This window comes from Acanthaster planci, linkage group LG03 (genome assembly GCF_054643075.1).
Source record: "Acanthaster planci isolate LZ-2023a linkage group LG03, COTS_SCS, whole genome shotgun sequence".
In the NCBI taxonomy this organism is placed as follows: Eukaryota; Metazoa; Echinodermata; class Asteroidea; order Valvatida; family Acanthasteridae; genus Acanthaster; species Acanthaster planci.
In genome coordinates, this window is record NC_141779.1 from 17,182,873 (window position 1) to 17,759,588 (window position 576,716).

Genomic DNA, 576,716 nt, shown 5'->3' on the forward strand with positions numbered 1-576,716 from the left:
TTAGGTCTAATAAAATTGCAAAGGCCCGTGGTTATGTGCATAATGATATCTAGGAATGCATATGCCATAATTTGGACAAACACGCTGAAAGCTGTTTAAAATGTAAAGTTTGCTATTTGGCTGAAATATGTTTACAGTATCTTTGCAGGTTTGGGGTTTTCACGTTATACTTTTGAGTATTTACTTTCTGTAACTATACTCTAACAAGTGAACTGTAGGTGTAATTCTCTCTTTGACAATTAGTAGCAGCCAGTGCATTTCCGAAACAAAGTTGTAGGTACTTCCATCAAACCTGTAGCCACTATAGTCAAGGAAAATATTGATGGTGCCCGTTTCACTTTAAAACTCATGTTTTTACATATTCCTGTTAAGCCATGATGAAAACAAAACAATTTAAGAAAGAGTTTGCCGAAACCATATTAAGAAACTTTGAGGAGTGCAAGTCTGGGTTATGCTATAAATAGTTGCAGGTAACCTCCCCGCTATACAGATATCTTTCATGTTGTATCATCGTCGTTTTTTATTAACGGGTGAATACTGTTTCCTGGGTTTCCTCCGTAATTAAGTTGTAAGGACGATCCATTCATTCCCCTTACCTTTCGCCCTGGTGAAATGGGTTACAATTATCGCCTGGTTTACTGCAGCAGATCGATTTTATGTGAACTGGCGAGCCGTGTCCAATATATAATGGTTATGCTGTAGGGCTGGTTTGGAATGTACACCCGTCCTCACCATATAAACGGCTCTCGAGTAAAAACACATCCCCGACCCACCCTGTAACCATTTCAGAATCTAGACCAGCCGACAATTTTGCGCTTTACCCTGAGGTTTGAGAACCCGCTGTACCCAACTTGAGATCCTCTTTCATCAGCCTGTCACATTTCCTGCAGATACCCCTGGGATTAATTACTGCTCTCATGAATGCACGGTTGAGTGTTCAAATCTTGAAGTTCCCAGAGAGTGACCTTATAAGTGTTGTTTTAGTTGGCTGCCCTATAATATCAACAGTACATCAAAAGTGGGTGAGCGAAACCTGAGTCTGGATCTAGGGAATCCAAGAGTTGTACCACCTGAGTATCTCATTGCACTTTACAGGGATTTGTCTGAGCAAAGCTACACAATTTATAGGGCACAATACTTCCTACAATGTAATTCAAGTCGTGAAATAAGCATATACAGCACAATATGTGCAGATTTTGAGCGAATAAATCCCTCCCCCAGCTCTTCCTCTGACAACTGAAATGCTGCTTCAGCTCTTCTTTGCAATAAAATTAGTTCTGATGCATGCAGTTGCTATAGATCGATACTATTACCAACGTGTTTGTCATTGAATAACCACTTCATGTGTAACACCTACTGGTATACAAGGGCGTAAAGTTCAAATCTGAGGAGTTTCCATGTCAACTTTTTTTTAGTAAGCGAGTTCAGTATTTGAAGTAGGAAAGGTCATTCACGAACAAAGCGCGCATGCGAGTCGACTGACCCGATTGACCTCCAACGAGCTTCAGTTTGGGCATGCGCTGTTTGAATGCCGACTTTGCGCATTCTTTTGAAACTGTGTGATGAGGACTGAAATCGCCTTTTGGTTGACGTTGATGTTTAGCTCCGGGAAAAATCGGTTGCCACACATTGAAATCTTGACGGGTGCCTGCACTGAAATGGAATGATAATTGACCGAAGTTGTTTCAAAGAAGTAATGATCACCTATACACAAAATCTCATGCTGACAAATTCATTTTTCTTGAACCAAATCCCAGCGCAACAAATCGAAGGTAACGATTTACAAAGCAAGGCTTTTCCGCTCCGTTTGGTATGCGTCTGCACCCTAGTTGCAACCCACAAAATTACCGGATCGGCCGGATCGATAGGGTGTCGGCCACTCACGGAGTACACCTTGGCCCCACAAGGCCGTCTGCATCACTCTCTCCCTGATCGGATCGATGGTTACCGGAATTTCTCAGATTTCAGCGTAATGCAACCCTTTCCTTAAAAATGGTATCTTTATTATATGGCCACTCTGCATTGAGGGATCTGTTGATAATCAGGTCTTGTATAGTGTGACTACCTGGATACGGTCGAGATGGCAACAGAAATTATGATTTCCTTACTGTCAGTGAAGACCGGTTATAAAGTCTTAGACGGTGTGGTGAGTTGGTAAGAAAATATATTTATGGACTCATTTTTGGAAAGGGACTTAATTACATCAACCAGTGCCAAAGGTGCATGGCTCACATAACTTCCTTTTGTTTGTCTGAAACTGAAAAATAAATTAGCTCAGACTTCAAATATTCTGTCGCCTTCTTACTTACGCCGACTTTTGATTTTTTCCCCAGTTTGATCTTCGCCTCTTTCTAGATAAAAAGTTGTGCGCTGTGTTCCCATGCAATCAGTTGGAACCTTATTAGAGCCAAGCTGCACACTGGTCATGTAGTACGAGTTATTATGGTTAAAAGAAATCATTACTGAACCCAGACACGCATGTGGGTGTTAGACATTATGTGACATTCATCAACTGCTATCTGCAACCCTGAAAGGACAAAATTAAAGGGGTCGTACAGTGAATATCTCACTCAATTGTTTTGTGGTGAAATCTATGACCCCAGTTCTCTCTTTTTTCTACTGTACTTTCGTGATTTCAAATCAAACGCTCGTTCCCTGTGATGTCACTCCAGGAACAGGCAATTTAGGACTAAGGAAAAAGGTTAGAAACGCTTTGTAACTGTAGGGAAATTGTGATGCTAAATAAATAACACGCATTTTTGTTTATATCGATTTGGAGAAAGGAGAGACAGTAATAAGCCTTTTTAACAGCCTAAGCAGGAAATGACTATACGTGTTAGTATTATAAACCACTATAATTTAATCTGCTCAATGCAGGTTTTATAGAGACATAAATAAAGCGTGCATTTTAATCATTTTACTCACCAATGATCGCTCAGACAATCGTCCTCCTGCAACAGCCAATGAATAATTCAAAAACGGGGCACGGCTCACTTTGAAAGAACGGTATCGCGCGCAAGTAACCGTAAAAAGATAAGATTTAGTTCACCGTCTGGCGCCCGTCTACACCCGGTGCGTTAGTCTTACTGAACGGTGAAGCATGCCCTAAAACCTTGAGTGTTATAATTCAGTGTTTGGTTAGCTGAGTAATGTATCCCATGCCAGCTCCAGAAGGCAATCCTTTCTATGTTTCAGTCGGTCGATCCTCATGCATCATAATCGGCGGGAGTATGCACAAAGCAACGGCCGGTCGAACAGTGCTTCGGTCTGCATAGGTACTGCATGATTCGATTAACATCGAAGGGCGCGCCCATACAAATTAAGTCGTTTTTCGATATGAGACAGGACTTCGCAACTGTGGCTATAACGACGTGAAACTTCTTTTTTTGTTCATAACTTTACTTTAAAACAAGGGGATCCTTTCTCAGCAAGTAAACTTTTTTCAAAATATAGACTGCGCGTACTTTCATTTTCCCCCAAAGGTGATTAAATTCCACCAAAGGTAGCCAACAATGTAGGCCTGCTTTCATTACATTTCTGAAGAGTTAAAAAACTTCCCGATTGACGTTCGTTATTGACGGCTTCTATAAATTGCATTCCAACTTAAAGATTTAAAGAGAACTGGTTTCAAAGGAGAAGCGTGGCAGTTGTTGCTTTGTTCGGCCTAGACAGCATAAACGTTTCAATTGCATTAAATTTGTAATGGACGGGGTCAACAACACAAGTGCTATGTTCTTAATTATCAGTGTCAGTAAATCATGAACATGGTGGTGTCTGCTGGTTCATCTCCCGTGTACCATCTCTGTATAGCTTATCCCTCAGCGTATTGGCGTTTTCCTGCTTAAAGCTGAAGATAATACCGTGATAAATTGGTAGTGAACATCAGCATGAAAGTTGGTCGTTGTTGAAATGTTTACTGCAAACCGATCTGAGATCTTACAGCGTTAAGTCGCCTTGTTCATTAATCTGCCGAGACCACTCCAACCATTTCAACAGAGTGGAAAATATCTTCCGTATGACAAAAAACTTGCAGTTATAGGACTTAATACAATGTTGTCCCTTGAGGAGACAAGCTCTCGCACTGTAGCCATTCTGATGCCATTTGTAATAATAAAGATTTGTGCGAACAAAAGACTTGTTGCTGTAATTTAAGTCTTAGGGCTTTTTGCGACCGCTGGTAATTCTCGAGATTTAACCAAAACCATCTTCCGTAATAGAAGCTGGTTTATCTTAATACACACAAAGCCATTTTACTCTTTAGCAAGGCTTATTGATTTGTTCTCCATTCAAGGATTGCACCTGTTGGTGAGCGATTTTGTATCCCATTTTGGGAGTTTCATATCGAAGGATTCGCTTTCCCGGTAGATGGACTAGTGGCCTGAGGCTTTAATCCAGTCACTTTGATATTTTTGAAATTTGTGAGCTTTAAAGGCAGACCATCAAGTGTAGCGCTATTCCGACGTGAACAAATTATACAATGCATCTTTTTCTTCGTTATCATTTAGGTCGACTGAAGATGTTTGACTTGGGCCGATTCAGTCCTTTCACCAAACTCGCTAGGGAAAACGCAAGGGATTGCGAGGCAATCAACGGCTTATGTACCTAACTACACGGTACAGGGTGTTTAGACATTTTACGTTTGACGTATGCTGCGTAGTTCTTAGCTTTGGAATTTGATCAAGAAGATTAGATTCGTTGATTCAGTTTTGATATCCTGAAAAAGAAGCAATGATTCTTCATGGTTTTAACAAAATCTCGCATTTAGGTAAGACGGAATTTATGCTTTATATGTCGTTCTGAAATGTAATTTCTGAAAACACGGTTTTTCCTGTAGAGATATATCTATTTCTAATAGAGATATCTCTATCAATAACAGACATATTTATTAAGAACAGAGATATCTGTGTACGCGGATTAAATGTCAACTTTGCACGCCATATTTCAATAAGCTTATCTAAAACTATTCAACAATAGTGACGCACACATCACCATCATGATGATATCGAGCAAGTCGTCCGGTGTATAAATGATGTGTCCACTCTTATCATAAAGAACCTCCTTGTACTTACACAGATTCAGGTTATTGTAGGCCACTGGACATGCAGCAAACCAACGGTACTGATTTTTGCCAAACGAAGCAAAGGCAAAAATCCATCAACAGATCCACAGAATATTCCTGTTGACTGATTTAAACTAAACTTAAAGTGTTTGCGCATATCACTTACAGTGGACTTACTTCATTCACTAACTGTTCTATCCTAAGAACATTTAGTCAGGCTGAATATTCCTAATTTCATTCCAAAGAGAGAGTTTTAGCTGTTTGCGAACCACGTATGTCCCACAATGCCACTCACACTGTCAACAATAGTGCCGCATCGCAGTCGAAGCTATGTGAATCTTATCATAAAGAGAACTTCTCCACGCACCACTGTGAGAGCAGTTGTGGATATAGCATGTGAACTTGTGCGAGACGGAAGTAAGGCAAACACCAAGTGTTGGTGAATGAAGCCTTTTTTTCTGGATGAGTCATTCATTTCGCCGTGTTATTCTAGCCCTCGCTAGGTGCCCTACGAACACAGTCCTGCATCCGTTTATCGAAATCTGGCCCCGACTTTGAGTATTCTCCTCCTAGAAAGATAAATACATGCATCACTCCCCCAGAGTAAGTAAGGGAAGAAGGGAGCGATAGGCAGCGCTATGCTTGAAGAGGGAAAGACAATACTCGACTCTGCTCTCGTGGTGGGTACCAGCAGCTCCTCTTATGACTCGGTTTGCCTGTGTTTGTTTCCAAGCTGAATTGAAGGAAACGAAGTTGCCTTACAGGGTGACCTGTGTGAAGTCTGTCCCGTTAAAAAATGTTTCCCTTTCTTTATTGACCAGTTTGTTTGTTAATTGGCCCATTATTAACTCGTGGTGGCAGTATAGTGTTCCTTCCCCACCATTCATTCGCATATCTCCCCCAAACAAACAAACAAACAAACAAACACCCCAACACCCCAACAAACAAACAAACAAACACCCCAACACCCCAACACCCCCACAAACAAACAAACAAACAAACAAACAAACAAACAAACAAACAAACAAACAAACAAACAAACAAACAAACAAACAAACAAACACCCCAACACCCCCAACACCCCAACAAACAAACAAACAAACACCCCAACAAACAAACGATAATACTAGGCGCTTTGTCCAGCGGTAAGACTGAAGCCATGTGTGCAAACGCAATTCTAGAGCTATGGATACGTCTCCCGTCAGGATGTGCCCATGCATTTGCAATCGATGAAGACTATTATAATAGACATAGCTTTAGACACTAGATTAGCACGCAACCTGAAATGCTTGTGTAGCTATCTTCATATTTTCGGATGACAAAAACATCACATTTCATACCTCACCCTATAGGCACGTGCAATTTTCAATTTTACGCAATTTTCAACCAGTGATTACCAGTACCCACGTTGGATTTTCCTCTAATCGAAACAGTAATGCCATAATAGGCGTAACCAAAGCCATGACAACGTCCAACTAATGACAAACACTTTAACGAGTTTCTGGTTATGGTTGTGAAAAATGCGCCCCTGGAGAAGTGTCTTGAGAAGTTCGCGTGATAATTGAAAGGGCACGCGGCTGTTCCGTTATTCAGCAGGTACGACGTGCCCTGAGAAACTTTGCAACGGGTGAAAAACGCTTTCATTTTCTTGGTTCAGTGGAGGTGACTGCCGAAGATAATGTTTAGTTTATCTGTTGCCCTATAGCGCTTAACTAAAACCTTTGTTTCAAACGCGATTCCAATCTGAGTTGAACAAATTCAACGCACTATGTAGGTATTCAGATAGAAGCCTACAGCCGCGATCTACAACATAAAATATCCGTCGGATAAACACGCGGGACCTTCGCACACAGTGCAGTATATTGTTAGCAGTGTTCAGAAATGTAACACAAACACATTTTCTGTTGAATCAAATCATTTTTACTGAGCAGGCTTTCACAAGTCATATCAACGGTTAATGCATTAACACACGTCAACGTTCAATGCCTTGGTAGTCTACCATACCGGTATGTGCCCAGGGAGCTGTGATCAGTGAGGAAAATTTGATGGAAGTGCTTTTTTAGTCTCCGTCAGAGAAGGGAAATCAACGCTAATTTCTACCTGTTGAAGTAAGCTGCTTGTTTTATAAATATCTTTGAAAAGACTGTTTAGTATTTTGGTTCAGCATCCAATTAATAAAGTCATTGTGGGAGTGTTCTGACCTACATACACCTAGGGGACGCAAAAATAATCCAACATACTATTTTGGGCGCAACTCTGTCTATATATGGAACTAAATCCAGTGTTTTGAGCCAAGCAAGTCGCTCAGTGACGTCAATGGCGTATTGGATGTTGGCCCGGCTGCGCAGGTACCGCTGTGTGTATTGTCACAGGGCGTAGCAGTACGATTGATTGGTTTGCTGGCGGGACTCAGGACTTGCTTGCCTGCTTGCCCGCGCACGCGTCGACCTCAGCTTCTAATTACTTAGGATTGAAGCCCTCGAAAGATTCGAGATGGCTCAACAGGGAGAATGAAGGTGCAGGGAGAAGAAGGGACAGAACGTTCGGGGGGTGAGGGGGAAATCAACGTGAGGTTTGAGCAGGTTATGCCCGATGCAAGAACTGTTTCCTTGCCCTGATGTTGTCGCGTTAAAACTTAATCCTGAGGACATACGGATCCCGTTGTGGCACACGAATGGCCAAGTTTAGTCTCTCCGCAGAAAGGGGAAGAAATCAGCTCTGGCTTCCATCTTCGCAAAGCATTTCCCAATGAACAGTGCTCCTTATGGCCCTTATATATAAACCGGAGAACAGCTCATGTAAAATTGAATATTTATGCGTTTCCTCTGACATTTGCAGGTAGGCCTATACATCATTCGGTATATCAACAGTCATTTAGTTTTATGTCAAAACCTCTCACTGTGTACAAAACATGGCAGTATGCATTAATGAATGATAACAGTTATTTCAACGGGTTATGATGACGCCCGAACAATAGACTGATTGCGCCATCTCAGTCACGTGACCTTTAGTGGGTATTAGACATCAATAAGCATGGCATCCCTCGATGGCAAAGTGTGTCCCAAGTTTAGGTTACCAAAATTATGCCAATTTTTGGTATAAGTGCTCAGCACATCATTAGTCTGAGTAATTTACCAACCGTAGGTTTTATTTTTGGTAAGTGACACGACTCACTTTGCTCATGGAGGACGTTATACGTTTGCTGATGTTTGACACCCAATGTTGATCATATGACTAAAGAGGGCGCAATCGGTCTATTTATACTCATTTTCTGCATTTAGCGTTATGGCCTATTGCGGAGGGTTTAAGTACCCTTGTGCTGCCGCGTGAAGTGATATGAAAGATGTAAGGACTTAAAGACAAATCCCTATGTAGAGTTGAATACACTCAGCAAAATATTTGTGTCCGGAGCAGTACAGCATGACGAGTGCCTTGACGAATGCTATGGAGACGATTTTCCCATTCCCATTCCTACGCTTAAGAGTCCCGTCGTCGTTGTTGAAAAGGCATGAACACTGTAGCACAACTAACAGTCCCTGTGGGTCTAAGACAAACATAAATCCCTGGTTGCCACGGGCAACCCCAAAAGAGCTAAAGTCAAGGCCTCTCCACTGTCATTAAATCCCGCTTATTTTTTCCTTTGGCGGTGTTGCGCCAATTCAGGAGTAGTGTAGGAGGTGTCAGGTTTCAGGTCATGCGTCTCATAGAGGATCACGAGAATTACACAATGACAAAGGCACACTGTGGATGGACATCTGGGAAATAAGCACGAAAACACTGTCAGGATCCCGTTACACCAATAACAAAAGATAAGCAATGTGCCTTGCTTATCAGTTTGAGGGGGCTTTAATAAAGAAGACGTCACATGCTATTGTGGTGTTGAAATACTACATATCGCAGCAAGGGAAGACATTTACTGTTTACCACTGTTGTCAATTCTAAGAGGATTTAAAGCCCCGTTCATGTGGCTGGTCATTAGGTGCTCTGTTTTGCCAAACGTGAGTATGTGTTTTGGTAACCTTTTCTCTTCTTCTTTCTTTTTACTTTTCGCGTTTTGGAATTATGCTTAGATGTTGCAGTAAGACATTGCACCTTTAATGTTGCTTGAAGACTACAGAATTATGAGTCGCGTTTTAAGGTTTCGTCGTCACGATGTGCTATGATCGCTAGCTTCAAAAAAGTGAGGCATGTGAAGGAAATGCAGACAAAGTGAGATGGAGAAGCAAACGAATACATGACTTGAAAGCTGGACGAGTTGTCAAGACTCATGATGGGGAAATTAATTGGTTACAGAGAACAAACGAGACAAGGGCGGCGAACCAAAGGCCTTGTCTTCGCGGACGTTAATAAAGCTCGGGAAATTCCGTGAAAACGCCAATTGAGACTACCCAGAGTCCATAGGTATAGGTCGATGAATAAAGCGGAACGCCCGTGAACCAAAGTTAAGTGGAGCATCCATGCTCGGACTATACCAAATGAGTTGCCCCGGGACAACAATTCATGCATTTAGTCTACCTCCTGGCGTTATTACTATCGTATTATCGTACTCTGTTGCACCAAGCCCTCTTGAAAGATTCAGAGCGAGAGAAAATGCCAACATTGTGCTGGGGGCAATCCACATTATTTCTCCCGTCCGATCATATCACCGTTCGCGTTCTGTTAGCAGACGGGAGGGGACCACGGACGAGGCCCAGCCAATTTGTGCCACCGAGATGTGTATCTCGGTGATAAATAATATCCATCGGAGTGTACTTGTATATGGTGACTCATTGTTGAAAAGTTCCAGCGAGGAAAATACTGTCGATTCCTTGTGGCACATCGTCACTGTAGTCTCATTCTGGTATCATAAGGGTGAAACAGACCTATCGCGAATCTAGCATATTTATTTCAAATTGCAAAAGTAGTAAAATGGAAGTCAATTTCATTCTTTGAAACTGCTTCCACAACGAATGGTGCAAATGCAGGAAATAAATTCCCCGGATGATCTTACTTTCGCAGACAGCACAGCGACGAGGAAGCAATCATGGCATATTATAGTGAGCGGCAAGGCAGAGGACTTATTGGCGTTGATTTGAGAGTAGTCTGAAAGAAACCTGTTTTCCCCAATTACTTTGATGCACTGCTCAGCGTGTGATTGCATCAACCACTGTGGGTTTAACGAACCGATGATCTGAGCGGTCCGCGGCACTGCCCAATCGGCAGCGGCTCCGCTCGAAAGTGTTCGGCGGTGTTAAGTCGGCGGAGCCCTAAACTTTAAATGCACACAAATGAAGTTAGTTTAACAGGTTGCACCGCAGCTGCGAAGCACTGTGGGCTAGCCTAGCTTTTCTTTCTCTTTGGTAGAACAAAGTGCTTCAGCCTGCGAAAAGGCTTGTGCATGCATCTTACTTGAACTCCCTAGATTTGTGTAGGCAATTTGCATGGAACACCTGGCTGACTATGAATACACAAGTGGACTGAATGAAGTATTTACGGAGCCATTATTAAACTTGGGTAGACTGTGGCAATAGGCGGTGCAAAACAGATTGTGGGCTTGTCTACGAATTTGGCAAAGGGTTCTGTCTGTAGACAAGAGGAGCAACGACGCATGCATGTTCTTACGTGCTTGTTTGCGCGCATCGGGCCGGCAAAACATGAATTATGAAATAAAAAAAGACAGTGGCATCAGTTTCTCGCCCATTAAGGCCGGTTCATACTTCAGGTAAGCGAAGCGAATGTGACGTCACTAAACATTCACATCGAAATTCGCTCGAGTCAAAATGTGTTCACGTTTTGCAAATTTGGAGCACAAATATGTGATCTTAAGCCACAATTTCGCGTCAGTATTCACGAAATGTTTATTCAACCTCTGCAAGATGAACCCTGAACCACACTTCTGAAAAGGACTAGTATTTTTGTTGGGGTCAAAGAAATTCTTTAGGTAACCTCCTACGGCTTTCCATTCGCCATGTTCTTGCATCCCCAGATCCCCCACGAACCTCTGCACGTTTTACCAGTACTTACCGTTCCTCTGATCCCCAAGCTACATACATCTGGCTCGTTGCACAAATGACCCTTCACCAGTGGCGCACATGCGAGCCCTTCGGGTTGGCATATTCCCAGATGATACATGCAACCGGGTTTGTTCTTGTGTGACGTCGAGGAAGCGTGAACCACACCCATTTACAGGGTGTGGCAACGACACCACTGGAACTGAATAATGGCGTATCCGCCAATGGGTGCTCTTACCTACTCCTACGAAGAAAATATTTCTAAATAATATCTATGCTATTAACAGCAAAACAGTAGCATGAATCAATATCACTAATGTAATAGTCCCACGTCGAATGGACGGTTTGGATTGGTCTCTGGCTTCGCTCATCCGATTTTTCTGTATTTCGCACATTATTATTTCTGTACCTGTATATGCTACAAAACTGACCCATCTAACAACCCTCTCTCCATTAAGTGCTCGTTCGCATGCATTACATATTACTTACTGCCCGGCGAATGTGATCCTTCCAAAACAGTCATTTTTAAAATTGTACATTGTTTTAAGAATTACAAGACACGCATTTCTAATGTCAAACGAACCTGCTAGGCTTCATGTACATGTACACTATCCATATTACTAAGATCTGTGAGCGAGCTTGTCCACTTACTTTCTAGTTTTGAAACACGGCAGTACAATTCACTCGTTTAAAAAGTCATTAAAATGTCACCACTGCAGCAAGGTTGAGCAGCGAGCGCAAACCGAGTAATTCCAATCAATATTTCCGTGCAGCCTCAGTAAACAAACTGAAATTGCCGGGGCTTTTTTCGTGCAGATTGCTGGCCGAAAAACAGCCTGACAAGGTGAGACGATGCTCGTTGGGCGATGAAAACAAGAGTCTGAGAGGAGGGGAAAGAGAAAGGAGCTTGTCTCAGGAATGTGTTTTATCGATTCCGTCACTTCGTGGGGAACAGCAGGCATGAATTCGCTTAAGGCTTTGGTGTTGCCGACGTTTTACCCGAAGTTGAAAAGAAGCCACACGTGAAAATCTATCCACGCCGAGCAATCACAGAGCAATACCTGCTGAAAGGTGAAGAATGGTGCAGTGAAAATCTGATCTATATCTTCCTTGGGTGTATCGAACAGTTAAGTATTTGAAACGCACATCAGGAATAAAAAATTCCCAAAGATCATAACGTTTTTCTTACAGACATTCACGTCAAACAAAAAAATCATTGCACTGTTTATTAAGATACCAATTTCCAAGCTTATGCACAAAGATCCGCTAAAAAGTCCGACGGTCCGCAGTTTAACATTTTGTAGATTCTACAGTCCTTTCAGTAATGCACTTTGAAGCAGCAGTAAAATTCTCAGCCTTTCCGGTATGCTTATCTAGAGGGCGACACCACGGAAGTATTTTTAAAAAAAACCCGGACTTGCGACGCCTTCGTATGAAATGGAAGCCAACCAGCGGCCATTTTTACCAAGCCGAATACAAATGGCGGGTTGGCTCGCTTGCAATTGTACCTACTGACGCCAGGGAAAACAAAGACGGGCATTGCTGGGCAAGCTTTGTATACGGCTCGATAAAATACATATGGCCGCTAGTGAATTCAATGATAAGCAGATTGAGGGCATTGCGAGTCCAGATTTTTAAAAATACGTCCGTGGGCGACACACTTTACTCTAGCAATACTTGAATTCATTTCAACTCATGTTTATAAATTGAAACCCAACCATAACGAGAACCATGAGTAACTTCACTCTGTACACGCAGGTTAATCAAGGTTACAATTCTTTTATCTCCAATGAAAACGATTGAGTCAAAGTAACATCTCAGTCTATAAAGTACACAAATGAAAGTCTGATCAACGCTTCAGAAATTTAATATTTGCTGAACAAAGATGGATTAAAAGTACTTTCGACTGGAAATTAAAAAAACACTTCCATAACAAGTGTGTTTATTACGGTAAAACTGAATGTAAAGCAGTAAGAAACACAGAAAAAAGAACACAGTATCTTGACATCTTGCAGATTTTGGACGGTCTTCCAAGTGAAAGTAAACTTCTGTCTCAGTTCCCTCTTCTGACTAAAAAGTGACTTTCCATAACACATTTAAAAATATTCAAAAGCAGTCGACTTGCTTCTTTACCTCAACACACAGGTTAAAATCTGCAGGTCTGCACATTTATACATTTCTTCAGACCAAACTATTTAAATTTGATTTTTTTTCAACACAATTCATCTGAATCTTACACGAGGTATGTGCACCTGCATTGATGGGCTTTACACTCCCAGTAAATATTTTAATCCCCAGTTCTTCTACACCTGCAATTGTTATATTGATGAAACAAAGTATTATCAAGATGTATGTTTTGTATGAAAAAAATGTACTCGGGCTGGGTCTTTACCAAGTGTTTTTTTGGGCAGACAATGAAAATGGATTTACCCCCCAATTTGGAATGTATTCTGTCCGTCTAGACACAAATAGTATGTCAATTTGAGGTGAACACAGGAACGAGGACTTAAACAAATGTAAACATCATGTACATCTACACAAGTACATGAGTTGGAGATAGCACTGACACCAATCAGGTTTACCCCGAGTCCTCATTTGATGTGTACATTGACTGGTTCCTTCTCTTAAGCTTCTTACCTCCTGATGACCCCGATTCTGTGCTGCTTGATTCTCCTGCTGATGACAAGCAAGCAGTTCGTGTTTCATCCGTTGCCGAGTCCTCCTCTTGCGAGGAATAGATGTCCAGATTCCTTCGCTTCATCTTTCCTGTCGTTAATACCGGTGTCTCCGCAGTGGCATCTCTGATGATCGAATCTTTGAGGGGTGTGCTGCTCACATTGCTGACATCCAGGGAGATTTCATGGCTCATTTTTTCATCCAGGCTTGTTCCAAGACGTCCCAAAGGTGTAGGTAAGTCGATCAAGAGGGGGCGATCTACGGAGCGATCTCTTAAGCCTGTCCTGACAACCTCCTCCTCTTCATCTTCGTTATCGTCTAAACTGATCTCGGCAGGGTTACTGGAGGAGTTTGCAGCATCCTCTTCACTGCCTTCCTCGATGGAGGTATCGCAGGGAACAGTGAAGGAATCGTAGATGGCACTGTCTTCATCTGTGTTGACGGTTACGTCCCTCTGGCTGGTAGTCCTGAGTGGAGATGGAGTGGCCGGGATGCTCTGGCCAGTGCTCTCCATGATGGCTGCAAATGGGTCAGTGATGGACAGCTTAGAGCAAAAGAGCGCCGTCTGTGGATTCACGGCAGCCTTGGGTTGGGTCGGGTTCTTCACAGGGTTGGCTGGGTCGTGCACTCTCACAGTCTGGGTGAAGCTGAGTGGGACCTTCAAGTTGTCTTGGAATATTTCCCGGATGGCCGACAGTTGCTCAAGAGAAACAATGTAGTCCCACCTTGTACCAGGACAAAACCAGCCTTTAAAGTATTTCACCATTAGTGAAATGGGGGGGGGCACATATGCCCTTCAACACATCGCTGCTACCTCTTAATCTCATGTCCAGCGGGCAAGCTCAGTTACCAAAGACTGCACTTTAATGGTTTTAATTTACTTCTTTCACAGGAAGTTACAACTTTCATATTCTAGACTCATAGGCCGGAAAAAAATATGCAAAACGGACATGAAAACCGTTTTGATGTGGAATACTTTTTTCCTCCCTCAACAACACAAGGTGCCCTTGGCTCTGCGACAAAGTGCAAAAAGTCGCTGCTCAACGGTATGGCTGACAAAAATATGTACCTAACCAAGAAAATCAGACTTACTTGCTATTATACTGCTTAGACGGCATGTACACAACCCTGTCATTAGTTGTAAGGAGCAACTTGGTTGATTGCAATATGGCCAGCCATTCCGTGTCATAGGTCAACTCCCAAGGTGCATCAGTCTTGTGGGGTATGTCCAAAACCTAAATTTATGTATGGTTAGAAAAAGGAAATCCACTACTCAGAAAATGTTAAGGACCACTTTTTATTTCGTGTATACTTTTTCATATAGATATTTTACTGCTGAAAATGTGCATTTGATGTTTTAAAACGTTTTTTAATTTTTTTATTCCAATGAGAACACCATCTAGAGGAACAAAAAATGAAAGAACTAGACACCACTCATCGCTTGGAAAAAATTGCAAGTGAAGAAAAAGTGGTCCTTGCTTTTTTGAGTAGTATTGTTAATCAGTGCAAGGTGCAGATTTAGATATAAAACCATACTTAAACATGAACAAAGACACCTCCATTGAAACGGAGTTTAAACCTGTGACTTTGAAATGATGAACCACAAGTTCTGTCGACAGAGCTGTCAAGCCCAACGTTGGTGGTCCCCAAATGGTTCAGCACTCTGAAGGTCACAGCTTCGAAACCAACTCAAGGCAGTTTTATGTTCAAAGTTTTCTTTTCTTTTAGCTTTGATTTGAAAGTTTGAGCGTAACCCACCTGAAGGAAATTCCTTCTGGGCAGGCACTTGTCAAGTGCCAGAAACTTGGTTGTCTTGTCCTCTCCACTTGCAGACTAGAAAGGTGGAGAAAAATTGTACATGAAAATCAAATTACCAACTTACAAAGCAGGCTACTAGTGATTCTCTCACACACACAGAAGAATCATTAAGTGGATTCACGGGAAAAACGCCAGAGAAAGGACTGGTTGTGATGTAGATGTGAAATTTAGAGGGCTATAAAATTCTCATGCACAGGGTGAAAGATGCACAGTTTAAGCGAATTCTTGTATGAATTAGACAATTTCTTTTTCATTCTCTCTCTTATTTAGAAAGAGAAAGCCAAGACATGATCAAGACCAACTTCTTGTCAGCTAATGCTGCCTGGTCACTGGAGTTTACTGCTAGGATGCGCACTACAAGTAAGCTTTGCTTTAACAAATAAGGGGGATTCCATTTCCCCCTTTTTCTTTGAAACAGTGGAGGGGGGTATTGTGCTGCAGTCTGAAAAAAACCCTTGGCGCTGAGGAGAGCATCCTTAAACTTGGAAACAACCCTGATCCTTTCCTTACTGAAACCTGGCATGTTCCTGTGGGAACATTGTTCCTAACAAGTTGTTCCCAAATAGCTGTGTGCATGCACACTGTAGCAAACAGTCATATGTGGGACCATGTTAGCGGTGTTCTCGGGCTGTCTCATTGGTACAGAATGTACTCTGAAGTACCATGGGCTGTGCCCTGCATAGAATGTTGCACGTTTTGCGACAGTCCCTGACGCAGCAATCATTTCAATCATCAAGGAAATAATATCCCCAACAACACTGCTACCTACATCACTTCTGCACATTAAGGTTTCCTTATTCCCTTCGTACTTGTATGCTGACTTAGAATTATCCAGAACCTGAAATTTCTGGCACAATGCGGTATCAAAACAAATGGCACATTCTTTGAATAAATGCTCGGACAATAAGCCCAGTGCATTGGTTGCACATGGTACTCAGTATCTATCTGAATGCTACATAAACCTTGACTAGTGGCGTAACTGGGGTGCTACAGCTGCGGGGGCACCTGGGGGTGCACAATTTGTTTTCAGGGGGCACTGAAAATAATTGAACTAGGTGCCTGGCTGAACGCCTACCTACATAAATGGACGTAAATGTCCATCTCAAAATTTCAAATGGGAGGGGGGCACCAAGGGAGGGCACAGGCCTCTGTTGTGGGGCATGTGCCCCCCCCCCATAGTTACGCTACTGACCTTGAAGTGGATTCTGAGGATTTCCAGTTGGTCAAATCTCTAGCAAAAGTATGACAGCTCAAACTTCATTCCAGGGTTGGTCACAAAAATTAGTATAATGGTAAAAACACTTCTGGAAATGCTTCATCCAGAGGCCCAATGGTAGAATGAAAAACACTTGAATCCACCAACATCTTCAAGGATAATTATCTGTTAGGAGTCATCTCACATCTCCTCTGGGACAAGTTGCGGTAAAATTGTGGGGAGAGTGAGTACTTTCCCACAACATCCGGGCAAGTAGCAGTGCATTTATTGAGGGGAAGTTGTGGAGGAATTTTGCATCAGTAGGTCACTTACTCTGAAGGACTGTTTACATTACCAGTGGGCTTATTTTAAGTGGTTGGTGGTTTTCATAGACTGACCTTGGGTCACTCAACACACTGTGACTTTCTCTGGTCATGTGTTCAGTGTTGAAGACTGAATCAGATGGTTGTTTGGAAAAAAATTACAAACTTTGTCAGTCCCTGTGCTTATTTTGCTTCATTTGCTCGTAAATGTACAGGTTGTGTTACCTCTACCCCTTGTTATACATGCACCTCCATCTCCATTCACTTCTGAATTCAAAACTAAGTGAAATACAAGGCCTGTACATGATCTCTTCTTGTTTATGTCTTGTGCAGTAACATTGCCAAACTAAATACAAATAAAAGTTGTTTTAGCCTGAAGTAAGATCATATAGCTTTCCAGCAGGAGAGAAAAACCTGAAGAAGCTTTATATTTTATGAAAGGGCTGATGATATTTATTCTAAATGATACAGTTACAGAAGTTCAAAAAGCTCTGTGTAAGGAGTGCAGTCCTTTGCCTGTGGCTCTTCTGTCATCAAAACCACAAGTGTGCTTGAGTGGGCTGCCTGGCCAAAAACCTCTAGGGGGGCAGGAGAATGTGTATACAAATACTGATAGCTTTATTTCGGGGAGATTGTGGGGAAGTTTTCAGAAGCCTTCAACATTCCACCGCAACACTCTTCCGCAGTTTATCCTCAACTTTTCCCGGACGAGATTTGAGATGACTCCTTACGCAGTGGACACAGTGTTGGTGACATTACGGACTTGCCAGCGTTGTACTCGAGTACTTTCCAAGAACATGTACCAAGGTTCTCAGCAAAATATTGGACTAGGAAAAAGCTGTAGTATATAGGCATTTGAAGGCACAAGCCCAAAGGTAAGATGACAAACTAAATGTAAGACTGCAGACACTCCCAGTCTTGTAAAATTTAGGTTTTCAGGAGAAAAGTACTCGGAAAGTACTTGACCGAGTTCTTTTTTGAGTACTTTTGTCCTAAAAACTTAGTTTTTTATTAAACGATGATAGTCTTAACCCCTTGATGACGGGAATTTCTTTCCGAAAGCCGACTCCAAGAATCCCAGCCTCGCTTGGCCACGAAGGCCACCTGCGAAACTGCAAATTCTCGGTTTGTGGCCCTGCGTGCTCTGCACACTTTGAATTACACGGCGAACAGGCTGATTGTTCGGTGGCATGCGGCTCTACTCACCCTTCACATTCCTGTTGCATCTTTCAAAGTGGGGACTATTGTGAAGCTGGTGATTATGATGCAAATTCGGTCTTTTCATTTCTAGGCTACACACAAAGGCCAATTACCATATACACAAGAGCCAGGGTCTGCCTTCTTTCACAGTGTTCACTCGAGTGTGGGCCGAGAATAATAGCTGAAAAGCGGGCTGAGGATCTCAATTTTTACGGTGTGTCTTGCCACGTCCCGGCGCGAAGGGGTTAAGTCCTCATGTTACTTTGTAATCTTACCTTTGTGATGTACTATCAAATGCCTATGTCCTTCAGCTTTGTTCTCTCCTAACCAGTTAAATATTTGGCAGAAAACCTTGGTACTGGAAAAGTACTCCACTAAAATGCTGGGACTTGCCTTTTAGTCAAGTGCATAATCGCAACCCTTTGTGAAGTGTACACTCCATGTATCGTTGTCTCAAGAAAAAAGCCAAATGTATTGTACCCACCCCATGTGACACAACAGCAGCAAATTTGACGTGTAGATGGGCAGCGAACCAGTATGCAGGCTTCAGATGATGTAATAACTCCTCATGGCACGGGGAACCTGTTGATAGACAGAATACTCAAATTACCATCATAAAAACTTCCTGTGAGAATCGAGAATGTTTTTGTATACTCTCTGATTTAACAAAATTACTTTTTGTTAGACACCCGTTAATTTTTCCCCCACAAACATTATAAACAAGGAAACATTTCAGTCAAGAGTCCTGTTGGACAGAAGTATCACACTTCTAACCATTTTTAATTGTCAAAAGTTATAAATGCCCTGTACTTGTAGGCAAGATCAAACACGTTTAGGTAATGTGACTGTCATGCATATTATGGGGCTCTTCTTCTGTGAGAACATGAACACAACAGGTTCAAAAAAACAGGAACCCTGGGAAACGAAAGGAAATTGAGAGGTAAAATCTTCCTAGGGTTGCCCTAAGAAGGGCATCCAATGACCTCGGCCAATTCAACTTTAACATAAACCTGATAGGACTACAACTCGTAACAGATCAGTGGCTTCTCCTCACCCAGTGTGTTGCTATGCACTTCATCTCTAAAACGTGACTTTTTCTTGAGGAGCTGTTCTGTGTTACCGTGGTGATAAATTCCTCGTGGCCAATCATGTGACATCATGATGTCAATGGGTTGTGCGATCTTGGAATAAGAATGGTCGAGATGGAGGCATTGTGCATTAGGGAGTGACAAACAGGCAGTGCCAGACAGGGAAAGAGTTGTATCTAGACTATCCTATTTCTGCTGCCAATTGTACGTGCATTTGGGGTGACATTATTGCCAAAATATAAAAGCAATTAAATGCAATAGCAGGTGGACTGTCACGTCATATTGTCTGTGACAAAACAAGATTCAAATTGTTGGTTAATGATACTTTTTGGAAATAGACGCTGTTTTCAGATGATCTTTGCCAATGTGTAACTACATTCATGACTACTCTATATGTTCTTAAAGAATAATAACTTTTCCTGGAGGAATGTTTGCGATCTACATGTTTATGGATAATGTAACAAAAACAGAGAATGGTAATACAGACCTAACTCGATTGAAGCTAAATGCCAACATGCCTTAAAAAATTTCAAATACATTACTTTCAAGTAAGAAAATGTATAACTTTCATGTTGAAACAATCTTTTTTCAAATATTGCTGTTTTGCTCCCCTTTCCTGTTTTAAATTCAAGAAAAACTGCTGGTTGATGCCTACTGCATTCGCTGGATTGAGTTATTACTTATGTTGCCAGAATTTACTGGATGTACAAGTATCATGACGGCATGAGAGGGCTTAGATCCAATGGTCAGGTATGCTTTTTGATAAACAGGGGTCCACAAGTTGGGTGCATGTCCCGTTCACCCATACCCCACCTCCTGCCTCGGGCCTGACCGTTCTTTGCCCCTTTTATCACCTGCTTGAGTCGGAATACTTCCAATCCCCTGGTGTGGTAGGCACTCCGGACAGTGTCTTGTGAGTAGGGAGGGATCTCAAAGTGCCCTTTCCTGAAGTCACGCTGCTTGAAGATGCCGGAGATACCGCCTATCCTGATGCCGCCATAATTGACCACACTGGCATAACCTGTCAGGAGGAAGACACAGACAGCGGGACGAAAGGATTTCACAGTTACATATTTCACAATACTCTTGACCCTGGCCACCACATTGAGTTGAGGGATTCTGCTCAATCCAAGTTCTTTGTGTTGCATTCTGTCAGGATTAGAATTGCCTCCCACGACATGTTACCTTTTTTTTAAGCACCAAAATTTCAGAATGGTGTGACAGTTCCTGATCCGGGGAGGGGGGTGAGGGATTTTTTTTGCCCCCCCAACCAAGACCTTTCTTCACCACTGGTTAAGTTTGCTCCTGCAAGATTACCGGATTTAGAAGAAACAAAATCCTCAAAGAAGATTACCTTTAACAAAAGATTATCTTGTTGAAAATTCTTAGGGAAATGTATTTCACATGAACACTTCTGAATGGGTCCCTTTAGCTCCATACTACATGTAACTCCAAGCGATCCACTTACCCATGTAGTAGATATTAGGTGCCACCCATCCTCCATAGGCCAGCTCACCAAGGTAGTTGGATGCCTCATGGTTACCACCAATAAACAGTGTCAGAATGGGAGCTTTCTTCTCCCCGGAGTAATACCTTTACAGGAAAGCATTTCAATAATTTAGCTATCAGGTAGACACAGAACATGGACACAGGTGAGATACTAACCTTCTCACCTTTGGAAGACCAAATATCTTAGGGTATTTTACGTGGTCAACGGTTTAAATGCAGTTGCTTGGTTTCACCAGATCCCGTTCTTCTAAAGCATAACAATTCAAATGTAAGACGTTACAACTTTGGTGTAAAGAACCAGATCTGTGAAAACAGTTTCTTAAATGCCACACTTGATGAAATCATTCATCATTAGACGTCCTTCAAGGACGCATCTTTCAAGACAGTGCCTGTCATCACAGATTCAGCCGTGAATTTTTTGCAAACACATCCCTTCTTTTGGTCGCTCTTCTCAGTTCCTCAATTTTCAGCTGGTTCACCGATTTAAAATATTTTCCAGGAAAAAGGAGCATCAAAATTCAACACAAACAAATTGATGTGAACAGACTGCAAAATTCAAGTTAGGAGAACATTTTTAATAACTCTTCTTCTTATAAAGTCATGCATTCACAACGACACATCAGAACAAATACATTCAAATCTGTGCCTTTGCTGGCTGCTTGAACTGATTTCCCTTTCTCCTGGGTTTCAAAATCATATGGAAAACCTGATTTTCTGTTTGATGCCCCGGACCCTTGACTCCACACCCTTTTCTGCAGTACAGACTCACTTGTAAAATGAGTTCATGGTGCGGTATTTCTTGGGTACAGCCATGCATTCCATGTCACTTTCATTACGGACTGCCTGAAAGTCACCGCAGCAGAGCAAGAGGTCAACTTTAATACCTGGAATGAAAAACACAAGAAGTCTCAGCCATGCCACTTTCAGGGTACATATCTTTTTTAAACCGACCACAAAAGTGAGCATTGAAACATAAATACTACATGTACGTTTCCACTAGAAGTAACACCCAGACTTATCCAATAACCACAGCTTGATGCTACTGACCTAAGAGATACAATGAATGCAATCTGTGCTGAATGGAATTTTTTAAATTCCTTTTTCCAGCAGAGGTATTTCAGATACATGTAGAAATGTAGACACAAAAAAAACACAGAAATCGAAACACGGAAATGGCCAAACTGACGCAGGCCCACCTTTCATTTACTCGTTTATCAATTTATCAATCATTTACCTTCTTTTTCTTCAAGATGCTGAATTGTGGCATAAATTTTCTCCAGTTCCCCATGGCAACATCCCTCCACCGCTATCTTCATCTTGCAAAGATTTACAGAGCTGTCCTTGTTATAAAGCAGCCTTCAGGAATATCTGATACACATTCAGTATCAAAATAAGGCATATTTGAAGTACTGGTTGCAGCAGGGAGTCAATCGTTTTATCACAACCAACTATCACCCCAAACCTGATCACTTATTGTGTTATAAAAGTCCATGCTTTCAAATACCTGCAGTGAAACATGTACATGTAGTTTTGATTCTATTGGCAAGCACAAACTAACTTCTATGTTGCCGACCTCACCAAAAAAGCTGGTGTTACGTTACAGAACTAGTCCTGTCTGAATTTTGACAGTGAGATATAGATTTTATACTTACATTCTAGGGAAAAAAGGGTGGGGATCTGATATTTGACATAAAGTGTGGATCAAAGTGAAAAAGACATCAGAGGAAAGTTCCACATTAGGCTACCAACTTAGGTAGGCTTCATGCACAAAGTCTGTGGGCCATGGCAGACAAAGTACTTTCAAACACATTTTTCTTCACTCCTAACATGCCTAAGGTAGTGCTTCTCCAAGAGATTTACACTTTTTGGTTGTTTTTAAACCATATTATAGAAGATGAGTTGTGGTAAGATGTAGAACTCTTTCAAAGGAAGACAGCGATGACAACCACCGTATGGAATAAAGGCAGTGAAAAGGCTAAACTTGGCCGGTTAGCTCATGGTAATGGGAAGTCTCATTGATTCTCTATTCAGTGACATTTAACCCTAACCCTACATAATACTACAAATTACTACTTGTAGTAAAATATATTACTGAGCGCTGTCGCTTGTAACAGGATATGACTTTATTGTTCTGTGAAGCCATAAGATACAATAGATAAGATAATGTACCATACAGTGCTGTGGCACTATGAATGCATGGCTTTATTGTTCTCTGTACAAGTAACAATGGAAGTAACCTAGCCAGAAGTAATAATCTGTAGCGCTAGGTCCTTCAGGCTCAGACTACATGTATTACTTAGTATTTTGTAGTACTGTGTAGTGTAAGCCAAACAATATGCTTGGTAGTTAGGGTTAATATTTTACTTTGGTTAGTGTCAGCAAAAAGAAGCTGTTTATGTTAGTGTTATCTGGCAGAAAGTTATAACAATATGAGATTTTCTAGTACTAGGCCCTACTAGTACCTCAGATTCTCCTTGGTACTACTGTGGATAGCAGTGGGGTCTAAGAATAGCAAGGTCATGGTCTCAATTAGTTCCACTGAGTGGAGCGTTAGTATTCCTCTTTATGTTGGAATGGATCCAGTCAAAAAAGAAGAATACTAATATCCCACTCAGTAGAGCTAGATCTCAATCATATCGTAGCAATGAAGTATTTCCTTCATGTTTGAAAATGCTCTACACTAATGTTACACTTACAGCTGATTATGATTATCAAGGATTTGTGTCAACACCAAACCACAGTCAAGTACTTGAAGTAAGGCCTACAACTTTTTATATGTCGGGTCTATCAATGAATAAAATGAAGTTTCATTGGTCATTTTGTGCAATTCTAGCAGTGTCTAGCCTCACTAGGTTGGTCAATCATCCAAGAACCAGTTCCAACCTCCGACGCACACGATATGATTGTAACGGTTGTTGAAGGTTAATATCAGGGCTAAAGCATGACAATCAGACAAGTTGGGCAGAGGCCAATGCCAGGCATGACAGGTAGACATTACAGGTGGGCCTACATGCATTACAACCTGTACTAAAGAATCTAAACTGCTGCCAAAGTTTTGGAAGAGCCCATTGGCACATGTAGTATCTTGTCGCTCAGTCCAGTGTATTAGATATGTCTTGACATGGAACAGCTGTCGAGACAATGAGGGGTCAAGTAACGTAATGTTCAACGACCTTATTTTAAATATGGCGACTGTGAGCATGGTGAGATTGAATGGGTGACGTGAAGGCAAAAAAGACTGGAAAATACCAGAACGTGAGTGAAATCATTCAATAACTTGTTTTTATAATAGAAAGTGGAAAGGTCAACAATCATGTTCGTGTGCAAAAGAAATTGCGCCCACGATGATAAGTGGATGCGCTGAAATGTTCAATACGCCGACACGAAATTGCGTACACGGATGTGTGGCTAGGGATGGACCTGGAGTGAGAGTCCGTGCCAGTCTAGTGGGGCTAGGCCTAATATTACATTTTCTAAATCAGGTAGATCGCGATGTTCGGAACTGCACAGTCACCTTCAATAAAATCAAACTTACGTGCTATCGAAAAACAGGTTTTCAGTTAAAATTCAGCCCTTTAAAGTTTAAGTTGCCGAGGGAAAGGAGAACAAGATAAGTCCGACATGACGGCAATAACTGACCTCTATTGCAGTAACTAGCAGAGAAAGGCCTGTCACATACATGTACATATGTACGAGTACATGTACATTGTACATGTAGGCCTACATGTACACATACACAAATGAAGCGTCGATCACGAGCGCCAGTCTAATGGCGAATTTTTGGCGATTGAGGGCGGTATTTACTGATTTCTTCTATACATGCAATAGAGATAATGAATCTAGCACACACGAGGACGCGGTAGTGGCCGGCCCGGCGGGAGATTTAGTAAGTCCATTACTTTTACATACTTGATAAGCGTTTCAGGTCCCTTGCTTTGATGTCAGTGGTCCATCCTCCATGATTGCAGCAAGAGGAACATTATGTCCTCTGACAAAGTGGAACCACAATTCCTAACTTTTACTCTGGCTTTTAACCTGAAAGTAAGACACTGACTAATGGACCATGTACTATACACAAACTGCAGACATGCACAAACTTACGGCGACTGGTCACACGGGCCGTAGTGGACGGTAGTTGCTTTTTCCCCAAAAAGGTTAATTGCTGGAATTCCACTGTCGATTCCACGAAGCGTAAGTTTCCAAAGCTTGAAAATAAAATGATATGCCTGGCTGTTAATAATCAGGTTTTAAATTCAGTCAGTGGTTTTTTCCCAGCTATGATCAGTCCGAGAAATGTGCGAATTAGGAAACCTTTTCCAATTCGGAAACATGTTACTCTTCCAGTGTTTGCAGGTGAATGCACCTTTTCTAAAGAGAAACGGGAATTGCAACCCAGTGGCGCACCCAGTATTTGTTGTTTGGGAGGGCGACCAAACTCGGAGGAGTGGACTGGAATTTCAAATCCCTAATATTCCTCAGTCCTCCAACAAGTGAAGGATTGAGGACTGTTAGGGCAAAATTATCTGTAAGCAGACATTCAATTACCGAAACTGCAATTATGGCGTGAGTTGAAGTGTAACGGCGTGTGAAATAAATCTTTGACAAAATAGAGCATTTTATCAAAAAAACTTGTGTGAAATACAAATTTTAATGTCAATGTATGTATTATAGTGCTTTATTTCCAGTAATTTTTCTTGTATCAATTTTTACAAGGCAAGAATTACAACCTACCACTGTAAACTCATTCTTACTAGGCCTATTTGGAAAATAAAAATCACAGTTAAAAAAAATTATGTTAAATGTTTAGACATAGAAGAATAAGGGGCGTCCTTAATTGTACTTGTAATTTTCAATTTCGACAGTTATTAAAGCTATTTTTTTCCCAAAAAGATATTTAATAATGTGATTGCACTGTAATCTGCTCGGTCAAAACTTGCATGCCGTTGAAAAGTTTGATGCTGTCGTTGAATTAAAACAGGATTAATATACGAGATGATTTCTTACATTTAATGACACAATTCAAATCACTTTTGCTTTTTTCCCTCCATCTATTATGTAATTCAAGCAATTTTCTGAAGCTTTGTGTGATTTAAACAGTTATACAAAGTCCTTTAATCTTTTCTCCTACGAAGTGACTTCTCAAGCAATATAAACGTTGCCCCAAATCAAGTTTCCTCCGACTGTTCCTAAAATGTGATTTAAAAACACGTCTTTTTGATAAAATGATAATATGGTTGCACAGCAATGAACAACTCTGGTAAAGCGATCAGGTTCTTAACAAAATGAAATCGAAGAATTTATGAACAGGTGAAATGGAATACTGAACTTTGACGACAAATTTTTTGGGGGACATGGCCGATGGTGCTGCCTGCCACATGCTTCACAGTTTAAAGTCTTGGTGGACCGTGTATCGGGTGGTCCAGATTCGCTCGTATATTTCTTGGAGGGGAGGAGCCGTGACTAGACAACCCCATCATCAATCCGGCTGGACTTGTGGCTCTCATTTAATAGCAAACCTGTGGCCTTCGAGAGGAATGTTGCGGTATGACTGGTAGGCTGTTCTAAGTAAAGGGAAGAGAAATGGGGAGCGGGCAGCAACGGTTATGGTCAGTTTTATTTTGTTGAAGTGGTCAATATCTGGAAGTAAAACATCGCACATGCTGGATGGAGCGACAACTGCAAACTTCCTTGAAATAAATTCTCAGCAACTCTTCATCGGAACCGATTTTTTTTTCATCAGGAGACGTGGACGTGTTTATTGACTTCCTCCTGCAAAGGGCGGTTGCCGGGGCCCTCCCTTCCACGATGACGGTACCGGCACACCGAGCAATACCATGCAGTGTTTCGCGACTGAGTTCCGCGCCAACTGGGCAGAATAATTGATATAAGCTATTCAAAACAATAACGCAACAAAATGATTGTAACTTGTCTTAACCGTTTACATTTCATTTTATAATAGAGTATTTCTTGCTTCCATTGTAGCTATATTCAAGATTTATATTGTTGCTAAATTATTTTTTAAATAACGGCTTCGAACGAGGCTAATATCAAGCTTCAAAATGGAGTCGAACTTCAAAGTTGCCTTTTTCCAATACTCGACTTCTGATCCGTCTCAGGCTTCAACTGTTTTATACTACCCGATTTGAATTTGTAAGCGCTGTAGTAAGTCTGATAGTGCCACAAAACATCAAGTAAGATGCAAAAGAGCCAAACAGTACCGTACTTCCATTTTATTTAAATACTTCAGGCCCACAATCGGGCATTGGTTTCGGAGACGAAGCGGGAGACGGAGGCGAAGTTGAGTATTGGAAAACGGTCTAAATTTTCGTTTCCCAGCAAGGCTTACATAGTCAAAGTTAACCACTTTTTAAAGAAAATGCACAGATAACTTTTTTTTTGCAAAGACAGAAATTAGGCAAGTAAGTGAAAAAATCCCATTTCAGCAATTTCTTTTTTACGCTAAAGTGTGAAATATTGCGTCGGCGGGCAACTAATGAGCATTTTCAACAACCACTTACAGCTATTTATGTCAAACGACAGAAATTAGTGAGTACGAAATGGCTTTTCTTAATCTAGTGACTCCCCCACAAAGGAAGGGGTCAGGCCTTTCCTTTCGGCACATTCCCATAAGTGTCGTAAATAAGAATACAGTGCCCTAAAATCGAGGCCAATTTGCGGTCCCTGAATGAATTCACGCCAAACGGGCTTGTTGCAAAACGGACAGATTTTCTCTTTTTCAACCAAACGCCACGGCTGCTCAAGCAAAGGTGACCGGGAGGAACTCTCTCCAGAGCTACTAACGTTTTAAGGTCACGCCAGTAACTATTTCGAGGCATTAAATCACCGTGCCAGCAACCGCGAGTGAACACTACTGACCCAAATAGTGACAAGGGCCTCCAATGTCCCGTGGTGATAAATTATCTGAAGCTGCAATTTATTTTGCCTCAAATTGATTGTTCATACATATGTGAGTTGGTACGGATATAGGCCTACTGTTTACATTTGCGTTTACGTTTGTCAATATCAAAATGGGATTTGAGTTTCTTGTTTTGATCATAAGTGCACTTTGTTGGCTATTTTTTCCCATCTTTCAGGCTTATTGCTGTAGTTTTAGACATTGAGTCTTACACGCTCACACTTAAGGAGAATATAGCGTAGGCCTGTATTTCTATATTAACCGAATTAAGAGGCTATTGAAGAAGACCTCACCCGCCTAGAATCCTTGCCCTTCCCTGCTTAGAATTAAAACAGGGGTTTTATAGCCTGGTCAGATTTATGGAGTTCTAACCGAACCAAAGTAGGTCCTGAAATCTTCCTGATTCCTGGACCATACAGTTAGGCCACTTCCTATACATACTTCTGATGAAATGTATGCATTCAGTCTCCCTTTTAATGGCATATTAAGTACGATTATTTCCCCTTGTCATACTCAAACTCATCACCCTTTAAAGGAACCACATAATTACATAAAGCCCGCATGAATATGACATAAAATCTAGTATTTCAATACATAAAATATACTTTTCGTGCTGTATGATTTAAAATAATTGTGTGTTATATATCCATGTAGAGTTTTAAGACTTGTATATATATTCTAAAATATTTCAAAGTATATGATATACATTTATGCATCAAAAGGAATGTCAGGTATTACACAATTATTATTAAGATGAGTATTTTCTGCAAAAACCCTTGAAATGAAACAGGACTTAAAACTAAAGTACAACAAGAATGCTAAACCAGCATTATTACATAACGGTATTTGCGGTTGAGATGTTTAGGAGGAAAATCATGATAGAACATAACATTATTAACTTAACACGCAGTATAATACGGTACCATTTTTAGCGCAGAAAGCTAGTCTTTAAATTTAAGAAACTATTTCAATACTGAAACACAAATGTCATGGAGTTTTTAATTTCACGGCAGTCTATAACGACTTATTTGTACATTTTTTATCAGTCCCCGACCCGAAGTCCACTACCACCCCCAAAGAAAACCCCCATCGGAGTCTCTGTATATTAAATCAAGCAATGGCCCACCCAGCCCGTTATCATGATGTAGAAACCTGCAGCATGTGCGTCGTTAAGTCGATATGTCCATCAGATTGGCCGCTTAAGTTCGGCAGCTTTATTACCGTACATAATTTTTCAGTAAAAAGAAAAAAAAAGTTTTTCAGTAAAAAGTGTACTTTAAACAAATGCATAATTATGTAGTGCGAGACCGCAATAGATATAAAATAATGTTATGTGGAATAAAGTAACACTAATTCTTAAAGGAATGATTAATTATTTAACCAAGCTCATTTCCTCGGAATATATTTCGTAGCATTTCTAGTTGCAAGATTTCAACCTATTCTACCTTAGTTATAAACATATGATTGGCCAAAAGAGCTGGAAGTGAACTATGTCATTCATTCAAAGAAAGCATGTAAGAGAGACACCTCTCACTAAGATGACAGTCAACTGTTATGACATACTGTTGTATGTAATATGTGCCTTTCTATACATCATGTGCAGGTGTGGATGGACTTAAATAGCTTGTCCATAAGGACGCATCTCATGGGGAAAAATTCCAAACAGTGATGATTAATGCCAAGCGTCTCGTGTAGACACCGCTCTAGTCTAACTGGTAGCAGTGGACACCCGGAGTGGGTCGGCTTTTGTTGTTGTTGGTTTGCTTTCATATTCAAATCAAAAATATGAAACATCAAGAAGTGGAAAAAGACACAGTTTTGGAGTTCAACGCACATATACAACACATATCAAAATTGGATGAAAAGCTCGAAGCATCTAATCCGAGCTCATTTTGGAAAGTCCTTTGCTTCCACCAAAGCTTTTTTCTCTTCGTAATGGGACAGCAGCTTCTTCCACGTTGGATGAACACGCAGGAGGAACTTGTTGCCTTTGGGTCAAAGCACAAGAAAGTAACTCTAAGTAATTAGGGCACAACAAAACCAGGTTTTTGCAAAGATTTCTCGTCGAGCGTGATGAGCCTTATATGCAAAAAGTTTTGAGGAAATTGACATCCGATTGGCTGCCATTTATCATAAATAAAATAATGCAAAATAATAACTCAATGATAACTTGCCCCTGTCAGTGTAATGATATGCCCGCCTGGTGATAAAAAACCCAACGTACCCAGAATGATGAGCCCCAGTCTTGGTCGCGTGATAGCAACATTGATTTGATTTTCATCAGTGATGAAGCCCAGGTAGCGTTTCTTCCAAGCGGTAGATGGCTTCTCATCAATCTCCACCCTTGGCAGCGACCTCACGGTTGACAGAATGACATAGTCCCATTCTTTACCTAGAAATAAAAGTCAAGCCACGAATTTGTGGGAGTCACGTTAGTTTCTTTCATCGTCCTCCACCTCTGCCGTCCGGGTTCGGTCCACATTGGGATTGGTTTTCAGTCCCTACCTAGTTTCCTCCCACCTCGAAAGCTGCAACTGTTTCTCATTGTCTCCTCTCTGCAGGTTGCTTAAGGCTTGCGAGCTATAGTGCCTACGGCGCTTTTGAGGAATCCTTGTTGTCATTAACAGAAATGATTTATAACTGATAATAAGAGGCACCCAGTATGTTTTCCGACTAAAATTGCGAGTGAGTGCCAAGGTCGGAAAAGAGTGCAATTTACGTCGTTTTAACAGATGCCAAGAATGCTGACCCCGTCAAGTAGTCGAATGCATTTGTTTCTGAACACAGTGATGAATTACCTTGACTGGTAATGACAGTGCTGACTATGATATCTTCCAGGTGGACCGCCCTCAACCTGTCTTCAATCTTTGTCCTCTGGAGGCGATACTGGGTGAGAACGACGATCCTGTCTTGTTTCACGCCAAGACGCTTAACCATCGCTAATGCAATGCGGACCTAGTTATTGAGCCAAGGCGGGAGAAGTATCAACTTGACAAGGTGAGGTTGTTTTTCTCAAGAATTTTACTAAGAGGTCCAGATACCTTTTAAAAATAATTAATGCATCAAGAGTGCAAGAAGACCAACAGTGTATCAAATGAACCGAAGTACACGTAATCAAGAAATACAGATACAATTCCATCTCGCCATTCGCAGACAGACCTTTCGTGACTTCACTCGATATTTAAGCCCCGTAAAATATGGCTGCACGTAGATAAAACTCTCCATTAAAAACAGCAAGTATAGCTTTGGCGACTACTAGTGGACTCAGTGTGGTTGGACCATGTAAGATGTAGATACGAAAAGAAAGCAAACAAAGAAATGCTAATCGAGAAAACGACTCCCCAACTTCACGGCGTCCCTGTACGTACCACGTGATCAACTTCTTCAGGATTTGCCCTCGACTGTTCACCTCCTTCCTCAGTCCGTACGCTTTGCTTTTCCTCGATCCCAACGTGGTGGCAGAACACGAGTGGGTTGCCCTGTCCTCCTGGCCAGGTCCTGTTCAGCTGCTGTGGTCGTTTTTTCACACTGTCGGCTGTTACCAACTTCCCAGTGTAGAACATTTCGGAGGGAAAAGCACATATCGACTGGTGCTGGAAAGAAGACAGTAATCTGCCTTTATCGCGTTTGTTTCATCATAATCAAGGGTCCCGTTTTCAGGCCAAATGACGCCATGGCTCCAGTATTTACAACAAGACTTCCTGAACACAATAATGCATAGTCCAACTATACATATACTGTTCTATTTATCAACTCTTTTCTCAACCTCTGTCATGATACATCTACTGAATGTATCACTCTCTTTGCTAGGATTTACAATCCTTAAAATATCACACTTGCATCACAACGCAATCGTTTATCGGATCAAATCTAAAGGTCCGTCAAATCACTAGAAAAGGTCTCGTAACCTACCATGCGATACTGAATGGTCAGCATGATGGCTTCCTTTCCATACTTCTCTAGTAATGATGTCTCCATACCCAACTGGATGGCCGTTCTCTCCTGGATAATAGGTCTGATGAAAGGAGTCAGTAAGAATTCACAAGAGTTGCGCATTCTGATCTTCCTGAATTTCTGCTTGCCTTTCAGTTGATGAAAATCAGCGAGTGAACAAGCCCCTTTTCCCAGCCATAATCCCATTTCAACCACGTAGTTCTCCCTCAACCATGCTCCCATTCAGTCTCAAAGTCCCCATTTATGCACAGACATACGGGACACGGATATATCATGTTAAAATTAAGACCCGTGTACATCAGTGATACGGGAAGTGATTATTATGAGGGACATTTCGTTCAAGTTAATTGACAGTGACATTTAACTATGACTGGACGCCGAGCACGTTTACTCTGATCACTAATTTGTAGTCACCATGCAATCCAGTATTAATGCTGACAAATTTGATCGCTAATCTGTTAATAAGGACAAACTTGGATGTAGACAAATCAATGTTGCGCCAGACCTGGACAAATCAGTTGTGCCGGCAGTTTGTAGATAGCTTGCCATTATGCATAATTATAAAGTCATTGTCGTCTTTCCGTTCTCAACACAAACACCCATACACGCGTAAGACTTAATGATTGTGTTTATCTGGTATGCTTCCGAGACACTCTGTCTGCCTTTATTGTTTTGTAAAGTAATCAGTTTTACCTGAGTTGTTTGTGATCTCCAATCAAGACGACCTGGCGTGGTTCCCGTCTTACATCCTTCTTGCGTGCAACCTGTGGGTCTTCTGTTTCTTCGATGGTGCCCACCAGTGGTATGAGGGTTTCTGGCTCGTTACACATTCCAGCCTCATCCACTATGCACTGGATAGCATTTACATTCCTTTGGATGCGTATACTCCCCGCTTCATTGCAAGTGCACAAGACCACCCTGAATTTCTGAAGTTCTTCGGCCTGTCAGGAAAGAGGAATCTTCACGGCTGGAATATGACCCTTTATGGTTGATATTTTGTGTCAGCTACCCAAGCTAGTTCAGGGCTAGGAACTGCATGTAAAAACTGAGAATTACATCTAGGATTTTAACAACCGTTTGCCGAAAGACCCTTTCATTCTCATTCCTGACTGCTCGATTGGATAAACCCTACACTTTTTATCTCTCATCGCTCGATTGGATAAACCCTGCACTTTTTATCTCCCACTGCTCGATTGGATAAACCCTGCACTTTTTATCTCTGCTCGACTGGATAAACCCTGCACTTTTTATCTCTCTCTCTGCTCGATAGGATAAACCCTGCACTTTTCATCTCTCTCTCTGCTCGATTGGATAAACCCTGCACTTTCTATCTCTCACTGCTCGATTGGATAAACACTACACTTTTTATCTCTCTCTCTGCTCGATTGGATAAACCCTGCACTTTTTATTTCTCACTGCTCGATTGGATAAACCCTGCACTTTTTATCTCTCACTGCTCGATTGGATAAACCCTACACTTTTTATCTCTCTCTGCTCGATTGGATAAACCCTGCACTTTTTATCCCTCTATACTCGACTGGATAAACCCTGCACTTTTTATCTCTCACTGCTCGATTGGATAAACCCTACACTTTTTATCTCTCACTGCTCGATTGGATAAACCCTGCACTTTTTATCTCCTACTGCTCGATTGGATAAACCCTGCACTTTTTATCTCTGCTCGACTGGATAAACCCTGCACTTTTTATCTCTCTCTCTGCTCGATTGGATAAACCCTGCACTTTTTATCTCTCACTGCTCGATTGGATAAACCCTGCACTTTTTATCTCTGCTCGACTGGATAAACCCTGCACTTTTTATCTCTCTCTCTGCTCGATTGGATAAACCCTGCACTTTTTATCTCTCACTGCTCGATTGGATAAACCCTACACTTTTTATCTCTCTCTCTGCTCGATTGGATAAACCCTGCACTTTTTATTTCTCACTGCTCGATTGGATAAACCCTGCACTTTTTATCTCTCACTGCTCGATTGGATAAACCCTACACTTTTTATCTCTCTCTGCTCGATTGGATAAACCCTGCACTTTTTATCCCTCTATGCTCGATTGGATAAACCCTGCACTTTTTATCTCTCACTGCTCGATTGGATAAACCCTACACTTTTTATCTCTCACTGCTCGATTGGATAAACCCTGCACTTTTTATCTGTCTCTGCTCGATTGGATAAACCCTGCACTTTTTATCTCTAACTGCTCGATTGGATAAACCCTACACTTTTTATCTCTCACTGCTCGATTGGATAAACCCCGCACTTTTTATCTCTCTCTGCTCGATTGTATAAACCCTGCACTTTTTATCTCTCACTGCTCGATTGGATAAACCCTGCACTTTTTATCTCTCACTGCTCGATTGGATAAACCCTGCACTTTTTATCTCTCACTGCTCGATTTGATAAACCCTGCACTTTTTATCTGTCTCTTCTCGATTGGATAAACCCTGCACTTTTTATCTGTCTCTGCTCGATTGGATAAACCCTGCACTTTTTATCTCCCACTGCTCGATTGGATAAACCCTACACTTTTTATCTCTCACTGCTCGATTGGATAAACCCTGCACTTTTTATCTCTCACTGCTCGACTGGATAAACCCTGCACTTTTTATCTCTCACTGCTCGATTGGATAAACCCTGCACTTTTTATCTCTCACTGCTCGATTGGATAAACCCTGCACTTTTTATCTCTCACTGCTCAACTGGATAAACCCTGCACTTTTTATCTCTCATCGCTCGATTGGATAAACCCTGCACTTTTTATCTCCCACTGCTCGATTGGATAAACCCTGCACTTTTTATCTCTCACTGCTCGATTGGATAAACCCTGCACTTTTTATCTCTCACTGCTCGATTGGATAAACCCTGCACTTTTTATCTCTGCTCGACTGGATAAACCCTGCACTTTTTATCTCTCACTGCTCGATTGGATAAACCCTGCACTTTTTATCTCTCACTGCTCGATTGGATAAACCCTGCACTTTTTATCTCTCACTGCTCAACTGGATAAACCCTGCACTTTTATCTCTCACTGCTCGATTGGATAAACCCTGCACTTTTTATCTCCTACTGCTCGATTGGATAAACCCTGCACTTTTTATCTCTCATCGCTCGATTGGATAAACCCTGCACTTCTTATCTCTCACTGCTCGACTGGATAAACCCTGCACTTTTATCTCTAACTGCTCGATTGGATAAACCCTGCACTTTTATCTCTAACTGCTCGATTGGATAAACCCTGCACTTTTATCTCTCACTGCTCGATTGGATAAACCCTGCACTTCTTATCTCTCACTGCTCGATTGGATAAACCCTGCACTTTTTATCTCTCACTGCTCGATTGGATAAACCCTGCACTTTTTATCTCTCACTGCTCGATTGGATAAACCCTGCACTTTTTATCTCTCACTGCTCGATTGGATAAACCCTGCACTTCTTATCTCTCACTGCTCGACTGGATAAACCCTGCACTTTTATCTCTCTCTGCTCGATTGGATAAACCCTGCACTTTTATCTCTCACTGCTCGATTGGATAAACCCTACACTTTTTATCTCTAACTGCTCGACTGGATAAACCCTGCACTTTTTATCTCTAACTGCTCGATTGGATAAACCCTGCACTTTTATCTCTCTCTGCTCGATTGGATAAACCCTGCACTTTTATCTCTAACTGCTCGATTGGATAAACCCTGCACTTTTATCTCTCACTGCTCGATTGGATAAACCCTGCACTTCTTATCTCTCACTGCTCGACTGGATAAACCCTGCACTTTTATCTCTCTCTCTGCTCGATTGGATAAACCCTGCACTTTTTATCTCTGCTCGATTGGATAAACCCTGCACTTTTTATCTCTCACTGCTCGATTGGATAAACCCTGCACTTTTTATCTCTCTCTGCTCGATTGGATAAACCCTGCACTTTTTATCTCTCACTGCTCGATTGGATAAACCCTGCACTTCTTATCTCTCACTGCTCGACTGGATAAACCCTGCACTTTTTATCTCTCACTGCTCGATTGGATAAACCCTGCACTTTTTATCTCCCACTGCTCGATTGGATAAACCCTGCACTTCTTATCTCTCACTGCTCGACTGGATAAACCCTGCACTTTTTATCTCCCACTGCTCGATTGGATAAACCCTGCACTTTTTATCTCTCACTGCTCGACTGGATAAACCCTGCACTTTTTATCTCTCACTGCTCGATTGGATAAACCCTGCACTTCTTATCTCTCACTGCTCGATTGGATAAACCCTGCACTTTTATCTCTAACTGCTCGATTGGATAAACCCTGCACTTTTATCTCTCTCTCTGCTCGATTGGATAAACCCTGCACTTTTATCTCTCTCTCTGCTCGATTGGATAAACCCTGCACTTTTATCTCTCTCTCTGCTCGATTGGATAAACCCTACACTTTTTATCTCTCTCTCTGCTCGATTGGATAAACCCTGCACTTTTTATTTCTCACTGCTCGATTGGATAAACCCTGCACTTTTTATCTCTCATCGCTCGATTGGATAAACCCTGCACTTTTTATCTCTCATCGCTCGATTGGATAAACCCTGCACTTCTTATCTCTCACTGCTCGATTGGATAAACCCTGCACTTTTATCTCTAACTGCTCGATTGGATAAACCCTGCACTTCTTATCTCTCACTGCTCGATTGGATAAACCCTGCACTTTTTATCTCTAACTGCTCGATTGGATAAACCCTGCACTTTCTATCTCTAACTGCTCGATTGGATAAACCCTGCACTTCTTATCTCTCACTGCTCGATTGGATAAACCCTGCACTTTTTATCTCTCATCGCTCGATTGGATAAACCCTGCACTTTTTATCTCTCACTGCTCGATTGGATAAACCCTGCACTTTTATCTCTCACTGCTCGACTGGATAAACCCTGCACTTTTATCTCTAACTGCTCGATTGGATAAACCCTGCACTTCTTATCTCTCACTGCTCGATTGGATAAACCCTGCACTTTTTATCTCTAACTGCTCGATTGGATAAACCCTGCACTTTCTATCTCTCACTGCTCGATTGGATAAACACTACACTTTTTATCTCTCTCTCTGCTCGATTGGATAAACCCTGCACTTTTTATCTCCCACTGCTCGATTGGATAAACCCTGCACTTTTTATCTCTCACTGCTCGATTGGATAAACCCTGCACTTTTATCTCTCACTGCTCGACTGGATAAACCCTGCACTTTTTATCTCTCACTGCTCAACTGGATAAACCCTGCACTTCTTATCTCTCACTGCTCGATTGGATAAACCCTGCACTTTTTATCTCTCACTGCTCGATTGGATAAACCCTACACTTTTTATCTCTCACTGCTCGATTGGATAAACCCTGCACTTTTATCTCTCTCTGCTCGATTGGATAAACCCTGCACTTTTATCTCTCACTGCTCGATTGGATAAACCCTGCACTTTTTATCTCTCACTGCTCGATTTGATAAACCCTGCACTTTTTATCTCTCACTGCTCGATTGGATAAACCCCGCACTTTTATCTCTCACTGCTCGATTGGATAAACCCTGCACTTTTATCTCTCACTGCTCGATTGGATAAACCCTACACTTTTTATCTCTCTCTGCTCGATTGGATAAACCCTGCACTTTTTATCTCTCACTGCTCGATTGGATAAACCCTGCACTTTTATCTCTCTCTGCTCGATTGGATAAACCCTGCACTTTTTATCTCTCACTGCTCGATTGGATAAACCCTGCACTTTTATCTCTCTCTGCTCGATTGGATAAACCCTGCACTTTTATCTCTCACTGCTCGATTGGATAAACCCTACACTTTCTATCTCTCTCTGCTCGATTGGATAAACCCTGCACTTTTTATCTCTGCTCGATTGGATAAACCCTGCACTTTTATCTCTCACTGCTCGATTGGATAAACCCTGCACTTTTATCTCTCACTGCTCGATTGGATAAACCCTACACTTTTTATCTCTCTCTGCTCGATTGGATAAACCCTGCACTTTTTATCTCTCACTGCTCGATTGGATAAACCCTGCACTTTTATCTCTCTCTGCTCGATTGGATAAATCCTACACTTTTTATCTCTCTCTGCTCGACTGGATAAACCCTGCACTTTTTATCTCTGCTCGATTGGATAAACCCTGCACTTTTTATCTCTCACTGCTCGATTGGATAAACCCTGCACTTTTTATCTCCCACTGCTCGATTGGATAAACCCTGCACTTTTTATCTCTCACTGCTCGATTGGATAAACCCTGCACTTTTTATCTCTCACTGCTCGACTGGATAAACCCTGCACTTTTTATCTCTCACTGCTCGATTGGATAAACCCTGCACTTTTTATCTCTCACTGCTCGACTGGATAAACCCTGCACTTTTTATCTCTAACTGCTCGATTGGATAAACCCTGCACTTTCTATCTCTCACTGCTCGATTGGATAAACCCTGCACTTTTTATCTCTCACTGCTCGATTGGATAAACCCTGCACTTTTATCTCTCACTGCTCGACTGGATAAACCCTGCACTTTTAATCTCTCACTGCTCGATTGGATAAACCCTGCACTTTTAATCTCTCACTGCTCGATTGGATAAACCCTGCACTTCTTATCTCTCACTGCTCGATTGGATAAACCCTGCACTTTTTATCTCTCACTGCTCGATTGGATAAACCCTGCACTTTTATCTCTCTCTGCTCGATTGGATAAATCCTACACTTTTTATCTCTCTCTGCTCGACTGGATAAACCCTGCACTTTTTATCTCTGCTCGATTGGATAAACCCTGCACTTTTTATCTCTCACTGCTCGATTGGATAAACCCTACACTTCTTATCTCTCACTGCTCGACTGGATAAACCCTGCACTTTTTATCTCTCACTGCTCGATTGGATAAACCCTGCACTTTTTATCTCTCACTGCTCGATTGGATAAACCCTGCACTTTTTATCTGTCTCTGCTCGATTGGATAAACCCTGCACTTTTTATCTCTCACTGCTCGATTGTATAAACCCTGCACTTTTTATCTCTCACTGCTCGATTGGATAAACCCTACACTTCTTATCTCTCACTGCTCGACTGGATAAACCCTGCACTTTTTATGTTAAGTGCCAAGTAAACGACCAGTGTCCATCTGCAGACAGTCTCCTGTGACTGTGCACGTACAAAGAAATTTTTCATTGTACAGACATAAACTCATAAGATTGAATTTCGGAGAACGAACTTTTCCAATTTTATGACAACTGAAACATCGCGATAACAATACTTTGAAAAGGTATGTTTGTCTTTTCTGATTTATTTAAATTATTTTTTAAAACCTGTTTCAGCTTTGCAACCTACCTCAGCTTTGTGGATTGTTCTTCTGTACGTTTCCAGGTCATCGAAGGCGATTTTGTATCCTGGGTTATGGAATTCCCGCTCAAAGGCCAAGATATGCTCACTCTGGTTATTGGATGGCTGTCTTATCAGATGATGGAGTGAGATAAATCTCAGTTTAGGATCCATCTTGGTTTCTTTGGAGCTTCCTGCCTTCAGGATTCTCCCTGAGTGCCCAGGAATGGGGAAATCCTGCTGCTCTATCATGTTGTTATACACGCGTATGGCTGGTATGCTTAGACGAAGCATGTAATCTAAACAATGAAATGAACAAGAAGTTTCGTCACCCACATTAATTTATTAACACTTTTTAATATTAATACGAGCGATTCACAACAGTGCGCCTCTGAGATTCTGCAACGCTTTGACCAATCAGAGTGCGTGAAGCCTGTCGACCCTTTCCAAACGCGCATTAGCTTGGCAGATTTCAAGCACTGTGATTGGTCAAAGCGTTGCAAACTCTTGAAGGCGCACTATTGTGAATCGCCCGTATTCAAATAATATCAATATCAATTCAAAAAGGGGGATATCTCACCCGCAACAACATCGACGGCCTTGTTGGACGGTCCACAGTAGAGAACCTGGGGTGGTCCCCTGCCCAAATCGGGCAAGTGCTTGTTCACTTCCACAAAGAAGTAGGTGAGATGGGCACCAGTCACCGTCTTGCCCGTACCTACAAAGTCATTAAGTAGATACCACAACTGAACCTTATAGGCGCATTCTGAAGTTCGTACTAACCTTTGGAGATTCCATCTTAGATTGCAAACACTGAAACCAGTTACAAGAAACAATATTTAGGTTACCAATAACACTTATAAGAAGCTTGCACAGTCCTGTTCATCAGTTTGGGCTCTTAGCGATAATCATTGTTACCAGCGCTCGTTGGACCAGCAGACCATCTCAGACTCAAACTATCTCAGGTCGCAGGGGAACACTGTTTAGTGATGCAGAGTCAGCTGAAAATGGCCAATCTTGTCAGCTCAATAGGAGCAGGGAGCGTAGCGACCCGACGTGGGTGTGTGTGTGTGTTGGGGGGGGGTGCAGCACCCTCTCGTGATTAAATCAGTCGGTAGGTGAAGTTTTGGTATGATGAGCAAATTAATCCAAAAGTGGTACATAAACGATACCGGTAAACGTTGGCGGTCTACATTTTCCCTATAGCGTACCATTGATTTCCATTTTACACGACATTTTTTAACTAGTTACAAGTCGGCAAATTAACTCTGCACACCCCTCAAAGAAAATACCTTCGCTACGCTCCTGTCAATGGCCATTAATCAAAAGCAACGATCTCCTATCAGTCGGCCAGCGCAATGGGTGAGTGCCACGACATAGACACCACAACTATGTGAGTGAATCGATTTCCAAATAACCAACGGATTGTTGGATCCTTGGACAATGACGTCGTGAAGAGAGTCTCTACCTGGAGGTCCTTGAATGACTGTGAACTGTCGCTGCAGAGCTTTCCGCAAGGCGGCTTGTTGCGATTCATTAGGAAGGGGAAATGGTGACCCAGGTATAGAAAAGCTCTTGATTGCTTTTCCTGCCTCCAGAAGCCTTCGGATGACTGGATCTGTTTGTATGATTTTAAGCAAATGAAAATGTTGGTAGTTTGCTTTAAATTTGTATTTCGAGTAATCGCAGTGATTGAAAGTATTATTAAATCGATAGACTTGTAATGACAATCTGGTGATGCCACTGATCGTTTGAAAAATGCCTGGGTAGTGGAAACACTCACCGCCGTTGTTGACTGCCGGTATTTGACGAGTACATATTCCCTGGACTATCTCTTGTGCATTGTGCAGATGGGCAACAGCAGATTCCAGACGGCTATTAAAAAAAGAAAGCATAACCACACGGAATCAGGTGGAATGTCGTGTTACGATTATCAGGAAGGGAACACTTTTATTGTAAATGCTACCACCATTACTCACCCGTCTGAATTACTCTTGGGTATCAGCTCGATAGTGCATGTCCGTACCTTCTTATGCCTCTCAAACAACACATCTGGAAAAGGCGCTGAATGTTGATTAACCCCCACGTGAACCTCAACCGTCCAGTCTTCGGTATTCTTTTTCTTATCAGTCAAGGCCGTAATGAGTGCATGAGCAATAAATGTTGTCTGCCCTGATTCAGGCGTAGTTGGACTTGGCGTGTTGGTGCAATCAATCATTCGGAGGTTGCTCTTTGCCTTCGGAGTCAAAGGTAGGTCCCTGTAGCACAAACAGACGTAGTCGCCTTTATGTATTTTGAAACCCCGATCATTACAAAAATTTGTTTTGATCTTGAACATTCCGTTGTATTTTGGAGATTGATCATTTCCTTCAGTGCAGTGCCAGTCGATGTTTACGTCATGGATGACGCAGCTTTCATCACTCACAACAGCATTGTGGGCCGAAATCATTCTCAGAATTGGCAGCCATATAGCTTTATATCGTTCAGTACTGTCTATCTTGGCAGAAGGTCGATGCTCCGCGACTTTGGCAAAACTCTCGATGGAATTCCCTCGATGCTCTGCGCAAAGGCTTAGCTTTGGTGTTAGAAAGACGAGCTGCAAACAAGGTGAAAGGATACCCCTTTGAACGCTTGCATTCAGTTGGACTTTTACCACATCACCTCGCCTAAAACTCCGCTGGAAGTGTACGAAAGGGAAGGGTTTGTTTGCATCTAAACTTTCACAGGTTACTTCCTCGACCAGAAGGTTCTGATTTCCAACAAGCCCTCTCTGCCTTTGTCTTCTAGATTTTTCTCGTTCTTTCAATTCTTGTTCCTCGTCTGCATCTGTTACAGCCCTGTGAATGACGTGCGTGTTCTCTGTCTGAACCGCTCCTAGAATCTCCTTCCAGTGATCTGCAGAAATCTTTACTGTCATTTGATCTGTATCCAGTGTTAGAAGCGACACAAGCCGTGGTTGCGGTGTTGTTGTACGACGCAACTCGTAGATTCGTTCTTTCCACTGAAGCTCCATCTTGGTCTGTCCTTCCTCGATCTGTGGTTTACTGATAGGCTTGAGGATGTTCAGAGGACACGTCGATGGAAGAAAACGTCTGTACGGAAATATCAGTTTAAGACTTGAATCAGAAAAGCCACCGACAAATACCTTGAATGACTGAGGGGCTTCCTTGAGTCTTAGGGCACACTGAAGAGCGCGGGTTTTCCTTTCAAAAGTTTGTGAATTTATTTGCTGAATATTGCAATGATGAGAGATTGATGCGAGCTCGTCTGTGGTATACGGCCGCTCCGACTGATGCAAGGTATCTTGAGCTTTCTCGTCATTAATTGCAGAAATCAGCATGCGATGCACGACAAGGTCGAAGTACCGACGAATCGGAGATGTGAAATGAGTGTAGGCTGCCATATTCAGCGAAAAGTGATTTCTTTTTGAACTTTCTGTATGATCTCCAGAGCTAATGTAGTCAGCAGTCTCTAGCATAACAAATAAGTCTGCCCTGGCAACGGCAAGTTGTGGATGGTTTTCATCGCTGGTAATTAAGTCAGTAATTGTAGTTATCTTACGTTGATTACCAACTGCTTCAAGAAGATCGTTCCATTTTTCTTTAAGTATGTGCACGTCATTGGAGTTTTCACTTTGAAGCTCTTTGCTGAAACCTCTAGACTGAAGTTCCAAACTGTTCACAAGGTCTTGGGCATGGTTTTCAAACCACGTTTCTATGTTCTCCTCACTTGGAGCAAGTTGCCTTCTGAGCGGACTGCAGTCTGGATAAACCCTGACAAGGAAAGTGGCTACTGCTTGATTTGCAAGGAGCATCATTTCTTCTACCAAAGAATGTGCAAGGGGATGTTGCGCCACCTCTTCTTCGGCATCGTGCGAGAAAGCAAACCGACCCAGCCCAAGACGACTTCTCCTTCTCTCTTTCGCAAGTTTATTCAATGTTAAGATTTTTTCTGCGATGGTGATATTATTGTTATGCTCGTCGTTGCTCGACGTGATGATTTCCTCCACAGCACTGTATGTCAGCTTCTTGCGGGATCGAATTACCGAGCGCACAATCTCTACGTCCGCCATCATATGCCCGCTCTTATTGAGCGTGGCAAATACTGAAATAGTCAGCCTATCCTTTTGGGGTAGCAGACTACATAACCTGTTGCTGAGCTGAGAGGGGAGCATGTTGATGGGTTTGCTGACAGACGGATGTGGATAGAATGACGTAGATCTATTTCGTGCTTCTCTATCTAGTGTGCTGTCTTTAGAGACAAAGTAAGAAACATCTGCAATGTGTATTCCAATCTTGTAGTTTTCTCCGTCACGTTCTACACTCAAAGCATCATCGAGGTCCAGGCTTTCTGGAGGATCAATGGTGAAGACAAATTGATGTCGTGCGTCATACCGAGACTGAATTTCATCCTGAGGAATTTCCCACTCATCCGAGAATTGATTCTCAACTTCCTGCATGATTTCGGGCTTCCAATCGTCCTTCACCCCATGAATGAGCTTCAGGATTCGAAGGCCCTTCTCTTTGGTGTCGGCTTGTGGGAGTTCTTCTGTGACCAAACCCATTGGGTAAGGAGCCTTGGCAAACCACTGCACATATTCAACGACAAACAGCTTGTGTTCTCGATCTTTTCGTGACACTTCCACATTCTTCAAGAAGGGCGAGTCTTCTTGCAGTTCCTTACTGTAACGGTAGATGGACACGATGCATGAGTCAGGTGATCCACGATATGTATTTCCCTTCCCCCTTTTCCGTTCATCTCGTGCAAGTACAAAGAACTTAGGGAGTGTTCGGTCAATCGGAACCATTTGATTGTCTATATATTCGTCAAGTTTACACACTACTTTCGATGTAAGGGTGGATCCAGCTGCCCTCTTACAGATACATATGACCTGCCCATATTTCGTCTGGCTCTGAAGGGTTTCAGAGTCATCTGTGTTGTCAAATATTTCCACGATAACCTGATCAAGGTTCAAGGCTCTGCCCCTTCGTATCTTACTGGTGATTGTGATCTTCCCAGATAAACCCTCGTCAAGCGGGACTGCGTATGTGTATCCAGAATTCTCACAGTGGAAGACACATCTCTTGAATTTGTCTGGACGTTGCTCAACGTTTTTGTAAGCGATCTGACGTTCACTCTCGTCATGCTTGTCATTTCTCAAACCCTCCTCTGAGTCTGCTTCCTCTGCTTCCTCCGCTTGCTTCTGGTGTCTTTCAGAATAGCGAATATCTAATACTATGCGATCGCCCTGCTCTACCATCCGAAATTTGGGTGGCTTCCTTTTCCATTTTGTAGACACCTCCTTTTGGACTTCTGCATCATCAAGCTTTTCAGGATCAACGCCTGAGTCATCCTTTGACCTTTTAAGTCTACGTTCATCGTGGCTTATCTGCCTGTACAACTCTCGCATGATACCATCAGGGAGGGATGAGTCATTGCCAGGCAGCCAAGGATCGTTGTTGGGTGGCTTAGACACTGCTCCTGATGAGAGGGATATTTCGTTGGCTCTCGGTGCTTGAACCTTTGGAGGGGGTTGTCTTGTTTTTGCGACTGCGGGCTCGAAGGCCGCTGCAAAAGGATTCAAACGTTGCTTAGCTGATTCCATCTCTTGTTGGATTCCTTCGATGGTTGTACCCTGTTGATAAAAGCAAGGGTGTACTCAGTGGTAAGAAACATATAAGGTCAATTTGCACACTTCGGAGTAGCATTAGTGCTGTGTGTCATCAATTGGTGTAATTTTTCTTATTGATTTTTCCTTTAAAAAGTCTGGCGTCAATACAAAAATGTGGATGGTAAAAATGAAAATCAAATTTGCCCACCAGTGGCAGCAGAGTATTATTGCCATGGCACTCTTGCAGGAAACTTCGCCATATTTTGGAGCAATCACCAACAGAGCATAAGGTTGATGGGTCACCAACGACCACCAGAAGAGATTGTGCACGGGTACACGCTGTGTTGAGGAGCCGGGCATCAGACAGAAAGCCGTAGTCGAACGTGTCTTCTGGGCGATTCGCTGGGCGTAGTTGTGATACGAATGCCGTTGTGTCAACTTTGTTCAGCGTTCGTCGAGTTCTCACCGTACTAATGATAAGCACCTGATATTGTTTACCTGTGTGGCGTTAAGAAATAAAATATTAACTTACCGAATGTACTTTTTGCTGCAACAGGGCGGTATAGGACAAGTTCCAGCTAATCATTTTTCGACCACTGGTCAATTTTTAGGAACTCGTCCACAAACTAGAAAGTGGGTATCAGGCAAAATCGACCAGTTATTGACGTAGCCAGGAAAGGCAAGGGGGCACATGCCCCGTGGAACTCTTGCCCTCCCTTCCCTAGAAGAGCCTGTCTCCGTAGCCAAGGAGGCAGGGGGCAACTCCCCCAGTGGGAATTCTCCTTTCCTCCGAGAAAAGCCAGGTAAGCCGCTGCGACCGGTTAATTGACAAATCATTGTCTCTCGAACTTTCCATATTTGTAAAATATCAACACACAAAGCACTGAGAATCTCTCAGTCTGATAACTGCTAGTCATTACTTACCTTGGACATTCTGGACTGTCTCCACAGTAATGCTTCCCAGGGATTTCTTGCGAAGTTCGCTTCGGATCTTCGTTACCTATAGTGATTAAAATTAAATTTGGAATTTTATCGAAGTATTTCTGTGTTTTAGTGATTCAGCTTTCCTGGAAGCGGGTTGACGAAACGGAACCTACCTGCATTTTATATGAAGCCACGACAGAGATGCTGTTGGTCTCCAGTTTCCCCCACTTATTTTCAGGCCAATTATAACACAAGTCTTGCACAACTTGCACTATCTGTGTTACCTGTAGAAATCGCCAACAAATTAAAACAGATCAGTCTAATTTGGATAAATCAAATTCTGAAAAAAAGTCAATAAAGGTCCCGCTAGACTGTCAAACCTACCTCAAAATCGTTGCTGTATGACATCCCTATTTTCTCATCCTCTCCCTTAACTGCGTAGAAGACCAAGGGATGCATAAATTTCGGGTGCGGTTCTCTGTTGAAGGATGCTTCGAGCTTCTGCTTTGTTCGGTTTCCGTAGTAAAACGTCCTGGAAATAAAGTCCAGCATTTTCTGGCACGTCCGATAGTTTTTGGACAGCAGAACTCTGCCAACCTTCTGATAGAAGAGGCGCTCCAGGAGAGACACGTGGAACTTAGCATGACGGGCTACTCGGGAAAACACCTTTAGGACAAAATTTATGTTTTTTTTTAATTCAAACGGTCGAGATTGTGAACCACTGGTTCTCAGGTTAACAAGATACCATGCAATGCTTAACTTGCCTCAGGCGCTCAGAAATCGAAACAAATGGGATTGGTTTAAGCTTTCTAAATCCCCAGGCCCATATTTCATTAAAAAAATAAATAACAGTTACAGCTCGAGTAAATGGGGTGAAGAATTCGTCACCTTAAAATTAACAGTCAAACTGAATTAATCTGCGAAAATACAGGTTATTCGTAGGAAAACGAAAAAGTGCCTCCCATAGTTATGCTCTATGGTTCAAACTGTGTATACCTTTGGACAAATCTGTAAGTGATCTCCTGCAAGAACCACGCAAGTATTTGCTGTAGCCAAAGTCAGAGGCTGTAATACCTCTGTCTCCAATGCCTGCCCAGCTTCGTCTATCAATATATGGGTGAAGTGACCGTAGAGCTCTGTTGAATCGAGTGTGTGAGACGTGGTGAGTGTCGTGATAACAACACTGCTTGCCTTTATCTCTCTCAGTGTGGGGGTCTGAACTTTGTCGTCCGTAATTTTGGTGTATTTGCGCACATTTTCAGCAATGGTTTTGATGTCTCGTATCTTTGCGTAGACACGAATCATTTGCTTTATTTCTCCGGCTTCCACCAGCTTGTGTAGATGCTCAGTGATGTACAAATCTGCAGCACTGACACAACAAATCAACATAAGCCTTTTCGGTGATAATCTTTTTAAGGTTCTCACCTACTAAGTAAAATTATTCTGATATCCACTTCAAATTCACGGTTCATATTTCAACCAAGCATATTTGATCTAAATTTAGTTGTTGCCCTGTGATAAAGGATCTCACGACGCGAATGTACACAGTTACCTGTTTGAGTGCGTGCAAATGAGAATCTTGCTATCTGCGTGCGCCTCCAAGGTACGCTTTACTGCCGTCGCCAATGTGTGAGTTTTCCCTGTTCCAAACGGTCCACATACAAGCACCGGTCCAACTGCTGCTGTCGACTCTCCTTGTTTCCCTTTGTGCCGAGAAATGAACTTCACTGCTCTTTCTTGGTGAGGATCAATGTGCTTTTGTACTTGTTTGTCAACAGGAGGAATCCTAGTATAAGAAATTTTTATGCCGAGTGTAAGAGTTTAATACGTTAACCCAAGGAAAGGTTTGACAATATCCTCAGTTAGCCTATAGTTTGAGATTTTTTACCTTTGAAACAGAAAATAACAATGTGTGGAGGCAATGAATACAAAGGAGCCAGAGAGGGATCTACACTGAAAGCATAATCATTTTCATCAAAAGGCTAATTGGTTTGGAATTTGATGTAATTGAGGTGATGTTTCCCCAGACCAGTTTCAACTTTGCCAGGTTGTGTAGGCCTACTCAGGCTAGGTTACACATCGTCACCTCCAAAAAAGCATTTAGGAAATAGATCGTCTTTTGAAAAGCTTGTTTTATGCGATGTCGAATTCCGTTATCCTAAAATGCTACTCACTTGTGCGGGTTTCCTATTGGCGGGAACACCATGTCCATATTTTGTAGGCGGTCGACTGCCAAATGCATGTAACATAGAGGAAGCCGATTAAGATGCAATTGAATCTCTACGCGGTGTGTAGTGCCACCCTGTAGGTCCAATTCCTCCACACATAATGGACTGAGCTTGACGTATAATGTGTCTTGGTTCTGCTTCCCAAAGTAATCTTGTTCGGGCAGGATTATGGCTTCGTACACCTGAATGTATAAAAAGTCACCTGTCAAATCCACACTGTGGAATGCCGTTTGTTATCAATAGCATAGCGTAAGGGCTGTCTTGTTTATCTTCATCTCCTTCGAGACCTTTACCATTCCTGAAGGTTCTTATGAAAGAAAAAGTAGTAACAGAAGTATAATATTCAAATGTCGTTCTTTCTTTCTATGTATCACGAAGAAGAGGACGCTTTTAAGAAAACAATTGAGAAGTCTGCTTTTGAAATGGTGTAACGGCTGAAATGAGTGTGGCTTGGGTTTAGTATTATGATGCCGTTGTGATATACATACGCCTGAACATACATTCTTACAAAGTTCGTACCCAACTCCCTTGGAATTTTGGATCACCCTACCTTCTTCGAGTTACCAAATTTTAGCATCATCTTATGCACATTCCTCTCGATGATTTGACTCGTCTCCGAATCGTCCATCAAAGCCCTCTTCAAATCAACCTTGCCAAACTTGCTGCCACCAACGGCGTTCTTCATTACGGTGGCTGTTGGGGTTTCTAGTAGGATCCGGTCAAGACACTCAAACGTGCTCTCCGAGGCAAATCTTTGCACAAATATACGAGGTATATAAAAAAAATCACATAACATTAGCGCTGATATGTATTATGCGAACAAATTACTTTGATCTTTAATTATTTCATCTTTCTGCCTTGGGGTCCATTGGTCTTAGTTATAAAACCGCCCTTACTGACTCAAACAACGGACGGACACCCAGAAGAACCAGACAGCCATTTGCTTTTCTCCCTTGTTTAATATTCTTCAAAACTTTTTTCAAAACTGAGCGATAAGGGCATTCTCTTTCGGTTGGTTTGAAAATAAGTTAGCTTACTCACTTGGATATCTTGGTATTGCACTCCTTTTCCTCCAAGTACAGCATTGCGTGCATGTATTCTCTGTAGTTGTCCCGACTCAACTCCCCCAGATTGTCGATGTCAAAAGAAATTGGTAAAACGTAGTCTGCCAGGAGCTTCACTTCTGTAGATGAAAGTTGGTAGCTATCTTCGTAGAACCTGACAATCTCCGAGTTTCCGTCATCCCACACCTCACATGTATTCCTCTGTTTCCCGTTTATCTCGTCAAATGTCTCATTTGGCGCACCCAATCCAACAACAACCTGCAGGGACAGAGGTACAGAGAACATGTCATTGGAGAAAGGTTGCTACAATACATTGGAGTCAGGTAGTGGTTCTTTTCTCGCCTTCCACCTCTGCGCCGTGGGTTCGATTCCCGGATCGGTCCACGTGTGGATTGGGTTTTCAGTCCCTTCGTTGGTTCTGTGGGTTTTACCCAGAATATTCTCCTGGGGTTTCCCTCCCACAAACTGAAACTGCTTCTCACTGCTCCACTCTACAGATGTGGGCCGTTGGGCGGCTGCCTGCAGCGACTTGTAAGCCTTTGACCCACGTTGTAAATCTGAGGGCCTCCATTGAAAGCAGTGCTGTCACTAATCAGAGCTTACCCTCATTGAAAGATGACAAAAGGTGGCACTAAGTTTTTCCAAGTATGAAACTTCACATAGGTCCTTCTACACCGAAACGCAAAGGATGGACGCTTAACTGAGTGGGACTTTAATGCGGTAGATTATGGCATTTATGTGTACGTTTAACTGTAAGACATACCTGAAGCTTACGGACTAGATATGGCTCAGTCCCCAGGTCGAAAAGGACCCACTGAGAAAAGCTACCAAGGATCTGAGAGCGAAAGATGACGTCAATTCGGTATGTCCTCCCATCTTCCTCTGCGATGAGGTTACCGGGACAAACCTGGGCCTCACGTTCCTTAGGAGGCTTGGACAATCTGAAATAAGGTCTGTTGTCGTCGTAGAGTAAGCAGACACGCTTCAGGGATTTCTGCTTTGAAAGATTGAAGGTTGCATTATGTAAACTCTTTTTGGTAATAAGACTGAGGGAAACCTAAAGAAACCCTAATGAGTGGATACCATGAATAAGTGCTCAGATTTTAGGAAGGGAATGATACTCTAGGGAAAATCCACTCGTTATTATGCAAAGTTAGCGTGTAGGTTTTTGAGTATGTGAGTGACATCATGACAGTCTCTAATATATGAGTGAGTGACTCGCTTACAAAAGAGATTTACAAGATGCTACTGCAAAGATGTGTCGCATTATAACCCTTCTCATGTCTCCAGTCCAGAAAATGTAATAGAATTTCTAAATGCTCTGCTTACGTTTTCTGATGCCTTGAGGTCCAGGGTAAGCGACCAAGTGCACGTGTGTGGGGAATCATTGTCCCTCTTGTCTACATCCAGGTATTGATTGAAGTCCTCGGAGCAATCAACGCGGACTCCAAGCAACCTGTCTGTAATCTGTAAAGGAATCAAGAGAATGCATGCAAGTATTGTGGTTGACAGTTTTCCAACAAAGCTGAACTATGAATTCCGTTTTCATTCACAGGCTTCCCACATTACTGCTATTGAACACTGCAGACCATTGCTTGAACGAAACAGGGGAAGTGAGACCTTCTGCTACCAAGATAACACTGACATGCCATTCGCGTTTGAAAGAAAAAGATTCCATACATATAACACTTTACCACGTCCTCCCCTCGTGAGGGAGAGAAGTTATATCTGTCAAGGACATCATCCATGAACGCATACAGCTGTTTGTCCTTAGCTTTTCTCATTTTCATCATTCGATATTTATGTCTCTCCTTCCATTCCTGCAGCTCTTCATTGCTGTGAGCCTTGGTGCAGTTGTTCTCCAATGCACTGGTAAACATGCATCTTTCTGTTTTATTCCTGAAAAAATTGAGAGCAGGTGTTATGTTCCATGACAATGTCACACATTGAATGAAATAATGACGACTTCACTCGACTGTTGGCACCCTTTATTTTGAGGTGTTTGATTTACGTACTCTAAGCACTCTTGGTACTGGCCGTTGACGACATCCCATGGTGGGCTGCGATACTTCCACTGGCCCTTCCTGTCCTCATCCGAGTTGACCCTTGAACGGTGAGTTTCACTTGTGATATGTTGTTGGAGCTGTGACAGCTCTAAGTAATAGATGTCGCAGTAAGAGCAGTGATGCTTGGGCTGAGGGGATGGTTTGGCATGCTTTACCTTACATGTTGTGGGTGCTTTCGTGATTACATTGGACGGTGCACGCCCGGCCATTAAGACGTCTCCTAATTTTGTGACTAAGATTATTTAAAGGAGAAAAAGTAGAAATCGTGTCATGAATAAAACAAGGTGTGTATCTTAGAGTTTCTTCCGAGAAAACTGATTGTCAGGGAAAGTCTCATAATATGCAAATACAACATGCAGGATACAGCTGATGTTCAGAAGCCGGACCTGAACCTAGCGTTCAGCAGGTAGAATTATTTATCTGAAATGCATCCTTACGTTTATGTTTCCCCATGTACGCCCAGAGATCTGCTTCTTCTTGAAAGTGCGGAAACCAACAGTCGTCGCGCTTGCAAGCATCTCCGTAGATACAAAGATTTGGGATAGCATTGGGTGACAAGCTCTCGTGCCGTCGTCTGACCTTGCACCATCTCTTCCTTGACCTGGAGTACACCACTATCATCCTGCACTGTTGCCAGCTGTGTGAGCCCGATGAGCCGGCACACACTTGTGGTTGGCTTCCTTGTCGCTGTTCACATACTTTACCACGAGCATAACACACTCCACAGACGTACTTGATGTCACGGTGGAAGCTTGGCAGAGAGGCGAGATTCACTGATGCTGTACAAGGAGAGAGGACCTTGCCTTTCGTCTTTTCAGGGCCTTGAGTCTTTTGGTTGCTGAAATTTGAATGAATGTAGTTTGTGTAATGGTGGAATGTTTGCAAATTACCGATGTAGACTGCTGTTTGAGGGATTGATAATAATCCTTTAAAAGAACCCCCCCCTGCACCTCCGTCATCACCCCCCGACTTACTTCGAAATTTGTGCCGAGTGTTTGGTTCCTTTTCTTTCTGTGGCCCGACCGGTTTGTTTTTGCGTAGGCTTTGTCGACCCGCGTGAAGCAGGCTCTGGTGTTTTTCTGTCTCCAGCTGTCTTTGGCTTTGCGCCCTGTTTCAACCATTGAGATGATGAATATGATCCTGCGGCAGGAATTTAGATATCATGGAGCGTAAATGGCACTTTTCACTACTTGGTCTATGATGTATATTATTAATGAAATTCTCAGTGAAGTTACAAAACATTTCCCCCTGTTGCCTTTTTATACCTGTGATTGGAAAGACAGGCTCTGCACCGTCACTGATCTGTTTGATCTTCCTTCTTTTTCCAAAAGAATGGGAGGACTGGAAAATCAGACAAAGTAAAAGTGAAAACGAGTCAGGAAATATGAATTGGACATAAAATATGCCTCATAAGACAGACAGACCCTTAGCCTTACTGTTTTGGCTCATTTTATTCTTGTATGGAAGGGTACCTTGAATCTGAAATTTTGGGTGAGAGGCAGTGCTTTTGGTACTTCGATCTTTTCCAACTGAATCAAAACTTTGCAAGAATGCAAAGCAAAATCCATTTTCAGACAAGTTTTTATTACTGCGTCATGTAGTACCAATGTTCACTTGCTTTGTCTATCCCTGTCATTGTAGAATGATTGAATAATTGCGAATTCCGAATAATAGCACGCTTAGTATAAGACAGTCCGAACAAAGTGGTTGTCAGTAACTGAAGGATGTCATCAATAGCATTTATTCATTAAGAGTTAAATTTGTTCCGAATCTTGCACCAAAACTATGTACAACATCGCTACCAATTAGCTTTTGATTGGTCCAGTAATTATGCAGTCAGTTCTGGATGATAGTTTACATCATTACTAACCATCTTACTAGGGCTAGAAATCGGCCAATATGGCTCTGAATTAATTTGAACTGCTATAAAAGAATATTCTCAACAGCAAAAATCGGTGTGCAAGCATGCGACAAAATTCTGGGTTCATACCTTATTGCGCATGGCTATTTCTCTGTTATGACTGGGGATCCAGGCTGCATTGAAGGTCTGGGAATCTGACTTCTGCTTTGTTTCATTTTTGAGATTTTGTAGGCCGAGTTGTCTCAATATATCCTTCACCTCTGGATGTTCCCTCACCTAAATATAAAATTTCAATCCTGTAGTTGAAACCCTACTTTAATCAAACGACAGAGGGGTGTATGGGCAGGAAATCTGGGATTCATCCCACGTGCACCTCCTTTTTTCCTTACCAAAACTGGTCATTACCTTTGCAAGACATTTCCCTTGAAACTGCAAACTCGATCACTTGCAATTTTTTTCTTGAGACTGGGTATGCAGTATTTCTGTTTAGAAATTCTTTGCTCAGGAAGCAATAGTGCTTAGACCTTTTTGCACCATCTCACCATCTCTGGTAAACCCTTGAGAAGGTCCGCCTTAAGCAATCTTTCGAGGGGGATATCTTCCTTCATCGCGATGTTGTTCTTGACCTTCAGTAACTCAACCTTCGCTGGCACAGAATTTGGGTCCATTGCTAGAGCTAGAACAGGATCGTAACCAAAATTAGTTTGCTATTTGAACGAATGTGATATCTTTAATATGCTCATTCGGTACGAATCTAACGAATACAAATAAAAACAGAATTCTATTAATCTCAGTGTTACCTTTTTCAGCATCCGAAAGTGCCTCCTGAAAGTAACCCTAATTACAAAGTAGAAATTCAGTGATACAGGTATAAGAATTCTGACTTTGATTGGCTGCAGATAAGATATTTTTCATTCAAGACATGCAGCTTTGGTAAGGTTTTACATATTCTCGAATTAATTGATGTAAATTGAAAGATGCTACCCATCTTCCTTAATTTTTTTTTTTGGGGGGGGATTTCAGCCAAACTGAATGTTAGCTGTTGCCAGCAGACGGCCTGTCCATTTGCGCCGAGTTGGCTATTGCTACGTAATCTTTGGTTGAAGCAATTTTGAGACGATAACGAGCCTTGGAACATTTCCTCTTGATGACATCCCCACGTAGTATAAAGACAAGTGGCAAACTCACAACATCCCCTCCAAACACACGAGAACTTTGAAGTTGATCTTACCAAGTTATTGGCACATTGGGATCGCAATACAAGGAGCCTGATATCATTCTGTGTATCGAGGGAATAACCGTCGAGACAGAGGACGCTGTGTGGGGAAAGGGAAGAATAAGAAATTATGGAGAACGTAGAATGTGCGCAGTCGAACACCAATTCACGAAGGAATTAAAAGCCTACCGTAGAATTAGTGAACAAATTGTGCGTACACCCAGTTATGTGAATAGCCGAACTTTAAAAGCAGTAATTGCATAAATGACAGGGCAGCAAAATGCGAAAAGAAATTTCGAAAGAAATATCAGACGTATGGATTCTCCTCTGGCTTAGGTGTTTAATGGGACAGTCCGCAAAACGGATTTAGTTTACATGCGAATTTAGGCTGCAATTCGTCCAAGTTAAAGCTAATTTTGTTGCACATTTCTGGTCTGCCCAATAATTCAATATAATTTAATGCAATCGATCACATTGTAGTAGTTGTTTAAGAAAACATACATGTACTTCCCAATTCCTTCTTCTTCCAGAATTTCTTGACCCTTCCTACGATTATCTTTTATCTCTTTAGGCCTATTGTCTTACTTTCCAGTATATCAGATTTATTCACGTGGGAAGAAATATTTACCTGCTAGAATCGATTCCCAGAGTGAGAAGATTGAAGGCGTTTTCATAAGCTTCTTCTGCTATCAGATCCATGGCTTCTACTTTGACATTCTGCTGAAGCTTCCGAATGAAGGCTCTCAACTTTGCGATTAATATCATTGAATAGCTCATGTTAGATCTTCGTTAATGGACTCCTTGTGCGGACAAGAGATGATGCGTTTTTAAATGGCAGGGGCGTCCGGCTACCAAAGGCGCATCCAGAACCAAATTTTTAAAGGGTTTTTTTTGGGGGGGGTAGAAATTGTAGATATTTTTTATGTAACCTTTTCCGGTCTTTTTGAGGGTTGAATGTGCATTTCGGTGCTTCTTACACACTTTTGAAAGGAAAGAAATGGAGATAGGGCTTCAAAAATCACCATACTTTTTTTTCTCCCATTCCCTCTGACTGGAGCCGCCCTTGGTTTGCGATACACCGCATGCAAGATCTTTTTTGTACTGGAATATAATGTTTTGCGTGTGCTCTTAGCGGAAGTAATCAATAAGTCAAAAACCACAATTGATTTACAAAAAAATAAATAAATAAAACGAGTCAAGCACTCATGCCGTGTAGTGGAAGTCCTAGAACGGTTTGTGATAAATTGCCCAATTGATTGATTTTAAGTTGGGTCTACAGGTGTTCATGATGACCTTTATTAATAAGACCACTCACAGTGTGCGGAGGAGGTAGTGATTCCTCAGGAGTTTGCCTAAAAAGGGAAGAAAAATAAAGAACAATGCCCTTTCTGCTGACTGCTTTCATTCATCTTGTATGATTAAACAATTCCCTTGCTATACAAAGATATCATAATTCCTGAGGCCGAATCACTCAATATGCACCACACCCTCCTATTGTCTTGAAAATGAACTGTCAAAGCCCGGCTTACTGAAAGACCTGGGATTGGTGACGGTTACATCGGGTTGTGAACTGCTTACGGGAAATTTTTGGAGGACGGAGTAGTCACACTGAATTAAAGGTTCCCCAATGTAAGTTAAATTTTTGCGGGGGTGATCAAAGGACAAGGCTTTCATTTACTCAACCGGCAATGAAAGACATGCAGTGCCACTGGAGAATTTGTTTTCAAAGGGCAGGCGCTTTTTGAATCCTAAATAACCGAAGAAAAATCATCTAATCGAAAGAAATACTCTTTTGTTACTCATTCCTACAATTAAATCACTTCTCATTATTGTTTCAATTTGTTATTGAGAGTTTCTTCACTTTCTGTAAGTGAAACGTCCCTTGATTCAACTAGAAAACCTATTTTGACTTGATGCCCACTAATGGTTCACACGAAACTGTCCTTGGGAATTTTTAATTCATTTCAAAGCAAAAATAATTTTTACATGGCCAGAAATGAGCGTAACGACAACAATTCCTTGGAATTCCTCGTTTTTCTTTACCAAAGCAGGAAAAAGCTTCGACGCAGTCCGTTGATTCTTTCTTCTCGCTCTTCATCCATTCTTCACTCCGTGACCTGATTTGGTAAATTTAGACAATGATATAAAGACGTGCTGTAAGTTCACTTATCGTTTGCTGGATTTTTTCTCGAGGGTCATAACATTAAAACATTAAAGATACATTGACAAATTATCTCCTTCGTAGACACTTAGTAGTAAATAACAAACTTTCGGAATACATTTGAGTTAGGAAGACATTTCAAGGTTTCACTAGGAACGTTTCAATATTAAAAGAAGTGCAAAGTTAATGGTTTTGCGGGATAGTTTTGATAGCTCAGCCATGATTGGCCAATTTAGGTTTGGCCATTTTTTGTCTTGGTAGACTCCAAGGGCATCAGAGTTTGTACACGCGAGTGGAAGGGAATATCTTAATAAAATAAGAATAGAGCGTGGTTATAGACAGCGTTTGTAAAGTACGGCTCATATTGCTTTGCACGTCACAGAGCTGTATCCACATTTGTGACAAAAAGTAAATGAGAATAAAGGCTATTGTATTACAGGTCCCAGTTGGGAGTTTTGAGTACTACTCGACAAAAGAGAATGGTAGTATGTATAAATATATTTGTTCATTAGCAACAAGCAGTCTTGGTTCTTCAAGTTTATAGACCTTTCCTTCGCTACGTTACCAGCAAACTGTATGATTGACAAAAGTAGGGCTGGCTGTTGATACGAAAACCAAATAATAAACCACAAGGGTTTAAAAAGTTCATACAAATATTAAACACTAAATAATGGATATTTCTGCTAAATACTAACCAAAAATGTCTCTCACGTTTACACTGACGAGGAAATTGTGCATTTTGAGACAAACATTATTTCCAACCAGTGGTGAACCTTCTGCAATTTTTGGTAACTCGTACAAGATGGCAGTCAATATTTGCGAACAAAAAAGGTCAATGGATCTTTTTTTCTGCTTAACAAGCACATTTTTGCTAACCAGTAGTTCTGCATGCAGGCAGACAACCTAAAGGTTGCCGTTGCGCATGCGCGAAAACACAAAAAAGTCCAATAAACGCTGTCACGGGGCTGAAACCTGCTGAACATACTCTGATCCAATTGGCAATACACGTACTTCCCGGTGTCACAGTCTAATTTTTCTGGCGTGCTCAGATTTCCGGAAGAACGCACCGGATAAATGAGCACGTTGCTGCAACGTGGCCATTTATCCGGTGTGCTGATTTTTCCAGTCGCGCACGTACGTGCGCTCTGGGTCTGGTACCGCATTTTGCGCGGTTTAAGGCAATACGAGGAATGAAGAGATTGAAAGGGTTGTTTGATGCACATATTCTACGCATCAAAGCCGCCCCAGGGGGTGTATTTTTCAGTATTTTCCGTAAACGCAATGCGCATATGCTAAGTTGACAGACTAACCACATCGAGACTAGGAGTGGGCGACTTCACAATGCTCTACAAATGCCGCTGTCATTGAGCCAGATAGTCACAAGTCACTCCGCCCCTTACCCTACTTGGGTCCTTGCCTCAGACCTAATGCTCCTCTCAGCCGATTTTGTAATCCCAGAAGGATACAACCCACTTGGCAGATACCGTTTGTTCTGTGACATTTCGTCTTGTACACGTATCCTTCTAACCTGACCCTAGACACCACGACTAACGAAATTTCCGTTAAAACCACTTCGACGGAGGCGCACGGATGTCCGCAAGAAGTCCTGGCCGTGAAGCCGTAATCATGTGGTGTAAGAACTCAGCACACCAATGAAGTAAACCAATTCAAAACGGGATTTACTGGCCGTAAGTTTGGGTCTCAGGTCGAGTCGCTCGGCAGTGTTCGCTTCCTAAATCCTAGCATGCCAAGGAAATGAGATGGTGACACCGGTCCAAAGGTTCTCATGCCGCACTGGAATCGTCTTTCGGGGGGGAGGAATTTGAATGGATTTTACTTTGGATAAGCTAACATTAAAAGGATTGAGCACGAGGACGAACGTTGCAATATAAAGTCTTGTGATACATACATATATTTGATTTGATATGTAAAGATGTATAAAAATTAATAGTTATTCGTAGGTGATGAGAGAAGCTCGTTAATATCATTCAACAAAAACAAAGCAAAAACGTACCTCTTGTGCCCACATATGAATAATAAGTTGATGGTTCAAATAATCCAGAAGTAGAAGTGAACTACGTCTATCAAAAATAGGTATTCACCCATTCTTCATGATCACAATGGATCCAGACCTGAACACATATAAGAGCCAGATAGTGGCTCAATTTTTTAAACGACTCCACTCAGTTGCGGGTTTGTAATGCACAGTGCAGCTGTAGAAGCACAACTCGTCGGACAAACAGATAGCTGATGTGAGAAATATATGGATTGTCGCAGCATTTGTAAGCAGACTGTCATGAAATCTGCCCTTACACTGCTGTTTTGCAAGGACGGGGTTTCCCTGAATGAGAAACACCGACCTTATTCTTTTATCGCAGATGACGCAGCTCTAAATTCAAGGCGCAGTGATATGGAACCACCTTGCATATTTTATGTAAAACACACAACAATGGTTGAGTCAAAGCAGCGTAGGGATTGTTACACAGAACTTAAGCATAGTCACCATTCCCAGTCACCATTGCTTATTTGGGAACAACAGGTGGCTAGGCCTATTCTAGCGCAGGTAACTATTGGTGCGCATTCGCATCTTGCATGTAACTACAAAACGGCAGTCAAAGCATTTCAAGATATAGCATAATTTTCCAATTTTTCTCAAATGTGAAAATCCATCCTCAGACCTAACCCCAATGTAAACTTTTCTTTCTCAAACCACCTGGAGTCACGTTAAGTTAAATTTTATCAAGCATAAACCTTTTGTGCATTCATTGTAACGATATTAACAAAACAAAGAACAGCCTCTGAGACACTCGTAACGCATGCTCTGTTGGACAACGCTTCGAAAAGAGAATATCGGGATCATGTCCTTTGAGTTTGGTCGCCAGATTCTGATAGACCAACAGACAATTCGGTACTCAATGGGTAGCAGTTCCGTCAGTTTAGAGTGCAAGCCTGTAATGCCATGTGTTTCTCATTTCCCCAAATTCCCTTTATGAGAAATACCGGTTATAGGTATTGTGTAAGGGCATTGTTTGACAATGGCCTCCAGCTGACGGATTAAATTGAATGCGAAAGATTCAATGGCTAAACAAAAGCATGTTTACTTTTACATGTACTTGTAATCTCTCCTTTATGACGTTGCAGATGTAAATACCGATTGTAACCAGGAAATTATTGACAAAAAAATGCCCTTTTACATTAGAGTGTATTCAACTATTTTCAATACTCTGTTAAGTTATCGGGAGCTAGTCATCTTGGATATGTCTCCATCCCCTTTATTTAAATGCAGTACAAGTGGCGTAGCAGTAGGGAGCAGGACAGGGTGTCATGCACCCCGATGGATGTCCATGCCCTTGGGTGCCCCCTTAAAATGTTGAACAAGCCGTCGTCTTGGGAAAATGTGTCCATCCCAGGATGCCCCCAGGAATATCCTCCAAAAAGCCTCTTCGATAAATTTCTTCCCGAATGGTTGCACCTTTAATGTGGATTTTTTTTCAGTAAACGCCCGATATAGTTGACGGTTTCTCACCGACCAATTAGTGACTCATCTTGGAAAAAACGTGCCTTGTGCAACTGAAAGTTTCTGCTAAAGTTTGGTCATAGCGTTTACTATAAAGTGGCAGCTTGCCAAACATGACAACGTCAAAACAGGACATGTTTTTAAACACTGTCGTTTATTATTGTCAAACTATACTTCCATGGCAAACCGATAAGGACATGTTAAGGTTAAGAAGTTGGTAACTGGTCTGGATTTGTAGATAAAAAACTATTTTTTTGCCATCCCTTTTACTGTTAAATGGTCTGATAAAGATGGCCAAACGCAGATAATTGTCACTGTAAACAGAATATTACACAATGGAATGCGCACTCTCTCTTAAAAAGTGACATGCACAAATATTGTGATATCTTTAGAAAGAATTTAGGCATTCGATTTACAATTCTCCTCGGTAAATTGTTCCTGAAAAATTGTGGTCCTTTACAAGTGTTAAAAAAGTGGTCACGAACTGTTATACTTTTGACTTAATTAATATATTAATGGATTATATGTGCCAATTACCTGGTACAATGTGAATATGACATATTCCCATACTGTTACATAAACTATTTTCCATTACACTTGAAAAATATATCAAAGTTTGATAAAAATGTGATCTGGAGACGGAATGTTCCCTGTTAACATACAAAATTTCACCGACAGACAAGGCTTTAACTTCTTCATTCAAATTTCAAACATTCCTCAAACTCCTGTTTGCCCAAAAAATCATTAGGCCTAACCCCCCCAAAAAAATATGTAGGCTATATCCTGTAAGATCTGATTCTGGCGAGGAAAAACAAAATCAGGGTTTTATGTAGTGTACGTGTTACGTACACGGATTTCGTCCAAAATTCATTATTTAGAAACATTCATTGAATTCTTTCAGAAATATATTATACACTTTATCCATACACATATATTGCGTCATAACACTATTCTCTTTAAGAGCTTTATTTTGTGCTCCTAAGCAGGTTGGGGAAAAAAAGAGTTATACTTCTGAACGCTGAAACTTGTCAGGATTTGTCCTGATTTCAGAATTTTGATAAGGATATTCCTGATTTCAAGAGCTTTAAAACATTTTGTTTTAAACTCTGGAAAAACCCGAGTTTACCATTACAGTGTTTTTATGTACATGTACAGGTATAACAATTGACATAACACAAGAAGCGGGTATTGTAATAGGTGTCTACAGGCATTTGTATTTTTTCCATAGATCTCATGCCTCTGACGGACCCTCAAAACCTCTGATTAGTATATTTCGTAGATTTTTCAGTTTTATCTGATCTCCCCCCTGACGTCTAGATAAACATAATATAAGGATGTAACTACTACTAGCATACAGGATTCTATGTATACATGTGCTTACAGAGATGTTTTCATGCTATCAAAATTCCTACTTACTTGTCTGATCATGCTTGATGAATTTTCTAAAGCATTATTATTTGTCCCATATTACCATCATTTTAGTTAAACATTTCAACATAAAGAGTAGACGCTGTGCTTATCAACTTATGGACATAAGCAGTATCCGTTGAATCAAGGTTAGCTACATTATTACAGTAATTTGATTAATCCAGTTTAACGTGCTCTTAAGGCCCCTTCAACACCAGACATCAGTAACATTAAAATAGTTAGTAAAACAAAAAAGTACTTGGTAACTGTTATATTACTTTATACACAAATACAAGCGATTGGTATGTCAGCGAGATGCATGGAATATTTATTTCAATATGTGAAAATTATTTCAGCTCATTTGGACAAGGGTGGTTTCAGCTCCAGCCCCCATGTAGATGCAGATCTATTTTGCCACGTAGCCCTTGCTTTTTCACGATAAACAAGGAATCGTCTGCATGTCACTGATCTACGAAGACTTAGTCTTTACTGGTAACCTTTGAGGAAGTTCTCGGCGAAAACTACAGCTCCCTTCTCGTGGTAATGGTTGAGTAACTTTTCCCATGTTTTGTGAACACGCAAAAGAAATCTGTTTCCTGAAGGGCAGAACGAGGAGTAGCAAAACAGAGTGTTAACTGCAAAAAAAAGCTCTGCCACAAGGGGTGTCTGGTCATACGAATTTGGTAAGGCTTGATTAATTTCTGCTCACTGACAACTATGTGCAAATGAAAATACATGTATTTACAAGGGACGTAATGTCCATTTTGCTGTTGCTTAAATTTGTTACAAGTCTTTGGACGTGTACTTCATGTTCTTTTGACCATTTCAAATTCTTCCAATACTTCTTTATGCCTTTCCTAACACATCTGTTAGCCACTGCTTGACAGTGAACACACGAAAATGAGGCTAACATCCATACTTACCAAGGATAATTAAACCCATTCTGGGTCGCGTGATAGCGACATTCATTTGATTCTCATCGCAGATGAAGCCCAGGTTGCGTTTCATCCAAGACGGTGAGGGTTTGTCGTCAATCTCTACCCTTGGCAGTGACCTAACGGTGGACAGAATGACGAAGTCCCACTCTCTCCCTGTTATATTGAACACAAATTACGTATTTATTGAGTGAATGTCACCGTATTATGATTTCTGCCATCAAAACAAAATTTTGATATTGCGATCAATACACCTCCTCCTCCTGCCTTCCTTCCTTAAGTTAAGTCTCTTCCAACATGCACTTTCTATTAAAGCCCACATGATGGTGATTTACACTTAACCAATTATATCAAAGACAATTTATCCACAAAAAAACCTGTAAGTCGTTAAAGCGTTCGTTTCATGGTAACCTTAGTCATGGAGTGAGTCCTTCCTGTGGTTTTTGGTACCTTTCAAAAGATATTTTTTACCTGACTTTAGTAAGTCGTACCTTTGTTGTGGACTAGGCTCTTGTTTCAAAGACATTTCTGTAAATCAAATTGATTAGCTTTTACTTATACCTTGACTTGTAATAACTGTGCTAACTGTAACGTTTTCCAGGTTTGCTTCTTTCAGCTTCTCTTCGATCAGCGCTTTTTGGAGGCGGTACTGTGCAAGGACAACCAAGCTGTCTGGTTTCACGCCCAGACGGTTCACCATCACTGACACAATGCGGACCTACGGAAGCCACAGTAAGTATCATGCATTAGATGCATTCTTGTATAATTAGCTCTTTCGCGGTATTCTTCACAGATCTTATGACTTCTAATGATAGCAGAGTTATTACAAAGTTTCGTTATCTGAGTTCAGACTCGGAATATTCCGATTTTTGGGGGGGTGAGGTGGGGGTGGGGTTGAGGTTATTCATCGAGCGCTACAAGGGACAGAGAACATTTGGTAACGAATCCCGAATAGTCGACGCATCCAAAATTATGCTCTTGGCGCAGGACTGTGGCTGCAAGCTGGCATGTGGAATTGATGAAAGGACACTTCTGAAAAATATACACCCTTATAAGGATAATTCGGGTATTAAAATGGCATGATTAGCATTTAGAATTTACTTTGGTAAATAGCAAAAATGACGTTACGTAGTTTTGCTCCAAACAAAGTAATGTTTGTTTATGTACCACGTGCTTGACTTCATGGGAGTTTCCTTTCGACTGTTCATTGCCTTCCTCTGTCCGTACACTTTGGATTTCTTCAACTCCAACGTGATGGCAGAACACCAGCGGGTTCTCCCTGCCGCCAGGCCATATTGCCGCGAGACGCGGCTCCCGTCTCTTAACGCTGGCGTCCGTCACTAGCTTGCCCTTGTAAAAAGCCTCCGAGGGGAAGGCACAGATTGACTCGTGCTGTGGATAAAAGACAGTGTTCTTGCCGAATGCCTATCACACAAATACCATTTAGTTCCCAGGAAACAGCTCAAAATGGTAGCAAATGGTTTTTGATTTCATTCTCAACCTTACGGTAGAACAGAGAAGACTGAAGCCTTTTGAATCTGCCTTTTATCCCCATAGAGAGTTGCTCTGGATTGAGAACTACTGAAACTCACCATGCGATATTGAATAGTCAGCATTTTAACTTCCTCTCCGTACTTCTCGAGGAGAGATATCTCCATACCGAGTTCTACCGCTGTCCTTTCCTGGATAATGGGTCTGCAATGAAAATGAATTTCAGAGTCTTGGTGAATTCGTCTCTTTCGTTTCATCCACTTGAGTGTGCAAATAGTTTATTTCAACATCACTGTCCTTGGTCGGAATGGAATTTGCTGAGGAGATTTCCCTTCAACTGCGGTTTCTACATTGCTTTCCCAGAGCATTCAACATGAGCTTAAGCTAGTGCGTTCCCCCAATTACGTTCCCCCAAATGCAACAATTGCAATATTTTATGTACACTTCACATTGACCTCTAGGTCCATCCGATCTGACTACCCACCGCTACTTATAAGTGAGGCGTGTGCAGCAAAATAGCCTGCAAGAACTGTGATGCTAGTATATTTTCGTATGTCAATACAGTAGGCAAACTTGCAAGTGAGGCTAGTCTGGCAGCGTCATGAAAATTTGCAAGCAGAAAGCTCAAACAAGCCTTACTTATAAGTTTGCCTACTGTGTTGAATCATACGAAGATATATTAGCGTCATAGTTAGAGCATGGCTATTTTGCTGCACAGGTCTGACTTATACGTAGCGGTGGGTAGTTGAATCGCGTGCTAGGTTTTGGAAGTATCGCTAACACATTAATATTTGGAGATTTGATATTTCGCATTTGCAAGTCTTTCTGCTGACTCACCTGAGCTGTTTATGGTCCCCAATTAGAACAACCTGGCGTGGAGAATGTCTTAACTTCTTCAGGGTACTGTTAGGTTCCTCAACCTCTTTGGCGGTCCCCACCAGCGGTATCAGGGTTTCTGGTTCACTGCACATCCCAGCCTCATCCACTATGCACTGGATCACATTCAGGTAATTCTGAACGCGTCCACTACCTGCCTCATTACACGTACATAGGACTACCTTGTATTTTCGCAGTTCTTCTGCCTGTAAATGGTGCAACAGGAATATCCGTTGATACAGCTAGCTTCACTGGGGTTGTCATGGAGCTACCAACCCGCAGAAATTTGCCTCAAATTTCGTGCATAATGACATTGTGTGTGACTTACAGATAAATTTGCGGACAATATTTTCTGCATAGCACCTCCTCAAAGTTCAGCCATGAAATAAAATATTTGTCTAGCGTCTTCCGTAGGCACCAAAGCTGAAGTGTCTTGACGGTTTTTTTTCATAAAAAATACGTTTAATGTTTGCTGTACAAATTGGTGCCATTCATTCAACCAATCATTGAATATGCTGCAGATGTTTGGGACATTATTCAGAGGCAAGCTGATGTAGTTACGTCTCGAATGACGTTTAAAGAATTAAGTTCAGTGAGAAATGCTGTCGCTCTGTACGACTCGTTTAACCCCAAACCAACCTCAGCTCCGTGAATTAACTTCTTGTATTGGTGCAGTTCGTGGAAGCCGATCTTGTAGTGCGGTTGCTGGAATTTCCGGTCGTACTCTCGGATGAGCTCACTGCAACTGTTTGCCTTTTGCCGAATGAGGTAATGCAGTGAGATGTGGCGGAGGTCAGGGTCCATCTTGGCTTCTTGAGAATGGCCGATCTTACTCGATCCATAGCCATGGCCAGGCAGTGGGTAGTGTTGCTGTTCCACCAAGTGATTGTACACTCGGATGACCGATATCTCCAGTTTCAGCAGGTAGTCTGCATCATTGGGAAATTTAAAAGGTCAATAAATCTTCTTTGCAGTGGTACCGTATGACCTTCTAATAACTGATGTCTGCCATCACTGATAATCTGCACACTGGCAGAGAAAGAAGAAAACGAAAGGTATCAATCGTATTTTTTTAACAGGTCAGTGACTGCTTCCTCAAAAAGGTAGGCCTACCCACTATCAGATAACGTGTCTTACCAATTTATATTTACTTTACTTACGGGCAACAACGTCGACAGACTTATTGGATGGTCCACAGTAGAGAACCTGCGGCGGTCCCCGTCCAGAATTGGGCAGCTGCTTGTTCACCTCCGTGAAGAAATACGTGAGATGGGCACCAGTGATTGTCTTGCCTGTGCCTTCAAAAATTCAGTTGGATAACCATGTCAAAATACATCTTTAAGAACATGATTGAATAGAATATGATTTACTATACCTAATTAGATTTCACCACCGTTGGATAGTAATGGCGCTCTTAAAGATCCTACCAATCTGAAGAATTAAGTTGAGACAATTGAAGAATCCCAACACATGAAACTATATTTCTCCTTTGGAGAAAGAAATGGCATACTGCACACAGCTTTTAATAAGAAAACCTATTATTCTTGAACACTTCAATCGATAGTTAACGTGTATATAATGTTGCTCTTGAAAGCAAGCTATGAATGAAAAATCATTCCTTTTACCTGGCGGACCTTGGATTATGGTGAATTGCTGCTGCAGGGCGAGTTTCAGTGCATCTTGTTGCGGTTTGTTCGGCAGAGGGAAAGGCGAGTTTGGGATTTCAAAAGACGTCATATGTCTACCGAGATCAAGCATTCTCTTGAGCACGGTATCTGTAAAAGTTGGATAATTATATGGACTTTAAAATCCAGTCTAATGAATGCATCACTGAAATGTCGTGACGTTTTGCTCATGCCATAGTTCTGTTGATATTCTGTTTCGAACATAGCTTAGGTCAATTTAACTTTAATCTGGACATTGATTTGAATATTTATTTCAACGTCGTGCACTAAATCACCTCAATAGAAGATTAGGAATAAGGAAATTTATAGCATTAGCGAATACATTGACACCGATGAAAGTTTCTGTAATTAAGTTCATATGACATGTGAAGGTGATTAAGGAATCCTTGGTATTGATTGAAGCAGAATGCTTTTGTTCCCCAAACCTTCGACAAACTAACGACAACCTGTAAGAAGAGTGACCATATAATAGCTGGAATACTTACCACATTGGTCGACCTTCGGGTTTCGATGAAGACAGATATCCTTGGTCAGTTGCTCTGCCTTGTCCAAACGTATCACTGCTGACTCCAGACGTCTATTTCAAAAACATTGTGTGTTTAAAACTTGGGCTTCATTGTGACACACCCACATACTAATATGTACTTCTCTACTTCTATACAAACTTCGTAAAGCAAACGGTGGCTAACATGGAGGCACTTACCTATCTGAGCTGGACTTGGGTATTATCTCGATCGTGCCCGTGGATATTTTCTTAGACACTTTCTTAGACACGATCAAAGCGTCAGGAAATGGTGCTGAATGCTGATTCACCAGAACGTGGACAATCAACTTCCAACTGTCGGTCCAAATGTCAACGTCTTCAACCGAGGAAACAACAGCATGAGCGACAAATGTGTTTTTATCTCTGTCTACTGTGAACGATCCCCTGGAGGAGGATGTGTTGCCAAACTCAAGAAGACTGTGCTTCGTGTTGGGATCCAAGGGTAGGTCCTTGTAACGGATGCAGATAAAATCACCACTGCGTAATTTTATGTTGCGGTTGTGGCAGAACATTTTTTTGACCTCGAAAACCCCACAAAACTTGACTGGCTGATTGTCTGCGTCCTGAGAGCATTTCCACTTGATGTCTACGCCGTGGAGTCCACTTGTTTCATCGCTAAGAACAGCATCGTAGGCTGAGACCATTTTAAGGATTGGCAGCCACACAGCCTGATATTTTTGAATACTCTTAATCCTGGCGGGAGGACGGTGTGCCGCCACACTGGAGAAGCTCTCGATGGCATTGGCACGGTGTTCAGTGCACAAGTTCAACTTTGGAGTAAGACAGAACAGCTGATGGCTGGGCATCAAAACACCCTTTTGTATGGAGGCTTTAAGCTGCACCTGCACTACGTCACCCCGTTGAAAGTCCCGCTTGAAATTGACAAACGGTAGAGGCTTTTTTGCATCTGATGTCTCACAGGTTACTTCTTCAATGATGTTGCATTTTCGCCTCCGTCGTTTCTCGCGTTTCTTCTGGTCTCGTGTGAGCAATTGGTCATTTTCGGCGTCCATGATAGTTTGCCTAATCATAGTCAGGTTTTGTGCTTGGATCCCCTGCAGGAGTTCCTGCCAGATTTCGGTAGAAATTTGAACATTCGTTTCCGAGTCCAGGGTGCAGATCGTTCCTTGTGAGTGCGACGAAACGTGAATCTGTCTCGCCACTGCTTCCGAATGGTGCAGCTCGTAGACTCGTTCTTTCCATTGCAGCTGCATTCTGATGTCGTTCTCGCTGATTTCTGGCCTGCTGGTCGGTTTGAGGAGGTTGAGAGGGCATTTCATTGGAAGGAATGCTCTGTAGGGATAGAGCAAATCCAAACCAGCATCTGAAAATCCAGTCAGAAAAACCTTAAACAGCAGAGGGGCTTCCCTGAGCCTCAATGCATACTGCAGTGCAAAGGTCTTCTTTTCAAAAGCCCGGGAGTTGAAGTGTTGGTAGTTGCAATGATGAGCTAATTCTGCGATTTCGCTGTCAGAGTACGGTCGCTCAGATTGGTGTAACCTATCTCGAGCATTCTCGTCATTTATTGCAGCTACCAGCATGCGATGCACAACAAGGTCGAAGTACCGTCGTATCGGCGAGGTGAAGTGGGTGTAGAGGTCCATTTTCAGCGTGTGATGTCGAGATTTTCCCGGATAATCTCCACTGTTGATGTAGCCGCTGCGCTCTTGAATACGGAGGTAGTTCGCTTTTGCCGCACCGAGCTGTGGGTGATTCTCGTCACTGGTAATCAGGTCGGTGATACTTGCCATTTGGTCCTGGCCCGCATCCTGTGTGACTGCCGTTCGTATTTCATCCCACTTTTCCTTCAATACTTTCATCTGACGTGGAGCTTCGTTGCTATCTAATTCAGTCGTTGGTAGGGACTTCGATTGCAGCTCCAAACTATGAACCACGTGTTGACCGTGCTTAGCAACCCAATCGTTGACATTTTCGTCGCTTGGAGCGAGTTGCCTTCTGAGTGGACTGCAATCTGGATAGACCTTAACAAGGAAGATAGCCACTGCCTGATTAGCAAGCAACATCATTTCTTCAACCAAAGAATGTGCCAAGGGACATTGCGCCTCCTCTTTTTCAGTGTCGTGTGGAAACGCATAGTAGCCAACTCCCAAACGAATTCTTCGTCTGGCATTGGCTAGTTTGCTGAGAGTGCAGATTTTTTCCTCGAGAGTATCAAGGCCTTCTCTGTCACTGGAATTGGAACCGATAATTTTCTCAGCATCATAGTACGTCAGCCGTCTCCGAGAACGGATTACGGATCGGGTGAGCTTTGTCTCACCAACTATCGAACCATTCTTATCCATGACAGCCAAAACGGAAACAGTCAGTCTGTCTTGATCCGGAAGTAGACTGCACACCTCATTGCTGATCCTTTCAGGAAACATGTTGACAGGATTGTCAAAGGGGGGATAAAAGGACGTGGCCCTGTTTTTCGCTTCCTTGTCTACTGGCGAGTCTTTAGAGACGAAGAAAGATACGTCGGCGATGTGAATGCCGACTACGTAGTTGTCATCCTTTGATTCGATGCTGAGAGCGTCGTCAAGGTCCTGGCTTTCTGGGGGATCGATGGTGAAGACGATCTGATTTCTTGCATCATACCGTGTCTGGAGTTCCTCTTTAGGAATTTGCCAGTCATCTGGGAACTGTTCGACAACCTTCTCAATGACACCAGGTTTCCAATTATCTCTCACGCCGTGCATGAGCTTGAGGATACGAAGCCCATTCTCTCTGTTGTCTCCGAGTGGGAGTACCTCTGTCACTGCACCAATCGGGTAAGGGAGGGCAGCAAGCCACTTTTGGTAGCGCACGAGAAACAGCGTGTGCTGCCGATCCTTCCTGGAGATTTTCACATTTTCAAGAAATGGCATGGGACCGTTTGGATTATTTCCGTATTGGTAAACGGATACAGTACTAAAGTCCGGTGACACATATTTGTTGCCCTTCTTTCCACTCTTCTCTTGGTTGTGAGACCAAATATATAATTTCGGGAGAGTGCGGTCAAGCGGAACCATCAAATTGTTCATATGTTCATCAAGCTTACAAACAATATCCATCATCAGTGCAGATCTAGCCGCTCTTTTACATATGCAGATGACTTTTCCGTAACACTTTTTGTTTTCGCTCTCAGCGAGCCCCAATACATCACTGTCATCGATTATTTCTACGATAACCTCATCTTGGTTCAGAGCTCTACCTCTTCTTCTCTTACTTGTTATTAAAATCTTCCCAGAGGAGCCCTCGTCGAGAGGGACTGCATAGGTGTGTCCAGACTCCTCACAATGGAAGGAACAGATCTTGTATTTTTCTGGCTGTTCTTTAACTTGTTCATACGCCCTCTTCCGTTCCCTTTCATTGTGTTCGTCGTTCTTCAAGCCCTTTTCGAAGTCGGAGTCATCGTCTCTGTGCTCACCATGTCGTTTAGGCTTGTCTTCACAGTTAAATGCCAATATGATGCGATCGGATTTCTGTATCATTCTGTACTTGTGTCCTTTGCGTTTTGATTTAGCAGGGGCCTTTCTATCGCAGGAGCCTTCGTCATCCATATCAGGAGTCGCATCAGTTTCCTCCAGCATACACTGATCTTCAGTTATCTGCCTGTGGAGCTCATGAAGGATACCATCTGGGATGGTGCTGTCGTCCTCTTGCAGCCACGTATCGACCTCAGATAAAACTGGAGCCTCTGAAACTTGGGATAGCTTTTGGGTGGTATCATTCACGAGTGGAGTAGGCGTGCCGACCCACGAACCGCATGGATTGAACTCAGCTGCACAGGGATTCAAACGTTTCTTCGCTGCTTCTATTTCATGCTGAATTTCTGCAACAGAGGTTCCCTGTATTTGAAGTTATAAACGAAAGAGAAATATTTGAAAAGTCTCCTGATAAAATAAAATTATTTCAAACTCTCGTCGTTGAGGATATTTGCCAGTTTTGTGACTTTGAGTATGTCTAAAATAAATGTTTTTATCAGACAAATGGAATAAAAATCCTAGCAATAAGAGCAATATATGATCGAATTTCATATTTTAGAAGTTCGCAGACTCGTGTTATAAGATCTGAATGAGTAAAGTTATAAGTAACTCACCAATAGTGTGCCATTTTTTTCACATTCTTTCAGATACCTTCGCCATATCTGTGAGCAGTCTCCCACCGAGCATAATGTGGATGGGTCACCAACAACCATCAGTAGAGATTGTGCTCGTGTGCACGCTGCATTAAGGAGTCGGGGATCAGACAAAAATCCGTAGTCAAACGCATCATCTGGGTGATTTGCCGGACTAATTGTGGGCAAATATGACGTCATGTCGGCTTTGTTGATTGTACTGCGTGTTCTCACTGGGCTGATGATAAGCACACGATATTGCTGTCCTGAAGACGGAATCAAAAAAGAGACAAAGTAGTCGATTAGCTGGATACCAAAATAGGACGGAATAGATAGGCCTATGCTGTTTCATAAATGGAAGAGTTGTTTGGTTTTTCAGTCATGACTTTCTAGTGAAATAGACAAAACAAACATGCAGTTTTATGTGTCAAAATACATTTTCTTGTTGTGTATAGAGATGGTAACATCAACTGCCAAAGAGACATAACAAAACCAAAGAAACTCCTTTACTCTAAAGCTAAAGATGATTGGATGGGTTGACGAGTCTGATGTCATTCTAAAACTCAGTTCTCAATGAAAATGTTTACCTTGTACATTATGTATTCTGTCGACAGTGATGTTTCCGAGTCTGAGCTTGCGGAGCTCATTGCGAATTTGACGTACCTGATGGACATAAAGAAACAGGCAATGCTGCATTATTTACTAGGTGGCAGAACACTTACGGCTTTTTCAACTGTAAATTTATGGCACTATGGCATTTAGAGATATAGAAATACATTTACCTGCATCGTATACGGTGTTATAATACCAACGCTGTTCTTGTTCAGCTCTCCCCATTTATCCTTCGGCCAAGTGTCGTGTAAGTCCTTCACAATCAACCCAATTTGGGTCACCTATTGGGTGTAAACATACGCTGCAAATTATTTCTAATTGTTTCAAAATGGTATAATATGGCTTCTGAATTTTGTCAACCGATTTTTTTTTTACCTCGTAGTGGTTGATGTACGACATTCCTATCCTCTGGTCTACTCCTTTCACAGTGCAGAAAACTAAGGGATGCTTGGATCTGGGATGAGGCTCGTGACTGACCACCGCTTTCATCTGTTGGCTTACACGGGTACCGGAGTAAAACGCCCCAAACATGAAGTCCAGCATTTCTTGACATGTGCGATAGTTTTGAGACAGCATCACTCTGCCAACCTTCTGGTAGAACAGACGCTCCAGCAAGGATATGTGGAACTTAGCATGACGGGCTGTTCGGGAAAACACCTGACAATGGAGAGGGGAACGACAAAAAACGGTAACTGTGATTCCAAGCACCTTAAAACATAGAGCAAGGACACACACAGATGCTTGAAATGAGTCCTTAAAAGGGTACCCATATACGGGTAGGAAACACCATCAAGTCTTCCCATTCAGTCTATAATTAACAATTTTCAGTTTGAAACAAAAACTACCCCATTTTTACGTTGAACTGTTCACCTTTGGACTGATCTGAAGATGATCTCCAGCGAGAACTACGCAAGTCTTTTCTGTTGCTAAGGTCAGAGGCTGTAGAACTTCCGCTTCCAATGCCTGTCCTGCTTCGTCGATCAAGATGTGAGTGAAGTGCCCGTAAAGTTCCAAAGATTCCAGCAAGAACGATGTAATCAGTGTTGTGATGACAACGGTGCTCGCTTTGATATCATCGGCAGTCAGAGGCTGAATCTCGCCATTTTGGATAGGAACATAACGTTTCACCGTTGCAGGAATTGTTCTGATGTTGCGATACTTTGCACAGACACGAACCATCTTGTCGATGCTGCCCTTTTCAACGAGTGCGTCAAGGTGCTCAGTGATGTATAAATCCGCAGCACTTAAGAAGAGCACAGGAAGTGAAACCGTGATTATTATAAAGTAGGCGTATATGCAGTCGGGTGGACTGACCTAATCGTCATATGAAAGAAAACGCAAGTCTTTTTAAAAGAAAAATGTGAAAATTTTTAGAAAGAATACCTGTTTGTTTGAGTGCAGATCAGAATTTTGCTTTTCGGTCGAAGCTGCAAGGTACGCTGTATGGCCATAGCCAAGGTGTGCGTTTTTCCCGTACCGAACGGCCCCAAAACCAGCACCGGTCCCAGCCCGGTCATTTGGCAAGAACTGCGCCCACCATAGTCTGATACGAATCTCAATGCCTGATTCTGATGAGGATCACTCAGGTGTTTCATTTCGCTTGAAAGGGTGGGTAGTCTGGAATGGCGAAGCAAAGCAAATTTTCTAATCGTCAGATTTTCAGTCCAGGATCTCACATGCGATGAATGTACACAAGTATAAATCTTCCATTTTTATGCAATCAAAAAGTCATTTGAGTGTATGAAATGTTGTCAGTAGGCCTATTAACACGTTCACCTCTGTGATTTTACACTTATACGGAAGATTCTGTATGCTAAACTGAATGTTGGCTGGGTTTGTTTCTCACGGATCTGGACCACGATCAATGATCCGTCGTTGGTTTACGTACTCCCAAATCCTGCCTTATGGATTGTGCAAACCAGCATTAGGATCATTGATGGAGATCCAGTGACTAGTGAAACAAACAAACCTTTTGTGAAATTTGTACATGTATTTGCATATGCTCACTTGGAATACCGAGCAGGTTTTTTGGTCATTGTTTAAAATTGAAACTAGGCCAACCCACAGGCTAAATTTTAATACATTTCATGGCAGTGTCTTTTTAACCAGTTTCCTTCATGATGCAGGTACAAATTGAATTTGGGGGTAATTTTGAATGCTGTTTTGCTGTACACACACAGAAAAGTTCCTAGACATCCATCTCTATCTGAAGAGACTTACTGTTGTGGCTTATCTTTTGGCGGGAAAACCATGTCCATGTTTTTCAGACGATCAACAGCAGAATGCATGTAGCAGAACGGGAGTCTGTTCAACTGGAGTTGAACCTTGACCTGGTATGGGGTGCCGTTCTGGAGATTTTGGTCGCTGACACAAGTTGGACTGAGTTTGACGTGCAGAGTTTCTTGCTTGTGTCTTCCCAGCTCGTCTTGATCCAGGAGTATGGCTGCTTCGTAAATCTGATCGAGAAATTATAATCAAAATGCTATTTCTTCAACTGCCTTAGATCAAAGACCCTTTAATGTTCCCGTACTACCTTAAAATGCCTGTATCATATATTCTTTTGAAGGAAGACGTTGAAAGGCTTCCATCTTTATCCACCATCTGGCAATGTTTGCTAGTTTGCTACTATACCTGTCACTGGCCATAACAATTATGCCAGTGGCTGATTCCACTTCACATCAGATGCAATAAAACCCACAAGTTTTCCCTGTCAGTTCCAAAGTCACTTTGCAATTCATCTTCGTGATTAGTGTGTGAAATATTGACACCTGATCGCGGTTAATCACCCGTCGTTTACCTTTTCCGATGTACCGAACTGCAGCATTATCTTGCGGACACTTCTTTCGATGATTTGGCTTGTCTCTGAGTCATCCATCAAGACTGTCTTCAGATCCAATATTCCGTACTTGCTGCCGTCCACTGAAAACTTGGTAACTGTTCCAGTGGAGGTTTCCACATAGATTGTATCCAGACACTTAAGAGTGCTGTCTGTGCTGAACCTGTTGGATACGCATAAATGAGAGTAATAGATTTTTTTCAGTCAAGGCAACACGTGAATGGTAAAAGTGAAGAGGTAAAAGATTATTTCAGTTGTAAATATACTCTCCCACTATTTCGTTCTCACTTGGAAATCTTTCTGTTACATTCCAGCTCCTCCAAATACAGCATTCTATGCATGAACTCTCTGTAGTTCTCTCGACTCATCTCCTTGAGGTCGTCAATTCCGACCGTGGCTGGTACCCGATAGCTCGAGAGCAGTTTCTCTTCACTGAAGGAGAGTTGGTAGTCCTCTTCTACGATTCGCACAATCTCTGAGTTACTGCTGTTCCAGACAACTACCGGTTTTACTTCCTCCTGCGTCTCGTCAAATATCTCGTGCTGCACTGACAAACCAACTTGGACCTTGAAAAATAAAAGAGCGTCCACCATTTTTATGCAGCTTTGTTTTAAATAAGGGTCCCTCCTGTCGGGTATTAAAAAGGAATATTTGTATTAACATTGGTATTGATGCACTGGTTTGGGGTAATGGTTTTGTGATATTAGAGCCTGGTATTCAATTTTCTTGCGTGTACTTTTGAAGTGGCATTGAGCTTTGTATTAACAAATACCAATTTAGCCTCCTTACCTTAAGCTTACGGGCAAGATACGGTTCAGAACCCAGATCGAAAAGGACCCACTGAGAAAAGCTGCCTAGGATCTGGGAGCGAAAGATGACGTCAATTTGGTATGTCCTTCCATCTTGCTCCACGATGAGGTTGCCGGGGCACACTTGGGCCTCACTCTCATTTGCCGGGCGAGAAAGTCGGAAATAATGTCTGTTTTCGTCGTAGAACAAGCAGACACGCTTCAGAGATTTCTATGTGGGATGGATAAAGTATAGTGTATAAGTCTCCGAGTAGAATGCAGCAAGACAATTCTATTTTCCTTGTTCTTTTTCTCACACTAGCTATCCATGACAAATGAATTGAAGTCTTTAAACTTGATAAAATATGCTTTAATTACCGTATCAGAAACCTTTATGGTGAATGTCCAGGTGTAAGCCGAATCCTGATCCTTTCCTTTCCCAATAAGATATTGTGTTAGGTCCTCAGAACATTTCACATGGATTCCCGGTAATTCCTCTGCTATCTGCATAGGTAATGGATGAAAAAAGTGGCGTTATTTGTCATGTAGTATCGCACTGTGATCAGACATCAGAAAGCTTAAGAGTTAAGATTACTTGTTTCTTTTCACATGGTTGGAGCATTATTTGTAGTCGATAAACGAGTCTTTTTTTCACACTCACCACATCCCTGCCCTTGGTCGAGGAGTTGTACTTTTCAAGGACTTCGTCCATAAAGGCGTACAACTTCCGCTCTTTGGCTTTCCTCACTTTCATCATTCGATAGCGATGTCTCTCCATCCATTCTTCGAGCTCTTCTTTGCTGTGAGCTTTGGTGCAGTCAGTAAAGACGCAGCTATCTCTTTTATTCCTAAGCCAAAATTTGGAAAATAATATTTTGCAAATAAAATGTCGAGAGCCAATCCTAATCACCAAAAGTAATAACAATTATGGGGGGTTACTACTGTGATTTGTGGGACTAACGAATCGTGCCGCTTACTCTAAGCATTCTTGGTACTGGCCGTTGACAACATTCCAGGGCGGGTCACGCTGCTTCCATTGGTCCTTCTTGTCTTCGTCTGAGTTGACCTTTGACCAGTGCTCTTTGGTCTGGATGTGTTGCTCCAGCTGCCAAGATGCAGGGTAAGATTTGTTGCAGTAGGAGCAGGGATGACAGTGCTTTTCAGATGGAGCAGATGCGGCAGGATGAGATGCTTTGGAAACATCGGACTGCACTTTGGTATCCTCTGTTGATTCCTTCCCAGCTGAGATGACCTCAGCTAATGTTTTCACTAAAATAAAGTACATTGGAATAGTACTTAAATACGACTGGGTGTTTTGGGCTATATTGAATTAACTATAGGTATTTAATTAAATTGTCAGGAAAACCAAAAGAAATGAAAATAAAAACGCATTTCATTAAGCCAACAGTGTAGTTATTTGTTATGCATTAAGCTAAACCAGCTGGATGAGTTTTTTTTTTCATAAAGTAGGTCGGACATAGAGCTGAAAAATCATTTGTTTAGTAAGAAAGGTGCCCTGATTTCCCCCAAATACCACAGTTTTTAAAACAAAATAAAAAAACTAAGAGTGACAACATTCTTGAATAAGAGATGAGAATCAGATGCATTTTGCCAAATTTCTGTATCTTAAAACATACTCACTTTTGTGATCCGCCATGTAAACCCAGAGTTCTATTTCTTCCTTAATGTGAGGAAACATGCAATCGGACCTAGGACAGGCCTCGCCCCGGGTGCACAACTGAGGCTGGACCGTGGGTCGCAGTTTATGATGTCTTGGTCTGACCTTACACCATCTCTTTTTGGTATCAGAGAACATTGCCACGATCTTGAACTGCTTCCAGGCATGAGACGCTTGACTTGCACACACCTTCGATTTTACACCATTGCATGTCCGCTGCTCTACCACTCCAGATCTGCCGTGCCTTTCGAAGCATATTCCACAGACGTACTTGATGGGATGAAGGAAACTGGGAGTGGTTGGCACAGGAGTTTTCTTGGCATCAGGAGTTGAATCTTTACCATGGGGTGATTTGGATTCAGGAGAGGTGGCCGGCATGAGCGACGAGGAGGGAGCAGCTTCAGGGCTTCTCTCAGTACCCTCCATCGTGCCACCTGTCTCGGTCATTTTGCTTGCTGAGGCTCTACCTTTGGGTTGAGATTGCGGGCTTTGCTTAATTGTTGCAGTCTTTGAAACAGGAAGGAGAGTACCTGAGGACGCAGTCTTGGAGCCCTTCCCTGCACTGAGAGGCTTTGCGGTGATGTTAGGAGTGGAGGCCCTCCGTTGGAGTTGCAGAGGAGTTTCTGCCTTTGTCTGTGATTTAGCGACAGCAGAGCTGACAGAGGATTTTTTCCCATTGTCCGTTGATGACCTCTGATTTTGTTGTTCGTGTTGCTCATTGTTTGATGACGTTGAATGTTTTTTGTTTACACCTTGGGATGCCTGCCTTTGAGATATGACACCATCTATAGTTTTGACTGAATAAAAAAATCACAGAGATCAAACATTAAAATTTGCCGTTCTTTTGAGAAAGTATTTGTTAAGAAGCTGTGGTCATTTGATTCTAAACAAAATGGAAAGACAATTCATAGCAGATTCCTGAGTGATATGAAGAAATCATGACTGACGCTTGAAATGTTACTCTTCCCTCTTGTGTTGAGCACATCAAGATGTCTGTCATCAGGGAATCTCAAAGATGATTGACCCAAACCCTTTTGAATTTTATTTAATAACATTCTCCATGCTTTAGCATCTAAGTAATAAAATTCAAAACTAACTGTTATATTTGCCCATGTAGTGCCAGAGGTGAACTTCTTCCTCAATGTGAGGGAACATGCAGTCGGAACGCGGGCAAGCATCACCAAGCTTACACACTCTTGGATAGACTTCCCGTCGCAGTTTAGGATGTCTTGGTTTCACCTTGCGCCAACCCTCCTTTTTGGAAAACAAGACGGCTGCCCTCTCCTGAAGCCAGTCATGTGCACCAGAACTAGCGCAGACGGCTGGATCGCTCCCTCCTCGCTGCCCCACAACCTTGCTTGCGTTGCTTGCGAAACACATCCCGCACGTGTACCTCAGGGGAAGACTGAAACTGGGGATGGTATTGGCGGTTGCTCCAGCTAAAGATTTGTCACAAACATTTTCTGGCCTCTTTGAGGGCGAATTCTTTTTCCTAGAAAAGGCATGCATCAGAAAACACTGTACATCAATCCAGTGCACAATATGGTAAATAAAAATTCTTTCAATTTTGTTTACAGAATTTGTGAACATACTCTGAGTTTGAATGTCTGGGCAACAGTTTAACAAAAGGTTCGTAAATTGCACGTTTTTTGCTTTTTCAGTTGTTGAGGAATGCAGTCTTCAGCCTTTTATTGCCAGGCTGTGTATTTTATTGAGGATTCACTTAGATGATGCTTCGAGGGCATTTTGAGGAAGTAATTAGGAAAGTCGAATCTCAGCTTTGATGACTGACAGGGAACTCTTAGTCGAGTAGACGTCAGTCTTATCACGTAGGTCCCTTTTGAAAATATTTTCCTGAGAATTATGAATACTTAGTATTGACTTCCTTACTTTACGGGCTTTACTTGCGTGAAGTCATTGGCGTCTTCTGATGAGCTGGAGGGCTCTGCCGATCCAAGTGAAGCATATCCCGTCTCTGAGTCACTTTTGGACTGCTTAGCATCGATTTCTTGCGCGTTGGAGGAACTTGTGCTGGTTTGATTGGGTACCGGCTCAGGTGTGTGCAGCCTGGGGGACAGTGGAGATAAATGTGATAACGAGGATGGCGGCGACGTCGATGGATGTGATGCAAGCGCGTTGGAGGAACTTGCGCTGGTTTGAATGGGTACCGACTCAGGGGAGTGCAACCCGGGGGACAGTGGAGATAAATGTGACGAAGAGGATGGCGGCGACGTCGATGGATGTGATGCAAACGCGTTGGAGGAACTTGCGCTGGTTTGATTGGGTACCAGCTCAGGGGAGTGCAGCCTGGGGGACAGTGGAGATAAATGTGATGAAGAGGATGGCGGCGACGTCGATGGATGTAATGCAAACGCGTTGGAGGAACTTGCGCTGGTTTGAATGGGTACCGACTCAGGGGAGTGCAACCCGGGGGACAGTGGAGATAAATGTGATGACGAGGATGGCGGCGACGTCGATGGATGTGATGCAAACGCGTTGGAGGAACTTGCGCTGGTTTGATTGGGTACCGGCTCAGGGGAGTGCAGCCCGGGGGACAGTGGAGATAAATGTGACGAAGAGGATGGCGGCGACATCGATGGATGTGATGCAAACGCGTTGGAGGAACTTGCGCTGGTTTGATTGGGTACCAGCTCAGGGGAGTGCAGCCCGGGGGACAGTGGAGATAAATGTGATGACGAGGATGGCGGCGACATCGATGGATGTGATGCAGCTGGTAGCTGTTGTGATGATGTTGGTGGGGGCGATAGTGTTGATAAAGTTGGCTGTGGAGGTGATGATGAGGCCGGCGTTTCGGGCTGTGGTAGTGGCGATTGAGATAGTTTGGGCTGCTCTGTATGGAAACAATCCAAATGATGTCGTTGCTCATTAAAATGGGTTCTTCTATAATGGCACTTGGCAGTGTCCTATGTCGGGATATCACGCCAGTTAGGTAGCGAGTAAGACCGGTGAATAGCTAGGACAGACCAGGGGCAGTTTTGAATGGGGAATGTGGGGCTAGGGCAACAGATGCAGGAAACCAGCATTATACTTGGGGGAAAGGAATCTTGTAGACACTGGTACAAGTTTATATGCGACGATATTTTAACTTATGGGAACTGCGTTTTCCTGGAGCTACAGGGGTTGGAAAATAATCAAGTTAGCTTAGAAGTGGTCGTTGGCTTTTGAAGATCCGGTACATCACCTTTAAACCAGCAATCTTGCAACAGGACTCCAGTGATTGTCAATTCGATTCCTTTACCACAGAGTTGTAACAGACAATATATTTCAGCAAGGTTGGAGGATAATTTCAATGTGCACTTTCATTGTTGGTGAAAAGAGAATGGAAAAAGAAATCGAGAGACTTACCTTTCTGAGTGATAATTGGCTGTGACTCAACAGTTGCATTTTTCACATCCTCAGTTTCTTTAGCTGTGCACGAAGACTTGCTACTCTCCTAAAGAGATTTCAAAAGATGAGCATTATAAAAGTGACCTTGAAGACTCTGGTTGTTGGTTAAGTGGCTTCCCTATTACGATGTTGAGCGTGCCAATTTGTCTTTTAACATGTCTCGTCTTCTAAAGGCAACAGAGTAAAAACTCTCACTCTAAGAAAGAGTAAATCTCCCATAAATCCACTCGAAATGAGTGAAACCAACCTTAAAGAGTGAAAATCCACTCTAAACGAGTGAAAATTACTCTAAAATTGGAGCCATGGCAAAATAATATAACTTATATGGCCCTTTGACAGAGTGGGAATTTCACTCTTGTTGAGTAATTTTCACTCTTTTTAGAGTGGTTTTCAATCTTGTTGAGTGCTTTTATAAGTGACTCACTATTTTCGAGAGTGAGTTTTTCACTCTTGCATTTACATCTTTATAAAGGTTTAAAAAAGATCACGATATCTGTTTCGGGGGATCTCAAAAGTGGCCATAATTTGTTTTTATCAAGAAATTAGCAAAACGGCACTCCAAAATGGAGCCACGACCACTTTGGGCAGGGTTTTAAGCAGTTTAACATTACCTGGATTAATGAAAGGATTTTAAAATAATGGTTTTATGCAAAAGTGAAACACGTCGGCATATGGGCATTTTACGGCTGTCAGTTTTTCCTTCTCTATAAAAACAATTATAACGAATTGACACTTTATAGTTGCATTGCGGTGATTTTACCCATTCATTCCTGGTGGTAAGGTCTTTTTGAAAAGGAGTCAGATTCCGAGCAGGTGCTGCTAGAGAAGGTGCCGGCCCGTTGGCAGTCGCGCCTTTGGTCGGAGCCATAGATGCCAGCGGGTACAAGGAGGATTCAACCTGTCTAATGATTTCCCTCACCTCTGGATTTTCTTTCAACTGTAGACAACATGACATGTTCCTCAGTAAAGTAATTGTAGAAAGGGTCAAGGGTGTGCAGAGATACACACCTACTTCATCTTATTAAAAAATCTGTCAAATTCACTTCAAAGCATCAAATCTTCACAAGCTTAATTCAATCAGTTTGACCGTGTTCTGTATGGACGTATTCAGAGGTTGCTTTGTTGTACATGTAGTTGAGTCCATCAAGTCATTTTTGCAGAAAGGCCAGCCACAAGTAAACAGAATGCAGCTCACTTGAATAGTTTTTGAAGTGGGACTGAGAGACGTTTAATGACCTGGACTACATTACTGTGTTCAGGCAAAATTGGCATGTCATCGCCAGTTCAAATATAGGCCTACGTAGTGATTTGTTTAAAGTTCTCTCTTTCTCTCCAGAAATTTAAAGCTTGCATTTTGAAATTGTAGGAATAGTTTTTATCATCCTACCTTTTCAGGGATTTCGCTGAACAGGAATTGTTGAAATTCAGTCAGACTGTCACTTCCTTCAGCGCAGGCAAATGCGTACTTAGCTCTCACTAGCTCGATCTTCGCAGGAACGGAGTATCCGTTGATATACAAAGCTTCAATCAAATTCGCGCGTTTAAAAAGAGCATAATTTATTGTTAATTTTTCACTCACTCCGAATAGAGCCATCGTCATGTTACACAACTGCTACATAAAAAGTACCAAAAACTACACTAAATCAGAATAAATGTCTGGATGTACCTCTATTTGAAACCCTGAATAAAATCCACTTGTCTTGGCTTTCATATTTGAACTGCTGAACAATCTTTATCGCCTCTCAACAACAATACACAACACTTTGGACAGTTTTCCTGCATTGCCTGGGATAAAGACACTTTGAAAGAGAGATTACTAGAAATTGGCATGTGCAATTTTCACCTGTAGTAAATTAAGCTTACCACTTTCAGCATCTTGCATTGCTGCTTGGCAGTATCCCTACAGGGGAAAAAATGAAAATTACAATCTTTGAAAAATCGATTTCCAGGCGTTTGGATGAGTAAGTAATTGCTCTAACTTTTCGAATGGAAAATAAAAGTAACTATCTGGAGCTGTATGTGTAGTCGAAAATTGATGGAGACAAACGACTTGGAACACTTGAATATCCCGACATAAATGCAGTACATTAATAATAAGCAAATTTTAAGCTTTGGCCTAAAATCAGTTGCAGCCAAAAGCCCTCATAATGTGGCGTGCGTAACTCGGTCAACCTATTTCAAGTGTACAAGAGAGGCTCAAAAATAATCAAACGATTTATATACACGTACAATCATAAAGGTTTAATCAACTAAGTTAATATCCTCAAACGTTGTGATTTCTGCAATAGCTAGCTCTTGTTATTACTTATTTCTCTGTAACGCTTGTGAACGTCTGTTGCCCATGGAAATTGGTCTGTAGGCTTAGAGACACATGTAAAAACACAGTTGATTTTTCAATACCACCATCCTATAGTTGCGTTTAAGAGAGTGCTACTGATAAAAGACTTAAACCCTGACCAGTCTGTTGGAGCACTGTGACCGAAGAATCAGCAGATTGGCATCAGATGTGGTGTAGCAAGAGGAACCATCTCGACGGAGAAGCCTACAACAGATTATAGAACACCGCCATTAGGATAGAGCTGTGCGACCTAAGAACGCGAAACATACATGTACACTTTAACCTGTAAAGGTTGCCTCCCACAAACAAAGTAACTTATTTTGTCCCCCAAATTGTCCGATTTTTCAAAATCAAATTATAGCAAATAACGTGTTCTACCTGTACTGGAAATTTCATCTTGCTTTTCAAGGGTTATTTTCAACTGGGTAATACAACTCATTTTTGTCCTTCCCAAGGAAAGTTTTAACAGTTTATCTTGTCAGTGAATGCAGTCACTTAATTCATATCCTGAAATATCACACAACTGTTTTGTTTTGTTTTTTACCTCCGCAATTTCTTTCTAGTCCTAAACTTAATGAAACGCATGCTTATTTCAGAAAGCAGTGGTTTTTTGTACGTTATCGACATTATTTTCTCAACGCATCGTCGGATTCAAATGTACCTGTAGTATTCATTTTTGGAACCGATAACATAGTTTTTATAAATGTTACATTTGGCTTGCATTTTGGGAAGACACGCTTTATAGAGTAAAGAACAGTTGAATGAAACCTCCTTAACAATAACGAAAACGATTTTGCACCATCTACTTGACTTCACGGGGCATTACTTCAAGTAATTTTGTTACTGGCTTGACCTCTTTGCCAAATTATCGATATGCTGATGAGCTGTGGATGATGACAAAGAAGATGTCGAATGTCATCGAATAAGGTGTTGAAGACAATATTGAGAATGATAGCAAAGATGACATTGAAGGAGATGCCAAAGATGACATTAAAGAGAAGATGATAGTGAAGAAAATGAACGAGATCATATAAAATGGAGTTTTATAATCAAAGATAACAATGAAGATGATGCAAAAGATGATGCCGATGATGGGTTAGGTTGGATGGGGTTAGGTCGTGTCGGGGCGCTCAGGCTGGGTTAGTTTGAATGGAATAAGCTGGGTAAAGCAACCTTTTTCACCGAGTCAACCAAATGAAATGTCTCCCAATGAAATATAAACCACGTGGACCACCGCGTGGGCACAAGTTCAAGTGTGGAGAGCTTCTCCGTAACAGGCTGCCTTATTTTCAAGATTTACCCGCTGATGTTGATTCCATGACTTAGGTACATGATCGCGGTGTTGACGTTTCCTCGTGCCATGAGATCAAGAGCTTCATCCTGAATGTCTCGCTGTAGATCCAGTATGAAGTCTTTAAGCTGTGTCATTGGGAAGAGTCATTTTTATTCTACTGACAACTTACACCCCCGATTCGAAATGGTATAGGCCTACTACTACTCGTCCTGCTATCCCAAACTTTGGGTGAAGGTGTTAGGTTTTGAGAAAAAGCATTGTCGTCCACACTCGAAACAAAAATGCATCTCTGAATTGACAGTGCCTTCACTGAATCGCCGTATACCGAAATATAAATAAAAGTTATCCCTGATAAATGGTGTGTTCTTATAACATTTAACTTTTTGTACGGTATTTCACATTAGACTTTATTTCAAGCAGAGAGTAGTGAGTCTTTTACAGTTGACACTTATCACAACAATCTGTGTTGGTTCTTGTTCTTCTTAAACTAACACAATTATATGAACAAGACCACTTACGACTAAAACAGGAGGCAGAAGATCCAAGGGAGTTGAGCTACGAAATAAATAAATAAAAAGTTAATATTATTTGTAATTTCGCAACAATAACTTGTAATTGCCAAGAGTTATCTGTCGAGAGTTTGTGTATTTTTGTGCCCTTGAAAATGTGACGTGGGCGCTCGGTTGTTGGCTGTGTTTTTAATACACAATTAATGATGCATCAGGTGCGTCAGTCTGTACTTGTAGTTGCATTCTTAACTCTCGACATGGGCGGCTGTGGTGAAATTTGTTCGTGTTTATTTTGCATCAACTGGCTCTGCTTTGTTACGATAGAAGACACGGGTGTTTTAATTACTTTGTAAAATATTCGCCCTAAAGGGGTAGAATACGGGAAGTTTAGTCATGGTGGGAATCGTTGATTACAAGTACAAGCTTTTTTTACCTTAGTATTCCCAACCGCCATCCTATTCTTTGGAGTCGTTCGTCACTACACTGAGCCATGTTGTCAGCTCTTTCAAACTGCACCGATTTCTCGGGCTATAGAATAGTCAAAAGAACCCAACCATCAAGAGCACGTACAAACTTCTAGAAACCCAAATATTTTTTTTAATGTTTAGGAAGGTATTGGTAGCAAAGTTAGGGCCTACTGTAAAATCACGCCATCTTGGACCAATTACTCAGTATTGGTTTCCGTATAAGCGAAGAATCTCATAGCAACAGATTCTGCGATATCAGCATAAACTGTTGAAGATTATCGGCAGGAGATTTGCATACGCAAGTCATCTGTATTATTTGAGAAACTTAGGGTTAACGAAAAATAGTGTCAACAATCTTCTGTCTGTACAACAAAGCCTCCTGCAGATTACACTTTCAGTGGTTGTGAAACACGTTGACGATTTTCAAATGCCAATTAGAAATTAACTAAACGGCGAAAGAAAATCTCTGGACAATCCAATCTGGTCGTTTTGAAATAAATATTTCACAAACACTTTTGTTAACTGCCATCACAAGTCACATTTTTCAGTCAAGCACAAGCAAAAGTCAAGTCATACGCTCCAGGAAAGCTAATAAGTGTTACACAATAACTTTGACAAAAGGCATCGGTTTGTCATCTTTAACGTCCCTTCTCTTCAACGCCACTGATTTGAATTGCGGCTACGGATTGCAATACTGCATTTTTAACACACATGATGACGTCACGAAGCATGGTGACGTCACGAAGCAAGCCTGCACACCCAACCGAATGCCGCACGTGGGCCTATGAATATACAATATGTCTGCGACATACAATGACAAACCAAGTTCACTTGCTTTTTTTAAACAGTTGTCTCAATTTCGCTTTATGATTTGTGGTGAGTCAGAATTCCTTGCATGACGTCCACATAGACAAAAAGTAACAAACACATCCATCAAAAGCAAGACCGTAGCGAGGGTAGATAGCCTTTCCACGGAATGTGCCACACGAAGCTACAGATGGCGCTGTTGTGTGTCCGTGGACTCGATTAATTCCACGAGCCCAACATATACACCCATTTTTCAATTTTTCACACCAAACAACACTGAATGGTTGAGAACGCACAAAAAAAACCTCAATTCCAGAGAAAAAATGAAAAAAAATTGTCTACTGGCTGTATATGGAAAGAAAATGCTCAAGGTCAGCCTGTAGCAAAAGTGCACAAACTACTGCAGACTGCCTATATACACTAACTAGTGCAAATACAATGTGCAGTATGCAGCTGAAAATTACACTTTTCACATGAGCAGCTTCAACTACCTGTTCCTACTGATAATGGGGAAGGTTACCCAGGTTAGGCACTGCCAACTGGCAACGATTTACACAATCTCACCATTTTGGGGGCCAAACAATCTCCTTTTTCCAAAGATACCGTGGGGACACTTTTAATGCTAATGAGCTGGTCAAAAATTCTCACTTGAATTAGTGGTCTGCACCCTGCTAATACGACGGTCGCAATAGGCGGGCGCTAATTAGTTTATCCATAGAGTAGCTCTATGGTTTATCAGAGGCTGATCTAGGCTGACCTATCTTTCAACCCCTTTCTTGAGAGGGTTTGTAACCCTTGCATTCGTCAGTGGTGAAACTTAGGATTCCAGCTCCGAGCTTTATGTTGCAACGGTCATTTGCGCGTCGCCATTTTGGGATCAATCGTTCCCAAACTCATGACGACAGGCTTCAGGGATACTTTGAAGGATGATCATATTTTACAAAGCTATTTTACTCAAAAATCTTCATATAAGTGACCTGGCAGTACACCCATAAAGCAGTAATGTGATATATTTCTTGATTTGGGGGGGGAAGTTCCGCGTATTTTTCCCAGATAGTTTGGGAGGCGAGTATTTACCACTGTCGGTGACAGGATGAATATGGTTCCGAGTAGGCCTAAGCGTTTTGATAGTCCTCTAACTGTCGCATTTCTTAATTAGGAGTACTAAGTGTCAACAGAATTTGGTATGATGCAAATAACCGACTTTCTTCAAATTCACGGCAAAATGTTAGACAGGACTAAGTCCACTTTTTGACCGGTCCTCTCATGCAGTGAATCACAGTCACTCGTATAAAGGACAATTCCGAGCAACTGCAAATACTTACGATGAAAACTTTAAATTCCACAAAATCATCTGTAGTAAAAGAAGTTATAGGATTGGTTCAAATGGGCTCGAATGAGTCCACATTACGAACACCTGGAATATACAGGGGAAATCTCTTCTTTTTGTATTCGCTGGAGATGTGCCGGATCACAGGTTGTTGGGAAAGGCAGCTATTTCATGATGAATGACATAGTTTTGTCAAGCACTCATTGGATAGAGTTTATTTCAACAACGACTTGAGTCAACACTTGCGTTTGCTTGACTGTGTGCACCAAATTTACTTTCATGTACGATTTATTTTACCGGCGGAAGTATTAAATTCACAGTGCTTTGCAGGTCCATCGCTGTGACATACTACGGCGTACCCCCTTCCCAACATACTGTGGACATTTAAGTTTGCTCTTTCCACTCGGAGACTTGAAGACCTGACAGGTAGTCGGGACGTCCACAAGTCACGCGTACTACAAATGGTTATAAGAATTATATCCCTATTATCGCAAACAGTCTCGTTTCGGTACGACAAAACTGCCCAATGGTGTATTTTCATCATTATTTCACAGCATCTAGTAAAATAATAGATGGACATTCAAGCGCCTATCTCTGAACTCTCAAAATTATACACTGTTGCTGCAGTTGGAATGCGAAAAGTGCACGCTATGCAATTTGTATAATGGGGCTTTGGAGTTTATGCCCAAGATATTCCACTTTCGTTCTGTGTACTAGCTGTCGACATGAACGGTGTGAGAGAGGGCTCCTTGTTCCAGTTCTCATGACAGTGAACTATTCTCCGTAGAAGAGAAATAATTTAGATATGTTTTTAAATTTAAAATCAAGACCAGGTTTACGTTTGGGCCAAACCCCATGTTTATAAATACCCAAATCATACACATTTAATTAATGTCGAATTTGGAAAAATGAAGAATAAACACAAGAACAAAAGACAGGCGTGCTTACAATCAGTCTTGCGTGCAAAACCTCTCTCATGAATTGAACTGGCTAGATAATTTCATTTTTCGCTGAATTTTCGGAAATCATGCATTACTTGGTCAGTAGATTCATTGATAATGACGATCGATGCTCATGCAAGCTTGGACAGATTTGATCCATTGGGATTCGTGCTTGGAACTGCTGCCAAACGTAATGTTTCCCTTCTCTGTCCGCTTGAGTCCGAAACCCATGTTCCCCAATTTGTTTCCCTGATGATTTAAGCACTAAGTTTAAAGTTTCGAGCCTAAAATCTCCAATATTTATGCAAATTCTTATTGTCGTTACCCAAACCTTTTCAAGTGTCTAAGAATCAGTACTATTTATCACATAAAGATTTGGTCATCTCATTCTCAGGAAGAAAAAAATACACCGTGTGCCCGTCACAGGCTCCAGTGAACTGAACAGTGTTTCGATAACACGATTCATCTTCGTTCCTGTACCCTTATTTCTCTGATAAGGAATGAGATAGATTCAGAAAAATAGTTACAATTCAGTTTGACTGCATTACAAGTGTTCAAATTATAGGCCTACGTCACCTGCGTTTTTGGAGAATAACAATTTACAGTTATCCGCCGACAAAAAAATCCCTAACGTCGATATTTGAAATACTTACTCTGTGACGAAAGTTGTCCCTGGTTCACTGTGAAAACTGAGCAACGCCTAGCAATTTCAGCTTAGAAATGGCGAACACGGAAAGCATTCGAGGATGCAAGGATGCGCATCGCCCCTTTGGGACCCCTTCCAGGAATTCAGATAACAAAATTCCAGTCACTCCACATACAGGTTGTTGACGGACACACAATGGCTCTTGTTACTACCAGGAAAAGACATACAAAAATACCCCACTCTTCGGAAAACATAACTGCTTTGTAACATGCCGCAAGTCATTGTGTTTGTAGCGATGTGGATTTCCCCTGGTGAGAAATACCGTGCGCGCTCGGATTCGAACTCTGACCCCCGTGAGGGCGGTTCAAAGCTGTCGTGTGGATGTGCAAAAAATTAATAACTTTCCTGCGCCATTTTGTATAGACCTGCATTCATTATAATGTTCATATCGTTAGAGGCCAAAGGGGCGTTTACCCCACCCTGAAAAGAAATGGCTGAAAGGGGGAGGGAAGTGAAAGGAAAGGGGTGGAAATCGCCAGTTTCCGTGAAAGTGCCTTGAAAAAGAACCGACATGACATCATGTATCAATTTGAAAGATAGGTCTAGTGTTGATTAAAATCCTAGTACTGCCAAAGCAATAGCGAAAATGTATAGAATGTTACATTATTGAAGAAAAAAACAGGCCAGGAAAGGAGGCAATCTTTGACTCTATACTTACTGGATTCCTTCCTCTTTTCCCCCTTTTTCCCATTTTTGATGGATCGGTTGCATTCCGTCGCGCAGCATGCAGAGAAACACAGCCTACCACTTGCACGCAGAGATGGACGCGTCACTTAGGCCTACAATCTCCCCACATTACCACCTTACAGACTTCATGGCCGTAGTATGGCCTACGACATTAATGCTGGGATAGCACTAGTTTCAAACTCGAGACACACTTCTGTTGCAAACAAAGGCCTGATACTGGCAACCGCCAGTATTCACAGTGCACTGAGTCTTTGAAGAAAAAAAATTTTTTAACTGATCTGCCACTTCCTACCATTCTGTTGGCATGATTTATTTTTTAAAAATGTAAACAAATTTTACAAGGAAGTAACAAAGGCCTGAATGAGCCCTCACCAATCCCAGCCATACCCGAACAGGGCAAGCCAAACTGGGTTCATGTTTGTTTGTTTGTTTGTTTGTTTGTTTGTTTTGTTTTGATTTGTTTTTTATATTCAGTGAATATAGAATTTGGCTTCGTTGAACTACATTCAAAATGCTGCCAACCTCTGATGTGTGTCTGTGTGGTTTGTGGAGACGATGTATTTCTCATCCAAAAATTTCCAGAATAGAGAAATGCTGCTCCAGTACTCTGTGCGTGCATTGGCATGAATATTCAGAAAAATCGTTGACCTTTGCTCCAGGCACACATTACCTTTCGACTCGTACAAGTGTATTTGCGTTTTATTTTCCGTATCTTATAGTTAAGCGTATGTGTCAGATCAAACTCATCTCTTCGACTGTCTTTTCGACCAATAGTTAATTCCACTGAAAACCTCTGGACGTACTTGAAACTAATTAAGCCTTACTGTGTTGAAATGAAAGAGGTAATTGATACATCAATCATCAATGAAGTGAACATTGAATTGAATTGACATTGGTCCCGTCAGCCATTTTGATCTTGATCCTGGTATCTGTGCTCTAAATTGTTAACTCTTCAGTGGGTTGGCTTCTGATTGCCCCAGGATTTTGTGGGTTTCAAGCCTCCCCCCTTTTTAAAAATTTATTTCTAACTATGTACGTTTTATTGCAAATTTCATTTTTTTTACCGGAGTAGGTAGGTTAATTATTGAACAAATATCTGATTTATTCCTTCACTGATGCCCTCAAGTTCAAAAATGAAAATTCAACTTTGCTTTTAATTTGCGATTGAAGTAGCTTCATTCTTTTGAGACTCCACCGGGCCCCTCTCATTCCTCCTCTCAAGTGGAATGGCACCTCAATTTCCAATGACCATTTCATATACAAAATAATGGTCTGTATATATCAGTTCTAAAAAGATCTTTTAAATCCAGTCAGTGTTTCATTTCCGCAGCGATTGCAGTGAACTGTTATTTCCCAACGACGTCAATTTGAACGCGCACACTATACAACCTTGCGCAACACAATTACCGAACATACATCCTATAGCTTGGATGTCGCAATAGGAATAGTTCATTATTCATTACAGTGGCTCATGCTCGATCTTCTTTTTCATAATTTTAGGTCGTTTGTGATGTCTGATAACTGATTTGTCCCACTGTCTCTGGTTTGATTTCTGAGGAACAACTCTCTGTGGATATGTTGACGGGTATCTTACTGTTCGTCTCATTTAAAATTAAATACGCTAATACGAGGTAATATTTATTTGGTGCATGCAAATGAACCCGACCCTCAACGGCGAATGAGTTGCTAATTTTACACTGGTTCCTCTATCTTGAATACCTAACCAAACTACTTCAATATCATGAAATTGGAGCGTATTCAAAAAAGTGCCTAGACAATCTTCTATGGATTTGATTAGTTTAATTATGGACAGGTCCTGATAAATGTAATTAATCTTGTCTCTCTACGAAACCGTCGAAGGGACCTTTGACATTGCATTAAAATCGCACGCCTCTGGCGTGTACCGCGAGTGGTTACTACAGTTTTACAAATTCACGTGCAAAACGAACTCAGACATGCCAGCAACTTAACCACAATACCGTGCGAGACAAAGCATAAGGATCCCATTTTTTGTAAGTCTTTTAATAATTAATTCTTTCGCTTTTTAATCAGTGTACTGTAATTTCACATTTATGTTTATTTCGTTCTCTCAGTGGAATTTTGTCATGATGTTTTAATGCCTTTTTTGCCATTTATGTTTATGCATTTTGATGTATACAATGCGGTAATTTAGCCTTCGTGCTACAAACACAATGTTTTAATAAACCATAAGAATAATAATAACAGTAACTGAATGCAGGCACGAGTTTGTCTGCAATAATTAATTTTTGTCAATGATTAATGATAATGTTACATATGTTATGCATACTACGTGGAAGTGACTGCAGGTCAACGAAGGCTTGGGAAATCCCCATGATTGCTAACTGAACTTCACAAAACTCTCCGTATGCTTGGACTATTGTCACTGCGTAGAGCTTCACGGTCAATAACAGGTGTTATTTAAGGAACCTACGCCTACTGATTTGTTTCATTCTGTCCGGCGATAGTGTAGTAACATGAAGCAAAGAACTTGAAGGACCGTTTCAACCGCCGACCTTGACTCGACAGAATTGACCGTTTTGTGTTGCTACTGCATGCATTAAATTGCCGACTATAACGCTACAGCCACATGAATATGCTTAACGCAGTCGCAGTCGTCTGAATATGAGTAAGTTTCTCATAATCAACAATGAGCTTTGGACTGGAGGCCTACTAGTACATCTCACTCTTTGTACAGTTTGGATCGATTTCTTAAGCCCCACGAAATCAAGCCTTGGGCCTATTTTAGCTGTGTTTACATTAAGAGCAGTAAATTTGAAGGGAGGGGAGTTGGCCAGCAATGTTTTGAGTTTTTCAACAAGATGTCGTAATCAGTACTGTGCACTGAATCGCGGTAGGAATGTTGGTCTTGATTTTGAGGCATTGTTCAGGCAGGATAGATAGTTCTGTTGGTAACGTCGTCACTTTCAGTGAGCTGAGATAAGAAAGAAACTGGATCATTTTCTGAATTAACTTGGATTATATTTTCAAGTTTGCATGGTTAACGTACCCTCGCCCACGCGTTGATGACTGATCAATAGTGTATTCGCGGGTGTTTTACATGACCCAACCTGTTCAAAAGTGAGCTGCCAGTGCCACGTACAATCATGGCAGTGCGTGGGTGAGTTGCCGCATTCGGCAACCTGTTATGTGTCTCAATGTCTCCGTGAGGCGCGCACCGTTTGCATATCTGTCGTCAGCTGGTCCAGCCTCGGTCCGGACACACTGTGATGACGTGCAGCGCGCACAGTGCAGATATTTCTCATATCGTGCCACCGCCTTCCGGGAAATCCCCGAATTTTTTATTGTTTCCATCGTTGGCGGCGCTTTTTCCCCAACAGCTTTTGTGGAACACCTATCTAGAGTCCACGAGTCGAGTTCGGAAGTGTAAACAGCAGATGGACATCACCCGCTCCCTGTTTAACATCACCCGCTCCCAGTCGTTTAACTTGAGTCTAGGTAATTTTAGAAATAAACATACCGTCTCACGAAGAGGTTTCTTGGGGACTTTTACAATTTAATTTTCTACTGGGCAGCGGAATGGCCGCACTCTCAAGTTGACTTCGGGTTGCCATGGCCCATGGGTAGGAATTACATGTATGTTGATGACCGTCGACGGTCACTCGTTTTAAGAACTTCGGTGACTACGCGTGGCGGGAATTTCGCCTTTTCATTGAGTTTAATTTAGGCGACCGTACAGTCATGGAAACGAACTTGCACTGAGGCATATGTATGATTCATTATGAATGGAAAAAGGAGCATATGTTCTTGGTTTGTTGACTTTAAACAGACGAGTGCTCATGAAAACATGGGTGTGACATGGAGATTTTCGGAAAATCTGGTGTTGCCGGGTTTTTTGTGTGTGGGTAATTCAAAAATTTCCTCAAATAAAAGCAATTTTCATCAGGAGAACCCTTAAGTAAAGAATTTTGCATGGGACATAACAGTTTTTCAAATGTAAATATGCATGAAGACACAGTCAATCTTCTAATTTTATGGGGAATTTCAACAAAAAAATACCTTGAGGGAACAGGTTTAAAAAGTAACCTAATTTAATGACACTCGGAAATCGTGATGATGGTCCAGTGAGGAATTCTTTCCACCTTTGTGTGGGAAGGGGCATATGAGGAAAGGAGACAGAGATTAGTACCTTGGGCATTTTGGGGGAATGGGAGGAGTACAGTCTCAGGTTCCTCTGAGTGTCTTGGTGTTAAACCTGAAAATGGTGGAAGCTGCACATGGAATTCCTTCCTACAAACGTGGCTGATGACTTGATATGGAAGCCCTGGGTACTTTTGTGTTGATCTTTGCAGTGGTAAATAGAGAAACTTTTACCGTGCTGAGCACGAGGTGTGTGTACTTGACACTGACGAAAATGATGGTTGCCAACGAATATTTCTTAGCTTTATTACGCCATTATCGGCAAACCTGCAAAAGCTATTGAAATTCAAGGCTGGAAAATTCTTGTAGCACCTGCCCGTTATTTGTCACTGAACTTAAAATACATCACACTTGAAAATACCACCCACCCCAAGCATTAGGGTCTTCTCTACCTGAAGTCACTCATGACCCTCTCCCCCTTGGCATAAGGGTCCCCTTTACTGGAACCCAACGTTTCCCGCCAATTCCACATCCCCGTACCACCACAGGATCCAACACCTTCATGCCCCAGTACACTTGCAGCAGTGACACAACTCGCGAATCCCGTTCCACGCTCCACCACTTCCGGAAACCCAGCTGTCCACTCAAATCTGACACACCCCCTTGAGGACAGCCAGAGCATCCTGACCAAAACGTCAGGTTAACACTCACTGGTTCTTCTAAGAGCCACACCTCTCCCAAAAAGAGATTGATTTTATGGTGTACCCTCAAGCTTAAAATACCATACAAGTCGACCACAAAATAGGAAGAGATCTAAAATGCCACAAACTTCAGTATATCCATGGTTGGCTCGTAGGGGTAGAAAGAATGATAAGCTGTCTCCCATTTCTGTGGCTTATTTTGCAGAGTATTTCCAAGTTTTCTGTCACAGTTGATGAACATAACACTTTCTTCTTCCCAGGCACCTTGCCAGACAAAAAGTGATCTTTTGTTGCAGTACAACATACACAGAGAAATCAGCCAGCATCACGATGTCACGAGCAAGATTTGAACGTGAAGAGTACATTAATAATCGCCTTATGAAGTTGAAGTAAGACAACTTGAAATTTTTTATTTGCTGCAGACGAATATGTTTTCGTAGGTTGGTACAAAAGTTGCCCATTCCAACAGTACACCCTTATCAATCCAATTATCCAAGAACTCATTTACCTTGTTAGTGCGATTCTGTTTCTAAAGATTTGTGTGTCTACCCGTAGAGGAAGGACACAGAAGGAGTTTGAACTGCCAGGGCTGTAACATCTGGCAAATTACAGCTTTTTGGTATGCCCGGTATGTCCTTAGCCAGAGTGCAGTGAGCGCGTGCTACGCACCATCTGTTTCACAACCACAAAACCCCTTTGTACCCTATGATCGCCGCCACAATTTTTCGCTGGTAATCTGCATCCTTGAGACTTTGACCGCTTTCTTCTGGAGTTATTTTGGGAGTAAATAGCTTCGTTGTTTACAATACATTTGTATGTTGTGCTTTGAATAATTTGTATTATGGCGTTTGCACAAAAGTGTATTTTTACGAGATTTCATGATCACCTGTGATGAAATAACGCATTTTGTTCCTTATGAACTTAACTTTCCAGTATTAGTCAAAATTTGTCCGCCAGTCTTAGTCAAGTTTGTACCAAGTCTTTGAAAACTGATGTATTGGAGGGAGGAGAATAAAATTACAAACTTTCCATCGATAATGGAACAGTGTATCAACATTGAAAAAGCTTATTCATGATGGCAAAAGTAGATCTAATATCAGGGATTTTTCTCTCTGTATTTCCTGGTCAAAGAAACAATTTGTATTTAATTGCAAGCAAAACACTACAAGTATTGCTGGGAATACTGGCCCCGCTTGTCGGTCTAATCTGCAGGCAGTAATGGGGCATTTTTGGAATGTTTTCTATTATTCGTCTCACTCGGCGGTGACAGTCATTGAACACTTTGAAGTGTCAGAGTTGCAACTCCTTCTGTGTCCTTCCTCTATGGTCTACCCTTCATTTCTGGCCATCATGGTTTGGATGTGTGTGCCTGGAGACCACTTAAGGCCTTCACAAGACCAGCACAAGACCTCCAGTCTGACTTCAAGTCACAAGCTATTCCAATGAACTGCAACAAAAGCATTCCTTTGTCATTGTTCACACAGTTACCTGTAACTGGCCTTGTGCATGGTCTTGTGCATGGTCTTGTATCTGGTCTTGTGACTGGTCTTGTGTATGGTCTTGTATCTGGTCTTGTGATGGTCTTGACTGCAACAATGTGTGTGCGTCTTTAAGTACTTAGCACAGGAGAAGTTTCACGCCAAAATAGGGCCAATGATCATACATGTAACAGTCAAATACCCCTTTTATGAAGTGGGTCATGATCCTTGTAGAGGCTACGCATAAATACCATTCTCATTCATTGTCATTCTGATCTTGAATTTGTGGGCAGGTAAAGCAGTAATTACTTTGCAAGCATAATAGGACAATTCCAGCAAAGGCCAGGCTAGATGAACCAGTAGCAGAGTTAATAGATCACACAACCTGCCTTTGTAGTCACAGTATCATGTCCCCATTCCTGGCATAACTTCACCGTAAATGGTACCATCGACAATTAGTAATTGTTCATTGTTGTGCTAATTTCACTACAGGATGACTCCTCCTGAGCTTCTTCCTCATGGCACTTTGGTAAGATCCTTGTGTTGAGTAAAGCAAAGAGTTTACTGTGGTTTTCCTTTTTCATTTGTACAATGAGGAAATACATATAGTTGTCAGGTCAAACTGAGAAATTAACCAGTAAGATTTGAACCTGCGACCCCTGAGCAACTTGGTGCAAAGGCTGATCAATCCAGTGAGCGAACCGGGGCTTTCTGAATGGTGTCTCAAATTGTCAGTACGGCTGTTCTTGAGGATAGAGAGAGTGGCCCGCTGCTGAGGGCTCATTACTCATGATCTGAGGGTCACAGGTTCAAATCCAGAAGCCAGCCATATGTTGTTTCCTGGAACATACCACTTCACTCCCACGGACTTTTCTCAGGAGTATAACTAACCTATGATGGATTAGCAGGGCTTGAAAAAATACACTAAGTCCTCTTTACGCTACTAGCCACATGGCCCATGGCTTCAGCTTTTCTCACAAGGAAGGGGTTCACAAGATTAGCAGTTGACAGCAGTGACTTGCCTCAGAAGCGTTGTTTGATAATGAAAGTTGTTGACGTTTTTCATGAAATGTTATGCCTTGGTTTTTGTGGGGTTTTTGTGTCCATGTGTAAAGCTTTGCAAGTAGTGTTGCTTGAATTAGAGAGTCACCTTGAGAGTCTCTACCACGTGTGAATTGAATCCTTTTTCAACTTACAGTTGAAGCAATTCATCCGAGACATACAGAAAGACATCAAGGAAGAAGGGGATGAACTCATTGCTGATGGCGAGTATCAGGCAGCAGGCTCCATGCTAACTGAAGCTATCAATTGCAAAGAGTAAGATCAACCTTCCCACTGACTTGTCTCATTGGATTTGATCATGCGCGATCTAAAGCTGACAAAAATGATGGAGTTCTCCAGAAATACTTTGACTTCACAGACCTTTCAAAAAAAAGATTTTTTAAAATCCCATGGTTGTCACTACATACATCAGCCCCATGACCAGCTTCAGGGAATTTTTGGAGTGGTCAGAGTGCCTACTGGGGGGGATACAAATGTATCTGAAGAACAGTACATCTTTGTAATGCTTAATAGTTTTTACCGATTGAGATGGAGGTAGCCACTCACCGGGGGAAGAAGCCCAGCCCCTTCACAACCCTCTCCCCAACCCACGGCGACGTGCCTTCACTACATGCAAAACATGTACTGTATCTGTCAAAAATGAAGTGTTTAAGAGCTTCTTGAATATTTCTTTTTTCTCAATATTTTTGTAGATGCAGTTTCTTTGATTGGCTGAGAGCACAAAGGTGTGCATTTCACACTTGCACACACCCACGTTTTGCATTATATGAGCTGGAAATAGTTTCGTTCTCAGGAAGTTAAGAAATCTACTAAATGAGTTCCTGTAAATTTGAATCAAAAGCAGTTGCACTGATCACAATACTGACTGTGTTGAATTTTTACGAACTTAATACGAGTGGAAAAAAAGATGATGAATCACCGGCAAGTTAAAGATTACCCTCCTTGCTCGGGCACAAAAATTAATAGTTGTGGAGTTATAGCAGTGTAAAAAGAAGATTAAATGTCAAGATCTGGCCTACTTAAATTTCACACCCTCCCGTGTAAAGACCTCTATTTTCTTGCAATCAGATGTTCAAATGGAGTACACAATTCCACATTTCAGATACTTGATGCTTGCTGGATACTCATGTTCAACCACACTTGACAAGAATCTTCATTTACTGCGAGCAGATTGCGCTTACAAACTGGTAAGATTACTCTTTGACTCTCTGTAGTCGTCACTGTTAAGTTTTAGGCTCAGTGGAACATCCATTATGTGCTACTTTTACAATATTTACTTTAATTTTTTGCTAATGCCAGCTGAATTGTACTGTTGTTACAGAGTGCATCAATTAGCATAAATTAACGAAGAGGGTTTTCATTGCACTTGTTATTAGAGTCGAGTTTTAAAAACTGTTGCACCAAACATGCAATACCTTCAGTGTATTCTGGTATTGTGGGGTAGATGTTATGTATTTACCTAATCTTACCTGCGAAAAGAAGTTGATCTTTGTACATTCATGTACAATTGCCTTTTCCAGTTTTTAATAACATGCTGTCTATCATCGACTTCAGCTGGGGCTGGTTGCATCCACAGACCCCCCCAAGTATATGCAAGAAAAAGACAGTGGCCAATCGTTGTTGACCGTTTATGATAAACTCACACAGGTTAACCCTCCCCTCTCTAATGTACACTTTTATACGTGTGTGAAAATGACCCCCAAAAATGGGTGGTCCATAAAAGAACATTCTCCGAGCTGCCAGTATACGCGATGCATACAACCAAGCATTCTGGAATGAGGCAGAGAAATAAGGTACATCCCTACTGGAGGTTAATTGGCCGTCTACAAAATGGCCTTATTCATTACTCATGTGCTACCCATTTCACACTCTGTAACATTGTCATGTTGTTAATAGTTTTATGTACATGTAAGGAGACTACATGTACATGTCCATGTAACTCCTCCAAGTTGCATGTTTATTGGACCCGCATTCCAGTACAGCACATCAGTGCTGCACAGGGGTGGAACCAATAGGTTGTATATGTGTCTTTCTGGGTTGAATTGTCATGATCATAGTACAAATAGAACTTTAAAGTGTTTGTTCTGTTTACTTTGATAAATTGCTGTTAGCAGGTGTTTTTTATAATATTTTTATGCAGGGTAGGGGATATGTTGATTTGCATTCATGTAAATATTGATAAGGTCAGAGTATAACAATGTGGCTTAGTTAACATACTTGACTGACATTGTATACATAGGGTCCAATCAAATGGTTTCAAAGTACCATGTGATCATGTAGAGTTTCCCAGAGATTGGCTTCCAATACAGTTGGCAAGCATATGATTAGCTACAGTATGTCACATGTTTGCAACTAGACAGTGAGTGCTACGTGTATGCGTCCCCGAGGTTGTGAAAACATGATGTCCCACTTCACTGTAGTCAGTAACAGTTTTTTATAACTTTGCCTTGAATTCTTGCAACATTTTCCTCACCTGAAGTGTTTCCAATTTAATTGAAACGATGAGTGCCTCACTCAGTTGCTGCACAGAAAGTCATAAAATGAGTACATTGAAGTATTTGAATCATTGGTCATTTAAGAGCTTGACAAAATATGGTACGGGACTTATCTGGAAGCACAATGTGGCAGCAGGAAAAAAGAAATCTTGTTTGCATTGCATGATGACTTCATGGTATTCTGAGCATTTAGGAAGGAACCAATTCATTGTTCTCATGTGCTGCGAAGGCCCAACAGCAAATTTGATACAATAGTTAGCCCTTCTATTTTCTTACAAATCATTGCTTCAAACCTTAAGAGCATTGTTATACATGTAAGAGGTACATGTATATTTATTACCCAGTGTTATCATGCTACTCCTTTTCCCTTTTCTGAATCATTTTCAAGTCACTGACTTATTTATAAGGAAGACTGGAATGCCAGACAATGCCACAGTACTCCAATACTGAAAGAATGTAGCCCATACAGACTGCTTGAAGTTCATTGACATTAAAACTGCACCTTTTCAAGGTTGTCATCATGAACAGTTTCCTGTTAGCTTTGGCAAGCACATGTATGTTGTTCACATTGGTGTTCCATTCTAAAGCATTTTGAAACCAGACAACAAAAATTTTCGCAGTATTAACATAATGATAAAATGTAAATCAGAGCCAATTCTCAAAATAGTTTTTGGTGGTGAATTTGTGTCGGTAATATTTCCACACATGAAAAATAATGTTATGTTATTACTAAAGTGTTGTAGCGTTGATCCTAATTTGCATAAAGGAGGTTCACATAGCGGTACTTGTGCATGTAATGTGTCCTTAAAATCCCTCGTTCTAAATCAATGTGCAAACTAAATCCTGTTTTGAGAGAATAACTACTCATACCCCTCTGTGTATTTCTAACCCTAGACTTTTACAAAACGTAAAGCTTTGCATTGTGGCCTGCTTTGACGTGTGTGGGTAATTAGGCAGTCATACGTCTTTCAGATTTTCTCAGAGACTGAAAAATCGGACAAAAGCGTTGCATATCACTCGGCAGTGTTGCTTGGTCCCTGTGACTGTTGCATGACATCTGGTCATAATTATTTGATAAAAATATACCAGATATTAAGGCAATAGGCGACGTCGAGTACCATGGTGGTACTATCGAATATGGTGTTATTTGTCTGGCAGAACATCTCACATCATAAACCCAACCAACATTAGATCTTTTATCTTGCACCCTACAAGTTGGAATGGACATCCCCACAGTCGAACTGGAGACTGCAGTAAAAGTACCAACATTCGAATTTTGACCACAAACAGAAAAATTAAACTATTGCATGCATTTAGCAATTCTGAATATGAAGGTTTGAGAATGTGGCACACCATAGCATTGTAAGATTTGTGATGTGTTTTAATGCACCTTGGGTAAGACATTAAATGCATGTACAGTCTTGTACCTTGGGTTTAAATGAATACCTTTCTGCTATCGCAAAACACATGTACATCTTTGTTCATCTCTCTTCCCTTGAAGAGTACTCTTTGAATGCAGCACCAGTATATTCGTTTTTCAACAGTTTGTCCAACATGTTTTAAAACAAAGGTTTGGAATTCGAGCATTCAGTCCTGAAATTGTTCAAACGATAATCATTTTTTCACTGTGTTGTTTGTTGTTTCTGGGATTATTTTGATTAGGGCTGATTTAAAAGTACGGAGGGATGATTATGAGAGATCTGGTGGGTAACTAAATGGGTGATTTGGGCTCAGGTTAAACATGGGAGCAGGTACAGGTACATGAACACTGTAGTTTCAAAGCCTGTTTAACATGTTTTTCTATTCCTAACATTTCTGTATTTTTAACAGTAGTGCTTCCTGTTAAGACTCATCAAAGCGACAATAATGACTCTGCACATGTATGCTCATGCATGTACATGTACATGTACCTGGTGACATACTAGCACATGCATCCTTCTTTAGTGAAATGTGTGATTTACTGTTTCCAATGTACATATACCTTTGCAATATTTCTTTGATAATTGAAAGCCAAAATACAATTTCATGCTTCAGCTATAGTTCTTCAAAATTCTGTAACCAATTTTTCAATTGTATTTATTTTTTCATTTCTGTTGGGTACTGTGATACATGTACATAGTGTACAACCAAATATGTATGGGTTCCGTTTGTTTTGATCTCATGTTAACCACACCCACTGTACGTGTGTGCATGATCAGTCATACCTACATATATGCCAAATGTACATGTATGTGCTATGCGTACACATGTATGTGAAATGCATACATATTCATTGTCTGCTTCTCTCAGAACCATGTGGGCAAACCTGATTCGCTGCTTCCTGACCTGACTGGGCTGTCATGACTTACTGGGAATTCCCCCCATATTCATGAGAAATGAGGGCATGTGTAATGATTGCTGCCGGTTGATTACACTATGCACTGTCAAAAGGGAAATCTGAATGCCTTAAGACATTGCGCAAGTTCAGTGTGTTTTGTTGGCTCAAATCTGGGCTTTCAGTAGTTGAGCTTTGATTGTGGAGCTGAGTGGACCTGTTCTGTAGACATGGGTAGTAACTTGGCAAGATTCATTCAGGTTATTTCATGTGTTAAAAATTTTGCTGATTTGTTGATGTCTTAAATACTTGGGCTGAGTAACGTACATGAACCTGCCTATGTTGCATGTCAGTAGGATCAACATGTTTGTATGGCAGGCTCATGGGATGCACATTTTAAATGAATTTGTAAAAAGAAACATGTCATTTGGACTGAGTTTCTTAAATCTTGAGAAAGTGTGATGCATGAATAGTCTGACTTTTTTGACATTATCTGGTGTCCTGCTGTTCTGTACCAGATATGCCAGAATAAATGACAGAGTGGTAGACGTATGCACTATTACATTGACATCCTTCATGCACAAAAAGTGAAACTCTTGACGTGTTCTTGCCCTGAAATTGTTGGGTTTTTGTTTTTGATTTCTGTGTTACTTTACAGTTTCCTTTTTTATGAGGACAACATTTGTTGAGTCCACAAAGAGCGTTAAAATTCTCTCCACTGGTATCTTGGTGTGACACAGTTGTCATAATTTGTCACATGTTACCTGTACATGTTTCTGGTTTCCTTTGTGTGATTATTTTTGTTATGGTTGCAGGGCTACCCTGATGCTGCATTAGAAGATTGCCGCTCAGGTAAGTACCTGTGCCAGTATATTATTATTTTGCTGCAGGTACAGTAGTTCTTAGGGCTTTCATCCTAATTTATGTGTACTGTCAGTTACATCTACCCTTAACCACTTGCTGCCGGGTGGTTTGAAAAATGCAGTGCACACATACTGGTCATTTTCAAGATTCTCAGTTTTCAAAATTCTTCAAAAATTCATCATTTCAATTAATGGACGTTTACACCCCACGAATTACTGTCTGGTGGCCACTCTAGCCTGACAGACAAAATCTATTGATACCCGAGTATTTCAGCCATTTCTGCAGCCTTGTTGAAAGAGCCCAGATTGTGCGGTGTTATGCAACTTTCTTTTGTTCACGAACCAGGCACAGTGCGCTGCTGACCTCTTTTCAATAGGGGCCAGATTAGCGTGCAGCGGTGCTGTGTGGCTCATCGCTGCGGTGGTGGAGTGCTTTTGTCCCCAGTGGTATCCGCTTGCTCTAAATGCCCCAAACCGTGGTATACTGTTTCAAAACAAGGCTAGATTATCTCCACTATTGAGAGTGAAAAAATGTCGGTAATGCCCAGCAGCTCAGTCTTTTGTGCTGAGCATTGTCTATTGTTACAAGGCCCAGCTCTTTTGTCCCGGTTTTGGGCTCCCCGGTTTCGTGCTGGAAAACGGGTTCCCCCGGCAGCAAGTAGTGTAGTTGAAAGGTTTTGACTAAGCGAGACCAAAGGCGTGGGAAAACTTTGAGTCTTTTTTCCCTGTTCTTTCATATATGCAAACTTTCATTCAGTCGTTTGAATGTGTACACTCAAGTTTCCTTTAACCCTGGGGATTTGCTCTATGAACAGTTATATGTACATGTACACCTGTAGTAATTTGTAATATAACAATGTTTTGATATTTGATGACTAAATTGCCTCGGACACATTTAGACTTGACAATGTAAACTTCAAGATTCACTTTTTACATGCCATGCACAAGCACAGAGAATACCATTACCAGTGAAGTGCAATAACGTCTTGTTCTGAAGTAATACTGTGTTTCTACATGTATGTGGTTGTAATGATCATCTACAGCATGCAAGATTTCAAGATTTAGATACATGTACATGTAGTTGTGGAAGATACATGGAACGATGTGTGTTGTTATTCCATCATAACCTTGAAACAAAATGGCGTGCCAAATTCCAAACATTTTCATATGATGTATCATTTCTACTTGTACATTTTACGTGGCTGTACCATTTCTTAATGTTAAACTGGTGGTGGAAGTTTATGGTCGGCTATTTTGTTGACAATAGATCTTATTCATGGGAAGCCATTTTTTATTTTTATTCCCTGAATCAGCAATATCTGTTTAATGGTTGGAGCCAGACTATTTCGGGTCCTAAGCATCACTTTTCATTTTTATTCAAATGTTGATTGAAACATTTAAATTATTCATCAGTGTAAACTATCATTAATTTGGAAGGAATTTAATGTCATTGCATTCATTTCAAATTGAAAGTTCACAAAATGAAAAGTTTACCTTACCTTGGCCAACTCATGAATAAAGTCTTTTGGCACTTCATTTGTCAGTCATGAGCACGAGACAGGCAAAACGTGTAATAAACAAAAGATAGAGGCGTTGCATGCCGGTCATGACAGCATTTGCGACAAGCGTACTCTGGCAACTCAACACAGACAGTGGGCAAACTTACACTTGATCCAGTTTTGCTGTTTTCCCGGCATCTGCGTTTGAAACAGTTGTGATTATGCCTGTCCATTTGATTGCCTGCCAGCAAGGGCTGTTTGGTGATTCTGTCTGAACCTCTTTACATTGATACGGAAACCAGACTTTGGTAAAAATTTCCTAACTTTCAGACTCCTGCTGTCTTCCCATTATTAATGGTGTGAAAACTTAAATAGTCAGTCGCCATTGCCCAACCAAATAACGTACACTCATGTGTTTTATCCGTGGGAGAATTGTCAAATCATGAGGTTTACACGGGTAGTTGGAATATCAGATATGGAATGTCGATCAAGTTCAAAATATATAATATCAATATCAATCAAAAATCAGTATGGGATATTGCCTTGCATGTTTATTTTGCATTGACATTTTGAAATTTGGAGATGATGGTGGGTTTTTGTATAAAAAAAGACACACAGAGCGCAAGATTACACAAACATGTCAGTAGTGTCTTTTAATGCTAACTGATGAGCCAGTTCTGACACTGCTAGGGCCTGATATTCCATGTTGCTGTAAAGCTTGTCTGTTTTGGCCCACCAAATGGATTTTCATTTAACTGAGACCTGAAGAAATCAGAATAAGCCTGGCGACGAGTACAGAAATTTACCAATTGCCTATTTTTTTTCTTCATAAACTCTGAAGCACTACACAACACCCTACACATTGCTACCTAATGTGGTAATATTAACGTTTTTATCACAAATTATAAGTTTACGGTCACGGATGATTTTGATTAAAGACTAAAAGTGGGCATTCATTTGAAACATTTATCGGTCATTGGTGGTTGAGACGTCACTACCATAAAGCGAGGGCTATACCTTTGATTCACCCTTCGAGACCTGGCATTTAATCAAGGGCATGGATCGGTTAAGCCTGCCCAGCTACACTCGATTGTTTTATCACTGTCTTCTTGAAGCTTTGAAAGTGGACCCAAACAGTGAGCGTGCAAGTTGGCAGGAGGTACTGGCACGGTTTGACATAATCAAACAGGAATTCCACCGAAACAAGAACTTGGATATCATGATTGGCTTTGAGGTGCTACTGTCCGAGAAACCAGAAAAGGTAAGAAAGTAGTCCAAATTTAAGAGTACTACATGTACATGTAGACGAAACATTGATATTTGTTGATCAGAAAAAGTTACTTGTCTTTTCTTGGATTCTTGGAACAGAACTGAGACAGTGTTCCTAATAAGTTCCTATTTTCCAAGGAGGTCAATTGAACTTAACGTCAAAAATATTTTCGAAGAGTTTCCCAAATGTTCATGTTCTAAATACCTTAGCAGCCAGTTTATGATGAATCAACACAGTATGTAAATGTCATGTAATCGCTACATAAACTGACATGTGCATGACACCTCACCCAGAGATTCTGTATCTTGATTGGCCAAGAGCTGGTCACATGGCAATCACTATTTTTGCTATGTTGTGTCAAGCAACCGAAGTCATATACCCATAGCAAGGAAAGAATGACAAGCGTGACCATCGGTATTGCGTGCAAATGTATACTGGTGTGCGAATGCATACTGGTGTGCGCATTGCGCATCACGTACATTCCACAGCACTTTTGCCACAGCCCAAGCTTCAAACATGTTGTGAAGAGGGAGATTGGACAGTGCCAGTAAAATTCCTCAATCAACTGGATATATTTTACATGTAGTTACATCCAATTCATCAATTATCATTTAAATCAAGCAGAATCTGTGGGAAGGGTGTTATAAAACAAACATTGCTTTATCTCGTGGTACCTCGGTGAAATAGAATTCTCCATGGATCACCTCAGAGGGCTCCAAGCTGTCAATAATTGTATACTACATGTATACCAACCAGGAGACGGCATTGTTTTTTCTCTTGTTCGTACAATACCAAACTCTCAGAGAATCAAAATAGATTGAACACCGTGAACAGTGCAACATTTGTTTGTGTTCTGCCTTCACTGGTTAAGGAAAATATGCACAAGCATGAACTTTTGAGCTTTAGTAATACCGGTGTGTATGATGTACTGTTAGGTTCATTCAGGTGCTGCTTTGGACCTCGTCAACTTTGCACAAGCAGTGCTCTTTGGAAGTGTTGATATTGGCTGTTTTAGTTTCCACTGAGGGATATTTCAATGTTACCAAGTGGTTTTTGTGAAGAATTTCTTCATTCTGTGTTGTTGAACTATGAAAAGTTCAAGCACCCCCAAGACGTAACTGGTTCTGACATGAAGTGAAAATATACCAGCATGGCTGCAGCTGTGGTTGTGCTTTGTTGCTGATGTATTGTTGCTAACATCATCTTCTGCCCTTACTTTTGGCTGTTCTTTGATCTGTTTTTGTAGATTCTTGAGCACCCCAAAGTGAAAGAAGTTATTAAAGAGCTGAACTTGATATTGGACCCCCACAAAGAACTGAATCATGTGAGACGTCGGCCAAAAGTCAAAAGTTCTCAGAATGCCTCATCACGAGCCCAGAATGGTGTTGCTGCAGGAGGTGTAGCAATGGAGTGGGTGCCCGACCACGTCAAGGCGAACAAGAAGACAAACCAGGTGAGACTGCCAGTCCACATAAGGAACATTCCTAGGTTCATTCATTCCTAAGTCTACAGGTACATGTATGGTGAGACAGACAAGCTATTGCAAGCAATAATGCATGGCTGTGGAACCCAGGGGCACACACAGAGCAAGTTCAGGTGTGGACTATTGTTCGACTGGTAGTGAGTTGCTTTTTAACAATATGCATGCGCAATTCTGTTACGCTTGAATAATCGTAATCGGTCCGGTTTTGAAAATTCTCACTGTTACTTAAATTTCACCGCTGGCTGCGATTGTTTCAGCATACATGTCATTGAAATCTTGTACAGCTATTTCCATGGGAATGGTTCCCCCTGTAATGATAAGTGATTTCGGTTATTGATAACCATCAGTGCTACCATACCCTTGGACTTGGTCCCAATTGGTGGACTAGATAGTTCAAATCATCCATCGTTCGGGCGGTGTTAGTCTAACTGTGGTCAGCGCTCAAACTTGCCCATCGACGCTTGTATGACTACCAGTTGCACTGAAGATTTTGAGATGTAGCCATAGTCTTCAAATACACCTGCATGCATGTACAGTGTATGTGTCGTCAGCTCCATGCCTGCCTCGCGTTGTACAATTGTCTGCCCATGCTGCATGCCTCACCGAATGAAGTGATCATCCAAAGTGGAAGGTTTTTTAGGAAAGAAGTCCAAAGGGCCCTGTGCTCTCACATGCCCCCCCCCACTCTATATATTACATGCAGTTCACTTTTGGATTCTAATATCCTTTGAATACACTGACATTTACACACTGCTGAGGGTTATGTCATGTAATGTATTGGTTCATGCATGTCATGTGTGACTCAGACTTGAGTGTGAATACTTGTGCAGATAATTTTTGTGTGTCTGTGTACATGATCACATCAAACTTTTCTCAAGCACTCATCTGTGTATTCCTTCTCACATCACTCGGTCGTGATTACATAACTTCAGCTTGGTCCGTCTGTTGTCATGTCAATTGTTGCCAATCTCTTATGTCTTTTCATGTTAATTAGAAAGCGAAAGCCAGCACAAAGAACAAGAAGAAGAATAAGACCAAGCCGCTGGTTCGAGAATTGTCGTCAGAAGAGGAAGAATCCTGTGAGGAGTCTTCTTACGAGAGTGGTGAGTCTCAGCCCCTAATGCAGTCTAATTGGTGGAGCAACACGGAGGAGATGGTGGTATTTCACATTAATAAACCAGGCTTTTGTTTTTAATTCTTGGTACTATGTTGATTGAAAATAATCACCAGGCATTCATGGCCTCGGTGTTGTTTTACATTGTTACGTGGTCATGGGCAAGACTCACAATCACTGAAAGGTTGTGCAGTGAAGAAACAAAATTACGAAGCTGTGTACCAAAGCACACATGGCATGTGCTCGTTTCCATTTAGGTTTCTGAGAACTCATGAAAACTCATGAAAGTCGAAAATCTTTGTCCTGATCCACTTTTTTGCATTTTGTGTAAAGATATTGACAGATGGATGATAAAAAATTGATATTTTCTGAGCATATCGTTCATTACCAGAGTGTGGTAAATCATTTCAGTTTCATTATGTATTGTCTGATGATTTACTTCATATGTGTACATTGCCCTGTGTGTCACTTCATAGATGCATCAAGCATTTCAACCAGAGGAACCCGATCTGATAGTACCTGCAAGCAGGTTAGTCTGTCTCTCAAGCAGTCTCTGAACATTCTTGGACGAGTGTTCTTTACCCGTATGTTATGTAGTCACGAACAGGAACATGGTTAACTGTAGTGAATCAGCAAGTTGTTTTTTTTTCAGTTGTTTACCGTGCAATGCAAGTAAGCGTCCAATGAGATTAAGTTGATACTTTTCATGATAAGGAACTTTACAAGGGTTGATATGCAGCAGCTACAACTGAAATGTAAACGAGACGTGGCAAAGATTTGCTGTCTGAGATTTTTTTCCAGACGTACAAATTGAACAAAGAATAATCACTACTCATGCCCCTTCCTCTTTACCCCTAACTACCTCTAACAAACAAAAATCCAATGGGAGGCTGTTATACAACTGTGGGGAATTTAGTACAGGTAGACGAGGTTCTAGACATACAAATGGCACCAATTACTTTGCATGGAGCTCATACAGTGTTGCTCCACAAGGAGTATGCTAGTTTGCACTGGTTGATATGACTGAATCAGGAAGGTTCGTAAAATCCGTCTGCTGATTTCTGCAACACTAAGTTTCTGATCACATATTCAGTCATCTAAATTGTTGTTGTTTGAACAACTTGATGTTGTTGAATTGTATTTATACAGACCTGCTCTGCAGCCACGTCTTCAAATTCTAGATCATATGGCCTAGATGATTTTGGTCCTATACAGCTGCCAAGCAAAAGTCAGAGCAATGGTAAGCTTTGCCAGTAGTCTTTACAAATTCTTGTTAAGAATGCCCTCTTTTTCTACCACTGAAATAGGATTAAAGACATAATATCATGAAATGAAGTCTGCGAATTTGCAAAATTGGTCTGAATATAGTGGTTTTGACAAGGTTTCTATGTCAGTTTCCACTCAAATTCTGTTTCAAATTGCAAGTTTTCAAGTAATCTCATAGTATCACTTTGCTTACTGTGGCATTTAAGTTGAAGCTACCGGGGCTGAAGCAGAAATGAACGGAGATTGATTTCATGTTTTGCAGGGGCAACTCCCAAAGCCACATCCAGTGGACCACCACCTGAACCCCCTGGAAGGAGAGCTTCCAACGAATTGCTCCCCACCAGACTGCCACCGGCCATTGTGGATTATGCCAATCTCTACTGCAAGGTGTGCAACATGCAGTCCAATGCCCATAAGCAGCTGTTACAGCACTTGGCCGGTGCCAAGCACATGGCTAAGCAGGCAGAGTTTATGAGGACCCAGCAGGGGCATCAATCTGCTGGGGTTCAGCGTGCACCTTTTCAGCCTCCACCAGCCCAGCGCGTACCCGGTATGTTGTCTTGTTGAACGTGTTTCTTAGCCTGAATTGTTAAAAAAGTAAATTACCATTCAGACTCTGAAGCAAAGACACTTATTCTGCCAAAATGTGCTGCTTCAATGCTATAAATTTGACCTCATGGCCTTAAAAATGCCTTCATCATGATTTTTCTGTCAATATTTCTCCCAGTTAATATGCAAGCATTTATATGATTTCTATAGACTAATCCCATTAGATGCCATAACTGTGGCGGCACAGCACTCACACGCAAATTCTTCAGCTTGACGCACACATGCATTTGACAAATCATGACACCCTTGACACCTCTGTAATGTGCGCATACCAGCCGTTCATACCACTTGCCCATGTCACCTGTCCATGAGCATTTTCCAACCGCAGTAATGGCTTCTAATTCTGGTTTTCAAATCTACATTATAAAGAAATAAGTGAACAATGCTAACATTGCAGTGGTTTGTGTAACCTCCTTTTCCCAGTTACTAAGTGCACTGAAGAAATGCAACCCAACCTAAGACGTAGCCAGAACAACAGTTGACAGAAAATTATTCAGTTGACCAAAAAATATCCTGTCTAATTTTCAACCATCCATGGAAGGGCATGTTCATTGCACATACCAATTGATGTCATATTTCTTGTACAGCCCAACCACAGCACTTCACTCTGCCGACCAAGAACACATATGCCTCGCTGTCCTCTCCAGACATCCAGGGTCCAAGGCCTACGATGCTGAAGTCACCAATGGCCCCTGCAGCAAACCAGATACACCCAGGACTCCCTCGTCCTGCCACTGCTGCCAGTGTGTCAGCCAGGGCTGGCAACATCGTGCCACACCCAAAGATCTCCCCGCAAAGTATGGAGTGGCTGAAGAAATTTACGTTCAGGTATGCAGGTGATGATAGCCCAGTTTGGTATTCCAACTTTATGTGTGTGCATCAGGACTGGATAAATTTTAACCTTGGGGAGAAAACGAGTTAACTGTATGGTGCATCAGTTGTAGATTGTACAAAAAACGCCTATCATTTCTATGGAAAAATCTTCAAACATTGGTCTATTTTGCACAGTTGAAATACTAAGATGCTTGTTGGTTCAACCTGTGACATGGTTAATGTGAGAACTCAGTCTGTAAACAAACGTGGCAAATGTCTAGTATTCAAATCATCTATTTACAATTCCAAGGTTCACAGGTTTTCTCTGTGTTTTCTCTGGTTTTCTCTGCACTGCATGGAGCTCCAATATCACTATGACATGAAATTCAATTCATAATACTTTCAAACTTTCATCACAGTTGTCAATTAAGTAAACAAACCAAATCTTGTACACGTATAGAGACTGTCAATATAAATTACAAATTGTCACCAAATTACAAATTGGCGCAACATAAAAATGCGCCACCAAGGTCAACTGTGAATGCTACTAAGGCAAAATACACCCCTACTCAAAATTACTCAACAGCGAACATGCCAAAAAGGCAGAGTGAGCCACTCAGGTAAAATGAGCCACTCAGGCAAAATGAGCCACTAAGGCAAAACGAGCCACTCGGGCAAAATGAACCACTAAGGCAAAATGAGCCACTCAGGCAAAATGAGCCACTAAGGCAAAATGAGCCACTCAGGCAAAACGAGCCACTCAGGCAAAATGAGCCACTCAGGCAAAATGAGCCACTAAGGCAAAATGAACCACTCAGGCAAAACGAGCCACTCAGGCAAAATAAGCCACTAAGGCAAAACGAGCCACTCAGGCAAAATGAGCCACTCAGGCAAAACGAGCCACTCAGGCAAAATGAGCCACTCGGGCAAAATGAGCCACTAAGGCAAAACGAGCCGCTCAGGCAAAACGAGCCACTAAGGGACGGGATCAAAAATACAGAGACCGTTTGCACGCGTCCGCACGCGTTCCCTTCCGTTCTGCACACCTTCCCGTTCACCCCCGTTCCAAAGAGCACTTCGGAATGCGTTCCTGCCCGTTCACATGCTTGTGTGATTCAGAGAGTATTGTTATGTTAATTGGCCGTTCCTTTGCGTGCGAGAACAGCAGCGTCACAACAAAGATGCGAAGAACAGGCATACAAGCTGTTCTTGAGTCTTGGCTAAATAAGTGTCAACAGTGTTTGGTCCGATAAGATTTTTTTCCTTCCTCTTAGAAAACGCTCATGTTGTCCCTTTGATGTACCGACTTCCCACATTTTATACATTCTTAATAAAATACCACCCCGGTCAAAGTTTTGATTAAAAAAAAAGTCGAGGAGCAATGAAATATATTTTGATGGGTTGGGTGCTTGGAATAAGAAAAAATGTGAACAGGTACAGGAAAAAATAAAAACCACGCGTCGTCTTGGTTTGGACAGAAAAACGCCAAAGAGGAAAGAATTTATATATTTGATGGGTTGGGATAGATGCTCCGAAAAAAATGCAGCAGTGCCGGAAAAAAATAAAAAAGCTCAAGTGGTCAAGGTGTGGATAGAAAATAAATGCCGAAGAGGAAAAAAATGAACATATTTGATGGGTTAGGATGGATGATCCGAAAAAACATGCAGCGGTTCCGGGAAAAAATAAAAACCACAAGTGGTCAAGGTTTTGATAGAAAAGAAATGCTGTGGAGGGAAGAATTAATATTCTTGGCGGGTTGGTTGCTCCGAATAAAAAAAGCAGAGGTGCCGGGAAAAATTTTAAAACTAGACCTGGTCTAAGTTTGAATAAAAAAATAAATACCGGGGAGGGAAGAATTAATATTTTTGGCGGGTTTGGTCCTCGAAATAAAAAAGAGCCTTGGTACAGAAAAAAAAACCTTGGAGAAATGCCGAGAGTTGGGTGCTCCGAATAAAATAACTGGGCGGTTGAGCAAGTGAAAAATAAAAAAGTGTCTCGGCAAATCCGGAAGATAAAAAAAATCTAGAATAAATCCACCCCAGCTCTGCAGGAAAATAAGTCTTCTGAGGAGTGATTGACAGCTCTATTGTTCCATTAGACACAATGTATCTTTTTAAGTATTTGGGTCATGCAGGCTCTCTGTGAAGATGCCGTTCGGGGCAGATACAGCGATCGTACGTCCTCAGCCAATTACTAAGTTGATTCTTTCTAAGTAAAACAGCCATTGGTAGGATACACTTGCGCAGTCGCAGAGTTATTTGTGTGTGTTGACCAAAAGGTTAACGGCAGACTGAAAAGTTGCTATTAAACATAAATTCCGACCCTTGAAATCTGTGAAGCACAAGTATGCTTGGATTGTTTTTTAAATGTGCAAAGGCAGGAATATTCTTTTTGCTGGAGGTCCTTAAAATTAAAGATTAAACATCTCCAAAAAGAGCAGCCAGTGGGGGGCTGAAATGTTTTTGCCTAGATCTCAATGACAGAACTCTGCAATGGTAGAATAAATTTGTGAAGGCGATAATGCGCTCTGATAGGGAGGGATACAACCTGGAATGAAACATAATGCGATCGGCAGGGCTCAAAATTCTTCCCCTAATTCTAGTGCAAAGAGTGCTGACATTGCAAGCGCTTAATGTTTTTTCTTCAAGTTCAGTATTGGCAGGCTCCACATACCGAATATAAATAATGGCGCGATCGGCTAACCTCAAAGGCTGGAAAGATCTTTCTACTCCAGAACAAACACACCACCCCCCTCTCAAAACTTTATACAATGTATATCTTTTTGCTGATAAGAAGCAAAGTATTACTTTGTGGAATGCAGCGTTTAAGCACTCTACATCAGAGAATTAAAAAGAAATGTCTTAAGCAGAAGAGTGACACAACATTTAATTTTCCCCGCCGTTCACTGAGAATTTTATTTCCTATCCATGGACGGTTGTTAGAACACCATTCTTGTTTCGGGGACTTCACATTTTCTTCGCATAGGTTTTATGCCACCATGGGGGCCACAACATCTTGCTGTGTGCACAGACCGTGACAGGTCTTTTGTTGTAGAGGAACGCAAGGGAACGGGAAGGCCGTTCTCAGGCGTGCCAAGTGGAGAAGCTTGAACAAAAGAATGCGTTCCTGGCGTTCGTACGCGTGCGAACGGTCTCTGTATTTTTGATGCCGTCCCTAAGGCAAAATGCGCCGTGTTTAATTAGACACTAAGTAACTAACTAACCATCAAGGTGGTCTTCCAACATTTAGTGAGACCACAAACTCACAGCAAACAACAAATTCAATTAAGTAATCCTTAACCAAAATAATGTTCAGTCCATCCTTCCGCTATCATTCAATGGTTCTTGCGTCCCGGCTGGATGTGCTGAAAACACCATATCTGTTGACGCACACAGGTAGATGCAGCCGCACTCAGGAGCAAGGTCGCCACGTCCACAATAGTCATGACATCTCCCCTTTCAGGTACCATGCTGCGCAAGACGTTGGTAGTAAAACTTGGGTTGTCATTAAGTGCCACTTATCAAGGGCCCTCTGAAAAATTAAGATTTTTGTACAGGAAAATACAGGATTGGTTGTGTAATTCACACATAAATAAAGTGCACAATTCAACTGAGTTTTGTCAGTACCTATCAGATGACATGCTAACATTCAATTAAATCATTTAAATGCACTTCAAAGATAAAAGAAAGGAAAATCTTCTTACAGATATGTGGCCTCGGTTGTTGCTTGTAATTGGTCACCAGTCCAATAATCACACGGTTTATGGAGTCATGAACACTCAGCAAACAAGCTAGAAAAGCAAATATCAAACCCCAACAGCAAACTCTCTAGTAAATGTGTGGAGCTATCTGAGAACGGAGTTTGACCACTGGTGACTAAGACAGCAAAATTACTGACCCCTGGTGATTGGGTAAGGCACACTTTATATACACACACATCAACTCACACCACCGCCTCACACTCCAGTGCCCATAATAAAAGGGCGACACCCAATTGTTCACATTCCACTGGCATTGTATGCACTTACCCTCTGGAGTCTCTAATGCAGGATTCACATTGTAGAGTCCTAGACATCATTTCCAATGCAAATGAATGACATCAGGGCATAAAGTAGATATTCAGCACTTACAACTAAACAAGGGAGGAGTGCAACAAACTTCTATGACAGCAAACAAAATTGAGAAAGGAAAACACATTTTATTTTACAGAACACACAACCTGACTCAAATCCGATTTTTTCGTTGTACTTAATGCCAGTACAGTGATTCTTAGATGATCAGTAAGGGCCGGCGACCATTTAGACCCGGTTTGAAAAGGGCCCCCCCGGTAAGCTCGCCCGGTTGCAAAAACCCCTTTCATACCGGCCTGGCTACCGGCCTGGGATGCTGGACTGGTTGTTGATCTCGAACTTCTTATTGTTCGCAAGTACTGGTACATGTAATCTATCCCAGAAGGAACCTGCTTGTGGTTTTTAATCCTTCGGCTCTATACAATGTTTACACTAATCCGCTCAAACCCCTATTCATCTGTGCAAGCATGGTGGGGGAAGCCTTTCATCAGGGACTTTGAAATGCCAATATGCAGACAGGCCTTATACCGGCCTGGAGTAGGCTGAATACCGGGCAGGCATTATACCGGGTGGGCTACCGGGGGGGCCCTTTTCAAACCGGGTCTAAATGGTCGCCGTCCCTAACTCAAGCACTCACCGCGCTGTGAAACAAATCGGAAAGTAATTTTTAAGAAAAGGCCAAGTGAGAAATAGTTTGGAAGGTCTGAGACTTACTAATAAGCCACTTGCAAATTAAATTTTATTAAAATCAGGTACACTGTGTTATCTGATTGCTCAAAAACGAAACAATTTGAATTCCCTAGACTAAAGACACTGTTGCTATACCTTGTGATTCGGGGCAAGCTTTTGCATAGCTACCTCCATCTCTGGGATGGACCAGTTCCTTTGTGCCGTTCTTATCCATTGAGAACAATGTATTGTTGCAAGGCGTCTCGTATGTAACTAAGCAAAAGCTTGCCCTGAATCACAAGGTACAGCAACAGTGGTTTTAGTAGGGAGAATTCAAATTGTTATGTTCATGTGTGAATTTAGAGAACTAGATTTTATTCAAATTTAACTCGCAAATGGCTTATTTGAAGAGATTGTTGATTCTTGTCTCTTTCAGGCTTGCGTGTGAAAAGTGCTTCCCAACAATTGCCGGCAAGTTTGGCTACAAGGGGCACAGATACCAACCACGTGATAATCATCACTGCTATGGCGGATGGCTGATCTGCAGACTAGGCAGCTTGTCACACCCCTCAGAAGAGGTTTGTACCAAGATTGATTTGTTTGCAGTGTGATTGGTCAGAGGATTGGATGTGTTTGAATCAGGTTATGTGATTGTGTCAACGGGCAGTTTACTTGTTCATATCCATCTGTTTTTAAGTAGAGCCATTTCTAAACAGTACTTGCAGTTCTTTTCTCAGTATGTTATTAACCTTTTTTCCCCACAGATATGGGGAAAAATTCGTTGCAGAACCAAGCCAGATTTTATGGGGCCTTACAGCCTCTGTCAGCAGTTCGACTCTGGCAATCCGTGCAAGGTTGGTGAGGATAATTGCTGGTACTGCCACAGCCGGGAGGAGCTGATGATATGGGATGCGGACCGTGCCGGTAGCTTCAAAGGCAAGGAGATTGTGAATTTCCTACGTTATTCCCAGGGCATTGGTGTCAAGCAGCCCAAGGAGGAGCCCAAACAGGACCAGTCTGGCTTCACAGTGGTGTCGCACCAGGGCTCCAACCGAGCCAAACCGGTGCAGCCCTATCCGGGAACCGGCATGGGAGCCAGCAAGATGGCCCCCATCGCTGTCCCAAATGCTGCGAAGGCCGTCCTTCCTGAGCAGCCCAAGAAGAAGCCACCTGTCGACGAGAGCCTCCGCAAGTGGCACCTGATGCTGATGGCCAGAGTTGGGGGCCACTTCCTGTACCTGTGCGGGAGGTGTTTCGACGGTGCCCCGCCGGTCATGGCCCTGAGGAGCCCCACAACACCATTCTGCAGCAATGAGGAAGGGCCGCATCCCTGGGAGCAGAGTAAGGTCCTGGTCCACATCTTTAACGAGAAGGGCAAGGCCCGATACCAGAAGGTCCGGCCCAAGCCTAAGGGGATACCCGCCAGGGCCTACCTGTGCTACAACATCCAGAAGCGGTTTGGCTGTCGGTTTGGAGATTCCTGCAAGTTTGCTCACAACCTGGTAAGAAGAATATCCGTTTCCTCCTTGCTACCTCATTCCTCCCTCTCTTCAAGGGGGTCTTGTAGCCTTTAATTCCCCACTGGCCGTAGTGTATGCTGTAGTCTATTCAAAGGTTGATGAAAAAGCATTAATTGATGGTATGACACCCCTTACCTTGAGCATTCTAGACCTTACAATTTAGTAATGAGTCAGCTCAGTATTTCAAACAGGCAAATTCATTAGAGAACAAACTGACATGCTAGCTTTAACACATTCACCGATTTTGGAAATAATTGAGTGATTTACAGTATTTTTATGCATTTCGTCTAACTAAACCAGGGTTTCATCATTTATCAAAGAACTTTTTTCCCTGTGGCTCTTGGAGCACAGGTTTTAAAAGATTCAATTGTTTTCTGAATTCCTTTGAAACAGATTGAAATAGAGGTCTGGGAATTTGAGGTGTTGTACTCATTGATGCGAGACACCATAGTACAGCTGTGCTCAGAAGCAGCGTCTCGTCAGCCAGCCCAGGCTCCGCAGCCTCCTGCTTCCTCAGCTCCTGGCCCAACCCCCAAGGCAGCACCCCCTGCCAGTCAACCCTTGCCAACCCCATCTGTGTCCCAGGCCATTCCCAAGTTCAACAATAACATCCAGTACGTGTGCGGCCTGTGCTTCTCGCGGACCAACCAGTGCGTGGGCCAGAACCCCCGCAAGCGAGACAACTGCGCAGGGAGCAACCCCCATCCCTGGCAGCACAAGATAGTGGTGGTGTACTCGGTGGCCAGGAAGAGGTTCTTCCCTGTTAAGCCCCGACATCCCAACCTACGTCGTGAAATCCATCCCAAACTGTGTAAACACCTCGACAAGTGCCATCGAGCAGAGTGCATGTTTCCTCACTGCGAAGAGGAAAGTAGCCTCTGGAGATACATGGCACAATACAGTTGTGAGTATTTAGTGTCACTCATGAGGTGGTAATCAAGCCGAATGTTGCCAACCGATGGCTGCTTTCATTCAAATCGTGGAAATCATTCAAATCAGTTGGAATTTACACCTGGAAGGAATTTTTACAGTTAATCTTGAAAAAGTTTCTGTTGGAAATTTATCCCTTTGAAAATTCTCCCAAATTTGCAACACTCATCATACATATTCATGAACTAATGCTGTATAAACCTGACCGCGTACAACATACATCTCAACTATCCTAAAAACTTCATCTGTGTGTTATTATCGGACAAACGCCATCCAACTGGGAAATGTGATTCCTCGTTCTGGAAGCCCCAGTTCCCAGTTGAAGTACAGGTTAAACATTGAGGAGGCTATTTCTCATTCAACACTGATTCACTTTATTACACCTGTCCATTAAGTGATGTTATCTCCCTGACTGGCTGTTGTGATATTCTAACCTGACTAATGCTTATGACTGCACAGGTCAAATATATTGATAAATTGGAGTATTTTATGTACCCGGTGGTTGTAAGCCATTAGTAGTTGTGCGCTTTGTCAAACAAGGTTTATTTCTCATTGGGGAAATTCCAAATGCTAACTACCCACTCCGAGTCATAATTTGAGAAATTGTACAATAGATCCGATTGCTGTGTATTATTTGATGGTGTATTGTCAATCTAGGAACCAAACTTCGATTAGGACATTTCTCATCAGGAAAAGTTCCCATCCCAGTAATGGTGATGAAAAACCAAAACATTATACATGTAATCCAAATGCTGCTGGGTTTTCCAAGGCAGATTTCTCTGAACTGGGGTGTTTTTGTTGTTTTGGAATACAAAGCCATAGCCGATATTCAATAGAATTTGCAAAGCGATGTAACTTAAGAATGTCATTGGCCATTTGGATTACTTATTTAGTGAAATAATTCACCTACGGTCAGAATGCATTTAGACCTTTGAATGTCGGTGTACTGATCAGGCATGCAGCTTTCTCAGATCTGCTGATTTCCTCACTTTTCACTTCACACTCATGCCGCTGAAAATTAAAAAACACTTTACAAAGTCTTGTAAAGATTTAGAATTGCCTCTTTTTTTGGTTAAAGTTCAAGTTGCAAGCCTGACCGATAGCATGTAGATGTTGTATTTTCCAAAGGTTATGTACTAGTTTTCAGTGGCCAGTTGTGCCCTCCTGTACATTCCTCTTGTTGCTTTCCATTTTCCCTTCTTTGGCTTAAAGTTAAAACTCTTGACGAGGTGATGTCAATCGTTCAGAGGCCAGCACCAGCAAGTGCCAAGAGTCCTCCAGCATCTTCCAATGATTCATTGCCCCGCGACTCCACGGCTCCTCCTCAGGTGACCCCTGGGCCTTTCACTGTCCAGCGCTACTACTGCAGTTATTGCAACCGGGCCTTTGCCCAGGTCTGGGAACTGGAACAGCACACCCAGACCATTGACCATAGGTCAAAGGTCAACTCGGACAAGGAGAGGCAGTGGAAGTACCGCAGTCCACCGTGGGGCGTTGTCAACGGAGAGTACAAAGAATGCGAACAGTGAGTAAAGTTATGAAACATGTCACACAATGTTCCGTCTCATGGCAGTTAAAGAAGACATTCTTTTATCAAATAAAGTAATCTAGTTGAAATTCCAAACATTTTTGGAATGTGAGTTGCTTTGGTATTTATTATTATGTCAATAGAGTGGAGGCTGCTATAACAAACACCGTTATATAAAACATTTTGTGTGGACCCCCTTTTGCTCTTTATAGCAGCATTCCACCGTGGTACATTAACCGAGTTTAGTCCATATGACAACCCCTTTGCTTCTTGAGAATACGCTCTTTCTTCTGGATCTATCTTTTGGCAGATTTCAGCTGAGTTAATTCACATAGATAACCACTATTTGTCATCAAGGCCTCTAACTGTAAACATATGAGTATTGGGTGGTTGAAGAACTGTTAAGAATCTCCAGAGCAAAAAAAAAGGCCCATTTGCAGACTGCCTACATGGGTACGATAGCACGGATTACAACTACAGTCACAGGCTCGATGTCATCTTTTGTAAATTTTCTTTCTCTTTTCTTAAATCCACAGCCACAAGAGAAAGCAGTGTTACTTCACAAACTCCCCGCCAGATAAGAACACCTGCAACTTTGCACACAGCTCAGAGGAACTGGAGGAATGGCGAGAGCGCCACGAGTACCGCATAATGAAGATGAAGAAGGCCAAGGAGCAGAAGCTGTACGCCTTCATGGACGAAGTCCTGGAGAAGTACAATTTCTCCACCAATGAAATGAGTGTGGTGCGTCAGAATTTCAGGAGTTGGTTTCATCAGGGCCACTCCATGTTGGCACGATTGTAACTTTTCTGTTCAGCTTCCAGGCTCTCAGGGCAGATTTTTGTACTACTGGTGAACTTGTAGAAAAGTTACGAGGCCCTGAAGAAAACTCAGCTTAGCCCAAGTTTAACCACTTCGGACCGGGGCATTTTTCAACGTTGAGGATGCTGGGCCGGCATGACTATCATTTTTTCTGTTTTCAAAATCCTTCAACAATTCATCATTCCATTTAACAGTCGTTTATAGCCGAACGGAGTAATCTTCAGGCACTACTCTAAGTTGACAGGTGACCTTCATTGACGCCCGAATATTTCAGCCAGGCCTGCAGCCTTGTAAACAGAGCCCAGATTGTGCGGTGTCACACAGCTGTCTTTTGTTCACGAACCTGGCTCAGTGCACTGCTGACCTCTTTTCAATAGGGGCCAGATTAGCATGCAGCGGTGCTGTGTGGCTCATCGCTGCGGTGGTGGAGAGCTTTTGTCCCCGGTGGTAATCCGCTTGCTCTAAATACCCCAAACCCTGGTATACGGTTTCAAAATAATGCTGGATTATCACCACTTTTGAGAGTGAAAAATTCCGGTCATGCCCAGCAGCCTGGTCTTTTGTTCGGAGTACGGTCTTTTGTTACAGGGCCCTGTTTCCTTTGTCCGAGTTCGGAGACCCCGGCCACACATATAAACCATACGGCTCCGATCCCGGAGTCCCCGGCTGGTAGTGGTTAAGTTTCTGCTAGAATTGACTCGCAAACAAAAGGAAATCTCTTTGCTAAGGAATTCTGTTGGAGATGAGACAACTGACACAAAGTCATTTTATGCTTTCATGTAAATGAATTTGTTAAGCAAATTGCTGGATGTCTTTACTCACTGGTCATGTTACACTGCGCAGAAGAGTATTCATTTTGACAAGCTGAAATAATTTAATTTAATCCGAACACCTGCTAAGGGCAAAGATCAAAAGAATTTTTACCGTTCCTATGCGGACGCACGGGAGGAACAGGCCCATTGTTCTTAATTCCTGTGTACTTCTGCATTCGCACAGGCTCCGTTCAGTACGTTGGATTTACGCCTGACACTGCGCAACAATAGGTCAAAGAAACGGTCACGCTTGGTGCCCACCGGATGTCAATACAATAGATCTGTGTGGTGACGACGAATGACCCTGAAACCTCACATCTAGTATCCTATGAAGAAACACTGGCCCAAGGGAGTCTTGGAAAATGGTTACGATAGGGCTATATCTCTTGCAAATGACGTAAACATGTAGTTGCCATGACTTGGCTAAATTTGACTTTATGATAATTGTTTGATAAAAATAATAAACACACTTGTCGGCATCCGCATATAATCGGTTGGAAAGAACACAGAATTAACGCCTACCCTTTTACTAGGGGCTTGTGAACGTGAAAGCAGACTGCTTGGTTAACGTTCATGCGTTTGTGGGCGGGCCGGACCAGCACATGCAGGCTACACGATGCTATCTCGACGAGGCCTAGCTAGGCGTGCGCATTCTTAGACGTTGTATCAGTAGTCGTATCAAACGCAGTGATTGTTCTTTACACTGCACACATACAAATGATCTAAAAGAAGAAACTTCTTCAAACGGCTGGAAAAGAACTGCATGCACTACCCCACGCTTGTAACATGAGCATAGCAAGAATTCTTACTACTTGATAAAAAAATTGGCAATATTTGTGTACTATTCCTAAAGCATTCAACACAATGGAATAAAATTTGTATGTTTTTAATCGTTATACATTTTAGACTATGCAAACTGAAAACAAGGTGCCATGAGACATTATTTGCATGGCCAAACGCATGAGCAAGGAGCTGTGTGTGTCTCTCCGCAGTGTGCGCAGAAAGAAACAAACAACATGAAAGAATTGTTAAAAGTGCACAGTTTTTGTGGTACACAGACTTGGTTACAATGGTGCATGCGGGGGAAACGGGTAATTAACATCACAAAGGATACACACAATGGAATTTCTAATGAGCTCCAGTCCTTCCCTTGGCACTCACTTAAGCCAGGAGTTCTACCACGAGAGAACAGGCCTATTGTTGGATTTATTTAATCCCCGTGCAGAAAGGGAGGAACGCTGCCGAGCGCTTTTGAACGGGAAAAATACTCTTGATCTTTGCCCTAAGACGGCCTTTTTTGGGCATTTCTGGAAGTACAAATAGTGGATGCCTAGCATGGACTGTAGAGTTTGCTGTTGTGCCCTACTGACAAGAGCCATTTTCCAACTAATAATTTGTCGCTCAAACTTAAATCTATAATTGTTCCCACAAGAGCCATAGTGATGTTTTCAAAGTCTTGCTCTGTCTCTGTTTTGGACATCAGACTTCACTCGCACGAATTTAGTCACACAGGTTTTAAGACCTTGAGGTTCACCACAGGAATCTGTCTAAAGTGAGGCTGAAGGTTGGCATACGGGTATTCTATCATGTGATGCTACCAGTACGTATTTAAAACTGATTGGATGAAAACTGGATGAAGCAAACGGGAGATTTGGAGAATGGCCAAGGAAGGGCATGTGTGCAATCCAGGCAGAGTGCTTTTGACCAATTTCCAGTTCAATGGGCACAATGTTATATTATTTTTGTATCAATTGGCAAAATTCAAGTGAGCGTGTTTGTGGGACTGAAATGGCACTAAAACCTCTGTATTAGAATGACATTGACATCTGTGTTCTTGCTACTAGTGGCATAAGAATACACTGAGCTACGTACCGCACTGTTATTTCAAAGTTTTATTCAAATTTGGACCCACTTAATGCATCTTAATCCTCAAATATTTTCCAATGTGCTTGTTTGTTCTCACTTATGTCAGATTACTGAGGAGTTGCCAGGGATACACATCAAATGCCATGAGGAGCTTAACAAGTTTCTCCACATTGAACGGAAAGAGGACACCACCTTTACCTTCAGCTGGAAGTTCCTCATCAAATCCAAGAAGCAGGTAAGGCCAAGGCGTCATAAAACTATCCCCATGAATGCTTCAAATGCTGTATTTATTGTACTGTTCACCTTCAGAGACAAGGTAAGGTGCAGGGATGTGTCGTTTGAGAGTGAATAAGTCCCATATAAGGAAACAGTGGCTGGATTCTCCCTTAATTCTGCAAAATTCTCCAAAGCCTAGTAGATTTTGAAGGGTTTCGAGGAATTGTAGAAGGCTTCTTTGTCACAAGCCAAAGACTCTAGAGGCTGGTATGAAGTCACAGAAATGAATTTACAAATATGTAAGTTTACCTTAGGACAGGCAGTGTCACACAGTTTAGTGTGGGTGGATGCAGCAGCAAAGGCTTCCTCATGTCGAATCTCAGGTTCCACACAGCCTGTTAGTTCTGTAGTGAATCATTGTTCTTATGGCTGATTTTCCACCAGCAATCCCTGAAGCGGGTTGGCCTCCTGTACGACGAACACCGCCTCCACTTTTATTTGTCCAGCCCAAAGGGCGAGGACAAACCTCAGGTGTGCCCAGGCACCCGCATCAGTGAAGGAGATGGGGAGACCTACCACATTGATGTCCTCTTCCACTCCAGGATGCTGGGTAGTTTCAGCCAGTGGGTCCTCTTTGACTTCGGGAGTGAACCTGTTCTCGTCCGTAAGCTGGAGGTAAAGTAACATGATTCCATTCACTAGACTGCAAAGAGAGAATGTCCGCAAGCAAAGAATATTGTACGTACAGTACATTTAAATAGTATGTCCTTTTAGTTTGAGACTGAATATGTAATCAATTTGTGAGTGACTTGCGATGGCTTTATGCCATTCTTGCTTTAATTTACAGCTCTATAGATATGGTACTTAAATGAGGATGTATCTGAGAAGATTTAGCATTTCTATGCAGGTTCACAGAGAGTTGAGGTTAACAAGCAACAAAATTTGGTACAAGACAGCTGATACAATTGCTCTTTTTTGGTGAAACATGCTTATTTAGAAACACAGGGTATCCTTAACTTTAATTCATGAGGTACACTTAAAATGATGGAATTGTCTTGATCTTTTGTTACTGGCAGATCAAACGGGAAATTTGTCCAGCAAAAGGTCAAAAGAAAACACTTGTAAATTATATGAGAGGACAAATGTTTGACAATCAAAGTCAAGACTGTAGATTGACCATACAAGTGTCATCCCTGCTTATCATTCAGATACACGTAGGCTCACAGGAGCACTTCGAGACCTTCCAGAAGATCCAACGCAAGAAGCAGATCCAGACCTGGGACAGCATCAACAGCGAGATCGTCAAGTTCCCTGATGCGATGACCCAGGCGTTTGAGGAGAAACTCCTGGCCACTTACAAGCCTCCCGCGGCCTCCCTCAGCATCGATGACATCGAGCTGAAGAGAATTGACCGAGACACCTACAAACTCCACATGCACAAGATGCTACACTTGGAGGAGAGAGAGCAAACCAAGCGTATCGCCAGGTAATTGCAAACTCTTTCTGTCATCTACAGTCTGTACCCATCTTTCGTGTATACCTTTCCCACAGAATTGCGGTGCAGTCTAACAATTTTTTTAAAATTCAAGTCTAGTGTCACTAAAGATGCAGGAAGTGTTGGTTTTCATTGATATGAAACATTGAGGAACACAGCTCTACAACATGTTTTGAAAACAGATATCAGTATTTGAAGGTCTATGGAAAGGTCTTTAGCCATTTGCTGTTGGAGACTCTGGTTTCAGGCACCGTTTGTTTATATGCGTGGCCGGGGCCTCTGAAATCAGACAAAGGGGCCATGTAACAAAAGACCGTACTTGGAACAAAAGACCATTACCAACATTTTTCACTCTCAGTAGTGGAGATAATCTAGCCTCGTTTTGAAACGGTATACCATGGTTTGGGGCGTTTAGTGTGAGCGGATTAGCCCTGGGGACAAAAGTGCTCCACTACCGCAGCGATGAGCCACACTGCACGCTAATGTGGTCCATATTGAAAAGAGTTCAGCAGTGCACTGTGCTAGGTTTGTGAACAAAAGAAAGTTACATAACACCGCACGGTCTAGGCTCTTTTCACAAGGCTGCAGGCCTGGCTGAAATACTTGTGCGTCCATAGATTTTGTCTGTCAGACTAGAGTGGCCATCAGACAGTAATACGTGTGGGTGTAAATGTCCATTAATTGAAATGATGAATTTTTGAAGAATTTTGAAAACTGAAAATCTTGAAAAAGTTCCGATTATGTGTACTGCATTTTCCAAACCACCTGGCAGCAAGTGGTTAAAGAGACATAAAGATTAACTGTTGTAAATTCTCTATCATTTCCTGACAGATACAACATTAAAATTTCTCTGATATGTTGTATCTCGGTTATATAACTTGCAAATCTTACTCTTGAAGGTGCTCCCTCCCCCAAAACAGTAGAACAGCTGGCAACAGGTGGATGCTGTGGCTAATTTGCAGACATTTACAGGCTGAATTAAATTACTCTTCTACATCCATGAAATTATTTCAATCACACTTTATGCCACTCTCATGAAACATAGCTTTGGCCATGGCATAGAGGCTAAAACATTTCTGCTCAGCCAAACTGCTTCAGCTTTGAACAATGCCAGTCAAATAGTAGAGTCTCAAAACTGCTCTTTCATTTTGGAATCTTCTAAATTTTTTTGTGACTTTCCAGTGGACATTTCCAGTTTGGCATGATGCTCATTGCTCAAATTCACTCATCCAAATTAGAGACATTTTATGGTTGTCTGTCTCTCAGGTTTTCAATTGAGACAACCCTGAATGCAGCAGCAAGCATTGAAGTGGCTGGCCAGGGCCTCCTGAATGCATTGAATGGTGAGATGTACGCAAGTATCAGTCTGAAACAAGCCCTCATGGATGACTCTGAAGCCAGCCAGATCATCATGAGGAGCGTTCACAAAATGCTGCTTAAGTTTGATAAGACAAACAAGGTAAGCTGTCATAAGAAACCAGAGCAAACTCTAATCCAATGGATTGAACTTGTATGGTAGAACTTGTGCTCACTAGCACAAGAAAACCCTTCATTGGATTGAATTGGAACTTCACAGTTGTAGTCATGATTGATGCCTTTAAGTAGATTTCTCATTACAATGCGAGTGCATGGGAGGAATGGGCCCATTGTTCTGAATCCCCCCCATATTCTTGCATTCACACAGGCCCCATTCAGAACATGGGATCACGCCCGAAACTGCATAACAGCTCAAAGAAACGGTCATGCTTGATGCCTTCCAGACGTAGCGATAACAATGGGCTAAGAAACCTCACATTTAATATCCCAATAAAGAAACACTGGCCCAAGGGAATCTTGGAAAATGTTTACGATAGGCCTATATCTCTTGCAGATGACGTATACATGTAGTTGGCAAATGAGTTTAGATTTTTACCTTGTTAATGATCAACTTAATATCAAAAAGTCTCGGAGAGTAGAGTTCCATGTGCATTTATAATAAACCCTGTTCTCAAAATAGCCTTTATTTGGGTACCACCAAAAGTTGATGGAATTTTTCGGTGTTGACTCGACTGACTTGGACTTTAGTCTCTAATTCTTGTTTTTCAATTTTTACTTGAGACTTGACTCGGAAAAAATAACTTCAGACTTAACTTGAAGGAACATGATTTGTGACTCGCCATGACATGACTATTGACTGTACGATAATCGTTTGTTAAAATGAAAAACACACTTCTTGGTGTCTGCTCATAATCGGTTGAACAGAACGCATAATCAATTGTGACCCTTTTACTGTAGGCTTGTGAACATGATGTGCTGTGTGGCCGGGCCAGCACTTGCGGGCTACACACTGTGATTTCGACGAGGCCTAGCTAGGCGTGCATATTCTTAGACATTGTATCATTTGTTGTATCAAACGCAGTGATTATTCTTTACACTGCACACATACAAATGATCTAAAAGAAGAAACTTCTTCAAACAGCTGGAAAAGAACTGCATGCACTACCCCACGCTTGTAACATGAGCATAGCAAGAATTCTTACTACTTGATAAAAACTTGGCAATATTTGTGTACTACCATTGACATAGCTAGGATTTTACGATTGTTTTTTATAATTATTATTATTACTGGTTTATTTTTAATTGTACTCCTCGCCACCAGTGGCAGAATTGTGAATACAGTTTACATGTACATTAAAAACAGATTCATATAAATTTAAAAGGGAAAAATGCAAGTAAAAGGAGGTCTATTTTACTGTTAGCAAAGCAAGCTGGACTTGGAGCTGAACAGTTTAGTCACACTATTAAGCAACTTTATCAATCCTACTAGAGGGCTGTTCCAATACCTTCTTGTGCAAGAGAAAGGCACTGTTATAGTTGTAGAATTACTGGTGCACCAGTCAAGAATATTTCCCTTTCAAAACATTGGTAGTTGTTCCATAACCATCAGCAAATTTGGCCCTTGTTTTATTCAATACCTGCTCCCATTATAAACCCAGCCTTGTTAGTGGCCCTTTTATTTTTAACCTCTGTATACAAAATTTATAAACATGTGTTCCTTTCTTTCAAGGTGTATGAAGCCATCATTTTACGAGATCAGGACTACGGGAGTCAGAACAACGACAGCATCAACCTGCAACTCAGTCAGGCTTGTGCAAGTGAGCAAAATCTGGCCCACGGTACCACGCGGACTGTTCAGGTTCAGTTCCAGTTGAACAGGCTTCCGTTCTGCTACCAACACTTTGCTGTGGACTCCTTGCACAACATGGACATGGTGTTCCCATCACCAAAGAAACTTCAAAGGTAAGCTTCCAAGCCAAAGGTCAGGAGCTTTGGAAATATGCACTTGGTCATTACATATCAAACAAAATATGGAAAAATAGTGAAGTAATGATCTTTGATTCGGCTAGATTTGTGTTTCCAGACCATGGTTGTGAATTGCATAGCAAGATTTCATGCTTTTCATTCTTAGCATTGACTTGGAGCAAAGTTTGCCTGAAATAAGCCCTCCAGCTTTACCAATGTTTTCATGGGTGCCACAACACCAACGCAGCTGGGTTTTTCCAACAAAATCTTCAGAAGATCACACTTGAGAAAATGCATCAAGCTTTAAAAAAGGGTCATGCATAACGTGATGATAAGTGGTGCTGTCAATTGTCTTCTTTTCCTGAAAGGTATCCAGATTTGACCAATGTGGATGGAGCCGGAGGGAATTGCATTTTGAACATGACTTCTGACATACACTTGAACCTGTTCAGGATCATGGAAAATCAAAGTTGCTGTGTCTACTAGGTCTTCATTGATAAGATTAAATAGGGACCATCATACTTGTACATGTGTAATTTTTTGGTTTAATTTCCTTTTGGGGGATTTTAGGTTTCCCTATATTGATGCTGATAATCTTCAGGAGACAAACTTCCGTCAAGAGCGTGCTGCAAGTTTCATCTGCCAGCATGGTGGAAGCGACGCCCTGCCTATGCACGGAGTGGGACCACTCTTGGTGTTTGGACCCTTTGGAACTGGGAAAACCTACACCCTGGCAACAGCAGTCAAGCGTACTGTGACAAGGCGTCCCTTGTGCAGGATCCTGATATGCACCAGGTCCAACAGGTAACAGAACAGAAGATACCCATACCAAGCACTTCCAATTCACCTTATGCATTTATTTAATGAGTAGCTCCACCACTTACTAAATGGCTGTTCTTCCTAGGAGGCATGGAGAGAAGGCAAAGAAGAAATGTTCAGTTTTGGAAGTGGGAGGAAAACCCTGGATAGATATTCCGGGGTTACCCACAAAATCATAGAGATCTAAAACCTAATTAATGTGTCGGGCCTGAGCAGCATTCAAACCTGGGTCACCGAGTTGGAAGAGTAGGAGTGTACCACTGATTTCCTCTATCTCCATAGAAGACGGAGCTCTATAAGAGCTGCGTGAGGGCTAACAGACAACACTATCCAAACATGAGTATTTGCAGGTGTCCATATCCAATTAGACCAGCCAGTATGTCAAGTACTATAGCATCCAAGAGAGGCATGGGGCAAAAGGGGGAATTTACCCCTCTTCCCCCCCCCCCCTTGGGTTTTTCATGAGCAACATTATTTTAAAATTCCCTTCACCAACGTGAAAATCAGTTACTGTGTTTCCATGAAGAATGCTGCAAATTATCTAATACCGTTTTCTTCAAACTCCACCACTGTAGAAAGATGGTGTTGATGGTATCCCCTCCCCACTCCCCGGTGCCTTAACCAGATGTCACATGAACACTCCTTGCTTTGTCCAACAGTGCAGCAGACTGGTACATCACCGAGCATCTGCACAAATTTGTGGAGCAGACATGGAGCAAGTACCACATTCGAATGATCCGCATCTATACCAACTACCGCAAGTTAATGACCATTGACCCCATTGTGCGGCCCTATGTCCTGATGGATGAGAATGGCCAAGTGCAGCTCCCAGATGCCGCCATGATCCGCAAGTACCAGATTGTCATTACCACGGTAGCCATGTCAGGCTACCTGGGGCAGATTGACCTACAGGGCCACTTCACCCACATCTTGGTGGATGAAGCTGGGCAGACATTGGAGACTGAAGTGCTTCTGCCTTTGTCCTTGGCAACATCAAATACATGTGTTGTTCTGGCTGGAGATCACATACAGATGAGTCCCAAGGTAAACAGTAAACCTGGCATCATTTTAATACAAAAAACTAGTTTGTGAAAGAAGTCTCGATCTGCATTTTGAAGTTACGTCACTCTTATTTTCTGAATTATTTCCAAATGACTGAAGTAAATATTGGGAATTGAGAGGACCCCCAAATTTGATCATTGTAGAGTCCTAAGATTTACTAGGGAGATATTTGTCAGCATTTTTCTATTAAGTATTAACTGTCAATGTTCACAAATTTTATGCCTGGCCACCGTGAGGCCTTTTTAGTTGTCAAGTTGGACCTTGAAATAGATGTAGATTTAACTCAACTTGAAGGCTTAATAGGGTTAAAAAGAAGGCCACAGTGATCCAAAAAATTGAAAAGTTGACCAAACTGGAGTTCCAACATTGTGAGAATAACGATGATTGACACTGATACGTCTGTTCCCATATGTTGTCCCCCATTCAAGGTGTTCTCTGAGACAGCTCGTGCTACCAAGTTCAACCGGTCTCTACTAGAGCGGCTGTTCAGGCTGAACGTCACCAATGCTTTCCTCACCTACAACTACCGCACCTGTGAGGCAATCCTCAAGTTCATCGCTGAGACCTACTACCACGAGCAGTTCAAGGCCCTTGGCAACCACCCGCTTCATCCAGAGTTCTATCCACTGACGTTCTGCGCTGTGAAGGGAGAAGACCAGCATGTTGGAATGTCCTATGTTAACAATCACGAGGTTTGTTCCTGTCATGGATTTGATTGAATTTGATGTGTCGTGATTAATTTTACAAATTTACCTATGTGATTAAAAAGAAATTTTGAATGAATTAAACTCTGATATATATGTACACATGTCAAGATTCTTTGATTATGTAAGACCAGTCTTTGCCCAGTTAGTTTTTATATCATGACCCCACTGACCATAGATTTTTACACTTACTATCTCCCTTCTGTACTTACAGCTTTAGCACAAAAAGTCCGTGCAAAGCAAGTAAATATCGAACATGGAGTGATATACAATACTAGAGTGCTAACTCACTGTGCAAGGTGAAGATCTACTGAGTGCATCCATGCACACACCTATGGAAAACTCAAAAGTTTTGCAGCTGTTGTACCGCTATTTGCATATCTGCATCTGTGATTTTACAATTTTTAAAAAAATTAATTCTTCGTGGTTTGTGGAAAAGTTACACAACATTCGACTGTACACAGATATCAGAGTTTGCAGGCTATGTCCAACAATTGATGGTACTCAGGCCATTTCAGAGGTTGGGAATTACACTCTTTTTTACATTCTTTTGGCCTTGTAACTAGGTTCTTGAGATAGTTTTCCGAGCAGAGGAGCTTTGTCGCAAGTGGCCTGAGAAATGGGGAAAGTTTAACAAGAACAGCATCGGAATCATTTCGCCGTACTCCATGCAGGCAAGTGCTAACATTCACATTCACAACGACACTAGTTTCCAAAACCTCTAGGCCCACGTACTATGTGATAAAATCCATGATATTATTTTTTCACATTAAAGTTGGCAAGAGCTTAGAGATAAGGTGACATGTTCTTTATTTGTGCAGCCAAAATCTCATGCTGCAATGCAAACAGTGCTAATAATATTGTGCGCCAATCCAAGCATTTGTTTCTTTGGGTAATTGGTTTTAGGTGCGTCAGATACGTTTTGAAATGCGTCGCCGAGGTCTGGGAGACATTGATGTAGAAACGGTGGAGAATGTACAAGGTAAATTCTTCCTTTCAAAGTCTCATGAGTTATTGAAGCGTGATACAGCTTGATCAGTCACGTTAATAGAGTAGCTTTTTTTTGCTAGCATGTTATTTGGTAAAGATGCCATGTTCATTTTTCCTTCCAGGAAAGCAGTTCCGGGCTCTCCTGATCAGTACTGTCCGTACTCGCAGCACCTTGAAGCGAACTCACCTAACGGTTGCCTCACAAGCTGGTGCAGCCAACCAGCAAGATGAAGAGTTCTACTATGGATTCCTGTCTGACCACAAGCTTCTCAATACTGCCCTGACCCGGGCCCAGTCCCTTGTCCTTGTGGCTGGCGATCCAATAACTCTCTGCTCTGAAGGGCAGTGCTCCACAACCTGGAAGGCCTTCCTCAAAGAGTGCGAGAGAAACAACAGCCTGCAGGTAAGACCCTCTGAAAACCATTAGAAATTACACAATTGAAATATACCTGTAAACAAAAGTCCAAAATGTGTTCAGAGGCTACAGGATGACAGAATTACTGAGATTTCTGAAATAAGTTATTGTCACTTTGCTCTTATGCCATCTTCACAGGGCACGTCAATGGAGGAAATTCGTCAAGAAGTAGAAGCTGCCAAGCAGCGTCTGAATCCCTTTGCCAAGATCTTCCATCCAGCAGCATCCAAGAACCAAACATCTCAAGCAAGCCAGCAGAAGGTCTTAGGGAGTAGGCAAGAGGCAGGCCTCATCAAGATGCCAGTGGGACAAAATCCATGGAAGATTCTGCCCAAGGAGCCTAGTGCTGCTATTACACCTGGATGGAACACAGCAGTTCCAGGAGTAGCAAGGCAGACCAGTGAGGAGTTTCCAGCACTGAGATCATCCAGTGTAGGGAACGTGCCTGGTAGACAAGACGAACTAGCCGACCAAGCCAATGAAAGCTCTTCGTCAGCAGATGATGAGGAAGACGTTGATCTGGAAGATGCAATCCTCCGAGAGTTGCAGAGACAGGTGCGGGAAGATCGAGGAGAGTTGGAGACAGCTGATCAAGATGCAGGCTCAGATCACGAGGAGGCCATTTCATCTGAGAATGAAACTGACCTCCAGGAGGATCTGCAGATTTACACAGGACAGTTGACAGCACAAAGGCCACCGGAAGCCAGACCTCCCACGGATAAAGATGCCTTGATTGCCAGTCATTTGTCTGATGGCTCCATCAAACGCAAGAACCTCACCAGCAAAATAAATGCAGCGAGGAAACTGCGTAATGTCCGCATGGTTGAAAAGCAAGGGCACCTCCTCCTAATTGAAGATAAAGTGGACCGATCTCGTCTTGTGGGAGCCGACACTTTTGAAGAATACGATTCTGATGAAGATGTAGAAGAGGATGTCTTGGATGAGAATGTGCAGCAAGAGAGTCTAGAGCATGTGCACAAGGAGCCAGAGCGCTACAAAATCTGCTCTTTTCATTTTGATTTTAGTGGCCACACCTACGCCCTACCAAAGGACGAAGACTCCTCACTAAAGATCTTGATCACCAGCAAAAGGAAACGAGGAAAAGCTCTAAACCTGGATGAAGTTGTTGTTGAAATCCTTGAAGATGTAGATGAGCTGGAGATTGCTTCGGGATATGATGCTCAAGCTGATGCCACAGAAAAGAAGATCTATGGAAAGGTCCTGTGCATCCTAAAGCGTGCAGTCAACCCTTACCTTAAAAAAAATTGTGTGCACCATTGATAAGTTTACAGACAACTTGATGGTTCCAATTGACAGAACATTCCCCAAAATCTTTGCCTACTCTCGCAAAGATGATGGCCAGAAACAGAAGACGAAGTCCAAGAAAAGCCAAGCTTCAGATTTCTCCAAAGTGTCTATCTACAACATTTGCAGGGGAACTGACCAGGGCTTTCAGTTCCAGAGAAACGTTGAAGTATCTCGCAAAGACCGTCCAAACAAGCTGTTGTGGTTCAGTATCTGAAGTGGCATGCAAGGACTCCCCTATCCTGTGGGCATCATCACTGAAGAGCTACCCCACGGAGATACCAAGGAAAATGGCCTCCGCATCCTGAAGCTTGTTCATGGCATCCGTGATATGTGGAAACAAGCTATACTGGACGAGATGACAGATGCTTTTCCAGAGGACTGGAAGATTCCTAAGGAAGAGATCGAGTGTCGGTATGATGCCAGGAGCCGAGTTGTCTTCACCATTGATCCTCCAGAGTCACAAGACCTTGATGATGCCCTGAGTGTTGATGCAGTGGAAGAGAACTAATTTCATTGGCATTCACATTGCTGATGTCAGTTACTTTGTCAAGAAGGATTCAGATCTGGATAAAGAAAGCTCAAGAAAGAGCAACATCCTTCTATCCCAGCTTTGCCAAACCAATCAACATGCTGCCCTGCCTCAGTTGGAGCAACAGGTTGTGCAGTTTACTGCCTGAAGAAGACAGGTTGACCGTCTCAGTCTTTGTTACCTTAGATGAAAATGGACAAGTAGTTGGTGATGTCAGATCGTGCGGTCTGTGATTCGATCACGCAATCCAGCTCACATATGATGCTGCTGAGAAGATCATCAAGATGACCAATGATGGAACTGAACGTAACAGCAATGCCACCATCCAGGAGAAGATCATGACACTAAACAAGCTGGCCAAAGAACGCAGGAGAATCCGTCTAGGAGCTGGGCGTTTTGCCTTCTCTCATGATGCAGAAGAGGAGGAAGCACTGCATCCACTGGCACATTCTCTTGTTGAAGAAATGATGTGTCTTGCCAATGAAGCTGTAGCACGCTTCCTGATGATGAAATATCCAGATTGTGCTCCACTGAGAAGGCAGTTACCTCCCAGTAGAGATGAAGTAAGTAAATGGTGGGGCAAACATGGGAAAGATATCCTAAACAGTGTTGATTTGCAGTCACGACCTGACCTTAAGGAGTTTAAAGCAGGGAATGAGAATGATGTCCATGTTCTCAGAGAGACTTGGGACAAGATGAAAGTTGCTGTTGAAGATGAAGAGCAGAGTGACATGCTGAAGATCACAGACATCATCTGCAGCGATGAGAACCATCCTCAACTGGCTGTTGCTCGGTCCAGCTTCTTCCGTATCCAGGAGCGGTCAACTTACATCAGTTCTGGTGACCATTCAAACCAACTTGCAAAGAGGAATCACACACTGAAGAATGCCATCCTACACGCATTTCACATCTCCAATCCGTCGCCTTCTTTGACCTAGTCGTACACCGTAGGTTGACTGCTGCGTTGGAGCACATCCAGGCCCAAAATGGGGAAGGCCCATAGTAGCACCCTACACCACCAGCTGAGTTGGGTAAAATCTGCCATCACCCTGCACCAATCAAGCCATCAATTGCAAGAATTTTGAGACAAAGACACGCGCCTTCCTTCCTTGCCCTGAAACTCAAAGAGGCCCCGCAACCAAGTCTTGCATTTGTGGATAACACAATGAACACAGGCGTGGGGTTGCTCTTTCCTTACCGTCGCTTCATTCCCATCGAAGTCACACAAACATTCCCTCTGCGGCTCCTGAAACCCATTCAGAAGCCACTGATGGAAGAAGATGCCAGCTTGGAGTTGGTGTGGAAGCACCGCATCTATGACATCAGTGGATCCCCAAGCCCAGGTTCTTATTCCAGCCGCACTCTGTGTTCATGCTTGATACCAGGAAATTCATCGTTCAGATCTCTGCAAATCAGTGGCAGGAGGATCTTAACAGGCATCAAGACGGAGGACATCTATCAGATCAGGAATGCAGTCTTGGTTGCAACAGATGAACAACAGCGCAGGGAACAAGATGAGGAAGCAAGACGGAAACAAAAGCACGATCCAGTGTTCCGTACAGCTTGCCTATCCATGAGGTGACCTGTGAAGGGGTAGATGCCAGCAAGCCTTCTCTCTTCATCAACTTCAAGCGCACCTTTGATCGGGGTGATGTAATTAAAGTCCAGCTCCACGCCTGCAGCCAGATGGGTTTGCTGACACCAACAGTCCAGCTTTTTGGTCTCACACTCCAAAGTTTCATCTCTGCACAGAGCACCGTAACCAACCAATAACCAGCTTTGCTGAAGTCGCAAAGTACCGCCCCTGTGGGTATAAAGAATATCAGCACTTACAAGAAAGTGTGGCTGCTATCATTGAAATGCTGACGGCTTTACAATGCTGTCCAGAGCGATGAGACTGTCCTCATTCACAGTGTGAAGATCCGCTGGGATCGCCTATTTAACCAAGAGACCACAACAATTACAACTACACTGTTTCTTTTGCCATGCGTGAGGAGTTCTGCGATGACCGCCACTTCAGGTTCAATCACCCTCCCAAGATCAACAAGAATGAGAAGGCAGATGGTAGCGATGATCCCGAGGCACATCTTGATTATCTTTGCATCCGCTACAGTGGCCTTAAGGTTACCCAAGAGACCCAGCTTCGTCTCCGAGATATGGGTTGCAAACCGGGCACCGTGCGGCCTACAGCGAATGTCCATCCTGGCAAGATGACGTTTGTGGTGCATGCTGCTACCATTGATGTCACCAAAGACAAGGGGATGATACTTGTCCAAGTGGGTGTGACACAGTATTCCTCCCCATTTCCTGAGGTCCTGCTGTCATCGGATCCGCCGCCATGCACTGTGGAATTGGTGCCAAAAACACAACCAGACAGGTTGGTCATTTGTTTGAATTGATAGGAAAACCGCTTAAATTGCAGAACACTTTCTTTGCTGCGAAAAGTAAACTGCAGTTTCAAATCAATGGATAGAATCAGTGTATTCAGCAGTATCTGCAACTGCTCTGTGTATATTAACTTAAACAGTCAATAATGTATGTATTAATGAAATCTAAGTAGATATGTGAATTGAAGAAAAATTTAAGTGAAATGGCAAAGCCATGTAGAAGAGAAGAAGAGTCAATGTATCTGGCAGGTTCAAGTGATAATGCATGTATGTCTTTTTCCACATTGTAAAAGTTCCTCTGTGTGTTCGGTCCTTGACTGACGTGGATTTTTTTCTTTAATTTATGTCAGGCGGCTTGAGGATGCTGTGAGGAGGCTGGACAGTGACCGAGTGTCACCTCTCATCCGAGACATCTGTCTAGTGCAGAAGCCCAGAACCAACCAAGATGGTGTGTACTCAAACTGTCCACAGTTTAAAATCTGTGGTACCTCCCATTTGAGGCTTAAATTGAGTCTATATTGTGGTTATTAAAGTTGTTAATTAAGTAGCCTTATTAGTAGGTTTTGAAAGTGATTTCACAGAGAACAAAAGGCTTTAATAATAACAAAACTTTATTCATATATAAAGTGCAAATTTTATACAGATATGTTCAAATGTGCTGTACAATAAAGACATTAAATGTGATCGAGCCAAGGGCATACAAGGGCACCTCATGACCCACATCCACTAAATCTATAGGGAGGAGACAATAAGAAGCACTTACATCTACAGGGATTCCCTTCATTTGTCTGTTTCTTTTGTTTCATGTTTCGTTATTGCTCTTTATTTAAACTTCATCGTCCTCATCATTTTCCTAAAGCTAAAGGGTGGTGTTGGGCACACAGCATCTACCTCAACAATACCTCTTACTAAGTCCACTCTTAAGTATCACTCAACCACATCAGGTGACATCTCTTCCATATACCTTCCACGGCATCCCACAGAATTGTGTTAGCAAGCAAACACCTTTCGGAAATACTTTATAATGGAGTTATTGTATTAGGCAGACTGTTGGTAGTGTTCAGTTCCCAGCCCTGTCAGTCTCATAGTCTCTTCAATTTCCAATTCACACAGACACCTTCAGTAAGTTGTTGCCAGCCCTGTCGCAGAAGATCCGCTCATTTGAGATTGTAAACTCACCCTTTGACAAGCCCAATGCCTCTCAGAATACAGCACTGCGCCAGGCTGTGTCACAGCCGTTTACTGTCATCCAAGGACCACCAGGTAATGCCAGGTCCAATATATTATCTCTTCTCTTTTTTTCTTGCTCAGTATTTCTGTGATTAAGTTCGACTTCCAGAGTACATCATTGGGCAGAAATCCAATAATAGATTTTGTAAGCTTTGAAGAAATGTCTCAGTTTAAAACCCAAGCTGGTAACTGGGTTCTGTGTTCCTCACTTCTTCAGAATCTTCCAAAGTTCTGATGGATTTTTAGGATTGTTGGAAGTTTTTTATAAATAACTGCAGCAAACTCTCTTTAGCTCCAAAATGCATTAAGTGAAAACTCTGTTATCTGAAAGACATGTTTCATTCCCACCGAAAGAATGGACTTTTATGGACCAAAATACCTCCATAACCTGAAATGCCCACAGTGCTATATCCACTTCCTTCAACGTTTTTGTGAGGCCAATTAAAAAGAAACTGTTACCCAAACACTTTGGGAAAGTGTACGAAGAATGAGAGACATTCATAATGAGTCATTACTGGCAAGTACACTTTGTCTTTTCACACTATGCACACTGCCAACGTGATTGACTTGACTCGTCACATATGCAAACCACCTGTAACTGCAACAAATCCTGGCTTTCAGGCAAGCCTGATGATTACTGTGGGCCCAGATGTAGCCAGCACACTGGCAGTCCAGTCGTTGACATTTGCTGTAGTCATAGGACTGCAAAAGGAAAGGTCGTTCATGTGACCGAAACCTAGCAAAACCTGATTGAAAATGCCAAGCAGCATGCACATTGTGTTGTACTAAGGACAAGATAGACCAAACGGCACAAAAGATTTGCCACATGAAAGTACACAGTTTAAATAGTTTATTGCTCAAGAAGGACATAAAGTTTTAAGGAAAATGATGATTCATGAGCCAAAACATGCAGCATTAGAAGAAATAAAAAAGAAGGAAAATAACCACAATAAGATTTCCAACAGCCACTGCAGAGCAAGTTACCATGGTTATGGTGATGTATGCATTGTACGTGTATGTGTAGGAGTGGTCACAATTATGACTTGGCTCTAGAAAACGTAGGAACTTCTCTTAGCTTGAAATCCTGATACTTTCCTTCAGGTTTGAGTTATCAAGATCTTTTATAGTATTAACATTTTAGATACTATGGACTTGATCCAATTTGCTTAATTGCTGCTGGCTACACCAAATCAGTTAGATACAAAATTGATATTTGTTCGTCAACTGTTCTTGGTTTATTCAGGCACAGGAAAGACCATCACTGGTGCCCACCTTGCACACTTTTTCACTGTCATGAACAGGGGATTGCCACCATCAGGCAAGGGACCACCTCAGGTTCTCTACTGTGGCCCATCCAACAAGTCTGTTGATGTCATATCAAGTAAGTGCTGAATTCCCGGAGCTATTCCCTGAACTATTACCTTGACTATTATATTGTTTAGACTAATTATTCCAACCACTGGTGCTCACTTGTACCGAGAAATAGTTCCCTACAAGTCACCGAGAGTCACTCCTAAGCTAATTACAAGTTCTCCAATTTCAAGTTTAATCAGCAATCACTCAGATGTGATGTGTCACATGCCTTACCACACTGCTGATCTCAGCACTGGCTTAGGCTTTGGTGCAGAAGTGCCTAGGATTAATGGATGTGGGACGTGATATTGACAAAGGAATGAATGAAATTAATTTTTGGTGCTCAAAGTTTGAGAGTAGTTGCTGGTAGTTTGTCTCACTTGCTATCAATTTATCAGGTTGTCTTACACTGTGATAAAAATTGTCATTAAATCTGTGCACAGCTTACCTTCTGAAGCTGGGTGCCAAAGTGGTACGTGTCTATAGCGAGACAATAGAGAGGAATGACTTCCCCATCCCTGGGGAGCCAGGAACCACCCGCAAGATGGACAGCAACAGAGATGCCTCCATGGACCCCTGGCTCTCACAGATTTCCCTGCATCACCTCATCCGGCAGCCAGGCAACACTCGCCACCAGAATATCCTCAAATGGGAGAAAATGTTCCACACGCAAGGTTACGTACTCAAGGCCAGCCATACCAAGGCCTACAGGCATGACATCTCAAAAGCGGAGGTGGGTGTTGGTTCGGTGCGGTGTCCATTGAGAATGCTATTTTGGCTATTACTATTATCATTATTATTACTGTTATTTATTCGGCCAATGACAGGACCAGACAAATCACTGATAGAACAAAGGTAGACTTCCACTTAACAAAAGAGCAAAGACTACAGATTGGGGGGACAATAAATACAGCATGTATGTTCAGGACGGGAAGGGGTGCAAGGGGGATCCATTCTAAGACAGGCCAGGATGAGCAAAGCCTTGTGGATGCAGTGACACTTCAAGATTGATTTACATCCATCATAGACCAGTTTTCCCCAGAGCTATGCACTGAAATATGTCAAAAAATATAAGCTTTGCAGAAACAGGTTACCTGTGAACTGTCCATGCTTAATATATTACTTGAGACCGGTTCCCTACTCTTATAGTGTTATAGTCGTGTAGAATTTTGTTAAGCAGTGTGTTCTGCCAAGCAAGTGTTTGAAATTGTGTCTTGGTGTTACAATGGCTTTCTGTGAACCTTTGTTTTTCACCCTGAAATCCCGTCAAGCATGCTTAAAAGACACATTTGAATTTCCTGCAGGAGGAGGAACTGAAAAAGTACCAGATCATTCTCTGCACGTGCAACGCAGCGGGTAGTAAGCGTATCAAGCAGTTCACTAACGTTGTGCAGTGCATCATTGATGAGGCCGGCATGTGCAATGAACCGGAAACACTTATACCGCTAGTCAGCACTAACCCCTGCCAGGTGGTCCTGATCGGAGATCATAAACAGCTCAGGTGAGCAGGGAGGTTGATACAAAGGGAAGGGGAGATAGGAAGAAGGATGTCTGCGGAACAGCTGTTGGCCATACCTCTAGCTATGTATGGATGCACTGGCAAGAATGCATTGGGGTTTGGTAGAGCAAGCTAGATCAAGCAAGTTGGCCAATGATGGCGTGACTGCTGTGGAAGCCATTTGGAACCAGATTTGTTCAGATTGTGTGATGGTTCTCAGTAGCTTTGTTTCGTCCTTATGTATGGAGAAAACCAGTGATATACGAATGACTACAAAAAGGTGGCAGAGAGCAAAAAGTAAAAAAGATGCACTACCAGTAGAGAGAGTAATGATGCAACCCATTTCAAAATCAAGCTGTCTCATTTGTTTTCTTAGACTGTTTGAAACGTGGTTTTTAAAGTGTAAGTTTGACCAAACAAGTTTAGGCAAACTTTCAGTATTGCCTATAAAACTTGTTTGGTCTAACTTAAACTCAACCACGTGTACAGCTTATTAATTGATGGTCTTATGCCCCCCCCCCACAGGCCTATCATTCAAGAGAAGACAGCTCAGCTACTGGGTATGGAGATATCACTTCTAGAGAAGTATGAGAAGAAGGCCCAGATGTTGACCATGCAGTACAGAATGGTGAGTAGGGGATCTCTTGTCTTCCTCAGCATCCCCTCGAAATCCTCGTCTGCTCAGCCTGTCGTTCCACCCTTTTCATGAATCTTGCTGCATTTCCTCTCTTGCCAGCACGAGGCCATCTGCGAATTTCCCTCTCAGGCTTTCTACGAGGGCAAGTTGGAAACGGCAGACATCGTCAAGCAGAGGATACCTGACCAGCAGGTGCAGGACATCTGGCCCGGCAGTAGGGCCTACCCTGTGGTCTTCTGCCACCTGTATGGCAAGGAGGAAACGCTGACGGTCAAGACGGCCGAGGGCAACGAACAGTCTAAGTCCAACCCACAGGAGGTCAAGCAAGTGGTAAGGGGACTTCATTCTCACCACACCTCTTGCATATCCAAGAGCCAGTGAGGTAGAGAGCAAGGTAGCCAGTCAGCAAGCAAAGAACTTAAGATGAACTCTAGTCACATGATAACCATACACTGATGTGGGAAGGTACTAAGTGAATGGCATTACTAAGTTATCGCGCAAAGCATTGTACCAGCTTACTGTTCCTTGCAGGCCAGTTATTGTGAACAGTAAATGGTATGATTTGCCATTACAAGGGGCCTGTTGATGTGCAGTGATCATGTGCCTAAATTCATCTGATGAACAACTTTTAAGTTCATAATCCACTCTGACAAGTGAGGGCATGATTTTACACAGCAACCAGAGTTGTCTGGTGGGAAAACGTCTTGTATATGTACATCTTCAGGTGTATGGTATAGGATATTGTGAGCCTGCGTGACCAATGTTCTGTTCTGGTGCAAACATTTAGAAAAAAATTGACTCTTACATTTTTTGGATGAAAATTTCTATCTTTGCGTACCACCAAATCTCGCTGAAACGTTTGTGCGATTGCCTACTCTGCTTATGCCCCAAGTTAAACATTGTCACATTTTTGATGTGCAGTGGCATAGTTGGGATACTGCACTTGCAAATGCCCTGAGGTGTCAGGAAACATTAAACAAGGTTGAAAAATGTAAAAGTCAAAAAAATGCTACCGCTTATTTTCATACAGTCCAGATGCATTGATATTGCCATTTTTTCTTGTGAAAGTTACTTTGTCCCTTTGAGATTCATGTGCTTTCTTGTATTTTTCTTAACTTGCTCTTGATGAACTAAATACTTTTAATGATAAAATCTGGAACAAAAATAGTCAAGTTTACATCATGTAGTCCTTGCAGAGCCATCTCCTCTCCCCCCCCCCCAAAAAAAAAAACTCCTGGTAAGAATTTTGAGTTCTCTGTTGTCTGTACCCCCCCCAGGTGAGCATGGCCATTACTTTGGTGAAACGACTCCAAGTGATGCCTGAGAAGATTGTCATACTGTCACAGTACCGTCTCCAATGTGCAGAGATTGAAGATGCCTTGAAGAGGGAGAAGATAAAGGGTCTTGCAGTCAGGACGGTCATCACCAGTCAAGGTTTGTATAAAACAAAAAGTCCTCTCTCAAAGATGGCCTTTACCAGAATAACTCAGCTGTTGATTTGATAGTTGTTGGTATGTAACATTTGGATTGCTGTCTGCATTATGGGACAAACCCTTGAAACTATTGGAACACGTTAAAACTGAAACTTCATGTAGCACTGATTCAAATTGTATCACATCTTTTTGGAGCACATTTGAGAAATGCTCAGACTTTAGTCAGGCACTTTGCAGCTTTCTTTCTCCAACGATGTTGACAATGTAATTTTTGTTTTTTGGCAATCTGTCCTATTTCACATTTTTCTAACATTCATGATGTTAATGATTTGTCAACTTTCAATCATTACATCACAACTGAGAAGCACCAGAACAAGCCCAGCTGTCATTTTGGCTGAAACCATCAACTGGTGGGTTTTTTTGGTGAGAGAGTGGATCAAAGATACAAAGTTAGAGCCTTTCTGTTTCACACAAATCTGGATCAAGATCAATGATGCCAAAGCTAATTCATGCTATCTGTCAGGTTCTGGCGTCAGATTTAACGATCACGATCCAGATCTGCTTGAAACAGCCAGGCCCTCTCTGATTGTGTCTGAAATCCACAGGAATTTTAGAAGGACCCCTCCTTTCATTTTAAAATTGACTTATTCTGCACACAGGAAGCGAGTGGGACTATGTGATCATGTCCACAGTGCGCTCCTTGTCCAGGATTGAGATCGAGGAGAAGCCCAGCGTTGGCTGGAAACAGAAGAACTTAGGCTTCATCATTGATGAGAACCAGATGAATGTCGCCCTCACTCGGGCCAGACAGGGTCTCATCATTGTCGGTAAGGAGTTCACCTGCTGTGCTTGTACAAAACATTCATCCTAATGAAATGAGTCACAAGTTGCCAGTGCCAAGTGATGTGGGGCCAGAAGCCTTTGATAGATTACCTTGCACAGTATAGATCAAAAGACACCTTCAACATTTTATTTCCCATTTAATGTCCATTATCATGAGGATGACCGATTAAGTGATGCATCAAATCAAAGAGCTCTGTTTACTCGTTCTAATGCAAACACAAATAAAACTAACAGAAAGTATGGTCTGAAGCATGGGCATAAATTTGGGAGGGGGGATGGGGTATATATCCTGCCTACTTTTTGAGGTGGGAGGATGGGCTATTGAATTACCCCCCCCCACACACACACACACACACTTTTTTGTGGTGAGCCAAAAAGTAAGAGCCGATTGTGAAAAATCTTTTTAGACTAAAATGCATTCAATATCACTCAAAAAGGGAAAACAATGTTTAAAAGCTATTAATATGCCATTCTTAATGCATAATACATATGAACATCGACCATATAGAGTCATATAGTGTCACCCCCCGCTTCAAATGTTTATAGCCAGGCAAGTCATCCCTCCACCTTTCCCCAATCCCCCAATTCCAGCACAGATTTATGTCACTGGTCTTAAGATTCATTCTATTGGATTTGGTAACAAATACAGTCTTAGAGTAACTCTTTTTCCCTTCAATAGTCTTATAGTTCGACTACCTGTGGACAAAAATGCAAGGGAATTGCCTTGAAGACCTCTTTGCAATCCAATTGTTGAGCCAATTTAGCCACTTCGTAATTTTCACTGCCACCAAATCTACACTTAGAACAGGCCCACAGATTGTCATTCATTGACCTAGAGAATTAATTTGTAGTGAACCAACAAATATATGACAAGTTTAACAGAAAGAGAGTGTCAGCGCCATCACAAGACCAGTCACAAGACCAGACACAAGACCAGACACAAGACCAGTCACAAGACCAGTCACAAGACCAGACACAAGACCAGACACAAGACCAGTCACAATACCAGTCACAAGACCAGACACAAGACCAGACACAAGTAACAGGGTGAACAGTGACAGAAAATACTTTTGTTACAGTTTATTTTAATTTTTTTAATAGTGTGAGATTTGAATTTGGACTGGATATCTTGTACTGGTCTTATGATGATTTTCAAAGAGACCTTGATTACAACACTACAGAAATGAATTGTAACCAACTTCAAGAATAACCATCCCTGGGGGAAATTCACTATAGAAATGGAACACAAAGAGAGATTTTCAATTCAGTTTTTTAGTGAATAAAATATGTGCCTCCTAGGCAAACCATATTGTGGTTTTTGTCATTTTAGTAATTTGTGGTGAAAAATATATGTACACTGATGTAATTATGCGTATTTATGAGCTTATCTAATCATTTCATTGGTCAGTTTTGGTCTCTTTCTTTTCCTCTCTGTGCCACAGGCAACCAGTACCTTCTTCAGACTCATGAGAAGTGGAAAGAGTTGATCGACACTTGCCGCCAACATCAGGCAGTGGTGGATGCCCGTAGCTTCCTTGGTCCTCGCTAACTACTCAAAGTGGCCATTTTCAAGAACACGGAGCCAGAAGTCAGGATATTGTCTCTTGATTTTCTCCCCATAGCTTTGAGTAGTTTTTCATTTCATTCTATTTTATGTTCACTAATGATACATTTCACTGACTGTCAACTGTATGACTCAAGATGCAGCACTTGAACAGATATATTCTACTCAGTCTCATCAATTTTAAAGTTATTTAGTAGGGTAGGATTTTGTCAAAAAAACAAGAGATGATAATTTACTAGCAGAGGAAAGATTCTTGAAATGCAAATATAACTTAGTCTGTATTTATATCCGTACTTTGGAACTAACGTTCTAAAACCTGTTTGTGTGTTGTCTGAATGCAGTGCATTATTGGTGTTGGAGATAAGATTAAACATACTTGATCAAAATCAAGTAGAAGAAACAGACAACTTTAAGGAGAATGTATTTATGAAAGATAAATTAAACAGACTACCTAGGTTTAGGGATTGTTTTAATAATTGGCGAGTTTTATGATTACGATTACGATACACATTGGTTCCAAATTGTAGTAGTTTGTGCAAGATTTATGTTGCCTTATTCTTTGCTGAGAGTCTGTTTTGTCACTAGATAGAGGGAAATACTGCTGTTAATAGGTTGAGTTTGATCATACAACTAATTACCAAGAAAAAAACAACTCAAAACATTTACTCACATTCCAATAACTTTAAGTCAATTTCCTAAGCCGAGGGCTGTTTTTCTTTTTTAAAAAAAAACCATCATTATTTTTTAATCACAGTTCCCCGAGAATTGTTAGAACATGGTAGAATTTTTAGACTATGGTAGCCTTCACTGCATGCAGATATGACAACTGTTGACTGTTTGTATATATTCATTCCATGCAAAGGTGATCATTACATGCTGCATCAAAACATGGCCATGATGGTGTGCACTTTGCTTAATTTCAACAACTTATTCTACAATGTCAATTACAATCAATGTAGTCTTTTTAAATGGGATGTATGAAAGACCAAAGCCTTGCACTGATTGGTCAGTTCAGTGTTGTGTGAAATATAAAGGGATTGGGGGTACACCTTTTTTGCCTGAATAGTTTTGAAGGAAAACTTTAATTTGGCGCAGATGAAAATATCTTAAAATCGCGATTAGTTGCCGTAGACACAAGGTGGGTTATGAAATAGCTCATCTTGCATAATGTGATACTTTTGGTAAGGAATATATTTTTTTTGTAATGGTAATAAAGCATATTTTCTATTGTACACAGGTTATTCAGTGTAAATTAATAAATCATTGTCATGTAGTTAGCGCTAAAATTGAGCCAATATACAGTTGCATTGTAATTGGTGTCTCCTTCCACGTTAAGAGTGAACCTTGTTATTGTATCAGATTGGGGTCCGACCAGTGGCGACGCCAGGCCTCGGTTGCTGTGGGTGCAAGTGTGGGGCAAGGCAGAATCATGTTGGTGCAAATGATCCTTTGTTTTTCCTGGGTTATAATGCCGAGTGGTAAAACTAAAAAGTTGATCGCACTGTCGTAATATGTGACCAAATTTTTGTGAGTGCAAACGTGGGTACAAGTGGCTTTTCATTGGGTGCATTTTTACCCGCATGACATCGCATAGTGCCACCACTGGGCCAGACGTGGAGAGTTCAGCGTCATATTTTACCCTGATTAAAGCAAAGCTCACTCAGAATTACCAGGAAACACATCAGATTGTCCCAGAGTGCAACCTTTGCCCTGGAAGACTTTGATTCCAAGGCAATAATGGAACATCCATTGTGGAACACAGACCTGTCTTAATATGACTGTTTTAACATAAAAGGCAGGCTGTCCTTTTCATTTTGGAAAATTTACACAGAAAACCAATAAAAAGGTCAATGATATTTCCACTCATACATCTACTACCATATCAAAATTTTTGAATGAATAAACTAATAAAAACAGATAAAAAATAAAACAGATAAAACAAGATGTTTAAAAACTAGTTTTTACGTTAAACTGGGACGACAAATGGCAACCCTTTTGATGTGAGATACTGCTGACAAGGTTTTTCACCAGTACCTCACATCAAAAGAGTTGCCATTTATGCAAAATATCATAAAAATATGAGATATACAATTTTACCTCCAAATTTAAGTTTCAGCTCTCCTAGTGTTAAATTCATTTTGTGCACATTTTGGTATGATAAAGGACAGGAGGAGCTGCTATTTTCCCCTGATTTCCGACTGGCCTTAATTTTTTTTTCTATCAAAAAAGCTTGCTTAAAAACAACTGGGAACTTGGCCTTTCAGAGTGTAATTAGTCCTCCAGGGATTGCTTTGTTGTTGCTGCATACAGTGGTTCTGGCTCAACCTGAACCTCAATGTTACCATTGATCCCTTCCTTTTGGTCGTCCGCCCCAGTGACCTCTGTTTTGGGGTCACTGACCTCTTCCTTGAGGATGCCTTTATTGGAGCTGGCCCCCAATGAACCCAGGCCAACTTCTGTCTCGTGCGATGCTGCATTGGGGTTGACGTAATAGACATTGTCATTCACAGCACTTGGAATCCTGCAGAATTAACGTAATGTACAGAGAGCACAGACTTGATACCATATCGTTTCATGCTTGATACAGGTTTCTGGCAGAAAGTAACATGATGTGTAAGACTTACAATAGGCCTTACTCTCAAGGAAGTCACTTTTGATCATGTTCCCTGAATCTATCATATTCAATGTAATCTGTCAAATGGGTTGGTGCCAGAATACTTTGAATTCCATGCCTCATATAATTCTTGTTATTTACGTTGTCGTAATCATTCATTTGGCTAGTTGATACTGGCATTCATGCAATTGACAATGCCCCTTATATGAGGAAATTTCACATCGCATATGTAGACTATGGTAGAACAATTTTAAGTTGTGGTGGCATACCCAAGTGAAAAAAAAAATCTCCCAAAACCATCCACCAAGGAAATCAGCTAGTGCGAGGAGTCGCATCAGCTGGGAAGTGACCAGTGGCAATACAAAGCAGAAAATGCTGATCATTCTCTTGCTGGGCAGACACTGAGGAGCAATTGGCCTTGTTCAGCCATACTGAATTGAACATGAATTAATATTTTTCATCAATTACAATGATGAAAACTTAAAAATTTGTGATGTTTCATGTCTAAATGTTTTAACCAACATTGAAAAAAATACAGTGAAAGAAAAACAGTCATTCTGTTGCTTGGCGTACCTTCTCTGTTCAGACGACAGGGATACTTCATCAGCATTGGCAATCAGCTCAGCATCATCGGTGGTCATGAAATCTACAGTTCAAATAAGCAAAAACACTCAACATCTAGGCAAAACACAACCTCACAAAGCACGAGGCATCATTTTGTAAGTAAGAGCTTGGAAGCACAGCCCAGCATTGCAGAGGTAGCTCAGGGCCAGTGTACGCATGCCTGTTCAAGATTCACTTTGTGATATCGTTTTGCTTTCATTCCCTGAATCACAGATGTTTTTGGTCACCAGAATAGGTCTGTGTATTTTGTATACATCAGTGTTGTATCCGAGACCTTGATGTCCGAGACCAGGACCGAGACCAAGGCATACGAGACCAAGACCTACTCCTTCAAGACCAAGACCAGGACTTCGAGACCGAGACTTTTGCAGGTCCAGATCGAGACCAAGACCACGACATCCAAGACCAACCAAAAACCAATGTTTAGTTTTTACCCAAAGGTAAATAGGGACAAACATATGGCAGTACAATTAAGTACAAAAGAAATAAAATGAAAATATTAGCATAAACTCACACACACAAATAGGTCAAATATTTGTTAAAGAATGTCTCAGTTCTTTTATCAGCAATACTGCTCTACTTTTACCCTGGTCTGGTAATTTTCAACCTGAATGTCCCAAATGATATGATGTAAACATTGAAACAAATATCCTTGGACTTTTTTTTGTAAGCAAAATACTGAAAAACAAATATCCCAAAAAGATGTACCGTAACGAAACTACTAAAACAACACGTACCACATACAAGATGGAATGAAAGCACCAACCTTACATATGTATACTTGTGTGGTATTTCCTTTGTTCTTGTGTACAAAACTCCCACACAACATGGAAAAAATTTCAAATCACTGCCATTTCAACCAAATTCCTGGGTTGAAATTTCAACCGTATGTCCCTTATATAAAACACTTCAATTTGCGACCAATTAATGACACTTGAAAATTCCTCCTTTTTGAGTAAATTTGAAATTTGCATTTCATAAAATTCTTGAGGGGTACCACTTTAGTACCCCACAAAGGTAGGGTACCACTTTAGCACCCCACAAGGATCAAAACTGACTTTGTGGGATACCTTCCATTGTTCCGGTACCCCACACGGCACCATGTACAACAAGCGCACACATTCATAGTGTGTGCACAGACAGATTGGCACGTGTGAAAGTGTTCCCAGCCCTATATTCAGCAGGAGACTACGTAGGGAACGGGAACCAGTCTAGTGTGTGAATTCCGCTACTCACAACCTCATCTCCATGGTGTCAAGCAGCATGGCTACTCTGGATTGGAAATAAAGTAACAACTCGGGACAAGGCTGCATCATGCTGCATTGACTAGTCTTCATTCCAGCATCGATTTCATTGTTTATTGCAAAAAATCTGAGCATTACTGTGTTGTATTTATACCAGTGGTTGAAGATTTCTCTCGAGCAGAGGTAATTTTGCCTTTTGCAACCGCGTACATGTGCGCTAGCTAGATATGCAATTTTTATAGTCTCGACTGGTCTCAAGGGGGAGACCCGAGACTATGGCATCTGAGACTGAGACCGGCGCTTTCGAGACCGAGACCGGCCCTTCCAAGACCGAGACTTTGACAGGGTGAGACCCAGACTGCAAAAAAGGTCTCAAGACCGAAACCACTTTCTCATAGGAGCCAGGTTGGGACAGGGTAACTTAACCACTTGCGGCTGGGGGACCCATTTTGAGCACATAGGCTTTACACGCGAAGCCCGAAACAGGGACAAAAGAGCTGGGCCTTGTAACAATAGACAATGCTCAGCACAAAAGACTGAGCTGCTGGGCATTACCAACATTTTTTCACTCTCAATAGTGGAGATAATCTAGCCTTGTTTTGACACAGTATACCACGGGTTGGGGCTTTTAGTACAAGCGGATTACCACCGGGGACAAAAGCACTCCCCCAACGCAGCCATAAAGCGACACAGTACTGCTGCACGCTAATCTGGCCCCTATTGAAAAGAGGTCAGCAGCGAACTGTGCCAGGCTCGTGAACAAAAGAACGTTATATAAAACCGCACAATCTGGGCTCTTTTTACAAGGCTAAAGGCCTGGCTGATATACTCAGGCGTCAATAGATTTTGCCTGTCAGGCTACAGTGGCCACCAGACAGTAATTCATGTGGGTGTAAATGGCCATTAATTGAAATGATGAATTTTTGAAGATTTTTGAATACTGAAAATCTTGAAATTTGCCCGTATGTGTTCACTACATTTTTCAAACCACCCGGCAGCAAGTGGTTAAGCTCCATAGGAAAGCCTACACATATATAAACAAAGTGGGACATCATCAGTATATTGGCCTATTATTAGCTGTTGCTACGGTGATACTGCACTTTTGCGTAGTGACTCATGGATGTTCATTAATAACAATTATCATTAATAAAATTCCTGATTAACAACATGTAAAACTGCTACAAACCAATTTGTCCAAAAAATTTGTTTCTTTGCCAAAAAGATTTTTCTACCCTTCCCCTTAATGTGACAGTTTCTGTCCAAAACTCAGACATATGTCCTACCCTCACGAGACTTCATTTCAACATCACTGCTGGACAACGACCTTGGTTTTTTCTTTCTGTAAATGGCCAAAACAAAGAGGTCAATAAGTACCAAATTAAAGTTTACAATTAATTCCAAGTGAAACATCACTAGGACAAGTAAAACCTTTATCCACGATTCATCATATTTTTGTTTCATATTGTAATTACAACAATATCGTGCCTTAGGCCCTACAGTGCTGAAGAACCCGCCACTGAAGTTTTGCGTATTCCCTCCACTAGTTGGTTCTTATTAGTCTTATATTCTCCCTCTCTGATGCCACTCATGGCCCAACATTCACTCTCTGCCAGTCAGGTGTTGTACATGTGTGAGGTGATGTATTTTTCCTCAGTAAGGTGTTATTTCACCTCAGTTATTAGTTTAAATTCTCCCCTCTCAGAAATCAGGTGCATTCACCACAGCAGTCACCTCAGTTTAAGTTTAAATTCTCCCCTCTCAGAAATCATGTGCATTCACCACAGCACTCACCTCAGTTTAAGTTTAAATTCTCCCCTCTCAGAAACCATGTGCATTCACCACAGCAGTCACCTCATTTAAGTTTAAATTCTCCCCTCTCAGAAACCATGTGCATTCACCACAGCAGTCACCTCAGTTTAAGTTTAAATTCCCCCTTCTCAGAAACCATGTGCATTCACCACAGCAGTCACCTCAGTTTAAGTTTAAATTCTCCCCTCTCAGAAACCATGTGCATTCACCACAGCAGTCACCTCAGTTTAAGTTTGAATTCTCCCCTCTCAGAAACCATGTGCATTCACCACAGCACTAACCTCATTTAAGTTTGAATTCTCCCCTCTCAGAAACCATGTGCATTCACCACAGCAGTCACCTCAGTTTAAGTTTGAATTCTCCCCTCTCAGAAACCATGTGCATTCACCACAGCAGTCACCTCAGTTTAAGTTTGAATTCTCCCCTCTCAGAAACCATGTGCATTCACCACGGCAGTCACCTCAGTTTAAGTTTAAATTCCCCCCTCTCAGAAACCATGTGCGTTCACCACAGCAGTCACCTCATTTAAGTTTAAATTCTCCCCTCTCAGAAACCATGTGCGTTCACCACAGCAGTCACCTCAGTTTAAGTTTAAATTCTCCCCTCTCAGATCCCATGTGCGTTCACCACAGCAGTCACCTCAGTTTAAGTTTAAATTCTCCCCTCTCAGAAACCATGTGCATTCACCACAGCAGTCACCTCATTTAAGTTTAAATTCTCCCCTCTCAGAAACCATGTGCGTTCACCACAGCAGTCACCTCAGTTTAAGTTTGAATTCTCCCCTCTCAGAAACCATGTGCATTGACCACAGCAATCACGTTCTTCCAGTCAGGTCCTTCTTCAAGTCATTTTGCCCTAGGGAATCTTACATTCTCTCTCCCCTCCATGCTAACATCTCATCATTATCTGCCACACTCACCTCCGGCTAGTCAGGTCTCTAGCAATCACAACCAGCAGTAGCAACACCAGGAGACCCAGCACGCAGAGGAGTGCAATGACCCAGGGCTCGCTCAGCGGATTGGACTCAGTCCGCACCACAAACTGGAACTGTCCACCTGTGAGGATGACAGGCAGACCTGACTGTCAGCATTCCATCTACTGAGTTCAGATCAGGATCAGTTTAGGAAGGGATTGGGGACTTTTATGATACATGAACAAAATGTTTTGGTTCTGCTACCTACTGACACTGGTCTTGGGCAGGATTTCTGAGGGGTGAGGGGGCAAGCACTCATCAATAGCAAACTATCATTGGTGGAAGGGGGTCCATTCTGAGGTATTTTCAAGCAAATCAATGAGTTTCATTCCCTTTCATCTACACTAATGATAAGAATTGACACTACAGACTGATTATACATGTATATGACATACATACACAGAAATCAGTGCAATCCCTCACAAATCATCACAAGGTAATTATACAAGTCTAGTCATAAGCAACATGGGATGATCAATGACACATTAACGCATCTGTCATAGTTCTTCTGAATGGAATCTGTAATGTGATTTATCTGCAAGGATTTGTAACAGACATGTAGACTTTTGATAGATATCTGAGGACTTAATTGTAATTTATAATGGACGTTTGAGGAATTTACGAGGACTTAACCAGGACTTGAGGAAAAATTGTACTCGTATATACCATTCTCGACATTTGCCTTGTACTCATCCAGCACAACCTGAAGCTGGTAAGAGGTCAACCCAGCTTGCCGACGCATGGGGTCATTAGGGTCAGTGACCCAGAAGGTCACCTGTAGGCCCTCATCCACATCCTGCAAACTGGTGAAACGGATCTCTCTATACCTGCCAGACCAAAGCAGTTAAGAAAAACAACAAACATAATATTTAGAAAAGTTTAAAAACTTCACTTGTGGAAACACAAACTTCAGTAATTTTCTTCAAGTTTTTATTCTTCAATGGAATAATTTTTTATTTATCAAACTTTACAGTTTGCAAATACTCTAAACAGTCTAAAAATGAACATACAAATTGAAAAATTAATCTATTAAGCAAACTCAAATATGAGAAGAAAAATAGGCTGGAGTATGGATTCATATTCCTTGAGGCACAAAATGAAATTGTTTACAATGTTGAAAATTTAGAATCCTCCTATAAGTATTTGGATTCAGTGTATTCTCGTCAAAAATATAATCGTCATGAAGGACTGAATCTAGGAGATGATAAAAAATTATTATAAGAACACCAGACACTGGTCACAATCCCCTGCAAGCTCAACGGTCAAATGATTCAAGATGACTGCATCGGTACAAACTAAGCTCAAGGCGTTTACGAAGTCACTGTTTTAGCAGTCAAGGCTGCGACCTTTTTTCTGAAAAATACATAAAGCACAGCGCTAGTGGCAGACTAATTTCTATCAACCACTTGTAACCAGTATATCTTTTGTTTCAACTCTCAAAAGAGGTAAGATATAGCAACATACTACTATTAATTAGCCAAATGCCACAAATACACGAGTATAGTTCAACACACAATTGACCTCCACGGACCTCTTTAACTTTGTGTACATATACAAAACAAATAGGAGACTACTGTAAGTTCAGACATCAGCCAGAGGTGCGCTGAGGTGCACACTTTCATCGTTTTAACCTATTTGTCACGCCTATGTATGCAAATAGCCCAATTGCTTTTACGCACTCTTCTGTGTGAAGTGGTTTGGAATTATGGAACCTTACGTGAATTCAGCTGTTGAGTCTACCAAGCAGTTGGTTTCATCCAGTTTGCAGTAAATGTTCAGTTGATTGACAACAGCAGTGGCAAATTCAGTCTGGATGGCTTCATTGAACTGCAAAAGGTATTACACTCTTGAATTATACTAGTCCCCCTACAATGACATACCCCGCCCACCATTCTATGTAACTGACCAACCCAAATCTAAGACAGTCACAAATGTGTTTCCAAACAAACCTTCAGTCAATTTCTTAAAGGTTGAATTGGGGCAGATTATAAAACAGTCACCTATTTGCACTGCAGTTTTCGTTTTGAAAAATCTACAAAAGATCAAGCAATTCTGAAATGTTGGTGACCATAATACCACAGATACTGAAATAATTATCAGTAAATTGTGACAAAAATCCCATCTATCAAGACGATAAGATCAAAGTCTGGACTCACCGATTCAAATGACTGGCTGATAAGAACTAATGTAATGCTGCCTATATTCTCTCCACTTGAATCAGCTGTGAAACAACCAATCCAAAGATGGACAGCAATTAGCACATGACCATCTAAACACTGACAGTATTAAAGGAAATTCATCCCAATGAACATTTCAGGATTAAGCTGATGAGGGTGGATTCAGACCAAATTTCGGTGGAACCAACATTTGTTTTTTGGAGAGCCAAAAGTTTGGAAATATTTATGTAATTTTTATAGCCTTTCTGACTGTTGATATAAACAAGCAGTGTGCAGTCAAAAATACTAAAAAGGAATCAAAAAGAAGCTAGAGCTGAGATGACAAAATAAAAACAAAAGGATTGTGTGAAATGCACAAAATGTAAATTACAAATTACATGCAGCACAAGATATGCTCAATTATGAAAATCCAAATGCCACTGAAGGAATATTTAATACAAATATAAAAATTTGCAATCTGCAAGGCCACCGTAGGATAGTGGGTCAGGTAAAAGCACCTTTAATCAAGGTCATTTTGACAAGCCTTGCACCGCAAGTCCATGATGCATGTTTCTTTTTACAGCAACATTTAGTAGTGCTACAATCCAGGACAAATCTCGTTGGAACATGCCTCCCCCGCCCCTATCTATCTATCTATTTATGTATGATATGAATAATAATATTATACATATCAAAATGTTACACTTTTAAAACAGTTTTCACAACACTACTGCAAAACACAAACAGCAAACAAACATTTTTACAATGATTCCTGCACCAAGTGTTTCCTCAGAAAAATGTAGGTATAGAAATGAACAACTTTGTGACCACATCACCACTGCTGGGAATTTCCCACTTTTTCTCTACTAGTTACCACTTACAGTATTGTGTGAGTAGTTTGTATTAAATTATATACGTTTTCTGCATTTCACACAATCCATTTGTTTTCATTTTGTCGTCTTGGCTCGAGCTTCTTTTGGGTTCATTTTTAGTATTTTGGACTCCACACCGCTTGGTTACATTGACGCTACCTTTTTGTGCTGTAACACACTTTTGGAAGGAAGGGGAAGGAAATCCACTTTGAAACTCACGTTTCTCTTTCCATTTTTCAGAATATATTTTTGTTCTTTTTATGGGGGGGGTGGCCTCTATTGGCCCCCATCTCCCTTGGATGAGGATACACTGCAGCATTTCATGCAAGCAATTCCAATGCATGAACATGTCGGGATGCTACGCTTTCCAAAACATCAAAAATTACAACATCAAACTAACACAGAGCCATAGCTGATGACATGTCCAATGTGGGTTTTTTTTCTACAGTTTGCTTCAGAAAAGTAACGCATTTCCTACTGCCAATTAATAACATCTATCAAATTATGATTCAATAAATTTGCTTTCCCAAATGGAAACATCAACACTTCCTATAATATCAAAGAAATTGCCTCCTGGAAAAGCAAAATAACTGTCTCTGGTAATTTGAGCCTCTAGCTGTGGGTTTCAGGGTCCAAAACATGTGAAATGAAAACATGTGCAAAACTGTATGGACCACGGAACATTCAAAGCTGTTTTTACCTTTGGCAGTGGAGTACATGAGAGAGAATCCTAACCTCTGGTTGGATTCGTCTGAGAAAAATCGAATCCAGGCCCGACTGGATTCAATCATGGCCATTGGGGGCAATTCACTGCCCGTCAAGGAGTACTGCGTGTCCATGTCTGGAGAGAGGCCTGGGCCCATCATCAAAAAGTCATGGCTGCAAGACAATACAGGTAGTATCTCATTCGGTTTTGAACCACAATTGTGATAAAATGTTGACTAAATGATGGGGAGTTAGATCGACCTTTTGAAGTACGGTGGATTTATGTGCAGGGAGAAAAAGCCACACGTGCGTGGGCAGAATGAATCCAGTACTAAACCATACCCCTAATTCACCTTGCACAGTGGTGGAAAAAGGATGCAATACGGAGAGGAAAACCATTTACTCTTGGGACCACATCAACTGTTGTTGAGTTATTGCCACAGGTCTCACACCTATTCGCTTCAATTGCTTGAGAGCTGACAAACACTAGAATTTCTTACCCCTTTTCCAAGTCAAAGGCTGTGAACTCAATCAGAATAGACGCTCCACTGTCCGGCAGTGAGACAGTGAAAATGCAGTCCTGATTGGCTGGGTAAGCACTTGGATAGTTAGGGGATGCTATCGTGCCGCTTGAAGCTGTCAAGTCTCTCTTGCCACAAACACCACCTAGTTACAGGACGGGAGACAAGACCGAGACAAACAATCAGATTATTTGCCTTTAATTTCTAAAACTTTGAACTAACTAAAACTCCTATGCACCGAGTACGACTCTGAATTCCAAGTCATCGATGTCAGACCTAACTGAGAAACATTTTCCACAAATTTTTCTCCATAAAAACATCCTATTATATGTTACAGTTTTCTGAGGCTGCTCCTGTGCAATATCTACTCATTTCAGAATTTTGACGGTGTGAGATTGTTTCAGTTTGCTATAAAGTGACAGGAAGCAATGTCGCATGGTACAGCTTTCGCATTCTTTCGGGCTTTACGAAGTAAATACTACGTAAGCTTGTTGATGGTACAGCGCTAGGATGCTTCTAAACGGTGATGGTGGTGTACTGCACACAGTCATTCACGTATCAGTTAAGTGCATCGCTGGTATTCACAAAGGAAAGAATGAAGCTGAATGATGGGAGTGACTGCCTCTTCAAGACTCAGCTGTGACTCGCTGTCACATACCAGTACATGGGGAATGGATGCAGCCACGACCAAGGGGCTTCCATAATGGTAAGTGTCATTCTAAGCCATGGTTAAAAGACTTTTGCATGGAGGCAGGAATTACTAGGGGGAGGGCACTGCCTGTTGGAAATGCTAGATCTTCATGGATAGGTCTCGGTGTCTAACTTGATCAAAGCACCATAAGACAGAGATAATCAGCACAATAAAGGAAAATAATGTAAAAGAAAAATGTTGCTGTCGTACCTTGCGGCAGCTGTATCCGAACAGATCTGCCCTCTAGATCTAGTTCCTCATCTTTGGTGAATGCACCAATGAAGAAGACATACACAGCCCCCGGGCTGAGGCTCTTCAGCAAGACAGAGCTGGTGGCACCACCCTCTACTATCAACGTCTTGCCAACATTCTCCTCTTCGTACACAATGCGGTAACCCAGGACCTCGCAGTTGTACTGGGAGGGTCTCCAGGCCAGCTGGATGGTGGTGGGGTCAATGGCCACGCCCCTGAAGAGGGTGGGTCCCTGATCTTCAGATGAAAAGCCTGGAGAGCGGCAACCAGAAAAACCAGGAAAATGTAAGATTTTAGACTGTTCATGGGTGATTTAAAACCCAGTTTTGTTTTGCTGGACTTGTATAAATGTAGACTTGGATAAAATCTCAAAGAAACTGAGCTTAAGTTGACTTTGAAGGAATAAAGAACCTCATCAGAGTACAATAAACTCCACTGTCTCACTTAGTGTTTAGAGCAAATGAGCAGATACTCAATATTTTGCTGTCCTTCAAACCCACCTTTTGGGTTGATCTCACATATGTACTGCATTGGCCGTTCACAGTTCCAGTCATTCCACAGGCCTGTCTGCAGCATCTGTCCACAGTCTTGGCTTCCATCCAGGTCATTGGGCTGGTTGTTGCCCCAGTTGGTACTGGGCCAGGTCCCTTGCACCTGGCAGTCGACCCAGCGCCAATCACCTTCCGTGCCCTGGTCATAAAATCCTGGAAACCAACACATTACATACGTAAAAGAAATGTGAAGGGGCTTCCCAACACAACTGCCTTTCAAGTTGAATTTCAGATGCTCCTGGGTCTTTCAAAATCCATCAAGAGAATTTGGAGGATTTTTGAAGGATGGAGAAAGGTACGGCCCAGCAAGAATTAATTTTCATGGACTCAAATGGTTCTCAATGGTAAAAAAAAAAAAAATGAACCAATGATACTAACAATTCTATATCAACTGTCAAGTGCATGCAATCAACTGATTGACATCCACAGGTGAACTCACCAATCCACCAGTCACCACCTAACGTTCGGTTGACCAGATAGCTGTGTTCTTCCTGCGTTTCCACGATGACCAGGTCACCATCAGTGACCTTCTGACAGTCAGCTCTTGCTTCCTCCCATGTCTTCTGTAGGAGGCCAAACTTGTAGCATTTGTAGTCTAGTCCTGGCTCCCAACCATCTTCACAGAGGTCTGTAAATACACAAAGATTCGCATTGGTCACTAGAACTCATTTCCTCCTAACAGAGCCTAACTTCAGCTGTGCCACAGGATTTATGTAACAAACTGTTAATCCAAAATGCAACACCTCCCCCACAAACAATCCCTCAGATTTAAGTTCCCAGGAATTTAAAACCATTTGAAAACAAATTTAAGCCACACTTCTCTCTTGTACCAAAGATTCTGTCTTTGAACCGAGATCTAGATGTGATGTTTGTGCAGCTTTAAACTTGTTTATCAAAATAATGAGTCCTTGAGGAGTTTCAAGACAAAGATGAAACAAAACCAAATTGTCGGTGGAACTGGATTGAACAATTATAAGGCGAGTATATGTATGTTGTGTCGTGATGCCTGTGGATAACAGCAAAATTTATTTTAATAAACTCATTTCCCCAAAAACCAGAGAGACAAAGTTTCGCAAGGTTGTCTCTGAATGGAAAAACCCTTCAGCTTCAAACCTCGCATTTGCTGGAGGTTGTGAGTTAAAAATTGCCAGTGGCATTTCCCTTCCAAAAATACACTAATCCAATTTGTAGTCTTCTCCCAGTCACATCACAAAGAGCCAAATCCTTGTGACAGTTAGGGGAAAATTATACAATCATACCATCTAAAGGTGGTGTGACAATAGACACTCGATCGCTGTATGGCAGTAACTGCTCTTGGGTGAACCCAGCAATGGAAAAGAAGTAGGTAGAACCGTCTTGCAGTCCCGTGACAACCACACTGGAAATATTGCCTCCCTGAACCTCTTTGAAGTTGGTAACTATGGGATCATTGTAGGCAATGCGGTAGCCAATCACATCGCAGGACACCAAGGAGGGGCGCCACTGAACTAAGACGCTGTTGGGGGTATCCTCAAAAACTCGAAGGCGGGATGGGTTGCCGTCACTTGGATCAAAGGCTGCAGTTGACAGACCAAACAACTGAAACTATGCAAGTCGTTCTAGAGTGAATGATTTCGCCTTAGGAGTGTGTTGGACTCTGACTAAAATCAAGCTGTTTCACTGCTAATTAATGAACTAAATCTGCTGGTCTGTAAGCATTTTCAGTGATTTATGGAAGGAACTCTCTCACGTTTGGGGCTAATTTCACAAATGAACTGCATGGTGCGGTCACACTGCCAGTCATTGTATCTGCCGTCATTCAGAATCTGTCCACAGTGCTGGTTGCCGTTCAGGTTGTTGGGCTGGCCCTCGCCCCAGTTGGAAAGGGTCCAAGGTGAGGGGGTGGAGCAATCCACCCACCGCCAATCACCCTCCACCGAAACGTCATAGAATCCTGTCCAAAGAAATGAGAGGCAGAATTCGACAAGACATCACTCTACCACGGTTAGCACCCAGACAAGGAATTCCAGGCATACGACAAAAAGTCTGGAAGGCCAAACAGTCTTTGTCCTAAGGGTATGCACTGAGCAGACGCACAGGCTGAACTGACAGTTTGCTTATGGTGTATGTGTGTAGTAAGTGCACAGGATTTGGATCTCAATCCAGCAGCTCAGTTATACAGAATGTTTGTGTCTGAGACTCCACTGGATATAACTGGGGATAAATTGGGGGTTAAAAAAAACTGCCAGTAACATTGTTTCACACACACGGCTTCTTGGTTAATAATTCTAGCTGTTATTTGTGCAATTTTTTCTAAACATCGGGTGACTAATGAAACCTGGTAATGATCTTATGATACTCAAAATGTGGGTGGACGCGGCGTGACTCAGCAGTTAGGGCTTGCATTACAAAATGAGTGGGTTAGGAGTTCAAATCCAGCTGTTGTCCATGTTAGACCCTAACTGTAGCATCAATCCAAACTATGTGATGCCAACTGTAGCACTGTACTTAGGCTGGCCCAAGTCGATACTATACTATAGTGCTATAGTCGGCAAAGTTCATTCAAATTTCTGGACATTTGGTGACTCACCTATCCACTAATTACTGCCCTGTATTTTATTGTGGAATATTATTTTTTTAGATCAGACAAAAATCTACAAATAAAAGACACAAATCTCAACGTGGATAGTTGACAACTCACCTATCCACCAATCGCCATCCTGCACTCTATCCTGGATGTACAAGTTCTCCTCCTGCGTCTCAATGATAACGAGGTCCCCATCAGCATCTTGCTTGCAGACTGCGCGGGCATCATACCATGTCTCCAACTGCTGCACAAACTTGTAGCATTTGCCACCGTGCCCAACTTCCCAGCCATCCTCTGGACAGGCATCTTTAAATCACAAAAATCAGTCAGAGATTCCTTAGAATGAAGCTTAAAGTTCACTGGACTAAGCTTGGAATTTGGACCGGGACGGGCATTAATCCAATTTGTTGAATGGGAGGCTTGACCCAAACCTGCCCATGGATCACAGAAGGGAAAATCGAATTTAGCAAACTTCTCGAAATATGACAATCCAACAACCATTAGAGGTTTCAAAAGTTAGGGGAGGATGATGGATACCACCGAACACAAGGAAGCCATCAAATTAGGTGCTAGTGGTCAATAATCCATTAATCCAGCAAGGGGTCCAGGCATATGGATCGTGAGATGTACTTACTGGGATCCTCTTGTGTGGTAACATTAGTGATTCCAGCGACCCCACGGTCACCAAACTCAGTGTATGCCAGCAACTTGAAGGCATACTCAGTCGTGGCCATGAGTCCTGTTATATTCACATTGTTTGTGTTGGACCCAGGCACAATCTGTGCAGGAAGGAAAAAACGAATAATGCAAAATGAAATTGGGAATCTAATGCATCTCCCTGTTAAGAAACCAGATAAAGATTTTTCATCTCATTAAAATAAAATTGGTAAATTATGGTTGTTGAAAATGGTTGAGATACAAAACAAGAGAAAACAACCAGCAAATAAATCACAGGAAAAACACAAAGGGCAGAATCTGGATATTCAGAAATGGAAACTATGCAAGTTGATAAATGTGAGTGAAAAACATGACCCTCAACCCCCCCTCCCAATTTTGGGTAACATATTCTCTGAGAAAATAAGACCAACCTCTTGTTGTTCTGATCCCTGATTCATTCTGTACTGAATCTTGTACCCCTGAATGTCACAGTTGTAGTCTGATACAGTCCAGCGTAGCAGCACTGATTCTGAAGTCGTGGACACGCCAAGGAAGTTTGTTGGGTCGACCTCACTTGGGAAGAACTCTAAAATCAGAAGACAGAGTATATATGATGCATTAATGGCTCTGTTTGAGAATTACTATTGAAGAGACTGCCTAGCTTGGTCACAAATCAAAGGACAGCCATTTCTATAGGGCGCACCTGTAATAGCTTGTAAAAGCCAGGCCTTGCAACATGTGTAGTGCATATACTGACATATTGGCATATTTCTCTGACCTTTGCGAGTGATTTCACAGACGTACATCCGCTGGCTGGTGCAGGCCAGGTCATTGAACTTGCTGTCTTGCGTGAGCTCAGCACAGTTTTCCGTTCCCATGGTATCGCTGGGTTGGCCATCAGCCCAGTAGGTACCATTCAGGCCAGAGGGGGCAGAGCAATCTACCCATCGCCACTGCTCTTCCTCAGCACTGTCAGAGAAACCTGAACCATAGAATAAAAAGATATTTTCTCATTATTTTTTAGAACAGCTAACTTTTTGAATCATCGTATGTCAGGTTTCTAGGCATAAACCACTTGAAAGTGGCCTATGCCCTTTGTAAGTTACCTTCACCCTTCACATCTTTGGCAACTTCACAAGTCTGAACGATATCTATAGTACACTGATTTGTGCATACCGGTACATTCAATTAACAACTTGTTATTTCCGAATTCCCCACACAATTTAATGATTATTTTGTTTCTGCCGACACTCATTCAAACTTAAAATTGATTCAGAGGGCACCTCCAACTTGAAAATGGTAAAATACAACAGAACGGCAACATTCTCCCTGCAGTCTCCCCATTGTAGAATGGGTAAGACGATATCCAATAAGCAGGCTCTTTATTGGTAAGGTCACAGTGCCACCATTCAGCAGTGGGCAAATTCCACCTGACTTGGAGTGCTTGAAAAGTGGCTCCAATCCAATTTGATAATTTGGTCTGATCGTTAAGGCTAAACTTTACCAGCTCCCCCTTTCTCAAACTCTTTGCTTCTTAATGCCGGTTAATGCTTAATGCAATGGTTCTCCACAGAGGCACACGCAGAGGGTGGGGTTGCACACACTGGTCTCCTACAGGCAGCCATCTTGCATTTTGACCATACAAAGCGATGCAATCAAACTGAGGCTGGGAGGAAAATAGTCTGCTCTCTTTCATCAATATGTGGCATTGTATTACTAATGTCTTTAGGTCTATAGGGAACAAGACAAACATGGCAGCATCATGATAAAAGCCTACAAAGCCCCTTCTTCTTTTGGGTTGTGCCACCAGAAAACAATGAATCAGTGCAGTCTTTTATCTTCATGGACTTACCGATCCACCAAGTGCCAGAGATGTTCTCCTTCGCCTGGGTAATGAAATCAAGCTCGGCTTGACTATCAATGATCAATAAATCGCCGTCTTCGGTGGACTGGCAATCTCTCCTGGACTCATTCCAGGGTTTCACACTGGTGACAAACTTGTAGCATCCGTAGTCGTAGCCCTCCTGGTAGCCTTGGGGACAGAGATCTGAAAGGAAAACAAACAGGGATGTTACATGGAAAAGTTTAATTCATACCATAATTTGCCCATACTGGAGTAGCTCTCTCATTTGATCGATGTGAAACTAGTATTTTTTGGTGCAGTCCAGTTGAACTAAACCTACTTTCTATATTCCAGCTATGACTAAAAAATCGTGCTTATGAAGGAAAAAAATCAAGATGCTCTAACAAGGCAAATCCAGACAGAAAATAACTTAATAATAATAGTTAAATGGCAAATTAAATTTTAGTAGAGTTCTGTTCAGCTTGAGTGAGAATAATGGTAAGCTATAGTAATGGGTTACAAATAATTCAGAAAGTTCAATGACCTGTAAGTCTCTTTATCCCGGTATCCATAACCACATTATTTTATTTTTCCTCAATGAACTGGTGGAATCTTGGAAGCTATATTTCTAGCTTTTCATATTTTCCTCCTTTGACCTCCAAAGCAATCACAGTGATGATGAGATATGGAATTTACCTCCATCAGGAGTGACCACACTAACAGAGGCTGTTGGCGTTACGTCACCCAGCGATGAGTAAGCAGAGATCAAGAAGGTGTAATTCTTGTTGGGCACGAGACCCTCTACCACTGCACGGCCTGTGCTTGCTCCATCCACACGCTGGATCTACAGAGGAAGGAAAAAGGTAAATTTCAGTCTGCAGAAACTTGAGTGTGGGTTTAAAGTAAAGGCACTGACTATGAATGGAAAAGAACTCCAAGCAGGACATAAAATTGATGCAATGACGAATTGAATGTGAAAATAAAAATTCAACTCCGATTATCAGCAGTGCTGTAGTTGAGACCTGAGAGAAGAAAACTTGTAGAACAACACCAATCACAAGCAGTAGGGTGAGCATATGACAAGGAATGGCTTTGGTGCAGTTCATTTAAATAGCTTGGGACCAGAAATGTTGTATTAGAGTCCATCACAAGTTCCTGTAAGTCCATCACAAGACATTCACTCTTAGGTCAAGCCACAAGCTATTCAAGTGAGCCGTGACAAAAGCATTCTTTTGTCACTGTTCAACCTATTGCTTGTGACTGGAATTGTGAAAAGACTTGTGATGGGCTCAAGTACAACACTGCTTGGGACTTGCATCCAGACTAGAGTTCAGGTGTCAGTCTTGTGGGTTTTGTGATGGTCACCGCTTAAGAGGTCTCAACTAAAACACAGATGATCGGTGCATAGTTGTCTGTGCAATATACCTCAATTCACTCCAGACAAGATTATCCAGAACATATTACCACTGACCTTTGGCTCCTGATCATCGAATGAGTACTCAATTTTATAGCCTAGGACATCACATACAAAACGTATGCTGATGGTCCAGGTGAGGGAAACCCTCGTGGCCGTGAGAGCCTCGCCAGTGATCTCTGTGGGATTCTGGTCAGTATCATTGTAGCCTGGTGACAAATAATATGAAAAGACCATGCAGGTTCTTGATTTGCTCCTTTGCATCTTCCTCTGCTTCTTACTGAGGATGTCTTAATAGCAAACACTTAAGCTTGTTATATCTTCATTTAGTTTAATGAGGCCAAAATATTGAAGGTGGTTTGAACATTGAGCAGGCTTGCACAATGAACGCAGTGGTCTGCCGTGATAGACGGCAGCAGGTGTTGTTTCCCTTTGCCATTCGTATGAAGGAAACAAGAGGTAGTTACATGAAGAAATGAGGATTTGATTCATGCTCAGTGTGATCAATATTTTTCTGTGTATATGATAGAATATTACAGCATGGCGATGTAAAAGCAACAAAGTTCTACCTGTAAAAATACAGAGTGCTGTCCCTCTTGCATGTAAAATCTAATTGGGTCTGCTCTCAAGTTGTAAAGGATGATGTGCAGCTTTTGTTGTCCTATAGAGTGCCAAAGTGACTACGTCACATGCATAATTGTGTGACTAAAAGGCATTAGAGCGAGAATTGGCAAGCAAACCAACACACGCACGTACTCCATTTGTTTGCTCAACATTTTCTGGTTCGCAGTGACGTCACACTTCGGTACTCTACAGCCTCTCTATTCACATCTAAGCATACACAAAAGTAAATACAACCTTGAGTGCAACTCCTAATGCTCTGGTTTGTTTCCCAAACACTTTGACATTTGCATGTTGTTCTAACAGAATTTCTGCAGCTCGATGCTGAGATGCAAACTCCTACCTTTGGTGTAGATTTCACAGACGTATCCATTTCTGACATTGCCACTGCATGGCTGGTCATCCCAGAGGAGGTCAGGGGTCAGCTCAGCACAGTCCTGGTTGCCTAGAGGATCATTGGGTGCGTCTGGTGCCCAGTTGATTGCTTGCCAAGCATTGGGAAGTTCGCAGTCAGACCAGCGCCAGTCTCCCTCAATACCCTTGTCATAGTAACCTGGTAAGTCAATGCAAAAGTCATACTGAAGCAATCATTTAGGGAGGATTGTAAAATCAACCAGAAGATGTATTTTGAGAAAAACTGAACTATTTGAAAAAGCAAGGGTGTGTGTTTGTAGGAATTCTTGCCACCAACAATTTTTTCTAATGTGCTAAGCAAGCACAATTTTGGCACTGACCAACTGTGCAAACTTTGTGCATAAAAAGAATCACTAGCTGACTACACAAAGTCAATAACACTGAGCTTCTTCACGGAGTTCTCAGCAATAATACTGAGCTTCTTCACTGAGTACTCAGCAATAACACTGAGCTTCTTCACTGAGTATTCAGCAATAACACCGAGCTTCTTCACTGAGTACTCAGCAATAACACCGAGCTTCTTCACTGAGTACTCAGCAATAACACCGAGCTTCTTCACTGAGTACTCAGCAATAACACCGAGCTTCTTCACTGAGTACTCAGCAATAACACCGAGCTTCTTCACTGAGTATTCAGCAATAACACTGAGCTTCTTCAATGAGTTCTCAGCAATAACACTGAGCTTCTTCACTGAGTGCTCAGCAATAACACTGAGCTTCTTCACTGAGTGCTCAGCAATAACACTGAGCTTCTTCACTGAGTGCTCAACAATAACACTGAGCTTCTTCACTGAGTTCTCAGCAATAATACTGAGCTTCTTCACTGAGTACTCAGCAATTACACTGAGCTTCTTCACTGAGTGCTCAGCAATAATACTGAGCTTCTTCACTGAGTGCTCAGCAATAACACTGAGCTTCTTCACTGAGTGCTCAGCAATAACACTGAGCTTCTCCCCTGAGTGCTCAGCAATTACACTGAGCTTCTCTACTGAGTGCTCAGCAATTACACTGAGCTTCTTCACTGAGTGCTCAGCAATTACACTGAGCTTCTTCACTGAGTGCTCAGCAATAATACTGAGCTTCTTCACTGAGTGCTCAGCAATAACACTGAGCTTCTTCACTGAGTGCTCAGCAATAACACTGAGCTTCTTCACTGAGTTCTCAGCAATAATACTGAGCTTCTTCACTGAGTGCTCAGCAATAACACTGAGCTTCTTCACTGAGTGCTCAGCAATAACACTGAGCTTCTTCACTGAGTTCTCAGCAATAACACTGAGCTTCTTCACTGAGTGCTCAGCAATAACACTGAGCTTCTCCCCTGAGTGCTCAGCAATTACACTGAGCTTCTCTACTGAGTGCTCAGCAATTACACTGAGCTTCTTCACTGAGTGCTCAGCAATAATACTGAGCTTCTTCACTGAGTGCTCAGCAATTACACTGAGCTTCTTCACTGAGTGCTCAGCAATAATACTGAGCTTCTTCACTGAGTACTCAGCAATAACACTGAGCTTCTTCACTGAGTGCTCAGCAATAACACTGAGCTTCTTCACTGAGTATTCAGCAATAACACTGAGCTTCTTCACTGAGTGCTCAGCAATAATACTGAGCTTCTTCACTGAGTACTCAGCAATAACACTGAGCTTCTTCACTGAGTGCTCAGCAATAATACTGAGCTTCTTCACTGAGTGCTCAGCAATAACACTGAGCTTCTCCACTGAGTACTCAGCAATTACACTGAGCTTCTCTACTGAGTATTCAGCAATAACACTGAGCTTCTTCACTGAGTACTCAGCAATAACACTGAGCTTCTTCACTGAGTACTCAGCAATAACACTGAGCTTCTTCACTGAGTACTCAGCAACACAATGTAGTGCAACTCTATTTCATAAAACAATTTATGAAATTAACTATTTGAATAACCCTCTAAGACTGTGCTTGAATTCACATCGTGAAAGATAACTATATCCAAAACATCATCAGGAAAAACTGCACAAAACAAAGATAACAATCTTTTCCGCAAAAAGGCATAGAAAACTATTTCTATTAAAGAGCATCTCTAGGAAAACATTTTTTCTCTGATTTTATCTGTTCAAACAAATATGGAAGCATCCAAATCAAACGCAGTGTAATTTGTCTTCAGAGCTCAACAATAGTTAGCTAAAAAGAGCTTTTTTTCTGTTCAAGCCAATACAAGATACAAATTCTGAATGTAGATTGCATCATTCTTAGAAAACAGAAAAAACGAGGGGAACCCTCGCCCTGTGTTCGTAGTGGATAAACCCTTGTGCATGCTAAACAATGCATGTAGCCATTGTTTGTAGCCATTGTTTTGCATGCTTAGGGATTATCCACTACGAACACAGGGTGAGGGTTCCCCTTGTTTTCTCTGTTTTCTCCGAATAATGCAATCTACATTCAACATTCGCATCTTGACATGAACAGACAAAAAAAACCTTATAGTTGAGCTCTGGAGACAAACGACACTGCGTTCAATTTGGATGCTTCCATATTTATTTGAACAGGTGAAATCAGAGAAAACATATTTTCCTTGGAGGTGCTCTTTCACAGAAACATAATGGGAGCAAATCTAGTGAAAATGTACTTTGACCGATATTGACTACATTTCTGTTGGCTTAATCCCTCTGAAATCTAAATAATCTTTGGACTGATGAAAATCAACCTTTAATCCCAGCTCAACAATTCATCAAGTCTATACCTACTCAAAAATCACTGGCTCTCTATAAAAAATGCAAAATACTGTTAACTGAGTTTGTTCAACTGACCAATCCACAGTGTCTCTCCAGGTGCAGTTTCATTGATGTACAGTAATTCTGCATAGAAGTTGATATCTATTAAATCTCCATTTTCCACCGATCGGCAATCAGCCCGGGCCTCTTCCCAGGTGACGGGAGAAAGCACAAACTTGTAACACTGGTAATTCCAGCCTCCTTGGTAACCAGGAGGGCAAAATTCACCTGTGGAAAGAGGGGTCAGAATAAATGGGGGGGTCGATGTTAATTTAGCTAACCTTAAGGACCAATAACTCTGCAGCTTTTTGATTTTTTTTCACAAGTTTACAAAATGTAATTTTAGCACTACAACCCTCAAGAACGTCAATATACTACTCCTCGCTTTTGAAGACAGTTTTGAAATAGTTGGCCATGCATTTCACATACTGATAATTTCTAGTTCAACAGTGAGTACATGTACGGACATTGGCACAAATATGCACACAAGACACTACAAAAGAAAATAAAGGAGGCTGATATGTTCTGAACAAAGAGTGAACAATAACTGCATTGCTGAAAATGCTCAACTGAAGAAATTATTTAAGTGACTGGAGCGTTCAAGTTACAGAGTGAAAATTTGCAGATGGCAATAAAGGACAAAACTGCACGGGAACAAAGGAGAACTATAATTACTGTCAAACTGAAGAGTTTGAATTTCAACAGGATCAGTGTATGCAAGCTTTCCAGACGTGAACGTGACCGCAGCGATGGAAAAGAAATAGCTGGTACCCCGCACCAGGTCAAATACATCCAATTCATTGGTATTGGAACCGGTCACAATGGTTTCCACCTGTGGGGAAAAAATAGGAATTATAACAGAAGCTACAATGTAAAACTGGTTAGAACAGCACAATTGTTTGTACCTCAGAAGACAATATCTTGACTGTAATACATACATGAACATTTAATGCCGAGCACAGAAAACTGGCACAGCAAGTCTCATTTGATCAGCAACATGAAAAATCCTGCCTTGCTACTTTTAATTATTTTTGACTGCAAACCCACTAATACCTTTGTGTATATAGAAAACAGAGAACTTACAAATAAAACAACAACCGGTCAAAGCCCGAACCAAAAATAAAAGTGTCTCTATGGCCAATATAATGTTAAATTGCTACTTAAGGGAAAAGGAAGGCAGATTTGTTTCTCTCTTACCGGACTCCCTGACAGAGTGCTGTACTGGACAAAATAGCTCAGGACATCACATCGCTGAGGACTCAGTGTCCACTCCAGATGAATGCTGCTCGACGTAAAACTAAAACCAGACACACTAACGGGATTGCCATCAAAAATTTCTGAAAGAGGACGATGAAAAAACATCTTGTACATTCAGAAAATGCCAGTTCTGGGAAGCTGTTTTTTTACAATGGTATGAACAACTATGGAAAATGATACAACATATTTCTATTGTAAACAAAATCCTAAACTAATGTTCAGTTGATTGTTCCTAAAGCAATACTTCCCGTTTAGGAACTTTATGAAATTTCATCAGGGTGATGAACTCACTTCTATGATGCAGGTCTTTTCAAACCAAAGTTACAGAGCTCCGGACACGGAAAAACTGCTTAGCATACTCATGAGCCAAGCAGAAGTTAGGTAAGAACCATCCACATGAAAACTCACTGTACGTCAAGTTGGTTGGTGGTAACTTATTTTCACCCAGTAGAAAGCCAACCTGGGTAATTGGCACTTGACAGGTTTAAGGTGACGAGGGTTTCAAATGAAAAACAATGTACCTTTATGGAGTGCATGTATTCACCAATAGTGCCTGCTGGTACTCAAGGTGATGCACCATTGTTACCCCCCGCTCAGCAGGCCTATAACCATTTCTTAGACCATTCCAACTCCCTGGGGAGTATGCAGCCTGATGCAGCCATTTTTTAGACACAAACAACCAAATCAAATGTAATAGTCATCTCAGCCTTCACAGGTAAAACCCCGCTTACTTGGTTCCCCGATCTCACAGATGTAGCGTCTTGGTGTCTCGCAGGGAATGGCTTGGTAGCGGCCGGAGGAATCCAAGATGATGGCACAGTCCTCATCACCGTTGGTGGAGTCCGGTCCTGAAGGATCTTCCCAGTTCAGGTTGCCCCAAGAGGTGGGAGCCTGGCAGTCAACCCAACGCCAAACACCCTCATTGGCACGATCATAGAATCCTAGGTAAGAGAAAGGAAACAATGAAAAATACCCTTTTTCAAGGAAAAATTGTTACAAACCAATGTGGAAGACAGACAGACATGCAATATGTGATCACTAACCACACCATAAGAAAACCAAGCCTTATGCCCATTTATAAAGTAATTTTTTGTAGTTTGTACCAGACAGAGAAAGCTAAGCTCTCTGCTCTGATCTCTCATTCAGTTTGGCATCCTGTGGGTGAAAATGTGTGTTGAGAGTTCCAATTGATCTACACTGTGCAAGAGTACTTTAAATGCCTCAAAGTGGCTCAGTGACTTGCAGCCAATGGTTATTGGGTTGGACCAAGTATGTGTCCAAGTTTTTACCATAAACATGCCACCTATGCTGGAAATTTGTACCAAAGATATCCTGCCACTACTTTGAGAAGTTGCTGCCAATCTATTTTTTTAAGACTATAGTATGAGGGACACTCACCTAGCCACCAGTCCAGGCCCCCTGTTATCTCTGCGATGCCTCTGTTCTCCAGGGCATTCTCGATAATGATCAGGTCTCCATTATCGGTGGACTGGCAGTCCTTACGGGCCTCTATCCAGTTCTTCTCATCGGCAGAGAACTTGTAGCAGGTGTACCCCTCACCAACTTGGAATGCAACATACCCACCAGGGCAGTAATCTACGAGCACAAAGAAGAAAAGTACAAGGAAGATTTATCCAAACATTCTTGCTTTGAATCATGACAGTTTTGTTGCAGATAGCACTTTTATCTCTTTATTTAATATCGAGAAAACAAGACATCAACTCAAGGGAAGGGAAGGGAACGGAAGGGAATGGAAATAAATATGTGTTTTGGCAAAGGACATTATCAGCATCCATTCTCCTGGGCTGCACGGTCTAAAATGAATTGTCAAGCATACATTTATTCACTTATGAACGACTATGTAACTTTAAACAAACTATAATGTGGGAATAACACCACAAAATCTAGATTTATATCACTCAGCCAATGGATATTCAACTCACATATTTCTTCAAATGTCAGAGCAAATCCAGAAGCGCCACCATCAGAGTCAGTCTGGAACTGGATCGTGATCACATTGGTTGCACTTAAAACATCATCAGGGAGGTTGGAACCAGTCAAAGTCTGTTGATTGTAAAATACATTTCACAGTTTCGTTTTAACAAAAAAATTATCTCAATGAGGCAAACCTGCAATAACTTCATACGCACAGAATGAATGATTAAAATCTTTGTTCTTTTAAATTCAGTGAATCTTCTATGAGACCTTTTGATAACGTTCACAAGTACACAAAGTCTTGCTTTTAAGTAAGCCTGCAAGATGTTATGCATTTGGTAAAAACTGTTTCAAATAACTCTATTAATGTTTTGGTAATTTCAGAAATTAGGGGTCCATTTTTTTCGTGTCCCTGTTACATCTGATGTATGATTTTGTAAGTCCAGAACACATTTTCTTATTTCCAAGAGTGATGAATTAATGCCAATTACCTGCCAAACAAATGGTAATAGTTTGAAATCAATTCCAGTGATAATTCCATGTCAAATAACAAAGGTCAGATGTAACAGGGACACAAACATGTCACACTTTGGACCCCTAATTTCTGGAATTACCCATTTGACATTGTATAATTTATAAAGTTTCCAAAATCTCTTACCTAAAATTGCCTTAACAGTTTGTCATGTGTGAACTTCACACATTGCACACGACGAAAACATTTTTGAAATCTGAGTGCACTCAGTTATGGAGTTAGTTCAACAGAAGAGTTTGGATATACTGGATTCAAGAAACAAGATCCCAAAGAGCAAGGTTTTCAGAGAAAGACAGGTGTGAATAAAAGAAAAGGATGAAGGAGTAAGAGTCTTACCAATGAACCATCTCCGTCCACACCATCGATGATGAGCTTATCATAGCCAGACTCCACATTAAAAGCCTCAAACACAAGCTTGACTCGGAAGATCTCTCCAACACGGATGGTCCAGGTACAGTCCAGGTTGTTAGGGTAGGTATTAGGGAAGTTGAGAGACTCGATTCTGCCCGATGTGGTGTTTTCAATGATGCTGTCATCACAGCCATCTGAAAAGTGTAGAGAGAAAAACCAAACAAAGAACGTGAAAAGCTGGAAAGACAAATTCCTTTGGCAGAAATAATGGCATGGTGGGTTTGGGAGTGACAGTAGACTAGATGGACAACAATGCTGCCTCCAAAATTAATGGTTCATAATTGTTTGGCAAGCTTACGAGAGCCATCTAACTCAAAGGTACAGTTTGACAAAATACTTGAGAAAGATATTTCAGTGGAAAACTTGTAAAGAAAAAAATGTCCAAATTTATAGTCAATTCTTCTTATTGATACAGTATTTCTCTGAAAATTACAATTCTATGATTTAATTATCATTAAAAATGCTTCATATACAGATGGTAAACTTTATGGGTTTTTTTACAACATTTAGACTTCTGGAGATTCTAAAAGATTCCGGACGTAAGATCTCACCATCGAGGAAGACAACCTGGAATCCTTCAGCATTGTTGGTGCCATCACTGGTAAACGTCATCCACAGAGTGCTAGAGTTAGCACTAAACGGCTGGAGACCAGAGCCAGATGTGTGAATGAAGCGTGTGGAAAGGTCAGCTGGTTGATTACCCACACCAACATCCACAAAATCATAGCCATCCTCTGTGTAATCAACCAATCAATCAAGGAAGAAGTTGAGTATGAAAAAGACTTGGCCAAACCTTCAAACAACATTCAATCATCAGCAACAACTCAGTGCTAGATTGATCATTTTATGATTGACAAACAAGCAATTATTGCACACATTAATGCATGGTAACAACTATCACAAGAAAAAGAAGTTGAAGTTTTGCTAAACAACTATAACGTAAAGTGAAGCTAATGTAAAAAAGAAAAACAGTATAGACCATAATTCAGGGCATGGGTGAGTGAAAAGCTATTACTCGAATGAACCTACATGTCATTTAATATTTGATGAAGAGGGCACCTCAGTGAATTCAACTCAACACTTACCAGTGCTGAAACGGATGATATCACCTCTCAGGGGCCGGCCTGACTGACTGACAATGGTCCAGAAACAGTAGGAGTTATTTGGGTAAACATTGGGGTAGTTTGGTGACTCCACGGTCATGTTACCGCCAGAAGGGACAGTCAGAATCAATTCACAATCTAGAAACCAAGAACAAACAAAATAGTAGAACCTCAATACTGATCAAATAAGCCAGGAGAAAAATTACATTAAATAATGGCTTCAAAGAAAAAGTCACGCAAAAGGCCAGAATCCCATCCAAAATAATAACAAAAAAGCGTCAAGTTGTCGGAATGAAGTTACATGGGAAGATATGCTACAAAAACCGCTCTATTAGGAAATTATTTCCTGCCAAAAACAGTGATAATGAATGAGGGCCTCTCTCTCTACATTAACACGACAATTAATGCAGTGTGGAATGGAATTTTCCACAGATGTTAATTTATAATTCCCCTGCCACCAATAAACTCACATACATACACAAGCAAACTCAGTCAATTTTTACCGTTTCCATTTTGGAGAGAAATGGAGAATCCATTTCCAATGGTAGAACTGTCTGATGTAAACTCTACCCAAGCAGTGTCACTGGCCAAGACAATATTACTGGGCAGGCTGGAGCCAGACACCGCAGTACGAAGGGATGTTGGATCTAATGGATCCAGACCGGCGCCAACAGACAACAGATCATAGCTGTGTAAGAGGTGAACAGCAGCAGTAAAGGTGATGTCTTGACATAAAAGCCCATTTTTTTCTATCAGACTTACTTCTGCTGAGAGCTGCTCCAGATCGGCCACAATCTAACCAATAATTCAACCTTGCACTTTTCATTACAAACAACACACAGCAGCCCCCTGTAAAACATCAGCAACTGAATGTCCCAAATCCATTCATACACCTTGTAACAAGGCATTACATGTTACTTAAATCTAGGCAGTTAAGGGTAAAACAAAATGTTCCTAGAAGTAAGCCTTTTAGTTGACACTTGGTTTAGAAACCTTTCTTTCAAACTGAACCTAAATCACTGGCACATGAAAGCCTCTGAGGACGCTGTAAAAAAGCTGTCAAAAATGTGTCTCTTTTTCAGTTTTACATTGCAAGTTATCAGATAAACTATGATGGGAAACCAACTAGGCACTACACAACATTTTTATGACTACAAAGATGACCAAATAAATTGACTGGCATGGGATCTGAATCTGCAACCTCCAGACCACAGTGCCAGGACTTGGTTCCTACCATTTGTTGGAATCTTTGCTCAGGGGCACTAGTCAGAAGCCATCAAATTAAAGACCAAAAATATGGCCTACAACATTGTTTTTTTTGACTGGCAGAAAAATTAAACAAAATTAAACAAATACAAAGAAACTAAGTTGTAAGTAGATTTGAAATTACTGATGGTGTAGGAATACAAAAGTTGGAAACTCCCAAGAGTAATAAATCTAATTGAAATCTGTTTGAGAATGAAGTACTTTTTCTCGGTCTCGAAGAAATCAAAGATCATTTGGAATCGCCGTCCAGGGATGCCTGTAATCAGCCAGGTGCACGTGGTGTTGATGTCATATTCTCCAGGGTAATTGGGCGAGGTGATGATTGCTTTCCCATCAGTAGGCACCAAAACATCACCCCCACAGGTTGCCTGGATACCAAAGTCATGTGATCTCTGAGCTTTAGGTGGTGGCACTGGAACTTCACCTGAGAGCCAAAAAAAAACCCCAAATTTTATTTGTTAAGCATCTTATTTATCAGAAGTAAACTAATTTGAAAGCAATGATTTAAAATCTTTTGAAATCAATGATTTGAATCACTTAATTGAAATCAAAAGATTTCCTTAAATTTCACAGAGATTTGATTTCAATCTTGTCATTCCAATAATCTGGACATCCCAGTCATGCCTTATATCCTTAGATTCCATCCTGAGATATCCCAAAACCAATTTCACAGATTTCATAATGGACATGAGCTCAGACATGTTTGAAGCACAGGAAAAACAAATACAAATTACTTGTGACTGGCGCTCTGTCAATTTTGCTTAGCACAAAGCCAATGTAAAGATTTGGTACAGGAAAGAAATTTTGCATCTGCACACACACTGTATGAAAAATACAGAGCAAGTGCAAACAAATATCTCACAGGGGTAGATCCTCTCCACCAAAAATATCAATGAATAAATAAAGAGATGAAAAAGAAGGAGTGGGAAGAAAAAAAGAGGGAATGACTGAGCCTAATAAATGTGACAAAGGCATAAAAAGAGGTCATACTGCCTGAAATTGCACCACAGAGTGCCTAGAACCCCAAACTCCCAAGGGGCCTTAAGTGGGTCCTGGACCCCACGCAGTAAGGGCTTCATGCTACATGCTCCAGGTACTATAAACCATTACTGCTTAAGTTCACACCAACCCTTTTGGTAAATCCAGGAACAATCCCTCTCTTGGGTGCTTGTGTCATCTTGATCAAGATTAACCATTCTAACAGGATTCCACATTTCATTGCTGAAAATCAACTTTTGCACAAAGGATGACACATTTTTAAAAACAATATCTGCCTTCGATATCAACAACACCTCATCCTGTAATAAGATCCTGGCTGTTTATTTCCTCAGCAGCATTGGAAGGTAAGAAAAAACATTGTAACACAAAGATCTGCAAAGGGTCAACTGTAAAGTTTAGAGAGAGAAATTTCTTACTTGGATCAATTTCCTCCAGTAAGAAGCTGAACCCCATTCCAGAAATGGAATAGTCTGAGTACAGGGTTATCCACATCATGTTGTCCTCTGAGAACAAGATCAAGCCTGTGGCCTGGCCTGTGAACCGCTCCAGGAGTGCAGTCTCGTTAGTCGGATCATTGCCATTGCCAACTGCTACCCAATCATAGCCGTCTTCCAGGCCGGCCTGCAGCAAGTACGCAAACAGGACCTTGCCTGGTTGGCAGGTGAAGACCCAAGTGCAGGACTGGTAGTTGTCGTAGCGATTCGGGTAACCAACAGACTGGAAACTGAGAAGGGAGTTGGTCTTGACGGTGTAGGTCATTCCACAGTCCTTTTCAGCTGGTTGAGCTATGATCGGGGGAAAGAGCAGCATATCACAGATGAAACCAAATTCAGTTGTTCACATGTTATGGCCTATAAGGTTTCAAAAGTCCATCAAACTAAATTGTAGAGAAAAGTGTACATGCGATCACCAAAAACTTGTTATTAAGTCATTTTATCAAGATATAAACAGGACTATCAACCAGACTAGACAAGAGAGGGAGTGATTGAAGGAAATTCTGAGAAAAGAAAAAAAAAAAAAGAAAGAAAAAGAGACAAATTCAAATAATCATTCTCAACAAGTATTCTTCAAAATTTACCCATCTGTTCAATTCAATACACATCAGGTTTTTTTTTAACTCTGTACTTTGAAGCTCCATTGTATTAAGCGACACTTACAGCACCACCAGCAGAGCCCATTTTATTTGTCTTACCTGCTTCAGACTGGGAGTAGAGAATTCGGAAGCCGCGGGCTTCAGCAGATGCATCCGACACAAACTGAATGTCAAGCGAGCTGCCAGAACTGAAATAGTCCTTGATTGGGCCACGGCCTTTAATAACCTTGTATGCAGAAAATCGTTACCACAAAATTGGCGGAGGATATATAGTTCAGCTGATGGGATACCAGATACAAAAATCAATTTACTAATTCTAATCAAAACATTTTATGTGACTGAATAAAAAACTCCAAACTGTTCTATACCCTAAGTTACAGCTCTATAAACAAATGATTGTGTAATTGGGGATAACAACGCCGCTTCCTATTCATTGCAAATTAAATTAGTCTTGCGATATCAAACAAAGCTAACGACCATTTCTCAAATCTTGGTTTGCCATTGGCTCTAACTCTTAGAGTTTAGGATCCACAAAAATTTGGGCTCAATATATATCAACTTCGTGTCATGTGTACATGTGTGTGAGTACCAAACACCATAGCATGAAGCCACAGTTTGAAAAAATCCTATTTGGTTTGAGCAATGGCCTACAAAATAGTTTCTGGGTCTAAATAGCAAGAGCAAAGTTCAGATTTAAAAACAGCTCTAGACATAAACTGGTTGCATATTGGAGATACTTTTAATAAGAAGAAAATTAATACCAAAATTACTACTCCACTATCAGTGACTTCAATCATTTGCGAATTTTCTCATACTCAATTTGATTGTTAAATATGTGAGCACAAAACAGAGGTCACACTCACCACGGGAGTCCCATAATTCCTTGCAGATGAGTCAAGTTCTCGGATTTCAACATAATCGTCTGCCCCAAGGGAGAAGTATACAAACTGCAGTCGGATGCGAGAATTAGCTCCGACGGACGAGGATAGATCAACACGATAGAGACAGTTGACAAGGCGGGGATAGTCATCGGGGAAGAGGGGAGATGTTATGTTGCCAACAGCATCCGTGCTTGAAATGACATCCTGACAACCTATGTAAAGAGAGGAAAGAGATTCACACAAGTTGTTTGGACATTTAAGGCAGTTGGTAACATAAAGGATACTGTGATCACCTTCTCATCTATTACCCCTGAAGAAGTTTAGGCTGGTAATGGGAGGATTTAGTCACGGTATAAACATAAGGAAATTATGGCCACTATGACAGGGGGCAAATTGAAAGAGCTGCTGAAGACAGAGATTTAATAAGCACAAGGAATTTTATTTGGTTACTGGCGTCAAACACTTTACACTGCTTGTGACTGGTTCCAAGGTCAGCACATCAATTTTGAACTACGCAACATTTCGTACTTCCTAGCAGCTCGGTAAAATTGAACATGGACACTTTGCACCACGAAAATACAGCTATCGTGGGAATCATATACCTCCCCTCCCAGAAGTCTTCAAACAAGCCTTTAAGATTCTAGGTCTGATGCATACGTGCACGGGCATCACTTTCATAATGCAGAACTGGGCCAAGAATTGGTATTCATAAAATTCATTAAAAGTATGGAATTCAAGCATATTTGAACAGAAATATCCTACCAAGCTTGTATTTTACACTGAGATTATAACGGATCATACATAAACTTCCATCACAGTTTCAGTGTTTACAAGCAAAATGTTAACAAGACAGTTAACTTTATTTTATTGTTCAAGGTCTAGGATCTGACAGAGAACAATTCTGTAAGCCAAAAAATTGCATACTTAGAAATAAAGCGGCTGGGACTGTATGTCATATGGACTTCTTATAAGAATAAATTGCCAAGTAAATTCCAACTTAGGCAAAATTTGGTAGAGAACCGGTAAAAAAGCAATAAACAGTTAATGACATTTTGGCGGGTGCCTCCTCTTGGCTGTGCAATTATCTTTCATCTGTCCTCAGCAGCTTGAAAACTTTGCCCTTCTGAGGTTGTTTACAGCTGTATTCAATCTATTTCTCTCTGTCTCCTCTCTACAGGGTTTCTTCAGGCTTGCGAGCTGTAGTGTCTGGGGCAATTTCTGAAGAACCCTTGGTTTCATTGCCAGAAATAGTTATTAATAAAAGACTAGCTTGAACACCTCACCCTCATAGGCAGCAGTGTTGGTGGTGATGGGGTCACTGGGTTCCGAGCTGCCCATGGCCATCTTGGTCTGAATGCTGAAGGAGTAAAGACTCAAGGGACGCAGGCTGCCAACCACAACCTTGGACGTGTCGCCACCCTCCACATCCAGGGTGTAGATGCTCAGGGAGGTGGAGTAGGTGATGCGGTAGCCTAGGACATCGCAGGTGTAGGGGGGAGGCAGCCAGCCGAGGGTGACTGTCGTGGAAGTGAAATCCACCACGGTCAGGTTGGTGGCCACCTGTTCCTCTGGGTTAAATGCTGGAGAGATGGGAAAGAGCAAACAACTTCACTTTGGACTAAGCTGCAGTGCTTCAGACAAGTAATGCTATATTTGATTCTTCTTTGATATAATCCACAAAAATACCCATTTTACAAATTAAACACCAGTGTTCATTACACATTCCACTTCAGTGAAAGAAAATAACAGAGTGATATAACATGGTGTACTTTTGTTTCCACAGGGAATTTTATTTTACTGTGTCACTGGTGGTATATTGCCACTTGCACCCTTTAAACAATTGGGAATTGTAAGCAATTACTGAGGGTATGTAAATTGAACAGACACTAACAAACTTCAAGAATGACCAAAAAGCTAATACAAGACAAGAAGAGGATTTCAACACTCATTTAATAACGAACATCACCAGAAAGGAGCTGAAATTGCAGCAGTGTGCTGGGCAGTTCATGGGCCATCTACAAGGTGCAGTGGTGTACAGTGGCATAGCTAGGATTTTACTAGTGAGGGGGCACAAGGGGGCACCAGCATCTTATTGGGGGCATCAGATTTCAGAGGTGTGGTTTTTGGGGGCAAGTTTTGTCAGCCTTCTTCAACATCCATTCATCCATTTTTTTTTGTGGGGGGGGGACCTGGGGGACACCAGAAATTTGTGAGGGGGGCATGTGCCTCCCAAGTCTTCCAAACCTACGCTCCTCATGCTGTTGCCAAATCTTGTGTATATCTGTATGGTACTGCAGCAATGTTATAAAGGTTAGAATCTTCTGCCTAGTACATGGCCATGCCAGGTACTTGATCATAAGAAAGTACTGACTCAGGACTGAACTTCATAGTTCAATCTGCTCCTGCTCTGATTAATGCTCGACTGGAAATCCTATTCCTGATTCTCAAGATTCCACCCCCGTCATAATCCAATGTTCAGACTACCTTTGGGTGTGATCTCACAGATGTACTGCATAGGTCGGTCACACTGCCAGTCGTTCCACTGACCGGTCTCAAGCAACTGGCCACAGTCCTGGGTTCCAGACAGGTCATTGGGCTGGTCTGGGGCCCATTTGGAAGTTTGCCATGGAGATAGGTCAAGGCAGTTCACCGACTGCCATCGACCCTCCACTCCACGGTCACTGAAGCCTGAAAGTTGTGACACATTTGCAAAGAGAATATCAAAAATAAGAATAACAAAAATTTTCTTTTTTTAAGCAAATGCAACAAAAGACTTTGAGAAATTTGACAAACCATTCCTTCTTCACAGTTGCCCGCACACTCAGAACTACTATGCATGCCCAGAACTGTGTTCACATGCCCAGAACTGTGTTCACATGCCCAGAACTGTGTTCACATGCCCAGAGCTGGCAAAAAAGGACCAGTTTGTCTGCTGCCACCAAGCATCTCAAAGTCTCTCACTTTTGACAATCAACTAGGCAGGATAAATGTAACAAATTATACAAGAGAAACAACATGTAAAAGAGACGTGTGGGTTAAAGCTACAGAAATGTTATCAACTAGGAAGACCTTAGCTTCAACATTTAATTTGTAATTAAAGTCGCTGTTAAGACCATTAGGTTTGTGACTATCTCTAAGATTGTAAGCAGTCGGTTAAAAAATGTCTGTCATCAACATGTTGATGTCTCAGGGGCAGAGTGCAACATATTTTTCCTCATTTTATATCTTTTAGATGTTCAAATTTCTGGCATAAAGTCCATTCTTTATCAAATGGATAGCAACTCTGACACTAGCACTGCAAACTGGTGGATCCCCTTCCTTCTGTCAACTGAGTAAGCTTTTACATGGCAGAAGTTCATGGTCACCATATGTAGGGATGACTTATACTGAATATTCATCACGAAAGGCTCACCAATCCACCAATCACCATCCACAACTCTCTCCATGATGTAGTCATGCTCCATGACATCATCAATGATGACCAGGTCGCCATCACGAACAGACCCACAGTCCATCCTTGCTTCATCCCACGTCACCAGCTTCTTAACAAACTTGTAGCAGGTGTTGTTCATGGGGCCCACTTCGTAGCCGCCAGGACAATAGCCCGCTTAAGTGGAAAAGGAAATAAGCCTTTAACCTTAACCCTCCTCAATCCTTCACCTGTTGGAGGACTGAGGAGTGTTAGGGTTAAACAGTTTGTGGCAAAGGAGATCAATGGAACAGCAACTGGCATAGATCAAATGTAGATGAGTTCCCCAAATCACGGAAGCTGCAAAAGCTGTCTTTACCTCTTTGTTCTGAGCGTAAGGCCTACGGGAAAAGGGCTTTAAAAAAAGTTTGCCAAACATATTGTAGTGTAAACACCAACAAAAAATAACAACTGACTCACTGCTGTCCGACAACGTCACATTTTGTGGTGAGCTGAAGCGCAGAACCTGCCTGAAGGTCTCAGCAGCAATCTGGAAGGAATATGTCTCTTCCGGCAGCAGGTTTCCAACAAGGTATTCGGATGTCTCCACCCCCTCAATCTGGAGCATCATGAGTGGGTCACCAACCCGCCCCCACATGACAGCATAGCCCTTGATATCACAGTTGTAGAAGGGTGGGACCCATGACAATTGGATGGAGAAAGGGTCCACCTCTGTGGCAGAGAACTGCCCCGGACTGACATTCTCAGGATCAAAATCTGGCAAGGAAGAACCATTTTCTATGATTTGTTTGTATGTCTAAAAAGATCTAAGAAATTTCCACCATGTTGACCGGGACCAAAAGAAAACCACCTCTCCTCGAAAACTTTACATTCCATTTTCTTTTCAATTTGACACCAGCATTTAATAAAATTACATTCTGTAAGCCCTAACCACAACGTATAAATTGAGTTCCCAAATTTGGATTGACTGAAAACCACATAAGGGAATGTACGTAAGTCCATAGGCAAACTCTGCTTGGCAGAAACCTGCTGTCTTTTTAAAATTTCTTTTATCATGATGTTAAGTTTCAGAGGTGGGAGGAAACCCCAGAATGATACTCCAGGGAAAATCTCAGAATTAGGTGTGGACTGAAAATTTAATTCATATGCCGGCCTGGGTGAGATTCAAACCCAGGTCACAGAGCTGGAAGGTGAGGAAAGCACCAATATGCCAACCTGACTCCCCAGGGGCACACAAACTTTTCCATCATTCGCTCACTTTTGGTTATGATCTCGCAGATGTACTGCATGGGTCGGTCACACGGCCAGTCATTCCACTGGCCAGTCTCCAGAAACTGACCACAATCCTGGCTGTCTGTCAGATTGTTGGGTTGATCTGGGGCCCACTGCGTGGACTGCCAGATGGTGAGTGGGCTGCAGTCTGTCCAGCGGAAACGCCCCTCCACTGCTCGGTCATTCAACCCTGGTAGTAAACAATGCAGGTGGACATTAGAAGCCAGCATCAATCACATAAAGTTTGTCACTCACTCCACATACCATCATATCTTATTCATGACATGGTAAGTCAAAATAAGGCAACAAGGCAATTTTCAGAATAAATGCAATATTCGTAATATATACATTCAGCTTTATGAAACTGTGTTTTTTTTTAAACAGAATAATCAAAAGTGAAGCTCTTAAAATTATTTTGAAATCAGAATGTTCCAACTTCAAAAATGAACATACAAAAAATAATTTCAATAGACCAGTAACATAATGACATCACAATTTATTTATATGAACACTTTCCTATTACAATAAGGTATGATGTGACCAGTCGAGTCCCCAAAGAAAGTACACTTGTAAACAAAGCATGACGTCATTATAATTCAGGTCTATTTGAAACTTCACTGAACATTTTAAACACCAGTAGCATCACCATTTTTTTAAATCACTGCTATGTCATTTTCCAGTCTTTCTCATTTGTATCTGAGCCCAACTTGATTTTTAAATCAAATTGGCAGATAAATGAAACCATGCATCAGCAAATCAATATCAAAACTTACCAATCCACCAATCGCCATCTACACTCCTGTTCTGAATGTACTGTTGCTCGGTGGGGTTGTCAATGATGACAAGATCACCCCCTGGTGTCCGCTGACAGTCATCTCTTGCCTCCTCGTACGTCACCAACTTCTTGACAAACTTGTAACAGATGTCAGCAGGGCCAGGCTCAAACTCATTTGGGCATTTCGCTATAAAAGAAAAAATATAAGTTAGATACTTGTCAAAACTGAGAGTCCAGGATCAGAAGTTCTGCTTCTCAAATGCTTCTTGCACCCAACCCCCTTTTTCAAGAACAAGCTCCGTTCCGCATACATGTACACTCAAGAGACCTGGAGAGACATTTTACCTTTTTGTCTTTAAAACAATAAAATTAATAATAATGCATAAACACAAAGCACTTCACGTCTTTCTGCCCAAAATGCTTGAAACAAATAATACACACCTTGAATCCAACCCCACAGAGAGCAAATTGAAAGAGTTGCCATCAAGTCACAATAAGTAGTCATTGCCACAAATAAAAAAGGCATTCTTTTCAATACTTAGTCACTGTCCATTCCCTGTAACTTGAGAGCCAATTTAAATGAGGTTTATCATCATTTTCGATGGTGCCAAGTTTATTTAATCATATTTGAAACTTTGCAGGGTGGAGGTGTAAACTAGTAGCATTTCTGGGGACAAGTCAAAAAATATTTTTTCAAAAAGAAAATAGTTTCTGTCAAGAATCGGTGGTTTCGGTTTGATATTTCTCCCTAAAGGTCACCACAACATACTAGACAAAGTGTTTATCCAAAACGATTGGTATTTCTCACAACCTAGATTTTCTCCACATGATGACTCCTCAAACTCTACAAATATCTTCTTGACCTCTCCAGAATCTGTATGGGGGCACTATGGGGACACAGGTCTCATATCAAGCAAGGGTCCATGATGCCCCTGACTATGCCTCTGTACATACCTGTGGAGGCAAAGACTGACTTCGCAGTTCGGTAGGAAGACAACCCGTAGGAGAATGTGTCAATCACAAACTCAAAGAGATACTTGGTGTCCGACATCAGACCTGTCACCTCCACTGAGTTCGCCATCGGATCATCAACATCGATGTACGTGAACTGATCCATGGAAGCAGTGGTGTTGTAGCGTATCTGGTAGCCGCGGAGATCGCAGACTAAAGAGGATACACGCCAGGACAGGAGGATGCTGAATTCGGAGGTTGACTGTCCACGGATGAGGCTTGGGAATGCATCAGTGTACGCGTAGTCTGATAACAAACACATTTTTTCAATGTAATTTAAAACAAAAAGGTTTTATTCACGAATAAATTTTCAGCATAACTTTGAGTCGTATTTAATCAATATTTTGAGAATAATAAATTTCAGTCCAAGTCTGAATGCTGAGGCAAATATCTGTGTACTTCCTTTACAACTTTACCAGTCTGCTCGTCCAAATACATGTTACTTTTATCAAAATATTCAATTAAAATCTCTGTAATTACATTTAATACCTACTGTACAAAACCGTCAGTGTTTGTATACTTGGTGCAGAGGTGAGATTGGAGGGGAAAAATCAATGGAAATAATCACCAGAGGTTTTGAGGAGAACCACAGCAGGACCTTTTGTCCAATATCAACTTTCATGTAGGACCCATGATTTTCCAGGTTTAAAGAGATTGTTTGAAATCCTGAATTAGGAAAAACCTCACGATTATTACCCTGTTGGTGTGAAAAAAAGGAATTCAACAACAGTGCTAGGTAAAAGCAAGAAAAATTGCTCGTTACAAACATCATCATCACACCTTTTTTGGTTGTCTCACACACAAATTTCACAGGGAGGCTGCAGTTCTTATCGTCAAGGAGACCAGAGTCTCCCAGCAGCATCCCACAATCCTCCTCCATACCAGCATCTTCAAAGGAACGATTAGACCACTTGCTGTCGGCCCAGTCAGTGCTAGCCTGGCAGTCAACCCAACTCCACTGCCCTTCAATGGCACGATCATACCATCCTTTGAGTGGAATAAAAATGCAAGAAAAAAAATAGGTGAAAACAGTGCTAAATGTTGGCAATATCCCACTACTGGGACTGACAGCATGCCAAAGCTTCAGCAAATGTAAATGTTCACCATTTTTCCCAAAATTGTAGACTACAGCATAATGATTCAGTTGGGGCTGGAATTTACCCAGTATCCATCAACATTTCCCAGTCTATTTCGAAGATGAATTTGCGCCAGGAAGCTGAAATTAATTTTTTTGGGGGGGGGGGGAATTTTTTTGCCCCGCCCAGCGTGTATTTTAACTGAGCATAGAGTCTTAAAATACACGCCGGGCAGGGAAACAATCCAAAAATCAATTTCCCAGTCTGGCAGAAATTGATAAAGATCTGCACAATGGCACCTGGGGCAACAGGCACGGATATTTCATGTAAGTTAGTACATGTCCAGACACCTGGCTACATTTGGAATAAATTTGATTTAAGTGAACAAGTCCTGTTTAGGCGTACACACAACATAAAACAGGTTTTTCTGTTATGGGCTCCAAACATAATGTTCCTTCAGGGGTAACAAGTGTAAAAATCCTCCTAACTCTAGGGCACCTTGTGCCTATGCTGGTGGAGGTGTAACCTGAAAACACAACACAGATACAGTTTCACATTCTGTTGATTTGTTAGCCACGTTTCTTACATTCCATCAGTGTGCAAAATGTGTCTTTGATGGTGGGGTACCAGTGTGTGCAGGCGTGGCAAACATAGTGCAAACCTCTGCAAAAAAAATTCACATAATGTAGGGTAAACCTGGGCGACTATCAATTTTGCAAAGTCATGGAGACTATTACAAATTAGTCGCGACTATTTAACTAGTCGCGACTATTATGACCCCATGACGTCATATTATGTTAATGATATTCATAGTTAAACATTTTGAGGAGCACCTCTAATTTGAACTGCCAAATTTCCGGCGGACAATCTCTTGCAAAGCTCATGTGGCCTCTCTGGTTTTACTGAAAATCGGCGATTATATATAAATATTCTGAATGGATCAGCTTGACTTTCTCGTTTCAGTTCATTTGCGATGACTGGAGAAAATTGTCAGCTTACTGAACTGAAATAAAAATTTTAATGTTTGGTGCTTCAGATCCCTTAGTACGTACAGTAGGCACACGAATACAATGTACGAATGTACATTTCGCCAAAGATGGACTTGATTTTGGTGATTTTTACTGGGGGCTGGTCAGGCTCTCTGTCAGTATCCCTCTCCTCTCCGGTGTTCTCTTCCTCTGCCATCTGAGTGACTCGACAAGTTATCGTGTCGTGCACCCGACTGACTTCTTCCGCTTTCATCATGGGGAGTGCCTTGAAGCGTGGGTCAAGAAAACTGCACATCTGTAGGTTCTCCTCAACAAATCGGTGATGGTAGATATCGGCCAGTTTTTCAGCCATTGCCGGTTTTACGATTTCCACTGGTTTCGTGTCATCGGCCTCTGCCACCAGACTTGATTCAAGTCTGTACAAACAAGGCAGCAGTCCAGAAACGTTGACATATTCTCCGCTAAAGAATTCTGTCATCTCCTTCATGGGAGTCAGCAGGCCGACCAGTTGTTCGATGGTTTTGAATTCCTCAGCAGAGGGCATCAGTTCCTGCTTCTTCAGTTCCAGAAGCATACTTCATATTGCTTGCTGCTGTTGGATGATGCGTGCCAGCATGTCCAGCGTTGAATTCCACCATGTGTGCACATCTTGCACAAGCTTGCTCTTTGGCAAGTCTAACATCCCCTGTTTTTCTGCTAGCTTGTAGCTGGCCATTGCACTTTTATGTACATATTGTACAAGTTTGCCGCATCTTGCTAGAGTTGTGTGAACCAATCTTGTGTCCAGTCCCGCTCTAACTATCAGGTTCAGGCAATGCCCAAAGCAGGGAAGATGACCCCAGCCAATGTCACGAACTGCTTTCGTTATGTTCGATGCGTTGTCAGTAGTAATAGCTGTCAGTCGTTCCTCTGGCAAACTCAAGTCTTCCAGCATCTTCTGCAGGCTCGAAGAAATACTTTCAGCATCATGGGGTGGGGGACATTCGGTATTCTCAAACGTGAAAGTTTTTAGCTCCCACGATGAGTTTATCGCGTGAATGGTCACGCCAAGAAATTGTGCCATATTCCGGGCTGTCCTGAGGTCTGCTGTCAGGGCAAATGAAGTGGCCTCAGCAACAAGAGGGACCACTGTCGAGACACGGAGGTCTTCATACATCTTGGGAATGATGACGGTCGAGAACGTCTTCCTTGATGGCAGACAGCAAATGGCAGTACCTGCTGTCAAACCTTTCCCACATCCTATGCAGATTAAAAGTCGCCGCGACCGTGGCTCGGTCTCACCACATACTCGCAGTGCTGCCTGTAGTCGTGGCTGCGCACAGAGAATAGTTGCGGTGCAGATTAATAGTCGAGAGTCGTAGGATAATAGTCGCTGCATGCCGACTAGTCGACTACCTCAAAATTGATAGTCGTGACCGCGACTACTCTTTGGTATTGCCGACTTGGCGACTAGTCGTGCACGGGTCCCAGGCTTAATGTAGGGTGCGATGGCGTAGTGTGGACTCGCACATGTCTGCACAATGTTTCCCCTCTCTGAAAAACTGCTTCAGAAGCATTTTGGGGTCAAGGTTATTTGTGGTAAAATGAAGAGGAACAGTCCAGGAAATCATCACCAAAAATCCAGCTTGAAGGAGTTATCCTAGATGGGGAAAAAGGAGCATTTTCTTCAAGTTTCCTTAACCACCAAAGAGCAAAGGAATGTCCACACTTTGTATGTAAAACAGGTAAGTGTTTGCCTCTTGGCCAAGTTAGTGGGCTATATGATATAATAGGCGTGCATTTGAAAGTTTGTGAACAGAAGCCATTTTGCTCATGCCAAACAGTGCATGCTCAAAATGCAGCACATCGGAAGTCATTTGAGAACATCAATACATATGGGCGAGCTCAGCCGTATCAGAGCAGCCGCCTCAAATGTACTGAACATGTTCGCTCTGTCAGGTGATGTCAGGTACATGTACTTTATGCCACACTGACTCACTGTTTGGCACCAGGCACAGGATGAGAGTCGAAATCATGATACCCCCATCCCTGACAGGCATTCTTATTTCATCACCGACTTCATCTTTACTCCTTGGAGAACCAATCCAAAATTGGTCACATCACCTTAGACAGTCTAAACTGAAATCAACAGTGCCTCAAACATATGTCGTTTTAATGGAAACTTCAAAAACAGTTCACGAGTTTCCGCGATACTACTCAACTGGAACAGTTGGCAATCAGTAAACCATCGTCATACTCTAGTATTTCAGCTCCTCAACAAGCCATGTCTTTTACTCACCTACCCACCAGTCACCACTGATGTTAAAGCTCATCTCCTTGATGTATTCAAACTCTGCTTCATCATTGATAACGAGCAGGTCACCATCATCAACGCCAAGGCACTCATCCCTAGCTTCCTCCCAAGAGGCTGGGGCCAAGACAAACTTGTAGCAGGCGCTGCCATTGTTTCCTAGTTCATAGCCCTCTGGGCAAAAAACTGCAGACAGAGTCATTCCAAGAGCACTTAGCATCTCATGTGCACAGCACTTTAAACACACCAACAAAAAGGCTATATGTATCAGCACAGATTAGCAAGCAGCTCTAAACGTTTAGAAATGGAATTTAATTTCCAAACTTGTAGTTGTTTGCTGCTGGCCCCATTCACTTTACAAAATGTTGTTACCCCTGATCAACAGGCTAATGCATTTCTGAAATACTTTTGGGGATGGATACAAAGGTAGCCATTACTATGCACTTTCTTTTAACTACATACACAATTTCCCACAGTACATCCAACAATACAAGTATGGCAGGCATGCTAAATCTGATTACGTTGAAGTCTCGCTCAAACTTTTCACCACAGTAGTTGTGCAGGGATAATATGATTTTAAAAATGGAGGAAGTTTTTGAATGTAATATAAATTTGCGGGTCAATAAATGGGAGCGTGCAATGCAAATTCATTGCAGCAAGGGGTCCTGGTTCCACATGAAAATATAGATTTGTGATGCTCAGTGGAGCAATATAGAGATTCCAGGGACACAGATTTACACAAAACCAAAGTTGTTTTCATTCAGCAAAAAGCATTTGGACACTGGATTCAACCAACTTTACCATACATAAATAAATTTCCTTTTATTGTATAAATTGTTCGGTCTTCACATCTACAGCCCACCCCCTCTTGACCATATCTGCAGTAACTTACACGTTTCTTCATAGCTGACCGAGAATCCCATATCCTGCTTTGATCCATCACTAACAAATCGCAGTGACAAGCCATTGTAGTCACTCAGAACACTGACGCCTTTCATCATGTCCCCAGTCAGTTCCTACAGATGAAACAAAATTATTTAAGGCCTAGTTGATTTTGGAAGTAGTGCAATGCAAAGCGATAAAAAAAACTTGTGCAAATTTTCCTGACTGCCTCTATGTACACAAATACTTTGACTTAATGAGTTGTGAGGTTACATGCTTGAGTTATACAATAACTATGAGCCCCAAGCTTGACCAAGAGAGGGCGTAGCTTCCCTAGCAACTCGGGCCTCCTTGCTGGGAATTGCACTTTGCGGGTTCACAAACATCTATAAAATGCACGCGTTACAGTGGCATCGCTACCAACAAAATGAATACTCCACACCAATATGGCTCTCGTCAATCAATGAAGGGGTGCTTCTGATCAAGGCAGAAACCATCCCCCCCCAAAAAAAAGTGGGGACACTGTTGAAGAGTCCACAACTTGCAATTGGGGCAAATAAAAAATGAATAACAGAAATCTTTGCTGCAGTGCGGTCATGGCCAGGAAAGAAAAGTGTACAATCATGAAGACTCCGGATTTCTCTTAAGACATATTCAGGTTGTATTTCAAATTTATGACAAGAATCCTGATTTCATTTCAAAAGAATTTCCAAATGGGGACAGGTAGAACACCGAGGATCTACTGCTCTCATATTACTAACCTAACTAACACTGCCTTTAGTCTGTAACAAAAAAAGATATTTAATTAGTAATTCTGATACAGATTATTAATGCTTACATAATAAGGTGACCAGCCAGAGTCTTGGGGCTCTACACCACCAATCAGCAGTTTGTCAAAGCCGTACTCAGTCCTCAGATCGTTAACGGTCAAATTGATTCTGTAGCCTCCCCGAACTTGGATGATCCACTGGCAGTCTGCGTTGTTAGGGTAACCAAGTGGGTAACCAGGAGATTGAATGGTTCCCTGCCTGTCAAGCAGGGTTGAGATACCACAGGCATCTGCAATAATGATAGTGTAGAAGTGATTAAGAGGGAGTGACATAATTCAGATGTTTAACTTTGACATCCCTGATGTATACATGCCCAAGAACAAACATGGATTTTCTATCACATCAGTGCATTTTGTAATGGATTGCCACACCTCTCTGTCAGGTTAATTTCAGTGTTGTTAAATTTAAGGACATTCAAAAGGAACCAGAGATTTGTACAACAGTGTTGTATCCGAGACCTCGATGTCCGAGACCAAGACCGAGACCGAGACCAAGACCTACTCTTTCAAGACCAAGACCAGGACTTTGAGACCGAGACTTTTGCAGGTCGAGACTGAGACATCTGAGACCGAGACCAACCATAAACCAATGTTTAGGTTTTACCAAACGGTAAATAGGGACAAACACATGGCAGTACAAAAGAAAATAAAATGAAAACATTAGCATAAACTCACACACACAAATAGGTCAAATATTTATTAAAGAATGTCTCAGTTCTTTTATCAGTGATACTGCTCTACTTTTACCCTGGTCTGGTCATTTTCAACCCAAGTGTCCCAAATGATATGATGTGAACATCAAGACAAAAATCCTTGGACTGTTTTTTTGTAGGCAAAATACTGAAAAATAAATATCCAAAAAAGCAAAGGTAATTTTGCCTTTTGCAACCGCGTGCATGCGTGGTAGCTAGATGCGCATTTTGTTATGGTCTCGACTGGTCTCGAGGGGGAGACCCGAGACTATGGCATCTGAGACCAAGACCGAGACCAGCGCTTTTGAGACCAAGACCGGCCCTCCCAAGACCGAGACTTTGACAGGGCAAGACCGAGACCAAGACTGCAAAAAAGGTCTCGAGACTGTCTCTACATCACTGATACACAGCATAGATACAGATAATATAAAGATATATCTAGATAGAATAGATATTTAATTTTCAACTAGAACATGACAGAAAAAAATCACTGAAAACACTTGTGTGTCCAACAAACGCATGCAGTCCAACGGTGTCATGGGTCCAAGCTGTAGTTTTTCTCTGGTCATACCAGTCCCTCTATTGTCCTTACCATCAGCGAATGTAATGCTGAATCCTTCCCCAGCTTGGGTCCCGTTCAGGGTGAAAACAACCCACACAGTGTCCGCAATCGTGTAGAACTTTCCCCCATCCACATTTCCTGACATCACTTTGACCCTAGTCTTTGGATCAGCAGGATTGTCCCCCGTGCCAATCTCCACCATGTCGTAGATATCTTCTGCGATTTGATCATTCACAAGGACAGGCGCAGTTAAGTTTATTGAAAAGAGAGAAATCCATTGCGAAATACAGAGTCAGACCAAAAGTTTCCAACTTAAATATTTTGCACTTTGAAAAAATCACCAACGCCAGAGACTCGGTTCTACAAGGGGTGTAACCAGAGAGAAACTCAATTCTTGCCATTGCTTACAAAGAGCAAAACTCCCAAATTTTGCTATTTGTTCATTAGACATGTTCAAATTTGGGGTAGAAACCCTGTGGATCCAAGTTACTGATTCTTACATTCACAAAATTCTTTAAAACAATGAACTATGGAAAATCCATAGTTTTTACTGTGGGTTGCTTTACTTTTCCAGTTGCTGTTGAAAGTGACATCAATGTCAATTACAGATAAGCCAATTCCGCAAATTTTTTTCAAAATAATTCACTGAAATGTTTTGATGGTGAAAAGAAGGAAAAGAATATCATGGGCTAAGTATTATTCTAAATTCGAAACAGTTATAAAGAAATCCATTTTTTAGAAAATTGCTCAATGTTCTTTGCATTACAGGTAATTCTAATTTTTTTGACAAGCCACCAGTGTGATTTACCCATTTTGAATCTGGTCACATTTCCACTGATGAAATGGCCTGGCCTGCCACGAATGATCCACCTGCACTGCATCATGGGTAAGACCATTCCATCTACTGCCACAATGAAACTAGGGTGGGTTTCATTAATGTAGAATTCGCCTCCACATTCTACAAGACATAAAAAAAACAGTTTTGGTGCAGCTAGGTACATACGTGTGTTTTTTTACAAAAAGGGGCCAAGGTACAAAGAGATTTCTGGCTCCCAACCCTCTCAACACACACCGCTGAAGGACACAGTGGCTACTACATTCAACACGGAAGCTCAACCAGGAGCACTTTTTTATTCAGGACCTTGAGATGGAAACTAGGCAAGAATTCCTCTGCAGTATAACTAGCAAGACGATCAAAAATTCTCCAAGAAATTATCAGTTCAGTAAAAGAGAGGCTCATAAAAAACAACACCTACCAGTTGTAATGGGTTGATCAAAATTTATCTGAAATCCTTGATCAGAGACAGAGGCATCACTGCGGAATCGCAGCCAGACGGCATCAGACTCAAGCATGAAGGGGCCACTGGGACCGTTCCCAGTCAGACTGACGAAGCGGGAGGATTGGTCCATGGGGTCTAATCCATTACCAACTTCCAAAACATCAAAACTGTGAAAAAATTGTCGAAAAGTTAAGCAGAAAAGAAGCACTTGGAGGCCACTAAGTACCAATGGGCACCTTCTAATGAATGCATCCATGTCTTCTCAAAATAAACAAGGAAATGCACGACAACAGTATGGCAACTTGCATATTTACGTCTGTAACACAAAAACTAAATGGACGTATGAGGAAGCAACATTGTTTCTTATACTTCCCAGAATACTTCAGGTACCTCTAACATGGCGGCAAGATGCTGTTTTCAGAAATGTAAAATTCTCCAACATACCCATTTTCAAGACTGAAGAGATTTGGACTCATTCTAATTCTCAGGCCAGCAACTCCAGATACTCTCCAGGTGCACAGTGAGTTGTTGGCATAGTTGGTCAGTTGTACAGAAATGGATCCTGCCAATACAGGTAATGATGAACAGGTAAAAAGCTTCAATCCTCCAAAGTTCAATTTAAAATCACACCACAACCATATTAACCCTGCAATTCTGCTGTTAGGATTAACAACTGTTAGAATTAAAGAACAAATGCTCTAAGTCAAAATGTCAGCCATGTTGTAAAAATGGACTTTATTTCCGTTTTAGGAACAGGGTGCCAAAGGTATGGAACGCCACAAATTTAACTAACCTTCCTCTCCAAATGACTGAGCATCCACATGTATATTAGCTGTGAATGGGCACGCATCACCACTGTGTATTTTAAATGAATCCATGCTACAAAGTCAAAGAGATGGCATTGGTCACTGCAGTGTTGACAGGTACTCGTGAAATTCAACTCACCAGATTCAGGAATGTTAACACTATCCCCGCACGTGACGTTATCAGGCACTGCTGTCAAGTTTTTAACATCAGGGAAGTCTGTAAAAAAAGAAAAGCCTCAAAATTATTAGTCTCTTATCCATGAATTTGGTCATTTAACTATTTTTGAATGTTTTAAATTTCTCTGTATTTTCTACTTATCAATCAGAATTAAAACTTGACCAATAACACATTTAGAATTACATGTATAAGCTTTACAAATATTCTTGCAACTTCAAAACAAATGCTGCACAAGTAAATAATTTCTGCATATGAATTTTTAAAATTAAAATACAAAATTTCAGATGCAAATTGTGAGCTTCTGGCGTTAGAAAGCTGCTCTGTTGGATCCCAAAGCAAAATCCCATCATACAATCAAAACATTGCTAAACAGAGTCAATACAAAAATCCTAAGCAAATAATTTCACTTTCTTCCACGCTGATTCTCCTCTTAAAAGGCCAGTATGAAATTGTTGAAACTGTTTAATGCAAAATAGCGACATTTCTATGAATGTAAATATTACGTTTTGTTTCAAATTTTCTGTTCACTTGCAATAGCTTATACACTTTACTTTGTTTCATGAAAGAATTCAACTTGTAATGTATACCTATTAACCCACAAATAAATTAGTTCCAGATCTTGTTTAAGCATTCAGTTTTTAGCTGCCACCCTCATATTTATTTCCTTTACTTTGAATCCTCTGAATGATATGAAAATAAACAGTAAAACTATAGCAGTGCCCACTATGAGCTTACCAAGTGATGTCTCATACAGCATGACAGAGAACCCACGCCCGACAACAGAGTAGTCACTCTCAAATAACATCCACATCTCATTGTTCTCTGACAGCATGGATTGAAACCGGCTCCCTCTCCCGGAGACCCTTCTCATCCTGGTGGCAAACCGCTGCCCAGGATCCACCCCGTTGCCCATCTCCAGGAAGTCGAAACCTTCCTCCGTATCCAGATCCATAATTTCGGCCCAGATCCTGGTGTTGGGGGCTGAGGTGAAGGTGTAGAAGTAGAAGGCGAAGTCACCGTAGGATTGTGGGTAATCCAGAGAGCGAATCACAGTTGGTCTGCCAGGTGAGAGAGTGTAGGGCACCACACGTGTCTTTGGAGTCGGGAGAACTGGACCGAAAATAACACTGACAACTATTATTTCAAAGCATCTGCTTATGTGGAAGTTTAACACAGCAATGACAAAATATTATACGAGAGGCACTTGAGCAAAACTACTGCCATACCCAAGGCTCACCCATGACGACACACCTGTTAAGATTTCAAGGCTAGTATGCATGGGTGTTGTGAGGAGGCATGGGGGTCTGGCCTACTGACAAACATTTTAAAATAAAAAAACAGGGAATTAAAAAAAAACGAGAATCACCAATCTGCTCGAAAACACCCCAAAAGTGAACTTCCTTCCATCGCTAACAGTTTGTAGGTTTCCTATAAATAATGCCCCCCTCATAAAATGGAAAAGCCCATGCCAGAGGGGAAATGCCTTTGCTCTCATGTATTATAAAAAGTCAAATGAAATACCAAGTTTTCGTAAACTGTGAATACTGTTGATTTTTTGCATGTTGTTTTTAGACAGGTCCTCTTCCTTTGCAACAGGTAACCTTACTCCAACCGCAAAATGCTTCTACAGAGCTTCTACATTGTGCAGACCTGGGCATGTCCTTGGGATGCCTTCACCACCCGCATTGTGTGGCATGCTTGCCAATGTTCAGATGTTGTTGTGCATACTTATGATAGCTAGGCCCAATTCATGTGAACCAAAACCTGCATACATTGAGTCCCTTAACTGGAGCCCTAGTTAAAACCCAGCAGCCCTGCCTGGAGGTAATACGTTAACCATCGGCTTCCAACTGAAGATCACGGAGAATACAACTCTGGCTTACCTCTGTCTGATTCTGTGTAGTAAACAAGAAAGCCTGTCCTGTTGTCTACATTGTAGCTCTCCGATGTGAAATTGAGCTGCAGCGTGTTTTCATAGCTATAGTAGTTTTTGGGTAGCCTCCCTCCTCGTAAAATCTGAATGATGAAAGTTAATATTTGTTAATAACAAAACAAAACAGTTCTGTTTAGTTAATATTTGCTCTAGATGGCACTGGGCAGGGATTGGGTTGGATATGGTAAGTTAGATGGGGGCAGGCAAGTTGGTTGGGCCAGTTGGATTGGGAAAGGTTGGGTTGGGTTGTGGTGGGGTCAAGGTGGTTGGGGTCAGAGGTTCATGTCAGGTTGCCATAGGTAGGAGGGGGAAGTGTGATCAGCTAGGGTTCACTTGGGTTGAATTGGTTCGTATCAGCGATGCTGGGTCGAGTTGAATTCAGCCAGGTCGAGTTAGAATGGGCTGACTGCATTATATCAGATTGGGTTGGGCTGAGTATACAGGTGTAACATAAAAGAAATTGACTCAGGAAAACTCACCAAAGGATCAGGCTTGCTAGGCTCAGTGATCATAAGAACATCATCATCCCCGAGATCGAAGCCATCAAACTTCAGAGAGATGATCTGACCCTGGCTGACGGTGATGTTAATCAGTTGACAGTCATACTCTTGAGGGTAAGGATCTGGATAGTCTGGGGTGGACACATTGCCCAATGGACCAGACAGATCCAAAGGTGCAAAACATGCTGAAGAAAAGTACAAATGAAGACAGGAAAGGATAAGTGTATGCCAACACCACGTAGGGAGTACATTGTATCTGGGATTGCTCATAGTGAATACAGTACTGAACGGAACTATATATATTAAAAAAAAGTTGGACAAGCTGACTTGGTAAGTCAGACTAAAATTTGAAAGTAACTCATTGCACCTTTTTTAGAGTTTACTTTAAAACTTGCCTAATACCTCTTCTGAAACTAATACACTGTGAACACATATATTGCATAAATACACCTAATTTCAAATTAAATTCTAAATTTATAAGCGACTAAATGGTGTTCTTTTCTCATTTTTAATGTTTTTTTTTTCCAGCAAAGACTAAGCTCCTGATTTACCCTTTGCTACTCCAGTTGTGTGCAACACCAATTAAATATTGTACTATGAGAAAAACGCTTTAAAATTACAATACAAATATTTCCTGAAAGTGGAAAATTACTTTTGAAAGAACATGCATGCCTATGCCTAGTAAATGGAATTGGTGATTTGATTTCCATCCTTTAGAACGTTGGTAAAAATGCCACCAATTTTGTAAGGATTAAACGTTATCATAAATTAAATATCGATTAACAAATGCTGTCATGGATTAATTTGATTCAGTAACTATGACGAGTTGTGAAATAAACAACCAAAAATAACCAGATGATGTCGGGACATTATCAGAGATTGGGACCCCTTGAGGATTAAAGATAAGACCAGGTCAAAGATCAGAGAGTTGTGAAATTATTGCAATACAATAATCCAAGGAGACACCATATCTGCAGTGGCACACAGACACTCGTTCTTAAGTTTAACGCACACACACACATGGTCAGAGAGGCATGTAATGTATGGGTAACACCTTCCGGCAAGAGTCGTGCCACACAGTACTGGATTCTATATCTGGTTGTAAAAAAATTTCGGTCTATGTAATTTTCAGATGATTTCTCTTTGGATACAACTCGTTTCATTTAAAAGAATAGGTTTTCATGACCATTGCAAACCAAGGGCGAAATCCTTGAGATCATATGAAAATAAATTCTACTTGATCTCTTTCTCTTTTATGGGTTCTGGATAAATGTATTGTGTTTTCATTTGTTACATTTCTTGGACAGAGGGGGGTTTTCATTTGTTTTGAACAAACAGATAACTATACAAAGCTATTAAGGGTAACTGTCCATTGAAGAATGATGGTAAGGCAACTATTGAAAATACAAATTTGTCTAAAGATGCATTTTCAGCTGTAACGATGAAGGAAAACACCATTTTAATAATAAACAGATTCATGAACCACGCAATTGAAGAAACCATTACTGAATGAACACACCCATCTCTTAAGGTCTGTGTTCCCCTATCCAAAACTTAAAGAAACTGACCAGACTGATTGGAACTTTGACTCAACCCAATGAGAGCACGAGTGTCACCCAACCGATGTCAGTTTCACAGAGCAGTTAAGCACAGAAAATGTTTGCTTAGAGAAAAACAGGTTACCATCGGAAATATCAGGTAAATTATAATCATTAATACTTCAGACAATCTCCTATTCAACAACGTGCAACATGACCGTGTATTAACATTTGATAATGCCCCCTGAGAAGTGGTAGCATCCACTGCGTACATCACACGCTGGCTCCTGGATACGAGACAGTTCAATTGATTCTGATTGGTCAAGAGTCTGTGTGCACGTGGCTTTCCACGTGCATACCAAGTGCAGACAAGGAGATTCTTTTGGACAATTTGCACAAGGAATATAAAATAAAATGGACGGGGATGTTCGGGAAAATTCAGTAAATTCTAGAGCAAAATCGGTGGAAATTCATCATATATCAACTTCTTTTGACTCTTTGGGTATTTATGAATGGGAATAAATATGTGCTTAGCCGGTCTTAAACGTTAAGGCCGGCTGAGGAGACTGAAAGCTGATAATGCCCTGGCCTGCAGCTCAAGCATTATTCTCATGCTTTCTCCTGACCCAGTCTAAAGTGCACATTTAAGACCAGCCAAGCACATATTTATTCCATTGACACTTCTCGGTTTTTACCATAGGGTGAAAACTTAGCTTTTATTAAATCATCCTGAAATTATTGGCGTAGGTTTAAAAAGAATACCAGAACAATTTAAATGGAAGGCTACATGAAATAATTTAATATACTACAAGCATATCGTTAAAATTACTGTTACTGACAAAAGTGTCCAGCTTTCAAGACGGTTTCTTTTCCAGCTTCAATAGATATCAATTACAAATGTGTTGCAACACTGTTTAATCTTCAGACGTGTCAGAATTACTTTCTCCATCACTTTAAACCTGTGCCTTACAATACACTGACACTATACATTATATTCATGAGAAAACCATTTTCTAGTAATCTTTCATAATCACACAACTTGGAAAGTGCAACTTTGTAATGTTAGTTCCACTCTGCCACCGTCAAAGGTGCAACATTCGTGTAATAGCAAAAAAGTTTTAGAAGTGAAATTGGTTGATAGTTACCTGTGATAGATGGTGTTCCAATACAGAGTACAAGCAAAAAACAAAAGCAGGGAAGCAGCAGCTGTCCCATGACAACAGCTAACCTGATGGTACCAATCACTCCAACTCCACAAGTGCCGACAATCGCACACTACACCAGAATCACAAAGTCAAATCAAGACCCTTAAAAATAGAGCAGGTCCAAAACTTCAGCTTACATCACACAAAGCAAATAAAAAGAACGGGAGAATCAATCATGGTTTGTGTGTGAGCAAGCCAATGATTGGTGGACAGTAATCACATGTCATTTGAGAACTTCCTGGTTGTGGTATTTGCAGTTAATCACAAACTTAATCCCTGGAGACAAAAACTGTAACGCAAAACTTGTTATCTGATAGGAGTTTATGACACGATAACAGTGCTCAACATTTGGGGCAGCACAAACACGCAAGTACACGGACAGTAGTCTTCACCTAGCGGACTCAGCATGACCCAACAATAAAAGGAAATTGAATAGTTGTTTGAAAAATTGATACCTGAGTTGGTAATTCATTCTAAGGGAAAAAAAGTCAACATATTTGTTTTACTTGAGGAATAGGCTTTTTAAAAAAAATGATCAAGAAGTTTCTTAATCTGCAAGAGTTACACAGTTGAACCTCATTAATAAGAGGTCTTTCGGACTTGGCAAATTACCTTTTTATAATAGGAACCTTGCATTGCCAGGAATGAAAACAATGAAAACCAAAGATTGGGACCTGAAAATATCCTTGTTATAAGCAGAGTCTTGTATTAACAGTGCCCTTAGTAACAAGATTTGACTGTACATCAAACAAGGAAACACAACAGCTCCCCATTTACTTACAATAAGTGGCAGTGGTGTGCATTAACACAAAAACTGTGCTCATATCCCAAAAGCTCAAGTGAATGGGGGAAGGTTGCCCACTACTTTACTTTCCAGATGATTGCACGACAATATCTTGACGTGCAATGATTCTTTTATCACATCTCAGATAGCTCCACAAAAAAAAACAGAAATTGAAAATAACAACCTTAATTACTAGGCTACACAACCTGCATAATAATCTTAAATAACCTCCCACCTTTTGCAATTATGCCTCTTATTGGACCATAAAAATGAGGTACCTCTTAAATTTGGTTATTCTGACGAGCCGGAAAACAAAAATTAACTCTGTCTTACCTTTTCTGCTGCATCAGGGCAAGCCTGCAGTAAATGTTTCAAGCTTCCTAAGCATATGCGATTTTGGACAGAAAAAAACAATGCATTTACAACACCTCCTTAAGAATGGAAAGGGTTGAAATTCCACACTTGGCAAGGATTCAAGATTAGCTTAACATCTGACCAAGGCTGCCTAGCACCAGGTAATGCAGCAAGAGTATGCGTATGTTCAGATGGCATCCCTCTTTATTTGTGTACCTATCCCACGCCTTCTTAAATTTAAGGCCAACACATAGGACAATTTGTGAGAAATGCGTTCAAGAAATTACATAACCTGTACATAAGCTAAGGAAAAATCAGAGTCATTTTTCTAATTGTGATTGTCTGGTTAATCAATTAACTAAAAACTAAGAGAACAGCTTCTAAAATTATATAATATAATTCACTCCATCAAATTGGAAAATTGTTTAAACAATCAGACATATTACCAGAAAAACAATAACGTTACATAAAAAGTCCAGGCAGAAATTAATTCTGTCTCAGTTTTTATAGTTTCAAATTTCCAACAATGAGCCTTTTTTTTCTGGAACCATTCCAAAACTACTCCCTCATCAACCCAGCCCATCAAACACAAGGCTGACCAGCTTGTCTTACTGGGGCGTCAACTTTTGATACCAGTAATAACTATACAAACAGTTTGATAAGCAAAGTGTACAATCAACCATGTACTGATCTGTACCATCCTCTGGTTTGGAAGGGGGAAATCTGTGTAAGCTCCCCTGATGATAAGGGGATTGACTTCGGTTCAGGATCTTCTCGGTTTTAATTCCTAGTCAGGTAATGTTATAATAATTCTAACATCAAACAATGATGCATTGTCACTAGCCCTACCTCTCATGTAGGTATAGCCTAAACCATGTACATGTACAATCTTATTGGGTTAGGCGATGGAAAGGTACTATGAGGAATAAAAAAAAATACATGCAGCAGGAAAATTTAGTCTCAGATTTCTTCTAAAGCCTAACTTAAATCAAAAAGGTGATTTTTTTTTATTAGAAAAATCAAATTATGTGTTCTAAAAGTTCAAGTAAACCTCTAGCCTACACAGATACAACCGAGTAGAGATTTTCATTCAAACATCCCATTTTTATTCACTTCATACACATTTTTTTGATCACCATTTGTACAAAAGATGTAAACAAAAATATATCTATATGCATCATCAAAACTATGTACTGCTTATAAAAAATAAACATGTGTGAGCTTTTATCAACTTAAATGAAACACTTTATAAAATATTTAGTTCACTACAAAACTATACAGTCTCCTAAATTTAAAACCCAAAGTACATTTATAAAAGCTCTATAACTATGCATGTTTGAAAAAATGTGGGGAAGTCACATTTTCAGGGTTGCCTATGAAATGAAAATAAACTCTGAAAATGCACAGCTTCCATGTCACCTTTCTACTTAAAAAAATAATGTTTATGCTAGCAAGAATTTTCCAGTTTCACATTCAAGTTTCCAATCTAATCAAAAATCCAGTTCTTCCTCTGAAGAGAAAACATCAGTACCAAAGCCATGTTAGAAAATGTGGGTTTCACTACAATTAGTAGTTATGTTAGGGCTTCTTCCTTGAGGTCAACTGTGGCAGCCAGTTGATGAGCAGCTAATATCACAACTGGTACAGTGACCTGGATATGAGGCTCCTTACTTGTACGGAAAGTTCCCAATTGGTATAAAAGTTTGTGCCTGGAATTACACCACAGCAACAGTAGCTTCAGGTGTTAGAAATCAGCATGGGTGTGGTTCACCATGAACTGAAAAACTTTTAAAAGTTGTATCTGCAAAATTATTTAATCAAAAAAGAAGCGCTTCTCATACAACTCATGGGTAGAGCTATTTTCATGGTAAGTTTCTGAGTAAAAATTATTTCTCAAACTCTTTTAAATTGTTATGACCCACAAAAAAGTTACAGTAAACTCTGGCTCAGTCGGCACTCTCAGGACTCAAGAGATTATGACGACTTAAGCGAATGCCCACTTGTGCTGTAAGTCGTCATTGTGCCGACTTACACGTACACATGTATTGCCTGTGTACATTATGATTCCTTGCACTAATTCAATGGCTTTGATTTACCCTGCTTTATTTCTACCGCCAAGGTCGATCCCAGCAAATTCATTCTCGATTATTACCCTCGCGGGCTGCAAATTCGATAATTGATCAAGTGCCCCTAAGGACGAAGCAAGGACGGAAAGCTACTTGCATATAATTATCACATCACAACTTGACAGTGCAGTACGTATGTAAATGTGATACAGTTACAGTACAGAAAACATGCACTCATCCACACACACACATTGGTTAAGTTCGTTCAATATAGTCTGGATACCAGACCAGATGATTCTGACTACCCGACGAATCATAATCAAGGGTTGTCAGGGAATCTTTGAGCAGGGTAGTTCAATAAGGCGACCCCAAAAATGGACAGAACGCATGCGTGTAGCACTTGAGGGGGTTACTGGTACTGATGTACTCATGCTGGCTGATTATCAACCACGGCCTGTGCTGCTAAGAAACAGACATCAGTCAAGCAGTGTGGGACTTGTCACTGGACACTTCTTGGCAACCACGGCGAAGGAAACTGATACTGAAGCACAATTTTTTTTAATGCCGACTTACACAAAGGAATTTTTCGGTTTTGTGGAAAAGGGACCGAGAAAAACATGCCCACTTATACGAAATGATGACTTATAAATGCCAAATTAGAAATGACATTTTCAATGGAAATGCATTACAGATAATCAGGACTGTTGTCAAATGGCCAACTTACATGATATGACGAGTTACACGATGCCGACTTAGTCAGAGTTTACTGCACACTATGACTCCATCTAAAATGAACACCAAGCTATCAAACAGCAATGCATTTGTAGTCAAACCCTAACAGGTCCATCACAGGTCCGTCACAGGTTCATCAAAGGTCCATCACAGGTCCATCACAGGTCCATCACAGGTCCATCACAGGTCCATCACAGGTCCATCACAGGTCCATCAAAGGTCCATCACAGGTCCAACACAGGTCCATCACAGGTCCATCACAGGTCCAACACAGGTCCATCACAGGTCCATCACAGGTCCATCAAAGGTCCATCACAGGTCCATCACAGGTCCAACACAGGTCCATCACAGGTCATACAGCCTCACTTTGAGTCACAAGCTATGCAATTCATTGTGATGAAGGCATTCCTCTGATTTCTAATCATCCCATTTCATGGCACAAAACTCGAGAGTTGGCATAATGAACTTGTAATTGACTCATGAAAAAATTCAACTTCAATTCTGCCGTCAGTTGGTTTCACAAAGTGGATTACATCCACATAAATGTGAAGAAAATTAAAATGAAAAAAAAAATTGGCATGTCAACTACACTGCTAGATAGGTGGTCATATGGGGTACAAGCTGACACACCTACTAGGAAAGTCATGCTCAGACACAAATCTTCTTCACAGGAAACAACAATCATCTTTAAGCCCCACCCCTCCCTTGTTCTTTGGACAGGTGGATGGATGTATGGATGAGACAGGGTTTGGAAAGTTTAATTTGTAGGAATGTCTAACACAGTTCTCACTGGACACACTGTCATTAGGCCTTCTTCACAAACAGAGAACGTTGACTCACAGTTCGTCATGCACAACCTTGAATTTCTGGATGATGCCTTCCTTGACCAAGTGCTTGTACCACAGGTGTTCCAAAAATGGGTCGAATTCCGGGACCTCCTGAAATTGGGAGAGGGAGGCATCGGCCATTTTGTCCACCATTTCAGCAGTGATTGTGTCAGCATCTTTCCCAAAGTGATCTAAAATCTGAAATGCCAAAATGACGAGGATCACAGTTATTGCATACAATCATCAAAATCGTATCTATTTTCTCCACTTGTCAAATTAATCCATAACAGAACTGTGCTCAGTCTGGTAATGTGTAAATTTGTTAATTTCTTTAAAATATTGATATCAGTAAATGTCTGTATTATTGTCTGGATGTCTGGTTATTCTAGATCTCAATTAAACATGTTTTGGTTTACTGTGCAAGTCCCAAGGGCCTTGCTATGATGCGGATTCATCTTTAATCATAGTTTGTAATGTCTACTTGCTGCTATGGAATGAACGTGAAATATTCTACACCTCCCTGGCCCCCTCTTCTAAGTCATATTTGTTGGCAGTTGTGTGTTTTACCTTGACCACGTCCTCTAACCATCAAGAGAGAGATTGCGTCATCAAAAAGGCAGCAATTATTTTACTTTGCGCACAGACATTCTAATATTTAAACGGGGAATTCAACAAATGTTGACAAAGCAACAGAAAGAATGCTAAACTGGAATAATGAAAATGGTAGAGTAAAATAAAAACTACAATTTGTCTTGAAATGAAACTTTAAAGCGATGAAATTTGAATCTGTGAAGTAAAGCAGGTTATTTCTTTATAATGAATCTGTTGGAACAGCTTGCCTCATTTGCAACTACGCTGGTGCCTCCAAGATCTTCAACGTAGGCCTCAACAAACTCACTTCTTTTGAAGGTTTCATCTGGGCTCTCACTTAACAGGTCCTCGTACAAAATCCTGAAATTCAACCAACAGATGAAAAATGGGAAACAAGAAAGAAACTATTGAAAACAACTGCAACAAAAGTATTCCTTTTTTACTGTTCATCCTATTACTTGAGACTGGTCTTCTAAGTAGGCTTTTGACTGGTCTTGTGACGGTCTCAATAACACTAGAGCTGAGCCAGATAAAATAAATGATTATTCCAATAATATTCGGTCGTACAGCAAATTTTTGGTCAGCCAAGCATCTAGAAGCATTTTTTATAGATGCAGAAACTTAGAAATTTTAATCATTACGATAACTTAGGGTAAATGGATGCAGAGCTGTAAGTTTCTTTATCAGATTAGGCATAAAGGAGGCGATTTGATTAGAAAAAAACGAAGTACTTTTCTTCTTTTATCATTGTATCGACACTTGATAATCGATCAAATATTTACATATTTGGCAAAGGCCTATTACAAGACCAGCTCTAGGTCCCTCCATTGTCATTCAAGTTCTAAATAATAAAAGAGGTTTGAACCAGGCAGTTGGTCCAGCCTTTCTGTTGTCCCCTAACGAGGGAGTATTTGAGCATGCACCCCTTTGTTGCTCTTGTCACTTACCTGACGTCATAGGCCTGGATGTGAGCGTACTCAAACCGGTCCGTATCAGATGGGTCCAGAACTTTCAGTGACAACACCAGGTCCTTGAGCTGTGAGATGGAGAAGCTGTTCAGCTCCTCCACTGTGATGTAGCCCCTGTTGGAAGGATCTATTGCTGAACGGAACTGGAACCAATGAAAGAAGGATTCCTTGGAAAATAAAGTAGGATTCCTTGGGGCAAATGGTTTAAGAAATCTTGTAACCCTGCAAAGTTAACCACTTGACACCGGAGGACATATAAACGCACATAATTTTCCTTGTTTGTTCCACGGAGGGCTTGTGCACTCATTTAAGAGTTTTGTTTTCATTTCCACGGTTACCATATTAAAGCACCATGCTTGGTTGAATCAAAGCACAATTGTAAGGTTGAAGAATTTTCAAGTCAAAAACTCGCCCCAGCAGCTTTTTCGGCTTGGCTATGAATAGCAGACCTCTTTCGGTATTTCAAAAAAGAAATTGTCACTTGCGAACATGGCAAATGTGCTTGGACAATCCTCGCATGCACATGCATGCACTGTTGCTCCGTAACGACCTCAAGGACACACTTCATTTTGGGCATGTGTAGTTGGTATATCAAACTGATTCATTCCTTTGTAACATTATGCTCATTTTGTAACTTGTCATAGCTTACATTTACAGTGGAAGACCATGACCAAGTGGTCACCATGGTCCTGGGGAAATCATTCATTTGTTTGTTGTGCATAACTCAGTTCTATAATGAAAACACACTTTTCCGGAGCACACTGGATGAGAAAACTGGTCCTCATCAACCAATTTTTTTAATAGCTTATTAATTTGGCAAACAATGGTTTTTTTTCTGCTGAGGTGCCCTCAAATTGGGCCCACGACTCAACAGCATGGTTTTATTTGACAAAAATATTTCTTAACTTACTCTACGTACAAGTTAAATAGATATTAATGGGCCAGTTTGGTATATAAGCATGAAAAAGTCACCCTAGAACAAAGCACCTGATGTCACACCAGCTCAAACATGTTCAGTTTGTGGGAGTTGGTGTACAACTTTACCGACAGGGTCAACCTTAAGCACACACCTGACACTTTTCATTTTGAATACTTGTACACCCTGCTGGAATATTGACTTGGCTCACTGTGAGCACATCTCAACTGGTAAACTCCACTGGACCTTTTGGCTAGGTAGCCTGTTACTGGACCTTTTGGCTAGGTAGCCTGTTACTGGACCTTTTGGCTAGGTAGCCTGTTACTGGACCTTTTGGCTAGGTAGCCTGTTACTGGACCTTTTGGCTGAGTAGCCAGTTACTGGACCTTTTGGCTAAGTAGCCTGTTACTGGACCTTTTGGCTAGGTAGCCTGTTACTGGACCTTTTGGCTAGGTAGCCTGTTACTGGACCTTTTGGCTAGGTAGCCTGTTACTGGACCTTTTGTCTAGGTAGCCTGTTACTGGACCTTTTGGCTAGGTAGCCTGTTACTGGACCTTTTGGCTAGGTAGCCTGTTACTGGACCTTTTGGCTAGGTAGCCTGTTACTGGACCTTTTGGCTAGGTAGCCTGTTACTGGACCTTTTGGCTAGGTAGCCTGTTACTGGACCTTTTGGCTAGGTAGCCTGTTCTGCAGGCGGCAGTGTCCTGCAACCAACAAATCGATGTGCTCAAGTAGAACTTTAGGCATAAACACAGATACAATGATCTGTAGCTTTCTTTCTGTCCCTTACTTTCAATTTACATATACATCTCTTTTACGCATCTCCTGTTTGTAAAATTGATGACTGAATCAGAAGTCTCCAAAATCTTACCGAATCTTGTCTCATCTTGTAATACCCTGGGTCATTCTTTTCGCCCTGAAAACATGAAAAACCCAGTATTTTTAAAAGTAAATAAACTTTCTATACCAAAGACATTGAGCCCCACAAATAACTTCCAGAAGGACAAAGATTTTGAAATTCCATCCGTTCAGACACTGCAGGTCACGCTGATAGTTGTTTCAGCTCACTGTTACTGATAATCTCATCCCACTGAAACCATGAAAATCCATCGAAGTCTTTATCCATCTTAACTCCTTTGGCACTGGCACTATGAACTGTGCTAAATCCTAGAAATTCCACCTCAGTGTAGGAGTCCACATACATGTACATGTAGCCCATTCTTTCCATATCAAACTTTCTACTGGTGCACACAGTCCCATAAAATCTTTTAAAACTTGATAGGTTTTCAGGAACTGGGAGGGTATTGACTTATAATCACTTGGAAATGGAAACACTCCTTTTAAATTTGGACAAATATCAGTGACCAGCCAGTATGTATTCAAGCAAATTTTAACCTTTTAAACCTTATTAAAGTCAACAGGTTCTATTAAACCTAACTCCCCAGAGTGATTTACTAGGAACCATACCGATTCACACAAATTCCAACTCCATATGGTAAACTGTGCACAAAAACTGTTGGACTCTGTTTATTTTGGGTATGCCTGAACCCATGTTAAAGCACAAGCAGTTTAGGGGTACAGTACCCAGTGCCACAAATTCACACACTTTACTGGTGTTCAATTCTGTGTGGTTGGGGACGGTTAGGGTTAAGGAAATAATGCATGACTAGATTAGTGCAAACACGTATGCTCAGATAATCAGAATCCACATCAGCACATGGTCACTGAACAAGAAGACTGATGAAATCTTGAGACCTAATATAGTGTGGCCAGTTCCCATTGATTCTCTGAGTGAGGTCCAGTCTATAATCTGTGTAGTTTAACCCTAACCCCCTAGGGTTTATGTAAAATCGTATTGAAATTGGAGGATTTGGGACTGTTAGGGTTAATTTTACTGCCAATGTGCACAAACAATACATCACCCCACCCAGAAAAAAAACAGAAAACTCACATAAATGAAATTGGTCACAAAACTGTCAATCCATATTTTGCCATCTTTGTCTGCCACAGTCTGCAAGACAGTTCTAGAAAACGGACAAACACGCAGGGAAACTAAAAGACACTCTATCCACACAGATATGAAGTTGAAGACTAGTTTCTATGCCTGAATTCAATGAAAGATAACACTGCACATGTACTTACACCACAAGCATGCTGTCTTACTTTTGTACGTGGGGGCATTTTTCCCCAGACAAAATTCAAGTACAATATACACTGCAAACATCAGTCGCAACAAAAACTATTAATGTGCATGAAATTTGGCAGTTCAGCAATGTTGGGGTTACTGTACACATTGAACTGCATTTTCAATTACCTGCTCAAAACAGCAGGGCAGAAATCATGCTTTACGTCAAATGATCTACAACATTTTTTGGCTTGTCTTACATTCCTTACGACTCCATTGAAACAAAAATTTCCTGTGAAATAGAGAAAATACTTTTATTTCCAGTGAGATATGAATATATCATATATTAAAAGGATCTTTTTCTGATTTTTTAACCATACATAAAAAATCACTTGACATTTGGTCACTAACCAATTAATTCTTAAAGTAATGAAATTCTCCTCTCCATTACCCATAACTTGCGCTAACACCTGCTGCAATTTAAAAGACTCGTATTGGCTAAACTATTTTTTTTTTTAAATATCTGAACAACTGGGGAATTCTGAATTACCTCAGCACGTGAATGTCCATCATGCCCTGCGATAGGTTGCCATGACCACTGTACCTCCACAACACATCCACCTCATTCATTGGCCGGAAGTCGGCTGGGCCATGGTTGTCAAGGCAACCCTTATTGTCAAACTCATAGTAATGAGAGAACCATATGGAGACCGCTGCATTGAGGTAACCGTTGGAGCGCACCTGGTGCATGTAACCTGCCAAAGGAACACGGCAAATAGTGGAGGTTGTTTAACAGTGTGGTTTGCAGACATGTGATGGCCATCTTAGTGGAAAAAAGTGATGGCTACTCTCAGGGAACTGGTTTCTCTGAGGCCTATATATATATATAGATATATTTTTTCTAATTTCAAAATTAGATCATATTTTATGTAGATTAAACCTCATCCAATAAAATCCAAAATTGTGCTCCACTCGATTTTGATTAATTCAGGCTGTAAAAATAAAGTGCTATTACTCTATGTGGGGATTTATTTTCCAATTTGTACAAAGAATATTCCATTGGGTTACTACAAGATATCAATGATTGCGGATTTCAGCAAGATAGCTGGCAAAAATTTTAGCGGATGAAGCAAGACTTAATTTTATTTTAAAAAATCAACTGTAACATGGAATAGACTTTGAAAACATCATACATGGAAGCTCGTATCAAATTTGGCACTTTGCAGCAATCAAATCAAAATTTTACTCAATACAAAACTTTAATGTCATAAATTAAGTTTAAGAAATCCTAAAAAGGACTATGCGGCAAAATCTCACATTACAGCATTCAAAGTTCAACTTTGTATACAACGGGGGGTATTCACGTTACTGATTCAAGCAGCAATATGGTTTTTTTTAAATATTTAATGGATATTAGAGTCATCCTACCACTCGGCATATAGATGCAATCTCCTTTGTTCAGTATGACCCGAGCGTACTCCACATTTCTTAACTTGGGGTACCTGGTCAAGTCTGCGTTATCTACATCGATGGTTGAATATCCACCAAACTCATAGGTTGATTCTTCTGATATGTACAGAGAGGCTTTCTATATAAAAAGAACAGTGTGCAAACATATAAAGTTCAATCAGTTCAGACTTTTTTGTGCTCCTGTGCAAGAATTAATAAGTTGATGTGAAGCTTAATGAGTGGAGATAGACTGGTCCCTTGTCCTTTGGTTATATTCTGGAATTCCAAAAAAGGTGGGACTGTTGCTGGCTGGGTGATTGGCATTTTCTTAATGACGCTGAATGTATTTGCTCAAAAATTGTCATCTGAAGAGTTCCTCGTTCCAACATAGACAAAGTAATATGCTGAAAGTCCAGTAACCACTCCCTGCCGGGGATTCCGGATCCAGACACGTATGCTTTAAGTGCGTGGCCGGGGTCTCCGAACTCGGACAAAGGGAACAGGGCCTTGTAACAAAAGACCAGGCTGCTAGGAACTACCACTATTTTTTCACTCTCAGAAGTGGAGATAATCCACACTTGTTTTGAAACAGTATACTGCGGTTTGGGGCATTTAGAGCGAGCGGAGGACCACCGGGGACAAAAGCTCTCCACCACCGCAGCGATGAGCCACACAGCACCGCTGCATGCTAATCTGGCCCCTATTGAAAAGAGGTCAGCAGTGCACTGAGCCGGGTTTGTGAACAAACGAAAGTTATATAACACCGCACAATCTGGGCTGTTTTTACATTAATAGATTTTGTCTGTCAGGCTAGAGGGGCTACCAGACAGTCCTTCAAGTGTTTGTAAGTGTCCAGTAAATGAAGATAGGAATTGTTAAAGAATTTCGAAAACAGAAAAAACTGATAAATATCCCAGCCCAGCATCATTAACATTGATAACTGCCCAGGCAGGAAGTGGTTAAGTTATGGTTGAGCATAGAACCCAGAATTTCAACAGTAAACCACAAAGCCTCTGACAACATAGTCTGGAAGAAATTTCAAGGCAAGTTGTGAAACATGACATGCGCTATGTAAAGACGTCAGTAGCCAGGCACTGGTGAGAGAAAATGTCAGTGGGGTACAGTTTTACACTGACCTGCTTAGGATCAATGACAAGCCACTGCTTGGTTCCATTGAAGACACAGTGCACTGAGCTGTACGGGTCTCTGTGAAGAAGGGTCTTGCCACCTTTAGAGCTCAGAAACAAGTGGACTTCCTACAGGAAAAAGACTGGTGTTTAATGACCAAATTCTCCGCAGTTTTCCAACTCCTTCATGCTCACAATCCCTGCTTTTGACGGCAGTTGCCCCTGGTGCAACTCAACAAAATCTCCCCAGAAACAATCAATGGGTACTTTGTTCTTAGAGGAAAAAAATTGTTTCTTCTTGACGGACACTTCAATATTTACTGCTAGCCCAATGTCAGGCAGATTTCCTCTCACACAAAAGCCATGTCACATTGAATTATTTTGGGGAAAAACTTACCGTCACTGTTGCCAACGTGACAAAATTGAATCCAATGCACAGAACTGGTAAACAGCCATAATTTCCAAGTGTCAAATATTTGTAGTCAGTTTTACCTTCAGCAGTGGTAGGTTTGCAAAATTACATTGCAAGAGAAGTCAATGCAGATAGCCACTTAATGTAAAACTTACATTTTGATCACACACATGGGTCAGGGCATATTGTGTTTTGTGCATATAAGACAAGATGGGCAAAATCAATGACTTGATAACGTGCAAAAAATTACAATTTCAAAAACATTTCGCCCTTCCCGTAAGCCACATGATTTTAGTATCAGATTATAAGGTCAACCAGAGGGCGCCCTCATGAGTTTCTGAGAAAACATGCCACTGTAGGTTGTAAGTGACCAGGAACTCTCCACTGACCAAGGAACTAACCAACCTGAATGCTTCGTGAGAAAGAGCCACAGGTCAAGCAGGGAGGGATGGCAATGTCAGGCTCCATTGGGGAAGGGACCGTGGATATGATGTAGCCGTCCAATGACTGGTAGTGCTGCAGGAAATGAGCGATGGTGTCCCGCCCAAGGCCCCCAACACCAGCCGGTATTCGCGAGTTCTCTTCGTGTCTGAGACATATCATTAAATGGACAAATCTGTAAACTGCATGGGTATTTCTCAGACTGTTTGGCTAGCCTCAAGGAGCAGAAGGGTTGGAGCTAGAAAGGGATAATGAAAACATGCTTACATCTGGTCTCTTTCTGAAAAGAAAGACACATCCATTCTGACGATGAGGATTCAAGTAATTTTTATACCTGTGTATTTTTTTTTTCATTTCATTCCCTCAGCACCTGTCTCACACTTACTACACAAGTCTTTATTCACTGGCAAATGCACAAAGCCCACAGAGTGCTCAGGCAGTTTGGAAATGGCCAGGGAGTAAGAGGCCGGAGTAAGAGGCCACGTGGTTTGGGATGGTACAGAAAACTAATGGCTCATTGTTCCTGCTATTCTGTGATGTATGAAAGCACTGTTCTTGTTATCACTTAAGGCATACAATCTATACGGTTTAGGGCATTTCTTGACGAACAACCTCAAATGAGCTCCCTCACAATCTCTGCACAATGAACACTGTTCACTGACTTCAGGGATTTTTCACAGGTTCCATCCCCTCAAAAAATCAACTTCATGAGCTCAATAATCTATTTTTCAAACTTTACCTTGCCTCTAGTCTCACAGTCAAGTTACCATACTTCTGGGTGAGATACTCTTCAGTCCACAGATGGTACGCTTTGGACTGCCGCGCAGCTTGCCGAAAGACCACGGGGCGGTACTGGCTGACATAGCGCCGGTTGAACTCCTCGGGTCCAGGGACCTCATACAACTCATCAAGAAAGTCGGTGGGCTCGCGGTGGGAGCCCAGCGGGGCTTTAGCAGCGGGGTCGTAGAAAATGTCCAAATTGCTGGCATCGAGAGAGCTGTGCTGCCCAGTTCGCTCACACAGAACTGCCAAGGTGATGAGCAGGACATGACTGGTGGCGGGACCCCACATTGTTGGACTGTCTAGTTTACTCAGACTACAACATGTGGACAAGATTTACTGTCATTAAAAGAAATTGCTTGAAGATGTGGGCAAATGCTAAGGACCCTTCACAAGTCAAGCAGACAGAGATCCTGAGTGCAGTAAAGCATGCCAACAGGCCAATTTTGCTCAATGTTATTGAACATAATTCAATATTTCACAAAAGAAACCAAAGATGAGGGCCTGAATACTGTATCCCACCAGCCAGTTTATATTTTTCATGATACATTTTAAATTGAGAATGATTCCTACATCATTGTGCAGGGGGTCACACCTGTACCACTAGAACCATGGGACTTGTTGTTCCCCCTTCCAGATACAGGAGGCAACACAAACGAAACTGGGTCTGGGTGAAAATTGGATCTGACAGACGTAGTCAGACCTCGCCAAGTACCCCACCAAAAAATTGCCCTCTAATGACAAAACTAATTTAGGGCCTAACTGAATTCCGTGTATATAAAATAACTTAACAGAGGTAATGTCAATGCTAGAAATTTAAAGATTGGCTGTTAAAGACCGATGTGTTATAAGTTCCTTATTCAACATTCAACAAGTAACCGTTTGATATTCAATGTTAAAAAAGTAACCGTTTGATATTCAGGATGCACATCCCTAAAAATGATGGAGCGCAAAAGGCACAGAAAAAAAACCTGCGCCACCAAGCACATCCATTCACATTCAGCCTTATTTACATTGTACATGCCATTTCACAATGATGCATACATACATATACACAATTATTTGAGGGAATAATGGTCAGTTATAGGTATATGTACATCTGCTGTTTTCATTGAAATATTCTAGTCACTCAAAATAATAATTAATATACATCAAGCCCACGCCCCAGGTTTAAACTTATTTTCAAAGTGTTTCTATAGCACTTCAGCATCACACTTTAGCATCCCTACTGCTTCCATTTCAACCAGGGCAGCGAAGTTTTTCACGGTCAAAACAGCTTTGACTATAAACCAATTTGTCGGTGGAGGTTTTTGCTTGCAAACCAGAGTAGAAAAGTGAATGCATCACACCACACTTTTCTCCAATCGAAATAAAATACCCAAACCCCATGCCCCGCCCGGAGATTACATTGAATCTGATCTCATTGTTCTCCTCAATCTGCGATGACTCCTTGCAACCAAGGCATGGGTTTTTCGTGGTTTACTCAAACAAGTGCTCAAATGTAGGTGGTGCAGTTTGTTTTTTGTTCCTTTTGCACTCCATTGTTTCTAGGGATGCACATCCTGAGCAGTCCCCAAATGTCAAAAGGTTACTCATTCAACATTGAATATCAAACAATTACTTGTTCAACACTGACTGTCGAATGTCAAACGAGGAATAAGTAGGCCTAACTAACTTTTTGGACAAATACAGTGACCCCCATGATAGCCCCACTAGTGTGGCATGGATCACTCCCGATTTATCCTAAGGATGGATCGGGAGTGAGAGTCTGTGCCACACTAGTGGGGCTAACCCCATGATTGATTGTGCAAAGTTAAACTTGAAGTCTAACTTTTACCAAATGCAAACAATGTGAGGTGTGGAGAGCAAACTGGGTACTTGGGCAAGTTGAACACTTCTTGTTATTTGTGGAAACCAAATTTCACAGAGGGGGTAATTTTCAGTTTCCAGAAGTAGCCTAGGCCATAGCCTACCTTGCGCACATGCATGCTGGGCAGAGTGCAGAATACCCCACCACTCTTAAAAATGACCCCTGGAATGACTGGTTACATGGGTACAAGGTGAAAATCCCTTGAGAAGAGGGTGACACTTTGACCTGTACCTGGCTATGAGGTTGATCATGGCAATTGAGCTTGCTTATTATGCAGCAGGCAAGTAGTACCTTTGCATAATCTTTAATTGGCCGGCCTAGAACGCAGGCCTAGGCACAAGCACGTCTTTGCAGCAGTACTGCCAATAAGCAAAAGGCCTAGCACTAGTTTAGCAGTTAGTTTTTCCGGCCTATGTAATGTCACTGAGACCAAACAACCAATTCACAAAGAAACAATTGTTCATAATTTCCCAAGCAGTCAAGCACTTTCATTCAGTGTCACTCACTTGTCTTATGTCCTGCCGTCAACGAACCGAGTGGTCTTCGGATTTGCTTTATTTTGCTCAAGCATCTGCACGTCACATGCACAAGTAATACGCAACGTTTGCCATGGATAGCGCCCCCTACCGTCCCCAAGAGACTACTCTACGGGGAGCTGATTTCTGGCAAGCACACATTTGCCAGACCAAAGTTGCGCTTCAAAGACACTCTAAAGGCCTCTCTCAAAGCATGCATCATTTCCCAAGCCACCTGGGAAGTATCTGCAGAGGACCGTCCTGATTGGCGAACCCTTGTGAAAGCTGGTGTTGATGAGTTTGAGAAAAACCGCATCAGAGTATAGGAACACAGACGTCAGATGAGGAAGGAGCGCATCAGTTCCACCCTCCTTCAATTCCAAACATTCCCTGCCCCCACTGTCACGGTACTGAGGCAGTGTGCGAAGATCGACCTAACCCAGCCACCTCCGTACTCACCCAACTTCTAAGTGATGACATTGCTGAAGTCAATGGTCATCTTCGCCTCTAAAGGACGAACATAAAAATCTTACCCATGTGTTTACATCACCTCACAGTGGTTTATACGTCTGTGATCGTGTCGCGCCCCTCACAATTTTTTGTTGGTTCAGAGTTACCAGAAATCAATTTATTCTGATATGTTAGCAAGGCAATTTTTGCAAGTCCAAGTCAAGTCACAAACTGATAGTTACAAGTCAGGTTATGAGTCCGACTCGAGTCCAAGTCAAGTGATTTGAGTTTAAAATAATTGAAGTGCTAACACTTGTGAAATTGAAAAAAAAATCGAAGCGCGGGTTAAGATTTTTTTATTAGACTCTTATTCGGAATATTAATTTTTACGAGTCATTTTTCCCTGCTATAGAAAAAAGGTTTCGAAAAAAGGTCTAGTAGAAAATAGAAATATATATTTTTAAAACTTTTCAAAAATCAATGTAGTATGAACAAGCTTGAAAACCAATGATAGAACTATGAAAAATAATTCACTTAATTCACTTTTGACACGTATAATTTATGCTTCATGGAGGCCAGTGGGCTTTTGAGGGGGCTGCATTCCACTAACTCGCTATCATAGATTCCTACGCGAGAGCTCATTTATACTTTGTGATTCTTCGAGTAGTACCTACAACAAACTAGTGCCATATTCCGGACTGATTGTGGAACATTTTCCTCTAAATTTTGCCAACTTGTGGCTCCAAGGTCGAGGGATTTCAGAAAACCTCCAACTTGTGGGCGGGACTATTTTGCACATAGAGGTGGGCAACCTGAGCCCGAGTTTGAATACTAATTTAGGGGTATCTCGGGGCACAACATGATCAGAAAGACTGAGGTAACTAACACTTGTGAAATAGGAAAGAAATTGTCCTAGCGGTCGTAATCTGGAATTTTTAATATCTTTTGAAATACATGTGCGCTTTGCTAATAGTGCGCCCTCATTTGACGAAATAGAAAGAGCAGATTGAGAAAAATGTCTGACAAGAGGGCAGACGACAAAATTGATTCAGGGAATAATGAAAGTAAACGCGAATTCCTAGGTATGGTATGAGGAAATGTTATATCTGATTTTACTGGTCATGATCTAGATTATAATTGTACCAGTATAGTACTTCTGATAAGTAGCTCTTTAGCACGTGACTTTGTGATTTTGTGTGCTGCTGCATGCTGCAGTAGATGCCCATCATCATCATGCATGGGTGTCCATGCATGCCAGTCCGAGAGTAACGAGGACGCAAGTAATGTCCAAAATGTTTTAAAAGGTGATTCATGGTGTCCTCGAAATAGGTACGCGGTGCATGGTGGGTATTATGGAAAAGTTCCACATACGGACGCCACTTCACTTACCACCCCGTGCACAAACCCTTTGAGACTGGTCCGAAAAATTGTGTTTTCTCAATAATTGACTGTATTTTCCCTCCTAACTTGATCTTTTCTGGACATGTTTTTGCTTTCTGATGGCTATTGAGCCACCATAAGGAAGAATTACTGGTGTCTGTATATGGAACTCTTCCCGGCATACTAGCAGACTTGGGCCCAATCGTTTGATCTGCACCATGCGATCAACCAACATAACCATGATGACCGTAACCGAAAACCTGTGTGTACGCCAGGGCCTATTGCACAGGACTATCACCGGTTTTTTTCAGCAATCTCAGACTTTAGGCTTACTTCAACTTTTCATCTTTGTAACTGAAATGATAAGATTTGAAGACTGAAGGTGATAGGCTAAATGGTGGAAGGATTTACAGTCACACTTCGTGCCACAGGGCCACCCGAAATATAATAAAAACATTTCAATGGTTTTAGAGTTTGAGACTTGCAAAGTGTAAATTTGTATGCAGAGCGAAGTGGAGTTGGAAGCTGGATCCGAGATGCCCTCTCAAAGGTTCTTTCTAATCGACCTGAGGATGCCGTCGCCTTCCTTGCACAGTAGTGAGTAAAAACATTAGTGAAACCTCAGATTTTGACATCATGTTGCCTTGGTTTGAACCCATTCCTGGATATGATTTTAACCTTTTTGTCAGACTTACACTTTGCGCAAGAAAAGTAGCACTGGCACTGTCATTATGAGGCCAGTAGATTTTCCCCTTTATTCTCCCGGAATCTCTTAAGGGGGCAGCAGTGTAAATTGACCAGGAGAAAATATTGGACCTTTGCCAAGGGACTTGATAAAGGGGTAAAAATATGTTATACTTTCAGTTTGTTTCTATGTAGGAAATATTCTCTTGGATTGGGCCCGCACTTCCAAGCTGAATTCCAGCATAGACTTTCGTAGGATTGTGCTAAAAAGGGGATGAGACTTTACTTCTGACTTTCATATGGGCACCCCACTGAATGCAAAATCTTTCTCATAGACAAGAATCTATACTTACATGACATACCTATAGATTTTGTGGAGAATTCTTTAATTCGGTGATTTTTTGTTTATTTTTAGCTTCAGCAGTATCGGAGAGAAGTCAAATCGTCTGAATCGCGCTTATCAGTATCTCACACTTACAGACCACTATCAGCCAAGTTTTGCAAACAATGTGGCTACGGCTTATGAAATCCTGTGCTCATCATCAGGTAAGTTGACGTCATGAGCTTGTTGGCTTGAATATTTTGAGAGAAATATCCCATAAAAGGTGAGCCCAGAACTTTCCAGTATGTCACCATTACATATTTCAGGTCAAAGGTTAACCCCAAATTTGAAAAATGTCCTCAGAATTGCAGAGCTTTGAATTCATTTGCCACTGCCTTCTGAATGTTACAGTAAAAATGTCTTACACATTTGAACTGCTAATTTTGGCACAGTTCACTAAAAGAATGTGAATTTAATCCAACCTAAAACTCAAACTGACATCAGTTTTTGAAATGAATCACAGTTTTTGGTGATGTTTGTTTGCCTTACAGGATCTAGGACACTGGCTGGCTTAACAGGCAGCGCATACAGAGAAGTGCTCAGTCTGATATGCAGGTAACTACTTGCATTGTGATATCTTTTGCCTAGGCTTGCTAGGAGTAGGCATTTTTGCTTCAACCCAGGCAAAGTTGGTCACTTGATGACTGAGTGCGCCAGGATTCAGTTACACATTGTAATTGATCTGGCGTTGCTCCCCTGAATCAGTAACAAACCATCGAGGTAACCTTAGGTGGGCTTTCTGAGAGGTGTATTATGATCCTCTGTCCTGGTTTTCTATTCTCAGCATTGGGATGACTGTAAACTTGTTTATCAGTTTTGCAAAAAACTTTTTTAAGAATCAAAACTTTGAAACTTAGACATGTCAAAAGAGGATCTGTTACATCGTGAAGCACCCCTAATTAGTGTTTAAGCATGGATGAATTTTGGATCAGTATCTAAACCTAGATCCGAGTGCCTGCTTGTTTCACACGGGTCTAGATCTTTATCAGTGACCCCAAAGCTGGTTCACTCTATCCATCAGGCAGGTTCCAGTGTCCACAAACCAGCGTCCAATCACTAATCGCGATCCGGATCCACATGAAACAAACAGGCCCAATGGAACGACTGATATTCCAAGTGTTGGTGGTAATTTGAAAAACGTACATTTCAGCTGGACAAATTATTTCCTCCATAGTACATATATTTAACATGATTTTTTCCAGAGCTATTGAAAAACTCAGGATTTTGCTACTTCTCAAGCAACTGTCAGTCTCCCACACATCATGTGAAGAATTTATTTTATGTCACTGTTTGCAGTACTATTCCTGCTCCATTCTGTGAGCAACTACTTAAGAAGATTGGACCACGAGATGAGGAAGTCATTTACCCCAGCGTTTTCCACTCTGGAGTCATGGCTGCCTTTGTAATGATCGGTGAGTTTGTGCGATGGCCACTTCCTTCCCCTGAGTCACTAGGATGTTAGACAGAAGAGAAGTGTGCCATCCATACCTTACATCAAAAATTGGCATTCCTGTAAATTTCTATCCTGTGATTGGTCAGAATAACATGGAAACCAATTACAGCACACAGACAGTGGACGTTTTGCACTTGTGTGGGTTTTTATATTTAAGACAACAGGTCAGTGCATTCAAGAATGGATAAAGAATGTTAAATGTAATATGATTGTCATTTTGCAAATTGAATTCTTGCATTAAACCTTCAACCCTAAAAGATGGAGCTGGGTTATTTCAGACCATCTCACAGCCAAAGCCTAAGAACTCAAATGGCCTATGCCTGATTTTTTTCAAAACTTTGCATGCTTGTAGAGGCACTCTTTATCAGTTAAACTGTGAAGTTTCAATTTGACATATAGTTTTGTTGTTGAAGTTGAAGACCACATGCGTGCCAGCCTTCGTGCATTGAGAATGGAATGGACAAGCATACACTTTTGGCTAACCTGTCTCAGAAAAATGGGCACTGTGCGAGAACAGTATGTTCCATTTTCACAATAGTGTTGATTAAATGACTGCAAAGTGTTAATGAAAAACTTGTAATGGCTTAGCTCATGAAAACCAGTACTGCAACAATATTGGAAAAAAAGTTGTAATGGTTCCCCCCCCCAGCCCTGTTAGGGTAAAAAAAAAAGATATGTGGTGTGGAAAATATGCTAATGCAGACTGTCACAGTCATGCATAGCATTCGAAGAATTCAGCGTGCTTTTTATCCTCTCTCCACCTTTACAGAATATCTGAAACAAACGGAAGAATTGTTTCAGTTGTTAACAACCCACCAAGGCAGGGGTTTAGTTGATCATGAGCTGGCAACCGCCATGCTGCAGGAATTGCAGGATGCACTAGCAGTGAGGTCCACAGACCCAGTCTCGTAAGTCCAGGCCCCATTTTGTAGCTCGGCCGAGCGTGCATAAATACGAGATTGAAACTCCTTGCAGCTGGAATCTCTTGCTGTATCATCGGCTGATTTCAAGAGCTTCTGCAGCTTTGAGTGGGAGACACCTTAACCCTAACCGTCCTCAGTCCTCCAACAGGTGAAGGATTGAGGACTGTTAGGGTTAAACATAAAATGCATGCTTGCTTTACTGAGTCAGCTGAGAACAGGAACACTGAAAGCAGAGTTTTGCACATGCTACAGCGACATGAACATCAACCTATTTCCCTTCAATTTTGTGAAAACTGTCCAATAACAGAATACAGCATTGTAGAAATTGATATTATCAGACAGGGGAGGGCATTTCTTATGAATCTTGAAAGAAGGATGTCTAAAACTCGCATTTTTATTCCCCTTTTATTTCAAAACTATTGACAGAATTTTGACAGCAGGATCAAAGTTGACAAACGAAGTAATAACTGACTCCTTATTAGAGGTAAGAAAATTGGCAATCTATTTTTTGTGGCGAGATTTGTTTTTCACATTTAGAACAAAACAGAATCCTTTTGGCAATGCATTTCATTTGTACCGGTTTTACTTCTTGTAAGTTGTCGGTGCAAGCTCAGCTAGGCAGGTTGGCAACCACTTTTTCAATTTTTTTAGGAAGCAGATTTTAGTCCAAAACTATTTTGATTATTAAGACGAACAAAGAAATTGATTGGAGCCGGATTTGAACCTGCGACCTTTCAAATACTGTACCAGTGCTCTACCATCTGAGCTGTCCAGCCCTATGTTGGTGGCTCTTTCCATTTGTCAATATCTCTGTTTGAGGGGCGCTAGCCAGAAGCCATTAAACCTGAAACACCATGTAGCCATGTTGTTCAGAATTTAATGCCTAGTTATTATCCAGTTTGTGAGAAAAAGCCATTATTGCAGTCAAGTCCATCAGAAGTCCTAACAAGTGCATCTCAATGCATAATAAGACATCTAGAAACAGGTCCAGCTGCAGATAGTCGTGACAGAGTCATACTGTTATTTCCAGCTCATTCTTCAAAAGAGCAAATCCAGAACCAAATTTTGTTGGGAGGAATAAAATGTGAGGATCTGGTTATGTATTCCCTATGGCCTTTCCGAGGGTAAAATCTTAATATTGTGGCTTTTATAACAATGTACTTAAAAATGACTTGTCTTAAAAAGAGGCCTCCTTTGGGGGGGGCAGATTGAAAATTTCATGCCCCATTTACCTCCTGGATCCACCAAAGATCCTCAGTTACCTGTGACTACGCTGACTTGCCTCTGACTTGATTTACAGTGGACAATAGATGACGCAATTACAATGCTGCATGGACATAATTCAAAGATTTGCACTTCCCTCCTGGGGTAAATGTAGGAGATGAAGATGACCTAAAGAAACTGGTTGCATCTTGCCCATACAGTGAACACATGTAGAAATCTGTGGCATTTTTAAAGAGTGCCTCTTGCCAGTGCAAACACCAGTGTCGATATAATTCCTCATCAAATTCAGTGAGCTGAAAAGAGGCTCTGCATCCACTTTTAAGAGCGCCCTCTCTTGACCGGGAAAGAATCCTGCACTGACTTTAATAGGCTATGTCTGAAACAGGTTTCCAGAGCTGTGGCTACAATTTAGGTCTCTTGTCTGCATGTCTCCGTATATTTCCAGTGGAGTGATAACCTAGACCTAGCTCTAGACAACAGATTTGAAAGCAGCCTAAGCCTTGTCCCTACTGTATCAATCATCTCTTCATTACAGTGTCTAGGATGCTACTTGTATTATTAGATGCAGCGCAAGCACATCCGTCTGGTTTGAAACTGTTGGCATAATCAAAGTCATAGAAAAGTCGAGATCAATTAATACAAACAAGCAAACATATTTGGATTTTTTTAATTGCGATGCAAGGAGGAACATTGTATACAAGCCTGACATATTCGATATTTATACAGTACCTGAATATCAACAAAATAGATTTGGAAACTTTCAGCTATTTTTTGAAACTTTCGGAAAAAGGAGGAATTGGTCACATGACCATGGTGCTTGCCAGTCCGAAAAATGACTCGTGGTGAAAGGAATCTTTTGGTCTAAGAAATAGGAACCAGACTAGCTCATTTGCGTTGTATCTTAAGTCAAGAAAATAAAGAAAGATTTGGTTTTTTCCCCTCAATATCCCACCTTTTGTCAGCTACTGTTTGCCAGTCAGAGCGAGCACAGACAGATGATGACACGAGAGGAATTTGTGGTAACTGCCTTCAACATATACCTCAAGGAGGTAAGAATTGTAGTCGTTAGGGGTTTTTTAACAAAGTAAGGGAACAGGCAGACTTTCTTTGGTAAATGGAGTAGACACTTGAAATCCTTACAAGCGTCCATGACGTCTGAAAAAATCCAACACTTAATGATGCAAAAGGATCTCCTCTTTATCTCCTGACTTTGACCAATTGGCAGCCATGTATCATCGGCATCAGTATGGTATGTAACATAGCACGTCATACTGTGAAGTTCATGTCATCCCATACATATACATGCCATAGAATGTGTAGGCCTACATAATTATTATTAATAGTAGTTTTGGTTTATCTTGGAACAAAAAAACCAAGCCACTAAAAATGCACAGCATCCGGATGGCTGATTTACACTCATACATTCATACATGAATATAATAATCAAAAAGAGAGTTAAGCTAAAGCAGGTCCCATTTCCATTAAGTGAGCCACGCATTTACAAATAAGAAGTTATAGAAGAAAGACATCAGTACCAAAGTGCATCTGAATCAAGAGATAAAGAGAATCTAATTGCTATTACGTGACAAAACAAAAAGGGTTGCACATTAGACCCTCAGATTTAGCATTGGCTACATGATATCATTGCTATAAGTAACATTGCACTTGTGTATAATTTAGATTTAAATAGGAATCAGTTTAAGGTGACTAGGCAACATTTTGCACATTAGCCCCTCATGATCAGCTACAATTGCTTATTAGTTGTGGTTAGGCTGGAGTCGCTGTATATTTGTGTGTGTGTACCCAGTGTGGATATATTCATTTCTTTTTAGTGTGTTTTTAAGAAAACTTGATGAAAAAAGCAATTTTTCCCAAAGTGGCATTACAGTGTTCAGGAGAATTTTTTTATGGTTATCTTTTCTGTTCCACTTCCTTTGGCTGCAGATAGCCTTACCCCAAACCCCTCTAAACCTGTTTGGCAAAGAAGGGAAAACCTTTTGTGGACTTGGCGTTGTCCACAAAAAGTTATCACGGCCCCATGATTGCTTGGACCTGCCTTGTTCACAGGTCCACAAAACAATGACAAGGTTGGAACACCGTTTAAAACCTGGTGAATACACACACTTGGCATGAGAAGGGCCCACTTTGTCACTGAAGCACAAATTTGTACATTGCCAATCGCTCTTCATCAATACCATGATCAGCACTGACTCACTTTCCAAGGAAAGTCTTGTTTGGTTACAGTACCAATCAGAAAAATCACTGTAAGGAAATGCATCTCAGAATGCTTGAGGCAAGAGAGAGACTCACTGTCATGTATTATTAGAATTTCACTTGAGCAATCCAGGGTTATTCATATCAAAGTCTCGGACATTTCTTTTCCTGTGCGTGTCCTTCAGTTTGAAATGCAAGGAGGTTTATTTTCGGCGTGGTTAAGTACAGAGGGAAAATTGTGCATGTGCATTACTCACAAGCTTCAAACCTGAAGGATTTATCCAAATGAAGAATAAGGTTAATTTCATGGAATGTCATTGGGGACTCAAGTGAGTATAGGCATAAGGCTATGTACGGGCGAGGTGGGGTACTTCTAGCCTGTGTCTACCATGTTACAAGGTCTATCGATTTAAATGACGGCAATACATCATTAAGATGAATATAGTCCCTCGGATATAATTATTTCAATGGGAAAGCAATCTGAATTTCAAACCACAGCAACTGTAATTGCATGCGGGAGGTATCGATAGCAAGCTATGAAGAATTCAGTCAACATCAAAGAAAGACTATACTGAAACACATGTGTTGTTGCTCACAGGATGCAGCAATTACCACATTCAACTGAAATAGGTTTTGTTCTCTTCCAAACATGGAAAATTTTCAACATCATAAACCCGAAATTCAGAGCATTTGATACTTCCATCAAATTTCCATACAGAACTCAAAGTGCACCAGAAGGAATGTGTGCCTTCAATTTCTCCAGGGGTGATACATTACATGTATATCAACAGTTCATACAATTTTAGTTCCAGAGTGTTTATTTAAGCTTCTCCACCCGTTTTGTGGGTGATCAAATAAGAACAACCAACTTATGTTGATTCTTTTTCTTTTGATGACATGTACAAGCCAGTAAATACACTTTTTCTTGTGTGTTTGCGCAAGATTGTTTTCTGGGTTATTTTGAACAATGCAAGACATGAAAGTGCTTGTTCCACTTCTATGAAACCATTATCTGAAATCAACCGTGAGACCTGGGGAGTGTTGACCAAGAGTTACGATATGGGTGATTGGGCAGGGATTTCTTGGCAAGCACCACACAATCTCTAAATAGTTCTCCTGACAAAGAATGTGCTGCCGACACAGGGAAGTACACAGTGAGGGCAAAGTACAAGCTCCAATTGCCTCACAACCGGTAAAAGTAGGCAGATCACGAGACACAAGTTAGCCAGCAAAAGTCTACTGACCCTAATTCAAAGCTAGCTCTGGGAAGTCCTGAATACTTACCAAGGACAGAACAACACATTTGTGGACTATATGGTGCAATAGCAGTACAGTAGATGAAGGAGGTCGGTGCATACTGCAAACTACACATGTATTTTTAGAATGAGTGTGCCCAGTTGCAAGACAGTATATGCCCGTGCACACAGTTGTGATAAGGTGGGACTTTATTATGAAAAGAGGATTTTTCGGTTCAACAGTTTGCATGCTGACAGCAAAGAGTCTGAAAATTCATCAAATCGTGGCTAAAGATGGGAATTTTTATACCATTTAGCTCCTTTCTCTTTACTTCTTTGTTCGTGCCTTAGTCTGCCTTCAATTAGGGTTTTTTTTGGCTTTTCTAGATTTGAAAGATTTTGGTCACTCCAGTTGGTCAGTATGCATTTACTTATATTTCTTCAGCTTCATATTCTTTATCTTCTGGTGAATTCATGTGTGTTTCCAGAATGGAGTCACTTCCTCAAATACCAATAAATCAGGAGAGTGTGGCTGAAGGACTTTTAGGGGGAATGGAGGGAGGGCAGTAGTGTGACTTGGGGGAGGGGGGGATTTCTGAACTGGTACCTGGAGGAGGTGAGGGACATGCACTTTTCATGGAGGCACTAACAGCCAACAATAGGTTGTGCATATTTTCAAGGGGGGGGCACCTGAGAAGCACCAACTTCCATTAGGGGAGGGGAAATCTCCCTCCCCACAGGAACACAGTGAGACATTACTATCCCTTTCACTACGTGTATTCTCTTCACTTTTTTCCAAAACGCAGTTCCAAATCATGAATCACAAATTCCTCACAGTATTCATAACTAAAGAAAAGTGGATAATTCTCAAGTACACTGCACGTATTTCACCTTTCGATTTCATTTCCCAAACATCTGTTATGCCAAACACACCAAACATCAGGCTTATTTACCCCCAACGTTTTGAAGCACTGTGTCTGAACCTTCCTGGGAGGCTATAATTGTACAGGGGGCTTTATTTCGCGTGGATACTAACAACCCCGTGGCCTCACACATTGGCAAGTCTGCATCCATTTAGTTAGGCCCAGCAGAAACATAGTTTGTTTTCTATAACAAGTGCTACCATTTATAACAATTCAGAAAGTAACAATGTCAAATTTAATACTGTGCACGTTATACTTCATACCGGCTCTGTACAGTCACTGGTTGAGAGGTTACAGGGTGTCTGAATTGGAAAATTAGATGGTTGTGGGTACGAACATACAAGTCCCTTAGGCCTATAACCTGACCAGCTTGATAAGAGAAAAACTTAAAAGGATGATGCACAACAAGTAGAGTGTGGGGTCAGCACTATGAGCTATTTCTTGTGAATGTTTAGAGTAAAAAAAATACAGATTCTGCACTATTTTCTAAAGCAGGTTGAGTTACTGGGAAAGTAGACCATTATCATATGTACATGTAGCTATACCCAGAACATGTTGTGTGTGATGCCCGTATTGTTAGTTGTTGAAGTGTAACGTGGGCTGTTGTGTCATTTGGGGAGGGGATAGTGGAGAACTACTTTCTGTGAACTCTAAATACTTGAAAGCGGGCTTTGGTGGAAGGGAAGGGTGTCTGACTGGTAAAGAAAGATTATAGCCCTGTGAGACACACACAGGCCCCTGATGAGTGAGAGTCAGCACAGCACCTGGTGAGCTAAAGGTTCCCAACCACAGTTTTGGCACCAGTTCAAAGAAACTGGTTTATTGATTCAGGGTTTGGACTACAATCCTTATTGTATCTTACAATGACTTCAATGAAACCCATGGCTTCATTCAGGCAGCATGCCATAAATATTGAGTCGTAAAAACAGAGAGGTGTATTTTTAGAACTGGGTCTAATTTCACCTCCCTAGTTAGAAGCTGATTTTGTACAGAGCTCCCATTTTCTCTGGGAGGGAGGACTCATCAGCAGTCCCAGGTATTTCAAACTAACTGGTGATATTTTATCCCCTTTCTGGGGGAGGCAAGCACCCATTCTGTGGATCATGGCCCTTCCTTGGTGCCATTAAAATAAAGCGCTGAACATTCTGAGAAGTTTCAGACATTTTCTTAACTTGCTTATTTCCTAGATAACCTGATTCTTGATACATAGGCATTTATTCCATGTTTTTAGTCTCAAATCCTTTCTTTATTAACTGAATAATTAGTCAATGTCGTTGATGTGATAGTTTTGTTGTTCCTGTTAACTGTGAACTGTTTTTCTTATATTTTTGCTAGCTTTCTATTGTTTTGTTTACAGAAGCCATGGCCTCGATGTCGATTCTGTGAGTTTGGGTAAAAGATGGGTTCTGAAATGAAGTACATCAGACAGAGGAAATTCTCAGAGTATTATTCTCATTCCTCTGAGAACTTCCACACCAGTAACAGGTTTCCCTTTCCCCTGTTCATGTGGCTTACAGGTTAAACCGGTGAAATGATCATAATCAAATGGAAGTTGGACCAAATAACAGCATTTACACTGGACTGGTAGGCTTGGAGCCAGGATACAGCTTCTGCATGTTCTGCTTTCGTTTCAAAGATTTTTCTCTTTGCTATCAGTGACTGTATAGTCACCTGGTCCCTAATTTTTCCACTTGTAATGAAAACTAATTAGACTTCACAAAGGGAGTGAAATTAAGGACCTGGAAACTATACCAGTCCCAGACAATAATCCTTCTGTACAAGTTCATTGAAATTTCATCCTCGTTTTTCATTTAGCGTATACAAAATATTATCATTTTTCCGTTCACGGAAATTCTTTTGTTTAAATTGCATCTTCTTGAAAATGATCATGTTGGAAAGTTCTTAGTTGTTGAGAATGCTGAATCAAGAAGGATAAATTAAGTAAATACACAGGGCACAATTATCATGTGAATTTGAACTGATGTGCGTTGAATGAATTAAATCGTTTAGAAATAAGATATCCTGATCACCTCGCAACAAAACCTCGCATGACTCTAATTGTTGCCTTAAAATTCCCCCTCCCCCAAAAAAGAAAGGTGTGAAATTTGTTCAAAACAAAAACAATTTACAATTTTTTTTGTGTCATTGTGCAGATGTGTTTTTCCAGTATGAAAAATACACTTCAGGTTCAATCACACAGAATATTTTATTTACAAAAAAAGGAGGGCCTGACGTTTCAATCCTAGAAGAATCTTCTTAGAAGAATCCTAGACGGCAAAATAACAAGTAGACAGGGGCAAACAAGCAAGCAGGGAATCAACCAAGCATGGATGAATGCAGGAGGACGAAAGGAAGGGTCAAGAGAGCTGGTGGCTGGATAAAGGGCAAGTGGTAAGGGGGGGTGCATAACGGGCATGGTTGAACAACGAAGGGATGCGAGGTCAGAAGAGTTCCAAGAACAAATACAATGGAAGGTGGTGGACTCCAAGGGGGGGGATAATCTGCAGACAAAAGCAAGGGTGAGAAAGGAGTATCAATTAATCAACGAGTTAAGTTTGTGGTTACACCATGTATAAACTATCTCTTTAAGTGAGTGTTGGTTCTGAGTAGACCCTGTAACTCGATGTTTTGGGCAGTATGCTCTACCCATCCTGATGATGGGCAGAGCATAGGCCTACTACCTAAAACTGATGTTGAGTTCCCTGTTCCACTCAGAACAACACTCACTAAAAGAGATAGTTTATACATGGTGTAAACCTAACTTGTTGATTGACATGTCACCATGCAATCCTGTGTATCTGGGTATTAATTAGTAGAACTTTCCCTCTTGGGTGTTTAGGCCATTATATTGTATGGTGTGGAGGCGTTTGATCCTCAGCTGCTCCCTGGTGAAGTGAACAGCACCGTTATGGTGGCCATGTGATTCTAAATGCCCTAGGACCATGGCAGAAATGGAATGGTTAGGAAGGTTGGAGTGATGTCTTGTTGCTTGGTGTTGACTGTAGATCTGTGGTCGTAGAAATGCCTCTTAAGGGTGTTCTTAGTCTGTCCAACATACTGAATACTGCACACCCTGAAGATGTATGACATTAGAAGAGCTACAAGTGATGGTGCCTTTGGTTCTGTGGGTGGTACTGGTTGGTTCCCTTTCTGTGTACTTCTCATTTTTCCTTTGAGAAAGATTCCGCTTGAATTGAAACGTTAGGCCCTCCTTACTTTGTGATTTGTATTTTAGGTCATTATAGCCAGCATGCAGTTTGCAGCAGTTTTGTATTACACATATTCTAAGATATTTAATTGTGCAAGGCAGATATTCACTGTTTGTATTTTTAACAATGCACACTCTATTTCTGTACGTTTTCATTAGTATTTTTGTGTAGAGAAATCTAAATTAAATAAGTACCCTGTAAATAAGGACAATATGTGCAGCTTTTCCTTCAGACAAATACGTGTAAATCACGAGTGTTTAGTACATGTACTCCAAACCAAAGCCATCCCCGTCCCAGGCCTTGGGCGTCAAGGTCTCCTATATCCAAAACCCACCCCCAAGCAACAAGGTCCTCTATACCTGAGCCACCTCCTCAGGTGTTAGGGTCTCCTCTAGGTGAAACCTACCTTGCACCCGATACTACCCCATCCACAATCTACCACCAGTCAACACAGGCCTCTTTCTCATGCCTTAGTGCGTCAGTGCTCAGGCCAATCCTGCTCCAGCATCCTCCACCATGCATCACCGACCTCACAGTCAAGCATTCGTGTCACACCCGAGTGCTCCAGGGATCCAAGCCAATTGCCACACAGCCCTTATTTACCATCAGCGCTCCCCACACAGCCCTTAAATACCAGCGCTCAAACTAAGTCGAGCACTCCAGTCCCGAGGATGAACAGATAGAGCACACCGTTCCAAACGCGAGAACCATATCGGAACCTATCAGAACTATACCTTTTCCAAAAGAGATCAATCAACAAGGTGTTATGGCAAACCTACTCTTTTTTGTCTATCTGCACCATGCATAGCTTCAAGTTTTTATCTTCATGTACCCGGTTTCTTCAGTCCTGACCTATGAATTTTGGAAATTTGCCATTTTTAGAGAAACAGCCGAAAATAGTAATTTTGGGAGAACTAGCGTGGCAGCAGGGACGTCGATTAAAAACGTTATAAAATGTCCAAGGGGCTTTTTGTAGTGAAAGGCTTGCCTTACTTAGATGCCATACAGACGTGATTGAGATGGTTCTTATCATGCCATTTTACATACATGTATGTGCAGTAGTACAATTTTGCGTGTTCGGGAATAATTGTTTGCACAAGTGCAACATGCATCATTAGTATAACTAAATTGTAGACAGTATTCTTGCAGGTAGATGCAAGGTAGGAAGTTTGAGTAGCCATCGTATGCAGGTGACGGCTGCTGTCATGGATTCGTCAAAAATCTTAATATCGTATCCCACACCCTTCTGGCTTTCAATCAAGGCGAACATTCCGATCCACGCATGCTGCTTGAAAAGATGAGCGCGCGATTCGATTCACCATCATAGATATGAAACCATTTTTCATTTGCCGTGAGTTGGACCATGGAGAAATAAAACATGATTGGACATTGGTCTCCTCACGCTCTTGTATTTACGGAGAAGGGCAAGGACGTTTTGTCTTTCGTTAATTTCAAGGAACATCTATTCTGTGCTGCTCTTCAGTGTACATAAGTTCAATAACAATGCCAGTACAGTGCTCAGTGCTCATTATGCGGCATTTGAGGCAACACAAATACGTGATCTACAAAATTGGTTACAAAATAAATTGAAATTTGAAATTAGAATGTATGAAGTGCGTGCATTAGTAGAAGCCGTGCGCTCTACGTGTCAGCAACACGACTTATTAAACCTGCCTACCCAGTTACTAAGGCAAAAATAATAACTTTTGCCCTGTTTTGTTTTAATGTCACACAGCTATTTAAGCATCAAATAACAAATGACACCTTCTACTGTTTTGTCAGTTTGCTACTGATGAGTGTTTGTGCACCTTCCATCAACCACCCACCCACCCACGAGGTCATACGCCGCAATGGCGCACATCACAGGGTACATGTGTAATGCATTGCAAATACATGTAAATTGTACAGCCCAGACGACTCCAATCGAGTTGCACCCCCCCTACATGTGCTTTGAAAGCACTCAGCGAGTGGGTGTGTGAGCAATGAGCAAAATACTGGATAGTCTTGCTTCACGAAAAACAGGTGACATTGGGCATTCTGTTTGCAACGATATGTCTATTCTGCATGCTGAATTTTTTTTTTCGTTGTTGGCCGCTCATACAGTACTGATGCCCCACTTTTCTTGTAGCTTTTTATAGCTCAGCCTGCGGGACAATTATCGTTCGCGCCATTTTCAAACTGCCTCCTGTCACCAGCCTTCCGTCCTTGCCCTTTCTAAACCACGCGCATTGACAATCCGCATGTTGGTGAATTAGGTGCTCGGTTTGAAGGGCATCCCACGCACGCGAGTACAGTGCATGCCCGGGTGGAAAAAAGGTCGTTTATGTGCGTGAACATAGTAAATGGTAAATGGTACGCAATTTCGCCCACAGGAGACGCATGTTTGCATTATTGTAATTGTTACCATCGGGCTGTGAAGGTTCAGACGTCAAGTAGCTACGTGTCAGTTAACAATTGTTTAAAGCGACAATGACCTTAATATGATAATTTTTAATGCGATGATGGACGCCGACCGACACAGCGAGGGGTCGTTCTCGGATGACCTGCCACCTTCCAGCGGCAGTTCGCTTCTACCACTAGAGCATCCATTTATCTATCCGTGGACAATGATGGGGACGCAAGGCATCCTTTTAGCTGTGCTCATCAATGTCTGTCTCTTGCTGTGTATCTCGGTAGACTGTTACCATCGCCGTCTGCTCGGAGGTGCAACCATAGGTAGATTACCACCAGGGCCGGTGGGCTTACCTTTTCTCGGGTCGCTCCTGGAACTACGGGGTAACCCGATCCAGCGTCTGCGTGAACTTGCTGTTAGGTATGGACCTGTGCTTACGATAAAGGTATGATTGGAGAATCTTTATTACGCTTTCGTCGCTGGGGAGTCTTCTCCATTCCCAACAAAAGCAGACAGCTTGAAAGTTTTGTTCGTAAAGTCACTGCACATAGACACATTTCCAAAGCGGATTTTTTTTTTCTTTGAGCGTTCGGTAATCTGAGGTCTTCCCCGGTGTAATATGCCCATTGTAAACACCCTGCTTAAAAATGCGGTATTTCTGAGATTCGAGCATATTAAGAAAGAAGAACGGACCTGACTAAAATGCTTGATGCTGAACGTGCTGAATGTGTAAGAGCAGCTAAAATACCAGGTATATCTGGTCTGTGGAATTCTTTCATTGGCAAGTAAAATTCTGAAGTTTGGAATTGTTGGGAGAATTACAAGTGATGTACATGTATGTCACATCCAACGGTCCAAATATTAACTGATAACTCTATTAAGTGATACATCTCCAATTTTTCTATCTGTACGTGCACTCTAGTTGGGATTTGTTCGGATCTTCGTTCTGAGTGAAGTGGACGTCATTCATGAGGCACTAGTTACCCAGGGGGTCGTTTTCAACGATAGGCCCAGCTTTCTGGGGGTTTTGAGTGGATCTGGCAGTAAACGTGGTATGTTATCTATAAAAAGAAAAGGTTTCAATTATCATCTAGAGGGACAAACAAAACGCCTTGAAGGACAAGCTAAAAAGAACAGCACCCATTTTCTTTCTCCTAAATCTCTGATTCCCACGTTACTCAATAAGACTATACGCTTTGTTTTAGTTAGGCCTAACTAATCAGATTCACGAAGGCAACCACGTGATGATTCAAACTGACAGTCACCTAATGAACTGATGTTAATGACGAACTTCTTTAGAGAATTTAATTTGCGGCAAAGCTGTTGGTGTTTGTATATTATGACAAATTTTCTTGCCGTCGGGACTTGTGGACAAGGTCGGTCTATCATTGTAAAAAAAAAAATCAAGTAAAATAAAACCAGTCGTCGCAAATGAAGGCGACGACTACTGTCCATCAAACTCATCGCTTTACCAATCTTTAGAATGCCGTGGAATTTGGCTTGCGTGCGTGAGGATGTTCCGGTCCATCGCAACGGAGACTAACGTAGGCCCTATAGGTGATTGAGTGATGCACAGTAAATCGGTAATATCGGAACAGCGGGTTAATATCGCTCAGTTCGTTCGATCATGGAGGTACGTTTCATGAATCAACACGGCATATTCGAGCAGTTGATAATTGTATTTTGTCAATATAAAGTTAACAACCTTATCGACTTTGTTCATTTTGAACGCGACGGTGCATCTCATGCAAGCCTGGCGCATACAGGCGCTATCTGCTTCGCCAAAGTTCATTCGTGACCACCGTACGAGGGCGTAAGCAGATGACTCCTGTGTGCAGCCGATTTTACCGCAACGATTTTGGTTATTCGTGGCTCTGCGGTAAATAATAACTAACGTGTTCGAGCATTGTTGTCTTTCGCGGAAGAAGTCTTATGACGGTGTATGACGAACGAAAGCTTATGCTGCGCGGCTGGCGCGTATCCGTATGCTCGGCGGCACGTGTACACTATGCGGCTAAAGTGAGTTAGTCAGGCATGCATTTTTTCTGCAGGATGACAGTTGACAGCCACAGTATCCAGGCCTGTACAATATGATATCTCTGGAATAAAACCGTGATGGTAGTGGCGGCATTTTCTCGGGGTCCTCGGCAAATACTTCTTCCGTTAGGTTCGAATAGACTCCATGCCCCTGCCTCCCCTGACCCACAATAATTTTGTCCTGCAGGAATGACTACGCGCTCCTTTCAAACATTGCCCACATCGAAGCAGTAACAACATGAATACCAACAGCTCCTCTTCCCTTCCCCTCTTCCTGGTGCAGCCATTTTGTTTGTCACGTTATTATGTCAGCGCCGGAAGGTTAGATCCAGGGGGAGGGCCAACGGAAACCATGCCCCCTCCCCCAAATGAAAAGAAAGAGCGTTTTGTTTAAATAATGAGAGGAAGCTGGATTTGGGGTGTATTTCATTTTCCCCTAAAAAGTCTCGATGGACAACGATGGATACCATTGTTCATCCGCAGGCTCAACCCCACCGAAGGCACCAGAACGAATTAAATATCCTGCTGGTAAATCGCAATTCAGTCCCGAGTTGATACTGTTGAAGCTTTCTCAAATCGAATACTGAGACGCTAAAACTTGGTTTAAGCGTATAATGTTTGTAGGGGTGAGTTTGTTTCTGCATTCAATTGGGGACCCTGAACAATAGAGGACAATAAGGTCCCTGATTGACAGAGGGTCCCCGATTGATAACTGTGTACAAAACATATGGGTGGTCTTCTAAAAAAGTTAAAGTACAAACAAAAGAGGAACAATAGGGAGTCCACGATTGTAGGCTTTTACACACTTATCTGTGTGCGTCGTGTGTGGGTTATTATGACAGTTTCGTAGAGGCACTGAATTTTTGTAGACACCCCCCCCTTCATCGGTCCCTTACTGTGCGTATTACATAATAATGCCCTGATGGGCACAACAAATATTCAAGCGGTGAACTTTCAAAACAGGGTATCATACTCCGAAGAGCACTGTCGCAAATTCCGTAGTGAATTTAATTACAGCACAAAAATGGCGTCCATGATACATGTATTCGCAATTCGTACGAACTATTCTTACTAAACTTTATTGGACGAGTCGTTTGTAGGATTGCGGAAATCATTTGCCTATACGGGCCGGTTCATACTTCATAAATGCGAAAGCGAAGCAAATTTGACGTCCGCGAATATTTTGATCTGACGATGAGACCGAGTATTTTTGAAAAATCTGACATTTTTACTCACCAGTCTCTCGTTTCCACCCTACGACGATCTCTAAGTCACAGGGAATGACTTGAAGTTCTGAGAGTACTTTTCACTAACAACTTGATTGCAATCTATCGGTCATATAGGCCTAATTCAATTAATTAAGACTGGATTTTAAAACTGGCTGATTCGTCCGCCTTAAATTCCCTCTCCAGAAAAGGACAAAGTAGTCATCACGGTGCTATGCGCTACCGTACGAAAATTTATGGAAACAATAACACCTCAGCATTTAAAGCGCTGACCAATTCTTCCCTGTTAATAAAGCTCAAAACCCAGCGCATAAATCTGTGGTTCTTGATACCCTAAACTTGACATTTTTGTGTTATAACATAAAAGCCTTCTTTATTTCATGTGCCTCTAAAGGAATAGTAGCCCTGGAATACGGCCCTTTCCACCGGTATCAGCGACAATTCATCGTGGAGATCATGCGGACGCTGGGCATAGGACGCAAGAAGGGAGAGAAATACTTTAAGAGGAGCTTGACGGAGCTTTGCCAGTATCTAACGGAAAGTGATGGAAAACCTCTGAACGCCAGAACCACTGTATCTCACTATGTATTCTGTGGATTTTTCGTGTACGGATAAGCAACAGAAATTTTGTTTTTCATTTTTAGGGAGGAGTCAGTATCCTTTCCGTGTTTTGGGTGTGTCATACATTGAAATGAACAACCAACAAACATTAAAAACTATGTTGAAAGTTAATTTGATTGGGTTTTCTGTACTCAACAATCATCCGATTTTAGAGGATAATATTTCTCAAAACTGTGACGTAAAGTGCATTTGCCACTCGTTTTCCATTCAAGAGGCTTGGGTTTTGGGAATGTCAAAGTCAAAGGCGTAGCGAAGGCATTTTCTTGGGGGAGGGGTGTGCCAGAGTCAAGTTGCCGACTTGTAACTGGTTCGCCAACCTCGTGTCCTGTAAAATTCACATCCATGGTAAGCTACATTTCATGTTTGAGGGAAAATGCCCAAGACCAACGTATATCATTTATGTAACTGATTTTGGATTTATTTTTGGATCGAAATTCTATTTTCCGACTAGAATTAATTATTGGGTGGGGTTGCCGTACCCCCACACACCCCGGTCGCTCCGCCTCTGGTCGTAATTTGACTGCTCTACTCTCCAAATGGAGAAGAGCAAAAAGCTCTCCAGAAGAGCGAGTCCCTTACAAAACTATATTTCCACGTTTTCAAGAAGCATTGTAACAACTCAAAAAGAGATGCCCCTCATATGATTCCTTTTTTGGAGTGATTTCCAATAGTTGAGTGGACAACAGGTTTTTCAACCTTTTGCATTGAGAGGGTAAACGTTAGTCGTCTTTTTAATGTACAAATGGAGATAGCTTGTTTATTTTATTTTATTTATTTACCGGTACGCATTCATTTTATACCATGGCATACTCTCTTCCAAGATAATGGCTGGATTTTCTAGATCGTACGGCTGATAATACTGTGTACAAGTTAAAGCTGCTTTCACTCATTGAAACAGATACAAAACTTACCAAAAAGCTACATATATTGTTACACAAATAAAAAGTATAAAATATATTGGAATATTACAAAGAGAATGAGAAACCTAATTTCAAAAACGCGATTAGGTACAAACGAAGGGTCGAAGGTGGGAACTAGCATATATTTACACTCGGCATGACATCCAGTGTCACTGTCCTTTACAGCTTCTTGTTTGGCTTCAGCTGCGTTGACAATGAGTCCCTGATTGAACTCCGGGATTCTCTAGCCGAGTTTCTCCACCTGAACCCGGTCCTTATCCTGGCCTCAACGGTTCTTCCAAAGTTCCTTGTCCAAAAGTTCATGACTGGCAAGAAGAAACTTACAGATTGTTTCTTGGAGCTTCTCCAGAAACGTCGCCAACGATACCAAGACCAGGCCTGGCCAACCCAGGCCGACACCGTCTGGGAGTCTTACCTGGATGGTATTGTGGGCATTCAGCAGCGGTTCACAAAGCCCGTCAACACCTCCAGCAGTGACGACGGAAACCATGACAACCGGAAGCACAGCAGTTCAGGAGAAAAAGCTGCTGCCGCCTTAGCTCCCGATGAGCACTTCATCAACGTGCTCTTTGACTTCTTTGTAGTGGGGAGCGAGACAGCGCTACTTGGCCTTCTTTGGGCATTACAAATGGTGATGCTCCATCCACAGTGGCAAAGGAGAATCCAAGACGAACTAGACCAAGTTGTCGGGGCAGGTAAGATAAGAAAAACATCACGCTGCTCTGCACTGCCAGAGGAACGAATGAGCCCTGTCCACGGCTGGTTTGAAACAAAGGCTTCTGGTACTAAAGCTACTGGAGTGGATTAAAGTCGAGTTCTTATAGCAGAGTAACATGTACGTTGATCCAAAGTGTTCGGGCACTGTGTACATGCAAATTAAACCTCAAATGTCAGGTAAATTAGTATTTTGTGAGGTCAAGCGAAATGAAACTACATGTGCATTGTATTCCTCTCACTTGTGCTGGTATTTGACAAACCACCTGAAATATATCGTCCAAAACAGGCTGCAAGTGGTTTGTAGTTAGTATTCCTGTCTTGCACCAACAGCATACATCGCAATCTGGGAGCATACACATCTGAATTATTGTATTAAGTGTCCTGTTGCAAAATTCAATTTATTCCCCTCCTTTCTTGTGGAGAGACGTAAATTTAGCCTCTGATACCAAATTATGGGTGCCCTGCACTGCAAGCACTGTATTGCGTCGAAACCATCTCTTTGAGGCCCTGCACCCAAGATTAGGTTGTCCATACTCATTCTGTACTTGTCTAATTGACCCTTATTTTTGGCTTTGACCAAGAAAGAAAGAACTGTTTATGCTGCTGACCCTGTCTAGAATTTCTACCAAGAAAAAAATCTTACGAATTTCTGGGGGCAAACAAGTAATTTTATTAGCCCTTTTCTCCCAACCAAACGACCCTTCCTGAGGTAAAAAAGGGAGAACCACAGAATTAATTCTATATACAGACGCCTTAATTCAAATATAATCTCCCATGTCAAAGCAGAGTGGATACTTTCCCATTAGCTTTTATGCAAATTGTTCAATTCCACACAGAAAACATCCCCTCTCTGTCACATAAGAGCAGACTTCATGTTACCATGGCGACAATCACAGAGACGTATCGGTATCGCCCTGTCTCTGCTCTGGGAGCACCCCATCGTGTGATGCAAGACACAATTCTCAAGGGCCATCTCATCCCTGAGGGCAGCTATGTCTTGACAAACATCTATGCAGCTCACCATGACAGTAAGCTGTGGACAGAGCCAGATCGGTTCGACCCGGGTCGCTTTTTAGATGCAGACGGGAAATTTAAGTTATCAAATCGGCTGGTCACCTTTTCCTCAGGTCAGGCATCCCCTTGCAGTACCAGTTTTAAAATTTGTTCAATCAGTCCTATAAATTTGCCTGATGACGCATTAACAAAATGTATGCATGAAAAGGAAAATCATACCTTTGACAAAATCTTTATTCATTTTTAGATTAAAAAAAAAATTGTCTCGTACAAATAAAACTGCAACACCATGAGCATCACGAGGGGGGGGGGCAAGGGATAATAGTTGATCAGTTTATTACTGAAAGCTTTGCCCCTCCCTAGATAATTCCCCCTAAATAAAGTGGTTTATACCCCCACCCCCTACAAAAATCCTTGCCACATCCATACGCAAAACAAAGGTTGCCTTTGTATTAAATTTCCCAAAACTATGTGCCGTTTTCACCACATCTTAAACACAAACATTGGGAGATTATGACGTTTGAGTTTAATATTTATGCTAGAAATAAGGATCTCTCTAGAGGTTTAGAAACAGAGGTGCCAAGATGGAGACATCTCATTTACAAACACAAATGTCTCTACATAGTTATTTTGGCATGTCTAGAAATGAAGATCTCTCAAATTCATGGTTAAGTGTCAAGTTTGCACCTTGTGAGATGAAACCTTCCGGTGGACAATTCCAACACCTTAGTTGTGCATATTCCACCTCTCCCACTCCGAACTAGCATTTGACTTGGGTGATTTGCACAGGGAGAATAAATACATAACTTTTTTTATCCTGTCATACAGGTCAAAGGTCATGCCCTGGTGAGAATTGGACTCGCTCCTTAATGTTCCTGTTCACCACGACAATCTTGAAGAGTTTTACCTTGACATTTCCGGACAATGAAGAACTTCCAGACCCGATGGGGCAGCCTGGAATCAACTATTCACCATGTGACTTCAAAATATGTGCTACACCTCGCTAATTCAATTTCAATTAAAAACATTTTAATAAATTTAAATACGGTATATATTATTTATTGTCAATGACCTGTATCTTCTTGATCGGATGCTATCACGGTTTTGCTAACACATCATGAGAACAGAATCGAAGACACGCACGGTACATGTAAAGTCCTCTTCAATTACATACTCTTGTCAGAGTACATGTCTGTGATTGCAAACAGGTCACATTTTGGAATGATTTGGGGTGTTGAAGCTGCCATCTCAGTGGTACGGTTTTACTGCTTCATTGGATCCATGCCACAGACTTTTTGGAAGCACTCTCATTTGACTGGCTATATGACAAAAACAAATGAATGACGAGGTTGTAATCATCAAATACACCACACAAAAAATGACACAAAATATTTTGGGACAAAATTAAAGGATCCTTTCCTTGACTATTACGTAAATATTAATCTGACCTGGAAATAAAAATACATTTTGAAAAATTAAGGACGTATTTTGACAGTATTTAGATCTCGTACATTTTAAAGTTGTTTTTGCATGACAATAGCGCATTATCAAGAATAGAGCCTTGCAGTGAGTGATGTGTACTTTTCATGTTTTTCCTGACTGGCAACAATGTATATTAACACAGAGTATAAAGCTATCCATCTGTGTAAATGTAGGTCTTTTAAAGTCCAATTACTAGCATTGTTGTTAACATGAATTGCTGGCTCAGACAAGTCAGAATTGAGTTAGAAGTTTTTTTAATTGAGACTTGACCTGGAGAAAAAGAAAATGACATGTGACTTGACCCGGAAAAGCTGGAAAAAAATGGCTTGAACAAATTTGACTCGTTGGCACCCACCTTTGTCCGATATAAATACAAGGAAAAAATGTATCTGCGACTTTCACTAGCAAACCTGTCTGTTTTCATAACATTGCTGTTGATCACTAAAAAAATCAACATTATGATGGGGGAAAAACTGTGGCGGGTGGGTTAGGCCTGTTTTGAAGAATGACATAGGTAACTTTCTTAATGAAGGATATAAGAACAAGTGTTCAAGTACAATGTGAGTTAGGACATTACACAGACCCGGGGGAAAAAAAGACTTGGGACTTGACTTGTGGAAAAAAATAACTTTGTCACAGCACTGCCAATTACCAAGTAATTTTATACCTGCAACAATTATAACATGCAAAAAAAGATAACAGTCGTTGACAAAGCTATCTGAAAAATCACTTTTAAAAAAGGATAACTCATTGAATTTTCTTGAACATTACTGCAATTCTAAATCCAATAAGTCCTTTTTTGGGGTCAATCGCTTTCCTTGTTCCTAGATTGCATTCAATTTTATCAACCATTAGTTCCATTCATGTCTGCCTGAGAAAGATTTCTTTGATGTAAACTTGCAAAATACATTTCGTGAAAGAGGCCTAATGAAACGAATACAAACTTTTTTTCTTATCCACCATCTGTAAAGTGGGGCATAAGGAATGTGAAAATCCTCACTAACAAAGCAATGTCTCGAGATCGTCCTACAGACCCTAATTTAGTTGTGCTGGATAAAAGATGCCCCAAAATATGATTGGACAAGGTAAGAAAAAAAAGTATTTTCTCATTCCAGCCACTTCTTTTTCTCGCTACCTCCCCCATTTTGTTTTGTTTTTGGTTGTATCATTTCTCTTTCTTTTTTGGGGGGAGGGATTTCAATATATTTTGACTTTTGATTCCTAACAACACATGCACAGAAAAAAAATTAACCTGTAAGAAAATGCATAAGCACCTTCAGTTTTATAAACAAAGGCATCAACAAAAGAGATCTGTAAACCCAACTGCCATACTATTGTCATAAAAACTACCTTTGTTTATGGGGTAAATACATGCAGTAAGTATCCATCAGTGCTGTCAAAACGTTTCTCTAAATGTGTACACACAACTTTGCTTTGTACATATTCTGTTGAAAGTGTAATCATGCAGTAAATTTTTTTTAGTACTTGTAATCCCCCAAAACTATGTTTTCTTCCAAGTAGTGATGTTAATAAAAATCAAAATTGTTCACAACTGTCTTGTTTACATCCATCTTTCTCATTTTAACTTTCACATCTTTCACCATCCACACTTTCCAATTTCGTGTTCAATTAACCCTAACCCCCAAAGGGTGTATGTAAAATTGTATTGAAATTGGAGGATTTGGGACTGTTAGGGCTAAAAAAAAACTAACCCCATGCAACACGTCCTGCATTAAATTACTCGTTTGGGGTTTTGAGTATTATAGTTTCTGTTTTGGGCCTAGGGTTAGGGTTTGAGTTTGGGATATATCAGGTTTTGGGTTTTAGGCTTGGTGTGTCGAGTTTTGGTGGTGGTGCTACTGATTACAAGGTTTCCGCCAAGCGGCTCCATCTTAGCTGCAGTGGTCATTTAGATGGATGTAAGAAAGACAATCTTTGGACAGCAGCCGAGTAATGTATTGGGGGTACATCAAGGGAAATTTGTCTCCTGTATTTCCTATGCAAAGGTAACTGGTAAAGGGCATACATGTCGTTTGTTTTTTTTCAGCACACAATGGTGATCAAATTATTTACATTGCCACTGGTAAACTGTGCTACAAACGGAGCATTTGGCCCATAACTGACATGGTAGCACCAAATACTGGTGACCCTATATCTGATCAACCGAGTTAATGATACTCCCTGATAGCTTTTAATGGTTTACTGACAGTCTCCGTCCACAGGGATGGACAGAAAGACAGAAACTGTGAAAAATATGCATTAGTTTGAAAATTAACTTGATCAACAATTTAGTAGAATTCAATCCAGAAAAATGGCCACAAAGTTGGGGTTTCATCAGACAAAGAAAAGTATTTAGCTCACAGATAAAGTATCATGTTCACTTATTTATCAATGTATGCCACATCTGCATCTGAAAACAAAGCAAGACAAAACAAAAGCAACTTCTTAACGTCAAAATACAAAATAAACACAATATAAATTAATTGATTTTGGCCAGGTAGAAAATTTCTCTGCAAAGATAAATCCCTAAAGTAACGGAAGTTGACCATAACAATTTCCCTACAGCAAGCATATCTCTACTAAATTGACTGTACCCCTCAGTGATATGTAATTCTGTTGTTTACCAGCCTGCTGGTAAATGTAATCTGATCTGCTGTTTGCAATAATGATGCCTACAGCTGGTTGAAAATATTGTCTTAGTTTTGAGACTTTGGTCTCTTCTAGTGACTTTGCTCTCTCTTTTTAAGCCTTCAAAAGTGACTGCTCTTTATTCCAATTCTTTCCAATGACCATGTGCAATACAACCAGTGTGTAACCAATTCTGCAACAGTCGAGTGGCAGACAAAATCCCAAGAATTACCTGTACTTTGGCCATAGGAAAAACCTTTTGCATTTCACCATTGTTTTTTTTAATTTCTTTTTTTCTATGAATTTGCTCCACTACCACCTCACACCTTAAACAATATCCATAAATACCTAAAACAGTTTAGCCACCTCTACCTTCTGGTCAAGAGCCGTCACGTAGCCGGTCTTTAATAGCTGATAAAGCACCAGCTGGAGGTGCCACATCTAGCTTGGTGCATGCCATACGTATGCCTATCTACATATAAGGAGACTGTGTATGACTACTTGCGAGAGGAACATACCATAGCATGGCTAGAGGGGTGCTTGAAAAAATAGACAATAGACCCTGCATAGACAATAGACCTAGCCGTAGCTCTAGAAGCCCGTTTCGGACACGGCCTTACATTACTGCTGATACATTGTGTGAGTTGTTGCACAGCTGCTGATGGGTCATGTCAGAAAGCAGTTTATCAAAGTAAGAATCAGTGCTACTACTAGTAGATACTGACAAACTTGTCCAAAGCTGTCACTGTTGTTTTTTTCTTGCCATATTGGAGCGGCATGCAATTTTTTACGTGCAATTCCTATTGCTGCTGGCAAGCAGTGATCTCTGTTTAGGTAGGTATACTATCTGTATTGAAGTTATTACTGTAAGAATTAACAAATGCCACTGCACTGAGTTACTCTCCTTGCGGGATAATTTTCTTTCTACAATTTGGGTAGTTATCACCATTAGCTATGTTTTAGCCCGACAGGTGTCTGGGCATGTTTTGGACAGCCTGTAGGCCATTCTGGCTACCTTGTTTTGCTATGGAAATTCATGTACAAGCATAAGACCTTTGATAGCAACTTGGACGCCATGTATTTCACTTCCAGGCAAACATGGATGTCCCATTTTTAAAGGCTGGCTGAAATCCTGGTTATCAGGCAAGCAATCCGCATTGACAAACCAATTTGGATATAGTACTCTTTTTTCTCCATTAGCTGGGAGCAGGCAGCAATAGGCCAGTTCATAAATAATTGATTATGACTGAAAACAGCATATGCTTATGGAAAATGCATGAAGCCACTGGCTGCTGATTTCTATAGATTCCTTAGTACTGTACATTTCAAGCTTAGGTTGACTAAAGGGCCCTCCTAAAGTGGCATACGGGGGGGGCAGGGAGGACAGTAGCCTCTTCTCAAGACATCTTACGATTTTTTGGCACTTTTGAAATGGCACAACCACTTTTTTTGGGGGGTGGGTGGTGATTGATCTTCAACTGGCAAAAAATTTGAACAGTTCTTTTTGGACAAAAATTCCAATTTTTCTGTCCCCCTGGACCCAAGACCTGGATATCCCACTGCTCTCTTGCCTGTCGCCACTCGCCAACCAGTCTTTGGAGCACAGCTTTTGACAACATGACTGGCAAAAGGAATTTGGACATGTCGTGTGTAAAAGCCAACACATAAATGGCACAAGTGTGAACCGTAATGTCCATATCCATTCAGGACTAAGTTCGTCAGTTGAAATGTGCACATATTTGCCTTGACCAGATGATGGAATTTCACTGGGTATGAATAAGCTTAAGAATAATGTCTCCTCACGTTCATCTATCGATGCAACCCCCGTCACAAGTTACAACTGTTATTAATCTTCAAATTGAACTCCAACAAAAGGCACCCATAGCTGAGGTTGTAGATGAACAGAATCATGCTCAGATCAAAACTGATCAGGTACTATCAAATACCTACAAAATCCTTGATACCAAGTTTATATACCATAACAAGCCTCTCCCAATGTCTCCTTTTTGAAAGTTAAGTATTCCACCCACTGTGAAACAAACACAATGACTTAATGATTTCTTGCCATTCAAAACTTTCACTTGACTTGGCTCAAGGACCCTTTACATGTGTAACTCCACATTCTACACTAAACAGATGGAGCATCATTTACACCGATGGCAGGAAGTTCATTATGAAATACAACCCCTCAAACAGTCATACCTTTCAAGCAATTGGTTGATGGTTTAGATCAATTCTATAAATACAGAATTGTTCTTCTTAAATGGAGTAATTTGGTGGGACTTGTCATTCGGTTTTAAGCCAAGCCACAAGCTTTTCAAATGAACTGTGGCAAAAGCATTCCTCTGTCAATGTTGACCCTTTCACTTCACACTGATCTTGTGACTGGACTTGTGAAGGACCTTGTGAGAGGTCTTACTATGGACTCAACTACAACACTGTTGCTTAAGCACTTTGGAGTTTTATGGATTCACCACAAAAATAAATACATGTACAATGCAACTCAATGTACTACAGCAGCTGATGGAATAAACCAGAGGATTTCAACTCCGTGATCTTAATTCCCAAAAGGAGCTCAAAATGAAGAGACAAAGCCGATAATAACCTGTTATGCTCGCTCTCAAACATTGTCATGTTTGACCAGTCAAATAATGCACAGGTACTAGTGCACACGGGACAAAGCATGAGAAGGATCTGTCCTTGTTAAGCAAATGCCAGTCAGTAGGCAAATGGCAAATCCTTTTGCAATTTTAGAGCACAATGGGCTGTTCCTCCAATAATACAGAAATGGTAAGTATGCATCAATAAGAAAACATGAGTTCCTTATTGTTGTGACACTATATACACAAAATGCCTGCCTCTTGCAAACAAAGTCACAATAACTGAAATAATTAAATGCAAGAGTCATCGACTTTGATATAAAAGGTTTTGTCTATGTATAGTATACGACTTTAGCAAGTACTTTCCAAGGAACTGGAATGTATGTATACATTTTATACAAGTCATAAATTCAATTGAAATTCATTTTGCCCTGTGTGTGACAAACTATTTAAGACTCCAGCACTGTAATTATGATACTGCACATTGTGAAATGTCTATTTGTGACATTTCTAAATTTCATTTGACGCAAGAAAATAAAAAAAAAATCCCTGATATTTTAGCTGTAGATCAGCAGAATTAGGGAAAATAAAGAAACCTCCAACGCCTTTGCCTGGACCAATTTCACTGTACCTTTAACCACCTGCTGCTGGGGAACCCCGTTTCGAGCACCATGGGTTTAAACGCATAGCCAGGGTGCCCGAAATGGGACAAAAGAGCTGGTCTGTGTAACAAAAGACTGTACTCGGAACAAAAGCCCTGCTGCTAGGAATTGCCATCATTGTTTTTCCTTGCATTTTTCAAAGGTAATCCGTCACTGTTTATACCACTGTTTTTGGCATAGCGCACCTGCGGATTAGCACCACTGACAAAAGTGCTCTAGGGCCCAATTGATGAGTGACAAAGCACCGCTGCATGCTAAGCCAGCAACGTTTGAAAAGACGCCACTCACATTCACTGGGGACAAAGGAAATTACGCAACACCTCACAATTCTGGGCTCTATTTACAGGGCGGCAGGCCTGGCTGAAATATTCAGGAGTCAATGAAGGTTACCTGTCAGCTTAGAGTAGCCACCAAAGAGTCACTCATGTGGGTGTAAACGTCCATTAAATGAAATGATGAATTTTTGAAGAATTTTGAAAACTGAAAATCTTGAAAATTGCCCTTACGTGTGTAGTGCATTTTTAAAAGCACCCGGCAGTAAGTGGTTAAAATGTACAACTACACTGTACATGTACATGCAGAGTGATAGCATGCCAATAATCAAATGAACATATCTGTAAAGGCAAACTAAGATTAAAATGCTTTTCATTTTACAATTTGCACTCTGAGCAATAACAAATTGTGGCCAGGTTAGTGCAGCTTTTAAACAAACAAACAAACAAACAAACAAACGCCAACAAACAAACACCCCAACAAACAAACAAACAAAGAAACACCCCAACAACCCAACAAACAAACACACCAACAAACAGCTTTTGTTTTGAGAAAGAATAAATGATCTCAATGTCTATCCCCTTCATGCCCAAGATCCCTCTTTGACATTTTAGTGATTTTGTTCTAGCAGAATTGATTGAAGGCAGGATTGAAGTTGGTACAAATCCCAGCCAATGTTACTTTGTTCCTTTCACAGCTTGATTCCTTCTTCATTCCCTGAACATTGAATATTTCTTTCAAAAAATACATCTATGGGCCATCTCCCCCAACCACGGAAAACTCGAAAATTGACTCCTGACTTTGTAAACAATGTTTTGATGAAATTACACAGATAGATCAGTATTAATCTAAATAATTTAATCAGGAAATCTGACGATGAGCTACATTTAAATTGCCAATTATATCTCATTTTTTATTCAATAGCAAAAAACCTGTCATCCAACATTTAAGCAAAAATAAAATCATTTAAAATGTTCGACACAATTTATGTTGGATTTTCAAATGCATGTGGAACAATAGTCTACTTTCATGAGGATTTGTGACCTTTTTGTGCAAACAACAAAGTATCCATACAGGGGTATGTGAGTAATGTCAGTTATTCTGCATCATTAACTGGTTTCTAGAAATGGTGTTGTCTCACTGAATTATAAGGTAGACATTTTTCTCCAGTTTTGTTTTCTTCCATTTTTAAAATCACCGTTCAACCGTATACTGGCGAATCACCTCTGTACAAGAGCAAAGAAAGTATGTTCAAGTTTTGTCACTATTCTCAGACTTCTGCATAACAAAATATAATTCACATCAAATCACCAAGTACATGTACTGGATTAAAAAGTGACTTTGCGATGACCTTGACGTGACCCTTAGCCTGGGATGTCAATTCACATACAGAAGAGTGTGGACATAACACAAATGTGACCAACCCAGAGAACTGTCAACACTTTTTCTCATCCCTTTTGGTCAAGTTTAATACCCAAATTATGTCCCATACATAAGGCATGTGACCTGTTGACGACAGAAATCGATCCTTCCTGAGGTGGGGAGGATCCTATGAAGGGAAGCAAACCAGCTGAGTATCATCAAAATTGCAACAACAAAAGTAAAAATGACCTTATGATAGTTGATGTGGCATAATCACTGTCAGAACTGAAGGCGACTGACCTTTTTTTGTAGAGTTATGCGACACCGTTTCTTGTCCGATCTTATATCTGCACATGGCTTTCAAGATTCTCTGAGTGGTAGTAGTCCTGAAGTTCCTTCACCAGGGCACCCAAGGGTCGGATGCCTATGGCCATGTCTTCCAGGACAATAACCTCCCCGCCTCTTTCCATGTCCTCGGGATTCTGCAGCAGGCATTTCATGAAGTCTTCATAGTAGGGGGCAGCCCGGACCGCAAGCTGAAGAACACATGGATACTGGAGATTATGACTTATGACTCTACAGGCCTGCTGACACCTTGGCAGAGTGACACTTGTGACTGGATACAACAAAATGTGTCTCCAGGACTGTGTTACTTAAAATAGAGGGCACGGAGCTCTTTTAAGTCGATACATCACTCTGTTTGAAATCCATAATACATACTGACATAACAAGGTTGAAAAAGTTGGTAGCTTCCTTTTGCATAATTTTAATTTTGTACGATTTATTTTTGAATCCGGTGGCCCTGGTGACTTTTATCTCACTTGGTAGATACGTGTAACATGTTTAGTGAATGAATTCTCGTGCCCTGCAGTGAAAATATTGATATCTTTAATACTACAAGATGTTGTAAAACCCCTTGGGAGACAAAGCAATCTTCAGCCCAAAGGCACAACATCATATCCCACATCACAGAAGTCAGCAGCATGACAAGGACCTTGGTAGTAAACAATACAGAGGCTAGGGTAACTGACACATCAATGCCACTTGTGTTGTGGACCCAGTGTGCATTTAGCGAAGGGTCTAATCTGAATGCATGCAAACAAAATGCACGAGAGACGACACACAACCCGCTTCGTTAAAAAACACACAAGAAAAGCTCCCATTATTGTTCACACAGGGCGCTGGTCAGGCCAGGTAGTGTGACAGCAAGGTGGTAAATGACACTGCTAGAGAATGTGATAGTCTAATAGGGCATTTGCACATCAAAGTACATTAGAATTGTGAAATTGTAGTTGTAGAAAGTGAAGATTTGAATGACCTCAGCCAATGAGAGCTGCATCTCATAGATTCGGTCTGACCTTTCTTCCATTCCCAGCCACTGTTGATAAAGCAATGTTCTCAAGGGTCTCTTATCCAACCCTGAACTTTCGATGTGTGGAGCTGGTTGCTTCCTCAGTGATTTTTTTCACAAGGAACGTCAGGTTGGTGCAGTGGTACTTTCCACGTCTACCACTTCAGCAGCCCCAGGTTCAAATCCAACCCATTCCCAGCCACTGTTGATAAAGCAATGTTCTCAAGGGTCTCTTATCCAACCCTGAACTTTCGATGTGTGGAGCTGGTTGCTTCCTCAGTGATTTTTTTCACAAGGAACGTCAGGTTGGTGCAGTGGTACTTTCCACGTCTACCACTTCAGCAGCCCCAGGTTCAAATCCAACCCAGGCTGACGTGGACTGAGTTCTTATAGTCCCTACCTGATTCCTTGGGTTTTCTGGGAATCTCCAATTTCCTTTCACCTCTAAAACTGAACATTTCTTCATTATCTCCTTCCCCTGGGCCCCTAGTGAGATCAGTTTATACTTGGTAGGGCTTTTTCACCCTCGTTTAATAAAGAAATAAAGTTTAGAATGATGCTCCTTACTGAGAAAACTCCTTGAATGACCCATCCGTGGAATTTCTGTAGTGACCTTTTGTAAGCTGCCGTTGCGGCTGAGGGGAGGTCCTTCTCTCCTTTGATGATCTCCTCCAGGAATGCACAGACAAACTCAAGAGCTCTACGAGAAATGAAAGGGGGAGGACAACATCAACTCTTGGCAAATGGAATAGAATAAAGATTAATGATCGACATTCTGTAAGGATGGCTTTGAGACATGCAATATGTCAACAACACATCGCAGTGCAAAATGCAAATTTCCACAAAATGTTTAGATCTCCTACGCCCTGCGGTAATAATTCTGCAAAATCTGTGCATAAAAAAATCAAAGGCAAAACAGTAGCTGTGCTTGGTGCTCATACTGCATTGTGACAAATTGCAACGAATCAGGGTCTTTACAATGGTGGTGTTATAACAGAAGCAGCATTGCAGTGGAGACCTTCAGTATGAATTCAAGCCACAAGCTATTCAAATGAACCACAACAAAAGCATTCCTTTGTCAGTGTTCATACTATTGCTTGTGTCTGGTCTTGTGTCTGGTCTTGTGTCTGGTCTTGTGCCTGGTCTTGTGTCTGGTTTTGTGTCTGGTCTTGTGTCCAGTCTTGTATCTGGTCTTGTGTCTGGTCTTGTGTCTGGTCTTGTGCGTGGTCTTGTGTCTGGTCTTGTGTCTGGTCTTGTGACTGGTCTTGTGTCTGGTCTTGTGTCTGGTCTTGTGTCTGGTCTTGTGTCTAGTCTTGTACGTGGTCTTGTGTCTTGTCTTGTGATGGTCTTGACTACAACACTGAACAGAAGCCTATGAGTATTGAGTTCTGCACCTCCTGAGCCACATGAGTGCCTCTGTTGCTGAGTTTTTGAGTTGGTAAGTGCTGCTTCTTGTTTCCTGCTGGACGATGGCCTGGAGAGTGTTGAAAGCCGACGGATCAGTCGAATACTTCTGTCGTAATTTCTGAGAGGGGTGTATGAGAAAAGCAACTTTAAAAAATTACCCTTCTGGGAGACAGATTTTCCCTCACGTAAAATGTCACAGATTACTAAAACAATATTGAGGGATAGTGAAGTCATGTTACTATTTACCTTAATATTACCATTCATGTCCATCTTGACTGGCGTAAATGCTGATGAGCCCATTGCGTCTAAAAAAAAAGGAGTTCACGTTAAACTTCATGTGAATATAGCAGACCTCTGTACTGATGACACCACACTTTCTTTACGTGTGTGCTTTTCTATGGTGGTCAGTGGACCACGAGATCCCACTCACTCCATAGGAAAAAGCATATGTGCAAACAAAGCGCTGAAGTCATCAGTGCATAGGCCTATTCAACATACAAATGAAAATATCAAGCAATTTTGCTTCTTGTAGCAGTTGTCCTGTTGCATGAATCTGCACGGTAAAACATTTAAGACTGTGGCCAAATGTGTCCAAATTATTTTTAACCCCTTTGCGCCGGTAATTCTTTTGACCATATCTGCTGGGCTGTGGTCTGCCCTGAATGGAGGGCTTTGTCCATCAGCAGGCCCCATTGAACCAGCAGCTGCATGGTGAATAGTCTGTATGTGTGGTATGCACTAATCCTCATCCAAGAGCCGCGGCTCTTGCCGTCTCCCGTCGCGAAGGGGTTAAAAATGGCAATGGGAACAAAGACAACAAGCCACAGACAAAAGTGCAATCTAAGGAGCTCACCAAGTATTTCCACAATTTGGGAGCAGGCGTCTAGGAATAACCCTGTGTTGATGCCATCTTCTGATGCTTTTTGAACATCTTCAAAGCTGACGAGGGGGAAAGGAACATTCAAAAAAAGCTTTAGAGAAGACATAAAATGTCTTGGATTTGAGCTATGCACGAAGCTAGATTTCAGTGCATAGATGAATTCTGAACTCCACCAAAAGTAAATAATAATAAAAGCATTTGTAAAGCTCCAGTATCCGACACAAAGGCGCTTATGGCGCTTGTATTATCATTATCCCTGCACATTGGGCTCACACATCATCTGAACATTCCTGAAACCATCTCAGCTCCCTGGGGAATATACTAGCCCAGTGCTGCCATTTCAGCACAAACGGCTAAACATAACCGTGTCTGCCCTCACAGGTACCCATTTACTCCCGGGTGGAGAGAGGCACATTAGTGAAGTGACTTGCCCTTGTGACTTGCTACCACCAGCTGGATTCGAACCCCTGACCCTATGATCAGAAGCCACAAACCCTAACCACTAGGCCACAACCTCCCACATAATACAATGCAAGAAATCTGTACTTCAATCAGCTTGGTGTCAGTTCCAACACCTGAGACACGGTAAAACACTCGCTCTTTGTGCTTTTCATGCACTGAGACAGAAAAATGGTTTCATTTTAAACGAAACTGGGCATGCGAATATAGGACTAATAAGACAAATCTGGCCTATTTTTTTCACAAAAAGAGCTGCTTCTCCCCAAGTTACAGAACAGTCTTGTAAATAGTCATGTCAATGTCTGTGTTTTGGTCTATAGAACAAACATTCTGTGTATGCCCAAAGGTGGAAAATGGATTAAGTGTGACTGAAATATAAGTTAGAGAACTATTACAAATTATTCTCAGAACCTCTCGGGTAATTTGGAGCGTGGACACTTACTTGGGTTTCATTTTGGAGAAGAAGGTCGACATCCTGGGTTTCTCCTGCATGGAGGGGTGCTGCATGGCCACGTTATATAGGGTCTCCTTCTTATCCGTCTTTCTGATCGCGTCCATCTGTGACTGGACGCCATCCCCTGAGTCAGTCACTTGGGTGTCCTCGGATTCGCTCAGTGTTGTCGGCGTAGTGCTGGCTGTTGGCGTCGTTGGGGCTGACAGGGATTGGTTCTGTGGGGTGCGCGTCCTGTGAGGCTTGGGACGGGCAGCGATATCCTCCAAGTTTTTATACTTGGTTGTGATTCCCGATCTGCTCTGAGGCGGGTGGTACCTGGGATGGGCAAAGGAGGGTGGGAACAAGATGGCGAAAGTGTTTCATAAAACTTGTCCACGAAAATAAATGCAGCCCGCAACCAAAAAAGCAGAGTGGAATTTAACAGTTCAAAACACAGTATCCAGTCATTGAATTGAAGAAGTTTCTGGTGAAGTACATTTCTCAAAAAAATTGTTTCTAGGTGGGGAAGAGGCAAAATCCTGCAGTTCTTTTTCAGAGGAAAAAAATGCCTCCCAAAACAATATTCTGCAATGATAATTGAATGCAAACCAAAAATGCTCTGGTCAAGTCCACTGGGTCCATTATCAAAATTACATCTTTCACTGATCTTCCTTGCACCTGGGTAACAACAAGATTGAAGGTTTGGAGCAGGGCTTTCAAGTACTTATTCATATTATTACCTGAACACTCCCAAATCATTTTAAATTCACTAGGAGATTCAAGGAGGTTTTGAAGGCCTGCGAAAAGTACCATCCAATTAATATTCCTTTGTACAGAACATGAAGCATTGCAAAAGATTGATCACATTGATGAGATTAGATTCTTCAGATCAGACAAAAGAATGGCCTGATTACACCCTGAACAATGAAGGTGTTACTGAGTTCCTGCTCCCTGGAGGGTTTTGAGGGAATTCCGGAAGTTTCCTTAAATAAAGGCCAATTAAACACACTACCACTGTCGTATGCCCAAAGACAACATGCTTGTCCATCCATTGAGTTTAACATTCCTACCTGTCTTCAATAGAATGTGATCTTGATGCTGATTTCTTTGTCTGTCGAGAAATATATAAAATATAACACAGCTTAGTTTTTAAAGGTGCTTTAAACAACTGAAAATTGTTTACAATCGTTACACTTAGCCACAACAGTGATTCAAGATTTCAGGAGCTTTAGTTTGATGTGTTGATGAAAAAAGGAAACCTTTTGCAAATGCTCAGTTTGAAATGAAGTACACCCTGTGGGAACAAGCATGTTCCGTGCTATGACAAGGGCCAATTTTATGCAGTAACTAGAGACTGGATAAGCAAACAAATTGCCTTCTTAGCGAAACAGGCTATCCGGTAAAATGCCTTGGTCGTCTGCAAATACCTGCTTGACAAAATATACTACTTTTGCATGCCATGTATGAACATTCCAAACTATAAGTGTGACTGAATCAGAAAAAAATCTGTCTTCAGTGGATGGACAAAGTTGCAAGTCTGTCACAGGTATTTTCAATGTTAACCCTAACTCCCCAGAGTGATTTATTAGGAACCACAAACATTCACACAAATTCCAACTCCATATGGTAACCTGTGTACAAAAACTGTTGGACTCTGTTTATTTTGGGTATGCCTAAACCCATGTTAAAGCACAAGCAGTTTAGGGGTACAGTACCCAATGCCACAAATTCACACACTTTACTGGTGTTCAATTCTGTGTGGTTAGGGAAGGTTAGGGTTCATGATGATTAGTTATGAGAATGTAATATCTTTTGCCATATTTCCTTCTACTTTTTCATGGTTAAAATCATCAAATAAATCTAAAAACTCAAATAAAATTTAATAAATCAAGAAGACTCATCCTTCACGCTTGATATGGTAAATGCAACCTGCAGATGTTCATTTGAATAACGAGAACAAAAATGGGAAATTTCAAGCTAAACTAGAAGTTGTCCTGTGTTTTTAGGTTTTGTGGCACTAAAACAAACTTCAGAAAGAAAAAATAAGCTGACGCGGGAATAGCTGCAAGTATTCTGACAGTACACTAATGTCATGAACACGGGCGTTTCACAGTAAAGTGCCTCCAAGAATTTGCAACACATTGACCAATCACAGTGCATGAAATCTATTGACCCTTTCCAAACGCCCTTTGGGTTTACAGATTTCACGCATTGTGATTGAACAACGCATTGCAAACTCTGGGAGGTGCTTTATTGTGAATCGTCTGTATTAAACGACTATGGCTGAAAATAACATGTACACCTATGGCTGCTGCAGCTATTTCGCAAAGCCATGTTGTGTTCCTGTCAGCCACAGACAAATGAGTCCGACCAGGCCTACTGCTCACCTGCTGCTGCAGCGAAGGAGGAACTACCGTTTCATTGTATGTGCTGTTAGAGTAGGACATGCTGTATGCACTTTTGGCCAGACTCATGCAGTCTTGGAGTGTGGATATAAAGGTGTCACAGGTCTCTGAGAGAAGGGTTGTGGATGTATTCAGCTTCTATTTGGGATGAGACATTCAACGAAATGAGAAAAATAATTTGGCAATCTGCATAAAAAAGAGAGATTAATAAAAACCCACATTCTAGTTAGCAATTCAGTAAAGTTTGTTGCATCTATTTAACCCAACATCAGGTGAATTCAAAATCTCTTCACCCTGAATGCCAAGGCATTTGGCTAGGAACCTTCTTGAATCATCCAACATCCTACACTCATGGCAGGGTCCTTCAACATCTACCTTCCACTGAAATTTAGCCCTAAGTCAAGTAAAAGTTGCTGATGGATTCCAAATGGCCTCACTGATGGATTCTGAACAATTCGGAAGGAGTAGGATTATGTCAGTGTTTTTAGAGTGGCATACATACCTCAATGTCTGGAGCTTCTTCGGCGCTGGCCGACAACTTCACATTGGCAACACTCTGCATGAGTGTGTCACAGTACAGGCGCAGCTCAGACATTTTGGCCTTCAAGAGTTCCTCATTGCGATCTGCATTCAAGGAATCATTATAAATGTCCACCACATATCACCCACCAGTATGGAGCTATGTTAACCAAGGCATGCCCTCATAATGTCAGATTGCTTGTCATTCAACAGACTGATGATCAGTGAATGATGACAGGCGCTTACAACTTAGCTTGCGAGATGTCGTTAGTCGTTGTGTCATTTGGAGATGCTTCCTTTCGGTACTCTGATTAACTCAGTTTGTAAACACAGATGTGGCAAGCAGTGCCCACACACATGTATACACATATATCTAAATGTATGTTCAGTTGACTCAATGGGGGCCCCTCCTGCATCAGAATACTGCAGGGTTGCCCTGCCCAGTTTTTGGGCATGGACAGGTTTTCAATTTGTCCCATCGGTGTCAGAGTTAACATTTACAGTATTTAATTGTTTTCGGTCCAGTCAAAGTCTGAGAAGCTAAGTGGAAGTGGGAAAGGGAGATGGGAGTGGACAGGAAGTGGAGAAGGAAGCAGGGTGTCCTTGTGCCTAGATGAGTCTATATGGCTATGTACATCCTGGGTTTACGTACCTTTCTGTTGCTGTTTGGCATCTGTGAGACACGCTTTGGCAGAGCCCAAGGCCACAAGCCACTGTTGCCTTTCTGCAGGTGATGTCCCTCGGATGTATAAATGCTGCTCTCCGGGAATAATGAGATCCAGACGGCACATATCTGATGGATGGACTAGGAAAAAGAAACCAAGAAATAAACAAACAAATTTACAACGTTTGAAAAAACAATAGTTACTGCTCAACTCAGAATATGCAAAATCAAGAGATTGACTAACCGGAACAAGCACTCTAACTTCCAAAAATCTTACAGAACATGGCTAACACATGTATAACTTGATGGCTGTAATAAAAAATTCTGTCCATTTTTGAACGGTATATCTATCACCATGTGATGAAATCTTGAGGGAAAACTAGGCAGAAAGGTTTTCAAGTCAGCCTGACATTTGCTGCATAATATAGGAGGCCACTAACAGAATCTGGCAGGTGTGTTGGGAAAAACATATCATCCTACAGGCAAAAAAGCAGAGTTATGTAAGTTATGCATGGTTATAAATTCATATGCATGTACATTATTTACTTCTTTACTTCTAACAGAAAGAAGAGTTACCTAATATTTCACAGCAGGCAATTTTGATGGAGCCTTTACTTCCCAGATGAACCTCATCTTGGGACTTGTAATAGGCCAGGATGCCCTTGTCTAAGACAAACCATCTCAGCTGCCAACCTGGGAAAACAAGCAAAAATGAACCTCGGAAAATGAAATCTCACAGCAATTTCCCTCACATATGTAAAATTTAGATATTACATTGTACCTCTGATATCTGATATTAACTCTAATATCAATTTTGAATGAAATAGTTCAGGTCTAATGAGATGATTATAACTTTCAGGGAATTAGTACTCAGAAAGCAGATATTTTTAACAACTGTTTCAGACATCTATCAAGAATGAGTCCACCAAGAATATGAAATTTGTGACACCCACATATTTATCATTCTTTCCGCAGTCGCCAATTTTTAAAAGTAATAAGATGAAAGTCAAAGATGTTGCTGCATTTAAGATTGGGGTAAACAAGTTCTGGTGAAATGAAGTCATTCCTTGTGCAATTAATAAGTGTAAGGTGACACAATGCAATTAATCCCGTCTCATTTTCTCGGCATTTGGCATCTTTATGGAGGAGACTGGAAAAATGAAGTCAATTACAAGTAAAATGGAACGATATCACAAAATGAGGTTATTTTGTTTCCTCTGAAAACTAAATTATTCTGTTTATCTTCATTTATAAACAAAGTGCTTTAAAGGCCATCGTAGAAACCATTTCTCAATACCGCAATAATAGAGACTCCACCTCAGCTTGCATACGGTGCACACACTGATTTTCTGAGCTATCGTAGAGGAAAATAAATTGACCTACAAACAAATTTTTATGAATCGAATTAAAAAGTAAGAGTTAAACAACAAAAAGAACTGGCTAATTCAGGAAGGTGAGAGAGCAATCTTTATTTCAATCGGGAAAACTGATAACTACCACGATAACAGAGTAACCCATGATATGTTTTCATGTTTCATTAGGGCCTGAGGCTAGACTTACACCTGTTCATGACAGAAACAGCTTTTCACTGAACTGGTGAAGTTTTAATTCAGAACATTTCATGAGTTGTACATTTAGTTAAAATAAATCAGTGTATGCATGGCCCTACGCCCTTGCCCTACGTTCATCATTCTCATACTCGGTCACATCAAGCATGTCAACAGAATCACTAATCAGCATGCACAGACATCACGGATGTGATGATGCCATCCATAAGATAACGGTGCGGCGGTACCGCCACATGCTATGTTGCAATTGCCATGTTTGCATGCACTAGACTAGTCTGTAGTTACTGACCGGCCAGGTAGTTTGTCCACTTAAATAGCACTCCTTGCATTTCAACCATGGTACAAGTAGTAGCGAAGTCCTTCATCTGCTGGATATCGTGAGGACTGCAAGAATCGTTGTTTGCTTGAATGCAAAATTCACCCAATCCAGATGCTTGACCATGATCTATTTCCACCAAAAGTGCGATCGGCCATGTCAGCAAATAGTTTAAATTTTACATATACTTGGTGTTAAAGGCTCATTGATTTCTAACATGTAGTTCGTATGTTATTCCAGACTTAGACTGTCCCAAAAATGTGAGGGGTGGGAAGCCCGTTCTGCTCGTGGTCCGCGTGACACATAACTGATCCGTCAATTCCGAAGTATTTGTTGAATTTTACTTAAGTAAAAATAAGCTATATTTAAACTCTTTATTTTCTTATTTTGCCTTATATTTCCTTGTGCTGATTTTTCCTTACGTTGAAACCGAATTTGGTGATTAACATGTTCCCCTTCTATAATGAAACAGACACTTTTGATTGGAGTCCAGTCTTCATATTCACCATTTGTATTTCACACAATGCGTAACACAAACCACCAGTCTACTGTAAGTTTTGTTTTTGTGCGTATAGCTAGGTCAAAATCAATTGTGTATATTCTAGCACGTGATATATCACTAATTTTATTATGTATAGACTTGAATTATAAAATATGCTGGGGAAAACTTTTATTCAACAGACTGGTAGCCAAAAAATCCAAACTACTCATATCATCATATATATCAACTGCGCGTTTAAAAAAATTTCACATCTTTGTTATTGTTCATTCAGCTGTCACGTTGTTGAGGCACATGCACAATGAACAAAACTTAGGCACTTGAGTTAGGACACGTAGTGCACGATCTGTCCCTCTCATGCCCCATGACGTGAATCAGCTTGAAGTAGCTTGTGCTTGAAAACTTGAAGTAAAACAGATTTTTGTGGTATTTGTCTTTAAAAGTTTCCAGTCGAAGTGCAGAACAATCGCCAAAATCTGAAAATGATGAAGAAGAGCGTTTCACTCCTGCTTGATTTTGCGATCATACTTTTAATAGGCCTAACATCCTCAGCGGATGTGATGGATGAAGGAGAAGGTGCAGGAGGCGATGCCGTACCTCCAAAAAACTCATTTCCAGATTTGCCAGAGTTTAAAGAGGGTGTTACAGTCACTGTCTTGGATCGGGTGGGTGAATGCCCCCGAATGGCTTTCCCAGGTGACTGGTTAGAGCTGGAGTTTGTAGCCAAACAGATGAGTGATGATGGAGAAACTTACGAGGAATTTGATTCTAGGTAGGTAGTCCTTTAATCAAAGAGAGATTGCTGTGTAGGGGCTACCGAAAATAATGTGTCAGTTTGTGTTCATATGTAAAACTAAAATTTCTGGTTGTCACCTAAGCCGTATGCTTGTACCCACGTTCTGTCATGTCTAGTACTGGGAGATGAATGACTGGATGATATGCAAAGTCCAAAAAGCCCATTTTTTCTCCCTACTGTAAAAACATCAATTTTTCAGTCAATTTGTAGCAGCTGCTTTGTGTTGTTTGATTAACATTTGTTTCATTATTCAATATCCATTTCTTTTCAGCTATTCAAAAGAGAGACCATTATTCTTGGCAGTTAGCGACAATGAGAAGCTCCCAGGTCTAACTGAGGGCTTGAGAAATGTCTGTGTTGGTGAGAAACGACAGATCATAATTCAGGCCGAGTCACCACTGATGCAAGTAGATCCCAAATCTGGTACATATAAACGAACCAATCTCTTCATGAATTTTTGTGACTTTCACATAAATATGTTAAATCTGTGACAGCTTGAGCTAAATACATGCATATGTACATGTAGATCTAGATTCTAGTGGCCACAATGTCAGTTGTAATGACAAAAGTGTAAATGCATTAAATGACCATCGAAAAGTCTCATTAAAGACATTGTATTGTGAGTTCGATCAAGGTGCCTTTGAACATGTTTCAAAAAGCACCATCCCACGACCCCAGTAGATGTTGGAAACCCTGCTCCTTTTGAAGCCCCATGAAGTGCTAATGCCTTGTCTTTCCTCAATCGATAAACAGTGGTGGGACCTGTTGCATTGGCCTTGCAATGGGGTCACTGCTGTCAGTGCATTACAGAGCCTTTAACTGAGACAGAATTTAGTTCTTGAGACAGGATCCCTCAGCCAAAACGAAATTGTAAAGATAAAAGGAATTACAGATATCTCTATCAAAAACAATCACTTCTGCTAATGAATATTTTAAAGCAAAGTATTTGAATGCTTTTTTTCAACAAAGCAGGACTTAAACAGCCCAAGACGGATAGACCAGCAGTGTATGAAGTAAAGGTACGATCTATTCTGGATCAAGAACCAGTCAATCTTTTCACCAAGATGGATTTGGATAACAACAATCAGTTGTCCAGAGAGGAGGTACGTAGAAATAGTAAATTATGCAATTTCTTTATGTGTCTTCTGGCTGTGTCACCATGACAGTGAAAAACCAAATAATTTGAGTAATTGGGTTTTAGTTTTAGCAAACAAGCAGCTTTTAGGACCTGATACTTCACATGTTTAAGAATTGACAATTAAGATTTTATTTTAAAATTGTGGCAATGATGTCTCTGAACCTCTGCCTAAAAATAATTACAAAAACATCAAAATATGTACCAACCTGAAGACTATATTGCTGACAGACACTTGCCTTGCAATTAATCAAGGAGGATATTTTAAGGGAGATGAAATTGTAGATGTTAGTTTGATATTTTGATAATTGTAAATAAACTGTTTCACGAGGGAAAACACTTTTAACAAAATCTGCTGATTCATTTACTACACTGTAGACACATTCAATTCACATTCATGTAGAAAGAAACACTGCCTTTCATGTGTTGATGCCAGATCATGGCCTCAACAGGTTGCACAGCGAAGCTCAGTGTAAGTTGCACACTGCAGCTATTCAGATGCAGTCATCCATAACATTGACCTTCTGCAGGACTGTGTGTAATGATGATGTGCTCCTCTGTGATTGGCTAGTTATTGATGACTAGCGCTTTGTGACACTTAGCCACAATTTGCCCAAGGCCGTATTCTTAGTGAATGTGACGTGTTTTGCCTAAATAAAGAATTGGTTCCCTCGTTGGGCCTGGCTCAAACAAAATGCCCTTGTTAGAAATTGAACTGGAGATTGTACAAATGTGACCTTGGTACACTTTCAGGACTAACAGAATTTGTTAGGGGATTAATTCTTATTTCAAAATACCACTGACCCATTCTTAATTTTCATCCTTGTGATGTTTTTGTGCCAAGGTTCAACAATTCATTCAGACTTCCCCTTCATTCAAAAAAGGTTTTATATAGTGAGACATTTTAACAGTCCTTTATTAGTCCCCGTCTGAAATAATGATTTTGAGATTTCTAATCATTTTATGCACGTTCTGTTGACAAAATGCCAATTTCTTTTTCCTTTTTCCCCCCCTTCTCCATCATTGGCGTACCTGCTGATCTCACCTTTCTTCTTTTGACAACCTTTGTTATGCAACACTGACTTTGTTTTTTTACTTTTTTTTACTAATCTTACCACCTGTCTCTGCTTCCCTTCTATATCCAATTACTAATCCCATCCAATGGTTGCTGGTTTTCACTTTCAATGATTTGTATCGATTACAATCTCATGACATGTACATATATTGCAATTATCTTTGTTGTCATCTTACATGTTCTGTATCTCACTTCTCATCACTTGCCTGATGATGTGTCCAACTTAATGCCATAATCTTCACCATTATTGTTATCACTATTGTGTGCTTTTTTTTTTCTTTTAACCATGACGGTCCTAATAATCTTACTGTCATTACTTACCATTGCCGCCATTAACAACACCTTGACAACATCAACATCACCCACTGTTATCCTACCACACTTGATCCTTCCTAATAATCTCTCCGTATTGCATCCTTCATCATTCACAGATAGAGCAGTTTTTTGGGGAAGCCAATGATGATGTAGAAAAATTATTTGAATATCAGGACAAAGACAAAGACAATTTTATATCTTATAACGAATTTCAAGGGCCCAAGTTTAATCATGATGAATTTTGAATGTTTTTACATGTATGTGTTATTTCCTTTTCTTCGACATTATCGTGCTTCAACAATTAATCATTCCTTCCTTTTTCCTCACCCTTCACCATTCCAAATTCTCCCTCTTACTTGTTTTCACATGCCTGGATGCCATTTCTTTCATGTGTAACATTTGCCATCCGGTCCTTACCAATTATACATGTACCAAATCCATCGCTCATCCATCCATGTCCGTCCATCCATTCATGTAACCAACCATCCAACGCCCTATTCGCTCTACCCCTCTGCCTATCGGCCCATACCCCCATTCCCTCACCCTCTCTTTTTGGACCATCAACTCTTTCTGCCCCTCCACCCTGGCATCAGCTGAAGAGTTTCTTTGCCAAGCAAGCCCCAGAGGGAATGACAGAGGATGACATGCACCAAGTGATCGAGGGACTCATGCGGATGCATGACCTTGACACCAACGACCACCTCTCAGAGGCAGAATTTCCTACACCCCACCAGCACACTGAATTGTGAGACTGCCCTTAAATGGTTTTTTTTTTTACCCTTTGATGAAATTCCAGCCATACAATAAATCTTAGCTGGCAATCCTTTACAGCGACACAAATGCACATGAACCCTTCCCTCCTTTGTTGTGACATATTTGTGGTTTTCCTTCAGGCTGTAAAACAGTCACCAGAATAACCTTACCTCTCGACTAGCCAGACTAACAATTAAGTGTATGATAATGTTGCGTTCTAAAAAAGCTTAGAGCTCACAAAACGGCATGTTTCCTCTTGAAGAAGAGACTAATATGGACCTATCCTAAAGCTCACTTGATATTTGTTGGTCCATGTTCACTGCATATCTATATATATTTTTGCAACTGTCTTGTCTCTGCAAGAACAGGTCAAATTCTATCTACATGTATAGATTTGGGCTATTCTGCTTCCTTTTCACTCACTAACAGGGGTTCTGCCTAACAATGCTGAACAAGGGGCATTGTTAACTGCTAAAAGAGGAGTGGGGATGTGATGGGCATGACATCTCTCATTATGTTTTAAGTCGGCAAACTCATTCTGGAAAATTCAGTTAACTGTTGCCAAGTAATTCCACATTGTATCCTGGGTTCTGCCTGTTGTCCCAAGCTGTCAGCATTGAACACTGCCCCCTTGTGTCAAATGATGATATCCAGTATTTTTTGTGCCACCTATCTTTTTTGAAAGTCACTAGTGCTCAGAAAAGCAACAAACAGATGGAGAACAGTAGCAGGAGAAAAAAAAAACTGGATCCACAGGTAATTTAGTGGCAAATCTCCCTTTGAATTGGCCCAGCAATACTCCTGTTACCATGTCTCCAACTAACATTGTTCTGTGCTTGGCATTCTTGGATAGTTTTCTTCCTCTTGCTGTCCATCTATCGTTTCCATTCTGTCCTGTGTGTCCTTTCCTTCTTCCTGCTGTGCAACTGTCCAGGTCAAAGATGGAAATGTATTCAAGCCTACAGATGGACATTGAGAAACAAAGTCAGCTGTGGAGTACTTTTCTACTGTAAAACTTTGTAAAGTAAATATTCAGGGTCTAATTTCAGTACTTCTTCTAAAATAAATGGTGTAATCAGATTCATTGATTTTAGATGTACAGTTGATTCTCATTATTTAAGATAGTTAGAGGGACCATGTGAATTACTATTTTATTAAACCAGAACTTCGTCATTAGAGGAGATGAAAAAAAGAAAAACAAAAATTCAAGAAAGTGGAATTCTCAAAATCTGTTCATTTTGTTATAACCGTGTTCTTTATAAAGAGAGTCAACTGTTCATCATTAAATCATTCCAGTGTTACCAAAATTGATATCGTACAGTCAAGTTGTGTAAGTGCAGTATTTGCAATGTTATTACATTTTAAGGAGCCTTCCCAGGTGCACCATTTTCATGTGGCTGGATTTGTCTGTAAGAGTAGATTTGGTCATAAAAAGGGCTCTTACATTTTATTGTCCTAAGTTGGCCAACTTTACCCCATTGTATGGGTGACGAAGGATATTTTGTTTGGGGAAGAAAGACAAAAACTTACACTTTAGAAAAACTATCTTGGACAGACATTGAAGTTCATTGTTTATTTAATTTACTGTTATGCCTTTTTCAGTGATTCTAAATGAAGAACAATGAATTTTGTTTTAATTTGTGGAAATGTCTGAAACAAGTAGACAATATTACTCAATTGATGGGTTTTCTTTATCTGTTGTCAGATAATGGCTTATTTGATCTAAACTGCAATTGGAATTTTGTACATGTATTTCTGTAATTCCATTGCAAAATTTTTGTTTAAACGAATGAATTGGATTCAGGACATTCCAAAGCATTGTCATTCCTGATTTCCACCTGGAGCTATTAATTAAAGGTGAACTTTACGGTGGTGAACAAAATTTTTCCATATTTTTGTACCAAAGCCATTTTTCTATTAAAAAGTGCTATTTTAAAGAAATGTGAAATTAACTTGTTAAACATTGTGAAAATGCATGTGGTTATATTGGATTGTTATTCTTTGTACAATTTGAGGAGGGTATGGAATGGATCTCTAAAGGGTTTGTCTTACATTCCTTTCTTTTTTGTCTAAATTTCGAAGCAGTTCCATTCTTTTACATGTACTTAAACTGGAACTGCTGTATTCTGCTCGCTTTTCTGAAGAATTTATGAATTTGATGGTGCATCTGTATATTGGTGATGGTAAATATAGTTGAACTATGTCTTTCAGTAAATAAGTTTTGCTTAGCTAGTATTAGATGTGTATTTTTTTACCATTTTCTACAAAGACTGACAATGTCAAATGCATTCTTTAGAATTATTTTGTAAGGACCAAATAAAATGTTTCAGCTTGAAATGCATCCTTTAAATCATTTTTATCAACATCCTGGTCTAAAAATTGAATGTATTCCGTGTTTCTCCCAGTGGCAGGCCTTATGAAATACAAATCAACTCACTTCTTGTACCTTAGGTCCCTATTTGGCGGTAGGCCTATTGTGCAAGTTGTTCTTCGCAAAGTTGTCGGGTACTTTTGCCAGGAAAATGAACCCCACACGCGATCACCCCCTGTACCTTACATGTAGGCCCGTATGGGGGTTGTCGTTTGTCTTAAGCGCCCCTCATAAACGAACACTATAGATGTTGTGCGCATGTATTCCTGTACATTGATCTCCAAGTCGGCTTCCTGGATAATCTTACTCTTAGCCTTGGCCAAGGCGTTGGGGGGAATCTGGCCCACTACAGTGGGATGGGGAGCACCCATTCGCGATCGTATGTATGATTTTATGGTCCGAGTTTTATAACCGTACGTGGCTTGGAACATTGTGATAGTGCTCGTTTGCCGTTGGTCCCAATAATGCATTATTGTAGCCCATGCATGGTGCTTTTTGCCAAGGGGAGATTTGATTTAAAAAATGTGACGTAACAGAGGGCACTAGGCGCGGTGCGAAGTTATAGATGGCGCTCTGCCCAGTAACGTTTACAGGCTAGGCAGATGTTAAGCACACATATAGCTAGCTGAGTGTTAAGCGAGCGCGGCGCATAGGCTCCGCCTTGTGCGATAGGGCAGCGGAGGTCACTGCTTGGTCACGTGAGCGTGTGCACGGGCGTGGTCACAGCAACACGAAGGCTATACATTGTAAAGGCGCGCGCAGGCAAGGTTTAGTCGTCGTGCTGATACTTAAGCTTAGAGTCAAGAATCCTGTGCAAGGGTTAAAGTCTAGCCTAGTGTGTGACTGTGCCTAATTAAGGCCCAGTGGTGCGTGTGTCATTGAGGGGCTCGGTAGGTTGAGGGGCTAATTGGTGGTGCGGTATAGTTCCTGATAGGAGCTTGCGGTCGATGTAAGGGAGCAGACCACTAATTCAAGTGAGAATTTCTGACCAGCTCATTAGCATTAAAAGTGCCCCCACCCAAAGTATCTTTTGAAAAAGGAGATTGTTTGGCCCCCAAAATGGTGAGATTGTGTAAATCGTTGCCAGGATCAACTCCCTGGGTCTTTGAGCTTTCATATGAGAGCAGAAGGGCTAAAAACTACGGTTGAAAAATGGTCCTAAGTGCCCGAGAAAGTTGAGGGTTGCCACTTGGAAAATGGCTGCAATCGGACTTCGGAAAAATCACTTTTTGGGGGGTAATTTTGTTTTGTGGGAATAATTAAAAATGTAATTGGTTAACCCACACAAAATTGAAAAGAAATTGAAAGATAAGTGACCAGACAAGAATCTAATTTGTGTTTCAGAAATCTCAGGGATGTTGGTGTGCATGCTATTGGGCCCTGAACGGTGCTGATTTTACACTGTTTTCAATGGGGCTTGAATTAGTGGACTGGACCCGTAAGGGCGGATTGCTATCTCGTTACGTGAGTTGCGTGTATCGCAGCCCTGACAATAAGCCCCGTAGACTTGCTAAAGTCCCTGATTCGGCACTGGATGCCCACAATTAATTGTGGTGTCACGTATAATCACACAGTCTCTCCGTCAATACCGCCCTCTACTGGTATATTGGATGAGTGTGTTGATATGACGCATACATCAGCCGCTTATTAATTGTTGTATATAAGTCAGGTGTCCAGGCGAGGTTTATTTCAAGTCAGGTCTGTCCGGGTTACGTCATTAAGTTAGCCATCATTTCGACTAAGACCAACTTTCTTGGGGGACGGTATACTTCGGTCCCAACAGACTCGTCCCTAGCCGCTCAGGGACTCTCCAGCGTGCCGTCCGACGCGCGCCTCGAGGAGGACGACGCCCTCACCTTCGTCGGAGGGGCGCGGCGCCACAATAATTTGGAAGAAAGAGAGGAGTGAAGAAAATAATTCCAAGGGCAGATATTCCTTGATTTTAATGTATCGGTCCAGTCCTTCTGCAGTTGTCTGGAGGGTGGAGATCCGTCCGCCAATTAAGGAGGATAGGAGGTGCAAAACCAGGCAAAAAATGGACTCGAGGCGCCTGTGGCTTGATTCCCTTTGATTTATTCCCAGGTGTCAATCAGCAATGAAATTGTAACCAAAAAGAATCCAAGGAAAAAAAGACCCTAAAGAAAGACAGAGGACATACTATTATTGAGTGATGGCTTACATGTACATCGTAATAAACGTTACATTCGCTATGTCCATGATAAATCACACTACAAAATGTTTCTGTACGATCATAAACTCTCTTACCCTGACGTCTATAAGTTTGCCCAAATTGGTATGAACTCTAAAGCCAACGGAAATTTAGGGCTAAGGTTATCCCACAAGGAGCCATGTTGCTGTGACTGCCAGTCCACCAAGGTGCAGGTCTCAAGCGTGGGAACTGTCACTGAGAAAAGCCCAAAAACTTATCAGGTCCCGCCAAAATGTAATACAATGTAAGCAACTTCCGGTGGAAGGGCGTGGCTTAGAGATAATTTAGTCTGCGCACGGCAAGGGACGCTCATACTCAGGCGTTGATCTCGTTCATATTCGCATCAAAAGTAATTATCTCACCGGGGAAACCCCAGATCCCAACATTAATGCAGGGGCGAGGCACCTGCACATTTTATAGCTGGAGTTCTATGGTTCATCATGCTATATGAGGACATTCGCCGTATCTTGCCGAATTTTCCCCTGGATCTAGCCCTGATTCCACACTGCGCAAACATCTCCTCAGTGGTTATCACGCGCAGGTCGTAGTGAGGGACATAGTCATGATAGTGGCTATGTCCTAGCATAAAGTTGTATCATCAGTTATATATATTCTTAGTTTACTGCTCTTTCTGGCAAAGCCTTGAACATTCACGTCCAACGCGTCCCCAGGAAATGCCATGGAGATCATTACACGCAATGATTTTTTTGCTTTGAGCCGGCCGGAGCTCTGTGAATTTTTGCAATAGCGCCACCAAGGAACCTGCTTACGTTCGGAGTTAGACTTGAGTTAAGTCCCTGCAATGTACGCACATAGCATTGTACGGGGCCGAAGTGCACCCCCAATCGGGGAAAGAAAGACAGGTGGTTACAAGCGGGTTCTTCCTCTTAGTACAGCAAACAAATCCCTCAAACGGGTGTGTCGTGCCCAGTGTATACTAATCGTGGGCTCCCCGGATAAAAGTAGTTAGGTCCATGTTGATTAATTTTGTCTGCAGTAGTCAACTGTAGATACTTGTTTGTCTATTGGCAGTAGGTTTACTGTTTTATTCCTCCGTGGTTCCACTCAACTATTTGTTCTTGCACGCGTTCTGCGTGTACGTAAAGACCGTACAAGTCGGAATAAATTAACTGAAGCTCGGCAATCACACATTTCAGAGCACTGATTTGATATTATATTCTTGTCGATAAATTAGTTACGCGTACTCAGCGTCAAGGCCAGGGTGCGTTCCACCCAATGGTTGTATTTCTGCACGCGAGCTCATTAATATTGTGTGACCCCAAGGGATTTTTACAATAAGACAGGCCACAATCAGGAGGCATCATAGAAATATTTCTATAAATTCCGCGTTTAGGATTGATAGTTTCCAGTTTGGGGTATTTCTTTCACGAAAAGCCTCAAATTGCGGACTTATTTTGGATAGAGGCGGGCGGCTGTATTCAGAAATGAGCGCTTAGTTTTATTGCTATTTTGGGGGTATCTTCGTTCAAAGGAGAATTTTTAAAAAAATCGTGGCTAACCCCCATGAAACGAAAAGTGATCTTCTGGCCATAATCTTGAATTTCTAGTGAAAAAACGGAGGCCAACCTCTTCACGAGAGTCAACAGGCGGCGCTATTTCGGTACGATTTTGCACTGCTCAAACGCGCAGATACTTGCGCGCCTCATAACGCGCCAATGCATGTTATGTGGTGAGTACCATTGATCTCCATTATATATAATGCAGATCAATGGTGAGTGGTGAGTACCAAAAACACGCCCTCTTTTGCTCCCCTCGGAGCGGGTTGTACATGTTTGGCAAAGAGCACTCTTCTTTGTACTGGCAGACTGAACTCAAGTCTACTTCAGCGCGTGGAATTGTAAATTTAGTATGGGCGTAATGGCTAAATTTAGAGCCATCACGTGATAGCCACCGTTTATTCTTCCACCATTTGTTCGGTCTACAAAGAAGATGACACAAATAGTACTCTGATTAGGGAAAGCTGCAATGTGGTAAAATAATTGTTAAATTTGTGTACGTATATCTTTATAGGTTCAACTATACCCTTTTTTGAAGGTATGATCTTATTTTATGAAAATAAAGGAACATTCGGATAAGACCGGAATTACTTTCCAGAGGGAGGGTGGTCAAGTCAGTTGACAGCCAATCGTTGGTTAGGGATTTTTATCAAAATCAATGGTGAACTCTGCGGTCGAGCTCATTTGGCCCGTCGGAAAAACATGTCTCCCGTTCTTGTGCTTGGGATTTTTAATTTTGGCTTGGGAGGGTTACTCCCCCTCCAGATGTGATGCCAGTTGGTAAGTTAGACTTATTTTTTCCCTTTAAGTGACTTGTGGTTTCTGGATTTATTTTAGATGTTTGATTCGTGTTAAGTGAAACCTAGGCTTTAGAATGTTGGTCGGCAAGCTGTCAAAAATTGCTACACGTCACCGCTCTCCGTGTGCTGAACGGGTGCACCAAATGTACGAGATAAGGTGACGGTCAGTGGTGCTAATTAATATCCACAGTAGACATGGCCATGTTTCGATTGTAGATGTAGTGTTGTGTTTGTGCTGTACGTACATGAAGGCAATAATCTAGGCCTAGGCTATACTGCCATTTCTGGTACTGGTTGACCAACAGGCATGAGTGGCCAACTTTTCAGTTTTTATTAATTTTTTTTATATTGTGATTGAAAAATTATAAACCAGTAACCAATTCATTTAACCATGTCTCCCGTTCTTGTTGGGAAGAGTTCCACATACGGATGCTAGTAATTATTCCATACACTGACATACTAGCCATCAAAAAGCAAAAATATGGGTATCAAGTGGCGTCTGTATATGGAACTCATTCGTACCGTTTTGGTCTGTCATGTCAGTGTGTCAATTACTGGATTATTGTAATTGTCAAGCAGTATTTCATTTTAGGTTTGAACAATGCCTTGATTTAATCATGGTTCTCTATACTATGAGTACATGTACATGTATGTTTCATGTACCCTTTCTAATTATTTTTTAGGTGTGATTCATGTTGGTGGATCTCACCCTAAGAACTATGGGGTACAGTGTAGGTTGACTGGATTAAATCAATCTAAATTATTGTACCTCTTTATGTAAATTCTGCTTTTGCGACATGTCTATTCTGTGGTAAGCAAATCCGTACATATTCACCGTTTTCCTTCATTCTTCACCAACTTTGTTTGTCCACCTTCAGTTTTCATCCTCTCAGTGAAGAACTGTGAAACACTTTTACTCAGTGTTTAGTTTTTAAAACCAAACAACAAAAATGAATTTTTGAAGCGGAAAATCATCGGTTCCAAGCATGCACGTCTACGTGAGGGACCTTGTTTGCAGGCAGTGGTGACAGTATTTGAACATCAGATTAATTAAGTATGAAGTTAAATTGTTTCTTCCAATTGTTTTGTCTTCTTGGCTTGTGCATCACCTTTTGAAATTCCATTTCTGTGATCTTCTATTGATTTGATAACTATTCCTAGGAAAAAAAGTTTCAGGTGCTAATTGAAGGGAATGACAGTAGCTGGAATGCTGGGAGGATTAGGCCTGTATTGATTTTTATCATGATGGACCTGACCTCAGAGGCAGTGTTCTGAGACTCGATTAGCATCTTTAATGTCACCATTTCCTACAGTACCACAGATTACCCCCTCAGCCAACACTAGGTTGTCCATCTGATATGCAAATAAGAAGACGCAGGCTTTGTATTGGGTTGGTTTTCCTTGACGGTTATTAAATCCAGTGACTTTGGAGGACAAAGACTTTTTTGGCAGTGTCTCTACTGTAATCAGCGCATCAGTTGGTATTAACTACACATACAGTACATGCACATGTACCTCAGTCTTCTTCATTCCATGGGTAATTTATGCATACTATTCACAGATTCTTTGTACATACCTCCATGAGTAATTAAGTCCCTTCAAACCTCTGGCACTCAATTGATTACTGGTGGTTTCTGACTTCATGAATTTGTGATGTACATGTACATGTATCTAGTGTTCTGGTACATGTACATGTAACTCAACAGACCCTTTTGTGAATCCAAGTGTTGAGATAAAAAGGCAAAATAATTTGTTTGCCATTCGGGGCATTTTTGAAAAAATATCATATTTTATTAGGACATGCATTGGTTATAGTTGGTTTACAGTCTAGTGTACTGTTTCTTTTCCAGTTCGTTTTTCTACTTCATCAGTGATTTTCTTAATTCACAGGAACACAGTTTGTGTAGTGTATGTGCATTTAGGCCTATGTGTGTGTGTGTGGATGAACATGTAAGATATTTTAAATGTTTTCATTAATTGCTTTCAAAGATGTTTTGGATGCATTTTGCATCCGCCTTTCTCAGGAAGTCAATCCAAAAATAGAGCATAGGTTGACATTGAAGAGCAATTATCCATCATTCAGGGCACATCAGCTTTGCAGATTACGTACATGTACATGTACATGTATACATGTACATGTACAGTACATGTACCAGTACATGTAATGTTGTACATATTGACTTCCTTTAAATGATTCAAGATGCACGATCTACCCCTTACCGTCCACGCCATTATAAAAAATCCTGTCTGTTGAAACAGACAATTTATTATGTGTATTTACATAATTATTCGATATTGCCGAATAAAACATATCGGTATGTCTGTGAATAATAATTAATCTTTTGTTCTTATTTGCAGTGTATTTACCGTACATGTAATTTTTTGCTGTTTTGAAAAACCCTTAAAAAGTCCTTCAGAGATATCGAATCATGTTATACAATGTACGTGTACTGTCACCTTGTGTAAGGTACAAAAACGACAGCTGAATATTCAGTATTCTGTTGACAATGCAGAAACAAGTTTTTATTTTGCATTTTCCATCTCCGGCTATTGACGTCACCAATCTACTGGTACATTCACAGAATATAGTAATACTATGAATACAGCATTTTCAAATACCGTAACTTACATGTACATATATGTACCGTACATTATACACAGTAAAAGACTTGTTAGCATACTGTACATGTTGCAAATCAGGTCGAAACTATATTCACTAACAGTTTTGTGATTCATTGCATGTATACATGTACATGTACAGATGTACATATACATGTACATGTGTGTTGATTTTCTAATGCCTACAGTTCAACACTATACAAGCTTGTGGTAGCTCAGCACTCATACATTTTATACATACCGGTACATGTACTGGTACATGTACATGTAGGTAGGCATTCACGGCATTCAGGGGAAAAGTTCTTTTGTTTGGGAAATTTGAACCGAGTTGTGGGGACATTTCTGAGTCCCACAACGTTTTCGGTCCTCGCAGAGTGGGTAAAATATTGAGTGTATGTCCTCACAACTACCGTGTGGGAACCAGTACCCTGGTACATGCAGTGTCATTCTTACATACATGTACAGTACATGCTGTTTATGTTTTTTTTTGGTATATGATTGGAGGAGTAAAACACACGGCTCATAATTCAACTTCATGTACATGTACACTGAAGACGCTCATTTTAATCTACTTTCAAATTTTGTTTTATTCATATCATTACTAATTGAAATAATTTTATTAATGTTATGTATTTTTGTGTTATGTTACACGTACGTTAATATTGTTTTATTTCCTTAAATTTTTGCATTTATAATTTTTCAGATTTTAATTACATGTACATGAATTTCCTGTTGCCTACTTGACCAGTTAGAGAGAAACTACCGGTATGTTTCTTTTGAGCAATCCAGCGGGAGCTGATTAGATATTGTGTCCTTTATGTTTTATTTTTAATGTTTGCATTTACATGTATATGTATCTTCTGTGAATAGAATGTCTGTGTAAGTGTATCCCAAAATGAAACAATGAAAAATAAATACTGTACTCTGTACACACTGGTACTGTACCGGTACATATTTTACAAATCTACATGTACATGTGTACACTTCCAGTTCCACTTCTTACAAGCATACGTGTAGACTGAAGTAAATGTACATACATGTACATGTACTGGTATGCATCTAATTACTACAGTGTACTTACATACATTCATACATGTACATGTACCATTTATCAAGAATTTACGACTTGTCTGCACAGGTGACTTTTCCCCAACCTCATTGTGTGTGGCCATTTTAATTTAAATTTGTGGTAAATAATTACGATAATTTGTACATGTATTTATTTATTTTTTAAAATCCCTGTGGTTCAAGAATCAATTTGTGGTTTTGGCTGACGTGGGTGGTTGGTTGTGCAGTCACATTAATATGCAAACATGTACTGGTACATGTACATGTACGTTGCAACAAGGAGTGACTGGACATGCAGTGTTTGTAAATTGCAAATTGAGAGTGCATGATAGCCACTGTGAATGTGCTCTTCTGCATGTTAGTGGCTGTCTCTATTCAACAATCATGCAAAGATTTTTACTGTTTCAAGTTTCAAAGGCCTTACATGCATAAACGGTACATTTGCATAGATCTATGGGGGGGGAGGGAGTTGACTTAGTACATATACAAGTACATATACATGTTTGGCAGGTGTACGTGTAGAATGCCCTGTTTGCTTTAGTTTTAAAATCCAAAAATGAGATGAGCTACTGCAATTGTTGTTTACAGACCCTGGCAATAAAACATGCTCAAGAGACGAAGCCGTGCAATTTAAATTGAGCATGTGATAACATTCTCAATCAATGATTTAGTGTAACTGTTCAGGCTCACAATTATAAACATTTACGAGTATTCTATGTGGGTGTCTTGAATTGTGAGCCTTTGTTTATGAAGGTACCTCCTGTGAATACACGGTGCTAGTACGGTAGCTCAGTTTCATCCAAATTGATGCCAAAAGTTGTTTAATCCCTTTAAAATTTGGTGATTGAATAATTTACACTAGATTCACTCAGCACTTACACACATGTACCAATGTTCATTAACAGGAAAATTTTTTTTTTCTCTCTGACAGATTTCTTGACCCCAATGTGTCATTGCCCACAGTGTGTGATGTTAACACTAGAAATCATGCTGTGCTCGAAATTTCAGATTTAATTTCACCATCTTTACCATCATGCTCGGTCAAAATTACCCTGCTTCGGTCGGAATAACAGCTTTGCATGTTTGAGTACACCCTTGCAGAGCAATAATCTTGAACAACACAAGTACTACCTTTGCCGCTGGCAGGAGAAATGGAAGGGAGTGTACGCATGTATGTGCATGTGGAAAGGGGGGGGTGACGTGAGCTATTGCGAGTAAATAAATCAAGTGATCAGAGGAGCGTCATTCTTCCTGGGCTGGGTGTCTCTGTGGATGCAGTGTGAGTTCAGGTGGAGTCGGAGAGTCCACAGCTTGACCTCTCCAGTTTACAAAGCACACAATGGAAAATCTCTCTTCTAAATTTTAATTTCACAGCACTGTTTCTTAAATACTGTGAAACTTAAGATCACTTTAGATCAAACTTTTTCGTAGCAAGAGTACAGCACAGAAATGTATTTGTTACAAAAATGTACATGTACATCTACATTGTATTACATACATGTACATGTGCAGTGTTGAGGCCCCAATTAATTTAAATTTACTTGATTGATTTATTGATTTTTCTTTTATATTTCCTGTTTGATTTATAAGAAACTATTTTGTGAAAATAGAGGCTTCCTTTCAAAACCCACAAGAGAATGACTCCCAATAAACACGTTAAACCCCAAGTCTCACATTTTCAAGATTTATACATGTAAAAGTCTGGGAAGAGCAAAGGATAGGTTTTAAGTTTAAGGATACATGTACCAGTAGTATGGATGACATGACCTGAAAAAGCACTGTAGTGAAAAAAATCCTCAAGATGGACCACTGTGTTAGTGTTGATTAAACCTTATGGTAAACTACAAATTTAAACATGTACCGGTACCCGGTAGTGGCGGTACCCACACATACAGTACAGTATGGGCCATGACAGTGTTGAGAACTCAAAAACCAGAACATGGGTGTGAATGTGAAAGAAACTAGAAATGTATACATGTGTACAAAGTACATGTACATCGTATACATGTTGAATAAATGCGCAGTGGAGCAGAGCATCAAATAAATACTCCAAAATCTGCCAAATCTGTGTAGCTTACATTTACTTTGGGCGTGTACTACCTGTAACTACACATATTGATAAATTTATACAATGTGGCTGTGTGCAACTGCAAGGTCTTCTGATGAACCTTAAAAATGTTCATTTACTGGTGCGGTACATGTATTTTTTATAGTGATGTGATAATTCCACTAATGTGCACCCATGTACCAATACATGTACATATGTACGGAAAAACCGTACTTATGTATTGCACTAGTGCATGCACATTATACATTACAATTACTGTACATGTAGGTCAGGTGCCATTACTGACCCTCTCCTCAAACAGAAGCAATCACTTTGCCAGATGTTGGTGAACTCTACATGTATGTATGTTCTTGAAGTTAAAGCGGAACCAGTGAGATGAAGTCAGGGTTCAAATCAGTATATGTTCCTGCTGGCAGCCAAATACCGATTGAGTCTCTGTTCATGATATGCAATCCATTATAATGACGGTCAACGGCATCTGGACCTGGAATTATGATTGTAAACTTGATGCTCACTTGATTTCTTCATCAATCTTTAGCTACATGTAATGGACAGGTATATTTCAACTTTCAAAGTGGAGGACTAAACCTACCGGTACCAGGTACGTGTTGTTGTGTTGAAGTATTATACAAAAAAGGCAGGCTGGCCCATCAGGCTACATGTTCCGGTACTTCCGACTTGATCTTTAACTTGCTCAGGAAGGGTGCTGTGCCATTGAATAGTGACTTATTGTTGACATTTGAACCTGCAGCTTGTCACAACCTAGGGTAAGATGTTTTTTAAGAAGCATTAGGTTAAAGCGATAGCAAACCATGGTTATTGATGAAGATGAATCAGTCAGTACACTCGCATTTGCTTGAAGTGTAGTGTAAACACTGACATGTAACACCATACATGTAGCTGCTGGTTGATGAAATTCTTACTTAGCGAAGTTTTTCCAATCCAGGGGCCCTTAACAGTGAAGATGCAGATGGAAGGGAAGATGAAGAATTTGGGATACCGATAGTTACTAAAGAATGTTGACATATTGTCATGAAGTTTGTGAATAGAAATAACGACATTTATGCATCAGATTTCCTTTGTTCTTTGTCACAAATGCATACCGGTATTTACTTCATTTCTGCTATTCTTACATGTACATGTATTATGTGAAAAGAAACCCAGAAATAATGGTTGGTTCTTTGTAGATTTTTAAAAATGTTTGATTCTGTAGCCATCCACTTTGGAAGGTTTTAGAATTGGCAGCTATACTAACACATATGTTCAGTGTACAAGAACTGTTGTAACTGTAACTTTTTCTGTGGTGTTTTTGTTGCTCTAGGGTGTGTACATGTACATTTCAGGCCGAATCCCCATATCCCAACCTTCCCCTCCCCTGATTTCCTGGGCCCATTTATTCCACAAATACTTCTTGCCCTGAGGCAGCAGACTGCTGGCTCCAGTATGGTAATAAGGAGGGTAATGGGGAATATTGGATTGGTAGAATTAGAGTCAGGATATACATGTACATGTACTAGTACAATATTCATTTCTACACCAACATGCACTGTCAAGGAGGAAAAAAGAAAGACAGTTGTCCCTCCCCCCAGCCCACTGATGAGAACAGCTCCTATTGGCTGTAAACCTGAGAGACTACTGAATATATGCATCTTACATGTAGGGCAGCAGTCAAGGGCCTTGCTTTGAATGCAGTTTGCCCAGTTGGGTGAAGGCCAGTTGGGAAGTGTGATGCTAACTGAGCTCATCATGCATATTCATAAGCTTGACCCATTGTATGCACATGAAGGACCTATGTTTACTTTGCTACAAATATTTATCTCATGGCCTTAGCTACATGTACCTTACAGGGCACCTGACAGGTTAGTTGTGGTCAAGCAAAGGATAAATTTATATTTGTATCTCCATCTTAAATGTATGTACATGTAGGTATTTAATTATTCTACATTTATTCTGAATGTTTCTTTTGTAGTCATGGATTCAGTTATCGTTACGGTACAGAATTATATACGTGTACATGTACAAATTCTATGGAGTGGATGGTATCTGTTGTGTCACAGAGAATGGATGCGGAGTTGAATCGATTGATCGAGGGGCACAGTGTACATTTTGGGGAATGTGTTCGAGAATTTAAAAGAGTTAGTCTGAATTCAAATATTACCGATACTTTCATACCTCTTTTCAGATGAATAAAGGAATTTACTGGTACCTTGAAGCAGGATTTGAAATAAAGGCCATGTGTACATGAACATGCTTACCGGGCTGTTACTTCATTTTGCTGGAAATTTTCATTGCAACCAGTATCTTGACAAGCCATCTGTACAGGAGGAGTATTTAGTGAGTTTTGTGATAGAATTTTAACAATTTGTTGTCACTTGCATGCCAAACACACGTACATGTGTGTAATGCATAGCCATAAAACCTGCTGCATATGTACCGGTATCACACATTGCAATTTCATTGGTGGGGTGGAGGGGGAGAGTTATTGTTATTGTAAATCCTACCCCAGCACTTCCAAGTTCCGTCCATTATGCCAGAGCAAGATGGTGGGTGAAATGCACCAGTGCATTGTGCACTTGAACGCTTCAATTTAAGCTGCTGTGGCAATGTTGACACCTGCTCTCATTGATATGAAATAACTATTGATTTTGATCTGGGTGGAGTAGCACAAATTGTACGTGATGAGAATGGGTGCTGTTTTGTTTTTGCACTTAATACTGTACCAGCATTTTCTAGAATTGTGTACCAGTACATGTACATGCTTTTGTATTTAAATGTTCACCAGCCGGTTTGGCGGAGTACTGTACATGTTTAATAATTAATACACTTTTGCAGAAGTTGTAGTTTTGTACATGTACATGTATGTTTAGTGTTCATGATTGTTGGCCAATTTTTGTTCCTGGCTAAGGGTTGTTTTCTTCATTGGCTACTGTTTGTACCATTTTGGGGAGGTACACGTAATGTCTGGCATATCTGGATGTACGTGTACATGTACTAATAATGTACATGTACTGTACATGTACTACATGTAAGTATGCACACATGTACATGTTCTAAGTATGTACATGTATGTACAAAGTATGTACAGTACATGTACATGTACTAATACGGTACATGTACCGGTACATACTAGTACATGTACTTACAGCGTACATGTGTACATCTACGCGAAAATTTGTACTTTGAATATCCAAAGAACCTTCCGTAGAAGTGGTCTAAAAGGTGTACACCAAAAGTTTTAAAGTAATTTTCCTGAGAAGATATTGAAGACTAAATTACAACTTACCGGTACAAGTGTTAAGTAATTTGACAGATAACATAGCTTACTGGTATTACTATTAGGTAATTGGGAAGTGGGTCCTTTTTCAACAAAGGACAGATCACTAATAGATATTAATTGTAATGTTTTCAAATGTGGTGAAGTTGAGTGAGGTATTGCCTTACAAATGGTGCAAAGTTTGTCTGTATTAGTAATTCACTATTTCATGACCTTAAAAAACAAGTGTATGATCTCAGGTGTCCTAGGGACATCCTGTCAAAACTTTGCCACTTCCTTCAAAACATTGGTACAGGTACATGTATCCTGTTTGTTTTTAACTCTCTTAGCTTCCATTGTCCTGTCAATCATTCTTGTGGTGTTTTTCCCATCATCTGCTCTTCCTTGGTAACCTACATGTACCACTTTACTTAAGTTGTCAACACCTCAACAGACATTGGTCCATCAGTGTGCCACTCTGTGGTCTAATCGGTTTAATCATCCCCTCTTCTGTAAGATCACACCACTCCAGTCATTACCAAAATAGAAACCGGGCCAATAGTTGTTTGTGAAAGAAGAGCTGGTTTTGTGTAGAAAATGCTGTTCACAAAGAAGTGGGGAATAACCTACCGGTATTACCTCATTAGTATGATGTCATCATCTACATGTATTGTGCAGCTTTGTGTTGCATTGGGGGCCACCAAATTCAGGTTGCCAACCCTAAAGTTCCTATTTCATTGATTGATGGACCTTGTTTTTCTCCACCTTGCTGGGGCTTTTGTTGTCATAAGACCTTCCGGTGGGTTGGTAAGGTAGTAGAACAACAAAGAATGCCGATTTCTGTGGATGTTTATAAAAGGGATTTTTCCTGACGGACAATTTGTTAAATCCCGAGGAAGCAGGCCACACAATGGGAATTGAAAGAAGCCTCCTTCCGGAGATGGAAACTGAAGCTGTTTTTTGTGTGGAGGTCAAAAGAAAATGAAACTGGTAATAAGTCCTGAGCGCTGTTTTTTGTGAAAGTTTGCCTTTGAGAAGTCAAGAATTGCACTGGTACGGGAAACTGACAAAAGAGCACAGTCAAAGCCTGCCCAACTGTAAAACCAATTATATGATGTTGTCAGCACATCAGTTTATGTACTTAGTAATAAAATTACTTCCCCTGGAAAGGCATTGGCCAAGTGCCTCTGACTACATGCACATGTCAGTGGCTGGTACAAGTTCTTGGGCAACATTCAGTGATGATGTCATCATAGACAAACACTTTGTTAGTATGTAATATAAATCTGTAGCACATCTGGATGGGAACGACAATGTAAATTCAGGTGAAGAGTACGTGTAAAGCGGTGACCTAATTTGCATAATAGCAAAGAGTGTGCCGAGTGTACTACTTGATGAGAATTAAATAACATGTACCTGTCTGATTTTGACAGTTCGTCGTTCTACAGAACTGAGAGTACATGGGTACCAGAAAGTAGATTCATGTAAGTCAGTTCATGCTTTTTGCAGTATACATACCGGTACATGTATTGACGTACATGTACAACTGGTGGTAAGGTACAGGTTCTGTACATGTACAGCTGTACATTCGCCTAACGGATGACAGTGTATGGCACATCAGAATGACCAGTTTTTGTTTATAATTTAAGGTAACATTTTGCATACTTTATCCCAACTGTGTAACACGAATGATGCACCAACATGTACTTTAAGTACATAAAATTTGGCCTTATTTTGCATGATTACTACTGCGTGTATCATTATTTGCTGTTCATTTTCTATGTTTAACAAATTTCTTTCAGAAGTGGTTTTGTAATGTACGTGTACAGGTACTGTACATGTACTCTACATACATGTACATTGTTCCGGCAACCACAGTGACCGGTAGAAGTCATAATAACTGCAGTGACACAATATTTATGGACAGGTACCGGTAGTACATATGCACATTATTACATGCCTCGACCACTAGGATGTTGTGATTTGTGAAATGCAAGCACTCGTCAAGCTTAAAAATGAACTCGTGAGTGCAGTGCCACCATGGCCACTGCAGTTATACATGTACAGTATCATCTCTTCAGATTAGTCTACATGTTTTTACCAGGACATGTACATAAATAATTTGCATGCATACGTGTACATATACATGTACATGTACTAGTGTGTATTCTTATGGACATCAACTTTTTTCTCCGTTAAAGATGCAGTAATTTACATTTAGTTGCCTGTGATTTTTTTTTCACTTCACATGAATTCAGCCATTGAAACGGGTCACAGGTAACTGATGTCTCATTCATCCTTGTCAAAGCCATTCACTGATAATAGTCGTAACTTCTGGCATTATTCACCTCAGAGACAGGTCATCAGCATAATGGAAACCGCAGAATGTTGATCAGATCCCTCTGTGGCAAAGAATCAAGGCAAGCCACAGATCTCTTACTCTTAGCATTTAATGATCTGTAACAGTCATTAGGTTAATGAACAATGCCCAAAGTACCAGTATATAAAAACGGTCATTTCCTTTTGGCAGTGTCGTACAGTGTACATGTACATAAAGGAATAAGTACTGTGTGTTTTGATGTCATTCAAAATATAATCAGCACACAAAAACTTATTTTGATGGACCGAATTCCTTTTTTTTTCCTGTCAGCAACATGAACAGTTGGTGACCTTTTGTAATATTCAACATCTTTTCAGGGTACACGCTACATGTACAGTACATGTACATGTATGGTAGATCACCCCAAATTAATCCAGAAACTTTAGCTGAAGACACTGATTGATTTCAAGTCCAGACCAGAATTTGGATGATAATCCAGTTTCTGTACAGACATGTACATACCAGGACATGTGTGTGTACATGTATGCAAAATGTACATGTACTGTACACACAGGGAGGTACCACACTGTATCTGATGAAACAACAATGCTCCTCTTGATAATTTTGTGTTGTAATCTTCCATCGTCAGCAGTGCACAATGTACGCGGACTCTTGTACTTGGTGTCTGATGCATCAAATTAAAATTCAACAAAGTTGCCCTCTTAGAATTCTCCTTCCCTTTCTTCATTTTCGTAAGTGTTATTCCATGTGAAAATTAGCATAAGAACATGTAATGTACAAAACAGGTGCATTGTACCAGTACCGTTATGGTTGAAACCATTTTGACAGTACTTTGACATGTAATGTACAGCACCATATTCATGAATTTTTATGTACATGCATGTTGTGCGTATAAGAACATTAATGATTATGATTGAATTAATCACACTGAAGATTCAGCTTGAAATGGATGGTGGTACATTGTAATTAACAGTTTTCCAAAGTACAACATTGATGTTGAGCACTTTAGTCGCTGCACTTCAATCTGGCCTAATTCGTGGCTCACTCATTCTGATTCATACCATATTATGATGAGAGCCACTGATGGTGCGGCCACTGACAAGCATTCCAATAAACCGGCCACCTAGACTTGCGCAAATCTAGAGCCCTTTTTTTTTGTTTAATTCTTGACACCGTTCTTCATAAATTAATCATTGCCTGTTCAGAAATTCCATCCCACGTCCTCTGGGAGTTGAAGGTCCATTTTTGACAGGCAGGGATGATGATACCGTGTTTCTCACTGTTTGCCCTAGTGCTAGTCATGATGATATTCACCCAATTGCCGTCTGTTCTAAATATGCTACTAGCAAAGAACCTGTGAGATGGATCATGCTACAGTACATGTACCAATATGTTATGAAGATGGTTTTTAACTTTGTCTTTGCTGCACTCACATGAGGCTTCTTTACATTTTTTTCTCTGAATAAATGTCAGGGTCTGTCTCAGAAAGAGGAATTTATTCACAGTTTGTATCAGATCTCTGTTCTGCTCAAACATGTACATGTACACCTGCAGCAAAATCCAACAAAGTTGAAAAGAGAACCCATGCCTAAATAAAAGAAGATTTCCACCGTCCATTCTGTGGGATTGTGCATGGTGCGCCCGCCTAGTGCCTTGGCATGATCACAAATGCACATTAACCTTTAGCCACTGTTGGCATGGTCATTGGGAATTTGGGTCAGTATTGCAGGACTCTTAGTAGAACATTTACATGTACACCAGTGCACATTGTTTGAATTACTGGGTTCAAGTTTGAAAATTGCCTCCCTTCCGTCCATAGCGGTATGTAAATGTATGTACAGCTAGTTCTTCTCAGAACCACACATACTCAAGAAAGAGATTTATCCATGGTGTAACCAGAATCGTTTTACTCATATAGTTCTAGTTACTCATATACATGTAGTTCTTTCACCTTGAAAAACTTTCAAGTCTTATCAACTAGTTATTGCAAATTTAATTGAGAAAGTCAATATACCCGGTACCAGTACAGTATGCCGGTTTCTCACTCTTGATCTTCGTAATTTGCAGTTTCCATTGTGCGCACGTACTGGCCTTGCACAAGTCTAATAAGTCTTTACTCAGCATCCTCATAAATTAGTCAGTAACTGTTGAGATGCATGGCTCTGCATGGATGAGTTGGTACACTGCCGATAAAACCAAGAAGATGTCATCTGATATGTCAGCATCTCTGGTGTGGTTTACATTAGCCGGAAAGAGGATGCAGAGGGCAACAGGCCACAGTGTGTAGTGATATGTATCTTTGGCTTGTCTGTAATCTTCATCACTGGCCGGATCTGTTGAAATAACCTACATATTGATGTTGAGAAAATGATAATTCTTATGTACCTGTGGGATATTCATGCACTGTGTGTGTGCAGTAGTGTATTTATGGATGCCTTTTAGGAGTGTACATGTACAAGCCTGTTTGCAGTCATTCAAGCGCATCAGCTCAGTACTATTTTCTATTGTAAAAGTTGTATTCATAATTAACATTGTTTTTAACTAGTAATTGGCAAGGATAAGCAATTTATTTTTTTTCATTTAGTAATTAAATCTGAAGTCTTTCAGAACACAAAATACGCATTTCAGTTCTACGTACAGTACTTAGTGAACATGTACTGCAAAGAAGAAAATCTATTAGGATAGGGTTTAATACATAGTAAGCAGTACCAACACCCATACAATGATATGTGAATACAGTATATTGCTATTGGTACAGTGTGTACAGTACCATTATTATTTTTAATGCAGTGTGCCCACATGCATGTACGTGTACATGTACATTGTACCAGTACAAGGAAAGCAGATTTAAAACATGTACCAATATTTAAGCATGTGGGAGCACACAATGTACATCCGATTGTGTAGAGTTGGACTTGTCTTGATTATCTTTATGTTTTAGGGGGTTTAAATTTTAACTTGGGGTTTTGCCAGACATGTACATGTACTGTACTTGCACATGTTACCTGTACACGTACTGGTATTCAATAATCTATAAAACTGCTGTGAGATGTTTTTGAGATCTTACTAGTGCATGTACTGGTATTGGTAAGTGTAGAGGAGAGAGAATGAACATTTTTCTCCGGTGGGCTTTGAAGTCTGCTGATAATTAGTTTTAGGAAGTGTTTCGGCAGAAATCCGGAATAAAACAGCCTCTGCACACAATCAACTACTGCAGTAAATGCTCATGCAGAATGACTTCGAATGTACGAACTGTGAAACAGCATACCAGTTTTTAATCCTCCAAATTGTCCTTGCTGTACCAGAATCTTCCTGCCTTCAAGAAAAATTGGTTTGTACAGGTACATTTATATGTTTATATATTTATATGTAACTACATGTAACTACATGTACATGTACATGTATTTTCAGCTACCTTAAATAAAGAATGGGTAGTTACCAGTTGGAATTTTTGTTGGGGGAGGTGTAAGAATTACTGATGCATATTTAATGACCAAGCTACATTTACTTATTGCCAAACTACAGACATTCTGTACATTAGCAGTATGGTACTGTTTACCTCATAATTGTTCAGTCCCAAGCCTGAAATACATGTACACTCCCTTGTCCCCCCTCCCCGAGGGGAGTGGGAAGCATATTTAATCTTGAGCAAGAAAGCAGGCGCTGAAAGCATGCGTACAGCACAGGCACACAAGTTACTGGCAGGGGCAGAGCCCTGCGGTGCATTACTATTAGTATCGCTGGTGCCAGGCCGTCTCTAGTGTCGTTGTTAAGCCTTCCTTGAGGAGTCGCAGTAGCGGCCTGGCCAGCTTAGCACAAGAGTTCAGTCCTGCAAGCAGTTGGAACCTTCAGAGGACAGAGAAGGTTTAATTTACTTTCTTCACCTTAAAGGGTCAAGGAGATGATGTGGTTTTGATCAAAGTTGCAAGCTGCATTTATTCATTTGAATAGCATTTTGTTGCAAACTTTGCGCACAACGTGTACAGTGTACGTGTGTATTGCAATATGCTACAGATTTATGCTGTACATGTATGTAGTGTACGAGCACATTATACATGTACACATGTGGTGTATCAGGGCAGGGAAAAATTTTCCTGGTATCGCATCGCAATTCGTAATGCCTTTTCAGCCAAGTTGCTACGCACTTTTTTAAAAAATTAATCGCAGTTGCTGAGATGCAACCAGAAACACGAAAATAAAAGTATCTGTTTTTCGTGGCCAAGAAAAGCAGTCAGCAATTTGACCTTGGATTTGTTGTTTTCCTCTTCACAAAAGCTCATAAAAGTGGTAAGAAGTAAACAGCTATGCGGTGTACAATGATTTTTTTGGGGCACCATTACAAACATGTACAGTACACGTACATGTACAAACTCGCGTGCAGTAAGCACGCTGTACATTTAGTGGAGCACCTTTCCACACAAGGGAAAATGCGTACACAAATGAACTGTAAAATACCTTTGTGTCTGGGTACCAAGCCCATTTGTTATTGCACGCACAGCACAGCAGGAGCTTTGACGGCCAGAAAGCACAGCTTGAACATTGTTTCGTGACTTCAACATGAGTTAATTTTACCTGGTACGCGTGTGTGTACTTTTTGCATTATAAGACACTCGGCAAAATCGTCAAGACGTTAAGAAATAGCCATTGCCAGAACTTGTATGAATGATGCATCAGGGTTCTGTGCACGTTGGGGTGATGTACATGTACATGTATATTCATGTCATATTGTGGCATAGCAATTTCATCATGAAGGAAGGAACTTACTGTCCCCCCGATGTTTATGGGCGAGAGAGTGGCACTCTGCCGGGGTGCTTACTAAAACTCAGCTTATCCATTAATTGTGCCATTTTCCAATGGTATCAAACATTAAAAAACGAACTACCAGTACTAAATTCAAAGGAATATCATGTTTCTCCGTAGCACAGTTTGTGCAGGAAAGAACAGTTACATGAAAGGGTCTTCAGCTGCGAATCAGTCTCGACTTTCACATTGACCACTCAGATGCACCCTCCTTACACGTTCATGTTGTAATTGTGTGCTGTAATGTTCATTTGCAAAAGAGTCTTAAACACCTCCCTCTAAAGGAAGGTACCAGTACATGTAGTATCTGGAGGGGAGGGGGCTTAAAACCATTTCTCTAAATTGCGGGTGCTCTCAGTTATCCCCCAAAATAAAAGAAGGTAAACAAAAAGAGCTAACATGTTTGAGGGCATCCCACCCCCCCACCACTGGATGACGTACATGTACCTGTACATGCACATGTGTACGTGCTGAATTATTGTAATCAAAATTGAGTTTTTGAATTTCAGATGTTGGTTTACGTGTGTTTTTTTTTCTGGTTTTGCTCTTATTCTTGTTTTTTAAGATTTTTCTTGTGAGGGAGGAGTAATAACATTGAGAACATCAAGCCTTGATTACTTATTTTTAAACTTGTTTTAAGAGGAGATTGTACGTCCTGTGTGCAATCTGCCAGTCATCTGGAAATCAGTCCCCATTCCATGACAGCTGTTTGCGGTATCCCCATATCACTGATCGTCTCCAGCCTGCTTCACTGCATCTTCAATCCCATCTTCCGGTTCCTCACACTTAAACTACGGTACCATATGACGCTCACACGTAGAATTGATTATGGAAAATAAATTGTGTGCATCATCCTGTTTTTCCCACCTACATGTACACGTACATGTATGACTGCGCTGTCCACACTTAAGAATAAATTACATGTAATCCTCATATTTCACAAGCCATCAGCACGGCAATGAATTTGCGCTTGAGCAAACTGTTGCTTAGCTTGACTCAACACTGTTCAAAATGAAAGAATTATTGATGGCGTGATTTTGACAGTTAAATCCTATTGTAAATATAAACATAACAGGTTTTTAATTTGAGCAGTCGAGCCATGCATACCATTGGTGCATATTTGCTCTCGTACCGTTTCATGTTGGCTGCACATCCTGATACATGTACTTGATTGTTTATTCCCTATATGATGCCCTACGCCCACATAACGGTACCGGTACAGTTCACGATGCAGGCCCCTTTAATAGTGATTGGTGAGGCTATTCTCAAGCCTCTACCCGAGCTTTCATTGGTGCCGCCATGTCTGATGTTGTGTTGATTGGTATTCACGGAGAGTTTGCGCTGCCAGGTCCGAACGCCAGCCACACGCTTTTCCTGTTTTCTTGTTCTTCCCTCAACCGGAAGAGTGTCCAAATCTCCGAGGCACCCCCGTGACTGAATAACCTCGGTCGTAACACGGCCGAAGTCTTGTGGGGGTTTATATTTCTTTGGGAGCAGTGTTGATCTGGGCTGATGGGAGGGTTGTTCAGCATGTTTACCCGCCAAGATTTGACCAGGTTTTACATTTGAACAGGGTAATGCACATACGGTACAGTGCATCCACTTGTTACAAGTTCAGTTTTAAAAAAAGCCAAGAGGGGTTATGAACACACTATGTCCATACATTCTGGTCATTTCAGGCTTCATTTGCCTGGAAAAATTACTATTGTAACAGTCGTCTTTTCCAGTTTATTGCCTCTGACAACTTATATAACTTGCAGTGTGTGTGTACATACATGTACACCTTTGACATGCCAGGGAGGACTCTCACTAGTCTCAGGGATACATTCAAGGACCTGCCAGGGTCCTCCTCAGTTTGCAAGGAGTATTTCGGAAGATGGTGTCAAGATGTTCATCTGCTATGTGCGTATGGATAGCATTGTCTTACAAACATTTAGGGCTATGCTGTCTCAACTGCACACTGTGCAGAATTCACATGAGACTGGTTCAGTTACAAATTCTGCCCATGGCTAATACCCTGCAGCGCATCATTCATAATCATCATAGACACGGCACCGAGTGTGAAAGCAGGAACATGGCAAGATGAGGCATGGATGTGCTGTTGTGGACATAGTCGGAGCTAATTGACACTTGTCATAAAAACCCTTTTATGTTTGGGATTTTTAAGATATATACATGTATACATTGATGTACGGTATTTACTCTGCAGTAATAGTTTGCTCCCTAATTAGCATCACTCATCGTGCCTATTAATTGGACATCCAGGTAACACATGGACAACATGCCCTGCATTTATATTACATGTACCAGTACGAGTACATGTACATGTACATGTATGCACATTCTGCATGTTACACCTACATGTGTACATGTACATGTGTAGTATACTGGTACAGCACATACTGGTAGATGTACATGTACATGCCCATGTATACATGTACATACATGTATACATCTTATAAATTTTTACTCTGAAAAATCAATGGATTATAATTATACATGTATTTATACGTGTAGTGCTCATCTATTGATGAATCTGTGAAGTGCAGATGTACATTTCCAAAACAGGTTATGCGACTTAAAAAAAAAGGTGTACTTTTAAAATCTCATGCAGGTGTACATGTATGTACATGTTCTTGTACTGTAGATTTTGCAGTCAGGAACCACTTAAATTTTCGGCCTGCTAAAAATGTATAGCTTCTTGAACATGCACACTGTATTCATGGCTAGAAATTGTAAATTAGCAATTGCACATTGTACATGTACAGTACAATGCATACCCGGTATCTTATGAGCTCCTTTAATTTAAGAATAGTGTTGTGCATTTTTTCCTTGCAGGGCCCTGAGGCAAGCATGTGGTTGCAAGGGGCTTTGCTTGTTGTCTTCTTCAAATGCTAATTGTGAATAATTGCTGATAATAACCCAAGAGCTCCAAGGGAACATATGATAGCGTGGGGCCAGCAGATGGCAGTGCTGCATCGCTGGGGGTTATGGAATTATTGTCTGCAGTAATTTTGATGGTGCATGCCTGTTTGTGTACATGTACATTCATTGTCACACAGCGCTGGGTACAATGTACCGGTACATGTACATGTCTACCATACTTCGTACATGTTTTGCGTTTGTATAGTGTACACATGTCCATGTACATGTACTGATGTTCTGGGATTGTTCATTTTCATGTGATACCAGGTATATCACACACATGTACAAATATTCATGTACCGGTAACACAATGCATGTACATGTAGCCTGCCTGACATCATACTGTGAATTACACACACTTTTTTTATTTTCACATGATAGTACATGTACATGAACAGTGTATAGTGGGTACTGTATCTATTATACATGTATATATACATTCTCGTAAATGGACATGTACAGATATATTCATGACTTCAGCATGATTACTGTCAAACCTCATTAATAAGAGGTCCTTTGGACTTGGCTTATTACATGTACCTCTTATAACAGCAATCTTTTATTATTAGGAATGAAAAAAATGAAAAAGAAAGGATTGGGACCTGAAAGTTTCCTTGTTAGAAGCAGAATCTTGTATCAACAGTGCTCTTATTTATTAGCAAGGTTCAACTGTACTCATACCATTTTTAAAAATGGCTGAAAATCTTCTTGATGTTCAGTACATGTACATGTAATGCACCTGTTTTTTCCTTAAATTGTTCTAAGGTCACCTTTTGTTACACTAGTATTGGTACATGTACATAAGCTGGTATTTTATACTGGTACCTGTAAGTTGACATTGCATAGAGAAATTAAGATAAGTACTTCTTATCCACAAGGCCAGTGAGCACTTCACTGATTATTGCCAGTGTTCACTGCTTCCTGTAGAGCAAACAATGCATTTTTTCCTTTGAGCCTAACCCATTAAAAGTGTCATCCTATTATCTTACAAGAGTCCATTTCCTCACTCAAGGTCAGTATTTCTTAATCAGTAGTACAGTGTACTGATGTGTACATGTATGATACATGTACATGTATGTACACAAATTACAGTATCAGACACATCTACAGTTACATGTAAGAGCTGAGCAGTTTCATTAATTTCTTCATCCTATCTTTCTTTCACTACAGATCTACCCATTTTCTCCATCACCAGAAGTGTTCTTAGTTATACTCTTGTCGCAACCCCAATCCCAAAACACCCTCTATGCCTGACATCGCTGTCAGCATGGCCACCTTGTCTGTAACAGACTGCGGTGGTCTAATGGCCAAGGACCGACCCATGACCAGCCGCAATAGTCCGGCCAAAGTCAACGTCGTGAACAATATGGAGCGGAACCGGGAGTTTAGCAACTGGTAGGTTGGAGAATTCGGTGATTGGGTGTCTTGTAATTAAAATGTACAGTACTTCAGCGCTGAACAGAAATGCAGCCTTGATTTGTTTTTAAAACTGGCTCTCTTTGCCTTTTGGCTGTTGTTTAGTTTTGGTATTAGATTTAGTTTTGTTTGGTTTGTTTCTCTGACCGTGGTGAATTTGAGCAATTTGGCTGGTTACCTCTCAACAACTTAAGCCATCGAAATATGTCAATGAACAGTCGGCAAGAGCTTTATAAGGTACTTTATCATCAATAATAACAGTTCCTGGCACCTCGCTGAGTGTGTGAAGATATACACATACGTGTAGAGGTACATGAATATGAATGTTTTGTTCAAATATTACTGAAATCAAAATCACTCCCAACAGACAAAAATATGAATGAGTTGAATTTCATGTTAAATTTATTTTTTTGTCAAAGTAAATTGAAGAGTAGTCCCTTTTTTCTTCGGCCTTGTAAATTCTGGGTGAAGAGAGTGAAGGGTGTCAGTCGTGTCCACTACCACACTTGTACATGTACGTGTATATTTCAAGTTCAGAGATAAATGGCCAAATATACCTGGTAGCTTCATTGGCTTGCAGTGTTCCTTTAGGAATTTATCTGGAGTCAGAGCTTTTCAGAAAAATACTCCGTTCAGAAAAACTCGCTTAACCACATTTTCCACCCTCAGCGTATTACAACTGGAGGACTGTGAGGAGATTGACCTGACGTCGCCGCGCAATGGCCTCCCCGTCAAGAAACACGATGCTTCGAGCAACAACAACACCAACAACGCCACCACCACCACAGCAACGACAAATAACATCAACGCCAACCGGGACAATCAGGTGGCATTCAGCGGCGGCCAACGCCGCAGCTTGCTGGACGGGTTCCTGGGTTGCCTCCGCCCAGTCTGGACCATCATTGGCAAGGTCACAACAGCCGAAAAGCAAATGACAGGTTGGTACCGGTATCCATGGCAAGCAGTGGAAGACACTCCATCAACTCTCGACTGTTAACACCCCTACTGTTGATACGAGTAACAGAATTTAGGGCTATTAACATATCAGAATTGTAGGTACCGGTATTAACAAATTTTTATATTCACCATGTACATGAACCAGTAGGTGGCAACATCCCCTTTGAAATGGGTTTAAAGAACAAAGAGGACTTGTTGAAGCCTGCAGCCTGAATCGAGGACGACTCAGAAACCATTTACGTATTCATATTCAAGATGCTATTCTGCGTGTGTGGTCCCACCTCTAGATAACTGGGAGGTCCCATTTGAAGACATTCGCAATCTCCAGTGGCTCGGCAGCGGGGCCCAAGGGGCTGTCTTCCTGGGCACACTGCGAGGCGTCGACATTGCCGTCAAGAAGGTCCGAGACGAGAAGGACATCGATATCAAGCACTTGCGGAAACTCAACCACCCTCACATCGTCTCGGTCAAGTAAGATCTGCAATTGATTAACCGTCTTGCCCCCCAGTTCCATACACATGAGCTATATGTACCTAGGGTCATCCGCTGAAGAAACTATTGGGAAAAAAATCTGTTAAATGTCAAATGGCAATCATAAATGTCAGAATTGCCCTGATGACATTGGAATCCGCAAAAAGTACATTAGGTTGTCTAAAAGTAGAAAAATAAACCCAAATGCTTCGAAACTTATCGAATTTCCTTTACCTCAATAGAAGGTGAGACCAGTGATATATATTTGGCACATTTGTTTATCTGCTTATTTGTCTCAAAATTTAGTTTCTTATGTTTTTCTTCAAAGACTTTATTAGCTTCTTTTTACAGGCAGCCGTACTCACCAATATTTCAAAAAGATTGGATCATGAAAGGAGATCAATCATGATTCCTGAATCCAACATATTGTTTTACAGGGGTGTGTGCATGCAAGCACCATGCTATTGTATCCTGATGGAGTACTGTCCGTGCGGTCAGCTCTACGAGGTCTTACGGGAGGGTCGCGAGATACCACCAAAGCTGATGGTGGACTGGAGCAAGCAGATAGCACAAGGGATGAATTACCTTCACATGCACAAGATCATACACAGGGATCTCAAGTCACCAAAGTAAGTTTAGCCAGTGACACAATTTTATATCACAGATATTTCTTTTTTTTTCCTTTCAAGAATTTGTCCTTGGCAATTCCGCTTTGTCAGCACATTATTTCTTTTTACTTTAAAAAAGTGTCAGGCTTTGTCAAAAATTGGAATAAGTCCTTTTAACCCAGTTGAAGCAAGGTGATGCATGAAACCTTTGAGTAGTTTGTCTTGGGTGGGAGTCCCTCCTGGAATTGCCCGTGAAGATTTTTTTTCATAGCCATCAGTGCTTTAACTTACTCTCACCACTTTTTAATCAAAATAACATTTGTATTATTTTAAAAGCGCTCATTGTGTTCTATTGTTTCTCTTGTTCAGCATTCTCGTCTCATTCAATGACATACTGAAGATCTCGGACTTTGGCACCAGTCGCGAGTGGAACGAGAAGAGTACCAAGATGTCCTTTGCCGGCACGGTGGCGTGGATGGCTCCTGAGGTCATCCGGAACGAGCCATGCTCGGAGAAAGTTGATGTCTGGTCATTTGGGGTGGTGCTGTGGGAACTCTTAACTGGCGAAATGCCCTATAAGGTGAGGCCAGTGGATTGAAAGAAAGTAACGTTTATGGTGCTTTTTGCAAATTCATTTCAGAAGGGGATATGTTCTCACTGGACCAAAGGTTAAGTTTGAAAACCGATATCTAATGTGTAAGAATTGCTTTTCTTTTGTTTTATGACCATTGATTTCTTATCAGTTTTTCCTGTCTTTGGATGAATGTTTGATCGCAGGACGTGGATTCCTCAGCCATTATTTGGGGTGTTGGCAGCAACAGCTTACAGCTACCAATCCCATCCACTTGCCCAGAAGGTTTCAAGCTCCTTATGATGCAGTGCTGGTACGTGAGGTCACTACAAATGTGGCCCAACCTAACAGAAGGGTCGCAAGTTGCCAGAGCCAGTTTTGAGTCGTGGAGCCATTTAATACCAAAAGCCTTCAGAACATTGACCATTAGACTGTTGTAATATTCAATTTGCTCAGTATCATTTGTTATTTTGGTGGTCTTTCCAGGAGCGCCAAGCCCAAGAACAGGCCATCGTTCCGTCAGATTCTGATGCACATTGACATTGCTGCAGCCGACTTTCTCTCCACCCCTCAGGAGGCCTACTTTGACAAACAGGTAAGAAGCTCAATTAAATCCAGTGCTCTCTTTGTCTATGTGATTATTCATTTGTAACTCAAATAACTTGAAACATACAAGTTGGTCATTTTCCCTTGGCGAAGAGTAGAACCCGTGGACGTATTGCAACAGACAGTACATGTAGGTAACACAGTGGTTGAATTTTTGGAAGCATTTTATGGAGAAAATGCTAGTCTCAATGAAGTAAGTATCAGAATACCTACATACAGATAAGCATCCTGGGTAATGTTAATTTCATTTGTCATCACCCGGTGTCTTTTATTTCTAAAGTTCAGGCAGTTGACAAGCTTGTGTATTTGCATTACCACAGGCATAATCCAGGGTACACGACCCGCCATAAGCACTGATACTATTTTATTGAATTACATGTAGTTGGTAAGGAGACTAAGAATTCGGAATCCTCTAGGATGATTCAGACGATGGACAAGAAAGACATAAATGATGTACATGGACATTTGATTGTCTTGTTATTTATGAAATATAGCTCAACCAGTCAAATTCCACAATCTAATGCTTCAGTGTAGCAATAATGTTTGTGTTGTGAGGTGATTTTTTTTGGGGGGGGGCAGCCTTGGAAAGACTGTGGTCCTCTGACGGCAAAACCTCAGCGAATCGCTAGTTTCAGCCGATTCTGCACGAGTATCAAGAGTGCTGTTTACTGTGTGGTGGCAGAAGCCTCACAGAGACAATTATAAATTCAGGCTACATGTATAATCCAAGGAGATGTTATTACTGTGCCGTTCACCTGCACATTGCTGGCGTGAGCATGCTACCTGTACCATCACTCTATTCACTAACTCTTGTTGCCAGATCAATCCATATCCGGATTTTCCAAATAACATTACAGTTCATGTGGGGAAAAAGTATGTTTCATTGAGCTCGATTGAGTTTCTTGACATTTTCAGTAGTTTTGGGATGTGTTGCAGTTGCAACATTCCCAGTAGCTCGTGTGCAAAAAGCTTTTACCATTGCAGCCAGGAAATTGTACAAAAATGCAAACGTTGTTTGTCAGCGGCAGTGTTTTTATACCTTTTTTCTTTTGGTGCACATTCCTGATCTTGTTTTTATTTTACAAATAATCTAAAAGAAAAATATGTGCTCCTAAAAATCAGGTTGTTACAATAATTCACAAACATTCCTTTTGCGTTAGTGTTCCCTTGGTAATGGAGTTTTTCTGATCTCTGATTGGTTTGGTCTGTCGGCCATAAATGCGATCCCACCCTTTTTTACCTACACAGAGCATCTGTCTTTCCTAATCCACCTGGATATAATGCAGCTGTGTTTTGTTTACTCTGCATATGTCTGGCATTCCATACACCTGTGTCTGGTGGCAAAACTGCTTCCGACATTCCAATCATAGCACTGCCCTGTTACTGATAGTTGCCCACTCAAACAAAGGATGCTGTACCTCAAATTTTGAAAGCTGCCATCATGCACCGAAGACTTAATATTCCCAATCTCATTTGTAAATAAAAGTAGGCAAAGTGTCAAAGAAACAGTTTACTGAACCAGGTACCTGACAATAGGATACAAACCTTGTAAATGTGCATGTAATGGTAAGGTGTAATATTGGAACGTGTACTCACATGCATGTGTGTTATTTGTGCACGTGTCCAAGTACAGTCTTGCAATTAATGTAACTACACTTAAGATAGAATTATAGCCTTTTTTTTTCTTGAATTGAAAAATAATATTCTCTTTCCCACAGATTAACCCTAACCCCCTAGGGACCATTGAAATCCTGCATAACCTTGTTGGGTTCAGCGTGGTTAGGGTTAATGAAACCTTAACCTGTACATTCAAACTGTACATGTATACATGTACTTTGTTGGCAACTCATTAGTCCACATTTAATGTACATGGATGTACATGTAAGTTAAGTATCCTTCAAATGCAGGTACTGTACACTTGCCAGTTGTAATAGAAAACAGTATATAAGAATTTTGTAGTGAAAGTACCTGTACAATGTGCATGTAGTAAATTTTACTTCACCCCTGGTTAAGTACACTGCACCGGTATATGTACATGTATATATCAATGTGATACCCAAAAATTGATATACAATCAGTACACACTACAATGTGGATACAGTTTTTGTTTGTTTTGCTTTCTAATGATATACATGTGACTCAACTCATTTACATGTAGTTATGATTCAGCAGGCCAGATTTTTGGAGTGGGTTTGAAGATCTTGTCCCTTTGACCAAAATAAAAAAAGTGTCCCCAATTTCTGTCCTTCAGTCACATGTCTTATTTTGATATTTGAAAATAGGAGCAACAAATAAACATGTCAGGTTTAAAGTTTGGCTCGTAGGTTATTTAAAGATAACGTATCATATCAGGCAAAAGACAAATTCTTGTGTGGGTGTTGGATTATGTAGGGGTCTAAGTACAACGAGATATCATTGTGACACACTTTGTTCTCGCCCCCTTGCTGTTGGGAGATGTGTAATGCTAGCAGATTTTTATCTGGAGATAATACTTGCGGAGATGAGACCGGGCAAACATTCCTGACATGCATGTACCCCTCTCTGTTAATTATTAATCAGTGTTTGAAGGTTGGACAAATGCTAAAACAGTCCTGACGCTGAACTCGGTCCAGTTCATTGAAATAATGCCTCAAAATGATTAACTCACAGAATTACCATTTAAGATCACACAGATTTATAAAAGGTGGAGACAGATTTATAAAAGGTGGAGATAGCACATTACCCAACCGCTATTTCAACTTGGATCACGTCTGTTTTCAAGAAAACCGGAATATCGTGCATCAAATGTTGAGATTCAAAAGTACATGTATATGTATATCTCAGGTGCATTATACATTTGGAAGCTGTGCCGGAAATTATATGGAGTACATGAATGTTCAATTGGTACAGTGTGCATGAATGTCATTGATTATAGCCAGTAAAAACAGTACTGGTATGTACATGTACATGTATGTCGGTATGAGAAGAGGAAATGAAATTCCAACCACATTAAAAAACATAACACTGGTACATGTACGTGTAGCTTGCATCGCACCTTCAACTTGATACATGTATCTTGTGATGACCTGCTATGCTAATGGTAACATTTCATCATCTTCTATAGGTTACTCCCCTCTTTAAAATGTCATCTGCATTGAAAATGCCCAAAATTGTGAAACCCTTTTCAAGCCTTGATGTTTGGAGCCAGTTTATAACTCCCAGGGCTGACATTTCCATTGATTAGGGAAAGAAATGAACCTAAAACCGTATATTTTTGCACTTGTTTTGCTTCTTGTGTACTGTACCTGCAGCATAGCCTCAACTCTCGTGACCTTTGTGCAATTCATTGATCAGTTTTTCCGTGGATCTCGCGTGTCGTGCATTACCCTTTACACCGAGTCGGGGAAGGGAGAATTTCAAGTGGATTGAAACCCATCCCATTCGTGATAGTCAATAAACAACTAATTGTGTTGACTTAGTGCATTCCTCGCGTCCTTTCTCTATTAGTAAATGCGTATAAACCTTGCACCCACTGTTCTCAGAATTTTTTTTTTCGGATACTGGTACAGTTTCAGCTTGATAATAATTTGTCATGAATTCATGGAAGTACACGTACATGGACATTGTATGTGCTTGCTATTCATTTCCAACACTAGGTGATAGCGTTGTGTTGATTCAGATGCAGATTTCCTTTCACCGATGAAAATGCCGTGTGGGAACTCATGTTTTGTAATTTATGCTTAGACACCTAATTAGAAAAGGGTGCATCAGATGCACAGTCACGTTTTATGAAGAATTGAATCATTAATTTTTTTCCCAAAAATTATGGTAGCTCATAAGGGGCAAAACCCAATATTGTTTATCACTAATTTACATGTATAGTGTCTCTACATACATGTACATGTAAGTTCAAATTGAAAGTGAAATAGAATAAATGATGGAATTGAGTTATATTAATGTTCCACGGTTACTGATGCACCTGTAGTTCCAAAGTGTTTGGACATTTTTGTGAAGAACTGCTGTCAACATGCTGAAAATGAGTCTGAATTATGCCTGAATGCCTGGTTATTTGTTTACCTTGCCCGCTAACAAATCTCAAGTCGAGTGCTGTGAAAGCAGTCGCAAACGTACGGAATTGAATTTGGCTGAACTGTGCATGCATGAAGGTGAAGGTTAGCTAACATTAGGCCTACATGTGTGTGTTATAGCTATTGCTTGGTTGCACAGGGGTCAACAGTGTACCATGGCTGCTCATGTTGTAATCTCACTCTAATCTTAAATGGTTAGCCATCTGCTACACAACTGCCCCTTTGCAAAAGTCTATTTGCATATTAAGTATTACCAGGAAAAGACTGAGTAAATCAGTAGCATTTGTGAAGTAACAGAATACAAGCATTTAGATAGAATTGGTGAGTAATTTTGAGCATTAAAGTATTACATGTGTGTCTGTGAAGGGTTGTTCGATTGTCTCATGCATATAGATATTCACAACATGTATTGGTTTCCTTTTTATTGCATGGAAAATGAATTACATGTCATTAGAGAGTACTGTCAATGACACTTAATTTGTCATTTGTGAGAAAATTGTACTGTTTATGTTGCATCATGATTACGGTTCAGACAACAGTGCCAAAGACTAATAATATATGTACAAAAAGTCAAAACAAAGTGGATTTAATGATATCCACAGTTGTGGTTTCAATTCAAAGTCACCCATTACCTTTGCAAATTGCTTTCTGAAACAATCGTGATGCGTGCACTTGGCAAAGTATGGAATTTGTCAATATCCTTCTCTTTCTTAGAACGTCAACATAATCTGATCTGATGTTACTGTTGGCATTAGTTTGTACCTGACGTGAAAGCAAAAGCTGGAGCTAAGCCATTTTCTTGACTTCATGAATCATACCTTTCTAATTGTAATTTTTGCCGTATCCGTAATGCCGAAAACATTCATGTACAGTGTACTGATACAGTATGGGTCAGTGTTAAACTTGTGTATTTCTAAACAAGTTTTATTCTTGCCTCTTCAGTTTTGATAATGTTAATGCCTCATTAAAATGTAACAAAATGTTATTACAGTGTTTATTGATGCAAGTACTTTTGACGGTCGTTCGTCATGATTTATGTAGCCGTCCCGAGTTGAAGTCCAACGTCACAGCACTGAAGAGACAAGCTGGTTTGAAGTTTTCGGCAGGGCTTGTGTACACACCCTGCACATACGTAAAGACCGTATGTTTAAACAGAAACTGATTACGTGTGCTTAATGCATCTCGCGTCAGTTCCTAGCAGAGGACTATTATTGTTATTTAAAGACATGCCCTCTCTTGTTCCTGCTCGGAGTGGATTTGATGTTTGTGTTGTATCTCCATTCATGTAGCTAATAATTTTGATCTACCTGTGCGATTTGGATGATCCTATGGATTGTTGTTGGCGTCTTTCTTACCCAGGTGGACTGGAGGGAGGAAATCAAGCTCCAGTTTGAGAAAATGAAGAGCGAAGGATCCCAAATCCATCGCATGGATGAGGAGCTGATTAAACGACGCCAGGCAGAGCTCAGGTAGGCCTTAGGCCCAGTCATCCTTGGCGTCAAGTCACAAGAGCAAAACCTGAGTCTTCCTGGCCAGTTTGTGGAGAAGGTCATATAGACAAGTGACATGTACACAATTTAAGATGCGGAAGTGGAAAAGTCATATTTTTCCCCAACAGAGTATCAGATATTTGTTTTCATGGCTGCTTTTTATGTTTTGTTTAGATTCATTCTGTTTCTCTAGCAATTCATATTAATAAGCCCTTGTTTTACATGAAAAGTGTTTTAACAAACAAGCAGCTTAGCAAGGATTAGAAGGATTAAAAATTGCTTTACAAATCTGTGAAATGCCAAGTCAAATGTTCAACTAAAGCAACCCCCCATACCTGAAGAGACGTACCGGTAACACAACATATATTAAATTAGTATATACAAAAATAGAATTTTAGTTCACAGCATTTATTTTCTTTTTTCTTTGTAAGCATTTTATAAAGTGTAGTAATTGTAGCAGATTCCGACATAGCAAATTGTGAAAGAAATTAAATCAAGAAGAGACCGTACAGCTTAAAAAAAACAATAATATACACCACTCATTCTTTAAACATATCAAAAGAAAAAAATCCAAGAACATTGTGCAATAGGGGAAGATTTTGTGACTGATGCGCACAGTTTCCCCCAAGTCATTTTGGGATTCCACTAAAATCATCCTCGTTTTCCCCTTTCTCTCCCAGACATGCCCAAGACATCCGGGAGCACTACGAGAGGAAGCTGGAGCGAGCCAACAACCTGTACATGGAGCTGAGCAGCTGCCTGCTACAGCTTGAACAGAGGGAGAAAGAGCTCAACAGGTGCGCATTGCATTTTCCAGATTTCAGTGGCTCTGGATATTCCTTCCTGACCTTCCAAGTTTACAATACCACGGCTTGCTTGCTACAGAAAGAAGCCTTTACATGCACATGGATTCAGTGTTTTTTGGTCATCAAGAACAAGTCAAATATTGATGATTGTTATTTTTTGTTGAAAGTAAAGTAGATGATTCATTTATTGTAATGTTGCACATTTTTCAAGTCCCCAATTTTAGAGCTTACCCCAAATAATGCATCATAAGTTTAGTTTGTCAGGTTCAGTACGGGCGATTCACTATATTGCGCCTGCAAGAGTTTGCAACACATTGACCAATCACAGTGCACAAAATCTGTCAACCCTTTCCAAACACGTATTGGGTCGACAGATTTCACGCACTGTGATTGGTCAATGCATTACAAACTCTTGGAGGCACACTTTTGTGAAATGCACGTATTATAATAACATTTACAAGGCGCATTTATAAGGTGCATATTGTTTAACAATCTTTTATTCAAAGGTACAGATGTATTATCATTATCCCTGCTCATCGGAACATGTAAACAATGCTGAAACCATCCCAGCTCTCAGGGGAGCATACAGCTCTGCACTGCCGTGTGATCACGATAACCATCTTTTTACCCTTAGAAGTACATGTACCTATGCACTCCTTGGGAGCAGAGAGAGACACAAGGGTGAAATGACTTGCTGAAGACTGAAGTATTTAACCAGCTGCTGAATTCCAATCTCTGACCTGATGTTTAGGAGCCAGAAACTCTAACCAATTGGAAACTAAGCCTAACCACCAGGTCACAACCCTGACCACAGGGTCACATGCCCCAGAGACCATGTTACCAGCTTATATTTCACGAACCTCATACATTGAACCCGGTGTAACCTAGTCCAACCTGGCTCCGTTTTGATTCCTGGCTGTCTGTGTGTGTATTGTTCATGTAGCTTTTTGTGTTTCTCTCCTTGCATGGGCTTGGCAGGAAAGAGCAGCAGCTGGCCACCAGTCTGACCAAGAAGAAACAGCAGCGGACCATCAAGCCCATCCTGAAGGCCCAGACCCAGGCCATGGAGAAACTCATCAAGAAATCCTTAGCCAGTCACCAGAGCAACTCTACCTCCACCCTTAACAGGTAGCGCCATTTCAGATGCTCATTTCTGATCCAAATACACACAGAACATTATGTATATTTGGACTGTAAAATCAATGTGATTATAGACTGGATCAAGGAGGATGTGGGAATGAATAGTTAAGGTGTTGGCTTTGTGTATTACCACACCCTTTGCACAGGAAATAGTTTATATATTTCATGTTTTTTCAGACGTTTACTTAAAATGTGAACAGAAGGGTTTGGATGAGTTGAACTGTCGAGTGTTTGATTGTGTATTCCATGTCTGGTGAATGTGAAATATTAACTTGTGTATTGTTTGACTGACAGGACAATAAGCCCTCCCACTGATGCAACAACTACACCTGAGACAGATCCCTCCTCCCCCACGCTCTCACCTAGGACCCCACCCACATCTTCCAAGACCTCCCCCAGCAGAATCCGCGTTCAGCGCAAGACCAGGCACCGGCGCAATAACAGCCATGGGCGTGGAAGCTTTGGCAAAGGGGGGGTCAGCCCCAAGGGGAGCTTTGGTAAGGGCGGGGTCAGCCCGGGGAAGGAGGTTCCCCTGTCGGACTTACACGTGTCAGGGGCTGGCGCAGTGTCCCCGAGAGACATTGGACAGACGGAGAGTGACCATTTCAACCGCTCAGATGCGGAGAGGGCCTCGGACCTGGAAAGGACAAACTGCGAGAATTTCAAGTACTTTGGGCCCTATGCGGCAATCAGGCAACCAGAACTCAACTCCAACCCAAGGAGCAGGAACTCATGCCTGTGCTCAAGCAAAGGGAAGTGCTCATCGTGTGTGTGCAAAGGGAAGTGTCCCAACCGCTCCTCAAGGCACCGGCCGGGGAGGGCATGTCAGTACATCCCTGACCACGCTGTGACATCAACATCGCACGGCAGTGATAGCGATGAGGTAAACAGTAACACCTCCCCCACGACAAACTGTGACAAAGGCACCGGTGATGATGACAATGTTCTTCCAAACAGCTACGTCGGGGAGAGACTGGCAATTCAGAGGGCCAGCCCGTTGAGGAGGTCCCCGGGAGGTGCCGTCAGAGTGGGGAAGCGAGCGACATCTCCTCAGATGAGGAGTGGGGCCAAAACAAGAACCAATGGTGACGTCAACATTGATATAACAAAGGTGAGGGCTCAATTTTGGAAATGGCCAGGAGAAATTGTTAACAGGAATACTCAGTCTGATGATTTTCATCTACCTGAATTGCAGAGGATCTGTGACAACCAAAGTGTGTAACTAATTCTGACCACCTAGACATTGAGCAAAAGATCACTGGCTACTGAAGGATATGTGGGTGTTAATATTACCAAATAAGTGTCTGTCTGTTGTCTCAGCAATGTTGACTTATAGTTGAACCAGTTTGTTGCTTTTTGTTACCTTCTGGTTCTTTGTCTCTTTTTGATTGAAACATTTCACCTGTTTTGAATGTGCCACAAAAATCCATTTCAATCAGTTGCAGAAGGATAAAATGCATTCCTTACATTTGTGTTTGTAAGTTTTCCATTTAATTTTCTTCTGTGTTATTTTGTTTCAGGGTTCCCATGGTTACTCTAGTGATGAGCAAATCGTCGTCAGTCATTCCTCCGATGAGGAGCAGACAACCCAGTCAGACAGGTAATGAGAAGAAGTCAGCTTCCGAACCCAAAACTAGATTCCTGATCAGCATTTTGCCTGCCCAAATGCCCGTACATATGGCATGAATTCTCAAATATGAGATGCCAAAAATTTTTGTTTCATTTGTGCACTTAAACAACTTGAAAACTTTGGGTACAGTTGAAGTCTCTTCAGAGAATGGTAGAGCCTTAGACACTACTGTACTTGTGTTTATTCTGTGAATATTCAGTATCATTTCACCTGGGAAAAACTGTCAGGCATTCCAAAAATTCCCAAGATTACAGCTGTCCTCTGATGCTGTCATTGTTGTCTGATGCACCCTCGAGCCAACTCCATTTGGAGTCTTACTGATAAGCTTTTTGCTTAAGCCTGTCTTCCTGGCTGGCCCCAAAAAATGAAATTCAGAAAGCAACAGTTGGGGTGAGGATATACTCCCAGCTAGGTGTTCATTTGCAACTCCAAACAGAGTTCTAGTTCATTTCATTCTTTACATGATTTACATGAAGCTGTGCAACAGTTCTTCACTGAAAAATGGCATTTTGTATTACTTGATTGTAACTGCAGAGCCCAGGTGGGTTTGAGATCGCCAGACTCTCTCTTCTCATGGACCTAGTGATTCAACTGTGAAGTTGTGTTTTGACATTTTGTTTTTGCAGAAACCAAATGAGCAGCCGGCAGTCCTACCTGGCCTGCAGTTCAGACCCTAATTTCTCAGATGATGGCAATACCAGTGAGCTGTCCAGGCATCTGGACCTGCCGGAGGGCCGGCTGCGGACCAAGACCAGCGAGGTCCTGAGCATAGCCCCTGACGTGGCCGTGGTGTCGGACGGCTTGTCAGACAAGGAGCGAGAGGTCAAGAAGGTCATGAAGCAGATCTCCAGGGAGATGATGTTTGAGGTGAGTCCATCCTGACAGATATGACTCTTTTCAGAATTGTGGAATTTGCAGTATTTCCTGCAGGAATCTTGTTCGTGGAAGACCGCTTGTGAAATAGACGGCTTTAGAGTTGTGCATGTGGAAATGAAATGGTTCACCTTTGTTACGATATAAATTGAATAGATATTTACTTCATGTGCATTTGGCATGCTAATATGTTTTATACCACCTCAATTTGTAGCAAATAGCCCAATCATCATTATTTCATGCTCACGATTTCTTTCCATGTCTCCTTTCTCTATTGAATTAAGTCTGAGGACCATGGCTCGGACACTGATTCCTCCGATTGCAGTGATGGGGAGGACTTACCTCAAGGGGCCAAAGGTCACTCCAGGGCAACACTAGACGTTGAAGAAACCTGGTAACATAGGCCAACTGGTGGCTGTGCTTCAGCCCAGGTTATAAAGGCCGTCTGTGTAGAGGAGTTGACTCAAGAATGTGACCAAGCACCCTGCTGTGAGCCTCTGCTTATGAATGCACAAACTGAAACATTTAATGAGTAGGATGGAAGTGCCAACTTTCTTGGCCTGCATCTTGTGAAACTTTGTCAGATGCCCTCCGAAACTTGGCAGAAAAAGGACTTAATTGGCTAAATGTAGTCTTGGAGGGTGTCTTGACTACAGAACTTTAGGTCAACAGTGACATTGCCAGTCCTGTGTAGTGAAGTCTAGATGCAGAACTTGCACCGTAGAACGGAAAAGGTGTTTTACAAAATAAATACCAGAACTGGGGATTGTATTTTTGCGGAGGTTCGAAGTGAGATTTCCCTTCCGTTTTTTCAGGTATTCTTCGTAATATGGATGTAGCTTATGAGAAGTCGGAGTAATTAAAGAAATTCTGTCCAGTCGGCTCATTGGCCACTCCAGTTGAAAGTTGAGGCTTAGTATCCTTGGATCCATCAAGGGAAGGCTGCAGTGGCTCACAGTGAGTTTTAGCCTTGTCCACTGTCCACAGTAGATTTTCTGTAAGAATTTGTCAACAGAAGTCATTCCAGAAACTTTAACCTGGGGGAATCTTGACAGAAGAGAGAGCTCATTCCACATAGCCAGGGGGTTAGGATTTGTTTGATGTAACCCCAAGTTGAATGTGGGTAGATTAAAATGTACTTTTTGAGGTCTTGATTAGTGTGGGTTCAAATCTAGGAGTTGGACTTTTTAAAAAAATGTATTACCACTGCATGACTGACGATGATAACAATTCTTCCCCGTACTGTGACAGTATCCTGTATCACTGCCATTATTCTAAAACGGATGCCGTCACCATGAAAAGTAATGCCCCAACTTTGGTGTCATGGGGGAAATCTGCATTTTTCCAGTGTAGACTCTAGTGTGAACTTGTCTCACTCCATAATTGAAACATGTGAAGTCGTTTTTACCACCTCATTTCAATAGCATTGCTGCGGTGCTTGTTTCTGACTCGCTATATCCTCTCTGAAACATCGCACTCACTGTAAATACTATGTTCCCTTTTAAATGATATTTTGATAATTCGAGGTAAAATATCTGAAAACAATATCTCCCAATCAATTGAATAGCCACAGATATCAAGATTTTGTAATTTCGTTAATCATTTGAATATCTGCAGTGTATTTCCCTCCATTGGAACTCACATATGAGTACATGTCTATATTGTATAGTAGTATTTTAAGATGTATATACTGTCGCATACAGAGATGAACCTAGAATATATAGTAGTGTGTACTAGTAAACAAAATCTGTTATTTTTTAGAGTGGCACTTACAGAAACTCTCTTTGAGGATCACCGTTTTCTCACAAATTCTCTTGTATAAGATATCAGACATCTGCTAGGCCAGCGCTTAGACTTGAGTAACAGTCCTCATTTACTGTCAGGTGTTGATGAATTGTATGCCATGTTTATTTGGAACTTCTGTGATCAAGTCTTTGTTGCGATGGTTACTGCAGTCAACAGCATCATGTTGAAAAAAAAAATTATGCATGGGAAATTTTACCCAGGAGGCAGGCAATTCTTAAATCTCAGGTTTTATGCCTACGGTACTTGTAGCTTGTTAATATGTTTGTGTTGTTTGGCATAGCTGATATCTTGTAGAATAATTGACGACTCTCAGTTGGGTACTGATTGAACGTAGGTGTATTCTAAGTTTGGAAAGGAAAGAACACAGTTATTTGAAGCTTTTTGAGGGTAACTTTTCCTCTGTGATTTGACCAACATCATGAACCTTACCATCTTGATGGAGATAAGAAATAAGCGAGGCTTGAATTTAACCAAACTGGAGAGTGTGAGGTCTTATTTAAAAAGTTACTGTCTTAAGATTTTTCTGAAAGCCATGGCCAAAATTCTTTTACAAACTTCTATAACCATGTATTTTTTCAAAACTAAAATGTACTGTGACTTCAAGCAGTTCAGCCCCTGAGTCAAAATACGTAACTTTTAATCACTGAACTCAAAGTATCAAGTTATACAATATATAGTACTTGTACAAAGTTGTCTTTCAAATACATGAATTTCTATTCACTAATACTGCATATATATTTGAAAGGATTCATGAGTTAATCTGATTCTTCAACCTTCTCAGATTGTAAAGTCTTTCTTCAGATTTTTTTTTCTTGGAAAGGTACACATTGGTTTATTGGGTGCGTGAAAGGAGGAAATCGTAAGATTGTAGTAAAGTTTGAAGTATTCATGTCAATTTAATTGAGAGCAGGAGTTTTCAAGAAATTCAGATCCAGCACAGTTTTCGTCTTTAATCAGTAAGCTTTATTTTTAACAGACACAATCTTCAGGTCTTATATTCTTACAATAGTTTTTCTTTTAGAATTTTCCTTTGTGTGATTTTCTTTTTTACCTACAATGACTAAACCAAATTGTTTCAATGTAAGGACTATGTGTATATTTTTCGAAGCTGGTCTTTGATTCTTTGCCATTAGTTTATTTTCATTTTGGCTTATTTGTTTTTCCTTTATCATTTTTGATTTATGGACACCTCTCTCCTCAAGTCCTGGCTGTGCCATCTGCCCAGGTGTTTCAACCAGTGAGTTCTTGGCAGGGAAGAAAACATTTCAGGGATGGAAGTTCTGCCCTCAATGCAGAATTTTAATATCACATGCAGTGGGCAATGTGATCATATTTCTCTGTGCTCGCTTATAACCCTGCTAGTGCTGCATAACACTGTGACACACATGTGAGGTTGATACCCCTTTGTCTAGGATATACATGTAGTTTGCATCAAGAATACCAAGTGAACTTTGTTATCTCTCAGCAGTGCACTTGATGAGTTACTTATTACACTGTTTCATCAATTTAAGACTTGACAAATCAACACACTTGAAAGTACACTGGTTAGAATAACATAGTCCCAACTGTGAAACTTCATAAAATGTAAATAGACATCGATCTTAACACCACTGTGTGTTCATTTTCTTTACTGAAAAAATCAGCCCGAGTTTTAATTCTTTATTCCTTGATTTTTTTCAATGGCTTCTTTTCAAATTTCTGCTTTATCTCCATAGTTTGGCATCTGATTTTTGGCTCACTGATTACAGACATTCTGGCCTGGTAAAAATCTTGCTTTCACAAGATTATCAAAGTGGATACATGTACAACATAAAAGCCAAAAATAGTCTTTTCCTTTTGTTTTAGCATAAGAAAACCTTGATATGCTTCAGAGAAGCCACAGTATTGAAAAAGCAGAACTTTGAGAAGGTCGTATTGCTGACCAATTACGAAGCTACCATCCATCTTTGTTGTTCATGCTAACCTGACTTTCATTCCGCTAAGTTCTAATGCCAAGTGTCAGCTTGGCCAGTCTCTCTTGGACTGATACCTCTGACATATTTACATGTAATCAGATTGTGATTGGCAGTCACAGTACCCAACTAAGATGGCTGTGTAATTATTGCTATTATCCTGAAGACATATAAGGGAATTGTACAAAAAAAAGGTTGTATTTCCAAATCAGTATTTATGGAATAGTACCCAATTCCCTTAGCCTGGGGTAAAGTATATGTTGGACCATGGGCTAAGGGCATAGACCAGGCTTGCTTTAGGCATTTAACTCATACTGTGTTTAAAACTTGCCGCTTTTGTGTTCCAGCACTGAACATTTCACTTATGGGAAAAAGGAAAGATTTAATCCTTGTGTAGAGGACAGATTTTGATTTGAAAGATTTCTTTGGAATCATGCCCAATGTCAGTCTGGTTCATGCAGCCGGTAGGTATTGTTACGTATGTGTGCAATAGGTATGCCACTATTCCATTCCAAATTTGAGTTCATGATTTTTTTTTCTAAATTGTTGCTAATAATAACTTCTATAAATGTTCACTAATTTAAAAACAAAAACCACGTAAGTGCACGTGAGTACCTCGTCAGTTTGTAAATGTGTACAAAGCCCAACTGATTCTATTGGAGAAAAGTTCAAATAAAAGTATCTTGTTTGTGTGTTTGAAAATCACACTCATCCTCATTAATTTTGGTCATTTTGTTGGTCGTAACAGGCATGAGCATCGATTGGTGGGGAACTGGGGGCATGCCCCCCACACGCTTCTTAAAGTGTTGGAGATGTACTGCCCCCCCCGTTCTCTTCCAGATCCCAAATAAAAATGTAGGGGAATAGGCCTACATAATGGCAAACGTCAGCCAGTTGAATGGGCTCTTACGTAATAACTTAGATAGTCTTGTGTTGCCACCTGCGCAGCAAGTTTGGTCACATTTTTTACAGAAGAAATGAAAAACTGACTCTAAGCGGTTTCATAGCCAACTAGCACTCCCTAGCTCTATTCTCCCCGCTTGGGTATCCTGCCAAAATGACACCGTGAACTTACAAAAGCTGAAAGAGACACACTTTCACTGTTGCTTCCTCGTTTTGTTTTACACTACCTAAGGAAAGTAGACTGTTTGATCGGACCTACGTAAGTGCCTGCTTTCGAAAACGTCACTTCCTTTCATTGTTCTTTCATAATTACATTCAGTGCGGACGGTCACGCCACCAAATCCTTGAAACTGTGGGATGATTGACAGTTTTTCATTACCCTAACTCTACTGTCCAGTTCTGAGACTTGTTTTTTCATGGCCCTGGGTTTAAAGTGCGAAACACTACCTTGTTGTTTCTGGCGGGCTAGGGCCTGGGAAATGTTGCAAAATCTCGCTTTGTGGTAGCTTTGTTTTGTCGTTGCGGTCGCAGTGTCAGTTGGTGCTACGTGACATGCGATTAAGCCAGGCTAAGCAAACATTCTGTAACTTTGACATCAGTCCTTGCTCGTATCAGTTGTTGCCAGGCCCTCAGACAGAACCTGCCGCGCCAGCAAGACTGCAGTTTGGAGTTGCCCGGCCGCTGGTCAAGATCTGGCATCGACATTGCTCAACATGAAGGGGTCCTTGCTGTTAATTGTCCAGGTCTGTTTGTACCTGTGCTACTCGGCTAGTGCCGGGATTGTGCCGGTGCTACGAGCAAATGGTCTGATGAACGCCGCTATCGATCCTCCCACTCCCACCCCGTGCAAAACGCCCCTACTATGGGAAGGTCGTTACAGCGAGTGGAACCACAACGCAGGCACTAACAACCGCTACACCATCAGTTTTGACGGAGTTAAGAGGCGCAAGTGGATCGAAGAAGAGCTTAAATCAATGAGACCTGGAAGGAGGTAATTTGATACTTTTCTGCTTATTTATACGTTTTGAGAGTTTTCTTGAATTTCTATTCCCAAATTGTTGGGATTTGTCAACTGCCTGTTGAGCCTGTTTATAATTTAATTAGAGGTCGAGAGGTGCTTTCCAGGTGTTGAAGTCAATTGTACCATAGGAAGCCTTGCCCAACTTTCTTCTGAGCCGCGTTTTTTTATCTACCTAACTTTTCATTGAGCGTGCAAATGGTCAGGTGATGTAATGCCTAACTATCCACCGAGAAAGCTAAGTCGGGAAATGTGCCTATAGCTCTGTTTCCAGGAAAAATGAAGACCAATAAGACGTCGCTAATTTTCCGTTGTAGTCGTTTACCAGCCATCAGAAAATGATTACATCCTAAAAAGTCAAATTTAGCTGGGAAAATACTGAAGCATTCACTTTGAAGACCGGTCTTATAGGGCTTGTGCATTGGGTGTCAAGCGATGTCCGAGTATGGAACTCTTTCCAAGATGTGTTTTAATAGGTCAGTAAGATGATTATTGTACATTTTCAATAATTGTCCACATATGTGTGTTCAACATAATGTGTCATGAACTACATTTTGCCATGTCAAGTTCCTGGAATGCAAATTGGTTTATAAATTTTCAAGCAATTTGAATGAATAGTGGATTTCAGCTCAATAGCTTGACATAATTTCCCTTGGATTAGCATTTTATGACATAGATTTATAGAAAAAATTGCGGTAACACCATGTACTTATCTCTTCTTTGAGTATGTGTGGTTCTGAGAAGAACCGGGGAATAACTCGACATTTCGAACAGTGTACTCTGTCCGTCTTCAGGAGACATCATGTTATGGCATGGTTTAGACTGGTATATTGCATGATCTGTTACTGTGCTCTAATCAATCAGAATCAAGGACTGGGGTTTGTTTGTAGATAAATGTACATATCCACATCACCATATCCCTGTTGATCACATCCATTTGTCAGTTAAACCTATGATGCTGTCACATTCCAATTGCAAACTTTAGTATTACATTCCCAACTGTGTCCTTGACACAGTTGAAGTGCGCCCAACTTTGTTGACAATTGGAAATGCCTAGAGAATTAAATAAAAAGAATGTAGTGAACAAATTGCAAAAGTATTGTTAAATAAAATTGCAAGATCTGGGCTGTAACCATTTAAAAAGAAAGTTTCAAAGGTTTGCATGGTAGATATACTCAAGGAAAGTGGTTTGCAGTAACCCCATGTACAGCGGTGTGAGAATTCATCTTTTTAGCTGATTTCAGCTTTTTATGTTTAGATGTTGACCTGAATTTCAGCTATTTTGTACACCTGGTCTGTACAAAAGTATGGGTACTTTTTACATGTCAGCTGTTTGCTAGCTATTTTTGGCTTTAATGTAAATGGCCACTCCCACCCCTGCATGTAGCAAATCTGGCTCCAAAAGGTGCCAGGTTACTCTTTTTGGAGCCGCACATACTGATAAGAGAGAGACCTTTAAATATACAAGATGGTGGTGCTTCAAACCACTCAGTTCTTACCTAGTTTTTTGAAGGTTTGAAGGGTAAGGGTAACTCAATACAGGCGATTCACAACAGTGCACCTCCAAGAGTTTGCAACATGTTGGCCAATCACAATGCGCAAAATCTGTTGACCCTTTCCAAATGCACATTGGGTCAGCAAATTTCTCACGTGATGATTGGCCAGTGCATTGCATACTCTTGGAGGCGCATTTTTGTGAAATGCTCGTATTGCTGTTTTGTATATAACTGACATCACTGCATTCCACTGATATTGCCCCTCTTTGCTTATTTCTGCTTGGAAATGATCAGTTTCCAGATACCTATCGGTTACCCATGCCCCCTTTCTCTCAAACTTTTTCTTAAAAACCCAAATTTGGCACGCTAAACTGTGCCAATAAAGTCGGGCATGCCCAGTGATAGAGTTGGGGTGTAACGGTGTCACTATTCACTCATGGTGTGTGGGTGTTGAAAAACGTTTACAAAACACGGGGAAATATCAAATATTTAAAATTCCATCAAAAATCAGGTAATTTATACCAGCATTAGATCTCTTCTGTTGTACTACTGTCCCCCTTCTTCTGTCATCACACCAAGTTACTGCTGCAAACTTGAGCCGACTGGCTAGATCTTATTCGATTTTGCACAAATTTGAGCTGGCTCAGTGGAAAGTTAGGCAAATAATTCCTGCCCGCTCCTGCCCTGCTAGGTCCTGGAAAGTTAGGCAAATTTCTCCAGGACGACTAATTAATTAGGCAAATGTTTCATGACATCAGGTGGCACAGTTTATACTCACTGTTTGCTGGCTAAGTGAAAAGTATGGCAAAGTTTTTATGGCGGGTAAGTTGCTCAATGCAAAGCTAGGCTGATTATATTGTGACCTTTCGATGGTTTAGTGGAAAGGTTGGCAAACGTTTTTTGGACTGTAAGCCGGTTTAGTAGACATGGGGTAAACCTGTGCATGACCATTATTGGCACAACGGAATGTTCGGCTAATTTATTTACGTTTTTTTACTGGATCACTGGAAATTCAAGTTAGGTAAGCTTATTAATGACTGCAAGTGAAAACTGAACACGTAAGCTACCAGCGACGGCTTTCGGTCAGCCTCCACTGTTAATCACTTTATTGCATTGCAGTATCTGGATATATGCTATCTTAATTGAAATGAATGGAAATAAATCACGTCAAATCAATTTTTTTTTTAGCTGGCAACTGTTAGTATTATGTAGGCTCTTAATTAGTCAATTTTAATTTATAATGTAGTCCTTCCAAGGTAGCAAAGGCCATTCAAGCTCAGGGCTGCAGTTAAATGGAAAAATTATGGGCTCTTGGTCAGATGTGGAGCTAGCATTATCAAGCCCATATTGTACCTGCCTGTCTCTCCTCCAATACCCCACTCCCTTTCTCATTAATTAACAGGCTGTTCAAGTTCCTGATACTGTTTGATGAGCAGGTCACGTACAAAATCGACCCAACATATAATGTCTGCACCAAGATCCCAATGGAGCCTTGGCGTAACTTCAGCATCCCACCCTCGGCCTTATTCGAGGACAACTACCTGATTGGAGGACCAGAGGGCAACTTGAATGTAACCGAATGGTCTGACCGCCAGCCTGCAAGACACAGTAAGTTGCCATTAACTTTTTTAGTTAATTTATACTTGCTGAATGAATTTGTGCTTCTTATTGAAAGTTACTGCTTTGTGTGTGAGGGCGGGACATAAGTGAATTACAAGGACACAGTTACTGTTATGCGCATGAAATAGGGTCTTACTGTCAATCCTGGTTTGCAATTTTTGCCTGCTGGAACTTTCAACTATACAGGAGACAGAGTATCATTATGCTCAGAAATGCGCACTCTGCCCACAAAATGTTGAATTTGGTTTCTGTTCATTCAGAGCCATATTTCACGAGGGTAGCCTTCCAGCATTGGCAACCATCAGGGACATATCATTTCTGTTTGAACAATTACAGGGGCCTTCAACTCAGATGTGCACACATTCAATCTTAGGTCACAGAAAAGCTACAACTTTAAACCTTTAAGAAGTGATTAGAAATAAGTTTTAAGAGTTTGTAAATGTTGCCTTGTTGCAAGAGGCAATAATTATTTCATTTAACCACTGGTTTTAGATTCACTCTAGCTCTATTGCATCCTCCAAATCACTCAAGTGTTCACCTTTATGAATACCCCATGCTAGGCTATAGAAACACTAATACAGTGGAGGTCAGCAACACATCCCAAGAATGCAAAGCTTATCATATAATATGCAAATGGTACCCTCCATTTAACTCAGTTTGGCGTCTCAGCTGATACATCACCTAAACCATCTGGCTGGAGGGTATTGGCCTATCTGGCTGACTGGCCTAACATTTAACAAGAGAGCGAGGGTGTAATTATTGTCCATATTGCAGCTCTGATGACATACTTTTATTTTACAAAATATCTGCCTTCAGGAGAATCCTGGATTGGCGGTTTCACTGAAAAGGGCTGCTGGCCTGTGTTTGACATCTTCACTTTCACCAACGACACTGTTTCCATTGCCTACACTACCCGCTTCTTCGACCTGACGTCTGGCATCAAGAACATGTCCGTCTTTGACGTGCCGGCGATCTGCAAGGGCCTGGTCACCCCTACTACCAAGCCCCCAGGGACATGGCAGTGGACAAATTTGGTCGATTGGGTGAAGGAATTGCTGCTGGGCCCCCAGAAGGTCGACGATGGAGGCATTGAACTGACCTACGAGGTCGATGTTCCTGTTACCACGGAGGCCCCCTCGATGGTAGACAACCAGTACCCGACACAGACCTATTGGCGGCCCCGTATCCCATGGTAACGGTTTTGAAGAAGAACTGTCACATATCTTCTGTTTGCCAACAAATATGGCCTGAGATTAATAGCCTCAATATAGCACACACAAGCAATTTATTGTTTAATTAATTATACTTCCATATCCTTTGAAGCTGAAATTTTTTTTGAGGAACGCTGATTTCTTCTCAGGTGGGTGGAAGATTTGAACATAACATGGTTTAGATGGAGTAGTCCTAATCTATTAGAAAATGTGTACAAGTGAAATCAAGCTCGTGACGGACACCTCCGGTCACTGAATTATCAGCAGCATTGGGATACTAGCAAGGTTCTTTTTTTGATGAGGCAGTCAAGCCTGGTTAAGAAATAATAATACAAGGGTTACTGTCATAATTTAAGCCTGTTCAAGTTTCTGATAAAGCAACAGGTCATATATTTTTTTCACTTCAAATGAGAAATTATTGGTGGACCTGCACTTTCATTATTCAGATTTCATGATGTATTTGTTTTGTTTTGACTTGAACCACTAGGAGCTTAAAGCAAACTGGTGATTGTGAAAGACTGCTTTTAATATAGGTTAGCAGTGTCAAGTATACGCCATCTGAAGGAAATAAAATTTCAATATTGCAAAGTTTGCAGTCAAAGCAATGTATTTTTGTGTGAAGGGTGTCCCTGGTTTTATAGGTGCAAGAAGGGAATTTATGGGGGGTACAAGGTAGGGGGCAGGACCTGTCCTCTTCAAAGAAAGAACAGTGTTTAAAATTGGGTTGTTTAAAACAAGTCGCTCATAACAATATAACCCATGATGTTCAGACAGCTGCTGTTTAAATAAATGCATCATGACCAAATATATAAGTATCTCATCTCTAAGTGATTGTGATGACTTCCCTAAGCAAGAGTTTCATTCCAGCCTCCCATGGCATCTAAAGGCAAAATTGGCCCAAAACGTTTTAGAAAAATGGGGAGGAGGGTGGGACAAGGGGGGTAGGCACAGGCCTGCAGCTGTGGGTTCCACCATGCCCCTCCCCTGTCAATTACCCCATTTGGCCTCATGCAATAAATGTCCTCCCATCATCGGTGAGAATTCCACAGGTGTCGACGTAATCCAGTTTGGCCGTTTCCGTCTCTTTGAACAGTGCATCCTGTTCCACTTTGGGGACTGAGGACAGATCCTCCACTAGTCTCTGAAAGTATTCAGTGGGGGCGGGTGACTTGAGCAGAAAGCTGAAGCTGAGCGAGCAGTCCTCGATGACTTCGGTGTGATGACGCATCGCAACATACCAGAACATTGCTTCACCTTAAAGCATACAGGATAAACCACATTTAACACTTTTTGTCAGCCGCAATGGATATTTTTAACACCTGAGGGATGTATGGCGACCAGGCCTGACCCAACATGCCCAAGGGGTAAGGGTGCCGTGAGCACTCCAGAGAATCAATCCCAGAAAAAAAAATGAAAAAACAAATCTATTCATTTCATTTACAATAAAGTCTTTGCAAAGTTATCTTAGATTTCCAGCTGGTCACTACAGACTGTGAGGTGGTAGAAATGCTCTCTTGCTGTGCAACTATGCCCCACATATCTCCCACATCATGGCGCCTTTGTGAAACAATGCACAAGTTTTTACGTGAGACCATTTTAGCCCAGTAACACTGCAGGAGCCAAGACAGGAAAACACAACTAATCCCAGAAGATGTAACTACGTCAGCACTGCGCTAACAAATCAAGGCACCTCATTAGTCAAAGAGGAATGTAAGGTGCGCTTATCACCTGTGCATGAGCATGGTGCCACTATAGTAATGGCTTTTAATTCAAATGGACAGGTTAGTTGAAGCAAGAGCCATTGAGGCACACACTGCAGAGTAAAAACACTGTCTTCTTGACAGTCCACTGACACTTACCTGGATACAGGGTGAACACTATTGGTTTTCCCCATCGAATTCTCTCACCATCTTTTACCGGCCAGGAGACACTCCAGTTTTTTACTCCTGCAAGCTGGAAAACACAGGAAAAAAAACTGAAAATCTTGATAATTTATCCAAGGTTGAAATGGTTGGGCTTTGCTCTGATGTTTTAGAACTGATTTTTCTCAGTGAAATATATGTCATTGCCCACAACTGACCGTTAAGGGTTGCAGTCATGACCATCAGATACAAGACCATTTGCAAGACAATTTACAGGGTGAACAGTGACAAAGGGGTGATGTTTCGCAGTTCATTTGAATGACTTGTGACTTGAATTCAGCGTGGAGGTCTTGTGCTGGTCTGGTGATGGTCTTGTGATGGTCTTACCACTCAAGAGGTATCGGCTACAATAGTGTGGCTATTGGAAGTGTAAGCACATACAGGTCCCACATATCAACAGTTGGACACTAATGAGGCTATGCATGCAGCTTATCACAGGGTTTGATCTGATGGATACATATACTCCAAATGGGTAAAACCAAAGATGGCCAAGTGCCTAGCTCAGGAACACAAGTGCCCAAATAAGGCTGTGAATTACACGTAGGCAGATCTCCTGATCTGACAAGTATACTCCTAGCCTCCTAGTAACTGGTAAAAATGGAATCATGGCAAAGCCCCTTGCTCAGGGACGCATGCACCAAAGCTAGAGGCTGTGCCCAAATCAACTGGTTGTAACTGTGAGAAACCTGTGTTTATGGGATGATGTGAGCCACAGGCTTCCACAGGTGCACATTTTATTTCTGGTCACAACTGTCACTTTGTGACACAGCCTTATGAACCACGAGAATTACAAGTCTAGACCTGTTACTTATTGGTTGTCTACCGTCTGATTACCTGGGCTGTCATTATTGTGTCGCATGTCTCGTCAAGATGTGGAGCCACTCCAGTCCCTGGCACCCCAAGAAAACCAGTAATGGAGGGTTCCCTGTCTTCCGCAAAGGGATGGCGGACATAAGCATCTTCCCTCAAGAAATACGGTGGTGGCATTTTTCTCAACCACTCCTACGTAAATAAAGACAACAGATTTGAGATAGCATGCACATAGAGCCATCATTAAAAAACTAAAGAACTTGCTCAAGAGTGCCTCTACAAACTCCGAATACCTTGGCATATTTTCTGTTTGAATCCCAGCTGGTCTCCATGTAGCCACTAGCACACTGCAACCCCGAGAAGGCCGGTCTATTGGTGATATTACCGAGATTGATAGTTTCTTGACCCTGAAAAACAAAGAGGCCAATCTTGTTGGAGAAACGAAAACGTTCTCTGTCTCCAGTGTGCATTTGAAGGGGGAAAAAAATGCAGCATCTTTGCCTCTCATTTGACTCTACGTTTTTATTTCAAAAATCTGAACGAAATAATTGCCTCTGCAAAAAGTGCGCACATCGTAATCCAAATAGCCCCTCAAAATAACCTTCGCCCTTGCCTCCTACTTTTTTGGTTTAGCCTGCCCCTCCCATTCAACATTCCCTGGACTGAGCGTATATCAGTTCAGCCAATCATGCCATTGCACAAAAGCTTTTGTTAGGCCCATGGACTTTGAAATAACCATGTGTGCAAGAAAAGGCTGTCACTTAATGACATGTAAATCCCACCTTTGAGGACCATCACTGAGCCCCGCCCTTTGAAACTCCTCAACAATCAACTGCTTTTCATGATTCCTAGATTAATCAGTTTAATTAACTAAGTTTGATTATGACCTACGTTGCCCCTAAATTGAGAAGTGGAGTAAATGGATGGATGCCATTTTTTCTAAAAACTAAAACAATTTTCTTGGAACTATACAAAGCTTTTTCTCTCCTTGAGTCATGTTGATCTCATTGCGGTCACAGACCACAAAAACAATGTGCATGTTTCCCACCAACATGATGCTCATCAAGTCTTGTATCATTATTACCCCTGCTTGGCCAGCCAACAAAGTTTGGCTAAAACTCCAGTGAGGTATATGATTCAAATGTCCTGTTGACATTTGGTGTGAGTGGCTGCATGATTACAACAAAGCAACTAATTCTGGCATAAGAGGATGAAGTGCTCTGCCCAAGGACATCTGGACGGATGACATCCCACTGAATTGATTTGCTGACCTGCAAAACATTACTACATGACTAAGTTTATAGACTTAAATCAAGGCCACAAATTCAACACTAATCCTAGACAACTTAGAGCACAAGAAGCTTTGTTTCTTTTAATTATTCCTCATGGTAATGACTTGAATGTTTTTTGAAATACCTGCCAATCAAAGTACTCTGCTTCTGGAAATTTCCTCATGAAGTATCCGCAGTCGTACAATCCAAAAGATTCCCAATCTGTGACCAAGCAGGCAATTTATTTTTTTCTGTTAATTATCATATTGCATGGATTAGAACTAGGTCAACGTCTTCACCGAATTCAAACATAGTGGCACATGTACACTTGCACACTAAAAATGTACTGTATATTGTTAACAGTCATACCTACTTGTACATAAGCCTGTTTCAGATTTGATCTCATTTCAGCCAAGAGATCACCAGAAAGTCTGCACCAAGTGGTGATCCTATTTATATTGTAGTGTTAGCCATTTTATACAAAAGTATACGGATTGAAAAAATCCTTACTTCCACACTTCCAACACCCATTTGCTTTATTACGTGATATCATCATCATCGTAATGGCAGTGTATCTTCAGCATTGCCCACTAAAAGGCTAAGCTATATTTTAGATCCCTTGGTAGGGAAACAATGGTCCCTCAAAGGGTACTGACCTTTTGCATTCTAATAATGGTAGATATGAGGAGAAAAGATCCAATTATATCTCAAGGGCATACTTGGAAAAAAGCTAGTGAAGTAAGAAAAACCTTGAGCTTTGATTTGACCTTGAGAAATGGCTTGATCTCAGCCAGGCAGTTTTTGAATAGGGTACAATTGTTACCCCTCAAAGCATCCGTGACAATCACTGGTTCTCCCCGTCTGACGATGTCTTCAAACCCTTCCCTTGAGATGTCGCTTACTCTCAGAATGCCATCATTTGACCGGTCATCCAGAAATGCTCGCTCTTTGGCTGATAGCCAAACTGGACACTCTGAAGTCAATATGTGGATTACATCTTAAAAGTCAAAAATAAAAAGAGCCTTATTTAATGAGAGCATTACCTTTGCTAAGACAAATCTTTTAAGGCCAAATGATAAGTTCTCAATCTTTAAAGAGGGTCAAATTCTTTTTTTAAAGGTAGCGAATGTTCCAAAATAGCTGATGGATTATGTTGACTCCTTTTTGTGTCTTTGCCCATCTGACAGGTCTAACGTTATGGTCTAACGTTAATACGGCCTAGTTTCAACTTAAACTTTGTATTTGTCTATAATCCGCATTGTCACCCATGTCCTGTCAATACCATCCCCACCTGTTTGTAACGCATAAGCCTGTTACAAACTAAAGATGACTTATTCAATCCTCCAATCAGGAATTACTTACCTTGTTTAAAAAAACTCAACTTTTGAGCAAAATCTGATCCAACCATCACTGTTAAAATCCACCACATCACCGGCAAGGTGACCTTCCAGAAAATGAGGATGGAAATTGGCAGACAGATTGCCATGATAACGCCGACCCTCCAATCAGCTTGCTTATTTCCGGGTTGTTCTGGCACGGTAGAGTAGGTGCCCCCTTTTCTGAAATTTTGTCTTTCAAACTGGTCGTGTTTGTCATTTTTATCATTGCAGTACGTTCCTCTTCTTTCATCCGTACTTCCACGGGAGTTTGAAGGTAACTTGCTAGACTTGTTTGTCTTTTTCCTCGGCATTCTAGCACGATAGACTGCACCAACCAGTGAAGTCAAACCTACCTGTGCGTTTACACATGTACATGTACTTGAACACATGTACATGTACGTGCTGCATGCTTTGCATGAGTGTGCTGTTTTGTTTGTATACGTACACCAGATCACAAGAGGGCGCTTTAGTAGAACCACGCGAGGAGTCTCCACTTGGCAGAAAAAAAGGCAGAGCTGTATGGTTTGTAGTGTGCAAGGCATACAAACCGTATATAGTTTCGCTTTTGATGGCTTCAGCCATTTTCTACAGACAAATTTGCATGTATGTGGACAAGCAGAACAAGTGAAATACAGACGGATCACTTAATTAGTTTATAATCATGTTCACATATTATTCAATTTATTATTTTACAGAGAGCTAAAGACTTTCCAAGTGCTGCTGCCGTAGATCTCCAGAGCACGTGCAGTTATTATGCTTAATAAAAGGGTAGCAGCGTCAGGCCAATAAAACTGATCATCGTTATCTGCACCCAACCCAGTGTAAGATTATGAAGTGTTTGGGGTTGTATTAAAGAGTACCTCTAAGGAAAACATATTTTCCTTGGAGGTACTCTTTAAAAAACAACAACACCGTGACACACACACCGTGTATCGAAAAAGCATAATGTGGGAGAGACGTAGTGAGGGCGCTGTGTCATTTAAACGGTCAAACCTAGTACCTACCAACAAATCTGTTTTCCGAATGGAAGGTGCGACCTGTTCATTTCGCGTCGTGGTTGTGTTTTTTGTAAAGGTGTCTGCAGAACGTATGGTTTGCCGTCGATACAAGGCTAGAAGAATAATTTACGATAATAATTTCTTAACTGTTAATGCACTGGTACATCACGGGGGCTAAATCAACCTTAGCCAAGGGAGAGGTCAGGTTTAGGAATGACTATCCCGCGAAATGTACATGTATGTCAATATCTTTTTCTTGACTGGAGTGGGGGTGGGGAGGGGTTTGTGGGAAGAATTAACCGACTCTTAGATTTCGAAACATCCGGCCACTACTTTAAAAATCCAACTCTGAACGGGATTCATGGAAAAATACTTGTTAATACATTTTCTAAAATGTTCTATCTGTTCACCTGTGAGATATGAAATGCTTGGGTTGGATTTAAATGTACTTGGATCAGGGGGAGATAGAGCGGTTAGAAGTACTTTTTCTAGGTGCATATTTTTCAAGCTGAAAAAAATGTGACCTGTCGGTAAAAGTGGCCAACCGAAGGTAGATTTATAGCGCACAAGATTAACATAAACTCAGGTAACTTCAAGTTCAGTGGCTGTCGTGGCGTCCAATCGGCAGGCTCAACGTTGGACAGCGCTGAATGGTCGCTAGCGCTCGGCATGCGAGCATCATGAAAAAACCATATCCATGTACATGTAGATTCCTGTGTAGTATTTCGCTGCACACCGCAAAAGGTACTAATTATCAACCAATGTTCAACAAATTCCCTTCAATCACCGCAGGTCAGCACTAGGAACTTCTTTATTTCAAAATACCCCATGGTTGCCTTTGAAAGACACCTCTAATCATGTTACGATCAAGCGAACAACACTTAATGTTGGTCGCTGTTTCACTGGAATCTGAGGAATTCTTTTCAGACATCTAGGGGAATGTGTTAGGTAACAACAGTCTAGAGTGTGTATAGCGATTGGACATGTTGGGGGGGCGTTGGGTACCCCTCTGTCTCATCTCTTGCTGGATATACCCCGGAGTTCACCTCCGAAAAGGTCTGCGTAGGTTTGACCCGCGTGAGGCTGTGGTGTGACCGTTATTGTTGCACAGCGCCCTCACATAATCGTAGTTAACCTTCAACTCGCCAATGTGCAATGTGACCACGAGCTAGCTGAAACTACCAAAACATCTAGCACTCAGCAGTACAGTCACAGTATCCTAGACACGTGCATGCTGTCCTGTGAACACTTCGTAGTCTTAGGCCTACATTGTAACTTAAGTTCATTAACAGAAAATGGGCAAAATTAAAACCAAAAAACATACCGGTAAACTACACAACCCGGCACTGTCTAAAACGAAGAGAGAAGAAAATGACTCGCATCCTGATTTATCAGCCGTAAAGGTAAAGTGACATTTTACTGAAATATTTTGGGAACCTTAACCTTGTTACGCCCCAACTATGGCATAAGTCCCAACTACAGTTGGGACAGTCCCAACTGAAGTGCTGCAGTTGGGCTGGCCCAACTATTGTTGACCAATGTCTGTGGGAAATGTCTCAACATTATCCAAGTCAGACACAATTGACACAATTCATCAAAAATGTGGCACTTAGCCCTATGACCAATGACATGACATTTGTAAACAATATGACTTTGGCACATGCTGGGCACATCGCGCACACAGGACCTCTCTGCTGTAGTTGGGCTGGCCCAACTGTAGCACTCTAGTTGGGACGGGCCCAACTATAGTTGGGACGGGCCCAACTATAGTTGGGACGGGCCCAACTATAGTTGGGACGGGCCCAACTATAGTTGGGACTGATGCTATAGTTGGGGCGTAACAACTGTACGAAACTGTAGGGTACCGTATAAGTTCAACCATGGAGGTCTCTTCTTACCTCCACGGTTGAACCTTGCAGGGTTTGTATGCCATGCATTCACACATGCATGCAAGTGGTGAAGCTTCAACTTTAACTTTATTTCCCCATAAAAAATAGAATACACTCAGAAAGTAATGTAAACAAAAATATGTGATTAGGAATCACTAAAAAGCAAAGCTTGCTGGGTAGCGATCCCCATAGTTAATAGTGAACAAGTTATTTATACTAAGAAATTAACACCCAAGATGGCAAAGCAGCAGAAAAGTATAATTGATTTAGGCATACGTTAGTTCCAACAGTACAGGTAAGCACGGATACGACTAAACAGGCCCATTTAATTTTGAGACTTCTTTCTAGGTAGGTGATATTTACCCATCGCAGGCAAATTTACCATGTTTATAATGTCGGGTCTATACCAGGCTAAATGATACTTTATTGGGCAGATGCATAGTAACTGGCTACTTCAAGTCTTGTAGCTGGCTAAATACCATTTCGATAATTTTTGCCAGCGTAGGCTAAATATACATCTACACTGTTTTTGTTTTTACCAAATGTAATGGTCAGTCAACAGGACCCCACAGGCCAGGCAGACATAGGCCTACACTGACATGTTGTGTACATTGTATGTACTTCTAGTGACTTGTCACCATTTTCGCACTTTGATCCAAAATCATGATTATTTTCAAAATTCTGTTTTCCGGCAAAATCAACTAGGTTATGCAGTGCCTACAACTTGGTGTAATCATATTTTTTTACCCAAATCTACTGAAATCAGCCAAATCACAGTGATCTTACCCAGGGCAAATTTCAACTAGGTCCTATTCTGCATTTTGCATTTTCACAAAGAGGAGAGTTTGTCTTCCATGGATATGGTGTTGGCTATGGAGGACAAAACCATGGGCAAACTGGTTTTGCCTTTTTCACGAAGAGGCAAATTTGACGCCGAAAATGTATGCAAATGTAATAATTTTGCACCTGGCATGCGCCGTAGCAAAATAGCTCACATTTTCACCAGTAGACATAAGTCACATGAATTTTATCGTTTGCACAAAAAGGTGAATTTGTTTACAAGATGAACAATTTGAATTGACATCTGTGAATATCATTTGGTAGTTTTGTGTCATTGAATAAGATCCCCTCTTTCATGAAGTAGCATTGGTTACATCAAAGGCATGCTAAATACTGGGGAAATAAGCATTTGAAAAAGAGACCAACTTCAAATACGATTTTCTCGAAACCTACTTGTAGGTTTTACTCTCTGATGAGAAACTGTTGTCATGGGTGTGTCAAACTGCATGTTCCATGGGGTACGTACATGTAACTTCATGACGTGGGGAGATTTGCCCCATCATGCCCATGCCTTCTTATGAGCAAGACTACATCACATAACATGGTGGTTGATCAGAAGCCTCTTTCCCACAACAGGTGTACAGTTTTGGACCGCCTCATCTTTTTGGTCATGTTTCTTCTTTGCCCAAACTAACATGCAGTCCTTACTCTTGGGACACCATTTTTTTAAATATCTTTTGGCAGTGAAAGAATTCCATAGGTCCATCAAACCATCAGACTTTTTGAGTGTCATAAACACCTTCTATTGTACTCTGCTTGTTAATCTTGTTCAGTACTGAACCCCTTGTCCTTAGTATTTCATACATGTAATTCAGAATGGTCGGAACCTTCAATTTGGAAAGCAGCGTTTTCATTCCAAAACAGATGGCCGTTCCAGTGGGAACCCAGCCTTCCCACTGGAATGCTGCCACTGCATGGTCTGTGCACAAAGCGGACCGTGCCCACTGATGTGTAATTGTTCTAATGAAATCCAAATGTTCAAGTGGGAATGGTCCACTGGAATGCGAACATTCCTGACTTGAGATGCTCTCTCACTAAAATCCCCCCTGAAGTGAACAGGTCCCCCGCCCGTCTTTAACTTCTTGATGTTTATGACACTCGTAAATTGGGATATTTTGTGGAGGACAAATGATGAGAAAATGCAAAATGTTTATAATGTTTGCTATTGAAGAAGGTACATGCAGTGTATTTTTTGCGACCGCACCTACTGTATGAACCAGGCTTTTCCATTGTGGAATTTTTATATACATATAGCCATATTATCACAATAATAATAGTCATATTATCACAATGGACAAGTTGTCCAAACGGTCAACTCTTCAAACGTCAAATTGGCCGGTAGTAATGAACTCCATCTCATTTAACAATACAGGCAAGCCTGATACCTCCTGGTTCCGAGTTCCCCACCCAGGGGCTGTTCAGTCAGGCTGCGACATCGTCAGACACAAGTCAATCCCAGCATGCCCTGGCCAGCCCACGCGACGAGGACGACAGGAGGAGCTTCACCTCCAAGAAGAGCATCAGAGGGGGACAGGGACAAATCACCAAGAAGGAGAAGATGAAGCTGAGACACGACAAATGGCTAGAAAGTAATGATTGGGATCTACGGAGGAAAACCCAAAGCGGGTTTACGTGTATAAACTCAGTGCAAAGCTAACATGGATGCCAGTTTGGTGTCATGACACGTTTGTGGTGAAATTGTGCAGCCTAGCAGTGTGCTCAACTCTAGTGAAGTTTCAGCATGATTGTTTGCCTTGATATAAAAAATTGACGTCATCATGTACGTATGCTTTTGACACAGAGCACGAACCTGCCTTATTAATTTGTAATTTTTACCCTCTTGGACTCTTCAAAGCTATCAGGTGGTTTGTCGGACAATTTTGTCTTGTAGCTTTGGTGATAATGCCGGCCATAGCTACATAACATAGCGAATGAAGCCCATTGGAGATCAGGCATACAAAGAAAAAGACTGTTTGACAGCTGTTCATAGAGTTGTGATGTGATTGTCTCAATTGTTGTCGGTGGATTATGCATCAGAGCACATGGACAATCAGCACACAATAGCCGCATGCTGTACAGACACATACATGTAATGAACAGCCATTCTTAGTTCCAAAGTCTGAAGTTGGCGCTACAGTCTCTTTATACAGCTCTGGCCTGTTTCCTTGAACACTGCCCTCATTTGGCCCAAAAGAGAGAACAGCACCTGAAGCATGGTTATTTACAGTAGCACATGAACTGAGTGTAAAATTTATTTTGAAGACAATGTTTTGTTGCAAAGTAAAACTGTTTTGTCTCTTGAAGACCATGAACTTCGATATCTTCTCTTTCTTTTACTCCAAAGAAATCGACACGATCCAAATGGCCAAGAGGAATAAGAAAAATGCCAAGAAGCGATCAGAGAGGCCCATCATTGGTGACTTGAATCCCCTGAACCAAGCCCTGCCGGAGCTGTCTGAGATCATTGCGCTCAGTCATCGCAAGACTCAAGAAGCAAAGTAAGGGAGGGGCGGGGCAGGGGACAGAGTCTTGTCAACGAACATGACGTTCAAAATGTGTGCAGCAGCACACATGCTTGTTCAAACATAATCATGCAAGCTTTCCCAGCTATGATACAGAATCAAGGAATCATGACCAATCAGATTGCACTATTTTGAACCTTACATTTTTTGGCATGAGAGTGGGCTTAGCCACAAGACTCATATTTGGCTTTGCGGTTGTGCAGTTTTTCAATATCGACGTACATCTTTAAATATTGATTCTTTGCTCACTGTAGGTGACATGTCCGCAAATAAATCACCTCTGTTGCTGGAAATAATAGTTAAAAATCTGTGTGGCCATGCCAGTTTTGGTATCATGGTGCTACATACAATTATTGGTACATTTATTGAAAAACTTTCTGAAGACATGGTTCAATTTCAAGATGATTTTGTCAGTAAAGTTCCTCATGCATTGGCATGCAATTTTTTCACAGGGATTTTGTTTAGTGCTGTAAAGAAACTCCTATGAACTGGCTATTAAGGTATGCACGTTCTAGTAAATGCCACCGTTTTAATGGTGTACATGTAAGTTTTGAAGAAACATGTACATGTACTGGCTTATTTTTCAGCATCCTGTACTCAAAGAGTCATGATACATGCCAGTGAGCAAGAGAAAAGGGTCAATTAACCTTCAACTCGGATTCACACGGACTCATTTTACACCCTTGTTTTCTTTGCCAAAGGGAGCTATGAGCGTACAATACGTTTTATCAATTGTTACAGAAGATGACAATCTCAGCTTTTCCCTGTTCAAAGTACCCCTGTAACGTCTATTTTTCCTCCGCATTCCTTTTCCCTCCTCATTCCATTGCCAGAAAGAATTTTTTCCTCCCAAAGGAAATTGCAGCCGTAGCTAGGGGACCGATATTTGTCTAAGAGGTAAAAGGCTTTGTGAGATTTTGTATTGGTTGGAGGAAAAAAGCAGCCTGACCTGCGTTGTCACTAGCCTGTTTTGATAACGTCTTTCCTGCAGAATGGCTGAGGAGAGGAAACAACACAGAGGCACCATGAAAGCCAGAGACAGACAACAGCTTCTGTGAGTGCCCAGCACTGCTTTTATTTATTCACACTACTACACTGGTGTGTAAAAGTAAAGAGGAAACGCAGCCACACAGTGATGTGCCACATCTAGCAAAGAGAAACACACATATATGTCTACATTCACAGTTTTGGACGCCGCCAGCATGACCACCAGAACAGATTTCTAGTTCTTCACCTTTTAGTGTCCCAATCAGAATCTTCACTCCCATTAAACATTGCACATGACAGTGGAAATTGATTTGCGCATGACATCCTCGAGGTTTCCAACATGTAACTGGTTTGGCCTTCCTGCACTACTAGGAAAATTTCTTGTGTCGGGAAAGTCAGAACCTTGTAGGGACAACACTTCATCCCCAGAACTTGTTTGCCCCTGTAACATCAATATTTCGACATGCTCGGTCCCGGTTATCAGTAAAAAGTATACGTGTGCTGTATTTGGGTATTCAAATGACAGGCGGCAGTGTCTGTTACCTCTCTGGTGTTTAAATACCGGGTAGCATAGCAGAACATTCAGCCAATGAAAAGGATCCGCTAAGAGAAGAAGTGAACGAATGCACTAAAAATCAGTCCAAAGTCACTAGAAATGTTTTTGAATCAGCGTGTGACACAGTATGTTAATATCAGGCAGAATTGGGCACAGCTACCAATCGAGAAACAGCTGAAAATAACTTGGAGTTATTTTTATGTATTTTTAGATTTTCTTGGAAATTTGTGATGCAAATAATGCTTATTATAAGTAATGTTCTGGATAAGATTCAAACTGAAGATTCATCAATACAGTTTTTGTTTTTGCTAAAATTATAATTGGCATTTTGTTCTTTCTAGCAGTCTGACTTCAACCTTAACTAACTTCTCTTCAGACTATCCAATTTCAAAATACATAATGGCAGGTGAAATAACAAGGTCTGTGTATTTGACTTGCTTATAAACCATTCCACTTGCCACCCAATGCCACACTGCATTCTCTTCACACACTCCCTGAACATATCTTTGTGTGGCTCCATGTTACATGCCATCAAGGGGCCCCATGCTACCGTCTTCCCTCCTCATCTATTCAACTTTATTAAGCCAATGTCACCTGCGTGTACTAATACTAAATGTATGTGTACGTGCCTCAAATTGAATTCTGATAGTGAATGCACGAATAACATGTTTTCATCATTAAGATTTGAAACAGTTTACAAATATATCAAACTGTTTAGTCAGAAATTTATTAGATTAACATTTGACGGCAGTCAAGTTACAAAATGTTAATGTCTATTTGGCTGAGGGTGGTTGTCTTTCATCCTATACTTTATTGTGGCTATTATCCTATGTTAGCCTTGTAGGGTATCCGTCTTGAAATATACATGTAGGTTTTGAGTTTGCCCCTGTAACATCAATATTTCGACATGCTCGGTCCCGGTTATCAGTAAAAAGTATACGTGTGCTGTATTTGGGTATTCAAATGACAGGCGGCAGTGTCTGTTACCTCTCTGGTGTTTAAATACCGGGTAGCATAGCAGAACATTCAGCCAATGAAAAGGATCCGCTAAGAGAAGAAGTGAATGCATGCACTAAAAATCAGTCCAAAGTCACTAGAAATGTTTTTGAATCAGAAGGTGACACAGTATGTTAATATCAGGCAGAATCGGGCACAGCTACCAATCGAGAAACAGCTGAAAATAACTTGGAGTTATTTTTATGTATTTTTAGATTTTCTTGGAAATTTGTGATGCAAATAATGCTTATTACAAGTAATGTTCTGGATAAGATTCAAACTGAAGATTTGTCAATACAGTTTTTGTTTTTGCTAAAATTATAATTGGCATTTTGTTCTTTCTAACAGTCTGACTTCAACCTTAACTAACTTCTCTTCAGACTATCCAATTTCAAAATACATAATGGCAGGTGAAATAACAAGGTCTGTGTATTTGACTTGCTTATAAACCATTCCACTTGCCACCCAACGCCACACTGCATTCTCTTCATACACTCCCTGAACATATCTTTGTGTGGCTCCATGTTACATGCCATCAAGAGGCCCCATGCTACAGTCTTCCCTCCTCATCTATTCAACTTTATTAAGCCAATGTCACCTGCGTGTACTAATACTAAATGTATGTGCACGTGCCTCAAATTGAATTCTGATAGTGAATGCACGAATAACATGTTTTCATCATTAAGATTTGAAACAGTTTACAAATATATCAAACTGTTTAGTCAGAAATTTATTAGATTAACATTTGACGGCAGTCAAGTTACAAAATGTTAATGTCTATTTGGCTGAGGGTGGTTGTCTTTCATCCTATACTTTATTGTGGCTATTATCCTATGTTAGCCTTGTACGGTATCCGTCTTGAAATATACATGTAGGTTTTGAGTTCTGAACAGAGACACAGCAAAGCAGATTGCTTTGAAATTGAAACTCCTGCATTTTGTGGAGATTTTTAAAGCTTTCAAGTTTTTACTGGTTGTAACAACATCGTAGCAGTATTTTAGCATTGACATTTTGTTCTAAGTTGTGAATTGACTCCAAAAATCTTTCGTTGCTACCGTTGTAAGATGATTATTTATACATCTTCCTTCAGTGAGAAAAATAAGGTTTGGTGACTCTTCTGTGTTGATTCACAGCTTAGAGGAATCAACACGATTCAAGCAAGTCCTAAGACACTCTGCCTTCAAATCAAATCCCTTCTCTACCATTAACGAGCATCTCAAGAACAAGCTGCAGGAGGAGCAAGATGCCCAGAGATGACATGAACAAGTCAAAGGTATGTGAACATTGACAGCTTTTAACTTGAGTGCACGTCTCATTCAGATGAGTGAAATCCTTGCTGTTGCTCATAAGTTTTAGTTATAGTGGAGGGGAGAATAGATTTAGTTTCAGATCATTAATATGTAATAAGAAAAAACACTTTGAGGAAAAAATTGCTATATTCGACAAACAGGTTTACATGTTATAATAATAATGATAACACAGAAAATTGATAACGTGCTGATATCTGCCAAGTAGTGACACTCATGGTGCAGTACATAATTTAACCAGTTATGACATGTTGTCCTTCAGTCATTTTGATTACATTCACTAAAATATTTTAAGCCCTCTTACACTACTGAAGTTTAGATCTACATGTATATAGTTCACAGGTCAGTAAGTCTGGCATGACACTGGACCATAATTGTTCAATTAATCAGTGCTTGAATACCTTGTGATGTGAGCTTGGAAAAATGCAAAACCTACACGCTAGACGGTGTAAAGTGACAAAGTCATATCGTGGAAGACAGTTGGCTTTAGTTTTGAGTCAGCCATCTTGAATCCCAAGGAAGGCAGTACACATACGTGTATGAATTTTTCAGTATGGAAATGAAAATGATGAAGTATGGGCAAATTCTAGGGTACCATCCTAGTGCTCCGATGGATGATTCCAAACAATGGATCAAAAAAGTCATCTCGCCCTTCTTCAATAAAATACTTCAGTGAAGTATTTCATTGAATTTCATGAATTTATTCAAAGCAGTGCATGTTTTTCTATCGAGTGGCATACCCAAGTGACTATACTACAAAGTTCCAATTTCCCCCCCCCTATTAGTACTGCAACCATTTTGTCTAAGGCTGTGCTGAATAATTGAATATTTGATCGATCATCTAATATTCAAGTATTATTTTTCGGATTTGAATATTCCAATGCAAAAGTAATGAAAGGAAGGGGAATTTTCTTTTGTTTTAAATGAGAAAATTGCACTTTGGAGGCTTGTTCCAAGTAAATTTAAACGAAAAGTACATTATTCATTAAAGAATTTAAAGGAATGTACATTTTCAACAGGAAAAGAATTATTGTTCGTCTCTTAAATCTTGCTATATCGTGGCTGGAGATACTCTTAGACGTGAAAAAGTATTATAGTGATATGGTTTATTCTGCTGGTCAGTACCACCGAACATTCAGATATTTGACATAATTGAAGGTCGAATATTCAAATAGTGAATTATTCGAATTGACTCAGCCCTAATTTTGTCACATTTGCTGGATGTTCAGTGCTGATAAATATATACACAAGTAGTATTCAACATTTCAAGTCAAATTTTGCCCCATGCAGTGGGCAGCTAAATTGCATGTAAATTGTTCATATTGAAACGGGAACTGTCCCTGTTCCTGTAGACGTCTGTCCATGCTTGCTTCTCGTAATTGAAAAACTGGCTTGTTTTGACCCATTTGTCATGCTGGTAATGGATGATCTGCAGCATAAATGTCAAGGCCAGTTGTTTGTGTCCTGACAACGCTTGATTGCTGCAACACCAATAAATCATGGTCTGCTGTTAACACCAGGCTGTATTCACACAGTAACAGGGAGTCACGAGGGTAGATCCAAAATCGCAACTCTGTGTTAGGGGCAATTTAGTCAGGATGGCTGGTGCGTAACTAATTGGTTTATTTTTTTGTTTTTGGTTTTATTTTTTGGTTGGCCAGAGTGATGTTTCTTGGTATGGAGATCTTGGAAATTCCATCAGGGCCTGTTATGCACCAATTACGCGTGCAGATTTCCGTCCACAATGAAATTGGCAAGGTCAGAAACTGATTTGTTCAGATCGATGAATTTACACAACGTCGCTTCAACAACCCTCACACTAATGGAAAAGCTCTGGTAAATGTGATGCTGTCTGCATTATGCCATTACATGCTGATATGTCAGGGGTCGGATGTGTAAATCTGGTGTATTTTTGTCGTGTTTACCCAATCAGAGTAAAGAAAACCATGCATGACATAATTATGTATTGTGTTCTGTGGGAGGCAGTTGAAATTCATGAGAGCCAAGAAATTTTCAGAGCATTTTTAAAAAGAATGCTACATGTGAAGTTGTAGTCAACAAATTGTCTGTGGAAGTCCTTTGGACATCAGGTTTAATTGTTCCAATATTGGTGTCTGTCTTAGACTTTTGTATTTTGACAAGAAGGTCAGTGGAATACTTTTTAGAACATGCTTTGTCCACTTTGCATGGTGATCCCTGGTAATCGAAGGGGGCTGAAATGGTAATGAGGGGTTGTTATTTGTGGTGAAAAAGAGGATTCAAAGTTACTTCTAATCTTCAGACTTGATGCCATTTCTTAAATTTTCACAAAATATCCCATGTGGGTAAAAAAGGGATCATCAGTGAGTCTGAGTGGCAGTGATCTCTATCCAATGGAAAAAAAGTCTGATTTGTATGTAAAACTGCGCAAGGCCATCATCACAAGACTGAGCTTGTGATTTCATGAAAGACCAAAACAAGTGATGTGATTTACGGTACTAATGCAGAAGTTGCCCTCGAGTGAACCTGTGTGCTTCAGTGGATATTGCATTGAAGTGCACCAGAGAAGGACGAAATATGCATTACATGTGCATGTCTGTTAGTGTGCTTCCCTCTCTGTCTAAGTAGTGCATCTGCTAACGAACTTTATCTCTTTATGTACGGAGCCACATTCGTCTAAAATTAATCCGTGTTAACACTGGTTAAACTTCTCCCTGGATGGACCTTATGAGTCCATCAGGAAAGTTCGTCCTGTGGAGGTGGATTTATAAATAAAATACCAACTAACATACACTGTACACCCGCGAGACACCGTTCATTAAATAACTGCACACTGTGAATCTGTGATAACCATGCGTGTATGATACAAGTGCAGAAGTGTTATGAGTCTTCTCTATCAGTATAAGCACAATAAATTTTTCAAAAATAAGTGACACTTGCTTTGTTTTTTGTTTGTTTTTTATGCTACTTTTGTCACAACTCAAACTGTCCAATATATACTGCACAAACTATGCAGGTAAATAGTATTCTTCAGTACAAGCAAAGTGGACGGAAACAAGTGACAAGGGAGTTGATTTTCGAAGTGCGATCTTTGCTTTTACCACAGTGACAAATATTACTCCTAGAGTGTTAAAGAGATGCACACAGTTAACTCTCAAAACTGATGATACACTTTTTAAAACACCACAGAAATCAAAGCAAAGCAAACAAAGCCTTCTTTTGTAATATTGATACCCTGTCAAATAAAAGTCTAAAATAAGACAAAGCATGACTTTTTGTTACAACAAAATGATGCCTATGCATGTAGATATCATTCATGTTTGACTGCATTTAAAATTTAGCATACAAAATAGGTGAACTACAATAGTAACAGTAACACCGAATATAGATAAATGTAAATGTATGCACATGGAATCAAAGCTAACGCAGTCAACCAGTCCTGCCAGACAGTTATAGTGAAAAGTGTTTCCTTGGTAACCGACACTGGAGTACATGGTGTCAAATTATCGAGATTTTCTCAAAATGGATACTCTTCCGGGGCAGGACGAAATTTGAATTTTCAAAGTGGCAAGAATTATTGACTACACCCACAAGCATGACTATATCTACGGTTCACTTCAGCTGATATGAAAAAGTTTGACAAACTCTGATTAAGTGTGACGTCATGGGTAGTTTTCAAATGAAAAACAAAAATGCGCAAGAAAATCATGTTTGCCAGTGTTTTATTGGCAAAAGCACTAACTTTTTAAAATTTTTGCTCAAAACCCCACTAGATTGAGAGCATTACCAAACAAGCACACACATGTGGCAAGTAATGCGGTGGGTCTGTCCTCCCAAAAGCGACCACACCCCTCCGAAACTGAAAAGTTCGAAATATAGTGTAACACTGGCTAATACTGAAAGCGTGTGGTGCACATGTTTTAAACAAAGAATTTTGCTCGACTAAACCACACTGAATAAACCAATTAAATGTTTTATGAACTGTCTTGCCCTTTGCGAAATTACAGTAACTGTTCTCTCGGATCTTGAAAATGTACCGCAGGCAAGCAGTATGAGATTGAATCATAGAGGGTGGAAGTCACAAGGTAGCTGAAGCCATCAGTGATGCCCGTACATAGACATTCAAAATAAACCTCATAATTCCCTTCATACTTTCTTCACCTTTCCAGATGCCCTGATAGTACTGTATTGATTTCATTAAATTCCTCGATATCCTCGCACAACTTGCTTAGTTCCCGTTTGCGCAGCACCGACTGACACACGACCTTTCGCAGAATCCGACCCATCTGGTCGTCTGCGGTCTTCTCGTCGCGGTCCGTGAGTCTCGGGGTCGGAGGTCGGAGGTTGATGATTGGCAAGGTGTGCCTCCGCTGGAGGAGGCTATGTTGCTCAGATGACGGTAGCTCTAGGAGGCTCTGGTTGGAAACCTCTAGCAGAGATCTGACGTTCCCCCCACGAGATTGGGTGGAGACACGGTGCTCGTCTCTGTCGACGGTAGAAAGGGGCACACAGTTCAACATGTCATCTGGTATCATCGGCTCATCATTTGTTGCTGTCGCCACGCAGCCCCCGTCTGAGTACTCCATTGCGTCAGCTGCACCCCCGACTGCACCCTCCAAGACTTCCATCTTGTCCATCAGCTCGCTCAGTGAGCTTTGTTTGGTCAGCACGTAAGTGCTGCCCTTCCTAGCATAGTCACCAGTGTTGCTTCTGTGACGGCCTTGTTGGCATGACTGTGCTGATATGTCAGTGTCCATGTTAGCCGTTGGATGAACAGGAGCCAGCTCACACCGAAAGTCCAGAGATTGCGTTCTCCTCAATGGCCTATCTGAAGGCCGCGTCTTACAAAGTTTCCCAGGGGTCTTGTTAGCCCCTTTCATGTGGCTGAATGCCTTGGCCGACTTCTTCACAGGCATTTTTAAGTCAATCATCTTGTCCCTCTCCGGCTCCTCTCTGGTGACCTTGGATCCTGTACAGGTTGCCGAGTAACTCTTCAGCTTTTCGCAGTATCCGGACCGTCTGTCCACTGACGGTATGGTGGCCATTGGCGGCAGAATCTTGGGCATGTCCTTGGAGCTTCTTTTGATCAGGTGTCTCTCTTCGAGGCTTCCTGACCTCCACCACTTGTTTTGTTTGTCCCGCTGCAGTGGATTGCTCCCTTTATCGAACATTGCTTTTCCCTGGACAATGTCAATTGGGTACAAATCTGGAGGTGATCGCCCTTTCCCCATCTCGCGGAATTTTGTCTTGGCTCCTCTGTTTGGAAATCCTGGGTTAGTCGATGACACTTGGTTGTAACTAGTGGCCGTACCTGGGTCTGCCATCCCACTGCTGCCACTGTTCTTTAACCTGCTGACGAGCCCTCCCGCCTGCTGCTGCCGCTGCTGCTCCTCTCTAGCGAGCGATTCCTTCATGCTCAGAATTTTGCCAAGATACTTAGCTTGGTGCTTGTGTGTGTTTTTGGCGTCCTCGAACCACTTGGGCTTGCTGTCTGTTGGCGTTTTACTACCAGCTGGCTGCCGGCTCTTCATATGCATGCTGTGACACAGGCTAGCGTGGAAAGAGGAATTCCTCCCTGTGGCCCCCCTCTCTAGCGATGCCCTTCAGGAAGACTGAAAGGAGATCAAAGCAAATATTTGAAGATTGAAGCATGCACTGTCACTTAGCCGATGTCGCAGTCTGAAATGTTTTTCGCAACACAATGGAATAATGCAGTGGACTTAGTTGTTTTAAACCTACGCAGATTCGATTCAGTGAATTGGAAATGTGGAAAGACTCGACCGCCCAGTTAGGCTTTGGGTCTACCGTTAGGCTTTGGCGAAAACAGAAAGTCTTGCAGTTTTTCAGTTAGTACAGTATATCCGCTCAAGGTCCTTCTAGAGGAATAAAGTTAACCTTCGTCTGTTGTCTATTTTCGTTTTTATTGTAGTCGGTGTTTGTGTTCTGCATTCCGTTTGCCTTGTATGTAATATATGTACGTGTATTTCCAGCCGGAAACAGTCAATCTTGTGTTGGATGGTACAGTGTAATTTTGTGATATGAAACCCGGTTACTGCTTTCTCTGCACTTATTAGGACTGACTACGACGGCGGGGGCATGCCATATTTTTCACTGCAAAAGGTCGGATTTAAAATGAACGCCTGTAGTGGCTTAGCTGTTAAATAAACAACTCACCGTAACGTGCATACATATACATATAATGTCAATCGCATTGTAGAGGGGTTGAATCGTCGAATGTTGCCTGCGTCAGTTGTTATATTCGGCTTATTCAGTCCACTCTTTTTTATTTCGAATTACGAAATAGGGGGGCCTAACCCTTTGAGGTACCAAATTAGTGGCTTGAACGTACAGCGTTAACTGGCATATCCCCCGCCCCATACATCAACACACACCCACATTTTTACTGTGGATATTCCTTTGTTCTCCCGTGGTTAAGAAAACTCGGGGAAATGCTCCTTTCTATCAAACGACGATAGCCCCTTCAAAGTGGATTTTGGATGATGATTTCCTGGGCTGTTACTCTTTATTTTGCCACAATAACTTTGACCCAAACATGCCTCTGAAGATTTTTTTTTGTCTAGAGGGAAAACTATGCGCATACATGTTCGAGTCCGATGTCATCTAACCTTACATTGTGTGGACTCTTGTGCAGAGGTCCACACATTGTATGCTACCCTTACACACGGTTAAAAAAAAAAGAAAAAATTAACACGTACATTAAATAAAATTAAATTAAATAAACAGTGCAGTTAGAAATACAAAACAAATTCTGAAAACGTTTAAATAATTTCAGTAAATAAACATTAATTTGAAAAATCACACTCAACAATTACCGTAGCGACAAACAAAAGGGGACAGTGTTGTTTCAGACCGTGAAGTCGTGATTATAATCTCTGTATATTTAGCACTGTTGCGCAGGGTTTTACCATGGCTTGAGTCTTGAGCACGGAGGGTTCAGACGAGAGATTTATCGACATTGACACAATGATCCTTCCTCCTATGAGCCTCTCCGCATAGTTTAAGTGATTCATTGAAGAATGAATAGTCTCTAAATAACGTAATGATTTTAAAAGCCCGATTTCGTTTTTGTTACATGCCATGAGATCGTTTGAAAGTGATACCCGAGTGCAAGACTAACCCCGGCGCATAGCATACTCCAGCATAGATCTAACGTAGCCGCCGTTAATAGTACTTTAGAAATAACAAATATGTACATTTTTTTTGAGCTGCACAGTCGATTTCCTTTTTTGAGGAGGGTTGAGTGAATACTGCAACAATAACGACGGCTTTGATTTACAATGCAATGAGCATACGTCAAGGGTTGTTAACCCCCCCTCCCCGCCTTTCAATTCCTCTCATCAGTGCGCGAGTAGAACTACATGGGCAGAATAATAATGTCTTCTGCAATTTGTACGTCACCTTCAGCGGGCAGTCCACCAATTCGCCGACAAAGAGAAATGTCGGGCTCGTAAAAATCTAGCGTCAGCCTGTGTTGTTTTCCCCTTGCTGCAATATCGACGCACGAAGAAATAAAAAGCAGTTCACCTCTTTTAAAGTGAAAGTGAAGTACAAAGCTGTTGTATAATTTATGACCGCAGGCAATGTTGTGATATATTGTGATTCGGTTCGTACCAGTTGTTGTTATTGGCGCAGTTCGCATTGGCTTGGTTGTCTGCTTCAGGCACGTTCCTTGATTAGCAGAGCATATACAGAGATGGAGGGGTTCACCCACGTGGACCTTTTTTCACATGCACAACAATAACCCCCGCCGTAATTCGCTACACCCGACTTATGGACTCGTTATTTGGAAGTCGTTCCACAAATCATTATATACGGTTGTTGTCTAAAATTGCTAACCTAGAAGGGAACTCGTCATCGAGAGGGGTTCGAACTCCCCCTGAACCATTTAATTCCTTCTCAAAGGTTAATTTAACAGTGCTTGTACAATGTACATTTGTACGTATGGATCGAATGCAGAAAGCAAGAAAAAGAAGATTGTCAGTGGTAATAAGATGGTGAGGAAGGCAAATATCAAAATGTACAGCCTGGTCTCAGCAAAGACGTTTTCAATGTAATCCATTCCATTCGATTAACCGCCCGAGCGCTATTTCCGAGTTGCCCACCTCTGCATGCCATTAGTTTTGCATGATTGTGCAGGGCACTCAGTGTGCTGTCTCGCTCGGCACTCGGGCATATCCCTCGAACAAGAGACTGCGCTTTGGTCAAGGGCAAATGTACGGGACCCAGAGGTTGCCAAGAATGAGTTGAACTCATGCAGACAGTGTCATGTCCTTCGCCTTGACGCTTGTTCACGTTTTAGCGCCTGCTTTTGATCAGCTGCCGGCTCCCAAGGGGATGAATTGAATAATATCTGCTCGTAAATAGCAGATGAATTCGATTGTATAAAAGATTCCATAGTTCTCTAGCCTAGAGAAGGCTTTATGAACCGTTCTTTGGAGACTTTCTTCATATTGTCGTGGCGATGAGTACATCAGTCCCATGTCACCGAATTTGTATTTAACCAGATTACTTCACAGCTGTAGGCCTACTCATTAAATTTTGTTGGATTTCTTGACGCCATTTCTTTTACTTGATTAGTATTCAGACGTTTTCATAGCGTTAGTCGGTTACGTCATACAAATGCTTTAGTGCCGGGCATGCACTTCAGCATGCGAAACATTATGTAGCCTGTGGTATCACCATGTGCAATGTACAATTTGCTAATGTGGTAAAGTTCTGGAAGAAAAGACTTTCTTTCAGACTTTGGGCTTCAATGGTCATCCTGACTTCCAGAAATTCTGAAATTGAAGATGCTAATGATGAGATGCCGTGTATTCCTGTTTTTGATTTTAAATGGAGGATTCTAAGTGCCACATTATCACTCCCTCAGAGCGGAATCTCTTAGGATTTGTAGGCCAAGTTCTTCAAATTACATTTGGTGCCAGGTTAGACAATAATTAAGCATAGAGTCCCCACGCTGATTGGATAGCGCCCATCCCTTCAATTAAAACGATTATTTCGAGTCCATTAAGGGCAAGCATGCATCGTGCTCATTTTGTCCACATACATGTATTTCCCAAAAAGTGTACGGACGCGCTCAAACAGCATTTCAAATTGGAATTCAAATTCGGGATTTGGTAAATTTGTGCCAATCATCCAAGTAAAATGAAACGTTACTTTGCGCGATGTTTTGATTTACATGACAGCAAATTCTCCATTTGTCACTGAGTCCATATGCGTCAATGTTAAATGAAGTAAACACGACCTGAACGTCTTAAAACTAAAGAAAGAATACAAGCAATTCACAATAGTGCGCTTCCAAGAGTTTGCAACGCGTTGGCCAACCACAGTGCGCGAAATCTGTCGACCCTTTCCAAACGCGCATTGGGTCGACAGATTTCGCGCTCTGTGATTGGCCCAGGCCCACGTGTTGCAAACTCTTGGAGGTGCACTTTTGTGAATCGCCCGTAATATGGCTTGTAATCTCGCAGTGTCTGGTACTTGTTTGGATTTCAGTTGTTCAAAAGTTATTGCCCGCCATCCAAAATAGACAGAAAACGCGAGCATGATTTTCCCCTTCAGTTTTGTTTAAAAAAAAAATGACGGATGTACTTCTTGAATGTGCGGCGCAGATGATCTGTGTTTCAAAAAGGCGAGGTCTTTCAGGAACAAATCACGGGCGTGATTAGTCGGCATTTGACTCTGCTGATCAGACAGACTATGAGCCGCGAGCGGAACCAAGAGAGGGCGCAATTTTCCTTGTAACGGAGGCTTCTTTGGTGGGGACTGGACTTCGCTGGTTCACAAACGAGTATGAATGTGCTTCACCAGCAAAGTGAACACTCCCCACCAACACGGATCTTTCAATCAAAGAAGGGGTGCTACTGCTCGAGGCGGATCCCGTGCGCCTTCCGCTGTTCCCAAGAGCTTCGGACGCCCTTCAGTTTCGGCATGCGCTCTTTAAGTACCGAACATGGCTCGTTCTAAATTGCTTACCACCGCAAAATGTTACATGTCCAAACACTAAACTTGGCAACCGGAATTGTTCACATCACCGGAGTAACCGGAGAGCACATTCAGTCAAATACATATTCACTGAAATAAATTTGAATGCCAATGTGACAAATTTTGACCTCTACTTTCGTTATGTGTCCATGGGTTTTAAAGGGTAGGCCTAACCGCAATTAATTTTGTTTAAATGTAAATCTTCAAAATGCACCTTTGTGTCTTAATTGACCTTATTTTCAACTTTTGTTTCACTGTTTTAAAGGATATTTTACTGCCTTCTTGGTTTTTCTGCTAATGAGCATTTTAATATTTGTGAGCAAAACTGTTATATCATCCCAGGAAGAAAGCCTCAGTGTTACATTGATTTTGAAACAAAAAAGTCATGAATTTTTGTGGATGTTACTGAACCAAATATTCTCTTTTTTGCTGATTTATAGTTGGTCGTGTGCATAGTAATAAGCAAACATCAACCCCATTCTCACCAAAGTTTTCAATTAAGTATATTCTGGGTTCACAATTTGTCTTCCCTAGATGACATGATTGACGTCACATCAACGGCGCCCTCAGTTGTCTTGGAAAGCATGAATAACTGCGTCGTGGTGCCCGGCAAAAGGGCGTAAGCGCGCCTAAGTCCTTTACGTCCTTTTGGCGGGAAGCATGGTCACAGCAGAAAAAAAATGTTCCTGGCAAAAGGGCGTAAGAACCACACTCTTTTTATAAAAACGGATAAATTTACTACAAAATCAACACATGTTGTACAAAAAGTAACCTTTGAACAACTTGTTGAAGGACTTGGATTTTTTTTCCTTCCCCCCCCAAATTTTGATATTTCATTAAAATAAAACAGTTGCACACACATGTCCTTTTGCCGGGAAAAAAATTAATTATTTTTGCAATGATCATGCTTCCCAGCAAAGGGGCGTCAGCGCCTAAGCCTTTCCCCCAGGCACGCGAGTGCATTTTTCAATGCATTTATGCCAAATACGAATGTAAAAAGAGTTATCAACCATTGAAGAAGAGTGCATATTGCAGAAAATTGTGTCTACAGAAACATTCTATGCAGGTAAACTTTAAAGAAATTTTGCCCCTTTATTGACGCACTGATTTTGCCTTAAAAAGACATGTCTGATGGCAAACACTCAAGGAGGATCAAAACGCTTGAATTCGGACACCATTGCTATTAATTCATCTTTAACGATACATTTTAACATGAGCGAGATGACGAGACGGGAGTGAACTTGGCTTGATGGATAAAGTGCACTTGTCCATCTACAACAGATGTAGTCAAAGGCAAGTAATTGTGATTGAATGTTCGTGGAACTCAGTGAATTATGTACAGGACATGAGGAATTGTTTGCGTTCGGAGATTGATCACAACATTGCGATTATGGCATATCTTCCAGGAAAAGATGGAGAAGACTGTCAGGTTTGATCTTTGCCCCTCTTTATTTTCGTCTTCTTTTGAAGTCAACGTAATGGCCAATTTGATCCACATATTGGTTAGCTCTGTTACAACATAATTTGAAAACGTTGTATGAACACTTAGTCTCGGATTTTAGTTTTCTTCAGGATATTCTGAAGGATGGATCCGGAGGGAATTTTTGGCAGGCTAAACTTATAATTCATGTAACCTTTTATGGTCTCTCTGAAGGGTGTGGCTACATTTTGGAGGCTTTTCACGCGGTTTTTGAATGAAGGGAATTACTGTCATTACTGACCCCCCCATACTCGTACGTAATTCCGGTCTCAAAGAGATCGTCTTAGACCCGTATCCAATGTTGTACGATGTAACAAAATAACTCGCTTGGGAGAAGTTTCAGAATAACAGAGATCCAATGTCCTTTGCGCAATTCTGACGTCAAACCCTGAGCTGTTTTGTCAGTATCAGCGCATGGAGATATATTTTGCATGAACAGAAAGGGAAGGGTGCCAAGAAGCACCTGTTGTGTTTTAGATGTTTGCCAGAACAGTGTGACATTATAGCAGTTTCTTTCTATAACAACGGATTATATTCGAGCAATGCCATTCTGATCGCAGCGAAGCGCATTACTTGAACTAAATGCTCAGACAGAGTTGGGAAATTAACACTTTATACTCGGTCAGAGTGTAAAAGAAAGACGCACTTGGCATTTGGCGTCATGAGCACAATGACTAGTGTCAGCCAGCGACGTGAAGGTGCCTTCAAATATGCGCGTCAACACTTGCACCAAGCGTTGTGTATCCGTCCCTATCGCTCCCGCGGCGATTTTGATGGCCGAACGCAACGCCCACGTGTGTTATGTTAATGGAGTCGGTTTTTTTTCGGTCTGCGAAAGTGAAATCATGAATGCCTTGTGTACGCAACGCACCCCAAAATCGCACGTATGGAAAGGCACCTTAATTAACTCGTTTAGCGCGCGAAAAAGCACGCACCCAACGGATGACGCCTCACTTGCTATAGTAGTGTCGTATCTGACGCCTTCCGCCTCTAGTGAAGGCAGCGCCTGAAGCGTGTTTGCGGAGGTGACGCCCGTGTACCCTCGGACTGAGCGTCACCTGCAGTGTTTTCGGGGCATGCAGTGCACAGTGATTCAAAGTCCGTACAGTTTGATGGCAGTGGATACGTACCCCAAGACCAGATCGGTTAGATTGACAACACTGATTACTTTAGCTTGAATTAAAAACCGCCAATGCCTTCTACCATTTTTATGTACCTGCTCACCATAGTTTCCGCAAATGTGCTTCCTCCATTGGTTTTGAACAGATACCAAGCTCAAAGGGCCTCGAGACACGCGTGCCGAGCTGATCATTTTAATCATCTTCATTCTCGACACAAATGTCAATTTGGTTAGTCTATATATCAACAAGAAGAGACTGAGGCAGGAAATACGAATCGATTCCACTTGGTGCGAATTTTCAACGACCCACCTTTTACCTGCATGCCATTCATTTGGCATAACTTTCATGCCTGTCAAATTCATGGAAAAAAATAGTCATGTCCTAACCATTGAATTAAGGCAGTTACTTTTTGGTTATTCAAAAATCTGACCATGTGTTTATCCTCTGTTAAACTTCTGCGTATTCTCAACCAAACATCCCCTGCGTTGGACTGTATCAAGCGACCACACTGCAACGAATGTGTGCTCACAGGCAGCGAAAACGCCGCCACCACTCGTGTTTTTTTAAAGTCCGTCTACGCAGCAACGATACTGTCAGTAGGAATTCCAAAGCTTAAATTTTGATAACAATGATGTGATTTGGCTCTTCAGTTAAATCTCACCACTTCCTCACTTAAACGTTGTAATATACTCACCGACAGGACGACTGCTCACAATGCCTTGGAATCCGCAGAGCTACATACGATTGCCGTTAGTCGATACTTCGGTAAACTGCAAGCCCGACCGCGTGCGCTTTGATAACAGTGTGTGTGTCGTCTAATGTGACCGGTCCTATCGGTCGACGTGGCGTCAAGCGAGATTTTACCCGGATGAATTTTTCTCTTTGCCCCTAGTACTCAACCCCCGTCGTCTCAATGATTATCTTGGACCAATCCCCGTGCGGCCTAGCAACGTCTCCGACGCACGACAGAGTGATGTCATCACTGAGATGTTGTTTTTTGTATGGCTTTAATACCATCATTACTTTCAGTCTTAAGAGCGAAGATGAATACTGATGATGTTAGTGCATTCAAGATATAGATGTATTTTCCTTTGATTACGATTAAGTCCCTATGTTCAAACTGACCTGTTTGTTAATTACTGTTAGTGCAAGGCCTTTCTGCCAATTAGAAATATATATTGAACATCTGGATCTTACTTCATGTATGTGCCTCTAGCTGTCGTGTGTACAATAAGGCACATCTTAAATAACGTCCTGTATACCAGGCAAGAGTCTCGAGAAGCTGACACTTGTAGTTAAACAGTGACGAATTGAAGGAGATTACAAAATTTGTTTTGATAGTATTTGCTACTTTGCCGTGACAAAATGGATCATGAAACTTCATCAAAGCTTTATTTATCAAAATCATGACTAGTTTTGGAAAAAATACATTCTGACTGAGGTATAAAGTGCCCTTTAGAATTACCGGGAGAGTGGTCTTTGTGGGTGAAAATAATGACAGGGCCTTAGATTTTCACCTTCCCCGTCAGGCAAATAGCTCCTTTCTTTGGTGGTCGGACAGTCTCGATGGATGTTCTCTGTAGAATGCATGATGTTGCTGTGAATTTGGTCTGTGTATTTATTGCTAGATAAAGTGCAGCGATATCAGTGTCAGTTATTTTATTGGAACTTGGAGTGGTGCTGTGAGAGGGTGTGGCGGCAAGTCAAAGATGACCCCCCCCCATCTTGAGACCACAGATAAATGGACAGACAAACTGACCAGCGAATTCAAGCGAGAGTGAGGCTTACTGCGTGGCTGCACAATGAAAACTGCCAGAGTAAATGCGCGGTGTACTTTATTTGGTTACCGCGCACAGACATCACAGCGCAACTTGAGTTTCTCAAGACATGGAGAGCCAGTGGCTCTCCGTCGGTTGAGTATGTGACGTTGACATATTTTGGACGGAAAAAAAATGAAATCGAATTATCCCTGGATCGTCGTGCATGGAAGGAGTGGTGTTTGTCTCTCCTGTTCAGGTGCATGGACAAACCTTATTAGATATACGACAAATGGCTGTGCAAAGTTTATGAACCTGCCAGCCTCTCACAAACATACCATCTTAGGGAATTATTTTCCGGTCGGTTTAAAGATGTTTCTGCACACCTGTATGTGAACAGTAGTCTCTGACAGTCCCATCAGAGACAGGTGTATTTGTTGCCACTTGATAAAAATCTGCGGTTAACTGAGTCAAGTAGCTTTCTTGGACCACTGTATCTAAGGAGGAAACTATGTGATCAGAACGCGACCTAAGGCTGTACATGTATGTTGCCTTGTTGGTAACACTTTGGGAAGTGGAAATTTCGCAATGTTATTCCTGCGAACGATAACAAAAGAATCGAAAACGAAACCTTAGAAAAAGCAAAGGCATATGAAAAACAACAGAAAAATTAGGTTAAACTTCTCCAGTTTTGTAAGGTATTTGGCATTTGCGCAAGTTTACTTTGACCGTGTGGGAGTGAGTAAATCGACTCATGAACAAGAATGCAACTATAATACGCTAATGCTTCACTGTAATTTAATTTATTCTTTTCTGTATTATTTCTGTGTTTTGGTCTGGGGACGAGGATGTTGAACTGCTCATGAAGCCCTTTTCTCAAATTATTAATCATCGAAGACCAACGGCGGATCGGGAAGGGGGCACAAAGCGGACCAAGTTCCCCCCAAGAGGGTTTTGTTTTCAAGCAATCGGAGTGAAGATATTAAGCGCCTTAAATGGAGGTTGTTTTGTATGAACAAAGCCAGGAAAATTGTTTTTGAGCAGCTGCATGGTGCAATCAGTTAATGCAAAAGTGCACCGAGGGTGCTCCGTACCGGTACTTGTTTTGGCCCCCCCCCCAAAAAAATGGGTCTGGATCCTGCTTTGTCTAATGCATGTGCAAGGTGTCCCCCGAAAGGTAATCCACATAAAGCGGCATGTGACCAATCTGTGTACTTGACTACCATTTCTTGCGATTTTATCATACACTCGTGGTAATAAGATTTCTATTGATTCTTAAGCTGAATACATTGGTGACAAATTATTTACGCAAACCATATAACTTTTCGGGGTGGCCGCAACTAGAGGGTCGTTGGTTCCCACAACGGCACAAGAAACAGTCTGGGTGGAATGATTTGATAAGGGACAAACATTGATTGAAAAGGCCATAGCAGACTATCCAAGAATACCGATGAGCTATATCAAAGTGTATTTGGACATGACTAGGCTGTGATGACCGTGCTATGTCATTGTATGAACCCCGAACGGATTGATGGGGCCTGGAACGTGCTGAAGAGATGGCAACGATCAACCCAGAATGGCATTTGCTTGCAAACCGAGGCAACAATCGTGATCAGAGTACTTAAGATGGATCCTTTGTAACTAGCGATTGTGGTTCAGTAATCGGTTGAAGTACGCGCAGAACATAAGTTGGAGAGAGGGGGTATTGCACTTTAAATTACATTAAACACCATTCGAAAGGTTCAAATGCTAATTGATCAAATTGTCATGCATTTTAATTATGAGAAGTGAACCTCCTGTGCTCAACTTTCAGCGTTATCACTGAAGGTGATTTCGATTTAGTTTTCATGTAAGTTTATTCTGAAGTTAAAAATGGTCACTTCATAGACATGTTTTTTTTTTGTGGCAGCTAGATGGCAACATTTATCGGACCATATGGCAGAGGGATGGTTAAAAATCGACCTCTGCAACCAAACTTCCCAATTTTCTTAAGACAAACTACATGCCGACGGTTCACTTCAACGGGTCTTTTACCATGATGAACTTCATGGCGCTGTTGGTAGGCTCCATGTACTGTCAGGCTGTAGTTTATATGATCCCCTTGTGTGTGAGTTCACTCCAGTCGATACTCAAACTGCATCATGCTTGCTCGTGCTTTCGGGTAGGCGTAACTCAATTTGCTTGCTCGTCTATGCATCGGACCTGTTTGATGGCACAGGCTAACTCGCACGAGAGTGTGTTTACCTCTGTGAACAATAACCGAGAGCGCTCAACTTCACATTGAGTAAGTCTTTGACGTTACATCAGCGGCTCAGTACTAGGGTGTACATATTACGTTGGATCAATAGACACCGAGACAACCTGGCATTTGTAATATGAATTTTGTAGAGGGGAAGAGTGCAGTACAGGTATATAGGAAACTTCGCTAGACTGCCTCGAGTTGAAGTGCATCCCTAAGCGGCAAAAGAAAGACAGACAGTTGTAAGTCTTCCAAGCGGGTTCTTGCACGCGTTCTGCTTGTGTGCAAAGACAATACATTACGGAATAAATTTGCTCCGTCAAACGCGCCATTGGGTGCGTTCGATTAGCTTACACGTGTAAGTCAAACTTACACGAGAGCGTTCGTTTAGCCATCATGTGATCCTCGTGCCTGGCCTGGTGTCAGCCACTACCCCCGGCTGGCGGGTCTCTGGAGGCTGCCCGAGTGTAATGACGTCACGGATGGACTGTTCCTGCATGGACGTACATGATGGAACGTGGCGGGGACTTGACCTTTTTCCCAGAATGCCTTGGCGAGAACACTGCAGCGCTCGATTACCTCATTTCGAGGCTTCCCTTGGTGTAACACTGGTGTATTCAGGGAAGCTAATCGAACGCACCCATAGATTTCCATTACAAACGCGCGCATACGGGTGCATTCCACCAAATCGTTGTATTTCTGCGCGCTAGCTCATTAATATTTTGTGATCCCACGGGATATTTACAATAAGACAGACCATAATCAGGAGGGATCATAGAACTATTTCTATATATCCCGAATTTGGGACTGATAGTTTCCAGTTCGGGGTATTTCTTTCACAAAGAAGCCCCAAATTGCGGACCAATTTTGGATAGAGGCGGGCGGCTACATTCAGAAATGAGCGCTTAGTTTTACTGCTGTTTTGGGGGTATCTTCCTTGAAAGGCGAATAAAAAAGATTTTCGTGGCAAACGAAAAGTTTATATGTCTGTGAATGCAACCCTATGCCGTGAGTACCAAAAAGCACGCCCTCTTTTGTCCCGCTCGGAACGGATACCATTTGTTTTCGTTGCATACCAAGAAAAGTCAGCTTCACCATTTGAATTTTGTTACCTCAGATTTTCCTTCACTGTGAGTGTCCATTTGGGGTCCCCGGTAGACCTAACATCTCGAAGATTCTCTGTTACTGCACGACTTTTGCAAGCGAAAGACGGGTTAAACATTGTTGTTGAACTTAACAACGTTGTGGCCTCTTTAATAATACAAGCATGTAATTATTATAATTACTCTTAAACAGATTCAAGGGGACTCGAGTTCGTTTCTTAATCTTATCTCAAATATCATTAGTAAGGTTCAACATTACTATTCCCTTTCATTCCTGGCATGAAATGGAATAGATAAGGTTTTCTCAGCATGTAGCGTTGCCACCCGATTCGCCTACTCACTTCTACTGATAGGCCTGAGGCCTGTACAGCAAAATAGCCTGCAAGAACTGTGATGCTAATGTATGTCAATACAGTAGGCAAACTTACAAGTGAGGCTAGTCAGCGTCATGAAAATTTGCAAGCAGGTGGCTCGAACAAGCCTCACTTATAGGCCTAAGTTTGTCTACTGTACTGCATAAATATATTAGCATATAATAGTATAAAATATATTAGCATCACAGTTAAAGCATGGCTATTTTGCTGCACAGGCCTCACTTATAAGTAGCGTTGGGTAGTTGGATCGGGTGAGTGTTGACACCACACACTCAGGCAGAGATCGGAGGGAATCCACATTCTGGCCCCTGGTACAGATAATTGAACTCGCATGGGTCTTTATGTACCAGAAAACCAATCTGATCCACTCCAGAGAATCCATTAGGCCTATAATAAAACTAATAACACTTTATTCTCTTTGAGAGAAAAACACCTCAGCCACTACCAGAGAAACAACCTGATGCACTTTCAGAGAACCATTCTGATCCACTACCAGAGAACCTATCTTGTCCACTACCGTGGAACCAACATGATCACTACCAGAACCAATCTGATCCACTACCAGAGAACCATTCTGATCCACTACCACAGAACCTATCTTGTCCACTACCGTGGAACCAATATGATCACTACCAAAACCAATCCGATCCACTACCAGAGAACCAATTCGATCCACTATCAGAGAACCAATCTTGGCCACTACGCTAGAACCAATATGATTCACTTCCAGAACCAACCCGATCCACTACTAAAGAACCAATCCGATCCACTACTAAAGCATCAGACAATTACTTTGATCCGGAGGCATACCCAGTGGGGGCGGGGGATAGGCAAGTTACCTCTTGGGGACATAAAGATCTTGAACCCTCCAGTAACGGTATTGTCTACTTCCATTCTTTTTCGGACGAAGTAAATGGGCAGTCGTTTCGGGAAAAACATCCATACCCGTTCGATTCATAGGTACGCCATAACCCTGGTCGCCTAGGACTTTCTATGTTTTGAAATGAGAATAAGAGTGTCTGATTGCACATTTAGTTTGGTTTAATTTTAAACCTACATTGTAATTTCATGTTGTGGCTACGCCCTCTTCAGTTTTAAAGTAAGATCTACAGAACTCTGAGATCAAAGTTAGCCGGTCGCAGGGTACCTTTCAGAAGAGTGTGTGTTAGGCAGAGCGCGAAATTGGATTTCCTGTGAAAATAAATTACGCCATTTCTTAACAGGTCGACTGTTTACGTGCGGTTTGCTGTACAGAACTAATTACTGCTTTGGAGTGCGGAACGAGTAGCCGACCCAGAAATCTGGATTAATGGGGGAAATGTGTCAGCGCCTGACGTTACAGAATGGCTATGTTTTCTGACCTGACTTTCCATGCAGTGATAAAATAAATTGTCGACTTTTTTTTCGTGTTGTCATCATTTGAAAAAATGTATTGCCACCCGAATTTCAAATTAATCCACTGCGCTGTCCTTTGTTGATTAGGAAACATGTTTGTGGTTTATCATAATCAGCGACGAAGCCTCTATTATAAAAAGGATTTTATCAGCTCGAATTCTAAAACAAATTTTTTAGAATTAGAATTTTAAAATTTCATCGTTATTGTGAATATTGTCAACCACCATTTTATCTAGAGCATGTACCGACTTTAAAAGGTAAAGACAACAACGTCATTGTGGGGGTTGCAAGGGGAAGGCGATGCTTTCCCCCGCCCCCCTTCCGAAGTAATGTTTAAAAAAAGGAATCGGCCTATTAAAAAAAGAAAAACGAAAGAAATGAAAAGAAAATGAAAGGGAATAAAAAAAAATCACCAATTTGCTAAAATAAAACTTCAAAATTAGATGATCCCACTGTTAATGATTATTTTTTGCGTTACTGAAAAGCTGTTTGCCTCCCCCCTCCAAAAAAACCTCCTGGCAACGCCCATCTCTGAACCATTACAAGGCGAATTGGCATGCCCATATCCCAAGTGAATCCACGCCTACATGTATTTCCCTGAATATTAGACGATTTGGTACAAAACGAAGATCAAAATGGGCGCTTCCATGCAGCCTTTCTGCCCAATAATTTTTTATTTTTCCAAATGAATCAAGCTAGTACCTTAGGATTCACAAACAAAGGTTGCACCAACCCACTATAAAATGTTGTGCGTGCGCTGAATGAAAGCAGTCAATGTCAACCCAGTGCGGGTTTCATGACCCAAATGCACCGATCTTTCACAAGATCACGGGGCTTGTTAAAAACGCAGTTTTACGATGAAAACACCAACCATGGCTTCAACCACTTTACAGAATGGTCTATTGCAAGAGTGTGATAACACGGCAGGCTGTCTTTCATTTTTTCAACCTTGATATACTTTTAATTACACGTGGGGTAATATACAAAATAAAATAGCGAATGGCAATATAGATTAAATGCGTTTAGGATAATAGGGTCTTTCGTCGTCAATAAATTAGCCTTAAAACTACTACGTTTCTAGTGAGTGTTGGAACACAGGTTGTATGTTGCATAGGGACTATTTTTATCAGAATTTAACAATGTTTCAACCAGTCGGGGCCGCTTCATTTGGACCTCATCAACATTACAATGGACTATAATGCACCCATGATACAAGAGTAGGGCCTACAGGTGCCCTGTTTTATGGTACATGGGCTGATCTTTAGGGCTTGAATTCCTCGTCTGCACATTTTTATATCAAACTGACCCATAAGTAAAGTTGAGAAAATTCGCTGAATTGGACATTTGGCCACGATCCGTGGGTATGGATCGAGTGTAAACCAATTATCTACCCACACGCGCAATCCCGCTGCAGGGTAGTGAATCGCAGAAAAAAATTCAAACCAAGTTGAACCTCAAAATCTCGATCAAAATCTGAATGCACGTCACTGGCCTCCACTAACGTCAAACACTGCCCCGATGCACTTGCGCTATGATATGCTAACGACGGACATCTAACTAGGGCGCCCACATTCATTTTGTTTTACCACACTCAAAGGGGTTTCCCTTATTGGGATACTATCCGTGCTTTTGGATCAGACCAATATTGCTGTGGTTACGACCGATGTTCTCATATGAGAGCTGACCGTTCTGACAGCTCAAACGAACCCTCTCTCTCTTCAGCTCTGCGAACTAATTAATTCGTGTCCCAACAGTCAACCCCTTCTTGAAATGTAGAGCACCGTTGCCAGTTGCCTGTCGTTCACTTTTAACACAAATCCAAAGTCTTTTTGAAAATAATTAACGTTTGGCTTCAAGTTTCCCGCCCTTCGGTTCCAATCGCCGCTGGCGGAAACGCTGTAAGTTGCACTGCTGATGGGCTTTTCTGCGTGGTGTAGAGCAGCCGTGTCGGCCAAGTGGCCGAACGGCATAATTGAAGAAATCCCGCAGAAGGGGGAGATTTTTGTTGATGGGTAGACCTTGCAAACAAGAAATAATGATGTAAAGGCTTTGTGTAGCATGTCACAAGTGGAATCCTTCATACAATTTAGAAGTTGAACGAAACACCACTGTAAATTAAAAGTACATTCGAGAGTCGAGACATATAGCCTTAAGACTGCATTTGAATGAGCCTGAGGGTGTTATGTGGTTTTATATAAAAAAAAAAACCAGAAAAATTGATTCGATACAAATTTAAAAAACCACCGGTCTAGGGTCTTTTTAATTTTAGCCACATTCATGTAGTGGATAGAACCCCCAGCTGACTCCAACGCTTAACAGCACATTTAATGAGAAAACATCCAGATTAGTAACAGGCGTAGAGAATGTCACTTGACCTTGGAAAGGTTTTTATTGGTTTGGTTCAATTTGGCTGGGTTTGGCACGGTTCAGTTGGTATAATCATTGGTGAAAGGTACGCTGAGGGTAAGTCCATGACAATTTTTCTACAGATTAGGCCTATATTAACCATGTAGGCCTATCAGAGACACCAGATCCGACTTCAATCCTTGCTCAAGGAATTCAAGATGGCCGCCACGTGACAGCTCTGCAAAACGAGAATATAGAGCTATGCACACACGGTACGTACGGAAGGCTCTGGGATGAAATACAAAGCGTTGCAGTCACAAACAAAGTGTCATTCAGCGCAAGGATACCGACTGAGTATAGAATACATGGACAGAGAAAAGGGGCATTTATAATGAATGTCATCTGGAACAATGGATGCTGCGGTAAACTGATAAATTACAATGGAACATTCATCGCCTTTGCGGATGACCCTTTCATCTCCTCACTGCGAGTGCATCCGGCATTGTGTAGATGTCCTTCCGCAAAATTAATGTACGCTGCCACTTTACACGACGGAGTATATTCGTTTCAATTTGAATTGTTGCGAGTCACGGCCCTTTGCAGAGGGATCATTTTTAGTGAATAAAAAAGCCTGCACAAGTTCAATGTCTTCATGAAATGTTTTCGTCGAAAGTTGTGTTAAAGCCTATCCAGATTTACAGTCGTACCTCCTCAATTTCTTTGCTAAAATAAAGTATTAGTGAGCTAATAATAGTGTATTTATTTCTTTCCATTTGTTATTAAATTTTGTGAGGACTGTTGATAAACAACCTTGGTTATTTAATCCTGAAGTGGACAATGCGCATACTGTGTGCGAATATTGTCCGTTTATGCATGATAAGGTTTGGCGTGTTACCCCAGCAAATTCAACGGTGTATTCTGTACAGTCGCACCCGATTAGAATTCACATTCTCGGGGGACTTAACAGAGACCCTACTTGTGTTGGCGCATCCTCCATAACAGACAAACGCGTAATGAGTACGAGTAAGGGGAATTCGAAGCTAAAGAAAATGGGGCTTGTGTCGAGGGAAGGTTTGGTTACCATGCCAACGAGGGACGTAGTCTGCCAGGCCGCATGCACCTGGGACGACATGAGATTGTCTCATGCATAGCTTCCCTTCAACCAAACAGCGACAAAAACACTCACAGAATAGACGCAACAAAGACTCACAAATTAAGGGGTATCAGTGATGTATTTGTATAGATAATGTAATCCAAATTTAACGAGAGCAGTTTTAGTAATTTTTTGATGAGGATTCTGCAATAAGTAAATTCAATCGAAGCAAAACGTGTCACTCTCTTGTTAGAGAGAGAGGGGCGTCTCATTGCATGTTTGTAGTAAAATTACTTTCATTTATATTTGTTGGCACGAAATATCGGTGTTTGAAACTCAGCGTTTCGCAGAGCATGCCGTGACTGTCTTCAACCATAGGCAAAAACTGAACCAAACCGGGCAGGGAAAGCCGGCCGATATGCAGTGGCGTAAATTTGTGTCGGTAATTGGGGGGGGGGTTGACTTGCCTGGCCATGGAAATTGAAAAGCGGGGGGTGGACTCTATCCGGTTCGTAAGTGACTTCGTCGCAAAGGCGGACGCGCCACTGTTTGCAGACCCCATTGGACAATCGCTGAAGTTGCGCATTAACTTGCGGTTCCATGTAAAAGGCGATCAATGCATGGAACCCTGTGTGCAGTGCATGTGCAGTTGGCTTGGTTTAAACTGGTGACGTCACACTGTGAACCAGCGCGTGAACCAACACGCGCGTACTTATTCGTTTGCACTGAACTTCCTGGTTCTAAATGACGTCACACTTCAGTACATGTACTGTATGATGAAGTGGTCTTTGTTGAGAAGGTTGGGAGACAAACTGTCGAGCGACGTCACCACCCAGGCAAGAAAATAATAGGCTGGTCGTCAATAACACTGAGGGCAGGCAACCTTCAACGTACATAAAGAGTATTGGATGCCCCCATTTTTAGGTGCAGAGCGCACACGTCTGTTAGTTTTTAAACATTCAACATGATCAAAGTTGTCGAAAAGTGGAGATCAGTGTGCAAATTAAATCGGAATGCAGGGTGGAAAATCTGCAAAGAAAAGCTCATTCTATCGGTCATTTTTGCGCAGGGACGCCACTACTCGAAAATCAATGAAAGGGGTTCGGAACATTGATCTTGAGCGGATTTAAAAAAAAAAATGACGGAAACGCTCCCGTTTCAGTATCACGTGATCATGTCAGCTACCGGACCTAAGGACTTGTCTGAAGAACTTGGCTGCATATGACTTGATATCACACACAACTCCATGGAAATTGGCTTGGCTGCAGCCATAACCACAGGCGCGTGCCAAAACACTAGGACTTTATCAACAATGATCCTGTGTCGATTTTGTAAAAGCATAGACAGTGCGTTTGTGTGGTCTATCACGTAAGTTGAAGCATCTATGAATTATAAATTACACTGTGGTTGGTTGTACATCTGTACAGCTACAGCTCAAGGGCCGTGACATTTAAAACTACGCATATTGTGTACTTATAAAAGGAAACATTTATCATTAATATAAGATCTTACATTGCATTTTGCTTGATGGCCATGTCAGTGATTCAAAAAAGAGCACTGAGAAACGAGGCTTCCTAATTCAAAGTTTATAATTGAATTTGGTTGAGCGCTCACATTACGTTCGGCTGTAATATCCGGACACAGAATGGTTAGGCACTCGGCCGAATTGGATGCGGGAAAATTAGCTTCAGTCGATTTCAATAGCAGGCACAGAATCCATAACCTCAACCACCCATGAGCAATTCCCACGTTGTTTCCAGAGTACATGTACAGTGTTGTAGGAAGGGTCAATAATTCCGCACGTTCCCAAGGAGAAAATTCCTTTCTACCCAGAAATCTCCAAGGCCGGATTTTTATCTGCAAATTGGTGCTTCCTATGAAACTTATTTGAAAACAATGTTTGTTGAATTTTTGTTATTTCTTAATTTCGTAGAGGGATTTTTCATTACTGTAGGGCATATTCTTTGTGTGTTGTATAGGTTTACCATAAAACTTGCTCACAAAGAGAATATGTTTTCGGCTGTTTTCATCAAAATTATACCGTATAATGACGCTCATATCTATGCTACTTTTTTTCTCACACATCCCGAGGGGAGGGGAAGGTTAATGTAACGAGGTATTCTCTGGACCTTTTCACTTTTATACTTTAAACTCAAGAGGTCGCTCTTAGGGAAAGAAGAGTAATTAATTGGTCTTTCGCCCAAGTAGGCTCCTATGTCCAAATCCTCTCTATGGCGCCAGTGACCTTCAACCCGGTTTAAGTTTAAAATCATTGAAACTAAAGGATCGAGGACTATTAGGGTTAATTTCTGCTGCTCTCTTTGGGCAAATTTTGATCAAAGAGGAACACAAAAGGCTTAACACATTTTGACAGATAGAGTAGGCCTAAATGAGCTGGGTTCATTGGAATGTGAACCAACTGGTCCCAATCTGTACCGTTATCTGCAATCCTATATAGTTCCTTAACAGGTTTTCTGTCGGGGAAAACAAGCGATATACCATTGATGTTTGACAGGAAGCAGCCGTTGCTTTAAGGTAGGCCAGCAAAACCAGTGACGAAAATAATATCCTAAATATCCTGTAAAATCCTGCAACAAAACTTTTTACGGAAGAAGATTTTGTAGGCTGAAAGAGTTAGTCAATTCTCATTAATTCCACGCGTGTCAGCAAAAGAAACACGAAACTTCTCATCGACGTTAACGTCAAGTCAGCAATTATTGTCTGATTTCCCGGATAGTCCTGGCTAACTCGGCTTCTCCCTTTGCTCGCCATTCAGTGTATAATGGACGCCTGTTTATTAACACAAATAAAAACAGTAACAAAAACCTTAAATGTAGCTGATTTTAAAACAAAAATCCTGCAAACGAAAATAAATTCGCAAACGTTTTGGATTAGGAAAATTTGTTTTGTTTGTTTGTTGGGTTGTTGGGGTGTTTGTTTATTTGTTTTTATACAAGGGATTGGTGGTAGTAGCTATTTTTCAATGTACCCTTCTCCTACTTGAAGTACGGATGTGTCCGTGTAGTATCCAGCTAAAAAGGCCAACAAAAACCCCATGACTTGATGTTTCGTGAGCCATATGACTATACAACACGCGCCCTTACAAACAATAAACGAGTGGATTTCGAGCTATCTTCAGCGTAATTAACTTCACGCCAGCCTCGAGTTATTTTATATGACCAGTTGCCTCGAGCCCTTCTTGCAAAATGTAATCATTATACTGAGAGAGATGGCAGAGAAAAAGCAAAAAAAAAAATCAGGGGGAATTAGGTCTTATGTGATCTGGTTGCGCTAGAAGCCTTGACTTAAAACAAAACGGCGAATACCTTGTCGGGTCATTGGAGTTTTCAAACACTCAAGCATTCCAGCGTGTCTGCTGCGGTATATTTTATAGATTCAATTAAAATCTGTGGCATGTTTTGACATGCAGTAGGACAGTAAATTTTGCTGTTTTCATGTAAACGGCACAGCGACAGCGTGATGCACACTAACAGACGCAAATCTTGCAAAATGTAAGGATCTTTCTCCTTGTGTAATAGGTAATCACAGTGCCCGCTTCTCTGTCGCGCACTGGCAATCTGTGATTCCACCGCACATGCATTTTTCGTACCCTTGACGATGACATCACCACTCAGTGTGTCAACTTTCATTTCCCAGTTCGTACGTGAGCCTCTTAGCTTATTGACTGAAAACATTTCGTGGCAAAACATATACTTTCTTGTTCGCGTTTGAAGAGGGAACAAACCTATGCGGACAAATGAGACATTGTGTGTCTATTTTTATTTCCTAAAATGCAGTGCCAACAGGGCAGCGGTGTCGTGCCAGTTCCGGCGCTTGAATTGACAATGCATTCACCGCCAAATATTTAATATTATAACCGTGTAGACTCTACAGCATACAATTTCACGATTTTTTTTAAAACTACGGAACACTTTACAATACCCTGCGCTGCCGTCACCACACGAATCTGAAATTACCATGGTAACTTAAATTAAGACTCTTACCCGACTCCTTGTGTCTTCTCTGTCGCTATTGGATCTCGCACGTGATTCATATCATAATTACGAACAGAGTCTGTTTTCATGACCACATAAATTGAGGACATGTTTTAGATTGTTTGAGGGCCTTATTATTTTGTCGTTCTGCTAACATGTCTTGAGCATTCGTGAACATGATATACTGTATATGAACACTTTAGGTCATATAAATGGAAGACTTCATATATTTAGCCCTCAAATTTTAGGTACAGAACTGAGTCTATGACTCTGTATACACGTTCACTTTCTTTTTTCCTTTAAATGCTTAGTGATAAATCATAATAATTTTCTCGATTTGTTTTTACCGTTTCGTTACAGCCTGCGACAGGCCTCAGTTCATATTCGGTTCAAGCAAAATTGGAAAATAATTGAACAAAAAGGCTGCTGCTAATGACATTTGAGAGCTTTTGTCGCGTCTCCGAGCTAATCAAAAAGCTTGCGTCAGACTCACGTCGTGGCTAACAACATTAAAAATGGGCAGGGCCAAATCGAACTGGGGCAGAGATTATGCGAGTTGTTCAACCCAGCTGAGAAGTTCATGCACCGCGGTGTCCACCCAACATTGTATCTAAGGACACCAGAGGTAAACGGGAGTAGTGTTCTATCAGTGGCAGGGGTGTAACGGGAATTGGGGGATTGTAAGGGGATGACTTGCCCGCCCATGGAAATGGGGGGGGGTGTAGGGGGGTACTGACACCATACGACATGTTCATGATACAGATTTACATCGGTCATATGTATTACACTCCTACAGAACCTTACATCAAAACGGCGCATTTATAACTTAAAAAAGCCCCCTTCCTTCGTGCTATTGTATATTTTGGTTGTTGGCAATCCGAAAAATTCTTCACAATCCTTCAGGTTTCTCACCACAGAAAGTTGGGGAAAATTCAATAGCCCATACCTCCAGGTCAGAAAGTGGTGGGGGATACCTACCCCCCTCCCCCGGATTTACGCCCATGATCAGTGGGCTCAGTCACAAACGGGAAAATCTGGGGTTTAGCATTTCGCTTGAGTGCACTCGTAAAATGCGCGCGCGTCCTCAGCGCGGAGTAAGCAAAGTGTGAAAGGGCAAAAATGTAGACGCAAAATCGTAGGGCCAGTGTAGGGGCCCAGTGTGGGCCCTGCCTCTCTTCAGCCTCTCTGTTCTGCATGGAGCGTGTTCATTTCTAAGCTTTAGTTCCATGGGAGGGGAGATGGGAATAGCCATCGATCTTAACGTCCATCCGGCTAGAGTGGTGTACTCTCATCCCCCCTATCGCGGGGTTGGTCATGGTTGTAATTCTTTGGTCCGTCACTAAATTTGCTAAAAGCTTCCGAGAGATAGGCCCTATCTGAGAAAAAAGATTGTCTTTGCGTACCAGCTAATTATCGAAACGAGTCAGCAAATTGAATGGGACAGCTTGCATTTGGAGTTTAATGCCAAGCGTTCACTCACGGAAGCGTTGGGTTTTCATCTTATTATCGAAGATATCGTCCTCTGACATAAATTTTCAACAAAACCCATGGGCCTCTATTATTGAGACGGGTGATCAGTAGTGTAGGGAGAAAGTTAGGAATCGAACCAGTGTGTTCGTGGATCCAACAGACCACAAACACAAATTGCAAAGCTCCAAATTCTCTTTATCTTAAACATATTTTGGTTTTGTTTGTATTGCTTGCTTTCCAACCTATCGAATGGCCCTTGAGTCTTGAGTTGCATCTTGAGCAGGTGGAGGATACAAAGACAATACAGCCCCTGTTGTGTTCTAACAGGAAAGGGCAGTTTTGGCTTACTTGTGATCGTATTTTTTTCACGATACTTAAAAGGGGTACATTTTTCATTTTTAGCATTGGTCTATATATAAAATTAATTTTGTTTTGTATTTGTGTTTATTTTATTGATTTATTGCTTGCTTTATTTTGAAAATGCGATCTCGTTGACTTTTGTACTGGGCCCGACGAGGATAATGCATTTTTCTTCCTTCATGATATTCTTGAATTCCTTCCCTATCTCAATTATACACCTTTATTGTTCCAATACGGGATTTCTCAGTGTTCTTTGGTATCTGTCCGTATGTCTTCCTGCCAGGCTGTCTTTTTTGTCGTTTCTCTTATCTATACCATCTTGACTTCCGACAAAATCAACCAGCGACACGTGGAAAATGAGCTTGAACGTCAGTGTTCGAACAAATCCAAGCACTCATGCATACAGCGTTGAGAACACCCTGCAAAATATCACCATCTAAAGTCTACTTACCCTGCCTCTTGGCCGTAGGGCGGCGGTCAGTGGTTAGTCTGCGTTGAACAGACGAGCTGCACCATCTCGTGTGTGTTCAGTTTTGCTCCTTGAGGTTGGATTACTGCCCCACGCTGTCTACAGGATCATCAGCTGCCAACAGCTCGGCTGATGAGGAGCCTAAGTCACCGTCCTCCACTCACTCCTAATTCGCACTGCGGGTAATCAGTTGTGGCTCCGCTGCAACCCGATCGGGTTCTTATCCCTTCCAGTTTGTCGTGTTGGTCCGCAATATCAAACCAATAATGTTATATCTGTCATATATCGGGTCCTTCGCGCTGGAAATGACGTCTGTGTTATTCAATGCAAGGCTTGAGACAGTTTTGTTCACTATTATGCGCAGAAGTCACCAAAGGCCGCAGCGTGTTATGTTACTTGACCGGTAGGATCAATGGTGCCTTTCATGACATTTCATACTGATTCTCGATGACTTAAAAAGAAACGGGACCCCACTGTCTTTGTAGAAAATCCGAGTGCAGAAAGTTTACAGGATAGAGAAAGTAAAAGGAGCCTTTTCGACTTGGAGGGATAAATTACTTGATTGGTTTGGGTGGGTTTGTTGAGCGTGATTTGTGAAATATTCTGGTTGTTTACCTGTCTGTCTGAAGCCAACAGTCTCAATAATGAATTTGCACATGTACACGTAGCCATTGAGTAACAGCACAAGCCCGTTCTGGGTTGATATGAATCTCGCTCGAGATAGTGTTGGATTTGACCGAATAGAGATCAGAGTCCATGTGTAGATTGGTGAGCGGGTATAGGTCCAATTATTGTTTGGAGAATTCGAGGTGTAATTTATTTCGGAAGTCTCATCGATGCTTGACGTATCTGGGACTAGATATCGTGGCACGTCGAAAACTTGACTCAGGATGCCGTCTGTCAAATCATATATAGACTTGAGCGCAAGCTGTGATAGTGACTTTACTACGGACGGGCACCTACATCTGTGTACGAGCACGGAGTGTCACCCAGTGCGTCACGAAGCGAGTCTAGTTTTGCCCCCCCCCCAAAAAAAGGTGAGTGACACGAGCACAGAATGAATGATGAATATGGTTTCCAAAAGTACATACTCCTGTATACATGTACATGTTATTTCAACATAAATGTCATTATTAAGGAATCCTTCCGTCACCCGGAACCGGGCTATGCCATAAGATCTTCTGTAAAACTGCTGAAGCAAATCGGGCATTAATTCTCTGTACATCAGAAAAGTTTTCTAAACGGGGGTGCTTCTGTCTAACATTGTATTTCAAAATACAACATAATAAGCAACACAACTTCAGACAAGTTTTATCACAAGAATACCATCTACTTGTTTAATTGTCTCTGTAGAATAGCATGTATTAATTTATTAGGCTGTAATTTATCATCAGAAGAGTTCGACAAGGAGATATTATGTCGTACAAGTTCTCTGTGGTGCCCTTCAAGAAATTTTCAAGACGATGAACCGGGGATCGATGTCAGTGGAAAGTTGCACGCCAGCAAGAAATAAACAATGGAACCGAAATATTGGAATCGGTAGCCAAATACATACACCTGGGGCAAGAAATTTGGCCAGATGGTTACCAGACTCGAGATCGTATAAGGAGAACGCAGGAAGAACAACCTTCAGAATGCATTAAGATACCCTCACAGAAAGGACAATAACATGCCGTTTGGAAAGGAATGACGCCCATGCCATCCATGACGTATGGAAGCCAAACATGGTCTTTGAATAAAGTAAAAAAAAAATTCAAACAAGCCAAAAAAAAAAAAATGGAATGGGTAATGCTGGGGTACGTATGGAGAGACAAAGCACAATACATGCCTGGATCAGGGATCAAACAAAACCCAATGATACATCAGTCACAGCAAAAAAGGTTAAAATGGATATGGGCTAGACATCTCGGCAGAACAAAACCTAAAAATGGAGCAAAATCACAATCGAATGGCAACCTCTTCCCGGAAAAAGAAAATGTGGCAGACCTTGAGCAAAATGGAGAGACGAGATAGCCACGCGGGATATCAAAAGCCTGGCAAAGATATACACCAAACAAAAATACCTGGCACAGTCTGGATAAGGCCTTCACCCAACAGTGAGACGACATTTGCTGGGGATGATATTGACGATGATGATAATGATGATGATATTGACGATGATGATAATGATGATGATATTGACGATGATGATAATGATGATGATATTGACGATGATGATGATTCTGACGACGATAATAATGAATATCTGTACAAGTAGCCTACCCAAGGAATTTGGGCATAAAAAGCAAGAGGTCGTTCACTTTACAGGTGACGGTGTGCTAACCACAACACCAGTGGGAAGAGTATTGCCCAGCTCTGCTGCCAAGACTGTAAAAATATAATTTCAATTTGCATTTTTTCTCTAGAAAATAAATTTTCCCTCAAGAAATGACGCTAGTGAGCCACATAAAGACAATTTCAATAGCCTCAAAAGGAGAATATTAAGTATACCGAAGATAATTTTTGTACTTCTTTTCCTCTGTTTGGCGTTTGAAGATCTTTTCATACAAAAGTGAGCTGGTTTAACTTACACGTTTAAATGTCACTTGAAACAGTTGCAACAGCATGTATTTCGTCTGAATTCATTTGAATAATGTTAGTGCCCAGAACATGAAGGGGAAATATTTCAAACTGCAAACAAAGATATTTCAAAACTGTATTTCCAAGATTTCATTTCCAAAGCAGGGGTGTGAGAATTCCACTTTTCAACTTATTTCAGCTTGTTTTGGTTACATTTTTACTCTATATTTCAGATTTGTTACACATTTGTTATGTACAAACTTATGGGAACTTTAAATTGCAGCTTTTGGCTAGCTGTTCTCAGCTTTTCAGTACGTGGCCACTCACACCCCTGCCAAAACCAACACAACAACCTTTACTCTCTATCTAAAATTCTATGAAATTTAATATTTTCTACAAACTCTAGCATTTTAAGTGCCTTTAGAGCTTCCACCGATACCCACAGAGGGTGAAAAGTGTAAGTGTGAAAAAAAAAAAAACAAAGCAGATACAGGTACTTACACACCAAGTAAAAATTATGCAATATGAATTTTTTAATAGACGCCAAGATAACCATAGTATTAGTGTACTTCGTACAGTTCAACCCTGTTCTTTGAAAACAGAAGTTTTCAATGACTCTCTATGACACTATATCGATATCTTTAGGATCGCGACTTTTGACCTAATGGGTCATTTTGAACCCAGTTTTCAGTTATAAAATGGATCTCATCCACAAATGTATTTGGAAAAAATAAATAAAATAAATACAGACCTCACATTCGGTTGATATTTTGGAATACTTGTATCCGAGTTAACATGTAACCAGTAGTTGCTACACAAATGCATGTACATATTTCTGATCGCCTAAACTCTTTTCCCTGTAAACTAAAGTTGTGTTTTGACCTGCTCTCTGTTGACCAAAAAAAAAAAAAATTTGTTATGACTCTTCAACAGCAAAGTGCTTCAGACACCAGCACATGTACTTCAAAGTCACACAGTAACCAAAGTTATACGGTGCCTTCTATTGATGACTGAGGGGGCAGGGGTTGGACTTTGAGAGCCTAATAATTGATGATTGACTGATGTCCTGTCGCTTGAAACATCTCAATGCAGGGTCTTCATCACACTGTGACGGGGCTTCTTGAAATGGAAGAGGGTCGTGGCATCAAGCTTACCCACGTGGTCCAACGCTTGGGCAAAGAGCTTCACAACCTGAACAACAAACAAGTTCAACGAATCCGATAAATAAAAAAAATGGATCTTAACTCACAAAGTGAAGATTTTTTAAGTACTAAGCAGACTTTGAAGGTATTTTGATGGTTCGTGAGGACTACATGTACGGTGTATATCTAATGACTGACCCCTGAGCACAATGGTATCCCAAGGAAATGCTGGATTGGAAAGCCACAACAGCCAATCAAGAAAGGACAGCATGTGCAGCACAACGTCAGGACCACTGATCTCTATACAGTGACTGGATGCTGCGGTGCACAAACAAATGATGCCTCCCTGCCCCTGGTTAAATTTGACCTCTGAAGATGGCAGCCACAATATTCAGTGCCGTAGGAGCTCTGGGTATTTGTAATTCTCCACATTTTCGAGCAATATCAAGCGATAACTAAATCATTTGTGGATTAAAGGTAGAGAAAACCTTTATTTAAATATCGCTAGCATAAATAGAAATAAACTAATTGCTGATAAAATGACCCACAATAGTCCTGACATGAGAGTCCATTGTGATGAAGACTTTGAGTCTCACAGTCAGGCTTTGTTAAGCACATAAAGGCAATTGAGACTCCAAAGATGGTGCCTAAGGACGTCCAGCCCTCAGTCTTAATATGCTATCCAGTGGAGATCAGTGTTATGACACAGTCTCGGAATATTTGCACAATAAGCCGATGCCATCTCTGCAAAATGACAGTCCAACTGATATATTAGTTTGCCAGTTTGCTAACCTGGCCAACAGAAATATTGAAAGGAAACAAGGATCTTACAGAGATCCCATGAAAATAACAAAACAAATTGCCCAGTGATGGACATGCACCGACTGCTTGATACACCATGCACTGTTACCACATCATCAGTGCCACCTTTGGGAAATGTTCAGTCAACAGGTGAAATCAAACCTCCAGATTGACAAAGGAAACACTGATCCTTGAAAAATGTGGGCACCGTTCTTCTAGTAATTATATGAGTAATTTGGAATCTTTGCGGGTACCTAGAAAAGGTTTAAATCAGTACAGTAACAGCAAGGTTACCAAGGAAGCTTTTTGAAGGTTGCTGAAATAACAGATTTTTTTTTATATATTTCTGCAGAGAGAAAATCTTAAAATAAAGAAAAGTTGTAAATATTCATTAATATTTCTCCTGAAGTAGTCATTAGTGCAATGCAACATTTTACCGAGCTTAATGTGATGGATCAGTGCTTTCCATTTAGATGCAAGCTCCTAGGAGTACTAAATGGACTTATTTTATGGATGCACATATTTCTGGATTAAGGCTTGACAGTGAGCCAGGAACGAAACATGTTGCATTAGCGAATTGCCACTGGGGACAGAGTGCGAAATGACATTCCGTGGACTTAATTCAAGCGGAAAGCAACAGAAAGAGCTTTCCCATGAAAATTGGACGTTAAGTACCCATAAAGGCGAAGCAGGCAGAGCCCATAGCCACAAATCAGGATCCAAATGTCCACAAAATGTTGCCTGGCCGGAACTTAATATGACAACGTCATGCACAAAATGTCCTCATAGCGGCAATTTAACATGTCGCTAGGCTTCACAGGTGAAAAGCGAAATATTTTGAAAAGCACAAACTGGTAACTAGATCAAGCAGGCTTATGCAGAAAAAAATTCACAAAATTCATCTTGGTAACAGAAAACAAGAAAGAAACACCCTCAGTACACTCAAATTGACATAAAGAATGTACAGGTGTGTGCACGGACAGGTGGTCATGGACACAAATGTATGTGTATCCATGAAGGACACAGACTACGCCGCATGGTGGCTGTTGTTCCTTTGAAGGTACAATATTTTCGTAAGTCATTTCCCGTCATTGTCATCAGTCCTAAATTTGTTTCTTTTGTTTTAAGTAAAGTTTCAGTGTTCAGTAAAAGTGCATGGGAAATTTGGGAGCCAAGGGGTATGTTTGGTATACCAGCTTGTTCGGTATAGCATTGTTCGTTACAGCAGCGTTGCACTGTAGTCACAATAAGCCAACATTTCAGGAGCAAGCCATACTTCCCCAAATTAAACCTTGCCGTACTTGCTTTATTACATTCCAAACGCAGATTCTTCGTTTGAAAATGTCGGCACATACTGAGATTTCTGATGGGTCTGTCAACTGTAATCCTTCTGTAGGGAAGGTTTTAGTGTTGTGTTACCGATAGGCTGATTTGTGATTACTTAAGTAACATGGTTGGAAATCTGGGAACTGTTCTGGGGCTACTACAGCACTTAAGCTTTGGCTAAGTGGCTGGGGTTTTAATGGTAATGTGTACAACTAACTGTGTAGGAGTCAGTTTATGCTTCATGCATCCAAACATACAGGAATTGATTACTCTTGCATTACCGAATGAAAGGCATGCATTGGCACCACAAATTATGTACGATTGGCAATTCCTACGACCACAAGAGGCCAAGTTTGTTTTTGTTTTTAAGATAAATTTGTGCTTGGAAGTTGAAGTGGCTTACTTCAAAGTTTGTCATGAGTGGCACGCCAGCATCAATGGCACTTCGTCGGATCAAGTAGTTGTCCTGGATGTAGCGTGTGTTGTTATTGGGCAGGTTGATCACCAAGTCCATCTCTTTGCTCTGAATTAATCTGTGAGAGAATAGAAAAGCAGAGGAAAGAAATCCAAGCTCACTTTTGGGTGTAACATTTGTGGCATTTATAACAAATCTGACGCTTGAATTCTGCATTGCTTGTGTGCCACAATTTCATGGGGAAAAACGTTCATAGCGCAGGAGTCTTTTCCGGTGAGTCCAGTCTCGTTTTTCAGTTGCCACTCCGCAAGCACCTTCAGGCCAATTTTCAATCATTTTAAATTCAGTTCAAGGTTCAACAAGATACTTTCCAGGAAGAATGAGCAAATGACTCATAGAAGTTCCCCTCCTAAACACTGTCCTGAGGACATGAATACATAAAAATGTGAATACCTGATTGCAGATGGAGCATCTATCTTTTCATGCTGATCGGCCAGCGGCCAGGCCACTACTTTGGCCGGAATGTTGTGTTCAGTCAGATACTCGGCGGTCTTCTCAGTGGCAAAAAGCTGAAATCCAAACGTGTCAAAAAAAAAGAGAAAGAGAGAGAACAAATTATATGACATACAAAGAGAATAGCCACAAGGTGAGACGGTCTGGTCTATTTCAGGGGTCCTTATTCACATGGCGCCTCCATTTACGCGTTTCAAAAAATGCGGACAATGTGATGTTAAGATATGGGGATTACTGTGGCTAGTTTTATCTCTTGCCTAAACTTTTAAAGTCTGACACAGCCTACCAGGATTCAGTGGCCATGAAGCCTTAACTGAATCAGTTTGCAGACCTACATTTCCTTGCCTTGGGGTTAGATTTGTATATCTGTAAGTCCCTTGGATCTTTTGATCAATTATTTCTGTTGTCTTTATCCTTGCTGATAAAAGTTACAGACCTCGGCGACTTGATTAGATTTCCTTGAGGCGTGGATTCTACCTGGCCAATTTACCAGTCTGGCAAACTTGGTTAAGTGGCCTGAAGATAAAAAAAGCTTTAATGTGTCAGCCTGATGAGAGCCTGTGATTTCCAGGCTGGGCCTTTGGTGGCCTGGTGATCTACCTTATATCCCATCTGGTGAAGTTTGTGGGCTGTCGGCAGGAAGACCGGCTCAAACTTCTTCTGGATGCCAATCAGGATGTTCTGCTTGGGAATCTTGAAGCCTGTTGACAGCAGGGCCTTCAGGAAGGCTGCATTCACATTGGGCCCGAAGCAGGCAACCTGTCCATTTCAAAAAAATCCCATGTTCTAAAAATCTGCACATTCTAAGCACAACAGTTCCACTACGGCATGCTAACACAGTACACAACTTCTTCACTTGAATACTTACAACATGCAGTGTTGTAAAGTTTCCATTGTTTTCTTGCAATGACATCAAGGTAAAATTATAAGGCTTTTGCAGTTTTAACATGCTTTTAAATGCTGGGATTATCATAACTGTAACTTCATTACATGACAACTATTGAAAAATAAACAATGATTGCGTCCCACTTTCAACTGAATGTGTACAAAAGGTAAAGATTAAACACAATGCATGTTCTCTCAAAAGGAAACATAACAAGTGAGTAACCCACTGAAAATTGAAATGTTCTGATAAGGTCACTGATGATTAAAAGTTTGATAAGGCCTTGGCTGGTTGTCATTTTTTGTGTCAACCTCACATCTCTGAATTTTCATCTTGCATCTGACTTCTTACCTCCCCAGTGGATGCCATCTCGCATCTCAGCAGTGGGTCAGCATCCCGCAAGCGTGGCCATGAGAACATGGGGGCCTTAATACCCACGTAGCCCTCGGGGATGGAGGGGTTGTCCAAGGTGGGCAACATGGTACGGTCCAGGGGCTCCCGCAGCATGACCCGAGTGGCCACGTCGATGAAGTCACAGTTGATGGTCTTGGAGACGAAGGGGAAGGAACGCGAGGCCCTCAGATTGCACTCTATGACCTGGGAGGTCGAGATGGGGTTTAACAAATTAAAGATATTCTCAATTTACAGCTAGAGGCATTTGGATACAATTTGAATTTTTTATATTCTTGTATTGTTTTAACCTGTCATTAAATTGGAGGGTGAATGGTGTGGGGATCCTATTTTCAGTTTCCAACTTTGCAACAAGATTTAATTATCAAGAGTGATTGGCCAGTGTACAGTAGTTGATTTGAGCCATGCACAACGTGTGTATACCATCTTCTAACCTAACTACCTTTGGATTTTTAGCTATAAACCTTCACTAAAACTGCTGAAATCACTGAGCAGGAATCCAACAGCACATTCTTTGTGACTTTTAACAAGAAGCCAAATGTAAAGTAACCTGACTGGGCTGGCTCTACCTTTTTCAATCCCTTAAAATCCTCCTAACTTCCCTGGTGGATTTTGAAGGCTTTTGGAGGGTTACAGTTGAAGTGTGAATCAGTTTCATAATAAAATTTCACTATCCTGGCAGTTGATAACCAGTGGTTGAATTAAATGTATAGAGGAATCCTCAGTTAACAATATCATAAAAAGTAGGAAATAAATCTGTGACTTGTGGACAACATTAGGGCAAAGTATATGTTTACCATTATGTCGTTGTCTTTGGCCAGGAACTGAGTGTTGAATGGCCCGGATATTTCAAACCTTTTAGCTATCTTAGCTGTGGCTTCCTTGATCTGTGGATAAAGTTGAGTAAAAAAATGGGTGAACCTTGATTTCTGACTAAGAACATAACTCTTTGCATGAAAACAGTTGGTGGAAATATTTAGTTATTTTCCAAAACGACTAGAATCTGAGTCCACACATCCTGTACCAGAACGCGAGTCAAACTGCTCATACTCCTACTCATTCAAAATACTAAGTCAATGTAGACTAGGTAAACAAGATTGGATTGCTCCCAGAAAACTTGTTATCGACTATAACACTTGCTGGTAGTCGATGTACTATCGAATCAAATCATTTCCATACAAATTGTAATACAACTGTATGTCGACATAATGAAGCAAAGCTGGGGTAACAGCAGTGTGAACCTAACTTTGGATGCTTGTAGTTCAGTTCAAGGACACATCTTCATAATTCATCATGTTCCACTTTGAAGATTTAACGTTACATCCAGGCTTGTCGGTAGTGATGACTAAATCATTATTTTTAAAAAATGCAATTCCAGGGTACTGAATTTACAGAACTCATGCAAATCACACAAAAAGTGATGTGAATGTAATTGTGATTCAGGGCGATGCATGTAATCTTTGAAGACTGGAAAACTTACAGCAACATGCCCATAAATCCCTACTCATTTTCAATAAAAAAAAATTAAAACCAAGCATTTTTGCAGTAATGAAAGATGAATCGACTGTTTAAAGAGGTTTTGGGGGCAAACCTTGTTGATGACTTCGGCGCTGATCGTCTGTGGAGGCAGAATTAGAGTAGCATCGCCAGAATGGACTCCTGCATTCTCCACGTGCTCCGTGATGGCATGCGCAACAACCTAGTCAAGGAATAAAAAAATGGACAAGCCAAGAGGGCATACAAGGAGCCACGAACAGAGACATACAGGGCATGGCACTAGGTCTCAGAGAAGACAGTGTATTAACTTAATAGTTCACAATCTAACAAAAAACTTACTGGACAAATGAGGGCTTGAATCAATGCTGTTAAGTGTTTGTTTATTTTGGGGGGTTCACGGAAAGAAGATTTAGACTGTTTTACCAATTCAGCAGTGAAATCTCTCACAGGTCATTGGCTTGTAATAGCAACAGGCCTACAATTTTGTTAAGTTGCTTTCGTGATTTGTGGCCCAATGATGCACATCGGCGAGTATCAGAAAGTTGTCATTTTTATTCTGGTTTGGGGGCTTCAGGAAAGGACAGAAAACAGAAAAGCTATTTGAAGGTTCTCTGAACAAATAAAGTCCTTATAAACTTGTTTGTACAGATTCTGTAGGGTAAATCATGAATTGACAAACAAGCTCAACTACAAGGAAGAATGAGATGGGCCAAGTTTTCGAAAATATTAAAAAGTGGATGATGACTGCATGAATAGATAACAATAAACCATCTTGCATACGGCACAATACACGGCTGGTCATCCTTTCATCACAAGTCAAAAATACCACCGATTAGGCCAACTTGTAACAACAAGGAAAACATCCAGAAAACGACCAGAATTACAATATTTTTACCTTTCCACTCTGTGCTACCGCATCCATCTCGATCTCTCTGGCACCCTCGACAAACTTGGTGATTACCACCGGGTGTTGCTGGGATACCATGGTTGCCGCGGCGAGGAAATTCCTCAATTCATCAGGGCCATATGCCACGTTCATTGCTGAGCCACTAGGGTGGTGATAAGACATCAGATACTATTAGTAACTTACAGTCATGGTAAGTATGAAAGCAAGAAATGATGCATGTAATATTATATAGATCTTTGTGAATGACTTAATGATGAATGTGAGTTTCATAGGTCGACAGAATAACTGTAAGTTACATGTAAGAACATGTGAAAGAATGTTTGAGTATTTCACTGAATGGAAATTCTTACCTTAAAACAAATGATGGACGCAGTAAACATGGGTAGCCAACACTGGCCGCAAAGTCAAGAGCCTCGTCCTGGCATAAAAAGAAAAAGCATTGACATTAGTTCTAGTGTCTTAAAAGGTAAAAAGGTTCCCTCCAGTCTGGTACCTGGACTTGAGTCAGTGTTCTAAGTTACAGAACTCTACTTGTAACTTACCAATGATGAGAGTGCCCTCCAAGGTGCCTGATTCACATTGATATCATCCAAAATGGCTGAGAACAGGGACCTGTTAATAGAAAGGAGACATCATGGATACACATTAATTTCTTCTTTTTCAAGTACATGCAGACTTTCACCCCCCAAAAATTACTGTATTTTCAGGCTTTAGAGAGCGTACGTTTTGTGCACATCTCAAACTCTGGTGACTCAAGTTTGACGTCTACAACAGCTATGACGTAGATTGGGTATGTATCAGTCCTAAACTGCAAAGGAATGGTTCTGCATGGTCTAATCTAGCTGATGTGCTCCAAAAATGATGAACTGTGTACTTTTCCATAAATTGGCTCCTTATCCTGAAAATTGTTTTTGGACTTTTCGGTTCTGAAAAATGTCCCGCTTTAGGAAAGGTGGTCAAAATAGACCCATGGCATGTGATGCCCCTATTTTAAAATGGTGGCCACGCTGCCTAGAGGGTACATTTAGGATAGTTCCACATTTGTAAAAGTTTTTTTTCACATTAATACACTGCATTCCTGTCGGTGTCAAGTTTCATGCTTTTATGAAAGTGTGCAATGTTGTCCCATATCTACTGTACTGGTTTTCCTGTCATTTCTAAAACCCGCATTCCTTTCCTCGCCCTTTCTCAGGTTAACCTGCGCCCGACAGAGAATTGAACATAATAACCACCAAGCTTTTGCTCACTTCAAACCAACCAAACTGACAAAGTTACTTTACCTCTCCTCAGCTTTGTTGATCTGCACCGGGCTTGTCCCCAGTATGTTGACTCCGTCATTCCACAGAGGCAAAGCCAAGTTGTTAGGAATCTGGCCTCCGACAGACACAATCACCCCAGTGCTTTTCTGTAAAGCAAGATTGTACTGGAATAGTCAACTATGAACAGGACTCAACGAGTATATATCTGCAATATTTAACACACTGACTTCAATCAATTTAAAAACCTGTTTGTTTCTCTTCTTAAACTACTGCTGTAATCATCAGAAACATTTTTTTCTTACAGGCCATGCCCTTTTCATGCTTAGATGCAAACATATTACATATGGACACTCTCAGGTGATGATCCAAAGAATGGAATTATCATATTTTCCTTCTTTATGCCACCCTTTTTTCAAATTATCACAGAAAGGATGACAGTGACTTCACCCACCTCCTGACTGTAGATATCGAGAACTCTCTCCCTGGAAAGCTCCTCAAAGTACAGCCGGTCGCACTCGTCAAAGTCTGTGCTGACGGTCTCAGGGTTGTGATTGACCACCACCGTCTTCTGGCCCATCTCCCGCAGCGAGCGGATGCAGGACACCGCGCACCAGTCAAACTCCACGCTGCTGCCTACCGTGTGAACAAGAGAAACAATGACACACTCTCAATGTCCTGGAGTGGAGGTGGCCAGTGTGCAAATGGCTTGGGTTGGATGATTTGTTTGCTTGCATCCCACGGTGTCAATGCATAAAGATCACCGACACTTTGTTTGTGCTTTTGTTAGTTCAGATTGCCCATGTCCGTTTGCATTTCCAAAATTCTTTCCTTTGTCAGTCTGAGGACTCAGTGACAGTGATGAAGAGGCACTGTGACCTTGCAAGTGACACCCATGCTAAGACACTGCGTGTTTCAGCTCATTCTGATGAAAATTAGTCACATGAATCAGTGCCGTGTTCTGCACTCTTGGATCTTGTGTGGTCACACACTGCCATCCACTCTTCCAAAACAGAGTCCATACCAGCAGTCTCTCTCTAGGAGTTTGATGGGTGTGAACGACATGAAAAACCAATGGCTTATCTTGTGCATCAGCAAGTCATAGACTACCCAAGCACGAAAATGTGCTATGCACACAAACAGTTTAGTACTAGCTAAAATGTCATATATTGTGTATTCCTTGTGACTGGATACCAACCATTTTTTCTAAGCAATTAAATTTGCTGAGCATTAATTTTCATTTCAATATCTCTGTGAAGTTGGGACGAATTGGAGAACCCAGCTCCCTGCAAAGTACATGTAGTACTGTTTTGGTGAATAGCAACATACTTTATGAAAGAGGGTTCTTGTCAATATTACTACAGCAACATTATTTCAAATAGTATGATGGTAAAATAGAACATTATTTCACGTGCACTGTGGTAAAATCTCCCAACTCCCTTCATAAGGTATAGTCCAGCTATGGTTCCCCCTTTGTGAATGACATCGACTAGTCCAACCACCCACACACATTGAATTTCCGCATGTCCTTTTACTTGTGTTGAACACAGACTCTAGGTGCAGGGGAATTTTGAAACTTTCAAGTATTTTAATGACTGATTTACATGAACCATTTTATCAAGCTTTCAGGCCCGGGACCCACCTCGATTAGAACTGAGGGTATTCTGGAATTAGGGACTAAGACTGGGAGTTGAGCTCGCTCGGGGAGCGTACATTTATCTATGGAAAAGTATGCCTCTTGCAAACCTTTGGTTGAGAGAATTACACTGAATTTCATGCTTGCGCTCTGTGGCTGTCGTGAGCCCTGCTGGACTGGAGTAAGTCAATGCCGCCGTTTCTTCACTTGAATCAGTTATTTTAGTTAATATACCACACCCTGCATCTGTTACAATTTCAGAAATTCAGAAATTCTTGTGCCATGGTAGTCAAAAACCAGTTTACGTAGTTATTTCTTGTTCACTGTTCAATAAAATTGTATTCTTGGACCGTTTTGGACATGGAACTCTTGAGCCAGCATCCCTGACATTTTCATCATGTACAGCAGCCCTTCAACTTGACTGCAAGCCTACATCTAGCTATGGTGGCTTTATAGCGCTAGTTTGCTTTGGCTACATTGTTAAATACAAATAGCCGGCAGGGAAAGATATTACAGATTCTCTTGTCTTCAACAACTGAGAGGATTTCTTCAACCCTCCCCAACTGAATAGAATACCAGTCTATCACAGGTTACTTCCCAGATAAAGCCAATACACATTTCTAATCCATGGTGCAGGGATAGAAGTTGGTGTTGAGTTACAGGCCCAGTGACACAGTGCAAATAATGAATTGAACCCCAGACCATCTGACCTACCTATGTGGTAGGGACCACACCCCAGCACCATTGTACCGTGATCGTTGAAGGTGACGTCATGCTCCTGAGGAAAAACCAAAAGCAACGATAATGTGCTTTGTATCCAGACCAAAAAAACCCCGAGAATGAGACGCTACCATTCTGAAAGAAAGTTCACGGGTAGACTTATGTGGGATCAATCTCTTTTATAAGAGCGATGATTTTTGAGAACTGGCGAGTGTGAAGTCGATGTTTTGATCACCACTTTAGTACATTTATGGAATGAACTGCAGTATTACTCCAGACAGCCCAGTCACTCTCAGTTTTTAAAAGCTTACTTAAAGTATGTTTTTAAAGTGCCTTTTAAATATTCCTTTATGCATTTTTGTAATGAATTTTGAATGTTTGTTCCTTCACAGTGACAGTGCTGTGCATCTGCACATTTGTAGGATAAGTCCACAATAAATTAGTCCTTCTTATAGCTTCCTAAAAAGACCGAAAACAGCCAATGAATTCTGCAGTGAAAATCACATTTGTTAAACTTTAAGCTTAGGCTTAGGTCTGGTGCTCACCATGCCGTTGTAGGAGCAGTACAAATAGTTGGTCTTAGCTGGGTACTCTGCAGCCATGGTGTCAATCTATGATCAATGACAGTATGTCAAATAAAATGCAAAATTAGAGCTGAGACTGGTACCTGGACACCTGATATAAGATATACAACTGAAAATAGCAGGTACCTGGACCAGTTTTTTTTCCAATTTTTATACCTGAAAGCATTCAGTTTCTGACACAACCCTTCTGAAAGGGAAGTACCTTTTATTACAAACTAGATAGAAACTGCAAAAGATTTGTTTCCTTTCAACTAACTCTTTCTTTAGTTGCTAAGAATTTCCCAAAATATGATTGTGAGGAATAATGTCATAAGAAGGCTTTACTTTTGGTTATGCTAGCTTATACAAGGAAATAACGTTTCTGGGGGTAACCTATTAATGAAAAGTGGTGTCTGGTTCCAGTGAGACCTACATGGCATGTATAGCCAAAGATATCAAATGTGCAAATGAGCTTGTGGTTGTCATGACCTCCCCTACCTGTTTGACCCAAGGCTTGACTGCATGTTTCTCCCTCAGGTTACGGACTTCTTTCTCATCCACCTTCAGCCTGCTTCCGATCTGTAGATCAGAGAAGCCAGCTTTCTTGGCTTTCAAGAGCATGTCAGGCGAAACTGAATTCCTGAAATTGAAAAAAAAGGTGAGTACTGAATGACCGCAGAGAGATGAATCTAATCAACATTGAGTGATTTAGCTTCTTTTTTTTAATGCCCAACCAAAAATGAAAAAAGGACAAAACTGTCCAATTAAGTTAACATCTCTGCTCCTACTTGTGAGAAGTTGTTTTAACCACATTCGATGCAAACAGGTATTTGGCTTCAGGTTAGTGTAGGGAAATGTAAGTTTTATCAAATATCACATCCAAGAAAGCCCAAGTGAAACTACTGATGCATGGATTATTATGTCGAAGGTTCACATCCCAGTATATCCATTTCACTTTGTGAAGGGCAACTTCTGGAAAGCAGGATGTGATCTCTTTTCTACATCAAAAGACAACTTGAGCCACAGAGCCCTGTCCTGTGTTTCAATGGGAATTACTCTGGCATCTGTGTGTGGTTTGGCACAGCAAAATTTATTGATCTATAGTTGAACTTACTGGTCAAGCTTTGCTAAAGTATGGTCAATGTCAGTGACCCGCTTCAGTTTGTGCAGAAACCATTTATCAATGGCTGTTAGATCATGGATCTGGTCAACGGTGTAGCCATCATGAAGAGCCTGCAATTATGACAGTACATGGAGAAAATCGATACAAGGAGTTTGAACGGTCACACTGGCCTCACCCAACTGAACAATTCAGAAACATTTGTGGGTCACAATATTTAGACAGTCCATCAGCAGAGTTATGAGAATGGAGGAGTACAATTCCAGTATAGTGGAACATTTTGAATGGTCTCCGTGGAAATACTGTCAATCAGGGAGTGAATCCTGCTTTTCTTTCACTGCAGAATGAAAATTTCAACATCTGTTTACAGTCATTGCCAGTTGCTAATTCATTTCACGCCTAGTCACAAGCGCTGAACCATTTTACATTATTAATGTGGGCATGCCTGATTGAAACCGAAAGTTTCTGTGAATAACAGCCTTTCTACTTAAAAAGTTGTAAATGCATTTGTGTGTAGTGTCAAAAAGTACTGGGTGATTCATTGCAGAACAAGATATGCACCCGAGGAAACGAGCTGGTCAGTGGGGTGATTTCTCAGTATTTGTCCTGAAAGGATGGGTTCACTTGTTTGGTTACCTTGGCAATGACGTGTATCCGGTAGCTGGAGGGGACTATCATCTCTTCCTCCAGATTGGATGGGAAGGGTTTTCCCATGGGCATCTTTGGAGAGAACCCATCGATGGACGGATGGGTCATACGCAATGCCTTCTGGAAACTCTCCTCAAAGGTGCGACCAATGGCCATTACCTATGAAAGGCAAGATGTCTTTGTGAACAATTTCTCTTGAGTGCAGACAGCATTCACAGATGGTACAAGGCGTCAACAAGGCTTCTTTTTTTCACAAAAGGATTCATCAGTTTAGTTAGAGGTGCATGGGTTATTAGGGCTTCAACAAGACTCGACCAATATTTCAAACCAGAATTCTTTTGTTGTTTCGTTAACAAGGATTGTTGGGTGTTTTTGGCAATCAAGTCAGAGCTACCACTGAGTATGAGTCCCAGTCCTGAATGTTGAATTTCAGACTCATTCTGAGTCAGCCAGTCTTAGAACAAACCCCAGTTCTAGTGCAGTCACCATGATACAGTCAAACATCACAGAATTGGCATCAAAGGCCAAGTCGGACAAAGTCTGTATCAAGGCAAGATACCCATGACTCACGTCAGGGTCCCAATTGCAAAGTGAGTCACACTGAGATTGAGTCCTGAGTAACTGAGACTTTTTACCTCTCCGACACTCTTCATGCCACTTCCGATGACACTGGAGGTGTGGTGGAAGCGGTCCAGATCCCAGCGCGGTATTTTGGTCACAATGTAATCCAGGCTGGGCTCAAAGCATGCTGTGGTGGATTGGGTTGTGGCATTGCGGATTTGCGGCAGGGGAACACCTAGAGCTAACTTGGCAGCTATGAAAGCCAGTGGGTACCTACAAAGAGTAACACAGAATTAAGCAACACAAAGTTTGTACACCCAATAATTTTTCAGCAGATGCAACACTCATATTGACAGGTGCATTAGCAATACATTATTCCTTTTACTTTCAGACACCATATTTACATTTCATTTATCATTCAATCATTTCTTTTTTGTATGACTCTAACAGAGCCATTGTCTAAAACTGGTTTAAATTGTTGCTGATTTTTTCTAGTTATCTTCATCCTACAGGAAGTTTCCATCACATTTTCTCAACATTTCTTTCCAGTAACACGATGATTTAACTTCAACCTGCTACTCAGTACTTTTAAATTGAGTTGAACCAGACCAAGCTCCTATAGTTCTCGCCTCACAGGGACACAGGAAGGGTCTGAGTAAAAAAGAATTCTGATGGTCTCACATCATCAGGATGCAAGCCCTGGATTATCAAACTCGAATCAGGAGGCAAGCCCTTGATTATCAAACTCGAATTTCTGACAATTGTGATTGTTTTCATCCAAAAGACCCACCCTGTCGCCTTTGAGGCTAGCGCCGAGCTGCGAGATAGCCTTGCATTGACCTCGATGATGCAGTATTCCAGGGAGGTGGGATGGAGGGCATACTGGATGTTACACTCGCCGATGATGCCCAGGTGGCGAACCACCTTCAGAGCTGTCTCCCGTAGCATGTGGTACTCCTGATTGGACAGGGTCTGGCTAGGGGCCACTACGATGGAGTCACCTTTTTTTTGGTTGAAAAACACATCGTCAGAACATCGAAACTCCCAGCAAGTCTGACCTAAGCAACAGCACTGCTTAGTGGGACCAGTGCAAGAACTGATATGCGCACTGTGTTGCAACTCACAACAGTGTATTTGAGGAATAAACCCTGCTAGAGTGTTTTGTGCTTCAAGGAAGTGTTTCTGACCCACGAGTAAACTTTGACGTAGAAGTGCCCCTTTTATAGACTATGTACCACATGTTTAATCACTTGACACCGACTTTCAGTGTGCAAAAGCCAGCCAACTGTAAATTTATAACTGGAACAGAGACATACATTACAAAAATTATAATTAAAACATATATCGTAACCCAAAGTTACAATTTTCAGTGTGGTCACAGTGAAAATAAGTCAAGATCAGCTGTTTTGCCCCGTGACATGTGCAAAGCAATGCAAAATGCCACAGAACACATTGCCTACAACAGGGCAATGTCAAATCTGAAATTGACTCTGTCTATTATATACATTGCTTTAACCCCTTCGCGCCGGTAATTCTTTTGACCGTGACTGCTGGGCTGTGGTCTGCCCTGAATGGAGGGCTTTGTCCATCAGCAGGCCCCACTGAACCAGCCGCTGAAGGGTGAATAGACTGTATGTGTGGTATACACTAATCCTCACACACAGCCGCGGCTGTCAACGGTTCCCAGTGCGAAGGGGTTAATAGAATCGAAGCACTTTGTTCTGCAAATTATTTGAGTCGGGTAAGTTAAAATTTGTCAGTCCCTCCGTCCCTTTATGACATAAATTCCAAAACCTAAAACTCCAAACTTCAGTGCAGGTTTGATTCGCTGGAATTTGCACAGTGTGGGAGGAGTCATGATATTTTTTAAGAAGGGTACATACCTGTATGCACACCAAGTGGGTCAAAGTTTTCCATGTTGCAGACAGTGATGCAGTTATTGGCAGCATCCCTCACAACCTCGTACTCAACCTCCTTCCAACCTAGCAGCGACTTCTCAATGAGGAGTTGATTAGACAATGCCAGAGCCTTCGGATAAAAAAATACGCAGTTTAGTAATCCACAACTATAACAATACACAGTAAAGTGCTTCTATGCAGATAAACACTGTGCTGATACAAGGTTGAAATCTGATTGAGTAAAGCATTTTTCCTTTGTCAATTTTAAAACGTGGAATGCCAAAGCTTTTAACCCCTGACCCCCCCTGCCATGAATTTGCAAACGCGGCAACAGTCCAGATTGGCTCACCTGTGTAGCTATCTGTTGGAGTTTTTCTTTGTCCTTGGCGACCCCTGAACCCAGTCCACCCAATGCATATGCAGCTCTCACCATGACAGGGTAGCCAATCTTTTCCGCAGCCTGGAAAGCCTCTTCAACCTGGAAAAAAAAAGATGAGCAATTGACATAAGATTGCAACAGAACATACAAAATGGGCAGACAACATAGTGTAGCCCTTTTGTGCGCACGGCCCTTCAAGAGCAAATTCCAAGGAGTACAGGTGACCAACTTTTCAACTGAATGTGACAAATGCCATAGAAAGAAATTTGCCAGTGTTTGTCGAGTAGAAACAGTACTTGATAACCAAGCTTTGGGTTTTTCAAACTTAAAGCATATGTTTACCTGGAATTCATGACAAAGGACTGTAGTACAACCAAGTATTGTGCTTTATAGAACTACTTACTGTTTCAACAGCAAAGCTGGGGGCAATCTTTTCTCCGATTTCTTTCAACTTGTCATTGAAGGTCTGCCTGTCTTCAGTAGCCATGATGGATTCAATTGAAGTTCCAAGAACCTGCATGACGAAGGATATCAACTGAATGTCACATTCACATACAACAGTTTTTCAAACCTGTCAAAAAAGAAAAATTCAAAAACAGTGAAAGTCTATTTGCACTTCTAGAAATTTGTTTCTGTATGACACTGATTTTGTAGGTAAACTATAAATTATGTTCCCAATTCTAGAGAATCTGTTTTAAAAGGTTTTGATTTTAACAACATTTCACCCATTTGAGGGACAATTTGCCCAACCTTTGATCAATTTTAAGAAGAATGAAGTTCATTTAAAAAAGAAACCACATTTCGGTTTTTAATGAGGGGAAATAAATATCTGTACGTACCTCCACTCCATGCTCCTTGAATATACCCTGTTTGAATAACTCCACTCCACAGTTCAGCGCCGTCTGCCCTCCCATGGACAGCAGTATCCCGTCTGGCTTCTCACGCTTAATGACATCAATGACGTACTCAGGGGTAATGGGAACAAAGTAGACGTTGTCAGCTTGTTTCTCTCCGTATTCGTTGGTCTGGACGGACGCTATGTTCGGGTTCATTAATACTGTCTGGATATTCTCTTCCTGTTGTGGGAAACATATAAACCCATTAACTGCCAATAAAGGGTGCGTTAGAGTGATGACCATCTGTCGACTGCTGGTCCCTGGTAACCTGTGCACAAAATTGTCCATGGATACCAGGCACAATCGTCCAGTGAGTGATAATGGTCATTGCTTGAATTTTCAAGTGCATAACAAGTCTATAAGTCCAATAAAAGTCCATAAAAGTTATTGCTCCTTGAGTCAAGCCATGAGCTATTTGAACATTTGAAACTCTCACTCTGCTACTCAGGACTAGAGATGACAACTGCACTGCTATTGGACAAATATTAACAAGTTTTTTAATGAAAGGCTCTGAAGGGAACGACAGTTCAACCTACTTTTATCAAATGGATACCAGCTTACCAGACAAATCTAATCAACTCTTTGGATCCGGCCCACTAAAGCCTTTGAATCTTTGAAAATGTATTTTTTTCTGAAGTTTTCCAAATTCTGTTTGACCCAAAATAATTGGTCAAGGGGCGGAGCTCCTTTTTCTTTGACAACGAGACCCTGCTCATCTGTAGTATATTTCAACTTTTACCTTCAGCGCTTTGACGGCTTGGGATCCGGCATAGTCAAATTCACCAGCCTGGCCGATAGATAAACCACCGGATCCTAAAACAAGAACCTTGGAAACCTGGAGCAGGAGAACGATGGGAACTGTTACACCAACTCAGTTAAACTCAGACGCTGCTTTTCCCATTCCACATACCATGTACAAGAAGCAATCCATGTCTGTACTGTATGAATGCATTAATGTACAGAATTAACATCATGAGCTGCATGTATAGATCTTCTGTATCAGTTACAATGGAACCGAGGATTTGAAAAAGAAATTGAAATGGTGACTCGCTAACGGTGCATCTGATTTGATGATTTGACTATTTTTCTTAAGACACCGACTGTCCCAAGCAGCAGTACACAAACAAAATTATAAACAAAAATCATTTTGTAGGAAGGAAATGTGATCTATTTAAGAAGTCATTTGCTGTCGTTTGTTGGCTAATGTTGGTGGAGAACAGTCCGTCCCACTTGAACAAATGCTACCACAGTTGGCAGATATTTGGGATTGCGGAATACATCTTGGACGTACCACAGGTCGCTCCGGTAACGGCACCACAGGGCTGATGGCCGTTTTGATGTTACTGTGTCCTGTCCTCACAAGCTCCATGAACGTATCAAACATGAACTATAAGAAAAAGAACAAGATGAGGAGTCAACTGTCTTGAACTGAATAGAATAGAAATCACTCTCAAGTATGACCAAAAGACCTTAAATGAGGTTAAAGTTGGGATGATGATCTACATCTACATGCTCTTTATTGTACCAATATTCAAGTCAGTAATTTCATGTCTTCCCATACCTCTGTGTCTGTAGGACCTCCTTTGTGTTCGGGATGAAACTGTGCAGTGAAAATGGGCTTCGATTCATGCATAATACCCTGCAATCGGATCAAGAAGAGTACATGTACATACCTAGTAATGGTCTTAGCCAGTTTATAAAAACAACATGGGTGTGAATGGCCACCCACAAACGTGCTGAAAGCACACCTCACTGACTTTAGGAAGAAAGTTTCAAGATATACAATGTAGTTCTTGTGTCTAAGAGGATGCCTGGAGAAGAACATGAAAAAATCCTGAATTTAGGTGGACCTGAAGACTGAAAATTGCAACATTCACGGACAAGATGGATACATGTGAATGTCTGTTTCCAATAGAAACAATGTTTTTTATGGACCCTTTGAAGCTGTGACATGCCAACTTACCTCATTACTGTGGTCATTGGCATTGACAAAGATGGGTTTCCACTCTTTGGGTAAAGTGGCTTCGTCGATGGCATAGCCGTGATTCTGGGACGTGATGAATGCCTGGCCGTTAATCATGTTAAGCACTGGTTGATTGTGACCCCTGGATCACACCAAAACAAAGCGTTGATGCATAGAAATTCACATGTACTTCAACTTGAAATCCAATTCATTGATTACCAAAGAGGTTTTATTACCTGTTGCCCAAGGCCAGTTTGTAGGACTTTGCCCCTGCTGCTAATGCCGTCAGTTGATTGCCCATGCATATGCCAAATACTGGTTTGGGTTTGTCTTCTTCTATCACCTATTGGAGGGAAAAATGGCAAATTATTGTAATCTTTCTGCAAACACTATAGGAGGCATACTTACCGGTCAAGACCATGGCCATGTATCATGGAGCTGCTTAACAGTTAGCAGAGGAGTCGTGCTTAACTTAGCAGAAAAATTTGCTAACCTTTTTCATGGCAGCGCTTGGCTTGGTAGGGCTCATGGTTGCACAGGCATAGAGATTTCTATTGTTACATGTACGTCACTATGTTTAAGCAAATCTTTCCTTCGAGTTTAGCATACCTTTGGCTGTGCTGACTGCTTACGGTTTCCATGAAAGACATGGAGCCTCTGTAAGCATGAAATCGCGTGCTAAGAAGCACTGTGAAATTGGATCCATATCACCAAGGTCCAACATTTATACAATCCGTTCCGAGCGGAACAAAAGAGGGCGTGTTTTTAAATGAAACTGACAGTCCTTGTGGTACCAACTCACTGCGTAGGTGCCAAAGTTTATTTGCGTTTGACGCGGAGCACGCTGGGTATACGCAACAAATTTATTCCGGAACGTGTGGTCTTTGCATACACGCAGAACGCGTGCAAGAACTCGCTTGTAACCACCTGTCTTTCTTTCGCCGATTGGGGGTGCACTTCAGCTCGAGGCGGATTGAGTCAGGATTGGTCAAATATCAGCTGATGCACAAAGGGAAGCGTGTATAAGGTGTGTGTTCAAAGAGGAAAAACATGTCCTATCTGTCACAGTAATCAGTAACTTCTGGTAAGGCAAGAGACAGTCTTGAGAACCCCTGTTTGAAATATTGGTTTGACACTGGAGCATATTATGAGACGGTAATTTTAAAATTTGAACAAATGTGTGATTAGACACCCTTCTACCCTCCCCCCAAATTGGCATATTCTTGCTTTCTAGAAATCTGGTTGTTTCACAGTTCCTGACGCAGCTTTTATACCTTTCTCAGATTTTCAATGGCTGCATTTGCTAGGGCTGGATCACCTGGACCATTTGATAAGAAGAGGCCATCATAGGTGTCTTTAGTCACGTCGTAGTCCCATGGAACCAGGTGTACCTCTGCACCTCTCTGGGAAACAAAATAAAAATAACATTGCTAAGCAACTCAGGCTGTTTCAGCGATTTAACTTGTGTTATTTCTTATCACCAGAGTTAACAAATTTGTCTAACTGAACACCTTTTTACACTAACTGCTTAGGGATTTTATTTCCTTTCTATTGACCTGTCTCGTGGTTGCCTACTATCATTTAGCAGCCCTTTGTTGGTATTATTGCCCTATTTCAAGTCAGAACCACGCACAAGAAAGTACCCTCCCCCCAAAAATGGCACTCGTTGAGCCAAAATCACATGTGAACACTCTATCAACTACTTGAACATAACATTTTGGACCTTGGCCCAGAATATGAAGCATACCTTAACAAGGCTGCGAATGATGTTGTTCTTGATTCCATAGTCGATTGCAATGACCTTGTAGGGGTTACCCTTGCCAAAGATTTGAGTCTCGGTCGTGGACACCTCACTTATCAGATTCCTTGCATTGTGGTCCACAAAGTCAATGGGCTGATCGTCAAACTCAATCTTGCCAAGAATGGTACCCTGAGATAAACAAAAAGACTTCAAATCAATTATCAGGCCGCTGAAATGATCTTTACCCAGGATTTACTGGTGTCTGTTGAGCAACCACTTAAACCTGAGGTTAACACTAACAGTCTCAAATCCTCCAATTTCAATGTGATTTTACGTACGCCCTTGGGGGTTGGGGTTTTAATTCATTTTAAGTCTGAGGTTGAGTCATTATTAAGTTTGAGGTTAACTCGTTTTTCTGTCTGGATGATAACGTACAGACTTCACAAAGTGTCCTGTCTCACCGTGTCTCGGATCTTCTTGGTCAACATCCTGGTGTCAATGCCATAAAGTGCTGGCACACCCTCTTCCGTCAACCAATCAGACAAGGACTTGACAGAGGCCCAATGGCTGGGTCTCTTGGAGTAATCTTGTACCAGCAGACCAGTTATCTGTACACAATGAAAGAATAACACTTTCAAGTCACCTCAAACCCCTTAGCCAACTTGTACAGCCATCAACTCTGCCCTAAAGAAGACAGTTGTGCCCCTGCCAATTTGTTCCCTTGTCATGTCATACCTCCACAGATTCATAATCATGAATCTGCTCTTCTGCCATGTCCAATCACATCTGCCATATTTAAAATGTGAACAGTGCATTTCCAGTTGGTGCGAGTGGCCGAATTTGCAGTAAATGTCAGTAATTGCTTGGAAACTGGCAGATGGGGTAAACTTCATGCAGACAATGTATGTCTGCAGATTCAACCCTGATATTATCAGACCATAAGTTTGCATGGTACCCCAAATCTTTGCTTGTTTTTAAGCTTATGCAAAAGAGAACCCACTGATTTCAGTCGACCTTTTACACACACAAAGAAATTTTTGTAGTCTTTATTTCACACTCCAAAAAAAACTGAGACCAGAAAATCAAAGCTACAATTTTAGAGGGTTTTCCGAAAAAACAAAGTGCAAATATTTCAGAACCTTGGAGATTCTACATAGTTACAAATTTAATACAGACTGCCGCAGCTGGCATATCCGAATTTGCTTCCACTCCCAAAAAGTTGCAACATTCTTGTACTTTTTAAAATGGATTTCTATCATTCACTGCAGGATATTTCCTTTTCTTTCAGCAATTTTTGGTCTACGGGATAAACTGAATATAGCTGTGGTAAAGTTTTGTTTGAAAGCAGAATCATATGGAAACCGTAAAAATTAAATTTACCCTTTTATGTTTATTTTGCATTTCAAGCAGGAAAATTATTTAATTAAAATATGAAAATTAAACAAATATTGTATTAAATTGCCTTGATGAATTTGAAATATATTTGAGTCAAGATACAAACTGATTTATTTGTATTCAACTTTTTTGTTATAAAAATTCTATTAAATGCACCTTTTCAATGGATTTGTGAATCAAGCAGCTTTAAATTAATTCATATGAGAGACGGTGTAACTAAATACAAAATATTTATACACGTACATGTAGCTGATCTGTGATGGAAATCAAACAGGAAATCCATTCATCTTTGTCCTGTCTATTTTTCTCACGTTAAAACTTCCATTTACAGTGTTCTTTAGACACAACACAACGTTAATCTGGTAATTAATTTTACATTCAGCATATGCCTGTGAATGTTCATGTACGGTGATTGTTAACCAGACGTCGAATGAATGAATAAATGTCAAACTGCGTGTGACTGAACACTCACACTTTATGACTGCCCTTTCATGCAAAATGCTGAAAGCACCAGATGTTCAAGGAGCTTGCCATTTCAATTCAACAACCACAATCAGCTTTTTAGTCAAAATACAACAGTAGACGTACAAGAGAAATGCTATAAAACATGAACTAACAATTCTGTATGCTGCATGCAATTATTACACTGATTGAGAGGAAATTCTGCAGCAAGATTATTTAACACTTTTCACACTCAAGTTTCATATATTGCAGATATTTTCTGTGGACATCTCCATCAGACCCATGATGAAATTCAAGTTGGTGGGGGATTTCTTAGGATTTTCCAATAGAGAAAATGGCCTTCCATTTGACCCTCCCAAAACTGACTCTGTACATGGTGCTAGTGTTGTAATTGAGTCCATCACAAGTCCAGTCACATGTCCCCTCACAAAGCCAGTCATAAGTAACAGGGTGAACAATGACAAAGAAATGCTTTGGTCACAGTTCATTTGAATAGCTTGTGAATTGGCTTAAGACTGAATGACTTCAGATGGACTTGTGATGGACAGACCCGGACTTGTGATGGACTGACAGGGACTTGTGATGGGCTCGAATACAACACTGCATGGTGCCCCCCTCCCAAAGTAACCCAAGAGTAACTATTTATTTTGGGTATCAAATTGAAGCTTATGATTTTCATCTTTTCCAAACTGAAAAATTGATTGATGCGAATTCCCACCCCCTTTTTTTCTCACCTGTATTTTCTCAGATTCCGCATGAATCCTGAGCCCATTCTCATCCTCAATGTTTGTGTCAGGCACGCCATAGTTGCCCACAAGTGGGTAAGTCAAGGTCAAGATTTGACCTCGGTAGCTGGGGTCAGTCATGGACTCTGGATAGCTAATCAAAAAAATTTGGATATTTGCAAATTTGCTTCAACTGCTAAACCACAACTGCAAAAAAATTGACGACAAAAACTACGAGTGCAATACGAAACCCACCAAAGATAAATTTATAATTAAGTTTTTAAAACATTGATAGCACTCTATGAGAGAGAAACAACATGAATGTAGTCATGTTTTTCATGTCTGTCAACACCAACTGTCAAAGAAATGAGTATGAGGTATTCTTTTTCGTTCTCTGTACTGCACTATTTAGCTACATGTGTGATATCCAGATTTCTTTACAAAGAGCTGTCTCCCTACAGGCGCACTGCCAAGACAGGCCTATAAACAGAAACGGCTGGTGAAATAGTGAATGATGCAACGTGATCCTGGTTGCAGGTAAAGATCAAGAATCTAACACATTGCCCTTATCAGGTTACTTCTTGCCAAGCTGCTCGATTCCCATACTAAAAAAGGCCGAGCCACGGTGTGGGAGAGTTACACGTATGTCGGTGGTATGGCACGTGTGATATATAATATTTCTTACCCGACAAGTCCAGTGTTGAAGACCATCTCCCCAGTAACAGAGGTCTCATGACCAAAGGAATAACCCTTGAATTTACTGCCATCATCCAGCACCAAGTAGGCTTGCCTTGGCTGTGGAGAGAACAGTTTCAAAAGAAACTATTCCACTTTCAAAATGGAATTAATAGCATACATAACTCAAATTACGGTAGGAGTAACTAACTTCTCCATGTGCATACACTTACACAGTTTTCAATCATTTAATCATGGAAAAACGTACAGAGTATATTGTTCATTTTTGTAAAAGAGGCTGCGATTATGGTTAGGCTTGCAAAAGTAACTCTCCCATTTGAGTTACTTCTTATTTGTAATTATTGGAAATGCAACAGTGTCATTTAATACTAGTTGGCAACAAAGCAGCAGTATCACTGAACACCGTTCATGTACCTCGGCTAATATTTACAAATATATGTACAAAAATTAAGAACGTGACTGAAAATGTTTGACAACAATACCTATCGCTACAAGACATCTCCAAAACCATTTTAACTGTTTGCAAAAAATGTCTCATTTCATAAAATATTGAGATTTATTTCATTTATTCCTAATCAAATTTGTAAACTAGAAAGGTTTTGAAGATGGAAGAAAGCATCAGTCCACTAGAAAAGATTTATAATCTACAGGAAGGACTTCAACTGTGCTGGCTGGGGGGAGGGGACAAATTAAGTACTTAAGAAAACTTCTTTTCCTCCTTTTTCAATGAAATTCTGGAGATGACTGTTTTTCCCTCAGTCCATGACAAAAAAATCTCGAACTTCAGGAAACTGGACATGTACATTGAATAAAAGGGCAGTATCATTGCAACAAATATATGTAGAGTACATGACATTTTCCTTGCTACGTCATACATAGGAACGACCTTAAGTTTACTGATTTTAGAAAATTAAACATTTCAATAAAAATGAAAAGAGTTCATTCAAAAATCTTGTGAAATTACAACAAAAACTGTTGAACAGAATGCACAAAAACATGGAAAACCCAATTCAAGACAAGCAAACGTTGACAGTTGATCACAACAGTCACAATGTTTACATGTATTTATAGCCGTGCACTAAACCTAATTACAAATTATCAACTTGATTCAAGACCGCCCTCACCTTGTCCAGGTTAGCCCATGCTGAGGAACTTGTGGAGAGCAACCGAAGCCTCAGGCTTCCCAGCTGCGGACCCACTTGATGTTTCAATGCTGACGCAACCCGAGTCAGATGCGCCATTCTGGATGGTAAAACACAGCAACAGATGCACACCTACAAAATCATAGTCCTAGCCTCAATCAAATCTGAAATCTGAAAAAAAGAGTTTTTTTAATTATTCTTAGGTGTCATTTCAAAAAGAACATTTATTTTAACAACATTTGATAAGTTTCTTCTCTCATTTCTACTAAAAAATTGCAAAAATTATCGAACAATTTATTTGCAAGGGGGAAAAGAACATTTTCAAGGCCTTAATTTACCAGCAACCCAATACCTAAAGAACCAGTGCTGAATCAATTTCATGGTTCAGTGCCATATATCTTAGCAAGATAGTAAGCCTTCAGGTGTTAGTGTTTTTCCCCCCATTTAGTCTGTTGAATAACCAGGTGACCTGTCAGGAGACTGTGGCAAGCTGCCAGCATCAATCTCATATATCAAATACACAAAAAGGAAGGCTCGATGTGTGTGCGTCAGCAGTCGTGAACCAGGATACTTGACAAAACACTCAGCAAATCCTTCAGCCAGGTTTGTAAAACTTGGCTTTTAGAAACTCAGACATGGTTAGAATCTGCTTTACTGTAGACAGACACTTACAATATGGTTGAAGAGAAGTGTGTAGAACTAGAAGCATGCGTTCAGGAACACATGTACATGTACATACGTATGGTGCTGTATAATAATGCTAAATTTGGAAAAGAAAACCTACATGTTAAGTGCCATCTCTACACTGAAAAACACTCTTAACAACTCGAGTACATCCTTGCAGAATGTTTCTCAAAGGCAAAAGGGCAAGTAGCAGGGACCTTGTCTACTTGTCAGGTTTTTCCCAGTCTACTTGTCATTTTGCCTTTGAGAAAGATTCTGCTAGGATAGGAACATCAGGCCCTCCATATTTTGTGATTTGTATTTTAGGTCACTGAAGCCAGAAAGCAGTTTGCAGCACTTTTGTATAACATATGTTCTAGAACTTAAGTACATGTTAGTATTACCCCAAGAGGAAATCTTATTATAGATTCAACAGTTTGTTGGATCTTAAGAATGTGGAAATAAATCTTGGAGCTCACACTCTGACATTTACTGACTTTTCAGAGAATGAATAAACAAGTTTTATTTTGGCGATTTATTTTAAAGGGATACAATTGCTGATCTCGCAAAATTTGAAAACTGAACTTCATGCAGTTAGGCAGGATTTAAATGTGTCACTTATGGACTGCTAACGAATCAAGAATATTTGATTTCACGATAATTGTCACACTGAACACTGTTTTCCTGATGCACAGTGCATTTAGCACAGACACACAATCTGACATACATCATTACATGTACATGTATATCAATTCACCATGCCAACCTTCCACACAACTCAGGTGAGCATAACACAGCATGCAAAAAAGTTATCAGGGCACAATCTGTGCCCGATACGGACAGCATAAGGGCCCATTACAGACTACTAACTGAAAGCACAGGTGAAAAATGATATGCAATGAAACATTGAACATTTACATAGGTACACACAAGGTGGAAACCATTCCAGTCCCAAATCAATATTTTACCAACTTTCTACTATAATAGTGGCACCTAAAGGGAAGAATCAAAAGCAAAATGAGGAAGCACTCAACCATGCAAGTCACTTCATGACATCACAGTGATACCTACATGTTTGGAGACCATTAATTGGCCAGTGCATGCTGTCTCCACATGGTGTCATTGCAAAATTGCTCATCAGGTTTCTAAACACAGTGAGTAATCACCCTACACCATCACACAGTTTGCCTGCTCTCAGTGTACATGTAACTGACACATCTGTCACCACTTATCTGGGTTTAAGGAGCTCTAGAATGGTGAGCACTAATATAAGAGCATGAAAGAGGACACTTTAAAAGGTGATTGCTGTTTTAAAACCATGGAGGTAGATTCTACCTAGTATTGGAACAACAGGATGGCATGCATCTTTACGAAGGTTAAAAAGTACATTATCCTGCATCACTGCAGTCACCAACTGTTTTTAGTTTGAGTCAGAAAGAAAAAAAAAACAGAGACTTGCTTTGCAGGAAATAATTCAATTGGCATAGTGAAATCTTGAATAAAGCTGTCGGCTCGCTCTCCTGACGAACATGAGGTTGAGAAGCTTTACCACACTGTACCAAACACTTCTCCCCCCTTCCCCCTACACTAGTGGCTATGTCTTTGTGAGGTAAATGTAATTCTTATGCAAGACTGTCTTGCATAAAAATGCCCCCCCCTCCATTTGTTCCTTCACCTATCACCATCTTTCATAAACTGGGCGTGATTGTTCCTGACCAATAAGACTTCAGCATCCAAGACAAAATACCAGTAAAAGAAGTGGGGGGAAAAAAAAAAAAAGTGGGCATGCATTTATCACCCTACACGTTAATATGCCTCAGCCATCCTGATCGTAATATTCCAAAACTCCTGGGCATTCATAATGACAGTTGTGCTTACAGAAAGCAATCCTTTTCATCAATACACAGGTACTGGCTGGCCTCACCTTATTCCAGGCAAACACTTCAACAAATGGCAAGGGAGATGGCACTGAATGCAGGCTTTCACCTGCACATATGGTAATTATTCACAGGCAGGTACTGCCTATACAAGTACATTTTTTGCACAGGGACGGACTCACCAAATCAAAAATTCCAACCCTACAAATAAGCCAGCCTTTCTTTAACTAACTTACTAAGGCTCAATATACCACACACGAATTCTTGACGCAGGTACATGTATGAACATAAAACAGAAATTGATTGCTTACTAATGTCAAGATCAAACCTACTTCATAATTCACCTGTACTGAGCATATCAATATTGACCAAGGTTGGTTTTTTAGGAGTGCAGAATTTATGATTAAAGTACACACAATTTTTGATGAGGGACCTAAGCTCCAATTATTAGTACAGCAAGCATATTGTTACTGGTATTTGCTCCACTCAAACCTTCATCTAATAACTGAATAGACACACACACAAATGTAAATGCCTTCTGACTAGAACTCCTTATGCTAATTCTTTTTAATGGGGGTGGGGGGGACCTTTATGCAAACAAAAATGATGAGAGAATAGCTACATTTTATTAACCGGAAATCATAATGACCATGCACTATAGGCCTACATACATGTACATGTACATGCAAGAAAAAAACAAACAAGGCTGCTTTAGGTGAAACTCAGTCTCATGTCTCTTTGCACAACTTTTGATTTAAACCTGAACCACAATCTTGCCAGTCTATTTAGTACAGGGCATGGGGATGACCCCTATTAGGTTCCTTTGCTCACACATGCTATCAACGTTAGATCAGAGAAAGGCAAACTCCTCATTATCTGAACGTGAATGCCCATGAAGAGAAATATTTTCTGAGGTCACTCTAAAGATATGGGTTCCAATTTTTTGTGTCCCTGTCACATCTGGCGTATGATTTTGTACATTTAGAATGCATTTTGTTATTTACAAGAGATTAAATCAAGTATTAAAATATGCAAATCACTTGCCAAATAAATCAACATAATTTAATGTCGATTTCAATACTTTCCTGTCAAATTGCGCAGGAAAAACAAAACTTTGGACCCTGAATTTATAGTATCAACCCTGTCGAGTACATGTAGGTTTTTCTTTTATTTAGAGAACCATTTCAGGGTAATTATAATATCAATGCCTTTCAAGGTCTCTTTGCCTCTAGGAACTCAGGAAAAGAAACAATCTGTTTAGAGCACTAACCCAAAGCTCAAGGACCCCTGAAAAAAGTGCCCCATGCAGATTTAAACCTACACTTCACACAACTGACCATCCATCATAACCTGCTCAAGCATTACTGGAGACAAATCTGACCAGGCATGGGTATCCATTCTGTATCTATTGGCAGGTTGGCAGGTAATGAACACTGCACACAATGACTTAAAAGCTTTATGTCAGCAGGTGAAACTGGAGTGTACATGTAGTAAGCACACGGTTATCTCCAGTCATCTCTGGAATGCTCTGGAATGAATGGAGCTGGGCTGAGAAAGGACTCATGTAAATACTGGTGTGCCACAGGACAGGTGCATGTCTATCTATCTTCTTGATATAAAAACCAGACACATGAAATATATGTTCCTTCAAGTTTTCATGAATGAAGTGACAGTAAGATATCACACATGGATGAGATGTGAGAAAAGCAAAGTATCCACGAAATAATCACCTGTGGGTTTGAGGGTGACACAGCAGTGTAAGATTTTTACATTGTTTGCCTAAACGGACCTTCAAAATACTAACTTCTTGTAATCTAAATTAACTTTCATAAGTAAAAACACCTTTGAAGAAAGCTTAGGATTTTCCAGATTTTGAAACTTGAAAGAGATTGTTCGAAAAATCCTGCAATCAGGAAAATCTGTGTGAAAAAAATCCTGAAATCAGGAAGAATCCTGACATACCTCACACTTGATCACATGTAATCAATAAACAGATCTGTACAACTTACAAATATTTCGTAATATTTTGCACAGTGTACACGTGTTTTGTAGTACAGGCACATGCACGCAGATACAGTAGAGTGTGTACCCAAGAACATGTACATGCTGATAATAATTACATGTACATGTAGAATATCAAACAATATCAACATAAAGTGGACCAATCGAAAATGGATTCTCTGGTTAACTGCTGGCCTGCACTTTCTTTTTGGAGGGGATTTAATTTGTTAAGTTTTAAGCCTAGTGGTACATGTATATGTTATCTTAATTTTCAATTGTCACAAAAATTTAAATAAAATAAAGCAAACAACCGAATACATGTACATTCCAAAGTGAAAGTGCACACACATGTAAGGGTAAATATACACATCAAAGAGAAAGACACCACTAAACATAAATTGATATTTAAATTAGTCACGTGCAAAATGTGTCGCAGCCAAATTTTAAATGACTACAGCTTAAAACTGAGAATATTACAAAGTAAAAATCAATCATATAAGTATGCATAAAACTCACTTGAGAAATCAAGTTTTTGGTTTTCCCTTGGTTTAAAGTTAATCAAGTGGGCAATTCTTATACTCGTACACCTACCATGAAAAATTTAAAAAACACACAAAAAACTATTATTTGTCAGCAGTGGAGCCACATCGTTTTTTTTGTTTTCATAATTACTGTTCTGTTTGACTGTACTTGTGCTGATGAAAAGCTTTTTTTGGGGGAGGGGGGTTATTCACTTACCACTTTCACCAGCTTGAACCTATATGGCTCTACTCCATGTCAAATCTTCCAATGACCTGACTTGAAAGTGACCTCTAGAGTACATATTAATGTACTGTTCATGTGCAGTGAATGCTTGTGTGAAGTGCCACGTGGCTCAATGCTTGCCAAGTGTGCAATACGTGTGATTCCACCTGCACTCAAAGGTTCATGCAGTGTTGAGTGTGATTGCATCATCAAGTTGCTGCTGTTGGCACCATCCTACCGGTACACAAACAAGTACATGTACATGTGCATACATGTATTGCCTTGCAATCTGAAACCATAGATTTATTCTCATTTCAAAGAGATCTGCAAAAAGCTGAGGACTTAGTAGACTTTTTATTTCTTCTTTTCTGTTTAATTTTTTGCTGTCTGCATTCCATGTACATGTACTGTAAGTGCCCTCTGGAAAAAGAAAAATACCCATGTACCAAACTTTACTACATTTTCAGTTTAAACAGAAGTATTATGTAAAAGGGTTTAATTTAACCACAAAATAAAAGTGCAATTTACACCGGTTCAAATTTACAATATGAAATCTTATCAAAATTAATATTTCCGTGAAAAGTTGATATTTATATGCTAATATCTAGACATACAGTACATGTACTCTGCCTGTATATCCAGCCCACACAAAATTTACATTGGTTTGTACATGTACATGTATTTTGTGTCAATTAAACGATAAGCAATTCGGCCATTTGTGTCACCAGAGTTATGTGATCACCTTATCTGCATGCATGCTACGGGGGAAAGCTGTACTCATGTTGGCTCACAACCGGGTTAATTGCATGCCCGTTGGGGGCTGGCACCGAAAAAGTATAGCCACAAGGGTAACACGAGTTCGCATAAAATGGAAATCCATTGTGCAGAATTATTGACGAGCTGTGAGATTTCAAGCGCTCCATACACGGATCAATAAACTTGATGTCCCCGAAGGCGTTTGGCATTATTAAGCAAAATATGGAGTGTGCCTCTAGAGATCAGGGCAACGGATCTAGACGTGCTCGGTGATGCATTAAAGTTTGGTTTTGCAGACAAGATACACGTACAACTACTGTGAAATTCGTGAAATCTTTTCCTTTTAAATTTTCCAGTTTGGCACTTCTCAGTGAATCTGTTGTCCCATGTACACACACATGAACGTGCATACCTACACATGTACATGTATGTGCTCAGTCAGCATATTATAAGTACATGTACACGTACATGTACTAGAACATGTTAGTATTTACGGCTTGATACAAGCATGCTACCTCCACACTAGAAGTGGCTGTCATTATCAAGAAGGACTATTTTATGCAATACTGTAATTGCTTTCATGCAATGTTATACTCTATTGACCCCCCATCCTTCATTGGCCGTTGTCATACTGGTAACTGTATGATATTCTATTGAATTTGAAAATAGACGTAAATAATTGTATCTTATTGAGAGACATGTATGTAAATTGGGCTAACTCCATCCTTAAGTCAGTGACGGTTTGGGAAACTTCGTTTTTCATTCCTCCCAATTTCTTTTTTCCCTGCCTGCTTCCTTTTGTAGGCTTTTTTTTTAAACACAATTGATATTTTGACTTTTAACTTGTTCCTAAGAAAATATACATGTAGAGGAATGCACATTCAACACTTGTTGGACAGGGTCATATCCTTGAAACAAAAAGTACCAGCAAGACAGAGAAAATTTGGAAGAGACACCTCCTCTCTTTCTACAATGCAGTCCCGGACGAGAAACTATGTTTAATGTTAACATGGCCTAAACATGTTTTACAGCATAATTCAAGCTCTTGTAATTCTTCCCTGAAATTCTGCGAGCTAGGAACAGGTTATTTAATTGACTAGTTTATGTCTGTGACATAAACACATAGGGGGAGACAGAAGACACTCATAGCATGAGTGAAAAGCGGCAGCTGCACACAGGAAATTAAAAATGCCACTTTCATTTCAGACAAGTTCTCTGGGGGAGTTGGAGTGGGAAAATTTTTTCAATAACAAGTTTAGAAAGCTTACATCTGCCTGTACATGTAGGGCCTACATACGTGTATATACTAACTGTGTTCAATTTCAATAATGACTCTTTCAACACTAGGCTGTCCAGGATACAAGGAAACAAAGTGTTGTACATTCGGCGGATGAGGTGAACGCATGAGATTACATGTGTGTAGTATTATGCTGTGAATAAAAAGCGGTTTATGTAAACAGATCATATACAGTTTGGGTTAAAATTTGACATTTTCTTTTAGCGTCATGCATATTATGACAATACCGGGGCTGGAAATTAACCAATGTACCTTTTTGAAATTCTTCAGAAGCTCCAGGTAACTTACAGTTGTACATGTACATCTAAACGTAGGACTGGAAAACTGAAGAATCCCAACTGTCAGGCAATGTTGGAAGCATGGAGATGTAGAAATGAGGTCCGAGATGAAAGCGATTGCAATGGGAGAATACCGTAGCTCAAGGGCATTTTGGTTGGTTTACACCAGCAGTACAGGCATGAGGGAGAAACATTACCTCCACACCTTGACAGCTTACTATGAAGATCAAATCTTCAACCTTTACGCGGATGTGCATTCTTCAGATTTACCTAATGATGATGTAAGCCCCAGACTGGAGCCAGTCTAATGGAGTACAGCCACTTCTTTGGCCTACACCACTTGGCCAAAAAAAAAATGGAATGGCCCATTTCCCTAAAAATGGTCACAAGTGTCCATGTGTTCTTCATAAGTACTGTATAGCTTCACTTGTCCAACCTGACCAACCATTTTCTTGACACAACTGAACTGTTTCACTGCTTTTCCTCTTTTTTTTGGGGGGGGGAGTTTTGGTCTCCCAACTTTTATCTCAAGACTGTCACTCGTTATGACACAAACTCACTACTGACCACCTAATTCACAATAAACACGTTTGAGCCCAGTGCTTAGTGATCTCAAAGAACAGCAGCACTCCTAGGGATCTAGTGAAAAACCACTGTCCCACAGGCACACATTGACAAGTGACTTGACACAAACACAAAATGGCTGTTTCCTCACAGAATTCTAGTAAGAAAACCAACGCAAAATGATGCCCAAATTTACAGGTGTGAGCTGTTCATTGCAAGCCAACTATATTTGTGTCATAATGAATGCCAGCACTGAGATGACAATTTGGAGACGGGGTGGATCCCAGTGGGGGTGACAATGGGACCATGTGCCACCCTCCCCTTTAAATAATGAAAGGCGATTGTAAATCATTTGTTTGTCCATTTCATTTTCCTTCCTTCCAAAAGCATGACTAAACAACCCAAAATGTAGCTTCACCCCTCAGAAAGGCCATAAAAGGTTACATTAAAATACTTCCAAATTTTTTGGGCAGCCTCCTGTCCACAGACACTTGGGTTAATCAAGTGCAATTTGACAGCTGACGTTGACATTGGAGGATATAATCAATACAATTTTCGGTGCATGTGCATCATATCAGTGTGCAATGATATTAAACATAGGGCCCAGCTTGCTTCAACATAACAGTACATACAGTGTACATGTACACTACTGCTGTTCCCAAATGACCCCAAAAACTTTAATCCACATGTACATGTAAGCAGGCTGAAATATCAAACTGGCTCAGTTGATTTATGACTATGATGAATCACTAACGGGGAATTGGATCAACAGATGTTGTTTCCAATTCAGGATTGTCTTTTACCAATATATTACAATCAAGCTACCGGTATTCTTGCAGTCAGACCTGGGTACTGTGGGATAGTTGAACAAATTTGGCCCAAATTCTAGTGCCTAAAACAAAAGCAAATGTTTGCAAAAAGGCCTAAAATTAATTCTATGTAGTCTTATATTAGAGTACATTTACTTCAAATTTCCCCTCTAAAATAAATTGATCATGTGCTGTGTCCCTCTTTACCTTTCTGAACAATTTAAAACTGATCTAGGCCTCTTTCAAAACAGTTTGTTTGCTTATTTCCTTCCTTCTTTGTCTATTCTAAGAGTGACTAAAATCACTAAAATCAGTGAAATGGGCCTCCTCACACTTGGAAACCCTGAGTGGGACATTCTTGAGGTCAGAAGTCTGGGCAATGGGTCAACTGTCCATTCAATGGGTCAACTTTCTACGGGGATTAGTACATGTATGTTTTCCTAATTGCGACCATGATAAAAATAACCTAAACCTTTTCAGTACAGTGAGGGAGATGTTATAGCACATACACTGTGTAAATAGTGAAATTTCAGGCACATTTGATGTAAAGGTCAAGAGTTTAGTCAATAATTCAGATTTTTCCCTATAGACCGCAATACTATTTTTGCCCCTATGAGTTTTGAGTGTGAAATATGGAATAGCCATCAATTGACTAATCAGAGAGAAGAATCAAGAATCAGTGACATCATCCCAACCTCTAGAATCGATCCGGTACCTTCATTGTATTTCTACATGTACATGTAACGTACACGTTTTGCACAGCATGCATACAACAGCGGGGTGCACAAGGACATTTGCCATATGGTGGCATGCCACTCAGGTCAATGTGAGAAAATGCTGACAAAAATAATCGCAAAGATCCACTGATCACGCCCATTAATCATTAAACAATCAAAAATTAATAGGCCTAATAGTGATGTCAAATATTCATAACAACCGTTCTCCATGGTATTGAAAGTAACTGGTTTAAAACATGTGGGCCTACTGGTACTGTGGTAGACCGTCTGTTCCTTGCTAATCAATCATGACCATGGACATGATGGAGGTACATGTAGGAAAACATTAACGTTAGTCAGTACAGTATTCCTTCCTCCATCGATCACCCACCTTTTCCTCGCCCTGTACCGAGTCTGAGCAGCTGAGCCAGATGGCAAAATTCACGATGAACACAGTTTTCTTATTGGGGGCTTGTTTCTGGTTCACGAAGATACTACAAGTACAACTGACACATCAAGCAAATCAGAGCGAAAGTGACAGCTACGTGTACTGTAGATATATGATATATGCGTACGTACGTGTACATGTGAGCTGCAGTACAATCGAGACGATCAATTAGCGCGGGATAAGTCCCGCGTGGTGTACATGTACGCGCACCGCGGTGTCGTGGTGCCATGTGCATAAACGTACATGTGTTTCGCGAGTGGTATTGAGCGCCCTCACTCGAAATGTTTCAATAATTGTGAGGGCGCCAGATAGCCCCAAGAATGTATTGCAGAGCCATTATAATGAAGATCAATTTTTCAGATTCTCTCCAGAATAAAGAAAGCTCACTATTTTCAATTTTTAACAGCTCTTTGAGTTTCAGTTGATTATGTCGGATAATCTGATGGAATTTTGTGATGATGGTCAACCCTAAAAGAGGTCCATTGCTATTTTAATTGTAAAAATCCACTGCAAAATAGGCCCCAGTTTTATCTGAATCTCGGCGCAAAATCCTGTTCGCAACTTGCACGGACCATTCTCGAACTCTGGCTCGCTACGGCAAGCCCTCGTGTTTAAGGATTACGGAAGCGCATGATTGCTGCCAACGCGAAAAAATTATTTTATCTCGTTCAAACGACATAGTTATCTCGTTTAAACGACATAGTTATCTCGTTTAAACGAGATATCATATATGTATGTCGTTTAAACCAGATACTCAGTCATTTAAACGAGATAAAATAATTTTTTCGCGTTGGCAGCAATACGCTTCTGCAGATGATCACAAAACCCTTAGACAGCAAAGAAAACAGATCCAATGGGCATGCAAATCATGGGAATAACCCCTTTACAGCCTACAACATAGAGTTCAAGTTTGCCCCGAACAAATTCATCCGTCATTACGGTTCTTAAAAACATCTGTAACTTGCTCTCAAATAATCTCGTCAACACTCCATTTTGAGGGTTTGTCTAATTGTTGATTACGAAAATAAACGGAATTAAAAACTTCACCATGCTTTTTACCCGGCCAGCCAAAGGTCAGCAGAAGTTTTGTCTATCATAGCGCTCTTACTTGAGCCTGATTACGGTAAATGAAAAACAAAATTGCCTAATTTTTCTATTTTGAAGATTAGGGACCCTACAGTTTCATTCCGTGTTTCTCTTCTAACCACCCTCCCCCTTTTCCAACCGACGGAAACGTGGGAATTATATATGATGAGACCCTGTCTGAATTTTCCAATCAAGAACAAAATTAGACTCTTAAACATTTCTGACGACAAGCAATTTTTACCCCGTTTTTCACGACCTCCGTCCCTCCCTCCCAGTAAAAAAACCTATAAGAACTACAGAATTAACTATGGACTCGATCCCTATCACAGTAAACGTGAACATCAACTGTCTTGTGGGCTTGGGGAAAATTATTTATCTCCAAACACTGACAAAATGAACTCCCCTAAAAGTAAAAGCCGCACCGTTAATTTCAACACTGTTCTTACTTCAGCCTTATTACCTCTTATTGTAAATAACCCCTGGGATTCCCTAAATGTTGATAAACTAGAAGCCAGACCCTAAGATTTGCATTGCATTCACTACAGACGTTTCCAACGCACGTACAGTACGGACTGACACGGGACACACCACCGTTGAAGTTGGCAGGACGCCCTCACCTGAGCCCTCTTCAAGGTTCATGCACGGACACAATTAATAAATGCCCATGAAATCGCAAAAAAAGGAGAAATAAATGATAATCTTAAGAATGTACAAGAGCAAGTGAGAAATCCACCAGCAAGATTAAAAAAACAGTAGAATTGACCACGAACTTAAGGGCCGTCCATAAAGTATGTACTCAGGGGGGGGTGTCGTCGTGTAAACCATGCATACAGGGGAGGGGGTTTGAGCAACTATGTATGTCATGCGTATAGGGTAGGGGGGCTAAAAAGTCGGCATTTCGTGCGTATGTACTTTATGGACGGCCCCTAATGGTCAAGAAACAGTGTGCCGAACTTCCCTTTGTGGAGCTGATGGTCAGGAAAAATCTACTTGGAAGATTCCACCGAGCAAGTTCATAGTCTAGAACTGCTTGCCTAACTTTTCACCATAAGCCGGCTTAATGGTATAATTTATGAACACTTTCCCAAATCTCCACGGACATTTACCCGGGAAAAAGCCGGGCAGAGTTTTCCCTGACCGTGCCTCACGGTGTACGGTGGAAAGTCAGACACATATTTTCTACTGTTAGCTAGCAAGACCTAAGGAAAGTTAGAAAGTAACTCAAATTGTCTCCTATCGCTAAATTGCTGACTGATAAACTAGGTGAAAAACAAACTAACCATTTCAAACAGGCCACTACATAGACAATTGGTAAATGCTCCCTTCACTGTTAACAGTTCGTTGACTGCCGAGTCTGATTGAGCCAGAGCCGAGAGTCTGAGTTGTTGAGTTTGGGTCCAAATTTTCGCCTCCGAGCCGAGTGTGGTCATGAACATATGCCTAGTTTCTAACAGAGCAAGTAAAAGTAATGATAAATTTGCCTCAACTTCCTGAACTAGACTTTGGGCTCTCTGACATGTACACTTCTACTGACCCTGGCCAATCCCTGTCCCCAAGCGTTCCCTGCAAAGGTGGATCGCTGTAAATTTTGCGTTCGATTTCCCCCGTCTTGTATTTTATTGTTTCTCGTGCGTCTGACCATAGACCTGGAGGAGCTGCTCCCCCAGGTCTATGGTCTGACCGCTTTTGTTTATTTTGGTTGATTACTTTCAAAATAATTGTTTTCCTCGAGGCACTATAATTTTTTATAAGGGGGCGGGTCCTCAACAATGTTTTAGACGTTCTTCCAGGCACCTTATCTGTTAGTGAATAATGAAGCACTTACTAAAATATCGTTTTGGGAGAAATTGTGACCTTTTAATCCTTTAATCAATCAAAAATGATATAAATTTGTAGAGTGTTGCTAAAGAATAACAACTAAACGCCTGCTACTGTGGGTATAAATGAAATGTATTAGTCTCACAATCTTTTGTAGCGGCTGGAAAGGTAGCCCATTATGTGGCTAAAGGTTGCCGCACAGATGTGAGTTTGCGCACTTTGGGATTTCCCGTAGAGGACAAGATGGCGGCTGCCTTGTACGTTCGTTGACCGTGTGTAAAGATCACGAGACATTGACTTTTAGGAGCTGTCGGTCTAAGTTTTCACTGACAGGTTGGTCGTTTGATGAGATACACCCACAAGATACTGTTAACGATGTTTGCATTTACTGTTTATTTGTCAGACCTTCACAGAACATTGTTTTGTAAGTTGTCTATCCACTCTTTGCAAGGCCACAGCACTGACTGGCTAAGTTGCACTGTATTTCGTGCGGCTAACGTCAGGAACGTTATCTCTCGACCGCCCCTTGTGTAATTTATGTTTCCGCGTCGACGTTGCTGGGCCAGGAGGGTTTTTACTTGTTTATGTAATCCTGTTGAATGGTCGGTGTTCATTACCATTATTAGCACCCTGTTCCAGGCCTTAATGTTCAATACCTTTACTAAGCACCTACATGTATGTAGCCCAGGTGGACTCCCTGACCGTACTATGTTATGGAGGGAGTCCAGGATATAAAGGCTGCAAAATGGGGCGAAAAATTTTATACCTAAATTTCCAATACTTCTACCTTTTCCAAGGAGCCAATTTCACGCCTGTAACTTCCATGCATCCTTATCTCCACAGCTGGTGGGATAAGAAATTCGACACATCACCATCAAAGACAAAAACAGGAAAATAAAGTTGGACGTAACGTTAATTCTTTCCATTGTTGTGGACTGTTTTCAGCCATTCTCCAGTGCAGTTCGTACAGTGTGCGTGCAGAACTATTCGGTGTACGAGATTCCGAGCTGTGTACACGTACATTGAAACAACATGTTCTGACCAGAACCAGCAAAACTGCACTCGTTTTGAAAACGTTCACATAAAGCACATAATGCGCAACGTGGTTCTCAGCCATGAGTACCATTGATCTCCATGGCGAGTAAACACAACACGGGGCCTAGGGCATGGCGAGGCTGTGGCGCGTACGTTGGTGACAGTTGGCCTAGTTACCTGCACGCAAGCAGAGTCTACTACATGTACGGCCAATAAAAAATCACCTATTTTGAGATGGAGTATTTTGAAATTGCACATTGTTGGGATCCATCGCCCAATAACCAGACAGAGCTCCAGCATGACCATAAACGTCAACCTCCCAAGCCAATGAATTTTAAGCCCACTGACAAAACTGTTTGGCGACATTTCTTCACGGGTGAAAAACATTGACAAGAATATCGGAAGGCACTATAATTTTGATTACAGAAGAATCCAATCAACTGCATAGTACATATGAATTTGAGTTTCTAGCTGTTTGATGTAGGCCTACGTGAGGCTGAGGGGTTGAAGACAGCATTTCCCTGCCCCCACCCCCCAAAAACCGTATGATTATGGAGTAGGAGATTTTTTAAAACTTTGACACAGTCTAGCTATCTATCCATTGCTCTAAAATCCAACTCGTCACTTCCAATTACCAATTCAGTCTGCTTATTGTATGTTTAGTTTACAAATAAAAAAGGAAAGGCCAATCAACAGCTTGATATGTATGTAATCGCTACTTACTGCATGTGCGTGCGCCAGTACTGCCTCTGTATACTGTGTTCCCAATCAGTATAGCATCACTCTCGCCTGTTCATCACGATCATCATGCTCGCAATGTAATCCTCCTCTTTTTATTTCTCAATTATCAAGATAAGTTGCTGTTTCATTTTAATAAAAATCAGATCTCTACATTATTGTGTATTTATACATCTTTAACCAAAAAAAGCTCTATGAACAACATGTTAAACACTTCAAAGAGAGATCGTTTATAAACTTATTCCCGTACAAGAATGCTACATAGACAAAGCCTTCTATGCTAACTGAGGTTATTCTTAAAAATAGCAGGTTGAGTTGCAAATTTATGTTCATAACGCGAAATATATAGCAGAAAAATATGAACATTTTAGGGGTAACCAATATAGGGTTAATTGGTCAGTCTGAAGCCCCCAATCCGACAAAAATGGAACTGCATTTTTCTTATATCGGCAGGCGGGTTAAAGCCGGGTACCAGTCACGGCCTCCATGTAGCAGGCATGTAACAGACCTTCACTGGAAATCGCGCACAGGTAGTGCGTGCATACAGCTCGGATTCCTGTACGTGCGTGCAATTTACAACTTGAGAACGGATGAATTACGTCTACAAATGTAACGTTGTCTCTCACTTATTTTCCTCCATTTTGTAGTCCATGGTTCGTTCTGAAATTCCTAAACCCCCCCAGACAGAAAGATAAGGCCAGGAAGAACTTGTAAACCTGAAAAATTAGTTTCTTCAACAAGGTAAACCAAGAACAAATTAGAACCAAATTTGTGGTCGTTTTGTACACAGTTCTTAGACCCTGGACGTCAGTCGTAATGAAATGAAGTCAACGTCCAGCCTAGGCTACTTTAGCACCTAGCCCCACACGTAGGGCTATGGTGGCTCTCTTTTACAATCTGTCTCTTATTTGTCGCCACCACAGTCTTACTTCAAGGCATGTCTTAAAAGCCTGAAATCCAAACTGCAGGATTGTCACAAACTTTGAATCCTAATAGCTTCCGAAATGAGAATGACTCAACGATTTTACTTACATCGGCGTATTCCTCAGAATTTGGATTATTTTGATACCACATTTGCATATATTCAATAAATGAAATGAGAGGGTTGGGTTATTAAAGGGTGGATTATTAAAGTGAAAACTGTCCACTTTTGTTGATTTCTGCCCTGAGCACATGGAAGGGCGGATTCTGCTAACAATTAGCAAGTATCTATTATTCATTGATGTCTACAAGCACAGCAATTTTTATCCAAATTTGAATACCTTAGGTCAAAAAGTGTGCCGGTGTGACATGGAATGACCCTTCTCCATAGCACAATTAGTGAAGGAAAGAATACTTACATGAATGGGTCTTGTGCTACTAATCAGTCTCAACTTTCACACCAGCTGTATCCATCTAACGACTAATGTGAGAACACCCACCTAGTATAGGTTCATGTTGTAATTGTGTGCTGTAAATTTGTAGTGCAATTAAATGAAAAAAATTGCTTTTCTAGTTCATCCAAAATAATTTTGTATAGCAGATTTTTTGCTGAAAGTTATTCCCTGCTGGCACATTTGCAGAATACCCCGCCACTCACCCGTTCCATTTCGTTGCTGGCTACAAAGTCAAAGGTCATGCTTAATTGTTGCACGCGGAATTCTGACGTATCCGCATAGCCACCAACCCAAGACTTCAACCCTTGAACTTAGAATTTTTTGCCTCTTCGCAATTCCCATTGACTTTGGGCGCTTCCCAATTCCCATTGATTTTGTGCACTTGCCGGCCTTCTTCCCTTTCGTTTTGGATAGATTCGTACCCCTGGAGGATTTTTTTAAAAAGGGAAATAAAGTACGAGATTCATTCATTGCAGACTGGTCTCCTTGTTCATGTCAGTCAAGCCCACAGGTTCATGTACAAAAAAATACCTTTGTCTTGCTATCTTTCTCTCCTCAATTCTGACCTTGTGTCCGCGTGGCCGCCAACCCAAGACTTCCTTTGGACTTAGCCTTTTTTGCCCTTTAATATCCATTGACTTGTACTGGCTGCCCTCCTCCTCACTTCTCACATCTTGCCCATGTAGCCAGTGATTTCAGAGGTGTATTTTTGTGTGGCAGGGTATTTAATTGTTCTGTAATTGTTCCCTACAGTGACCTACATGTATTAGCCGTCAGAAAGCAAAAACATGTCAAGAAAAGTTCAATTTAGGAGGGAAAATACCAAGTCGTTTATAATGAAAACACTTAGGGTAGGGTATGTACACAGGGCGTCAAGTGGCGTCTGTATGAAACTCTTACCAAGTTCAGTATCCACCCTGAGCTGAAGCGCACCCTCACCGGTGAAAGAAAGACAGATGGTACTGAGTTCTCCAACCGGGTACTAGCATGCTTTTGGCATGCACGCGAAGACCACACATTCTAGACTAAAATTGTTGCGCGTACTCTGTGTGCTCCACATCAAACGCACATAAACTTGCGCAACTATGCAGAGCGCGAGTACCAAAGGACTGTCAATTTCATTTCAAAACACGCCCTCTTTTGTTCCTCCGCGGGGCAGATAGGAGGTAGGATATAAAGTTGTTGAAAGGAAATTTAAATAACCTGCAGTTTAAATTGAAATTTGATTTAAAACATTAAAAAGGAAGTTATTTGGCCTTTTTGTCAGGTTTTGTACTATTCTGCAAGTCACTTGTACACTACGGAGACCTCTCCATACCAAATGATTCAAACTTCAACTGTGTTGACCTGTTGGAGTTTAATAGACTCTGTCCAGTCACGTGTCAGAAATTACAGTGACCCTCTGGTACATGTAGATACAAGTTGTATCTGTTGATCTTTGTTTGGCTCAGCACTGTCAAAGTACAAAAGCCTAGAGGGATTAGGATTTCAAAGAACCTTGTAAAGTAAATCTCAGTGATTTTTAAGCTTTTACCAAAGTCATGCCTCCAGTAATGGCCCATCTTAAAAAAAGAGTGATATACCAGGCTAATTTTGCTTGTCAGACTCTGATTTCCTGTCTTTCATTGTTATATTTTAGCACTTTCAAAATGGCAGTGGTGATGAGAGAGAATAAAGACACAGCGAGCTACTACACAACAAAGCACTCATGGAGGGGAAAGTAAGTTGAGAATTATGGCTCTGTGGCTTAAAGGAAGTATTGCACACGTAAATTTACCAGTCTGTTCAATATGATAGACGTATTTTATGGGTGCCCAAAATCCAACTTCAGACAATTTACAGTGTGAAGATTTTTTACTTCAAGTCCTCTCTAGAGGTTTAACTTTTGTCTGTTGACTTAGGGATCAGAACAATCCCTACACTCCATCCCTGCCCCCGAGGTGTAGATTTTGCCTGCCATGTCTAACAGTTAAATTCATGACCTGCTCACTTGCAGTGGAGGGCATCCCATTAGCCTATTTAAGGTGTGGCGGACATAATAGGAGGGCGCTATTTGGTTGGGTAAAATATTTTGTGTTTATTCCAAATTTACCCACTTCAGAAGTGCTCTCCTATTCTATCCACCATGCTGCTAAAAGATGAATTTGCTGGATCGGACTGTGTTAATTTGTTAAATATTTATGTAACCATTGATATGTCCAGGTTATACAGGAATGAAAAAGTTGAAAACTTTAATTTCCATGTTCACAGTCCACACATGTTCTTACGAATTCATTGTCACCAGAACCACTAAAAACTATTGCATTGTGAGAATGCTGTACTTATGTTCCAAGCTGGCAATATTTGTGATTATACATCTTAGTACTGACAATTTTTCTTTCCCGTTCAAAAGGTACAAGCGGGTGTTTTCAGTTGGGGACAAAGGCGTTACTACCTACAATCCTAACACACTAGAAATCACCAACCAGGTAAGAGTCAGCATTGAGAAACTTCTTCTCAGACTATAATTAGTAGTAATGTGAAAGATTGACTTTACCCGATGCCGTTCTGGGGAGCATCTGATGGTCTCCATCCACCCTTACTAATCCATTATTGGCATCCTCATCTTCCTGTTGGGCTGCGTCCTTTACCATCGACATGGCAGATAAATAGCTTAATCAAAAATCAAATAGGATTGAAACGTGCAAGAGATACCAGCCCAAATCAGAGATAAAAATTCTAACAATTTAATGCCATTAGTTTTTTTGGGCACGAAGTACAGCTATTTCACATCTCTTCAGTAACTTTCTGAAAACCACACAGGTGGTGAACTTAATACAAGCAGTCATTTTAAACTTGTACATCCTGTCAGAACATGTGCATCCACACCTATAGGTACATGTCCTTACTGTAGTCCTTCCACAGCATATTTCTTAGGCAAAATCAAAACCAGTTTTCTAAACCTGCTTCATCCAACATTTACACAATGCAGCTTGAACTGTCTTCCCATTGGACCTTCCCTTAAATGCTGTCGTGGAAACTTACCAGGACTCTCTTTTAACGTTCCTTTAGATTGCCAAATTTTGCATAGTGCTGTTGTCCGAGGTGCAACCCTTGCGCACTGTAAGCTACTGTGCTGCGCAGAGTGGTTATGTTATATGACCTACACTGTCTCTGTTTCCTCCATGCCACTAAATCTGGTGTTAACTGGCACCAAACCTGGTCATTTTCTTCACCACCTCAGGTGAATTTTCTGTAATAATTTTGCAGCAGAAGACAAAACTGCCTTGATGCGTAATATTGATGTTATTGCACATATGTACATATGTACCGTATATGCACATGTACACACAAAGGGGTCAAGGGAATTGTTCTTCATGTGAGATACATGTGTGTGACAGTGCACTCAAGCAAGTTTTAAAGAGATTTACATGTAGCTGTCAATCGGGGCCTGTACCAGGGCTGCATGGAAAGTTTCTGCAACCGCTTATGGCCCTAAGTTGCCGACAGCAAGACTAACAGGAATGTCAGTTTCCTGTGCATTCCGAGTGGTCTTAATTTTGTAAGTTATTGCTTAGCTGCATTAGTTTTACCCAAAATAATTTGATAGGAACATGGCTGTATTGTTGCAAAATAGGGACATCCAATTCTGTGTAATAGTAGTCCTACATGTTGTCCCATCAAAACCAAGCAAACTCTTTCAAAGGATTTTGAGTTCTATCCACTTTGTGGAGAAGCACACCCTCACCGGTGACAAATTGATCCATTGCTTTACGATGTTTGTTTGAGCTTGTTTATTGAGTATTGCTGTGAACATTACTAGTTTTCACCTTGCATTGCTTCCATATTTGATAAGTTTAGTTTTTAACAAGTAATAGCTACGTTGAGAAATTTAAGTAGTTGAATTTGTCATTTTGTTGGCACACATTTTCAGGAAATCATTTGTTTTTTACCTGTCTCCTATTTAGATTACAAAATGACATAGTATCTACCTTTTTCCAGTTTCACTGTTCATTACATGTACACGAAAGTTTCATTTTGATATTTACATTGAACAAACTGTACAGTGTTTGTATTTCATTTGCTCACATCTTTTGTGAAACATAAATCTATAGCCACAGCAGTGAACTGCCAGTTGTGTTAAAATTGTTGGACCTATTGTCTTGCAAATTTGATGGCTTGGCTCACGTGCATGTTTGCTAGAAGTACAGGACAGCTGTTGGTCCCAGCAAAACCTTAATAGACAGAAAATTTGTCAGAACTCAGAGAGGCAAAACAGAGTTTATTCTGGGGCAGAAGAGTCAGTACAGTGAAAAAATTGGAATGGGGCTGTTTTTTCTTGTTTCAAGGAATAAATATTGCTGTTTTTCACAGATGTTTGTTGCACATACCTCGTACCAAAACTGTCCAAGAGCAAATTCATGCAGAACCAAGATACATCATGTATGTTCCAGGAAGAGTGAAGGAAGTGTTTTCTTTTTTACTGTATACGTGTACCTGTTACTTGCAGTGTTGAAGAAAAATTGTAGACTGAGTATTTACATGTATTTGACACCCAGAATTAAGCTTTCAATCAGTTTGGCTTTAAAGGTCTTACTTACCAACAAGTACGGTATTTAAATGTAATTTGTTCATGTGGATCTATAGACATAGTGCTTCAGTGGTTCTGTAGTGGCACGTTTTATGTGTGAATATAAAACTTTTGTCAGTTTAGTCATGGTCCCTAGGACTGCTGGGAATTGCCCAGACAATTATATGTCAAATTATCGAGGGAAAATATTGAGAGTATAGGATACATGAAATCTGATGAATTGTGTCCTGTGAAATCATGCAATCTGGATTGATGTTTTAAATTATTTGTTTGGCTCAATCTACCCCTGGATTCTGTCGGGAACAATTTAATACTTGTGTATGGAATGCGAAGCTGAAAGTAGACAATTGGATTTATTGTTGTTCTTTCTGCAGTGGGCATATGCAGATTTTTTTGGTATCGCCCCCAACACCAAATCTCAAACCATCAATGAGTTTGTCATCAACATCAGGAAAGGCAAGAAGACAGAATCCATGCGGTTTTCCACAGAGCACCGTCCTGATGTTCTCACAGAAGCTTTGGTTAGTTTCCAAATCAAGTTTTCTTCATGTTGGGGAACTTTCCTTTCAGCCAACCAATAAGCCAGTCGAAGCTTCTGTAAGTTTGTTTGAAGGAAACAGTGGTTTCCGATCACATTGCCTAGCAAGTACATTCACTTGGTGGTATTTTCTGCTCCTTCCTCTGTGAAATCGGACCCTTCACCTCGTTTGTCCAAGCAAAAGTGGGCACTTTTGAAGTGCAGGAGACATTAAATTGGGAGAGTTCTAGGCACCGACAGCCTTTCTTTCCAAAGACTAATATTGTGCAGTAGTGTTTTAAATAAGGGAAAGACTTTGACACCCTGCCTAAGCTCATATTGTCTTGATACATGTATATGGCGCAGTAAGTGCTGATGAGGTCAGAACACATGTGATTTTTCTTTGTTGTCTCAACGAAATTTTTCACATTAACTCAAATTCCCTTGTCACATTTCAAAATAAACAATATCCGACAAAAATGCATTGGACAGACAAGCAGTTGTGCAGGTTCGCCACTGATCTGCTGCTCTTGCTAATTGTTATGTTCCGATCCCCATTTGTGCCACTGAAAATTGGGTAAAAAAGGTAAAGAAGTCTTAAATGGCCTTAATTTTGATTTCCTCAACCCAGCCACAGAGGTGCCTTAACACACTAAGAACTAACTACATGTATAAATTGTGCTTGATAGGTTCATACTGACATCGCATATCATCTTCTTTTCCACTCTGCAGAAGTTCCGCCGGAGCTTTGCTGGTGGCAACAAGTATGACGAACCAGTAAGTATTCAGTTTTATACACTGAGAAGCATGTTCATGAGGCATTTGTCATCAAAGGGCTGAAGACAAAACTAACAACACTAAAGGTACTTTTTTCACTATAAAGTTCCCATTTAGAAAAATGAGGGTAGATTTGCCAGGTCTTGTAAATTGTCTTTTTTTCTTAGCTGGAGGCTATTTGAAATAATAAAATGATCAAGGATTGAATGGGAAGAAATCAAGTGATTCCTCATGTCTGTGCTGTAAGAAGAGGTCAACTGATACCAGGCACCTGTAAAAAACCAAGCTCTTACTTACATTTTAGCGTCACAGATTGCTTGAAAGTGTTCACGCTTGACCCTTGGAGTATTTTTCTAGCGTAAATGTTACTGAAAATTATTGGTACAAGTAAATGCAGCTGCCATGGTTAGGTTTTTCATGCACCCCTTTGGAACCATGACACCAACTGAACTCCTTCCATTGTTTCCCTGTAGCGATTCAATGCCTACAAGCACCACTGGTCAGATGCACGGAAGCATGTCACCCTAGAGATCAACGCCTGTGGAATTGACCAAATCAATCCTACCAACAACCAAGTCCTCTGCTCTTACTACTACAGGGACATTGAAGCATTCACAGAGGTAGGCAGATTGCTGCTGTCTGACCATTTACAGTGGCTGAGTAACTTATTTTTTTTTGCCTTTTTTAACCGTTATCTTCTGAGCAGGGAACACTTTCTCTTGATTTCTAACCTGTTCAAGTCTGCTGAATTCAGCCAACTTCACACATAGTTGGCAGGGAGTTTGTTGGTGTTAATAATTATACATTCATTTGCTTGTCTGCTTCAGAAATGAAGTCTAAGTTGGACTGCCAACAGTTCTCCCAACGTTTTCTTACATATGGATAATTGTTTTCCAAACCCACTGTTGCTGATTGGCACAACTTCATTTCTTCTTGCAGGTGACTGGCTACCCAGGAGGCTTTGCAGTGATTCATGGTGGCTTCGGCAGATTAGTAAGTCATTCTGACAAATCTTTAGAGAAAATGTTTTTACACTTTTCTGAGATAGATACCGAAAGATTTGTAGTGACACTTGTTCCGGAATTATTCTCTCTCTGAAATATTCTGCCCCCCCTGGTGCATTTCTTTGCAGCATATATTTGCTTGCGATCGGAGAGATGAGTTGATAAAGAAGGCCTCAGAGTACGCGAGTACCTACGTCGGTGTGACAATCAGAAAGAGGAAAGAAACCATCACCATCGATCAGAGCATCATCAATAAGATGGGAAAGTACAGGTGAGGAATGCCGATGTGTTTAAAGAAAGGTTAAACACAATGTGCAATGTTTTATAACTATGGCCGTGTCCGAAACAGGCTTCCAGAGCTACGGCTAGGTCTATTGTCTACGCGTCTCCACGCATTTCCAATGGAGGGAAGACCTAGACCTAGCTCTAGACGAGAGATTCGGATGCAGCCTATGAGTTGGCCAAAGTTGACAGTGCAATAAGCAGTGGACCAAATTATGCAAACGGTCACAGTTGAGACATTGTCACCAGTGGTGGTATCTTTGATGCGATAACTTTGTCTGAAAGGGATTTGGGTTTCTCTTCTGTTATTTGCGCTTTACAGCAATGACGAGAGCCTGACATCACTGGCCGAGTTCAACGTTCAGAAGTGGTCCAGCAGGCACGAGGAGCCCGCCAAGAGGGTCCTGTGCTTGACAGAGACATGCATCGTGGAGCGAGACCCTGCCAGCTACAGCGTGGTCACTGTCAAACCACTCTGCAATGTGAGTTGAGCGGCGAAACCTAACAATCAGGAAGAATCATTCTTATGCCAATTCCGAGCGAGGAGAAATCCCTCGGATGTTTGGGTTGCATTTCTCAGGCACAATTAAACATAATAATGTGCCAACTGTGACACTGCTGAAGTTTGCTCTTTCTTGATACGGAATAGCCTTATGACACTTCATGTTTTGCTGGGTTTTTTTTCACACAAGAAGTTCAATGCTGTCATAATGCAAGTTACTAGTCATGCATTGAATTAGGTCAATATTGAAATTGTTACAAGAGGACGTACATTGTTTTGGCAGATTTTTGCAATCGTGCGTAGCATGGAGAATCCTCAGGAGTTCCATCTAGAGTCGGTCAAAGGCATGGTGACCAAGTACACCTCCACCGATAGGTAGGTGACTCTCTTATCACTTTGCTTCAACTTTCCTAAAAACCTGCTTGTTGACCCTGTGTCCAGGAACAACTAAAATGCCAGTTGGCAGAGTGCCAGCACCAATTAAATCAATGCAGAGCAACCCTATTATGATAGGGCAAAGTTATTGTGCGACCTCATAGTGATTCTGGCAAAGAGTACTTTAGAACATAACTTATTGAATTGAAATCACTGGCACTAACATGCTGATCGTTTGGGGAATCTTTAAAAATTTGCCCAAATCCACCTCTGCGACAGTAACCCACAGGCCCATTACATTCTACTGCCAAACAAATTTTGAATATCATTGTCAATGTTGGCAACAGTAGCAGAGTTCTGTAGTCCAGCATGCATCTCCATTACCTTGATGCATCACCCACAAACTGTCCTTTTCATGTTGCTCAACAACACCGATATTGCATTTTGGTCAAACAAGTATTTTTTGTTTAATCATCAGGGATAATCTAATAGCCAGTGTGCTGGACGGCGTCCGTGCAAGCGGTAACCGAGACGTCTGCATCAAGCTCGTCATGACCAACCGAGGCCAGAGGCAGGACCCCTTGTTTGTCCCTGTTGAGGAGGAAGTGGAGGCCCATTGCTTGCGCTTCCTGGCTCAACCGCCCAGTAAGTAACAGACACTGTGTGTGTGAGTGTCCTCCTCAGCAATGACGCACCGAGAAATGTGACACGTTTGAACACACCAGCATCTCTAACAAATTTTCACAGAGGGTTTCCCCAAGACAGGGCTTCCGTGACCTGGAAAAATCATGGAATTTTGTAAAAATAATTAAAGTCATGGAAAAGTCTTGGAATTGAATTGTCCTTTAGGTGCAGGAACCCAGCAAGAGTTAAGTATAGTGTACCTTTGTACTGCTGGAGGACCCTGTCAGCTCAGGAATTTTTAAAGGCCTTTTGGAGACACTTAGTTTTGAGAACTTTATTACGTGACACGGCATCCAGGCTTTTGGGTTTTTTTATGGGGGGGTTTCTTTGTGCAGGGGAGAGTGTTTTTTGTAGCCCAATGTGGCTGCCTTCAACTCCTAAATCAGACGGTGCTTTAACATTATTTTGGGCCTGCCATCGGCCCCTCCCATGAAGGCACTATGAAATGTTGACGGTTCATTGACCTTGCCTTATTTGCATGGATGCACTAGCCCCACACAGTGGTTCAACTGAGTCAACCTCTCCATGCAATTTACTTTTTCTTTGTAGTGTTCGTAAATTTGCAATCCTTGTCCCTTTATGCAATCTTGTCGTTTGGTAATTTTTTCTGTGATAACTTCTGTCATTTTAGCTTCCAAGCCCGAAGAAATTTGACTCGACCAGAACTGAAATTTCGTCCAACAATGAGTGGTCAACAAGACCATTTTATCAAATCTGATTTACTCCTCATTTGTCAAATTCTGTCAATCACAAATGTTTAATGTTAACTCATAATTCCTCTTGGAATGGTGTATGCAGAATGTTTTTACCCTTTCAGATTTATTTATTAAAAGGCTTAACAGTTCATGTTAATGTCTGTTTCCGTAGACAATGACTTCAACCTTGCTGTAATGAGGTTCAACAACAACGTGTCATACAGTGGCTTACTCCATGCCGTTACACAGGACGTAAGTGTCAAACCTGAGAATAATCTTGCTCAGCCATTGTCTCTTTACAATACGGGCGTTTCAGAATAGAGCGCCTCCAAGGGTTTGCAACGCATTGATCAATGACCCGTCGACCCAGTACGTGTTTGGAAAGGGTTGACGGATTCCAAGCCTTGTGATAAGCTAACGAGTTTCAAACCCTTGGAGGTGCACAATTGTGAATCGCCCGTATTTACTAGTGTTGTACTTGCATTGGTCCTGTTCTGTTCGAAAGCTGACAGAGTAAAGTGAGGGTACCCCAGTGCCACAGTCATCATGCTCGGCTCACAAGGACGTGTTCTGCTCTCCAGGAACACTGACCGTTAGCACAGACTGCATGTTGAAGATTATGCAGTTATGTACATATTTCATTAGCAGTTGGTTACGACTGTGGATGAAAAATTGATTGAGGGTTCATATTGATTCACTCTGTGCAGAATTATTGTGGAGGCCTTTAACTCCAAAGTGGCCTTGGTGAGTAGTCACTCATTTTGTCACATGTACAACGTTCCTTTTGGAAAGGATAGCTATGACTTGCTTGTACTCCAGACTAAGATTTGACCTAAAATCATCAAGTGTAAACAAGGGTAGGCAACAACCTCCAAGCTCCATGGTTTCTCCCATCGTTGTTCAATTGGCCTTGCTGTGTGATTTGTAACTCGTGTTCTGTTCCTATTTGCAGAGTTTCTTTGCAGAAAACAAAGAGAAATTGATCAGGGGAGCCATCACAGCCATCCTGGCAAGGGAAGGTAGATAAGTGATGAGTTAGATTGAATTTGCATTAAACAGTCTTCAGCAGCAGTCAAGGAATTTGCTAAGAGGTCTCTGGGTACAGCTTAGATGCAGCGTGCAATTGGTTACGTTTGAATTCCGCTGCGATTAAATATTCTTTTTTTTCCAGTCTCTCCGTTGAAATACAAGTTTTAAACATTATAAAGCAAATTCTTCTGTTTTGGGGATTTTTTTCTGAAAACCCATTGTTTTTCATGTTGCAGACGACCCACTGACGATGCCAGCTGAGGAGTTGGAGGCTATTTTCCAAGCCTTGCGGAGATTAGTGGCCTCCAAGGCCGGCTTTATGGCCTTCACGTCATTGCCAAAGTAAGCATGGGTGTCATTATAATAAAACAAACTTGAGTGGATATAATACTTCTGAAAAAAAACAAACTTTCAGACTATTAATGGCGCACGCCTTCAGATCCCACTAGGATGGTGTAGACCATTTTCGGACAAGGAAATTTTATTCCGCATTTCATTTTATTAAGCCAGCATTATCAAAGTTTGAATCAATATTTCATGGTACTGTGCTCGTGTTACTTTGTGATCTTCAAGTATATAATAAAAAAAAAATTTTCTGTAGACCATGAAATTTAACTACCTTTTTTTTGGACAGTGTGGTGTTCTTGTGGCTTTTGTACATTCATGAATAGCACTGTTTGGTAATATTTATTTATTTTCAGGGCATTTTATGTGTGATTTGTGTGATGATTTGATTGATTGAGGATTTCACTCGTGTTTCCTCTTCTTGGTCCAAGGTTCCGTGAGCGAGTGGGGCTAAAGATCATCAAGGTTTTGAAGAGACAGGATGATTTTGTCATCCATGCAGCCATTGATATGTTGTGTGCCTTGATGCAGGTAGGGCATGCCTCCAGACGACTGCTCTCCCAGTAGTTATTGTTTGAATCAAGATTGCACCATACCCATCCTGCTCTAACCTTCGTAGGCCTTCTTTGGGGCATTCAGCTGGCATGTGCTTAAGGTCAGATGACAGAAACTAGTAAAGCTAATCTAACAGTAACATTTGTGTTGGCCAAATACACTACCTTGAGATGAAAGTTACTTTCCTTGCAAGGAAAGCACAATAAAAATCATGCTGAACTGCAGTCTTGTTACCGAGATGGCCAGAGGACTTTAGTATTCATTGTTTGATTTACTGTTCGCTTCAAAACAAATTTGAGTAGAAGCCTCACAAGAGCTTTGAGCATTAAATTAAGGTTTGCCGCAGGAATGCTCAACGTTGACAAAGGTGTTCATTCGCTGTGGTGCTTTTTGTTTTCTCCGAAGCCAATGCATGACGATTACGACCTTAGACAGGAACAACTCAACAAGTCCTCTCTTCTGTCCTCTAAAAAGTTCCTGAGCAGTCTGCTGGAACTCTTTAGCTTACATGTGGTAGGTGTTGAAAGGAAATTGCAGTGTCTTACATAGGCCCTCCATTTGGTGATTTATTCCAACACTTTAAGCATGGCACAATATTCATGGCACTCATGAATGTTCATCGTTTGGTAGTCAGAGCCTCATACGAACATTTTCAAATGGCTGCCAAGAATCAGTATAAGGGTGTTTGATGTGACTGAATTTGGCCGTTATGTCTCGTTTTTTTCAGAAATCTTTTTTTTTTTCCGAACAAAAGTAAAATCCTGTGCATGCGGACGCTTTGCGAAATACACCTGATGTCAAGTCATTGAAATCTGTAAATGCATTTTCTGGTAAAAATTTAAATGTTTGTAGACGATTTGCAGAATTGAACAAGGTGTCATCAGTGAATCAACATTATAAACAGGCAGGCAGCAGTGAACTATTCCTTTCAAAAAGGATGCCAAACTGTTCATCTTTTTTTCCTGTGTTGAATCAGGTTTAGCTTCGTCTCAGTGGTTTGTCTGGTTTTTCTCTTGCAGAATCGGGGGACCGGTGCCCTGGTCATCACCTCCCTCCTGGACTTTCTGACCTTTGCCCTGTGTGCCCCCTACAGCGAGACCACAGATGGTACCCTCTTTGACTCGTTGCTTGAGTTGGTAGCTGAGCAAGGAAGGGTGCTCTTCAGGTTATTCCAGGTACTGCTCACCAGTCGGATATGCCTTGCCCACTCCCCTGATACCTTTTTTATTTGCCAGCTGAGAATGATGTCCATTTTGTGTCATTCGCCTTCACCATCTTCCAGTGTTGTAACTGCGTTTGGACTTCAGCCTGAGTTTCTGCTAAATCAATTCTGTGGTGCACAAGATGTTCACAGGGTTTCCTCTCGAATGAAAATATCTGCCTGTCATTTCTCAGGCCATGTTAAAATTGTCTGTCCATTCACAGCAAAATTTGTGAAACTGTTACCCCTTTGGTGCTAATTGAGCCAGTGTTTCCATTGTAACCAATGAATGGAAATATAATGATTTATTCCACCCGTGTTAAAGATTTGGAAAGTGCATTGGGTGTGTTATGTTTTTACAAGCAAAACTTGCCTTCCCTGAATAATGTTTGCCGTCCTCAGTCATATTTGCCCTCCCTGAATAATTTTTGCCTGTCCTCGGTAATTTTTACCTGTCCTTGGTAGCTTCGTAATTTTTGCCTTTAGTCAGGATAGTTGGCTTGGTGGCCAGATGAAACACTGAATTTCAGCCACCAAAAGGCAAACTACCTCACATTTGAGGAGGCACGGGAGACTCTTGGCAATTCTTCCTGACTGGCCAAAAAACCCTGGTGCTCAAAATACATGGGTTAAAACATTTTTCACTTTTCTTTGGCAGCATCCATCCATGACTGTGGTGAAAGGAGCAGGACTGGTCATGAAAGCAATCATTGAGGTAGGATTTCTTTATCACTAAGAACACAACCACATTTTAATAATTTACAAAGCAAAGAATTGTGTGTTCCACTTTGACCTTCTTTATTATTCCCACCCCCCCATGTTAGGGTTGGCTTAAATTGTTTGAAGGATTTTTTTCCACCTGTTCGTTCCCGAGAAGTAGTTTTTTATATTGCGTTTTCACCGACTCAGCAATTTTCTTTCAATGTGTGTCTGTAGGAGGGAGATGCTGAGATTGCAGCTAAGATGCAGGAGCTTGCTCTGGCAGAGGGCGCCCTCCCAAGACACCTGCATGTCGCGATGTTTACATCCAGTTCAGACACGCGAATGCTGACAAACAGGTCTGCCTAAGAGAACTGCTCGTCAGAGGATGTTGTTGTACAAGCCACTGTACACTTTGCATTTTAATAAGCAGCGGCCAAAAAACCTCAGTCTAATATGCTTGTTGAACCTTACAAGAAGTCGCCTCAGTTTCCATTTTAGATGAAAACACAAACCCGGCTTTGATTATTCCAAAAATTAAGAACTGACGCGTCAACCCAGAGCACTACAAATTACACATTGTGCTTGCTGGAAAGTTGTTTTGACTTACAAAGACTGTTTGTCTTTAGAGTATCGCTTCCTCCTGAAGAGCTTTTGTGTGATCTGCAGCCAGCATGCTGTATCTCAGGCATTGCTGTATTCGCGTCCATCACAAATCCTTTCATAAAGTCCCTTCACAAGTCCCTTCACAAGTCCAGTCACAAGTCCCTTCACAAGGCCAGTCATAAGTAACAGGGTGAACAGTGACAAAAGAATGCTTATGTCACAGCTCATTTGAATAGCTTGTGAATTGGCTTAAGACTGACTGACTTGTGATGGAATGACAGGGACTTGTGATGTAATCAAATACGACACCGATCTCGGGGACATAACTGTACCAGTTGTATCTCTGAGACTTTCTCTATATTTTGAAAGCAGAGGGCTTCCCTTTGAGCCAGGTGTTCTTTATTGCTTACTTTTACAGGCAGTTAAGTCGCCATCTTGTTGCATTGTGGATTACCGGCAACCCAACGGCACTTGGACTGCTAAAACGCATCCTGGTAAGATTGTTCACTAATGACTTGGTTTACACACTGATGACAACGAGAATTGTCCAGTGGCAGTGAGATGTTGTAATGTGAAAAAGGATGATCGAAAATAGAACTTTTCTCGAAAGGTTGAGCCTGCACTCACATTGTAACTTATGTTATGGATAGTTTGTAACGATGTGTGTATTGCAGCAAAGTTGAACAGCTGTCATTTAATAGCCACTGTTTGGCCAAATCATGACCTATTCATAGTAATAGAATTACACGAGCCACAAAAAGTATGACAGTATTCAGTATACATAATTGTTTTCTTATCACCATATAAATTGAGGCAATAGACGCTAAGTTGTACATCCTTCATTGTCAAATGCAGGTTAATTACCAGTGTTCACTCTGAATCCATTAAGTAGACATATTGAACAAGATGTAGGTTCTCCATATCATGGTAGCCGACCTCAATTCTATATGGACCCACCCCTTGGTCACTTTTCATCAGACTCTGTTCTTATCGTATCTTTTCTGCTTGATGGCAGCCCGCCGGTCTCCTGGCTTTCCTTGACTCTGAGGATAAAGTGCCGGAGAAGGAAAGAGACCTGATCCACATGAGAGACAATGTCAAGATGGCTCAGGTGAGCACATGGCCGACACAGACATCCAGATTCTAGAGCTACAGTAACCTCTGTTGTCAACGTGTGTCCACACATATGCAACCCGTCAAAGACATAGACCGGGCTTGAGAAATAAGATTTGGGTGTGGTCAGACGTTTATTTGAAAAATGTTTTGCAAACCAAATATTGATGAAAAACTGAAATAAAAATCACACGCAACTTGCCATACCTGTTTTGTGGGATAGCGTCACAAAAAACCTTTGCAAAATATTTACCCGGTGACCTCTTGGGAGAGTTTCAAGGCAGAACTAATCCCGAAACCTGACTTGGCTAAAGATAAAACATGTTGCTTTGATTTTGTTGCAGGACCAATTCGGCAAGAGTAACCGCCATCTCCAGTGGCATCAGATCGAGGGCATGCTCCTTCACTGGAAGCAACGTATCACCAAGGAGAGGAAGAAACAAGATGTAGGTTACCATGACCATGCTGTGTCAGGGATGCTTGGGGCCAGTTTGTGGGTTACTGCAGTGGTGCACATGAAGAGCTTATTAAACTAGGACTTTTGGGGGTTTTTGGTAAAGGCTGGTTTGGACCAGTTGGCGCAATCAAGTGAAGTTCTATTTGTAGATGGCACTATGTAAGCGTGACCTGTTACAGACGGAATTTTTGAAGATGACCGTCTACTGAGAAAGGCCAAGGAAATTGCCTCCAAACTTAATCATTTATTTCTAGGAATCTGAAAAGAGTAATGACTTCAAATGATGTGTGATTTAAGGAGTTGGTTGAACTGAAGCCAGGGCTGTAGTCAAGCCATTCATTAGTCCTGTCTCGAGTCCAGCCACAAAACCAATGAGAAAGTAACAGAGTGAACAACGGCAAAGGAATACATCTGTGTCATGAGTCGTTTGAATAGTTTGTAACTTGACTAAAGACTGAATGACTTGCGATGGTCTTATGGTGGACTTGCAGGGACTTATGAGGACTTATGATGGGCTCAGCTACAGCTCAGCGGCACCTGAAGCCTGTTGAGCGTGTATCAGCTGGTTGGGAGGACTTGCGTGTCATCATGTGTCATTTTTATTTTGCCGTGTGCTGGCTCCCATCATAAAACCTTTTTTGCTTGCATGTTGCATAATTTGCAGTCACTGGGTCTCGTGCAGATTTGCTTTGGGCAAATGCGTGCAGTTATTGGGTTGAATATTAAAGTGCGTGTGTTTCCAGAATCCATTTCCTTGTAGTTTGTGTCGTTTTCGACCATGCCTCATGCATATTCATGCTCAAGAGCCAAATTGTCGCTGGTCCATGCATCACCGTGTGCTAGTGGCTATTTTTGCTGTTTATACCTGGTGCACATGAGGATACCGTGTACAAGTCAAATGTGCTAGTGTACTAAATTACTCCCGGAACAGTTCGCTGGAACTGTGGCCTGTTTGAACTGCGCGAGCTTTACACACACAAGTGCATGGTCGTGCCACCTTTCCCCTTGCCCCTGGATTAAGAATGGCAAACTGAATATGTGGGAGGTATGGTAAAACAAATATGGCATGGTTTATCTCAGGGTAATAGTCTTATATTAGCTCCCCTCGGTATTGGAAATTGCCAAACTAGTTCCCTCAACTTTGCCTTGGCAACTGGTTATGTCAGTTTCTGATACCTCAACAATTCACCCTCAAACCATGTTATATTTGCGTACGGCGGGCATTTGACAAACGCGTCAAATTCTTTTTTATACTAATACTCTGCTTCTCTTCCTTTCATGCTACCTCAACGACCCATAATCCCATGCTTAATGATCCATGGCATATCACACTAGGCGGAGTTGGTAAGTTACATTGCAGTTCCATAGTTCTAAAGCAGGTCATAAAAACTCCATACTGTCTCCAGTTGCTGTCACCTGGGGCCAATGTCATGGATTTCAGGGTTTCCAAGGTCATGGAAAATCCTCCAAACCCTAGGGGTAAAAGTTTCCTTGGAAAGTCATGGTGCATATGGGGAAAAACAGGTTGTCCTTGAGTCCTTTTGCCAGAGGAAATCAAGATCAGGCAAAGGTTACTTTTGTCGGGCTGTTTCTTAGGCTGTATTTTGTATTGCAAAATGGCGTTAAATGTCGTGGAAATTGTCACACTTTACTCCTGGAAAGTTGTGGGAAAGTAATTGAATTTGGCTTTCATTTTTTGGAGGTAACTCTGAGATTTGCTAAACACAGACTTCTGCTAAGCCCAGAAAACATTTGCTTAGCAGAGAGAGGTAATAGACCAAGATTCCATGTTGAGTATCTTACTTGAGACTCACTCTCTGCCGATTAGCACGAAACTGGCTGAGCAATTTTAAAACTAAATTGGTCCCAGCAATATTCAGAATATAAATCATGCGTAGAAACCTTACCCTTTCCATCTAAAAGCTGTTGACTATCACCTCATCTACTTTTGCAAACAGATTTTACATTAAAAACCCACTAGCCTGAAGTATTTTAGTCAAGTCTAGAAATGTAGTTCTAGTGATGCTTAGACTTGATGGACCACTATGTCATGCACTCCATTATGCTGAATAAACCTTTTGCGAATTAACTTTTGACCAAAATCTGGTACACTGAGTTCTTTATATTCACGTGAACATAACAACTTGAATTCTCCATACTAAAACCACTTTTGCCATACCTCTTGATTCAGGGCAAGCTTTTGCTTAGTTACATAAAAGACGCCTTGCAATAAAACACTGTTCTCAACGGATAAGAAGGGCACAGAGAAACCAGTCTATTCCAGAGATGGTGGTCACTATGCGAGAGCTTGCCCCGAATCACGAGGTATAGCAACAGTGTCTTTAGTCTGGGGAATTCAAATCGTTATGTTTATGTGCAATCAGATAACTCAGTGTACCAGATTTTATTCATATGTAACTCGCAAATGGCTTATTGTCTGCGATCCATTTCTTAATGACTTTTTGTTTCTTTATCCACAGAAACCCATAGTGTTGAGGAAACGGCGACAGAGGATAAAGAGCGAAGATAACTGGGATCTCTTCTACTACAAGTAAGCCCTCCTGACCCTTAGGAGCTAACAATGAACCGCCATATCAGACGGCCTGTCAGCAACCGTAATTCCGAGAACTAGCCAACAAATGGTGGAGAACGAGCAATCATGACGACTCTCTGATGATTTCTCAAAAGACTTAGAAATTTGTTGGTGGAATTGGTGAATGACGATTGCGATGAATGTACTCAGCCATGGAGGGGAAGTGCGACCAAAGTAGGACAAATAGGAGGGGGCTTTGAGGGAGGCAATGAGGAGGAATATTTTTGTGCAGAAAAAAAAAGATTGTTCTAAATATAAAGAGGAAATTAGATTCAGGTTCAGGATTGTTTTCATGCTACAAAGTAGCGGAATACATGCGAGGAAAACTTGAATGGAACTTGAATATTTATGATAGTATGGGGAGGTCAGGCAAGAAGTGACAGCTGGAACTGGGTTTGTCTCCGCAAGGAGAATACAACATAGGTCATACAATTTATGATTAAGAGAAATTAATATTTAGCGACTATTAGAAGGAAAAATTCACAAATCCGTCATCCTATGAAAGTAATAAATTACAATGTACTTTTCAAGTGTTGTTGACAGCTTTGTTTGGCAGTTACAGTAATGGCTTCTTGATTACCAGGAGCATTAACCGCATTGAGAAGTAGGTTTTTATTTTATCTTTTATGTAAAGACAATTAGGAAAAATTCTTAGCAATTTTGTTTTCTCCCTTACAGGTTCAACCAGGATCATGCACTACCAAATCTTATATGGAACTACAAGGTAACATCACCATTGATTATTGTCACTCCCTGTCCAAATCTGTTTAATATTTACGCAGATCTTGCATTGGTCATGTTAATTACATGACATGAAAGTTTCCATGGTTGAAACTCTCATTTGTAAAAATCCAGTTGTCAAGGCTAATCTGGACTTCTGTTCTCAGACCAGGGAAGAGCTGCGACAGGCCCTGGAGAATGAGATGCGCTCTTTCCGTACGGACTGCGAGCTGAGCAGCGGCCACACAATATCCTGGAACCATGTGGAGTTTGAGGTGCAGTACGAGTGCCTATCTGAAGAGATCAAGATCGGCGACTACTACCTGCGGTTGCTCCTGGAAGCGGATGAAAGCAATGAGGAGATTAGTGCCATCAAACGATCGTAAGACAACAGAGCTTGTCCTCAAATCCCACATTCCCTGTCACGTCATTCTGTGATTGAGGTTCATTTGGTGTCATGACAGACAACTTACGGGTTTTTCCCAGATGTTATCATTGGGTTGAATATTTGTGCATCAACAACAGGGCCCAATGTCAGAGAGCATCTGAGTAGAAAATGTTTCTCAACACATTTTTTTGCTGAGCCAAAATGAGCAGGGAACCTGTCTCAGGTAATATATATGTCGCATTGCTCTTGGGCTGGTAACTTGTTTTTCCTAAGCATATTTTTTTGTGCTGAGTAAAATCACTGATTGGTCTCTGGAGCCCACGACAAGTAAAGCACCAGAGAAAGTTGCATTTGAGTGTCAAATTCTAATGGAATTTATTTTGCTTTGTCAGTATGACCTTTAAAAACTTGTACAAGTCACACAAGGCAGCATGTTATTCATCATTGTGTAGAGGGTGCTGTTCCCAAATGTCCACTTTGTACAATTTTTTTTTTTAAATGTCCAGTTTTGCTAGTGTCAGACACACAAGTGAAGAAAAATTCAGTTTTGAATTAAGGAAGTAAAAATTACCTCCATGCAGAAAGCCACACCAATATTTCAAACTGCTCCTAAACTGTAAAAGGGATTTTGACTCGGGCTGAAGCTGTGTTGAAAAGGTTTGATATCTTACATCTAGTCTCTCCTCCAGCTGATCCGTCCTTTGTCCTGTTCCTCAATATAGGTATGAATTCTTCAACGACCTATACCACAGATTCCTTCTCACCAACAAGATGCACATGAAGTGCATGTGTCTCCACGCACTGGCCATTGTCTATGGCCGGTGTAACGACGAGATTGGCCACTTCAACGACACACGCTACATCGTGCAGATGCTCGAAAGGGTGAGTTCTTTCTTCAGAAGTACGTGAGCTGCTGGAGCGAGTTCTCGACTCTTTTCAAGAATCCCCAAGTAGCAGAAAGGTCACCAAAGACTGTCTGAGATGCATACAGTCATCAGCTGACCAAGTAATGCTCAGTGCAATTCCTCAGTGTGCCGCAGAGATTGTGAGAGAGGCATGTTTCTCTTTACCTCTCCGCACTGGCTAGTTTTACTCAAACTTGGGATTTTTGTATTACATTGTTCAGTGTACAGACAGGCAGGAGCGAGACAGGCTGGTGCTATTCCTTGATAAGCTTCTTTACAACAGGAGGAATGTCAAGGAACTCATCGACGCTAATGGAATCCGAGTCCTGGTGGACATCTTGACATTAGCCCACTTGCATACCACAAGGGCTACAGTTCCAACCCAGGTTGGTCGTTTTGAGTCTAAGATATTTGTGTGTTAGAGGAGCTGCTGCTGTCCTCTCGTGCAAAACCTTGGAATTTGGAGTAAAGCAGTTTGCGACTGCTTGTAGGACATCAGAGGTCCACTGTACTGTCTCACTTAGCAGTTTGTAGAAAGGGTTTGCTAACAACCTTTGTGTGTATTTTAAGTAGGGTTTCGGCCAGTGTTTGAAAATTGGGTGTTCAAATTTGCCTAAAATGGCCTGAAATTGAAACGGTTAAAGTTGCTGAAGTAGAGAGTCTAAAAGCCACTCAGACACCCATCTCACAAGGAAGAAAATAATTATTCCCCTGACTTGCAGGAATTTGCCCTCATCCACGCATTTCAAGTAACAAATGCAGAAACAGTGCACTCTCAAGAGAACAATGTTGGGAGACAATGAAGTAGCTAACAGTGCAAGGTGTGTAATGGTTTTTTATTTGCGGCAAATTCAGACCAACGTGATAGAGGCAGCCCCAGATTCCCAAGCTAGCACCGAGAAGGAATGGTACTATGGCAACGTTGAGAGGGAACGACTTGGTCCCTTCAGCTTTGCTCAGGTGAGAACTCACAGTCATGTAGCACTTCCTCCTTTTCTCATTTTTTTTTGTGTTCAAATGAAATATGAAACTGAAAATTGGCTGGATAGAATTTTAATATTTGTGCCTTCTTAAAAATCTGGTTTAAAATTCATAATACTGTGTAAAATGACACTGGGACTGTTTTTATACCAGACACCAAATGTAAAAGTAAATGTTTATTTTAACACATAGCCAAGTACCAGACTATTCCTAATTAACATTCATGTGATTAGTTTTTGAACATACTAACGACCCCACTATCAGGATGAGAGAGCAGGTTGCCATGGGGTGATGCTCTGCTCGACACCCTGGAAACGAAGTTGCTGCCCCGCAGTCACCGCGCATAGTAAAACAAATTTCCAGTCCCCTTTTTGCTGTCACAGATGAAGGACCTATGGGAGGAAAGTGCCATCTCAGCCAAGACCCGCTGCTGGGCCCAGGGCCTGGAGGGCTGGAAGCCCCTTCATCAGATCCCCCAGCTCAAGTGGGTACTGCTGGCCTCGGGCGCTGCTGTCTTGAACGAGAGCGATCTGGCCACCATGATCCTCAACATGCTCATCAGAATCTGTGGCTACTATCCCAGCAAGTAAGTTCTGGTTGTGGTATGAAACATTTTGTGAAAGCGTTGTTATTCTGTTATTTTTTTGAACAGGTCACAGAGCTTGGTAAATTAATCTGACAGTGGTCAACCCCCACCAGGTTCTGTGCGAGAAGGTTCCATTTACTTGTAGTTGCACCTTGGGTGACAAAGTTAAGAAGCACATTTCATGTTGGAATCATCATCATCGTTTCTCACGTTTATCTTCTTTTATGCTTTCTCTAAATATTTTAAACATTGTTTTGTTTGCTTGACAAGTCCAAAAAAGACAAATAATAAAAGATTACGAATTAATAAAATCACTCAAATTGCACTTCCATTAAATAGTTTCTTAATCCGGCATAAATTGCCAGTTTCGACTTTTTCAGCCTCTTGCATTGATAAAGAGCCTATCAAGTGCAGCCTTACCCCAGATCATAGCAGCAAAAGAACAAGAAATGCCACGTTTCCTTGCACTGAAAGGCTGCCAGATTCAATTCAGTAATTTTTTTGATACTTCAGAGATTCAGATGGAGCCATAATTCGCCCATTACCAAGACCAAAGAGACTCCTGTCAGATGCTACCTGCCTACCACACATAGTCCAGGTAATTATGGCATGCCATTTACTTCAAGATGCTGTTTCATGGCTCCAAGCACATAATATTACATTAACAGAGACTCTGCATATTTCATGGAGACCGTAAGCAGTAACTACAGCAGAAGGCATGCTTACCTTGAATAAAATTTGCTTAGGTCAAAGTTGCGGCAATGAAAATCTCCCATACTTGCACAATAGTTGGCACAACCAGGCCATGAAATAGTGCTAAAGATAAGCAAAACTTTTCTGCTATAGTTAACTTTTGTCGTAACTATCAGGTAGTGACATGAAATTGGGCCAACAATACCAGGCTTGTTGGAATAGTACAGTTTGTTCTGTTTTACATTTCTTAACCCTAACAGTCCTCAATCCTTCACCTGTTGGAGGACTGAGGACTGTTAGGGTTAAGTCACTGGTAGACTGTCCCCTGTAACAGTCGAATCAAGATTGATACAAGTCGTTAGAATGAACTTCATCTCTGAATGAAAAGAATGTGTAAAATGCTCACTAAACATTATAAGGTTATCCTGATTTGCAATTGGGTAATCCATACTCTGTCGGTGCCACAGCTCCTGTTGACCTTTGACCCCATCCTGGTGGAGAAAGTTTCGGTGCTGATCTTTGACATCATCCAGGACAATCCAGGCCTGGGCCGGCTGTACCTGACGGGGGTGTTCTTTTTCATCATGATGTACACAGGGTCCAATGTACTACCCCTGGCATGGTATGGAAAAGAACTGCCGAATCATCATGGCTTCTTCATGTCATGTTTTGATTTGCCTGTTTGGTATTGTTTTTGTACGTTAAGAGTTTATTTAAGACCTGCTAAAAAATGCTCACGGACGGGAGTGACCCGTGATCCCAAATCAACATCGGATGGCAGTGGAATTTATTCTGTTCACTTTCTGTGAAACTCTTGGCATAAACCTGCTGAAAAATTTTGCATTTGTTTCGTCACTCAGTACAAATTAGAGTAAACAGAGAATTGTTTATAGTTTGTGGTCGGTCCTTCTGCATCATCAGCATCACACACTGAAAAATTGTTATTTCATTTTTTTTGGGGGGGGATATAATCATCATTTCAAATTGACTTGTTATTTTTCACACAGGTTCTTGAAGTACACTCACATGAGGCAGGCCTTCAGGTCTGACGAGGTAGGTAGACTATCGGACAAGCTGGCAACCAGAATTAGAAGCCATTATCACAGTGGCTTCACACTCATGAACAGGAGGTACACACAATCAATGCCTCTTTGACTGGTATCCTGCTGCGAATTGCCAACTTACACACATACAGTGACAGGGTTAAGAGAAAGTGCATCAGTGTAGTACCTCAAAGGTGATGGAGTCCTTTTGAACCTGTTTCTTAGACCTGTTAGTCACATATTGTTTCTTAGAGCTGCACGTATGGGGACATCATGCAGGAGCAGTAGTTTGTGGCTCCTGCAGGGTGTTTGCACTGGTTTGCAGATTTGTGGTTTGAATTATGCACTAATTTTCATCGGAATGTGCACAGTCCTGTAGCATCTGATCGTGACCATGAATTTCATGCATTTTTCCCTTTTTGAAAAAGACTCACCCGTCAAAATTTTTCATTGAGTCTTTCTACGCCCATTTTGTGTGTATCCATTTAGCTAGTGGCCGTTAGTCATAAGTCATAGGTAGTAGGTCACACAGGCTGCATTTACAATTTTCTCATGTGACACAGGATAAGCAATCAGACACCATGCACCGCAGCATTCTGGGCCGCATTTTGCCCGAGGCCATGGTGCACTACCTGGAGAACCACAGCGCCGAGAAGTTTGCCGAGACATTCCTCGGGGAGTTTGACACCCCAGAAGCCATCTGGAGTGCTGAGATGAGGTGAGGCCACGGGTTGAGGATCATAGGTCATGGGTACTTGCTGTATTCGTGTGAAGTAACAATTATTTTTCATGCAAAGTCTGGGTCTTTGTGGAAAAGGAACGTATAGCATAGGTAATGGTGTCAATTGCTTTACAATGAGAAGAGTGGGTGGGAAGTCTAAGAGGACTTTGTAGGATTCAGGGATGTAGATCCAAGCCACTATCTTGTTATTTAGTGCTCAATCCTCTTGAAAGTAAGAACAAAGAATAACTAGTGATTTGGGGTTGGGGTGGACTTACCCTCTTTGTAAATATTTAAAAGGAAGAATTTTAAATTTTCATTTTGATATTTGTCTATCAACTGTTGGCTTCCTTCATTGTTTTTGCTGTGAAAACTAAAAAAATTTAGAGTTTCTTTCAATTTTTGAATTTTTTTCAAGACTGCAGATGTAACGATGCAAATGTACGTTTCTGATCAGTTATTAAAGCAGTTCATTTTATCTATTTTTTCCTAGGCGTATGATGATTGAGAAAATAGCTGCCCATATAGCGGACTTCACTCCACGTCTTCAGAGCAACACACGGGCCATTTACCAGTACTGTCCCATCCCTCTCATCAACTATCCTCAACTCGACGGCGAGCTGTTCGTCAACATCTACTACCTGCGGCACCTCTGCGACAAGGAACGCTTCCCTGATTGGCCCATCAGGGAACCTGTAAGTGAATGTGCCGTACACCTGCTGTTATTTCCTAAGCCCCTTTTACTCTGTGAATTGGAACACTGTCCTATCATGTCTCGGTCTAACCATCTGATTTGACTTCTTGCGCCCTCTGTAGGTCAAGCTCTTGAAGGATATCTTGGAGGAATGGAAGAAAGAAGTGGAGAAGAAGCCACCCTCCATGTCCATCGAGGAGGCCTATGAAGTCTTGAAACTCAAGACGGCTGTGGGCGGGTAAGCTAATAAGTCCATTGCACAAGGCTAACCACTGCAGGTTTGCCTTGACCGATTGGTTAAGTTACATGAAAAAACTTAATGCTTCAGTTGCAAAGCGTCTCATTTAGTAACAGTCTGGGCAAAATGGGCTGCTGTTTTCTTGATATTTCCAAGTAGAGTGTGACCATATGCATTCACACTGACAATTATGTTCGGCACTCCCTACATCAAATGGCCTTGCAGTTTTCCGTCATTAAACCGGTAATCCAGACACCGCAAAGTGTAATGTGAATAAAGCCTTAATGCTTTTGACATCAACCAAAACAGCAGAATTGTTGGATGATATCTGTTCATTCCTAATTTGATCTCAGCCATGAAGAATCAGTGATCCGTAAGGCCTACTTCCGTCTAGCACAGAAGTACCATCCTGACAAGAATCCTGAGGGCAGGGTAGGTATAAAACTCTCCTGCCAAACCTCAGTCGAGCTAGTAACTGGAACCCCAGGCATCAGATACTGACCAAATATGTCTGGTTCCAGGTTTTTTTACTGCCGAAAGCTGTACATCATCCCAGGCCACCTTTGTAAGGGGAAGCAAAACTTTTGGTTGACATTTTGTTTCTAATGTTTTCAATAACTGTGTTTTTCACAGCTAAGAGGGGAGCTAGAGTGCATTTTGTCAGTGTAGCACGTAGCACAGATATTGAAAAAAATAAACCATGGTTATGCAGCTATCATGTAATTGGGTACCTAGTTCCAATACAACCTGTAGAAGCTCACCTCGTTAAATGGTAGTCTTGAGTTGCTCTTTCACTAGTACAGCAAGTCGTGCATTTCAGCAAACCCCTGTGCCACCATCAGACCATTACACAACTAATCATCTAGAACCAAAGTTCCTTCTACACTGTCTCACAGTTTCATTCTGTTGAAAAGGGCAGTAAATCATGGAGTGCATAATTCAAATTAATCTCAATAAATTGTTTAGAAATTCCACACCACAACTGTTGTGTTTGATTTCAGTTTCTACAAGATATTGTAGGCTTTCAAGGCAAGGATACAACACCTGCATTTGTTTTCAACTCTCTTGTGGAATGTTTTTTGTTCCGGCTAGGATATGTTTGAGAAAGTCAGCAATGCTTATGAGTTCCTGTGCAGTAAATCCTCCAAGCACATGGATGGACCCAATCCTGACAACATAGTGCTCATCCTGAGATCTCAGAGTATCCTCTTTGAGAGATACAAAGACAGTAAGTCCAAATTGTCAGAAATTGGAAAAGACAACCATCTCACACTTTGCTTGCTCAAAAGTACCGAAGTGAATACGTCGCGCACAGGTATGTATGCAAAATTGTGAGAACGGCATGTGAACCAACATGTGTGTACTCCGTTCCTGTGCACACCACTTCCTGGTTCAAAAATCACTTCACACTTTGGTACTATGTGTGATTGCATGCTTTTAGTCTAATTTTAGTAGCATACTTTATTCCTGAAGAAAATATGCCATCAGCGTGTGCATATTGGTGTAAAAGAACCAGACGTAAGACTATTGGCCAATCATATCACCTGATACTAATGCAGATTTGCATAACATACTCAAAGTGTAGTGTCATTTCAGAAAGAAATTTGAATGTTAAAGCTGCATTCAATTTTTAGGATATTTTGCATTCTTAGATGGTCTATTCTTTGGTGATGTATCATTGTTTTAGTACATGATAGTAGGCTTGTGAGCGATGCTTTCTCATATGTATTTCTAGTATTGTCCAAATTTAAAGACAAACCGTATCCAAATATTAAAGAGGAGCAGAAAGTTTGCAGAGAACATATTCTTAAGTAACGTTGTTGTTAAGGGCCCTTCAAAAAGACGTGTAACCGGTATTCTGTTTTCACTGTGACCAGTCTTGGAACCATACAAGTATGCGGGCTATCCCATGCTTATCAAGACCATTCAGATGGAGACTCACGATGATGCGCTGTTCTCCAAGTCTGCCCCTCTGTTGATCGCTGCCAGCGAGTTGGCCTTCCACACTGTCAACTGCTCGGCGCTCAACGCCGAGGAACTCTGCCGAGAAAATGGCATCGAGGTAAGATCTTAACCACTTCACACTGGATAACGTGTAAAAGCGCAGGGATTGTCTGTGTAGTAACACGGACGGTGTTTAAACACGTTCCTGCCAATTCAGTGTGCAGTACTGAGGGATTCCCATTGTGTTACATACCTGTTTACATACAAAGTGAGGACTTTCCTTTGTTCTCCGGTGTTTAAGGAAACTTGAGGAAAATGCTCCTTTTTCTCTGACTAGGATAACTCCTTCGAGCTGGATTTTTTGATGATGATTTCCTGGACTGTTCCTCCTCATTTTGTCACAAATACCCTTGACCCCAAAATGCCTCTGAAACTGTTTTTCAGAGGGGGGAACATTGTGTGGACGTGTGCAAGTCCACACTACGCCATCGCACCCTACATTATGTGGACTTCGTTTGTGCTGAGGTCCACACTATGTTTGGCACGCCTGCACACACGTGTGTATTTGCCTACAACTGGGGACCCCCCATTGTTCCTCTTTTGTTTGTACTTTAACTTTTTTAGAAGACAACCCATATGTTTTGTACACAGTTGTCAATCGGGGACCCTCTGTCAATCGGGGACCTTATTGTCCTCTATTGTTCAGGGTCCCCCTTTGAATGCAGAAACAAACTCACACACACACAAAGAGACTCTAACTAGTCCTTGGAGGTTGACCTTATGAGTTGCCCTCAAGCAGCCGTAGGCCCCAGCTAGGCATTGTAGCAAATATGGCTGCAAGCATCGAGTTTCAAAAAAAGTGATGATACAGTAAGAAATGTTGCACAGATCTTGAACAAATGACCACCAAGGGTCAGCATTTGTGTTAACGTCCAAATTATTTAAGGACTGTGGTAGTATCTTGTCCGTTTATAAAGTTGGTATTTTCAGCTGAAAGTAATACAGTGCCCGGAACATGTGTGACTTGGAATATTGACATTTGGATGTGATCAGAAAGAAATGCGTGCTGCTGGTAAAAATGAAGTTGTTGAACACCAGTTTACAGATGCATGCTAACTTCATTGTATTAATTATATCAGTTAACCCCTTCTCGACGAGAATTTCTTTCCGAAAGCCGATTCCAAGAATTCCAACCTCGCTTGGCCACGAAGGACACCTGCCAAACCGCAAATTCTCGGTTTGTGGCCCACCGTGCTCTGCACGCTTTGAATTACACGGTGAAAAGGCTGATTGTTCGGTGGCATGCGGCTCTACTCAAGCTTCCACATTCCCGTTGCCTCTTTTCAAAGTGGGGACTATTGTGAAGCTGGTGATTATGATGCAAATTCGGTCTTTTCATTTCTGGGCTACACACAAAGACCAATTACCATATGTACAAGAGCCAGGGTCTGCCTTCTTTCACCATGTTCGCTCAAGCTTGGGTCAAGAATAATAGCTGAAAAGCGGGCTGAGGATCTCAATTTTTAAGGTGTTTCTTAACGCGTCCCGGCGTGAAGGGGTTAAGACATTTCTGTGAAAAAATACAGTCACCGGAGTAGAAACTGCTGGGAAGTAAAGTGATTCTCCTTTGATTTTCACTGAAGGTTCTACAAGAAGCCTTTGTGCGTTGCGTTGCAGTGCTCGCCAAATCCAGTAAACCTGATGACTTGGCCGTGCAGGTAAGATTTCGGATCAAGGTTCTCTCCCCGAATGCTTTGTTATCATGTCCTGTGCACTTCTCTTGGGACCATTACAGTCATTGCTTTATTCTTATTTCCCTTGAGATGTACACTTTGCAACCCAATTTGGAAAAGACTTTTCTCTCGGTGGGGTGTAGACAAAAGCCTGATTTCTTGTCCTCCCAAAAAAATGGGTGTGTCCACAATAATTCCTGGGCATATCTTGGAGAAGAAACTCGCCATCTGTTTCCATAGCCAGACATCAGGTTTCTTTGTGCGTTTATTTCTCAACAAACGGAGATACAAATAGATTTGAATTCTCAAAATTTGAGGTAACGAAATTAAATATTTCATTCTGATTCTTATTGGTGAATTTTTAAAATGTTTGTTCTGATCTTCATTCTTTTGACTTTTAAATGATATGCAAACTCGCCCTTAGTGCAGTGGTTCCGTCATAGGCATGGATAGTGTAACCAGGGTGTCTGTCTGTTTGTCACTCTGTCCACAGGTGTGCATCAATGTAATCAAGTGTTACGCCGTAGCAGCACAGTTTGAGATGTGTCGGGACCGAATCACTGAGATGCCAGCCATCATTAAGGATTTATGCAGGACTCTTTACTGCCAGGTAAAACCCCACAGACTTTGAGGTAGTTTGCAAACCCCAAATTCAGCCCGTGAGTTAACGGCCAAAGCAGCAGTTTGGAACTCGTCTTCTTTAATGTAAAGGTTTTTCTTTTTGGCCCCCTACCTGTTTCCTTAATGAGGAATGTTTACTTATCTTCTCAGAAATCAGAATGCTCCATTATCTTTTATCCCATCCACAATCCCCTGTTATGTTCCATCATTCCTTTTGCGGATTTCCGGTAGTCTTGATGCATTTTAAGTGTACAGCCGAAGTTCAGACATGTACGTGATACAATGTACATAAATATCCCACAATAGAAGGAATTTAATTTATTGTACCCTTCAGAAGATGGTAGGCCATGTGCAGCCCTACTAAAGCTATGTTTGTCACATTTGTCATTATCAGATATATCGGTGATGGTCTGGAAACCTTACAAAGCCCTTCAAGTTTGTGGTCTTTGTTGTTCTTGATTACAGCACCTAACTGCCTTGTGCATTGAATCCTGTAAGTGTGTGAGTGCCTTCGCTGTGGACAAATACCTCCAGGATCACCTGCAGCAGGCTGGCATCCTATGGCACCTGCTGCTGTTCCTCTTCAAGTATGACTTCACTCTGGATGAGTCTGGGGTAGAGGTGGATTCCAGCACCAACCAACAGGTGAGTGATCTGACTGTCCATCACTCTGTCTGTCTGTCTGTCTGTCTGTCCTATGGCACCTGCTGCTGTTCCTCTTCAAGTATGACTTCACTCTGGATGAGTCTGGGGTAGAGGTGGATTCCAGCACCAACCAACAGGTGAGTAGATCTGACTGTCCATCACTCTGTCTGTCTGTCTGTCTGTCTGTCCTATGGCACCTGCTGCTGTTCCTCTTCAAGTATGACTTCACTCTGGATGAGTCTGGGGTAGAGGTGGATTCCAGCACCAACCAACAGGTGAGTAGGTCTGACTGTCCATCACTCTGTCTGCCTGTCTGTCTGTCCTATGGCACCTGCTGCTGTTCCTCTTCAAGTATGACTTCACTCTGGATGAGTCTGGGGTAGAGGTGGATTCCAGCACCAACCAACAGGTGAGTAGGTCTGACTGTCCATCACTCTGTCTGCCTGTCTGTCTGTCCCATGGCACGTGCTGCTGTTCCTCTTCAACTATGACTTCACTCTGGATGAGTCTGGGGTAGAGGTGGATTCCAGCACCAACCAACAGGTGAGTAGATCTGACTGTCCATGTCTCTGTCTGTCTGTCTGTGTGTTCCATGGCACCTGCTGTTCTTCCTCTTCAAGTATGACTTCACTGTGGATGAGTCTGGGATTGAGATAAATTCCAGACTCATCTAGATTCATTGCTCTGTCAGGCTGTCTGTTTGTCTGTCAGTATAGGGGGGTGGCTGTCAAATCTTCAGGGCCCTCATGCAGGAGACATACTGTACTTAACAAAGATGGCAGAAATGTAGACTTTACAAAGTTTTCTAATTTCAGCATTTTGGAAGTTCCAATTGGATTAAAAAGTGTCCTCAATATGATAGCTTTAATTACAATAAGCAGTCATCTCCTCAGTTAACAATGAACCAGGTCAAGCATCTCTCAAAGAATCCGTGTCAGCCGTTCTGTGCCTGCCTGTTAGTATTACTGTTGATAAATGTTCCAGCAGTGTTACCTGAAATAATACTTGCATGTGCAATATTTTTATCCACTTAAGGGTACAGAGCTTTCTTCTGCCACATCACAAGTGGAACAGAAATGAGCAGTTTTTCCTAACCAATTTTTTGCAAAACTGTGTCGAAGGAATAATTGACAGTGTTAAAATAGTTACACAGCAATAAAAACACTTAATAGTACATATTTCTACTAAATGCCAAATGAATGTGTCTTCCATTTCAACACATAGGATGTTTAATTTGCTTTTTGAGGCAAAAGTTGCTGCCAACTAAGGATTAACTTTCTGCAAGCGTCAGTGGCTTAACAACATGTTGGTCAGTTTTTCAAAACCAGACAGAGGTCTACCGAGAGTGACTCGCTTGAATGTCTTCTAGTTGATTTTCACTCCCTGTGCTTTCCCATACGGTGTTTGCATTTCGTCCTTCTCCTTTCCTTCAGCAAATGGCCAACAACCTTGCCCGGCTGAGCCTGATTGCTCTGACCAGGCTGGGAGGTTACCGTCAAGACGAAGAGAAAACTCCGGAGAACCCCGCTATCCGCAAGTCCTTGTCGGCTCTCCTCACTCCCTTCCTAGCCAAACAGCTGTGCCTGCAAACGTCCAATCAGGTCAGTACAGTCTAACAGGTCCGATAGGATTCCATGCGTTATCCTTAGAGAGCCGTGTGAGGGAAAAAGATATGTTTGACATGTCTGACCCTTATAAAAGTAAGAGAATGAAGTCAGAAATGTTCCAAGTGGAACCAAACCTAAAGAAACGAGGTTCTTTAGAGAGTCTAACACACTGTGAATCAAAAAAAAAGAAAATACTTCTGCTTCCGGTTTACCAACTGACCCTAATTTTATGAAGCTTTCATCCCCATTCATTCTGTTACATCAGCAGAAAAAAATTGAAACCCGGCGGGGGGATACTTACCAACTTTACTGCTGCAGCAACCATGGCTACAGCAGGCTATGAATTGGTCTCTTGATTGAAATGTTGGCCATAAATGCAGCCTTATTAGCTGTGACTGTGTTTTTGCTTAGCATTGCCTCCTTGTTTCTTACAAAAAAGAACATGTTTAGTTGACCCCAGTGTTGGTCATTTATCACAGAATATGTTGCCGTCAGATTTTGCGCGTTTTGTTGGACGTCCTACTTTTTCACTTGTTACTCTTTCTATTGGTTTACCCATAATGCCTTGCTTCTTTCATTCCAATGCACACGCTGATTAGGTTGCTGTGCCTGTCAATGAGGTAAGATATGATGTCATCCATTGCCGTAACCACCACTCACTAAGTGTTAACCACTTCCTGCCGGGGACTCCGGAATCGGAGGCGTATGGTTTATATGCTGGCCGGGGTCTCCGAACTCGGACAAAGGAAACAGGGCCCTGTAACAAAAGACCGTACTCCGAACAAAAGACCAGGCTGCTGGGAATTACCGACATTTTTCACTCTCAAAAGTGGTGATAATCCAGCCTTGTTTTGAAACCGTATACCAGGGTTTGGGGCATTGAGAGCGAGCGGATTACCATCGGGGACAAAAGCGCTCTACCACCACAGCGATGAGCCACACAGCACCGCTGCACGCTAATCTGGCCCCTATTGAAAAGAGGTCAGCAGGGCACTAAGCCAGGTTCGTGAACAAAAGACAGTTATACAACACCGCACAATCTGGGCTCTTTTTAGAAGGCTGCAGGCCTGGCTGAAATACTCGGGTGTCAATGAAGGTCACCTGTCAACTTAGAGTAAAGCCTAAAGATTACTTCGTGCGGCTATAAATGACCGTTAAATGAAATGATGAATTTTTGAAGGATTTTGAGAACGGAAAAAATGATAGTCATGCCGGCCCAGCATCCTCAACCTTGAAAAATGGCCCGGCATGAAGTGGTTAATAACGTCACATCTCCATGTAGATGAATCGAATTGAGTTCAATGGAGATTCAGAGAACGTAGAAATCATTGTAGTGATATTTCTGCCTAGTTGCGGACCAAAAGTGCTTCACATTTGTAAGTTGCGTGACACTTGTTAGGGAATAGATAAAGACCACTTGCTTAACAAGTATTTAATTTTTCTGAGGGTATTAAGTGTTGTTTGAATCATCCATCCAACCAGACTAATACAAATACAGTGTTAATTGTCTTAAGGATATTTTTCATGTATGACTAGTGTTTCAAATCTATCTGAACTCAACCCTTTTGTTCTTGTTGTCATCCCTGTATATTGGGATTGGTTTCCAGATTTTGTTCCTGTCAGAAATGTGTGTGCCTGGATAGCTATACGATGGTTGGTTTGCTGGGGTCCCAATAAAATGGCTCTGATAGGGTCACTTTTTTTCAGAATTCCTCACTTAAACTTTTGATCTTAACACTCTGATATGGTTACTTTTTTTTTCAGAATTCCTCACTTAAACTTTTGATCTTAACACTCGTCATGTTTACTGTTGATGGTGTAGAAATGTAGCACTCCCTACCACAAAAATAGAATATTGTTCTCTAATAATCTGGACAGTGTTTCACTAACACAAAACAAATCAAAACTTAGGGATAGATAAAAACAAGAGAAAATGAGTTGTGAGTGTAATCTCTTCATCACAGTTTGAGTTTCTGTCGGACCTCATTAATTCCTAAGAATATTTTCATGGGTTTTGGGTACTGTCTTGTCTTCTGCCTCTTCATATTTTGCCTTGTTATATTTCCACCTTTCAAGAGCAAGTTAAGGATTATTTTCTTTGCTGTTGTTTCAGTGTGCCTCCGCGCTGCCATTTGTAGATAAAAATATATCAACATGTTAGTGAAATGGTACATTGTACGTGTCTTGCATGTCAGTTTTGTGTGACCCGAGTGTTCGCATGTCATGACCATTCTGAAATTTCTGAATACACTTCTCCGATGAGAGAGTTTTGTGACTCTGACAGTCTGCTGAATGTGCAGCTTTTTATTATGAAATCATTCCACCAACAGAGTAAGCCCTCATAGTTTTGAATTGTGTCATTGTTTTGTAGAGATCAATCGCAGCACGTGACCACTGCACGCTCAGGATCCCCCCTACCCTGATAATGGCAGAAGCCTTGCATCAGCCTCTTTCCAAAATAACTAGTTCCTACTATAACAGTGTGTGTGGGGGGGGGGTGCCCCCCTGAGTGCACAGTGACCTGATGCAGTGATTGCCCTGCAGGAGTACCTGTCATTGTAGTAAGATCCATGTTTATCCAGTTCCGTTCGCTGATCCCATGCCAGAGGAATCACCAGTGCCCCCCCCCCAGCTTACTGCTACACCTTCACATATTGTCCTTAAGCGAGCATTCTTTGACTCCATAGTACAAGTTGTCCAAAGTAAGCGAATGCCCTAATTTTTCATGTTGCAGGTTTTGAAGATCATGAACAGCAACACGGAGAATCCTTATCTGATATGGGACAACTCAACCCGGGCGGAGTTGACAGAATTTGCTTCCAAACAACAGCATAGCCACATAAGAACTGTGAGTAGTCTCTCTCGGATGCATCAATTTACAAAAAGAAAATGAATCGGTTTACTCTGCAACACAAATTCTGCATTTATTTCTGCTTTCAGCATGTCATTCAGCACAAACAATCCGTGTTCCATTTTAGTATTGTTGGGTTCGGATCAGAATGCTCTGAATTTGTCGGCGATATTTTTGCAATACAATCTCATTTGCCTTCTTTACTTCCAGGGAGAGAGTGACCCGGCATTCGGGGCCGATTTCATCTTCTCTGCTCATGCCAAAGAGCTGATCATTGGTGAGGTATTTGTGCGAGTGTACAATGACCAGCCAACCTTTCCCTTGGAGGTGAGGATTTTTATTTCCATGCTGATATTGTGTCTACTGATCATGTGCCTGAACAATTGAGGGCACTCTTCACCAAAATTTTGGGTCCTACTCAGAATTAAAATAGGGAATTTTGAATTGTTTATGTATTTCTTGATGTTTTCAGTTTTCTTTACACTTTGGAAAGTTGAAGTGGTTTAGAAGTGTTTCAGCACTTCTTAAATTTGTTAAATATCTATTTTCCAGGATGCTAAGGGGTTCACCGTCAGCTTACTAGATTATCTAGGCTCCCAGGCTCAGGTAAGATTCAGTGGCTTGTAGCATAATCTCTAGCCAACTTTCTTCCTTCTGCCATGCCATTTGTGTCTAGTACGTCCATTTTTTATAGTTTCAATAACAACAGAAGATAAGGCTGTAAACAGGCTTCAAGGGCTATGGCTTGGTCTGTTGTCCACTTATTCCAATGGACAAAGAGCAAGACCTAGCCCTAGGCAAGAGAATCTGATGCAGCCTCAAAGCCAGCTTTGTTCCTTCTGTCATCCTGTCTGTGTCTAGTACCTGCACTCCCTGATGGCCCTGACATCCCAAGCGGTAGACACCAGTAAAAACAGCACCCAGGCCAAACGGCTACGTGACTGTGAGATGGCCTTGGAATCACTGGGCAACGTCATCAAGAACAACCCTGGTAAGTCATACACAGAATCAGGCCACATTCCAATGACTTGGCTGCTGCTTGACACTGCACACAAGTCTGCAATAGTGGCTACAGCCACGACCACATTAGGACACGATCACATTAGATAAGCAAATGACTTTGTTTTTACTAAGTTTGCCATGGACTATCAGTTTGAGAAGTTTTTGGATTCTTAATTTATTTCGTAAGTTGTAGATGTCATTTGGATGGAAAGATTTGTGACAAATTTATACTACTGAACATTGGAGGATTTGAGGCAATTGTTAATCAGCTGTTTGGTTAATTAAGTGAAAAACTATTGCCCAGTTATGCCTCTGTAGATTTTACAAGAACTTTGAAAAGAGTAGGGAAAAAAATCAGTTTCGTTAAAAGTGATTTTTGCCTCACTCTGTCTGGTCAATTTCAAATCTAGTATAGTGCATCTCCATAATTGCCACAAATACTATATTTAATTGTAAATCAGACACTAGCGAAATGGAATTCTGGCGCTGTTATAGTCAAGAAAAAAACCAGTATTGGATGGAATCATAAGGGTTGGCCTAAGCTGCCTATTTAGCTTGACAGGTGGAAGGGATTTGATTGATTTTGCAGGTACCGAGATACAGTGCAATGGACATTACAAACTCCTCTTCTCCTTACTGAAGCTGACTGGTGCTACCAAGCTGCAAATGCTGGCACTAGAGGTAATACCTAAGGCATGTTGGCCTTCTGATTAGAGAGAAAATTTGTCTGTGGATATCTGAAATTGACGGAGGGTGGAATGCCCACCAGGTGTGAGAAGGTTTCATAAAATCTAGTTCTTTCCAACCCCGATATTTATGAGCTTGTTTAGTATGTAAGCAGTGCTTCCTCAGGGTGAAGCATGTTGCAAGTCAGTCAAGAACATTAAAGAGGTAGGGAAAAAGCTTCAAATAGTGCGACATCTAGGATGTTGGAGGTAGATTGGCCACTCAGAAACCAGTGTGCAATCAATTTATTTGCCGAAAATCAACATGAGAGAAATAAGAGGCAATTCCGGTCCGCAACCAACTGGGCCAATTTCAGAAACATGCGAGGTCAAATTTTGTGTTTGTGTTGGAACTGCACGAGACCAGGATACGTTTTATTTTATGACAAAAAGACAATAAATCATGCACTTAAACTTGATGTATGGAACAATCAATGTGGTGGACCAGAACTGTACAAGAACCTAGCATTTTGAGCATGCCTCTACTGCTAGACTTGTGTGTGAAGATGCACCCTGTTTACAGCCATATCTCCCTGTGACCTTTTAGGGTCAGAGGTATATCATTGATACATAATGAGTGTTTCTGAAATCGGTGAAAAGGGGTCTCGCGGAAGCCCACTTTTTTGACATTTCTTTTCGATTGTGAATGGGAAAACTGTTCCACTTTTTTCATGTTAATTTTGGAAGCTGGTCTTGTCACCTCGTGTTTAAAGCTTGTAATTGGGGAAAGAAGGTTTTCCTTACCCTACCCTCTTTAATATGCACACAAGATTTCAATCTTATCAGGGAGGCTGTATTCCATCGCACATACACTGAACATGAACAATGGCTTTGTTCTTAAATACCCTCACTTTGTTGAAATTCCAGACTGGTTCATTAACTGTTTGGATGGAAATCTCTTCTATATCAGGTGGTACGGAATGTCACAACCAACAAGGAATGTGTGGCCAACATTGCCGACTCAAATGTACTTCCATATCTGCTTCTTACTCTCCATTCTCTACCATCAGGTCAGTCAACCTACCTGTTTCTCTTTAAAAGGGGTTTTTCAATCTTTTTGGAAAACATTCTTTCCATACTACAAGAAATCTTCACAGATGTGGCCCAGGCTGAAAAAATGTGTCACAGATCTCCAGAGCCAGTGTGGTATCGTGTATGTGCGTGCACTGTTCTAGTGTGCCTGAAAATTCAAGGGAAAGTTTGGGAGCCTACTTTACATCTCTGATCCTTGAAAGTCCCAAGCAAATTCTTTGAGGGTGATTTTGATTTAAGAAGACAAGGAAATGAAAATGTTGTCAAATGGGAAATGTGTTCACCCACCGTTAATTGCTTGTCATGGATGAAGTCAGCTCATGAGAGTTTCTTTGTTTCTCTGCCTAGGCTGCTTGACAGTGATTGAGACCCTGAATGCTCTGTCTTCCAACACCAAGATCATCAAAGAGATAACTGCCAAAGGTCTGTAAATCTCTTCAGTGCTACCCTCACACGAGCCTCCATTGACAAGAATGACAAGTCATGAGAATTTTGGTTATTTTGTTCTTGAGAATTTAATCCAGAGTTGAATCTTTTTGAAATAATATTTTTAATTTCTGTTCTGTACCTTGGTTTACTAAGTTAAAATTTATGTTTTTACTAGTTGGAAGATTATTCTGTTTTTAGTCCTCTGTGTTCTTTCTAAAATTTATTTACTGGTCACCATTTGTGATGAAATTTGACAACGTAACAAGAGCCACTGTAGAGTTTTTGGAAGCACTCCTCAGCCCCCTGCCCCCCCCCAAAAAAAACCTACTGCAAAGATAGTACCTGTATTTAAAATGAAATGAACATTATGTTCCATCCAGGTGGCCTGGTGTATGTACTAGACCTCTTCTGCAATTCGCCCAACCCCAATGTCCGGGAGAAGTCGGCCGAGCTCTTTGCCAAGATGCAGTCAGACAAGTTGATGGGGCCTCGTATCCGCATCCTCCTCTGCAAGTTCCTGCCACCCATCTTCATGGACGCCATGCGGGACAGCCCGGAGGCCAGCATACACATGTTTGAAGGTGCTTGGTCAGACTGACGGACAAACAAGCAGCACAGTAGATGGACAGACAAACTTATTCCCGCTCTTTATCCATTTCCCTTTTTATTTTACAAATGATGTGAGTAGGGGCTGCTAGGCTAACAAACCTAGTTAACCCTCAAATAGGCAGCGAGAGGAGGGAAATCCACTTTCCTGTACATTCACGTACTATCTTTAGAACACACTTTATGGACGGGTCCTTCTAATTAATCAGCATTTTTAAGCAGTCGTGTAATGTCTGTTGACACCTGTTTTTCTCATTGAAGGCGTTCATGAAAATCCGGAGTTGATTTGGAATGAAGAGGCGAGGGAGAAAGTCTCCGCGACAGTTAAGAGGATGAAAGATGAGTGAGTATCGGAGATCTCTTGTGGCATCTTTGATGTTAGGGGTTGACTGCGTGGAAGAGCTTCCTGTATGGGACATTTTCCATAGACCTTTAATGTTCATCCAAACTACAAGGACTTGCTTGTCATACTGTGTGGAAAATATATTTGGGCATAAGAACAAGTAAGTCTACAGTCTAGCGGTGCAAATGAACAAAGAATGCCAATTCTCAAAGGGCAACAGGTCAAAGGAGCGTGAGGCATTGCTGGTGCAATGGAAGCCTGGTCTTTTTTTAGGTCTTGATCCTTGTTTCTGAAGGCTGTCTTTACCAGAGTTGTAGTTGAGTCCATCACAAGTCTGACTAGTTGCCTGATGATGAGTGCGGTCACAAGTAACAGAGTGATAGATAAGACAGGATGCAGTTTTCACCTTTTCGTGAACGAAAATCTTAAGCTTTCACGTATGTTTGATGATTTGTGATTAATTCGTGATGGCTTGTGATCATCATCTTGGCTACCACTCTGCTCTCTGCCTCAAACCTCAAACGTAAGCCAAGTCCTTGTTAGGCCCCCAACATGTGATTCAAAATGCTCACAACTGTTTTTGACCTTGTCCCTGCAGACACTATGTGAATCAGAACGCAGACATTGACACCACATGGAAGCTTCCCGAGACCTTCTCCGTGGCCTACGTGGACACGGAAGGTGAGGTGGTGGTAGGAGGTGTCTTCTTGCGGCTCTTCATCTCCCAGCCCACGTGGGTCCTGCGCAAACCCCGGGAGTTTATGGTGGCCTTGATGGAGAAATTCACCGACCTGCTACAGAAGAAGTCACCCAATGTAAGCAATGCAACAGTGTGAAACAGTATTTATGTTTTGTCAAACAGTAGTGCTTGGTTATGGTTAAGTCCATGATTCCTTCTTGCTTTGAGTGCATGGTTTAGTAAACATCCCGAAGCATAAACATGCAGACTGCTTTAAGACTGTTACTGTTGTCTGCTGGTTTGTTTTACCTGTTGGTGTACAAGACTTTTCACAGAGTTCAAAATGTCAGTTTTGGACCAGAGTCAAACCTCAAGATTGCAGAAAAGCTTTCACATTAGCAGGAATTCAACACTGTTCAGAAGAAGTCCAAGTTTCACAGTTAAAATGCAGCCCTGGTCAAGACCAGGACTGACAGGCTTTACCAGCAAAGAAAATCACAGCCGATCTAGGCACAAACTCTTATTTGGTGCCTTGCAGGCCTTGGTTTGATGTGACCTTGGCCCACTTCTGTTGAGCGCAGACAGCATGCATTGGCAAGATAATAATGTGAAATGGCCTTTAGAGTTCCGAAATGAAATGTCGACTGAGCGTCAGAGCATCTGCATGTCTTTGCCCTCCAGGGTGACGAGCTGGAGATGGTGACGTCTGCAGTGGTCAGTCTCTTCAAGGCCCAAGCCAACCTTGCGGCTCAGTTGCCCCAGCTGGGTCACATACCCACCATCTTCACCTCCATGAAGTCCAAGAATGACGCAATCCCGCGGGCTGCGATTATTGCCGTCAACAGCATTGTAGAGGACGATGTGAGCACTTGTGTCATTTGTTGTTCGTAGAACATTAACAGACCCAGAAGCTCAATTTTTTTGATAAGGCCTTTCAAAATGTCTGGAATTTGTATGAAAAAGAAGACTGAGACCGAACAAGCTAAAGAAACTGTCACTGAGCAAACACACGTTACCAGCCAACTTGACGTATGATGCAAATTGCCATGTCTGGTTCTCTATTGATTTTTATCCAAGCATAAATTTACTGTTAGGCAATGTTTTTGAAAGTGTGCTGTGTTGTGAGATTTCCATACTGCTTGTTGGTGCTAATACCTGCTTTTTTGGGGGGTGTAATTGGTGATTTAGATCTGCGTGCGCAGCATGGCCCAGAGTGATTGCATCGGGCCGATGATTGCAGGAATGAAGACGCGACCTGACATGACGGCTGTGGCCTGCGACAGCCTACACAAAATGTTCCAGAAAGATCAGTCCGACCTCGTCAAACAGGTGCGTGTTCAGAGCAGCAAAAAGAGAAGATGTTTATGCCTGGAAGCACTCGTGGAATAGAGGCTTTTCCAGAATTGAAGTCCCCAGGACGTTGTGTATATTTGCACTGCCAAGATGTTTGTTCTGTTTCCTCCCAAAGTTAGTTGATGGAGTTCAAAGTTCCACATCATTGTCTCTATTCAAATGTCTACTGACAGCAAGCACAGATTTGTAAATTTACAGCAATATTTTTGACAAGTTTGATCGGCAAAATGTTCAAAGCACTCTTTGCCTCATACTTTACAGGAGCTTTCTGGATAATTTTACCATTGCAAGATTTATTGGGACGGGACTCAATCTGTGCATCTGTGTTAATCTTACAGGCCTTAGACAGTGATCTGGTGACGTTTTTGCTGGGTCTGCTGACGGACAGCCTCACCTCGCTAGACAACCCAGCTGCCACCAAGGCACAGATTGTCAAGTCCCTCAAGGCCATGGCCAACTGCTTGGAGTATGGAGAGCAGGTTTGTAGCGGGCCGCGAAGCCACCGGTTACCGGTTCTGTAGTGTATGCCAAGGCATTCAGAAACATTTAGAAGCATTTCTTGTTGCTTAACCCCTTCGCTCCGGGAGACGTCGACAGCCGCCGCTTTGTGTGAGGATTAGTGCATAGCACACACACACACTCTATTGATAATGGACTTGCGGTTTCAATATGGGCCGGCTGCTGGACAGGGCTTTGCATACTGGGCATATCGCAGCCCAGCAGTCGTGGTCAAAAGAATACCGGCGTGAATGGGTTAACAGAGTGAAGCAAAATTTAAGTTCACCAAATGTCTAAAGGAGGGGGGGACAAAAAAATTGAGAATTTGTTTGTGACCTTTTGTGACCTTTCTTTCCAGGGGTGAAGCTAACTTCAGGCACCTCTTACACGCTTTGGGACAGAAAGGAAATGAAATAGTAAAAAAATTCAAAAACCTATAGGGCTGAGTCAATTCGAATTATCTACTATTCGAATATTCGACCTTCAGTTTGATTGAATATCCAAATATTCGGTTGCACCGACCGGCAGATTGTTGATGAACAAATCATATACAAAATCAGTTGCAACATACAATTGTTCATTATGATCAATATTATAGCTTCTCACGTCTAGGAGTATCTCCAGCCACGATTTAGCGAAATTTAAGAGATGAACAAGACTTCTTGCCCAGTTGACAATTTCTATTCCTTTTAAATTGTTTAATGAATAATTTACTTTTTAAATTGTTGTAAGATTTCTGATGCTTTTCATTTGAATCTGCTTGTGACAAGCCTCCATAGTGCAATTTTTCTCATTTAAAACAAAAGAAAATTTTCCCTTCCTTTTCATGAATTTTGCATTCGAATATTCAAATTCGAAAAATAATATTCGAATATTGGGTTATTCGGATATTTGGCACAGCCCTATAAACCTCCCCCCCAAAATTTGCCTGGATGAAGGGAAGTGGCTCCAGTATACTGCCACCCCCTCACATTTGCCATTGCATATCATCCCAGTATGTTCTTTGAATAACTCAATTCAGCAGTATCTAAAACCAAGGACAGATGCAGAACACATTTCTGGGTGGGGGATTAACTTGGTGGGGTGGGGGGCAGATTGTTGGAAATAGGCTCAAATACCACATGAAGGCAACCGTACTTGTGACATCTCTGAAACCCACCAGTTGTAGACTTAAAGTTCTCCTCATTTGTTTGGTGTGCAGGTGACAGCAATATTGGAGAAGTCGACGGTATGGTCCTCCTACAGAGACCAGAAGCATGACCTGTTCCTGTCCAACACAAACATCACAGGTTACCTCACAGGTGGGTTGATTGGTCAGTTTCTGGTTACCTCACAGGTGGGTTGATTGGTCAGTTACTGGTTACCTCACAGGTGGGTTGATTGGTCAGTTACTGGTTACCTCACAGATGGGTTGATTGGTCAGTTACTGGTTACTTCGCAGGTGGGTTGATTCGTCAGTTACTGGTTACCTCACAGATGGGTTGATTGGTCAGTTACTGGTTACCTCACAGGTGGGTTGATTGGTCAGTTACTGGTTACCTCACAGATGGGTTGATTGGTCAGTTACTGGTTACCTCACAGGTGGGTTGATTGGTCAGTTACTGGTTACCTCACAGATGGGTTGATTGGTCAGTTACTGGTTACCTCACAGGTGGGTTGATTGGTCAGTTATTGGTTACCTCACAGGTGGGTTGATTGGTCAGTCTCTGGTTACTACCTCACAGGTGGGTTGATTGGTCAGCCTGCAATCATTTCCTTTTCCTCGTCAATTCATTTGATGACAAGGTTAACTTGTGAATCACAAAATTTTAGGCTGTTTTCCTGTTCATATTTTGTGTTCTGAATAAGTTGTATTTCGGGGCAGACCTCTCATTACCTGCTTTTAGTTCTGTGACTGAGGAAAGAAAGTTTTCAGGAATTTAAAAGTGTTGCTCGGTTCTTGAAGTGTAAAGGTCCGTTTTTACAATCCAGCCCTCTTGACTCTGTATGACATCTCATTGTGTCAGATTTCTGAATTGTTTGTTTGTTTGTGCAATTTGTTTCAGGTCCTGGGGTGGCTGGTTATCTTACACAAGGCACATCCTCCTCTGTCCCTAGTGCTCCACCCCCCATAGACCCCAATCAGGAAACGGCAGAGGAGTCTTGATTCAAGCCAAACTGATTGGAAGTTTCTTGCAAGATTCATAATCACAAAACTACCATCAGAAGTGTGGAATTCCAGATTTCTGTTGTTAAACGTCTGCTTACATCCCACTTATATTTTCTTCAGCAAACTGCCTACCAGCCGATGTCATTTCCACATAGAATTTTATGGCAAAGTGTTATTGTAACATCACGAACAGTAGCTGAATGGCCTCATTCCTGTAAAATCTGTCCAAGTTTTGAACAAATTACTGATCTAAATTAATTCCTTTTTTCACTGTGTGCCATCTAGTGTCTAACAAAATGGATTGCACCCAGAACTAATACAACTATATAAATTAATACAGTATGTGATTATGTACATAAATGGAAGTTTACAAATGTTTGGAGGGTTAGATTTTAAAATGGGTAATGTCTCTTCAAAGTGGGTTTTCAGAAATATTAATTTGCATGTGTTACATATTCATATACCTTGTCTCCCATGTGGTCGGAGTGTGAAACCTGAAAGCGGTTTTGCATAAAGAGAAAAATCACAAGATACAACAGATGTCTGTGGTCGTAAAATATTTCAAGCAGATTTTGTACATAAAAAAATTATTTTGCTGAAACTGAATCATAGTAGATCTAAGTTAAAATATGCAGCTTTATACTAAAATCATTTTGTTGTCTTGGCCACTGCTTCAAGAGAGAAGAAATTTTGGTTTTCTATTCTTCTTATAATTACAGGGAAATCAACCTTGAGAGTTGTTTCCATTTTGTCATGAGGTAGATTTGATTAGAATCAGGAATAGGATGTTTACAAATGAGAAATAATCTTAACTTTTAAATTTTCAACGGCGCTGAGCTGAGGAGTTGCTATATTTCAAGAACGTACAGTCATAAGAAGGGAATAAAGATTACTTTTTTGTTGGTTTGTTCAATAGTGGGGGGGGACTAGCATACATAGATGAAGATGTTTCATATTTCTCTGTAAGGATTCCTATTTCTCTATAAGAATACATGTACACTGGTGGACTAGTCCCCCATGTTCTTGTAAAAGCCTTGGATAGCCTAAGACTTCATCTAAATGTTATGGCTGTGGCTGTCTGCAGCAGATGTGTTTGCGGGAAGTGGATGCAGCCATCAGCTGGCTTACCATAGTCACATTTTTTGGGGGGGGTCTCAATCTTGTAATGTGGAAGTGGTCTACTCTTAAACATTTATCCATTCTAATCGAATGGAGGCTGTAACCAAAATAATGTTCACATCTTGCAGAGTGGATCTTTGACAAACACTTTTACTGATTTATGAGGGGCCCTTTTAAACATGCCACGTGTGTACTTGAGGGAAACCACACTTTCTGTTTGGATCATGCTAATGATAGAAGCGGTTTCGTGTTGCTCTGTGTAGAATTTCACACTGACATTGGTAATCCAAGAGATCATAAAACATTAACTTTTGAAAAGAGATGCACGTTGAGGAATACTTCTCAGAACATCAAATTTGGATAAGTTTTTTGTACGGTCTTTTGTAATAACTCGTGATTAACGAGAAATTCCTTTGGGTAAAGGAACATTTCCAAGACTGACGAACAGCATTTTGGAGCTGATGCAAGCTGGTTATGATATTATTATAGGTATTTATATGGCACAATTTCAAACTACTGATCACTGTGCTGTACCAAGAAAAGCCTTCACAGGAAAATCCGTTGGGAACCTTTTACAGTTAATGCCATCTTCTTGTTTTTGCCTCAGTAGTTTTGTAATTGCTTTACCAGAGACGATGTCAGAGGGTTCTCATTAGTTTGCACAAAACTGTATTTCATTTTGAAAAAATGAAACAGCTATGAAGTTTATAGGGAAATCGTGTGTTGTGTGTATTACTACCAGCATGTATCAACAGTTCCTGAGGACTAGGAACGAGTCTACTAAAGTGTACATTTTCAGTGTACAATATACATGTACTTTTTTCTGAATACATGGTATTTCTTGTAACACATTTCAGTATGCTCTACCAAAATGTACGCTTCTGCATATTCAAAGCTGCCAAATTTATTAGGATGGATAGGGTTTTCAAAGATCTGGTTTTGAAATTTGTGAGAGTGTGCGGTTGATTTGATCATTTTGTTGTCGGCATTGATGTCGTCTTGCAGAAATGCTATTTGTTTCAGTCAACTTCGCATAGTGCATCTCAATAGTTTTTATAAATTAATGCACATGTGTGTACTCGGTGAACAAATCATGAAAATGAAAATGTTCACTAAACCAAGTGGGTAGTGTAAGTGGAGGCATAGTTACCAAAAAAAAAAGAAGCTGTCTTGTAAAAGGCCAGATTATGCTTGGCTCAAAAGCAAACAGAGACATGAAATTGTGACATATCAAATATTTGTGCTGCAAATTTGCAAAATTTGAATACATTTCAACTCAAGCAAAGTTTGCGGCAAATGTTTTGGGAAGTCAAAGTCAATTTGCTTTCATGTTCACGTCAAGTATAGCCTGGCCTTCAGTTTCTTAAGTTACAAAACCCCTCCATGTACCAAAACCAAGCAAATTTTACTCTGGCATCTCTATTTTTAAGCAATTTGATTGGCCAATTTTTGCCTCTCAAAAATAAACAATTTAATCATCTGTTTAAGGTGTCTTTATTTCCCTGAGAAAGTAGCATACTGTTTTGTGTGGAATGTGTTTTATGTGGCAACAAGAAAAATTCTGATGTGTGGAAAAAAAGAATGACAAACTTTCACATTCCACGGTTTTCACATTATAAGAAGTGTTGCCTTTATTCACAAGTCTGTGAACTGAAAGTATGAACTCACATGAAACTGATGTGTACATTGAAACTTATTGCAGAAGGATGTAACAAATTAATTTTATGCATCGTAAGCTCCTATAAAGAAACAGCAAATAAATGATTATATTGTACAATTCAAATGATAATGTGCCGTTACTTATTTTTTTCAATAGCTAATAATCTATACGGGAAAGTAACATCTTCCAAGAAAGCAATTATTTTACAAATTTATGATCTGAAGCAAGGTAAATTCAGAAGCAGTTTTTTTTTCTTTTTAACTAGTACTTCAGTTCGTCTTTTATGGACAAAATAGGCATTCTGTTTCATGGCAGATGGCAACATGTCACAGATTGATTTAAATCCTTTATTTCCTGCAAGGATTTAGCAAGTTTGTTCCTCCTGTAACCAATCCTATAACCTTATAACCCTTGGCCTGTAGAATTGCTAGGGTTGTAAAGTTCAATCACAGCACTCTTTGTGTTGTTTTAGTTTGTATTTTTGCTTATTCCAAATGTCTGCTGTGTAAATGGGGCATAGAACACATATTATGCAGCAGTATCAAGCCTGTGATGGTGACTTTAAGAGTGCCCATTTATTCTCATGCCAGTACATAATTCTTGTCTCGTCAACAAGTTAAGCACTTCACTGTACATAAGTGCATACAGCAATGTAAATGTGCCACTTTCCAGTATTGACCGATTTACACTACTTACCAAATGGCACTGTAACTAGAACAAAGCCTTAAGTCTCACACCGTTGGAAATTTTTCCTTTTCTTCAATGCGAAAAGCGGTATGCATTGTTGATAGGAGTCCAGAGCAACAAAGGTTTCCAAATGTTGCTATGCATGCTCCGTAGAGTGACAGTGACTCAAATATAACCTTGTTAATCCAGCTCGTAAAATTCCTCCTGGAAAGTGGTTTGTCAATGTAAAGTTTCTAATTATTTATCCACGTTTTTCCCAAATGTTTTTCCAAAGAGGTTGAGCCACTGGGACTGGCTCACTCTAGTTGGAATAAGTTCTGTGATTCCCCCTTCAGTATCGGCAGTTGTTGTGGTAGTCCCAGTGAGGCACATGGGGGGCCGGCAGAGCCAGTTCCCCCACAGGCACCTGCTTGACGGGCAGGTTGATGCCGGTGAACTGTGGCAGGTTGCGGTAGTTATGCACATCACGTAAACCTGGATGGACTGTGGGGGGGGGGAATGAAGTGAGGTGGAAAGTTACTCTCGCTGTCCACAAATGAGGAACACAGGAAAAGAAGGCATAATGTGTGGAGTCGTTTGTTACATATAAAAATATTTGCTGTAGGCATCATTGTTTCCTGATTGCTACAGAATACTCATTTTCTATACTGTGGCGTTGTTGATTTGGGATGCTATTTACATTCCTTCCAAACATTTTGGGTTAAGACAATGTGAATTTCTGTTTTGTGAATTTTCTTCTACTTTAAATCTTCTTTTTTCAACTTTAAACTTTCTAGAATATCTAAATTTTATCTTTGTAAAGTTTACGTAACATCAGCACAGTAATTACTTCTTGGCAAGGATGCTGTTTCTTGCTACAACATTTTGCTGTGTCTTGGATAAACTCACCAAGAGGGGGTCTTGTTCTATCCATGAGGCTGGGTGGCACCTTATCATCCTTGGGCCAGTTCTCAAGGTGAACGTCCTTCCGGGTCATGTCTCGGATGTGCTCAAATGCACCCGGGGTGCTGGGATCAGCCGTCTTGCCTACGCTCCCTGCCGTCCAGACTTGGACAGGCTGATCCAGCGAGGGGGAGGCCAGGCCTGTGCGGCCTGTGTATCTGTCCGATGAGGCCGCTGTTGAGGCGGCTGTGTTATTGGGTGTTTGTCCGGTTCCACTGCCAGGCTGCTGGTCAGCAAATGTGACTCTTGAATTGGCCGAGCGAGTTTGGCTGGGAGTCATCTTACGCGCGACTCGGTTGTCCACAAATTGCGTGTCTTGACGGAAGACTGTGTGCTTATAGAAATCATTCAGTTCCTGTGAAGCAAGGAAACAACTTGGATTACTAAATTACGGTAGTTTCAAGTGTTATGTACTGTTTGAACAACAGACGGAACAAACAATTCCATATAGTGATCACGAGCTAAGTCTTCAACTTGAAAAATATTTGGACTTGAACTGTAGAAAATATGAGAATTTTCAATTGGGAATTTTCATCTTGAAATGGAGTAATTCCAGAATACCCCATCACTTGAAAATACACCCCTGAAATCTCGAGTTAGGTGGGTGTGAGGCAAAAATGCCCATGGGAATAGCGTGACATTTTGACCTCATAGCTGGCTATGAGGTGGATCATGCTGGGTGGCTGGGTATTCTGCAATTGAGCTCTGTAGGCCTCCTCCCCGCTGAGTGTGGAGCAATTGGAGACCAGGGAGAAACAGCAGGCTCTTACATTTAACACTGCCAGGATTTCTTGAAGGTGCTGTGCACTATGATCCTTGCAGTACTCGACGCCATGGTAGTTGGCACTTCTCTCACTACAGGTGCGCTTGATTTCCTGAATCACAGCTTTAGCTTTAGAGATGTGTGCTGTCAAAACTGTAAAGAACAAAACAAAAGGTTGACATTCCTTTCTGAAATATCTGCAGTACAATGTTATGTTTCTAGAATTTTCTGAAACAGGGTTTCATTGCAGAAACAGGCCTAGTGTAAGGCCTACCAAAGGCCTGACGCTAGGGGCGTCAGGTTGGGGTAGTGTTTCTTTCCTCACCTTCCACCTCTGCGGTCCAGGTTCGAATCCTGGCTCAGTTCACATGTGGATTGGGTTTTCAGTCCCTACCTAATTCTGTTGGTTTTACCCATAATATTCCTCGTGGGTTTTCCTCCCACCTCTAAAACTGTAACTGTAACTTGTGAGCTATTTATTAATAAATAAAAAAACAATAAAAAATAATGTCCCAGTAAATACTTTTTGAAGTGAACTTCACTTTAAAAAGCTTACAAGGGCCGGCAGGGGGCTAGGGTAGGGACGTGCATTAGCTTCAGGTTTTTTTGCATGCTGTACAGTAGCTCCTCTATTTAATTTCCGATTTCAACATGTTTGAAATTTAAACTGAAGCCAGCATTTGATCCACTGAATTTGAAAGAAAACACAAAAAGGAACAATATTTTACAAAAATATGAATTCTGAGGTTTTCAGTTAAATCCACACTCATTTTTGTGTACAAAATAATCACAGTTTGCTCTGCATTACATTTGTACAAAACACATCTAAAAACATCCCCACTTCAAATAAATTTTTCTTTACTTTGCAGAGTCCGATTGAATCCAAGTTTAGCCCAGGCCTAAGCCTATATCAAAATATTCCTTATGACATCACTTCAAAAATAAAACAGCAACAAAAATTTGCAAAATTTATGAGCCTCCCTAGGTTAGGTATTTCCTTGCTCTATGGCTAAGGTAAGGTTGCAAAAAGTGAAATACACCAATCAGCCAATCGAATTAAACTTACATCTTACAAGAGGACCATCCACATAGTACTCCTTATTGTTGTCGATCTCAGGCTGCAGTGTGCTGACAACCCGACCAAGCTCCTGTAATCCCTCGGCCAGATTGTCATCTATCAAAGCCCGCTGTCTAGCCAAGCAATCGAGCCCCTGCAAAACGCTGGTGCAGGCGTTCTTGAACTCCGCTCTCGTCAGTGGGGTAGCCGGATTTGCTGAAGTCATTTTGCAGATTTCAGGAACTTGATTTTAGTTGTTTGGCTTCGTATCTGAACGTGTACCGTTTGAGGGCTATTTCTGCTCAAATTTAATGAAACACAATCTCACTCCAACCAAGCTTTGCCAAACCATGCGAACAAGAGGAACGGAAGCAGACGATTGATCTTGTTTACGTCTGCTGCTAGGCGTGATGCGCATGTTCAGAGACACCAACTTACGACCTTTTGTAAGTCTGGTTCTGAAAGTTTCATGTTGGAAGCATAGGTTTCAGGAGGCGGTGCATAGATATTGTATGCGGCGAGTTGAAAGGTTGTCGATATGGTAACGGCATACATTCAGTGTATGTAGCGCTTCCGCGCTTGCTGGTTCATGTTATCTGCACGCACTGCAGCAGAATCTGCAGATAAACCTGCGGTAATTGGTCATACTGCTTGTCTGCGTAGGACAGAAATTTTCTCGGGAAATTTCTTACAGTAATAGGCTAGTTTTGCGCGATGCAGACCGACACAGCTGCCCTGCCAGCGGTGCGAATCCCGGTGGACAAGCCCGTTCGCCTAGTCGGGATCAGTCACAGCAACAACAGCGGCAGCCTGATCGACCATGCGTCCGCTGCGGAGACGATACACGAAGCTATGGAGATCGTCAGCCAGAATGTCGCTGGGATACTGGCTGATTCACAGGTAAACTGATGTATCATTACCTGGGTTTGGCTTGAATCCCCTGTGATAAAGATATTTTGAAGAAAAAGATGTGTATAACGGTCGACTTATTAAACAAATAAAAATACGCAAACCCCCAGGCTGAAATTTTTAAGTGTTTTCTAAAGTGGGCCGAAATGCTTCAATATTTCTCAACTAAATCTGACAATTTATGACGGTATCACTTTCTGCTGGTTAATGAACCACTGCAGGGAAACTACTGAAGTCCGCATATGGAACTGTTCTCAATGTTTCATATATTTATTTTGTAATTAAAATTCAAACATCAGAATATACACAGGTTATACAGTATGTATCTGGTAAATTGTTTCATTGAGACTTAAAATTAAAGGGGTAAGTTTGTTTTATTATTTTTTTCTTGTTTAATAAAGTTGAAAGTTAACCTCAATTTGCTTCCACTTCATTTGACACTGTTTGATCTTGGTTAGCCAGTGTCAATGCAGAATTGGTTATTATTTAATAAACAGTTGCAAATAGAGTTATATTTACAAATAGGTCATTTGGGAGACATTTTGTAGTAAATTTTTCAGCATTAGGGAGATATTGGCTTTTAGGGAGACATTTCAGTGTCTCCCTATTTGCAAACTACCAGAAGGAGGCCGAATTTTGAGAGATGATAGATTAGGGTCTAAATTGAAAACATACAAAGTTTGGTTCAGATCAGACTTGGGAATATTGAATTATGGGACAGTAAAGTTGGAAAAAATTTGTGCACGTTCTTATTGGAATGTCTCCCTAATGACCCATTAGCGGTAATGATTAAAATTTAAGTTATCAAATTACAGTAGTAATTTCATCTTCAGAGAATGAATAACTATATTCTATGCCGCATTTATGTTGACACAAGCTGGAATATTGAAGAGTGTGAAATCACTTTAAATGCTAAAACTCTCTTCCAGTATTACAAGACCGGTGACTTACGGGAGGAACTGATTGCCCTGCGGCGAGATGTTCAAGAGTTGGGAAGAGACAGAGCCTATGAGGAAACAAGAGATAATTACCACCATCACTTCTGGAGAGCAGACCATGAGTCAGAAAATAAATGTGAGAATGCTCAAGGAGTTACAGTCATTAGTGATTTTTTAAGGGAAAGACGGGAGAATGGATTGGAGGGGAAGATACAATTATTTGGCAGAATCATACATAAACAGTTTTACGAAAGAAAAATAAAGCTTTGTACACCAGCTTGCTTATTTTCAAGTGTCCCGTGCAAGGAAAACTGTGCTTGGTTTCTAGAAAAGGATGCGATTCTCTGACACCACTCTTCTGCATCTATAGATGTATAACCAGTCTTGGTAACAAGAATTTAAAAAGCACAGAGCTAGGACTGAAAAAAAATTCAATATTTTGGTAAAACTTTTTCAATATTCACTTTCTGTTGAAGAAAAGCAATATTTTCCCAAATTAGATAATGTATCGCCATGCGGAGAGCTTTAAATTTTTGCAGATATCAGGAAGTAGGCTTTAAATAGCCAACAGTTCATACAGACATTTGTTTCTATTGTGCTTTTTATCATTTATTTTGGTTTTCACTTGGTAGATTTGATCACCAAACTCTCTGAAATCGCTTATGCCTTGGTTGACCTCAAAGGCGACTGCTGCAGTGCAAGTCGAGGTCGACAGGCTCTTGATGAAGCTTTTCTGGAAACAATGTGCACGAAACACCTGTACGAATTCCGGAATTTTAGAAGGGTAAGCGGCAAAATTTCCCTTCTTTCCACCTGAACTGTATGTCCAGACACCTCTGTAACAGATGGCTAAATCACCTCAAAGTTTGCATCATACTTATTTGCCTTCATGTCCCCACTCCCAACTCTGCCCATCACAAACCTGAACCGTCAGCTCCAAAAAGGGACAAAAAAATATAAATTGAAAGAGATTTGTCTATTAGCAACCTTCAAATGTGATCCCATTATTTTTCCACCAACAGGAAATTGCCCCGTACATTAACACAAGCATTGATCGCACCATGACGGTCCCTCGCCTGGCTGCTCCAATCACCACTGGTCTGGAGTGGCAGGAGTTCATGTCCCCCTTGGACAACCCAGACCGGCGTCGGCCACTGCCCAATGAGTGCACCGTGACCCGGCGAGAGACCATCCACCCACGCACTGAGCCCCCAAATGTCAGGGGCCACTTATCAGGTGTGTACATCATCCCCAGCCAGTATGATGTGCCGGACTATTCTGGGAAGCCCGGTGCTATGAATTCAGGTGAGTTTGAAAGATGGAATGTATGTCTAATGCAACCTGATCTCACAAATCTAATTTCCAGTTGACACAACATGCTGACATTGTGCATGTGATAATGTTCACAGTTTCTGTTGAGTTCCATCATGAAACACTTTTTTTATGTGTTATGCCTGAAAAGCAGCAGGTGTGACTTCAAAATCAATTTGTTGAGTTTGGTTGCACAATTGCAAGGTTTTCATTCTCACAATCAAGTTTTGAAACTGACCAGTATGTAATCTTGAATATAAACACTTTGGTGGAAATAATCCTTAAATACTTCTATAAAATATTTAAATCATGTTTTCCCAAAATGGCTAAAGCCTTCAGAAAACCACCTCTGTGAACACAGAAGAGCACTGACTACAAGCAGTATCGATGATCTCCACTTGGCTGTTGTGGTATTTTTCAGGCACTGATGCAACTCTCACTGTGATGGGCCGTTACGGAGGAAGACAGATGTATGAACAATCAATCAACAGCAGAACACGCCCCTTGCAAGTTGAGGTACAAGCCGTGTCCAGTAGATACAAACACAAAGATGGCTTTTGTGAATAGAGCAGAACCTAACTTAACTGGGGGTGGACCCAGGTTGGCCCTAACCCTGGCAGTCCCATTTGCAGGTTATTCAAGACAACATCTCATGCCTTCAGATCTTGGGTGATGTCTGGCTGCTTGGTTGTGTATGGAAAGTATGTGGAGATTCAAAGCCTTACTTACATGCACATGCAGATGGTGCTGAGAGGGTTATTAAGAATGTAGAATGGTACATCCTTGCACTTAAAATGTCGATAACATAAGACAAATTGATGATTCCACTTTAAGATTTCCATTTTAAGGGTAATTTTTTCAAACCTCCATTTGTGATGACAAAGAAAGTCCTTAGATTATCAAATATTCATGCAAATGTAAGACTAAAAATAAAACTTTAAACAATCTTTATTTGAAAGAATTGAAGAATAGACAGAAGGATACTTCATTTTTTATATGTAAGTTTATATTCACTTTTGAATAACTTTAAATATTTGTAAATAGTCCGTTCAATTTTGGCGGAGTTGAATGTAAATTTGTAGGAAAAAGAACGAGTCATTAAATGCAGTGATTTTTAATTGTCAATCTTGTCTTTACATACGCATTCATTGGTTTCATAGTTGGTTGTCCTAAAAATGTTCACTAGGCACAGATTTTTGGAATGAAATGATGTCCATGTTTCTACAATTAATTAAACTCAATTCAATAATTGGTTGGTTAGTTGGTTTAGAGTAGATCTTAACATTTCTTGTCAGTAGTCACAAGCCCTACCACAAAAAACGACTTTTCAGAAAATGACAGTGAAGAAGAAATAAACGCTGCTGCATGACTTATTTTTATCAAGAACGTGAAGTAACACAATTATGATCACAGACTTTCTAGGAAGCACGTGCGTTTGTTTACAACTAAAGCGCCCTCAACGTTAGGAATGTAAACATGGCGGCAGTGGCTTGCACTTGCTGTAGCTTTCCGCTTTCATTCGCCTCATAAATTGAGCCATAAATTTGACAAACTTCTCATGTTTTGTTGGTTAAGTGTCTCGATGTACTGGTGAGTTTTTGCAGAAAATGGTATGGTATGAGACATTTCAAATAACGGAACATACTCCGACAATCAAACTAACGTTTACGCCGTGGTTTACGTTACCGGCGTAAGGCTTCACCGACATGATCATCAACTTAGGGCCTAGGCGTACTAAATTCGGGGGCCTATGACAACGTTAATAATGCTTATGGAAAGAATGGGGCCGTACGGATGCCACTAAGTTCCCCTTGCAGTAACCCATATATATGTTAGCCATCTGAAAGAAATAAAATGTCCTAAAATGGGGGTTTGTAAACTGCGGAACCCGAGCCCTGTTTTTAGTTTTAGTGATTAAGCCTTAAACTTAGGTTGGCCCCTAAGACGGCAATATCTCTTGACTGTCATGACCCTGTAATTACGCCCCAACTATAGCATCTGTCCCAACTATAGCTGGGACAGCCCGAACTGTAGTGCTGCAGTTGGGCTGGCCCAACTATTGTTGACCAATTTCTATAGAAAATATCTCAACCTTATCCAAGTTTTTGCATCTCACACTTGACACAATTCAGTATTAGATGAAAAAATATGACTTTCTTTGGCACATGCTGGGCATGTGCACACTGGACCTCAGTGCTGTAGTTGGACCGGCCCAACTGTAGCACTGTAGTTGGGACAGTCCCAACTATAGTTGGAACGGTGTGACCTTTGGCAATGTGTGGCTGTTCTCTTCAATACTCTTACCCCTTAATCTGCCTTTTGCATGTTTCCAACCAATCAGAGATCCTACCAAGCAGGTTTTACTATATCACCATGTGCACACATGCGCATGTGGTCTGGCTGTTATTTTCAATACGCTTACTCCCCAATTGCCTCATCTCAACCAATCAGAGGAAGGCTTTTTAATGAAACTTTTCTGTTACCAATCAGAGAGAATCTACCAAGCACGTTTTAACAGTATCGCCATGTTTTTTTTAGCGGATGTGTGCATGCATGGTCTGTGTCGATGTTGTCATTTTCGCCCCATAGTTTCCCTCAAAAATCAAACCCTGCTCTCTTCCTGAGAATTAAGCCTGGAGTTTGACAAAAGAATGTCATTGTCATTTGGTTAGATGAGTCTGACAATAGAAAAGGGATCCTGAATTTTACAAACGCCCTAAAATGTCAAGTTTAGCAGCGAAAATATTGAGGTATTCACTTAGAAAACAGATTTTTTGAGAATAGTCTCTGGGTTGGTGCACTACCCCTACTTCCAGAACTACATGTGCGTCCTTACACAGCGGACGTCGAACCCCACAGTTCTGTGGGTAGTGGTGCACAGGGTATCAGGCGGCATGGATTTTTTTTAGAGAGAGACGTATAAGTCCAAGAACTTGAGAACCATCAGAACCATTCCATTGGACTTGTACGTTCAACTGAATCAAGTTTTGGTCTGTAGTGTGTGTGACGAGCAGATACGCCATAAAGACTTACTTCACCTGTGTACCACTTCATAAAATGAATGCACAAGTCATGCACAGCACAGATGACCTGTAGTGCATCGGGTACATGTAGTACACATATCAGCACTATCACCAGGATGATTTGGAGTAGGGCTGTGCCGAATATCTGAATAACCGAACATTTGATCGATTGTCGAATATTAGAATATTATTTTTCGAATTGATTATTTGAATGCAAAATTCTTGAAAAGGAAAGGAAAAATTCTGTTGTTTTCAATGAGAACAATTGCATTATGGAGGCTTGTTTTAAGCAGGTTCAAATGAAAAGTGTCAGAAATCTTACAACGATTTAAAAAGAAACTTATTCATGAAACAATTTAAAAGAAATAGAAATTTTGAACAAGGCAAGAAGTCTTGTTCATCTCTTAAATCTTGCTAAATTGTGGCTGGAGATACTTCTAGATATGAGAAGCTATTATATTGATCATAATGTACAAATGTGTGTGTTATTGCTACTGATTTTGTATATGGTTTGTTTATCAACAATCTGCCAGTAGGTATGGCCGAATATTCGGATATTCGATCAAATTGAAGGTTGAATATTTGAATAGTGAATTATTTGAATTGACTCAGCCCTAAATTGGGGGTTTCTTCAAATCCTTAGAACAATGGGTGGTCCTTTGGGTAGGTTTTTCACAGAATAACAGTTACTACAGAGAGACTGAAAGTTACATCCTTACTGTGGGATATTGGACACTAACCGTTTACCCTGTCTGTACCTGTACTATATTTCTGGCATTGAGCCAGTTTGGTCAAGCAGGTACATGCTCCTCAGAAACACAGTGTAGGCCAGTATGGACATCGGGGACTGGTTGCTAGTTCTCATGTACATGTAATACTTCCAAGTGAGCCTTCTCTGCATGTGTAGCAAACATGTTTCTATGATTTTTTAACCAGAGTGCCTTGTTGAATCACCAAATTGACTTCTTTTGCAAAACGAGCCAAGATATACTATATACGCAGTAATATTTCATATTTACGCAGAGACCAAAACAAGTGAACGCCAAAAGCTGCGAGGGCGCTTCATAAATCCTGGAGTATTTTCACATTACACAATGCGAATCATGTATCATTGTTTTTTAACCTCGACATTTTTTGCGCATACGTAGTGGGTTGTTAAGGTTTTAATTGTACACAAATTTGATTTCTTTATCTCCCGTAGTAAAGTGGCCTGGTATTCAACATGTAGCAACCAAACTACTGCTTCATCATGGTTCCCATGGTAACCTTCTCGAGGACGCTGCCCCCATTATTGCAGTTCTGCCGGTACCACAGCCGACATGGGCGTTGTAGTCTCGCCCTGAGACATCTGTCCAGTGATAGCTCCACCTCCGAAACCCATCCCATCTCCCCACCTGTTGCACCGGGAGGCAAACCAGCAGGGACTGTTCTATCCTCCAGTGAGATCAGACGGACCTTCATTGAGTATTTCAGAGACCAGCATGGACACACTTTCATACCTTCAGCCTCTGTGATACCCCAGCGAGATCCCACACTGCTCTTCACAAATGCAGGAATGAATCAGGTATGAAGCCCATTTGCAGAAAAGCTGTTATCTCTGAAACATCTTGGTTTGATAAAATCATCTTGGTTTGATTAATAAAAGCTCAAAGCTGAAAACAAAACTAAAGCATGGCCAGTGAATGACATTTTAAATCAACATGCTGGTATTTTTGTTAAATAATACATGCAACCCCAAACCAGTTACACCTGCTGAAAATTTTTTGTCTGAACTAATAAAGTGGCCTAAATGAAAGGGTTGCACATCCACCTTATCTCCACCAGGTAATAGTACAGCAAAAGGTTTGAACTGTTTTAGAAAAAGGAAAAATAGATGCTAGCTTCACCGGATGAAGGAAACATTTCTCAAAGCTCAAAATGATTGGACAGTTTGAACTTCAAGATGTCTTTTCCCTAACTTGATCTTCCCGAAGACATTTTGTGCTCTGTTGGTAAAAGTTTTTGCAGAAGAGATCTTATTAAATCATGTTGGGCTGCGTATACATTACCATTCTACTCATATCCAGCTACAATATTTTTTGCTTGAAACTTTCCCAAAACTAACAATATACAGTATTTATAAAATGAAAAGTCTGCACAGTACAATGAGACCTAACAGTTAAACTACCCATTGGGCCTGAGGGCCTAACTACCTCAGAGTGCCAACCTGCCAGCCATCGCAAACTCCAACACTGGCATTGCTATATGGGATTACACCTGTAAATAGCTTCCATTATCTTGACGGCTAATTGGTGCACCTGTTACAACCTGTTGCAGTATTAGCGTTAGGGTTAAACACTTACATGTATACCCCTTTTTTCCCTTTTCACTAGTTCAAGGACATTTTTCAAGGCACCATCAGTCCCCATGCAGAGGGTGCTAACTATCGCCGCGTCGTCAATTCTCAGAAGTGCATCCGGGCTGGAGGCAAGCACAATGACTTGGATGAGGTGGGAAAGGACGTACACCACCACACATTCTTTGAAATGCTTGGCAACTGGTCATTTGGAGACTACTTCAAGGTACAGACAAAAAGTTACTCAACATCTTTGAGCGGTGCAAACTGGTAGCACTCGTGTGTCCTTCAACTGTTTTCAACCATCTGTAGGTCTCCCCCACTGATAAATCACAAAACACTAGTTGAAGTATTGCAAACCAGTAGGTGAAATAAGTGAAATGTCATTGGCATTGTAATGTCCACGTGCTGTATACTTCTTCCTGAGATTGTCTGTACTTAGCCTGGGAAGCAGCTGCGTCAATTTTCAATCAAATTTTGATCAGCAAACATTGCTGGCTTGTTGTTTTAACTTCACCTTTCTCCGATATTTACCTCACAGAGAGAGGCTTGTTCGATGGCCTGGGACCTGTTGACCAGGGTGTATGGTATACCCGAGGACCAGCTCTATGTCACATACTTCAAGGGTGATGCTTCACTGAACCTTGAGGCTGACACAGAGTGCAGAGATATATGGCTTGAGCTTGGGTAACCCATTCAGACAGTAGCAATATTTCTTTGCTTTGTTCGGCACATTTTTATCTTTGCCACTTTGACATTTATTTTCAAATACGAATCATCGGAACCATTAATCCAAACCCTACTTTTAGCAAACGTGATTCGCACTTAGCCTGAGTAACTTGGACTCTATGAATTGCCTTTTGTAACATTTGGACATGGTGAGCGATAGGAGAGTCCAGGTACCTTCAATAGGCTTTCCTTTCCATTAATTTATTTCACTCAAAATAGCTAATTCCCTGAGTCAAAATCCTCAGAATTCATCCCTCAAGCAGTCCTAAAACTGTCTAATGCGACCACTTTGGGATTCAGTGGGAATCACAGATTACAATGAAGGGGATAAAGTTTACTCACATATTGGGAACAAATTTTCCGTTGAAATCAGAAATGCTTGTCGGCTGAGTTCAAAGTTGCCATCTTCTTCATCTTCTTCATTCAAAATGTATGTTGATATTCTAGGGACGACGTCACTACGCGCCTTCCCAGCAGACCATTCACAAAAAGCCTGCCGTGTCTGTACACAAATGCCAGTGACTGTTTCCTAACTGACATAACGGTGGGTAGCTTTGGGTAGCCACTCAGGAAATAGTCGACCATGTCCAAACATTTAAAAAGGCAATCGTGGAGTCCAAGTGACACGGACTAATGCCCGCTGCCGATGTTGGATTACCAGCAGTCAGTGCAAGTGGCAGGATAAACCATGTAACTACGTAGAGCCCAGGCTTGGGTTCATCCAATGCACTGTGCCTTAAATATGGTTCTTGTGTGAAGCCTAGTTTCCATTGTGGTTTTAATGATCGCCGATAGCACGCAGACAGTCATGACGGTGATTGTATATGATATCATTCAACAGAATGAAATATAAAAGCAAATTCACTCCTCTGTTAGGAGGAGTGCATTTTGGAAGATTTAATACAGATGAACTAGTCACTATTACTTGGTATGGAGTTTGGTTCATGTACAAAGAATGCTGTCTGCTAACTACAATGCACTGGATTTTAATCAGAATCTAGAAGGCTCCTAATGAAAATTACCCATGGAAGAACTTGCTTTTGATACAGTAATTTGAAGTTAGGTTTTATTGCTTTATGAATAACTCCCTGTTTGTGGTTCTCTCAACTCCACAGTGTGCCTCCAGAGCGAGTGCTTCCTTTTGGAATCGCCGACAACTTCTGGGAGATGGGGGGGAGTGGCCCCTGCGGACCCTGCAGTGAGATTCATTACGATCGGCATGGTAACCGAGATGCCTCTCATCTGGTCAATGATCTGCACTCGGATGTCCTGGAGGTGTGGAATCTGGTTTTCATGGAACACAACCGGTACGTCTCTGCTCGGATAGAGCATCACTGTTGTTTGGAAGTACGAATCGACACCTGGTGACAGTAGTGGGCACTTCTGCTGGTTAATGAAAATTCAGTCAAGCCATTATCAGAGTCCTTTACATGGGGCTTGATCCCCTTGGCAAACTATCAAGTTCATGAACAAAGATGTACTGAATCAGTGCTTTTGTTGCAGTGAGGATTCAGGAGGGTTCCAAGGAATAACGCCTAGGAAGTAAGGTGGGAATTGAACTTTAATTAAAAACATATGGTCCTGTTTTTCAGGCAAGCTGATGGCAGTCTGAAGCGGTTGTCACAGCAACACGTGGATGCTGGCATGGGACTGGAGAGATTGGTGGCGATACTTCAGGGAGTCAGCTCCAACTACGAGACAGACTTGTTCTTGCCACTAATCAAGGCGATTGAAAGTGTAAGTAGCCGTCCAAACTAAACATCAAAGAAGCGGCTAGTGCATCGTTGTGTGTAAGACTTTTGTACACTTGTACGTATACAGTTTGGTCACCCAGCATCAAGTAACTTGGAGCACATGATACCATGGTAGAACCTATGTATCTTCTTCAAAGTTTGGTGCCAGAAATGCACCTCCATGTGCTTCCACGTTCACACCCACTTACATCAATAGGACTCTTACAAATACATGTGTATCCCTTTGTTCCACATACAGTCCGTGAGTGGAACGTTCTTTCACACTCCACGCAAGAAGCTACTGGCGTTGGCACTTTGAAATCTGGCTTGTTAACCCTGGATATTAAGGACTTCTTAAGCTGTGTTCATCCTCAATAACTAATGTTTTTCTTGCAGTCAGCTCTACTCCTGCATGTCAATACCCCCCCCCCAGTTTTGAGAAGTGCAGTCTAAGCAGAAGTGAAAGAAAATATTGCTGCTCTTGTGCACAAGTTTCAGCCATAGCCATTTGTCAACTTGCGGAGTTTGCCCGATGCAAAGGATAAATTTTCTGCACAGGTTGACAGGGAAAATCAAGTTGTTGATAAACTTGCTCTGTGTTGAAGTTTCTGCGTTGTCATTACGAGAATGGGTAGTTGTGGACAGGTGTATGACTTTGCATGTGGTGGCTCTTTGAATTCAAATCACCGTATGGGTTATTGTCCTACTGCAGGGGTCTGGTTCACGGCCTTACAGTGGGTTAACTGGTGCTGCAGACCCGGACTACATCGACACAGCCTATCGAGCAGTGGCAGACCATGCTAGGATGCTGACAATAGCCATAGCTGATGGTGGGCAGCCCGACTATTTCAAGCGAGGGTAAGATTTTTGGTTCTAGTGAGAAAGATGACTTAGATGAGTTTTTGGACACCTGCGTAGAGGTGTCCAAAAAGTCACCTGTACGTTTTTCTTCCACTCATTTTTTGCCTTTTACAGCATGTATATCAATCCAAAATTACCTTGGCAGCATTGACAAGAATTTTTTTTACACTTATTTTTACATGGCCATTTATCATGAACAAAAAATCGGAAATTCCAAGTTTTGGCAATAACAGACATGTGAGTTCTCTAACGTTATGTAAGGAAAGAGGGTCCTAAAAGAAAGGATAGCCAAATTTCCAGGTATTTGCTGAAATATCCTCGGAAGTTCTAATTGTATGTTACATTATCTAAAGCTCACGTCATTTCAGTTAGCTCCATATCTTTACCCAGTACAGTTTGTCTGGAGCATTCCTCATCTGTGTCAACGAATTTGCCATTTATTAGTAAGGTGCAGGCCATTGGTTGTGTAAATCTGGAAGAAATGCAGTGGCTGTCCAACTGTAACAGGGGGTTTGATTTCCCTAGGTACGTGCTGAAGAGAGTCATCCGTAGAGCTGTCCGGTATGCAACCGAGAAACTGAAGGGTCCTCCAGGACTCCTGGCTAGTCTGGTTCCCACGGTCGTGGACTCTTTGGTAAGCCAGCATTAACAGAGTGAAGAAGGTAGAGCCCAGCCTGTGTGACTTTACAATAGGCTTGATGTATCTTGAATGTTGCAGTCATAGATCTATGTTAAATCTCTAGAGCGCTAACTTTCCATTCTCCGTGCAGAGAAATATTGAGGCAGTCCTGGGTGTAGATTCCATGTTCGTGCTTGTAGAACATTTGAAATTGGATTGAATAAATATCAAATTATGCACTCCGAATGCAACGGGCAGTGTCTGCTGATACAATCCGATTAAAATGCAGATATGCAAATAACCGTACAAAAGTCATACAATACTTGAGTTTTCCATAGGTTTGTGCCAAAAATGAATGCACCCAGCAGGCAGCGCTTTGTACATGAGTCAGCGCTCTAGTTTTTATATATAGCTCTATGGTTTAAGTACAAAGAATGCATCATGGGTTTCTTGAACAGCAGAGGGATGTTATTAGAAGATTGAGTTTGTACAGTGTATTCACCTGTTAAAGGCCCCATCCTTTTATCGTGATTAGTGTCATGTTTTCCACATTGAATTCTTACAGGGAACTATGTATCCAGAATTGAGGCAGGATCCGCAGCACATCGTGGACATCATCAACACCGAGGAGAGCCAGTTCCTGAAAACCCTGAGAAAGGGCCAGAAATTCCTGTCCAAAAAGATTTCCAAGTTGCCACAAGGATCAAAACTGACAGGTACAGTGACAGCAAGACTTGCTACCGTTGGACTGGGACCCACAACCTCTGGAAAAAATGTAAGCAGCCAAATTATTTGGCTCACTGAGCTATCGGGTCCCATGTGAGTCATTTTTGCTCTTGCAGTACACTGTGGCTGGATCCTATCGAGTCTCAGTGACATTTTGTTTACTCTCTCAATTTCACACGCATGTGAAAAAGAAGACGCTGCTTTTCTGTTTATATGTCAGTCAGTTTGACTTCATGACAAATCGGATGATATGTGGATAAAAAAGTGATGGTTTCTAATGATTTCATCTACAGAAAATTTAAACCTTGGGACGTCAAACTCACTTTGTCGGTTGGGTTGTTCATTTTTACATCAGTCCAAATAACAAATTATGAGCAAAGAGAATGGCATATGCTTGTCTTGTGCAGTTTACACAACTTGAAGTGCTGTTTCTTTCGTCATCAAGGATCCAATCACTAGTCAATCACTTCCCAGATCGCAAGTCATATTAAAAGTATTGAAGATACAGTATGAATGCTACCAAGGAGTTTCTTGCCCCAGTTTGTTAAGAATGAATGCCTTAAGATAGGCTTGCTGCTGTGTTTCAATGATTCGTCATAACTAGTGATGACGTGTAAGGACTTGTGATGACTATTGATGACATGCGGGGATTTATGATGATCTGTGGTGACTAAAGATGAATTGTAATGGCTAATGGTGACCAGTGAAGACTTCAGATGTTAATGGTGACGTGTGATGACTTGTGATGACTATTGATGACATGCGGGGATTTATGATGATCTGTGGTGACTAAAGATGAATTGTAATGGCTAATGGTGACCAGTGAAGACTTCAGATGTTAATGGTGACGTGTGATGACTTGTGATGACTAAGGGTGATTTATGATGAGTAAAGATGGCTTATTGTGACGTGTGATGACTAATGGTGACGTGTGATGACTTGTGGTGACGTGTGATGACTTGTAGTGACTAAGGATGATCTGTGATGACTAAAGATGGCTCATGGTGACGTGTGATGACTAATGGTGACGTGTGATGACTTGTAGTGACTTGTAATGACTAAGGATGATCTGTGATGACTAAAGATGGCTCATGGTGACGTGTGATGACTTGTAGTGACTTGTAATGACTAAGGATGATCTGTGATGACTAAAGATGGCTTATGGTGAATTGTGATGGCTAATGGTGACGTGTGACGACTTGTGTTGACTTACAATGACCTATGATGTCTGAGATGACATGTTATGACTAATAATGACTTGTGGTGGCTAATGGTGATTTGGTTACAACTGTGATTGCATGTTCATGTACATTGCTATGTATACAGGTGAGATTGCATGGAAGATGTACGATGGATATGGTTTCCCTCTCGATTTGACAACGATGGTGGCTGAGGAGCATGGGGTTAAGGTTGACATGGAGGGATACGAGGCAGCAAGGTTAAAAGCACTGGAGGTAAGATGCGATGATGGTGGCATCATGTGTATGATGTTTTTGTTGATGACTGATATTGATCTTTGGTATCAATTGCTACTAGTTGAATGACTGTTTATTGATTATTCATTTATGCCTGTTGTTTGATTTAAGTATTGGTTGTTCTAATGAGGTTCCTGATAGCAATACTTATTTCTTGACATTTTTAATCGCTTATTGATTCTAGTATTGATTATTCCTTTGACATTGGCATCGGTTATTTATTTGATAGGTTGTTGATCATTCCTTCAAGGAATGAGATGTTTTCATAATCATTCATCTCACAGATAACATCTCAAGGAGGAATCAAGAACCTTGGCCAACTTCCACGGATACGCTTGGATGCAACCGATCTGAGCATGTTGCAGAAGAAGAAAGTAAAGTTTACTGACGACTCTCCCAAGTACCACTTCACCTACACAGACTCTGGGAAATACGGTGAGACACCTTGACGATAGCTGGCAAAACCCAAGAGCGGACAGCATGTTAACCAAATAAAGGCTTGATTTGTCCTGATAAAACCTTCGTTCATTTCACATCGATCGTAATCAGAGAGCACGACAAGGAGCTCACTGGCTTTAATGGCTTTATTTGACAAGAAACTTGCAAGGTTTGACACAGTGTGTTGGATTACACGTACTTGCTTTGTAGTTGTGAGGACAGCACATGTATTGAAACATAAATGTCGCAGGGACCAAAAAATGTCATTTTTGGTCTTATAACTCGGTCCTGACTTTCCTTACAAAAGAAATTGTCCCCCGAGCGCAGTAACAGCCCGGGCACATGTGGGATGTGTCCTTACACAGCTTGTTTGTATTGTTTATACAGCATCGTCTAGTGTTGCTGCACAACTTCTTGAGAGACCTTTCGGAAACTCACCAGAGTTGGCCTGAGGTCACATTTAAACAATATGAACTTTTTTCTGTAGTTTTCCCACCAGTATCAGCACGGGTGTTAGCGCTAAAAACTGACAGGGGATTTGTCAGCATGGTGGGCAGTGGGGAAGACTGCGGCATCATCTTGGACTGTACCAATTTCTATGCAGAGCAGGGGGGACAAGAATGGGATGAGGGACATCTTAACTCTGTCAAAAATGAGGTAAAATAACCGTGTTTCTAGGTCCTTGTCCAACCTAGCTCTGAGTACTTGATTTTGTATACTGAGCTGATGCTTTCCAATTTCTAGTTTTCATGTCATTATTCTTCAGAATTGACCATAACATGTCGGAAGGAGTAGAATTAAGGACAGCAGTCCTGACACTAGCGCTTAAAAGTTGAGAGATTCTGGCTTTTGTTTCCTGTCACATGGTGGACTCTGCAGGGTGACATTTTATGCCCTTTCCTCCCCCCCAATCTTTTAAATCTTGCCATGGTAAATTTTCCAAAATTCATCAGAAAAAGAATTACTTACCATTCACTGTTCAGCTTCACTCCCCGTAGCCCATACTGTTGCACAGTGCCGTAAGTTGATAAGACTGTAATGTTTGGAATCCATTGAGTCCATGGGAGGGTGAAGTGGATGATTCAACTTGATTGCTGTGGGGAAGCAGCTGGAGAAGGCATGGGTACTGTGATACTACCAGTCCAGTCAAGTTCTTTATTCAAGAGAACGCTGCTGACGTTCTTGTTGTAGTTGACACAATCACAAAACCAGATACGAGACCAGCCACAAGTTGCAGGGCGGTCAGTGACAGGAATACTCTTGTTGAGGTTCATTTCAACGGCTTGTGACTTGAAAGTTGAAATCCGACAGGTGGTCTGGTGACGGTCTTGTGAGGTCTGGTGATGGTCTTGTGAGGTCTGGTGATGGTCTTGTGAGGTCTGGTGATGTTCTTGTGAGGTCTGGTGATGGTCTTGTGAGGTCTGGTGATGGTCTTGTGAGGTCTGGTGATGGTCTTGTGAGGTCTGGTGATGTTCTTGTGAGGTCTGGTGATGGTCTTGTGAGGTCCAGTGAATGTCTTGTGAGGTCTGGTGATGGTATCATGAGGTCTGGTGATGTTCTTGTGAGGTCTGGTGATGGTATCATGAGGTCTGGTGATGGTCTCGTGAGGTCTGGTGATGGTCTTGTGAGGTCTGGTGATGGTCTTGTGATGGTCTTGTGAGGCCTGGTGATGTTCTTGTGAGGTCTGGCGATGGTCTCGTGAAATCTGGTGATGGTCCTGAGCAGTTTCGACTTGGAACATGTCTCAACTAGCTAACACTGATCCCATGTATTACCACTTGTTTGTTTCTTTTGTATTTGTTGGTCAATATCTGTAGGAGGTAGTATTTCAAGTGGAGAATGTGCAATTGTACAGTGGCTATGTGCTACATGTAGGAACTGCAGTAGAAACCATTAAGCCTGGTGACAACCTCATGCTGTTTCTTAACAAGGTGAGTCAAGAAACCAGTCCAATGGCAAAACATTGATCACTTGTTGACTAGTGGTTGATTCCATGCCTTTGTGCTAATATTAAAGTGTGTGCAAAGTTGTTACAAAACCTCTTGTTCCTTGGTCATATTGGTGTTGTATATAGCAGCCTGTGCAACTTTTGACAGTTGACAAAACGGCAACCTTTGGGACCTTTTTTTAAAAAGCTGACCCAAGCCATCATCTTCAAGAGTGCACCCAACGCAGGGTAGCCCAGCACTGTTGCTTCATATTCCTCAAAGATAATACAGCTGATGGGATCATTAAATTAGGTTCCCTTTTGTTTGTTCCCAGGTTCGACGACAGAAGATAATGCGAAACCACACAGCGACCCACATACTCAATTTTGCCCTGCGGGAGGTTCTGGGTGAAACCGAGCAACGAGGATCACTTGTTGCACCAGATCGCCTACGCTTTGATTTCATAGCGATGGTAGGCCTGGTTTTTGTTGTCCCTTCTTGGTTTGTCATTTTACCTCAGCCGACCTTTGGCAGTGCCACAATAGTATTGCATTTGTCATAAGTGTTATATGTAGTATTCAAGTTTGCATCAATCATTTTATTAACCCTGCAAGCACTTTTAAAAACCTTCAAGGAAAGTTGGAGAATTTGGAAGGAATGTAGAGCCCAGTCTGTAATGTGTGATTCTGTTTGTCCCTTGCAAGTTAAAGTCCAAAAAAGTTTCAGTGGATTCCTTCTCAGTGAAGGATTATATGAAAGAGGTTAGAACGAAAATGTTGGGAAAGGCGTCAGAACGAAATCTACCAGAAATAATTGGTCTTGTTGGCCATACACCTTAACAGCTTCTTTGCAACAGTTCAGTCTGTTCAAGTGTCAGCCAAAAAGGACAGGTTCTACAGGGAGTCAGTGTCTGTCTAACGAAAAACAAGGCAATTATTTTTAAGTTCAGTAATTTGTAAAAAGCTTTTTTATTGAGACACTTACATGGACCTCTTTAAGGCTGAAACCCGCATGATGATCCATAGAGCTCATTATCAAAAGTGATTGACAGTGACAGATAGTAACCGCTGTAAAGGATGTGATCACATTGGTCAGTTCCTTAGATAGAGTGTACATGCAAGAACCTTCAATGTGTGGCGATACTTCACGTGAAATTCACGTGAAACAAAGATCTGCAGTGACATGATGTTGATTTTCATCGAGTCAGTTTGCCATGGCAACACTTGCTAAGTTTGGCCCACTTTCTGTAATAGGGTGCCCTGGATCCCACGCAACTGCAGCGAGTCACCCAGATTGCTAATGACATCGTTGCCCAGAAATATCCTGTCTACAGGGGGCAAGCTCCCCTGGCAACTGTGAAGGCCACAGAGGGAGTTAGGGCGATGTTTGAGGAAGCCTATGGGGACCATGTGACCGTGGTTTCTGTTGCTGTTCCTGTTCCAGAGGTGTTTGAAGGTTCTGGTGCCATGCAGTATCCTGTGGAGCTTTGTGGGGGAATGTAAGTCTTTCACAGCCACAGATTTACAATAAAAAATGTTCAATTTTGTTGAATTTCGCCACAAGTTTCTTTATCTTTTTTTTTTAAATTTTGAAATGATTGTTTACCTCTGCACTTTTATATTTTTGAAATGTATACAGACATTTGATCTCACTAGTTGCTAAAATTCACAAAATTTGTAAAGTATTCAAATTTGTATGTTCATATTTAAGAGGCTGCTGTGGAATTGAAGTATAATATGATTGAAAAAGATAAGTTTTCATAAACTATCAAGTTCTCCAAATCAGTGAGTTCAATAGTTTCTTTTTAAGGGAATAAGATACGAAAATAAACTTGGAAAGTTTAAAGTGATGAGCAGTTATCTGTCAAATTGGGTATGTTTACTTTTATCATTTCAAATATTACTTTATCTGTTTTTGCTTTGCAGTAATCTGAATCAATTGTTTTTTTAACTTGTGCAGTCATGTGTGCAATACTGGCCACATCAAGAGGCTTTTAATCACTGCTCAGCGGCAGGTTAGTGCCGGTGTCCGAAGACTCACTGCCATCACGGGCAACGATGCACAGTCGGCTGACTATGTTGCCAATACCTTACAACAACGGCTGGCAGAAGTGGATAACCAGGTGAATGACTTAAAGTGACTCAACTCAGTCAGGTCAACATGGTGGTGCTGACTTAGGTTGCAGTGCCCCCAGGAGCTGCTAGAAGGAAATACTGCTAAGCTTAAATTAACGGGAAACCAGTCACAGGCAGTACACGTTGTGTGTGGCATTTTGCTGGTAACCTGTTCTTGCTAAGCAGATAGTTTCCATACTTTGAAAGCAATAGCAGCTCCAAGAAATCGGTCTCTTTTCTCTCCTGCTATTTCTCATCTGAATCCAGCTCAAGCCAACATTAGGATATGTTTACTGTTTCTAAGGGTTTTTATCCAGCATGTTTTGCCTGGGGTTATGGTCCTTTTCTGTAATCTTTAACTCCTGAGACTTTCCAAAATCCTCTGAAATCGTCCTTTTGGTTTCATCCAGATCTAGTGGTACATTTTTTGTCGTCAACTTTCAAGGGGTTTTGAGCCTTATGTAAACTAACGGCACCTGGACTGTTCAGTATTATCTGCAGCACTGCAAATCTTTTAAAATCTCTTGGTGGCCGGGAGATTTTATAGTACTGGGGGGGGAGGGTCAACACGTCTTTGCTGTCTTCAGTTTAGTCTGCTTTTAAGGAGGTCTAGCTGCTTTGAAGGAGTCCTTGGCTTCATTAATGGAAAGTAAAGAAAGTAAGGATTGAAAAGTCACAAGCCATCTGTCCAACTATTTCTCTTAGGAAATCCTAAAGAGGGTGTAAACACAGGTTACATTTTCTGAGCCTTTCACCTCTGTGACTTAAGTTTATGACCCTCTTCATCTGAAGTGTGGGTCACTTTCTCTGTCCCTATCTGATGCTGTGGGCGTGCCAGGAGCATACTGTCAGATTGTGACATTTTTATTTTGTGAAAAGGTAATTTATCACCATTTCACATTTATGTGCTTGGTAAATGTACATGTAATTTGGAAATGAATTGAAATAACGTGCAATACGGTGCATGTGTTCAGCTCATTTTGGTCGCAGCGAATTTAACAAAACTCAATCATGTCTTTTACTCAAGCATGATTACATTCAAATGGCTATTAAGTTGTGTGTCTGTAATCATTTTAGTATTTCCCAAAAGTTGAATAGCTAACAACTTTAACAAGGTAATGTATGTGTTGTCTTTATGAAATGGAATTCCAACAACATAGGTAAATATAAATACAAATTTGACATGTGACATGTTTCGTGCTATGTCTGGAATTGGAATGAAATTGAAATTCAAATAACATAGGCAAATAAAAAGAGGAAAACAAGCAAATCCAAATTTCATCTGTGTATTAATCTTTCTTTTTCGCAGCTGACATTGAGTCTACGTAGCGACACACTAGCCAAAGTCTCAAACATTAAACAGTCCCTGGATTCACTTTCTGCAACGTTAGTCACATCCAGGCTGGAAATCTGGCGAAAGGAAACCATTAGCCAACAGATTCAAGCCATGAGGGAGAAGATTAAAACTGCTGAAAAGATGGCTGAGATGTCAAAGATCAAACAGGCAAGGAATTCGAAGTACTCTTTATGATGTGGTTAAATCCGATTTGTGTGGATATGGGCAGAAAAGGAACGTGGCCGTAAACTTTGATGGTTCACTTTGTAATACCTGACTTTGAAAACTGGAATGACAAAATTTAGCTGAAATATCAGTAACATTGAGGTATTTTAATGAAATTATACAACAGATTTGCACATGAATGTGAAAGAAACAAAACCCACAATGCCCCTAATATTACAAAATGAGAGATGGAAATAAGGGTTAGTTGGACATGTCACAAAGCCTGCATTAAAAAAGTACATTGTATGCCATGTGAGCCCCTTAAAACCAATCATTGTTGCATTGATGATACTTTTTCAAGGTTAATAATAAAATAATGAATATTTATACGGTGCCAGTATCCACCAAACAAGATTCTCTTGGTGCACATTACAAAATACAGTTTCATGTTACATGTAAATAGGAAATATTGTGATCCAGTACAGAGTTTTGATCTTGAAAATTGACTTTCTACATGAAGTGATGCATTGTAGCCATACTAGTGCCACAATATTCAACTGTTTTTATTTGTTTCTATATTTCTTTGTATTTTAGATTATTCAGAGTCTTTACATAGACTGTTTAGAATCAACCTCCGATGCCCTCGTGCCACCTTTTGTAGTCAGACATGTCTCAAGTGAAATCAACTCAAAGGTAATGATATGAACTCATTCTCAATGGGGAAAAAACTGTGTTCACATCTCAATTTGCTCATCCGTAGGAAGTGATTAATACCGGCGTTTCACAATAGTGCGCCTCCAAGAGTTTGCAACAAGCTGGCCAATCACAATGCGCGAAATCCGCCGACCCTTTCGGAATGCGCACTGGGTCAACAGATTTCGTGCATTGTGATTTGCCAGCGCGTTGCAAACTCTTGAAGGTGCACTATTGTGAAACGTCCATATTCAAGAAGTAATCAAATACAAACAAGTGTCCAAAACTGGTGGTGCTTTTTGGCAGGTGGTCTTCCACTGCAGTCCCGTTAACAGGCCGGTCTCCTAGTTAAATGTTTTTTTCTTTTACCTGTTTACCAAATGTAGAAACCATGTGTTAGGGTCAAGGTAGTATTAAATGGAAACTGATATCCCCTCTGGGGTTTTTCTACAGGATTGAGAACAAACTTCCACTCTTCTGTACTTTTCCATTTGCAGTTGTAAATTTAATCAGCGGCAGGTAGTAACAAACACTATTTGATGTTTTTAAATTACCGCCATGGGAACGAACTGTGGCATCTAGTCGCCTGAGAAAGCAAGATTTTGTCCAGGGAAAATTATTATTGAAGATTATTACATGTAATACTCATACCTGGTTGAAATTTGCTTGTGGCTGATTTGTGGAAGTGCTAAAACAACATTTCTAGGTTGAATTTAGTCACTATCAAGTAGAGCAGTCTGTAAGCTTAAATGGTGAACATTTTGCCAGAAGAGAACCTTTTAGATACTTAAAGAATTAGTTCCTGGTAAACTACCTACCCTGATTGGCCGATTGAACAGTACACACCAACTAAATGGAAATCTCCACGTGACTTGGGCTTTTTCCCTAGAAATTACCAAACTGTCTGCAAAAAATGAGTGGAAAATACATCATCAAATGTGAATCATTCCCAGTATGTTTTTATCCTCTTATAAAAGTTATAAATTAGACCCCTGAACCACACAGGGTCCATAAAACCAAAAAGTTTTTTTATTTTGTATTAAACTGGGGGACCTTCAGTAAATCCTCCTTTTCAAAGGAACCCAGTGAGGCTTTTATGTTTCCAGGTTGGCATCTGCAATGAATAGTCTTTGATTTCTACTTACGCCAAATGTTGGTGTAAGCATCTTGGAAAGATTGATAACTCAAGACATGGCCATGGGATTTTGGGGGATGGATTACAGAGCACCTCAAAGGAAAATGTGTTTTCTCTGATTTTATCCGTTCAAATAAATATGGAAGCATCCAAATCGAACGCAGTGTCATTCTTCAGAGCTCAACTATGAAAAACTATAATAAGCTAAAATGGGCTTTTTTTCTGTTCATGCCAAGATGCCAAGAGAAAATGACGGGAACCCTCGCCCTGTCTTCATAGTGGATGAACCCTTATGTATGCCAAATAACGCATGTAGCGATTGTTTGTAGCCATTGTTTGGCATGCACAAGGGTTTATCCACTACGAACACAGAAAACCTTGTTTTCTCTGTTCTCACTGAATGAGGCAATCTACATCCAGAATTTGCATCTTGGCATGAGCAAAAAAAGCCCCTTTAAGCTTTTTATAGTTGAGGTCTGAAGACAAATGACACTGCATTTGGTTTGGATGCTTCCATATCTATTTCAACAGATGAAATCAGAGAAAACATGTTTTCCTTAGAGGTGCTCTTTAAGCATAGTGTGGAATGGGGGAGTTCTTCAGGTCAAGATTGAATTTTAAAGTAACAGGTGTGGTGAAACTGGAAGTTATTTTGCAGGTGGTCATAAGTTCAAAGTCAAGGATACATATAAAGGCAACTTCTTATTGATAAAAAATGGAACTCTTGCAAATTAGATTTATCTTTTGACTTTACCTTGGGGTAGTGGCAGTAAGAATTTACAGGGCAAATTCCTACCAAAGAAATGACCAAAATGTTGTATTTTGAAACTGTGGCATAACTCTTTAGGTGCCCCCCCCCTGGAAATGGAGCCCCACCCCCGAGATTCCCCCTTTAATAGTCTTTTGATGTTTTTTCATCTTAGCTACTGTGTACCTTAACGCCGTGCTTTGTAATCTTAGATATTGCTGAAGATTGCCAAGGGACTAGCCAAGATGTTACCAGACACCCCACTCATGCTGATCAGCGGCTGCAAAGATGACGTGGCTGCCATCTGCATGATCCCGAGGGTAAGCATCTCACTGAGCATTCAATGTTACCAAGACCAAGACCTAGCTCTAGACAAGATTGGTTTAACATGTACAGTCTGTCTCTGTATAGAAATGTGCACAGTTGCACAGACGGTTTGCAGTGACATAACAGTTCTTTACATCATTCAGTCTGGCTTTTTATGAGGTTTACGTCTCTTGGTGACTAGTTCTCAGGAGTGATGTTTGCAGTGACCGCACAGAAGTCATGAATTTAGATCAATTTATGCACATAAAAATAACAGTTTCACTGCAGTTACATGCATCAGAAAAAATGTGTCAAATTCATTCATTAGAACCATGTACAATGATCTGCATCATATGCATATCATTCTCAATATGCATAAAGTATGTGCGGTACACTTCCAGAGCATAATATGCATATGATGCAAGTTGTTCCGTGTGGCGTCTTTTTCTTTCTACCGGAATGGTTTCAGGAATGTTTCTGGGCCCAGTTAGCAGAGATAATGATAATGTAATGCCATGAACGCAAGCTCCAATGGCAAATACACGTACATGTATGTGTGCTTGTAAGTACACATTAGTACTGTTGCATTGCTTTGTTACAGCCAGCGCTGTGTATATAGAGAGTAGTGCCAGCTTCAGATTTTGGAAACAAAATGGCTGTTTGTTACATGTTAGGTAGAGTGTGCGGCTATTGGAGCCATGTATGCAATCACACGTATGGAGCCAAACCACGGTTCACAACCATGCACAGTGCATGACATTTAGATGCTCAACCAACCATAAAAACTTCACGTGTTAAATTAGGTTCCTATAACATTCCGGCTTTATTTTCCTTTAAAAAAAAACCTCCAAGCCCACAATTTCAACCTGGGATTCGAACCCACACCCCATGCGTCACAAACCATTATGCTGTAACCGCTTGACTACCGCAATTCACACAAGTTGACAGTGTTTTTACTGTTGATATACCGATGAACGGCTGCAACGCGAGTCTTATACACATTGGACATGCGCAATACAAACACAACCACTGTGGTTTGGCTTCAAATGTCTAGTTGCGTATATATATATCGTTGTGTGCGTACGTGCACTGGTATGGTGCATATACCTGCCATTTTGTTTCCAACACTGGTGACACTTATGTCACAACTCTCTCTGTACCCGGCTCAGGCTATTACTTCCATACAGTGTGTGTCTGTGCAGGGTTCGACTGGTCACAGGTTGACAGCCAGTGCCTGGATGGATCCTGTGATGGAGCTGCTACAGGGCAAGGGCGGTGGCAGTGCTACCTTTGCCAGGTCACAGGGCAAAGGTCGCCACAAGGTCAGGGAGTGCCTCTCAGTTGCCGAGGAGTACGCAAGGTGTGCAACAAACAAGGCACAGGAATGAAAAAGTGTGTACCACCAGACTCCTTGCAGGTGCTATTCAGTATTAGCCCTCGTGCTGTAAAAAGTCATTAATTCTAATCTCCAGAGTTGTGGTGAAAGTTATTTAAAATGAGGGATGCACAACCTTTGCTTATTTTGGTGTACATAATTTTGTTACAAATTTATAACAGTAAAAAAGTCTGTGACAGCTGTTTATAATCATATATGCTCACTATTTCTACAATTGATTACTTTAGAAACCTGGTTTTAGTTCTCTTAAAGTAATGCAACGATATCATGGAACTTTCCTCTGATATGGGTGATATCAAAACACTGGATCCCCAACTCCCAAAATAATAGTATTACTTTGTATCATGTTTAGCATTCTGTGGCTTTTTGTTGGTCTGGCTGTTGTGTGTTTGAAAAGACTCGGCGGTTCTGCCACACTGATAAACTTTGTCCATCTTTGGTGCTCGGAGTCTAGTTTCCTTGTCCTTTCTCAGTTGTTTCATCCTTGCGCCCGACAGCACCAGGCTGCAGGTATCACGCCAGTGGAAGACGTGTGCATCGTTAAAGGATATTAAAAATTTACTATGGCTTGTCACTGAGATTGTGGTTCATGTGCTAGGAGCTATCGTGGTCTACAGTTCTGTTAAAAACAGATTTTCTTTCCTGTTGCGGAAGTACTTCCAGATCCCCAACCAGACTGACCACTTCCCCTGACTGTGTTCCTTTGTGAAACCACCATCTGTTGGAGAGCTGCTGCCAAAATCTGTCCACAAACTGCTTTCTTCTAAAATCTCGACAGAAATGCCCCAAGTATTCCGTCAGCTGGTGTTTAGATACGTGAGGTATGTGCCTGATGGGTGAATAATGCTCTCCTTGAACCGTGGTGAACTTTATCAATGAATTTAACATCAGGTTAGCATTGGGGGACTGCCGTGGGTGAATTTCAGGAGTTTTGTGCAGGAAGGCCAAGGACAGTTGAATGGAAAAATAATTTGCATTGATTGATTGATTTCCAAGAGCAGTTTTTCCAACGTCAGTGGAAAGATGTATTCTTCCGTTCAGCATCGCTCAGTTTTCTAGAAGTAAAAAACAGGGTGATAGCCAAGTTTTTTGGGGAAAGAAATCGGGTGATCTTTGGAAATCTTTCTATGGAATGATCTCTCTGTGTGGATTTCTCACCCAGGAAAGCAGAACAAAAGTGAAAGCAAAGTTGAAGAAATGGCGAATGTTTTTGAAGATGACTTTTTTCACTTAACTCATCACTGGATGTCACAGGGAATGTGATCGTGTTTTTTGGTGGAGATATTTTTTTAATTGTTTTGTTTTAGTATTTTAATTTATTTATTTAGGGGAGTTTTGTGATGGTTTACTTGTTTCTCAGACATGGGAATGCTGCTGTCTGACTTTGGAAATCAGTTCCCTTCAGAGGGAATCTTCGCCACTTAGGCATAGGAACTTTTATATTGTTGTAATTGAATTTTGGGTAGGGGTGTTGTGGGGATACTAAGTTAATAAAGTGAGAAATGCGTTAATAACCGGCCTCTTTCACTTCTCTGCAGAGGGTAATTTTTGTTAACATTTTTAAAAGCCATCACCCAGTCTCTGCGTATTGACATAAAACCTTTTTTGATTTGTGACCGGTGAAAGTGGAGAACAGTTTCCTTGGCTGAGATCATTACAAGAAAAAAGGGTTTTTACAAAAATTTGGTAAGAGGATGTGAAAGCACAGTACACACATTTTCAAATGTAAATATACCTCCAACTTTTATTAGGCAAGCTGCCATAAACCACTGACGCATATTTAGTGGGGTGTGCCCCCCCCAACATGTTGGCAGTTTTTAAGAAATTGTCGGTATCTTCGAAACGGCACTAACCACCTCTCTTTGGTCAGTGTGGATTTTTTCACAACTGAAGGGAGAATGGACAGTTGTTCTGGGAAAAAAAAATCCACCTCCGAACCCATGACCTCGGACCCTTTATAGTAATCAGAGCAGTATCATTGAAATGGCGAATTGTAGAGTAGTCGCTGTCATTATTACAACCCCTGTGTATATTTTAATAACTGAAAAACCATTAGTTACATCTGATTGAGTACCATCTCATTGGATTTCATCTAACACTTGCTGTGACGTGTAAACTCATCCAAACAAAATAATAATAATAAAGCATTGAAGGTGCATTTTAGATTGTTTAACTTGCAACAATAGCGGATAATTTTTCCACTTTGACAGATACGTTTATAATCTTGTTCACATTTCCCCCTTTTATTCAAAAGGGCCTCTCTGGATCATTGATGCCATCCTACTAGAAGAAAAAATTCACTTGTCATTTTTTAAGGGATGGAGGTTTATGGAAAAATGATCTTAGCAGGTGCACCGCGACCACTAAACGAAACCACAGCTGGGAAACGGGGATATCCGTCTCCAAAACGTCATCAGTGACACAGCTCTGAGGAAATGGTTTTCAAATTCGACACCTCGTTGATGTATGGGGACAGCTACTAGAACCGGCATTTGATTGCACTAGCTTGCTTTACGATCGATTCAGAATTTGTGTGATAACTTAGATTATTGTAAAGCCTGGATAATATTAAAGAATGCTGTGGCAATCCGGATGATCTCGTGATCTGAAAATTTTGCTTTTGTTTTTGTTCTAGACTGCTAGCCTAATGGCCACACAATATTCAGTACTAGAGAACTCTTCAATTTGACTGAAGGCTTCAGCGAATTACGGAGAAGTTATTGAAAACATGCATGTTGAATTCTGTCTATAAAGGGGCACTGCTTTTGTGTTTTTGTTTTGTGTGTTTGCGGTTTGTTGTTTCGTTTGTTTGTTTTTTAATGAAACTTTGGTGGCATTATTTTTTTCTATAAAGCTGCGTATCATAAACAAAGAGCGCTAAATTGTATAAAGGTAATCGTGTACTCGTAAACACTGTTACATTTCAAGTTCCAACTAAAATTCAAACATCACACTGGTACTTACGGAAGCGTACAAGGGCCACTTGCAAAAAAAAATGTTTTCGCTGCGGCGAAATACTATTTTGCCGCGGCGCCTTATTATCTCGCCGCGGCGAGTTATTATGTTGAATGTCTATTTCGCCGCGGCGAGTTACACGGTCTTGCCGTGGCGTGAAATTGATATCCCATGGCGGCAAATATTTCAGTGGTTTCATAAATCCTACTTATCGTGTCGTTCTCAGATGTATCACCAAGGTGGACTGCGGTGAGATTAGGTTTCAGATTGTTTTAATCCAAAGATTTTGTATTTCAACAAAGCTTGATTTCCGATAAAAAAAACCTCATTTGGGGTTGCGAATTTCCATATTCAGAGGCGGGGTAGACTACTTCGACCCCCCAGGTTGACTGCTTGTTGAAAGGATTACGGTGCCTTTTCATGTATACTTAAACAAAATCATTATTTGCATATTCGCCGCAAGGGAACCCTGAAGGAACAGGAAAAAGGAAAGAAGCCAAGGAAATGAAATAGTATGAAAATTATCAATTGGCTTGAACTTGAGAAAAAAAAGATGATCGACCCCCGCCTGCACTTAAATGTTATTGTTTTAGCTAGACGCCCCCCCCCCGCCGAAAAAAATCCCAGCGATGCCCATGCATATTTTCAGCCAATGTGTGTCGCCATTTCAGACCGAACATCGATGTTGGTATCATTTTAACATTAAAATTTGCCATGATTTTGGAGATTCTCGTAGGCAAAAAGAAAAGTGGAAAGAAAGTGTATAGGGACACCAAGACCCATTTTTTCATTAATTGAAATCCCCAGGCTCTTTGACCTCACATCCATGCATTAAGTCAGCACAAACCGCCCATACAGCGTAGGGCGCTGAGAAGGGCAAAACAACGTGTTTGTGGAATTCTTAGTTGATGAAGTTCTTTTTAATATTTTGAACACGGGTCAACCTTCCCGATGCGCATGATGTGAGCAATCTACGTACATGCGGAATTAGGGTACTAAGTAACCTTAAAACACTTTGAGCGTCCAAACCTGTGAGGTACTTCATGTGTTGCATTTGTAAACTTTTTTTTTTCCATTTTCAACTATTCAAAGTTCAAATGTAACTTTGAAGTCCGCTTGCTTCTATTTGGCGCTTAAAAAACAAATCCCAGGTGCCCCCCCGAAAAAAACCCGGATTAATTGAATGGATATTGAACAATGCTTACAAAAACTTGTCCTCCAAAAAACACCACTGAAAACTGGTGTCCCTCTCCCATTAGATGCTGGTGCCCCCTTTGTGCCCCCAAGTAAAATCCTAGCTAGGCCACTGTTTGCTACAGCAGGATTTCAATATTACGCCGCGGCAAGATCTTATAACTCGCTACAGCGAAATAGACATTCAAAGATTTAACTCGCCGCGACGAGATACTAAGTCACTTCGGCAATATGGCGAGTCACCGCGGCGAGATAGTATTGCGCCACGGCGAGATAGGAACTCAACAAAAATTGCAAGTGGCCTTTATACGTTTCCATAGGTATACTCGCTCAATAATAAGAGAATATTTTAACAAAAGAAAACCCGAAATGCAAACTTGCTGTAAACGGTTACGAAGTACAAGTGATGTCTTGAAAGGTAGGCCTAATTGTTGATTCCGCAAGCCAAATCGTAGCCAACATTTTATTTAAGGATCAGGAAACGTGTGAGAAATCACGAGACAACCTTTAGACGTCTCAGAAAAGGTCACTGACCCCCAGCTACATCAATTCAAGACTGTGACGCAGATCAACTTCAGGATGTTGGGATTCAATTAATTACAGCTATCGATTGGGGTTTGCCGGCGTTGATCTGACTGGCACGCCCTCTATTGTCGAGTACGCAATACGCATTAGGAGGAGTTAATGCGCATCAAAGGCCTCAAAGTGCCGTACTTCGAACTGACTACGAACCTACCGACAGTGGCGTAACTCTGCCCCCCCCCATTAGCGGAAGTCCGTGCTCACGGGTGCCCCGTTTGAAATCTAGAACTTTGTGATGCTATCGGGACCCCTTGAAAAAATGTGGGCAACTCCATGTGCCCCCTTGAGTTTTACTAATACCCGTTTGAGATGCTCAGTTCCTACTTTGGGTCGCCTCACTTAGGATTTTGGAAATGTTCAGAAGGCAGATGCCTGTTGACCCTTTGAACCAAATCTAAATCTGTCCCTGTATGACGAATTATTCCCCCATGCCCCCCATATAGAGACCACGAAGGAGGGAAAGACCAGACCATAGGGCTACGGACCAGACTGACCCCACCCCCAAAATTGAAGTACATGTATTCTTTCAGTTTGCCATATAATCTGTTTGCACTTCTGCGAAGGATATGTTGCAAAATCCTGAAGTTTTCTGGCTAAATTGTTAATATTCGACCACGGAGCTATCCTTTGTTATAGCTCCATGCATGATTCTGCCGTGCATGTTTATACAGGATACACTTCCCCTTCCCGGCTTTTGTGGTCTGACCGCTGAAGCATGATCAAAGCAGACCGTTCTTGTGGATGGTTCAACCATGGAGGAATAATTCCTCCATGGTTCAACCCGGTCCTTGCTCTATGGTTCAACAACCCCGGTAAACAATAATCACGGCAATTGTGAAGGGAATGCCAGCATTTTTAGGAGTTCCTTAATTATTGATGGGGTTGAGATGGGGGCTCACGGCTCCCCTCCCGTCCATACCTCCTCCTGGGTAGCGCCATCGGCGAGGACAGCGAAGGGAGAGCGACGCCGATTACTGGGAGTCCAGTCAGTCACGGTGGTCACACAGCCCCCGGTGGTCATTCTCATGCCCTGCACGGTGTATACACGCCACCAGTCCCCTTAATCCCGAGTATTATTCCATTTGTAGCAGTTTGCACAATAATGCGAAATGCTACACCGCGGATGTGTGTTCTGTATACATGCCATTATTCATACTCTTGTTCACCTCTAAAGCCGAAGACAGAGGCGAGAGGCCGTATTTATACCACAGTGGGTCGCATTAGGTGCCACTTGAGCGCTCGCTTTCTCCTGCCAACTCCCCCCCCCCATTACAGCTGTACTCCTTGTTACAGAGTGTAAGAAAAGATTTCCGAAGAGACGGGATAAAATGCAGGGTTCTGACTTCTTCTATCTGTGCCAAGGCCGAGAACATACACCCGGGCTGTAGACGGAGGCCGCGGGCGGTGGTCGGCATCGGGAGAGGCAAAGGAGGAGCCGCGCCGGTCTTTCAACCCCGTGTTGACATTCGTGATCACCTGGTGGCCATGGGCCCATGAGCAGATAAACCCAACGAACTTCCAGTAGCTTAGGTGGTGTCGCATCACTGGTGAGTCCTTTCCGTGTTAGATCACCGAGCAAGGGACTGAAACACGTACATGTACAACCTACACCCCAGCATTATGCACTATAGTTGCCCCTCCAGGCAATCGAGGGAAAGTTTACGTGTCGGAAGTTTCAATTAAGAACCCGGTTATTATGCGGGAACCTCTTTTTTTCACTTTCTCGGCTCGCCTGAATACCAGTGGTGGTCACGGCTGATTACGGCATTAGTTGGTTGTTAGGCCGTCATCATCATCATCATCGTCATCTCCAGCATATCGGCATCTGCTTCGGGCGACGAGCGGGACACGCCGATATTGCCCCCTTCAGGTTGGAAGACTGACCGCGGAGAGTGTTGGGTCCAGGTGGGCCGCGTCAGCCCCTTGAGGATATCAGACCGGTGGAATCTCAAGGGGAGCCACTGAGTTTACTTACTTAACTCGCCGTTGACAACATTGGGGATGGTGTTTCATGAAAACACCGGAGATCACCTTGTGATTACACCCGTGGAGCTCGAGGGTCGTTTATGAAAAATCACACCGCGCGCGTATGGTGGGATAGTTACTGAACTCGCATTATATTTATTATAAAAGAAAGGACAAGCTACGGGTTGGTAGCTTGACTGTTCACGAGCTTTCTTTCTTTGGCTTTGCACATTTTTGTTGGCACCTGGGAGGTTTATTCATCTCTGTGTGAGGTGTGTTTCAGTCATCGTTCAGTTTCTCAGTGACTGGCTCTTTGTCATCATAATAACCCCGTTAAACTGCCACACAAGATCTCTTTCCGCGTGCATTTAGGAAGTAGGTCATCGACACACAGGCCCGCAAACGTTACTACACGCGACCGCGCCGCTTTAAGTCGTCTTCAAATGTTGCCAGCACTGGCAGTGCAGCGAGTGAAGGAGCAAGAGTTAGTTGGCGGGGATTTTCTTCAAGGCAAGTCGGCTGCCAACCTGAGCCGGAGTTTATGTTGCTGCATCTGCTTGATAGCCGCGTAACAAGGACACCGGGTGACCTCCCCTGTCTACCAGTTGACTACTATCGCATTTCTGGACATCTGCTTCAGTGAGACTTCACCCGAATTCACATTAATCTGAGCGAGACCTGTCTCCGCTAACGTATGTCTATTAACCGGAGAGTGTATTTAAAATTGTAGCGAGTAGGCGTGTGTTTAACCTTCCAGTCCCCTATGTAAGGCTTCGCCAAGCTAGAACCCCACACAACAAATACCGTGGAATTATAAAGCCAGCGGACTGAACATTGCACATGTATTGTAGACTGTGCACTGTACATGTAAGCACTCATTGCATCCATGTGCCGTCGTTGCTTCTTCCATCAAAAGTTTCTTAAACTCGTCGAGTGTGTCTACTTGTCTTGAAGGCGTGTGAACTACCGGCATGTTTTATCATTGACGGGTTCTGTAGTAGGGTTCACCCAACACGCCTCGCGTGATCTTGCATACGGTACAACTGCAGTGGGCCTACTCTAGCATGAGAATCTGTCCGGAGTTTCACCCGTCAAGCGCAGGTCTTCCGATCGCAGAAACAAACCGCAATATTTACGCTGTGCCCGGTGTACCCTGTTGTAATTTCTAGGCCAGGACTTGATGAAGTGGAACCAGCCGTCTGAATTCGCCGAAACACATCAGCACCGAAGGAGACCTTTTTTTTCAACCTTACAACTGACGGAGCTAGCTTGAGAGGCAATACTACCTTTATTGATTTGTGACGTAAGAAAAAAAATCGCTGCAGCCTTGGAAACCAGCCAAAAGAGAGGGGGAAAGTTTGGTAGTTCAGAGTGTTGGAGGATCAAGTGTAATAAAAAGAGGAAATTGGAGAAGAGTTCCTCACTTACGTAAAAGGCGGACCGTGAACTATTTACTTCTTCATCGCACAACGTTCGCCGTCGGAAAGACTGTGAAGGGTTATATAAGTGGGAGGTACAGTCGTCTCCTCAACTTGTTCTCCTCTCTCCTCCCATTTATTACCCGACCCGGTCTTCGTTGTCGGTAGGGGGCCTTGCTGATTGGCAGAGGACGACTCAATCTTGACGAGAGGGACTCGCTGAAGCTGTAACTATGGCGAGCGATGGGGGTACATTGCTCATACTTGTATCACTCCTTGGGTGTCTGGATGTCTCCGTTGGGGAGCTGCTGACAGAACTACCGTACCGTGAGTTAACTTTTCAATTTTTCTGGTCCTTACTTGCCTTGCTTTTACTTCGATATCCCTTGCTACATGTTATCCTTTGAACCTTTGGCACCTTCTGTAACCGTTCATAGTGTATAATCTCGTAGTACATCACCATTAATTGTTGGAAGTAATCAGTCACGTTTTTTGTTGTCCGAGAAACCGATCGTCACAGTATGGGTCGAAGTTAGGTAACTGTGTGGTAATCGGAAGGAAAATGTAATGACGTCTGTCCTGAAATCGAAGTCATCAAATGGAATTTTAGGAGCTCTGCAAATTTAAACATTTTCAAGCGTGTCGTTGGATGGAGAACGTTGTCACTTTGTGGAATTTTATGTAGAGGTGATGCGCTTTTTGATAAGTTGATCAAACTTTCAAAATTCAAAACTTCGTGGTATTTCGAAACCTTGCCATCGCAGGTTCCATTGAAGCTGTATATATCTTAAAACAATTATATTTTTAACATGTACCTAATTATATTAAAAGGGTATCAATGATGAAATCATGTCTAAAACTGGACTAAAACAGAATGAATCCAAGTTTATTCTGATAATTCACACGATCGCAGTCGTAAATTTCATTCGCCCAACCCGATTACTGACAGGGTCAGACGGGACCTTGCGTCAGGCATGGATGTCGAGTAAGGAAGGATTCAGGCTTGTACGCGCATGAACTTTGGATGATGTGTTTGCGTCTGCAAGTGAATGTTCGAAACAGATGTTGACATGCCCAGCACAGGCGGACATGATGGTTGTTTCCGAATTCCAGACCCGATATCTTAATTGAATTTGTGTCAGTTTGGAGGACACTTAATACAGATCTCATCAACCGGGCAGCTGCGTTTCATTGACAAAATTGTTTGCGCCTGTGGGAAGAAATTGTACCAGTTGGGGTTGTGGCTAATCCGTGCGTAGCTGTCAGTAAAAAATTGACTTTTTAATTTTTAAAACCCGACGGATAGAAGGATAGAAATATGATGATATAAAGTCAGAAAAAGTGATTAAAAATCACATACCGTACAATTATCATCTGATTACACTGTAGTGGGTTGATTATAAGGGGTTGGGCTCAACTGGCATTTTCTGAAAAATGTTTACTGTGTGGAGTTTTGTTTTTAAAATGTAGCGCACTATTTCATGAAACTGTTGAGACGAACGAAAAGTCTTTGAAATTGTATTCACTAATACTTTGGAGTGTTGAAACTTTACACTAATTGATTTTGTTGTGTACGGGGCTAAGTAAGGGAACTTAAATGTGTCGAAACATGTTTGGATTGTACAGAACCTTTGGATTTGGTGTGGGCCTACATTACGTGGAAATCTTCGTTAGCCGAGAATTTGGTCCCCTAATCGTTACATATCATAGACGTTGTAATAATGGAGAGATGTTACTGCTTTATAAGCCATTCAAGACTTGCACACATAAGAAGGCTTACTTCGGGCAGTAATTACCCGATCGCTCGTTTCGTAATCCTGCATCAATTCGATGGAGTCTCCTTTTGTTACTCCTCAAGGGAAAGAGTGGTGGTAGGATTGTCTGATGGGGTTTGAATGGGCCGTCTTGTAAAGTGCAATTCAGTTAGGAGAATTTTACAGGGGACTTGAAAATTTCAATGCCATTCTGTCTTATTCTTTATGTAGACCATAGAGATAGGCAAAGACTAGGCAGGGAGAAGTTGCCCTTGCTCTCTCTCGATTCACCTTTGCCAGGAAGGGAAAAAAAACGGTTCTCAAGTTACGATGTCAACATCATGGAACAGAGTATAGTGTCGTCTGGAGCTGTATCTCGTACTGTCCATCGCAATGTTGCATTGAAGCTTGGCAGGTCACTTGAGGTCAACACAGTTTCCTCTGAACATGAATGTACATGTATGATAGAGTGACTGACGTACACGTTTCACCGTGCAAATAAAACTACGTCACGCAGCCGGCTACACTGCATTCTCAGGGGTGTGATGTTCTTACCAGCATGCACGTGGATCTTTTCTCTATGTCATCAGTGAGAAGTATTCAAACATTAATGACGATGAAGTTGTTTCTTCTTTCCTGACAAGACTTTACATAGGCCTGTTGTCGTTGTCAACCTTTCCCCATCTGAATTTACTTGCCCTGGGATTAAATGCGCACTTGGGCAGAACTACTGTATATAGACCTACATAACCTCAGATGTACGCGTCATATTGGTGCATGCAGATCTGTGTCGTTTGCAATGACGTCATTATTCTAACCTGTCTTTGGCCATACATCTTATTCACCTGGCGTGGTGCGCTGATCAAAAAGAGACTGTACAGCAACAGAATACCGATAACACGACCGTCACATTAATAATAATGGCCTTCAAAGGATAGAAGACATGGCGTAAAATGCAAATGATGTACAAATACTTGTTTCGGTCATTGTATTGCATGTATCGATTCAAACTTGTGCATTTGACCTTTCGTAGACTTTAGCTATACACTCAAAAACATAAGCATGGCATAAATCCTAACACCTCTGGACTTCTGATGGCCTCCTAGCGTAGTCAGTCACACGGGGAAATCCTGGCGATTAACTACTCACCGTCATTTTTACGGGGTCCTGCTCAGGTTTATTGTCGCACTGTACAACGCGAAAAGTCAGTAATTGAAAGAGGAAACAACAGCTGGTTCATGAACGGCCAAACGAGACATCAGTACGGGTACTATCGCTTGCGACTCGGGAGTGATGTGTGTGTGTGGGGGGGGGCACAGGTTGTTGCGGTAACAGCGAAGGTCAGCTACTAGGTCATGACCTGACTAGGGGAAAGGGAGCAATTTCAGGTCAAGGGTAGGGTCAGCGGGCTGCAGACAGAGCAGGAAAGGACAGCGCCAACCTTAACCCCGGACAGGCTCGATCGAGGTTATGATGCTCCGTCCGCAGCGTTTGTCTGGGGCTCGCTCTATTATGCTCCGAGCTCGCAGCGTGTCCAGACAGAATCCTCTCACCCTTGAAAGGATGAGATGTGTTTGACAAACTGCCCTTTTCACTTTCTGTCTCTTGGTGTCAACAACCAATAGGCCTGATGTTTTGATAGGTGAAATTCAGGATAGTCTGTAGATTTGGCCTTGAAATTACACATATACCCATATGTCTATGACGGGGGAAGTTGCGTTCCGACGTTCCCTATCATGCGTCTGCCTGAAGTGTAAGGCGTATCCCGATGTCTTCATAGGCTCTGTGCTCATAACCTTGAATTTCCTATGAACTCTTTTTTATTGAATGTGTTTTGAGCCCGCGAATCTTCGTCGTGAATTCCCCAGGGTCTTGCATGCGTAACTCACTGGACAAGAGACCTTGAACATGCGTGAATAGCAACAGAAGTGATAACATTCTGTGACTTCGTTTTCAATGCGAATGGACACTGATTTGGTTTTTAGCCATCACACGAGGCCTATTTACGTTTTGTCCCAAATCTGTAAGGTGTTGTGGGGATTACTGTGTTTACCGTCGTCTTTCGTTAGATTCCCAGAAGATGAAACGAAAATCATCTGGATACGTAACTGTCATTTCCTAACCGTTTGTTGGAATTGTTTGCTTAATGTGAAAATTTAAACGTGACATGCCGATTTATTTTGCAAATGACTGCTTTTCATGTCTCTTTGGGCGAATTTTTGCACGTGGCGTGGAGAGATGTGATCCGAAGTTCAAGCATGTAGCACCTATCATGGGACGACCTGTACCAAAGGTGGAACCTTTATTGCCGAAATAGGCACCTGGAGCGACCCCCGACTACACCCCTTGAGACCCACTAAAACGTCACGCTGAACACGACGGACTTCATACGTGCCCGATCTTCCCCCGTACCGCGCCGCGATTAACTCCCCTCGGCCTTGTAGAAATTCCGAGTAAAAGTACTTTTGTTGGAGTGGCTGCAGACATTACGGGAAGAATGTGCACGTCATTAGCGTTGCGAAAACATGTTGCAACAGTAAAAGAGCATGGCCATGTACCCCAGAAACGTGCTTGCGCTCCCAAAATAAAGGGGAGTTGAAAGGAATTTCTGGACACGTCAAAGTCGCTCGAACGCCGACTTCCTATGGTATATGGACAAATGTAGTGACCATGGAAACTCTCCCACTGCTCACTGCTGTGCCCCCCCTCCGCCAATGGTGGTGAACATTCTGGTAACTATTGTGCGAAGCATGGTTTGTGTCATTCTTCCATGTTTGGAGCCAATTGCTCTCCGCCATTAAAGTGGTGGGGGATCAGGAATGTCGAGTGAAATGTTACTTGATTCGACTATACCGAGTTTTATAATTTTCATCTTAGTGGTTGCCATGCCGTGAAGTGGATAGTTCAAGGGCCGGGAGGGCACTCTGGTCATTTAGGTTGGTGCTGAATTTAAGAAGTCTGAACTTACAGTGGGGGAAGGGAGGTGTCCCACTTCCCCCGGAGCTTGATTTGTTGGATACGATTTAACTTATAAGAGGTAAAATGGGCCGTCATTTTTATTGATGGTTTGCAAATATCATCGTTCTGATCCGGAGCGCTGATCATTCATCGAATCTCTTCAGTTATGGCGATTTGGCACCTGATGTTTATCGCGTGAACAGCACACAAAACAGAAACAACCTTAGATGGCAAGGTTAGGACCGGTATAGTGCCAGTGGAAGAAAGCATAAACTTTCACCTTCATAAATCCGAGTTAACTGCCCGTGAAGTGACAGGTTAAAATTCATGTGCCTCCATACAGGGTGTCCATTTACGACGGCATCAAATTTGTCATGGTGGTACCGTTGAGTACCTCGTTACCAGCCATAAATCGAAAGCAGATATGGAGTGATTGTTTGGTTCAAGCTGAGCCCCCGTCAAGCTACCGTGCTGACAGTTTTGTAAACAGGTTGTGTGTCAGGATCAGCATATGTTAAAATACGGAGATTAACGATCGCAGTTGGTGGGATTCTCGTGTTAACAAACATCGCTCATTCCTATAGACAAGCATCGCCCCTCGTATGAACTGCAGGTAGACTTCTCGCACCAAAGTGATGTTAGCAAATGTTTTGCACAAACAGGTTGCGAAATAAGTGTTTTTGCGATATCACAATTATGTAGTATACTTGTGTGTTGTTTATTCCAACTCAACAGGACGTGCAATCCAGGGCGATTATGCCTTTCTAAACAACTCATTACAGAGCAAATATTTTCCTTGATATAATTTGAAATAACAATAATACATCAGGTTTGTTCTCCGTGATACCTTCAACCCTACCTATGTAGAGCTGTTATTGATCGACATAATCAATTTGGCAGCTAGGGATGAGATATCATTTTAACACCGCAAATATTTATTCCAGATGAAGGTATTTACCAGCCCTACAGAGAAGAAAAAGAAAAGAACGCTCTTCAAGAGAGTGTCGAATCCTTAAGTCGTTGAATTTAGTGGGAATTCTCATAGGCGGGATCCATTGCCAGACTACACGGGAACCAGCCTTAAGGTGGCCTTGGCACGCAGCCGGTGTCCGGTCCATCGCGACGTTCCCTCCCTCTGTGCCCGTGCAGTGGCTTCGCTCCCGTCCAAGAGTGAAACAAATTATCTATTTACTTATGCCGCTGTGTCTGTTGGTTTGGCGCTAATCCTACAGCCGTTCAAACACTCTAGAGCACAAAACAGCAGCTCTCTCAAGAAAATAAGGCCACAACGGCTGCATGTCTCCAAACGTGGTGCTTTGGGGCTGGCTGCTTAAAACGACGGTTCTTTCATGTTCATGTTTGGCCTTAAAAAGTTCAAAACAGTTACTTGGCTATATTTAGACTCACTTCCCTTTAGGCCTATTCACATTAATCATCTGATGTGATGTAGTTTTCAAGTTCGCCTGTTTATCACTTATATCAGAAAGATATTTATATCCCTGTGTGAAAGTTTCCGAAATGATCGTCGGTTTTGATTAGGAATAACGGGGAAGCCTGGCATTCTTTGGGAAGTAATAAATATACAGACAAATCAAGAATCGTAAATTTCAGTAAATGGACTCGGGATGTATGTATGTAGTTGAAATGTGGAAAGATTTTCATTGCTTTGTCGAAAAAGAAGCCAGAAATGTGTTACGATTGAGGTACATGTTTGTTTCGGGTTTCTGGGACGACGAGACTTTGGTATCTCTAGGTTCCTTACTAGTTCTCCGTGAATCTGTCTAAAAACCATCTTTTGAAAACCTTTTTTAAAGAATAATTTTGTCCGTCGTTATGAAGGTGCCCTTTCCAAACAGTACGCTAGGCCCCCGATGAAGAAACAGCTTCCCCATCGAGCCTGTAGTTATATAGCTACTCATCCCATTGTCTGTTTGGTTTGGTCAAACATAACCGGCTGACCCATTGTGTGAGAGTTTCTCTTGTGGTCCAAATTTGTCACTTTCAATCAATCGGATACAAGCGCCGTTAATGATGGAAAATGGTCGAGATGGAAGGACCAATGTAAGTTAATGTTCCCTTCTTCTTAAAGGAATCATTTCAAAGGGGACTCAGCGAGTGCTATCAACGCGTAAGCCTTTGCGTATTGTGACTACATAATTGTCCATTGTCTGCTGCGCAAAGACCCAGAGCAGCGGCAAGTTAACTCACAAGTACATTGTCGGAGCTTGCAAAGTTAGTTTGGTATCTTCCTCTAATTTGTGGGGATTTTTGGTTGAAGACTTAGGCTCTTGCGTTGTTTGTGTTGTGTTGATGTAAGCCTAAATCTATATTCCATTGGAGTCCAGTGGCACAAACGTGCGGTCTGATTGATAATAACTTTGAGCAATAGGCCTATGAGGATCTACGTTTGTGTGGGTGGACATGGTGGAGTCGTATGCTTTTAGTTGCTTTTCTGTAGGTAAATCGATACATGTACATGTACATACATTTATTACCTTGGAGTAGAAATTATGGCTGTTGAAAGAGCCTGTAAGATTGGCTTCATACGCCTCTCACACGCATGCGTCTGCCGTTCTCTGCTTTTTGTTCAGAATGAAGACATAGCCACGCAATCAGGTTACTCAACGTATGAGCGTAATCCTTCACTTCTGTTCAGAAATTAGCCCCGTTCATTTCATAAAGTAAGGGCTAGTTATTTTAATCAGCTTCAATGGGCCGCTTGCATTTACACTGTATATAGCTTGGATGCCTGTGACAAATGCCTATGAAGAATTTCATATGAAGTTACTTCTAGAGGTGTGTACTCTATGGAACAGCTTACATGTATACCACTTAAGTATATAGGACGATAGTTATGGGTTGTGTGACAAGTTTCGCGTATGCTTGCCACTTTTACGATATTTGACATAGGCGCGTGTTAAATACAATTATCAGTGACTATGCTTTCTATGTTTTTTTTATGGTTGCTGGATTTTTGAAGTCAGGACCTGTCACTAGGCAGCTGAAGCTATAAACTGTGAAGTCTGATTTCCCCCCCCCCAGTCTTTTATTTTGTTGAGAGGTCGGGCGTCCGCTCGATTTGCTTTTTTTTTTTTTATAACTCAGCTGCGGTGTCCAGGCCCAGTCGTCAACATGGCGGCATCGGTAGCACCGACAAACATTCCAAGCAGCTCATGTATTCTTGTCCGTAGTCTGGTTGGAACCTCTCGTTTACTAACGGCAAACCTACAAGGTGTCCAATGGTAAACAATGGAGTGTCACGACAGGCGGCTTGTCTGGTTTTGTAACTCGCTGTCCAGGGGCGATGTTGTTGGAAGATCACCGGCACAGGGAGAGACAAAAGAGATGTTCAACACTGGTGGGTGCTCTCTTCCATCGGACTCACATAGAAGACGAGCAATCCCCTCGGGGTTCAGTCCTGTGTCTTCCCATTGTTGTCGCGGATTCAAAGACGCAGAAAAAGAACGGTTTGTCTCGTAACAGTTACCGCCAAAGTGGCAAGATAAACACGCTTGCAATCAGGAGATTAAGGTGGCATCGCAAAGTTTCGTTTTGCGCGCCTTTTTCCCCTTCGTTGGCAAAACCTCACCGGAAATGAACTGTTCTCAATCAGTCGAGCGAAATGACGAACAACAATACAATAAAAGGTGACCAAAAAGGGAGGTCAGCGACATGGTAGTAAAGCCCTGCGGTTAAACGTCATGTAATACGTCAGGGGAAAAAACAGTTGACCAACTTTGGGGATGTTTGGCTTGTCCAAATGGCAGAGGATGTCTTTGTGTGACATGAAATCCTTTTGATGCAATTTGACGGCGTGATTTAGCGTACAAATGACACCTTTGAATGGTGAACAGAGTAGGTGGTCACCAAATGAACCAAACCACTCAGGTCTGGTGTAGTTCCATTGTGATAGTCTGTTACCGTATTGGGTCCTTCCCGTTCCCTTCCCGTTCCAGTTTTGTAACTCAAATCAAACATGTAATTTTTGGACGCACAGCAAGCAAGCCATCCCATAGTCTTACACTTTACACTGTGGGTTCTTCGTTAAATTTGCTCCTTCGTTATGTATGCCTTCCTATAACAAAGGAAACCTTTGTACATAATGTACCCCTTTTCTGATTTAGTGTTCTTTGATTACTACCATTAGGCCTAGGTCGTTCACGGAAACCACAATTGAAAGTTGTGTGTGAAGCTACTCCCGTTTTGAATATTGCAAGAAGCCTGTTTGTTTCAGTTTGAAACGCAGTAAAATTCGAAGAGGGTTTTTATCACAGTCGACATCCACGCTATCCTCTGAAAGTTTTCTTTTTCTTCATCGAAGCAAGTCACTCACGCCATTTACACCTTACGTGTCTTACCGCGATAATTTGTGGCACCGTTAATCACTAAGAAATATTGTACTTCAGTCAGCGAGCGAACCCTTCCACGTGAAGTGCAATAAACTTGTCTTCAAAGGCCTTTCATTCAAACCGCCATCCATTCCGGGTACTCGTTTCCTGTAGAAATCTACCAGCTTTTCGATGGTTGTTTGATTATATCTTCATAAATATGTTATGGTGCTCTTTTCGGCAGTATGGACTTGCTGCACTTAGGTGAATTGTACAACTTCGTCGTGTCAGGTAGTTCACCTTCAAAGAGTTTTACATACCCGCGGTTTGGGAGGACGTGAAATTGAGAGATCACTCCAAAATCGTTGATAGCTGCAGTGTTTTACGTGTATAAGACTCAAAATCGTACAGCAGAAGTGGAAATCCACAAACACAGATGAGAAATTCTTAATCTGATGCATGTACCTACGTTACAGCGTTTTTGTTGAGCTCCAAGTAATGAGTATAATCTTACATAGACATGCACGCCACGACAGTTGAAGAAACTAAGGATTATTCAAACTGTAAATCGGCCAGTGACTGTATGAAAAGCGTCCTGTGTCTATCCTTTGGATGGTGGGGAGATGGCTATTTCCACCTCCAGGTACTAGAACATTTAGGGAATAGTGGTGATGCAGGACTGTATCTATAGTAACATGATCACAGATGTCCGAAGGACAAACGAGAAGGGAATTGACAGGTCACCTCTGTCTCCAAACACTATTCCGTGATATGCAGTATGCGGATAGCATTCTCACGCTCTGAAACTTTTTTTTATTGAAAAGAAGTCGTTGGGCTTATATCTTGCACAGAATAGAGAAAAGTATGATACTTAAGGGGTGCACTCCAGAGCATTAAGAGTCTTTGCCAGTAAACTTACGTGGATGCCCTATTTTGGGGCTGGACTTCAAAGTATTAAACTGAAGAACTTGACTGAGTTAATCTTGCTGAAGAGGGATGATATTAGAGGTTTCGCCTTGGTATACCTGGGTACTGCCGGGGGATAGGGGAGTTTTCTTGGGCTGAATTTGTCCTTTGGTTTTGAATGAGGCTGTCCATTCGACCGTCTTTTCCAGTGATAAACCATTATGGATAAACTGGGGACGTATTTACTATTACACACCGCGTTGGATAAACCGCCACGACTGGCTAAAGGCTGTGTCCAAAGAGGGTGGCTTTAAGTCGAAAGAAAGCTCCAAGTTGCTTCAATGTGATCTTTCTTGTGTTTTGTTGATTGTTGGGACTCATCTGTTCTCTGTCGACAGAACAGGGAGGTATTGTTTCGTAAAAAGAGAGGGTCCAGTTGTATTTGCCGCGGGTATTTGGCCGTTTGTCCCCGGCATTGAATGGATCCAACCTTGTTTTTTCGATGTATAGACTATATACACTGGGTGATTATTGCTCGAGCTGGCTTACTCTTAATCTTCCCCTTCAACCTTTCACCATGGTTCTTTAATTATGTATCCAAGTGGATGCCTTTTTAAAATCTTGGACTGTGTCGTCTCGAGATGAGATTCAGAGTTAATTAGCTTGGTAAGCCACATTTGAAGTGGGTGATTCTCTGCTCGACTCGGGGTTGACGAAGTAGACGAAGAATCCACTTAAGGCGCGATTCAGAGAGCAAAATGCTCCCAGTCAAAAGTGTTCTTTTATTGCCGTACAAAACTGGAACCCTTTTCAGAATGTGAAAGCGGTATAAAATCCACTGACCAGTCGGTTTCCAAAACAGAAAGGTGAACAACCTCCGTGCTGCTATTTTACTTTATTTGTTCGTTCGGCCATTTGCTTACACGCCCTCTTGGGCTGGGTCGGAGTTTGCCCAAGAAGGAATCCTAATTCCTCTCGAGTGCTTTGCAAACAAGATACACCTCTAGGACCAGCATTGTAGCTGCAGCACTTGGAATTATCGAAGACCCGGCTGCATTCTTGTCCTTTTGTTGCCTGCCCTGTTTGAGACTGGTGGTGTTTGCTCGCTCACTCAAGGCGGTTTTGGTCAAACATTTAGGGGACAATGGTTAACGGTGACCAGTTCGTTCTCAGGCCTCGATAAATAAAATCCAGCATCAGTTGTTTTTTGGTTTTTTTTGGTCCATTTTTTTTACCCGAGGGGTATCTCTTTGATAATCGTGTTAGAACGTTGTGTTCAACATATGTCTACATGTTTGGGCTTTGTTTCTGGTTGTATTTGAACATTTGGAATTCTCTAATTTCATGTGGCTTGAATGACTCCCTCTCAATAGTTGTGTTCGTGCAACCGTGATAAAAAAGGTTGGAAATGCTCACATACTGGAGGGAGTTAAGTGAACAAAATGTTAGTAAAAGCAATGGGGGGGGGGAACGGGAAAGGTAGCCTACCTGCAGTTATTTCTGGTTAGGACTTTGTGGTTCATTCCCTGATTTACCGAGGACTCTGAAAAAATGATAAGGGACACAAAGAAGCAGAAGAACCAGATCAATAATCCCCCCCCAAAAAAAATCATGTGCGCTTGTGTAGAAGGCCTTGTTTCCTGCTGTGTTAGGTTCACCAACATTGAAATCCAGTAGGCCATTCCAAACTGGAAGCATCTCTGGCATTAAGGAACAGTCATATTTGCGTTTATCTCTACATTTATTGTACATTTGTAGTTCAGAAGGAGCAGAATATAGTGAAATAGAAAAAGAACCAATTTAATGAGAAGTAAATGGAAATTGAAAGAAAATGAATATACCAGAATAAGACTTGAGTAAGAAAAGAAAACCTGTGCACTACCCACGCACTCAAGTTTTAGTCTGCCAGCATCCAAAGTTTGACCCGCGCAATCGATCCTGATAAGTAATATCCCGAATGACTCATGCATCAGTTAGGGCTTACCAACAGACCAAAAATTCCACTCTAAAAGCAGGCCTTTTGATAATCCTCAAATTGACAGACTTGTTTACGGCGACTCCGTGGGCTTTTACCGGAAAGTGATTCAGCTATAGCGTCCAGAAACGAGGGACCTCGCGGGGCGTAACGCCAGAACGACTGCGGATCTTTCATGATTTGAGACGAGGGGGTTTCTTCAAATACGTTGCCTATATAGCGTACTCAAAATAGCAAGAAACTCTTTCCTTTCACACACCCGACAATGTCGCTGCCAGCTTGGATAATATGGATGGAAGTGAGGCAGGATGTTCCCCCGAAATGTTACACAGAAAACACAGATAACTGACAGAACTCAACTCCAGGTAAATGTGCTCAAAATGGGAGAAGACTGTATTATTTGAACGATGTTCAGACCCATTCATTGTTCCAAAAGTCCACTCTATGGTGACTTTGGGGAAAACTTGCCGTCGAAAGCAAAACGAAATCAATCAAACTACATGTACATACCCATACACTAACAAAAAAACGCTAAAAACTGATCAGCTCTGGACAGCTCAATTTTGTTCCCAGCTTAGTGCAAAGAATAAGACTTATAAGGTAATTTTCATTCTTATTTTTGGAAATAATTTTTTTTATGAAGACGATTTGCAGCCAGACTTTTCTAACCTGTGTTATGAGGGGAGTTCGAAAAATCAGTGAAACCATCCCGGGGCGGTGTTTTTCTGGTATATACGCTGCAGTACATGTTTCGGTTGCCACGAACAAATTGTCCTGGAGTTGTTGACGTTTTACCAGGGATGTTGTTTGCTCTGAAACTTAGGAGCCATCCGCCAGAATAATTTTTCGGGAAGTTTGATACCATCGCCTCCTTCAGGTCAAGAGGTGACATTGGTTTTTCTTAATACTGCCAACTTGCAGCGTAGGGGGTTTGGATAAAAGAGGAAGTAGTTGCAGGAGGAATTGCATGAGCCGCTTTAGAATGAATCACATTATAGTGTTTATCGAAATTATCGGGAGTTGTCCTTTATTGATCTTATTCGTAAAAGCCAACGCTATCAGAATACATTGTCAAGGCTCGGATGCCATGGGCTGCAGGGATTGCGCGTGGTTGAAGATGTCGATGATTTCCAGAAGTTCCGAAATCAATTTGAGTCGGAAGCCAAACGGAACTGTTGTCCCATGGGTTCTAGGGTCAGCGTGAGAAAATACTTCTCTGATTCAGCTGGTAACTTCCACATTGAAGGAGCTTTACAATCAGGATTGTTCAAAATCATGTTTTTTTAATTGGATTATAAAATTTTTCGATTTGTTTTTATTCAAATGAACTTTTTAACCTTGTATCTTTGTATGCAGTTTAATGCCCTGAACTTCCGTTAATTTCTATCCCACAAGTCTCGCATATTTTCTGACGTCCATTTTTCCCAGAATCTATTTTCCCTGGCATGTCTGTGTTTCTCTCGAAAATGCCACATCTTGTTTTCGGCCACACGCCTTTCACTAATTTGATGCAAAGCTTCGTAGATTTGTACATTCTTGTCTTATGCATGGCTTTTTCAGCAGCCGTTTTTTCAACGCTGAACAGCATATAAATCTTTAAAGCTCTTGGACACTATGTCCACACCACTTTTCATCAAAATATATGCTATGTCATGCATGTACGTGCGTAGTGATTGATTCTCGGATCAGCCACCTTGAGCAAAGCAAATCAAAGCGAGGTTATACCTATTGTAGCAAAATAGTCAGGCTCCATCCTTTTTCTGAGTGTTCAATAAATGAAGTGGATTAAGGGAGCACGATCAACATCGGCCATTTTGTGAATAAATCCTATCAAACATACATGTACACGACTAGGCCTACAATAGAGAATAATGGGATAGGCCTAATTGTGGTTGTGTTAAGATGTTTTAGACAGCAGAACCATTATATTAAATTCAGCCAATTGTTCCTTTCAAATATCCAACAGAAAAGGTTCTTAGTGTTTATTCAACGCGTAATTTTAAAAATAATTTTGACAAGTTATTTAAATCAATTAATTTAAATAAAACACCCTACCATTATCTCAAGTAATTCCGATTCTAGCCCAGGTTAGACGTTGCCTTCATTTACACTACGACTGACGTCCAGTATAAAAGTTCTCCTACAATGCGATTTTTTCAACTTTTTTCTCACATTTTTACCAGGCGAAAACAGCTCAAATATCGTTCACAAGTGCCTTGTGTCCCGAATTCCATAAATGCTGTGTTGAAATTACTAAGTACGGCGGCGGTTAACGTATTGTGCAGGAAACTTTGCGAAACTCCACGCTTTCCGTCGCGATCTACGTTCGTCTCCTACGCTTACTTGCACACGCGCGAAATGCGTGGTAACCGACCGCCCCTTACGCATGCGCGGCAGAGCTGTGGGTGTGAAGAAGTCGCAGATAAGGCCGTGTCCGAAACGGGATCCAAAGCTACGGCTAGGTCTGATGTCTGCTCGTCTCCACGCATTTTCAATGAAGCGAAGACCGAGACCTAGCTCTAGACAATGTAACTGATAGAATGTGGGCCGAGAGCGTGGAGGCCATTTAGCGCATGCACAAATATACGTACCACTTGAAGAACGTAGGTCGTTCACGAATTGCGACGGAAAGCGTCGAGTTTCACAAAATTTCCTGCAAATACGTCGTCTTCGGGCGTATTTAGTAATTTCAACACGGCACGTATCATTTGAACTGTGACAAAAATAAATTTCCATTGTAGGAGGATTTTTATTCCAACTTTTTAATTCTGACATTCTTTGAGAAAATGTTGCATGCGCAGATTTTCAAGTTCGTATAAAAATGCAGTTTGCTGGGTTTGAAAACTATCCACACATCTGTACTTTTTGTCTGATCCACAAGTATCAATCTTGGTATATGCATTAACTTGACGTACAATAGGCATTTTTCCATCATAATAAAAAACATTACAAGAGTGAGCCATAAAGGCATTGTAGGTTTATTGAATGTGTCTGGAGTAGGCGTGCGAATATACATATAACTACGGTAAAGGCGCCAGTGCAAATGCTAGAAAAAGCAGAGGTACCATTTTTTTAGTAAGTAAAACATGTTACCAACCCCTACCCTTTCCTCCATGGTGGAACGCTATTTACAACACAGACCAGTCCCACAATGCAAACGCTTTTTTGTGCATGTTTATTTTCCACACCATCTCGTCTAAACCTAGTTGCAAGACCCTTGATTCGATGGACAAAACAAATCTGGACGAGCCATGGCTCCGACGGCTATTGCAGCTTGACAAATAACCGGCGGGACAAAAATAAACGAATGCTCGCCCGAACTTTTCGTTGTGTAGCAGGTGTTGTTTGGGTGGCTGCAGTTGTGTTGCAGATATATAGGTATACCTTGGTTCTCGCAGGAAGAAGGAATTTGCTAGGGAATATTGGGAGGGGCAGGACCTAGATTAGTGAGGGACACATCAAAACACTTGGCCACCAGGTACCGCATAATTATTATCAAAACCAGGGGCGTGCATTATTTTGTACATCCGTGCAATCTTTTTAAATGTGGCTATTCTGAAATCAGTCACAGTATCTTGGGACAGTAGAATGTATGGTGTCCTGTCCAGCCAAAAGGGCGACAGATAGATTTAAAATCGCAGACATTTCAGTTCACATTCGTTCGTTTTGCAAGAGGTTGTCTTCTGTGGCATAAATTGGTATTAACTAAACATATTTTAATCCTGAAATATGGAAAGAATGTTCATGTATAAGGACTGTTACTTTTAGTAAACCTTCATTTTAATACGTAGTATGAATTTGAAAATGCTTTATCACTTCGTGTTTGAAAATGTTTTGAAAATGTCGATAGATACAAATGTAACTGCAATATGTATGTTTTAAACCAATAACTACAACAGGCGGTGAAATTAATTTTGAAAAAAAAATACATTTCATGTTGGTACTTTGCAGGGGTTAATGGACGCACGTTTTTGTGTGTTTGTTTGCCTCTGTAAATTTGTGGAAAACAGGGGATAAACAACGAGATACAAACCTCAAAAACTAGCAAACCACCAACAATGAATTCCATCTTAATCTGGCAACATTTTGGATAGGATACCAGGGGCGGATTTTCCGGGGGGGCCGTAAAATAAAACTTTGATGGTTGTAACCGTAAAATTAGGGAGGGTGGGTACCGGTTACCGGAAGCAGAACTGTTTCTTTTTATATACATGCATCTGTGTCACATTTATGGGGCTGGGCCCCACCCTCTTTTTTCTTCCCCCTCGCTTTTTTCTACTCTTTTTATTTATTTATTTTTGGTGGGGGGGGTGCGCACCCCACGACCCCATGGATCCGCCCCTGGGTAACATTTCGAGAACTGTCAGCGTGATATACATGTCTGCATTAGTTTCACTGCGTAAGACATCAGGGACACGTTTCGAAACTTTTAGCCAGTGCAGGACTTCCCCTTGCTTAAGTTACAACTTTTCAAGTTGCTTCAGTCAAAACTCTTCTTTTTATCGTTTTGCATCAGTTAAATTGACCCCTCCCAAAGTTAGTCATAAATTTGCACGAATGTTACATTTGGAAGCAAGGGGAAATCGATTTGTAAAGTTACAGAACTGTTGATCACGCAAGTCATTTAGGGCTAATATTTGTTTCACTGGGATTTGTTCCTAAACTTTCCAGTAAAGGCAAAAAGTGTTGATATTTATTAGATCATTATAAGGCCCAATTGCCATGTTGAATTTCACGATTTCAGTAGATTTTATTGAAATATTGTATTTGTGCACATTCAAACATTATGAGCTTAGCTTTGCAAGGTTAAATCGAAGACCCGGCACAAAATCAATGTGCGTGAAATTGTAAACAGAGTTTTACCTTGAACCTCCGAAGTTCTCGCAGAATAAGCATGCGCAGAGTGTGTCTCGCCGCGCACCTGGAAAACTAAATTAAATTCGCATCGAATTCGTGAATGAGCAAACGAAACGCACGGCTACACGCCACTTCTCCTTCGGTTTGATTGGATGAATTCCACCATTCCTCTAATTTGATTTGGATTTATGAATGGATAGGAGGAAGTGCGACAGCAATACGCTAACGTGCGATTGGCTGATTGCGCCGCGCCATAAATTCAATTATTAACCAATTTGTGAATGAAGGCGAAACGGGCGGAATCGCGCCATCCCAGGCGGACTTTTGATTGGCTAGCGGCGCGCCGTTCCATCCATACGTCACACTTCGTTCATTGACGGCCCTGGCGTGCTAGTGCTCCGGTAATTTTCGGACACATTAAAGTCACGTTTTCTGGCCTTCAGCGTGTCAGGCCATGTTAGCAAACGATGTGTTAACATCTACTCCTCGTGTATATTAAATGGGAGGTAATTCATCTGTGTAGCAATCTGTCCTTGTCTGCAGTTTTACGGAACAGCAAAGCGTCAAATTCAAAGGAAGATATCACGAAGCCGGAGGCATTCGAGCAGGAAGTATACCGAGGGGAAATGTTTGCTAGTTTCAGGCCCACGCAAATTAACAACGTCAACATCAAGATTCTGGCTTCTTTACAATTCATTTGTTGCTGGCAGCAAGCCAAAAGCGCTTGGCGGCCAACTTCATGAAGTTCTGGATAGTGGACTAAGGGACCTGCAGCATTCATCTCCTCTCCAACAGACCCGTCTTATTCCTCACTTCATCGGCCCACATGACGTCTGGGATCCATTCAGGGCACTTGCCCACTTTTTAGTCATGCAAAGCTACTGCTCTTCAATTCAGGATACACCATTGCCTTGCAGGCAAACTTTATGTGTCTATTACAGCATATACTACAGAAGTTGAATAGGTAGATGCAGTTACTTTGCATTTATACTGAATGCGAGTGTGTTGTAGCAAAGTACCCCCAGGAATCGAGTGCCGCATATCTTTGAATTTTTCCACACTGTGAACACATTTCAAAAAAGTCAAATGGCCTTGCCAAAACTACTCTGACACTAAGCACTGTGTTGATGAATCGCTTATGTTGCCTTGGGTAACGTGACCCATGCTTGTATCAAACTACTTATAAATCTTATGTGTAATTGTATGACGTGCGCCTTCCGAATTGGGACCCAAAATCCAATTTTCCCAACGAGGTCAACCCGAAATCACGAGGGCAGCCCCCTTGGTCGTGTTTTGCATCCGATCCTTACTTCCTGCTTCCCCTTCACAGTTTTCTTCCTTCCGTCAGCCACACTGTGAACACATTTCCCAATAAACATGCCCTGATATGTTTAGAAATCTCCAGATGCACACTGCCCACTCCATCATGACGGATGACAGATGCTGGTGAGGTTTTTTTCCCCAAAGGTCTTGTACTCGAAAGTCGCGACAAATTTTAAGTATTTTCTTGGTCGCGCGACGCATCCGCCGTGGTCCAACTTGATTCTTTCTCCAGCTCAATTTATCATCATGACAACGGGGTTTCCAGCGAGCCAAGCCAGGATCAAGACCTAGGTCATTCTGGATGGCTAGCGTATTATTAATCAGGGATGAAACCAGGTCCCCTGCGAATGGCCTACATAGTTTGATGTATTGCAAGGGCAGGACGTACCATTTTGGAAGGCGTCCAACCATCACGGCCTCTCGGTGAGCATGCCATACTTCATCAGACGTTGTCCGTGCAATCTTAACTCACATGTTCAACAAGTCGAATCATCTTTATCTTTCACACCTCGCCCGACTTTTTTTTTATCTTTGAGGTGTTTTCGCTGTTTCATCATCTTTACGATCGCTGGGCGAGGAAATAGAGTTCCTGCTCTTCGTCTCGTCCAGTTCCTACAACCTACAGAAGGCCGTGAACTGTATCATTCCTCCCATATACAGTGATTTAGGGGTAGCGGTACCCTTTAGAATGCACGGCTTGTACTCCAAGCAGCAAACTTGTTTGATTTTTCTAGGATACATTTTCTTTGCAGGTTGAAGTAGAAACAATAACTCGTATTATTGCTCAGACCTAATTATGTGTAGGCCTATATGTATAATCGATGCCACTCGCCGAGAACCATTTTCAGGAACCTGTGTTATCTTTATACTGTACATGCAAGTGGGGGACAAGGGGGCTGGGTTCCATTTTCTCGACTCCCAGAAGGCTACACGATGTGAATCATAACCTGAACAGTTTGTTGCCCCTGAGCCCCCTACAGGATTACGCTGATATCCAGGTACCGTGGTCCCACAAGCGGGGGGTACTTGTCCCGAAGATTGTGGGCGTGGACCCCGGGACAACCATCATCCATCACCGATTAAGATCCCATCATCTTCCTTCCATATGGACGTCACTGCCTCTGGCACTAATCAGTCCCGAGTGCAGTGCTTCCTCCTGGGGATGGTGCAGATCCATCATTGTCAGTTTCACCTCTTAGAGAATGTAATTTTTATTCAAAAATGAATTGCATAACGTTGAAAGTGATCGTGTTGTGTCCGTACATTTCTGTATTAAAACACGGGCCTCCATTAATAAAAGCGACGAAAATTCCAAACAGACTGAGACGACGAAGAAGGTATCAACAATATCAGCATGCATGGCGAGAATCCGATTTGAATATATTGAAGCCTGTCAAGTATAGAGAAAGAAAACCTTCAGACTCTAGATGCTGTGGGTTTGGAGGTCGGCCATGGTAATGCCTGGCAACATAAAACTCAGTCATATCCGATGATGATCTCCGAAAGGAGTGACTTGTTCTTTTTTCTGCACGCCAGCTTGGGGAAACATCTTGCTACGTGCACAGTTGTTTACTCTGCACCGTTCTCTAAACATTAAATTTTAAATCGCCATTTTATCTTTCTAGGCCTATATGATTTGTATTCTCCAACATTCAAGTCTCTAAGATGGTTTGACGCGACAATGAAAGTTTTGTGGGATGGTCTGAACAAAAGTTTGGCAAGCATATTCGTCGCAACATCTGACCAGCACATTTTTCCCCTGCCGAAGGAATTCGGGGTGTTCAACAAGGCTGGAGTAAAACCTTCCTCGCGCAGAACGCAGACAAAATAAACAAACCTCTACACCTGATGCAAGTTCTAAGGTTTGAATGTGTTGCGGTAATCACAACAGCTCGGGGTGGGATGTGCACTTAGGTTGCCAGACTTGCCTCTGGTGGCGTCTCGTGCTGGGAAAAAGGGGGTCTCCCTATCCAGAAGGGCAATGAATCCAGATGGAGATATGCGCTTACAGAAACTGTCTCGGGAATTTGAAGCTTCGTGACATCGCTTTATCGCCCTCTCTTCCATCTCATTTTGTACATTATTAATGTTAGATTGCCTGACGACCCGATGAGAAGAGATTGAAATAGGTTTTTCGCAGTCACATTTACGTGGTTTCAGCACATGTAACAACTTTAAAGTGATCTTTTTGAAGTGGAAGGATGGCGTGAGCTGAAGGTGATATTGGAATCTATCCCCACATCTTTACACACTTGCTTGAACAGACGAAGCGCCCAAAACACCAGAAAAACCATGGCTAGTAAGTGGTGAGCAGATCTTTGAAGACTTACTCGCCACAACGTCTACTGCGTTTTTGGGCCCTCCGAGTTAAGTGTTCACGCCCAACCCAGATATGACTCAAACTCCGGACCCATGTGCTTGCTACGGCTGTCGGCTCTTCTTTGTGTTATAGTTGTGAGGATGAAAAAGCGGTCTGGAATCGGCGAGTTTTTGATTACATAGGGTCGTTGTGACAATGGCAAGATCGAATCAGAGTGTTTCACCGTCTGTGTGCTTTCCATTTACCTTCCCAAACGATCATATCTTGGTTTTGTTATACTAACGACTGCAATTTCTTTTTTGATTATGCCAGGTAACGGGGTGCTAATATGTGGGCAAAGCTTTCTAAATGAATAAGGCCTATATAGTCTTGGACTTGAGGCGACTTGGTCATTGCTGAAAAGCCTCTTTTCCTGTTAAAAGAATGCGAGCGAAAGTGGTCCGGCTGGAATACCGGTGCCTTTCTTGTGAACTTTTAACCCACAAGCTCAAATTTGTTGCTCTCTAACCATTCGAAATAGTTAGAATGTGCGATAGGTTCACAACGACGTACTTTCGCCCGCTGTGTTTACAAACATTACCGTTTCTGCGAAAGCGCCGTCCGTTCATTCAAGCGCGTTTGTCATTGACCGGCGGACGACTATTGACACTGTAGTATTCCCACGTGGGTGCCAGCACTACAGTGTAAATAGCATGCGTCGCGCTGTGTTGTCTTAAGGAGCACTATAGTTTGTCATCTCATCAAGGCATCTTGCAACCCCACCGGCTGTCTTGATATGAACACCGCCGTGAATGCGAAGGAGGTAAGCGCCAAGGCTGGTGAGATGGATGCAAGTGACTGGCTGAAGGATCCGTGCGTCGGATGTGGTTTGTATACAAACACGCGCATCTCAGCCCACGCTGTTTGATACTTCGGGTCGGGTGTCGGCTGTAATTGTGTGAATGTCGTGGTGCGTTAATAATGTGTAGGAAATAACAGAGTGTGACTATCATGCGTACCTATGGTGGTTTCGACTCGTTAATAGTTGGACCTTGGACGCGCTCATATACAAATTAACAAGTTAATGCTGTTAAGACATAGGCACGAGACTGTCGACTAATGTCGTAGGCGTTACGATCATTACTGTGACTATCTCGACTTGTCAAAGGGAGGGTCAAGTTTTTGCATCTTGAGGTCTTCCTTCGCATCCCAATTATTTTTCCAATTAAACAGATAACTGTACAGAGGCAAAGCTGTCTGATTTGGATTTGATACAGTGTTAGTGATGTGCCCTTCAAATTCCTTGAGACGATACAGGTCACACTGCATGCCTAGTCCGCTAGGCTCCCACACCGATTCAGCCTTTCATGTCGAAGTCAAACTAAACGTGTCAGTTCCTACAGGAGACTGACCCATCCCCATAGACCCACAACACCCTCATCGGAACCCACAACACCCAGGTAGGCAATCTCCGAGGTCTTGCGAGAGGGAATGCTGTAAGCAATATATAAGCATTCCCGTGGTTACCCACGACTGAAGATTCTTTATAGTCCTGCAATCTCGTGGTGTCCTGGAAAAGGGAACAGAACCAGGTCGGGTCACTTCAAATCTTCTTGGTCCAATAAAGAAAATCGGTAATCTGTGTTCTCTACCGACACTGTAATGAATACTGTACTTCCCGTTACATTTAATGCTTGTTCAAGGCCACTGTATGCCTTTTCTCGAGCCAAATTAGTCAGCCGACTTGCTGCCCAGATGTCGGCACACACAGACTAAATTCCAATCGGTTCAGGCGACGAGGAGGAAACTTACCAGTGAATTTAATAAATCATAATGCCGCTCCGGGTAGATGGAGCGTGAATTTTGAGACGCTGTTTCACTGAAACTCTGATCGACTGCAGTCAGCCGTGGGCGTGGTTAGGGAACTGTAGGGGTGAAGCCAACAAAACGTCTTTACCCTGTCCCGTTCCGACATATATTTTCCCTCTTTCAGTATCTCCAGAAATGTGTAACACCTCCCTTTCACCTGGCAATCTTGTTCACGTGATGTATACACTTGCGCATTCAATTCAATTGACAATTTTGTACGCGTATAGTAAACAAAGTCTGAATATAAAGGTAGACGAACTCCGATGAATGTGAACAAAATGTGGATAAGCATAGCATCGAGACTGGCGGAAAAGAAATCCCAATGGTACATTCTGTCATTGGAGGTTATCATTGCCTCATCAGTCGCAGAGCACTCCACCGAAATTCTCCGCACTTCTAAATGTATACATTCAGTGTGTTGTGTGTTGCTTTTTATTGAGTGTTGGGTAGAACCACTGGCATTTCGGTTGGACGTGTTGGTAGCGGGTCATCGACAAAGGGCTATGGGGGACGTGATAGGGGACTAAGGGTATATTATAGAGTTGGACTATAGTTACATAGATCGCTTCCCGCTCAGAGTTTGGGCATTCATAAATCGTAGTGATTGCCAGGTTGCCACATTCAAAGAAGTGTGGATTTGGATGGGTTTTTTGGGGGGGTATGTTTGTTCGTTTTCATACAAACGCAAGTTGCCCCATTGAATCTTGAATTATTGTGTGAGGATGTTTGGTTCAGTTATGAATGGAAATACTTATTTTTCGCACTTGAAAACACTTGTTTTGTCGGTATTTCCACTCGGAACATGTCCATTCGATCACATGCAGCTTATTGATACCACTATCCATGGTTTCTGTAAAAAAAACGCTCAGTGTTGCTATCAACAAAATAGATTTTGTATACATGCACAGTGTTTTAGGCCAAGCCTTTTTTCGTTGGTTAGTTATTTTACAAAGAGTAATTTTTAAGAGGTGTTAAGTTGCACATGACTGAGAAGACTTTCTGATGTCATTCAGCCGTTTGGCCAAATTCCGAACTAACGTGGTCTCTTACTAGCACACTCTTTCAAAATATACACCTAGCTAAGACGTGAGACACTGAGTTGATTCTCACTTGAAAGGCCAATTGCTCCAGAGCCATGGGACATGACCCATCGCTCCTGAATAGCATCCAGCGTCCCGCGGTTAATCCCCAATTACTTATTGTTCCTGTTTCGGTAAAACCCGATTAGCGCCCCCATCCACGCTGTGTATAGTCAGTAACATGATATAGGCCTATTACGGCCCGAAGATCAAGAACATGTATTCATGGGGGCAGCAATTTTTGACTGTACCCAGGCCTTCGTCGACGAGTCTGTAGTGGAGAGCGGATCATATGCAGGGCAGCCTAATAGATTGATGTATCATGGAGTTACGTTTGGAGACTGGCTGGTTGTTTCCTCCTTGACTTTCTTATCTTTGATGAGTGGTCGGCCATGCGGCCGGGGTGCCAGGTGAGGACTCACAAGCCTCCCAACTTCCTCCAATGTCGCCTCTCATCTCTTATCTCGAGCTCAGATCGATGATGGCACTCCATGGTACATGTGCTTGAGAGAGGCCTGTCCTATCCAACTGTTGAATGCTACTTCTCTCAATACATGTACTTGGATGCTCGCTCCAAGCAAACTTGGAACATGCATGATTTGAACTTTACGGGAATTCACGCGTGTATCACTGTGCTGGCTGGCCAACGCACTTTCCGTATCCATGGGCTGAGAACCTAGACAGCTAAATTTAAGTTAAATGCTGGAAGTAAAATGCACGTGTCGTAATTGCACCATACACGCTCTATACCCCATGGCTCGGTCAATGGGAAACTGGTACAGCTGAACTTGAACTTTACCGGGTTATAAGAGAGGAACTCTCAAATGAAAGGCTCCCCTTGACGTGCCACAGTTGAGTCATTTCGGTATTAAAATGTTAGCATGTGCTCATGGATGTTAACGGCTCAAGTCCTGTATTGGCCAAACTGGCTGTACATTTTGGCTTAGTGGTGAGTTATGGGAAGGTATGGGTGTCAATACCTGTCATGAAGTGCTTGATAGCAGTGTTGACTGGGCTTGTTTCCTGCGAACGGGACCTTTGGCTCCCAAGATGATCAATTTAAGGTAACATGATCAGAAGGTATAGACCCAACGTTTTCCAAATCAGTACACCAATCTGATCATAATCATGCAAGATGTTTTGTGCTGTTTTTAGAAGAGCAAAAAAAAAAAAAAAGAATGATCAATGTTGTGAGAGCTTCCCTTTGAAGGGCCGAAATTGGTTCGGCGATTTGCCACACTCAGACATAAAGTCGATGGATGGGTCTTCAAACTAAAGTGACATCCGTCACGTACATTGCATGTAGGTCACCTGTGATCCACTTTCCCATAAGATACCCCAACAAATGTGCACATTAATTGTGTTTTCAGAATTTCTTCTCTTTGATTTATTTGCAGGATTTTGGTTTTGTCATGTATTACCCATTTTTGTAAAAAATTGTTCTGCATCCTGCAGCTGCAATGCTTCAAACTCAATGATGAGGCTTTAAAAGGGAGGAAATAGTTTCGGGAATGTGGAGGGTGGTTGGACGGGATGGGGTAGTTTCGCAGTATTGCGCCCCCCCCCCGACACACAGCGATACTGTGACAGACAAAAACGATTGGGATATGGCATGTATAATAAGAGTCCATGGCCAGACCAAAATAAATTTACGGATAACCGGATCGACAACCTTGAACCCACGTGTCCCAGTGTGTAAACCATTTGATGTCATGTAAATCTTGTTTAATGTTCCCCAGTCTCAGTAGGGCCTACTGTGTGTGTGGACTGTCCCGTCAAGTACCTGTACCAGCGGGTGTTGACATGATGTTGCGTCCCGAACCAAGGTTGCTGTGCGTTTATTTTAGATGTTCGCGGCCTACTGACCCTGTCAACAATTTAAGGCTCTTTCAAATCAATTTTTAAACCAGTTACGGACGGGACCACCCAGATTTCTCTGCCCCACTGTAATAAAAATGAGACTTCATTCTCTTTCTGTCCAAAGGTTTGATAAGGATAATGACTTACAATAAGTGAGGCTTACAATGTCAGAATTCCTTGCCTAGGCCTGTGGATGAAAATTACACGTGCACCTGATGCAAGCCGTACCACTGGCTGTCGCTCTTTCCCGTAGTCTTGCAGGCTACACTGCCGTACTGAGACGAGATTCGTACGTGGCTCTATCAGCTTGCAGCAGACCTGTTGTGTAGAAGCACGTGGTTGTATTACTTCTCACTTCTAAGGACTGATATTAAAAGAATGGATGACAATGATGGGCTTATAATGTTCACCCTTTCAATTCCATTCTTAGTGGTCCATAAGGTACCGTACAGGAGTTTTTTCCCGGTAGCACAAAATATTGGTTTTGGTGGATTAACTTCTGAGGGCTTTCCGCATTCTTGGTACAATGGGAGCAAAGCTCTTGCATTTTTTTGTTAGAGTTCGAACATGTGAACAATTTGGCACTAAGAATAATTGTAAACATAGTGTAAACCCCATTGGATACAGACAATTGATAAAAACCTGTCCAGGTTGACGAAAATAATAATAATAATGAAAAACTGAAGCATTTTGTGTCCGCTAAACGTTGATTATTTGCTTCTTTTCCCATAGAATGCTCCCCTAGCGGGCACCGGGTTTTGGGCAACCCGTTTCGCAGCGTCTCCTACTCGGCCACGGCGATGTCTGGCAAACTCTGCGACAAGACGCTGGACCGCGGATGGTACCGCTTTCAGATTTTCGGCAAGTACGCCGAGATGCCCACGGAATGTGTCCAGGTGAGTGTCGGCATGACTTCCTGTATAGATCAAGAAAAAGCCGATCTAATCAATAATTGTCCTGAGCGATACGTATCTGAATGCTTCCCCAAGAAGGCATAGGCTATTGAGGATTGCATGGACTGTAGTGACACATACACGCGTCTATAGGAATGTTGCAGCTAGTAGGACGACAGTTTGTCTGGCGGCAATCACGACATTCGGAGGAACCTCGCCTGTCGCTGTTGAATCATAGAGATCATAGCATAGAAATCACAGCAACTTATACAGATCAAGGTTTCAATTTCGCGCGCGTCTTATGGGTGATGCCGATTGTTTACAAGATTCTGTAATAATTATAATTTGGGTTATTTGTTTGTATGCTAACAAAACCGGGTTTACTCTTGTGCAAATCGTGCTAAATTGAAATAAAGCTTGAACTGAATTGATGCTTTGTCATGAGAATATGGTTTCTCCTCCAGAACTGGAAACACCTCAGTAACAAAATGAGTCGTACCCTTCAAGCCAACAGAGTAATGAATATGGGGGGGGGGCGCCATTTTCTTAGCAACAGCGGCTCCTGTGATCGGAACTGAACTGCGCTGGTTCACGAACGACTATGAGAAATGCGAGCGCCACGGTCTTTTCAACCAATCAGAGGGTGCTTCCGCTCGAGGAGGTCTTGAAATATTTTGGTCTCATTTTGCAACCTGTTTGTCTATTGAAAAAGATTACAGGAAACTACACAGGATTACGAGAAAATGTGGAAAAGGAGAATATGAAAAGCGCAATGAAAGGAAACAGTACAGTAATGAAATGCCCAGGGATCGAATATTCGCGGGTCGTGTTTCATGGATCGTTATAGGTGTGATAAAACAAAATGAATCAGTTCCGTCTGTGGACTGTTTATCCCACGGCCCTGCGCAGCTCATCTTGCTCATGTCGAAGTGTAAATAATTCCTTTCTCGCTGACAGAAATATGACTGGATTTTCATTAGCAGCATGCCGTCTGGTATTGATCACATTTATCACGCCGGAAAGACCCCTTGATGTAGTTTCACGGCTGCTGTCTCTCTCGCCGTTGACGAGAAATCACGTGCCTGTTGAAACTTGCACTTTACTTTGCAGTGGCGCTATTGTAATTGGTTTGGAAATGCAAAAAAAACCTCACATTTCAGAATAAGTCTGTCATCACTGTCGTGCGTGAACTCATTTCCAGTCGGAACTTGGTGTAGCATCGTCTTGGCCGGTAGGTCGATGAAAGGAATGATATTAAAAAAGCTTGGATCTTTTCAAAAAAGTCACACAATTATCGTGAGTACTGATACACTGTTCGTGTATTTGATGTACGGTAAACATTAACGTTCCTAACGTCCAGCCAGAAAGTGTACAACTCGATATTCGATCGCTAGAAAAATGGTCAGTGTTGCCATGTCAGTATCTTGGAATGTCTGCTTGTGCTCAACTAATGCGGACAGATTTCAATAGTGTTGCACTTTACATTCGGTGATAGGGTTGACTCTTTTGTCGGAGAAATCAAAGAGAAAATAGGAAAATCGCTGAAACGAGTAGCCGCAAACCAGACTAGTGCCTCTATCAGAGACACTTTCAAAGTTGTCATTGACTGTGAGGCCCGTGAAAATGAATGGAATATTAAAATTTGGTTTTGGCTTCGTAACACGAGCCAGCCTTTTTTGCCAAATCATAGCCCCCCGTGCAATGGAAGTTGCATGCAGTGGATGCGCGTGTCAACGGCCAAATCGCCCGTGGGCGGTGCTGTAACTTAGCAGCCATAATGCGATCCTCGGAGTGTTGTCCCATGCACCTTTCGCTAGATCACGTACGTGACCGGCTTATGGTGAGGCACTTGCCGGGCCTTTTGACGGTGTCAAAAGTTGACGTTTCTTGTCGCCAAGCAAAACAAACTGAGACCGAAATATTTGACATATTATCCGTCGCCGGTTATTACTCCATGCAAGGTGCACTTCACCGAGACGCCGTTGTCAGGGGAATTATTGTTTTGTAACAAACCACTTGATACGCCTTGGTCCCGAAAGCTGGTTTGTTAACTTCCGGCTGGTTTAGGCGGTTTCCACTAATAGGGAACAAGAGAAAAGAACAAATCCCCTTATCCAACTGATTCTTGCAACATAGATCAGTGAACTTCTAGGAAATGTTACCCGCACTTACCACCCACTAAAACATGGTGCGGTGACACGCCCCCCTGTAGTTTGTCTCGTTAATCTGTACAGTTCCACTCCTCTCCTGTCGGACATTTTTGCGGCACTGCTCCGCAAAGTCCTTATCCCAAGCATGATGAATCTGTATCAAGCACCGATGATTCAGCGCTGACAGATCCAGTATCTCGCCATCGGGCTAATAGGAAACGTGCGAGTAAATTAAACCCAGTTTATTGTTGTATGTCGACTAGCCAATTTAATACACAAATCGTTTTCTTGTGCTTTATCCGAGTGAATGCGATACCTAGGGGATGTTTACGTCCTCTGTCACTGCCAAATCCAAAGCATTTTGACATAGGCCGATAAACAGAGGGTTCTACAGATGTGTAAAAACTTTCGAACGTAAAATACATGTACAAAACTTCACTTTTGACCATAAAGCCAAATTTCCCACTATCAAGAATTTGAAGAAACGGCACCGTGGCTGGGCCAGGTTGACCATTCTTACTGTTCTAAGCAACAAATTGTTCCCCGTCACAGAATTTATTGAGTTCATTTAGTCTTACTTCATGGCGTCGATTTGCAACTTTGCTGATTTTCGTGGATTTTTACCCAAAACCTTGCGAGCAGAGGAAAAAGAGGGCGTGGCAGCTGTTAAAATGAAGAAGGTTCTAGCATTAGATATCGAATAAGGGGTCAACACTGTGACTAGCATGTTAGAATTGTTTATGATGAGGAAAACAAAATTCAAAGAAAGGAGCAAATCTAAAATGTGTACAGACGAGAGAGGGCGCTCTTAACCCATGCAAAGTGGCATTCTTAAAGAGTTTCTCTTGTTTAATTTTTAATAACCAGGTGAGCCAGTGTGGTACGGATGCGCCCATGTGGTTAGACATGGGAGGCAGGAACCATCCACCACCAGGAGAAAGCGCCAGGCACGTAGCGTGCGCCGCATGGGGTCTGGGTACCCAACGCTCCCAACAGGACTGCTGTCTGTATTCGTTCCCCATCACCGTCACCAACTGTGTGGACTTCTTTGTTTATAACCTACTGCCGGCACGAGGTTGCAATATGGCCTATTGTGCAATGGGTATGGGATTTTTGTTTTTAATAACAGACATTTTCTGTTTGACATGCTCCTCGTGGATCATTTCATACCGATTGTGTAGGCCTTGAACCAGTTATTGATTGTCAAAGCTGCATTGAGAGGATGTACGTCGTTTCTCTCATGCCATTAGACAGAAGTCAAGATTGACAATGTCGGTAAAATCACCACCTGAGGGACCCTTGGCGGGTGGTAGGCTGCATTTTCACATAAAGAACACCAAACTGTATAGACGGTTTATCAGCAAATAATTGTGAGGGAGTCATTTACACCTCCACCATTGTAAAACCGTGCGCCTTGAAATCCCAAAGAAAGGGAGAAAAACTTGGCTATCAGACCTCTCACGCTTACATTTCTGAGGCTCCCAACCCACTAGATATAGCATTCCGCCTATCCCATGTCCTGTTTTTGGCAACAGATATGACAGATTTTTACGTTCCTCCGGGGAGTGGTCCATGGATCAGTTTCAAGGACCGTGACCACGTTAAATGTGTCATTGGCCTATACAATTTCAGGACGTTGGCAATACTGGAAACAGAGTTCCTATCATCGTGTAGAGGTATACACAGAGAAAATGAGTACATGTACTATGCTTTTCTTCGAGTGAGTTAGATATCAAAGGTTCAAACGAGCATATAAACTGGACAGCAAAGGAAGCTTGCCACTTCTGTCAAAGGCCACACATAAAAATTCACTCCATAGAAATAAACATTTTTTGTACACAGGTATGCTGCAATACCCCTTACTAATCACATGCCCAAAAGCAAGTGATTATCTTTATAACAAAGAAGAAATTGACATGCACAGCAACTTGGTTACTGAATCAAAAGTCACAAAATGTAACAGAATGAGCTGTAAGTTTTACGCAGAAATCAATGCCACAGGACGAAATAAAGAAGTCACAATCATTACTTTTCAATTATGTGTATGCATAGTCAGTAAGGATGGCATCTCTATACAGAAACCACTCATGCACATCATTTTGACAAAACAGGTGTTCACTTTGTCATTGGTTGTTTAAAATGTTGTCCATTCATGGGTCATTTTTGCTTGGTGGAGAGTGCTTTTGTGTGTGACTTTTGATTCACTAACCAAGTTGCTGTGCATGTCAATTTCTTCTTTGTTATATAGATAATCTCTTGCTTTTGGGCATGTGATTAGTAAGGGGTATTGTAGCATATCTGTGTACAAAAATTGTTTATTTCTATGGGGTGAATTTTTATGTTTGACCTTTGACAGAAGTGGCAAGTTTCTTTTGCTGTCCGGTGTATTTGAAAAGGTTTGAATAAACTCTGTCAAATGGAACCTTGATATAAAAAAGGCAAAAACACCATTGTAACCTTTGAAGTTGCTTATAATCACAACTGAAGTGAGCCAAATTTTTTGGCTTTCGCAAACAAACGAATATCGGTTAACCGAACTTTCGCAGTAAAGTTTGCAAGTCTATAAGCGTGAATGAAACACGACCGTGATGGATTGAAGACTGCTACTTGAAGGAATCTGTTAGACCTCCCAGATACTGCTGGGTCTTTATTATGCCAACTTACCACACCCAGCAACCAATTGCCTTGTGAGGAGACAGACTGGACCTCATCCCTTTGAACCTTTGGAATTCTAAATGGTCCGGAATCGAGGCCAACAGAGAGCACATTAATCTTTGGGAGATTGATACCCGTGACAAGTTTAAAACCCCGACTGCGCCATCTGTGGCTACCGTGTCAAGCCCCTATTCTGCCGCATGGACCGGACGACATTCGTGGCATAGTGATCGTTCCGCGATGTTGACCAATTGGGTTAAGCGAAGCCATGATCACTCCTACATCTGTGTCTGTATCTGAAGTCCTGGACCGTTTAGTTTTGAAGAGATCTGATGTTTCAATAGATGACAGTTTCAGCTAAGTGTATTTTTCAAACACAGTGACTGTCCGTTTTCTGTTTCCGCTGGGCGCCGCTCCTGCGATAGGTTTCCAAATAATTTTGAGTTTCAAAGTAAACGGAGTTATGTTGGATTCCTCAGTGGGTACTAGTATGGTCTGCGAGACTAACGTGTGAATTCAAGGGCCATGGAGTGCCTTAATTATAGTAGGCTCAGGATCTGAATGGCATTTTGTCTTTTGCCGAATGGAGAACTCACGCTGAACTCCCGCACACATTGCCCCCTTATGTTACAGCTCTGCGCAACGGGCCACGGACTTCATCACTTAGTAAAAGGACGACTCGATGGTCCCGATAATTTTTGTCTAGACGGAATTCTCAAAAATGATTTCATGCAAAGTGATTGAAAGAATGCCTTGATGCAGACCAGATAGAATGGCCTTACCTCAAAGAGTACAGCCAAATCCCAAAATGGCGGTCTGCATAACATTTGCGGTAACATTTGCCACCAGCTTTTCATTAAGATACTGGGAAGTTTGGGAAATCAAATCATTCGCAGACCGCATATGCCCCCCCCCCAGCTGGTTAGGGACTGTCCGCTATAGGGGGCTGTTAGATTGTATTCCCACTATTTAGTCACAGGATACCTAAGTGTTTCTTTCTGTGGATAGAATCCTGAAGATTGATAGTTCTTTCTTGGTTAGTGAACCTCGATGGACTTTCGGTGGCATAGGGACGTGCTTTTAAAAGTTTGTTTCAAATAAAAAGACATACGCCTTTTGGCGACAGTTCATTTTTAAAGTTTTATACTCTCCTGGGCAGCCCGCTGTGTCTTGTGATTGTCTTGTAAATATTATTATTATTATTGTTATTAAAAAGTCACTCAAGATTACAGAAGGGCCTGTAAATTCTTTTTAAGATTTGGACAAAAAAATGGCTTCAGCAGGCACCAATTCGTGCAATAAGAACACCAGGGATCAGTAAAAAAAATCCAAATTGCAAGGTTGCCGTCAATAGCTCTGCTTCTTATAAAAAAATGATTGCGACCGTTTACCTCAGAAAGAAGTCCCCTCCTTTTTATTTTGCAAACTTTTGACCTACAAACCGGTAATTCTGGTACATTCGTTTCTGTGATCCCAGTGTAATCTATACGCAATGGTAAGTCCTTTGTACGGAACAAAATACATGTATGTAACCAAACTGTTGTCCTCAGTCGAAAAGATTGCTTAAAAGTTAAAACTCGATTATTTAATATTTACACGTACCGCACTCTTTTTCATTGACAGAGGGAAGAGAGAAATGTGTGCCAGGGCAGATTTCCCCTGACGGGTTCGCCCCGTGTAGAGGTAAGAAAGCGGTCCACAGTGGTTTAGCAAAGTTTTTTATTTCTGTCAGGTCATGTGGAAGTAGACTGGCTGTCATAATTGCTTCGCGCTTCTATGATGTTTAAATTTTCTACCTTTCCCGAGGTTCACCTTTCTGATACAAGCAAATCCAACATGGCCTCTTAGGGAAACAAGAGACTGACTTTTTAAACATAATGTTGATAGCGAAAGTGATCCAAAAGAGGTAACAGATCACATAACCTCCCACAATTTTTTTTGGCGTCTAGAGATCTTAAACTATACTCAAGTGTTAAAGATTTCAGAATTTTTAATGTCACATATGATTGTCACCTCTAAAGGACAAACCGCAAAACCCCTTAAATGCAATTTTCTGTTCAAATTACCTGATTACGGATAAACAACTCCCAACGAGACGTCAAGTCGTTCAAGGTTTTCGCCTAGTTGGCGTTTTCGTCAAGTAGAGGGTTTACGTTTAACTTACGTTTAACTCCCTGTTATTCATCATCACTATGGCAAGGCTATTGGGTGTTGAGCGCGTTTAATATCACTTAGGCCTATATCCGCGAATTGGCTGCTGGCTTTGGTAATTGTGTCAACATTAACCTAGCACCATTTTCAGTGCGCTGTTTTAATGCACATAATAGTGCTAAGATCACCATTATGCCAAACTCAGGATTTTACCACACCATTTTGACTGGAGAGTTTTTTGACCTTGAAGGAGAGGCCCGTTTGTAAGAAAGCCTGTAGTTTTGTAAGATGAGAACCCAAAGAAGACAACTTCAAGAAGATAGCTTGACAAGTGACACTTACGCAGTGACAGGCATCTGAAGATAGTGAAATAATCCTAACGACACGGGATTAAACCGATAAGATGGCTTGATGTCCAAAAGGACACTGATATCACGAACCCACGTGCCCAAAGGATTCTTATCTCCCTTGGAATTCGATGGTATTTCATAAACGATTAATCTCTTTGCCGGCGATGCAAGGGTGTCATATCCTGCCGTGCCAAGCAAAAAGCCCAACAATTTTCACTTGCGGACCTAGTTAAGCGTGCCAGGGAACCGTAATTGGTTATTAAAGGGGATCAATCGACGTCATCTGTCCCACGGGACCCCCCCGAAATCTGGATCACATTTGGAACTGCTGTCAAGGAATAAAAGCTTACGCTCAGTGTAGTTTTGCAACATTTACTAATTCAAAATATTCTAAGGGCTGATGGCACGGCTACCAGTTTTAGAGGGGTGAGGCGTATACGGAATGACTAGATAACCGACATTGTTTATTTTACTGATCCTTTTCACTTTTGTACTTTTGTTTCTGTATGCATTCTGATTTGTAATTAGTTTGATATTTTTAAATGGGATAAAGAATATTATTGTTCAAATTCCCACACACAAATAAATCAGATTTCCGAATGAGGTAGGCCTACCTATAGAAGCCACTTGACATAACCGTTTCACGTGGCTATGACGCTTATAATTTAGACCACACAAAGCAAATTCAAACTGTGTGGTTGTTGATATACGCGTGTGTAATATACGTTTACTGTGTGTAATTCGTACAAACGTACTGGAAATTTGTTAGAGAAACTATACCCTGCTGTACGCAGCGAAAAATTAAGTGTGCTAGGGGTGCGAGAGACAATAGATTTCTGCATTCCTTAGGTGCGATTTTTCATCAGGATTTTCATGATTTCATGATTTTTCAAGCAATCTCTTCCAGAATATGGAATATCCTGATTTTATACCATTGTGGTATTTTGACATATAAAATTTGATGTAGACCACAAGGTGATAGGTATTTTAAGGAAAGCCTTCAGGCAAACACAACTGTGTGCCGTAGTCCTATGCTGCTGTGGGCTCTTCAAAACCTCTAGTGATTATTTCGAGGATTTTCCATATTCTTCCAATCTCACCCTTGGGTAATCAGAAAGGTTCCACTTATCCCGGCCGAGTACAGTGTCCATCGCGGGTCGCTCACGTCAACAAATGGCATGGTGCCGTCGTATGAAAGGGTGGAGTGTCGGGCGGAATCCAGTGGCTCCACGACTGGGATGACACTGACAGTGACCTTGAACTTACTGAAGACTTTCGTGTTGGCCAGGCTTGTACGAAGTGTGAAAATGAAAATGTCACGCAGCGGGTCTGGTCTGAGTCACGTCACGCCATGGACCCAACCGTGGCGCCTCACCCCTGTTTTAGTCATTTCCAACAACAGGAAAGAAATTTCAGTTATACACTACTTGGAAAAAAAGGTGCATTTGTCTCGGCGCACTTTCGACATCGTACATCTTTTGAAAGCCACGGCCCTGTAGTAAACATTCCCTGTGCAGTACTGTTCCCCCTGTACCTTTGCCCCTACCCCAATTCTGGCTTTCGGCACTAGCTTTCTGATTTGGATCTTGCTAGCACGTTACGTCAACGGCAGTCATTAATACAAGTGGTGTGAAAATTCCTTTGCTCGTGTCGCGCTTGATTTACTTCATACTGACGAATCGTTATGAAGTAGCAGTAATTGAGCGGGTGTCAACGGGCACTTCCGGGCTGTTTCATCGCGTTTACCCATGGACTAGATGTAATCTCAAAAGTGACGGTAATCCGTAATGAAGTGTTTTCCCATACTTATACCTGTTGCACTTAATCACCCCACAATCTCTGGCTACCGGTAGCTTTTAAAGCGAGCAGACCCATGCGTACTTGAAACACAATTTAAGCAAAAATCTGGATAACTGAAAAACGCTGACCCTAATACCATAGTGTGTGGTGTTGATATCCAGGGAAAACTGCATAGGAAATCGTTTAATGTTGAAAATATCGTTTTCGTAAAGAAACACAACAAACATTTATGAAAATGCGCTCTAAAACTCAGTCCTAAAAAAATACCGCGAATTTACGTCATTACTTAGTGCTGCAATGTCACTTTGATCTACAGTAGATTAATGCCGCGTCATTGGCAAGCTCCGTTTTATATGAAAAAAAAATTTCCACGTGAATTTTTGGGCAGCGTGCAAGTTAATGACACCATCTGTCTCATTTTTATATTTTTTTTATCGGGTATCTACAGCGGTACAACTCTTCTGGGTTGACCGTATTCGAGACTACTGTGTCTTGCGCACGAGTCAGCTTGGTGTCGAACCTTCAAGCCATCAATTAAGTTTTATTTATTTATTTAAAAGTTTTTGCTCTTGTCGGCCGTGTGATTTGGGTTAGTTGTGAGAATGAGTGGCCCACCCAAATAAAATGATTCCAAAGCCCCGCCTTAATGATGTTTTAGCTATTACACATATCCATAATTTATATCCAACATGTGTTAAAAAAGTTCAACACAAGTGCATTGTACGGGTGTGTGACGTACGCAGATCCGACATGCATTGTGGCATGCGGTTCATTATTGTGGAGACGCGTAGTTGCAACTGAAGTCACGCCATTTACATTACATTACATTTATGCGGAAATGGAACGTTGAACCGGAAGTAGTGCGAAGTTGCTTATTCAATTATGTATGACGCTTTCACTTTTGACTCGGACGCGTTAAGTTTCCTTGTGTGTAGTAGGTGCGGTTTGATGAATCGGTTTATTACTAGTCCATCTTGGTTATTGAAAACTGTATCAGGATTTTTGTTTGTCCCTGTACTCTCACACTGCCCTTAAATTGTTACTCTGATATTAGAGAGTTTCCCGGCTATTTTGGGCCTACCGATCGTCACCCCGGTGCTCTTTGAGGACGTGCTGCTCAAGTGTACCTTTCAAGGCCTGGACTCGGGCCAGACCTCACTCAAGGGCTACACTGTGTCATGGTACAAGGTAAAATTGCCAAATTGATGTTACGTAATGACAGGTGTTGGGATTCAACAGAGGGCGCTCTCAGCCCCGTTGTGGATTTGTGTTCCTTCAATCCCGGCTCCATCGCTGTCGGTGGCTTCTTTTGATTATCATCCCTCTGACTCGGGTTTCGTCGCTCAACGACATAAAAACAAACATTGAACTTGAGTAGCATCGAACTGTATGCTGTCATTTAGTCCAAGCACATACAAGCGGTGTCATGTCAGAGACTAAGCCTAAGACGAAACAAAACCGTGACGAAGAAGTTGAGATTTGGGGGAACCCACCGAAGCTAGCTGCTTCCACATTTTCATGTTTTGAGCTAGTTTTGGCCTGGACCAGTTGCAGCAAGTGGGCACACTCTTATCAGTCAGCGTAAGAAATGCTTCAGTTGTTCACCTTTCAAAATGTTCAGCCGAAGTTTGGCCCCCCAAATCACGTGTAAATCAGTTACGGTGTAACGCTAGCCCCACTAGTGTGGCACAGTAGCGAGAGTCCGTGCCACACTATTAGGGCTAGGTGTACCGTTAGTCTTTCTACCATGGGATCATGGTAATTCCGGCTTATACTTATAGCCCCACGGCATCTGATGGAACCTCATCTTGTTCGTCTGCAGACATACACAGATACAGAAGAGATTTAGGCCAAGGGGGAAAAGCATGTTTAGCGACCCTTCCAGCTTCCTTGGGAATTTTGTTTATTTTAAATCTTTGAAAACGTTGGTTAACAACGGCCAAACTGTCAACTGATTGATCAGAAAAGGAAAAATTTGCGAGCCGGAACTTCTACTTTCTGGCGTTAGACACTGTTGGTGACTGCGATCTCCAGTTAAAACATGCCTCTTAATGTCCGCATATGACTATGGCTCCAAATTGCATATGCCCATGGAAGTGGGAGCCATCTTGAAAATAATAAATGAAAGGCGCACTTTTTTCCCCATTTTCTCAAACCTTGAATGCTGAACATGTTTTTTTCCTTTTCTTTGACCAACAGCAGACGCTGTAAACATAGTCAGGCTAATTGATTAATTCATACGTGTATGTATCTGTGATATGGCACACAGAAATTCCTGATATCCTGAAAATTCCATCTTAGCCCTTCATTATTTAGTAGACCTATCCACAAAAGTGTATTTCCCTTTCATTTTGAGCACTGGACTCTTGGTGTTCTTCCTCATATGAGGCCTACTGATAGTGATATTGACTTGGTTACCAAGACCACCAATGTAGTTCCTTATCTTTTATGACTTCTGAAATAGTCATTCTTGTAATCAGTTTGAAATTCAATAAACCACTATCTGTCTCAGAGTTTTTTTTATTTAAGTCATCTTGTGTGGTCTGTTCACAGTATTGATGGCCAGATGCCCTTAATAGGAAAAAAATCTGCTGTGCTTGTTAAAATTGGTTGAGGCTGTCTCGTGGCAGGTGCGATGATGTGTTTTCCCCTTTTTCCCCCTGTAATTTTTCAGGCAGATAGCATCAATTCTTTTCAGAAAGTCTGGTCAGAAGATACCTTTGACAACTTTGTGTTCATCAACCCAAGGGATCATTTCCATATGGGAGACGAGGTATGCCGTAGATCTTCTCAATGGGCATTTCCAAGGCACTGAAATTCAGTTTGTTGCAGAGCGCTGTTCACAAACTGATTTTTGGTTTTTTTTTTAAGTCGTACAGTCTGTCTGAAGTGCTTGGAAGAACATTTCTTCAACGTTATCCAAGAAGCATAGCAAAGAGTACTTTAGATGTGGGAAATTAAGGAAGTTGTTTTTTTTAGTTGGAGGAAAACATAGCTCTGATAATGACAGGTGTTACGGTAATTAACAGAGGGAAATATCGTAATATTTAAGTCACGTTTGACATCAGGGCATACAGCTGTACAAGTCTGATCAGTTTTCTCAGCCATATATCCGTCAACCTCTCCTTTCAAAGAGTTTCCATCCCCCTTCCTGCTCTGCTTTGCAGAGCCTCATGGCCATGAATCACTGCAAGATGTCAAGTCACAGTTAACTCTTGGATTGAAAGGAAGGGGATATTGTGTGTGTTTGAACTTGGGAAGTGCCGGGAGCACCTTTGCAATTTCTGGAAAGTAAGAAATGAAATAGTTGAGTACTACTCCTGGGCTCAGCCTTTATTAGTCTTTCAAATCTTCCATAGTGTTTATTTCCATCTGAAGAGCTTTATGTTTTTTACAACCTGGGAGGTGATTACTTTATTCATTATGGCTACCTCCCTCAAACTTGTGACAGGTATCAGGCACCTGCCAGGGATCCACTTTGAAAATGGAGACGAATTCTGACCGTTCCTTATTGTTGTTAAAGGATTAAAATTCATAAAAATAATTCTACCAAACTAGATTCCTGAACCATTTTCAGTGAATGGAGACAGTGCTGTTATTATTTGAATTGTGTCCACTGGCAAAACTATAGGGATTTCTCCAAAATGCACTGTACATGTAGCTTATTCAATGCAAGCTTGCCTGATTGATGAGCGTGTACATGGAAGTAGACAACGACAAGTTACTCACTGGTTCTGGTGGAAGGAAATTTTAATGCTGCGAATGTAAGCATTTTGGGAAAAATCGTATCGGCATATTTCGCCTTGGGTGGGAAATGAAACCCGGGGCATAAAATTTGAATGGCCGAGAAATTACCGAAATGTCAACCTTGCAACCGTAAACCACAAAAGGTTTGCAATAGCACAGTGAAATGATACATGCTTCAAACGGAGAGACATCTTTGCATGGTTTCACCATCACAAACGGTGAACATTTCAACCCCTGCAACACACCAAGCTTTAAATCATTCAACATTCCATCTTGCCTGGTAACATTCTGTGAAGATTGGCATTTAATCTCCCAAACTTTCTGAAGGGATGGTGACGTGTATGGCTCTTCCTTCTTGGTCTGCCGGTGGTGTCAATGACTACCAGAAAAAACTGGCCCTTGCGACTCAGTACCACATGTTTTTATTCCTCTGTGGTATCTGGCTGATGAAAACAGTCAGTCCAGATATGGTTGGTCACCAATACCCTTTCAGGTCATTGGAGGGTCGTTCCGTTGCTGGAGCCAAAATACAACTCACAGTTTACTCGAAGTCATTCACTGGGATGTGTGTAGCAGTGTGTCACACTGTCTGTCTGCCCCTTTGTCTGCACTCCCCTCTCCCATTTCATGTTGACAGCACATGATCTACATTATATCAGAAACCTGAGTCCACTGCTCTGTAAACAACCATGTGCATCCCATTATCCCCAAGACCAGTTCGGGGCCTTTCAGTGAAGCTTGGTTGCACCCACTGATCATGATTTCTTCCTTGCTGAAGTTTCAACAAGGTCCAGACATTGACTTGACATCCTTTCGGCAAAGTTTAGTGGAGATTGAGTGAAGCAATTAGTTAGACAATCAGTCAATGAAAGTTCCGTGCAGCTGCCTTCCCGAGTGAGGAAATCCCTACTTCTTGGAAACACGCAAATTTGTAGTCCGCTGCTCAGTGTAACAGCTGCCCTCTAGAAATAAGTTAAACTTTGTATCAGAAGGAATCATTGGGGTCTGTAGTGAAATCCCTCAGAGGTCTGAAGTATTTGTTTCCTTTTCAACAGATATTTTGTTCTGTTCAAGCTTTCTTTAATGAGACAAGAGAACTCAAAAGCCCAGCAGTAGACAGTGATCCATTTGAAGCTACAATTAAGGTGAGCGAGGGGATATGTTTAATACCGTTTCATTCAAGTGATAGAAAAGAGTTGTTGACAGTGTGGACATCTCATATATAAGTTCCGTACTATTCCCTCTGGCCCTAGGATTCTCAGTGAAGCCTGACAAATGCAACAGACGTGTGCTAGAAGATGGGGCTTTAAAAGATCTTATTTCCTTCTACTCACTGACAATTAGTCAACCTTGGTAGCAAGTGTCAAGGCGATGTACTTGTGCATCTGGGGAACCAGTTTTCGCATGGGAATAGAGGTCAACTCTAAATAAGACATTAAGGTCTCTTTATAATTTGGCCAGTTGTTCCTCCGATCCACACTTCCTGTCGTGCCAACTTTGTTGCTTATTTTTCAGCTTGTTGACACCAGTTTTTTTTTCCTCCCTGGCTCTCTGCCACGAAGGTTTCCCCAATGAGCATGGAGATCATGGAGAATGGCCAACCACACTTCTTGATGTTTGAGAGCACCATGCCCATAATGTGTGCAGACAAGGTTGCACCCTGCTCCATCAGGGTAGCACTAACCACCATCAACAATGGTACGTAGCTTTCCTTGCTGACACTGATTAGCGGGCTCATCACGGCTGCAGGAACACATTTTGCAATCAAATTGATTATCTAAAATTTCATTTCAACATTATTTTTACTTCTTATTCTGAGCTTTTTTTAAGTGGAATAAACACAACATAAATGAATCCATTCTGGCATTCCAAAATATCAATTAAAATTGGACATTTATCGACCCTCACACCCCACCAGCCTATTTAGAGACCAAAGCATCTTTAGATATGGCTTGTAATGTTATGTCTCAATTAGAGACCTGTGCTTCCCCATAGGAAAATTATAAACTTAGTAAAACATAAAAAACTATTTTTTACATTTCAGAATTTCCAAAGGAAAATGTTTCTCACTTAGCAACCCCCGATATTGTATACTGAGATTGTGTTTTGAAACTGTTTAAGACTGATTTAAAAATCATTCTTTTCCAGATTGAAATGACATACATTAGTGCTCTTGTGCCCCTCTCCTATCCCTCCTCAGAATTTCACCTTGGACCTGATGTTGTCCTGTCAGAATGTTTCATTGACTTTCGGTCGCGGGTCTGCCTGGAACCGCGATGCCGACGGGCTTCTGTGCTCGTCACTGCAGTAACAGACTTCACACGCGACGGGAGGCGGACCAGCACCATCGTGACTGGAGCAATCACCAGCACTGACCCTTTCTGGGATGGATTTGACCCAGCAGATGTAGAGGTTGGCTGTGCCCGTTTTTGATTAGAATCAAAAGCTGTTGCCTAGGAACAAAATTTTCCAATTCATTGGAATGATTTTACTGGAAAAAACATAGTCCAACTCACCTTTCATAATAATTTTAGATATTGCTCAAACAGTGAGTGAAAACTTTTCCTTGAGAAACTGAAAGTTAAATTACTGTAAATATTTTCCCAATCATAGGTTACAGTGCAGGACGTCCAAACTGCACAGTGCTATGCCTTCACCGAACCACATTTCATCACGTTTGACAGAAAGTAAGTTGGAGTTCAGTTTACTTCATCTTAAAGTGTGGCACTTGATTATCACAGAGTGACTGATAGTAAGGAAGCAAGTTTAGTGTGATGTAGGTCACAGATATTTCATGTTTTGCTCCCTACATGAGTGGATGTTTATTATGACCGTTCTGTGTCCATGCGACAAGCTGTCTCTTCAACAGATTTATTTGATAACATAATGAGAATAACCTCTTCGACCAAGACCGAGAAAACCCCAAAGCAATTCCTGTGTTTGTTTGAAGTCTGTGATGTGTCTATTTCGAAAGAGGTTTGAATAGGTTATCCTGTGTCAACTTTGTTGATTTTCTCACAGGAAATATGACTTCTACAAGACTGGGACGTATGTTCTGGTCAAGAGTCGGGTCAGAGAATTTGAGGTATGTACCCACTTTTGGAAATTCTGGCATTTTAGAGATAGTTTTTGTTGAGTAATTATTACTTTCTTACAATTCAAAAGGTCAGGAAACAAAATATAGAATTTGCCATGGAATTTACTTTCACATAGCCTACTTTAATGCCAAATAGATTGTTGAATTTTAGACTGGGAATTTCAAAAGTTATGTATTGTATGGTGGTGGTGGAATGAATAGGTTCATAACAGAATCTGGAACTGCGGAGGCTCATCAGACCAGGTGTCTTGTAACTGCGGCTTTGTCGCCAGGGAAGACAACGATGTCATCTCTGTCGACATGTGTGATGGCAGCGTCTTTGAGACGATAGCAGAGGTCAAGATCAGGAGTCCCTTACCCTTGTCGGACGGGGTCAAGGTGAAGGAGGCAAGGAATGGAAGCAAAATAACGGTAAGGCCAAGTGAAAACATCGACTATTTTCTACTCCCCTCTGGCTCCCTCTTCTTCACTTTATTATTATTTTTTTAAAAGTTTTTCTATTCCCAAGAAGTTTTAAAAGTATTTTTTTACTTCTTGTTTCTGACAATTTTCTAGCAGGTTTAAGACCTATCCTGCCCGTTAGTGCATTGGCGAGCTGCTTTAGATGCAAAAGTATCAGCAAAATGCAGTCTGCATTTTGGAAAAATTAGGTTTGGAAAAAAACACACAAAATCCCCCAGCTGGCTTCTCCATTAAAAATAACTGGATTAGAATCATTTTTTCATTTTATTTGATTAAGAGCAGAATATTTGGCTGCCGGTACAGATCTTCCATTTCTTGAAAACATCTATGAGAAAACACTTGACCACCTCACTTGCAGACCAGGATTGACGATTTTGGAACCATAGAGGAAAGACCAAAAATGTTGAGAAAAATTGTCCCGGGTGATATTTTGAAAAGTGGGGGAAAGATAGAGGACTAAACCACGAAGCACTTGACCTTGAAGTGGGGCTGCTCTCGAAACAAATTGATTTTAAAAAAATCTTGACAGTTCTGTGTAACAGTGCCACTTCTGTACATTTCCACATGCATGTATTTGGCATCTGGCAAAGGAAACAAATGGAACAAGTGGAGTTGAGCCAAGGGATAGCTTGATGTTGTGTGTGTGATAGCATTCAGGCAAGCTGAAAAGTTCTCTTCCAAAAATCAATGTCTAGAGGAACAGATCTAGAAGTGGTGTATTTCCCTCATTTGTACCCACCGTGTGCTGAGTTCTGGACCCTGGTGAAATCATGTATGTCTATCATTCCTAGATTGAATTCCCGTCTGGTGGCTTTGTCCGTGCCGACATCGCTGACTGGGGGATGAGCATCACTGTGCAGGCGCCCTCTGTTGACTTCAACCAAACGCTTGGCTTGTGTGGAACGTTTGACGGCAATCCTGACAACGACTTCCACGACACCCGCGGAGAAACGATGAACATGGTCATGAAGCACAGGCAGGCTAATGAATTTGTGGAACAGTGGAGGTGAGTTTCTCAGGATGGTGGTGTGTGTTTACTGAAAACAGTGGCATAACTGAGGTGAAACGTCTGTCTAGGGTGCACAGATATTTGTAAGGACGCACTGAAAGCTAATGCAGTAAACTCTTGATAGCTCAAAGTTGGTTAACTCAAAACTCCGCTTATCTTGAAGACATTTTTCATTCTCTCCAAACAAATAGGCATTTATGTACAAAAATACCCCTGTAACTTGAAATGTCAACACCACTTCATCCGCTTAACTCGTGCTGCTACCTTACTGATAATGAGTGGAAAAGAACATGGAGACATGAATTATGAGTCATTTCTGCAAACTGCACTTCATCTTTTTGTGTGAGGACACGAGCGTGCTTACTGCCAGTGCCATCGTAAGCGACTCATCAAGACCACCACCTCAACAAATCCCGGCTTTCAAACAAGCCTGATTGCCATCGTAGCCCAAATGTAGAGTCCGCATGCAGGCAAACCTCCTGAATGTAATAACTCTATCCAGTTGTGCTACATTATCCCACCTGACCCCACCTTGGTGTCTGGCCAAACCCTGCCTGTGTTAAGTGCACAAAAAGAGACCCACTTGAGAATTTATAAACAGAAACTAATTTCCATAGTATGCAGGTGGCCTACAAAAAAGTCAACTTTCACTAGGTAAGCTAAACTGGCAGCGTAGCTTATATGCTGGAAGTGGCAAGAAAAAAAAGAGAGCAAGTATGAATTATTATTTGGTTGTAATTTCCTTTTTTTCAAGACTACCTTTGCTTTCTTTGGCCAGGTTACGTGATGGAGGGATGTTCAATTCGGTTCCTACCACCGTTCCATTCCCTCTCCAGCTTCCGTCTTGTTCCTGCTCCCTGTCGATGCTCGCTGGCGCCAACAGCCTCTTTCCCTCAGAGGATCTGGAATGCATTGACAGCATCAACTGCGTGAGACTGTGCACGGGGAATGAGGGTGTGTCCAGGACAGACATTGTTCAGTCGCTGGACATGACCTCCATGTACAACAACGTTGTCACGTTTCCTTGGGAACCGCGAGTCAAGCGGGCAGACACTGAAATCGAAAGACTCCCCAAAACCGTTGCCACTGATGCTCATCAGGACTCTACTCAGGAGCACAAGATTACAAAACGGTTCACTGATTTCCTGGACCTTGGTGGTGATCCCAACTTTGGTGACTTCGGACCAGAATCCCCCCTCTTTATTCCTGACGATGGTAACTTCGGCTCACCCCTGATTGATACTTACTTCTTCTACCCAGACCACGTCCCCACTGACCTCGAAGCGGTCGTTACCAAGTGGCCCACTACCACTGGCATCACAGAACAACAAGCGCTTGAGATTTGCGAGAGAACTATACGCAACTCCTCACTAGGACTAGCTTGTGGCATGGACACGCTGAGGACCGACATGTTCATCCAAGATGCAATCGAAGTGTGCCTTGGTGACATACAAATGACGGACAATATATTCTGGAGCGACCATGCCATCCCGCTGCTGGAAAACCAGTGCGAGGCGGCCGTGGTCAGCGACAGGACGCTGTGGAAGTTGAATGTTCTAGAACTTCAAATGGATATGGTTCCACCAGAGAATATCGTCAGGGCCCTGAACTGCCCCAAGAATTGCAGCGGGAACGGAGTCTGCTCTAAGCTGGGCTGTGTGTGTGAAGCTGGGTACTCCTCCCATGACTGTAGCCAGTCTAATGGTGAGTGTAATTGCTGAAGTTATGTCCAAGCTGAAAACTTTCCCTTACTTCAAGTTATGTTTACAGAGAAAAAAATCAGCAAAATTTACTGAATCATATTACAAACCGAAAACCTGTAGATGTTTTCGAAGATGTTTATAGCATTCTCAACCAGTTAGTCAAACTTTAAGAGTAGACTGTTGTTAACTAAGTAAGTTAATATTCAGGGTTACCATTCACAGATTCAGAAAACCCAACATCCTGTCTTATAAATAAAAGAACTGAGATAAACCATAGACATTGAAAGGTTCATGCTTGATTGGCCAACGAGATTAATTTCGTGGATTTGATGCTCTATGTTCCTCTCTTACAAAAGTTGATATTCCGGAGATACTCCGACTGGAGAACAATGGCCTGTGTGACTGGCGTTCACGGAGCTGTCGCCGTGTCAGGGTCACTGCCAGAGAGTTCCAGGAAGGACGAGCGATGGAATGCCACTTGACCAGACTAGAAGTGAGTATGACAACCATTTGATTGCAATGAACTCCGGTTGGGGACCATTGATAGTATTTCTCAAAAGAGCTTAATCTGAAGGACACATCAGTTTGTGAGGGTGTGACAAGTGCCAATTTTCAGCAGAATGTGCACATCTTTGTAGGATCTTTACATAACATGAGTGCACACCTGGGTATACATAATTTATCAAAGCGTCCAAGCACAGAAAATATCTGCTCAGCAGGAGGAGGTTATATACCAGGCAGAATCCTTGTGTTGCAGTTTGCTCTGTACTGGTTCCTTGCTGATGCTTGCTTAATGCATTATTTTGCTGAGCGAAAAATTAGGTAATGTCCAAAGTACTTAGCTGTAATTTGAAATTACAAATGATTCCATGGACCGGGCCAAGCCAAGTAATTCATAAATGGTCTCAGACCTTGACCATAAGTTCAAAATTTATGTTCCTTTTAACCTATATTTTTTAATGCTTTACCAATGTTTAATTTCTGAAATATGAAATAGTGTTTGTACTATCCAATAATAATATAAAAATATTTCTGTGGATTCTTGCAGAATTCAACAAAGATTTTCTCATGTTTCTGGAAATCAGGTCCTGTGAAGAATGTTCTCCAAAATAGCTTCATGTTGACTCTCGAGCTGATTTCTTTTAGAACCGTGCGTTTTTCTGTTAGCAGAATTGTGCAAAATTGTATTAAAGGATTAACAGGATTTGAGCTTAACCAGTTGTTGTTTGTTCTTGGTTCAGAGGATGACCCTCCTAATTATGAAATATCCTGAAGTCCAAATATTGACTACATGTAGTTATTTTGGCTTAGAATTCTCAAAAAGCAAGCATGAGAAGACAAAACCCCAACACTTAAACGGAAACAAAGCCACGCATTTTAAGTAATAAACCCAACGACTGCTAAAAAGAAAACTGAAATTGATTCATTTTGATATTTAACGATACGTGTACTTGATGTAACAATCTTGAGTGATGCCTCCATTTTGTTTCAATCTGATACAGAGCTCTGGTGTTGAAAGGGCTGTCTTTCAGAGCTCAGCAACTTATATAAACAGGCGGTCTGCACTATGCCATCTGCCGTCAGTCTCAGGTGGTGGAACGGTGGATAAGTCCGTGACACGGTGGGAAATAAAGGTAAGTATACCTTAAGTACAATCAAGAAAGACTCTGTGAAAAAGACCAAGTTGTCAGATATTAAAATTAGTCAAATTGTGGCACTGGAGTAGTTTCAGACCTCAAAAATACCTTGTTTGTGAATGTATGGCGCAGAGTACTCACAAGAATCTTACAAATCTTTCTTTGACTGGTGTGTGGGCAACCCACATATCTTACAGTGTTAAATGTGACCCGCTCTGCGAAACGGATAGTAAGGGACACCGTGCTGTTTCCCACTGAGGGCTTTTGTATGTGGACAGGGTGATTTTTTACTTCTTGGTTTTTTGGCTTCTATTATATCAGTGCTTTCACAAATCATACAAGAAACCTTCTGTTGCTAAGGGTATCAAGAGACTTTCTTCTTGGCTGATTTCTTTTTCCTCTTCCTGTGTTTAAAGGGCTTTATCTCTGAAAGTAGTTCTGTTAATGTGTATATGATTATGCAAAAATCAATATATCTCCAGATTGCAAAATGCCACAGGGATCAAACCTACACCAGATTAAAGCTTATGATGTAACCAATTCAAATGTGTATGTAACTCATTTTGAAAATAAGTCCCATAATACCCATTTTTGTGGAGCTGGTCACAAATGGTAGAATCTTGCCCGCCTTGGCCTTATTTCTGTTTCAAGACATATTGTAATTTTCGGAATATAAGCCGCGGCTTATATGTTGATTCTCACACTGAAGAATGTCTCTGCGGCTTATACGGCAAACTTTGCAGGATAAAATTAGTCATAAAAGCCACACCCCGGCCACGCGTACCACATGCAGGTGGCACAGTCATGTTTTCATCGGTTGTTGTTTACATCTGAAAACTCAAACCTTGGAGAATAAATAAAAATTTGAGTTATTAATGGAGTTTTCCAAGTCATAGAGTCACGAAACACATACATGAAATCTAAAACTTTACTTGCTCTGCTGTGACAACATTTTTTAGTAATTATTTTCCCGCTTTTTATTCAATCTCATGCAGTATTTATTGCTGACAAATAATCATTTTACTAAGATTTTTTCTATTGTTGTAACCTAAAGATTTCTTTCTACCGTTAAATAAAAATCAACCGCTTCAGTGGTATACCTTCATGTGGCAGATCTTTTGTCTTTTCGCCGACCATGCTCAGCTTGACATGCCACAGAATTACTTAGGTTTTCTAATGACAACACTTTCTGTGGTCACATGGTTATTGGAAAGAGTCCATGAAACGATTTGTGGTAGCTGCCAGGCTGGCCTGAAAACTGGGTTTGTGTGATCGCGGTGGTGCGCGCAGTGTGTGTGTGCCATGCTGCATGCAGAATGCACGCTACACAAGCGGTTCTAGTGTGATGACTTGAACCAAGGTCTTGTGGCTGATTTTTCATTTTTGAAGCAGTTTGACGGTCTGTTTTGGTCGGTGTCACAAAAACCTTGAGATAACTGGATGTATTGTTGGGGACAGTTATATAGGTATTTTCTTTATTTAAAAGCTTTTTTTTTGGTAAAAAATTCAGTTGGCCTACGAGATAAAACAGTCTTTCAACTTAACTGACTTCCAGCTACCAAGATTTGTATGTCCCGGATCCAACCGCATAACTTTTGCTGGTCGCTGGAAAACAGGCAAAAGCTGATGCACGGCCCACATAGGGCCATCGACCACCATCGAGCCGGCAAAAAGTATTGAATTTGAGGATTCAAAATTCACTTTTACGGTGACTTTTGTTCACAGTTTGCTTACTTTTATTAGGATTGCACATGTAGTGGAACCATTGACGTACTGAACATGCTGTGTTGGCGCTTCAACATGACCTTCATGGTTGGATCGTCAGTGCTGCAGTGCGGCTTTTACACCAGTGCAGCTTATACACCGACTTTAAATCTTAATTTGCCGAGTTTTGCGTACTGCGGCTTATACACCGGGCAGCTTATATTCCGAAAATTATTGTGATCAGAATTTCATCATGTAGCATTTCTTTGCTATTCTCAAATCCCCATTGCTTTGAACCTTGTAGATCTAAAGTAGTTCCTCTTATGCTTATAGACCCAGGCTTTTTGTTTGCTTTCTAAATTTATATCTGGGCATTTTAGATGTCTTACAGAGACTCACAGATGAGCTCCGAGTTGCTGTTCACTGTCTACGATTCGCACTGCCAACAATGCGACTGGACAGGATCATGTGAATTGAAGGTAGAGAGGATATGTTTTCATTAATCTTAGTCCTTAAGAATCAGTCAGTTTCAGGAACGAGCCTACCATTCGTCCCCGTGCTGTCTTTACAAAACCACACCTGCGTGTGGACGGCTATAAACTATACCTGATTGTCTGGACACTGTTTTAATTGCAATAAATGCTTAGAAATGAGAGTGTTGTCTCTCCACTTTTGAATGAAAAGCTAGCAAATATGGTTTGAAAATTTGACGATGCCATGCGGTATTGCACACATCTGGTTCATTGCATGTCAAAGGGCATTGGTTTCTGCATGTGTCAACATCAACAACCATCTCCCCCTTTGAATTCTGGTTCCATCATGGGCATGTATTAATTGCATTTACTCGATGATCTTACTACTTTAACCTCTCTGTGGTATTGTGAATTCTAAATAGGCCAGTTGTGAGAAAGTTGATTTGACAATGCTACCGGTATAAAAGATTTAACTGATTAGGAGAGTCCCCAAAGATGCATCTAAAACTGAAAGTTACAATGATAGTGAAATTGGTAATGTCACAAGCCGATAACGGATATCTTGTTTAATTTAAAGTGTTACAATAAGTAGTCAGTATTAGGATTTGGTCTCAAGATAGAGAAGTTGTTTTACCCTGCCAACTCTCTTGCCGTAACAGGAAGGTGCATGCTTGATAGACTCCTTGTGCTACCAGCGAGGTCAAGTCAAGCCAGAGGATCAGTGTATGCAATGCATCCCGGATCAAAGCGTGGATGAGTGGTCTCCTAACACTGGTAACTGTTCCAAAGCTATGGTGCTTTTATTTATCAACCTGCCTTTCAGTTAAAAAACTATATCATTTACAGAATCACATCCTTTCAGTAACACGGCATTCTCACTAGATCCACAATGCTTCAAACAGTATTGTGCAGAACAAGTGATTTGCTTAACCTAGTGTTCAAATACTCCAATCAGAGTACTAACAAATTTTAATTGAAATTCTCGCTTCTTGCAAATGGGCCTCACGAAGGGGAAATGGGGGGTGGTTGCTGGCCCCTTCTCCCTTCAAAAATGGACTGAATTAGGGAGAAAGGGATGAAAGTCATCGAGTTACTGGGCGATCAAGCTGCCTGCAACATTGAACAGGTTATCCCAGCGACAGAACTGGACAGGTTTAATTTTTCTCTGCCTTTAGAAAACCAACCACCAGTTCCTGAAGACGCCCCTCCGTTGACGTTCTTTGTGGGCGACACCATCAAATACCAGATCTTGGCCACAGACCCTGAAGGAGGGGAAGTCTTGTATGCCGTTGAAGCCCAGGATAATACCAGCGATGCTGTTGTGTCACCCGATGGAACATTCACATGGCAAGCGACAAGTCAAGGGGATTATTCCTTTGCTGTCGTGATAACCGATGACTGTGGTGCTTCGGCATTGTCCATTTTACAGGTAGATTGACTTTTGGGTTCCGTATGTATAGGTAGTTTTTATTCGGTAATTTTGGTTAAACTCTTGGAATGGTGGATTAGTGCTGTAACTTCTGAGCATAAACTACAAGAAGACATATGCTTGTTAACTTTGGGCCAGAAATATAATTCACTGTTAAGAGGGGTTTTAAAAGAATAACTCAAACATTGAATGTGTTCCTTGAGAAGGATATGCTGTTTTGATTTGGTTTTCTCAATTACCTTGGTGTGTCAGATATTCACTAATTCTCAGATGAATGTAATAAATGTGTTGGATCAGTTTGGGGCAGTACCGGTTTGTTGTATTTTTTGGTTTCGTTTTATTTATGGATAAAGTATGGTACTGACTGATTAATATAGTGATTACACAAAAGACTTGACCATTTTGCCAGGTGCGAGTGGTGCTGTGCGGTTGTCTAAATGGCGGTCAGTGTGTGATACCGACATCCAGTGACTCGGACAGTGATACGACCAATGAGGCTGACCTGCCCCGTTATATCTGCGACTGCCCACCGCAGTACTCCGGCACTCTGTGCGAGGTTTCCACTGAGGGTTGTGTATCCAATCCATGTGTTCATGGTCGGTGTGTGGAGGAAAATGCCGTCTACTCCTGTCAGTGTGATGAGGGATATACTGGTGAGCAGAGCATTGTCTCAAAGACACTAGATAGATTGCTTTGTGTTCTAAAATTCATTCTTGAATTTCCAACTCGTTCCATTTTACAAGGTGATTTTGTTGCTCATAGTATACAGCTGAGCCGAGCCCCATGCATTTGCAGTAAACTTTGGCAAATGCAACAGTTCTAGAATTGATTTTTGATTCCATGAGGGAATCCCAGGAGCACAAAACTTCACAAGCTCTGTCAAGTCCTTTTGCAAGTCCAACCACAAGTTCTGTTATGATTCCTATCCCAAAGTCTGGCCTTAAGAGACAGGATGAATTGTGACAAGGGAATGATTTTATCTAGGGGCATTTGCATAGCGTAAGATTGATTTAATTGTAATGGAAGTAAATGTGATTGACTGAGTCAGAAAACTGCTATGATGTTGACATCGTTAGAAAGAGAGTATTTTTTAATAGTCTTCTTGTGTTCTCTTCTTGCCAATCTGAAGATTCAATATGCTCGACTCCTGCTGACCCCTGCGACTCCCAGCCTTGCTACCCAGGGGTAGCCTGTCTGACAGAAGACAGCCCCTCAGGCCCAGTCTTCACCTGTGGGGAGTGCCCCGGTGGATACACTGGCAATGGCATCCACTGTGAAGGTAACGATTACCATTCAATATCTGAGATGTTTTTATTTGAAATAATTTCAAATTTTAGTAGTGCTCCTCTGTAAATTAACTCCTATTTTCCGATTCTGACATAAGGGTAGAGGAGGTAAGCATCATACACTAAAACAGCCTTTTTAAAACTTTCTCACAGCGATAGGGAGGAAGGTTTTTCATGAAACAGAATTGCGCACACTTTGATAAAGACATGTTTTCTGCATTCTCAGAGTTTTAGCTGCAATAAGTCCAATCCTTTTGCTATCATGGTTTGATGGACATTTCGTGTTATTATCTGTGACTGTTACTAAAAATTTGGCATTGGCATAAGATTGCCAAAATTTGAGAAACTAATACCAAGATGTGAACTAGGTTTCGCTCTACATGGTCATAAAGACCGGGCATGGAAAAATACTTGCATGTATCAGATCACTGGAGCCAAACACTTTGTCACAGCCCTCTGGGATTGTTTACAAATGTTTAATAAAAGTGCCTGATTTTTTTTCCACTGATGATGGGGCTAGACAAATACCTATGCTGTAACTTATTTCCCCTCTTATTCTTCTGCAGAAATAGCTCCCTCTCGTTGTCGTTGGGGCTGCCCAAGGCGCATGACCTGTGACCCCTCCAGGGGTTGTGTCTGCCGAGAGGGCTATGCAGGATACCGCTGTCACCAGGGTGGGTACTTCTTATCTACAAATGGCCCCATAATACTTTCCCTAAAATGAGCCATTTTGGATGAAATTGATGTCATTGCTCATATATGCGTTATCTAAACTGTTAGCTAAAGACATTTTGGGGTTTATCTAGTTTACTTGAGCATTGTTTCCTTATGTGGTTAAAAATGAACATGATTGGAACTGAGCAAAGTTTTTTAAAACTTTTAAACATTCTTCATGCTCAATACATTTGAAAGTTAAATAGAAGTCAAATATCATTTCTTTCATATTATCATTTTGTCGAAGTCTTGACTTTCCCCCTCTAAACTCCAATATAAATATGTCTTGGAATTTAACGAATCACTGACACACTTTCCTGATAGGGTATCAAAACAGGAAACAGCCATCAAAATTGAATGAGAAATCATCAATAAGGATTAACGTTGCATTCTAATAGCTCCTGAGCTACATCTTAAATCAAATCTAAGATGTCGTTGCTCAAATTAGTGGTTGAGAGCTCTGTTTCTCTGATTGTAAACAGGTGTAGGTTTTTTTGACATGATAGCAGTTAGAATACTTCATTTCTTGAAATGCTGTTTAATTTTCAAAAGGTCCTACAAAGTTCTTTAAGTATTGAACGACAGCCTATCACAATCTTTGCCCCTTGTTACCTCTATTAGAGCAACTTTCCTTCTCATTCAAGTACCGTAGATGTTGTAATTATGTAGATGGTTCAAAACACAGCAAATGGGGCAAGTAAGTTAAATCTAATCATGTAAGCAGTGTTTCCTTGACGTTTTTTACATTGTTGCCATACCTTGAGCCTTCACAACCTGTTCTTAGTTTGTATCGGTGTAGAGGCTATGACTCAATGGCAGTGGAACAATTTTCAATGAGGTGGGGGGAGGCATTTGTTAATAGACAGTCATGCAACAGCCATTAAAACCCTCCTATGGTTTTACAGCACAAATGTGCACAAATGCCCACAGTCACTGGTGAGCATGTAGTTTCTATATGGAGCTCAAACATGCACAGGTTCAGTGTGTACACAGTAGGTTGTCAGCACAAAATGACCCAGGGTCTTTTGTGCAGTCCTCTTCACTGCATTTGGTTTACTGCATAATTATGCACATGAAACAGTGAAGCACAGTTCTTGGGCAGCACAAAAGTGCAATCTGATATTCCTTTGAAGGACAGTTAGTGCAGTGCACAACACAACACAGCTGTGCTTCTTTGAGGTGTTTACCAAATGACCCAAAGAGTGACTTCAGCATAGGAGGGTTTTAAAGGACTTGCCAAAAGTGGGAAGTGGGTATTACCCCCAAGTCGAAAAAGTAGGGGAAGGAGGCCAGTAGCCCCCTTGGCCTCCCTGCTTGTTCTGCCAGTGCTTTCACTGGATTGATACCAAGGAAGAATTTCTGTTTTGAAATAAAATCAACATCTTTTCAAAACTGATGGGTAAATTTTTTTTCGTCCAAAATGGACTAACATCTTTGTGCAAGCATAACAGTAGTCTGCTGTTTCATTCACTCAACTGCCGTCTGTTACAGGCACATGTGTAAAATATATTTGGGGTGTTGAAACACTTGCAGAAATCTGTAACGGTTGGGGGAACACTGGTAACCACTTCTGCCAGGCGACCGTTTTCGAGTACATAGGCATAATATGCAGAGCCGGAGAGCTTGGAACTGGGACAACAAAGTTGGGCTTTATAACAAAAGACCATGCTCAGCACAAAAGACTGAGCAGTCTTTGACTTTTCATTTGACTCGGACCGGCCAGCCGATCCCGGCAAGCTCGGTGGTCGAGTGGTTAAGACATCTGCACTAGTAAGCAGGAGGTCGTGGGTTCGAGTCCCACCCGAGTAAGCTTGTGAGGTTTTTTTCGCAAGCTCTCGGACAAGCACTGAGCATACAGTGCTTATTAATATACGTTGGGTAAGGGCAAACCTGTTATATATAATTAACATCTCCCCAATGCAAAAAAAAAAAAAAAAAAATACATCAATGAATTTACCTGTCAGCTTTAAAGTAGTGCCCAAAGAGTCCTTCATGTGGGTATAAACGGCCATTAAATGAAATGATGACTTTTTGAAGAATTTTGAAAACGGAAAATCTTGAAAATGACCCGGCATCTTGTCTCGCTCAAAAAAAATCCACCTGGCAGCAAGTCGTTAACGTGACTGACCCCCTCTCCTTTACCGTGCTTTGTGACATATCCCTTGTTCTGGGCTTACATTTGCTGTTGTCCTTCACAGCTGTGTGCAATCCGTCTTGTCGCAACAATGGCTACTGTGTTCGTCCCAATGAGTGTGTGTGCCCAATGGGTTACTCAGGACCCACTTGCGAAACGGGTAAGGTCTTTGACAGACTATATTTTTATCACAACCATTCAATTACTGACTTTCACAGAGCTGCAGAAATGGCAATGAGAATCTTCTTTTTTTCTAAGGTACCTTCTAATCAGTGAGATTTAATTAACTCATGTTCCCTGATTCAGATATTTAGGGTGAGTTTTTAGGAACGTATTATATTGCCCAGATTGTTTATTACTTTTTTCTAAAACTAGATGCCAGATAAATTCATTGTATCAGTTTCAATTTAAGCAAGAAGCAGTGAGCATTCTTGAGCTCAGAGCTGTTTTTAGCATCCTGATGGCAAATGCAGTGGGAAGTAAAATACGGATAGCATCAATTGAAGTGACTTTGTGAAAACCATGGCTCGTTGCATTCTTGTCCTCACACTTGCTGTCATTTGCATGAGCATGAAATCACCCATTGTTGTTGACAGAAACACTGTACGTAGTTCATCCTGCTATGAGATGCATCACTTTGTTCAATGTTCCTAAACTGTGGACATTTTTGAAGGAAGGACACCTGGAATGATAAAGAACCATCTTTTAACATTTTTCTTGAGACATACCGAAACAAGTTAGCATGATTACTTACTGTTCAGGTATCATCTCAGCATGTCACCAAGGTCACACAGATTTGGAGCAGATCCCTAGGCCAGAAGACTTCATTTCCATAACATTTCGCAAAACAGCTTGTTTTTTTCTCCAAATTGACCTTTAAAAAGACTAGTCGGTTTAATGCGTGAGGATGATGCTATTACCTTAGGGAATATGTCTTACACTCTGAAATCTGCCCTCAATCTAGATCTGGGTTAATTTCACTTTCAAGTAAAGTTTACCTGCTGCCGTTGTATGTGTTCTGCTTAATTCTGGTACATGTAGCTCAGTATAACTTTAGTTTGATGGTCATTCTTGCTGATTTTCATTCTTTGCTGTAAACAAATTTGCTGGTGCTGTGGCCGTGGCATAGCAGCACTTTGTATTCGTGCCGCTCTAACTCAATGCTAAACGCTACAGCTTCATTCATAATACCAGGCTGTTTTTAAAATGGTGGATGGCAAGCATTAACCCGGTTGCCATGGTAACACTGGCTTGGTCTAATTTACCACTGTTGGGGTCAATTCTCTAGTTATTAATGATTTGTCTTATACAACAACTGTGCTTGCTTTGACCAAAGTGTGCACTGTGATAAAGAGTAATATCCCATGTTGGATGCAACAGTTTGCAGGGTTCCTGTGGCCTGGAAAAACCTGAAAATATCCCAGGACATCTATGTCTAATTTCTAGGTCTGGAAAAGTTACCCCCAAAATACAAAGACTGAGAAGACCATAAATTTTTCTTCTTTTGTTTAATTTATAGTGGAGCATTTCTGTTCAGGGGTCCAACTGTCCATTCTTACCCCCACTGAATTTTGATGCCACCCTCCCCTTGTCATTGCTGACAACACATGAACCTGATAAAATCTGGCACATTTGGCCTGTACTGACATGTTTAATCGTCTTGCTCGTTTCTGTGTTTCTGTTCAGCACCCTTTGCAGAACAAGTTTGAAATTCTTTTTATCTGCATTTTTATGAACTTTGTCAAAGAGAACCATGATTTGGGTGTGGAAGAGTCACAGATATTGATTTTACTTTAGTACATGTAGTGTTATAAAGACCACCCCAAGACCTACCATAGCTACTGGTACCAAGCATAAGTACCGGTTGAACAGTGACAAAGGAATGGTTTCAAGTTTTTTTTTTTGGTACAGTTCACTTGAAGTCATACTTGAGGTATTGAGTTGGTCTTGCAATGTCATAATGGGGTCTCAACTACAGTACTGTCCTCTAGGTTCAGCAAATCTGGTATTAATCATTGCAGTGGTGCTTTGTGGGTTTTTGGGGAGAGGAGAAGGGCAACTGTCCACCCACTCACTCTCCCCCCAAATTTTGACCCCCCCGTCATTGTTGACCTAATCAACACGTGAACCTGATAATTACGATCCCCTGTCTTGCAGCACAGTGCGAACCCGAGTGCCAAAATGGAGGCCGTTGCGTCCTGCCCAATGTGTGCACATGCAAGTATGGCTACTTTGGGCCACGCTGCCAGATTTGTAAGTTTGGTCGGACAGGCTTTTGTTTTTTTCTGGCGAATGATTATTCAGCGCTCGAGCTCAGTTCCATGCTGCCTAACCCATTGTAGTTCAACTGATCCATGCATGGTCAAGTGTAACATATATGTAAACATTTAATAAGCAGATTACTAATCTCACTTTCTGAGCCTTTTTTTCTCTTGTTATCAGCTGCGATCTTTCAGCCAGCTTCATCCTCCAACTTCGACTAACCACATATATGCTTCCCTCAGTTTCATAAGTTTCAGTAGCCATCTCTCATCAGCATGCCTCCATCATGCTTTACACTAACACTGGATGCAAAGCGTACCTTAAGAACCCTTTATACCAAAAGGATTGAATCAGTGGCGAGGATGACAAGAGAATGCTTCCAGATGTTATAATTGGTTATATAAATGGGAAACGCACCCATCATTGTTAATCAATTTTATTTCAGAATGTAGTGCATTTTGAAAACTATCTTTTCTAACCAATTCCATTTGATTTATAGTGCAGGCTTGTCATGGTGGCGGTTACTTATAAAAGAGAGTTGAAATACTGTGTGCCAAGAGTTGGCCTAAAGTGACCACCATCTTTCAATTTCACAGTCGACATTTTGCACATACCATCCTTCAGTTATATTAACTATCCATTTCTCTCTGTGTACGTGTAACATCACTCACAAAATTGAGTGTGTTTTTGTAGCCTTGTGAAAATGTACTCATCGCCCATATTCACATTAGATTGCTACAGCTTAAATCAGTGCACATCCAAAAAAGTGCAAAACCCCTAAGTCCATGTACAAGCAAAATCCTGTGTAATATAAAGATGTCAACTGTCTTCCCGTAACATGCTTCAAATTGGCCCCTCCAAGAAAACCTCTTGATGACACTTTGTACTAAGGCTGCATCCGAATCTCTTGTCTAGAGCTAGGTCTAGGTCTTCGCTCCAATGGAAATGTGTGGAGACGCGCAGACAATAGACCTAGCCGTAGCTCTGGAAGCCCGTTTCGGACAAAGCCTAAGACTCACTCCTATTAAGGAGACTCATTGCACCCTCCAGCAAAATGTACAGAACAAGTTACTGCAGTGCCACTTTCTCTGGATACCCTCACTCTAATGTTTCTTTTTAGCAGAGCATTACAGGAGTGTGAGAATTCAGCGCTTCAGCTGATTTCAGCTTTTCTGTTCAGATTTTTGGTCTTAATTTTTTTATGCAAATTTTGGAAACTTTTCAATGTTGGCTTTTTGCTAGCTGTTTCAAGCTTGTTCCGTATGCATCCACTCACCCCCCTGGCATTGGCAGAATGTTGCCTGCCGTTGATGCTGCAAAATTGAGAATGCATCGCTTCAGCCATTTTCAGAACCATGCAGAACCGCTGCACAGTTTGACGCGAACTCACCTTGAGACCATGTTCAGTTTGCACCACTTCCACTTTGCCCAGCACCACTCTTTGTGTTTATTTGCCACAGCACATTAGAGATTGACACAGTATCAACCGTATACTACCTCGACTGTGAGGTAGCCCAAGAAACAAAGACTTTAGATCTTCCACTCACCACCCCTCACAAAGGAATTGTTGGCCAAAAATGTTATAATTTTTCCTCACTCCATTCATTCTCTTGTAACAAAAAGACGAATAGTTCTTGAGCAAGTTTCATGTATCAATTTTCAGTGACATGCACCGTGAACTGTGCCAACGGGGGATATTGCATCACGCCAAATACCTGTAAATGTCCACTAGGATACTCAGGACCAACGTGTAAACTTGGTATGACATGCTTTATTATAGTGGCAGAAATATACAGGGTTCAAAGATATCATGATATTTCATTTGACATTTCATGTCATGTTTCAAGTTAATATGATGTATCTTGTGAGAAGATCGTGGAACAAATGTTTTAAACCATGTAGCTTGAAAGTTAAAACTGATAGATTAAAAAAATTTTGCCCGTGTAATTTTTATTTTACATGGTGAAATTGGAGAGTGACTCAATTTAGCTATATTTATCTTACTGTTCATCATTTTATTTTTGCAATCATGTCCCTCAAGTCAAATCAAGCATGAAGAATATGGAGTTAAAAATTAAGAATGTTATTGTAACATGTAATCGAAATCATAGAAAACAAGCAGAAAGCAAGCATCTAGTGACTGTTTGATGTTTCTTCCTGATAATGATAATAACACTTTATGTGGGCTGATGGTCTCTGTACAGCTGTGTGTAAGCCTTCCTGTAGGAATGGAGGAAGATGTGCTCGTCCAGACAACTGTGTATGTCTACGAGGGTTCCAAGGTGCACAGTGCCAAACAGGTGAGGTGGAGGGAACAAAAATACCTGGATGCTCAAATTCCAACAAGTTGATCAGGCAACTTCTCATGTTTTCTATTAGGTATTGAGAAGCATTCTACACAGTCTGGAGAAGTTCTTTATTTCCTTAAATTTCCCAGTTGCATAGCTGCAACTGTCATAACTCTTGACCTGATATTGAGCAACGGGCTTAGGTTGAATTTCAGAAACAATTTTGCAAGGTTTAGGAAATACTTGTCAAAAAAGGTACTTATTAAATCTTCAACCAGGTTACTCACTTTGTTCTTGTTGCTTTGCTAGCTATTGCATTTTGATTTCATTCCTATTGTCACTTTGAGAGTTAGGTAGTTTGTGAGGAAAACAATTCAATCCATTTAGCTGTCGTTTTGTCAAATGTGACGAGTCTAGCATTTGAAATTTTCCTGTAAAGTTCCACAACTTCACCCATAACTCTTAACTGGCAGCTGAAGGTTTTGAGATCAAGACTTTCATTTCCTAGCTGAAACGCAAATATTTTGGCAGAATTATCAAGGTCAGGTGTTGAAGATGTTTGGGATATGACTTAAAAATGTCAGGGGTAGCTTTGCAAAAAGCCAGCACAGGAATTTTGCTTCTGTATTTTTGGTAATTGACTTTATCTGGCTTGTGATATGTAACTTTACAAATTTTGTTTCCAAAGCTATCTGCAATCCCTCTTGCCGAAACGGGGGCACTTGTGTACGGCCCAACATGTGTGCGTGTCCTGTAGGCTACACAGGAACCAACTGTGCTATTGGTAAGCCTTGAGATAGGAGAAACAGGGAAAGTATTATGCTGGAAATTGGAACCAAATGAGTGCAAAGTCTGCCCCCAAAATCTTTCCATAGGCACGTCCGGGCTTTTAGGCTGGGGGAGCCTGTGACAAAAGCCAGGCCCCTGGTGCACCAGAAGACGTGCCCAGGAGAGGGATATAATCAGTCCTGGCTTACATGCACAGACCTGGATGAAATCGAACTTGGCAGGCTAGATAAGGGGGTTATGCTCACAGCACAGGGGAATGGTGTGAGTGAGATAAAGAAGTGGGAAATTCCTCCAATTAAAAGCGACAGATTTATATCTTAGAAATCAGATTTATTGCTTGGAGGAAAACTTAAACTTGGATGAATAACACCTTTTTTGCAACTTCATCTTCTTATAAATAGAGTTTTGTGAAATGAAAGTAAAAACCATAAAAATGCTTGGCACGTATCTCACATCCAGGAGATTTTCTAAGGAAAGCATTGCTTCTTTTTATGTTTTGTTTTCAAAACAGACGAGTGCATTATGTTGACTTCAACATTCCCCAACTCAGCACTAGCAGTTTTCTTTTTCCTTCCTCTTCCAGCGACCTGTGAACCCCGATGTCTAAATGGTGGACGCTGCGTCAAGCCAAATAAATGTTCCTGTCCCTCAGGTTACAGAGGGAGAAAGTGCCATAAAGGTGACAGCCCATGTTTCATTTGCAACCGTTGGCCTAAGCTTTCAAAGTGTGCCTTTACCTGCATTTTTAACCTAGCATTGCTTAATAAACATGACAACTTTGACCTAAGTACATTGTGTAACATGTTGGCACGACTTCAGTTTGCCTGTAAATGTTGTCTCAACTTTGGACAATTTTCTTTGAAAATTTCAAATGCCATTGAAACCAACTTCCCATGAGCAGCAAATTCTGCTGTTATTTGAGCAACTTTAATCATTTGCATATTTTTTTGGAAAAACCTAACATTCCTCTCCCGATAAAACACAGTGCAATGTTGCAGACCTCAATTCACTGCTTAATGGCCTTCATCTCTGTATGTGTTGGTTTCAAGCTCTTAGCTGCTTGTCTTTGACATTTCTGAATCTCCTACTGACCGGGGGGGGGGGGTTTGCCGGGGTAACTATGAGGCAGATTTTCCTGAACACTATTTATGTGTTTTGTTTCAGCTATCTGCGTGTCAGGTTGCCGCAACGGTGGTGAATGCGTCAAGCCCAATGTCTGCATGTGCAAGACGGGCTATACAGGGTCCAACTGCCAAACACGTGAGTAGACGGACGCTGGACCCATACAGCAGTGAGCGCCAGACATTTCAAACTTCAATCAAAGCATACCGAGTGCTGATTGTTTGTGATTTTTGTTTCTTTGACTATCCAGCTGTCTGCAGAAGCCAATGCATGTATGGTGGCCGATGTATAGCACCAGATTTGTGTCAGTGTAGGCCAGGTCATACGGGAACCTACTGCCAAGAAAAAACAACCCATTCAAGGTAACTGCTCAAACTAATCCTTCCTAAGCTTACTCAACAAGTTCAGAAAATCTTTCCCCTGTGTGCTTTTTGCCTTGCTCTTCTCAGTGTAGAGTTCTGTTTGCTAAAAGCGTTTTTCTTTAAGGCAAATTCTACAACTCAGTTTGTACAGAGATATCACACGTGCACTTAAAACTGTGCATTATTTTGCATGTTTTGTGCCTAAACGCAAGGCTTGAGAACCCTGAATTAGCCTGACAGTGTCGGCAATTTATAAGTGCATGTACAAACATTTGTCATTCAAATCTGGCTGGTTTTAGCCATTGCATTCACTTTTCTGTGTAACAAATTATTTTACTTGTTACACAGAAAAAACAAACCTTCCAAATGTACTTTTTGTGAGAGCCAATCTGATTCATATGTAAGCAGAGAACATTGTCAGTTTCAGCCACTTTTATGGGAAAACTATTTACAAGCTGCACTGTTAAGTGAACTCATGAACTTGATGGAGAGTACTAACATATAACATCTAATGCAAAATGGTTCCTGCTCCAGCCATACAGAAAAATGGAGTTTTAACTAAGCAACTGTCCTATGATGGGACGAATGTAATTTGCATCAACTTGCATTTGGTCAGCTGGGATAATTGTTCATAAATAATTTCAGAATGAATTCATTTTATTTTCCTTCTTCAAGATACAAACGAGAGACTGATGATGTGTGAGCCTCTTGAGCTGCATGCCGTTCTGCCTCTAGCAATCGTTACCCAGCCAAAGTGTAATAAGAAAATATAAAAAAGCCCGCAAAATTGAGTGTGAAACCAGAAAGAATGTACGTGTACATATTCCAAATCACTGTATAGTGCAAGGTTATGCGTGCTATGTGTGTATATCTGATCTGTGAGGTACACTAATCTCTAGAAATAACACATGTAAATTGAATAAGTATATGCTCCACAAACATTGCACATGGTAGTGACAACGTATTGTAAGAAATCAATGTGTATCCACATGCCCGAGCAGCCATCTGAATAGGTCAGATGTGATCACTTGCAAATTTGTCTATTCATGTAGCGTAGGTTAGAGCAGTTCCGTTCGGTTTTGCATAACAGATCCACGAAACCAGTGTAATGAAAAGTGAATGTCAGATACAGCATTATCTGAATCAAGTAATTTCTAACATTTGATTGACACTAACAAAGTGTGAAATAAAAACTGTTTATTTTGAGGATTGTATTCCAGATGGGAATGTGCAAAGCTGAGCCAGCAAAGTTAATGTTCTTCGACAATCTAACAAAGTAACTTCCAAGAGGGAACTGAACTAGCAATAGAGTCTGCAAGGGCTTCAGCACAGATGTTATTTATTAAGAACAATTCTCCCTGTCTGTGAAATGTAGTGACTGTATTCTTATCATAGCTTTTCTTGAATAACCAAACGACAGTTGGAGCTGTATGTTAAATCTCACAAACATTGGACCACTCTTCTCTCGTGGTTGATAGTGTGTTATCTAGTGTTTATATTCTCTCTTATTCCTTGTACATATTGTGTAATGTGAACATTGAAATACTTGGGTTGTATTATCAAGCAAATATATTTTAACGCTAACTATTTTTTATTATTATGTTACTAATGATACAACTGCGTGTGTTACTGCGAGCTGTTAAGATATTTCCGTGATAATCAAATGTCGAAAGGCAATCGTGTAAATTCGAAGTTTTCTGTTGTATGTGTACTATGAAAGGAAATGACAAGGTTTGGTTTACATTGATGGAACAGAGGAATCCAATTTTGCCTTATTTTGGAATTCTAAAGAATTTGAATTCTAAAGAGATGAGGTACTTTTCTGGTAAGCCATTCGAAATTTCTGTCATGTGACGGCTTGGGGAAATGCTGACATAAGTATTTTTATTTGGTCAAAACAGTGTGTGTGATGGACATGACACTTGCACTGCATTTCTACAGCCAATGTGGCTGAGATTTTGCTAAAGAGTGACTCCCAAAATTGGGCAGGATGGGTCTACAAGTCACTACAAGTGACAGCAGTGCATCTTACCATGCAGGCAGAAATGAAACATATCCACCAGATGCCTCTGGACTATTTTCACCCTCAAATCAGCAAGTACCAGGAGGGTATGCAGTGATAACAATTGAGTATCCTGCTGAACAGCGAGGCAATAGCACTGTCAACTTGTGTACAGCTTATTACACTTTTAGATGCATTGAATTTTGAAATGATAGATTTTAAGTATGTGTAATTAAATTACAATTAGTATATACATCACAACAGTAGTTCCTTTGGTCCGTCTATATATTTAGTCATTTAATATTTTAAATTAAATAATTGCTCTTTCTGGAGGTGCTAACACATTAATATTTATTATTTTTTATACTTCTATGTTACCTATGTGTTTGTGCTGTTATTTTTAACCAAAATAAGTGTCTTTCAGTATGTGAAATTTCACATTTGTTGCACCAATGAAAATAAACTTCATTGATATCTGTTCAATACTGTGGTACCGAGTCTGAACTTTGTATTTATGCCAGTGGATTCTTGAAAATTATATTTGTTGAAATCTGTTTTTAAGACGCTGTTAACCTATTTGGGGAAAATGTATTTAGTAAAATACACATTTTATCACATCATATTTTATTATATGTCATCATAAAATTGTGAGGTCATCATGTCACATGAATAGGAAGTTTAAAAAAGTAAATACATATTGATTGTCGTGATATAGTAATTTCATTACAATTACTCTCTACAATTTCAAATTATTTCACTGATGCATGCAAACCACATGCATATATTTGAAACAGTGGAGTGACAACTCATGGTGCGACCAGAAGAATTTGGGAGTTTTTGGTGCTTGGTGCAGTTTGAAGATGCCAAAAAGGCAGAACTCTTGAAATAAGACTCCCTTAGGTGTTTGCGGTTGGTCTTCCGATACTTGAAGGTAAAATTGAAACTGTGATTGGATAACTCAACATAATTATACTTTCAAGGAATGCAAATCGGAACTGAAATAACACCGTTTCTTCTTGGAAAAATGCATCAAATTATAATCGGTACCGATTGAAACAGGTATTTAAAAAGAATTTTAACGAGGCACACAGTGGCGTAAAATCAACCAACCTTTTCACATTATGACAATTCAGCTGTTTCCATCAACACTATCCACAGCACACAGTGCAGTCTGTAACAAAATTAAAAACGAGAATTATCCAAAAATTAAAAAAAAAGAAGAAAACCCATGCATAGATCAAACAAATTCGGAGAAATTCATAAATGAAATTGCTTGCATAGTTGAGGCTTGTTGGTTTAACTTCCTGCCAAGTTATTCAGCTAGCCCGTGCTTTTGCATGAATGTCTAGCCTCCTATGGTGTAATATATCCAAACATGCAATATACAAACGTCAGTATCACCTGCTGACTGGACAAACTATTTACACTAATTTACAAAAATAAAACTTATAAAATAAATTTCTTGTATTTAAGGCGCCAATATATGACATGGCATCAACAGGCTATACTTTCAAATATCAGGTGCCACTGTGGAATGTGGAACCACTCATAGTCTTGCACCTAATCTCCTGAAAAGAAATCCACGATTTCCAGTTGCATCAGGTCCTGGACACTTGAGCCAGTAACCTGTCTAAGAAATAAGGCACCACTTTACATCACTGGCAAGTAGTCCAGTCAAACAAAACTGTTAGATAAGGACTCCCTTGCCAGAGGGACAAACAGTGGCCCCTGGGACCCATTCACGCTGGAGTCCGGTGTTAAGCTCCGTCTCTGGCCACCAATAGTGGTGTGGGGTCGCCTGGTACTGGCACTGGTCCTGCGATTCTCAGCAATTTCCCTTAGGTGCTCTGTCTCGCCAGCCTTCCGGAAGGCCTTCATGGCCTCTCGCTTGGTGCTGGGAGCGCTGACTGGGCGCAGGATGGGAATGCGGGGCTTACTGTCGGTGGCGGGATCTGCGCAGGCCAAGTTGACATTGGAGCGATTCTTGACATGCACCAGCATCTGGAAATGCCAAAAGGCTTGTATTCATTCTCAGCAATGGCTCTAACCCTGTGTTTTTAGGCATAAACTTGTGCTCCTGAGTAACTCTTTGGATGCATTTGAGTCCCACCATGACAATGAGTCTTGAGTCACCACAGCCACTTTGGAGTTACAGACCTTTGAAGAGCCTTGCACGGTGTAAATCAAGAATTTTTCCACCCACATAATGTCTGTTTGCATCAGGATGCCTGACTGGGTGATACATTAAAACAAACACTTCAATTTTCTCTTTATTGTGCAACCAAAAATGACTGATTATATGTAATCAATACCCACTTTGTGGAATCCAAGCACATTTACTCTAATACCCAGGTACTACAAATGAAAAACCTCTCTAATCTGTGCTTAAGTCTACAACAAAAGTGAAATCAAGACCAAAGTCTGGTTCAGTTCAAGGAAATTTGTTAGTCTCTTACCTGACAAAGAACATCAGCTGGATATCATAAGCTCTGGTAAAGCTCTAATAAACAATTTTTCTCTAAGTGTGTAGCTGACAAGATGCAATTTTATCCCAAATTCCAAATGTTTTCTTAGTTTTTTCTTTCAAGCTATGCAAATACACACCTGCATTAATTCCTTGGAGTTCATCACTTTCTCAACTCTCTTCACTTCAGTTGCTGACTTTTCAGTAAACAGTTCATCGCACTTTTGCAAGTAGCGTTTCCTGTAGAACACAAGAAGTAATACTTGCAGTGCCACTGAATTGCCAATACGGCCGTATCACAACAGTGCACCTCCAAGAGTTTGCAACGCGTTGGCCAATCATAATGCACGAAATTTGTCCACCCTTTCCAAACGCACATTTTGTCGACAAATGTGTGAAACGGCCGTATTGCCAATTGAAGAAAAGTTGAATTATAAAGTAGGATTCAATATCACACTTAACACAAGCAGCAAAATACAGGCACACAAGCTTATGATGTCATCCCCGAATTGTCCATGTGTTCCAGGATGCTGACATTTCACGGAATCACGGAGAGCACGCTAATTCCTGCCAAACAAAAGAGCCGTTAGCAACCCGGCGGATCTGCGGACGGAATGCAACATGCAAGCTTTATGCATACGTGCGACCTTCTGCGTATTGGCCAGCAATCTTTGGCAGGGCAAATTCCTTTGAATTAGCACGTGGCCAGGCTTCCGCTGACCAACCGCTCAACTTGGTCAGAACGACAAAATGCCGATCAGCCGCTAACTTGAAAACCACAAGATTTTTTTTCTGAAGACAGCCGGCTGCCCTGTGGGAATTTCAAAATGGATGCATACATTTAGGTACTGTACAGGATTTGCATGTGCGGCAATTTGCAAAAATTGACCGATTTGGGGGTTTGTGACTTACTTTGTGTATCATTTAAGGGACTTGTTTCAGCTTTTGAGTACACTGCTCTGAGAAAAATCGAGAAAACACTGTTCATTTTTAACACTCAGAGCACAGCTCGTGTAATTCGTCTTGCAAAACACCATCGACGGAAGGATGTTCCTGCCTGCCAGGACAGTTCACAGATTAGGTTGCTCTGTGGACTAGTTATGGCCCTTCAGAAAGACATTCTTTTCCTCGCTTTGCATGGTAATTGTGGTTTGCGAATTTACCTTCAACTTTGTGTTTCATCTTCAAAAATTCAACGCTGAGAATTGTCAAGCAACGATTTATCCTGCAGTGAGTTGACTGCATGAGTACCACAGTGACTATGTGACCAGACACACCGTACATTGTGAATGTACACGTGCACGATTGACCACGTACAGTTCATTTTTCACACGTAGGCCTGCCTACGTCGGTCGAAAACTGTTCACACACCATCAGCGCCCATAGTAAACACTTCATAAATCAACAAATGTGGTAACTACACACATCCTCGCATTTTGGTCATGTGAGTTACTGTGATTGGAAAATTAGACAGCTAAATGTCTCGATAGTGGAGATCCTGTTTGAGAAAAACTGGCCACTGAGCTCCTCCGGAGAGGTCTTGAGGGTTATACCAAGATAATGATAAATTTACATGACGTAAACTTCCGAAGTTTCATAAATAAAGTTTAATTTTAGACCAGTCCAAATTCTCTTTTAGGTCCTTAGTTTTGGTTATTTATCTATTTTATTAGCTAATAATGTCTTTAGGCGTACTGATGGCGCGTTGGCATTTTGCACATGACCCATTGATATAGACTCTTGCAACAGCTCCCGTTAATGGTTGAAATAGTTGAAATTTTCCAAAGATTGTGCGTCCGGATGATCTTTGGAAAAATTTCTCGAAATTGACAGGATTTCTGGCGGCAAGAATTCACAGATAGTCTGACACTATTGCGCACTTACTTTACAGTAATCTATTTCAAGATAATTCGACAGTCCCGTTTTTGAGATCTTACAAATCCCATAGGCTTACACACCCTAGCACAGGGCAGAAAGCTGTCTGACAATCATGAAATAAGTCACAGCATAAAAACGCACTGCCATCAGAACAATTACTGGGTTTGTTCCGAGTTTAAAGTTTTATGAGCATGAGATATGCCTACAAAACATTCACTCACATGGAGGAACAAAGAAAAGGGACCAGCGGCTAAACCACCTTTCAAGAGCAACAGCAACTGCTGCAGCCCAACCACCAGATCGAGCCCAGAATCATAGAACATGGCACTTTTGAACCACACCAAACCGAACCACACATGCACTGGTCGGTTTGGATGTTCAGCTTTGATATGGCATGGTATTGGTAGCAAACGGAATGAAGAAAACTTGATAAAAAAGTAACACAACCAAAAATGGAAAACAAGTTTCAGTATATTTTATTCCGCATCCGCACTCGGCAGATGTGCGAGCATAAGTACACGTGGTGCGTATAGCAGGTATGTACAGTAAATGTACGATGGCCCTGGATCATATGATGTGTAAAACACACATGGTGAGAATTCACTAATAACCAACCAAGGACACGCAAGGTACGGCATTTCAGCTGCAGAACAGTACTAAATTCTCACTACATCCAATTGTGCGTATGCATATTCAGACCAACATTATGCATGCCAATCTCCAATATTCACATCCATACGTTCCATATTAGGCCAATGATGTCATAAATGAACATGCAAAACAAATTTTGATTGGATCCTGATATTAGTTGGGCTCGTGTTCAATCGATCAGGGCAACTCCGGAGGGAAAAAACCACGATTTTGCCAGGTGGAGTATAGCAGTGCTTCTGTGCGCGACAATAGTTGGTGCACACAGGCGCCAAATAAACTTTCCTTTCGTGTGGTCAAAATTGTAGCACTTATAAAAGACCGATGGAATATTCAAATTTGCAACTTGGACGTGATCGCCATCCTGGAAAGGAATGCTGACTTGACGCAAGGGTCCTTCGTATATATCAGTTTGGTACTTGAATCTGCTCGTGAAAAAAATTAACTACATTCACTCGAAATCCAATTTGATTTTGTATCCGGTAAAGTAGCCTCCCATTTGAGAATACTGTTTTTACTGTTTTCACATATCCTCTGATCGTTCTGTTGAGTCAAGCATGGTTTACACACAACCATTTTGGTTGGCGAAAACCTTTGGAAAATGTCACACCACCTCCGATGATAATATTCCAAGGAATTGTAACGCTTAAATAAACTTTGAAAAACGTGTCAAACTGTTGAAATCAAAGTTGCTCATGGATACGGTATGGAAAAGGAGATTCAATACTTGGATTAATTAATGTATCATTTACACACCGAAGTACTACTGCACGTTTATAGCGAGCTCCAAATATCTCAATGTGCATTGACCATTGCATATGTACAATACATGTACATGCACATATGCACATGCATGTACTCGTCCCAACCCGAACCGAAGTTTGGCAAAAACGTAATGACCTCATCGTCTTTAATAAATGTGGATACTGGAAATGGGGGGACGTCTTTTCCACAGAACAGCTGTTGGTATTCATGAGGTCCAGAGAAATCATGCTTATTCATGATGCTTTTTGTCGTGATGACAAAAGGGCACATGGCTGCCTGCTTCATTTAACCCCTCAGGCTTCAGCGCACACCTCCGTTGTGTCCGCAGATTTCCCCTACTTAGCAACGCCAGACCGATCGGAAAACGCATGGACAACGTGCGGAAGAACGCTTCGTCAATGCGCGGATGACGTCTAACTAAAGTATCCCGAAGTACACCTTACTCTTTTTACAAATAGGACGGCCTAAGCTTTACAGTTTAAAGGTAACAAACATATCAAGAGAAATATTGGGTAGTAAAGGAATTAAGTCGGGGTTAGGTCAGCCCACAAAATGCTGAACTCAACCATCCAAAACCTTGCTTGGCAAAAAAGATAAATGAATTAGACATATGTAATGCAGAAACTCCTACTTGAACCAATGTACATCTTGCAGCCAATACAGAGAACATGGAGTCCAGACTGAACACACGATCATTATTTCCTACTTGATAAAGACTGTGAAGCCATGTCCAAATGAAGTGGCTGTGGATGCAAGTATAACATATGTCTATAAGAGGTGGCCATAGCCACTAGCAGTAACTTCACATGCTCTTCCTGCTAGCCCTCAGCTACAACTTTTGGATGTGATCTAATTCTTGCACAGCAGCCATCCTCAGGTCATGCACAGCTGACCTACCTGAGCTCTCCATTTTCTGTCATGAGCAGGTGTATTCGCTCCTTGTACTTATCATCCACTTCATCCACTTTGTCCTGGAATGATTCCCTGTAGGTGACCAGCTGGGCTTTCTGTCAGAAACAACACAAAGTGTGCCAAATAGCTATAGAACTCCAATCTATGAAAAGTCACTTAACTCCAACCTGTTGTCATGACAAACTGGCGTGCTGACAAAGTACTTTCAAATGCAACAACACCATTTTAACAAGCCATTTTGCTTGCGACTTGCGACCCAAATTTACGAATTTCTCTGTGTATTGTTAAATACATCAAACCATGCCATTCCAACAATGCATTATAAACAACAAGTGAAGAATATTTACAAAAGGGGCATCCAGATATATTTAAGTGGATTTTCCTTCCTTTAAAATGACTCAATACTGATGTGCAATATATGAGATTACGGAAATTGAGACACTTTTATAAGCTAACTTTGACTGAGGCCCTTTTCCAAATCTCAGCTCTGACTCCAACTCCACCTAGATCTTGAGTTGCACAGTTTCAAACATTTACTCCTACTTCCAAGTGAAAACAACTGTGCACTCGTCCCTCATATATGGGGTTGAGATGCTTCTATAGCAGAAGAAAGGTATTTTACGAAGACGAAGCAAAAGTTGTGAAAGAAACCCCTTCCTCTTACCAGTTGCTGCACCTCCTCCTGGTTGGATTTCAGGCTGTCCTGAGCCACTGCCAGTTGCTCTGTCTTCTCATCCAGCTGTGTCTGAACCCTCTTGAGCTGCTCCAGGGCTCGCTTCAAGTTGGCCACGTCCGTAGAGGTACTAGAGAAACGGTTCATCATGTTCTGTCCAAGAGAGAAAATAAATAATCTCTTTCAATAAGAATAAAACCTATGAAACACACCGATTGGGTGCAGAATTCTTCACATAGCTGCAAACACAAGGAACAGATGATTTAGCTAGAGCTACAGTGAACTCTTCAAGTAAAAACATGATTCCAGGCAGAATTTTAATTATTAATAATTTTAATGGTTTTAATATTTGTAAATCAATCATTATGAGTCCTAAGACTCACTGAATTGATATCGTTTTTAAACCGAAATAAATAAATAAATAAAAATTTTTAAAAACGAGGGAAGCTAGGCTGATACTTGGACATCGCTGCTGTCATGCACCAAGCAATCACATAAAGTCCCAATGGGATTCGTTCTGCATTTGCAGATGAACCCATTAGCATGCTCAGTGCATTAAGACATGCTAACCAGTGTAGAGCTACTGTGTGTCAATCTCATGGAACACTGCAACTAAAGTAGCAAGGAGCTCTGTCTTGATCTCACACAAAGCCCACTTCTAGCAAAAAAACTCCCCAAACCCAAATTTGACACATGATGATCACTGTTTCCCGACAATCCCAATCTGCAGACTAAACCCGGGCACTCGCAAATAAAATCCTCACTTTTCCATGCTGCACTCATCGATTCTTGGCATTACAATCTAACAACAGAGAGCTAACACTCACACAAATTGTCTAGTCGCTGCAATTTTCTTGTTCACACACAAGTGGGATACCAACAAAACAAGATATCTTGTGACTGATTCTAAGGTGTATTTTGCTCAGTACACAAATCAGTGATGTAACATACTTTTCTTTCTGTACCTCCTTTAAATTTGCCATTTTCAAAAATGAGTCATTACATAATGAACATGATTTCAGGCAGCAATGATGAATTAACCCACTGCATATTATGGTGCTGATCACTTTTACCTCAAATGGATCATACCTGACATCTGTACCCCAAGTCATCTTATCAATCTCCTACTTTGACCTGATTTCTTCATACACCTCACCACTCACCACCACTTTCCTCACCACTTTCAATAATGCAAAGCCAATCTGCCTACCTCTATTTCCTTCTTGTGTTCCCTCGTGAGAATCTGGATTTGTCGCTGGAATTCCCGACTGATGGCTTTCTTATCTCTAGTGGCCTCTTCTAACAGCTCCGTCCCTGTGGATGGTAAGGACAGTTGTGTTCTTATACTGTTTCATTTCAACTTCCAAAAGCGGACATCGTTGTTTTCACTGGCAAAGCTGAAGGCTAATCAGCAAGCTGCATAAATATCTTTATTCACCCACGTAATGTATCTCTGTCAAGCAAGTTATTTGAAAGATGGCCGAATATTTGAACACTCTTTTCAACATTTGAAAAAACATTTGAAAAAAAAAGGACACAGAGAGAGAGAGAGAGAGAGAGAGAGAGAGAGAGAGAGTGAGAGAGAGAGAGAGAGAGAGAGAGAGAGAGAGAGAGAGAGAGAGAGAGAGAGAGAGAGAGAGAGAGAGAGAGAGAGAGAGAGAGAGAGACTGACAGTTAACATTTTTATTTTGTGGTAGTATTTTTCTTTTGATATTTGCTAAAAATATTATATGATTTCTCTCAACCAATGACAGTAATTAAAAAAATTTAAAGTTATTATAACAAGTATAACAATTATAACATGTATTTTTTGTGCATCATTTCAACTACATGTAGCTGTAATTTATTGACCAAAAATTCTTCCAGTAAACACTGAATACTTGATCAAATGAAAAACTGAACAGATGGAATACTGAATAGTACTCACTCTGCTCATACAAAGCCTTATCCATGTCTTCTTGAAATCGTATCTTCATGTCGCTCTCCTTCTTGGCCCATTTCTCCTCCATGTCCTGTACCAAGGTGCCCTTGTAAGCCTCAAAGGCTCCCTGCAAAAACTCCAGCTCACCTTTCATCCGTGCTGATGTAAAGAAGGCGACAGATGTCGCATTAAAGGTGCACTGTGATCAAGGGCTTTGCATCGGAGCAAGGCATTCGAAGAACCAACTTATGGCCTGTTCATGCTTAGTGCGAAAGCAATCATGAGTGCCAAACTGTGATGTCAGATAACAGATTTGTGCAGAAAATTTGCCAATATTGACTACATTTCAACTTGAGCCAAGTTCACAACAAACGTTTTGAGCTGTTAAATTAGCTTCACTTTCCCATTTGCAAGAAGTATTACCCAGCTTTAAGGCACCAGATGCACCTTTTCTCTACATCTTCTCCATTACCCGAGGCCAACAATCCCAGACCAAATGTGTGGCCTTCAATATTTACATTGGTTGACAAACTCCAAGTTACATTTAGTGCTGCTGTTGGAGTCGGTCTATAGATTAGACAATTTCCTGAAGGTCTCTGCGTTTTGACAACTATTATTAACAAGGGCAAATGAAGTGCAACAATCTGACAAAGCAGCTGCATTGGATATTTCCATTCTTTAAACTCGTTGGCATTTATCTGATAAAATTCCAAATGGAATTTCAAGCTATTCATGGTGAAAGACTACAATAGGTGGAAAGGCATGCGGTAGCACCATGCGAAGGAATATATCTCTCTTATGAGTATGCTTGGTTCTGAAAAGAACCAGGAGTATACTCAACGTTTCGGACTGCATGCTCAGTCCGTCGTCAGGAGACTGTCAGAAAATTCCAAATGTTCTTTCCTCAAATAATATCTAAAATTAATTCGGTTCACTGCTCAAGGCCTTTGGTCTCTGGGGGTGTTGACTTCCACACCCAAAGAAAATAGCTCTTGAAAAATTTCAACAAGAACAATTCACAATAAATGGATATGGTGGGCCCCCAATGTTTGTTCCCCAAACAAGTATATTTTTGGCTCAAGGGTCCACATTGGCAACTCTGCAACGCTTTACCAGCTACAGTCTTTCAAAGAAGTTGGACATCAAGTGTGTAGATAATCTAAAGCGATGTTGTGAATGTGAAAGCATGGACAAGGTATGACTTTTGTGCACAAATGCTAAGCAAAGGAGTATTTTCCAAGAATAACATGTATGCTTCCATTTGATTTGAGCCCTCCAGCGACACTTGAGTGGTACTGCGAATTGTCTCTATGAGCCTCGAGCTGGACCAAGAGAGGGCGCAATTTTCTTAACAATGGAAGCTCCTTTGGTCAGAACTGAGCTTCAATGGTTCACAAATGACTATAAAATGCCTGCGTCATGGTAGCAACACGCTCCCAACCAATATGGCTCTTGAAAACCTATGACGAGGTGCTTCTGCTCAAGGCAGATATGTTAATCATCTCCCTGAAATAATTCAAGCTTATAACCCAAGCCTTATCAGCACACCTAGTACAGCATTGCTGGCTGACTTGTGGTGTTCCAGTTCCTTGCTGTGTAGCTGTTTCATCAGGTCTAGCTGCTCGTCTTGATCCTGTTGCAAGGCTCTCAATTCCTCCATGTGCTTCCTCTCAACATCTTGAATCTTCTCCTTCAGAGTCCCTGCCAACTACGATGCAATGGACAGGAACCAATTATTACCTGGAGGCTATTTGCCATTCTCTTACTGCATTCAAATCATTGAGAAAAACCACCCGGTTGATTCAATCTCCAATGTCCTTAACTTGCTGCAAACCTCTGTCTGTGTGTTGACTTTGGGCAGCAACTCTAAACATGTTCTCTTACAGCTGCAGGGGCCAATTTCATAGAGCTGCTTAAGCACAAAATTTGCTTAAACGTGAAAAATCCTTGCTTGACAAAGCAAGTTACCAGCCAAAACTCCATGTGATATATATTGTTTTGGACTGGTATTCACCTGTCTTTTGGTTCGCATGACAATCACATAGATTTTGAGCTGGTAACCTTTGTTTTTTAAGCAAGGTTTTTTGCGCTTAAGCAAATTTTGTGCTTAAGCAGCTCTATGAAATTGGCCCCAGGTTGTTGGGAGTATGTTGCGAAGAATGACTACAGATACATATTGTAGCAATGTCATTCAAGCATGTATAAGTTCATTCTTATTCTAACTACTGAGGGGACAGCGCATTTTGGGGGGGGGCTCAGTCAATTAACAACAGCCCGTAGTAGGTTGTGTAAATTTTAAAATTTCAAATAAAGGCATTCAAGGAGCAGGGAGTCCTGGAGGGGGGAGGGCATGTGCCCCACTGTTAGCTCTCTGCCTTTGGTCACAAGTAGCATCCATGGGACATAACTGACACAGCAATGGCTTTGCCATTGTTCCTGGGAGTATCTTGCGACTTCACTCGTGGTTGGAAGTTGTGATTAACTGCGATCAATTATTCTGATCACACTTCTGCTTTGGCTGGTCTGTTTACCTTATCTTTAGTTGCCTTGTGGTTGAGTCTCTCTTCCTCCAAGAAGAGTGTCAAATCAGACACCTGCTGCTGCAACTGTGCAATAAGAGCCTCTCTGTGAACCAGGGAGCAAAATAAGCCAAGACACTGATTGGGAGGGTTGGGGAGAAAAATTCACTACCCATGATGTAGGTTTTTAGAAAAAAAAAAGGGATGACAGTTAAGTTTTGAATATCCACAACTGCCCAAAGTTCCTTACTCTTTTATGTACACGTAGGTGAAAAATTCTTGCCATTGTAATCGAAAGTTTCAACATTTTCTACCCCTAAACTTGCAAATAAAGCCACCAATGAGCATCTTTGCAACACCTACACATGTACTGAGATTTTCTCAGAATTATCTTTAAATGCATAGAAATGGAGTAAAGCCTATCCATCGCAGGTAGAATCATGAGTTAATTCTACATCAAATCATAAATCAACGTCAGCTCATGACTTAAGAGTGGATGGCTTGTGATTGACTTTGACTTGTGAAGACTAACCCACAACACTGCAAGTACACCTATATGAAATTAAAACCCATAAAATAATGTAGAAGTTTGCTGTCTGCTTAAAAATGCATTTTTGCAGGGGATTATTTGTACAGAAACATTCCTTTTTGGAGACATGACCACTCCTTATACACTTGTGAAATTCAGATCACGAAATGCATACTTTGAACATATTTTCTGCCTCAGGACTCGGGTTACAACACATTATTAGTTATCTATTGTTTATCTCTTCACATTATTAGTGTCGACAATTAGACAAAATTACACTCAGACAAGATACAGCAGCACTGAAAATAAGTAACTTGGAAGTAAGTTAATAGAATCCAAGCCACCGACAGATGCACTTACTGTATGCTCATTGCAGTAGATGATGCCCTTGTGTTTGGTCTAGGGGTTCTCGCCCTATAACCTGGCGGGACATTAGTTTCATTGCCATCTTCAGGGAAAAGACTTAATAGGTCTACGCCTCCGGACATTAAGCTCTGATGAAGGAGCTTTTGCAGTTTTGACTGAGCACCAGGATTTTCTTGCCGGAACAAGTGATACAAATTCTCACTTTTTATGTAGAATACGACAAGTATAACAGCGCACCACCCCAGAAATTTAAAAAACCCACAGGAGTTAACAGGCAATCGATGAAAGTGAATTTGGACAATTTTTTTAAGGAGTGCATCGTTGCCATGGCAATAGTTGACAGAATTAGTTGAATTCCAGTGCAGTAGTCCCAACACCAAGAAGACACACAGCAAAAGTGAAACATGAGACAAAAAAGAGAGAAACCATACTGTTAGAAGCATCATATACAATCTTGACACATTTTATGATTAGTAAAGAATACAGAGAGGAAATGCATGAAGATGTACACAGTAAGGTGAACATTAAATCAACACAACGATTCTTATCCAAAAACTGAGCAACAGAGCATAAAAAACGGTTCTCATTATTGTTAATAATAGGAACCTATGTACATGGAAGTATGATGTCAAGGGCTAAAAGGGTGATTCATGTGGAAAATCTGTTGGATGGTTGTTTCAAAGCTAGAACAGACAAAAGCAGGAGTACATGTGCGTGCAGAATGGATCCTTTCCATTTGCAGATCTGTGGACTGGTGATCTACCAACATTTTTTTTTTCAACATTTCCTGATATTTGAGAATTTAATTTTGTCACACTTTGAGAAATCTAGAAATTCGATGAGTTCCTATGGCTGAAAAAGTTCACAGGAAAGGGAGTACGCTAAATTTCAAGAGGCCAGACTGATAAGTTTGTGAGGGGGGCTTATTTCAACTTTTAAATCTATTGTTCAGCCGTGCCTGCTTCAGTTACTAAGGCTGCATCCGAATCGCTTGTCTAGAGCTAGGTCTAGGTCTTCACTCCATTGGAAATGCGTGGAGATGTGTAGACAATAGACCTAGCCGTAGCTCTGGAAGCCCGTTTTGGACACGGCCCGAGAGTCATTTGTGTTTATCTTGTAGCACTTTCTTGACATATCAGTTTCCAATGATGACATTGCAGCAGCTGTTACAGTGTATGGATTGATTTCATGCTGTTCCTGGCACTCAAGACTTTTCTGGAGATGTTCAACATGCATGGAGATGTTCAATATGAATTTATTATGCTTAAACACGGAAACATAAATAAAAATGGATATATTATGAAAAAAGTTTATTCAGTTTTGGGCAAGTGATTTTAAAAAAAGATTCATACCCAGTCAATTACAAAAATAAATGCAGGTACCAAAGATATGACTTGTAGGATACTGGTTAGCTCAAAAGGCTTGCATGAGTATGAGAGCTGTTATTAACTGGAAGGAGCTGGTAAAAACGAGTGATAATTCAACTCCGGCCCAAAGAGTGAATTTTAAAAATAAATGTCAGTTTCCAGTTACCAATGAAAAATAAAATGGACTCTTGAAACCAAAACTGCTCTAAGTTTTAACGGGCAAGGGAAATTAATTTCCGCAAAATACAGAACATTGATGAAAAGCATCAATTTCATTGGTCAATCATTTTATCATTTAAAGTAAAAAATCATTCTGAGAATACGAACACAGCTGAAATTATTGAACATTATGAAGATGGTAAAAGTTCTAGCAAGTTCTGTAAGTTTTCCATTTGTTTGCAATGAGAAATCATATCAGCAGTGGTTAGAGTGCATGTAGACTGGGAGTGTGCATGTGGACTGAAGGTAAAACAGCATTCCATTTATAGCTAACACTGCTCCGTGCCGCAATGGTGCTCTGATGGCCAAGGTACTTGTCAGAGTGACACTTTCTAATGCAAAACTGTATCAGAGTTGTGTTTGCAGCAGGGAATACATACATGTAAACCTACCCACTGGCTACTGGCTGCTGCCAGTTCCCATAGACATGTGCACTTTTTCAGCCATAGCCAATATCATGTGCTGCTTGAGGCTGTGCCTTCCAGACAAAGATCATTTGCCAAATTTGAAAATGTTGGAAATTGGGGGTGCATCTGGAACGAGCTTTTAATTAAATTCCACGTGGTAGAGTTTTGGTCCATCGGCCATAACCAGTCAGGACACTCTGTCATATGTTGGCCAAGGGGCACACTCCACAGGCACTTATGGAACAGATACAAATTTACAAGTCTCTCGAGATCAAAGTCAAAGAGATTACCACAGTCTTGCCGTAAAGACTGTGATAACTTAAAGCAAAAATGTGCAAAATAAAAAAGTTCCAGAAGAGAAATTGCCAATAAACTTGTGCATTAGAAGAAACTGCAGCTGAACATGGAAATGTTCAAGAGGAGTGTAGGGCTGACACTTTTGTCAATTTTTTTTATGTCAGAGTCCATTTTACTTTGACAGAAATGTTGGATTAATTTTAAAGGAAAAAAGCATGCACAAATAGACAGGTCATGGAACTGCTATTTTACCTTCATGTTCAAAATTTCCGAAGCCTTCCAACTCTTTTGCCAAACCAGCTGTCAAATTCCTCTTTTACCTAAATAATTTTATGCACTATTTACGGGTGCCAATTATTTTCTTCAACAATCAGTTTTTTTTACAAATCTAGAAGTCTGTTTTTTTCTTTTTCAAATTTATTTTGTTTTTGTTTCTAGTGCTCAACACCCAATACAAAGTGTTGAACAAAACATTTTGTTTAAAAAAATAGAATTTGAGCTACAAAATATACATTTTTGAGCTACAAAATGTAGTTCTTTTTTATACAAGCTATTTTCAAAAATGTGTCAACAATGTGTGGATCGCTGTAGTGAACTTGAAGTGGAAGAAAGAATCAAAACAAAACACAAAAAACAGAGCATTTTAACTAATCAATAGTGACAACATGGTTTCCAACAAAACAAGTGTAAACTGAATACGAACTGTGTACATGTACATGCAGTGCACTGTATTCCTTGGTGACTAAGCTCACACTTTATGCCTTGAATGTACACATATATTGTTGGTATGTAGGCTGGGGCAACTCCAAACAGTTTTGACATTGAGTTTGACTCTGACCCTGCGATCAATCCCAAATTTCACAATCAAAAAACAGCCTCACCAACAAGGAGGGCAATGCAAGATCACTAAGAGGTGATCAAACATGATTATCGCCACATGATGTTTTTTGGGTGGGGTTTGAATCAAATGTAATTCAAGTTGGCTGGTACAAGGAATTAATTTCCTCCAATAGATGAATCCAGCGACATCTCTCTAGACATTTCCCATGGCCTCCTCAAACAGGCAGAAAGCACCGTGTAAGATTTGTACAAAGCGAATGTCACTGAACAGTGGCCAAGTACAATAGTTATCACACAGCTTTCTACCACTGGCATGGGCCACGGCAAATGACCAGTGACAGGGTTACCATGGTCACCGGATTCTTCCAAACAGTTTGAAATTAAATGTGTTCCAGTTTTGGCATGTGGTTGGCCAAACCCAATAGTATGATCTGAATGGGTGTTGAAACCACACAATGAGTGAATATATTGAATGAATGAGTGCGAGATTCATGTGACTGTGTTTTACAAACAATCATCATATCAGTGCATAGGTGGATCTAAGACCAAATTTTCAGTGGGGGCGGGGGATCTTCTGGAGGATTAAACATTTGGGATTTTTTTTTACATAACCTTTTTGCAGCCTTTCTGGGGGCTGAGGCTAAATTCTAGGGCTTTATAAGAGCTTTGGAAAGCAAAATGAAATTGTTCCCCCCCAAAAAATCACCTTTCTTACAGATACGTTCAGACAGAAAAACTGCAGATTTCAGAATGAAAAAAAACATAGGTTGATTTTTAAGAAGGATCAAGAATTTCATCTTACCTCTCTGGATCAACAAACGGCCTGTAAGGAAAATAAAGAAAAACAAACAAAATAGTATCACAGTAAATTATACACATGTAACACTTCACACCTTGTGGGAACTCAGCCATTTTACAGAAGTTTTGAAATAGTACAGGCAATTCTTGACGGTCAAGATTTGCAAATGAAAACAATCTGATTCCACTGGGCTGCAAAACTACAATCACTTCCGAAATACACAATCTTTTACTGCATAAATGAACCCCCCCCAAAATTGGGAATTGCATGGTAACAGCTTAACTTTTTAGTATTTTTAGACTTTCAAAAGAAGTAACAATTCCTGCAGGTTCCCAACTGTCCTGATACCAAAATGGGTAATTAATTAAAGAAGTGTACTTCAGTACACTCTTGCAGAAAACCCAAACCTCTTGGTGCCCTATGCTGCTTATCCACCACTGGATCATGTACAGATATTTTCATAACACCTCACAAACAGACTCTGTATCTTGATTGGCCGAGCTAGTCACATGACATTTGCCATTTTTTGCTATCTTTCTTTTCGCGTAGTGTACTTTTAAAGCAGTCCTCAGACTGTCAAGTACTTAGTCCTCACCCCTGGTGTGGCATCCTTGGTATGGTCCTCGGTACTTCCTCTTCTTCCCCTGTGTTGATAGTCACTGCTACCTTGCTTCTGCCCTTCGTAAGGACCATACCCGGACCTATCCGGTACTGCCTGGCACTATGTAACTGGTGCAAACAAGATCAAAAGAAAAAAGTTGGTAATGCTTGTCAAATTTACACCATTCTTATAGTCTGCTCATTTCTCTCTCTACAAATGACAATGTGGGACACTCATTTTGAGTGTGTCGCGGAGATGGCAAAGGGAGTTATAATGACAGAATCTCCCCCCCTCCTTCCACATGTTCTCAGATGTCATACTAATGCTTTTTTACCACACTTTTCTCACAAAAGTCCATTTTTCCAAGATAGGTAGGTCAAAGTGTTAATTTTTCCCTGTGACTATGCTCAATGCATGGACTCGTGGGAAAATGTGAACTACAAATGACCATCCTAACAAAATACTTTGTCTGACTGGGTTAAAAAAAGCTCTACTCATAACACATTTCTTCCCTGTACTTCACGTTTTTAAGAGATTCGGAATGAGGCAGCTCATATTGGGGGCTCTGGGGGGGGAGTGTGGATTCCATGTCATCCATCCTCCCCAAGCTATCAGAAGGTCCAATAAACCTTGTCCTTATAAAAAGAAAGAAGTTGACCCACTTGTTCTTCTCGTGACACAGCCCTAGTTTTCTTCAATGGCAGGTGGTTTTCCAGCTGTTTCCTTGCCGTAGGTTCTTGCTCAACGTCGTACACCCTCTCACATCTTGGCTTGACACCAGGAGGGGCGCTACTGGATGGCGCTTGACTCATCGGGGAGGAGTTCCTCCTTTGCTCAGAGCTTGGCTCTGACCTGACAGACAAAGTTTCAGAATGACTAAGAGATCAAACCAGTCCAGTGATTGGGACAGTGATTTCTATACAGTTCGTGTTATGTCACTTCAGTTTCAGCCATGCCCACTGCACATAGAGTTACACAGAGGGAAGCAGAGGCAGCCAGGTCTCTACAAAGAGCAAACGACTACACTGTGGCTTGTACAGTCACAAATGCACAGTAGTGCAGTTGCATCCCAAAGTCTTGGCTGTGGCTAAGAGTAATGCAGGCATCTACAGGAAGAGTTTATAGCAGCTAGCCAGAGGCTTTGACAGGTATACAGGTTACAGCACACTAGCACAGGTTCTTATTAATCAAGAAATTTGACCCCAAGTAGTAAAACAAAAGTAAATGCTGTAGACCCAAGTTGAAAACCACTACTGCAAGGGGTAACTCACGTGCTTGCAGGTTGGAAAGATTTGATGTCTCGGCAATGAATCTGCCTTGAGCAGAAGCACCCCCTCGTCAGTTGACAAGATTATGAGCATTACCAGTAAGGAGTGTTCAATTACATGCGATCTTGTTGGCAGCAACATGATAACATGTGCATTTTATAATCACTCATGACCCAACGAAGTGCTGCTAGAAAAATTGCGCCCTCTTTTGGTCCCACTTGGGGTGGGGAAGGTGACGGAACTTGTCAAAACACGGCATCTTGAGTTTAAGAAAGTGGACAACATGTGCATGCCGGTAAGTTTTGTGCTGTCACAACAGCATGTCCTTGGATTAGTCTGAACACGATTCATGAGTGACCGAGTTCCAAACTGAAAGCTCTGGGAACTTATTTATGATTGCAAGACAAAACTGGACTCCTTACTTAGGTCTTGCTTGGTCGCCTTGTCCACTGCTCTTGGCCTTGCTTTTCTTCTTGGACCTGTTAGCCAGTCCACTCATTTTATACTTATTGGCCTGTAGGGGAAAAGGGATTATGTAAAATAACTGTCGACATCCTGTTTTCACAGTACTGGTTAAATGGCCAAACCATCACAGCACATCAGAATATGTACATTTTAATCACAGGTTTTGCCCTTACACAGACGCAATTCATAAACACTGTATACTCAGTGCTTGTCTGACAGCTTACGAAAAAATTCACTAGCTTACTCGGGTGGGACTCGAACCCATGACCTCCTGCTTACTAGTGCAGACGTCTTTAACCACTCGACCACCGAACTTGTCAGGGCCGTCTGGCCGGTCCGAGTAAGATGTAGCAGCGGACAGTGTTACTTTGCATCAGGGAGATGTTAGTTTTAATTACAGGTTTTGCCCTTACACCGATGTACACATTGCAAGTGCAAAACCTGTTAATTAAAATTAACATCTCCCCAACGCAAAGTACATCTTGAAAAATGTACACTTCAACCATCCCGGTCCAACACTTAAAGTAATGATTTATACTCTTCACTACCTGCATATGCTTAGCAGCAACAGTGTGTAATCAAGGTGTACTGGAACTCTAAGTCAATCATGTGTGAAGTACTGAACACTAAGGAGATTAAAAAATGTCTAACAAAAACATCAGGGCAATCAGACAAAAAGCTGTTAAAATGTCTCACAAATTAAAACCATTATAAAACAGCCAAGGCGTGTGATGCCAAAGTAAGATCTTTACAAGCTAAGTGGTTTCCAAATTAGAGTAACAAACCGTTCTAATTAACTTGCTTGATTTCTATGAAGAAACGATTTCACTTCAGGGTTTTTGATCCATTATGAAAGAGATTGAAGAACCCAAGACGATCTGGGGTTTTGCACACAATAGGCTGTTAATGTTGAATAGAGTTCCAGCCCTATACTCTTTATCCAAATTGACAGACAACTCCATTCACAACCTTTTACTTTCTCCCCTCTTGCCTCATGCAAAGAAGAAGCACGGTTCAATAAAACAGTGTGGCCCATGTATATATTTGGCTACTTCATTAATCGGTGGATGTGCTGAATAGTTAGTAACATTTTTGTGATTCAGTTGATCATAAACAATTTCAGGAAAGGATCATTCCCAGCCAAGTACAAAATTGAAGGAAAAATTTGTTGGGTATACTCATCAGAAGAAGTGACACTATTCACACTCCAATGTTCTTGCACAAGGAAAGTCAACAAGGCCCTCGCTTAATTCTGTACTTACTGCCATCTGGTCGATGTTCCTCCATTCTCCACCCAGTGAGATGGCAGAATGGCCAGCATTGGGTGCCATAACATTGAAGTTACTCATGATTCACTGTAAAAATAACAAAGCACAAATCTAAACAGATGCAACTGTGCACGCTATTAGCCAAAGGTTAAGGAATGATCTGCAAAGGGGGAGACCAGGGGGGTCACTGTGTCCCCCCCCCTGCCAGCAGAACGATTTTCAAAGTGGGGAGGCCGGGGGAAAGCCACTGGCCCCCCTGCCCTTTCTCCCACTTCTGCTGCCAGTGCTTTTAGCATAGAATTATTCATTTTATCAAGTTATCAAATGCTTTATACTCAGCAAAGAGGTTTTTTGGCTTCTTAAAGAGGTGGCATCTGGTTCATTGAACTCAGGCTCTGATCTGTGCTTCCATGCTTTGAGAGGTGGTGTACCTGTGCATGCATTATTTCTGCTGAAGTTCCTCGCCTGAACAGTACATGTACGTAAGCATGCACACATTGTCACTTTGTGCTGTTATTTATGCATGATAGCGGGCAATACACATACGTCAGCTCTCACACTGTTCGTGTGAAAGGTCGTGTGCACTGTTTGAGATTGGCGCCTTTAGCAATTCCAAGCTATAACCGTATATATATGGTTTTGGGAGATCCAAGTTTTCTGTAAGTGACCAATCGGAATTGTCGCAAGGGGCTGCCACTGATCGATTCATTGTGGTAACTTGCAGCCATTCCAGGCTGCTGGAGGTTAAGTAGCAGGAAGTTTGTCAACTTCTAATCACTTTTTCACAGCTTTGATGTAAAAAAGTTTACAAGTTCAACCCATCACCTCCCCAATATTTCCACCTTGTTACAGAGCCCTTTGGTTTCGTTGGGGCTACCGTATTTGAGGGTGTATCTTTTGTTTTAAGGTAGAAGTTTTTGGCAGAAAATGACAGTAAAAAAGCTACAGAGCATAAATTCAAATCATTGGGCCAACTTTTAGTAGGGGTCTCTATTAGTAAGAGCAAAGGATTGGTGATTTCTCTAATAATGCATGTAGTGCCCTTCGGTTCTGGTGGGGCTATGTAACATATTCTCCTCATTCTCCAACTTGAGGAAATATGATTATTAGGACAGAATTGGGCATGCTGGCTCAATTATTGGTAAATTAGTTTTACAAGTATGGTGCCCTTCTGTTTCGCTGGGGGCCAACTTTCCCTGGTTCTCCAACTTGGGGGTTAATTCTGTGCGAGGGCCTTAAAAACTTTGGATATTATGTAATGCTTACTGTACATAAAATTACATGTTCAACGTGAGGCAAGGTGTGTTACATGTGGTACATGTAGGTCTACTTTGTGGAGGTCGGTTAGTTGACCTGCATCAGGGTCAAAGGACCCTATTGGTTCATGTTATGTTGGTACACATGGTGTGGTGGTTGGTAAGGAAGATGGTAAGGAGGACTGTAAGGTGTCCTTGGTGTGGCCACAATGGGTTTATATGAGTGATAGGGTCTTGAATGGACGTGGTAGTCCATTTTACATGTTTCTGTTATGTCCGGTGTGTCTGTCTAGCCGGTTTGCCCAGTGTTTGGTAGCCAGCTCCTTGCCAAATGTTAAAGGTCGTGGTTTCTTCACAGAGCAAGGCTATATGGTTTATTTCTTTTGGAGTTCCTTATCAATTGCAGGTTCAAGTAAGAAATAAATGCAGTATTAAGCTGTAGCAGAAAAGTCAATCATGTTTCTGTTCCCATCTCTGTCCGAGTATAATTACACGCCCATCTGAATGGCTCCAAACTCTCACCTGTGTGCACGTGGGCTTTTTGGATATCCAAGATGTACATGTAGGCCTACCGGGTAACTAAAAGAAATCACTTCATTTTAGAAAAGGGTACACAAGGCAGTAAATGGGGCCCCACATTATTTGGACAATTATCAGGCCATATAGGGCCTAGTCCTCTTCGCACCCACAGCTGTGATACCTCTATTTACCCCATGGAATGCTAGGCTGTTTTATATCTCCAAACAGGTGGAAGATAGGGGACTGTTAGGATTAGTGTTTTACAAATAAAATTTCAAGTTAAACTGAAGGCTATTTCACTTTACTTTTTGATATCTCTGGCTCTGAAGGATTTTTTCTCCCAAGGAAAAAGCCCCCAAACTGCTGTGGGCCCAAATTCTACTTTGCAATACAGATTCTCAATGACAATGTAAACATGGGGACTTGGTAAAAGTTTGTTATTGCAAAATGAATTTCAAATCACTTACCTCAATTTCTTTTTCACTAACCAGGACATTTTAATATAAGTTTTTATTGTTTTCTGGTCACTGCAGGAAAGCATTTGCAATCGCATATCATGGAAATGATGGACTTCAGTCCGTGCATTGCATTAAAATGGAAGAAGCCACTGGACTTGGCCATTGTTGGGTTTACCTGACGTTCACGGCAGCTTTGCTACCACGGTGCCCAATCCCTACATCCAGTCTCTACGTCAGCCTTGAGGCCTTCCATGAACGAGCCAGTGCTCAGTGCCTGTAGCAAGGCCAGCCAGGAGCAAAGGACCGTGACATGAAACTCCACGCGCACGAAGTCAACGCAAAACGTTCAATTCACTGCATTTTTTTCAAACAACTTTGCAAAGGAGTTCATTAATTATTACACGGAATACACAGCTACTACTTCAACAGTTTCATGACAAAGACGACCTCCCAAACGTTGAAATTTCCATTGTTTTTGAGACAAATCGATAACTCCGAAAAACATCCATCAATCAATAACCATCCCACCTGCTAGTAACTGGGTAACGAGCAAACATATGAATCGTGCAGGCTCCCAAATATTCCATGCAAACTAACATAAACAGTCGAAGGGGAGTACAGGTACCAGTCTGATTTGATTGATTGGTTTGAGATAAGCTTGGGCCAAGAGAGGGCGCGGTCACCAGTCGGATCTGAACGGTACAACTTCCAAAAATAAAAGGGGTCCCACGTGCGTTAATAGCAGTTAAGCTGCTATGGACAACAGTGATAAATACCCCACATAACCCCCATCCCCCCCAAAAAAGTTTCTCTGGTGTTCAACACACATCAAATTAAAGCTCACTTCCTCATCTTTCATTTTTCTTTCAATTTTCAGTGGCTTTACCCCTCTGAAACCCGTAACAAAAACTTGAAGACAGTTCTGCACTGAATAGGGTGCAAGTGGTGTCAAAACTCTGGCATTAAACTCTCCCATAACCCGCACAAGTATGGAAGTAACAACAAACAGTTTTTAGTTCCACGAAAAGGTCAAAAAGTGTTTAATTTATCTGGAGATAAATGGAAATATGAATTCAAACAGAACAAAACACTTTGATTTGAAAACTAAACACCTACACCCATTTAAAATTGATCTGTTACTTAAATAATAATAACAACACTGCAACCACATATCTTAATAGTTCTCCATTCAAATAAAATGTTAATAATAAAACTGAACAAGAACGATTGGAGTCAATGGTAAAAAGGGGGAGAATGTCAGAATCATGGATCTGAAGTTTTTATTTCCATCTGCGTAAAATTGCCACTTCCATTATAGTTGTCCTATTCACTCACTTGCTACTGGTCTACTACTTGGTCGGCTTGGTGTGTGTTCAACAGTGTTTGACTTGGTTTAGTTTGGTTTGGTTGGTTTGGAAATTGCCTTGGCTATGTTTGGCTTGATTTTGGTGTTGGTTTGTTGCTAGTTTGGTTTGCCTGTGTTGGGTTTGGTTTTATTTTGTTGGTTTGGTTTAGTTGTACATGTAATTGGTTTGCCATTTTTGGCTGTGCTCAGCCTGGTTTTGTTGTTGATAGTTTGGTTTAGCTGTGCTTGGCCTAGTTTTGTTGTTGATCGTTTGGTTAAGCTGTGTTTTGCCTGGTTTTGTTGTCGATAGTTTGGTTTAGCTGTGTTTGACTTGGTTTTGATGTCGATTGTTTGGTTTAGCTGTGTTTGGTCTGGTGTTCTTTGGCTGTGTTGAGTTCAGTTTGGGTGTGTGTATTTTTTGGGGGGGTTTCTTTGGTTTAGTTAGGTTAGCCTAGGAAACATATCACATAAGGAATTTACCCACCTGTTTTTAATAGTCACAAGGTGTAATGCACATTCCTTGCAGAGTGACATAAGTTATCTTCTTACTAGGACAGTAAGCTTGTGTAAAATAAATGTATATGGGAACATTTGTACACTGTAAAAGCCGCCAATCAAAACAGAATTTCTGTAACGACCTAGACTTTGTGTTTTTCCTTCTTTGTTGTGTATGCTTTCAGATAGAAGTTTAGGAACAGAACGACCAGGGATATGCAATAGAGGAATACAGCATAGTTGAAACCCATTGGGAAGTCACAATCTGCATAGATGCTGTACCCTGTGTGAATGATGACGGCGAAAAACTGCACCTGCAGAATAAAACAAAACAAGAAAAGGCAGAAGTTTTAGCCTGTGAACTTAAAAACATTGATTGCTGTTGCCACTAACACTAAGACTCTTTAAAGTTTTGAATCATGTTCATGAAGGTACAAGAAAACTTTTTTCTGGTCAACCTTTGACCCCCAGAAAGAAAGGCACAAAAAAGGATGACTTCAGTGTTATATATTTTCTTCATGTTTAATCATTTCTTGAAACGCATACACTAGCTCTCTATCTCCCACAGTTTACAGTTGTATGCTTGTGGAAATAATGAAAAAATGCATGTTGTTCTTTATTAACATAAAACTAACAGGGTTCCTGAAATAGCTTGGAGGGTTGAAATGTTAAAACCCAAATTTTAAGATTTTCATTCACGTTTTTGCTAAATCTTAACAAAATTTTAAATACCACTTGTTGAGGTGTGCTGTGAGCTTTTTTTCTTTGTTTTTGCCTTCCATATGCTGGCATGCCATACTCATGCATAGGAGTGCATTGCGCATGCACGTGCCTCACAGAGCCCAGCTGCAACGTGACTGTTTTTAGTGTTCACATGGTCCTGACAATGCTGTGTAAATACCTCCAAAATATGAGTGTTAATAGAGTCTTAGACCTTCAGTTTCTACATTCTTATGTCCTCATGTAAGTTCTCATTATTTGTTTTGCTGTCAGATAAATAGTTAAGGTAATTTTAGTGCTTAAATTTAGGAATTCTTGTTGGGCATATTTCAGTTTCTATCACATGTATAAACTCTGCCACGTCATGTCATGTAGATTCCCTTCATAAATTTTCATGTCAGGCATTATGTAAATTTAGGGTCCCATTTAATACTTGCTGCAGGAGTTACACGTTACTCAGCGGTATGGACAGACATTGAAGGAGCGTATGCTACATGTAGGTTTTTCAAACCTTGTGTATTAACCTTTGAAGTTTGTCACTGTTGAAAATCATCCTTAGATGCCTAACTTTGGCTCTGTTCTTTTGTGACCGTCCTTAAATCATGGAAGCTTTACCATATCAAGGCAAAGGAGTAGTTCTGGAATCAAGTCGAGTAATTCCAACTCAAGTGTCTTCCAGTTTACTTCTTAGTGCCGCGTGGTTAACCTTCTGGGTAGGGGCTTTCCTGTTTGCTTCAAAGCCAGTACATGGGGTTTAGGCTGAGCAGAGAAATTTTGTGCATTTGTAGTCAAAACTTAGGGGAAAAAAGACCATTTTTTGTGGAAAATGCACCATTGGAGGGGGCATTGTTTTATGTAACTTCTTCAAATATATCTGAAAATCTTCCCTCAGATGAAGGATTGTACAATATTGAACAGATAACACAATATCTGAGCAATAGTACTCAGAGCATATGATCTTTGACCTCCTTATCAAAATGAAATAACACAAACTACAAGTAACCCATCACTGTTAGGAACCCTTTTTTTTAACGACCACGCAATGCCTTCCTTACACAACTTGCTTTCACAACAGCACTTGCCATGCCCCCATATTGGAGTAACAGATTAGAGTTTGACCAGTATTAAGTAAAAAGAGATAAGCCTGCCAAGGAAAAAATATTTGTTTCCGGGCTAAAGAGTCAAAAAGGGTAGTGCTTGAAAGCGATTTACAGAGTCAGTTCTGTAGTGTGAATATCATTCAATACTGAAATCATTTCAAATACTTTATTTGGCTTGATTTTGATAAATATGTTCAATGTAAGTAATGCGATTGATCTTAACTCGCCCCCCTTTCTTTTTTTATTAGGGGGGAGGAGTTATTGATCGAACACACAGAGCTCTTGACCACACCGATAAAGCCAAATTATCTCATTTACTTAGAACTATACCTTCACTGCTGTTTAAGTCTCTGAAGCACAACTTTTTGGCACATGAGGCAGATATCTTACCAACTGTAACTGTGTCATGTAACGTTTCCACCAAAGATATCTCTGCATTCCTGGTCCTAATGCAGCAAGACCATAATAGGAATACATGATGATATGCACGAAGGAGTTGATCATTGCCAAGAAGAATGCTGTACAAAAATAAGAAAAAAACACAATTCGAAATCAAGATATATACCTTTTTCACAGTAGGGAAACATATATTATAACCTTTGAGGCAGCTAGTAAACAAATCAAAGCCTCAGGAAGTGAGAATTAAATTCTTTTTTTTAAATGTCTGGGGTTTTCAGGTTGGTTTGTTGGTTTTTTGATTGGCCTTTTTTGTGTTTATGCTTACACTGCCCACCAGCCACCAATTTGACCCCAAGATACCAGTTGATCATCATGCTGCTGTGATGGTAGACATGTAGGAACGTAATCTGGTTGTTCTTCTTACGAAGAATGAAGAAGATCGTGTCCATGACCTCGATAACCTTGGAGAAGAAATACCACCAACAGACTCGAGCCATCTGGAAAAACAGACAGAAGTAGTTAGATGTAGCTAAATTTCCTTTTGGGGGGGGGTTGGAGTTTTTAAGGGATTAGAGAAATTGTCATAAGAGTTAGCACATGAATGACCCTGCCTTCCTGCTTGCTGAAAGACATCCACAGATGGTAAAATGAGGAAGGAGACGTGCTCAGACATCATCCATGTTTCGTCTGTCATTTGGGCAATTCTTTGTTAAAGCATTTAGCATATCGGTGAGTATTCTACAAAGTAAATATTCTCAGGAGCAGTTTACTGAACAATGCTTTTCACAATGTTAATCTCAATAAGTGATTACTTTATATTTGCACTCATTACAAAGTGCATACTCTTTTGCACTTTCATGACAGCCTACAGGTCAAACTTTAAATGTAGGCCTACATGTACATGTAGGCCTACTAGGCCTAAAGTGTTTTGCAATCAGGAAGGTCATACGACTATTGTAGAACATGGAAAATAACAGTCATTTTTACTGCAGAATTGACCATTTGTCATGGTCAGCTGAGCTGTCATATGCAAAGTGTCATCCACTGTTGGACAAATCACATAAATGGTCAAGAAAAAAATTGTACTGGGTTAATTTCATCCTTTGATCATGAAGCCAGAACATGAGCACAAATGGACGGCCATTACTGACTATTACCAGCCAGAGTGCATCTGCTTACCCTCAGTCCTAGCTCACTGTTGGAATAGTCAACAGGTTGGCACCCATAGCTGTAATTTGCCTTCCATGATGTCACTCGAAACTGCAAGAGCCCGAGGGGATAATGAAGGAGGATTGAAAGTGGGAACTGGGGCACAAATTGTAAAATAATATTCTTTCAGAAGTAGGAGGGTGATCACGGAAGGAGTTCAGAAGATGACACCACTTTATATTTACAGATAATTCTTTTGTTAATGTTTCACACTGTTTGTATTAACCAGATTCAAGTCAAAGCCAAACAGCTGAAAGGAAATAAAAAGAACAGGTTCCTCCCAGAATGTGTAAAACAAATTGCTTCTCTGCATTTCAGTTGGTTTATCTGCCAGATATTGAATGTTCAAAAGTTTTAGAATACAACAAATTCCTCTACACCTGACACTTTTACAACCTGACACTTTTACAACCTGACACTTTTACAACCTTGCTCGTTACAATGTAAGCTTGCATATTCCTGTAAATTCTAAGGTATCTCTGTCTTGCACATTAAGGCCTCAAAAAAAAATACATGTAATTGCATTTTCTGAGACATTTGAAAAGGTGGTAGGTGGGTAAAATATTTGGGGGGCTCTAAACCTTTTAGCTTGAAATATTGGGGTGTGCACTCATTATTACCATTTAACAAGTGACAATGTCAGATTTAATATCTTACAGTTTAAGACTTTAAACAAGCAATGTATAATCACTGGTTGGGTGGTTAAGTAGTGTTTGAATTTGGAGGGTTGAAAGTACAAACATACAAGAACAGTTCACACAATATAATATCCATGATGATGAACGACAATTGAGCCCCAGGGTTACCACTTTCAGATTTTTTAATTAATTGTTCAACTAAAATGAAACTAATTCTGTGCGATTTTTCCAAGTTGGGTTCGGTAGCCAGAAACACATCCATTTTGTTAAATGGACTACTTTACAGAGTGACAAAAATTCAAGCAAATTTACACGAACCTCATAAAACATATAGATTGACAGGCCCACCAGGAAAAAGTTATAGCCCACCAAGATGGGCTTGAGTTGAAGAGGCTTCCTGTCAGCCATTGCTTTCGGCCCTAGCCATACCACCAGCAAGTAGCTGATGACAATGCAGGCTGTAGGTGTGGGTGTCTTCATCAGAAGCCAATTCTCCACTCTGGGGTCTGGAGGGACGGGGAAACGTTTTGCTAGGCTTAGGAGAGAATTCTTTTGAAAATCCAGGGGAAAAAATGAATACCTTGTGCTATTCTGTTACTTTGATCTCTTGAAAGCATGATCCTTTCCATTCTCTGCCAACAGGTTTCGACTGGAGATCCTACATCAAGGTATTTATGCAAATTAACCCTTTGATCAGCCAAGTATAAAAACCGCATGGTTGTTCCCAGGGACTGTTTTGAACACTTGGTTGTATTATTTATGTTTCCAAATTCAACTGGGCACACATATGTCAAATTGAAGTACTAGTACAATGGTAATTTTAACATTGATTCCAAGCTGGTATGTAACAGCAGAAGACAGATAGTGTGTACAGTTTTTGCATTGACAATTGATGTAATTTCAGAGACTATTAAAGAGCCTATCAGCAAAACTTTAACACTTCCCCTGCAAACATCCTGTACATTTCATGTCAAGCTAAGCAGTCAAATCCAATTCTGAAGTGACAGAAATGGGCTTTGAAACTAAAATAAATAGACACATTCTAGAAAATTTCAAATTGTATTTCCTGAGAATTCTAACTGGTGAATATATTGTCAGATTTATACACAATAATCACTGACAAAGGTTTCCTGTTTTCTTACAAAAAGTCTGTTTTCCTAAAAATTAAGCTCACCTCCTTTTTCCTGCAGCTGGTCATAGACATGCACAACCTTTGCTCCTAGTCCAGAGACAAGCTCCATCTTGGTGACGTGTCCACACACCAGGAATTCACGGAAAACACTAAGCATGGGAATGTCTGATACAGTCAATGTTTGGAAAACCTCTCACACAAAGCTTCAACATTTAGCAGCAAGGACATTCTATGCAGAACATGCAGAAAGGAAATATCTTTCTCTGGCAGCATGCTGGAAATATAAAACGCAACAAACTGTGCACTGTTAGCGTTCACAGTGTTGTAGCAAAACTGACGTAACTCAATTATTAACTTTCTTAAGTGTGAAGAACTAAATTGTCTCTGACGTTTGGTAACTGGAATGATTGCAGCTGCAGGGATTTACATGTACAAAAAGCAGAAAGAAGGGAACACACTTGAATCAGAATGTACAAGCCAGTTGTATTTGATGTGACCATTTCTGTCTTTTAAAGATATTAAATAACTGGTTCAGAGTAAACAAAAACTGAGGGGAAAGGAATCTTGTAAAGAGGGGATGAAATGGAAAACTGGGGGCACAGCCTCTCTGAATTCACTGCTCGTTTGACACAATGACAGACATTGCTGCTCAAGCATAACACACGATTTGAGAATGGATAGAGTATCTATGTAAGGTCCAACTAAAAAAAAATTGGAAAAGTTTTCTGAAGTTTAAATGTGGAAACATCAAATGATATACTTAATTTCTTCTTGAAGAAGGGGAGTAAAAGAGGATGTGGAGATTTTTTCTAAATATGAAAATCTTCATACATTTAGACAATCTCAAATTATAAAGTAAGGTTCCCTCT

General features: G+C 41.3%; 22 protein-coding genes, 2 long non-coding RNA genes and 1 pseudogene across 54 annotated transcripts in view; 12 read left to right on the top strand and 13 right to left on the bottom strand.

The window, feature by feature from the left end:
* Window positions 1-12,808: 12,808 nt before the first annotated feature.
* dbr1 (debranching RNA lariats 1) lies at window positions 12,809-24,585 on the bottom strand. 3 transcript variants are annotated; one of them, XM_087135047.1, is made up of 10 exons: window positions 24,498-24,585; window positions 22,093-22,226; window positions 21,628-21,742; window positions 20,818-20,942; window positions 20,204-20,370; window positions 19,316-19,442; window positions 18,746-18,843; window positions 15,484-15,558; window positions 14,818-14,960; window positions 12,809-14,450 (listed from the first exon to the last, which is right to left on the bottom strand). In XM_087135047.1, the coding sequence occupies exons 2-10, from the start codon at window positions 22,172-22,174 to the stop codon at window positions 13,628-13,630; spliced, it is 1,755 nt and encodes a 584-aa protein (XP_086991173.1). In that variant the 5' UTR covers window positions 22,175-22,226; window positions 24,498-24,585; the 3' UTR covers window positions 12,809-13,627. The 3 variants fall into 3 exon arrangements, with proteins under 3 accessions (XP_086991173.1, XP_022110088.2, XP_022110094.2); XM_022254396.2 differs by having other exon boundaries at window positions 24,394-24,544; XM_022254402.2 differs by having other exon boundaries at window positions 24,398-24,527.
* A 2,198-nt stretch (window positions 24,586-26,783) lies between these two features.
* On the bottom strand, window positions 26,784-58,839 carry LOC110989617 (3'-5' exoribonuclease HELZ2-like). Of its 2 annotated transcripts, none has more exons than XM_022254139.2 (35): window positions 58,209-58,839; window positions 56,077-56,150; window positions 55,349-55,385; window positions 54,662-54,780; window positions 54,049-54,133; window positions 53,618-53,654; window positions 53,360-53,493; window positions 52,947-53,093; window positions 52,222-52,297; window positions 51,931-52,096; window positions 51,394-51,794; window positions 50,906-51,188; window positions 50,585-50,789; window positions 50,220-50,357; window positions 49,654-49,887; window positions 48,868-49,148; window positions 48,377-48,578; window positions 47,773-48,008; window positions 47,151-47,384; window positions 46,595-46,967; window positions 45,983-46,264; window positions 45,772-45,882; window positions 45,599-45,674; window positions 44,883-45,172; window positions 41,043-44,698; window positions 40,847-40,938; window positions 40,532-40,681; window positions 39,644-39,781; window positions 39,073-39,362; window positions 32,422-32,669; window positions 31,687-31,789; window positions 31,143-31,367; window positions 30,573-30,729; window positions 29,999-30,166; window positions 26,784-29,762 (listed from the first exon to the last, which is right to left on the bottom strand). In XM_022254139.2, exons 2-35 carry the CDS (start codon window positions 56,133-56,135, stop codon window positions 29,662-29,664), a joined length of 9,534 nt encoding a protein of 3,177 aa, XP_022109831.2. In that variant the 5' UTR covers window positions 56,136-56,150; window positions 58,209-58,839; the 3' UTR covers window positions 26,784-29,661. The 2 variants fall into 2 exon arrangements, with proteins under 2 accessions (XP_022109831.2, XP_022109839.2); XM_022254147.2 differs by having other exon boundaries at window positions 49,654-49,884; window positions 58,209-58,838.
* Window positions 58,840-59,846: 1,007 nt separating this feature from the next.
* On the bottom strand, window positions 59,847-89,387 carry LOC110991168 (3'-5' exoribonuclease HELZ2-like). 3 transcript variants are annotated; one of them, XM_087135043.1, is made up of 36 exons: window positions 89,121-89,387; window positions 84,645-84,739; window positions 84,221-84,257; window positions 83,709-83,827; window positions 82,528-82,612; window positions 81,934-81,970; window positions 81,458-81,591; window positions 80,831-81,007; window positions 80,029-80,116; window positions 78,553-79,513; window positions 77,760-78,154; window positions 76,626-77,459; window positions 75,962-76,253; window positions 75,646-75,832; window positions 75,363-75,488; window positions 74,986-75,216; window positions 74,485-74,762; window positions 74,158-74,359; window positions 73,581-73,816; window positions 72,744-72,977; window positions 72,231-72,603; window positions 71,736-72,017; window positions 71,531-71,641; window positions 71,336-71,411; window positions 70,731-71,014; window positions 66,809-70,479; window positions 66,591-66,682; window positions 66,046-66,195; window positions 65,581-65,718; window positions 65,060-65,349; window positions 64,382-64,626; window positions 63,646-63,748; window positions 63,221-63,445; window positions 62,615-62,771; window positions 62,042-62,209; window positions 59,847-61,714 (listed from the first exon to the last, which is right to left on the bottom strand). In XM_087135043.1, exons 1-36 carry the CDS (start codon window positions 89,151-89,153, stop codon window positions 61,605-61,607), a joined length of 11,256 nt encoding a protein of 3,751 aa, XP_086991169.1. In that variant the 5' UTR covers window positions 89,154-89,387; the 3' UTR covers window positions 59,847-61,604. The 3 variants fall into 3 exon arrangements, with proteins under 3 accessions (XP_086991169.1, XP_086991170.1, XP_086991171.1); XM_087135044.1 differs by lacking the exon at window positions 89,121-89,387 and adding an exon at window positions 88,410-88,703; XM_087135045.1 differs by lacking the exons at window positions 83,709-83,827; window positions 84,645-84,739; window positions 89,121-89,387 and having other exon boundaries at window positions 84,221-84,235.
* Window positions 62,673-74,081, top strand: LOC147799698 (uncharacterized). The gene is made up of 3 exons (XR_015424917.1): window positions 62,673-62,785; window positions 70,764-71,454; window positions 71,789-74,081. It is a non-coding gene; the product is annotated as an uncharacterized LOC147799698 (long non-coding RNA).
* Window positions 89,388-91,514: 2,127 nt separating the features above from the next.
* Window positions 91,515-145,513, top strand: LOC110973068 (3'-5' exoribonuclease HELZ2-like; annotated as a pseudogene). The gene is made up of 40 exons (XR_015424916.1): window positions 91,515-91,796; window positions 94,230-94,358; window positions 95,940-95,976; window positions 96,646-96,764; window positions 97,612-97,696; window positions 102,134-102,170; window positions 104,796-104,941; window positions 106,197-106,403; window positions 107,428-107,536; window positions 108,024-108,076; window positions 108,697-108,787; window positions 109,076-109,363; window positions 110,010-110,250; window positions 115,410-115,551; window positions 115,738-116,475; window positions 116,887-117,397; window positions 118,636-118,948; window positions 119,488-119,695; window positions 122,558-122,686; window positions 123,112-123,342; window positions 123,876-124,153; window positions 125,429-125,621; window positions 127,209-127,441; window positions 128,015-128,248; window positions 128,923-129,307; window positions 129,754-130,017; window positions 130,596-130,703; window positions 130,936-131,011; window positions 131,142-131,422; window positions 131,573-135,648; window positions 136,009-136,106; window positions 136,772-136,921; window positions 138,132-138,269; window positions 138,685-138,974; window positions 139,546-139,742; window positions 140,265-140,367; window positions 140,476-140,706; window positions 141,654-141,810; window positions 142,469-142,636; window positions 144,095-145,513. The product of XR_015424916.1 is annotated as a 3'-5' exoribonuclease HELZ2-like (transcript).
* LOC110991164 (uncharacterized) lies at window positions 144,943-199,383 on the bottom strand. The gene is made up of 56 exons (XM_087135046.1): window positions 198,155-199,383; window positions 195,451-195,656; window positions 194,922-195,054; window positions 193,774-194,148; window positions 193,000-193,077; window positions 192,499-192,616; window positions 192,031-192,221; window positions 191,583-191,732; window positions 190,805-190,990; window positions 189,530-189,750; window positions 188,702-188,825; window positions 187,798-187,995; window positions 184,235-184,441; window positions 183,398-183,700; window positions 182,442-182,630; window positions 181,655-181,858; window positions 180,856-181,152; window positions 180,379-180,573; window positions 179,451-179,654; window positions 178,250-178,546; window positions 176,949-177,178; window positions 176,185-176,311; window positions 175,409-175,777; window positions 174,195-174,417; window positions 173,231-173,415; window positions 172,710-172,865; window positions 172,176-172,358; window positions 171,550-171,758; window positions 170,690-170,810; window positions 170,145-170,342; window positions 169,478-169,687; window positions 168,687-168,826; window positions 168,165-168,321; window positions 167,526-167,717; window positions 164,673-164,882; window positions 163,766-163,917; window positions 162,991-163,138; window positions 162,304-162,498; window positions 161,230-161,433; window positions 160,883-161,037; window positions 160,429-160,573; window positions 159,909-160,100; window positions 158,958-159,161; window positions 158,488-158,784; window positions 157,668-157,856; window positions 157,178-157,381; window positions 156,636-156,929; window positions 155,714-155,879; window positions 155,209-155,387; window positions 153,637-153,701; window positions 153,198-153,307; window positions 152,147-152,307; window positions 151,427-151,562; window positions 149,982-150,037; window positions 147,404-147,476; window positions 144,943-146,737 (listed from the first exon to the last, which is right to left on the bottom strand). Exons 1-56 carry the CDS (start codon window positions 198,222-198,224, stop codon window positions 146,488-146,490), a joined length of 10,431 nt encoding a protein of 3,476 aa, XP_086991172.1. The 5' UTR covers window positions 198,225-199,383; the 3' UTR covers window positions 144,943-146,487.
* Window positions 199,384-199,538: 155 nt separating this feature from the next.
* LOC110973080 (bifunctional peptidase and arginyl-hydroxylase JMJD5-like) lies at window positions 199,539-214,255 on the bottom strand. Of its 2 annotated transcripts, none has more exons than XM_022223559.2 (11): window positions 214,163-214,255; window positions 211,746-212,102; window positions 210,971-211,154; window positions 210,163-210,282; window positions 209,006-209,165; window positions 208,128-208,332; window positions 207,404-207,476; window positions 206,324-206,368; window positions 204,516-204,679; window positions 203,817-203,928; window positions 199,539-203,175 (listed from the first exon to the last, which is right to left on the bottom strand). In XM_022223559.2, exons 2-11 carry the CDS (start codon window positions 212,075-212,077, stop codon window positions 202,987-202,989), a joined length of 1,584 nt encoding a protein of 527 aa, XP_022079251.1. In that variant the 5' UTR covers window positions 212,078-212,102; window positions 214,163-214,255; the 3' UTR covers window positions 199,539-202,986. The 2 variants fall into 2 exon arrangements, with proteins under 2 accessions (XP_022079251.1, XP_022079250.1); XM_022223558.2 differs by lacking the exon at window positions 214,163-214,255 and adding an exon at window positions 213,760-214,146.
* Window positions 214,256-215,616: 1,361 nt separating this feature from the next.
* On the top strand, window positions 215,617-228,461 carry tpgs1 (tubulin polyglutamylase complex subunit 1). The gene is made up of 9 exons (XM_022223437.2): window positions 215,617-215,703; window positions 216,508-216,598; window positions 217,101-217,231; window positions 217,559-217,622; window positions 218,364-218,479; window positions 219,290-219,428; window positions 219,870-219,927; window positions 221,630-221,716; window positions 226,557-228,461. Exons 1-9 carry the CDS (start codon window positions 215,637-215,639, stop codon window positions 226,572-226,574), a joined length of 771 nt encoding a protein of 256 aa, XP_022079129.2. The 5' UTR covers window positions 215,617-215,636; the 3' UTR covers window positions 226,575-228,461.
* Window positions 228,462-228,595: 134 nt separating this feature from the next.
* On the top strand, window positions 228,596-238,811 carry LOC110973123 (cytochrome P450 2D19-like). 2 transcript variants are annotated; one of them, XM_087135048.1, is made up of 6 exons: window positions 228,596-231,085; window positions 231,563-231,692; window positions 234,298-234,508; window positions 235,610-236,139; window positions 236,998-237,288; window positions 238,004-238,811. In XM_087135048.1, the coding sequence occupies exons 1-6, from the start codon at window positions 230,729-230,731 to the stop codon at window positions 238,180-238,182; spliced, it is 1,698 nt and encodes a 565-aa protein (XP_086991174.1). In that variant the 5' UTR covers window positions 228,596-230,728; the 3' UTR covers window positions 238,183-238,811. The 2 variants fall into 2 exon arrangements, with proteins under 2 accessions (XP_086991174.1, XP_022079357.1); XM_022223665.2 differs by having other exon boundaries at window positions 236,998-237,189.
* Window positions 237,392-259,048, bottom strand: plekha8 (pleckstrin homology domain containing A8). 3 transcript variants are annotated; one of them, XM_022223670.2, is made up of 13 exons: window positions 258,824-259,048; window positions 254,877-254,993; window positions 254,289-254,441; window positions 253,620-253,741; window positions 253,100-253,255; window positions 251,783-251,823; window positions 250,722-251,048; window positions 249,794-249,879; window positions 249,187-249,245; window positions 248,928-249,058; window positions 248,101-248,233; window positions 246,483-246,718; window positions 237,392-238,494 (listed from the first exon to the last, which is right to left on the bottom strand). In XM_022223670.2, the coding sequence occupies exons 3-12, from the start codon at window positions 254,425-254,427 to the stop codon at window positions 246,524-246,526; spliced, it is 1,389 nt and encodes a 462-aa protein (XP_022079362.1). In that variant the 5' UTR covers window positions 254,428-254,441; window positions 254,877-254,993; window positions 258,824-259,048; the 3' UTR covers window positions 237,392-238,494; window positions 246,483-246,523. The 3 variants fall into 3 exon arrangements, with proteins under 3 accessions (XP_022079362.1, XP_022079360.1, XP_022079361.1); XM_022223668.2 differs by lacking the exon at window positions 258,824-259,048 and adding an exon at window positions 256,158-256,366; XM_022223669.2 differs by lacking the exon at window positions 258,824-259,048 and adding an exon at window positions 256,158-256,366 and having other exon boundaries at window positions 237,392-246,369.
* On the top strand, window positions 256,978-263,120 carry LOC110973125 (peptidyl-prolyl cis-trans isomerase FKBP14-like). 3 transcript variants are annotated; one of them, XM_022223671.2, is made up of 4 exons: window positions 256,978-257,455; window positions 257,751-257,902; window positions 258,449-258,582; window positions 260,598-263,120. In XM_022223671.2, the coding sequence occupies exons 1-4, from the start codon at window positions 257,166-257,168 to the stop codon at window positions 260,751-260,753; spliced, it is 732 nt and encodes a 243-aa protein (XP_022079363.2). In that variant the 5' UTR covers window positions 256,978-257,165; the 3' UTR covers window positions 260,754-263,120. The 3 variants fall into 3 exon arrangements, with proteins under 3 accessions (XP_022079363.2, XP_022079365.2, XP_022079366.2); XM_022223673.2 differs by having other exon boundaries at window positions 258,452-258,582; XM_022223674.2 differs by lacking the exon at window positions 260,598-263,120 and adding an exon at window positions 260,121-260,260 and having other exon boundaries at window positions 256,979-257,455.
* Window positions 260,195-261,365, bottom strand: LOC147799699 (uncharacterized). Its single transcript, XR_015424918.1, has 2 exons — window positions 261,230-261,365; window positions 260,195-261,195 (listed from the first exon to the last, which is right to left on the bottom strand). It is a non-coding gene; the product is annotated as an uncharacterized LOC147799699 (long non-coding RNA).
* Window positions 263,121-263,927: 807 nt separating the features above from the next.
* Window positions 263,928-305,826, top strand: LOC110973111 (uncharacterized). 3 transcript variants are annotated; one of them, XM_087134073.1, is made up of 15 exons: window positions 263,928-264,018; window positions 287,899-288,123; window positions 288,814-289,082; window positions 289,389-289,572; window positions 290,010-290,201; window positions 290,550-290,760; window positions 290,958-291,064; window positions 291,238-291,346; window positions 296,784-296,893; window positions 297,595-297,711; window positions 298,699-298,848; window positions 299,155-299,971; window positions 300,381-300,460; window positions 301,117-301,357; window positions 301,648-305,826. In XM_087134073.1, the coding sequence occupies exons 2-15, from the start codon at window positions 287,975-287,977 to the stop codon at window positions 301,759-301,761; spliced, it is 2,850 nt and encodes a 949-aa protein (XP_086990199.1). In that variant the 5' UTR covers window positions 263,928-264,018; window positions 287,899-287,974; the 3' UTR covers window positions 301,762-305,826. The 3 variants fall into 3 exon arrangements, with proteins under 3 accessions (XP_086990199.1, XP_022079329.1, XP_022079330.1); XM_022223637.2 differs by lacking the exon at window positions 263,928-264,018 and adding an exon at window positions 267,479-267,634; XM_022223638.2 differs by lacking the exon at window positions 263,928-264,018 and adding an exon at window positions 278,123-278,146.
* Window positions 305,827-306,362: 536 nt separating this feature from the next.
* On the top strand, window positions 306,363-311,957 carry LOC110973113 (mammalian ependymin-related protein 1-like). The gene is made up of 3 exons (XM_022223641.2): window positions 306,363-307,015; window positions 309,941-310,146; window positions 310,975-311,957. The coding sequence occupies exons 1-3, from the start codon at window positions 306,738-306,740 to the stop codon at window positions 311,352-311,354; spliced, it is 864 nt and encodes a 287-aa protein (XP_022079333.2). The 5' UTR covers window positions 306,363-306,737; the 3' UTR covers window positions 311,355-311,957.
* LOC110973112 (uncharacterized) lies at window positions 311,427-317,149 on the bottom strand. 2 transcript variants are annotated; one of them, XM_022223639.2, is made up of 7 exons: window positions 316,735-317,149; window positions 316,196-316,369; window positions 315,518-315,594; window positions 314,395-314,508; window positions 314,126-314,293; window positions 313,229-313,322; window positions 311,427-312,623 (listed from the first exon to the last, which is right to left on the bottom strand). In XM_022223639.2, exons 1-7 carry the CDS (start codon window positions 317,144-317,146, stop codon window positions 312,376-312,378), a joined length of 1,287 nt encoding a protein of 428 aa, XP_022079331.2. In that variant the 5' UTR covers window positions 317,147-317,149; the 3' UTR covers window positions 311,427-312,375. The 2 variants fall into 2 exon arrangements, with proteins under 2 accessions (XP_022079331.2, XP_022079332.2); XM_022223640.2 differs by lacking the exon at window positions 316,735-317,149 and having other exon boundaries at window positions 316,140-316,275.
* A 1,712-nt stretch (window positions 317,150-318,861) lies between these two features.
* LOC110989314 (ribosome biogenesis protein SLX9 homolog) lies at window positions 318,862-366,368 on the top strand. 3 transcript variants are annotated; one of them, XM_022253625.2, is made up of 6 exons: window positions 318,865-319,152; window positions 321,851-322,067; window positions 322,823-322,976; window positions 323,992-324,054; window positions 326,673-326,812; window positions 364,031-366,368. In XM_022253625.2, the coding sequence occupies exons 1-5, from the start codon at window positions 319,045-319,047 to the stop codon at window positions 326,794-326,796; spliced, it is 666 nt and encodes a 221-aa protein (XP_022109317.2). In that variant the 5' UTR covers window positions 318,865-319,044; the 3' UTR covers window positions 326,797-326,812; window positions 364,031-366,368. The 3 variants fall into 3 exon arrangements, with proteins under 3 accessions (XP_086990101.1, XP_022109317.2, XP_022109309.2); XM_022253617.2 differs by lacking the exon at window positions 364,031-366,368 and adding an exon at window positions 328,508-329,754; XM_087133975.1 differs by lacking the exon at window positions 323,992-324,054 and having other exon boundaries at window positions 318,862-319,152.
* LOC110989302 (uncharacterized) lies at window positions 330,531-356,760 on the bottom strand. Of its 2 annotated transcripts, none has more exons than XM_022253596.2 (2): window positions 356,015-356,760; window positions 330,531-332,437 (listed from the first exon to the last, which is right to left on the bottom strand). In XM_022253596.2, the coding sequence occupies exon 2, from the start codon at window positions 332,360-332,362 to the stop codon at window positions 330,983-330,985; it is 1,380 nt and encodes a 459-aa protein (XP_022109288.1). In that variant the 5' UTR covers window positions 332,363-332,437; window positions 356,015-356,760; the 3' UTR covers window positions 330,531-330,982. The 2 variants fall into 2 exon arrangements, with proteins under 2 accessions (XP_022109288.1, XP_022109297.1); XM_022253605.2 differs by lacking the exon at window positions 356,015-356,760 and adding an exon at window positions 340,126-340,261.
* cps1 (carbamoyl-phosphate synthase 1) lies at window positions 357,342-394,677 on the bottom strand. 4 transcript variants are annotated; one of them, XM_087133973.1, is made up of 36 exons: window positions 394,384-394,677; window positions 384,960-385,047; window positions 384,270-384,458; window positions 383,135-383,244; window positions 382,459-382,603; window positions 380,329-380,475; window positions 379,874-380,056; window positions 379,401-379,529; window positions 378,363-378,469; window positions 378,127-378,268; window positions 377,725-377,802; window positions 377,455-377,550; window positions 376,903-376,998; window positions 376,107-376,343; window positions 375,671-375,781; window positions 375,238-375,366; window positions 374,874-375,018; window positions 373,781-373,991; window positions 373,065-373,263; window positions 372,418-372,588; window positions 371,776-371,894; window positions 371,160-371,301; window positions 370,644-370,709; window positions 370,093-370,156; window positions 368,197-368,378; window positions 367,767-367,891; window positions 367,029-367,098; window positions 366,837-366,904; window positions 366,475-366,628; window positions 365,674-365,781; window positions 364,880-364,969; window positions 364,023-364,268; window positions 363,389-363,547; window positions 362,729-362,844; window positions 362,264-362,393; window positions 357,342-359,782 (listed from the first exon to the last, which is right to left on the bottom strand). In XM_087133973.1, the coding sequence occupies exons 3-36, from the start codon at window positions 384,384-384,386 to the stop codon at window positions 359,675-359,677; spliced, it is 4,500 nt and encodes a 1,499-aa protein (XP_086990099.1). In that variant the 5' UTR covers window positions 384,387-384,458; window positions 384,960-385,047; window positions 394,384-394,677; the 3' UTR covers window positions 357,342-359,674. The 4 variants fall into 4 exon arrangements, with proteins under 4 accessions (XP_086990099.1, XP_086990100.1, XP_022109258.1 ...); XM_087133974.1 differs by lacking the exon at window positions 384,960-385,047 and having other exon boundaries at window positions 368,197-368,374; window positions 370,089-370,156; XM_022253566.2 differs by lacking the exon at window positions 384,960-385,047 and having other exon boundaries at window positions 394,384-394,676.
* A 2,884-nt stretch (window positions 394,678-397,561) lies between these two features.
* Window positions 397,562-446,585, top strand: dnajc13 (DnaJ heat shock protein family (Hsp40) member C13). Its single transcript, XM_087134070.1, has 58 exons — window positions 397,562-397,677; window positions 402,133-402,213; window positions 402,886-402,961; window positions 405,438-405,584; window positions 406,313-406,357; window positions 406,831-406,977; window positions 407,297-407,350; window positions 407,490-407,632; window positions 407,966-408,125; window positions 408,429-408,520; window positions 408,999-409,165; window positions 410,072-410,151; window positions 410,852-410,918; window positions 411,165-411,270; window positions 411,705-411,804; window positions 412,234-412,341; window positions 412,848-413,003; window positions 413,688-413,744; window positions 413,966-414,087; window positions 414,753-414,828; window positions 415,350-415,445; window positions 415,792-415,893; window positions 418,385-418,455; window positions 419,176-419,221; window positions 419,385-419,599; window positions 420,328-420,487; window positions 420,732-420,896; window positions 421,366-421,470; window positions 421,875-422,077; window positions 422,591-422,675; window positions 423,238-423,392; window positions 423,778-423,823; window positions 424,377-424,531; window positions 425,028-425,229; window positions 425,351-425,466; window positions 425,820-425,898; window positions 426,559-426,694; window positions 427,344-427,528; window positions 429,054-429,128; window positions 429,637-429,753; window positions 430,230-430,409; window positions 431,843-432,010; window positions 432,616-432,636; window positions 434,751-434,864; window positions 435,078-435,194; window positions 435,420-435,473; window positions 435,729-435,858; window positions 436,459-436,550; window positions 437,505-437,604; window positions 437,975-438,049; window positions 438,436-438,636; window positions 438,923-439,004; window positions 439,603-439,819; window positions 440,365-440,544; window positions 440,872-441,012; window positions 441,375-441,515; window positions 442,736-442,835; window positions 443,580-446,585. The coding sequence occupies exons 2-58, from the start codon at window positions 402,143-402,145 to the stop codon at window positions 443,678-443,680; spliced, it is 6,702 nt and encodes a 2,233-aa protein (XP_086990196.1). The 5' UTR covers window positions 397,562-397,677; window positions 402,133-402,142; the 3' UTR covers window positions 443,681-446,585.
* Window positions 446,408-450,329, bottom strand: LOC110990430 (uncharacterized). Its single transcript, XM_022255437.2, has 4 exons — window positions 449,921-450,329; window positions 448,862-449,007; window positions 448,038-448,446; window positions 446,408-447,632 (listed from the first exon to the last, which is right to left on the bottom strand). Exons 1-4 carry the CDS (start codon window positions 450,135-450,137, stop codon window positions 447,481-447,483), a joined length of 924 nt encoding a protein of 307 aa, XP_022111129.2. The 5' UTR covers window positions 450,138-450,329; the 3' UTR covers window positions 446,408-447,480.
* Window positions 450,330-450,458: 129 nt separating this feature from the next.
* LOC110991135 (uncharacterized) lies at window positions 450,459-454,194 on the top strand. The gene is made up of 5 exons (XM_022256338.2): window positions 450,459-450,811; window positions 451,750-451,894; window positions 452,391-452,542; window positions 452,781-453,063; window positions 453,491-454,194. Exons 1-5 carry the CDS (start codon window positions 450,626-450,628, stop codon window positions 453,634-453,636), a joined length of 912 nt encoding a protein of 303 aa, XP_022112030.1. The 5' UTR covers window positions 450,459-450,625; the 3' UTR covers window positions 453,637-454,194.
* A 101-nt stretch (window positions 454,195-454,295) lies between these two features.
* On the top strand, window positions 454,296-477,422 carry LOC110991133 (alanine--tRNA ligase, cytoplasmic-like). 3 transcript variants are annotated; one of them, XM_087134069.1, is made up of 21 exons: window positions 454,296-454,659; window positions 457,294-457,656; window positions 458,465-458,653; window positions 458,969-459,114; window positions 460,272-460,463; window positions 460,749-460,893; window positions 461,602-461,747; window positions 462,276-462,384; window positions 462,935-463,085; window positions 464,422-464,549; window positions 464,855-465,005; window positions 465,496-465,665; window positions 466,826-466,939; window positions 467,271-467,408; window positions 468,190-468,434; window positions 468,896-469,058; window positions 470,360-470,554; window positions 471,146-471,244; window positions 473,340-473,447; window positions 474,621-474,825; window positions 475,484-477,422. In XM_087134069.1, the coding sequence occupies exons 2-20, from the start codon at window positions 457,342-457,344 to the stop codon at window positions 474,819-474,821; spliced, it is 3,105 nt and encodes a 1,034-aa protein (XP_086990195.1). In that variant the 5' UTR covers window positions 454,296-454,659; window positions 457,294-457,341; the 3' UTR covers window positions 474,822-474,825; window positions 475,484-477,422. The 3 variants fall into 3 exon arrangements, with proteins under 3 accessions (XP_086990195.1, XP_086990194.1, XP_022112025.2); XM_087134068.1 differs by having other exon boundaries at window positions 474,621-477,422; XM_022256333.2 differs by having other exon boundaries at window positions 474,636-477,422.
* Window positions 477,423-480,738: 3,316 nt separating this feature from the next.
* On the top strand, window positions 480,739-546,853 carry LOC110991163 (von Willebrand factor D and EGF domain-containing protein-like). 4 transcript variants are annotated; one of them, XM_087134190.1, is made up of 31 exons: window positions 480,749-483,270; window positions 508,884-509,047; window positions 512,062-512,296; window positions 515,473-515,532; window positions 519,205-519,338; window positions 520,825-520,923; window positions 522,953-523,042; window positions 523,460-523,595; window positions 524,098-524,309; window positions 524,511-524,584; window positions 524,919-524,982; window positions 525,196-525,405; window positions 526,248-526,462; window positions 527,244-528,169; window positions 528,525-528,661; window positions 529,671-529,802; window positions 531,890-531,988; window positions 532,642-532,756; window positions 533,158-533,411; window positions 533,821-534,064; window positions 534,541-534,690; window positions 535,264-535,371; window positions 537,610-537,705; window positions 539,703-539,798; window positions 541,471-541,566; window positions 542,012-542,107; window positions 542,784-542,879; window positions 543,468-543,563; window positions 544,049-544,144; window positions 544,257-544,368; window positions 545,044-546,853. In XM_087134190.1, exons 1-31 carry the CDS (start codon window positions 483,177-483,179, stop codon window positions 545,069-545,071), a joined length of 4,764 nt encoding a protein of 1,587 aa, XP_086990316.1. In that variant the 5' UTR covers window positions 480,749-483,176; the 3' UTR covers window positions 545,072-546,853. The 4 variants fall into 4 exon arrangements, with proteins under 4 accessions (XP_086990318.1, XP_086990316.1, XP_086990317.1 ...); XM_087134191.1 differs by lacking the exon at window positions 539,703-539,798 and having other exon boundaries at window positions 480,751-483,270; XM_087134193.1 differs by lacking the exons at window positions 480,749-483,270; window positions 508,884-509,047; window positions 512,062-512,296; window positions 515,473-515,532; window positions 519,205-519,338 and adding an exon at window positions 519,428-519,731.
* Window positions 546,854-546,977: 124 nt separating this feature from the next.
* LOC110991134 (flagellum-associated coiled-coil domain-containing protein 1-like) lies at window positions 546,978-569,346 on the bottom strand. 4 transcript variants are annotated; one of them, XM_022256334.2, is made up of 15 exons: window positions 568,985-569,346; window positions 566,571-566,663; window positions 565,266-565,357; window positions 564,238-564,427; window positions 563,570-563,703; window positions 562,978-562,998; window positions 559,040-559,246; window positions 558,163-558,256; window positions 557,180-557,339; window positions 555,638-555,790; window positions 554,921-555,024; window positions 553,702-553,863; window positions 553,023-553,132; window positions 548,975-549,074; window positions 546,978-548,371 (listed from the first exon to the last, which is right to left on the bottom strand). In XM_022256334.2, exons 2-15 carry the CDS (start codon window positions 566,655-566,657, stop codon window positions 548,045-548,047), a joined length of 1,941 nt encoding a protein of 646 aa, XP_022112026.2. In that variant the 5' UTR covers window positions 566,658-566,663; window positions 568,985-569,346; the 3' UTR covers window positions 546,978-548,044. The 4 variants fall into 4 exon arrangements, with proteins under 4 accessions (XP_022112026.2, XP_022112028.2, XP_022112027.2 ...); XM_022256336.2 differs by lacking the exon at window positions 568,985-569,346 and adding an exon at window positions 568,819-568,952; XM_022256335.2 differs by lacking the exon at window positions 568,985-569,346 and adding an exon at window positions 568,355-568,491.
* Window positions 569,347-570,049: 703 nt separating this feature from the next.
* LOC110991136 (very long chain fatty acid elongase 4-like) overlaps window positions 570,050-576,716 on the bottom strand; it is a 7,883-nt gene continuing 1,216 nt past the window's right edge. The window contains exons 2-7 of one of the 2 annotated variants that reach the window (XM_022256341.2): window positions 575,890-575,996; window positions 575,034-575,221; window positions 574,048-574,128; window positions 573,194-573,365; window positions 572,860-572,987; window positions 570,050-570,963 (exon numbers count right to left, since the gene is read on the bottom strand). In XM_022256341.2, the coding sequence (XP_022112033.2) occupies window positions 570,793-570,963; window positions 572,860-572,987; window positions 573,194-573,365; window positions 574,048-574,128; window positions 575,034-575,221; window positions 575,890-575,956 (807 nt within the window). In that variant the 5' untranslated portion in view covers window positions 575,957-575,996 and the 3' untranslated portion in view covers window positions 570,050-570,792. Of the gene's footprint in view, window positions 570,964-572,859; window positions 572,988-573,193; window positions 573,366-574,047; window positions 574,129-575,033; window positions 575,222-575,889; window positions 576,122-576,716 lie in introns of both variants that reach the window. The other variant, XM_022256339.2, reaches the window with a different exon arrangement.

Bases quoted from the DNA above. Each gene is read 5' to 3' on its own strand.
- LOC110989617 (XM_022254139.2), bottom strand. From the start codon at position 56,135: ATGGATGAAGAGCGAGAAGAAAGAATCAACGGACTGCGTCGAAGCTTT. The intron at 55,386-56,076 runs GTAAAGAAAAAC...TTCCCTTTTTAG, and splicing joins CGAAGCTTTTTCCTGCTTTG to GCAAACTCCTGAGGAATCAC. The intron at 49,888-50,219 runs GTAAGCAGAGCA...AATCTTTCAAAG, and splicing joins ACCTCAAGGCATCAGAAAAC to CAGAAATCCCTGAAGCGTGT.
- LOC110973080 (XM_022223558.2), bottom strand. The intron at 209,166-210,162 runs GTCAGTGTAAAA...CTTTTTATATAG, and splicing joins TTGTCATTGATCCTAAGCAG to AAAGCCTCTCTGTACATATC. The intron at 203,929-204,515 runs GTAAGTGACAAG...GTTGAATTTCAG, and splicing joins ATCCAGGCCTATGACGTCAG to GATTTTGTACGAGGACCTGT.
- LOC110973112 (XM_022223639.2), bottom strand. From the start codon at position 317,146: ATGTACATGTGTTCAAGTACATGTACATGTGTAAACGCACAGGTAGGT. The intron at 316,370-316,734 runs GTAAGTAATTCC...TTGACTTTTAAG, and splicing joins GTTGAGTTTTTTTAAACAAG to ATGTAATCCACATATTGACT. The intron at 314,509-315,517 runs GTATTTCAAAAA...TTTGTTTTTCAG, and splicing joins CAGAGTACTTTGATTGGCAG to GGTCAAGAAACTATCAATCT.
- LOC110973125 (XM_022223671.2), top strand. From the start codon at position 257,166: ATGATGAAGAAGAGCGTTTCACTCCTGCTTGATTTTGCGATCATACTT. The intron at 257,456-257,750 runs GTAGGTAGTCCT...ATTTCTTTTCAG, and splicing joins TACGAGGAATTTGATTCTAG to CTATTCAAAAGAGAGACCAT. The intron at 257,903-258,448 runs GTACATATAAAC...TTTTCAACAAAG, and splicing joins GCAAGTAGATCCCAAATCTG to CAGGACTTAAACAGCCCAAG.
- LOC110991168 (XM_087135043.1), bottom strand. From the start codon at position 89,153: ATGGGAAAAAGGGGGAAAAGAGGAAGGAATCCA. The intron at 74,763-74,985 runs GTAAGGAGGCTA...TTATTTTTCAAG, and splicing joins ATCTTGCCCGTAAGCTTAAG to GTCCAAGTTGGTTTGTCAGT. The intron at 64,627-65,059 runs GTTGGTTTGGGG...CACCATTTACAG, and splicing joins AGTTAATTCACGGAGCTGAG to GCAGAAGAACTGCGAAAATA.
- LOC110991133 (XM_087134068.1), top strand. From the start codon at position 457,342: ATGGTTCCCATGGTAACCTTCTCGAGGACGCTGCCCCCATTATTGCAG. The intron at 463,086-464,421 runs GTACAGTGACAG...CTATGTATACAG, and splicing joins ACAAGGATCAAAACTGACAG to GTGAGATTGCATGGAAGATG. The intron at 469,059-470,359 runs GTGAATGACTTA...TCTTTTTCGCAG, and splicing joins TGGCAGAAGTGGATAACCAG to CTGACATTGAGTCTACGTAG.
- LOC110989302 (XM_022253596.2), bottom strand. From the start codon at position 332,362: ATGCATATGAAGAGCCGGCAGCCAGCTGGTAGTAAAACGCCAACAGAC.
- LOC110991135 (XM_022256338.2), top strand. From the start codon at position 450,626: ATGCAGACCGACACAGCTGCCCTGCCAGCGGTGCGAATCCCGGTGGAC. The intron at 451,895-452,390 runs GTGAGAATGCTC...TTCACTTGGTAG, and splicing joins CCATGAGTCAGAAAATAAAT to ATTTGATCACCAAACTCTCT. The intron at 452,543-452,780 runs GTAAGCGGCAAA...TTCCACCAACAG, and splicing joins AATTCCGGAATTTTAGAAGG to GAAATTGCCCCGTACATTAA.
- tpgs1 (XM_022223437.2), top strand. From the start codon at position 215,637: ATGTCTGACAAGAGGGCAGACGACAAAATTGATTCAGGGAATAATGAA. The intron at 215,704-216,507 runs GTATGGTATGAG...ATTTGTATGCAG, and splicing joins AAGTAAACGCGAATTCCTAG to AGCGAAGTGGAGTTGGAAGC. The intron at 217,232-217,558 runs GTAAGTTGACGT...TTTGCCTTACAG, and splicing joins AATCCTGTGCTCATCATCAG to GATCTAGGACACTGGCTGGC.
- LOC110990430 (XM_022255437.2), bottom strand. From the start codon at position 450,137: ATGACTTCAGCAAATCCGGCTACCCCACTGACGAGAGCGGAGTTCAAG. The intron at 448,447-448,861 runs GTAAGAGCCTGC...CTTGCTTCACAG, and splicing joins AAATCCTGGCAGTGTTAAAT to GAACTGAATGATTTCTATAA. The intron at 447,633-448,037 runs GTGAGTTTATCC...CCCCCCCCACAG, and splicing joins TAGAACAAGACCCCCTCTTG to TCCATCCAGGTTTACGTGAT.
- dbr1 (XM_087135047.1), bottom strand. From the start codon at position 22,174: ATGAAGATAGCGGTGGAGGGATGTTGCCATGGGGAACTGGAGAAAATT. The intron at 18,844-19,315 runs GTGAGGAGAAGC...GTCTATCAACAG, and splicing joins AGTGCATAGCAACACACTGG to GTTCCCCGTGCCATGAGGAG. The intron at 15,559-18,745 runs GTGGGTACAATA...CCACCTTTCTAG, and splicing joins CTGCTGTTGTGTCACATGGG to TCTGCAAGTGGAGAGGACAA.
- LOC110991134 (XM_022256334.2), bottom strand. From the start codon at position 566,657: ATGAGTAACTTCAATGTTATGGCACCCAATGCTGGCCATTCTGCCATC. The intron at 562,999-563,569 runs GTGAGGACTAAG...TTTTCCTTACAG, and splicing joins CCAAGGATGCCACACCAGGG to GCCGTTTGTTGATCCAGAGA. The intron at 555,025-555,637 runs GTGAGTACTATT...TACCATCCACAG, and splicing joins TAAGGCTTTGTATGAGCAGA to GGACGGAGCTGTTAGAAGAG.
- LOC110973111 (XM_087134073.1), top strand. From the start codon at position 287,975: ATGCCTGACATCGCTGTCAGCATGGCCACCTTGTCTGTAACAGACTGC. The intron at 289,573-290,009 runs GTAAGATCTGCA...ATTGTTTTACAG, and splicing joins CCTCACATCGTCTCGGTCAA to GGGTGTGTGCATGCAAGCAC. The intron at 297,712-298,698 runs GTGCGCATTGCA...TGGGCTTGGCAG, and splicing joins AGGGAGAAAGAGCTCAACAG to GAAAGAGCAGCAGCTGGCCA.
- LOC110973113 (XM_022223641.2), top strand. From the start codon at position 306,738: ATGAAGGGGTCCTTGCTGTTAATTGTCCAGGTCTGTTTGTACCTGTGC. The intron at 307,016-309,940 runs GTAATTTGATAC...ATTAATTAACAG, and splicing joins TCAATGAGACCTGGAAGGAG to GCTGTTCAAGTTCCTGATAC. The intron at 310,147-310,974 runs GTAAGTTGCCAT...ATCTGCCTTCAG, and splicing joins CCGCCAGCCTGCAAGACACA to GAGAATCCTGGATTGGCGGT.
- LOC110989314 (XM_022253625.2), top strand. From the start codon at position 319,045: ATGGGCAAAATTAAAACCAAAAAACATACCGGTAAACTACACAACCCG. The intron at 319,153-321,850 runs GTAAAGTGACAT...TTAACAATACAG, and splicing joins CTGATTTATCAGCCGTAAAG to GCAAGCCTGATACCTCCTGG. The intron at 322,977-323,991 runs GTAAGGGAGGGG...TCTTTCCTGCAG, and splicing joins CGCAAGACTCAAGAAGCAAA to AATGGCTGAGGAGAGGAAAC.
- LOC110973123 (XM_087135048.1), top strand. From the start codon at position 230,729: ATGATAATTTTTAATGCGATGATGGACGCCGACCGACACAGCGAGGGG. The intron at 231,086-231,562 runs GTATGATTGGAG...CGTGCACTCTAG, and splicing joins GACCTGTGCTTACGATAAAG to TTGGGATTTGTTCGGATCTT. The intron at 234,509-235,609 runs GTACGGATAAGC...TGTCCTTTACAG, and splicing joins GTATTCTGTGGATTTTTCGT to CTTCTTGTTTGGCTTCAGCT.
- cps1 (XM_087133974.1), bottom strand. From the start codon at position 384,386: ATGGCGCATCTGACTCGGGTTGCGTCAGCATTGAAACATCAAGTGGGT. The intron at 380,057-380,328 runs GTGAGACAGGAC...TGTTTATCTCAG, and splicing joins CCAAGAAGATCCGAGACACG to GGTACCATTCTTGGCAAGAT. The intron at 379,530-379,873 runs GTATGCTTCATA...TTTGTTTCCCAG, and splicing joins TCATTCGCAGCCTTGTTAAG to AGAGGTGCAGAGGTACACCT.
- LOC110991164 (XM_087135046.1), bottom strand. From the start codon at position 198,224: ATGGGACAGCTGCTGCTTCCCTGCTTTTGTTTTTTGCTTGTACTCTGT. The intron at 195,055-195,450 runs GTGAGTTTTCCT...TTCATCATTCAG, and splicing joins CTAGCAAGCCTGATCCTTTG to ATTTTACGAGGAGGGAGGCT. The intron at 170,343-170,689 runs GTGAGTTGAATA...TTGTGCTCGTAG, and splicing joins TCTGACATTTGAAGAAATAT to ATTACTGCCCTGGTGGGTAT.
- plekha8 (XM_022223668.2), bottom strand. From the start codon at position 256,233: ATGAAGGACTTCGCTACTACTTGTACCATGGTTGAAATGCAAGGAGTG. The intron at 251,049-251,782 runs GTAGGAATGTTA...TGCCCATCCCAG, and splicing joins TCACATTCTATTGAAGACAG to GTACCACCCGCCTCAGAGCA. The intron at 249,880-250,721 runs GTAAGTGTCCAC...CCCCCTCGTCAG, and splicing joins TTCTCCAAAATGAAACCCAA to CTTTGAAGATGTTCAAAAAG.
- LOC110991163 (XM_087134190.1), top strand. From the start codon at position 483,177: ATGGCGAGCGATGGGGGTACATTGCTCATACTTGTATCACTCCTTGGG. The intron at 483,271-508,883 runs GTGAGTTAACTT...CTTTTCCCATAG, and splicing joins GCTGACAGAACTACCGTACC to AATGCTCCCCTAGCGGGCAC. The intron at 528,170-528,524 runs GTGAGTGTAATT...CTCTTACAAAAG, and splicing joins TGACTGTAGCCAGTCTAATG to TTGATATTCCGGAGATACTC.
- dnajc13 (XM_087134070.1), top strand. From the start codon at position 402,143: ATGGCAGTGGTGATGAGAGAGAATAAAGACACAGCGAGCTACTACACA. The intron at 422,078-422,590 runs GTAAGTTCTGGT...TTGATACTTCAG, and splicing joins TGTGGCTACTATCCCAGCAA to AGATTCAGATGGAGCCATAA. The intron at 426,695-427,343 runs GTAAGTCCAAAT...CACTGTGACCAG, and splicing joins CTTTGAGAGATACAAAGACA to TCTTGGAACCATACAAGTAT.